Consider the following 534,665-nt stretch of genomic DNA (forward strand, 5'->3'; position numbering starts at 1 on the left):
CTCTCATTCTCCATTATCCTGAGCTCCTGTCTGTTATTCATCAAGTTCAGTCCTTTAGATGTACCCTCATTGGGAATCATACTACATGTCTTTGCACCAATGCCCATTAAAAACATTGCAAAATGCTGACCGAGCTTTCAAACTGCTGCAAGTACCTTAATGTCTTTCAGATGTTTATGACAAAAGCTTTCATTCAAGTCAGGCCTTTTAAAGCCTTGAAAGTGTTTACTGAAACACCTGCTCCTTGCAACCATCAACAAAGATAGTGTGAGTGCAGTTGACGCAGACAAGGTAATAGATGCAACTGCATGAATACATTCATAAGACCTTTTCTTGTTGGGTATTGTTGCTGTTGTTTTGGATGTTGGTAAGAATGTAACTACTCAGAAGAGGGGCATGAGTGTAATGCTGCTTTCACAGTGAGTTCGATTCGGTGTCACATTTGAGTGGGGCAGCTAGTTCCCTTTCGACGCTTGTCAAATTCGTCGCACGATGTATGTCCGAAAATGACTTGACACGCTGAAATGCTAAACACACCAAAGGACCCTTGAATATAATCAGAACATTGATGTAGGAGTGAATGTGGACAAACCTTACACACAAATTGCATTTGGTGTGAACACAGCTTAAAACTTGTCATGGTGCTACCGAACAACGTCTGTTGACACTCCAAAAGACAAAACACACGATGAGGATGGGATTTGAACCCATGCGTGCAAAGCACAAAGGATTAGCAGTCCATCTCCTTAACCTCTCGGACACCTCATCTGGAATTCAATTCTTTTGTGACACCACTGGTCTCATAAACTCGTATGCCATCATTGGCCTCGTGCGGCCTGTGGCATCTTGAGGTAGCCCATTATTTCCAGCTACTCAAGCAAGTTGGGATTTTTTAGAAACTAAAAATGTGCCAGTATGTGGATATACAACAAGGTTAGAAGGACCTGTGCTCTCATTGTGGCCAAAAGGACTTTTGGATTTGAGCAACCAATCAGAGCATTTTGCTAGGGAATTACTTCAAATGGCAGAGTGCTTGCTTTGCATGTGAGAACAAGGGGGATAGATGTCCACATTCTGCACAACATTTTCTTTTGTATCTACGTTTCATCAAACTGTTGGTGCAAGAAGCATGTACTTATGAGATGAGTTGCAGAGTTTGGTCTGTTGTTGGTATGGAATTTACCTTTAAGGAATACTTGTTGATCAGGGATTTCTGTTCTTGACAGATTGTGCCTCTGTGGCTTTCAGGTGTTGATGTCAATGATTAGAATTCCGTGGGTTCCCCAAAAGCCAGAGTGACATTCATTGAGCGCTCTTGATCATGATAAGAAATGAGTCTATGTACATGCTGACAGAGTGGTTGACTGCGAGTAAAAAGATGCATGCAAATTCACCATCAGAAAAGGTAAAGATCAGAACGACTTGTTTGTTGATTACCTTTCATTTGGCAGAGTTGGTAATGAGTCAAGTTTCAAATCTGCAGATCCTTGTAGATGGCCCGTGTGTTTATATTATCTTTGTAAACATGGCGTGTCCAACCCTTCTAGCATTAGCTTTGCAACTGTGGAGGCAAATATAGAATCGTGTGGTTTTTAACCACTGGAAAAAGTTGATATTTTGGAGAGAAAAAGCCGCAAAAACAGTGTTTGGATATGCACCGAAGCTACGAAGAACTGTCACAGCCATACAAAAAGTGTCATTAAACATTTGGCATAAAAACACAGTTGATTCGTAGGGTAATTAGCTCAAGTGGTAGAGCGCTCGCTTTGCATGTGAGAGGTAGAGGGATCGATGCCCTCATTCTCCATTATCCTGAGCTCCTGTCTGTTGATCATCAAATACAGTCCTTTAGATGTACCCTCATTGGGAATCATACTACATGTCTTTACACCAATGCCCATTAAAAACATTGCAAAATGCTGACCGAGCTTTCAAACTGCTGCAACTACCTTACTGTCTTTCAGATGTTTATGACAAAAGCTTTCATTCAAGCCAGGTCTTTTAAAGCCTTGAAAGTGTTTACTGAAACACCTGCTCCTTGCAACCATCAACAAAGATAGTGTGAGTGCAGTTGACGCAGATAAGGTAATAGATACAACTGCACGAATACATTCATAAGACCTTTTCTTGTTGGGTATTGTTGCTGTTGTTTTGGATGTTGGTAAGAATGTAACTACTCAGAAGAGGGGCATGAGTGTAATGCTGCTTTCACAGTGAGTTCGATTCGGTGTCACATTTGAGTGGGGCAGCTAGTTCCCTTTCGACGCTTGTCAAATTCGTCGCAAGATGTATGTCCGAAAATGAAGTGACACGCTGAAATGCTAAACACACCAAAGGACCCTTGAATATAATCAGAACATTGATGTAGGAGTGAATGTGGACAAACCTTACACACAAATTGCATTTGGTGTGAACACAGCTTAAAACTTGTCATGGTGCTACCGAACAACGTCTGTTGACACTCCAAAAGACAAAACACACGATGAGGATGGGATTTGAACCCATGCGTGCAAAGCACAATGGATTAGCAGTCCATCTCCTTAACCTCTCGGACACCTCATCTGGTATTCAATTCTTTCGTGACACCACTGGTCTCATAAACTCGTATGCCATCATTGGCCTCGTGCGGCCTGTGGCATCTTGAGGTAGCCCATTATTTCCAGCTACTCAAGCAAGTTGGGATTTTTTAGAAACTAAAAATGTGCCAGTATGTGGATATACAACAAGGTTAGAAGGACCTGTGCTCTCATTGTAGCCAAAGGACTTTTGGATTTGAGCAACCAATCAGAGCATTTTGCTAGGGAATTACTTCAAATGGCAGAGTGCTTGCTTTGCATGTGAGAACAAGGGGGATAGATGTCCACATTCTGCACAACATTTTCCTTTGTATCTACGTTTCATCAAACTGTTGGTGCAAGAAGCATGTACTTAATAGATGAGTTGAAGAGTTTGGTCTGTTGTTGGTATGGAATTTACTTTTAGTGAATACTTCTTGATCAGGGCTTTCTGTTCTTGACAGATTGTGCTTCTGTGGCTTTCAGGTGTTGATGTCAATGATTAGAATTCCGTGGGTTCCCCAAAAGCCAGAGTGAGATTCATTGAGCGCTCTTGATCATGATAAGAAATGAGTCTATGTACATGCTGACAGAGTGGCTGACTGCGAGTAAAAAGATTCATGCAAACTGACCATCAGAAAAGGTAAAGATCAGAACGACTTGTTTGTTGATTACCTTTCATTTGGCAGAGTTGGTAATGAGTCAAGTTTCAAATCCGCAGATCCTTGTAGATGGCCCGGGTGTTTATTACATCTTTGTAAACATGGCGTGTCCAACCGTTCTAGCATTAGCTTTGCAACTGTGGAGTGAAGGAATTTATTTTTTGTGGTTCTTATTTCTCCTAGGTTTTTATCTTATCTTTATTTCATTGAAGGTTTTCTTTTAGGTTTACTTTGTGTGTGTGTTCCAGCCATTTCAATTAAAAGGGACTTCCTGATAATTGCATATGTAAAGAGGTTTTGATGCTACAGCTGCAGACTCATCCCCCTCCATGAAAAAACAGTCTTTGATCTTCTAAGACCATCTGGAAGCCTTAACTGTAGATCTGACATGGACCAGAATTAAATTGTCTCCAGGATTCAATTTAAATCACGGGAAACCCTGGAGGTGCTAACTCGCATGAGAAGGACAAAGGGTTGGGACTGACTGCCTGCGGAGAGGGATCCGGGCGGCTGTGCTGGACCCCCATGGGGACACCGTTGGTGGTCGGACAGTGGTCCGTCTTTGAAATAACCCCCCTGGACGTTTGAAGCAGGAAGCCAGGACCAAATGCTGTAACTCCTAATATGGACGGAAGGAGGTAGGCAGGCTCCCTGCCAGCCAATCCGAGCGTCCAGAGGAGGAGTCTGGACACCATGCTGTGCTACAAAGGAGGTGGCTGAAACCGAGATGTTAAAACAGCTGGACGGAGGAACTTTCCTTTGTTCCCAACAGGCTGACACGTTAAGACGTTTGTAATTTGGCGCTGTGCAAGCTCTGAAACTTTGGGAAACCGGATATCTGTTTTATTTTGTTTTACTCTGTTTTTAGAAATATTGTTAGGGAAATAAATTTGTTAAACTTAATCCAGCCGAATCCCGTGGTTTTCTTCTTCTCGACTTTATTGAACATGCAACAAGGAAAGTAATCTCAAAGCGACAGATTATATTTTCCAACATTAATTGGTGACCCCTGAACGTGAAAAGTGGGGAAGAAACGCGGAAGCGCAACGCGGGTAAGAGGACCGATAGTGGTTTATTATGAGATTTCTGAGACTTTCGGCGAAAAGTCGGTGACGCTCCCCCCACGTGCTTGACTTCCCTCGAGGCCTCACAAACAAAAGGTAAAGCAGGAACCTGTTCGTAAATTCTGCATATTGTTTACGTTATTCTTTTAGTGAATAACTCAAATTTTGGGGAAGTGAAGTATGTGGACGGCATAGCGCACCTGTATAAGTTTTGTGGTTCACCCTCCTGAAACAGCGAATTGGACTGAGGAAATTTATGAAATTGAATTTGAGGAAATTGTGCAGGTTTTGTGTCTGTTCAGCCTGTCAAAAATTGAATAAACACTAAATTGGGAGCGTGTGATATTTTTATTACGTTAAAATTTAGTAGGTTTTGCGTCTGTTTGAGCCTGTACGAAATCCCGTACGAAAACAACGGTATTACTATAGGAACTAATTTTGCGCGTTTTAGGATTTTCGGAAAAACCAGGAAGGCAGCGAACCTTCACAAATTATTTTTAATGCGTAGAGAAACCACAGAGAGATTCACAATAAAAATGAAAGGTGCACTAGACAGAAGAAATGAGGAAACCGGTGAATTTTGTTTTGACGACAGACAACATGACGCTAACGACTTGACTTGACAACAGCGGTGAAAATGGCTTGAATGAGGATGAATGGAATGAAATGTATGCGATTTTGGAAAGAATGGAATGAAAAAGTGTTTGAATCTGTGTGTTTTAACTGTATTTTCCACATTTCCCTGTGTATTGTCTGCTCTATGGACGCAGCCATCTTGCTCACAGTGTGTTTACGTCACATGGACCAATGACGGGACGTTTTAGTTGCTTCAAATGTGTCGACGATTCTGATTGGGTTTGACTGTACCACGTGGTAAGCGTGACGGAGTCCTAGCCAAAATGGCGACGTGTGGCTGTGATTGGCTTTGCTTGTACCATGTGGTCGGCGAGACGCGTCCCTGACGACCAAATATGACGGAACGTGCTGAACTTTTTCATGAGGAACATTTGAAGAGTTTGGGATGTAATTTGCGGTAAAATCATGGTGGGGATCGTCGTTATCGAGCGTGGTAATGACCTCGGTTGTAAGACAGCGTTGAAAAACAAATTCCAGTGGGTTTTCGGTTCGCCGAAAAAGGTTTTTATGTTGCACAGCACCTCCGACGGGAGCCTCTGCCGCAACGGCGAGATCAACGTGCATGGTTGCAGGGTCTAATACATTTGGGGTAAAATAATTTTGTAATTATTTCGGTTTTCTTATTGTGAATACATGTCTCTAATTTGTTTGTATGTCCTAACCGTGATTAAGTTCAGCTGTATTAAAAGAAGTTTTAGTCATTGACATTTTAAATTTGTTTAATTCCGTTTTTTGTTTGTTTTAATCTCGTGCACTGCTGTTTGAATGAGAAGCGAATGAGTGGCGGTTTTGTTTGTTTGAATCATAATCAATAGTATTTGAAAAGTGTTATCAGAAAATAACTGAGATGGGAAAATGGACAAAGCAGTGAAGTAAAGCTAGAAATGAAAGCCATTGTAAGTAAAATGGAGGGTCTGTGGACATGGACAGGTGTGGTATGAAAGTGCAGGGTCTGGTAGAACAGGAGAAGAGGGAACATGAATGTTAAAACGCTAGTTATGAACGATTCATTTCAGTGAAATGGTTTATTTTTGTTTATGTGTGAGGTACCTAATTTGTTGTGTTATGTCTTTTGCAGAAACGGTTAAAAGTTCTTGTCTTTGTATTGATTGCCTGGGTTTTAGAGTGTGAATTGTGTTTTTGGTTAAATAAGGAAAAGCTTAAATTGTGGGATTTTGTTGCTTTTAGCACTTCTCCAAATTCTTTTTGTAGGGCAGCAAGTCCTTAATGGTAAGTAAGAACAATTTGTCTTTGTTTTTTTGATTAAGAGTGAATGATTAGCGGCCAGAATGCATGTAAGACAATATATTTTCCAAAGATTTTGCTCCATGTCCGTCATATCGGACAAAGAAAATTTTAGGGATTTTTCCCTTTGCTGGCTTTCATTACTGATCAACTGACGGCGTTGGAGACGGTGAAGAATGAACATGACTAATACATTTCTAAATCTCTTTCCAAGCAGAAGAGAGGCCCCCCTGAGACCTCATAAAACTTTAGGCAGAAAACCCCCCTCTGCTTTGTGGGTGAGTGACAAAAGACGCAGAAGTTTTTCATCCCCCGCAGCTCACTACCTTCACAGGAGGGGGCCGTGTCAGGAGTGTCTGACCCTCAGGTCAGCTCTCCTACTCAATTGAAGGCATGAATTTACACATGAAGAATGCAGTGGAGCGTCTGGCAGGTGATAAAAGTCGATTTTAACATGCATCTGATTCATCACTGCAGAGCACATTACAGGGCAGAGGGAGAAGTTGATCAACTGAAAAAACTATTTCTATGAAACTATGAAAACATTATTTCTGGATAATGAAGGTGTTACAAATTAAAGGAAAGCAAATAACATGATGACTTTAACGTTAACACAGACTGGCAAAATTGTGTTTTTTCAGATGTTCACTTTCCTCCCTCAATAAAATGTACAGGTTAATTTTGCCTTCAACAACTGAGCAGAGAGGAGACGGCTCATGAAGATGCAGAGGTGATGTTTAAAACGCTCTCTGATGCTTCATGGTCCACAGGTTCAGTTGATGTTGGTTCATTTTTCATCGTCCCCCCGGTGGTGATTCAGGTAACTACAGGAGCACAGTTTTTAGATCTCAGTGCAGCTGGGTGACTGATGCAGATGAAGGGAGGAAGGAAACTCAGTCTGGGCTGTGGAACTATGGTGTCATTGAATATTCGTAATCTTCATGGTGTACTTTTTTGAAACCGGTTTTAAAAACTGATGGATCGCGTGGCATATGATTTAAGCTAATGTTAATTTGAGTTGCATTATTATGAAACCTATCCGTCCCTGATCCATATTGCATGCTGTCACCTTTCACCCCACAAGGTGTGTTGTTTGTTGCTATTGCTTTAGCACACGTTTTCTTTTGCATTCCATTACATAAAAATAGCAGACAATTATTTGCATTTTAGTACAGAGGGGTTCATAAAATCCTTCTGGCATTTTTAATCACTGTTTAAAGTCTCTCTGACAGAACATTATGCTATAAGAGGTTTGTGTTTTCATGATGTAGGCTGATGATCTCCTGCTGGCAGCACCAACTGCTGATGACATCTGCCTGCAATTAATGAAAGATCTTCTGTTGCAGTTGTATTATTTTTTCTTGTGACCTTGCCTTTTACAGGAGCGTGGACAAGGACGCCTGTTCACCTTATCGATGCACCAAACTGTTTATTGTTTTCATGTTTTTGCTTTACATTTAATTCGTTTTATGTGTTTGTCCTGGAGCTTAGCCCCAGGCCAAGAGAGGGAGGTAGACAAAAGAGGTCTTACTGATTAAAAGAAGGACATTATTTTATCATTATCGTTTAAATGTATTTGTCTAGAAAGAATGTTTAAATAGTAACACAGATTGACCATTTAGAAAGAATGTTTAAATAGTAACACAGATTGACCATTTTTAAAATTTTAAAGCTTTGTGTGATTGTTCATCTGATTTTCTCTCATCCACAGCAAGGATGAGTAGGTTCTACGACTGGGTCATTAGACAACAGCCCAAAATAAACTTTTTTCTTTTTCTTGAATTTGTATTTTCCCCACTTGTGTTCTTCATAAAACAGCACGAGGGGAAGCAGACCTTTGAGAAGAGAAATGTGGTGGACCCTTTCCATCATATTTTCTCTTACTGCGCATGCGTAAATTGATTCTTGTCTCATTGTCTTTTGTGTTTTATTGTTTTTTATTTTCTAAAAAATTCCTGACATTAACACTAACAAAAACTTAGACCCACAGCAGAATCATCTTGGCAGAACAGTACCACAGCAGTGGACACCCCAAGTCCTTTTGCAGCCGTTCTGTTGTGTCAGATGTGTCACATCTCTAATAACAGACTTATTGAGAAGTCCATAGGAGGCCAGGTCCAAGCTTGCCAGAGCTTGTGGGACATGCAGAAGGAGGACGCGAGTGTTCGAGGCCCGGAATGACCTTTTTTGGACTTTGTTGCATTTTATAAAATTGCTTACTGTTATGTTTGACAATTTTCTTTTTCCTTTTCATCGTCTGTGTAATTTTGTTCTGCTTTAACATTTCTCAATTCCCCCCTTAATTCCAGGTGTTCCTTTTCCTTACAGGAAGTGCTATTTTATTGTCTTTATCTTTTACTTTTTAGAATAATTTGATTTTTTATTTGTGCATTTTCTTTATTTACTATTTTATGTCTTGTTCTTTGTAAACGCCAATGTGCCAAAGATCCAATGAAGCATGAGTGTCCTTAGGGACGGTCGCCGATGGGGCTCGGGGCCTTAGCATGCATTTTTCCTGTCCAACTGAATGTTTTTTTAAAGATCATTAATGCAAGCTCCACAGGTTTTTCGCTGCTAAACTCATAAATGGATCATCAACACCTTTGAAATGCACATTGGTTCTGTTTATATATTGTGAGGGCTCGAGACCACAGCTGTTTTGATTGCATGATGTGATGATGTGTTTTTATTTTTTGTGTGACCTCACTTCGTGAGGTCAAGAGAGGGAAACTGAAGGAATTTATTTTTTGTGGTTCTTATTTCTCCTAGGTTTTTATCTTATCTTTATTTCATTGAAGGTTTTCTTTTAGGTTTACTTTGTGTGTGTGTTCCAGCCATTTCAATTAAAAGGGACTTCCTGATAATTGCATATGTAAAGAGGTTTTGATGCTACAGCTGCAGACTCATCCCCCTCCAGGAGAAAACAGTCTTTGATCTTCTAAGACCATCTGGAAGCCTTAACTGTAGATCTGACATGGACCAGAATTAAATTGTCTCCAGGATTCAATTTAAATCATGGGAAACCCTGGAGGTGCTAACTCGCATGAGAAGGACAAAGGGTTGGGACTGACTGCCTGCGGAGAGGGATCCGGGCGGCTGTGCTGGACCCCCATGGGGACACCGTTGGTGGTCGGACAGTGGTCCGTCTTTGAAATAACCCCCCTGGACGTTTGAAGCAGGAAGCCAGGACCAAATGCTGTAACTCCTAATATGGACGGAAAGAGGTAGGCAGGCTCCCTGCCAGCCAATCTGAGCGTCCAGAGGAGGAGTCTGGACACCATGCTGTGCTACGAAGGAGGTGGCTGAAACCGAGATGTTAAAACAGCTGGACGGAGGAACTTTCCTTTGTTCCCAACAGGCTGACACGTTAAGACGTTTGTAATTTGGCGCTGTGCAAGCTCTGAAACTTTGGGAAACAGGATATCTGTTTTATTTTGTTTTACTCTGTTTTTAGAAATATTGTTAGGGAAATAAATTTGTTAAACTTAATCCGGCCGAATCCCGTGGTTTTCTTCTTCTCGACTTTATTGAACATGCAACAAGGAAAGTAATCTCAAAGCGACAGATTATATTTTCCAACAGGAAAATTTTCAACCACTGGAAGAAGTTGATATTTTGTAGAGAAAAAGCTGCAAAAACAGTGTTTGGATATGCACCGAAGCTACGAAGAACTGTCACAGCCATACAAAAAGTGTCATTAAACATTTGGAATAAAAACGCAGATGATTCGTAGGGGAATTAGCTCAAGTGGTAGAGCGCTCACTTTGCATGTAAGAGGTAGAGGGATCGATGCCCTCATTTTCCATTATCCTGAGCTCCTGTGTGTTGTTCATCAAGTACAGTCCTTTAGATGTACCCTCATTGGGAATCATACTACATGTCTTTGCACCAATGCCCATTAAAAACATTGCAAAATGCTGACTGAGCTTTCAAACTGCTGCAACTACCTTACTGTCTTTCAGATGTTTATGACAAAAGCTTTCATTCAAGCCAGGTCTTTTAAAGCCTTGAAAGTGTTTACTGAAACACCTGCTCCTTGCAACCATCAACAAAGATAGTGTTAGTGCAGTTGACGCAGACAAGGTAATAGATGCAACTGCACGAATACATTCATAAGACCTTTTTTTGTTGGGTATTGTTGCTGTTGTTTTGGATGTTGGTAAGAATGTAACTACTCAGAAGAGGGGCATGAGTGTAATGCTGCTTTCACAGTGAGTTCGATTCGGTGTCACATTTGAGTGGGGCAGCTAGTTCCCTTTCGACGCTTGTCAAATTCGTCGCAAGATGTATGTCCGAAAATGACGTGACACGCTGAAATGCTAAACACACCAAAGGACCCCTGAATATAATCAGAACATTGATGTAAGAGTGAATGTGGACAAACCTTACACACAAATTGCATTTGGTGTGAACACAGCTTAAAACTTGTCATGGTGCTACCGAACAACGTCTGTTGACACTCCAAAAGACAAAACACACGATGAGGATGGGATTTGAACCCATGCGTGCAAAGCACAATGGATTAGCAGTCCATCTCCTTAACCTCTCGGACACCTCACCTAGAATTCAATTCTTTCGTGACACCACTGGTCTCATAAACTCGTATGCCATCATTGGCCTCGTGCGGCCTGTTGCATCTTGAGGTAGCCCATTATTTCCAGCTACTCAAGCAAGTTGGGATTTTTTAGAAACTAAAAATGTGCCAGTATGTGGATATACAACAAGGTTAGAAGGACCTGTGCTCTCATTGTAGCCAAAGGACTTTTGGATTTGAGCAACCAATCAGAGCATTTTGCTAGGGAATTACTTCAAATGGCAGAGCGCTTGCTTTGCATGTGAGAACAAGGGGGATAGATGTCCACATTCTGCACAACATTTTCCTTTGTATCTACGTTTCATCAAACTGTTGGTGCAAGAAGCATGTACTTATGAGATGAGTTGCAGAGTTTGGTCTGTTGTTGGTATGGAATTTACCTTTAGTGAATACTTCTTGATCAGGGATTTCTGTTCTTGACAGATAGTGCTTCTGTGGCTTTCAGGTGTTGATGTCAATGATTAGAATTCCGTGGGTTCCCCAAAAGCCAGAGTGAGATTCATTGAGCGCTCTTGATCATGATAAGAAATGAGTCTATGTACATGCTGACAGAGTGGCTGACTGCGAGTAAAAAGATGCATGCAAACTGACCATCAGAAAAGGTAAAGATCAGAACGACTTGTTTGTTGATTACCTTTTATTTGGCAGAGTTGGTAATGAGTCAAGTTTCAAATCCGCAGATCCTTGTAGATGGCCCGGGTGTTTATTATATCTTTGTAAACATGGCGTGTCCAACCGTTCTAGCATTAGCTTTGCAACTGTGGAGGCAAATATAGGATCCTGTGGTTTACAACCACTGGAACAAGTTGATATTTTGGAGAGAAAAAGCTGCAAAAACAGTGTTTGGATATGCACCGAAGCTACGAAGAACTGTCACAGCCATACAAAAAGTGTCATTAAACATTTGGCATAAAAACGCAGATGATTCATAGGGGAATTAGCTCAAGTGGTAGAGCGCTCGCTTTGCATGTGAGAGGTAGAGGGATCGATGCCCTCATTCTCCATTATCCTGAGCTCCTGTCTGTTGATCATCAAATACAGTCATTTAGATGTACCTTCATTGGGAATCATACTACATGTCTTTGCACCAATGCCCATTAAAAAACATTGCAAAATGCTGACCGAGCTTTCAAACTGCTGCAACTACCTTAATGTCTTTCAGATGTTTATGACAAAAGCTTTCATTCAAGTAAGGGCTTTTAAAGCTTTGAAAGTGTTTACTGAAACACCTGCTCCTTGCAACCATCAACAAAGATAGTGTGAGTGCAGTTGACGCAGGCAAGGTAATAGATGCAACTGCATGAATACATTCATAAGACCTTTTCTTGTTGGGTATTGCTGCTGTTGTTTTGGATGTTGGTAAGAATGTAACTACTTAGAAGAGGGGCATGAGTGTAATGCTGCTTTCACACTGAGTTCGATTCGGTGTCACATTTGAGTGGGGCAGCTAGCTGCCTTTCGACGCTTGTCAAATTCGTCGCACGATGTATGTCTGAAAATTACTTGATGCGCTGAATACTAAACACACCACAGGACCCTTGAATATAATCAGAACATTGATGTAGGAGTGAATGTGGACAATCCTTACACACAAATTGCATTTGGTGTGAACACAGCTTAAAACTTGTCATGGTGCTACTGAACGTCTGTTGACACTCCAAAAAACAAAACACACGATGAGGATGGGATTTGAACCCATGCGTGCAAAGCACAATGGATTAGCAGTCCATCTCCTTAACCTCTCGGACACCTCATCTGGAATTCAATTCTTTCGTGACACCACTGGTCTCATAAACTCGTATGCCATCATTGGCCTCGTGCGGCCTGTGGCATCTTGAGGTAACCCATTATTTCCAGCTACTCAAGCAAGTTGGGATTTTTTTAAAACTAAAAATGTGCCAGTATGTGGATATACAACAAGGTTAGAAGGACCTGTGCTCTCATCGTGGCCAAAAGGACTTTTGGATTTGAGCAACCAATCAGAGCATTTTGCTAGGGAATTACTTCAAATGGCAGAGTGCTTGCTTTGCATGTGAGAACAAGGGGGATAGATGTCCACATTCTGCACCACATTTTCTTTTGTATCTACGTTTCATCAAACTGTTGGTGCAAGAAGCATGTACTTATGAGATGAGTTGCAGAGTTTGGTCTCTTGTTGGTATGGAATTTACCTTTAAGGAATACTTGTTGATCAGGGATTTCTGTTCTTGACAGATAGTGCCTCTGTGGCTTTCAGGTGTTGATGTCAATGATTAGAATTCCGTGGCTTCCCCAAAAGCCAGAGTGAGATTCATTGAGCGCTCTTGATCATGATAAGAAATGAGTCTATGTACATGCTGACAGAGTGGTTGACTGCGAGTAAAAAGATGCATGCAAATTCACCATCAGAAAAGATAAAGATCAGAACGACTTGTTTGTTGATTACCTTTCATTTGGCAGAGTTGGTAATGAGTCAAGTTTCAAATCTGCAGATCCTTGTAGATGGCCCGTGTGTTTATATTATCTTTGTAAACATGGCGTGTCCAAACCTTCTAGCATTAGCTTTGCAACTGTGGAGGCAAATATAGAATTGTGTGGTTTCTAACCACTGGAAAAAGTTGATATTTTGGAGAGAAAAAGCCACAAAAACAGTGTTTGGATATGCACCGAAGCTACGAAGAACTGTCACAGCCATACAAAAAGTGTCATTAAACATTTGGCATAAAAACACAGTTGATTCGTAGGGTAATTAGCTCAAGTAGTAGAGCGATCGCTTTGCATGTGAGAGGTAGAGGGATCGATGCCCTCATTCTCCATTATCCTGAGCTCCTGTCTGTTGATCATCAAATACAGTCCTTTAGATGTACCCTCATTGGGAATCATAACTACATGTCTTTGCACCAATGCCCATTAAAAACATTGCAAAAGGCTGACCGAGCTTTCGGTCTGCTGCAACTACCTTACTGTCTTTCAGATGTTTATGACAACAGCTTTCATTCAAGTCAGGGCTTTGAAAGTGTTTACTGAAACACCTGCTCCTTGCAACCATCAACAAAGATAGTGTGAGTGCAGTTGATGCAGACAAGGTAATAGATGCAACTGCATGAATGCATTCATAAGACCTTTTCTTGTTGGGTATTGCTGCTGTTGTTTTGGATGTTGGTAAGAATGTAACTACTTAGAAGAGGGGCATGAGTGTAATGCTGCTTTCACACTGAGTTCGATTCGGTGTCACATTTGAATGGGGCAGCTAGCTGCCTTTCGACGCTTGTTAAATTAGTCGCACGATGTATGTCCGAAAATGACTTGACACGCTGAATGCTAAACAAACCACAGGACCCTTGAATATAATCAGAACATTGATGTAGGAGTGAATGTGGACAATCCTTACACACAAATTGCATTTGGTGTGAACACAGCTTAAAACTTGTCATGGTGCTACTGAACAACGTCTGTTGACACTCCAAAAGACAAAACACACGATGAGGATGGGATTTGAACCCATGCGTGCAAAGCACAATGGATTAGCAGTCCATCTCCTTAACCTCTCGGACACCTCATCTGGAATTCAATTCTTTCGTGACACCACTGGTCTCATAAACTCGTATGCCATCATTGGCCTCGTGCGGCCTGTGGCATCTTGAGGTAGCCCATTATTTCCAGCTACTCAAGCAAGTTGGGATTTTTTAAAAACTAAAAATGTGCCAGTATGTGGATATACAACAAGGTTAGAAGGACCTGTGCTCTCATTGTGGCCAAAAGGACTTTTGGATTTGAGCAACCAATCAGAGCATTTTGCTAGGGAATTACTTCAAATGGCAGAGTGCTTGCTTTGCATGTGAGAACAAGGGGGATAGATGTCCACATTCTGCACAACATTTTCTTTTGTGTTTACGTTTCATCAAACTGTTGGTGCAAGAAGCATGTACTTATGAGATGAGTTGCAGAGTTTGGTCTGTTGTTGGTATGGAATTTACCTTTAAGGAATACTTGTTGATCAGGGATTTCTGTTCTTGACAGATAGTGCCTCAGTGGCTTTCAGGTGTTGATGTCAATGATTAGAATTCCGTGGGTTCCCCAAAAGCCAGAGTGAGATTCATTGAGCGCTCTTGATCATGATAAGAAATGAGTCTATGTACATGCCAACAGAGTGGTTGACTGCGAGTAAAAAGATGCATGCAAATTCACCATCAGAAAAGGTAAAGATCAGAACGAGTTGTTTGTTGATTACCTTTCATTTGGCAGAGTTGGTAATGAGTCAAGTTTCAAATCTGCAGATCCTTGTAGATGGCCCGTGTGTTTATATTATCTTTGTAAACATGGCGTGTCCAACCCTTCTAGCATTAGCTTTGCAACTGTGGAGGCAAATATAGAATTGTGTGGTTTCTAACCACTGGAAAAAGTTGATATTTTGGAGAGAAAAAGCCGCAAAAACAGTGTTTGGATATGCACCGAAGCTACGAAGAACTGTCACAGCCATACAAAAAGTGTCATTAAACATTTGAAATAAAAACGCAGTTGATTCGTAGGGAAATTATCTCAAGTAGTAGAGCGCTCGCTTTGCATGTGAGAGGTAGAGGGATCGATGCCCTCATTCTCCATTATCCTGAGCTCCTGTCTGTTGATCATCAAATACAGTCCTTTAGATGTACCCTCATTGGGAATCATACTACATGTCTTTGCACCAATGCCCATTAAAAACATTGCAAAATGCTGACCGAGCTTTCGGTCTGCTGTAACTACCTTACTGTCTTTCAGATGTTTATGACAACAGCTTTCATTCAAGTCAGGGCTTTGAAAGTGTTTACTGAAACACCTGCTCCTTGCAACCATCAACAAAGATAGTGTGAGTGCAGTTGACGCAGGCAAGGTAATAGATGCAACTGCATGAATGCATTCATAAGACCTTTTCTTGTTGGGTATTGCTGCTGTTGTTTTGGATGTTGGTAAGAATGTAACTACTTAGAAGAGGGGCATGAGTGTAATGCTGCTTTCACACTGAGTTCGATTCGGTGTCACATTTGAATGGGGTAGCTAGCTGCCTTTCGACGCTTGTCAAATTCGTCGCACGATGTATGTCCGAAAATGACTTGACGCGCTAAATACTAAACACACCACAGGACCCTTGAATATAATCAGAACATTGATGTAGGAGTGAATGTGGACAATCCTTACACACAAATTGCATTTGGTGTGAACACAGCTTAAAACTTGTCATGGTGCTACTGAACAACGTCTGTTGACACTCCAAAAGACAAAACACACGATGAGGATGGGATTTGAACCCATGCGTGCAAAGCACAATGGATTAGCAGTCCATCTCCTTAACCTCTCGGACACCTCATCTGGAATTCAATTCTTTCGTGACACCACTGGTCTCATAAACTCGTATGCCATCATTGGCCTCGTGCGGCCTGTGGCATCTTGAGGTAGCCCATTATTTCCAGCTACTCAAGCACGTTGGGATTTTTTAAAAACTAAAAATGTGCCAGTATGTGGATATACAACAAGGTTAGAAGTACCTGTGTACTCTCATTGTGGCCAAAAGGACTTTTGGATTTGAGCAACCAATCAGAGCATTTTGCTAGGGAATTACTTCAAATGGCAGAGTGCTTGCTTTGCATGTGAGAACAAGGGGGATAGATGTCCACATTCTGCACAACATTTTCTTTTGTATCTACGTTTCATCAAACTGTTGGTGCAAGAAGCATGTACTTATGAGATGAGTTGCAGAGTTTGGTCTGTTGTTGGTATGGAATTTACCTTTAAGGAATACTTGTTGATCAGGGATTTCTGTTCTTGACAGATAGTGCCTCTGTGGCTTTCAGGTGTTGATGTCAATGATTAGAATTCCGTGGCTTCCCCAAAAGCCAGAGTGAGATTCATTGAGCGCTCTTGATCATGATAAGAAATGAGTCTATGTACATGCTGACAGAGTGGTTGACTGCGAGTAAAAAGATGCATGCAAATTCACCATCAGAAAAGGTAAAGATCAGAACGACTTGTTTGTTGATTACCTTTCATTTGGCAGAGTTGGTAATGAGTCAAGTTTCAAATCTGCAGATCCTTGTAGATGGCCCGTGTTTATATTATCTTTGTAAACATGGCGTGTCCAACCCTTCTAGCATTAGCTTTGCAACTTTGGAGGCAAAAATAGAATCGTGTGGTTTTTAACCACTGGAAAAAGTTAATATTTTGGAGAGAAAAAGCCGCAAAAACAGTGTTTGGATATGCACCGAAGCTACGAAGAACTGTCACAGCCATACAAAAAGTGTCATTAAACATTTGGCATAAAAACGCAGTTTATTCGTAGGGGAATTAGCTCAAGTGGTAGAGCGCTCGCTTTGCATGTGAGAGGTAGAGGGATAGATGCCCTCATTCTCCATTATCTTGAGCTCCTGTCTGTTGATCATCAAATACAGTCCTTTAGATGTACCCTCATTGGGAATCATACTACATGTCTTTGCACCAATGCCCATTAAAAACATTGCAAAATGCTGACCGAGCTTTCAAACTGCTTCAACTACCTTAATGTCTTTCAGATGTTTATGACAAAAGCTTTCATTCAAGTCAGGGATTTTAAAGCTTTGAAAGTGTTTACTGAAACACCTGCTCCCTGCAACCATCAACAAAGATAGTGTGAGTGCAGTTGACGCAGACAAGGTAATAGATGCAACTGCATGAATACATTCATAAGACCTTTTCTTGTTGGGTATTGCTGCTGTTGTTTTGGATGTTGGTAAGAATGTAACTACTCAGAAGAGGGGCATGAGTGTAATGCTGCTTTCACACTGAGTTCGATTCGGTGTCACATTTGAGTGGGGCAGCTAGCTGCCTTTATACGCTTGTTAAATTAGTCGCACGATGTATGTCCGAAAATGACTTGACACGCTGAATGCTAAACAAACCACAGGACCCTTAAATATAATCAGAACATTGATGTAGGAGTGAATGTGGACAATCCTTACACACAAATTGCAATCGGTGTGAACACAGCTTAAAACTTTAGATGGTGCTACTGAACAACGTCTGTTGGCACTCCAAAAGACAAAACACACAATGAGGATGGGATTTGCACCCATGCGTGCAAAGCACAATGGATTAGCAGTCCATCTCCTTAACCTCTCGGACACCTCATCTGGAATTCAATTCTTTCGTGACACCACTGGTCTCATAAACTCGTATGCCATCATTGGCCTCGTGCGGCCTGTGGCATCTTGAGGTAGCCCATTATTTCCAGCTACTCAAGCACGTTGGGATTTTTTAAAAACTAAAAATGTGCCAGTATGTGGATATACAACAAGGTTAGAAGTACCTGTGTACTCTCATTGTGGCCAAAAGGACTTTTGGATTTGAGCAACCAATCAGAGCATTTTGCTAGGGAATTACTTCAAATGGCAGAGTGCTTGCTTTGCATGTGAGAACAAGGGGGATAGATGTCCACATTCTGCACAACATTTTCTTTTGTATCTACGTTTCATCAAACTGTTGGTGCAAGAAGCATGTACTTATGAGATGAGTTGCAGAGTTTGGTCTGTTGTTGGTATGGAATTTACCTTTAAGGAATACTTGTTGATCAGGGATTTCTGTTCTTGACAGATAGTGCCTCAGTGGCTTTCAGGTGTTGATGTCAATGATTAGAATTCCGTGGGTTCCCCAAAAGCCAGAGTGAGATTCATTGAGCGCTCTTGATCATGATAAGAAATGAGTCTATGTACATGCCAACAGAGTGGTTGACTGCGAGTAAAAAGATGCATGCAAATTCACCATCAGAAAAGGTAAAGATCAGAACGAGTTGTTTGTTGATTACCTTTCATTTGGCAGAGTTGGTAATGAGTCAAGTTTCAAATCTGCAGATCCTTGTAGATGGCCCGTGTGTTTATATTATCTTTGTAAACATGGCGTGTCCAACCCTTCTAGCATTAGCTTTGCAACTGTGGAGGCAAATATAGAATTGTGTGGTTTCTAACCACTGGAAAAAGTTGATATTTTGGAGAGAAAAAGCCGCAAAAACAGTGTTTGGATATGCACCGAAGCTACGAAGAACTGTCACAGCCATACAAAAAGTGTCATTAAACATTTGAAATAAAAACGCAGTTGATTCGTAGGGAAATTATCTCAAGTAGTAGAGCGCTCGCTTTGCATGTGAGAGGTAGAGGGATCGATGCCCTCATTCTCCATTATCCTGAGCTCCTGTCTGTTGATCATCAAATACAGTCCTTTAGATGTACCCTCATTGGGAATCATACTACATGTCTTTGCACCAATGCCCATTAAAAACATTGCAAAATGCTGACCGAGCTTTCGGTCTGCTGTAACTACCTTACTGTCTTTCAGATGTTTATGACAACAGCTTTCATTCAAGTCAGGGCTTTGAAAGTGTTTACTGAAACACCTGCTCCTTGCAACCATCAACAAAGATAGTGTGAGTGCAGTTGACGCAGGCAAGGTAATAGATGCAACTGCATGAATGCATTCATAAGACCTTTTCTTGTTGGGTATTGCTGCTGTTGTTTTGGATGTTGGTAAGAATGTAACTACTTAGAAGTGGGGCATGAGTGTAATGCTGCTTTCACACTGAGTTCGATTCGGTGTCACATTTGAATGGGGTAGCTAGCTGCCTTTCGACGCTTGTCAAATTCGTCGCACGATGTATGTCCGAAAATGACTTGACGCGCTAAATACTAAACACACCACAGGACCCTTGAATATAATCAGAACATTGATGTAGGAGTGAATGTGGACAATCCTTACACACAAATTGCATTTGGTGTGAACACAGCTTAAAACTTGTCATGGTGCTACTGAACAACGTCTGTTGACACTCCAAAAGACAAAACACACGATGAGGATGGGATTTGAACCCATGCGTGCAAAGCACAATGGATTAGCAGTCCATCTCCTTAACCTCTCGGACACCTCATCTGGAATTCAATTCTTTCGTGACACCACTGGTCTCATAAACTCGTATGCCATCATTGGCCTCGTGCGGCCTGTGGCATCTTGAGGTAGCCGATTATTTCCAGCTACTCAAGCAAGTTGGGATTTTTTAAAAACTAAAAATGTGCCAGTATGTGGATATACAACAAGGTTAGAAGTACCTGTGTACTCTCATTGTGGCCAAAAGGACTTTTGGATTTGAGCAACCAATCAGAGCATTTTGCTAGGGAATTACTTCAAATGGCAGAGTGCTTGCTTTGCATGTGAGAACAAGGGGGATAGATGTCCACATTCTGCACAACATTTTCTTTTGTGTTTACGTTTCATCAAACTGTTGGTGCAAGAAGCATGTACTTATGAGATGAGTTGCAGAGTTTGGTCTGTTGTTGGTATGGAATTTACCTTTAAGGAATACTTGTTGATCAGGGATTTCTGTTCTTGACAGATAGTGCCTCTGTGGCTTTCAGGTGTTGATGTCAATGATTAGAATTCCGTGGCTTCCCCAAAAGCCAGAGTGAGATTCATTGAGCGCTCTTGATCATGATAAGAAATGAGTCTATGTACATGCTGACAGAGTGGTTGACTGCGAGTAAAAAGATGCATGCAAATTCACCATCAGAAAAGGTAAAGATCAGAACGACTTGTTTGTTGATTACCTTTCATTTGGCAGAGTTGGTAATGAGTCAAGTTTCAAATCTGCAGATCCTTGTAGATGGCCCGTGTTTATATTATCTTTGTAAACATGGCGTGTCCAACCCTTCTAGCATTAGCTTTGCAACTGTGGAGGCAAAAATAGAATCGTGTGGTTTTTAACCACTGGAAAAAGTTGATATTTTGGAGAGAAAAAGCCGCAAAAACAGTGTTTGGATATGCACCGAAGCTACGAAGAACTGTCACAGCCATACAAAAAGTGTCATTAAACATTTGGCATAAAAACGCAGTTTATTCGTAGGGGAATTAGCTCAAGTGGTAGAGCGCTCGCTTTGCATGTGAGAGGTAGAGGGATTGATTCCCTCATTCTCCATTATCCTGAGCTCCTGTCTGTTGATCATCAAATACAGTCATTTAGATGTCCCCTCATTGGGAATCATACTACATGTCTTTGCACCAATGCCCATTAAAAACATTGCAAAATGCTGACCGAGCTTTCAAACTGCTGCAACTACCTTAATGTCTTTCAGATGTTTATGACAAAAGCTTTCATTCAAGTCAGGGCTTTTAAAGCTTTGAAAGTGTTTACTGAAACACCTGCTCCTTGCAACCATCAACAAAGATAGTGTGAGTGCAGTTGACCCAGGCAAGGTAATCGATGCAACTGCATGAATGCATTCATAAGACCTTTTCTTGTTGGGTATTGCTGCTGTTGTTTTGGATGTTGGTAAGAATGTAACTACTTAAAAGAGGGGCATGAGTGTAATGCTGCTTTCACACTGAGTTCGATTCGGTGTCACATTTGAATGGGGTAGCTAGCTGCCTTTCGACGCTTGTCAAATTCGTCGCACGATGTATGTCCGAAAATGACTTGACGCGCTAAATACTAAACACACCACAGGACCCTTGAATATAATCAGAACATTGATGTAGGAGTGAATGTGGACAATCCTTACACACAAATTGCATTTGGTGTGAACACAGCTTAAAACTTGTCATGGTGCTACTGAACAACGTCTGTTGACACTCCAAAAGACAAAACACACGATGAGGATGGGATTTGAACCCATGCGTGCAAAGCACAATGGATTAGCAGTCCATCTCCTTAACCTCTCGGACACCTCATCTGGAATTCAATTCTTTCGTGACACCACTGGTCTCATAAACTCGTATGCCATCATTGGCCTCGTGCGGCCTGTGGCATCTTGAGGTAGCCCATTATTTCCAGCTACTCAAGCACGTTGGGATTTTTTAAAAACTAAAAATGTGCCAGTATGTGGATATACAACAAGGTTAGAAGTACCTGTGTACTCTCATTGTGGCCAAAAGGACTTTTGGATTTGAGCAACCAATCAGAGCATTTTGCTAGGGAATTACTTCAAATGGCAGAGTGCTTGCTTTGCATGTGAGAACAAGGGGGATAGATGTCCACATTCTGCACAACATTTTCTTTTGTATCTACGTTTCATCAAACTGTTGGTGCAAGAAGCATGTACTTATGAGATGAGTTGCAGAGTTTGGTCTGTTGTTGGTATGGAATTTACCTTTAAGGAATACTTGTTGATCAGGGATTTCTGTTCTTGACAGATAGTGCCTCTGTGGCTTTCAGGTGTTGATGTCAATGATTAGAATTCCGTGGCTTCCCCAAAAGCCAGAGTGAGATTCATTGAGCGCTCTTGATCATGATAAGAAATGAGTCTATGTACATGCTGACAGAGTGGTTGACTGCGAGTAAAAAGATGCATGCAAATTCACCATCAGAAAAGGTAAAGATCAGAACGACTTGTTTGTTGATTACCTTTCATTTGGCAGAGTTGGTAATGAGTCAAGTTTCAAATCTGCAGATCCTTGTAGATGGCCCGTGTTTATATTATCTTTGTAAACATGGCGTGTCCAACCCTTCTAGCATTAGCTTTGCAACTGTGGAGGCAAAAATAGAATCGTGTGGTTTTTAACCACTGGAAAAAGTTGATATTTTGGAGAGAAAAAGCCGCAAAAACAGTGTTTGGATATGCACCGAAGCTACGAAGAACTGTCACAGCCATACAAAAAGTGTCATTAAACATTTGGCATAAAAACGCAGTTTATTCGTAGGGGAATTATCTCAAGTGGTAGAGCGCTCGCTTTGCATGTGAGAGGTAGAGGGATTGATTCCCTCATTCTCCATTATCCTGAGCTCCTGTCTGTTGATCATCAAATACAGTCATTTAGATGTCCCCTCATTGGGAATCATACTACATGTCTTTGCACCAATGCCCATTAAAAACATTGCAAAATGCTGACCGAGCTTTCAAACTGCTGCAACTACCTTAATGTCTTTCAGATGTTTATGACAAAAGCTTTCATTCAAGTCAGGGCTTTTAAAGCTTTGAAAGTGTTTACTGAAACACCTGCTCCTTGCAACCATCAACAAAGATAGTGTGAGTGCAGTTGACCCAGGCAAGGTAATCGATGCAACTGCATGAATGCATTCATAAGACCTTTTCTTGTTGGGTATTGCTGCTGTTGTTTTGGATGTTGGTAAGAATGTAACTACTTAAAAGAGGGGCATGAGTGTAATGCTGCTTTCACACTGAGTTCGATTCGGTGTCACATTTGAATGGGGTAGCTAGCTGCCTTTCGACGCTTGTCAAATTCGTCGCACGATGTATGTCCGAAAATGACTTGACGCGCTAAATACTAAACACACCACAGGACCCTTGAATATAATCAGAACATTGATGTAGGAGTGAATGTGGACAATCCTTACACACAAATTGCATTTGGTGTGAACACAGCTTAAAACTTGTCATGGTGCTACTGAACAACGTCTGTTGACACTCCAAAAGACAAAACACACGATGAGGATGGGATTTGAACCCATGCGTGCAAAGCACAATGGATTAGCAGTCCATCTCCTTAACCTCTCGGACACCTCATCTGGAATTCAATTCTTTCGTGACACCACTGGTCTCATAAACTCGTATGCCATCATTGGCCTCGTGCGGCCTGTGGCATCTTGAGGTAGCCCATTATTTCCAGCTACTCAAGCACGTTGGGATTTTTTAAAAACTAAAAATGTGCCAGTATGTGGATATACAACAAGGTTAGAAGTACCTGTGTACTCTCATTGTGGCCAAAAGGACTTTTGGATTTGAGCAACCAATCAGAGCATTTTGCTAGGGAATTACTTCAAATGGCAGAGTGCTTGCTTTGCATGTGAGAACAAGGGGGATAGATGTCCACATTCTGCACAACATTTTCTTTTGTATCTACGTTTCATCAAACTGTTGGTGCAAGAAGCATGTACTTATGAGATGAGTTGCAGAGTTTGGTCTGTTGTTGGTATGGAATTTACCTTTAAGGAATACTTGTTGATCAGGGATTTCTGTTCTTGACAGATAGTGCCTCTGTGGCTTTCAGGTGTTGATGTCAATGATTAGAATTCCGTGGCTTCCCCAAAAGCCAGAGTGAGATTCATTGAGCGCTCTTGATCATGATAAGAAATGAGTCTATGTACATGCTGACAGAGTGGTTGACTGCGAGTAAAAAGATGCATGCAAATTCACCATCAGAAAAGGTAAAGATCAGAACGACTTGTTTGTTGATTACCTTTCATTTGGCAGAGTTGGTAATGAGTCAAGTTTCAAATCTGCAGATCCTTGTAGATGGCCCGTGTTTATATTATCTTTGTAAACATGGCGTGTCCAACCCTTCTAGCATTAGCTTTGCAACTGTGGAGGCAAAAATAGAATCGTGTGGTTTTTAACCACTGGAAAAAGTTGATATTTTGGAGAGAAAAAGCCGCAAAAACAGTGTTTGGATATGCACCGAAGCTACGAAGAACTGTCACAGCCATACAAAAAGTGTCATTAAACATTTGGCATAAAAACGCAGTTTATTCGTAGGGGAATTAGCTCAAGTGGTAGAGCGCTCGCTTTGCATGTGAGAGGTAGAGGGATTGATGCCCTCATTCTCCATTATCCTGAGCTCCTGTCTGTTGATCATCAAATACAGTCATTTAGATGTCCCCTCATTGGGAATCATACTACATGTCTTTGCACCAATGCCCATTAAAAACATTGCAAAATGCTGACCGAGCTTTCAAACTGCTGCAACTACCTTAATGTCTTTCAGATGTTTATGACAAAAGCTTTCATTCAAGTCAGGGCTTTTAAAGCTTTGAAAGTGTTTACTGAAACACCTGCTCCTTGCAACCATCAACAAAGATAGTGTGAGTGCAGTTGACGCAGGCAAGGTAATCGATGCAACTGCATGAATGCATTCATAAGACCTTTTCTTGTTGGGTATTGCTGCTGTTGTTTTGGATGTTGGTAAGAATGTAACTACTTAGAAGAGGGGCATGAGTGTAATGCTGCTTTCACACTGAGTTCGATTCGGTGTCACATTTGAGTGGGGCAGCTAGCTGCCTTTCGACGCTTGTTAAATTCGTCGCACGATGTATGTCCGAAAATGACTTGACACGCTGAATGCTAAACACACCACAGGACCCTTGAATATAATCAGAACATTGATGTAGGAGTGAATGTGGACAATCCTTACACACAAATTGCATTTGGTGTGAACACAGCTTAAAACTTTTCATGGTGCTACTGAACAACGTCTGTTGGCACTCCAAAAGACAAAACACACAATGAGGATGGGATTTGAACCCATGCGTGCAAAGCACAATGGATTAGCAGTCCATCTCCTTAACCTCTCGGACACCTCATCTGGAATTCAATTCTTTCGTGACACCACTGGTCTCATAAACTCGTATGCCATCATTGGCCTCGTGCGGCCTGTGGCATCTTGAGGTAGCCCATTATTTCCAGCTACTCAAGCAAGTTGGGATTTTTTAAAAATTAAAAATGTGCCAGTATGTGGATATACAACAAGGTTAGAAGGACCTGTGCTCTCATTGTGGCCAAAAGGACTTTTGGATTTGAGCAACCAATCAGAGCATTTTGCTAGGGAATTACTTCAAATGGCAGAGTGCTTGCTTTGCATGTGAGAACAAGGGGGATAGATGTCCACATTCTGCACAACATTTTCTTTTGTGTCTACGTTTCATCAAACTGTTGGTGCAAGAAGCATGTACTTATGAGATGAGTTGCAGAGTTTGGTCTGTTGTTGGTATGGAATTTACCTTTAAGGAATACTTGTTGATCAGGGATTTCTGTTCTTGACAGATAGTGCCTCTGTGGCTTTCAGGTGTTGATGTCAATGATTAAAATTCCGTGGCTTCCCCAAAAGCCAGAGTGAGATTCATTGAGCGCTCTTGATCATGATAAGAAATGAGTCTATGTACATGCCGACAGAGTGGTTGACTGCGAGTAAAAAGATGCATGCAAATTCACCATCAGAAAAGGTAAAGATCAGAACGACTTGTTTGTTGATTACCTTTCATTTGGCAGAGTTGGTAATGAGTCAAGTTTCAAATCTGCAGATCCTTGTAGATGGCCCGTGTGTTTATATTATCTTTGTAAACATGGCGTGTCCAACCCTTCTAGCATTAGCTTTGCAACTGTGGAGGCAAATAAAGAATCGTGTGGTTTTTAACCACTGGAAAAAGTTGATATTTTGGAGAGAAAAAGCCGCAAAAACAGTGTTTGGATATGCACCGAAGCTACGAAGAACTGTCACAGCCATACAAAAAGTGTCATTAAACATTTGGCATAAAAACACAGTTGATTCGTAGGGGAATTAGCTCAAGTGGTAGAGCGCTCGCTTTGCATGTGAGAGGTAGAGGGATCGATGCCCTCATTCTCCATTATCCTGAGCTCCTGTCTGTTGATCATCAAATACAGTCCTTTAGATGTACCCTCATTGGGAATCATACTACATGTCTTTGCACCAATGCCCATTAAAAACATTGCAAAATGCTGACCGAGCTTTCAAACTGCTGCAACTACCTTAATGTCTTTCAGATGTTTATGACAAAAGCTTTCATTCAAGTCAGGGCTTTTAAAGCTTTGAAAGTGTTTACTGAAACACCTGCTCCTTGCAACCATCAACAAAGATAGTGTGAGTGCAGTTGACGCAGACAAGGTAATAGATGCAACTGCATGAATACATTCATAAGAGCTTTTCTTGTTGGGTATTGCTGCTGTTGTTTTGGATGTTGGTAAGAATGTAACTACTTAGAAGAGGGGCATGAGTGTAATGCTGCTTTCACACTGAGTTCGATTCGGTGTCACATTTGAGTGGGGCAGCTAGCTGCCTTTCGACGCTTGTCAAATTCGTCGCACGATGTATGTCCGAAAATGACTTGACACGCTGAATGCTAAACACACCACAGTACCCTTGAATATAATGAGAACATTGATTTAGGAGTGAATGTGGAGAATCCTTACACCAAGATTGCATTTGGTGTGAACACAGCTTAAAACTTGTCATGGTGCTACTGAACAACGTCTGTTGACACTCCAAAAGACAAAACACACAATGAGGATGGGATTTGAACCCATGCGTGCAAAGCACAATGGATTAGCAGTCCATCTCCTTAACCTCTCGGACACCTCATCTGGAATTCAATTCTTTCGTGACACCACTGGTCTCATAAACTCGTATGCCATCATTGGCCTCGTGCGGCCTGTGGCATCTTGAGGTAGCCCATTATTTCCAGCTACTCAAGCAAGTTGGGATTTTTTAAAAACTAAAAATGTGCCAGTATGTGGATATACAACAAGGTTAGAAGGACCTGTGCTCTCATCGTGGCCAAAAGGACTTTTGGATTTGAGCAACCAATCAGAGCATTTTGCTAGGGAATTACTTCAAATGGCAGAGTGCTTGCTTTGCATGTGAGAACAAGGGGGATAGATGTCCACATTCTGCACAACATTTTCTTTTGTATCTACGTTTCATCAAACTGTTGGTGCAAGAAGCATGTACTTATGAGATGAGTTGCAGAGTTTGGTCTGTTGTTGGTATGGAATTTACCTTTAAGGAATACTTGTTGATCAGGGATTTCTGTTCTTGACAGATAGTGCCTCTGTGGCTTTCAGGTGTTGATGTCAATGATTAGAATTCCGTGGCTTCCCCAAAAGCCAGAGTGAGATTCATTGAGCGCTCTTGATCATGATAAGAAATGAGTCTATGTACATGCTGACAGAGTGGTTGACTGCGAGTAAAAAGATGCATGCAAATTCACCATCAGAAAAGGTAAAGATCAGAACGACTTGTTTGTTGATTACCTTTCATTTGGCAGAGTTGGTAATGAGTCAAGTTTCAAATCTGCAGATCCTTGTAGATGGCCCGTGTTTATATTATCTTTGTAAACATGGCGTGTCCAACCCTTCTAGCATTAGCTTTGCAACTGTGGAGGCAAAAATAGAATCGTGTGGTTTTTAACCACTGGAAAAAGTTGATATTTTGGAGAGAAAAAGCCGCAAAAACAGTGTTTGGATATGCACCGAAGCTACGAAGAACTGTCACAGCCATACAAAAAGTGTCATTAAACATTTGGCATAAAAACGCAGTTTATTCGTAGGGGAATTAGCTCAAGTGGTAGAGCGCTCGCTTTGCATGTGAGAGGTAGAGTGATTGATGCCCTCATTCTCCATTATCTTGAGCTCCTGTCTGTTGATCATCAAATACAGTCATTTAGATGTCCCCTCATTGGGAATCATACTACATGTCTTTGCACCAATGCCCATTAAAAACATTGCAAAATGCTGACCGAGCTTTCAAACTGTTTCAACTACCTTAATGTCTTTCAGATGTTTATGACAAAAGCTTTCATTCAAGTCAGGGATTTTAAAGCTTTGAAAGTGTTTACTGAAACACCTGCTCCTTGCAACCATCAACAAAGATAGTGTGAGTGCAGTTGACGCAGGCAAGGTAATCGATGCAACTGCATGAATGCATTCATAAGAGCTTTTCTTGTTGGGTATTGCTGCTGTTGTTTTGGATGTTGGTAAGAATGTAACTACTTAGAAGAGGGGCATGAGTGTAATGCTGCTTTCACACTGAGTTCGATTCGGTGTCACATTTGAATGGGGTAGCTAGCTGCCTTTCGACGCTTGTCAAATTCGTCGCACGATGTATGTCCGAAAATGACTTGACGCGCTAAATACTAAACACACCACAGGACCCTTGAATATAATCAGAACATTGATGTAGGAGTGAATGTGGACAATCCTTACACACAAATTGCATTTGGTGTGAACACAGCTTAAAACTTGTCATGGTGCTACTGAACAAAGTCTGTTGACACTCCAAAAGACAAAACACACGATGAGGATGGGATTTGAACCCATGCGCGCAAAGCACAATGGATTAGCAGTCCATCTCCTTAACCTCTCGGACACCTCATCTGGAATTCAATTCTTTCGTGACACCACTGGTCTCATAAACTCGTATGCCATCATTGGCCTCGTGCGGCCTGTGGCATCTTGAGGTAGCCCATTATTTCCAGCTACTCAAGCACGTTGGGATTTTTTAAAAACTAAAAATGTGCCAGTATGTGGATATACAACAAGGTTAGAAGTACCTGTGTACTCTCATTGTGGCCAAAAGGACTTTTGGATTTGAGCAACCAATCAGAGCATTTTGCTAGGGAATTACTTCAAATGGCAGAGTGCTTGCTTTGCATGTGAGAACAAGGGGGATAGATGTCCACATTCTGCACAACATTTTCTTTTGTATCTACGTTTCATCAAACTGTTGGTGCAAGAAGCATGTACTTATGAGATGAGTTGCAGAGTTTGGTCTGTTGTTGGTATGGAATTTACCTTTAAGGAATACTTGTTGATCAGGGATTTCTGTTCTTGACAGATAGTGCCTCTGTGGCTTTCAGGTGTTGATGTCAATGATTAGAATTCCGTGGCTTCCCCAAAAGCCAGAGTGAAATTCATTGAGCGCTCTTGATCATGATAAGAAATGAGTCTATGTACATGCTGACAGAGTGGTTGACTGCGAGTAAAAAGATGCATGCAAATTCACCATCAGAAAAGGTAAAGATCAGAACGACTTGTTTGTTGATTACCTTTCATTTGGCAGAGTTGGTAATGAGTCAAGTTTCAAATCTGCAGATCCTTGTAGATGGCCCGTGTTTATATTATCTTTGTAAACATGGCGTGTCCAACCCTTCTAGCATTAGCTTTGCAACTGTGGAGGCAAAAATAGAATCGTGTGGTTTTTAACCACTGGAAAAAGTTAATATTTTGGAGAGAAAAAGCCGCAAAAACAGTGTTTGGATATGCACCGAAGCTACGAAGAACTGTCACAGCCATACAAAAAGTGTCATTAAACATTTGGCATAAAAACGCAGTTTATTCGTAGGGGAATTAGCTCAAGTGGTAGAGCGCTCGCTTTGCATGTGAGAGGTAGAGGGATTGATGCCCTCATTCTCCATTATCTTGAGCTCCTGTCTGTTGATCATCAAATACAGTCATTTAGATGTCCCCTCATTGGGAATCATACTACATGTCTTTGCACCAATGCCCATTAAAAACATTGCAAAATGCTGACCGAGCTTTCAAACTGCTTCAACTACCTTAATGTCTTTCAGATGTTTATGACAAAAGCTTTCATTCAAGTCAGGGATTTTAAAGCTTTGAAAGTGTTTACTGAAACACCTGCTCCTTGCAACCATCAACAAAGATAGTGTGAGTGCAGTTGACGCAGACAAGGTAATAGATGCAACTGCATGAATACATTCATAAGACCTTTTCTTGTTGGGTATTGCTGCTGTTGTTTTGGATGTTGGTAAGAATGTAACTACTTAGAAGAGGGGCATGAGTGTAATGCTGCTTTCACACTGAGTTCGATTCGGTGTCACATTTGAGTGGGGCAGCTAGCTGCCTTTCGACGCTTGTTAAATTCGTCGCACGATGTATGTCCGAAAATGACTTGACACGCTGAATGCTAAACAAACCACAGGACCCTTGAATATAATGAGAACATTGATGTAGGAGTGAATGTGGACAATCCTTACACACAAATTGCATTTGGTGTGAACACAGCTTAAAACTTTTCATGGTGCTACTGAACAACGTCTGTTGGCACTCCAAAAGACAAAACACACAATGAGGATGGGATTTGAACCCATGCGTGCAAAGCACAATGGATTAGCAGTCCATCTCCTTAACCTCTCGGACACCTCATCTGGAATTCAATTCTTTCGTGACACCACTGGTCTCATAAACTCGTATGCCATCATTGGCCTCGTGCGGCCTGTGGCATCTTGAGGTAGCCCATTATTTCCAGCTACTCAAGCAAGTTGGGATTTTTTAAAAATTAAAAATGTGCCAGTATGTGGATATACAACAAGGTTAGAAGGACCTGTGCTCTCATTGTGGCCAAAAGGACTTTTGGATTTGAGCAACCAATCAGAGCATTTTGCTAGGGAATTACTTCAAATGGCAGAGTGCTTGCTTTGCATGTGAGAACAAGGGGGATAGATGTCCACATTCTGCACAACATTTTCTTTTGTGTCTACGTTTCATCAAACTGTTGGTGCAAGAAGCATGTACTTATGAGATGAGTTGCAGAGTTTGGTCTGTTGTTGGTATGGAATTTACCTTTAAGGAATACTTGTTGATCAGGGATTTCTGTTCTTGACAGATAGTGCCTCTGTGGCTTTCAGGTGTTGATGTCAATGATTAGAATTCCGTGGGTTCCCCAAAAGCCAGAGTGAGATTCATTGAGCGCTCTTGATCATGATAAGAAATGAGTCTATGTACATGCCGACAGAGTGGTTGACTGCGAGTAAAAAGATGCATGCAAATTCACCATCAGAAAAGGTAAAGATCAGAACGACTTGTTTGTTGATTACCTTTCATTTGGCAGAGTTGGTAATGAGTCAAGTTTCAAATCTGCAGATCCTTGTAGATGGCCCGTGTGTTTATATTATCTTTGTAAACATGGCGTGTCCAACCCTTCTAGCATTAGCTTTGCAACTGTGGAGGCAAATAAAGAATCGTGTGGTTTTTAACCACTGGAAAAAGTTGATATTTTGGAGAGAAAAAGCCGCAAAAACAGTGTTTGGATATGCACCGAAGCTACGAAGAACTGTCACAGCCATACAAAAAGTGTCATTAAACATTTGGAATAAAAACGCAGTTTATTCGTAGGGGAATTAGCTCAAGTGGTAGAGCGCTCACTTTGCATGTGAGAGGTAGAGTGATTGATGCCCTCATTCTCCATTATCCTGAGCTCCTGTCTGTTGATCATCAAATACAGTCCTTTAGATGTACCCTCATTGGGAATCATACTACATGTCTTTGCACCAATGCCCATTAAAAACATTGCAAAATGCTGACCGAGCTTTCAAACTGCTGCAACTACCTTAATGTCTTTCAGATGTTTATGACAAAAGCTTTCATTCAAGTCAGGGCTTTTAAAGCTTTGAAAGTGTTTACTGAAACACCTGCTCCTTGCAACCATCAACAAAGATAGTGTGAGTGCAGTTGACCCAGACAAGGTAATAGATGCAACTGCATGAATACATTCATAAGAGCTTTTCTTGTTGGGTATTGCTGCTGTTGTTTTGGATGTTGGTAAGAATGTAACTACTTAGAAGAGGGGCATGAGTGTAATGCTGCTTTCACACTGAGTTCGATTCGGTGTCACATTTGAGTGGGGCAGCTAGCTGCCTTTCGACGCTTGTCAAATTCGTCGCACGATGTATGTCCGAAAATGACTTGACACGCTGAATGCTAAACACACCACAGTACCCTTGAATATAATGAGAACATTGATTTAGGAGTGAATGTGGAGAATCCTTACACCAAGATTGCATTTGGTGTGAACACAGCTTAAAACTTGTCATGGTGCTACTGAACAACGTCTGTTGACACTCCAAAAGACAAAACACACAATGAGGATGGGATTTGAACCCATGCGTGCAAAGCACAATGGATTAGCAGTCCATCTCCTTAACCTCTCGGACACCTCATCTGGAATTCAATTCTTTCGTGACACCACTGGTCTCATAAACTCGTATGCCATCATTGGCCTCGTGCGGCCTGTGGCATCTTGAGGTAGCCCATTATTTCCAGCTACTCAAGCAAGTTGGGATTTTTTAAAAACTAAAAATGTGCCAGTATGTGGATATACAACAAGGTTAGAAGGACCTGTGCTCTCATCGTGGCCAAAAGGACTTTTGGATTTGAGCAACCAATCAGAGCATTTTGCTAGGGAATTACTTCAAATGGCAGAGTGCTTGCTTTGCATGTGAGAACAAGGGGGATAGATGTCCACATTCTGCACAACATTTTCTTTTGTGTCTACGTTTCATCAAACTGTTGGTGCAAGAAGCATGTACTTATGAGATGAGTTGCAGAGTTTGGTCTGTTGTTGGTATGGAATTTACCTTTAAGGAATACTTGTTGATCAGGGATTTCTGTTCTTGACAGATAGTGCCTCTGTGGCTTTCAGGTGTTGATGTCAATGATTAGAATTCTGTGGGTTCCCCAAAAGCCAGAGTGAGATTCATTGAGCGCTCTTGATCATGATAAGAAATGAGTCTATGTACATGCCGACAGAGTGGTTGACTGCGAACAAAAAGATGCATGCAAATTCACCATCAGAAAAGGTAAAGATCAGAACGACTTGTTTGTTGATTACCTTTCATTTGGCAGAGTTGGTAATGAGTCAAGTTTCAAATCTGCAGATCCTTGTAGATGGCCCGTGTGTTTATATTATCTTTGTAAACATGGCGTGTCCAACCCTTCTAGCATTAGCTTTGCAACTGTGGAGGCAAATAAAGAATCGTGTGGTTTTTAACCACTGGAAAAAGTTGATATTTTGGAGAGAAAAAGCCGCAAAAACAGTGTTTGGATATGCACCGAAGCTACGAAGAACTGTCACAGCCATACAAAAAGTGTCATCAAACATTTGGCATAAAAACGCAGTTTATTCGTAGGGGAATTAGCTCAAGTGGTAGAGCGCTCGCTTTGCATGTGAGAGGTAGAGGGATCGATGCCCTCATTCTCCATTATCCTGAGCTCCTGTCTGTTGATCATCAAATACAGTCCTTTAGATGTACCCTCATTGGGAATCATACTACATGTCTTTGCACCAATGCCCATTAAAAACATTGCAAAATGCTGACCGAGCTTTCAAACTGCTGCAACTACCTTAATGTCTTTCAGATGTTTATGACAAAAGCTTTCATTCAAGTCAGGGCTTTTAAAGCTTTGAAAGTGTTTACTGAAACACCTGCTCCTTGCAACCATCAACAAAGATAGTGTGAGTGCAGTTGACCCAGACAAGGTAATAGATGCAACTGCATGAATACATTCATAAGAGCTTTTCTTGTTGGGTATTGCTGCTGTTGTTTTGGATGTTGGTAAGAATGTAACTACTTAGAAGAGGGGCATGAGTGTAATGCTGCTTTCACACTGAGTTCGATTCGGTGTCACATTTGAGTGGGGCAGCTAGCTGCCTTTCGACGCTTGTCAAATTCGTCGCACGATGTATGTCCGAAAATGACTTGACACGCTGAATGCTAAACACACCACAGTACCCTTGAATATAATGAGAACATTGATTTAGGAGTGAATGTGGAGAATCCTTACACCAAGATTGCATTTGGTGTGAACACAGCTTAAAACTTGTCATGGTGCTACTGAACAACGTCTGTTGACACTTCAAAAGACAAAACACACAATGAGGATGGGATTTGAACCCATGCGTGCAAAGCACAATGGATTAGCAGTCCATCTCCTTAACCTCTCGGACACCTCATCTGGAATTCAATTCTTTCGTGACACCACTGGTGTCATAAACTCGTATGCCATCATTGGCCTCGTGCGGCCTGTGGCATCTTGAGGTAGCCCATTATTTCCAGCTACTCAAGCAAGTTGGGATTTTTTAAAAACTAAAAATGTGCCAGTATGTGGATATACAACAAGGTTAGAAGGACCTGTGCTCTCATCGTGGCCAAAAGGACTTTTGGATTTGAGCAACCAATCAGAGCATTTTGCTAGGGAATTACTTCAAATGGCAGAGTGCTTGCTTTGCATGTGAGAACAAGGGGGATAGATGTCCACATTCTGCACAACATTTTCTTTTGTGTCTACGTTTCATCAAACTGTTGGTGCAAGAAGCATGTACTTATGAGATGAGTTGCAGAGTTTGGTCTGTTGTTGGTATGGAATTTACCTTTAAGGAATACTTGTTGATCAGGGATTTCTGTTCTTGACAGATAGTGCCTCTGTGGCTTTCAGGTGTTGATGTCAATGATTAGAATTCTGTGGGTTCCCCAAAAGCCAGAGTGAGATTCATTGAGCGCTCTTGATCATGATAAGAAATGAGTCTATGTACATGCCGACAGAGTGGTTGACTGCGAACAAAAAGATGCATGCAAATTCACCATCAGAAAAGGTAAAGATCAGAACGACTTGTTTGTTGATTACCTTTCATTTGGCAGAGTTGGTAATGAGTCAAGTTTCAAATCTGCAGATCCTTGTAGATGGCCCGTGTGTTTATATTATCTTTGTAAACATGGCGTGTCCAACCCTTCTAGCATTAGCTTTGCAACTGTGGAGGCAAATAAAGAATCGTGTGGTTTTTAACCACTGGAAAAAGTTGATATTTTGGAGAGAAAAAGCCGCAAAAACAGTGTTTGGATATGCACCGAAGCTACGAAGAACTGTCACAGCCATACAAAAAGTGTCATCAAACATTTGGCATAAAAACGCAGTTTATTCGTAGGGGAATTAGCTCAAGTGGTAGAGCGCTCGCTTTGCATGTGAGAGGTAGAGGGATCGATGCCCTCATTCTCCATTATCCTGAGCTCCTGTCTGTTGATCATCAAATACAGTCCTTTAGATGTACCCTCATTGGGAATCATACTACATGTCTTTGCACCAATGCCCATTAAAAACATTGCAAAATGCTGACCGAGCTTTCAAACTGCTGCAACTACCTTAATGTCTTTCAGATGTTTATGACAAAAGCTTTCATTCAAGTCAGGGCTTTTAAAGCTTTGAAAGTGTTTACTGAAACACCTGCTCCTTGCAACCATCAACAAAGATAGTGTGAGTGCAGTTGACGCAGACAAGGTAATAGATGCAACTGCATGAATACATTCATAAGAGCTTTTCTTGTTGGGTATTGCTGCTGTTGTTTTGGATGTTGGTAAGAATGTAACTACTTAGAAGAGGGGCATGAGTGTAATGCTGCTTTCACACTGAGTTCGATTCGGTGTCACATTTGAGTGGGGCAGCTAGCTGCCTTTCGACGCTTGTCAAATTCGTCGCACGATGTATGTCCGAAAATGACTTGACACGCTGAATGCTAAACACACCACAGTACCCTTGAATATAATGAGAACATTGATTTAGGAGTGAATGTGGAGAATCCTTACACCAAGATTGCATTTGGTGTGAACACAGCTTAAAACTTGTCATGGTGCTACTGAACAACGTCTGTTGACACTTCAAAAGACAAAACACACAATGAGGATGGGATTTGAACCCATGCGTGCAAAGCACAATGGATTAGCAGTCCATCTCCTTAACCTCTCGGACACCTCATCTGGAATTCAATTCTTTCGTGACACCACTGGTCTCATAAACTCGTATGCCATCATTGGCCTCGTGCGGCCTGTGGCATCTTGAGGTAGCCCATTATTTCCAGCTACTCAAGCAAGTTGGGATTTTTTAAAAACTAAAAATGTGCCAGTATGTGGATATACAACAAGGTTAGAAGGACCTGTGCTCTCATCGTGGCCAAAAGGACTTTTGGATTTGAGCAACCAATCAGAGCATTTTGCTAGGGAATTACTTCAAATGGCAGAGTGCTTGCTTTGCATGTGAGAACAAGGGGGATAGATGTCCACATTCTGCACAACATTTTCTTTTGTGTCTACGTTTCATCAAACTGTTGGTGCAAGAAGCATGTACTTATGAGATGAGTTGCAGAGTTTGGTCTGTTGTTGGTATGGAATTTACCTTTAAGGAATACTTGTTGATCAGGGATTTCTGTTCTTGACAGATAGTGCCTCTGTGGCTTTCAGGTGTTGATGTCAATGATTAGAATTCTGTGGGTTCCCCAAAAGCCAGAGTGAGATTCATTGAGCGCTCTTGATCATGATAAGAAATGAGTCTATGTACATGCCGACAGAGTGGTTGACTGCGAACAAAAAGATGCATGCAAATTCACCATCAGAAAAGGTAAAGATCAGAACGACTTGTTTGTTGATTACCTTTCATTTGGCAGAGTTGGCAATGAGTCAAGTTTCAAATCTGCAGATCCTTGTAGATGGCCCGTGTGTTTATATTATCTTTGTAAACATGGCGTGTCCAACCCTTCTAGCATTAGCTTTACAACTGTGGAGGCAAATAAAGAATCGTGTGGTTTTTAACCACTGGAAAAAGTTGATATTTTGGAGAGAAAAAGCCGCAAAAACAGTGTTTGGATATGCACCGAAGCTACGAAGAACTGTCACAGCCATACAAAAAGTGTCATCAAACATTTGGCATAAAAACGCAGTTTATTCGTAGGGGAATTAGCTCAAGTGGTAGAGCGCTCGCTTTGCATGTGAGAGGTAGAGGGATCGATGCCCTCATTCTCCATTATCCTGAGCTCCTGTCTGTTGATCATCAAATACAGTCATTTAAATGTCCCCTAATTGGGAATCATACTACATGTCTTTGCACCAATGCCCATTAAAAACATTGCAAAATGCTGACCGAGCTTTCAAACTGCTGCAACTACCTTAATGTCTTTCAGATGTTTATGACAAAAGCTTTCATTCAAGTCAGGGCTTTTAAAGCTTTGAAAGTGTTTACTGAAACACCTGCTCCCTGCAACCATCAACAAAGATAGTGTGAGTGCAGTTGACGCAGACAAGGTAATAGATGCAACTGCATGAATACATTCATAAGACCTTTTCTTGTTGGGTATTGCTGCTGTTGTTTTGGATGTTGGTAAGAATGTAACTACTCAGAAGAGGGGCATGAGTGTAATGCTGCTTTCACACTGAGTTCGATTCGGTGTCACATTTGAGTGGGGCAGCTAGCTGCCTTTCGACGTTTGTTAAATTCGTTGCACGATGTATGTCCGAAAATGACTTGACACGCTGAATGCTAAACAAACCACAGGACCCTTGAATATAATCAGAACATTGATTTAGGAGTGAATGTGGAGAATCCTTACACCAAGATTGCATTTGGTGTGAACACAGCTTAAAACTTGTCATGGTGCTACTGAACAACGTCTGTTGACACTCCAAAAGACAAAACACACAATGAGGATGGGATTTGAACCCATGCGTGCAAAGCACAATGGATTAGCAGTCCATCTCCTTAACCTCTCGGACACCTCATCTGGAATTCAATTCTTTCGTGACACCACTGGTCCCATAAACTCGTATGCCATCATTGGCCTCGTGCGGCCTGTGGCATCTTGAGGTAGCCCATTATTTCCAGCTACTCAAGCAAGTTGGGATTTTTTAAAAACTAAAAATGTGCCAGTATGTGGATATACAACAAGGTTAGAAGGACCTGTGCTCTCATTGTGGCCAAAAGGACTTTTGGATTTGAGCAACCAATCAGAGCATTTTGCTAGGGAATTACTTCAAATGGCAGAGTGCTTGCTTTGCATGTGAGAACAAGGGGGATAGATGTCCACATTCTGCACAAAATTTTCTTTTGTATCTACGTTTCATCAAACTGTTGGTGCAGAAGCATGTACTTATGAGATGAATTGCAGAGTTTGGTCTGTTGTTGGTATGGAATTTACCTTTAAGGAATACTTGTTGATCAGGGATTTCTGTTCTTGACAGATAGTGCCTCTGTGGCTTTTAGGTGTTGATGTCAATGATTAGAATTCCGTGGGTTCCCCAAAAGCCAGAGTGAGATTCATTGAGCGCTCTTGATCATGATAAGAAATGAGTCTATGAATATGCTGACAGAGTGGTTGACTGCGAGTAAAAAGATGCATGCAAATTCACCATCAGAAAAGATAAAGATCAGAACGACTTGTTTGTTGATTACCTTTCATTTGGCAGAGTTGGTAATGAGTCAAGTTTCAAATCTGCAGATCCTTGTAGATGGCCCGTGTGTTTATATTATCTTTGTAAACATGGCGTGTCCAACCCTTCTAGCATTAGCTTTGCAACTGTGGAGGCAAATATAGAATCGTGTGGTTTTTAACCACTGGAAAAAGTTAATATTTTGGAGAGAAAAAGCCGCAAAAACAGTGTTTGGATATGCACCGAAGCTACGAAGAACTGTCACAGCCATACAAAAAGTGTCATTAAACATTCGGCATAAAAACGCAGTTGATTCGTAGGGGAATTAGCTCAAGTGGTAGAGCGCTCGCTTTGCATGTGAGAGGTAGAGGGATCGATGCCCTCATTCTCCATTATCCTGAGCTCCTGTCTGTTGATCATCAAATACAGTCCTTTAGATGTACCCTCATTGGGAATCATACTACATGTCTTTGCACCAATGCCCATTAAAAACATTGCAAAATGCTGACCAAGCTTTCAAACTGCTGCAACTACCTTACTGTCTTTCAGATGTTTATGACAACAGCTTTCATTCAAGTCAGGGCTTTGAAAGTGTTTACTGAAACACCTGCTCCTTGCAACCATCAACAAAGATAGTGTGAGTGCAGTTGATGCAGACAAGGTAATAGACGCAACTGCATGAATACATTCATAAGACCTTTTCTTGTTGGTTATTGCTGCTGTTGTTTTGGATGTTGGTAAAATGTAACTACTTAGAAGAGGGGCATGAGTGTAATACTGCTTTCACACTGAGTTCGATTCGGTGTCACATTTGAGTGGGGCAGCTAGCTGCCTTTCGACGCGTGTCAAATTCGTTGCACGATGTATGTCCGAAAATGACTTGACACGCTGAATGCTAAACACACCACAGGACCCTTGAATATAATCAGAACATTGGTGTAGGAGTGAATGTGGACAATCCTTACACACAAATTGCATTTGGTGTGAACACAGCTTAAAACTTGTCATGGTGCTACTGAACGTCTGTTGACACTCCAAAAGAAAAAATACACGATGAGGATGGGATTTGAACCCATGCGTGCAAAGCACAATGGATTAGCAGTCCATCTCCTTAACCTCTCGGACACCTCATCTGGAATTCAATTCTTTCGTGACACCACTGGTCTCATAAACTCGTATGCCATCATTGGCCTCGTGCGGCCTGTGGCATCTTGAGGTAGCCCATTATTTCCAGCTACTCAAGCAAGTTGGGATTTTTTAAAAACTAAAAATGTGCCAGTATGTGGATATACAACAAGGTTAGAAGGACCTGTGCTCTCATTGTGGCCAAAAGGACTTTTGGATTTGAGCAACCAATCAGAGCATTTTGCTAGGGAATTACTTCAAATGGCAGAGTGCTTGCTTTGCATGTGAGAACAAGGGGGATAGATGTCCACATTCTGCACAACATTTTCATTTGTATCTACGTTTCATCAAACTGTTGGTGCAAGAAGCATGTACTTATGAGATTAGTTGCAGAGTTTGGTCTGTTGTTGGTATGGAATTTACCTTTAAGGAATACTTGTTGATCAGGGATTTCTGTTCTTGACAGATAGTGCCTCTGTGGCTTTCAGGTGTTGATGTCAATGATTAGAATTCCGTGGGTTCCCCAAAAGCCAGAGTGAGATTCATTGAGCGCTCTTGATCATGATAAGAAATGAGTCTATGTACATGCTGACAGAGTGGTTGACTGCGAGTAAAAAGATGCATGCAAATTCACCATCAGAAAAGGTAAAGATCAGAACGACTTGTTTGTTGATTACCTTTCATTTGGCAGAGTTGGTAATGAGTCAAGTTTCAAATCTGCAGATCCTTGTAGATGGCCCGTGGGTTTATATTATCTTTGTAAACATGGCGTGTCCAACCCTTCTAGCATTAGCTTTGCAACTGTGGAGGCAAATATAGAATCGTGTGGTTTTTAACCACTGGAAAAAGTTGATATTTTGGAGAGAAAAAGCCGCAAAAACAATGTTTGGATATGCACCAAAGCTACGAAGAACTGTCACAGCCATACAAAAAGTGTCATTAAACATTTGGCATAAAAACACAGTTGATTCGTAGGGGAATTAGCTCAAGTGGTAGAGCGCTCGCTTTGCATGTGAGAGGTAGAGAGATCGATGCCCTCATTCTCCATTATCCTGAGCTCCTGTCTGTTGATTGTCAAATACAGTCCTTTAGATGTCCCTCATTGGGAATCATACTACATGTCTTTACACCAATGCCCATTAAAAACATTGCAAAATGCTGACCGAGCTTTCAAACTGCTGCAACTACCTTACTGTCTTTCAGATGTTTATGACAAAAGCTTTCATTCAAGTCAGGGCTTTGAAAGTGTTTACTGAAACACCTGCTCCTTGCAACCATCAACAAAGATAGTGTGAGTGCAGTTGACGCAGACAAGGTAATAGATGCAACTGCATGAATGCATTCATAAGACCTTTTCTTGTTGGGTATTGCTGCTGTTGTTTTGGATGTTGGTAAGAATGTAACTACTTAGAAGAGGGGCATGAGTGTAATGCTGCTTTCACACTGAGTTCGATTCGGTGTCACATTTGAGTGGGGCAGCTAGCTGCCTTTATACGCTTGTCAAATTCGTCGCACGATGTATGTCCGAAAATGACTTGACACGCTGAATGCTAAACACACCACAGGACCCTTGAATATAATCAGAACATTGGTGTAGGAGTGAATGTGGACAATCCTTACACACAAATTGCATTTGGTGTGAACACAGCTTAAAACTTGTCATGGTGCTACTGAACGTCTGTTGACACTCCAAAAGAAAAAATACATGATGAGGATGGGATTTGAACCCATGCGTGCAAAGCACAATGGATTAGCAGTCCATCTCCTTAACCTCTCGGACACCTCATCTGGAATTCAATTCTTTCGTGACACCACTGGTCTCATAAACTCGTATGCCATCATTGGCCTCGTGCGGCCTGTGGCATCTTGAGGTAGCCCATTATTTCTAGCTACTCAAGCAAGTTGGGATTTTTTAAAAACTAAAAATGTGCCAGTATGTGGATATACAACAAGGTTAGAAGGACCTGTGCTCTCATTGTGGCCAAAAGGACTTTTGGATTTGAGCAACCAATCAGAGCATTTTGCTAGGGAATTACTTCAAATGGCAGAGTGCTTGCTTTGCATGTGAGAACAAGGGGGATAGATGTCCACATTCTGCACAACATTTTCTTTTGTATCTACGTTTCATCAAACTGTTGGTGCAAGAAGCATGTACTTATGAGATGAGTTGCAGAGTTTGGTCTGTTGTTGGTATGGAATTTACCTTTAAGGAATACTTGTTGATCAGGGATTTCTGTTCTTGACAGATAGTGCCTCTGTGGCTTTCAGGTGTTGATGTCAATGATTAGAATTCCGTGGGTTCCCCAAAAGCCAGAGTGACATTCATTGAGCGCTCTTGATCATGATAAGAAATGAGTCTATGTACATGCTGACAGAGTGGTTGACTGCGAGTAAAAAGATGCATGCAAATTCACCATCAGAAAAGGTAAAGATCAGAACGACTTGTTTGTTGATTACCTTTCATTTGGCAGAGTTGGTAATGAGTCAAGTTTCAAATCTGCAGATCCTTGTAGATGGCCCGTGGGTTTATATTATCTTTGTAAACATGGCGTGTCCAACCCTTCTAGCATTAGCTTTGCAACTGTGGAGGCAAATATAGAATCGTGTGGTTTTTAACCACTGGAAAAAGTTGATATTTTGGAGAGAAAAAGCCGCAAAAACAGTGTTTGGATATGCACCGAAGCTACGAAGAACTGTCACAGCCATACAAAAAGTGTCATTAAACATTTGGCATAAAAACACAGATGATTCATAGGGGAATTAGCTCAAGTGGTAGAGCGCTCGCTTTGCATGTGAGAGGTAGAGGGATCGATGCCCTCATTCTCCATTATCCTGAGCTCCTGTCTGTTGATCATCAAATACAGTCCTTTAGATGTACCCTCATTGGGAATCATACTACATGTCTTTACACCAATGCCCATTAAAAACATTGCAAAATGCTGACCGAGCTTTCAAACTGCTGCAACTACCTTACTGTCTTTCAGATGTTTTTGACAAAAGCTTTCATTCAAGTCAGGGCTTTGAAAGTGTTTACTGAAACACCTGCTCCTTGCAACCATCAACAAAGATAGTGTGAGTGCAGTTGACGCAGACAAGGTAATAGATGCAACTGCATGAATGCATTCATAAGACCTTTTCTTGTTGGGTATTGCTGCTGTTGTTTTGGATGTTGGTAAGAATGTAACTACTTAGAAGAGGGCCATGAGTGTAATGCTGCTTTCACACTGAGTTCGATTCTGTGTCACATTTGAGTGGGGCAGCTAGCTGCCTTTATACGCTTGTCAAATTCGTCGCACGATGTATGTCCGAAAATGACTTGACACGCTGAATGCTAAACACACCACAGGACCCTTGAATATAATCAGAACATTGGTGTAGGAGTGAATGTGGACAATCCTTACACACAAATTGCATTTGGTGTGAACACAGCTTAAAACTTGTCATGGTGCTACTGAACGTCTGTTGACACTCCAAAAGAAAAAATACACAATGAGGATGGGATTTGAACCCATGCGTGCAAAGCACAATGGATTAGCAGTCCATCTCCTTAACCTCTCGGACACCTCATCTGGAATTCAATTCTTTCGTGACACCACTGGTCTCATAAACTCGTATGCCATCATTGGCCTCGTGCGGCCTGTGGCATCTTGAGGTAGCCCATTATTTCTAGCTACTCAAGCAAGTTGGGATTTTTTAAAAACTAAAAATGTGCCAGTATGTGGATATACAACAAGGTTAGAAGGACCTGTGCTCTCATTGTGGCCAAAAGGACTTTTGGATTTGAGCAACCAATCAGAGCATTTTGCTAGGGAATTACTTCAAATGGCAGAGTGCTTGCTTTGCATGTGAGAACAAGGGGGATAGATGTCCACATTCTGCACAACATTTTCTTTTGTATCTACGTTTCATCAAACTGTTGGTGCAAGAAGCATGTACTTATGAGATGAGTTGCAGAGTTTGGTCTGTTGTTGGTATGGAATTTACCTTTAAGGAATACTTGTTGATCAGGGATTTCTGTTCTTGACAGATAGTGCCTCTGTGGCTTTCAGGTGTTGATGTCAATGATTAGAATTCCGTGGGTTCCCCAAAAGCCAGAGTGACATTCATTGAGCGCTCTTGATCATGATAAGAAATGAGTCTATGTACATGCTGACAGAGTGGTTGACTGCGAGTAAAAAGATGCATGCAAATTCACCATCAGAAAAGGTAAAGATCAGAACGACTTGTTTGTTGATTACCTTTCATTTGGCAGAGTTGGTAATGAGTCAAGTTTCAAATCTGCAGATCCTTGTAGATGGCCCGTGTGTTTATATTATCTTTGTAAACATGGCGTGTCCAACCCTTCTAGCATTAGCTTTGCAACTGTGGAGGCAAATATAGAATCGTGTGGTTTTTAACCACTGGAAAAAGTTGATATTTTGGAGAAAAAAGCCGCAAAAACAGTGTTTGGATATGCACCAAAGCTACGAAGAACTGTCACAGCCATACAAAAAGTGTCATTAAACATTTGGCATAAAAACACAGTTGATTCGTAGGGGAATTAGCTCAAGTGGTAGAGCGCTCGCTTTGCATGTGAGAGGTAGAGGGATCGATGCCCTCATTCTCCATTATCCTGAGCTCCTGTCTGTTGATCATCAAATACAGTCCTTTAGATGTACCCTCATTGGGAATCATACTACATGTCTTTACACCAATGCCCATTAAAAACATTGCAAAATGCTGACCGAGCTTTCAAACTGCTGCAACTACCTTACTGTCTTTCAGATGTTTATGACAAAAGCTTTCATTCAAGTCAGGGCTTTGAAAGTGTTTACTGAAACACCTGCTCCTTGCAACCATCAACAAAGATAGTGTGAGTGCAGTTGACGCAGACAAGGTAATAGATGCAACTGCATGAATGCATTCATAAGAACTTTTCTTGTTGGGTATTGCTGCTGTTGTTTTGGATGTTGGTAAGAATGTAACTACTTAGAAGAGGGGCATGAGTGTAATGCTGCTTTCACACTGAGTTCGATTCTGTGTCACATTTGAGTGGGGCAGCTAGCTGCCTTTATACGCTTGTTAAATTCGTCGCACGATGTATGTCCGAAAATGACTTGACACGCTGAATGCTAAACACACCACAGGACCCTTGAATATAATCAGAACATTGGTGTAGGAGTGAATGTGGACAATCCTTACACACAAATTGCATTTGGTGTGAACACAGCTTAAAACTTGTCATGGTGCTACTGAACGTCTGTTGACACTCCAAAAGAAAAAATACACAATGAGGATGGGATTTGAACCCATGCATGCAAAGCACAATGGATTAGCAGTCCATCTCCTTAACCTCTCGGACACCTCATCTGGAATTCAATTCTTTCGTGACACCACTGGTCTCATAAACTCGTATGCCATCATTGGCCTCGTGCGGCCTGTGGCATCTTGAGGTAGCCCATTATTTCCAGCTACTCAAGCAAGTTGGGATTTTTTAAAAACTAAAAATGTGCCAGTATGTGGATATACAACAAGGTTAGAAGGACCTGTGCTCTCATTGTGGCCAAAAGGACTTTTGGATTTGAGCAACCAATCAGAGCATTTTGCTAGGGAATTACTTCAAATGGCAGAGTGCTTGCTTTGCATGTGAGAACAAGGGGGATAGATGTCCACATTCTGCACAAAATTTTCTTTTGTATCTACGTTTCATCAAACTGTTGGTGCAAGAAGCATGTACTTATGAGATGAGTTGCAGAGTTTGGTCTGTTGTTGGTATGGAATTTACCTTTAAGGAATACTTGTTGATCAGGGATTTCTGTTCTTGACAGATAGTGCCTCTGTGGCTTTCAGGTGTTGATGTCAATGATTAGAATTCCGTGGGTTCCCCAAAAGCCAGAGTGAGATTCATTGAGCGCTCTTGATCATGATAAGAAATGAGTCTATGTACATGCTGACAGAGTGGTTGACTGCGAGTAAAAAGATGCATGCAAATTCACCATCAGAAAAGGTAAAGATCAGAACGACTTGTTTGTTGATTACCTTTCATTTGGCAGAGTTGGTAATGAGTCAAGTTTCAAATCTGCAGATCCTTGTAGATGGCCCGTGGGTTTATATTATCTTTGTAAACATGGCGTGTCCAACCCTTCTAGCATTAGCTTTGCAACTGTGGAGGCAAATATAGAATCGTGTGGTTTTTAACCACTGGAAAAAGTTGATATTTTGGAGAGAAAAAGCCGCAAAAACAGTGTTTGGATATGCACCAAAGCTACGAAGAACTGTCACAGCCATACAAAAAGTGTCATTAAACATTTGGCATAAAAACACAGTTTATTTGTAGGGGAATTAGCTCAAGTGGAAGAGCGCTCGCTTTGCATGTGAGAGGTAGAGAGATCGATGCCCTCATTCTCCATTATCCTGAGCTCCTGTCTGTTGATTGTCAAATACAGTCCTTTAGATGTACCCTCATTGGGAATCATACTACATGTCTTTACACCAATGCCCATTAAAAACATTGCAAAATGCTGACCGAGCTTTCAAACTGCTGCAACTACCTTACTGTCTTTCAGATGTTTATGACAAAAGCTTTCATTCAAGTCAGGGCTTTGAAAGTGTTTACTGAAACACCTGCTCCTTGCAACCATCAACAAAGATAGTGTGAGTGCAGTTGACGCAGACAAGGTAATAGATGCAACTGCATGAATGCATTCATAAGACCTTTTCTTGTTGGGTATTGCTGCTGTTGTTTTGGATGTTGGTAAGAATGTAACTACTTAGAAGAGGGGCATGAGTGTAATGCTGCTTTCACACTGAGTTCGATTCTGTGTCACATTTGAGTGGGGCAGCTAGCTGCCTTTATACGCTTGTCAAATTCGTCGCACGATGTATGTCCGAAAATGACTTGACACGCTGAATGCTAAACACACCACAGGACCCTTGAATATAATCAGAACATTGGTGTAGGAGTGAATGTGGACAATCCTTACACACAAATTGCATTTGGTGTGAACACAGCTTAAAACTTGTCATGGTGCTACTGAACGTCTGTTGACACTCCAAAAGAAAAAATACACAATGAGGATGGGATTTGAACCCATGCATGCAAAGCACAATGGATTAGCAGTCCATCTCCTTAACCTCTCGGACACCTCATCTGGAATTCAATTCTTTCGTGACACCACTGGTCTCATAAACTCGTATGCCATCATTGGCCTCGTGCGGCCTGTGGCATCTTGAGGTAGCCCATTATTTCCAGCTACTCAAGCAAGTTGGGATTTTTTAAAAACTAAAAATGTGCCAGTATGTGGATATACAACAAGGTTAGAAGGACCTGTGCTCTCATTGTGGCCAAAAGGACTTTTGGATTTGAGCAACCAATCAGAGCATTTTGCTAGGGAATTACTTCAAATGGCAGAGTGCTTGCTTTGCATGTGAGAACAAGGGGGATAGATGTCCACATTCTGCACAACATTTTCTTTTGTATCTACGTTTCATCAAACTGTTGGTGCAAGAAGCATGTACTTATGAGATGAGTTGCAGAGTTTGGTCTGTTGTTGGTATGGAATTTACCTTTAAGGAATACTTGTTGATCAGGGATTTCTGTTCTTGACAGATAGTGCCTCTGTGGCTTTCAGGTGTTGATGTCAATGATTAGAATTCCGTGGGTTCCCCAAAAGCCAGAGTGACATTCATTGAGCGCTCTTGATCATGATAAGAAATGAGTCTATGTACATGCTGACAGAGTGGTTGACTGCGAGTAAAAAGATGCATGCAAATTCACCATCAGAAAAGGTAAAGATCAGAACGACTTGTTTGTTGATTACCTTTCATTTGGCAGAGTTGGTAATGAGTCAAGTTTCAAATCTGCAGATCCTTGTAGATGGCCCGTGGGTTTATATTATCTTTGTAAACATGGCGTGTCCAACCCTTCTAGCATTAGCTTTGCAACTGTGGAGGCAAATATAGAATCGTGTGGTTTTTAACCACTGGAAAAAGTTGATATTTTGGAGAGAAAAAGCCGCAAAAACAGTGTTTGGATATGCACCAAAGCTACGAAGAACTGTCACAGCCATACAAAAAGTGTCATTAAACATTTGGCATAAAAACACAGTTTATTTGTAGGGGAATTAGCTCAAGTGGAAGAGCGCTCGCTTTGCATGTGAGAGGTAGAGAGATCGATGCCCTCATTCTCCATTATCCTGAGCTCCTGTCTGTTGATTGTCAAATACAGTCCTTTAGATGTACCCTCATTGGGAATCATACTACATGTCTTTACACCAATGCCCATTAAAAACATTGCAAAATGCTGACCGAGCTTTCAAACTGCTGCAACTACCTTACTGTCTTTCAGATGTTTATGACAAAAGCTTTCATTCAAGTCAGGGCTTTGAAAGTGTTTACTGAAACACCTGCTCCTTGCAACCATCAACAAAGATAGTGTGAGTGCAGTTGACGCAGACAAGGTAATAGATGCAACTGCATGAATGCATTCATAAGACCTTTTCTTGTTGGGTATTGCTGCTGTTGTTTTGGATGTTGGTAAGAATGTAACTACTTAGAAGAGGGGCATGAGTGTAATGCTGCTTTCACACTGAGTTCGATTCTGTGTCACATTTGAGTGGGGCAGCTAGCTGCCTTTATACGCTTGTCAAATTCGTCGCACGATGTATGTCCGAAAATGACTTGACACGCTGAATGCTAAACACACCACAGGACCCTTGAATATAATCAGAACATTGGTGTAGGAGTGAATGTGGACAATCCTTACACACAAATTGCATTTGGTGTGAACACAGCTTAAAACTTGTCATGGTGCTACTGAACGTCTGTTGACACTCCAAAAGAAAAAATACACAATGAGGATGGGATTTGAACCCATGCATGCAAAGCACAATGGATTAGCAGTCCATCTCCTTAACCTCTCGGACACCTCATCTGGAATTCAATTCTTTCGTGACACCACTGGTCTCATAAACTCGTATGCCATCATTGGCCTCGTGCGGCCTGTGGCATCTTGAGGTAGCCCATTATTTCCAGCTACTCAAGCAAGTTGGGATTTTTTAAAAACTAAAAATGTGCCAGTATGTGGATATACAACAAGGTTAGAAGGACCTGTGCTCTCATTGTGGCCAAAAGGACTTTTGGATTTGAGCAACCAATCAGAGCATTTTGCTAGGGAATTACTTCAAATGGCAGAGTGCTTGCTTTGCATGTGAGAACAAGGGGGATAGATGTCCACATTCTGCACAACATTTTCTTTTGTATCTACGTTTCATCAAACTGTTGGTGCAAGAAGCATGTACTTATGAGATGAGTTGCAGAGTTTGGTCTGTTGTTGGTATGGAATTTACCTTTAAGGAATACTTGTTGATCAGGGATTTCTGTTCTTGACAGATAGTGCCTCTGTGGCTTTCAGGTGTTGATGTCAATGATTAGAATTCCGTGGGTTCCCCAAAAGCCAGAGTGACATTCATTGAGCGCTCTTGATCATGATAAGAAATGAGTCTATGTACATGCTGACAGAGTGGTTGACTGCGAGTAAAAAGATGCATGCAAATTCACCATCAGAAAAGGTAAAGATCAGAACGACTTGTTTGTTGATTACCTTTCATTTGGCAGAGTTGGTAATGAGTCAAGTTTCAAATCTGCAGATCCTTGTAGATGGCCCGTGGGTTTATATTATCTTTGTAAACATGGCGTGTCCAACCCTTCTAGCATTAGCTTTGCAACTGTGAAGGCAAATATAGAATCGTGTGGTTTTTAACCACTGGAAAAAGTTGATATTTTGGAGAGAAAAAGCCGCAAAAACAGTGTTTGGATATGCACCGAAGCTACGAAGAACTGTCACAGCCATACAAAAAGTGTCATTAAACATTTGGCATAAAAACACAGTTGATTCGTAGGGGAATTAGCTCAAGTGGTAGAGCGCTCGCTTTGCATGTGAGAGGTAGAGGGATCGATGCCCTCATTCTCCATTATCCTGAGCTCCTGTCTGTTGATCATCAAATACAGTCCTTTAGATGTACCCTCATTGGGAATCATACTACATGTCTTTGCACCAATGCCCATTAAAAACATTGCAAAATGCTGACCGAGCTTTCAAACTGCTGCAACTACCTTACTGTCTTTCAGATGTTTATGACAAAAGCTTTCATTCAAGTCAGGGCTTTGAAAGTGTTTACTGAAACACCTGCTTCTTGCAACCATCAACAAAGATAGTGTGAGTGCAGTTGACGCAGACAAGGTAATAGATGCAATTGCATGAATGCATTCATAAGACCTTTTCTTGTTGGGTATTGCTGCTGTTGTTTTGGATGTTGGTAAAATGTAACTACTTAGAAGAGGGGCATGAGTGTAATACTGCTTTCACACTGAGTTCGATTCGGTGTCACATTTGAGTGGGGCAGCTAGCTGCCTTTATACGCTTGTCAAATTCGTCGCACGATGTATGTCCGAAAATGACTTGACACGCTGAATGCTAAACACACCACAGGACCCTTGAATATAATCAGAACATTGATGTAAGAGTGAATGTGGACAATCCTTACACACAAATTGCATTTGGTGTGAACACAGCTTAAAACTTGTCATGGTGCTACTGAACAACGTCTGTTGACACTCCAAAAGACAAAATATACAATGAGGACAGGATTTGAACCCATGCGTGCAAAGCACAATGGATTAGCAGTCCATCTCCTTAACCTCTTGGACACCTCATCTGGAATTCAATTCTTTCGTGACACCACTGGTCTCATAAACTCGTATGCCATCATTGGCCTCGTGCGGCCTGTGGCATCTTGAGGTAGCCCATTATTTCCAGCTACTCAAGCAAGTTGGGATTTTTTAAAAACTAAAAATGTGCCAGTATGTGGATATACAACAAGGTTAGAAGGACCTGTGCTCTCATTGTGGCCAAAAGGACTTTTGGATTTGAGCAACCAATCAGAGCATTTTGCTAGGGAATTACTTCAAATGGCAGAGTGCTTGCTTTGCATGTGAGAACAAGGGGGATAGATGTCCACATTCTGCACAACATTTTCTTTTGTATCTACGTTTCATCAAACTGTTGGTGCAAGAAGCATGTACTTATGAGATGAGTTGCAGAGTTTGGTCTGTTGTTGGTATGGAATTTACCTTTAAGGAATACTTGTTGATCAGGGCTTTCTGTTCTTGACAGATAGTGCCTCTGTGGCTTTCAGGTGTTGATGTCAATGATTAGAATTCCGTGGGTTCCCCAAAGGCCAGAGTAACATTCATTGAGCGCTCTTGATCATGATAAGAAATGAGTCTATGTACATGCTAACAGAGTGGTTGACTGCGAGTAAAAAGATGCATGCAAATTCACCATCAGAAAAGGTAAAGATCAGAACGACTTGTTTGTTGATTACCTTTCATTTGGCAGAGTTGGTAATGAGTCAAGTTTCAAATCTGCAGATCCTTGTAGATGGCCCGTGGGTTTATATTATCTTTGTAAACATGGCGTGTCCAACCCTTCTAGCATTAGCTTTGCAACTGTGGAGGCAAATATAGAATCGTGTGGTTTTTAACCACTGGAAAAAGTTGATATTTTGGAGAGAAAAAGCCGCAAAAACAGTGTTTGGATATGCACCGAAGCTACGAAGAACTGTCACAGCCATACAAAAAGTGTCATTAAACATTTGGCATAAAAACACAGTTGATTCGTAGGGGAATTAGCTCAAGTGGTAGAGCGCTCGCTTTGCATGTGAGAGGTAGAGGGATCGATGCCCTCATTCTCCATTATCCTGAGCTCCTGTCTGTTGATCATCAAATACAGTCCTTTAGATGTACCCTCATTGGGAATCATACTACATGTCTTTACACCAATGCCCATTAAAAACATTGCAAAATGCTGACCGAGCTTTCAAACTGCTGCAACTACCTTACTGTCTTTCAGATGTTTATGACAAAAGCTTTCATTCAAGTCAGGGCTTTGAAAGTGTTTACTGAAACACCTGCTCCTTGCAACCATCAACAAAGATAGTGTGAGTGCAGTTGACGCAGACAAGGTAATAGATGCAACTGCATGAATGCATTCATAAGACCTTTTCTTGTTGGGTATTGCTGCTGTTGTTTTGGATGTTGGTAAAATGTAACTACTTAGAAGAGGGGCATGAGTGTAATACTGCTTTCACACTGAGTTCGATTCGGTGTCACATTTGAGTGGGGCAGCTAGCTGCCTTTCGACGCTTGTCAAATTCGTTGCACGATGTATGTCCGAAAATGACTTGACACGCTGAATGCTAAACACACCACAGGACCCTTGAATATAATCAGAACATTGATGTAAGAGTGAATGTGGACAATCCTTACACACAAATTGCATTTGGTGTGAACACAGCTTAAAACTTGTCATGGTGCTACTGAACAACGTCTGTTGACACTCCAAAAGACAAAATACACGATGAGGATGGGATTTGAACCCATGCGTGCAAAGCACAATGGATTAGCAGTCCATCTCCTTAACCTCTCGGACACCTCATCTGGAATTCAATTCTTTCGTGACACCACTGGTCCCATAAACTCGTATGCCATCATTGGCCTCGTGCGGCCTGTGGCATCTTGAGGTAGCCCATTATTTCCAGCTACTCAAGCAAGTTGGGATTTTTTAAAAACTAAAAATGTGCCAGTATGTGGATATACAACAAGGTTAGAAGGACCTGTGCTCTCATTGTGGCCAAAAGGACTTTTGGATTTGAGCAACCAATCAGAGCATTTTGCTAGGGAATTACTTCAAATGGCAGAGTGCTTGCTTTGCATGTGAGAACAAGGGGGATAGATGTCCACATTCTGCACAACATTTTCTTTTGTATCTACGTTTCATCAAACTGTTGGTGCAAGAAGCATGTACTTATGAGATGAGTTGCAGAGTTTGGTCTGTTGTTGGTATGGAATTTACCTTTAAGGAATACTTGTTGATCAGGGATTTCTGTTCTTGACAGATAGTGCCTCTGTGGCTTTCAGGTGTTGATGTCAATGATTAGAATTCCGTGGGTTCCCCAAAAGCCAGAGTGACATTCATTGAGCGCTCTTGATCATGATAAGAAATGAGTCTATGTACATGCTGACAGAGTGGTTGACTGCGAGTAAAAAGATGCATGCAAATTCACCATCAGAAAAGGTAAAGATCAGAACGACTTGTTTGTTGATTACCTTTCATTTGGCAGAGTTGGTAATGAGTCAAGTTTCAAATCTGCAGATCCTTGTAGATGGCCCGTGGGTTTATATTATCTTTGTAAACATGGCGTGTCCAACCCTTCTAGCATTAGCTTTGCAACTGTGAAGGCAAATATAGAATCGTGTGGTTTTTAACCACTGGAAAAAGTTGATATTTTGGAGAGAAAAAGCCGCAAAAACAGTGTTTGGATATGCACCGAAGCTACGAAGAACTGTCACAGCCATACAAAAAGTGTCATTAAACATTTGGCATAAAAACACAGTTGATTCGTAGGGGAATTAGCTCAAGTGGTAGAGCGCTCGCTTTGCATGTGAGAGGTAGAGGGATCGATGCCCTCATTCTCCATTATCCTGAGCTCCTGTCTGTTGATCATCAAATACAGTCCTTTAGATGTACCCTCATTGGGAATCATACTACATGTCTTTACACCAATGCCCATTAAAAACATTGCAAAATGCTGACCGAGCTTTCAAACTGCTGCAACTACCTTACTGTCTTTCAGATGTTTATGACAAAAGCTTTCATTCAAGTCAGGGCTTTGAAAGTGTTTACTGAAACACCTGCTCCTTGCAACCATCAACAAAGATAGTGTGAGTGCAGTTGACGCAGACAAGGTAATAGATGCAACTGCATGAATGCATTCATAAGACCTTTTCTTGTTGGGTATTGCTGCTGTTGTTTTGGATGTTGGTAAAATGTAACTACTTAGAAGAGGGGCATGAGTGTAATACTGCTTTCACACTGAGTTCGATTCGGTGTCACATTTGAGTGGGGCAGCTAGCTGCCTTTATACGATTGTCAAATTCGTCTCACGATGTATGTCCGAAAATGACTTGACACGCTGAATGCTAAACACACCACAGGACCCTTGAATATAATCAGAACATTGGTGTAGGAGTGAATGTGGACAATCCTTACACACAAATTGCATTTGGTGTGAACACAGCTTAAAACTTGTCATGGTGCTACTGAACAACGTCTGTTGACACTCCAAAAGACAAAATATACAATGAGGACAGGATTTGAACCCATGCGTGCAAAGCACAATGGATTAGCAGTCCATCTCCTTAACCTCTCGGACACCTCATCTGGAATTCAATTCTTTCGTGACACCACTGGTCTCATAAACTCGTATGCCATCATTGGCCTCGTGCGGCCTGTGGCATCTTGAGGTAGCCCATTATTTCCAGCTACTCAAGCAAGTTGGGATTTTTTAAAAACTAAAAATGTGCCAGTATGTGGATATACAACAAGGTTAGAAGGACCTGTGCTCTCATTGTGGCCAAAAGGACTTTTGGATTTGAGCAACCAATCAGAGCATTTTGCTAGGGAATTACTTCAAATGGCAGAGTGCTTGCTTTGCATGTGAGAACAAGGGGGATAGATGTCCACATTCTGCACAACATTTTCTTTTGTATCTACGTTTCATCAAACTGTTAGTGCAAGAAGCATGTACTTATGAGATGAGTTGCAGAGTTTGGTCTGTTGTTGGTATGGAATTTACCTTTAAGGAATACTTGTTGATCAGGGCTTTCTATTCTTGACAGATAGTGCCTCTGTGGCTTTCAGGTGTTGATGTCAATGATTAGAATTCCGTGGGTTCCCCAAAGGCCAGAGTAACATTCATTGAGCGCTCTTGATCATGATAAGAAATGAGTCTATGTACATGCTAACAGAGTGGTTGACTGCGAGTAAAAAGATGCATGCAAATTCACCATCAGAAAAGGTAAAGATCAGAACGACTTGTTTGTTGATTACCTTTCATTTGGCAGAGTTGGTAATGAGTCAAGTTTCAAATCTGCAGATCCTTGTAGATGGCCCGTGTGTTTATATTATCTTTGTAAACATGGCGTGTCCAACCCTTCTAGCATTAGCTTTGCAACTGTGGAGGCAAATAAAGAATCGTGTGGTTTTTAACCACTGGAAAAAGTTGATATTTTGGAGAGAAAAAGCCGCAAAAACAGTGTTTGGATATGCACCGAAGCTACGAAGAACTGTCACAGCCATACAAAAAGTGTCATTAAACATTTGGCATAAAAACACAGTTGATTCGTAGGGTAATTAGCTCAAGTGGTAGAGCGCTCGCTTTGCATGTGAGAGGTAGAGGGATCGATGCCCTCATTCTCCATTATCCTGAGCTCCTGTCTGTTGATCATCAAATACAGTCCTTTAGATGTACCCTCATTGGGAATCATACTACATGTCTTTACACCAATGCCCATTAAAAACATTGCAAAATGCTGACCGAGCTTTCAAACTGCTGCAACTACCTTACTGTCTTTCAGATGTTTATGACAAAAGCTTTCATTCAAGTCAGGGCTTTGAAAGTGTTTACTGAAACACCTGCTCCTTGCAACCATCAACAAAGATAGTGTGAGTGCAGTTGACGCAGACAAGGTAATAGATGCAACTGCATGAATGCATTCATAAGACCTTTTCTTGTTGGGTATTGCTGCTGTTGTTTTGGATGTTGGTAAGAATGTAACTACTTAGAAGAGGGGCATGAGTGTAATGCTGCTTTCACACTGAGTTCGATTCGGTGTCACATTTGAGTGGGGCAGCTAGCTGCCTTTATACGCTTGTCAAATTCGTCTCACGATGTATGTCCGAAAATGACTTGACACGCTGAATGCTAAACACACCACAGGACCCTTGAATATAATCAGAACATTGGTGTAGGAGTGAATGTGGACAATCCTTACACACAAATTGCATTTGGTGTGAACACAGCTTAAAACTTGTCATGGTGCTACTGAACGTCTGTTGACACTCCAAAAGAAAAAATACACGATGAGGATGGGATTTGAACCCATGCGTGCAAAGCACAATGGATTAGCAGTCCATCTCCTTAACCTCTCGGACACCTCATCTGGAATTCAATTCTTTCGTGACACCACTGGTCTCATAAACTCGTTTGGCCTCGTGCGGCCTGTGGCATCTTGAGGTAGCCCATTATTTCCAGCTACTCAAGCAAGTTGGGATTTTTTAAAAACTAAAAATGTGCCAGTATGTGGATATACAACAAGGTTAGAAGGACCTGTGCTCTCATTGTGGCCAAAAGGACTTTTGGATTTGAGCAACCAATCAGAGCATTTTGCTAGGGAATTACTTCAAATGGCAGAGTGCTTGCTTTGCATGTGAGAACAAGGGGGATAGATGTCCACATTCTGCACAACATTTTCTTTTGTATCTACGTTTCATCAAACTGTTGGTGCAAGAAGCATGTACTTATGAGATGAGTTGCAGAGTTTGGTCTGTTGTTGGTATGGAATTTACCTTTAAGGAATACTTGTTGATCAGGGATTTCTGTTCTTGACAGATAGTGCCTCTGTGGCTTTCAGGTGTTGATGTCAATGATTAGAATTCCGTGGGTTCCCCAAAAGCCAGAGTGACATTCATTGAGCGCTCTTGATCATGATAAGAAATGAGTCTATGTACATGCTGACAGAGTGGTTGACTGCGAGTAAAAAGATGCATGCAAATTCACCATCAGGAAAGGTAAAGATCAGAACGACTTGTTTGTTGATTACCTTTCATTTGGCAGAGTTGGTAATGAGTCAAGTTTCAAATCTGCAGATCCTTGTAGATGGCCTGTGTGTTTATATTATCTTTGTAAACATGGCGTGTCCAACCCTTCTAGCATTAGCTTTGCAACTGTGGAGGCAAATATAGAATCGTGTGGTTTTTAACCACTGGAAAAAGTTGATATTTTGGAGAGAAAAAGCCGCAAAAACAGTGTTTGGATATGCACCGAAGCTACGAAGAACTGTCACAGCCATACAAAAAGTGTCATTAAACATTTGGCATAAAAACACAGTTGATTCGTAGGGGAATTAGCTCAAGTGGTAGAGCGCTCGCTTTGCATGTGAGAGGTAGAGGGATCGATGCCCTCATTCTCCATTATCCTGAGCTCCTGTCTGTTGATCATCAAATACAGTCCTTTAGATGTACCCTCATTGGGAATCATACTACATGTCTTTACACCAATGCCCATTAAAAACATTGCAAAATGCTGACCGAGCTTTCAAACTGCTGCAACTACCTTACTGTCTTTCAGATGTTTATGACAAAAGCTTTCATTCAAGTCAGGGCTTTAAAAGTGTTTACTGAAACACCTGCTCCTTGCAACCATCAACAAAGATAGTGTGAGTGCAGTTGACGCAGACAAGGTAATAGATGCAACTGCATGAATGCATTCATAAGACCTTTTCTTGTTGGGTATTGCTGCTGTTGTTTTGGATGTTGGTAAGAATGTAACTACTTAGAAGAGGGGCATGAGTGTAATGCTGCTTTCACACTGAGTTCGATTCGGTGTCACATTTGAGTGGGGCAGCTAGCTGCCTTTATACGCTTGTCAAATTCGTCGCACGATGTATGTCCGAAAATGACTTGACACGCTGAATGCTAAACACACCACAGGACCCTTGAATATAATCAGAACATTGGTGTAGGAGTGAATGTGGACAATCCTTACACACAAATTGCATTTGGTGTGAACACAGCTTAAAACTTGTCATGGTGCTACTGAACGTCTGTTGACACTCCAAAAGAAAAAATACACGATGAGGATGGGATTTGAACCCATGCGTGTAAAGCACAATGGATTAGCAGTCCATCTCCTTAACCTCTCGGACACCTCATCTGGAATTCAATTCTTTCGTGACACCACTGGTCTCATAAACTCGTATGCCATCATTGGCCTCGTGCGGCCTGTGGCATCTTGAGGTAGCCCATTATTTCCAGCTACTCAAGCAAGTTGGGATTTTTTAAAAACTAAAAATGTGCCAGTATGTGGATATACAACAAGGTTAGAAGGACCTGTGCTCTCATTGTGGCCAAAAGGACTTTTGGATTTGAGCAACCAATCAGAGCATTTTGCTAGGGAATTACTTCAAATGGCAGAGTGCTTGCTTTGCATGTGAGAACAAGGGGGATAGATGTCCACATTCTGCACAACATTTTCTTTTGTATCTACGTTTCATCAAACTGTTGGTGCAAGAAGCATGTACTTATGAGATGAGTTGCAGAGTTTGGTCTGTTGTTGGTATGGAATTTACCTTTAAGGAATACTTGTTGATCAGGGATTTCTGTTCTTGACAGATAGTGCCTCTGTGGCTTTCAGGTGTTGATGTCAATGATTAGAATTCCGTGGGTTCCCCAAAAGCCAGAGTGACATTCATTGAGCGCTCTTGATCATGATAAGAAATGAGTCTATGTACATGCTGACAGAGTGGTTGACTGCGAGTAAAAAGATGCATGCAAATTCACCATCAGAAAAGGTAAAGATCAGAACGACTTGTTTGTTGATTACCTTTCATTTGGCAGAGTTGGTAATGAGTCAAGTTTCAAATCTGCAGATCCTCGTAGATGGCCCGTGTGTTTATATTATCTTTGTAAACATGGCGTGTCCAACCCTTCTAGCATTAGCTTTGCAACTGTGGAGGCAAATATAGAATCGTGTGGTTTTTAACCACTGGAAAAAGTTGATATTTTGGAGAGAAAAAGCCGCAAAAACAGTGTTTGGATATGCACCGAAGCTACGAAGAACTGTCACAGCCATACAAAAAGTGTCATTAAACATTTGGCATAAAAACACAGTTGATTCGTAGGGTAATTAGCTCAAGTGGTAGAGCGCTCGCTTTGCATGTGAGAGGTAGAGGGATCGATGCCCTCATTATCCTGAGCTCCTGTCTGTTGATCATCAAATACAGTCCTTTAGATGTACCCTCATTGGGAATCATACTACATGTCTTTACACCAATGCCCATTAAAAACATTGCAAAATGATGACCGAGCTTTCAAACTGCTGCAACTACCTCACTGTCTTTCAGATGTTTATGACAAAAGCTTTCATTCAAGTCAGGGCTTTTAAAGCTTTGAAAGTGTTTACTGAAACACCTGCTCCTTGCAACCATCAACAAAGATAGTGTGAGTGCAGTTGACGCAGACAAGGTAATAGATGCAACTGCATGAATGCATTCATAAGACCTTTTCTTGTTGGGTATTGCTGCTGTTGTTTTGGATGTTGGTAAGAATGTAACTACTTAGAAGAGGGGCATGAGTGTAATGCTGCTTTCACACTGAGTTCGATTCGGTGTCACATTTGAGTGGGGCAGCTAGCTGCCTTTATACGCTTGTCAAATTCGTCGCACGATGTATGTCCGAAAATGACTTGACACGCTGAATGCTAAACACACCACAGGACCCTTGAATATAATCAGAACATTGATGTAGGAGTGAATGTGGACAATCCTTACACAAAAATTGCATTTGGTGTGAACACAGCTTAAAACTTGTCATGGTGCTACTGAACAACGTCTGTTGACACTCCAAAAGACAAAATACACAATGAGGACGGGATTTGAACCCATGCGTGCAAAGCACAATGGATTAGCAGTCCATCTCCTTAACCTCTCGGACACCTCATCTGGAATTCAATTCTTTCGTGACACCACTGGTTTCATAAACTCGTATGCCATCATTGGCCTCGTGCGGCCTGTGGCATCTTGAGGTAGCCCATTATTTCCAGCTACTCAAGCAAGTTGGGATTTTTTAAAAACTAAAAATGTGCCAGTATGTGGATATACAACAAGGTTAGAAGGACCTGTGCTCTCATTGTGGCCAAAAGGACTTTTGGATTTGAGCAACCAATCAGAGCATTTTGCTAGGGAATTACTTCAAATGGCAGAGTGCTTGCTTTGCATGTGAGAACAAGGGGGATAGATGTCCACATTCTGCACAACATTTTCTTTTGTATCTACGTTTCATCAAACTGTTGGTGCAAGAAGCATGTACTTATGAGATGAGTTGCAGAGTTTGGTCTGTTGTTGGTATGGAATTTACCTTTAAGGAATACTTGTTGATCAGGGATTTCTGTTCTTGACAGATTGTGCCTCTGTGGCTTTCAGGTGTTGATGTCAATGATTAGAATTCCGTGGGTTCCCCAAAAGCCAGAGTGACATTCATTGAGCGCTCTTGATCATGATAAGAAATGAGTCTATGTACATGCTGACAGAGTGGTTGACTGCGAGTAAAAAGATGCATGCAAATTCACCATCAGAAAAGGTAAAGATCAGAACGACTTGTTTGTTGATTACCTTTCATTTGGCAGAGTTGGTAATGAGTCAAGTTTCAAATCTGCAGATCCTTGTAGATGGCCCGTGGGTTTATATTATCTTTGTAAACATGGCGTGTCCAACCCTTCTAGCATTAGCTTTGCAACTGTGGAGGCAAATATAGAATCGTGTGGTTTTTAACCACTGGAAAAAGTTGATATTTTGGAGAGAAAAAGCCGCAAAAACAGTGTTTGGATATGCACCGAAGCTACGAAGAACTGTCACAGCCATACAAAAAGTGTCATTAAACATTTGGCATAAAAACACAGTTGATTCGTAGGGTAATTAGCTCAAGTGGTAGAGCGCTCGCTTTGCATGTGAGACGTAGAGGGATCGATGCCCTCATTCTCCATTATCCTGAGCTCCTGTCTGTTGATCATCAAATACAGTCCTTTAGATGTACCCTCATTGGGAATCATACTACATGTCTTTACACCAATGCCCATTAAAAACATTGCAAAATGATGACCGAGCTTTCAAACTGCTGCAACTACCTTACTGTCTTTCAGATGTTTATGACAAAAGCTTTCATTCAAGTCAGGGCTTTGAAAGTGTTTACTGAAACACCTGCTCCTTGCAACCATCAACAAAGATAGTGTGAGTGCAGTTGACGCAGACAAGGTAATAGATGCAACTGCATGAATGCATTCATAAGACCTTTTCTTGTTGGGTATTGCTGCTGTTGCTTTGGATGTTGGTAAGAATGTAACTACTTAGAAGAGGGGCATGAGTGTAATGCTGCTTTCACACTGAGTTCGATTCGGTGTCACATTTGAGTGGAGCAGCTAGCTGCCTTTATACACTTGTCAAATTCGTCGCACGATGTATGTCCGAAAATGACTTGACACGCTGAATGCTAAACACACCACAGGACCCTTGAATATAATCAGAACATTGGTGTAGGAGTGAATGTGGACAATCCTTACACACAAATTGCATTTGGTGTGAACACAGCTTAAAACTTGTCATGGTGCTACTGAACGTCTGTTGACACTCCAAAAGAAAAAATACACAATGAGGATGGGATTTGAACCCATGCGTGCAAAGCACAATGGATTAGCAGTCCATCTCCTTAACCTCTCGGACACCTCATCTGGAATTCAATTCTTTCGTGACACCACTGGTCTCATAAACTCGTATGCCATCATTGGCCTCGTGCGGCCTGTGGCATCTTGAGGTAGCCCATTATTTCCAGCTACTCAAGCAAGTTGGGATTTTTTAAAAACTAAAAATGTGCCAGTATGTGGATATACAACAAGGTTAGAAGGACCTGTGCTCTCATTGTGGCCAAAAGGACTTTTGGATTTGAGCAACCAATCAGAGCATTTTGCTAGGGAATTACTTCAAATGGCAGAGTGCTTGCTTTGCATGTGAGAACAAGGGGGATAGATGTCCACATTCTGCACAACATTTTCTTTTGTATCTACGTTTCATCAAACTGTTGGTGCAAGAAGCATGTACTTATGAGATGAGTTGCAGAGTTTGGTCTGTTGTTGGTATGGAATTTACCTTTAAGGAATACTTGTTGATCAGGGATTTCTGTTCTTGACAGATTGTGCCTCTGTGGCTTTCAGGTGTTGATGTCAATGATTAGAATTCCGTGGGTTCCCCAAAAGCCAGAGTGACATTCATTGAGCGCTCTTGATCATGATAAGAAATGAGTCTATGTACATGCTGACAGAGTGGTTGACTGCGAGTAAAAAGATGCATGCAAATTCACCATCAGAAAAGGTAAAGATCAGAACGACTTGTTTGTTGATTACCTTTCATTTGGCAGAGTTGGTAATGAGTCAAGTTTCAAATCTGCAGATCCTTGTAGATGGCCCGTGGGTTTATATTATCTTTGTAAACATGGCGTGTCCAACCCTTCTAGCATTAGCTTTGCAACTGTGGAGGCAAATATAGAATCGTGTGGTTTTTAACCACTGGAAAAAGTTGATATTTTGGAGAGAAAAAGCCACAAAAACAGTGTTTGGATATGCACCGAAGCTACGAAGAACTGTCACAGCCATACAAAAAGTGTCATTAAACATTTGGCATAAAAACACAGTTGATTCGTAGGGTAATTCGCTCAAGTGGTAGAGCGCTCGCTTTGCATGTGAGAGGTAGAGGGATCGATGCCCTCATTCTCCATTATCCTGAGCTCCTGTCTGTTGATCATCAAATACAGTCCTTTAGATGTACCCTCATTGGGAATCATACTACATGTCTTTACACCAATGCCCATTAAAAACATTGCAAAATGATGACCGAGCTTTCAAACTGCTGCAACTACCTTACTGTCTTTCAGATGTTTATGACAAAAGCTTTCATTCAAGTCAGGGCTTTGAAAGTGTTTACTGAAACACCTGCTCCTTGCAACCATCAACAAAGATAGTGTGAGTGCAGTTGACGCAGACAAGGTAATAGATGCAACTGCATGAATGCATTCATAAGACCTTTTCTTGTTGGGTATTGCTGCTGTTGCTTTGGATGTTGGTAAGAATGTAACTACTTAGAAGAGGGGCATGAGTGTAATGCTGCTTTCACACTGAGTTCGATTCGGTGTCACATTTGAGTGGGGCAGCTAGCTGCCTTTATACACTATTCAAATTCGTCGCACGATGTATGTCCGAAAATGACTTGACACGCTGAATGCTAAACACACCACAGGACCCTTGAATATAATCAGAACATTGGTGTAGGAGTGAATGTGGACAATCCTTACACACAAATTGCATTTGGTGTGAACACAGCTTAAAACTTGTCATGGTGCTACTGAACGTCTGTTGACACTCCAAAAGAAAAAATACACAATGAGGATGGGATTTGAACCCATGCGTGCAAAGCACAATGGATTAGCAGTCCATCTCCTTAACCTCTCGGACACCTCATCTGGAACTCAATTCTTTCGTGACACCACTGGTCTCATGAACTCGTATGCCATCATTGGCCTCGTGCGGCCTGTGGCATCTTGAGGTAGCCCATTATTTCCAGCTACTCAAGCAAGTTGGGATTTTTTAAAAACTAAAAATGTGCCAGTATGTGGATATACAACAAGGTTAGAAGGACCTGTGCTCTCATTGTGGCCAAAAGGACTTTTGGATTTGAGCAACCAATCAGAGCATTTTGCTAGGGAATTACTTCAAATGGCAGAGTGCTTGCTTTGCATGTGAGAACAAGGGGGATAGATGTCCACATTCTGCACAACATTTTCTTTTGTATCTACGTTTCATCAAACTGTTGGTGCAAGAAGCATGTACTTATGAGATGAGTTGCAGAGTTTGGTCTGTTGTTGGTATGGAATTTACCTTTAAGGAATACTTGTTGATCAGGGATTTCTGTTCTTGACAAATAGTGCCTCTGTGGCTTTCAGGTGTTGATGTCAATGATTAGAATTCCGTGGGTTCCCCAAAAGCCAGAGTGACATTCATTGAGCGCTCTTGATCATGATAAGAAATGAGTCTATGTACATGCTGACAGAGTGGTTGACTGCGAGTAAAAAGATGCATGCAAATTCACCATCAGAAAAGGTAAAGATCAGAACGACTTGTTTGTTGATTACCTTTCATTTGGCAGAGTTGGTAATGAGTCAAGTTTCAAATCTGCAGATCCTTGTAGATGGCCCTGTGTTTATATTATCTTTGTAAACATGGCGTGTCCAACCCTTCTAGCATTAGCTTTGCAACTGTGGAGGCAAATATAGAATCGTGTGGTTTTTAACCACTGGAAAAAGTTGATATTTTGGAGAGAAAAAGCCGCAAAAACAGTGTTTGGATATGCACCGAAGCTACGAAGAACTGTCACAGCCATACAAAAAGTGTCATTAAACATTTGGCATAAAAACACAGTTGATTCGTAGGGTAATTAGCTCAAGTGGTAGAGCGCTCGCTTTGCATGTGAGAGGTAGAGGGATCGATGCCCTCATTCTCCATTATCCTGAGCGCCTGTCTGTTGATCATCAAATACAGTCCTTTAGATGTCCCCTCATTGGGAATCATACTACATGTCTTTACACCAATGCCCATTAAAAACATTGCAAAATGATGACCGAGCTTTCAAACTGCTGCAACTACCTTACTGTCTTTCAGATGTTTATGACAAAAGCTTTCATTCAAGTCAGGGCTTTGAAAGTGTTTACTGAAACACCTGCTCCTTGCAACCATCAACAAAGATAGTGTGAGTGCAGTTGACGCAGACAAGGTGATAGATGCAACTGCATGAATGCATTCATAAGACCTTTTCTTGTTGGGTATTGCTGCTGTTGTTTTGGATGTTGGTAAGAATGTAACTACTTAGAAGAGGGGCATGAGTGTAATGCTGCTTTCACACTGAGTTCGATTCGGTGTCACATTTGAGTGGGGCAGCTAGCTGCCTTTATACGCTTGTCAAATTCGTCTCACGATGTATGTCCGAAAATGACTTGACACGCTGAATGCTAAACACACCACAGGACCCTTGAATATAATCAGAACATTGGTGTAGGAGTGAATGTGGACAATCCTTACACACAAATTGCATTTGGTGTGAACACAGCTTAAAACTTGTCATGGTGCTACTGAACGTCTGTTGACACTCCAAAAGAAAAAATACACAATGAGGATGGGATTTGAACCCATGCGTGCAAAGCACAATGGATTAGCAGTCCATCTCCTTAACCTCTCGGACACCTCATCTGGAATTCAATTCTTTCGTGACACCACTGGTCTCATAAACTCGTATGCCATCATTGGCCTCGTGCGGCCTGTGGCATCTTGAGGTAGCCCATTATTTCCAGCTACTCAAGCAAGTTGGGATTTTTTAAAAACTAAAAATGTGCCAGTATGTGGATATACAACAAGGTTAGAAGGACCTGTGCTCTCATTGTGGCCAAAAGGACTTTTGGATTTGAGCAACCAATCAGAGCATTTTGCTAGGGAATTACTTCAAATGGCAGAGTGCTTGCTTTGCATGTGAGAACAAGGGGGATAGATGTCCACATTCTGCACAACATTTTCTTTTGTATCTACGTTTCATCAAACTGTTGGTGCAAGAAGCATGTACTTATGAGATGAGTTGCAGAGTTTGGTCTGTTGTTGGTATGGAATTTACCTTTAAGGAATACTTGTTGATCAGGGATTTCTGTTCTTGACAGATTGTGCCTCTGTGGCTTTCAGGTGTTGATGTCAATGATTAGAATTCCGTGGGTTCCCCAAAAGCCAGAGTGACATTCATTGAGCGCTCTTGATCATGATAAGAAATGAGTCTATGTACATGCTGACAGAGTGGTTGACTGCGAGTAAAAAGATGCATGCAAATTCACCATCAGAAAAGGTAAAGATCAGAACGACTTGTTTGTTGATTACCTTTCATTTGGCAGAGTTGGTAATGAGTCAAGTTTCAAATCTGCAGATCCTTGTAGATGGCCCGTGTGTTTATATTATCTTTGTAAACATGGCGTGTCCAACCCTTCTAGCATTAGCTTTGCAACTGTGGAGGCAAATATAGAATCGTGTGGTTTTTAACCACTGGAAAAAGTTGATATTTTGGAGAGAAAAAGCCGCAAAAACAGTGTTTGGATATGCACCGAAGCTACGAAGAACTGTCACAGCCATACAAAAAGTGTCATTAAACATTTGGCATAAAAACACAGTTGATTCGTAGGGGAATTAGCTCAAGTGGTAGAGCGCTCGCTTTGCATGTGAGAGGTAGAGGGATCGATGCCCTCATTCTCCATTATCCTGAGCTCCTGTCTGTTGACCATCAAATACAGTCCTTTAGATGTACCCTCATTGGGAATCATACTACATGTCTTTACACCAATGCCCATTAAAAACATTGCAAAATGCTGACCGAGCTTTCAAACTGCTGCAACTACCTTACTGTCTTTCAGATGTTTATGACAAAAGCTTTCATTCAAGTCAGGGCTTTGAAAGTGTTTACTGAAACACCTGCTCCTTGCAACCATCAACAAAGATAGTGTGAGTGCAGTTGACGCAGACAAGGTAATAGATGCAACTGCATGAATGCATTCATAAGACCTTTTCTTGTTGGGTATTGCTGCTGTTGTTTTGGATGTTGGTAAAATGTAACTACTTAGAAGAGGGGCATGAGTGTAATACTGCTTTCACACTGAGTTCGATTCGGTGTCACATTTGAGTGGGGCAGTTAGCTGCCTTTCGACGCTTGTCAAATTCGTCGCACGATGTATGTCCGAAAATGACTTGACACGCTGAATGCTAAACACACCACAGGACCCTTGAATATAATCAGAACATTGATGTAAGAGTGAATGTGGACAATCCTTACACACAAATTGCATTTGGTGTGAACACAGCTTAAAACTTGTCATGGTGCTACTGAACAACGTCTGTTGACACTCCAAAAGACAAAATACACGATGAGGATGGGATTTGAACCCATGCGTGCAAAGCACAATGGATTAGCAGTCCATCTCCTTAACCTCTCGGACACCTCATCTGGAATTCAATTCTTTCGTGACACCACTGGTCCCATAAACTCGTATGCCATCATTGGCCTCGTGCGGCCTGTGGCATCTTGAGGTAGCCCATTATTTCCAGCTACTCAAGCAAGTTGGGATTTTTTAAAAACTAAAAATGTGCCAGTATGTGGATATACAACAAGGTTAGAAGGACCTGTGCTCTCATTGTGGCCAAAAGGACTTTTGGATTTGAGCAACCAATCAGAGCATTTTGCTAGGGAATTACTTCAAATGGCAGAGTGCTTGCTTTGCATGTGAGAACAAGGGGGATAGATGTCCACATTCTGCACAACATTTTCTTTTGTATCTACGTTTCATCAAACTGTTGGTGCAAGAAGCATGTACTTATGAGATGAGTTGCAGAGTTTGGTCTGTTGTTGGTATGGAATTTACCTTTAAGGAATACTTGTTGATCAGGGATTTCTGTTCTTGACAGATAGTGCCTCTGTGGCTTTCAGGTGTTGATGTCAATGATTAGAATTCCGTGGGTTCCCCAAAAGCCAGAGTGACATTCATTGAGCGCTCTTGATCATGATAAGAAATGAGTCTATGTACATGCTGACAGAGTGGTTGACTGCGAGTAAAAAGATGCATGCAAATTCACCATCAGAAAAGGTAAAGATCAGAACGACTTGTTTGTTGATTACCTTTCATTTGGCAGAGTTGGTAATGAGTCAAGTTTCAAATCTGCAGATCCTTGTAGATGGCCCGTGGGTTTATATTATCTTTGTAAACATGGCGTGTCCAACCCTTCTAGCATTAGCTTTGCAACTGTGAAGGCAAATATAGAATCGTGTGGTTTTTAACCACTGGAAAAAGTTGATATTTTGGAGAGAAAAAGCCGCAAAAACAGTGTTTGGATATGCACCGAAGCTACAAAGAACTGTCACAGCCATACAAAAAGTGTCATTAAACATTTGGCATAAAAACACAGTTGATTCGTAGGGGAATTAGCTCAAGTGGTAGAGCGCTCGCTTTGCATGTGAGAGGTAGAGGGATCGATGCCCTCATTCTCCATTATCCTGAGCTCCTGTCTGTTGATCATCAAATACAGTCCTTTAGATGTACCCTCATTGGGAATCATACTACATGTCTTTACACCAATGCCCATTAAAAACATTGCAAAATGCTGACCGAGCTTTCAAACTGCTGCAACTACCTTACTGTCTTTCAGATGTTTATGACAAAAGCTTTCATTCAAGTCAGGGCTTTGAAAGTGTTTACTGAAACACCTGCTCCTTGCAACCATCAACAAAGATAGTGTGAGTGCAGTTGACGCAGACAAGGTGATAGATGCAACTGCATGAATGCATTCATAAGACCTTTTCTTGTTGGGTATTGCTGCTGTTGTTTTGGATGTTGGTAAAATGTAACTACTTAGAAGAGGGGCATGAGTGTAATACTGCTTTCACACTGAGTTCGATTCGGTGTCACATTTGAGTGGGGCAGCTAGCTGCCTTTCGACGCTTGTCAAATTCGTCGCACGATGTATGTCCGAAAATGACTTGACACGCTGAATGCTAAACACACCACAGGACCCTTGAATATAATCAGAACATTGATGTAAGAGTGAATGTGGACGATCCTTACACACAAATTGCATTTGGTGTGAACACAGCTTAAAACTTGTCATGGTGCTACTGAACAACGTCTGTTGACACTCCAAAAGACAAAATATACAATGAGGACAGGATTTGAACCCATGCATGCAAAGCACAATGGATTAGCAGTCCATCTCCTTAACCTCTCGGACACCTCATCTGGAATTCAATTCTTTCGTGACACCACTGGTCTCATAAACTCGTATGCCATCATTGGCCTCGTGCGGCCTGTGGCATCTTGAGGTAGCCCATTATTTCCAGCTACTCAAGCAAGTTGGGATTTTTTAAAAACTAAAAATGTGCCAGTATGTGGATATACAACAAGGTTAGAAGGACCTGTGCTCTCATTGTGGCCAAAAGGACTTTTGGATTTGAGCAACCAATCAGAGCATTTTGCTAGGGAATTACTTCAAATGGCAGAGTGCTTGCTTTGCATGTGAGAACAAGGGGGATAGATGTCCACATTCTGCACAACATTTTCTTTTGTATCTACGTTTCATCAAACTGTTAGTGCAAGAAGCATGTACTTATGAGATGAGTTGCAGAGTTTGGTCTGTTGTTGGTATGGAATTTACCTTTAAGGAATACTTGTTGATCAGGGCTTTCTATTCTTGACAGATAGTGCCTCTGTGGCTTTCAGGTGTTGATGTCAATGATTAGAATTCCGTGGGTTCCCCAAAGGCCAGAGTAACATTCATTGAGCGCTCTTGATCATGATAAGAAATGAGTCTATGTACATGCTAACAGAGTGGTTGACTGCGAGTAAAAAGATGCATGCAAATTCACCATCAGAAAAGGTAAAGATCAGAACGACTTGTTTGTTGATTACCTTTCATTTGGCAGAGTTGGTAATGAGTCAAGTTTCAAATCTGCAGATCCTTGAAGATGGCCCGTGTGTTTATATTATCTTTGTAAACATGGCGTGTCCAACCCTTCTAGCATTAGCTTTGCAACTGTGGAGGCAAATAAAGAATCGTGTGGTTTTTAACCACTGGAAAAAGTTGATATTTTGGAGAGAAAAAGCCGCAAAAACAGTGTTTGGATATGCACCGAAGCTACGAAGAACTGTCACAGCCATACAAAAAGTGTCATTAAACATTTGGCATAAAAACACAGTTGATTCGTAGGGTAATTAGCTCAAGTGGTAGAGCGCTCGCTTTGCATGTGAGAGGTAGAGGGATCGATGCCCTCATTCTCCATTATCCTGAGCTCCTGTCTGTTGATCATCAAATACAGTCCTTTAGATGTACCCTCATTGGGAATCATACTACATGTCTTTACACCAATGCCCATTAAAAACATTGCAAAATGCTGACCGAGCTTTCAAACTGCTGCAACTACCTTACTGTCTTTCAGATGTTTATGACAAAAGCTTTCATTCAAGTCAGGGCTTTGAAAGTGTTTACTGAAACACCTGCTCCTTGCAACCATCAACAAAGATAGTGAGTGCAGTTGACGCAGACAAGGTAATAGATGCAACTGCATGAATGCATTCATAAGACCTTTTCTTGTTGGGTATTGCTGCTGTTGTTTTGGATGTTGGTAAGAATGTAACTACTTAGAAGAGGGGCATGAGTGTAATGCTGCTTTCACACTGAGTTCGATTCGGTGTCACATTTGAGTGGGGCAGCTAGCTGCCTTTATACGATTGTCAAATTCGTCTCACGATGTATGTCCGAAAATGACTTGACACGCTGAATGCTAAACACACCACAGGACCCTTGAATATAATCAGAACATTGGTGTAGGAGTGAATGTGGACAATCCTTACACACAAATTGCATTTGGTGTGAACACAGCTTAAAACTTGTCATGGTGCTACTGAACGTCTGTTGACACTCCAAAAGAAAAAATACACGATGAGGATGGGATTTGAACCCATGCGTGCAAAGCACAATGGATTAGCAGTCCATCTCCTTAACCTCTCGGACACCTCATCTGGAATTCAATTCTTTCGTGACACCACTGGTCTCATAAACTCGTTTGGCCTCGTGCGGCCTGTGGCATCTTGAGGTAGCCCATTATTTCCAGCTACTCAAGCAAGTTGGGATTTTTTAAAAACTAAAAATGTGCCAGTATGTGGATATACAACAAGGTTAGAAGGACCTGTGCTCTCATTGTGGCCAAAAGGACTTTTGGATTTGAGCAACCAATCAGAGCATTTTGCTAGGGAATTACTTCAAATGGCAGAGTGCTTGCTTTGCATGTGAGAACAAGGGGGATAGATGTCCACATTCTGCACAACATTTTCTTTTGTATCTACGTTTCATCAAACTGTTGGTGCAAGAAGCATGTACTTATGAGATGAGTTGCAGAGTTTGGTCTGTTGTTGGTATGGAATTTACCTTTAAGGAATACTTGTTGATCAGGGATTTCTGTTCTTGACAGATTGTGCCTCTGTGGCTTTCAGGTGTTGATGTCAATGATTAGAATTCCGTGGGTTCCCCAAAAGCCAGAGTGACATTCATTGAGCGCTCTTGATCATGATAAGAAATGAGTCTATGTACATGCTGACAGAGTGGTTGACTGCGAGTAAAAAGATGCATGCAAATTCACCATCAGAAAAGGTAAAGATCAGAACGACTTGTTTGTTGATTACCTTTCATTTGGCAGAGTTGGTAATGAGTCAAGTTTCAAATCTGCAGATCCTTGTAGATGGCCCGTGGGTTTATATTATCTTTGTAAACATGGCGTGTCCAACCCTTCTAGCATTAGCTTTGCAACTGTGGAGGCAAATATAGAATCGTGTGGTTTTTAACCACTGGAAAAAGTTGATATTTTGGAGAGAAAAAGCCGCAAAAACAGTGTTTGGATATGCACCGAAGCTACGAAGAACTGTCACAGCCATACAAAAAGTGTCATTAAACATTTGGCATAAAAACACAGTTGATTCGTAGGGTAATTAGCTCAAGTGGTAGAGCGCTCGCTTTGCATGTGAGAGGTAGAGGGATCGATGCCCTCATTCTCCATTATCCTGAGCTCCTGTCTGTTGATCATCAAATACAGTCCTTTAGATGTACCCTCATTGGGAATCATACTACATGTCTTTACACCAATGCCCATTAAAAACATTGCAAAATGCTGACCGAGCTTTCAAACTGCTGCAACTACCTTACTGTCTTTCAGATGTTTATGACAAAAGCTTTCATTCAAGTCAGGGCTTTGAAAGTGTTTACTGAAACACCTGCTCCTTGCAACCATCAACAAAGATAGTGTGAGTGCAGTTGACGCAGACAAGGTAATAGATGCAACTGCATGAATGCATTCCTAAGACCTTTTCTTGTTGGGTATTGCTGCTGTTGCTTTGGATGTTGGTAAGAATGTAACTACTTAGAAGAGGGGCATGAGTGTAATGCTGCTTTCACACTGAGTTCGATTCGGTGTCACATTTGAGTGGAGCAGCTAGCTGCCTTTATACACTTGTCAAATTCGTCGCACGATGTATGTCCGAAAATGACTTGACACGCTGAATGCTAAACACACCACAGGACCCTTGAATATAATCAGAACATTGGTGTAGGAGTGAATGTGGACAATCCTTACACACAAATTGCATTTGGTGTGAACACAGCTTAAAACTTGTCATGGTGCTACTGAACGTCTGTTGACACTCCAAAAGAAAAAATACACAATGAGGATGGGATTTGAACCCATGCGTGCAAAGCACAATGGATTAGCAGTCCATCTCCTTAACCTCTCGGACACCTCATCTGGAACTCAATTCTTTCGTGACACCACTGGTCTCATGAACTCGTATGCCATCATTGGCCTCGTGCGGCCTGTGGCATCTTGAGGTAGCCCATTATTTCCAGCTACTCAAGCAAGTTGGGATTTTTTAAAAACTAAAAATGTGCCAGTATGTGGATATACAACAAGGTTAGAAGGACCTGTGCTCTCATTGTGGCCAAAAGGACTTTTGGATTTGAGCAACCAATCAGAGCATTTTGCTAGGGAATTACTTCAAATGGCAGAGTGCTTGCTTTGCATGTGAGAACAAGGGGGATAGATGTCCACATTCTGCACAACATTTTCTTTTGTATCTACGTTTCATCAAACTGTTGGTGCAAGAAGCATGTACTTATGAGATGAGTTGCAGAGTTTGGTCTGTTGTTGGTATGGAATTTACCTTTAAGGAATACTTGTTGATCAGGGATTTCTGTTCTTGACAGATAGTGCCTCTGTGGCTTTCAGGTGTTGATGTCAATGATTAGAATTCCGTGGGTTCCCCAAAAGCCAGAGTGACATTCATTGAGCGCTCTTGATCATGATAACAAATGAGTCTATGTACATGCTGACAGAGTGGTTGACTGCGAGTAAAAAGATGCATGCAAATTCACCATCAGAAAAGGTAAAGATCAGAACGACTTGTTTGTTGATTACCTTTCATTTGGCAGAGTTGGTAATGAGTCAAGTTTCAAATCTGCAGATCCTTGTAGATGGCCCGTGTGTTTATATTATCTTTGTAAACATGGCGTGTCCAACCCTTCTAGCATTAGCTTTGCAACTGTGGAGGCAAATATAGAATCGTGTGGTTTTTAACCACTGGAAAAAGTTGATATTTTGGAGAGAAAAAGCCGCAAAAACAGTGTTTGGATATGCACCGAAGCTACGAAGAACTGTCACAGCCATACAAAAAGTGTCATTAAACATTTGGCATAAAAACACAGTTGATTCGTAGGGGAATTAGCTCAAGTGGTAGAGCGCTCGCTTTGCATGTGAGAGGTAGAGGGATCGATGCCCTCATTCTCCATTATCCTGAGCTCCTGTCTGTTGATCATCAAATACAGTCCTTTAGATGTACCCTCATTGGGAATCATACTACATGTCTTTACACCAATGCCCATTAAAAACATTGCAAAATGATGACCGAGCTTTCAAACTGCTGCAACTACCTTACTGTCTTTCAGATGTTTATGACAAAAGCTTTCATTCAAGTCAGGGCTTTGAAAGTGTTTACTGAAACACCTGCTCCTTGCAACCATCAACAAAGATAGTGTGAGTGCAGTTGACGCAGACAAGGTGATAGATGCAACTGCATGAATGCATTCACAAGACCTTTTCTTGTTGGGTATTGCTGCTGTTGTTTTGGATGTTGGTAAGAATGTAACTACTTAGAAGAGGGGCATGAGTGTAATGCTGCTTTCACACTGAGTTCGATTCGGTGTCACATTTGAGTGGGGCAGCTAGCTGCCTTTATACGCTTGTCAAATTCGTCTCACGATGTATGTCCGAAAATGACTTGACACGCTGAATGCTAAACACACCACAGGACCCTTGAATATAATCAGAACATTGGTGTAGGAGTGAATGTGGACAATCCTTACACACAAATTGCATTTGGTGTGAACACAGCTTAAAACTTGTCATGGTGCTACTGAACGTCTGTTGACACTCCAAAAGAAAAAATACACAATGAGGATGGGATTTGAACCCATGCGTGCAAAGCACAATGGATTAGCAGTCCATCTCCTTAACCTCTCGGACACCTCATCTGGAATTCAATTCTTTCGTGACACCACTGGTCTCATAAACTCGTATGCCATCATTGGCCTCGTGCGGCCTGTGGCATCTTGAGGTAGCCCATTATTTCCAGCTACTCAAGCAAGTTGGGATTTTTTAAAAACTAAAAATGTGCCAGTATGTGGATATACAACAAGGTTAGAAGGACCTGTGCTCTCATTGTGGCCAAAAGGACTTTTGGATTTGAGCAACCAATCAGAGCATTTTGCTAGGGAATTACTTCAAATGGCAGAGTGCTTGCTTTGCATGTGAGAACAAGGGGGATAGATGTCCACATTCTGCACAACATTTTCTTTTGTATCTACGTTTCATCAAACTGTTGGTGCAAGAAGCATGTACTTATGAGATGAGTTGCAGAGTTTGGTCTGTTGTTGGTATGGAATTTACCTTTAAGGAATACTTGTTGATCAGGGATTTCTGTTCTTGACAGATTGTGCCTCTGTGGCTTTCAGGTGTTGATGTCAATGATTAGAATTCCGTGGGTTCCCCAAAAGCCAGAGTGACATTCATTGAGCGCTCTTGATCATGATAAGAAATGAGTCTATGTACATGCTGACAGAGTGGTTGACTGCGAGTAAAAAGATGCATGCAAATTCACCATCAGAAAAGGTAAAGATCAGAACGACTTGTTTGTTGATTACCTTTCATTTGGCAGAGTTGGTAATGAGTCAAGTTTCAAATCTGCAGATCCTTGTAGATGGCCCGTGGGTTTATATTATCTTTGTAAACATGGCGTGTCCAACCCTTCTAGCATTAGCTTTGCAACTGTGGAGGCAAATATAGAATCGTGTGGTTTTTAACCACTGGAAAAAGTTGATATTTTGGAGAGAAAAAGCCGCAAAAACAGTGTTTGGATATGCACCGAAGCTACGAAGAACTGTCACAGCCATACAAAAAGTGTCATTAAACATTTGGCATAAAAACACAGTTGATTCGTAGGGTAATTAGCTCAAGTGGTAGAGCGCTCGCTTTGCATGTGAGAGGTAGAGGGATCGATGCCCTCATTCTCCATTATCCTGAGCTCCTGTCTGTTGATCATCAAATACAGTCCTTTAGATGTACCCTCATTGGGAATCATACTACATGTCTTTACACCAATGCCCATTAAAAACATTGCAAAATGATGACCGAGCTTTCAAACTGCTGCAACTACCTTACTGTCTTTCAGATGTTTATGACAAAAGCTTTCATTCAAGTCAGGGCTTTGAAAGTGTTTACTGAAACACCTGCTCCTTGCAACCATCAACAAAGATAGTGTGAGTGCAGTTGACGCAGACAAGGTAATAGATGCAACTGCATGAATGCATTCATAAGACCTTTTCTTGTTGGGTATTGCTGCTGTTGCTTTGGATGTTGGTAAGAATGTAACTACTTAGAAGAGGGGCATGAGTGTAATGCTGCTTTCACACTGAGTTCGATTCGGTGTCACATTTGAGTGGGGCAGCTAGCTGCCTTTATACACTATTCAAATTCGTCGCACGATGTATGTCCGAAAATGACTTGACACGCTGAATGCTAAACACACCACAGGACCCTTGAATATAATCAGAACATTGGTGTAGGAGTGAATGTGGACAATCCTTACACACAAATTGCATTTGGTGTGAACACAGCTTAAAACTTGTCATGGTGCTACTGAACGTCTGTTGACACTCCAAAAGAAAAAATACACAATGAGGATGGGATTTGAACCCATGCGTGCAAAGCACAATGGATTAGCAGTCCATCTCCTTAACCTCTCGGACACCTCATCTGGAACTCAATTCTTTCGTGACACCACTGGTCTCATGAACTCGTATGCCATCATTGGCCTCGTGCGGCCTGTGGCATCTTGAGGTAGCCCATTATTTCCAGCTACTCAAGCAAGTTGGGATTTTTTAAAAACTAAAAATGTGCCAGTATGTGGATATACAACAAGGTTAGAAGGACCTGTGCTCTCATTGTGGCCAAAAGGACTTTTGGATTTGAGCAACCAATCAGAGCATTTTGCTAGGGAATTACTTCAAATGGCAGAGTGCTTGCTTTGCATGTGAGAACAAGGGGGATAGATGTCCACATTCTGCACAACATTTTCTTTTGTATCTACGTTTCATCAAACTGTTGGTGCAAGAAGCATGTACTTATGAGATGAGTTGCAGAGTTTGGTCTGTTGTTGGTATGGAATTTACCTTTAAGGAATACTTGTTGATCAGGGATTTCTGTTCTTGACAGATAGTGCCTCTGTGGCTTTCAGGTGTTGATGTCAATGATTAGAATTCCGTGGGTTCCCCAAAAGCCAGAGTGACATTCATTGAGCGCTCTTGATCATGATAAGAAATGAGTCTATGTACATGCTGACAGAGTGGTTGACTGCGAGTAAAAAGATGCATGCAAATTCACCATCAGAAAAGGTAAAGATCAGAACGACTTGTTTGTTGATTACCTTTCATTTGGCAGAGTTGGTAATGAGTCAAGTTTCAAATCTGCAGATCCTTGTAGATGGCCCTGTGTTTATATTATCTTTGTAAACATGGCGTGTCCAACCCTTCTAGCTAATTAGCTTTGCAACTGTGGAGGCAAATATAGAATCGTGTGGTTTTTAACCACTGGAAAAAGTTGATATTTTGGAGAGAAAAAGCCGCAAAAACAGTGTTTGGATATGCACCGAAGCTACGAAGAACTGTCACAGCCATACAAAAAGTGTCATTAAACATTTGGCATAAAAACACAGTTGATTCGTAGGGTAATTAGCTCAAGTGGTAGAGCGCTCGCTTTGCATGTGAGAGGTAGAGGGATCGATGCCCTCATTCTCCATTATCCTGAGCTCCTGTCTGTTGATCATCAAATACAGTCCTTTAGATGTCCCCTCATTGGGAATCATACTACATGTCTTTACACCAATGCCCATTAAAAACATTGCAAAATGATGACCGAGCTTTCAAACTGCTGCAACTACCTTACTGTCTTTCAGATGTTTATGACAAAAGCTTTCATTCAAGTCAGGGCTTTGAAAGTGTTTACTGAAACACCTGCTCCTTGCAACCATCAACAAAGATAGTGTGAGTGCAGTTGACGCAGACAAGGTGATAGATGCAACTGCATGAATGCATTCACAAGACCTTTTCTTGTTGGGTATTGCTGCTGTTGTTTTGGATGTTGGTAAGAATGTAACTACTTAGAAGAGGGGCATGAGTGTAATGCTGCTTTCACACTGAGTTCGATTCGGTGTCACATTTGAGTGGGGCAGCTAGCTGCCTTTATACGCTTGTCAAATTCGTCTCACGATGTATGTCCGAAAATGACTTGACACGCTGAATGCTAAACACACCACAGGACCCTTGAATATAATCAGAACATTGGTGTAGGAGTGAATGTGGACAATCCTTACACACAAATTGCATTTGGTGTGAACACAGCTTAAAACTTGTCATGGTGCTACTGAACGTCTGTTGACACTCCAAAAGAAAAAATACACAATGAGGATGGGATTTGAACCCATGCGTGCAAAGCACAATGGATTAGCAGTCCATCTCCTTAACCTCTCGGACACCTCATCTGGAATTCAATTCTTTCGTGACACCACTGGTCTCATAAACTCGTATGCCATCATTGGCCTCGTGCGGCCTGTGGCATCTTGAGGTAGCCCATTATTTCCAGCTACTCAAGCAAGTTGGGATTTTTTAAAAACTAAAAATGTGCCAGTATGTGGATATACAACAAGGTTAGAAGGACCTGTGCTCTCATTGTGGCCAAAAGGACTTTTGGATTTGAGCAACCAATCAGAGCATTTTGCTAGGGAATTACTTCAAATGGCAGAGTGCTTGCTTTGCATGTGAGAACAAGGGGGATAGATGTCCACATTCTGCACAACATTTTCTTTTGTATCTACGTTTCATCAAACTGTTGGTGCAAGAAGCATGTACTTATGAGATGAGTTGCAGAGTTTGGTCTGTTGTTGGTATGGAATTTACCTTTAAGGAATACTTGTTGATCAGGGATTTCTGTTCTTGACAGATTGTGCCTCTGTGGCTTTCAGGTGTTGATGTCAATGATTAGAATTCCGTGGGTTCCCCAAAAGCCAGAGTGACATTCATTGAGCGCTCTTGATCATGATAAGAAATGAGTCTATGTACATGCTGACAGAGTGGTTGACTGCGAGTAAAAAGATGCATGCAAATTCACCATCAGAAAAGGTAAAGATCAGAACGACTTGTTTGTTGATTACCTTTCATTTGGCAGAGTTGGTAATGAGTCAAGTTTCAAATCTGCAGATCCTTGTAGATGGCCCGTGTGTTTATATTATCTTTGTAAACATGGCGTGTCCAACCCTTCTAGCATTAGCTTTGCAACTGTGGAGGCAAATATAGAATCGTGTGGTTTTTAACCACTGGAAAAAGTTGATATTTTGGAGAGAAAAAGCCGCAAAAACAGTGTTTGGATATGCACCGAAGCTACGAAGAACTGTCACAGCCATACAAAAAGTGTCATTAAACATTTGGCATAAAAACACAGTTGATTCGTAGGGTAATTAGCTCAAGTGGTAGAGCGCTCGCTTTGCATGTGAGAGGTAGAGGGATCGATGCCCTCATTCTCCATTATCCTGAGCTCCTGTCTGTTGATCATCAAATACAGTCCTTTAGATGTACCCTCATTGGGAATCATACTACATGTCTTTACACCAATGCCCATTAAAAACATTGCAAAATGCTGACCGAGCTTTCAAACTGCTGCAACTACCTTACTGTCTTTCAGATGTTTATGACAAAAGCTTTCATTCAAGTCAGGGCTTTGAAAGTGTTTACTGAAACACCTGCTCCTTGCAACCATCAACAAAGATAGTGTGAGTGCAGTTGACGCAGACAAGGTAATAGATGCAACTGCATGAATGCATTCATAAGACCTTTTCTTGTTGGGTATTGCTGCTGTTGTTTTGGATGTTGGTAAGAATGTAACTACTTAGAAGAGGGGCATGAGTGTAATGCTGCTTTCACACTGAGTTCGATTCGGTGTCACATTTGAGTGGGGCAGCTAGCTGCCTTTATACGCTTGTCAAATTCGTCGCACGATGTATGTCCGAAAATGACTTGACACGCTGAATGCTAAACACACCACAGGACCCTTGAATATAATCAGAACATTGGTGTAGGAGTGAATGTGGACAATCCTTACACACAAATTGCATTTGGTGTGAACACAGCTTAAAACTTGTCATGGTGCTACTGAACGTCTGTTGACACTCCAAAAGAAAAAATACACGATGAGGATGGGATTTGAACCCATGCGTGCAAAGCACAATGGATTAGCAGTCCATCTCCTTAACCTCTCGGACACCTCATCTGGAATTCAATTCTTTCGTGACACCACTGGTCTCATAAACTCGTTTGGCCTCGTGCGGCCTGTGGCATCTTGAGGTAGCCCATTATTTCCAGCTACTCAAGCAAGTTGGGATTTTTTAAAAACTAAAAATGTGCCAGTATGTGGATATACAACAAGGTTAGAAGGACCTGTGCTCTCATTGTGGCCAAAAGGACTTTTGGATTTGAGCAACCAATCAGAGCATTTTGCTAGGGAATTACTTCAAATGGCAGAGTGCTTGCTTTGCATGTGAGAACAAGGGGGATAGATGTCCACATTCTGCACAACATTTTCTTTTGTATCTACGTTTCATCAAACTGTTGGTGCAAGAAGCATGTACTTATGAGATGAGTTGCAGAGTTTGGTCTGTTGTTGGTATGGAATTTACCTTTAAGGAATACTTGTTGATCAGGGATTTCTGTTCTTGACAGATTGTGCCTCTGTGGCTTTCAGGTGTTGATGTCAATGATTAGAATTCCGTGGGTTCCCCAAAAGCCAGAGTGACATTCATTGAGCGCTCTTGATCATGATAAGAAATGAGTCTATGTACATGCTGACAGAGTGGTTGACTGCGAGTAAAAAGATGCATGCAAATTCACCATCAGAAAAGGTAAAGATCAGAACGACTTGTTTGTTGATTACCTTTCATTTGGCAGAGTTGGTAATGAGTCAAGTTTCAAATCTGCAGATCCTTGTAGATGGCCCGTGTGTTTATATTATCTTTGTAAACATGGCGTGTCCAACCCTTCTAGCATTAGCTTTGCAACTGTGGAGGCAAATATAGAATCGTGTGGTTTTTAACCACTGGAAAAAGTTGATATTTTGGAGAGAAAAAGCCGCAAAAACAGTGTTTGGATATGCACCGAAGCTACGAAGAACTGTCACAGCCATACAAAAAGTGTCATTAAACATTTGGCATAAAAACACAGTTGATTCGTAGGGTAATTAGCTCAAGTGGTAGAGCGCTCGCTTTGCATGTGAGAGGTAGAGGGATCGATGCCCTCATTCTCCATTATCCTGAGCTCCTGTCTGTTGATCATCAAATACAGTCCTTTAGATGTACCCTCATTGGGAATCATACTACATGTCTTTACACCAATGCCCATTAAAAACATTGCAAAATGCTGACCGAGCTTTCAAACTGCTGCAACTACCTTACTGTCTTTCAGATGTTTATGACAAAAGCTTTCATTCAAGTCAGGGCTTTGAAAGTGTTTACTGAAACACCTGCTCCTTGCAACCATCAACAAAGATAGTGTGAGTGCAGTTGACGCAGACAAGGTAATAGATGCAACTGCATGAATGCATTCATAAGACCTTTTCTTGTTGGGTATTGCTGCTGTTGTTTTGGATGTTGGTAAGAATGTAACTACTTAGAAGAGGGGCATGAGTGTAATGCTGCTTTCACACTGAGTTCGATTCGGTGTCACATTTGAGTGGGGCAGCTAGCTGCCTTTATACGCTTGTCAAATTCGTCGCACGATGTATGTCCGAAAATGACTTGACACGCTGAATGCTAAACACACCACAGGACCCTTGAATATAATCAGAACATTGGTGTAGGAGTGAATGTGGACAATCCTTACACACAAATTGCATTTGGTGTGAACACAGCTTAAAACTTGTCATGGTGCTACTGAACGTCTGTTGACACTCCAAAAGAAAAAATACACGATGAGGATGGGATTTGAACCCATGCGTGCAAAGCACAATGGATTAGCAGTCCATCTCCTTAACCTCTCGGACACCTCATCTGGAATTCAATTCTTTCGTGACACCACTGGTCTCATAAACTCGTTTGGCCTCGTGCGGCCTGTGGCATCTTGAGGTAGCCCATTATTTCCAGCTACTCAAGCAAGTTGGGATTTTTTAAAAACTAAAAATGTGCCAGTATGTGGATATACAACAAGGTTAGAAGGACCTGTGCTCTCATTGTGGCCAAAAGGACTTTTGGATTTGAGCAACCAATCAGAGCATTTTGCTAGGGAATTACTTCAAATGGCAGAGTGCTTGCTTTGCATGTGAGAACAAGGGGGATAGATGTCCACATTCTGCACAACATTTTCTTTTGTGTCTACGTTTCATCAAACTGTTGGTGCAAGAAGCATGTACTTATGAGATGAGTTGCAGAGTTTGGTCTGTTGTTGGTATGGAATTTACCTTTAAGGAATACTTGTTGATCAGGGATTTCTGTTCTTGACAGATAGTGCCTCTGTGGCTTTCAGGTGTTGATGTCAATGATTAGAATTCCGTGGGTTCCCCAAAAGCCAGAGTGACATTCATTGAGCGCTCTTGATCATGATAAGAAATGAGTCTATGTACATGCTGACAGAGTGGTTGACTGCGAGTAAAAAGATGCATGCAAATTCACCATCAGGAAAGGTAAAGATCAGAACGACTTGTTTGTTGATTACCTTTCATTTGGCAGAGTTGGTAATGAGTCAAGTTTCAAATCTGCAGATCCTTGTAGATGGCCCGTGGGTTTATATTATCTTTGTAAACATGGCGTGTCCAACCCTTCTAGCATTAGCTTTGCAACTGTGGAGGCAAATATAGAATCGTGTGGTTTTTAACCACTGGAAAAAGTTGATATTTTGGAGAGAAAAAGCCGCAAAAACAGTGTTTGGATATGCACCGAAGCTACGAAGAACTGTCACAGCCATACAAAAAGTGTCATTAAACATTTGGCATAAAAACACAGTTGATTCGTAGGGGAATTAGCTCAAGTGGTAGAGCGCTCGCTTTGCATGTGAGAGGTAGAGGGATCGATGCCCTCATTCTCCATTATCCTGAGCTCCTGTCTGTTGATCATCAAATACAGTCCTTTAGATGTACCCTCATTGGGAATCATACTACATGTCTTTACACCAATGCCCATTAAAAACATTGCAAAATGCTGACCGAGCTTTCAAACTGCTGCAACTACCTTACTGTCTTTCAGATGTTTATGACAAAAGCTTTCATTCAAGTCAGGGCTTTGAAAGTGTTTACTGAAACACCTGCTCCTTGCAACCATCAACAAAGATAGTGTGAGTGCAGTTGACGCAGACAAGGTAATAGATGCAACTGCATGAATGCATTCATAAGACCTTTTCTTGTTGGGTATTGCTGCTGTTGTTTTGGATGTTGGTAAGAATGTAACTACTTAGAAGAGGGGCATGAGTGTAATGCTGCTTTCACACTGAGTTCGATTCGGTGTCACATTTGAGTGGGGCAGCTAGCTGCCTTTATACGCTTGTCAAATTCGTCGCACGATGTATGTCCGAAAATGACTTGACACGCTGAATGCTAAACACACCACAGGACCCTTGAATATAATCAGAACATTGGTGTAGGAGTGAATGTGGACAATCCTTACACACAAATTGCATTTGGTGTGAACACAGCTTAAAACTTGTCATGGTGCTACTGAACGTCTGTTGACACTCCAAAAGAAAAAATACACGATGAGGATGGGATTTGAACCCATGCGTGTAAAGCACAATGGATTAGCAGTCCATCTCCTTAACCTCTCGAACACCTCATCTGGAATTCAATTCTTTCGTGACACCACTGGTCTCATAAACTCGTATGCCATCATTGGCCTCGTGCGGCCTGTGGCATCTTGAGGTAGCCCATTATTTCCAGCTACTCAAGCAAGTTGGGATTTTTTAAAAACTAAAAATGTGCCAGTATGTGGATATACAACAAGGTTAGAAGGACCTGTGCTCTCATTGTGGCCAAAAGGACTTTTGGATTTGAGCAACCAATCAGAGCATTTTGCTAGGGAATTACTTCAAATGGCAGAGTGCTTGCTTTGCATGTGAGAACAAGGGGGATAGATGTCCACATTCTGCACAACATTTTCTTTTGTATCTACGTTTCATCAAACTGTTGGTGCAAGAAGCATGTACTTATGAGATGAGTTGCAGAGTTTGGTCTGTTGTTGGTATGGAATTTACCTTTAAGGAATACTTGTTGATCAGGGATTTCTGTTCTTGACAGATAGTGCCTCTGTGGCTTTCAGGTGTTGATGTCAATGATTAGAATTCCGTGGGTTCCCCAAAAGCCAGAGTGACATTCATTGAGCGCTCTTGATCATGATAAGAAATGAGTCTATGTACATGCTGACAGAGTGGTTGACTGCGAGTAAAAAGATGCATGCAAATTCACCATCAGAAAAGGTAAAGATCAGAACGACTTGTTTGTTGATTACCTTTCATTTGGCAGAGTTGGTAATGAGTCAAGTTTCAAATCTGCAGATCCTCGTAGATGGCCCGTGTGTTTATATTATCTTTGTAAACATGGCGTGTCCAACCCTTCTAGCATTAGCTTTGCAACTGTGGAGGCAAATATAGAATCGTGTGGTTTTTAACCACTGGAAAAAGTTGATATTTTGGAGAGAAAAAGCCGCAAAAACAGTGTTTGGATATGCACCGAAGCTACGAAGAACTGTCACAGCCATACAAAAAGTGTCATTAAACATTTGGCATAAAAACACAGTTGATTCGTAGGGTAATTAGCTCAAGTGGTAGAGCGCTCGCTTTGCATGTGAGAGGTAGAGGGATCGATGCCCTCATTATCCTGAGCTCCTGTCTGTTGATCATCAAATACAGTCCTTTAGATGTACCCTCATTGGGAATCATACTACATGTCTTTACACCAATGCCCATTAAAAACATTGCAAAATGATGACCGAGCTTTCAAACTGCTGCAACTACCTTACTGTCTTTCAGATGTTTATGACAAAAGCTTTCATTCAAGTCAGGGCTTTTAAAGCTTTGAAAGTGTTTACTGAAACACCTGCTCCTTGCAACCATCAACAAAGATAGTGTGAGTGCAGTTGACGCAGACAAGGTAATAGATGCAACTGCATGAATGCATTCATAAGACCTTTTCTTGTTGGGTATTGCTGCTGTTGTTTTGGATGTTGGTAAGAATGTAACTACTTAGAAGAGGGGCATGAGTGTAATGCTGCTTTCACACTGAGTTCGATTCGGTGTCACATTTGAGTGGGGCAGCTAGCTGCCTTTATACGCTTGTCAAATTCGTCGCACGATGTATGTCCGAAAATGACTTGACACGCTGAATGCTAAACACACCACAGGACCCTTGAATATAATCAGAACATTGATGTAGGAGTGAATGTGGACAATCCTTACACAAAAATTGCATTTGGTGTGAACACAGCTTAAAACTTGTCATGGTGCTACTGAACAACGTCTGTTGACACTCCAAAAGACAAAATACACAATGAGGACAGGATTTGAACCCATGCGTGCAAAGCACAATGGATTAGCAGTCCATCTCCTTAACCTCTCGGACACCTCATCTGGAATTCAATTCTTTCGTGACACCACTGGTTTCATAAACTCGTATGCCATCATTGGCCTCGTGCGGCCTGTGGCATCTTGAGGTAGCCCATTATTTCCAGCTACTCAAGCAAGTTGGGATTTTTTAAAAACTAAAAATGTGCCAGTATGTGGATATACAACAAGGTTAGAAGGACCTGTGCTCTCATTGTGGCCAAAAGGACTTTTGGATTTGAGCAACCAATCAGAGCATTTTGCTAGGGAATTACTTCAAATGGCAGAGTGCTTGCTTTGCATGTGAGAACAAGGGGGATAGATGTCCACATTCTGCACAACATTTTCTTTTGTATCTACGTTTCATCAAACTGTTGGTGCAAGAAGCATGTACTTATGAGATGAGTTGCAGAGTTTGGTCTGTTGTTGGTATGGAATTTACCTTTAAGGAATACTTGTTGATCAGGGATTTCTGTTCTTGACAGATTGTGCCTCTGTGGCTTTCAGGTGTTGATGTCAATGATTAGAATTCCGTGGGTTCCCCAAAAGCCAGAGTGACATTCATTGAGCGCTCTTGATCATGATAAGAAATGAGTCTATGTACATGCTGACAGAGTGGTTGACTGCGAGTAAAAAGATGCATGCAAATTCACCATCAGAAAAGGTAAAGATCAGAACGACTTGTTTGTTGATTACCTTTCATTTGGCAGAGTTGGTAATGAGTCAAGTTTCAAATCTGCAGATCCTTGTAGATGGCCCGTGTGTTTATATTATCTTTGTAAACATGGCGTGTCCAACCCTTCTAGCATTAGCTTTGCAACTGTGGAGGCAAATATAGAATCGTGTGGTTTTTAACCACTGGAAAAAGTTGATATTTTGGAGAGAAAAAGCCGCAAAAACAGTGTTTGGATATGCACCGAAGCTACGAAGAACTGTCACAGCCATACAAAAAGTGTCATTAAACATTTGGCATAAAAACACAGTTGATTCGTAGGGTAATTAGCTCAAGTGGTAGAGCGCTCGCTTTGCATGTGAGAGGTAGAGGGATCGATGCCCTCATTCTCCATTATCCTGAGCTCCTGTCTGTTGATCATCAAATACAGTCCTTTAGATGTACCCTCATTGGGAATCAAACTACATGTCTTTACACCAATGCCCATTAAAAACATTGCAAAATGCTGACCGAGCTTTCAAACTGCTGCAACTACCTTACTGTCTTTCAGATGTTTATGACAAAAGCTTTCATTCAAGTCAGGGCTTTGAAAGTGTTTACTGAAACACCTGCTCCTTGCAACCATCAACAAAGATAGTGTGAGTGCAGTTGACGCAGACAAGGTGATAGATGCAACTGCATGAATGCATTCATAAGACCTTTTCTTGTTGGGTATTGCTGCTGTTGTTTTGGATGTTGGTAAGAATGTAACTACTTAGAAGAGGGGCATGAGTGTAATGCTGCTTTCACACTGAGTTCGATTCGGTGTCACATTTGAGTGGGGCAGCTAGCTGCCTTTATACGCTTGTCAAATTCGTCTCACGATGTATGTCCGAAAATGACTTGACACGCTGAATGCTAAACACACCACAGGACCCTTGAATATAATCAGAACATTGGTGTAGGAGTGAATGTGGACAATCCTTACACACAAATTGCATTTGGTGTGAACACAGCTTAAAACTTGTCATGGTGCTACTGAACGTCTGTTGACACTCCAAAAGAAAAAATACACAATGAGGATGGGATTTCAACCCATGCGTGCAAAGCACAATGGATTAGCAGTCCATCTCCTTAACCTCTCGGACACCTCATCTGGAATTCAATTCTTTCGTGACACCACTGGTCTCATAAATTCGTATGCCATCATTGGCCTCGTGCGGCCTGTGGCATCTTGAGGTAGCCCATTATTTCCAGCTACTCAAGCAAGTTGGGATTTTTTAAAAACTAAAAATGTGCCAGTATGTGGATATACAACAAGGTTAGAAGGACCTGTGCTCTCATTGTGGCCAAAAGGACTTTTGGATTTGAGCAACCAATCAGAGCATTTTGCTAGGGAATTACTTCAAATGGCAGAGTGCTTGCTTTGCATGTGAGAACAAGGGGGATAGATGTCCACATTCTGCACAACATTTTCTTTTGTATCTACGTTTCATCAAACTGTTGGTGCAAGAAGCATGTACTTATGAGATGAGTTGCAGAGTTTGGTCTGTTGTTGGTATGGAATTTACCTGTAACCCTTGTGCTATCCTAGGCACTTTAACATTGGGAATTGGGTCATCTAGACCCACTAGACAGAACCTTTTTTCTTCAATGATTTGTGATCTTCACTGGTGTCCATGGATTACATGAAATCTTTCCACCTTTATCCACCTTTGTCATGGTAGGGAGAACATGTCAACGGAAGGGGGGGGGGGGGTCATCTAAGAATGCACAAGGGTTAAGGAATACTTGTTGATCAGGGATTTCTGTTCTTGACAGATTGTGCCTCTGTGGCTTTCAGGTGTTGATGTCAATGATTAGAATTCCGTGGGTTCCCCAAAAGCCAGAGTGACATTCATTGAGCGCTCTTGATCATGATAAGAAATGAGTCTATGTACATGCTGACAGAGTGGTTGACTGCGAGTAAAAAGATGCATGCAAATTCACCATCAGAAAAGGTAAAGATCAGAACGACTTGTTTGTTGATTACCTTTCATTTGGCAGAGTTGGTAATGAGTCAAGTTTCAAATCTGCAGATCCTTGTAGATGGCCCGTGTGTTTATATTATCTTTGTAAACATGGCGTGTCCAACCCTTCTAGCATTAGCTTTGCAACTGTGGAGGCAAATATAGAATCGTGTGGTTTTTAACCACTGGAAAAAGTTGATATTTTGGAGAGAAAAAGCCGCAAAAACAGTGTTTGGATATGCACCGAAGCTACGAAGAACTGTCACAGCCATACAAAAAGTGTCATTAAACATTTGGCATAAAAACACAGTTGATTCGTAGGGGAATTAGCTCAAGTGGTAGAGCGCTCGCTTTGCATGTGAGAGGTAGAGGGATCGATGCCCTCATTCTCCATTATCCTGAGCTCCTGTCTGTTGATCATCAAATACAGTCCTTTAGATGTACCCTCATTGGGAATCATACTACATGTCTTTACACCAATGCCCATTAAAAACATTGCAAAATGCTGACCGAGCTTTCAAACTGCTGCAACTACCTTACTGTCTTTCAGATGTTTATGACAAAAGCTTTCATTCAAGTCAGGGCTTTGAAAGTGTTTACTGAAACACCTGCTCCTTGCAACCATCAACAAAGATAGTGTGAGTGCAGTTGACGCAGACAAGGTAATAGATGCAACTGCATGAATGCATTCATAAGACCTTTTCTTGTTGGGTATTGCTGCTGTTGCTTTGGATGTTGGTAAGAATGTAACTACTTAGAAGAGGGGCATGAGTGTAATGCTGCTTTCACACTGAGTTCGATTCGGTGTCACATTTGAGTGGGGCAGCTAGCTGCCTTTATACACTTGTCAAATTCGTCGCACGATGTATGTCCGAAAATGACTTGACACGCTGAATGCTAAACACACCACAGGACCCTTGAATATAATCAGAACATTGGTGTAGGAGTGAATGTGGACAATCCTTACACACAAATTGCATTTGGTGTGAACACAGCTTAAAACTTGTCATGGTGCTACTGAACGTCTGTTGACACTCCAAAAGAAAAAATACACAATGAGGATGGGATTTGAACCCATGCGTGCAAAGCACAATGGATTAGCAGTCCATCTCCTTAACCTCTCGGACACCTCATCTGGAACTCAATTCTTTCGTGACACCACTGGTCTCATGAACTCGTATGCCATCATTGGCCTCGTGCGGCCTGTGGCATCTTGAGGTAGCCCATTATTTCCAGCTACTCAAGCAAGTTGGGATTTTTTAAAACTAAAAATGTGCCAGTATGTGGATATACAACAAGGTTAGAAGGACCTGTGCTCTCATTGTGGCCAAAAGGACTTTTGGATTTGAGCAACCAATCAGAGCATTTTGCTAGGGAATTACTTCAAATGGCAGAGTGCTTGCTTTAAATGTGAGAACAAGGGGGATAGATGTCCACATTCTGCACAACATTTTCTTTTGTATCTACGTTTCATCAAACTGTTGGTGCAAGAAGCATGTACTTATGAGATGAGTTGCAGAGTTTGGTCTGTTGTTGGTATGGAATTTACCTTTAAGGAATACTTGTTGATCAGGGATTTCTGTTCTTGACAGATAGTGCCTCTGTGGCTTTCAGGTGTTGATGTCAATGATTAGAATTCCGTGGGTTCCCCAAAAGCCAGAGTGACATTCATTGAGCGCTCTTGATCATGATAAGAAATGAGTCTATGTACATGCTGACAGAGTGGTTGACTGCGAGTAAAAAGATGCATGCAAATTCACCATCAGAAAAGGTAAAGATCAGAACGACTTGTTTGTTGATTACCTTTCATTTGGCAGAGTTGGTAATGAGTCAAGTTTCAAATCTGCAGATCCTTGTAGATGGCCCGTGTGTTTATATTATCTTTGTAAACATGGCGTGTCCAACCCTTCTAGCATTAGCTTTGCAACTGTGGAGGCAAATATAGAATCGTGTGGTTTTTAACCACTGGAAAAAGTTGATATTTTGGAGAGAAAAAGCCGCAAAAACAGTGTTTGGATATGCACCGAAGCTACGAAGAACTGTCACAGCCATACAAAAAGTGTCATTAAACATTTGGCATAAAAACACAGTTGATTCGTAGGGTAATTAGCTCAAGTGGTAGAGCGCTCGCTTTGCATGTGAGAGGTAGAGGGATCGATGCCCTCATTCTCCATTATCCTGAGCTCCTGTCTGTTGATCATCAAATACAGTCCTTTAGATGTACCCTCATTGGGAATCATACTACATGTCTTTACACCAATGCCCATTAAAAACATTGCAAAATGATGACCGAGCTTTCAAACTGCTGCAACTACCTTACTGTCTTTCAGATGTTTATGACAAAAGCTTTCATTCAAGTCAGGGCTTTGAAAGTGTTTACTGAAACACCTGCTCCTTGCAACCATCAACAAAGATAGTGTGAGTGCAGTTGACGCAGACAAGGTGATAGATGCAACTGCATGAATGCATTCATAAGACCTTTTCTTGTTGGGTATTGCTGCTGTTGTTTTGGATGTTGGTAAGAATGTAACTACTTAGAAGAGGGGCATGAGTGTAATGCTGCTTTCACACTGAGTTCGATTCGGTGTCACATTTGAGTGGGGCAGCTAGCTGCCTTTATACGCTTGTCAAATTCGTCTCACGATGTATGTCCGAAAATGACTTGACACGCTGAATGCTAAACACACCACAGGACCCTTGAATATAATCAGAACATTGGTGTAGGAGTGAATGTGGACAATCCTTACACACAAATTGCATTTGGTGTGAACACAGCTTAAAACTTGTCATGGTGCTACTGAACGTCTGTTGACACTCCAAAAGAAAAAATACACAATGAGGATGGGATTTGAACCCATGCGTGCAAAGCACAATGGATTAGCAGTCCATCTCCTTAACCTCTCGGACACCTCATCTGGAATTCAATTCTTTCGTGACACCACTGGTCTCATAAACTCGTATGCCATCATTGGCCTCGTGCGGCCTGTGGCATCTTGAGGTAGCCCATTATTTCCAGCTACTCAAGCAAGTTGGGATTTTTTAAAAACTAAAAATGTGCCAGTATGTGGATATACAACAAGGTTAGAAGGACCTGTGCTCTCATTGTGGCCAAAAGGACTTTTGGATTTGAGCAACCAATCAGAGCATTTTGCTAGGGAATTACTTCAAATGGCAGAGTGCTTGCTTTGCATGTGAGAACAAGGGGGATAGATGTCCACATTCTGCACAACATTTTCTTTTGTATCTACGTTTCATCAAACTGTTGGTGCAAGAAGCATGTACTTATGAGATGAGTTGCAGAGTTTGGTCTGTTGTTGGTATGGAATTTACCTTTAAGGAATACTTGTTGATCAGGGATTTCTGTTCTTGACAGATTGTGCCTCTGTGGCTTTCAGGTGTTGATGTCAATGATTAGAATTCCGTGGGTTCCCCAAAAGCCAGAGTGACATTCATTGAGCGCTCTTGATCATGATAAGAAATGAGTCTATGTACATGCTGACAGAGTGGTTGACTGCGAGTAAAAAGATGCATGCAAATTCACCATCAGAAAAGGTAAAGATCAGAACGACTTGTTTGTTGATTACCTTTCATTTGGCAGAGTTGGTAATGAGTCAAGTTTCAAATCTGCAGATCCTTGTAGATGGCCCGTGGGTTTATATTATCTTTGTAAACATGGCGTGTCCAACCCTTCTAGCATTAGCTTTGCAACTGTGGAGGCAAATATAGAATCGTGTGGTTTTTAACCACTGGAAAAAGTTGATATTTTGGAGAGAAAAAGCCGCAAAAACAGTGTTTGGATATGCACCGAAGCTACGAAGAACTGTCACAGCCATACAAAAAGTGTCATTAAACATTTGGCATAAAAACACAGTTGATTCGTAGGGTAATTAGCTCAAGTGGTAGAGCGCTCGCTTTGCATGTGAGAGGTAGAGGGATCGATGCCCTCATTCTCCATTATCCTGAGCTCCTGTCTGTTGATCATCAAATACAGTCCTTTAGATGTACCCTCATTGGGAATCATACTACATGTCTTTACACCAATGCCCATTAAAAACATTGCAAAATGATGACCGAGCTTTCAAACTGCTGCAACTACCTTACTGTCTTTCAGATGTTTATGACAAAAGCTTTCATTCAAGTCAGGGCTTTGAAAGTGTTTACTGAAACACCTGCTCCTTGCAACCATCAACAAAGATAGTGTGAGTGCAGTTGACGCAGACAAGGTAATAGATGCAACTGCATGAATGCATTCATAAGACCTTTTCTTGTTGGGTATTGCTGCTGTTGCTTTGGATGTTGGTAAGAATGTAACTACTTAGAAGCGGGGCATGAGTGTAATGCTGCTTTCACACTGAGTTCGATTCGGTGTCACATTTGAGTGGGGCAGCTAGCTGCCTTTATACACTTGTCAAATTCGTCGCACGATGTATGTCCGAAAATGACTTGACACGCTGAATGCTAAACACACCACAGGACCCTTGAATATAATCAGAACATTGGTGTAGGAGTGAATGTGGACAATCCTTACACACAAATTGCATTTGGTGTGAACACAGCTTAAAACTTGTCATGGTGCTACTGAACGTCTGTTGACACTCCAAAAGAAAAAATACACAATGAGGATGGGATTTGAACCCATGCGTGCAAAGCACAATGGATTAGCAGTCCATCTCCTTAACCTCTCGGACACCTGATCTGGAACTCAATTCTTTCGTGACACCACTGGTCTCATGAACTCGTATGCCATCATTGGCCTCGTGCGGCCTGTGGCATCTTGAGGTAGCCCATTATTTCCAGCTACTCAAGCAAGTTGGGATTTTTAAAAACTAAAAATGTGCCAGTATGTGGATATACAACAAGGTTAGAAGGACCTGTGCTCTCATTGTGGCCAAAAGGACTTTTGGATTTGAGCAACCAATCAGAGCATTTTGCTAGGGAATTACTTCAAATGGCAGAGTGCTTGCTTTGCATGTGAGAACAAGGGGGATAGATGTCCACATTCTGCACAACATTTTCTTTTGTATCTACGTTTCATCAAACTGTTGGTGCAAGAAGCATGTACTTATGAGATGAGTTGCAGAGTTTGGTCTGTTGTTGGTATGGAATTTACCTTTAAGGAATACTTGTTGATCAGGGATTTCTGTTCTTGACAGATAGTGCCTCTGTGGCTTTCAGGTGTTGATGTCAATGATTAGAATTCCGTGGGTTCCCCAAAAGCCAGAGTGACATTCATTGAGCGCTCTTGATCATGATAAGAAATGAGTCTATGTACATGCTGACAGAGTGGTTGACTGCGAGTAAAAAGATGCATGCAAATTCACCATCAGAAAAGGTAAAGATCAGAACGACTTGTTTGTTGATTACCTTTCATTTGGCAGAGTTGGTAATGAGTCAAGTTTCAAATCTGCAGATCCTTGTAGATGGCCCGTGTGTTTATATTATCTTTGTAAACATGGCGTGTCCAACCCTTCTAGCATTAGCTTTGCAACTGTGGAGGCAAATATAGAATCGTGTGGTTTTTAACCACTGGAAAAAGTTGATATTTTGGAGAGAAAAAGCCGCAAAAACAGTGTTTGGATATGCACCGAAGCTACGAAGAACTGTCACAGCCATACAAAAAGTGTCATTAAACATTTGGCATAAAAACACAGTTGATTCGTAGGGTAATTAGCTCAAGTGGTAGAGCGCTCGCTTTGCATGTGAGAGGTAGAGGGATCGATGCCCTCATTCTCCATTATCCTGAGCTCCTGTCTGTTGATCATCAAATACAGTCCTTTAGATGTACCCCCATTGGGAATCATACTACATGTCTTTACACCAATGCCCATTAAAAACATTGCAAAATGATGACCGAGCTTTCAAACTGCTGCAACTACCTTACTGTCTTTCAGATGTTTATGACAAAAGCTTTCATTCAAGTCAGGGCTTTGAAAGTGTTTACTGAAACACCTGCTCCTTGCAACCATCAACAAAGATAGTGTGAGTGCAGTTGACGCAGACAAGGTGATAGATGCAACTGCATGAATGCATTCATAAGACCTTTTCTTGTTGGGTATTGCTGCTGTTGTTTTGGATGTTGGTAAGAATGTAACTACTTAGAAGAGGGGCATGAGTGTAATGCTGCTTTCACACTGAGTTCGATTCGGTGTCACATTTGAGTGGGGCAGCTAGCTGCCTTTATACGCTTGTCAAATTCGTCTCACGATGTATGTCCGAAAATGACTTGACACGCTGAATGCTAAACACACCACAGGACCCTTGAATATAATCAGAACATTGGTGTAGGAGTGAATGTGGACAATCCTTACACACAAATTGCATTTGGTGTGAACACAGCTTAAAACTTGTCATGGTGCTACTGAACGTCTGTTGACACTCCAAAAGAAAAAATACACAATGAGGATGGGATTTGAACCCATGCGTGCAAAGCACAATGGATTAGCAGTCCATCTCCTTAACCTCTCGGACACCTCATCTGGAATTCAATTCTTTCGTGACACCACTGGTCTCATAAACTCGTATGCCATCATTGGCCTCGTGCGGCCTGTGGCATCTTGAGGTAGCCCATTATTTCCAGCTACTCAAGCAAGTTGGGATTTTTTAAAAACTAAAAATGTGCCAGTATGTGGATATACAACAAGGTTAGAAGGACCTGTGCTCTCATTGTGGCCAAAAGGACTTTTGGATTTGAGCAACCAATCAGAGCATTTTGCTAGGGAATTACTTCAAATGGCAGAGTGCTTGCTTTGCATGTGAGAACAAGGGGGATAGATGTCCACATTCTGCACAACATTTTCTTTTGTATCTACGTTTCATCAAACTGTTGGTGCAAGAAGCATGTACTTATGAGATGAGTTGCAGAGTTTGGTCTGTTGTTGGTATGGAATTTACCTTTAAGGAATACTTGTTGATCAGGGATTTCTGTTCTTGACAGATTGTGCCTCTGTGGCTTTCAGGTGTTGATGTCAATGATTAGAATTCCGTGGGTTCCCCAAAAGCCAGAGTGACATTCATTGAGCGCTCTTGATCATGATAAGAAATGAGTCTATGTACATGCTGACAGAGTGGTTGACTGCGAGTAAAAAGATGCATGCAAATTCACCATCAGAAAAGGTAAAGATCAGAACGACTTGTTTGTTGATTACCTTTCATTTGGCAGAGTTGGTAATGAGTCAAGTTTCAAATCTGCAGATCCTTGTAGATGGCCCGTGAGTTTATATTATCTTTGTAAACATGGCGTGTCCAACCCTTCTAGCATTAGCTTTGCAACTGTGGAGGCAAATATAGAATCGTGTGGTTTTTAACCACTGGAAAAAGTTGATATTTTGGAGAGAAAAAGCCGCAAAAACAGTGTTTGGATATGCACCGAAGCTACGAAGAACTGTCACAGCCATACAAAAAGTGTCATTAAACATTTGGCATAAAAACACAGTTGATTCGTAGGGGAATTAGCTCAAGTGGTAGAGCGCTCGCTTTGCATGTGAGAGGTAGAGGGATCGATGCCCTCATTCTCCATTATCCTGAGCTCCTGTCTATTGATCATCAAATACAGTCCTTTAGATGTACCCTCATTGGGAATCATACTACATGTCTTTACACCAATGCCCATTAAAAACATTGCAAAATGATGACCGAGCTTTCAAACTGCTGCAACTACCTTACTGTCTTTCAGATGTTTATGACAAAAGCTTTCATTCAAGTCAGGGCTTTGAAAGTGTTTACTGAAACACCTGCTCCTTGCAACCATCAACAAAGATAGTGTGAGTGCAGTTGACGCAGACAAGGTAATAGATGCAACTGCATGAATGCATTCATAAGACCTTTTCTTGTTGGGTATTGCTGCTGTTGCTTTGGATGTTGGTAAGAATGTAACTACTTAGAAGAGGGGCATGAGTGTAATGCTGCTTTCACACTGAGTTCGATTCGGTGTCACATTTGAGTGGGGAAGCTAGCTGCCTTTATACGCTTGTCAAATTCGTCTCACGATGTATGTCCGAAAATGACTTGACACGCTGAATGCTAAACACACCACAGGACCCTTGAATATAATCAGAACATTGGTGTAGGAGTGAATGTGGACAATCCTTACACACAAATTGCATTTGGTGTGAACACAGCTTAAAACTTGTCATGGTGCTACTGAACGTCTGTTGACACTCCAAAAGAAAAAATACACAATGAGGATGGGATTTGAACCCATGCGTGCAAAGCACAATGGATTAGCAGTCCATCTCCTTAACCTCTCGGACACCTCATCTGGAACTCAATTCTTTCGTGACACCACTGGTCTCATGAACTCGTATGCCATCATTGGCCTCGTGCGGCCTGTGGCATCTTGAGGTAGCCCATTATTTCCAGCTACTCAAGCAAGTTGGGATTTTTTAAAAACTAAAAATGTGCCAGTATGTGGATATACAACAAGGTTAGAAGGACCTGTGCTCTCATTGTGGCCAAAAGGACTTTTGGATTTGAGCAACCAATCAGAGCATTTTGCTAGGGAATTACTTCAAATGGCAGAGTGCTTGCTTTGCATGTGAGAACAAGGGGGATAGATGTCCACATTCTGCACAACATTTTCTTTTGTATCTACGTTTCATCAAACTGTTGGTGCAAGAAGCATGTACTTATGAGATGAGTTGCAGAGTTTGGTCTGTTGTTGGTATGGAATTTACCTTTAAGGAATACTTGTTGATCAGGGATTTCTGTTCTTGACAGATAGTGCCTCTGTGGCTTTCAGGTGTTGATGTCAATGATTAGAATTCCGTGGGTTCCCCAAAAGCCAGAGTGACATTCATTGAGCGCTCTTGATCATGATAAGAAATGAGTCTATGTACATGCTGACAGAGTGGTTGACTGCGAGTAAAAAGATGCATGCAAATTCACCATCAGAAAAGGTAAAGATCAGAACGACTTGTTTGTTGATTACCTTTCATTTGGCAGAGTTGGTAATGAGTCAAGTTTCAAATCTGCAGATCCTTGTAGATGGCCCGTGTGTTTATATTATCTTTGTAAACATGGCGTGTCCAACCCTTCTAGCATTAGCTTTGCAACTGTGGAGGCAAATATAGAATCGTGTGGTTTTTAACCACTGGAAAAAGTTGATATTTTGGAGAGAAAAAGCCGCAAAAACAGTGTTTGGATATGCACCGAACCTACGAAGAACTGTCACAGCCATACAAAAAGTGTCATTAAACATTTGGCATAAAAACACAGTTGATTCGTAGGGTAATTAGCTCAAGTGGTAGAGCGCTCGCTTTGCATGTGAGAGGTAGAGGGATCGATGCCCTCATTCTCCATTATCCTGAGCTCCTGTCTGTTGATCATCAAATACAGTCCTTTAGATGTACCCTCATTGGGAATCATACTACATGTCTTTACACCAATGCCCATTAAAAACATTGCAAAATGATGACCGAGCTTTCAAACTGCTGCAACTACCTTACTGTCTTTCAGATGTTTATGACAAAAGCTTTCATTCAAGTCAGGGCTTTGAAAGTGTTTACTGAAACACCTGCTCCTTGCAACCATCAACAAAGATAGTGTGAGTGCAGTTGACGCAGACAAGGTGATAGATGCAACTGCATGAATGCATTCATAAGACCTTTTCTTGTTGGGTATTGCTGCTGTTGTTTTGGATGTTGGTAAGAATGTAACTACTTAGAAGAGGGGCATGAGTGTAATGCTGCTTTCACACTGAGTTCGATTCGGTGTCACATTTGAGTGGGGAAGCTAGCTGCCTTTATACGCTTGTCAAATTCGTCTCACGATGTATGTCCGAAAATGACTTGACACGCTGAATGCTAAACACACCACAGGACCCTTGAATATAATCAGAACATTGGTGTAGGAGTGAATGTGGACAATCCTTACACACAAATTGCATTTGGTGTGAACACAGCTTAAAACTTGTCATGGTGCTACTGAACGTCTGTTGACACTCCAAAAGAAAAAATACACAATTAGGATGGGATTTGAACCCATGCGTGCAAAGCACAATGGATTAGCAGTCCATCTCCTTAACCTCTCGGACACCTCATCTGGAATTCAATTCTTTCGTGACACCACTGGTCTCATAAACTCGTATGCCATCATTGGCCTCGTGCGGCCTGTGGCATCTTGAGGTAGCCCATTATTTCCAGCTACTCAAGCAAGTTGGGATTTTTTAGAAACTAAAAATGTGCCAGTATGTGGATATACAACAAGGTTAGAAGGACCTGTGCTCTCATTGTGGCCAAAAGGACTTTTGGATTTGAGCAACCAATCAGAGCATTTTGCTAGGGAATTACTTCAAATGGCAGAGTGCTTGCTTTGCATGTGAGAACAAGGGGGATAGATGTCCACATTCTGCACAACATTTTCTTTTGTATCTACGTTTCATCAAACTGTTGGTGCAAAAAGCATGTACTTATGAGATGAGTTGCAGAGTTTGGTCTGTTGTTGGTATGGAATTTACCTTTAAGGAATACTTGTTGATCAGGGATTTCTGTTCTTGACAGATTGTGCCTCTGTGGCTTTCAGGTGTTGATGTCAATGATTAGAATTCCGTGGGTTCCCCAAAAGCCAGAGTGACATTCATTGAGCGCTCTTGATCATGATAAGAAATGAGTCTATGTACATGCTGACAGAGTGGTTGACTGCGAGTAAAAAGATGCATGCAAATTCACCATCAGAAAAGGTAAAGATCAGAACGACTTGTTTGTTGATTACATTTCATTTGGCAGAGTTGGTAATGACTCAAGTTTCAAATCTGCAGATCCTTGTAGATGGCCCGTGGGTTTATATTATCTTTGTAAACATGGCGTGTCCAACCCTTCTAGCATTAGCTTTGCAACTGTGGAGGCAAATATAGAATCGTGTGGTTTTTAACCACTGGAAAAAGTTGATATTTTGGAGAGAAAAAGCCGCAAAAACAGTGTTTGGATATGCACCGAAGCTACGAAGAACTGTCACAGCCATACAAAAAGTGTCATTAAACATTTGGCATAAAAACACAGTTGATTCGTAGGGTAATTAGCTCAAGTGGTAGAGCGCTCGCTTTGCATGTGAGAGGTAGAGGGATCGATGCCCTCATTCTCCATTATCCTGAGCTCCTGTCTGTTGATCATCAAATACAGTCCTTTAGATGTACCCTCATTGGGAATCATACTACATGTCTTTACACCAATGCCCATTAAAAACATTGCAAAATGATGACCGAGCTTTCAAACTGCTGCAACTACCTTACTGTCTTTCAGATGTTTATGACAAAAGCTTTCATTCAAGTCAGGGCTTCGAAAGTGTTTACTGAAACACCTGCTCCTTGCAACCATCAACAAAGATAGTGTGAGTGCAGTTAACGCAGACAAGGTAATAGATGCAACTGCATGAATGCATTCATAAGACCTTTTCTTGTTGGGTATTGCTGCTGTTGCTTTGGATGTTGGTAAGAATGTAACTACTTAGAAGAGGGGCATGAGTGTAATGCTGCTTTCACACTGAGTTCGATTCGGTGTCACATTTGAGTGGGGCAGCTAGCTGCCTTTATACGCTTGTCAAATTCGTCGCACGATGTATGTCCGAAAATGACTTGACACGCTGAATGCTAAACACACCACAGGACCCTTGAATATAATCAGAACATTGGTGTAGGAGTGAATGTGGACAATCCTTACACACAAATTGCATTTGGTGTGAACACAGCTTAAAACTTGTCATGGTGCTACTGAACGTCTGTTGACACTCCAAAAGAAAAAATACACAATGAGGATGGGATTTGAACCCATGCGTGCAAAGCACAATGGATTAGCAGTCCATCTCCTTAACCTCTCGGACACCTCATCTGGAACTCAATTCTTTCGTGACACCACTGGTCTCATGAACTCGTATGCCATCATTGGCCTCGTGCGGCCTGTGGCATCTTGAGGTAGCCCATTATTTCCAGCTACTCAAGCAAGTTGGGATTTTTTAAAAACTAAAAATGTGCCAGTATGTGGATATACAACAAGGTTAGAAGGACCTGTGCTCTCATTGTGGCCAAAAGGACTTTTGGATTTGAGCAACCAATCAGAGCATTTTGCTAGGGAATTACTTCAAATGGCAGAGTGCTTGCTTTGCATGTGAGAACAAGGGGGATAGATGTCCACATTCTGCACAACATTTTCTTTTGTATCTACGTTTCATCAAACTGTTGGTGCAAGAAGCATGTACTTATGAGATGAGTTGCAGAGTTTGGTCTGTTGTTGGTATGGAATTTACCTTTAAGGAATACTTGTTGATCAGGGATTTCTGTTCTTGACAGATAGTGCCTCTGTGGCTTTCAGGTGTTGATGTCAATGATTAGAATTCCGTGGGTTCCCCAAAAGCCAGAGTGACATTCATTGAGCGCTCTTGATCATGATAAGAAATGAGTCTATGTACATGCTGACAGAGTGGTTGACTGCGAGTAAAAAGATGCATGCAAATTCACCATCAGAAAAGGTAAAGATCAGAACGACTTGTTTGTTGATTACCTTTCATTTGGCAGAGTTGGTAATGAGTCAAGTTTCAAATCTGCAGATCCTTGTAGATGGCCCGTGTGTTTATATTATCTTTGTAAACATGGCGTGTCCAACCCTTCTAGCATTAGCTTTGCAACTGTGGAGGCAAATATAGAATCGTGTGGTTTTTAACCACTGGAAAAAGTTGATATTTTGGAGAGAAAAAGCCGCAAAAACAGTGTTTGGATATGCACCGAAGCTACGAAGAACTGTCACAGCCATACAAAAAGTGTCATTAAACATTTGGCATAAAAACACAGTTGATTCGTAGGGTAATTAGCTCAAGTGGTAGAGCGCTCGCTTTGCATGTGAGAGGTAGAGGGATCGATGCCCTCATTCTCCATTATCCTGAGCTCCTGTCTGTTGATCATCAAATACAGTCCTTTAGATGTACCCTCATTGGGAATCATACTACATGTCTTTACACCAATGCCCATTAAAAACATTGCAAAATGATGACCGAGCTTTCAAACTGCTGCAACTACCTTACTGTCTTTCAGATGTTTATGACAAAAGCTTTCATTCAAGTCAGGGCTTTGAAAGTGTTTACTGAAACACCTGCTCCTTGCAACCATCAACAAAGATAGTGTGAGTGCAGTTGACGCAGACAAGGTGATAGATGCAACTGCATGAATGCATTCATAAGACCTTTTCTTGTTGGGTATTGCTGCTGTTGTTTTGGATGTTGGTAAGAATGTAACTACTTAGAAGAGGGGCATGAGTGTAATGCTGCTTTCACACTGAGTTCGATTCGGTGTCACATTTGAGTGGGGCAGCTAGCTGCCTTTATACACTTGTCAAATTCGTCGCACGATGTATGTCCGAAAATGACTTGACACGCTGAATGCTAAACACACCACAGGACCCTTGAATATAATCAGAACATTGGTGTAGGAGTGAATGTGGACAATCCTTACACACAAATTGCATTTGGTGTGAACACAGCTTAAAACTTGTCATGGTGCTACTGAACGTCTGTTGACACTCCAAAAGAAAAAATACACAATGAGGATGGGATTTGAACCCATGCGTGCAAAGCACAATGGATTAGCAGTCCATCTCCTTAACCTCTCGGACACCTCATCTGGAACTCAATTCTTTCGTGACACCACTGGTCTCATGAACTCGTATGCCATCATTGGCCTCGTGCGGCCTGTGGCATCTTGAGGTAGCCCATTATTTCCAGCTACTCAAGCAAGTTGGGATTTTTTAAAAACTAAAAATGTGCCAGTATGTGGATATACAACAAGGTTAGAAGGACCTGTGCTCTCATTGTGGCCAAAAGGACTTTTGGATTTGAGCAACCAATCAGAGCATTTTGCTAGGGAATTACTTCAAATGGCAGAGTGCTTGCTTTGCATGTGAGAACAAGGGGGATAGATGTCCACATTCTGCACAACATTTTCTTTTGTATCTACGTTTCATCAAACTGTTGGTGCAAGAAGCATGTACTTATGAGATGAGTTGCAGAGTTTGGTCTGTTGTTGGTATGGAATTTACCTTTAAGGAATACTTGTTGATCAGGGATTTCTGTTCTTGACAGATAGTGCCTCTGTGGCTTTCAGGTGTTGATGTCAATGATTAGAATTCCGTGGGTTCCCCAAAAGCCAGAGTGACATTCATTGAGCGCTCTTGATCATGATAAGAAATGAGTCTATGTACATGCTGACAGAGTGGTTGACTGCGAGTAAAAAGATGCATGCAAATTCACCATCAGAAAAGGTAAAGATCAGAACGACTTGTTTGTTGATTACCTTTCATTTGGCAGAGTTGGTAATGAGTCAAGTTTCAAATCTGCAGATCCTTGTAGATGGCCCGTGTGTTTATATTATCTTTGTAAACATGGCGTGTCCAACCCTTCTAGCATTAGCTTTGCAACTGTGGAGGCAAATATAGAATCGTGTGGTTTTTAACCACTGGAAAAAGTTGATATTTTGGAGAGAAAAAGCCGCAAAAACAGTGTTTGGATATGCACCGAAGCTACGAAGAACTGTCACAGCCATACAAAAAGTGTCATTAAACATTTGGCATAAAAACACAGTTGATTCGTAGGGTAATTAGCTCAAGTGGTAGAGCGCTCGCTTTGCATGTGAGAGGTAGAGGGATCGATGCCCTCATTCTCCATTATCCTGAGCTCCTGTCTGTTGATCATCAAATACAGTCCTTTAGATGTACCCTCATTGGGAATCATACTACATGTCTTTACACCAATGCCCATTAAAAACATTGCAAAATGATGACCGAGCTTTCAAACTGCTGCAACTACCTTACTGTCTTTCAGATGTTTATGACAAAAGCTTTCATTCAAGTCAGGGCTTTGAAAGTGTTTACTGAAACACCTGCTCCTTGCAACCATCAACAAAGATAGTGTGAGTGCAGTTGACGCAGACAAGGTAATAGATGCAACTGCATGAATGCATTCATAAGACCTTTTCTTGTTGGGTATTGCTGCTGTTGCTTTGGATGTTGGTAAGAATGTAACTACTTAGAAGAGGGGCATGAGTGTAATGCTGCTTTCACACTGAGTTCGATTCGGTGTCACATTTGAGTGGGGCAGCTAGCTGCCTTTATACGCTTGTCAAATTCGTCTCACGATGTATGTCCGAAAATGACTTGACACGCTGAATGCTAAACACACCACAGGACCCTTGAATATAATCAGAACATTGGTGTAGGAGTGAATGTGGACAATCCTTACACACAAATTGCATTTGGTGTGAACACAGCTTAAAACTTGTCATGGTGCTACTGAACGTCTGTTGACACTCCAAAAGAAAAAATACACAATGAGGATGGGATTTGAACCCATGCGTGCAAAGCACAATGGATTAGCAGTCCATCTCCTTAACCTCTCGGACACCTCATCTGGAACTCAATTCTTTCGTGACACCACTGGTCTCATGAACTCGTATGCCATCATTGGCCTCGTGCGGCCTGTGGCATCTTGAGGTAGCCCATTATTTCCAGCTACTCAAGCAAGTTGGGATTTTTTAAAAACTAAAAATGTGCCAGTATGTGGATATACAACAAGGTTAGAAGGACCTGTGCTCTCATTGTGGCCAAAAGGACTTTTGGATTTGAGCAACCAATCAGAGCATTTTGCTAGGGAATTACTTCAAATGGCAGAGTGCTTGCTTTGCATGTGAGAACAAGGGGGATAGATGTCCACATTCTGCACAACATTTTCTTTTGTATCTACGTTTCATCAAACTGTTGGTGCAAGAAGCATGTACTTATGAGATGAGTTGCAGAGTTTGGTCTGTTGTTGGTATGGAATTTACCTTTAAGGAATACTTGTTGATCAGGGATTTCTGTTCTTGACAGATAGTGCCTCTGTGGCTTTCAGGTGTTGATGTCAATGATTAGAATTCCGTGGGTTCCCCAAAAGCCAGAGTGACATTCATTGAGCGCTCTTGATCATGATAAGAAATGAGTCTATGTACATGCTGACAGAGTGGTTGACTGCGAGTAAAAAGATGCATGCAAATTCACCATCAGAAAAGGTAAAGATCAGAACGACTTGTTTGTTGATTACCTTTCATTTGGCAGAGTTGGTAATGAGTCAAGTTTCAAATCTGCAGATCCTTGTAGATGGCCCGTGTGTTTATATTATCTTTGTAAACATGGCGTGTCCAACCCTTCTAGCATTAGCTTTGCAACTGTGGAGGCAAATATAGAATCGTGTGGTTTTTAACCACTGGAAAAAGTTGATATTTTGGAGAGAAAAAGCCGCAAAAACAGTGTTTGGATATGCACCGAACCTACGAAGAACTGTCACAGCCATACAAAAAGTGTCATTAAACATTTGGCATAAAAACACAGTTGATTCGTAGGGTAATTAGCTCAAGTGGTAGAGCGCTCGCTTTGCATGTGAGAGGTAGAGGGATCGATGCCCTCATTCTCCATTATCCTGAGCTCCTGTCTGTTGATCATCAAATACAGTCCTTTAGATGTACCCTCATTGGGAATCATACTACATGTCTTTACACCAATGCCCATTAAAAACATTGCAAAATGATGACCGAGCTTTCAAACTGCTGCAACTACCTTACTGTCTTTCAGATGTTTATGACAAAAGCTTTCATTCAAGTCAGGGCTTTGAAAGTGTTTACTGAAACACCTGCTCCTTGCAACCATCAACAAAGATAGTGTGAGTGCAGTTGACGCAGACAAGGTGATAGATGCAACTGCATGAATGCATTCATAAGACCTTTTCTTGTTGGGTATTGCTGCTGTTGTTTTGGATGTTGGTAAGAATGTAACTACTTAGAAGAGGGGCATGAGTGTAATGCTGCTTTCACACTGAGTTCGATTCGGTGTCACATTTGAGTGGGGCAGCTAGCTGCCTTTATACACTTGTCAAATTCGTCGCACGATGTATGTCCGAAAATGACTTGACACGCTGAATGCTAAACACACCACAGGACCCTTGAATATAATCAGAACATTGGTGTAGGAGTGAATGTGGACAATCCTTACACACAAATTGCATTTGGTGTGAACACAGCTTAAAACTTGTCATGGTGCTACTGAACGTCTGTTGACACTCCAAAAGAAAAAATACACAATGAGGATGGGATTTGAACCCATGCGTGCAAAGCACAATGGATTAGCAGTCCATCTCCTTAACCTCTCGGACACCTCATCTGGAATTCAATTCTTTCGTGACACCACTGGTCTCATAAACTCGTATGCCATCATTGGCCTCGTGCGGCCTGTGGCATCTTGAGGTAGCCCATTATTTCCAGCTACTCAAGCAAGTTGGGATTTTTTAAAAACTAAAAATGTGCCAGTATGTGGATATACAACAAGGTTAGAAGGACCTGTGCTCTCATTGTGGCCAAAAGGACTTTTGGATTTGAGCAACCAATCAGAGCATTTTGCTAGGGAATTACTTCAAATGGCAGAGTGCTTGCTTTGCATGTGAGAACAAGGGGGATAGATGTCCACATTCTGCACAACATTTTCTTTTGTATCTACGTTTCATCAAACTGTTGGTGCAAGAAGCATGTACTTATGAGATGAGTTGCAGAGTTTGGTCTGTTGTTGGTATGGAATTTACCTTTAAGGAATACTTGTTGATCAGGGATTTCTGTTCTTGACAGATTGTGCCTCTGTGGCTTTCAGGTGTTGATGTCAATGATTAGAATTCCGTGGGTTCCCCAAAAGCCAGAGTGACATTCATTGAGCGCTCTTGATCATGATAAGAAATGAGTCTATGTACATGCTGACAGAGTGGTTGACTGCGAGTAAAAAGATGCATGCAAATTCACCATCAGAAAAGGTAAAGATCAGAACGACTTGTTTGTTGATTACCTTTCATTTGGCAGAGTTGGTAATGAGTCAAGTTTCAAATCTGCAGATCCTTGTAGATGGCCCGTGAGTTTATATTATCTTTGTAAACATGGCGTGTCCAACCCTTCTAGCATTAGCTTTGCAACTGTGGAGGCAAATATAGAATCGTGTGGTTTTTAACCACTGGAAAAAGTTGATATTTTGGAGAGAAAAAGCCGCAAAAACAGTGTTTGGATATGCACCGAAGCTACGAAGAACTGTCACAGCCATACAAAAAGTGTCATTAAACATTTGGCATAAAAACACAGTTGATTCGTAGGGGAATTAGCTCAAGTGGTAGAGCGCTCGCTTTGCATGTGAGAGGTAGAGGGATCGATGCCCTCATTCTCCATTATCCTGAGCTCCTGTCTATTGATCATCAAATACAGTCCTTTAGATGTACCCTCATTGGGAATCATACTACATGTCTTTACACCAATGCCCATTAAAAACATTGCAAAATGATGACCGAGCTTTCAAACTGCTGCAACTACCTTACTGTCTTTCAGATGTTTATGACAAAAGCTTTCATTCAAGTCAGGGCTTTGAAAGTGTTTACTGAAACACCTGCTCCTTGCAACCATCAACAAAGATAGTGTGAGTGCAGTTGACGCAGACAAGGTAATAGATGCAACTGCATGAATGCATTCATAAGACCTTTTCTTGTTGGGTATTGCTGCTGTTGCTTTGGATGTTGGTAAGAATGTAACTACTTAGAAGAGGGGCATGAGTGTAATGCTGCTTTCACACTGAGTTCGATTCGGTGTCACATTTGAGTGGGGAAGCTAGCTGCCTTTATACGCTTGTCAAATTCGTCTCACGATGTATGTCCGAAAATGACTTGACACGCTGAATGCTAAACACACCACAGGACCCTTGAATATAATCAGAACATTGGTGTAGGAGTGAATGTGGACAATCCTTACACACAAATTGCATTTGGTGTGAACACAGCTTAAAACTTGTCATGGTGCTACTGAACGTCTGTTGACACTCCAAAAGAAAAAATACACAATGAGGATGGGATTTGAACCCATGCGTGCAAAGCACAATGGATTAGCAGTCCATCTCCTTAACCTCTCGGACACCTCATCTGGAACTCAATTCTTTCGTGACACCACTGGTCTCATGAACTCGTATGCCATCATTGGCCTCGTGCGGCCTGTGGCATCTTGAGGTAGCCCATTATTTCCAGCTACTCAAGCAAGTTGGGATTTTTTAAAAACTAAAAATGTGCCAGTATGTGGATATACAACAAGGTTAGAAGGACCTGTGCTCTCATTGTGGCCAAAAGGACTTTTGGATTTGAGCAACCAATCAGAGCATTTTGCTAGGGAATTACTTCAAATGGCAGAGTGCTTGCTTTGCATGTGAGAACAAGGGGGATAGATGTCCACATTCTGCACAACATTTTCTTTTGTATCTACGTTTCATCAAACTGTTGGTGCAAGAAGCATGTACTTATGAGATGAGTTGCAGAGTTTGGTCTGTTGTTGGTATGGAATTTACCTTTAAGGAATACTTGTTGATCAGGGATTTCTGTTCTTGACAGATAGTGCCTCTGTGGCTTTCAGGTGTTGATGTCAATGATTAGAATTCCGTGGGTTCCCCAAAAGCCAGAGTGACATTCATTGAGCGCTCTTGATCATGATAAGAAATGAGTCTATGTACATGCTGACAGAGTGGTTGACTGCGAGTAAAAAGATGCATGCAAATTCACCATCAGAAAAGGTAAAGATCAGAACGACTTGTTTGTTGATTACCTTTCATTTGGCAGAGTTGGTAATGAGTCAAGTTTCAAATCTGCAGATCCTTGTAGATGGCCCGTGTGTTTATATTATCTTTGTAAACATGGCGTGTCCAACCCTTCTAGCATTAGCTTTGCAACTGTGGAGGCAAATATAGAATCGTGTGGTTTTTAACCACTGGAAAAAGTTGATATTTTGGAGAGAAAAAGCCGCAAAAACAGTGTTTGGATATGCACCGAAGCTACGAAGAACTGTCACAGCCATACAAAAAGTGTCATTAAACATTTGGCATAAAAACACAGTTGATTCGTAGGGTAATTAGCTCAAGTGGTAGAGCGCTCGCTTTGCATGTGAGAGGTAGAGGGATCGATGCCCTCATTCTCCATTATCCTGAGCTCCTGTCTGTTGATCATCAAATACAGTCCTTTAGATGTACCCTCATTGGGAATCATACTACATGTCTTTACACCAATGCCCATTAAAAACATTGCAAAATGATGACCGAGCTTTCAAACTGCTGCAACTACCTTACTGTCTTTCAGATGTTTATGACAAAAGCTTTCATTCAAGTCAGGGCTTTGAAAGTGTTTACTGAAACACCTGCTCCTTGCAACCATCAACAAAGATAGTGTGAGTGCAGTTGACGCAGACAAGGTAATAGATGCAACTGCATGAATGCATTCATAAGACCTTTTCTTGTTGGGTATTGCTGCTGTTGCTTTGGATGTTGGTAAGAATGTAACTACTTAGAAGAGGGGCATGAGTGTAATGCTGCTTTCACACTGAGTTCGATTCGGTGTCACATTTGAGTGGGGCAGCTAGCTGCCTTTATACGCTTGTCAAATTCGTCTCACGATGTATGTCCGAAAATGACTTGACACGCTGAATGCTAAACACACCACAGGACCCTTGAATATAATCAGAACATTGGTGTAGGAGTGAATGTGGACAATCCTTACACACAAATTGCATTTGGTGTGAACACAGCTTAAAACTTGTCATGGTGCTACTGAACGTCTGTTGACACTCCAAAAGAAAAAATACACAATGAGGATGGGATTTGAACCCATGCGTGCAAAGCACAATGGATTAGCAGTCCATCTCCTTAACCTCTCGGACACCTCATCTGGAACTCAATTCTTTCGTGACACCACTGGTCTCATGAACTCGTATGCCATCATTGGCCTCGTGCGGCCTGTGGCATCTTGAGGTAGCCCATTATTTCCAGCTACTCAAGCAAGTTGGGATTTTTTAAAAACTAAAAATGTGCCAGTATGTGGATATACAACAAGGTTAGAAGGACCTGTGCTCTCATTGTGGCCAAAAGGACTTTTGGATTTGAGCAACCAATCAGAGCATTTTGCTAGGGAATTACTTCAAATGGCAGAGTGCTTGCTTTGCATGTGAGAACAAGGGGGATAGATGTCCACATTCTGCACAACATTTTCTTTTGTATCTACGTTTCATCAAACTGTTGGTGCAAGAAGCATGTACTTATGAGATGAGTTGCAGAGTTTGGTCTGTTGTTGGTATGGAATTTACCTTTAAGGAATACTTGTTGATCAGGGATTTCTGTTCTTGACAGATAGTGCCTCTGTGGCTTTCAGGTGTTGATGTCAATGATTAGAATTCCGTGGGTTCCCCAAAAGCCAGAGTGACATTCATTGAGCGCTCTTGATCATGATAAGAAATGAGTCTATGTACATGCTGACAGAGTGGTTGACTGCGAGTAAAAAGATGCATGCAAATTCACCATCAGAAAAGGTAAAGATCAGAACGACTTGTTTGTTGATTACCTTTCATTTGGCAGAGTTGGTAATGAGTCAAGTTTCAAATCTGCAGATCCTTGTAGATGGCCCGTGTGTTTATATTATCTTTGTAAACATGGCGTGTCCAACCCTTCTAGCATTAGCTTTGCAACTGTGGAGGCAAATATAGAATCGTGTGGTTTTTAACCACTGGAAAAAGTTGATATTTTGGAGAGAAAAAGCCGCAAAAACAGTGTTTGGATATGCACCGAAGCTACGAAGAACTGTCACAGCCATACAAAAAGTGTCATTAAACATTTGGCATAAAAACACAGTTGATTCGTAGGGGAATTAGCTCAAGTGGTAGAGCGCTCGCTTTGCATGTGAGAGGTAGAGGGATCGATGCCCTCATTCTCCATTATCCTGAGCTCCTGTCTGTTGATCATCAAATACAGTCCTTTAGATGTACCCTCATTGGGAATCATACTACATGTCTTTACACCAATGCCCATTAAAAACATTGCAAAATGATGACCGAGCTTTCAAACTGCTGCAACTACCTTACTGTCTTTCAGATGTTTATGACAAAAGCTTTCATTCAAGTCAGGGCTTTGAAAGTGTTTACTGAAACACCTGCTCCTTGCAACCATCAACAAAGATAGTGTGAGTGCAGTTGACGCAGACAAGGTGATAGATGCAACTGCATGAATGCATTCATAAGACCTTTTCTTGTTGGGTATTGCTGCTGTTGTTTTGGATGTTGGTAAGAATGTAACTACTTAGAAGAGGGGCATGAGTGTAATGCTGCTTTCACACTGAGTTCGATTCGGTGTCACATTTGAGTGGGGCAGCTAGCTGCCTTTATACACTTGTCAAATTCGTCGCACGATGTATGTCCGAAAATGACTTGACACGCTGAATGCTAAACACACCACAGGACCCTTGAATATAATCAGAACATTGGTGTAGGAGTGAATGTGGACAATCCTTACACACAAATTGCATTTGGTGTGAACACAGCTTAAAACTTGTCATGGTGCTACTGAACGTCTGTTGACACTCCAAAAGAAAAAATACACAATGAGGATGGGATTTGAACCCATGCGTGCAAAGCACAATGGATTAGCAGTCCATCTCCTTAACCTCTCGGACACCTCATCTGGAATTCAATTCTTTCGTGACACCACTGGTCTCATAAACTCGTATGCCATCATTGGCCTCGTGCGGCCTGTGGCATCTTGAGGTAGCCCATTATTTCCAGCTACTCAAGCAAGTTGGGATTTTTTAAAAACTAAAAATGTGCCAGTATGTGGATATACAACAAGGTTAGAAGGACCTGTGCTCTCATTGTGGCCAAAAGGACTTTTGGATTTGAGCAACCAATCAGAGCATTTTGCTAGGGAATTACTTCAAATGGCAGAGTGCTTGCTTTGCATGTGAGAACAAGGGGGATAGATGTCCACATTCTGCACAACATTTTCTTTTGTATCTACGTTTCATCAAACTGTTGGTGCAAGAAGCATGTACTTATGAGATTAGTTGCAGAGTTTGGTCTGTTGTTGGTATGGAATTTACCTTTAAGGAATACTTGTTGATCAGGGATTTCTGTTCTTGACAGATTGTGCCTCTGTGGCTTTCAGGTGTTGATGTCAATGATTAGAATTCCGTGGGTTCCCCAAAAGCCAGAGTGACATTCATTGAGCGCTCTTGATCATGATAAGAAATGAGTCTATGTACATGCTGACAGAGTGGTTGACTGCGAGTAAAAAGATGCATGCAAATTCACCATCAGAAAAGGTAAAGATCAGAACGACTTGTTTGTTGATTACCTTTCATTTGGCAGAGTTGGTAATGAGTCAAGTTTCAAATCTGCAGATCCTTGTAGATGGCCCGTGGGTTTATATTATCTTTGTAAACATGGCGTGTCCAACCCTTCTAGCATTAGCTTTGCAACTGTGGAGGCAAATATAGAATCGTGTGGTTTTTAACCACTGGAAAAAGTTGATATTTTGGAGAGAAAAAGCCGCAAAAACAGTGTTTGGATATGCACCGAAGCTACGAAGAACTGTCACAGCCATACAAAAAGTGTCATTAAACATTTGGCATAAAAACACAGTTGATTCGTAGGGTAATTAGCTCAAGTGGTAGAGCGCTCGCTTTGCATGTGAGAGGTAGAGGGATCGATGCCCTCATTCTCCATTATCCTGAGCTCCTGTCTGTTGATCATCAAATACAGTCCTTTAGATGTACCCTCATTGGGAATCATACTACATGTCTTTACACCAATGCCCATTAAAAACATTGCAAAATGATGACCGAGCTTTCAAACTGCTGCAACTACCTTACTGTCTTTCAGATGTTTATGACAAAAGCTTTCATTCAAGTCAGGGCTTTGAAAGTGTTTACTGAAACACCTGCTCCTTGCAACCATCAACAAAGATAGTGTGAGTGCAGTTGACGCAGACAAGGTAATAGATGCAACTGCATGAATGCATTCATAAGACCTTTTCTTGTTGGGTATTGCTGCTGTTGCTTTGGATGTTGGTAAGAATGTAACTACTTAGAAGAGGGGCATGAGTGTAATGCTGCTTTCACACTGAGTTCGATTCGGTGTCACATTTGAGTGGGGCAGCTAGCTGCCTTTATACACTTGTCAAATTCGTCGCACGATGTATGTCCGAAAATGACTTGACACGCTGAATGCTAAACACACCACAGGACCCTTGAATATAATCAGAACATTGGTGTAGGAGTGAATGTGGACAATCCTTACACACAAATTGCATTTGGTGTGAACACAGCTTAAAACTTGTCATGGTGCTACTGAACGTCTGTTGACACTCCAAAAGAAAAAATACACAATGAGGATGGGATTTGAACCCATGCGTGCAAAGCACAATGGATTAGCAGTCCATCTCCTTAACCTCTCGGACACCTCATCTGGAATTCAATTCTTTCGTGACACCACTGGTCTCATAAACTCGTATGCCATCATTGGCCTCGTGCGGCCTGTGGCATCTTGAGGTAGCCCATTATTTCCAGCTACTCAAGCAAGTTGGGATTTTTTAAAAACTAAAAATGTGCCAGTATGTGGATATACAACAAGGTTAGAAGGACCTGTGCTCTCATTGTGGCCAAAAGGACTTTTGGATTTGAGCAACCAATCAGAGCATTTTTCTAGGGAATTACTTCAAATGGCAGAGTGCTTGCTTTGCATGTGAGAACAAGGGGGATAGATGTCCACATTCTGCACAACATTTTCTTTTGTATCTACGTTTCATCAAACTGTTGGTGCAAGAAGCATGTACTTATGAGATTAGTTGCAGAGTTTGGTCTGTTGTTGGTATGGAATTTACCTTTAAGGAATACTTGTTGATCAGGGATTTCTGTTCTTGACAGATAGTGCCTCTGTGGCTTTCAGGTGTTGATGTCAATGATTAGAATTCCGTGGGTTCCCCAAAAGCCAGAGTGACATTCATTGAGCGCTCTTGATCATGATAAGAAATGAGTCTATGTACATGCTGACAGAGTGGTTGACTGCGAGTAAAAAGATGCATGCAAATTCACCATCAGAAAAGGTAAAGATCAGAACGACTTGTTTGTTGATTACTTTTCATTTGGCAGAGTTGGTAATGAGTCAAGTTTCAAATCTGCAGATCCTTGTAGATGGCCCGTGTGTTTATATTATCTTTGTAAACATGGCGTGTCCAACCCTTCTAGCATTAGCTTTGCAACTGTGGAGGCAAATATAAAATCGTGTGGTTTTTAACCACTGGAAAAAGTTGATATTTTGGAGAGAAAAAGCCGCAAAAACAGTGTTTGGATATGCACCGAAGCTACGAAGAACTGTCACAGCCATACAAAAAGTGTCATTAAACATTTGGCATAAAAACACAGTTGATTCGTAGGGTAATTAGCTCAAGTGGTAGAGCGCTCGCTTTGCATGTGAGAGGTAGAGGGATCGATGCCCTCATTCTCCATTATCCTGAGCTCCTGTCTGTTGATCATCAAATACAGTCCTTTAGATGTACCCTCATTGGGAATCATACTACATGTCTTTACACCAATGCCCATTAAAAACATTGCAAAATGATGACCGAGCTTTCAAACTGCTGCAACTACCTTACTGTCTTTCAGATGTTTATGACAAAAGCTTTCATTCAAGTCAGGGCTTTGAAAGTGTTTACTGAAACACCTGCTCCTTGCAACCATCAACAAAGATAGTGTGAGTGCAGTTGACGCAGACAAGGTGATAGATGCAACTGCATGAATGCATTCATAAGACCTTTTCTTGTTGGGTATTGCTGCTGTTGCTTTGGATGTTGGTAAGAATGTAACTACTTAGAAGAGGGGCATGAGTGTAATGCTGCTTTCACACTGAGTTCGATTCGGTGTCACATTTGAGTGGGGCAGCTAGCTGCCTTTATACACTTGTCAAATTCGTCGCACGATGTATGTCCGAAAATGACTTGGCACGCTGAATGCTAAACACACCACAGGACCCTTGAATATAATCAGAACATTGGTGTAGGAGTGAATGTGGACAATCCTTACACACAAATTGCATTTGGTGTGAACACAGCTTAAAACTTATCATGGTGCTACTGAACGTCTGTTGACACTCCAAAAGAAAAAATACACAATGAGGATGGGATTTGAACCCATGCGTGCAAAGCACAATGGATTAGCAGTCCATCTCCTTAACCTCTCGGACACCTCATCTGGAATTCAATTCTTTCGTGACACCACTGGTCTCATAAACTCGTATGCCATCATTGGCCTCGTGCGGCCTGTGGCATCTTGAGGTAGCCCATTATTTCCAGCTACTCAAGCAAGTTGGGATTTTTTAAAAACTAAAAATGTGCCAGTATGTGGATATACAACAAGGTTAGAAGGACCTGTGCTCTCATTGTGGCCAAAAGGACTTTTGGATTTGAGCAACCAATCAGAGCATTTTGCTAGGGAATTACTTCAAATGGCAGAGTGCTTGCTTTGCATGTGAGAACAAGGGGGATAGATGTCCACATTCTGCACAACATTTTCTTTTGTATCTACGTTTCATCAAACTGTTGGTGCAAGAAGCATGTACTTATGAGATGAGTTGCAGAGTTTGGTCTGTTGTTGGTATGGAATTTACCTTTAAGGAATACTTGTTGATCAGGGATTTCTGTTCTTGACAGATTGTGCCTCTGTGGCTTTCAGGTGTTGATGTCAATGATTAGAATTCCGTGGGTTCCCCAAAAGCCAGAGTGACATTCATTGAGCGCTCTTGATCATGATAAGAAATGAGTCTATGTACATGCTGACAGAGTGGTTGACTGCGAGTAAAAAGATGCATGCAAATTCACCATCAGAAAAGGTAAAGATCAGAACGACTTGTTTGTTGATTACCTTTCATTTGGCAGAGTTGGTAATGAGTCAAGTTTCAAATCTGCAGATCCTTGTAGATGGCCCGTGGGTTTATATTATCTTTGTAAACATGGCGTGTCCAACCCTTCTAGCATTAGCTTTGCAACTGTGGAGGCAAATATAGAATCGTGTGGTTTTTAACCACTGGAAAAAGTTGATATTTTGGAGAGAAAAAGCCGCAAAAACAGTGTTTGGATATGCACCGAAGCTACGAAGAACTGTCACAGCCATACAAAAAGTGTCATTAAACATTTGGCATAAAAACACAGTTGATTCGTAGGGTAATTAGCTCAAGTGGTAGAGCGCTCGCTTTGCATGTGAGAGGTAGAGGGATCGATGCCCTCATTCTCCATTATCCTGAGCTCCTGTCTGTTGATCATCAAATACAGTCCTTTAGATGTACCCTCATTGGGAATCATACTACATGTCTTTACACCAATGCCCATTAAAAACATTGCAAAATGATGACCGAGCTTTCAAACTGCTGCAACTACCTTACTGTCTTTCAGATGTTTATGACAAAAGCTTTCATTCAAGTCAGGGCTTTGAAAGTGTTTACTGAAACACCTGCTCCTTGCAACCATCAACAAAGATAGTGTGAGTGCAGTTGACGCAGACAAGGTAATAGATGCAACTGCATGAATGCATTCATAAGACCTTTTCTTGTTGGGTATTGCTGCTGTTGCTTTGGATGTTGGTAAGAATGTAACTACTTAGAAGAGGGGCATGAGTGTAATGCTGCTTTCACACTGAGTTCGATTCGGTGTCACATTTGAGTGGGGCAGCTAGCTGCCTTTATACACTTGTCAAATTCGTCGCACGATGTATGTCCGAAAATGACTTGACACGCTGAATGCTAAACACACCACAGGACCCTTGAATATAATCAGAACATTGGTGTAGGAGTGAATGTGGACAATCCTTACACACAAATTGCATTTGGTGTGAACACAGCTTAAAACTTGTCATGGTGCTACTGAACGTCTGTTGACACTCCAAAAGAAAAAATACACAATGAGGATGGGATTTGAACCCATGCGTGCAAAGCACAATGGATTAGCAGTCCATCTCCTTAACCTCTCGGACACCTCATCTGGAATTCAATTCTTTCGTGACACCACTGGTCTCATAAACTCGTATGCCATCATTGGCCTCGTGCGGCCTGTGGCATCTTGAGGTAGCCCATTATTTCCAGCTACTCAAGCAAGTTGGGATTTTTTAAAAACTAAAAATGTGCCAGTATGTGGATATACAACAAGGTTAGAAGGACCTGTGCTCTCATTGTGGCCAAAAGGACTTTTGGATTTGAGCAACCAATCAGAGCATTTTGCTAGGGAATTACTTCAAATGGCAGAGTGCTTGCTTTGCATGTGAGAACAAGGGGGATAGATGTCCACATTCTGCACAACATTTTCTTTTGTATCTACGTTTCATCAAACTGTTGGTGCAAGAAGCATGTACTTATGAGATGAGTTGCAGAGTTTGGTCTGTTGTTGGTATGGAATTTACCTTTAAGGAATACTTGTTGATCAGGGATTTCTGTTCTTGACAGATAGTGCCTCTGTGGCTTTCAGGTGTTGATGTCAATGATTAGAATTCCGTGGCTTCCCCAAAAGCCAGAGTGACATTCATTGAGCCCTCTTGATCATGATAAGAAATGAGTCTATGTACATGCTGACAGAGTGGTTGACTGCGAGTAAAAAGATGCATGCAAATTCACCATCAGAAAAAGTAAAGATCAGAACGACTTGTTTGTTGATTACCTTTCATTTGGCAGAGTTGGTAATGAGTCAAGTTTCAAATCTGCAGATCCTTGTAGATGGCCCGTGGGTTTATATTATCTTTGTAAACATGGCGTGTCCAACCCTTCTAGCATTAGCTTTGCAACTGTGGAGGCAAATATAGAATCGTGTGGTTTTTAACCACTGGAAAAAGTTGATATTTTGGAGAGAAAAAGCCGCAAAAACAGTGTTTGGATATGCACCGAAGCTACGAAGAACTGTCACAGCCATACAAAAAGTGTCATTAAACATTTGGCATAAAAACACAGTTGATTCGTAGGGGAATTAGCTCAAGTGGTAGAGCGCTCGCTTTGCATGTGAGAGGTAGAGGGATCGATGCCCTCATTCTCCATTATCCTGAGCTCCTGTCTATTGATCATCAAATACAGTCCTTTAGATGTACCCTCATTGGGAATCATACTACATGTCTTTACACCAATGCCCATTAAAAACATTGCAAAATGCTGACCGAGCTTTCAAACTGCTGCAACTACCTTACTGTCTTTCAGATGTTTATGACAAAAGCTTTCATTCAAGTCAGGGCTTTGAAAGTGTTTACTGAAACACCTGCTCCTTGCAACCATCAACAAAGATAGTGTGAGTGCAGTTGACGCAGACAAGGTAATAGATGCAACTGCATGAATGCATTCATAAGACCTTTTCTTGTTGGGTATTGCTGCTGTTGTTTTGGATGTTGGTAAGAATGTAACTACTTAGAAGAGGGGCATGAGTGTAATGCTGCTTTCACACTGAGTTCGATTCTGTGTCACATTTGAGTGGGGCAGCTAGCTGCCTTTATACGCTTGTCAAATTCGTCGCACGATGTATGTCCGAAAATGACTTGACACGCTGAATGCTAAACACACCACAGGACCCTTGAATATAATCAGAACATTGGTGTAGGAGTGAATGTGGACAATCCTTACACACAAATTGCATTTGGTGTGAACACAGCTTAAAACTTGTCATGGTGCTACTGAACGTCTGTTGACACTCCAAAAGAAAAAATACACGATGAGGATGGGATTTGAACCCATGCGTGCAAAGCACAATGGATTAGCAGTCCATCTCCTTAACCTCTCGGACACCTCATCTGGAATTCAATTCTTTCGTGACACCACTGGTCTCATAAACTCGTATGCCATCATTGGCCTCGTGCGGCCTGTGGCATCTTGAGGTAGCCCATTATTTCCAGCTACTCAAGCAAGTTGGGATTTTTTAAAAACTAAAAATGTGCCAGTATGTGGATATACAACAAGGTTAGAAGGACCTGTGCTCTCATTGTGGCCAAAAGGACTTTTGGATTTGAGCAACCAATCAGAGCATTTTGCTAGGGAATTACTTCAAATGGCAGAGTGCTTGCTTTGCATGTGAGAACAAGGGGGATAGATGTCCACATTCTGCACAACATTTTCTTTTGTATCTACGTTTCATCAAACTGTTGGTGCAAGAAGCATGTACTTATGAGATGAGTTGCAGAGTTTGGTCTGTTGTTGGTATGGAATTTACCTTTAAGGAATACTTGTTGATCAGGGATTTCTGTTCTTGACAGATAGTGCCTCTGTGGCTTTCAGGTGTTGATGTCAATGATTAGAATTCCGTGGCTTCCCCAAAAGCCAGAGTGACATTCATTGAGCCCTCTTGATCATGATAAGAAATGAGTCTATGTACATGCTGACAGAGTGGTTGACTGCGAGTAAAAAGATGCATGCAAATTCACCATCAGAAAAAGTAAAGATCAGAACGACTTGTTTGTTGATTACCTTTCATTTGGCAGAGTTGGTAATGAGTCAAGTTTCAAATCTGCAGATCCTTGTAGATGGCCCGTGGGTTTATATTATCTTTGTAAACATGGCGTGTCCAACCCTTCTAGCATTAGCTTTGCAACTGTGGAGGCAAATATAGAATCGTGTGGTTTTTAACCACTGGAAAAAGTTGATATTTTGGAGAGAAAAAGCCGCAAAAACAGTGTTTGGATATGCACCGAAGCTACGAAGAACTGTCACAGCCATACAAAAAGTGTCATTAAACATTTGGCATAAAAACACAGTTGATTCGTAGGGGAATTAGCTCAAGTGGTAGAGCGCTCGCTTTGCATGTGAGAGGTAGAGGGATCGATGCCCTCATTCTCCATTATCCTGAGCTCCTGTCTATTGATCATCAAATACAGTCCTTTAGATGTACCCTCATTGGGAATCATACTACATGTCTTTACACCAATGCCCATTAAAAACATTGCAAAATGCTGACCGAGCTTTCAAACTGCTGCAACTACCTTACTGTCTTTCAGATGTTTATGACAAAAGCTTTCATTCAAGTCAGGGCTTTGAAAGTGTTTACTGAAACACCTGCTCCTTGCAACCATCAACAAAGATAGTGTGAGTGCAGTTGACGCAGACAAGGTAATAGATGCAACTGCATGAATGCATTCATAAGACCTTTTCTTGTTGGGTATTGCTGCTGTTGTTTTGGATGTTGGTAAGAATGTAACTACTTAGAAGAGGGGCATGAGTGTAATGCTGCTTTCACACTGAGTTCGATTCTGTGTCACATTTGAGTGGGGCAGCTAGCTGCCTTTATACGCTTGTCAAATTCGTCGCACGATGTATGTCCGAAAATGACTTGACACGCTGAATGCTAAACACACCACAGGACCCTTGAATATAATCAGAACATTGGTGTAGGAGTGAATGTGGACAATCCTTACACACAAATTGCATTTGGTGTGAACACAGCTTAAAACTTGTCATGGTGCTACTGAACGTCTGTTGACACTCCAAAAGAAAAAATACACGATGAGGATGGGATTTGAACCCATGCGTGCAAAGCACAATGGATTAGCAGTCCATCTCCTTAACCTCTCGGACACCTCATCTGGAATTCAATTCTTTCGTGACACCACTGGTCTCATAAACTCGTATGCCATCATTGGCCTCGTGCGGCCTGTGGCATCTTGAGGTAGCCCATTATTTCCAGCTACTCAAGCAAGTTGGGATTTTTTAAAAACTAAAAATGTGCCAGTATGTGGATATACAACAAGGTTAGAAGGACCTGTGCTCTCATTGTGGCCAAAAGGACTTTTGGATTTGAGCAACCAATCAGAGCATTTTGCTAGGGAATTACTTCAAATGGCAGAGTGCTTGCTTTGCATGTGAGAACAAGGGGGATAGATGTCCACATTCTGCACAACATTTTCTTTTGTATCTACGTTTCATCAAACTGTTGGTGCAAGAAGCATGTACTTATGAGATGAGTTGCAGAGTTTGGTCTGTTGTTGGTATGGAATTTACCTTTAAGGAATACTTGTTGATCAGGGATTTCTGTTCTTGACAGATAGTGCCTCTGTGGCTTTCAGGTGTTGATGTCAATGATTAGAATTCCGTGGGTTCCCCAAAAGCCAGAGTGACATTCATTGAGCGCTCTTGATCATGATAAGAAATGAGTCTATGTACATGCTGACAGAGTGGTTGACTGCGAGTAAAAAGATGCATGCAAATTCACCATCAGAAAAGGTAAAGATCAGAACGACTTGTTTGTTGATTACCTTTCATTTGGCAGAGTTGGTAATGAGTCAAGTTTCAAATCTGCAGATCCTTGTAGATGGCCCGTGGGTTTATATTATCTTTGTAAACATGGCGTGTCCAACCCTTCTAGCATTAGCTTTGCAACTGTGGAGGCAAATATAGAATCGTGTGGTTTTTAACCACTGGAAAAAGTTGATATTTTGGAGAGAAAAAGCCGCAAAAACAGTGTTTGGATATGCACCGAAGCTACGAAGAACTGTCACAGCCATACAAAAAGTGTCATTAAACATTTGGCATAAAAACACAGTTGATTCGTAGGGGAATTAGCTCAAGTGGTAGAGCGCTCGCTTTGCATGTGAGAGGTAGAGGGATCGATGCCCTCATTCTCCATTATCCTGAGCTCCTGTCTATTGATCATCAAATACAGTCCTTTAGATGTACCCTCATTGGGAATCATACTACATGTCTTTACACCAATGCCCATTAAAAACATTGCAAAATGCTGACCGAGCTTTCAAACTGCTGCAACTACCTTACTGTCTTTCAGATGTTTATGACAAAAGCTTTCATTCAAGTCAGGGCTTTGAAAGTGTTTACTGAAACACCTGCTCCTTGCAACCATCAACAAAGATAGTGTGAGTGCAGTTGACGCAGACAAGGTAATAGATGCAACTGCATGAATGCATTCATAAGACCTTTTCTTGTTGGGTATTGCTGCTGTTGTTTTGGATGTTGGTAAGAATGTAACTACTTAGAAGAGGGGCATGAGTGTAATGCTGCTTTCACACTGAGTTCGATTCTGTGTCACATTTGAGTGGGGCAGCTAGCTGCCTTTATACGCTTGTCAAATTCGTCGCACGATGTATGTCCGAAAATGACTTGACACGCTGAATGCTAAACACACCACAGGACCCTTGAATATAATCAGAACATTGGTGTAGGAGTGAATGTGGACAATCCTTACACACAAATTGCATTTGGTGTGAACACAGCTTAAAACTTGTCATGGTGCTACTGAACGTCTGTTGACACTCCAAAAGAAAAAATACACGATGAGGATGGGATTTGAACCCATGCGTGCAAAGCACAATGGATTAGCAGTCCATCTCCTTAACCTCTCGGACACCTCATCTGGAATTCAATTCTTTCGTGACACCACTGGTCTCATAAACTCGTATGCCATCATTGGCCTCGTGCGGCCTGTGGCATCTTGAGGTAGCCCATTATTTCCAGCTACTCAAGCAAGTTGGGATTTTTTAAAAACTAAAAATGTGCCAGTATGTGGATATACAACAAGGTTAGAAGGACCTGTGCTCTTATTGTGGCCAAAAGGACTTTTGGATTTGAGCAACCAATCAGAGCATTTTGCTAGGGAATTACTTCAAATGGCAGAGTGCTTGCTTTGCATGTGAGAACAAGGGGGATAGATGTCCACATTCTGCACAACATTTTCTTTTGTATCTACGTTTCATCAAACTGTTGGTGCAAGAAGCATGTACTTATGAGATGAGTTGCAGAGTTTGGTCTGTTGTTGGTATGGAATTTACCTTTAAGGAATACTTGTTGATCAGGGATTTCTGTTCTTGACAGATAGTGCCTCTGTGGCTTTCAGGTGTTGATGTCAATGATTAGAATTCCGTGGGTTCCCCAAAAGCCAGAGTGACATTCATTGAGCGCTCTTGATCATGATAAGAAATGAGTCTATGTACATGCTGACAGAGTGGTTGACTGCGAGTAAAAAGATGCATGCAAATTCACCATCAGAAAAGGTAAAGATCAGAACGACTTGTTTGTTGATTACCTTTCATTTGGCAGAGTTGGTAATGAGTCAAGTTTCAAATCTGCAGATCCTTGTAGATGGCCCGTGGGTTTATATTATCTTTGTAAACATGGCGTGTCCAACCCTTCTAGCATTAGCTTTGCAACTGTGGAGGCAAATATAGAATCGTGTGGTTTTTAACCACTGGAAAAAGTTGATATTTTGGAGAGAAAAAGCCGCAAAAACAGTGTTTGGATATGCACCGAAGCTACGAAGAACTGTCACAGCCATACAAAAAGTGTCATTAAACATTTGGCATAAAAACACAGTTGATTCGTAGGGGAATTAGCTCGAGTGGTAGAGCGCTCGCTTTGCATGTGAGAGGTAGAGGGATCGATGCCCTCATTCTCCATTATCCTGAGCTCCTGTCTATTGATCATCAAATACAGTCCTTTAGATGTACCCTCATTGGGAATCATACTACATGTCTTTACACCAATGCCCATTAAAAACATTGCAAAATGCTGACCGAGCTTTCAAACTGCTGCAACTACCTTACTGTCTTTCAGATGTTTATGACAAAAGCTTTCATTCAAGTCAGGGCTTTGAAAGTGTTTACTGAAACACCTGCTCCTTGCAACCATCAACAAAGATAGTGTGAGTGCAGTTGACGCAGACAAGGTAATAGATGCAACTGCATGAATGCATTCATAAGACCTTTTCTTGTTGGGTATTGCTGCTGTTGTTTTGGATGTTGGTAAGAATGTAACTACTTAGAAGAGGGGCATGAGTGTAATGCTGCTTTCACACTGAGTTCGATTCTGTGTCACATTTGAGTGGGGCAGCTAGCTGCCTTTATACGCTTGTCAAATTCGTCGCACGATGTATGTCCGAAAATGACTTGACACGCTGAATGCTAAACACACCACAGGACCCTTGAATATAATCAGAACATTGGTGTAGGAGTGAATGTGGACAATCCTTACACACAAATTGCATTTGGTGTGAACACAGCTTAAAACTTGTCATGGTGCTACTGAACGTCTGTTGACACTCCAAAAGAAAAAATACACGATGAGGATGGGATTTGAACCCATGCGTGCAAAGCACAATGGATTAGCAGTCCATCTCCTTAACCTCTCGGACACCTCATCTGGAATTCAATTCTTTCGTGACACCACTGGTCTCATAAACTCGTATGCCATCATTGGCCTCGTGCGGCCTGTGGCATCTTGAGGTAGCCCATTATTTCCAGCTACTCAAGCAAGTTGGGATTTTTTAAAAACTAAAAATGTGCCAGTATGTGGATATACAACAAGGTTAGAAGGACCTGTGCTCTTATTGTGGCCAAAAGGACTTTTGGATTTGAGCAACCAATCAGAGCATTTTGCTAGGGAATTACTTCAAATGGCAGAGTGCTTGCTTTGCATGTGAGAACAAGGGGGATAGATGTCCACATTCTGCACAACATTTTCTTTTGTATCTACGTTTCATCAAACTGTTGGTGCAAGAAGCATGTACTTATGAGATGAGTTGCAGAGTTTGGTCTGTTGTTGGTATGGAATTTACCTTTAAGGAATACTTGTTGATCAGGGATTTCTGTTCTTGACAGATTGTGCCTCTGTGGCTTTCAGGTGTTGATGTCAATGATTAGAATTCCGTGGGTTCCCCAAAAGCCAGAGTGACATTCATTGAGCGCTCTTGATCATGATAAGAAATGAGTCTATGTACATGCTGACAGAGTGGTTGACTGCGAGTAAAAAGATGCATGCAAATTCACCATCAGAAAAGGTAAAGATCAGAACGACTTGTTTGTTGATTACCTTTCATTTGGCAGAGTTGGTAATGAGTCAAGTTTCAAATCTGCAGATCCTTGTAGATGGCCCGTGTGTTTATATTATCTTTGTAAACATGGCGTGTCCAACCCTTCTAGCATTAGCTTTGCAACTGTGGAGGCAAATATAGAATCGTGTGGTTTTTAACCACTGGAAAAAGTTGATATTTTGGAGAGAAAAAGCCGCAAAAACAGTGTTTGGATATGCACCGAAGCTACGAAGAACTGTCACAGCCATACAAAAAGTGTCATTAAACATTTGGCATAAAAACACAGTTGATTCGTAGGGTAATTAGCTCAAGTGGTAGAGCGCTCGCTTTGCATGTGAGAGGTAGAGGGATCGATGCCCTCATTCTCCATTATCCTGAGCTCCTGTCTGTTGATCATCAAATACAGTCCTTTAGATGTACCCTCATTGGGAATCATACTACATGTCTTTACACCAATGCCCATTAAAAACATTGCAAAATGATGACCGAGCTTTCAAACTGCTGCAACTACCTTACTGTCTTTCAGATGTTTATGACAAAAGCTTTCATTCAAGTCAGGGCTTTTAAAGCTTTGAAAGTGTTTACTGAAACACCTGCTCCTTGCAACCATCAACAAAGATAGTGTGAGTGCAGTTGACGCAGACAAGGTAATAGATGCAACTGCATGAATGCATTCATAAGACCTTTTCTTGTTGGGTATTGCTGCTGTTGTTTTGGATGTTGGTAAGAATGTAACTACTTAGAAGAGGGGCATGAGTGTAATGCTGCTTTCACACTGAGTTCGATTCGGTGTCACATTTGAGTGGGGCAGCTAGCTGCCTTTATACGCTTGTCAAATTCGTCGCACGATGTATGTCCGAAAATGACTTGACACGCTGAATGCTAAACACACCACAGGACCCTTGAATATAATCAGAACATTGATGTAGGAGTGAATGTGGACAATCCTTACACAAAAATTGCATTTGGTGTGAACACAGCTTAAAACTTGTCATGGTGCTACTGAACAACGTCTGTTGACACTCCAAAAGACAAAATACACAATGAGGACGGCATTTGAACCCATGCGTGCAAAGCACAATGGATTAGCAGTCCATCTCCTTAACCTCTCGGACACCTCATCTGGAATTCAGTTCTTTTCGTGACACCACTGGTCTCATAAACTCGTATGCCATCATTGGCCTCGTGCGGCCTGTGGCATCTTGAGGTAGCCCATTATTTCCAGCTACTCAAGCAAGTTGGGATTTTTTAAAAACTAAAAATGTGCCAGTATGTGGATATACAACAAGGTTAGAAGGACCTGTGCTCTCATTGTGGCCAAAAGGACTTTTGGATTTGAGCAACCAATCAGAGCATTTTGCTAGGGAATTACTTCAAATGGCAGAGTGCTTGCTTTGCATGTGAGAACAAGGGGGATAGATGTCCACATTCTGCACAACATTTTCTTTTGTATCTACGTTTCATCAAACTGTTGGTGCAAGAAGCATGTACTTATGAGATGAGTTGCAGAGTTTGGTCTGTTGTTGGTATGGAATTTACCTTTAAGGAATACTTGTTGATCAGGGATTTCTGTTCTTGACAGATAGTGCCTCTGTGGCTTTCAGGTGTTGATGTCAATGATTAGAATTCCGTGGGTTCCCCAAAAGCCAGAGTGACATTCATTGAGCGCTCTTGATCATGATAAGAAATGAGTCTATGTACATGCTAAAAGAGTGGTTGACTGCGAGTAAAAAGATGCATGCAAATTCACCATCAGAAAAGGTAAAGATCAGAACGACTTGTTTGTTGATTACCTTTCATTTGGCAGAGTTGGTAATGAGTCAAGTTTCAAATCTGCAGATCCTTGTAGATGGCCCGTGGGTTTATATTATCTTTGTAAACATGGCGTGTCCAACCCTTCTAGCATTAGCTTTGCAACTGTGGAGGCAAATATAGAATCGTGTGGTTTTTAACCACTGGAAAAAGTTGATATTTTGGAGAGAAAAAGCCGCAAAAACAGTGTTTGGATATGCACCGAAGCTACGAAGAACTGTCACAGCCATACAAAAAGTGTCATTAAACATTTGGCATAAAAACACAGTTGATTCGTAGGGGAATTAGCTCAAGTGGTAGAGCGCTCGCTTTGCATGTGAGAGGTAGAGGGATCGATGCCCTCATTCTCCATTATCCTGAGCTCCTGTCTGTTGATCATCAAATACAGTCCTTTAGATGTACCCTCATTGGGAATCATACTACATGTCTTTACACCAATGCCCATTAAAAACATTGCAAAATGCTGACCGAGCTTTCAAACTGCTGCAACTACCTTACTGTCTTTCAGATGTTTATGACAAAAGCTTTCATTCAAGTCAGGGCTTTGAAAGTGTTTACTGAAACACCTGCTCCTTGCAACCATCAACAAAGATAGTGTGAGTGCAGTTGACGCAGACAAGGTAATAGATGCAACTGCATGAATGCATTCGTAAGACCTTTTCTTGTTGGGTATTGCTGCTGTTGTTTTGGATGTTGGTAAGAATGTAACTACTTAGAAGAGGGGCATGAGTGTAATGCTGCTTTCACACTGAAATCGATTCTGTGTCACATTTGAGTGGGGCAGCTAGCTGCCTTTATACGCTTGTCAAATTCGTCGCACGATGTATGTCCGAAAATGACTTGACACGCTGAATGCTAAACACACCACAGGACCCTTGAATATAATCAGAACATTGGTGTAGGAGTGAATGTGGACAATCCTTACACACAAATTGCATTTGGTGTGAACACAGCTTAAAACTTGTCATGGTGCTACTGAACGTCTGTTGACACTCCAAAAGAAAAAATACACGATGAGGATGGGATTTGAACCCATGCGTGCAAAGCACAATGGATTAGCAGTCCATCTCCTTAACCTCTCGGACACCTCATCTGGAATTCAATTCTTTCGTGACACCACTGGTCTCATAAACTCGTATGCCATCATTGGCCTCGTGCGGCCTGTGGCATCTTGAGGTAGCCCATTATTTCCAGCTACTCAAGCAAGTTGGGATTTTTTAAAAACTAAAAATGTGCCAGTATGTGGATATACAACAAGGTTAGAAGGACCTGTGCTCTTATTGTGGCCAAAAGGACTTTTGGATTTGAGCAACCAATCAGAGCATTTTGCTAGGGAATTACTTCAAATGGCAGAGTGCTTGCTTTGCATGTGAGAACAAGGGGGATAGATGTCCACATTCTGCACAACATTTTCTTTTGTATCTACGTTTCATCAAACTGTTGGTGCAAGAAGCATGTACTTATGAGATGAGTTGCAGAGTTTGGTCTGTTGTTGGTATGGAATTTACCTTTAAGGAATACTTGTTGATCAGGGATTTCTGTTCTTGACAGATAGTGCCTCTGTGGCTTTCAGGTGTTGATGTCAATGATTAGAATTCCGTGGGTTCCCCAAAAGCCAGAGTGACATTCATTGAGCGCTCTTGATCATGATAAGAAATGAGTCTATGTACATGCTGACAGAGTGGTTGACTGCGAGTAAAAAGATGCATGCAAATTCACCATCAGAAAAGGTAAAGATCAGAACGACTTGTTTGTTGATTACCTTTCATTTGGCAGAGTTGGTAATGAGTCAAGTTTCAAATCTGCAGATCCTTGTAGATGGCCCGTGGGTTTATATTATCTTTGTAAACATGGCGTGTCCAACCCTTCTAGCATTAGCTTTGCAACTGTGGAGGCAAATATAGAATCGTGTGGTTTTTAACCACTGGAAAAAGTTGATATTTTGGAGAGAAAAAGCCGCAAAAACAGTGTTTGGATATGCACCGAAGCTACGAAGAACTGTCACAGCCATACAAAAAGTGTCATTAAACATTTGGCATAAAAACACAGTTGATTCGTAGGGTAATTAGCTCAAGTGGTAGAGCGCTCGCTTTGCATGTGAGAGGTAGAGGGATCGATGCCCTCATTCTCCATTATCCTGAGCTCCTGTCTATTGATCATCAAATACAGTCCTTTAGATGTACCCTCATTGGGAATCATACTACATGTCTTTACACCAATGCCCATTAAAAACATTGCAAAATGCTGACCGAGCTTTCAAACTGCTGCAACTACCTTACTGTCTTTCAGATGTTTATGACAAAAGCTTTCATTCAAGTCAGGGCTTTGAAAGTGTTTACTGAAACACCTGCTCCTTGCAACCATCAACAAAGATAGTGTGAGTGCAGTTGACGCAGACAAGGTAATAGATGCAACTGCATGAATGCATTCATAAGACCTTTTCTTATTGGGTATTGCTGCTGTTGTTTTGGATGTTGGTAAGAATGTAACTACTTAGAAGAGGGGCATGAGTGTAATGCTGCTTTCACACTGAGTTCGATTCTGTGTCACATTTGAGTGGGGCAGCTAGCTGCCTTTATACGCTTGTCAAATTCGTCGCACGATGTATGTCCGAAAATGACTTGACACGCTGAATGCTAAACACACCACAGGACCCTTGAATATAATCAGAACATTGGTGTAGGAGTGAATGTGGACAATCCTTACACACAAATTGCATTTGGTGTGAACACAGCTTAAAACTTGTCATGGTGCTACTGAACGTCTGTTGACACTCCAAAAGAAAAAATACACGATGAGGATGGGATTTGAACCCATGCGTGCAAAGCACAATGGATTAGCAGTCCATCTCCTTAACCTCTCGGACACCTCATCTGGAATTCAATTCTTTCGTGACACCACTGGTCTCATAAACTCGTATGCCATCATTGGCCTCGTGCGGCCTGTGGCATCTTGAGGTAGCCCATTATTTCCAGCTACTCAAGCAAGTTGGGTTTTTTTAAAAACTAAAAATGTGCCAGTATGTGGATATACAACAAGGTTAGAAGGACCTGTGCTCTCATTGTGGCCAAAAGGACTTTTGGATTTGAGCAACCAATCAGAGCATTTTGCTAGGGAATTACTTCAAATGGCAGAGTGCTTGCTTTGCATGTGAGAACAAGGGGGATAGATGTCCACATTCTGCACAACATTTTCTTTTGTATCTACGTTTCATCAAACTGTTGGTGCAAGAAGCATGTACTTATGAGATGAGTTGCAGAGTTTGGTCTGTTGTTGGTATGGAATTTACCTTTAAGGAATACTTGTTGATCAGGGATTTCTGTTCTTGACAGATTGTGCCTCTGTGGCTTTCAGGTGTTGATGTCAATGATTAGAATTCCGTGGGTTCCCCAAAAGCCAGAGTGACATTCATTGAGCGCTCTTGATCATGATAAGAAATGAGTCTATGTACATGCTGACAGAGTGGTTGACTGCGAGTAAAAAGATGCATGCAAATTCACCATCAGAAAAGGTAAAGATCAGAACGACTTGTTTGTTGATTACCTTTCATTTGGCAGAGTTGGTAATGAGTCAAGTTTCAAATCTGCAGATCCTTGTAGATGGCCCGTGGGTTTATATTATCTTTGTAAACATGGCGTGTCCAACCCTTCTAGCATTAGCTTTGCAACTGTGGAGGCAAATATAGAATCGTGTGGTTTTTAACCACTGGAAAAAGTTGATATTTTGGAGAGAAAAAGCCGCAAAAACAGTGTTTGGATATGCACCGAAGCTACGAAGAACTGTCACAGCCATACAAAAAGTGTCATTAAACATTTGGCATAAAAACACAGTTGATTCGTAGGGGAATTAGCTCAAGTGGTAGAGCGCTCGCTTTGCATGTGAGAGGTAGAGGGATCGATGCCCTCATTCTCCATTATCCTGAGCTCCTGTCTATTGATCATCAAATACAGTCCTTTAGATGTACCCTCATTGGGAATCATACTACATGTCTTTACACCAATGCCCATTAAAAACATTGCAAAATGCTGACCGAGCTTTCAAACTGCTGCAACTACCTTACTGTCTTTCAGATGTTTATGACAAAAGCTTTCATTCAAGTCAGGGCTTTGAAAGTGTTTACTGAAACACCTGCTCCTTGCAACCATCAACAAAGATAGTGTGAGTGCAGTTGACGCAGACAAGGTAATAGATGCAACTGCATGAATGCATTCATAAGACCTTTTCTTGTTGGGTATTGCTGCTGTTGTTTTGGATGTTGGTAAGAATGTAACTACTTAGAAGAGGGGCATGAGTGTAATGCTGCTTTCACACTGAGTTCGATTCGGTGTCACATTTGAGTGGGGCAGCTAGCTGCCTTTATACGCTTGTCAAATTCGTCGCACGATGTATGTCCGAAAATGACTTGACACGCTGAATGCTAAACACACCACAGGACCCTTGAATATAATCAGAACATTGGTGTAGGAGTGAATGTGGACAATCCTTACACACAAATTGCATTTGGTGTGAACACAGCTTAAAACTTGTCATGGTGCTACTGAACGTCTGTTGACACTCCAAAAGAAAAAATACACGATGAGGATGGGATTTGAACCCATGCGTGCAAAGCACAATGGATTAGCAGTCCATCTCCTTAACCTCTCGGACACCTCATCTGGAATTCAATTCTTTCGTGACACCACTGGTCTCATAAACTCGTATGCCATCATTGGCCTCGTGCGGCCTGTGGCATCTTGAGGTAGCCCATTATTTCCAGCTACTCAAGCAAGTTGGGATTTTTTAAAAACTAAAAATGTGCCAGTATGTGGATATACAACAAGGTTAGAAGGACCTGTGCTCTTATTGTGGCCAAAAGGACTTTTGGATTTGAGCAACCAATCAGAGCATTTTGCTAGGGAATTACTTCAAATGGCAGAGTGCTTGCTTTGCATGTGAGAACAAGGGGGATAGATGTCCACATTCTGCACAACATTTTCTTTTGTATCTACGTTTCATCAAACTGTTGGTGCAAGAAGCATGTACTTATGAGATGAGTGGCAGAGTTTGGTCTGTTGTTGGTATGGAATTTACCTTTAAGGAATACTTGTTGATCAGGGATTTCTGTTCTTGACAGATAGTGCCTCTGTGGCTTTCAGGTGTTGATGTCAATGATTAGAATTCCGTGGGTTCCCCAAAAGCCAGAGTGACATTCATTGAGCGCTCTTGATCATGATAAGAAATGAGTCTATGTACATGCTGACAGAGTGGTTGACTGCGAGTAAAAAGATGCATGCAAATTCACCATCAGAAAAGGTAAAGATCAGAACGACTTGTTTGTTGATTACCTTTCATTTGGCAGAGTTGGTAATGAGTCAAGTTTCAAATCTGCAGATCCTTGTAGATGGCCCGTGGGTTTATATTATCTTTGTAAACATGGCGTGTCCAACCCTTCTAGCATTAGCTTTGCAACTGTGGAGGCAAATATAGAATCGTGTGGTTTTTAACCACTGGAAAAAGTTGATATTTTGGAGAGAAAAAGCCGCAAAAACAGTGTTTGGATATGCACCGAAGCTACGAAGAACTGTCACAGCCATACAAAAAGTGTCATTAAACATTTGGCATAAAAACACAGTTGATTCGTAGGGTAATTAGCTCAAGTAGTAGAGCGCTCGCTTTGCATGTGAGAGGTAGAGGGATCGATGCCCTCATTCTCCATTATCCTGAGCTCCTGTCTGTTGATCATCAAATACAGTCCTTTAGATGTACCCTCATTGGGAATCATACTACATGTCTTTACACCAATGCCCATTAAAAACATTGCCAAATGATGACCGAGCTTTCAAACTGCTGCAACTACCTTACTGTCTTTCAGATGTTTATGACAAAAGCTTTCATTCAAGTCAGGGCTTTTAAAGCTTTAAAAGTGTTTACTGAAACACCTGCTCCTTGCAACCATCAACAAAGATAGTGTGAGTGCAGTTGACGCTGACAAGGTAATAGATGCAACTGCATGAATGCATTCATAAGACCTTTTCTTGTTGGGTATTGCTGCTGTTGTTTTGGATGTTGGTAAGAATGTAACTACTTAGAAGAGGGGCATGAGTGTAATGCTGCTTTCACACTGAGTTCGATTCGGTGTCACATTTGAGTGGGGCAGCTAGCTGCCTTTATACGCTTGTCAAATTCGTCGCACGATGTATGTCCGAAAATGACTTGACACGCTGAATGCTAAACACACCACAGGACCCTTGAATATAATCAGAACATTGATGTAGGAGTGAATGTGGACAATCCTTACACAAAAATTGCATTTGGTGTGAACACAGCTTAAAACTTGTCATGGTGCTACTGAACAACGTCTGTTGACACTCCAAAAGACAAAATACACAATGAGGACGGGATTTGAACCCATGCGTGCAAAGCACAATGGATTAGCAGTCCATCTCCTTAACCTCTCGGACACCTCATCTGGAATTCAGTTCTTTCGTGACACCACTGGTCTCATAAACTCGTATGCCATCATTGGCCTCGTGCGGCCTGTGGCATCTTGAGGTAGCCCATTATTTCCAGCTACTCAAGCAAGTTGGGATTTTTTAAAAACTAAAAATGTGCCAGTATGTGGATATACAACAAGGTTAGAAGGACCTGTGCTCTCATTGTGGCCAAAAGGACTTTTGGATTTGAGCAACCAATCAGAGCATTTTGCTAGGGAATTACTTCAAATGGCAGAGTGCTTGCTTTGCATGTGAGAACAAGGGGGATAGATGTCCACATTCTGCACAACATTTTCTTTTGTATCTACGTTTCATCAAACTGTTGGTGCAAGAAGCATGTACTTATGAGATGAGTTGCAGAGTTTGGTCTGTTGTTGGTATGGAATTTACCTTTAAGGAATACTTGTTGATCAGGGATTTCTGTTCTTGACAGATAGTGCCTCTGTGGCTTTCAGGTGTTGATGTCAATGATTAGAATTCCGTGGGTTCCCCAAAAGCCAGAGTGACATTCATTGAGCGCTCTTGATCATGATAAGAAATGAGTCTATGTACATGCTAAAAGAGTGGTTGACTGCGAGTAAAAAGATGCATGCAAATTCACCATCAGAAAAGGTAAAGATCAGAACGACTTGTTTGTTGATTACCTTTCATTTGGCAGAGTTGGTAATGAGTCAAGTTTCAAATCTGCAGATCCTTGTAGATGGCCCGTGTGTTTATATTATCTTTGTAAACATGGCGTGTCCAACCCTTCTAGCATTAGCTTTGCAACTGTGGAGGCAAATATAGAATCGTGTGGTTTTTAACCACTGGAAAAAGTTGATATTTTGGAGAGAAAAAGCCGCAAAAACAGTGTTTGGATATGCTCCGAAGCTACGAAGAACTGTCACAGCCATACAAAAAGTGTCATTAAACATTTGGCATAAAAACACAGTTGATTCGTAAGGTAATTAGCTCAAGTGGTAGAGCGCTCGCTTTGCATGTGAGAGGTAGAGGGATCGATGCCCTCATTCTCCATTATCCTGAGCTCCTGTCTGTTGATCATCAAATACAATCCTTTAGATGTACCCTCATTGGGAATCATACTACATGTCTTTACACCAATGCCCATTAAAAACATTGCAAAATGATGACCGAGCTTTCAAACTGCTGCAACTACCTTACTGTCTTTCAGATGTTTATGACAAAAGCTTTCATTCAAGTCAGGGCTTTGAAAGTGTTTACTGAAACACCTGCTCCTTGCAACCATCAACAAAGATAGTGTGAGTGCAGTTGACGCAGACAAGGTAATAGATGCAACTGCATGAATGCATTCATAAGACCTTTTCTTGTTGGGTATTGCTGCTGTTGTTTTGGATGTTGGTAAGAATGTAACTACTTAGAAGAGGGGCATGAGTGTAATGCTGCTTTCACACTGAGTTCGATTCGGTGTCACATTTGAGTGGGGCAGCTAGCTGCCTTTATACGCTTGTCAAATTCGTCGCACGATGTATGTCCGAAAATGACTTGACACGCTGAATGCTAAACACACCACAGGACCCTTGAATATAATCAGAACATTGATGTAGGAGTGAATGTGGACAATCCTTACACAAAAATTGCATTTGGTGTGAACACAGCTTAAAACTTGTCATGGTGCTACTGAACAACGTCTGTTGACACTCCAAAAGACAAAATACACAATGAGGACGGGATTTGAACCCATGCGTGCAAAGCACAATGGATTAGCAGTCCATCTCCTTAACCTCTCGGACACCTCATCTGGAATTCAGTTCTTTCGTGACACCACTGGTCTCATAAACTCGTATGCCATCATTGGCCTCGTGTGGCCTGTGGCATCTTGAGGTAGCCCATTATTTCCAGCTACTCAAGCAAGTTGGGATTTTTTAAAAACTAAAAATGTGCCAGTATGTGGATATACAACAAGGTTAGAAGGACCTGTGCTCTCATTGTGGCCAAAAGGACTTTTGGATTTGAGCAACCAATCAGAGCATTTTGCTAGGGAATTACTTCAAATGGCAGAGTGCTTGCTTTGCATGTGAGAACAAGGGGGATAGATGTCCACATTCTGCACAACATTTTCTTTTGTATCTACGTTTCATCAAACTGTTGGTGCAAGAAGCATGTACTTATGAGATGAGTTGCAGAGTTTGGTCTGTTGTTGGTATGGAATTTACCTTTAAGGAATACTTGTTGATCAGGGATTTCTGTTCTTGACAGATAGTGCCTCTGTGGCTTTCAGGTGTTGATGTCAATGATTAGAATTCCGTGGGTTCCCCAAAAGCCAGAGTGACATTCATTGAGCGCTCTTGATCATGATAAGAAATGAGTCTATGTACATGCTAAAAGAGTGGTTGACTGCGAGTAAAAAGATGCATGCAAATTCACCATCAGAAAAGGTAAAGATCAGAACGACTTGTTTGTTGATTACCTTTCATTTGGCAGAGTTGGTAATGAGTCAAGTTTCAAATCTGCAGATCCTTGTAGATGGCCCGTGTGTTTATATTATCTTTGTAAACATGGCGTGTCCAACCCTTCTAGCATTAGCTTTGCAACTGTGGAGGCAAATATAGAATCGTGTGGTTTTTAACCACTGGAAAAAGTTGATATTTTGGAGAGAAAAAGCCGCAAAAACAGTGTTTGGATATGCTCCGAAGCTACGAAGAACTGTCACAGCCATACAAAAAGTGTCATTAAACATTTGGCATAAAAACACAGTTGATTCGTAAGGTAATTAGCTCAAGTGGTAGAGCGCTCGCTTTGCATGTGAGAGGTAGAGGGATCGATGCCCTCATTCTCCATTATCCTGAGCTCCTGTCTGTTGATCATCAAATACAATCCTTTAGATGTACCCTCATTGGGAATCATACTACATGTCTTTACACCAATGCCCATTAAAAACATTGCAAAATGATGACCGAGCTTTCAAACTGCTGCAACTACCTTACTGTCTTTCAGATGTTTATGACAAAAGCTTTCATTCAAGTCAGGGCTTTGAAAGTGTTTACTGAAACACCTGCTCCTTGCAACCATCAACAAAGATAGTGTGAGTGCAGTTGACGCAGACAAGGTAATAGATGCAACTGCATGAATGCATTCATAAGACCTTTTCTTGTTGGGTATTGCTGCTGTTGTTTTGGATGTTGGTAAGAATGTAACTACTTAGAAGAGGGGCATGAGTGTAATGCTGCTTTCACACTGAGTTCGATTCGGTGTCACATTTGAGTGGGGCAGCTAGCTGCCTTTATAGGCTTGTCAAATTCGTCTCACGATGTATGTCCGAAAATGACTTGACACGCTGAATGCTAAACACACCACAGGACCCTTGAATATAATCAGAACATTGGTGTAGGAGTGAATGTGGACAATCCTTACACACAAATTGCATTTGGTGTGAACACAGCTTAAAACTTGTCATGGTGCTACTGAACGTCTGTTGACACTCCAAAAGAAAAAATACACAATGAGGATGGGATTTGAACCCATGCGTGCAAAGCACAATGGATTAGCAGTCCATCTCCTTAACCTCTCGGACACCTCATCTGGAATTCAATTCTTTCGTGACACCACTGGTCTCATAAACTCGTATGCCATCATTGGCCTCGTGCGGCCTGTGGCATCTTGAGGTAGCCCATTATTTCCAGCTACTCAAGCAAGTTGGGATTTTTTAAAAACTAAAAATGTGCCAGTATGTGGATATACAACAAGGATAGAAGGACCTGTGCTCTCATTGTGGCCAAAAGGACTTTTGGATTTGAGCAACCAATCAGAGCATTTTGCTAGGGAATTACTTCAAATGGCAGAGTGCTTGCTTTGCATGTGAGAACAAGGGGGATAGATGTCCACATTCTGCACAACATTTTCTTTTGTATCTACGTTTCATCAAACTGTTGGTGCAAGAATCATGTACTTATGAGATGAGTTGCAGAGTTTGGTCTGTTGTTGGTATGGAATTTACCTTTAAGGAATACTTGTTGATCAGGGATTTCTGTTCTTGACAGATTGTGCCTCTGTGGCTTTCAGGTGTTGATGTCAATGATTAGAATTCCGTGGGTTCCCCAAAAGCCAGAGTGACATTCATTGAGCGCTCTTGATCATGATAAGAAATGAGTCTATGTACATGCTGACAGAGTGGTTGACTGCGAGTAAAAAGATGCATGCAAATTCACCATCAGAAAAGGTAAAGATCAGAACGACTTGTTTGTTGATTACCTTTCATTTGGCAGAGTTGGTAATGAGTCAAGTTTCAAATCTGCAGATCCTTGTAGATGGCCCGTGGGTTTATATTATCTTTGTAAACATGGCGTGTCCAACCCTTCTAGCATTAGCTTTGCAACTGTGGAGGCAAATATAGAATCGTGTGGTTTTTAACCACTGGAAAAAGTTGATATTTTGGAGAGAAAAAGCCGCAAAAACAGTGTTTGGATATGCACCGAAGCTACGAAGAACTGTCACAGCCATACAAAAAGTGTCATTAAACATTTGGCATAAAAACACAGTTGATTCGTAGGGGAATTAGCTCAAGTGGTAGAGCGCTCGCTTTGCATGTGAGAGGTAGAGGGATCGATGCCCTCATTCTCCATTATCCTGAGCTCCTGTCTATTGATCATCAAATACAGTCCTTTAGATGTACCCTCATTGGGAATCATACTACATGTCTTTACACCAATGCCCATTAAAAACATTGCAAAATGATGACCGAGCTTTCAAACTGCTGCAACTACCTTACTGTCTTTCAGATGTTTATGACAAAAGCTTTCATTCAAGTCAGGGCTTTGAAAGTGTTTACTGAAACACCTGCTCCTTGCAACCATCAACAAAGATAGTGTGAGTGCAGTTGACGCAGACAAGGTAATAGATGCAACTGCATGAATGCATTCATAAGACCTTTTCTTGTTGGGTATTGCTGCTGTTGTTTTGGATGTTGGTAAGAATGTAACTACTTAGAAGAGGGGCATGAGTGTAATGCTGCTTTCACACTGAGTTCGATTCTGTGTCACATTTGAGTGGGGCAGCTAGCTGCCTTTATACGCTTGTCAAATTCGTCGCACGATGTATGTCCGAAAATGACTTGACACGCTGAATGCTAAACACACCACAGGACCCTTGAATATAATCAGAACATTGGTGTAGGAGTGAATGTGGACAATCCTTACACACAAATTGCATTTGGTGTGAACACAGCTTAAAACTTGTCATGGTGCTACTGAACGTCTGTTGACACTCCAAAAGAAAAAATACACAATGAGGATGGGATTTGAACCCATGCGTGCAAAGCACAATGGATTAGCAGTCCATCTCCTTAACCTCTCGGACACCTCATCTGGAATTCAATTCTTTCGTGACACCACTGGTCTCATAAACTCGTATGCCATCATTGGCCTCGTGCGGCCTGTGGCATCTTGAGGTAGCCCATTATTTCCAGCTACTCAAGCAAGTTGGGATTTTTTAAAAACTAAAAATGTGCCAGTATGTGGATATACAACAAGGTTAGAAGGACCTGTGCTCTTATTGTGGCCAAAAGGACTTTTGGATTTGAGCAACCAATCAGAGCATTTTGCTAGGGAATTACTTCAAATGGCAGAGTGCTTGCTTTGCATGTGAGAACAAGGGGGATAGATGTCCACATTCTGCACAACATTTTCTTTTGTATCTACGTTTCATCAAACTGTTGGTGCAAGAAGCATGTACTTATGAGATGAGTGGCAGAGTTTGGTCTGTTGTTGGTATGGAATTTACCTTTAAGGAATACTTGTTGATCAGGGATTTCTGTTCTTGACAGATAGTGCCTCTGTGGCTTTCAGGTGTTGATGTCAATGATTAGAATTCCGTGGGTTCCCCAAAAGCCAGAGTGACATTCATTGAGCGCTCTTGATCATGATAAGAAATGAGTCTATGTACATGCTGACAGAGTGGTTGACTGCGAGTAAAAAGATGCATGCAAATTCACCATCAGAAAAGGTAAAGATCAGAACGACTTGTTTGTTGATTACCTTTCATTTGGCAGAGTTGGTAATGAGTCAAGTTTCAAATCTGCAGATCCTTGTAGATGGCCCGTGGGTTTATATTATCTTTGTAAACATGGCGTGTCCAACCCTTCTAGCATTAGCTTTGCAACTGTGGAGGCAAATATAGAATCGTGTGGTTTTTAACCACTGGAAAAAGTTGATATTTTGGAGAGAAAAAGCCGCAAAAACAGTGTTTGGATATGCACCGAAGCTACGAAGAACTGTCACAGCCATACAAAAAGTGTCATTAAACATTTGGCATAAAAACACAGTTGATTCATAGGGTAATTAGCTCAAGTGGTAGAGCGCTCGCTTTGCATGTGAGAGGTAGAGGGATCGATGCCCTCATTCTCCGTTATCCTGAGCTCCTGTCTGTTGATCATCAAATACAGTCCTTTAGATGTACCCTCATTGGGAATCATACTACATGTCTTTACACCAATGCCCACTAAAAACATTGCCAAATGATGACCGAGCTTTCAAACTGCTGCAACTACCTTACTGTCTTTCAGATGTTTATGACAAAAGCTTTCATTCAAGTCAGGGCTTTTAAAGCTTTAAAAGTGTTTACTGAAACACCTGCTCCTTGCAACCATCAACAAAGATAGTGTGAGTGCAGTTGACGCAGACAAGGTAATAGATGCAACTGCATGAATGCATTCATAAGACCTTTTCTTGTTGGGTATTGCTGCTGTTGTTTTGGATGTTGGTAAGAATGTAACTACTTAGAAGAGGGGCATGAATGTAATGCTGCTTTCACACTGAGTTCGATTCTGTGTCACATTTGAGTGGGGCAGCTAGCTGCCTTTATACGCTTGTCAAATTCGTCGCACGATGTATGTCCGAAAATGACTTGACACGCTGAATGCTAAACACACCACAGGACCCTTGAATATAATCAGAACATTGATGTAGGAGTGAATGTGGACAATCCTTACACAAAAATTGCATTTGGTGTGAACACAGCTTAAAACTTGTCATGGTGCTACTGAACAACGTCTGTTGACACTCCAAAAGACAAAATACACAATGAGGACGGGATTTGAACCCATGCGTGCAAAGCACAATGAATTAGCAGTCCATCTCCTTAACCTCTCGGACACCTCATCTGGAATTCAGTTCTTTCGTGACACCACTGGTCTCATAAACTCGTATGCCATCATTGGCCTCGTGCGGCCTGTGGCATCTTGAGGTAGCCCATTATTTCCAGCTACTCAAGCAAGTTGGGATTTTTTAAAAACTAAAAATGTGCCAGTATGTGGATATACAACAAGGTTAGAAGGACCTGTGCTCTCATTGTGGCCAAAAGGACTTTTGGATTTGAGCAACCAATCAGAGCATTTTGCTAGGGAATTACTTCAAATGGCAGAGTGCTTGCTTTGCATGTGAGAACAAGGGGGATAGATGTCCACATTCTGCACAACATTTTCTTTTGTATCTACGTTTCATCAAACTGTTGGTGCAAGAAGCATGTACTTATGAGATGAGTTGCAGAGTTTGGTCTGTTGTTGGTATGGAATTTACCTTTAAGGAATACTTGTTGATCAGGGATTTCTGTTCTTGACAGATAGTGCCTCTGTGGCTTTCAGGTGTTGATGTCAATGATTAGAATTCCGTGGGTTCCCCAAAAGCCAGAGTGACATTCATTGAGCGCTCTTGATCATGATAAGAAATGAGTCTATGTACATGCTAAAAGAGTGGTTGACTGCGAGTAAAAAGATGCATGCAAATTCACCATCAGAAAAGGTAAAGATCAGAACGACTTGTTTGTTGATTACCTTTCATTTGGCAGAGTTGGTAATGAGTCAAGTTTCAAATCTGCAGATCCTTGTAGATGGCCCGTGTGTTTATATTATCTTTGTAAACATGGCGTGTCCAACCCTTCTAGCATTAGCTTTGCAACTGTGGAGGCAAATATAGAATCGTGTGGTTTTTAACCACTGGAAAAAGTTGATATTTTGGAGAGAAAAAGCCGCAAAAACAGTGTTTGGATATGCACCGAAGCTACGAAGAACTGTCACAGCCATACAAAAAGTGTCATTAAACATTTGGCATAAAAACACAGTTGATTCGTAGGGTAATTAGCTCAAGTGGTAGAGCGCTCGCTTTGCATGTGAGAGGTAGAGGGATCGATGCCCTCATTCTCCATTATCCTGAGCTCCTGTCTGTTGATCATCAAATACAATCCTTTAGATGTACCCTCATTGGGAATCATACTACATGTCTTTACACCAATGCTCATTAAAAACATTGCAAAATGATGACCGAGCTTTCAAACTGCTGCAACTACCTTACTGTCTTTCAGATGTTTATGACAAAAGCTTTCATTCAAGTCAGGGCTTTGAAAGTGTTTACTGAAACACCTGCTCCTTGCAACCATCAACAAAGATAGTGTGAGTGCAGTTGACGCAGACAAGGTAATAGATGCAACTGCATGAATGCATTCATAAGACCTTTTCTTGTTGGGTATTGCTGCTGTTGTTTTGGATGTTGGTAAGAATGTAACTACTTAGAAGAGGGGCATGAGTGTAATGCTGCTTTCACACTGAGTTCGATTCGGTGTCACATTTGAGTGGGGCAGCTAGCTGCCTTTATACGCTTGTCAAATTCGTCTCACGATGTATGTCCGAAAATGACTTGACACGCTGAATGCTAAACACACCACAGGACCCTTGAATATAATCAGAACATTGGTGTAGGAGTGAATGTGGACAATCCTTACACACAAATTGCATTTGGTGTGAACACAGCTTAAAACTTGTCATGGTGCTACTGAACGTCTGTTGACACTCCAAAAGAAAAAATACACAATGAGGATGGGATTTGAACCCATGCGTGCAAAGCACAATGGATTAGCAGTCCATCTCCTTAACCTCTCGGACACCTCATCTGGAATTCAATTCTTTCGTGACACCACTGGTCTCATAAACTCGTATGCCATCATTGGCCTCGTGCGGCCTGTGGCATCTTGAGGTAGCCCATTATTTCCAGCTACTCAAGCAAGTTGGGATTTTTTAAAAACTAAAAATGTGCCAGTATGTGGATATACAACAAGGATAGAAGGACCTGTGCTCTCATTGTGGCCAAAAGGACTTTTGGATTTGAGCAACCAATCAGAGCATTTTGCTAGGGAATTACTTCAAATGGCAGAGTGCTTGCTTTGCATGTGAGAACAAGGGGGATAGATGTCCACATTCTGCACAACATTTTCTTTTGTATCTACGTTTCATCAAACTGTTGGTGCAAGAATCATGTACTTATGAGATGAGTTGCAGAGTTTGGTCTGTTGTTGGTATGGAATTTACCTTTAAGGAATACTTGTTGATCAGGGATTTCTGTTCTTGACAGATTGTGCCTCTGTGGCTTTCAGGTGTTGATGTCAATGATTAGAATTCCGTGGGTTCCCCAAAAGCCAGAGTGACATTCATTGAGCGCTCTTGATCATGATAAGAAATGAGTCTATGTACATGCTGACAGAGTGGTTGACTGCGAGTAAAAAGATGCATGCAAATTCACCATCAGAAAAGGTAAAGATCAGAACGACTTGTTTGTTGATTACCTTTCATTTGGCAGAGTTGGTAATGAGTCAAGTTTCAAATCTGCAGATCCTTGTAGATGGCCCGTGGGTTTATATTATCTTTGTAAACATGGCGTGTCCAACCCTTCTAGCATTAGCTTTGCAACTGTGGAGGCAAATATAGAATCGTGTGGTTTTTAACCACTGGAAAAAGTTGATATTTTGGAGAGAAAAAGCCGCAAAAACAGTGTTTGGATATGCACCGAAGCTACGAAGAACTGTCACAGCCATACAAAAAGTGTCATTAAACATTTGGCATAAAAACACAGTTGATTCGTAGGGGAATTAGCTCAAGTGGTAGAGCGCTCGCTTTGCATGTGAGAGGTAGAGGGATCGATGCCCTCATTCTCCATTATCCTGAGCTCCTGTCTATTGATCATCAAATACAGTCCTTTAGATGTACCCTCATTGGGAATCATACTACATGTCTTTACACCAATGCTCATTAAAAACATTGCAAAATGATGACCGAGCTTTCAAACTGCTGCAACTACCTTACTGTCTTTCAGATGTTTATGACAAAAGCTTTCATTCAAGTCAGGGCTTTGAAAGTGTTTACTGAAACACCTGCTCCTTGCAACCATCAACAAAGATAGTGTGAGTGCAGTTGACGCAGACAAGGTAATAGATGCAACTGCATGAATGCATTCATAAGACCTTTTCTTGTTGGGTATTGCTGCTGTTGTTTTGGATGTTGGTAAGAATGTAACTACTTAGAAGAGGGGCATGAGTGTAATGCTGCTTTCACACTGAGTTCGATTCGGTGTCACATTTGAGTGGGGCAGCTAGCTGCCTTTATACGCTTGTCAAATTCGTCTCACGATGTATGTCCGAAAATGACTTGACACGCTGAATGCTAAACACACCACAGGACCCTTGAATATAATCAGAACATTGGTGTAGGAGTGAATGTGGACAATCCTTACACACAAATTGCATTTGGTGTGAACACAGCTTAAAACTTGTCATGGTGCTACTGAACGTCTGTTGACACTCCAAAAGAAAAAATACACAATGAGGATGGGATTTGAACCCATGCGTGCAAAGCACAATGGATTAGCAGTCCATCTCCTTAACCTCTCGGACACCTCATCTGGAATTCAATTCTTTCGTGACACCACTGGTCTCATAAACTCGTATGCCATCATTGGCCTCGTGCGGCCTGTGGCATCTTGAGGTAGCCCATTATTTCCAGCTACTCAAGCAAGTTGGGATTTTTTAAAAACTAAAAATGTGCCAGTATGTGGATATACAACAAGGATAGAAGGACCTGTGCTCTCATTGTGGCCAAAAGGACTTTTGGATTTGAGCAACCAATCAGAGCATTTTGCTAGGGAATTACTTCAAATGGCAGAGTGCTTGCTTTGCATGTGAGAACAAGGGGGATAGATGTCCACATTCTGCACAACATTTTCTTTTGTATCTACGTTTCATCAAACTGTTGGTGCAAGAATCATGTACTTATGAGATGAGTTGCAGAGTTTGGTCTGTTGTTGGTATGGAATTTACCTTTAAGGAATACTTGTTGATCAGGGATTTCTGTTCTTGACAGATTGTGCCTCTGTGGCTTTCAGGTGTTGATGTCAATGATTAGAATTCCGTGGGTTCCCCAAAAGCCAGAGTGACATTCATTGAGCGCTCTTGATCATGATAAGAAATGAGTCTATGTACATGCTGACAGAGTGGTTGACTGCGAGTAAAAAGATGCATGCAAATTCACCATCAGAAAAGGTAAAGATCAGAACGACTTGTTTGTTGATTACCTTTCATTTGGCAGAGTTGGTAATGAGTCAAGTTTCAAATCTGCAGATCCTTGTAGATGGCCCGTGGGTTTATATTATCTTTGTAAACATGGCGTGTCCAACCCTTCTAGCATTAGCTTTGCAACTGTGGAGGCAAATATAGAATCGTGTGGTTTTTAACCACTGGAAAAAGTTGATATTTTGGAGAGAAAAAGCCGCAAAAACAGTGTTTGGATATGCACCGAAGCTACGAAGAACTGTCACAGCCATACAAAAAGTGTCATTAAACATTTGGCATAAAAACACAGTTGATTCGTAGGGTAATTAGCTCAAGTGGTAGAGCGCTCGCTTTGCATGTGAGAGGTAGAGGGATCGATGCCCTCATTCTCCATTATCCTGAGCTCCTGTCTGTTGATCATCAAATACAGTCCTTTAGATGTACCCTCATTGGGAATCATACTACATGTCTTTACACCAATGCCCATTAAAAAAATTGCAAAATGATGACCGAGCTTTCAAACTGCTGCAACTACCTTACTGTCTTTCAGATGTTTATGACAAAAGCTTTCATTCAAGTCAGGGCTTTGAAAGTGTTTACTGAAACACCTGCTCCTTGCAACCATCAACAAAGATAGTGTGAGTGCAGTTGACGCAGACAAGGTAATAGATGCAACTGCATGAATGCATTCATATGACCTTTTCTTGTTGGGTATTGCTGCTGTTGTTTTGGATGTTGGTAAGAATGTAACTACTTAGAAGAGGGGCATGAGTGTAATGCTGCTTTCACACTGAGTTCGATTCTGTGTCACATTTGAGTGGGGCAGCTAGCTGCCTTTATACGCTTGTCAAATTCGTCGCACGATGTATGTCCGAAAATGACTTGACACGCTGAATGCTAAACACACCACAGGACCCTTGAATATAATCAGAACATTGGTGTAGGAGTGAATGTGGACAATCCTTACACACAAATTGCATTTGGTGTGAACACAGCTTAAAACTTGTCATGGTGCTACTGAACGTCTGTTGACACTCCAAAAGAAAAAATACACGATGAGGATGGGATTTGAACCCATGCGTGCAAAGCACAATGGATTAGCAGTCCATCTCCTTAACCTCTCGGACACCTCATCTGGAATTCAATTCTTTCGTGACACCACTGGTCTCATAAACTCGTATGCCATCATTGGCCTCGTGCGGCCTGTGGCATCTTGAGGTAGCCCATTATTTCCAGCTACTCAAGCAAGTTGGGTTTTTTTAAAAACTAAAAATGTGCCAGTATGTGGATATACAACAAGGTTAGAAGGACCTGTGCTCTCATTGTGGCCAAAAGGACTTTTGGATTTGAGCAACCAATCAGAGCATTTTGCTAGGGAATTACTTCAAATGGCAGAGTGCTTGCTTTGCATGTGAGAACAAGGGGGATAGATGTCCACATTCTGCACAACATTTTCTTTTGTATCTACGTTTCATCAAACTGTTGGTGCAAGAAGCATGTACTTATGAGATGAGTTGCAGAGTTTGGTCTGTTGTTGGTATGGAATTTACCTTTAAGGAATACTTGTTGATCAGGGATTTCTGTTCTTGACAGATAGTGCCTCTGTGGCTTTCAGGTGTTGATGTCAATGATTAGAATTCCGTGGGTTCCCCAAAAGCCAGAGTGACATTCATTGAGCGCTCTTGATCATGATAAGAAATGAGTCTATGTACATGCTGACAGAGTGGTTGACTGCGAGTAAAAAGATGCATGCAAATTCACCATCAGAAAAGGTAAAGATCAGAACGACTTGTTTGTTGATTACCTTTCATTTGGCAGAGTTGGTAATGAGTCAAGTTTCAAATCTGCAGATCCTTGTAGATGGCCCGTGGGTTTATATTATCTTTGTAAACATGGCGTGTCCAACCCTTCTAGCATTAGCTTTGCAACTGTGGAGGCAAATATAGAATCGTGTGGTTTTTAACCACTGGAAAAAGTTGATATTTTGGAGAGAAAAAGCCGCAAAAACAGTGTTTGGATATGCACCGAAGCTACGAAGAACTGTCACAGCCATACAAAAAGTGTCATTAATTATTTGGCATAAAAACACAGTTGATTCGTAGGGGAATTAGCTCAAGTGGTAGAGCGCTCGCTTTGCATGTGAGAGGTAGAGGGATCGATGCCCTCATTCTCCATTATCCTGAGCTACTGTCTATTGATCATCAAATACAGTCCTTTAGATGTACCCTCATTGGGAATCATACTACATGTCTTTACACCAATGCCCATTAAAAACATTGCAAAATGCTGACCGAGCTTTCAAACTGCTGCAACTACCTTACTGTCTTTCAGATGTTTATGACAAAAGCTTTCATTCAAGTCAGGGCTTTGAAAGTGTTTACTGAAACACCTGCTCCTTGCAACCATCAACAAAGATAGTGTGAGTGCAGTTGACGCAGACAAGGTAATAGATGCAACTGCATGAATGCATTCATAAGACCTTTTCTTGTTGGGTATTGCTGCTGTTGTTTTGGATGTTGGTAAGAATGTAACTACTTAGAAGAGGGGCATGAGTGTAATGCTGCTTTCACACTGAGTTCGATTCTGTGTCACATTTGAGTGGGGCAGCTAGCTGCCTTTATACGCTTGTCAAATTCGTCGCACGATGTATGTCCGAAAATGACTTGACACGCTGAATGCTAAACACACCACAGGACCCTTGAATATAATCAGAACATTGGTGTAGGAGTGAATGTGGACAATCCTTACACACAAATTGCATTTGGTGTGAACACAGCTTAAAACTTGTCATGGTGCTACTGAACGTCTGTTGACACTCCAAAAGAAAAAATACACAATGAGGATGGGATTTGAACCCATGCGTGCAAAGCACAATGGATTAGCAGTCCATCTCCTTAACCTCTCGGACACCTCATCTGGAATTCAATTCTTTCGTGACACCACTGGTCTCATAAACTCGTATGCCATCATTGGCCTCGTGCGGCCTGTGGCATCTTGAGGTAGCCCATTATTTCCAGCTACTCAAGCAAGTTGGGATTTTTTAAAAACTAAAAATGTGCCAGTATGTGGATATACAACAAGGATAGAAGGACCTGTGCTCTCATTGTGGCCAAAAGGACTTTTGGATTTGAGCAACCAATCAGAGCATTTTGCTAGGGAATTACTTCAAATGGCAGAGTGCTTGCTTTGCATGTGAGAACAAGGGGGATAGATGTCCACATTCTGCACAACATTTTCTTTTGTATCTACGTTTCATCAAACTGTTGGTGCAAGAATCATGTACTTATGAGATGAGTTGCAGAGTTTGGTCTGTTGTTGGTATGGAATTTACCTTTAAGGAATACTTGTTGATCAGGGATTTCTGTTCTTGACAGATTGTGCCTCTGTGGCTTTCAGGTGTTGATGTCAATGATTAGAATTCCGTGGGTTCCCCAAAAGCCAGAGTGACATTCATTGAGCGCTCTTGATCATGATAAGAAATGAGTCTATGTACATGCTGACAGAGTGGTTGACTGCGAGTAAAAAGATGCATGCAAATTCACCATCAGAAAAGGTAAAGATCAGAACGACTTGTTTGTTGATTACCTTTCATTTGGCAGAGTTGGTAATGAGTCAAGTTTCAAATCTGCAGATCCTTGTAGATGGCCCGTGGGTTTATATTATCTTTGTAAACATGGCGTGTCCAACCCTTCTAGCATTAGCTTTGCAACTGTGGAGGCAAATATAGAATCGTGTGGTTTTTAACCACTGGAAAAAGTTGATATTTTGGAGAGAAAAAGCCGCAAAAACAGTGTTTGGATATGCACCGAAGCTACGAAGAACTGTCACAGCCATACAAAAAGTGTCATTAAACATTTGGCATAAAAACACAGTTGATTCGTAGGGGAATTAGCTCAAGTGGTAGAGCGCTCGCTTTGCATGTGAGAGGTAGAGGGATCGATGCCCTCATTCTCCATTATCCTGAGCTCCTGTCTATTGATCATCAAATACAGTCCTTTAGATGTACCCTCATTGGGAATCATACTACATGTCTTTACACCAATGCCCATTAAAAACATTGCAAAATGATGACCGAGCTTTCAAACTGCTGCAACTACCTTACTGTCTTTCAGATGTTTATGACAAAAGCTTTCATTCAAGTCAGGGCTTTGAAAGTGTTTACTGAAACACCTGCTCCTTGCAACCATCAACAAAGATAGTGTGAGTGCAGTTGACGCAGACAAGGTAATAGATGCAACTGCATGAATGCATTCATAAGACCTTTTCTTGTTGGGTATTGCTGCTGTTGTTTTGGATGTTGGTAAGAATGTAACTACTTAGAAGAGGGGCATGAGTGTAATGCTGCTTTCACACTGAGTTCGATTCTGTGTCACATTTGAGTGGGGCAGCTAGCTGCCTTTATACGCTTGTCAAATTCGTCGCACGATGTATGTCCGAAAATGACTTGACACGCTGAATGCTAAACACACCACAGGACCCTTGAATATAATCAGAACATTGGTGTAGGAGTGAATGTGGACAATCCTTACACACAAATTGCATTTGGTGTGAACACAGCTTAAAACTTGTCATGGTGCTACTGAACGTCTGTTGACACTCCAAAAGAAAAAATACACAATGAGGATGGGATTTGAACCCATGCGTGCAAAGCACAATGGATTAGCAGTCCATCTCCTTAACCTCTCGGACACCTCATCTGGAATTCAATTCTTTCGTGACACCACTGGTCTCATAAACTCGTATGCCATCATTGGCCTCGTGCGGCCTGTGGCATCTTGAGGTAGCCCATTATTTCCAGCTACTCAAGCAAGTTGGGATTTTTTAAAAACTAAAAATGTGCCAGTATGTGGATATACAACAAGGTTAGAAGGACCTGTGCTCTTATTGTGGCCAAAAGGACTTTTGGATTTGAGCAACCAATCAGAGCATTTTGCTAGGGAATTACTTCAAATGGCAGAGTGCTTGCTTTGCATGTGAGAACAAGGGGGATAGATGTCCACATTCTGCACAACATTTTCTTTTGTATCTACGTTTCATCAAACTGTTGGTGCAAGAAGCATGTACTTATGAGATGAGTGGCAGAGTTTGGTCTGTTGTTGGTATGGAATTTACCTTTAAGGAATACTTGTTGATCAGGGATTTCTGTTCTTGACAGATAGTGCCTCTGTGGCTTTCAGGTGTTGATGTCAATGATTAGAATTCCGTGGGTTCCCCAAAAGCCAGAGTGACATTCATTGAGCGCTCTTGATCATGATAAGAAATGAGTCTATGTACATGCTGACAGAGTGGTTGACTGCGAGTAAAAAGATGCATGCAAATTCACCATCAGAAAAGGTAAAGATCAGAACGACTTGTTTGTTGATTACCTTTCATTTGGCAGAGTTGGTAATGAGTCAAGTTTCAAATCTGCAGATCCTTGTAGATGGCCCGTGGGTTTATATTATCTTTGTAAACATGGCGTGTCCAACCCTTCTAGCATTAGCTTTGCAACTGTGGAGGCAAATATAGAATCGTGTGGTTTTTAACCACTGGAAAAAGTTGATATTTTGGAGAGAAAAAGCCGCAAAAACAGTGTTTGGATATGCACCGAAGCTACGAAGAACTGTCACAGCCATACAAAAAGTGTCATTAAACATTTGGCATAAAAACACAGTTGATTCGTAGGGGAATTAGCTCAAGTGGTAGAGCGCTCGCTTTGCATGTGAGAGGTAGAGGGATCGATGCCCTCATTCTCCATTATCCTGAGCTCCTGTCTATTGATCATCAAATACAGTCCTTTAGATGTACCCTCATTGGGAATCATACTACATGTCTTTACACCAATGCTCATTAAAAACATTGCAAAATGATGACCGAGCTTTCAAACTGCTGCAACTACCTTACTGTCTTTCAGATGTTTATGACAAAAGCTTTCATTCAAGTCAGGGCTTTGAAAGTGTTTACTGAAACACCTGCTCCTTGCAACCATCAACAAAGATAGTGTGAGTGCAGTTGACGCAGACAAGGTAATAGATGCAACTGCATGAATGCATTCATAAGACCTTTTCTTGTTGGGTATTGCTGCTGTTGTTTTGGATGTTGGTAAGAATGTAACTACTTAGAAGAGGGGCATGAGTGTAATGCTGCTTTCACACTGAGTTCGATTCGGTGTCACATTTGAGTGGGGCAGCTAGCTGCCTTTATACGCTTGTCAAATTCGTCTCACGATGTATGTCCGAAAATGACTTGACACGCTGAATGCTAAACACACCACAGGACCCTTGAATATAATCAGAACATTGGTGTAGGAGTGAATGTGGACAATCCTTACACACAAATTGCATTTGGTGTGAACACAGCTTAAAACTTGTCATGGTGCTACTGAACGTCTGTTGACACTCCAAAAGAAAAAATACACGATGAGGATGGGATTTGAACCCATGCGTGCAAAGCACAATGGATTAGCAGTCCATCTCCTTAACCTCTCGGACACCTCATCTGGAATTCAATTCTTTCGTGACACCACTGGTCTCATAAACTCGTATGCCATCATTGGCCTCGTGCGGCCTGTGGCATCTTGAGGTAGCCCATTATTTCCAGCTACTCAAGCAAGTTGGGATTTTTTAAAAACTAAAAATGTGCCAGTATGTGGATATACAACAAGGTTAGAAGGACCTGTGCTCTCATTGTGGCCAAAAGGACTTTTGGATTTGAGCAACCAATCAGAGCATTTTGCTAGGGAATTACTTCAAATGGCAGAGTGCTTGCTTTGCATGTGAGAACAAGGGGGATAGATGTCCACATTCTGCACAACATTTTCTTTTGTATCTACGTTTCATCAAACTGTTGGTGCAAGAAGCATGTACTTATGAGATGAGTTGCAGAGTTTGGTCTGTTGTTGGTATGGAATTTACCTTTAAGGAATACTTGTTGATCAGGGATTTCTGTTCTTGACAGATAGTGCCTCTGTGGCTTTCAGGTGTTGATGTCAATGATTAGAATTCCGTGGGTTCCCCAAAAGCCAGAGTGACATTCATTGAGCGCTCTTGATCATGATAAGAATTGAGTCTATGTACATGCTGACAGAGTGGTTGACTGCGAGTAAAAAGATGCATGCAAATTCACCATCAGAAAAGGTAAAGATCAGAACGACTTGTTTGTTGATTACCTTTCATTTGGCAGAGTTGGTAATGAGTCAAGTTTCAAATCTGCAGATCCTTGTAGATGGCCCGTGGGTTTATATTATCTTTGTAAACATGGCGTGTCCATTCCTTCTAGCATTAGCTTTGCAACTGTGGAGGCAAATATAGAATCGTGTGGTTTTTAACCACTGGAAAAAGTTGATATTTTGGAGAGAAAAAGCCGCAAAAACAGTGTTTGGATATGCACCGAAGCTACGAAGAACTGTCACAGCCATACAAAAAGTGTCATTAAACATTTGGCATAAAAACACAGTTGATTCGTAGGGGAATTAGCTCAAGTGGTAGAGCGCTCGCTTTGCATGTGAGAGGTAGAGGGATCGATGCCCTCATTCTCCATTATCCTGAGCTCCTGTCTGTTGATCATCAAATACAGTCCTTTAGATGTACCCTCATTGGGTATCATACTACATGTCTTTACACCAATGCCCATTAAAAACATTGCAAAATGATGACCGAGCTTTCAAACTGCTGCAACTACCTTACTGTCTTTCAGATGTTTATGACAAAAGCTTTCATTCAAGTCAGGGCTTTGAAAGTGTTTACTGAAACACCTGCTCCTTGCAACCATCAACAAAGATAGTGTGAGTGCAGTTGACGCAGACAAGGTAATAGATGCAACTGCATGAATGCATTTATAAGACCTTTTCTTGTTGGGTATTGCTGCTGTTGTTTTGGATGTTGGTAAGAATGTAACTACTTAGAAGAGGGGCATGAGTGTAATGCTGCTTTCACACTGAGTTCGATTCTGTGTCACATTTGAGTGGGGCAGCTAGCTGCCTTTATACGCTTGTCAAATTCGTCGCACGATGTATGTCCGAAAATGACTTGACACGCTGAATGCTAAAAACACCACAGGACCCTTGAATATAATCAGAACATTGGTGTAGGAGTGAATGTGGACAATCCTTACACACAAATTGCATTTGGTGTGAACACAGCTTAAAACTTGTCATGGTGCTACTGAACAACGTCTGTTGACACTCCAAAAGACAAAATACACAATGAGGATGGGATTTGAACCCACGCGTGCAAAGCACAATGGATTAGCAGTCCATCTCCTTAACCTCTCAGACACCTCATCTGGAATTCAATTCTTTCGTGACACCACTGGTCTCATAAACTCGTATGCCATCATTGGCCTCGTGCGGCCTGTGGCATCTTGAGGTAGCCCATTATTTCCAGCTACTCAAGCAAGTTGGGATTTTTTAAAAACTAAAAATGTGCCAGTATGTGGATATACAACAAGGTTAGAAGGACCTGTGCTCTCATTGTGGCCAAAAGGACTTTTGGATTTGAGCAACCAATCAGAGCATTTTGCTAGGGAATTACTTCAAATGGCAGAGTGCTTGCTTTGCATGTGAGAACAAGGGGGATAGATGTCCACATTCTGCAAAACATTTTCTTTTGTATCTACGTTTCATCAAACTGTTGGTGCAAGAAACATGTACTTATGAGATGAGTTGCAGAGTTTGGTCTGTTGTTGGTATGGAATTTACCTTTAAGGAATACTTGTTGATCAGGGATTTCTGTTCTTGACAGATAGTGCCTCTGTGGCTTTCAGGTGTTGATGTCAATGATTAGAATTCCGTGGGTTCCCCAAAAGCCAGAGTGACATTCATTGAGCGCTCTTGATCATGATAAGAAATGAGTCTATGTACATGCTGACAGAGTGGTTGACTGCGAGTAAAAAGATGCATGCAAATTGACCATCAGAAAAGGTAAAGATCAGAACGACTTGTTTGTTGATTACCTTTCATTTGGCAGAGTTGGTAATGAGTCAAGTTTCAAATCTGCAGATCCTTGTAGATGGCCCGTGGGTTTATATTATCTTTGTAAACATGGCGTGTCCAACCCTTCTAGCATTAGCTTTGCAACTGTGGAGGCAAATATAGAATCGTGTGGTTTTTAACCACTGGAAAAAGTTGATATTTTGGAGAGAAAAAGCCGCAAAAACAGTGTTTGGATATGCACCGAAGCTACGAAGAACTGTCACAGCCATACAAAAAGTGTCATTAAACATTTGGCATAAAAACACAGTTGATTCGTAAGGGAATTAGCTCAAGTGGTAGAGCGCTCGCTTTGCATGTGAGAGGTAGAGGGATCGATGCCCTCATTCTCCATTATCCTGAGCTCCTGTCTGTTGATCATCAAATACAGTCCTTTAGATGTACCCTCATTGGGAATCATACTACATGTCTTTACACCAATGCCCATTAAAAACATTGCAAAATGCTGACCGAGCTTTCAAACTGCTGCAACTACCTTACTGTCTTTCAGATGTTTATGACAAAAGCTTTCATTCAAGTCAGGGCTTTGAAAGTGTTTACTGAAACACTTGCTCCTTGCAACCATCAACAAAGATAGTGTGAGTGCAGTTGACGCAGACAAGGTAATAGATGCAACTGCATGAATGCATTCATAAGACCTTTTCTTGTTGGGTATTGCTGCTGTTGTTTTGGATGTTGGTAAGAATGTAACTACTTAGAAGAGGGGCATGAGTGTAATGCTGCTTTCACACTGAGTTCGATTCTGTGTCACATTTGAGTGGGGCAGCTAGCTGCCTTTATACGCTTGTCAAATTCGTCGCACGATGTATGTCCGAAAATGACTTGACATGCTGAATGCTAAAAACACCACAGGACCCCGTAATATAATCAGAACATTGGTGTAGGGGTGAATGTGGACAATCCTTACACACAAATTGCATTTGGTGTGAACACAGCTTAAAACTTGTCATGGTGCTACTGAACAACGTCTGTTGACACTCCAAAAGACAAAATACACAATGAGGATGGGATTTGAACACATGCGTGCAAAGCACAATGGATTAGCAGTCCATCTCCTTAACCTCTCGGACACCTCATCTGGAATTCAATTCTTTCGTGACACCACTGGTCTCATAAACTCGTATGCCATCATTGGCCTCGTGCGGCCTGTGGCATCTTGAGGTAGCCCATTATTTCCAGCTACTCAAGCAAGTTGGGATTTTTTAGAAACTAAAAATGTGCCAGTATGTGGATATACAACAAGGTTAGAAGGACCTGTGCTCTCATTGTGGCCAAAAGGACTTTTGGATTTGAGCAACCAATCAGAGCATTTTGCTAGGGAATTACTTCAAATGGCAGAGTGCTTGCTTTGCATGTGAGAACAAGGGGGATAGATGTCCACATTCTGCACAACATTTTCTTTTGTATCTACGTTTCATCAAACTGTTGGTGCAAGAAGCATGTACTTATGAGATGAGTTGCAGAGTTTGGTCTGTTGTTGGTATGGAATTTACCTTTAAGGAATACTTGTTGATCAGGGATTTCTGTTCTTGACAGATAGTGCCTCTGTGGCTTTCAGGTGTTGATGTCAATGATTAGAATTCCGTGGGTTCCCCAAAAGCCAGAGTGACATTCATTGAGCGCTCTTGATCATGATAAGAAATGAGTCTATGTACATGCTGACAGAGTGGTTGACTGCGAGTAAAAAGATGCATGCAAATTCACCATCAGAAAAGGTAAAGATCAGAACGACTTGTTTGCTGATTACCTTTCATTTGGCAGAGTTGGTAATGAGTCAAGTTTCAAATCTGCAGATCCTTGTAGATGGCCCGTGGGTTTATATTATCTTTGTAAACATGGCGTGTCCAACCCTTCTAGCATTAGCTTTGCAACTGTGGAGGCAAATATAGAATCGTGTGGTTTTTAACCACTGGAAAAAGTTGATATTTTGGAGAGAAAAAGCCGCAAAAACAGTGTTTGGATATGCACCGAAGCTACGAAGAACTGTCACAGCCATACAAAAAGTGTCATTAAACATTTGGCATAAAAACACAGTTGATTCGTAGGGGAATTAGCTCAAGTGGTAGAGCGCTCGCTTTGCATGTGAGAGGTAGAGGGATCGATGCCCTCATTCTCCATTATCCTGAGCTCCTGTCTGTTGATCATCAAATACAGTCCTTTAGATGTACCCTCATTGGGAATCATACTACATGTCTTTGCACCAATGCCCATTAAAAACATTGCAAAATGCTGACCGAGCTTTCAAACTGCTGCAACTACCTTACTGTCTTTCAGATGTTTATGACAAAAGCTTTCATTCAAGTCAGGGCTTTGAAAGTGTTTACTGAAACACCTGCTCCTTGCAACCATCAACAAAGATAGTGTGAGTGCAGTTGACGCAGACAAGGTAATAGATGCAACTGCATGAATGCATTCATAAGACCTTTTCTTGTTGGGTATTGCTGCTGTTGTTTTGGATGTTGGTAAAATGTAACTACTTAGAAGAGGGGCATGAGTGTAATACTGCTTTCACACTGAGTTCGATTCGGTGTCACATTTGAGTGGGGCAGCTAGCTGCCTTTATACGTTTGTCAAATTCGTCGCACGATGTATGTCCGAAAATGACTTGACACGCTGAATGCTAAACACACCACAGGACCCTTGAATATAATCAGAACATTGGTGTAGGAGTGAATGTGGACAATCCTTACACACAAATTGCATTTGGTGTGAACACAGCTTAAAACTTGTCATGGTGCTACTGAACGTCTGTTGACACTCCAAAAGAAAAAATACACAATGAGGATGGGATTTGAACTCATGCGTGCAAAGCACAATGGATTAGCAGTCCATCTCCTTAACCTCTCAGACACCTCATCTGGAATTCAATTCTTTCGTGACACCACTGGTCTCATAAACTCGTATGCCATCATTGGCCTCGTGCGGCCTGTGGCATCTTGAGGTAGCCCATTATTTCCAGCTACTCAAGCAAGTTGGGATTTTTTAAAAACTAAAAATGTGCCAGTATGTGGATATACAACAAGGTTAGAAGGACCTGTGCTCTCATTGTGGCCAAAAGGACTTTTGGATTTGAGCAACCAATCAGAGCATTTTGCTAGGGAATTACTTCAAATGGCAGAGTGCTTGCTTTGCATGTGAGAACAAGGGGGATAGATGTCCACATTCTGCACAACATTTTCTTTTGTATCTACGTTTCATCAAACTGTTGGTGCAAGAAGCATGTACTTATGAAATGAGTTGCAGAGTTTGGTCTGTTGTTGGTATGGAATTTACCTTTAAGGAATACTTGTTGATCAGGGATTTCTGTTCTTGACAGATAGTGCCTCTGTGGCTTTCAGGTGTTGATGTCAATGATTAGAATTCCGTGGGTTCCCCAAAAGCCAGAGTGACATTCATTGAGCGCTCTTGATCAAGATAAGAAATGAGTCTATGTACATGCTGACAGAGTGGTTGACTGCGAGTAAAAAGATGCATGCAAATTCACCATCAGAAAAGGTAAAGATCAGAACGACTTGTTTGTTGATTACCTTTCATTTGGCAGAGTTGGTAATGAGTCAAGTTTCAGATCTGCAGATCCTTGTAGATGGCCCGTGGGTTTATAATATCTTTGTAAACATGGCGTGTCCAACCCTTCTAGCATTAGCTTTGCAACTGTGGAGGCAAATATAGAATCGTGTGGTTTTTAACCACTGGAAAAAGTTGATATTTTGGAGAGAAAAAGCTGCAAAAACAGTGTTTGGATATGCACCGAAGCTACGAAGAACTGTCACAGCCATACAAAAAGTGTCATTAAACATTTGGCATAAAAACACAGTTGATTCATAGGGGAATTAGCTCAAGTGGTAGAGCGCTCGCTTTGCATGTGAGAGGTAGAGGGATCGATGCCCTCATTCTCCATTATCCTGAGCTCCTGTCTGTTTATCATCAAATACAGTCCTTTAGATGTACCCTCATTGGGAATCATACTACATGTCTTTGCACCAATGCCCATTAAAAACATTGCAAGATGCTGACTGAGCTTTCAAACTGCTGCAACTACCTTGCTGTCTTTCAGATTTTTATGACAAAAGCTTTCATTCAAGTCAGGGCTTTTAAAGCTTTAAAAGTGTTTACTGAAACACCTGCTCCTTGCAACCATCAACAAAGATAGTGTGAGTGCAGTTGACGCAGACAAGGTAATAGATGCAACTGCATGAATGCATTCATAAGACCTTTTCTTGTTGGGTATTGCTGCTGTTGTTTTGGATGTTGGTAAAATGTAACTACTTAGAAGAGGGGCATGAGTGTAATACTGCTTTCACACTGAGTTCGATTCGGTGTCACATTTGAGTGGGGCAGCTAGCTGCCTTTCGACGCTTGTCAAATTCGTCGCACGATGTATGTCCGAAAATGACTTGACACGCTGAATGCTAAACACACCACAGGACCCTTGAATATAATCAGAACATTGATGTAGGAGTGAATGTGGACAATCCTTACACACAAATTGCATTTGGTGTGAACACAGCTTAAAACTTGTCATGGTGCTACTGAACAACGCCTGTTGACACTCCAAAAGACAAAATACACAATGAGGATGGGATTTGAACCCATGCGTGCAAAGCACAATGGATTAGCAGTCCATCTCCTTAACCTCTCGGACACCTCATCTGGAATTCAATTCTTTCGTGACACCACTGGTCTCATAAACTCGTATGCCATCATTGGCCTCGTGCGGCCTGTGGCATCTTGAGGTAGCCCATTATTTCCAGCTACTCAAGCAAGTTGGGATTTTTTAAAAACTAAAACTGTGCCAGTATGTGGATATACAACAAGGTTAGAAGGACCTGTGCTCTCATTGTGGCCAAAAGGACTTTTGGATTTGAGCAACCAATCAGAGCATTTTGCTAGGGAATTACTTCAAATGGCAGAGTGCTTGCTTTGCATGTGAGAACAAGGGGGATAGATGTCCACATTCTGCACAACATTTTCTTTTGTATCTACGTTTCATCAAACTGTTGGTGCAAGAAGCATGTACTTATGAGATGAGTTGCAGAGTTTGGTCTGTTGTTGGTATGGAATTTACCTTTAAGGAATACTTGTTGATCAGGGATTTCTGTTCTTGACAGATAGTGCCTCTGTGGCTTTCAGGTGTTGATGTCAATGATTAGAATTCCGTGGGTTCCCCAAAAGCCAGAGTGACATTCATTGAGCGCTCTTGATCATGATAAGAAATGAGTCTATGTACATGCTGACAGAGTGGTTGACTGCGAGTAAAAAGATGCATGCAAATTCACCATCAGAAAAGGTAAAGATCAGAACGACTTGTTTGTTGATTACCTTTCATTTGGCAGAGTTGGTAATGAGTCAAGTTTCAAATCTGCAGATCCTTGTAGATGGCCCGTGGGTTTATATTATCTTTGTAAACATGGCGTGTCCAACCCTTCTAGCATTAGCTTTGCAACTGTGGAGGCAAATATAGAATCGTGTGGTTTTTAACCACTGGAAAAAGTTGATATTTTGGAGAGAAAAAGCCGCAAAAACAGTGTTTGGATATGCACCGAAGCTACGAAGAACTGTCACAGCCATACAAAAAGTGTCATTAAACATTTGGCATAAAAACACAGTTGATTCGTAGGGGAATTAGCTCAAGTGGTAGAGCGCTCGCTTTGCATGTGAGAGGTAGAGGGATCGATGCCCTCATTCTCCATTATCCTGAGCTCCTGTCTGTTTATCATCAAATACAGTCCTTTAGATGTACCCTCATTGGGAATCATACTACATGTCTTTGCACCAATGCCCATTAAAAACATTGCAAGATGCTGACTGAGCTTTCAAACTGCTGCAACTACCTTGCTGTCTTTCAGATTTTTATGACAAAAGCTTTCATTCAAGTCAGGGCTTTTAAAGCTTTAAAAGTGTTTACTGAAACACCTGCTCCTTGCAACCATCAACAAAGATAGTGTGAGTGCAGTTGACGCAGACAAGGTAATAGATGCAACTGCATGAATGCATTCATAAGACCTTTTCTTGTTGGGTATTGCTGCTGTTGTTTTGGATGTTGGTAAGAATGTAACTACTTAGAAGAGGGGCATGAGTGTAATGCTGCTTTCACACTGAGTTCGATTCGGTGTCACATTTGAGTGGGGCAGCTAGCTGCCTTTATACGCTTGTCAAATTCGTCGCACGATGTATGTCCGAAAATGACTTGACACGCTGAATGCTAAACAGACCACAGGACCCTTGAATATAATCAGAACATTGGTGTAGGAGTGAATGTGGACAATCCTTACACACAAATTGCATTTGGTGTGAACACAGCTTAAAACTTGTCATGGTGCTACTGAACGTCTGTTGACACTCCAAAAGAAAAAATACACGATGAGGATGGGATTTGAACCCATGCGTGCAAAGCACAATGGATTAGCAGTCCATCTCCTTAACCTCTCGGACACCTCATCTGGAATTCAATTCTTTCGTGACACCACTGGTCTCATAAACTCGTATGCCATCATTGGCCTCGTGCGGCCTGTGGCATCTTGAGGTAGCCCATTATTTCCAGCTACTCAAGCAAGTTGGGATTTTTTAAAAACTAAAAATGTGCCAGTATGTGGATATACAACAAGGTTAGAAGGACCTGTGCTCTCATTGTGGCCAAAAGGACTTTTGGATTTGAGCAACCAATCAGAGCATTTTGCTAGGGAATTACTTCAAATGGCAGAGTGCTTGCTTTGCATGTGAGAACAAGGGGGATAGATGTCCACATTCTGCACAAAATTTTCTTTTGTATCTACGTTTCATCAAACTGTTGGTGCAAGAAGCATGTACTTATGAGATGAGTTGCAGAGTTTGGTCTGTTGTTGGTATGGAATTTACCTTTAAGGAATACTTGTTGATCAGGGATTTCTGTTCTTGACAGATAGTGCCTCTGTGGCTTTCAGGTGTTGATGTCAATGATTAGAATTCCGTGGGTTCCCTAAAAGCCAGAGTGAGATTCATTGAGCGCTCTTGATCATGATAAGAAATGAGTCTATGTACATGCTGACAGAGTGGTTGACTGCGAGTAAAAAGATGCATGCAAATTGACCATCAGAAAAGGTAAAGATCAGAACGACTTGTTTGTTGATTACCTTTCATTTGGCAGAGTTGGTAATGAGTCAAGTTTCAAATCTGCAGATCCTTGTAGATGGCCCGTGTGTTTATATTATCTTTGTAAACATGGCGTGTCCAACCCTTCTAGCATTAGCTTTGCAACTGTGGAGGCAAATATAGAATCGTGTGGTTTTTAACCACTGGAAAAAGTTGATATTTTGGAGAGAAAAAGCCGCAAAAACAGTGTTTGGATATGCACCGAAGCTACGAAGAACTGTCACAGCCATACAAAAAGGGTCATTAAACATTTGGCATAAAAACACAGTTGATTCGTAGGGGAATTAGCTCAAGTGGTAGAGCGCTCGCTTTGCATGTGAGAGGTAGAGGGATCGATGCCCTCATTCTCCATTATCCTGAGCTCCTGTCTGTTGATCATCAAATACAGTCCTTTAGATGTACCCTCATTGGGAATCATACTACATGTCTTTACACCAATGCCCATTAAAAACATTGCAAAATGATGACCGAGCTTTCAAACTGCTGCAACTACCTTACTGTCTTTCAGATGTTTATGACAAAAGCTTTCATTCAAGTCAGGGCTTTGAAAGTGTTTACTGAAACACCTGCTCCTTGCAACCATCAACAAAGATAGTGTGAGTGCAGTTGACGCAGACAAGGTAATAGATGCAACTGCATGAATGCATTCATAAGACCTTTTCTTGTTGGGTATTGCTGCTGTTGTTTTGGATGTTGGTAAGAATGTAACTACTTAGAAGAGGGGCATGAGTGTAATGCTGCTTTCACACTGAGTTCGATTCGGTGTCACATTTGAGTGGGGCAGCTAGCTGCCTTTATACGCTTGTCAAATTCATCGCACGATGTATGTCCGAAAATGACTTGACACGCTGAATGCTAAACACACCACAGGACCCTTGAATATAATGAGAACATTGGTGTAGGAGTGAATGTGGACAATCCTTACACACAAATTGCATTTGGTGTGAACACAGCTTAAAACTTGTCATGGTGCTACTGAACGTCTGTTGACACTCCAAAAGAAAAAATACACGATGAGGATGGGATTTGAACCCATGCGTGCAAAGCACAATGGATTAGCAGTCCATCTCCTTAACCTCTCGGACACCTCATCTGGAATTCAATTCTTTCGTGACACCACTGGTCTCATAAACTCGTATGCCATCATTGGCCTCGTGCGGCCTGTGGCATCTTGAGGTAGCCCATTATTTCCAGCTACTCAAGCAAGTTGGGATTTTTTAAAAACTAAAAATGTGCCAGTATGTGGATATACAACAAGGTTAGAAGGACCTGTGCTCTCATTGTGGCCAAAAGGACTTTTGGATTTGAGCAACCAATCAGAGCATTTTGCTAGGGAATTACTTCAAATGGCAGAGTGCTTGCTTTGCATGTGAGAACAAGGGGGATAGATGTCCACATTCTGCACAACATTTTCTTTTGTATCTACGTTTCATCAAACTGTTGGTGCAAGAAGCATGTACTTATGAGATGAGTTGCAGAGTTTGGTCTGTTGTTGGTATGGAATTTACCTTTAAGGAATACTTGTTGATCAGGGATTTCTGTTCTTGACAGATAGTGCCTCTGTGGCTTTCAGGTGTTGATGTCAATGATTAGAATTCCGTGGGTTCCCCAAAAGCCAGAGTGACATTCATTGAGCGCTCTTGATCATGATAACAAATGAGTCTATGTACATGCTAACAGAGTGGTTGACTGCGAGTAAAAAGATGCATGCAAATTCACCATCAGAAAAGGTAAAGATCAGAACGACTTGTTTGTTGATTACCTTTCATTTGGCAGAGTTGGTAATGAGTCAAGTTTCAAATCTGCAGATCCTTGTAGATGGCCCGTGTGTTTATATTATCTTTGTAAACATGGCGTGTCCAACCCTTCTAGCATTAGCTTTGCAACTGTGGAGGCAAATATAGAATCGTGTGGTTTTTAACCACTGGAAAAAGTTGATATTTTGGAGAGAAAAAGCCGCAAAAACAGTGTTTTGATATGCACCGAAGCTACGAAGAACTGTCACAGCCATACAAAAAGTGTCATTAAACATTTGGAATAAAAACACAGTTGATTCGTAGGGTAATTAGCTCAAGTGGTAGAGCGCTCGCTTTGCATGTGAGAGGTAGAGGGATCGATGCCCTCATTCTCCATTATCCTGAGCTCCTGTCTGTTGATCATCAAATACAGTCCTTTAGATGTACCCTCATTGGGAATCATACTACATGTCTTTACACCAATGCCCATTAAAAACATTGCAAAATGATGACCGAGCTTTCAAACTGCTGCAACTACCTTACTGTCTTTCAGATGTTTATGACAAAAGCTTTCATTCAAGTCAGGGCTTTGAAAGTGTTTACTGAAACACCTGCTCCTTGCAACCATCAACAAAGATAGTGTGAGTGCAGTTGACGCAGACAAGGTAATAGATGCAACTGCATGAATGCATTCATAAGACCTTTTCTTGTTGGGTATTGCTGCTGTTGTTTTGGATGTTGGTAAGAATGTAACTACTTAGAAGAGGGGCATGAGTGTAATGCTGCTTTCACACTGAGTTCGATTCTGTGTCACATTTGAGTGGGGCAGCTAGCTGCCTTTATACGCTTGTCAAATTCGTCGCACGATGTATGTCCGAAAATGACTTGACACGCTGAATGCTAAACACACCACAGGACCCTTGAATATAATGAGAACATTGGTGTAGGAGTGAATGTGGACAATCCTTACACACAAATTGCATTTGGTGTGAACACAGCTTAAAACTTGTCATGGTGCTACTGAACGTCTGTTGACACTCCAAAAGAAAAAATACACGATGAGGATGGGATTTGAACCCATGCGTGCAAAGCACAATGGATTAGCAGTCCATCTCCTTAACCTCTCGGACACCTCATCTGGAATTCAATTCTTTCGTGACACCACTGGTCTCATAAACTCGTATGCCATCATTGGCCTCGTGCGGCCTGTGGCATCTTGAGGTAGCCCATTATTTCCAGCTACTCAAGCAAGTTGGGTTTTTTTAAAAACTAAAAATGTGCCAGTATGTGGATATACAACAAGGTTAGAAGGACCTGTGCTCTCATTGTGGCCAAAAGGACTTTTGGATTTGAGCAACCAATCAGAGCATTTTGCTAGGGAATTACTTCAAATGGCAGAGTGCTTGCTTTGCATGTGAGAACAAGGGGGATAGATGTCCACATTCTGCACAACATTTTCTTTTGTATCTACGTTTCATCAAACTGTTGGTGCAAGAAGCATGTACTTATGAGATGAGTTGCAGAGTTTGGTCTGTTGTTGGTATGGAATTTACCTTTAAGGAATACTTGTTGATCAGGGATTTCTGTTCTTGACAGATAGTGCCTCTGTGGCTTTCAGGTGTTGATGTCAATGATTAGAATTCCGTGGGTTCCCCAAAAGCCAGAGTGACATTCATTGAGCGCTCTTGATCATGATAAGAAATGAGTCTATGTACATGCTGACAGAGTGGTTGACTGCGAGTAAAAAGATGCATGCAAATTGACCATCAGAAAAGGTAAAGATCAGAACGACTTGTTTGTTGATTACCTTTCATTTGGCAGAGTTGGTAATGAGTCAAGTTTCAAATCTGCAGATCCTTGTAGATGGCCCGTGGGTTTATATTATCTTTGTAAACATGGCGTGTCCAACCCTTCTAGCATTAGCTTTGCAACTGTGGAGGCAAATATAGAATCGTGTGGTTTTTAACCACTGGAAAAAGTTGATATTTTGGAGAGAAAAAGCCGCAAAAACAGTGTTTGGATATGCACCGAAGCTACGAAGAACTGTCACAGCCATACAAAAAGTGTCATTAAACATTTGGCATAAAAACGGAGTTGATTCGTAGGGGAATTAGCTCAAGTGGTAGAGCGCTCGCTTTGCATGTGAGAGGTAGAGGGATCGATGCCCTCATTCTCCGTTATCCTGAGCTCCTGTCTGTTGATCATCAAATACAGTCCTTTAGATGTACCCTCATTGGGAATCATACTACATGTCTTTACACCAATGCCCATTAAAAACATTGCAAAATGCTGACCGAGCTTTCAAACTGCTGCAACTACCTTACTGTCTTTCAGATGTTTATGACAAAAGCTTTCATTCAAGTCAGGGCTTTGAAAGTGTTTACTGAAACACCTGCTCCTTGCAACCATCAACAAAGATAGTGTGAGTGCAGTTGACGCAGACAAGGTAATAGATGCAACTGCATGAATGCATTCATAAGACCTTTTCTTGTTGGGTATTGCTGCTGTTGTTTTGGATGTTGGTAAGAATGTAACTACTTAGAAGAGGGGCATGAGTGTAATGCTGCTTTCACACTGAGTTCGATTCGGTGTTGCATTTGAGTGGGGCAGCTAGCTGCCTTTCGACGCTTGTCAAATTCGTTGCATGATGTATGTCCGAAAATGACTTGACATGCTGAATTCTAAACACACCAAAGGACCCTTGAATTTAATCAGAACATTGATGTAGGAGTGAATGTGGACAATCATTACACAAAAATTGCATTTGGTGTGAACACAGCTTAAAACTTGTCATGGTGCTACTGAACAACGTCTGTTGACACTCCAAAAGACAAAATACACAATGAAGATGGGATTTGAACCCATGCGTGCAAAGCACAATGGATTAGCAGTCCATCTCCTTAACCTCTCGGACACCTCATCTGGAATTCAATTCTTTCGTGACACCACTGGTCTCATAAAATCGTATGCCATCATTGGCCTCGTGCGGCCTGTGGCATCTTGAGGTAGCCCATTATTTCCAGCTACTCAAGCAAGTTGGGATTTTTTAAAAACTAAAAATGTGCCAGTATGTGGATATACAACAAGGTTAGAAGGACCTGTGCTCTCATTGTGGCCAAAAGGACTTTTGGATTTGAGCAACCAATCAGAGCATTTTGCTAGGGAATTACTTCAAATGGCAGAGTGCTTGCTTTGCATGTGAGAACAAGGGGGATAGATGTCCACATTCTGCACAACATTTTCTTTTGTATCTACGTTTCATCAAACTGTTGGTGCAAGAAGCATGTACTTATGAGATGAGTTGCAGAGTTTGGTCTGTTGTTGGTATGGAATTTACCTTTAAGGAATACTTGTTGATCAGGGATTTCTGTTCTTGACAGATAGTGCCTCTGTGGCTTTCAGGTGTTGATGTCAATGATTAGAATTCCGTGGGTTCCCCAAAAGCCAGAGTGACATTCATTGAGCGCTCTTGATCATGATAAGAAATGAGTCTATGTACATGCTGACAGAGTGGTTGACTGCGAGTAAAAAGATGCATGCAAATTCACCATCAGAAAAGGTAAAGATCAGAACGACTTGTTTGTTGATTACCTTTCATTTGGCAGAGTTGGTAATGAGTCAAGTTTCAAATCTGCAGATCCTTGTAGATGGCCCGTGGGTTTATATTATCTTTGTAAACATGGCGTGTCCAACCCTTCTAGCATTAGCTTTGCAACTGTGGAGGCAAATATAGAATCGTGTGGTTTTTAACCACTGGAAAAAGTTGATATTTTGGAGAGAAAAAGCCGCAAAAACAGTGTTTGGATATGCACCGAAGCTACGAAGAACGGTCACAGCCATACAAAAAGTGTCATTAAACATTTGGCATAAAAACACAGTTGATTCGTAGGGTAATTAGCTCAAGTGGTAGAGCGCTCGCTTTGCATGTGAGAGGTAGAGGGATTGATGCCCTCATTCTCCATTACCCCTTGCTCCTGTCTATTGATCATCAAATACAGTCCTTTAGATGTACCCTCATTGGGAATCATACTACATGTCTTTACACCAATGCCCATTAAAAACATTGCAAAATGCTGACCGAGCTTTCAAACTGCTGCAACTACCTTACTGTCTTTCAGATGTTTATGACAAAAGCTTTCATTCAAGTCAGGGCTTTGAAAGTGTTTACTGAAACACTTGCAACCATCAACAAAGATAGTGTGAGTGCAGTTGACGCAGACAAGGTAATAGATGCAACTGCATGAATGCATTCATAAGACCTTTTCTTGTTGGGTATTGCTGCTGTTGTTTTGGATGTTGGTAAGAATGTAACTACTTAGAAGAGGGGCATGAGTGTAATGCTGCTTTCACACTGAGTTCGATTCTGTGTCACATTTGAGTGGGGCAGCTAGCTGCCTTTATACGCTTGTCAAATTCGTCGCACGATGTATGTCCGAAAATGACTTGACACGCTGAATGCTAAACACACCACAGGACCCTTGAATATAATCAGAACATTGGTGTAGGAGTGAATGTGGACAATCCTTACACACAAATTGCATTTGGTGTGAACACAGCTTAAAACTTGTCATGGTGCTACCGAACGTCTGTTGACACTCAAAAAGAAAAAATACACAATGAGGACGGGATTTGAACCCATGCGTGCAAAGCACAATGGATTAGCAGTCCATCTCCTTAACCTCTCGGACACCTCATCTGGAATTCAATTCTTTCGTGACACCACTGGTCTCATAAACTCGTATGCCATCATTGGCCTCGTGCGGCCTGTGGCATCTTGAGGTAGCCCATTATTTCCAGCTACTCAAGCAAGTTGGGATTTTTTAAAAACTAAAAATGTGCCAGTATGTGGATATACAACAAGGTTAGAAGGACCTGTGCTCTCATTGTGGCCAAAAGGACTTTTGGATTTGAGCAACCAATCAGAGCATTTTGCTAGGGAATTACTTCAAATGGCAGAGTGCTTGCTTTGCATGTGAGAACAAGGGGGATAGATGTCCACATTCTGCACAACATTTTCTTTTGTATCTACGTTTAATCAAACTGTTGGTGCAAGAAGCATGTACTTATGAGATGAGTTGCAGAGTTTGGTCTGTTGTTGGTATGGAATTTACCTTTAAGGAATACTTGTTGATCAGGGATTTCTGTTCTTGACAGATAGTGCCTCTGTGGCTTTCAGGTGTTGATGTCAATGATTAGAATTCCGTGGGTTCCCCAAAAGCCAGAGTGACATTCATTGAGCGCTCTTGATCATGATAAGAAATGAGTCTATGTACATGCTGACAGAGTGGTTGACTGCGAGTAAAAAGATGCATGCAAATTCACCATCAGAAAAGGTAAAGATCAGAACGACTTGTTTGTTGATTACCTTTCATTTGGCAGAGTTGGTAATGAGTCAAGTTTCAAATCTGCAGATCCTTGTAGATGGCCCGTGGGTTTATATTATCTTTGTAAACATGGCGTGTCCAACCCTTCTAGCATTAGCTTTGCAACTGTGGAGGCAAATATAGAATCGTGTGGTTTTTAACCACTGGAAAAAGTTGATATTTTGGAGAGAAAAAGCCGCAAAAACAGTGTTTGGATATGCACCGAAGCTACGAAGAACTGTCACAGCCATACAAAAAGTGTCATTAAACATTTGGCATAAAAACGGAGTTGAATCGTAGGGGAATTAGCTCAAGTGGTAGAGCGCTCGCTTTGCATGTGAGAGGTAGAGGGATCGATGCCCTCATTCTCCATTATCCTGAGCTCCTGTCTGTTGATCATCAAATACAGTCCTTTAGATGTACCCTCATTGGGAATCATACTACATGTCTTTACACCAATGCCCATTAAAAACATTGCAAAATGCTGACCGAGCTTTCAAACTGCTGCAACTACCTTACTGTCTTTCAGATGTTTATGACAAAAGCTTTCATTCAAGTCAGGGCTTTGAAAGTGTTTACTGAAACACCTGCTCCTTGCAACCATCAACAAAGATAGTGTGAGTGCAGTTGACGCAGACAAGGTAATAGATGCAACTGCATGAATGCATTCATAAGACCTTTTCTTGTTGGGTATTGCTGCTGTTGTTTTGGATGTTGGTAAGAATGTAACTACTTAGAAGAGGGGCATGAGTGTAATGCTGCTTTCACACTGAGTTCGATTCTGTGTCACATTTGAGTGGGGCAGCTAGCTGCCTTTATACGCTTGTCAAATTCGTCGCACGATGTATGTCCGAAAATGACTTGACACGCTGAATGCTAAACACACCACAGGACCCTTGAATATAATCAGAACATTGGTGTAGGAGTGAATGTGGACAATCCTTACACACAAATTGCATTTGGTGTGAACACAGCTTAAAACTTGTCATGGTGCTACTGAACGTCTGTTGACACTCCAAAAGACAAAATACACAATGAGGATGGGATTTGAACCCATGCGTGCAAAGCACAATGGATTAGCAGTCCATCTCCTTAACCTTTCGGACACCTCATCTGGAATTCAATTCTTTCGTGACACCACTGGTCTCATAAACTCGTATGCCATCATTGGCCTCGTGCGGCCTGTGGCATCTTGAGATAGCCCATTATTTCCAGCTACTCAAGCAAGTTGGGATTTTTTAAAAACTAAAAATGTGCCAGTATGTGGATATACAACAAGGTTAGAAGGACCTGTGCTCTCATTGTGGCCAAAAGGACTTTTGGATTTGAGCAACCAATCAGAGCATTTTGCTAGGGAATTACTTCAAATGGCAGAGTGCTTGCTTTGCATGTGAGAACAAGGGGGATAGATGTCCACATTCTGCACAACATTTTCTTTTTTATCTACGTTTCATCAAACTGTTGGTGCAAGAAGCATGTACTTATGAGATGAGTTGCAGAGTTTGGTCTGTTGTTGGTATGGAATTTACCTTTAAGGAATACTTGTTGATCAGGGATTTCTGTTCTTGACAGATAGTGCCTCTGTGGCTTTCAGGTGTTGATGTCAATGATTAGAATTCCGTGGGTTCCCCAAAAGCCAGAGTGACATTCATTGAGCGCTCTTGATCATGATAAGAAATGAGTCTATGTACATGCTGACAGAGTGGTTGACTGCGAGTAAAAAGATTTATGCAAATTCACCATCAGAAAAGGTAAAGATCAGAACGACTTGTTTGTTGATTACCTTTCATTTGGCAGAGTTGGTAATGAGTCAAGTTTCAAATCTGCAGATCCTTGTAGATGGCCCGTGGGTTTATATTATCTTTGTAAACATGGCGTGTCCAACCCTTCTAGCATTAGCTTTGCAACTGTGGAGGCAAATATAGAATCGTGTGGTTTTTAACCACTGGAAAAAGTTGATATTTTGGAGAGAAAAAGCCGCAAAAACAGTGTTTGGATATGCACCGAAGCTACGAAGAACTGTCACAGCCATACAAAAAGTGTCATTAAACATTTGGCATAAAAACGGAGTTGAATCGTAGGGGAATTAGCTCAAGTGGTAGAGCGCTCGCTTTGCATGTGAGAGGTAGAGGGATCGATGCCCTCATTCTCCATTATCCTGAGCTCCTGTCTGTTGATCATCAAATACAGTCCTTTAGATGTACCCTCATTGGGAATCATACTACATGTCTTTACACCAATGCCCATTAAAAACATTGCAAAATGCTGACCGAGCTTTCAAACTGCTGCAACTACCTTACTGTCTTTCAGATGTTTATGACAAAAGCTTTCATTCAAGTCAGGGCTTTGAAAGTGTTTACTGAAACACCTGCTCCTTGCAACCATCAACAAAGATAGTGTGAGTGCAGTTGACGCAGACAAGGTAATAGATGCAACTGCATGAATGCATTCATAAGACCTTTTCTTGTTGGGTATTGCTGCTGTTGTTTTGGATGTTGGTAAGAATGTAACTACTTAGAAGAGGGGCATGAGTGTAATGCTGCTTTCACACTGAGTTCGATTCTGTGTCACATTTGAGTGGGGCAGCTAGCTGCCTTTATACGCTTGTCAAATTCGTCGCACGATGTATGTCCGAAAATGACTTGACATGCTGAATGCTAAACACACCACAGGACCCTTGAATATAATCAGAACATTGGTGTAGGAGTGAATGTGGACAATCCTTACACACAAATTGCATTTGGTGTGAACACAGCTTAAAACTTGTCATGGTGCTACTGAACAACGTCTGTTGACACTCCAAAAGACAAAATACACAATGAAGATGGGATTTGAACACATGCGTGCAAAGCACAATGGATTAGCAGTCCATCTCCTTAACCTCTCGGACACCTCATCTGGAATTCAATACTTTCGTGACACCACTGGTCTCATAAACTCGTATGCCATCATTGGCCTCGTGCGGCCTGTGGCATCTTGAGGTAGCCCATTATTTCCAGCTACTCAAGCAAGTTGGGATTTTTTAAAAACTAAAAATGTGCCAGTATGTGGATATACAACAAGGTTAGAAGGACCTGTGCTCTCATTGTGGCCAAAAGGACTTTTGGATTTGAGCAACCAATCAGAGCATTTTGCTAGGGAATTACTTCAAATGGCAGAGTGCTTGCTTTGCATGTGAGAACAAGGGGGATAGATGTCCACATTCTGCACAACATTTTCTTTTGTATCTACGTTTCATCAAACTGTTGGTGCAAGAAGCATGTACTTATGAGATGAGTTGCAGAGTTTGGTCTGTTGTTGGTATGGAATTTACCTTTAAGGAATACTTGTTGATCAGGGATTTCTGTTCTTGACAGATAGTGCCTCTGTGGCTTTCAGGTGTTGATGTCAATGATTAGAATTCCGTGGGTTCCCCAAAAGCCAGAGTGACATTCATTGAGCGCTCTTGATCATGATAAGAAATGAGTCTATGTACATGCTGACAGAGTGGTTGACTGCGAGTAAAAAGATGCATGCAAATTCACCATCAGAAAAGGTAAAGATCAGAACGACTTGTTTGTTGATTACCTTTCATTTGGCAGAGTTGGTAATGAGTCAAGTTTCAAATCTGCAGATCCTTGTAGATGGCCCGTGGGTTTATATTATCTTTGTAAACATGGCGTGTCCAACCCTTCTAGCATTAGCTTTGCAACTGTGGAGGCAAATATAGAATCGTGTGGTTTTTAACCACTGGAAAAAGTTGATATTTTGGAGAGAAAAAGCCGCAAAAACAGTGTTTGGATATGCACCGAAGCTACGAAGAACTGTCACAGCCATACAAAAAGTGTCATTAAACATTTGGCATAAAAACGGAGTTGAATCGTAGGGGAATTAGCTCAAGTGGTAGAGCGCTCGCTTTGCATGTGAGAGGTAGAGGGATCGATGCCCTCATTCTCCATTATCCTGAGCTCCTGTCTGTTGATCATCAAATACAGTCCTTTAGATGTACCCTCATTGGGAATCATACTACATGTCTTTACACCAATGCCCATTAAAAACATTGCAAAATGCTGACCGAGCTTTCAAACTGCTGCAACTACCTTACTGTCTTTCAGATGTTTATGACAAAAGCTTTCATTCAAGTCAGGGCTTTGAAAGTGTTTACTGAAACACCTGCTCCTTGCAACCATCAACAAAGATAGTGTGAGTGCAGTTGACGCAGACAAGGTAATAGATGCAACTGCATGAATGCATTCATAAGACCTTTTCTTGTTGGGTATTGCTGCTGTTGTTTTGGATGTTGGTAAGAATGTAACTACTTAGAAGAGGGGCATGAGTGTAATGCTGCTTTCACACTGAGTTCGATTCTGTGTCACATTTGAGTGGGGCAGCTAGCTGCCTTTATACGCTTGTCAAATTCGTCGCACGATGTATGTCCGAAAATGACTTGACATGCTGAATGCTAAACACACCACAGGACCCTTGAATATAATCAGAACATTGGTGTAGGAGTGAATGTGGACAATCCTTACACACAAATTGCATTTGGTGTGAACACAGCTTAAAACTTGTCATGGTGCTACTGAACAACGTCTGTTGACACTCCAAAAGACAAAATACACAATGAAGATGGGATTTGAACACATGCGTGCAAAGCACAATGGATTAGCAGTCCATCTCCTTAACCTCTCGGACACCTCATCTGGAATTCAATACTTTCGTGACACCACTGGTCTCATAAACTCGTATGCCATCATTGGCCTCGTGCGGCCTGTGGCATCTTGAGGTAGCCCATTATTTCCAGCTACTCAAGCAAGTTGGGATTTTTTAAAAACTAAAAATGTGCCAGTATGTGGATATACAACAAGGTTAGAAGGACCTGTGCTCTCATTGTGGCCAAAAGGACTTTTGGATTTGAGCAACCAATCAGAGCATTTTGCTAGGGAATTACTTCAAATGGCAGAGTGCTTGCTTTGCATGTGAGAACAAGGGGGATAGATGTCCACATTCTGCACAACATTTTCTTTTGTATCTACGTTTCATCAAACTGTTGGTGCAAGAAGCATGTACTTATGAGATGAGTTGCAGAGTTTGGTCTGTTGTTGGTATGGAATTTACCTTTAAGGAATACTTGTTGATCAGGGATTTCTGTTCTTGACAGATAGTGCCTCTGTGGCTTTCAGGTGTTGATGTCAATGATTAGAATTCCGTGGGTTCCCCAAAAGCCAGAGTGACATTCATTGAGCGCTCTTGATCATGATAAGAAATGAGTCTATGTACATGCTGACAGAGTGGTTGACTGCGAGTAAAAAGATGCATGCAAATTCACCATCAGAAAAGGTAAAGATCAGAACGACTTGTTTGTTGATTACCTTTCATTTGGCAGAGTTGGTAATGAGTCAAGTTTCAAATCTGCAGATCCTTGTAGATGGCCCGTGGGTTTATATTATCTTTTGTAAACATGGCGTGTCCAACCCTTCTAGCATTAGCTTTGCAACTGTGGAGGCAAATATAGAATCGTGTGGTTTTTAACCACTGGAAAAAGTTGATATTTTGGAGAGAAAAAGCCGCAAAAACAGTGTTTGGATATGCACCGAAGCTACGAAGAACTGTCACAGCCATACAAAAAGTGTCATTAAACATTTGGCATAAAAACACAGTCGATTCGTAGGGGGATTAGCTCAAGTGGTAGAGCGCTCGCTTTGCATGTGAGAGGTAGAGGGATCGATGCCCTCATTATCCTGAGCTCCTGTCTGTTGATCATCAAATACAGTCCTTTAGATGTACCCTCATTGGGAATCATACTACATGTCTTTACACCAATGCCCATTAAAAACATTGCAAAATGCTGACCGAGCTTTCAAACTGCTGCAACTACCTTACTGTCTTTCAGATGTTTATGACAAAAGCTTTCATTCAAGTCAGGGCTTTGAAAGTGTTTACTGAAACACCTGCTCCTTGCAACCATCAACAAAGATAGTGTGAGTGCAGTTGACGCAGACAAGGTAATAGATGCAACTGCATGAATGCATTCATAAGACCTTTTCTTGTTGGGTATTGCTGCTGTTGTTTTGGATGTTGGTAAGAATGTAACTACTTAGAAGAGGGGCATGAGTGTAATGCTGCTTTCACACTGAGTTCGATTCGGTGTTGCATTTGAGTGGGGCAGCTAGCTGCCTTTCGACGCTTGTCAAATTCGTTGCATGATGTATGTCCGAAAATGACTTGACATGCTGAATTCTAAACACACCAAAGGACCCTTGAATTTAATCAGAACATTGATGTAGGAGTGAATGTGGACAATCCTTACACAAAAATTGCATTTGGTGTGAACACAGCTTAAAACTTGTCATGGTGCTACTGAACAACGTCTGTTGACACTCCAAAAGAAAAAATACACAATGAGGATGGGATTTGAACCCATGCGTGCAAAGCACAATGGATTAGCAGTCCATCTCCTTAACCTCTCGGACACCTCATCTGGAATTCAATTCTTTCGTGACACCACTGGTCTCATAAAATCGTATGCCATCATTGGCCTCGTGCGGCCTGTGGCATCTTGAGGTAGCCCATTATTTCCAGCTACTCAAGCAAGTTGGGATTTTTTTAAAAACTAAAAATGTGCCAGTATGTGGATATACAACAAGGTTAGAAGGACCTGTGCTCTCATTGTGGCCAAAAGGACTTTTGGATTTGAGCAACCAATCAGAGCATTTTGCTAGGGAATTACTTCAAATGGCAGAGTGCTTGCTTTGCATGTGAGAACAAGGGGGATAGATGTCCACATTCTGCACAACATTTTCTTTTGTATCTACGTTTCATCAAACTGTTGGTGCAAGAAGCATGTACTTATGAGATGAGTTGCAGAGTTTGGTCTGTTGTTGGTATGGAATTTACCTTTAAGGAATACTTGTTGATCAGGGATTTCTGTTCTTGACAGATAGTGCCTCTGTGGCTTTCAGGTGTTGATGTCAATGATTAGAATTCCGTGGGTTCCCCAAAAGCCAGAGTGACATTCATTGAGCGCTCTTGATCATGATAAGAAATGAGTCTATGTACATGCTGACAGAGTGGTTGACTGCGAGTAAAAAGATGCATGCAAATTCACCATCAGAAAAGGTAAAGATCAGAACGACTTGTTTGTTGATTACCTTTCATTTGGCAGAGTTGGTAATGAGTCAAGTTTCAAATCTGCAGATCCTTGTAGATGGCCCGTGGGTTTATATTATCTTTGTAAACATGGCGTGTCCAACCCTTCTAGCATTAGCTTTGCAACTGTGGAGGCAAATATAGAATCGTGTGGTTTTTAACCACTGGAAAAAGTTGATATTTTGGAGAGAAAAAGCCGCAAAAACAGTGTTTGGATATGCACCGAAGCTACGAAGAACGGTCACAGCCATACAAAAAGTGTCATTAAACATTTGGCATAAAAACACAGTTGATTCGTAGGGTAATTAGCTCAAGTGGTAGAGCGCTCGCTTTGCATGTGAGAGGTAGAGGGATTGATGCCCTCATTCTCCATTACCCCTTGCTCCTGTCTATTGATCATCAAATACAGTCCTTTAGATGTACCCTCATTGGGAATCATACTACATGTCTTTACACCAATGCCCATTAAAAACATTGCAAAATGCTGACCGAGCTTTCAAACTGCTGCAACTACCTTACTGTCTTTCAGATGTTTATGACAAAAGCTTTCATTCAAGTCAGGGCTTTGAAAGTGTTTACTGAAACACTTGCAACCATCAACAAAGATAGTGTGAGTGCAGTTGACGCAGACAAGGTAATAGATGCAACTGCATGAATGCATTCATAAGACCTTTTCTTGTTGGGTATTGCTGCTGTTGTTTTGGATGTTGGTAAGATTGTAACTACTTAGAAGAGGGGCATGAGTGTAATGCTGCTTTCACACTGAGTTCGATTCTGTGTCACATTTGAGTGGGGCAGCTAGCTGCCTTTATACGCTTGTCAAATTCGTCGCACGATGTATGTCCGAAAATGACTTGACACGCTGAATGCTAAACACACCACAGGACCCTTGAATATAATCAGAACATTGGTGTAGGAGTGAATGTGGACAATCCTTACACACAAATTGCATTTGGTGTGAACACAGCTTAAAACTTGTCATGGTGCTACCGAACGTCTGTTGACACTCCAAAAGAAAAAATACACAATGAGGACGGGATTTGAACCCATGCGTGCAAAGCACAATGGATTAGCAGTCCATCTCCTTAACCTCTCGGACACCTCATCTGGAATTCAATTCTTTCGTGACACCACTGGTCTCATAAACTCGTATGCCATCATTGGCCTCGTGCGGCCTGTGGCATCTTGAGGTAGCCCATTATTTCCAGCTACTCAAGCAAGTTGGGATTTTTTAAAAACTAAAAATGTGCCAGTATGTGGATATACAACAAGGTTAGAAGGACCTGTGCTCTCATTGTGGCCAAAAGGACTTTTGGATTTGAGCAACCAATCAGAGCATTTTGCTAGGGAATTACTTCAAATGGCAGAGTGCTTGCTTTGCATGTGAGAACAAGGGGGATAGATGTCCACATTCTGCACAACATTTTCTTTTGTATCTACGTTTCATCAAACTGTTGGTGCAAGAAGCATGTACTTATGAGATGAGTTGCAGAGTTTGGTCTGTTGTTGGTATGGAATTTACCTTTAAGGAATACTTGTTGATCAGGGATTTCTGTTCTTGACAGATAGTGCCTCTGTGGCTTTCAGGTGTTGATGTCAATGATTAGAATTCCGTGGGTTCCCCAAAAGCCAGAGTGACATTCATTGAGCGCTCTTGATCATGATAAGAAATGAGTCTATGTACATGCTGACAGAGTGGTTGACTGCGAGTAAAAAGATGCATGCAAATTCACCATCAGAAAAGGTAAAGATCAGAACGACTTGTTTGTTGATTACCTTTCATTTGGCAGAGTTGGTAATGAGTCAAGTTTCAAATCTGCAGATCCTTGTAGATGGCCCGTGGGTTTATATTATCTTTGTAAACATGGCGTGTCCAACCCTTCTAGCATTAGCTTTGCAACTGTGGAGGCAAATATAGAATCGTGTGGTTTTTAACCACTGGAAAAAGTTGATATTTTGGAGAGAAAAAGCCGCAAAAACAGTGTTTGGATATGCACCGAAGCTACGAAGAACTGTCACAGCCATACAAAAAGTGTCATTAAACATTTGGCATAAAAACGGAGTTGAATCGTAGGGGAATTAGCTCAAGTGGTAGAGCGCTCGCTTTGCATGTGAGAGGTAGAGGGATCGATGCCCTCATTCTCCATTATCCTGAGCTCCTGTCTGTTGATCATCAAATACAGTCCTTTAGATGTACCCTCATTGGGAATCATACTACATGTCTTTACACCAATGCCCATTAAAAACATTGCAAAATGCTGACCGAGCTTTCAAACTGCTGCAACTACCTTACTGTCTTTCAGATGTTTATGACAAAAGCTTTCATTCAAGTCAGGGCTTTGAAAGTGTTTACTGAAACACCTGCTCCTTGCAACCATCAACAAAGATAGTGTGAGTGCAGTTGACGCAGACAAGGTAATAGATGCAACTGCATGAATGCATTCATAAGACCTTTTCTTGTTGGGTATTGCTGCTGTTGTTTTGGATGTTGGTAAGAATGTAACTACTTAGAAGAGGGGCATGAGTGTAATGCTGCTTTCACACTGAGTTCGATTCTGTGTCACATTTGAGTGGGGCAGCTAGCTGCCTTTATACGCTTGTCAAATTCGTCGCACGATGTATGTCCGAAAATGACTTGACATGCTGAATGCTAAACACACCACAGGACCCTTGAATATAATCAGAACATTGGTGTAGGAGTGAATGTGGACAATCCTTACACACAAATTGCATTTGGTGTGAACACAGCTTAAAACTTGTCATGGTGCTACTGAACGTCTGTTGACACTCCAAAAGACAAAATACACAATGAGAATGGGATTTGAACACATGCGTGCAAAGCACAATGGATTAGCAGTCCATCTCCTTAACCTCTCGGACACCTCATCTGGAATTCAATACTTTCGTGACACCACTGGTCTCATAAACTCGTATGCCATCATTGGCCTCGTGCGGCCTGTGGCATCTTGAGGTAGCCCATTATTTCCAGCTACTCAAGCAAGTTGGGATTTTTTAAAAACTAAAAATGTGCCAGTATGTGGATATACAACAAGGTTAGAAGGACCTGTGCTCTCATTGTGGCCAAAAGGACTTTTGGATTTGAGCAACCAATCAGAGCATTTTGCTAGGGAATTACTTCAAATGGCAGAGTGCTTGCTTTGCATGTGAGAACAAGGGGGATAGATGTCCACATTCTGCACAACATTTTCTTTTGTATCTACGTTTCATCAAACTGTTGGTGCAAGAAGCATGTACTTATGAGATGAGTTGCAGAGTTTGGTCTGTTGTTGGTATGGAATTTACCTTTAAGGAATACTTGTTGATCAGGGATTTCTGTTCTTGACAGATAGTGCCTCTGTGGCTTTCAGGTGTTGATGTCAATGATTAGAATTCCGTGGGTTCCCCAAAAGCCAGAGTGACATTCATTGAGCGCTCTTGATCATGATAAGAAATGAGTCTATGTACATGCTGACAGAGTGGTTGACTGCGAGTAAAAAGATGCATGCAAATTCACCATCAGAAAAGGTAAAGATCAGAACGACTTGTTTGTTGATTACCTTTCATTTGGCAGAGTTGGTAATGAGTCAAGTTTCAAATCTGCAGATCCTTGTAGATGGCCCGTGGGTTTATATTATCTTTGTAAACATGGCGTGTCCAACCCTTCTAGCATTAGCTTTGCAACTGTGGAGGCAAATATAGAATCGTGTGGTTTTTAACCACTGGAAAAAGTTGATATTTTGGAGAGAAAAAGCCGCAAAAACAGTGTTTGGATATGCACCGAAGCTACGAAGAACGGTCACAGCCATACAAAAAGTGTCATTAAACATTTGGCATAAAAACACAGTTGATTCGTAGGGTAATTAGCTCAAGTGGTAGAGCGCTCGCTTTGCATGTGAGAGGTAGAGGGATTGATGCCCTCATTCTCCATTACCCCTTGCTCCTGTCTATTGATCATCAAATACAGTCCTTTAGATGTACCCTCATTGGGAATCATACTACATGTCTTTACACCAATGCCCATTAAAAACATTGCAAAATGCTGACCGAGCTTTCAAACTGCTGCAACTACCTTACTGTCTTTCAGATGTTTATGACAAAAGCTTTCATTCAAGTCAGGGCTTTGAAAGTGTTTACTGAAACACTTGCAACCATCAACAAAGATAGTGTGAGTGCAGTTGACGCAGACAAGGTAATAGATGCAACTGCATGAATGCATTCATAAGACCTTTTCTTGTTGGGTATTGCTGCTGTTGTTTTGGATGTTGGTAAGATTGTAACTACTTAGAAGAGGGGCATGAGTGTAATGCTGCTTTCACACTGAGTTCGATTCTGTGTCACATTTGAGTGGGGCAGCTAGCTGCCTTTATACGCTTGTCAAATTCGTCGCACGATGTATGTCCGAAAATGACTTGACACGCTGAATGCTAAACACACCACAGGACCCTTGAATATAATCAGAACATTGGTGTAGGAGTGAATGTGGACAATCCTTACACACAAATTGCATTTGGTGTGAACACAGCTTAAAACTTGTCATGGTGCTACCGAACGTCTGTTGACACTCCAAAAGAAAAAATACACAATGAGGACGGGATTTGAACCCATGCGTGCAAAGCACAATGGATTAGCAGTCCATCTCCTTAACCTCTCGGACACCTCATCTGGAATTCAATTCTTTCGTGACACCACTGGTCTCATAAACTCGTATGCCATCATTGGCCTCGTGCGGCCTGTGGCATCTTGAGGTAGCCCATTATTTCCAGCTACTCAAGCAAGTTGGGATTTTTTAAAAACTAAAAATGTGCCAGTATGTGGATATACAACAAGGTTAGAAGGACCTGTGCTCTCATTGTGGCCAAAAGGACTTTTGGATTTGAGCAACCAATCAGAGCATTTTGCTAGGGAATTACTTCAAATGGCAGAGTGCTTGCTTTGCATGTGAGAACAAGGGGGATAGATGTCCACATTCTGCACAACATTTTCTTTTGTATCTACGTTTCATCAAACTGTTGGTGCAAGAAGCATGTACTTATGAGATGAGTTGCAGAGTTTGGTCTGTTGTTGGTATGGAATTTACCTTTAAGGAATACTTGTTGATCAGGGATTTCTGTTCTTGACAGATAGTGCCTCTGTGGCTTTCAGGTGTTGATGTCAATGATTAGAATTCCGTGGGTTCCCCAAAAGCCAGAGTGACATTCATTGAGCGCTCTTGATCATGATAAGAAATGAGTCTATGTACATGCTGACAGAGTGGTTGACTGCGAGTAAAAAGATGCATGCAAATTCACCATCAGAAAAGGTAAAGATCAGAACGACTTGTTTGTTGATTACCTTTCATTTGGCAGAGTTGGTAATGAGTCAAGTTTCAAATCTGCAGATCCTTGTAGATGGCCCGTGGGTTTATATTATCTTTGTAAACATGGCGTGTCCAACCCTTCTAGCATTAGCTTTGCAACTGTGGAGGCAAATATAGAATCGTGTGGTTTTTAACCACTGGAAAAAGTTGATATTTTGGAGAGAAAAAGCCGCAAAAACAGTGTTTGGATATGCACCGAAGCTACGAAGAACTGTCACAGCCATACAAAAAGTGTCATTAAACATTTGGCATAAAAACGGAGTTGAATCGTAGGGGAATTAGCTCAAGTGGTAGAGCGCTCGCTTTGCATGTGAGAGGTAGAGGGATCGATGCCCTCATTCTCCATTATCCTGAGCTCCTGTCTGTTGATCATCAAATACAGTCCTTTAGATGTACCCTCATTGGGAATCATACTACATGTCTTTACACCAATGCCCATTAAAAACATTGCAAAATGCTGACCGAGCTTTCAAACTGCTGCAACTACCTTACTGTCTTTCAGATGTTTATGACAAAAGCTTTCATTCAAGTCAGGGCTTTGAAAGTGTTTACTGAAACACCTGCTCCTTGCAACCATCAACAAAGATAGTGTGAGTGCAGTTGACGCAGACAAGGTAATAGATGCAACTGCATGAATGCATTCATAAGACCTTTTCTTGTTGGGTATTGCTGCTGTTGTTTTGGATGTTGGTAAGAATGTAACTACTTAGAAGAGGGGCATGAGTGTAATGCTGCTTTCACACTGAGTTCGATTCTGTGTCACATTTGAGTGGGGCAGCTAGCTGCCTTTATACGCTTGTCAAATTCGTCGCACGATGTATGTCCGAAAATGACTTGACATGCTGAATGCTAAACACACCACAGGACCCTTGAATATAATCAGAACATTGGTGTAGGAGTGAATGTGGACAATCCTTACACACAAATTGCATTTGGTGTGAACACAGCTTAAAACTTGTCATGGTGCTACTGAACGTCTGTTGACACTCCAAAAGACAAAATACACAATGAGAATGGGATTTGAACCCATGCGTGCAAAGCACAATGGATTAGCAGTCCATCTCCTTAACCTTTCGGACACCTCATCTGGAATTCAATTCTTTCGTGACACCACTGGTCTCATAAACTCGTATGCCATCATTGGCCTCGTGCGGCCTGTGGCATCTTGAGATAGCCCATTATTTCCAGCTACTCAAGCAAGTTGGGATTTTTTAAAAACTAAAAATGTGCCAGTATGTGGATATACAACAAGGTTAGAAGGACCTGTGCTCTCATTGTGGCCAAAAGGACTTTTGGATTTGAGCAACCAATCAGAGCATTTTGCTAGGGAATTACTTCAAATGGCAGAGTGCTTGCTTTGCATGTGAGAACAAGGGGGATAGATGTCCACATTCTGCACAACATTTTCTTTTTTATCTACGTTTCATCAAACTGTTGGTGCAAGAAGCATGTACTTATGAGATGAGTTGCAGAGTTTGGTCTGTTGTTGGTATGGAATTTACCTTTAAGGAATACTTGTTGATCAGGGATTTCTGTTCTTGACAGATAGTGCCTCTGTGGCTTTCAGGTGTTGATGTCAATGATTAGAATTCCGTGGGTTCCCCAAAAGCCAGAGTGACATTCATTGAGCGCTCTTGATCATGATAAGAAATGAGTCTATGTACATGCTGACAGAGTGGTTGACTGCGAGTAAAAAGATGCATGCAAATTCACCATCAGAAAAGGTAAAGATCAGAACGACTTGTTTGTTGATTACCTTTCATTTGGCAGAGTTGGTAATGAGTCAAGTTTCAAATCTGCAGATCCTTGTAGATGGCCCGTGGGTTTATATTATCTTTGTAAACATGGCGTGTCCAACCCTTCTAGCATTAGCTTTGCAACTGTGGAGGCAAATATAGAATCGTGTGGTTTTTAACCACTGGAAAAAGTTGATATTTTGGAGAGAAAAAGCCGCAAAAACAGTGTTTGGATATGCACCGAAGCTACGAAGAACTGTCACAGCCATACAAAAAGTGTCATTAAACATTTGGCATAAAAACGGAGTTGAATCGTAGGGGAATTAGCTCAAGTGGTAGAGCGCTCGCTTTGCATGTGAGAGGTAGAGGGATCGATGCCCTCATTCTCCATTATCCTGAGCTCCTGTCTGTTGATCATCAAATACAGTCCTTTAGATGTACCCTCATTGGGAATCATACTACATGTCTTTACACCAATGCCCATTAAAAACATTGCAAAATGCTGACCGAGCTTTCAAACTGCTGCAACTACCTTACTGTCTTTCAGATGTTTATGACAAAAGCTTTCATTCAAGTCAGGGCTTTGAAAGTGTTTACTGAAACACCTGCTCCTTGCAACCATCAACAAAGATAGTGTGAGTGCAGTTGACGCAGACAAGGTAATAGATGCAACTGCATGAATGCATTCATAAGACCTTTTCTTGTTGGGTATTGCTGCTGTTGTTTTGGATGTTGGTAAGAATGTAACTACTTAGAAGAGGGGCATGAGTGTAATGCTGCTTTCACACTGAGTTCGATTCTGTGTCACATTTGAGTGGGGCAGCTAGCTGCCTTTATACACTTGTCAAATTCGTCGCACGATGTATGTCCGAAAATGACTTGACATGCTGAATGCTAAACACACCACAGGACCCTTGAATATAATCAGAACATTGGTGTAGGAGTGAATGTGGACAATCCTTACACACAAATTGCATTTGGTGTGAACACAGCTTAAAACTTGTCATGGTGCTACTGAACAACGTCTGTTGACACTCCAAAAGACAAAATACACAATGAAGATGGGATTTGAACACATGCGTGCAAAGCACAATGGATTAGCAGTCCATCTCCTTAACCTCTCGGACACCTCATCTGGAATTCAATACTTTCGTGACACCACTGGTCTCATAAACTCGTATGCCATCATTGGCCTCGTGCGGCCTGTGGCATCTTGAGGTAGCCCATTATTTCCAGCTACTCAAGCAAGTTGGGATTTTTTAAAAACTAAAAATGTGCCAGTATGTGGATATACAACAAGGTTAGAAGGACCTGTGCTCTCATTGTGGCCAAAAGGACTTTTGGATTTGAGCAACCAATCAGAGCATTTTGCTAGGGAATTACTTCAAATGGCAGAGTGCTTGCTTTGCATGTGAGAACAAGGGGGATAGATGTCCACATTCTGCACAACATTTTCTTTTGTATCTACGTTTCATCAAACTGTTGGTGCAAGAAGCATGTACTTATGAGATGAGTTGCAGAGTTTGGTCTGTTGTTGGTATGGAATTTACCTTTAAGGAATACTTGTTGATCAGGGATTTCTGTTCTTGACAGATAGTGCCTCTGTGGCTTTCAGGTGTTGATGTCAATGATTAGAATTCCGTGGGTTCCCCAAAAGCCAGAGTGACATTCATTGAGCGCTCTTGATCATGATAAGAAATGAGTCTATGTACATGCTGACAGAGTGGTTGACTGCGAGTAAAAAGATGCATGCAAATTCACCATCAGAAAAGGTAAAGATCAGAACGACTTGTTTGTTGATTACCTTTCATTTGGCAGAGTTGGTAATGAGTCAAGTTTCAAATCTGCAGATCCTTGTAGATGGCCCGTGGGTTTATATTATCTTTGTAAACATGGCGTGTCCAACCCTTCTAGCATTAGCTTTGCAACTGTGGAGGCAAATATAGAATCGTGTGGTTTTTAACCACTGGAAAAAGTTGATATTTTGGAGAGAAAAAGCCGCAAAAACAGTGTTTGGATATGCACCGAAGCTACGAAGAACTGTCACAGCCATACAAAAAGTGTCATTAAACATTTGGCATAAAAACGGAGTTGAATCGTAGGGGAATTAGCTCAAGTGGTAGAGCGCTCGCTTTGCATGTGAGAGGTAGAGGGATCGATGCCCTCATTCTCCATTATCCTGAGCTCCTGTCTGTTGATCATCAAATACAGTCCTTTAGATGTACCCTCATTGGGAATCATACTACATGTCTTTACACCAATGCCCATTAAAAACATTGCAAAATGCTGACCGAGCTTTCAAACTGCTGCAACTACCTTACTGTCTTTCAGATGTTTATGACAAAAGCTTTCATTCAAGTCAGGGCTTTGAAAGTGTTTACTGAAACACCTGCTCCTTGCAACCATCAACAAAGATAGTGTGAGTGCAGTTGACGCAGACAAGGTAATAGATGCAACTGCATGAATGCATTCATAAGACCTTTTCTTGTTGGGTATTGCTGCTGTTGTTTTGGATGTTGGTAAGAATGTAACTACTTAGAAGAGGGGCATGAGTGTAATGCTGCTTTCACACTGAGTTCGATTCTGTGTCACATTTGAGTGGGGCAGCTAGCTGCCTTTATACACTTGTCAAATTCGTCGCACGATGTATGTCCGAAAATGACTTGACATGCTGAATGCTAAACACACCACAGGACCCTTGAATATAATCAGAACATTGGTGTAGGAGTGAATGTGGACAATCCTTACACACAAATTGCATTTGGTGTGAACACAGCTTAAAACTTGTCATGGTGCTACTGAACAACGTCTGTTGACACTCCAAAAGACAAAATACACAATGAAGATGGGATTTGAACACATGCGTGCAAAGCACAATGGATTAGCAGTCCATCTCCTTAACCTCTCGGACACCTCATCTGGAATTCAATACTTTCGTGACACCACTGGTCTCATAAACTCGTATGCCATCATTGGCCTCGTGCGGCCTGTGGCATCTTGAGGTAGCCCATTATTTCCAGCTACTCAAGCAAGTTGGGATTTTTTAAAAACTAAAAATGTGCCAGTATGTGGATATACAACAAGGTTAGAAGGACCTGTGCTCTCATTGTGGCCAAAAGGACTTTTGGATTTGAGCAACCAATCAGAGCATTTTGCTAGGGAATTACTTCAAATGGCAGAGTGCTTGCTTTGCATGTGAGAACAAGGGGGATAGATGTCCACATTCTGCACAACATTTTCTTTTGTATCTACGTTTCATCAAACTGTTGGTGCAAGAAGCATGTACTTATGAGATGAGTTGCAGAGTTTGGTCTGTTGTTGGTATGGAATTTACCTTTAAGGAATACTTGTTGATCAGGGATTTCTGTTCTTGACAGATAGTGCCTCTGTGGCTTTCAGGTGTTGATGTCAATGATTAGAATTCCGTGGGTTCCCCAAAAGCCAGAGTGACATTCATTGAGCGCTCTTGATCATGATAAGAAATGAGTCTATGTACATGCTGACAGAGTGGTTGACTGCGAGTAAAAAGATGCATGCAAATTCACCATCAGAAAAGGTAAAGATCAGAACGACTTGTTTGTTGATTACCTTTCATTTGGCAGAGTTGGTAATGAGTCAAGTTTCAAATCTGCAGATCCTTGTAGATGGCCCGTGGGTTTATATTATCTTTTGTAAACATGGCGTGTCCAACCCTTCTAGCATTAGCTTTGCAACTGTGGAGGCAAATATAGAATCGTGTGGTTTTTAACCACTGGAAAAAGTTGATATTTTGGAGAGAAAAAGCCGCAAAAACAGTGTTTGGATATGCACCGAAGCTACAAGAACTGTCACAGCCATACAAAAAGTGTCATTAAACATTTGGCATAAAAACACAGTCGATTCGTAGGGGGATTAGCTCAAGTGGTAGAGCGCTCGCTTTGCATGTGAGAGGTAGAGGGATCGATGCCCTCATTATCCTGAGCTCCTGTCTGTTGATCATCAAATACAGTCCTTTAGATGTACCCTCATTGGGAATCATACTACATGTCTTTACACCAATGCCCATTAAAAACATTGCAAAATGATGACCGAGCTTTCAAACTGCTGCAACTACCTTACTGTCTTTCAGATGTTTATGACAAAAGCTTTCATTCAAGTCAGGGCTTTGAAAGTGTTTACTGAAACACCTGCTCCTTGCAACCATCAACAAAGATAGTGTGAGTGCAGTTGACGCAGACAAGGTAATAGATGCAACTGCATGAATGCATTCATAAGACCTTTTCTTGTTGGGTATTGCTGCTGTTGTTTTGGATGTTGGTAAGAATGTAACTACTTAGAAGAGGGGCATGAGTGTAATGCTGCTTTCACACTGAGTTCGATTCGGTGTTGCATTTGAGTGGGGCAGCTAGCTGCCTTTCGACGCTTGTCAAATTCGTCGCATGATGTATGTCCGAAAATGACTTGACATGCTGAATTCTAAACACACCAAAGGACCCTTGAATTTAATCAGAACATTGATGTAGGAGTGAATGTGGACAATCCTTACACAAAAATTGCATTTGGTGTGAACACAGCTTAAAACTTGTCATGGTGCTACCGAACAACGTATGTTGACACTCCAAAAGACAAAACACACAATGAGGATGGGAATTGAACCCATGCATGCAAAGCACAATGGATTAGCAGTCCATCTCCTTAACCTCTCGGACACCTCATCTGGAATTCAATTCTTTCGTGACACCACTGGTCTCATAAACTCGTATGCCATCATTGGCCTCGTGCGGCCTGTGGCATCTTGAGGTAGCCCATTATTTCCAGCTACTCAAGCAAGTTGGGATTTTTTAAAAACTAAAAATGTGCCAGTATGTGGATATACAACAAGGTTAGAAGGACCTGTGCTCTCATTGTGGCCAAAAGGACTTTTGGATTTGAGCAACCAATCAGAGCATTTTGCTAGGGAATTACTTCAAATGGCAGAGTGCTTGCTTTGCATGTGAGAACAAGGGGGATAGATGTCCACATTCTGCACAACATTTTCTTTTGTATCTACGTTGCATCAAACTGTTGGTGCAAGAAGCATGTACTTATGAGATGAGTTGCAGAGTTTGGTCTGTTGTTGGTATGGAATTTACCTTTAAGGAATACTTGTTGATCAGGGATTTCTGTTCTTGACAGATAGTGCCTCTGTGGCTTTCAGGTGTTGATGTCAATGATTAGAATTCCGTGGGTTCCCCAAAAGCCAGAGTGACATTCATTGAGCGCTCTTGATCATGATAAGAAATGAGTCTATGTACATGCTGACAGAGTGGTTGACTGCGAGTAAAAAGATGCATGCAAATTCACCATCAGAAAAGGTAAAGATCAGAACGACTTGTTTGTTGATTACCTTTCATTTGGCAGAGTTGGTAATGAGTCAAGTTTCAAATCTGCAGATCCTTGTAGATGGCCCGTGGGTTTATATTATCTTTGTAAACATGGCGTGTCCAACCCTTCTAGCATTAGCTTTGCAACTGTGGAGGCAAATATAGAATCGTGTGGTTTTTAACCACTGGAAAAAGTTGATATTTTGGAGAGAAAAAGCCGCAAAAACAGTGTTTGGATATGCACCGAAGCTACGAAGAACTGTCACAGCCATACAAAAAGTGTCATTAAACATTTGGCATAAAAACGCAGTTGATTCGTAGGGGAATTAGCTCAAGTGGTAGAGCGCTCGCTTTGCATGTGAGAGGTAGAGGGATCGATGCCCTCATTCTCCATTATCCTGAGCTCCTGTCTGTGGATCATCAAAAACAGTCCTTTAGATGTACCCTCATTGGGAATCATACTACATGTCTTTGCACCAATGCCCATTAAAAACATTGCAAAATGCTGACCGAGCTTTCAAACTGCTGCAACTACCTTACTGTCTTTCAGATGTTTATGACAAAAACTTTCATTCAAGTCAGGGCTTTGAAAGTGTTTACTGAAACACCTGCTCCTTGCAACCATCAACAAAGATAGTGTGAGTGCAGTTGACGCAGACAAGGTAATAGATGCAACTGCATGAATACATTCATAAGACCTTTTCTTGTTGGGTATTGCTGCTGTTGTTTTGGATGTTGGTAAGAATGTAACTACTTAGAAGAGGGGCATGAGTGTAATGCTGCTTTCACACTGAGTTCGATTCTGTGTCACATTTGAGTGGGGCAGCTAGCTGCCTTTATACGCTTGTCAAATTCGTCGCACGATGTATGTCCGAAAATGACTTGACACGCTGAATGCTAAACACACCACAGGACCCTTGAATATAATCAGAACATTGGTGTAGGAGTGAATGTGGACAATCCTTACACACAAATTGCATTTGGTGTGAACACAGCTTAAAACTTGTCATGGTGCTACTGAACAACGTCTGTTGACACTCCAAAAGACAAAATACACAATGAGGATGGGATTTGAACCCATGCGTGCAAAGCACAATGGATTAGCAGTCCATCTCCTTAACCTCTCGGACACCTCATCTGAAATTCAATTCTTTCGTGACACCACTGGTCTCATAAACTCGTATGCCATCATTGGCCTCGTGCGGCCTGTGGCATCTTGAGATAGCCCATTATTTCCAGCTACTCAAGCAAGTTGGGATTTTTTAAAAACTAAAAATGTGCCAGTATGTGGATATACAACAAGGTTAGAAGGACCTGTGCTCTCATTGTGGCCAAAAGGACTTTTGGATTTGAGCAACCAATCAGAGCATTTTGCTAGGGAATTACTTCAAATGGCAGAGTGCTTGCTTTGCATGTGAGAACAAGGGGGATAGATGTCCACATTCTGCACAACATTTTCTTTTGTATCTACGTTGCATCAAACTGTTGGTGCAAGAAGCATGTACTTATGAGATGAGTTGCAGAGTTTGGTCTGTTGTTGGTATGGAATTTACCTTTAAGGAATACTTGTTGATCAGGGATTTCTGTTCTTGACAGACAGTGCCTCTGTGGCTTTCAGGTGTTGATGTCAATGATTAGAATTCCGTGGGTTCCCCAAAAGCCAGAGTGACATTCATTGAGCGCTCTTGATCATGATAAGAAATGAGTCTATGTACATGCTGACAGAGTGGTTGACTGCGAGTAAAAAGATGCATGCAAATTCACCATCAGAAAAGGTAAAGATCAGAATGACTTGTTTGTTGATTACCTTTCATTTGGCAGAGTTGGTAATGAGTCAAGTTTCAAATCTGCAGATCCTTGTAGATGGCCCGTGGGTTTATATTATCTTTGTAAACATGGCGTGTCCAACCCTTCTAGCATTAGCTTTGCAACTGTGGAGGCAAATATAGAATCGTGTGGTTTTTAACCACTGGAAAAAGTTGATATTTTGGAGAGAAAAAGCCGCAAAAACAGTGTTTGGATATGCACCGAAGCTACGAAGAACTGTCACAGCCATACAAAAAGTGTCATTAAACATTTGGCATAAAAACACAGTTGATTCGTAGGGGAATTAGCTCAAGTGGTAGAGCGCTCGCTTTGCATGTGAGAGGTAGAGGGATCGATGCCCTCATTCTCCATTATCCTGAGCTCCTGTCTGTTGATCATCAAATACAGTCCTTTAGATGTACCCTCATTGGGAATCATACTACATGTCTTTACACCAATGCCCATTAAAAACATTGCAAAATGCTGACCGAGCTTTCAAACTGCTGCAACTACCTTACTGTCTTTCAGATGTTTATGACAAAAGCTTTCATTCAAGTCAGGGCTTTGAAAGTGTTTACTGAAACACCTGGGGCCTGTTTCAGAAAGGAGGTTAAGTGTAAACTCTGAGTGCATTAACCCTGAAATCAGGGAAACACTTTGTTTTCCGTTTCAGAATGGGAGGTTTGTTAACCCAGAGTAAATAGAGTAAGTCAAACCCGTTTCTGAAAGAGAGGTAACTTTTACTCGGAGTCAGTATCCATGGTTACTTATGCTGTGAACCTAACCTGGTCGGGAGCAGGTTTTATTCTCAAAACTCAAAGTTTATGCCGGTCTCCTCCCCTTTTTAAAGACGAAGCGGTATTTTTCGCTTTAACCTTCATTGCCCAAATGTCCGTCACACAGAGACGGTCTAAGTGACAAGAATGGCTTGTTCTTTTTTGGAGGACCCAATAGACGAGGAGGCTGCATTAATTTGTAGAGAATTACATTTACGAGGATTTTGAGAAGACTCGATTTTTTTTTTCACTTTTAGCTGCTGCCATGTTCTTTTAATTCCTGCAGGATTGCATCTACATGAAAATGAAATCAGGGACATTGAATTAGATTAATGTAACAATTACTTTTTGGAAACACAATTTGCTAGTACTGCTTACTTTCTTAATCCCATATAAACCTATACCACTTGATCAATACAAGGGTAGTGTTGCAGCGTGTGTGTGCTGAGCGGGGTGCGATCCACGAGAGACAAGGGGAGGGGCGATGGGGGGGGGGGGGTGAGTACGGAGCAGAGGTGTGTGCGTGGGATATATTGTGTGTTCAGAGGACGGAGCACTTAGTTAAATAAAGAGAAGGTGTCATTCTCAGAATAACTGTTTTGGAGTCATTCTTAATCCGCTCTGGAGGTTGAGGGTTTCCAACGGGAAGTGAACCCCGAAGGAGAATTCCCTTCGGCCCTGAAGGAAATCTCCCCTGCGCTTTTGACCACGGTCGGAAAGACGAGAGAAAAGAAAGGAGAAGTCTTCGCGCAGCGAAAGGTTCAACAGTAGACAAAAGTTCACTTTGAAAAACACAATTGAATGTATTAATATTAAACTGACCAAAGTTGGCAAGAGGGGAAGGTTAACAAGAAAGTCCTCCAAACATTACCGACGTTAAATGCATTTTCCCCCAGATTGGTTCTGTACACTATGCAGCATTTCATGCATTTACACCAGGAATAACACTTCAAAAGTACTCCTAAATATCCCCATTTTTTTTACTTCACACCGTACGCTATTTAAAAAATTATTACAGTCAATATTTTATGACAATGATTTAAAAGCAAACTTAGGCATTAACTTGAGCAGCTATGTTTTCCCACGCTAACTGTCTGTTTTGCAGATGCAGCGGTGTTGCTTTTCTTCTGGAATATGTGCTCATATTCACTGTAACTCTGCAGCGGCATGTCAAGTTCAGCTGGCGAAAAATATGCAGACCTCTTTTTTTCACGGTTGCCATGGTGACTCGTGATATCTGCGCTCCATTGATAATGGCTTCTTATAGTCGCGGTGCTCACGCTCACCTCCGAATCAGTCCACTCAGAGTTGATTGATCTTACTCGGATCAGCTTCTCTGAAACAGAAAACTCAGAGTTGTTAATTTCCCGATTGACCAACTCGGAGTTCAAGTTCAACCTCAGAGTTGGTTGAACCTCCTTTCTGAAACAGGCCCCAGCTCCTTGCAACCATCAACAAAGATAGTGTGAGTGCAGTTGACGCAGACAAGGTAATAGATGCAACTGCATGAATGCATTCATAAGACCTTTTCTTGTTGGGTATTGCTGCTGTTGTTTTGGATGTTGGTAAGAATGTAACTACTTAGAAGAGGGGCATGAGTGTAATGCTGCTTTCACACTGAGTTCGATTCTGTGTCACATTTGAGTGGGGCAGCTAGCTGCCTTTATACGCTTGTCAAATTCGTCGCACGATGTATGTCCGAAAATGACTTGACACGCTGAATGCTAAACACACCACAGGACCCTTGAATATAATCAGAACATTGGTGTAGGAGTGAATGTGGACAATCCTTACACACAAATTGCATTTGGTGTGAACACAGCTTAAAACTTGTCATGGTGCTACTGAACAACGTCTGTTGACACTCCAAAAGACAAAATACACAATGAGGATGGGAATTGAACCCATGCGTGCAAAGCACAACGGATTAGCAGTCCATCTCCTTAACCTCTCGGACACCTCATCTGGAATTCAATTCTTTCGTGACACCACTGGTCTCATAAACTCGTATGCCATCATTGGCCTCGTGCGGCCTGTGGCATCTTGAGGTAGCCCATTATTTCCAGCTACTCAAGCAAGTTGGGATTTTTTAAAAACTAAAAATGTGCCAGTATGTGGATATACAACAAGGTTAGAAGGACCTGTGCTCTCATTGTGGCCAAAAGGACTTTTGGATTTGAGCAACCAATCAGAGCATTTTGCTAGGGAATTACTTCAAATGGCAGAGTGCTTGCTTTGCATGTGAGAACAAGGGGGATAGATGTCCACATTCTGCAAAACATTTTCTTTTGTATCTACGTTTCATCAAACTGTTGGTGCAAGAAGCATGTACTTATGAGATGAGTTGCAGAGTTTGGTCTGTTATTGGTATGGAATTTACCTTTAAGGAATACTTGTTGATCAGGGATTTCTGTTCTTGACAGATAGTGCCTCTGTGGCTTTCAGGTGTTGATGTCAATGATTAGAATTCCGTGGGTTCCCCAAAAGCCAGAGTGACATTCATTGAGCGCTCTTGATCATGATAAGAAATGAGTCTATGTACATGCTGACAGAGTGGTTGACTGCGAGTAAAAAGATGCATGCAAATTCACCATCAGAAAAGGTAAAGATCAGAACGACTTGTTTGTTGATTACCTTTCATTTGGCAGAGTTGGTAATGAGTCAAGTTTCAAATCTGCAGATCCTTGTAGATGGCCCGTGGGTTTATATTATCTTTTGTAAAACATGGCGTGTCCAACCCTTCTAGCATTAGCTTTGCAACTGTGGAGGCAAATATAGAATCGTGTGGTTTTTAACCACTGGAAAAAGTTGATATTTTGGAGAGAAAAAGCCGCAAAAACAGTGTTTGGATATGCACCGAAGCTACGAAGAACTGTCACAGCCATACAAAAAGTGTCATTAAACATTTGGCATAAAAACACAGTCGATTCGTAGGGGGATTAGCTCAAGTGGTAGAGCGCTCGCTTTGCATGTGAGAGGTAGAGGGATCGATGCCCTCATTATCCTGAGCTCCTGTCTGTTTATCATCAAATACAGTCCTTTAGATGTACCCTCATTGGGAATCATACTACATGTCTTTACACCAATGCCCATTAAAAACATTGCAAAATGCTGACCGAGCTTTCAAACTGCTGCAACTACCTTACTGTCTTTCAGATGTTTATGACAAAAGCTTTCATTCAAGTCAGGGCTTTGAAAGTGTTTACTGAAACACCTGCTCCTTGCAACCATCAACAAAGATAGTGTGAGTGCAGTTGACGCAGACAAGGTAATAGATGCAACTGCATGAATGCATTCATAAGACCTTTTCTTGTTGGGTATTGCTGCTGTTGTTTTGGATGTTGGTAAGAATGTAACTACTTAGAAGAGGGGCATGAGTGTAATGCTGCTTTCACACTGAGTTCGATTCGGTGTTGCATTTGAGTGGGGCAGCTAGCTGCCTTTCGAAGCTTGTCAAATTCGTCACATGATGTATGTCCGAAAATGACTTGACATGCTGAATTCTAAACACACCAAAGGACCCTTGAATTTAATCAGAACATTGATGTAGGAGTGAATGTGGACAATCCTTACACACAAATTGCATTTGGTGTGAACACAGCTTAAAACTTGTCATGGTGCTACCGAACAACGTCTGTTGACACTCCAAAAGACAAAACACACAATGAGGATGGGAATTGAACCCATGCATGCAAAGCACAATGGATTAGCAGTCCATCTCCTTAACCTCTCGGACACCTCATCTGGAATTCAATTCTTTCGTGACACCACTGGTCTCATAAACTCGTATGCCATCATTGGCCTCGTGCGGCCTGTGGCATCTTGAGGTAGCCCATTATTTCCAGCTACTCAAGCAAGTTGGGATTTTTTAAAAACTAAAAATGTGCCAGTATGTGGATATACAACAAGGTTAGAAGGACCTGTGCTCTCATTGTGGCCAAAAGGACTTTTGGATTTGAGCAACCAATCAGAGCATTTTGCTAGGGAATTACTTCAAATGGCAGAGTGCTTGCTTTGCATGTGAGAACAAGGGGGATAGATGTCCACATTCTGCAAAACATTTTCTTTTGTATCTACGTTTCATCAAACTGTTGGTGCAAGAAGCATGTACTTATGAGATGAGTTGCAGAGTTTGGTCTGTTGTGTGTATGGAATTTACCTTTAAGGAATACTTGTTGATCAGGGATTTCTGTTCTTGACAGATAGTGCCTCTGTGGCTTTCAGGTGTTGATGTCAATGATTAGAATTCCGTGGGTTCCCCAAAAGCCAGAGTGACATTCATTGAGCGCTCTTGATCATGATAAGAAATGAGTCTATGTACATGCTGACAGAGTGGTTGACTGCGAGTAAAAAGATGCATGCAAATTCACCATCAGAAAAGGTAAAGATCAGAACGACTTGTTTGTTGATTACCTTTCATTTGGCAGAGTTGGTAATGAGTCAAGTTTCAAATCTGCAGATCCTTGTAGATGGCCCGTGGGTTTATATTATCTTTTGTAAACATGGCGTGTCCAACCCTTCTAGCATTAGCTTTGCAACTGTGGAGGCAAATATAGAATCGTGTGGTTTTTAACCACTGGAAAAAGTTGATATTTTGGAGAGAAAAAGCCGCAAAAACAGTGTTTGGATATGCACCGAAGCTACGAAGAACTGTCACAGCCATACAAAAAGTGTCATTAAACATTTGGCATAAAAACACAGTCAATTCGTAGGGGGATTAGCTCAAGTGGTTGTGGTAGAGCGCTCGCTTTGCATGTGAGAGGTAGAGGGATCGATGCCCTCATTATCCTGAGCTCCTGTCTGTTGATCATCAAATACAGTCCTTTAGATGTACCCTCATTGGGAATCATACTACATGTCTTTACACCAATGCCCATTAAAAACATTGCAAAATGATGACTGAGCTTTCAAACTGCTGCAACTACCTTACTGTCTTTCAGATGTTTATGACAAAAGCTTTCATTCAAGTCAGGGCTTTGAAAGTGTTTACTGAAACACCTGCTCCTTGCAACCATCAACAAAGATAGTGTGAGTGCAGTTGACGCAGACAAGGTAATAGATGCAACTGCATGAATGCATTCATAAGACCTTTTCTTGTTGGGTATTGCTGCTGTTGTTTTGGATGTTGGTAAGAATGTAACTACTTAGAAGAGGGGCATGAGTGTAATGCTGCTTTCACACTGAGTTCGATTCGGTGTTGCATTTGAGACATGCTGAATTCTAAACACACCAAAGGACCCTTGAATTTAATCAGAACATTGATGTAGGAGTGAATGTGGACAATCCTTACACAAAAATTGCATTTGGTGTGAACACAGCTTAAAACTTGTCATGGTGCTACCGAACAACGTCTGTTGACACTCCAAAAGACAAAACACACAATGAGGATGGGAATTGAACCCATGCGTGCAAAGCACAATGGATTAGCAGTCCATCTCCTTAACCTCTCGGACACCTCATCTGGAATTCAATTCTTTCGTGACACCACTGGTCTCATAAACTCCTATGCCATCATTGGCCTCGTGCGGCCTGTGGCATCTTGAGGTAGCCCATTATTTCCAGCTACTCAAGCAAGTTGGGATTTTTTAAAAACTAAAAATGTGCCAGTATGTGGATATACAACAAGGTTAGAAGGACCTGTGCTCTCATTGTGGCCAAAAGGACTTTTGGATTTGAGCAACCAATCAGAGCATTTTGCTAGGGAATTACTTCAAATGGCAGAGTGCTTGCTTTGCATGTGAGAACAAGGGGGATAGATGTCCACATTCTGCACAACATTTTCTTTTGTATCTACATTGCATCAAACTGTTGGTGCAAGAAGCATGTACTTATGAGATGAGTTGCAGAGTTTGGTCTGTTGTTGGTATGGAATTTACCTTTAAGGAATACTTGTTGATCAGGGATTTCTGTTCTTGACAGACAGTGCCTCTGTGGCTTTCAGGTGTTGATGTCAATGATTAGAATTCCGTGGGTTCCCCAAAAGCCAGAGTGACATTCATTGAGCGCTCTTGATCATGATAAGAAATGAGTCTATGTACATGCTGACAGAGTGGTTGACTGCGAGTAAAAAAATGCATGCAAATTCACCATCAGAAAAGGTAAAGATCAGAACGACTTGTTTGTTGATTACCTTTCATTTGGCAGAGTTGGTAATGAGTCAAGTTTCAAATCTGCAGATCCTTGTAGATGGCCCGTGGGTTTATATTATCTTTGTAAACATGGCGTGTCCAACCCTTCTAGCATTAGCTTTGCAACTGTGGAGGCAAATATAGAATCGTGTGGTTTTTAACCACTGGAAAAAGTTGATATTTTGGAGAGAAAAAGCCGCAAAAACAGTGTTTGGATATGCACCGAAGCTACGAAGAACTGTCACAGCCATACAAAAAGTGTCATTAAACATTTGGCATAAAAACGCAGTTGATTCGTAGGGGAATTAGCTCAAGTGGTAGAGCGCTCGCTTTGCATGTGAGAGGTAGAGGGATCGATGCCCTCATTCTCCATTATCCTGAGCTCCTGTCTGTTGATCATCAAATACAGTCCTTTAGATGTACCCTCATTGGGAATCATACTACATGTCTTTACACCAATGCCCATTAAAAACATTGCAAAATGCTGACCGAGCTTTCAAACTGCTGCAACTACCTTACTGTCTTTCAGATGTTTATGACAAAAGCTTTCATTCAAGTCAGGGCTTTGAAAGTGTTTACTGAAACACCTGCTCCTTGCAACCATCAACAAAGATAGTGTGAGTGCAGTTGACGCAGACAAGGTAATAGATGCAACTGCATGAATGCATTCATAAGACCTTTTCTTGTTGGGTATTGCTGCTGTTGTTTTGGATGTTGGTAAGAATGTAACTACTTAGAAGAGGGGCATGAGTGTAATGCTGCTTTCACACTGAGTTCGATTCGGTGTTGCATTTGAGACATGCTGAATTCTAAACACACCAAAGGACCCTTGAATTTAATCAGAACATTGATGTAGGAGTGAATGTGGACAATCCTTACACAAAAATTGCATTTGGTGTGAACACAGCTTAAAACTTGTCATGGTGCTACCGAACAACGTCTGTTGACACTCCAAAAGACAAAACACACAATGAGGATGGGAATTGAACCCATGCGTGCAAAGCACAATGGATTAGCAGTCCATCTCCTTAACCTCTCGGACACCTCATCTGGAATTCAATTCTTTCGTGACACCACTGGTCTCATAAACTCCTATGCCATCATTGGCCTCGTGCGGCCTGTGGCATCTTGAGGTAGCCCATTATTTCCAGCTACTCAAGCAAGTTGGGATTTTTTAAAAACTAAAAATGTGCCAGTATGTGGATATACAACAAGGTTAGAAGGACCTGTGCTCTCATTGTGGCCAAAAGGACTTTTGGATTTGAGCAACCAATCAGAGCATTTTGCTAGGGAATTACTTCAAATGGCAGAGTGCTTGCTTTGCATGTGAGAACAAGGGGGATAGATGTCCACATTCTGCACAACATTTTCTTTTGTATCTACATTGCATCAAACTGTTGGTGCAAGAAGCATGTACTTATGAGATGAGTTGCAGAGTTTGGTCTGTTGTTGGTATGGAATTTACCTTTAAGGAATACTTGTTGATCAGGGATTTCTGTTCTTGACAGACAGTGCCTCTGTGGCTTTCAGGTGTTGATGTCAATGATTAGAATTCCGTGGGTTCCCCAAAAGCCAGAGTGACATTCATTGAGCGCTCTTGATCATGATAAGAAATGAGTCTATGTACATGCTGACAGAGTGGTTGACTGCGAGTAAAAAAATGCATGCAAATTCACCATCAGAAAAGGTAAAGATCAGAACGACTTGTTTGTTGATTACCTTTCATTTGGCAGAGTTGGTAATGAGTCAAGTTTCAAATCTGCAGATCCTTGTAGATGGCCCGTGGGTTTATATTATCTTTGTAAACATGGCGTGTCCAACCCTTCTAGCATTAGCTTTGCAACTGTGGAGGCAAATATAGAATCGTGTGGTTTTTAACCACTGGAAAAAGTTGATATTTTGGAGAGAAAAAGCCGCAAAAACAGTGTTTGGATATGCACCGAAGCTACGAAGAACTGTCACAGCCATACAAAAAGTGTCATTAAACATTTGGCATAAAAACGGAGTTGATTCGTAGGGGAATTAGCTCAAGTGGTAGAGCGCTCGCTTTGCATGTGAGAGGTAGAGGGATCGATGCCCTCATTCTCCATTATCCTGAGCTCCTGTCTGTTGATCATCAAATACAGTCCTTTAGATGTACCCTCATTGGGAATCATACTACATGTCTTTACACCAATGCCCATTAAAAACATTGCAAAATGCTGACCGAGCTTTCAAACTGCTGCAACTACCTTACTGTCTTTCAGATGTTTATGACAAAAGCTTTCATTCAAGACAGGGCTTTGAAAGTGTTTACTGAAACACCTGCTCCTTGCAACCATCAACAAAGATAGTGTGAGTGCAGTTGACGCAGACAAGGTAATAGATGCAACTGCATGAATCCATTCATAAGACCTTTTCTTGTTGGGTATTGCTGCTGTTGTTTTGGATGTTGGTAAGAATGTAACTACTTAGAAGAGGGGCATGAGTGTAATGCTGCTTTCACACTGAGTTCGATTCGGTGTTGCATTGGAGTGGGGCAGCTAGCTGCCTTTCGACGCTTGTCAAATTCGTTGCATGATGTATGTCCGAAAATGACTTGACATGCTGAATTCTAAACACACCAAAGGACCCTTGAATTTAATCAGAACATTGATGTAGGAGTGAATGTGGACAATCCTTACACACAAATTGCATTTGGTGTGTACACAGCTTAAAACTTGTCATGGTGCTACCGAACAACGTCTGTTGACACTCCAAAAGACAAAACACACAATGAGGATGGGAATTGAACCCATGCGTGCAAAGCACAATGGATTAGCAGTCCATCTCCTTAACCTCTCGGACACCTCATCTGGAAATTAATTCTTTCGTGACACCACTGGTCTCATAAACTCCTATGCCATCATTGGCCTCGTGCGGCCTGTGGCATCTTGAGGTAGCCCATTATTTCCAGCTACTCAAGCAAGTTGGGATTTTTTAAAAACTAAAAATGTGCCAGTATGTGGATATACAACAAGGTTAGAAGGACCTGTGCTCTCATTGTGGCCAAAAGGACTTTTGGATTTGAGCAACCAATCAGAGCATTTTGCTAGGGAATTACTTCAAATGGCAGAGTGCTTGCTTTGCATGTGAGAACAAGGGAGATAGATGTCCACATTCTGCACAACATTTTCTTTTGTATCTACGTTGCATCAAACTGTTGGTGCAAGAAGCATGTACTTATGAGATGAGTTGCAGAGTTTGGTTTGTTGTTGGTATGGAATTTACCTTTAAGGAATACTTGTTGATCAGGGATTTCTGTTCTTGACAGACAGTGCCTCTGTGGCTTTCAGGTGTTGATGTCAATGATTAGAATTCCGTGGGTTCCCCAAAAGCCAGAGTGACATTCATTGAGCGCTCTTGATCATGATAAGAAATGAGTCTATGTACATGCTGAGAGAGTGGTTGACTGCGAGTAAAAAGATGCATGCAAATTGACCATCAGAAAAGGTAAAGATCAGAACGACTTGTTTGTTGATTACCTTTCATTTGGCAGAGTTGGTAATGAGTCAAGTTTCAAATCTGCAGATCCTTGTAGATGGCCCGTGGGTTTATATTATCTTTGTAAACATGGCGTGTCCAACCCTTCTAGCATTAGCTTTGCAACTGTGGAGGCAAATATAGAATCGTGTGGTTTTTAACCACTGGAAAAAGTTGATATTTTGGAGAGAAAAAGCCGCAAAAACAGTGTTTGGATATGCACCGAAGCTACGAAGAACTGTCACAGCCATACAAAAAGTGTCATTAAACATTTGGCATAAAAACGGAGTTGATTCGTAGGGGAATTAGCTCAAGTGGTAGAGCGCTCGCTTTGCATGTGAGAGGTAGAGGGATCGATGCCCTCATTCTCCATTATCCTGAGCTCATGTCTGTTGATCATCAAATACAGTCCTTTAGATGTAACCTCATTGGGAATCATACTACATGTCTTTACACCAATGCCCATTAAAAACATTGCAAAATGCTGACCGAGCTTTCAAACTGCTGCAACTACCTTACTGTCTTTCAGATGTTTATGACAAAAGCTTTCATTCAAGTCAGGGCTTTGAAAGTGTTTACTGAAACACCTGCTCCTTGCAACCATCAACAAAGATAGTGTGAGTGCAGTTGACGCAGACAAGGTAATAGATGCAACTGCATGAATGCATTCATAAGACCTTTTCTTGTTGGGTATTGCTTCTGTTGTTTTGGATGTTGGTAAGAATGTAACTACTTAGAAGAGGGGCATGAGTGTAATGCTGCTTTCACACTGAGTTCGATTCTGTGTCACATTTGAGTGGGGCAGCTAGCTGCCTTTATACGCTTGTCAAATTCGTCGCACGATGTATGTCCGAAAATGACTTGACACGCTGAATGCTAAACACACCAAAGGACCCTTGAATATAATCAGAACATTGGTGTAGGAGTGAATGTGGACAATCCTTACACACAAATTGCATTTGGTGTGAACACAGCTTAAAACTTGTCATGGTGCTACTGAACGTCTGTTGACACTCCAAAAGACAAAATACACAATGAGGATGGGATTTGAACCCATGCGTGCAAAGCACAATGGATTAGCAGTCCATCTCCTTAACCTCTCAGACACCTCATCTGGAATTCAATTCTTTCGTGACACCACTGGTCTCATAAACTCCTATGCCATCATTGGCCTCGTGCGGCCTGTGGCATCTTGAGGTAGCCCATTATTTCCAGCTACTCAAGCAAGTTGGGATTTTTTAAAAACTAATAATGTGCCAGTATGTGGATATACAACAAGGTTAGAAGGACCTGTGCTCTCATTGTGGCCAAAAGGACTTTTGGATTTGAGCAACCAATCAGAGCATTTTGCTAGGGAATTACTTCAAATGGCAGAGTGCTTGCTTTGCATGTGAGAACAAGGGGGATAGATGTCCACATTCTGCACAACATTTTCTTTTGTATCTACGTTTCATCAAACTGTTGGTGCAAGAAGCATGTACTTATGAGATGAGTTGCAGAGTTTGGTCTGTTGTTGGTATGGAATTTACCTTTAAGGAATACTTGTTGATCAGGGATTTCTGTTCTTGACAGATAGTGCCTCTGTGGCTTTCAGGTGTTGATGTCAATGATTAGAATTCCGTGGGTTCCCCAAAAGCCAGAGTGACATTCATTGAGCGCTCTTGATCATGATAAGAAATGAGTCTATGTACATGCTGACAGAGTGGTTGACTGCGAGTAAAAAGATGCATGCAAATTGACCATCAGAAAAGGTAAAGATCAGAACGACTTGTTTGTTGATTACCTTTCATTTGGCAGAGTTGGTAATGAGTCAAGTTTCAAATCTGCAGATCCTTGTAGATGGCCCGTGGGTTTATATTATCTTTGTAAACATGGCGTGTCCAACCCTTCTAGCATTAGCTTTGCAACTGTGGAGGCAAATATAGAATCGTGTGGTTTTTAACCACTGGAAAAAGTTGATATTTTGGAGAGAAAAAGCCGCAAAAACAGTGTTTGGATATGCACCGAAGCTACGAAGAACTGTCACAGCCATACAAAAAGTGTCATTAAACATTTGGCATAAAAACGGAGTTGATTCGTAGGGGAATTAGCTCAAGTGGTAGAGCGCTCGCTTTGCATGTGAGAGGTAGAGGGATCCCAGGGTTAGGGTTAGGCCATTAAAAACATTGCAAAATGCTGACCGAGCTTTCAAACTGCTGCAACTACCTTACTGTCTTTCAGATGTTTATGACAAAAGCTTTCATTCAAGTCAGGGCTTTGAAAGTGTTTACTGAAACACCTGCTCCTTGCAACCATCAACAAAGATAGTGTGAGTGCAGTTGACGCAGACAAGGTAATAGATGCAACTGCATGAATGCATTCATAAGACCTTTTCTTGTTGGGTATTGCTGCTGTTGTTTTGGATGTTGGTAAGAATGTAACTACTTAGAAGAGGGGCATGAGTGTAATGCTGCTTTCACACTGAGTTCGATTCGGTGTCACATTTGAGTGGGGCAGCTAGCTGCCTTTATACGCTTGTCAAATTCGTCGCACGATGTATGTCCGAAAATGACTTGACACGCTGAATGCTAAACACACTACAGGACCCTTGAATATAATCAGAACATTGATGTAGGAGTGAATGTGGACAATCTTTACACACAAATTGCATTTGGTGTGAACACAGCTTAAAACTTGTCATGGTGCTACTGAACGTCTGTTGACACTCCAAAAGACAAAATACACGATGAGGATGGGATTTGAACCCATGCGTGCAAAGCACAATGGATTAGCAGTCCATCTCCTTAACTTCTCGGACACCTCATCTGGAATTGAATTCTTTCGTGACACCACTGGTCCCATAAACTCGTATGCCATCATTGGCCTTGTGCGGCCTGTGGCATCTTGAGGTAGCCCATTATTTCCAGCTACTCAAGCAAGTTGGGATTTTTTAAAAACTAAAAATGTGCCAGTATGTGGATATACAACAAGGTTAGAAGGACCTGTGCTCTCATTGTGGCCAAAAGGACTTTTGGATTTGAGCAACCAATCAGAGCATTTTGCTAGGGAATTACTTCAAATGGCAGAGTGCTTGCTTTGCATGTGAGAACAAGGGGGATAGATGTCCACATTCTGCAAAACATTTTCTTTTGTATCTACGTTTCATCAAACTGTTGGTGCAAGAAGCATGTACTTATGAGATGAGTTGCAGAGTTTGGTCTGTTGTTGGTATGGAATTTACCTTTAAGGAATACTTGTTGATCAGGGATTTGTGTTCTTGACAGAAAGTGCCTCTGTGGCTTTCAGGTGTTGATGTCAATGATTAGAATTCCGTGGGTTCCCCAAAAGCCAGAGTGACATTCATTGAGCGCTCTTGATCATGATAAGAAATGAGTCTATGTACATGCTGACAGAGTGGTTGACTGCGAGTAAAAAGATGCATGCAAATTCACCATCAGAAAAGGTAAAGATCAGAACGACTTGTTTGTTGATTACCTTTCATTTGGCAGAGTTGGTAATGAGTCAAGTTTCAAATCTGCAGATCCTTGTAGATGGCCCGTGTGTTTATATTATCTTTGTAAACATGGCGTGTCCAACCTTTCTAGCATTAGCTTTGCAACTGTGGAGGCAAATATAGAATCGTGTGGTTTTTAACCACTGGAAAAAGTTGATATTTTGGAGAGAAAAAGCCGCAAAAACAGTGTTTGGATATGCACCGAAGCTACGAAGAACTGTCACAGCCATACAAAAAGTGTCATTAAACATTTGGCATAAAAACGGAGTTGATTCGTAGGGGAATTAGCTCAAGTGGTAGAGCGCTCGCTTTGCATGTGAGAGGTAGAGGGATCGATGCCCTCATTCTCCATTATCCTGAGCTCCTGTCTGTTGATCATCAAATACAGTCCTTTAGATGTACCCTCATTGGGAATCATACTACATGTCTTTACACCAATGCCCATTAAAAACATTGCAAAATGCTGACCGAGCTTTCAAACTGCTGCAACTACCTTACTGTCTTTCAGATGTTTATGACAAAAGCTTTCATTCAAGTCAGGGCTTTGAAAGTGTTTACTGAAACACCTGCTCCTTGCAACCATCAACAAAGATAGTGTGAGTGCAGTTGACGCAGACAAGGTAATAGATGCAACTGCATGAATGCATTCATAAGACCTTTTCTTGTTGGGTATTGCTGCTGTTGTTTTGGATGTTGGTAAGAATGTAACTACTTAGAAGAGGGGCATGAGTGTAATGCTGCTTTCACACTGAGTTCGATTCGGTGTTGCATTTGAGTGGGGCAGCTAGCTGCCTTTCGACGCTTGTCAAATTCGTTGCATGATGTATGTCCGAAAATGACTTGACATGCTGAATTCTAAACACACCAAAGGACCCTTGAATTTAATCAGAACATTGATGTAGGAGTGAATGTGGACAATCCTTACACACAAATTGCATTTGGTGTGAACACAGCTTAAAACTTGTCATGGTGCTACCGAACAACGTCTGTTGACACTCCAAAAGACAAAACACACAATGAGGATGGGAATTGAACCCATGCGTGCAAAGCACAATGGATTAGCAGTCCATCTCCTTACCCTCTCGGACACCTCATCTGGAAATTAATTCTTTCGTGACACCACTGGTCTCATAAACTCCTATGCCATCATTGGCCTCGTGCGGCCTGTGGCATCTTGAGGTAGCCCATTATTTCCAGCTACTCAAGCAAGTTGGGATTTTTTAAAAACTAATAATGTGCCAGTATGTGGATATACAACAAGGTTAGAAGGACCTGTGCTCTCATTGTGGCCAAAAGGACTTTTGGATTTGAGCAACCAATCAGAGCATTTTGCTAGGGAATTACTTCAAATGGCAGAGTGCTTGCTTTGCATGTGAGAACAAGGGGGATAGATGTCCACATTCTGCACAACATTTTCTTTTGTATCTACGTTTCATCAAACTGTTGGTGCATGAAGCATGTACTTATGAGATGAGTTGCAGAGTTTGGTCTGTTGTTGGTATGGAATTTACCTTTAAGGAATACTTGTTGATCAGGGATTTGTGTTCTTGACAGATAGTGCCTCTGTGGCTTTCAGGTGTTGATGTCAATGATTAGAATTCCGTGGGTTCCCCAAAAGCCAGAGTGACATTCATTGAGCGCTCTTGATCATGATAAGAAATGAGTCTATGTACATGCTGACAGAGTGGTTGACTGCGAGTAAAAAGATGCATGCAAATTCACCATCAGAAAAGGTAAAGATCAGAACGACTTGTTTGTTGATTACCTTTCATTTGGCAGAGTTGGTAATGAGTCAAGTTTCAAATCTGCAGATCCTTGTAGATGGCCCGTGTGTTTATATTATCTTTGTAAACATGGCGTGTCCAACCCTTCTAGCATTAGCTTTGCAACTGTGGAGGCAAATATAGAATCGTGTGGTTTTTAACCACTGGAAAAAGTTGATATTTTGGAGAGAAAAAGCCGCAAAAACAGTGTTTGGATATGCACCGAAGCTACGAAGAACTGTCACAGCCATACAAAAAGTGTCATTAAACATTTGGCATAAAAACGGAGTTGATTCGTAGGGGAATTAGCTCAAGTGGTAGAGTGCTCGCTTTGCATGTGAGAGGTAGAGGGATCGATGCCCTCATTCTCCATTATCCTGAGCTCCTGTCTATTGATCATCAAATACAGTCCTTTAGATGTACCCTCATTGGGAATCATACTACATGTCTTTACACCAATGCCCATTAAAAACATTGCAAAATGCTGACCGAGCTTTCAAACTGCTGCAACTACCTTACTGTCTTTCAGATGTTTATGACAAAAGCTTTCATTCAAGTCAGGGCTTTGAAAGTGTTTACTGAAACACCTGCTCCTTGCAACCATCAACAAAGATAGTGTGAGTGCAGTTGACGCAGACAAGGTAATAGATGCAACTGCATGAATGCATTCATAAGACCTTTTCTTGTTGGGTATTGCTGCTGTTGTTTTGGATGTTGGTAAGAATGTAACTACTTAGAAGAGGGGCATGAGTGTAATGCTGCTTTCACACTGAGTTCGATTCTGTGTCACATTTGAGTGTGGCAGCTAGCTGCCTTTATACGCTTGTCAAATTCGTCGCACGATGTATGTCCGAAAATGACTTGACACGCTGAATGCTAAACACACCACAGGACCCTTGAATATAATCAGAACATTGGTGTAGGAGTGAATGTGGACAATCCTTACACACAAATTGCATTTGGTGTGAACACAGCTTAAAACTTGTCATGGTGCTACTGAACGTCTGTTGACACTCCAAAAGACAAAATACACAATGAGGATGGGATTTGAACCCATGCGTGCAAAGCACAATGGATTAGCAGTCCATCTCCTTAACCTCTCGGACACCTCATCTGGAATTCAATTCTTTCGTGACACCACTGGTCTCATAAACTCGTATGCCATCATTGGCCTCGTGCGGCCTGTGGCATCTTGAGGTAGCCCATTATTTCCAGCTACTCAAGCAAGTTGGAATTTTTTAAAAACTAATAATGTGCCAGTATGTGGATATACAACAAGGTTAGAAGGACCTGTGCTCTCATTGTGGCCAAAAGGACTTTTGGATTTGAGCAACCAATCAGAGCATTTTGCTAGGGAATTACTTCAAATGGCAGAGTGCTTGCTTTGCATGTGAGAACAAGGGGGATAGATGTCCACATTCTGCACAACATTTTCTTTTGTATCTACGTTTCATCAAACTGTTGGTGCAAGAAGCATGTACTTATGAGATGAGTTGCAGAGTTTGGTCTGTTGTTGGTTTGGAATTTACCTTTAAGGAATACTTGTTGATCAGGGATTTCTGTTCTTGACAGATAGTGCCTCTGTGGCTTTCAGGTGTTGATGTCAATGATTAGAATTCCGTGGGTTCCCCAAAAGCCAGAGTGACATTCATTGAGCGCTCTTGATCATGATAAGAAATGAGTCTATGTACATGCTGACAGAGTGGTTGACTGCGAGTAAAAAGATGCATGCAAATTCACCATCAGAAAAGGTAAAGATCAGAACGACTTGTTTGTTGATTACCTTTCATTTGGCAGAGTTGGTAATGAGTCAAGTTTCAAATCTGCAGATCCTTGTAGATGGCCCGTGTGTTTATATTATCTTTGTAAACATGGCGTGTCCAACCCTTCTAGCATTAGCTTTGCAACTGTGGAGGCAAATATAGAATCGTGTGGTTTTTAACCACTGGAAAAAGTTGATATTTTGGAGAGAAAAAGCCGCAAAAACAGTGTTTGGATATGCACCGAAGCTACGAAGAACTGTCACAGCCATACAAAAAGTGTCATTAAACATTTGGCATAAAAACACAGTTGATTCGTAGGGGAATTAGCTCAAGTGGTAGAGCGCTCGCTTTGCATGTGAGAGGTAGAGGGATCGATGCCCTCATTATCCTGAGCTCCTGTCTATTGATCATCAAATACAGTCCTTTAGATGTACCCTCATTGGGAATCATACTACATGTCTTTACACCAATGCCCATTAAAAACATTGCAAAATGCTGACCGAGCTTTCAAACTGCTGCAACTACCTTACTGTCTTTCAGATGTTTATGACAAAAGCTTTCATTCAAGTCAGGGCTTTGAAAGTGTTTACTGAAACACCTGCTCCTTGCAACCATCAACAAAGATAGTGTGAGTGCAGTTGACGCAGACAAGGTAATAGATGCAACTGCATGAATGCATTCATAAGACCTTTTCTTGTTGGGTATTGCTGCTGTTGTTTTGGATGTTGGTAAGAATGTAACTACTTAGAAGAGGGGCATGAGTGTAATGCTGCTTTCACACTGAGTTCGATTCTGTGTCACATTTGAGTGTGGCAGCTAGCTGCCTTTATACGCTTGTCAAATTCGTCGCACGATGTATGTCCGAAAATGACTTGACACGCTGAATGCTAAACACACCACAGGACCCTTGAATATAATCAGAACATTGGTGTAGGAGTGAATGTGGACAATCCTTACACACAAATTGCATTTGGTGTGAACACAGCTTAAAACTTGTCATGGTGCTACTGAACATCTGTTGACACTCCAAAAGACAAAATACACGATGAGGATGGGATTTGAACCCATGCGTGCAAAGCACAATGGATTAGCAGTCCATCTCCTTAACCTCTCGGACACCTCATCTGGAATTCAATTCTTTCGTGACACCACTGGTCTCATAAACTCGTATGCCATCATTGGCCTCGTGCGGCCTGTGGCATCTTGAGGTAGCCCATTATTTCCAGCTACTCAAGCAAGTTGGGATTTTTTAAAAACTAATAATGTGCCAGTATGTGGATATACAACAAGGTTAGAAGGACCTGTGCTCTCATTGTGGCCAAAAGGACTTTTGGATTTGAGCAACCAATCAGAGCATTTTGCTAGGGAATTACTTCAAATGGCAGAGTGCTTGCTTTGCATGTGAGAACAAGGGGGATAGATGTCCACATTCTGCACAACATTTTCTTTTGTATCTACGTTTCATCAAACTGTTGGTGCAAGAAGCATGTACTTATGAGATGAGTTGCAGAGTTTGGTCTGTTGTTGGTATGGAATTTACCTTTAAGGAATACTTGTTGATCAGGGATTTCTGTTCTTGACAGATAGTGCCTCTGTGGCTTTCAGGTGTTGATGTCAATGATTAGAATTCCGTGGGTTCCCCAAAAGCCAGAGTGACATTCATTGAGCGCTCTTGATCATGATAAGAAATGAGTCTATGTACATGCTGACAGAGTGGTTGACTGCGAGTAAAAAGATGCATGCAAATTGACCATCAGAAAAGGTAAAGATCAGAACGACTTGTTTGTTGATTACCTTTCATTTGGCAGAGTTGGTAATGAGTCAAGTTTCAAATCTGCAGATCCTTGTAGATGGCCCGTGGGTTTATATTATCTTTGTAAACATGGCGTGTCCAACCCTTCTAGCATTAGCTTTGCAACTGTGGAGGCAAATATAGAATCGTGTGGTTTTTAACCACTGGAAAAAGTTGATATTTTGGAGAGAAAAAGCCGCAAAAACAGTGTTTGGATATGCACCGAAGCTACGAAGAACTGTCACAGCCATACAAAAAGTGTCATTAAACATTTGGCATAAAAACGGAGTTGATTCGTAGGGGAATTAGCTCAAGTGGTAGAGCGCTCGCTTTGCATGTGAGAGGTAGAGGGATCGATGCCCTCATTCTCCGTTATCCTGAGCTCCTGTCTATTGATCATCAAATACAGTCCTTTAGATGTACCCTCATTGGGAATCATACTACATGTCTTTACACCAATGCCCATTAAAAACATTGCAAAATGCTGACCGAGCTTTCAAACTGCTGCAACTACCTTACTGTCTTTCAGATGTTTATGACAAAAGCTTTCATTCAAGTCAGGGCTTTGAAAGTGTTTACTGAAACACCTGCTCCTTGCAACCATCAACAAAGATAGTGTGAGTGCAGTTGACGCAGACAAGGTAATAGATGCAACTGCATGAATGCATTCATAAGACCTTTTCTTGTTGGGTATTGCTGCTGTTGTTTTGGATGTTGGTAAGAATGTAACTACTTAGAAGAGGGGCATGAGTGTAATGCTGCTTTCACACTGAGTTCGATTCGGTGTTGCATTTGAGTGGGGCAGCTAGCTGCCTTTCGACGCTTGTCAAATTCGTTGCATGATGTATGTCCGAAAATGACTTGACATGCTGAATTCTAAACACACCAAAGGACCCTTGAATTTAATCAGAACATTGATGTAGGAGTGAATGTGGACAATCCTTACACAAAAATTGCATTTGGTGTGAACACAGCTTAAAACTTGTCATGGTGCTACTGAACAACGTCTGTTGACACTCCAAAAGAAAAAATACACAATGAGGATGGGATTTGAACCCATGCGTGCAAAGCACAATGGATTAGCAGTCCATCTCCTTAACCTCTCGGACACCTCATCTGGAATTCAATTCTTTCGTGACACCACTGGTCTCATAAAATCGTATGCCATCATTGGCCTCGTGCGGCCTGTGGCATCTTGAGGTAGCCCATTATTTCCAGCTACTCAAGCAAGTTGGGATTTTTTAAAAACTAAAAATGTGCCAGTATGTGGATATACAACAAGGTTAGAAGGACCTGTGCTCTCATTGTGGCCAAAAGGACTTTTGGATTTGAGCAACCAATCAGAGCATTTTGCTAGGGAATTACTTCAAATGGCAGAGTGCTTGCTTTGCATGTGAGAACAAGGGGGATAGATGTCCACATTCTGCACAACATTTTCTTTTGTATCTACGTTTCATCAAACTGTTGGTGCAAGAAGCATGTACTTATGAGATGAGTTGCAGAGTTTGGTCTGTTGTTGGTATGGAATTTACCTTTAAGGAATACTTGTTGATCAGGGATTTCTGTTCTTGACAGATAGTGCCTCTGTGGCTTTCAGGTGTTGATGTCAATGATTAGAATTCCGTGGGTTCCCCAAAAGCCAGAGTGACATTCATTGAGCGCTCTTGATCATGATAAGAAATGAGTCTATGTACATGCTGACAGAGTGGTTGACTGCGAGTAAAAAGATGCATGCAAATTGACCATCAGAAAAGGTAAAGATCAGAACGACTTGTTTGTTGTTTACCTTTCATTTGGCAGAGTTGGTAATGAGTCAAGTTTCAAATCTGCAGATCCTTGTAGATGGCCCGTGGGTTTATATTATCTTTGTAAACATGGCGTGTCCAACCCTTCTAGCATTAGCTTTGCAACTGTGGAGGCAAATATAGAATCGTGTGGTTTTTAACCACTGGAAAAAGTTGATATTTTGGAGAGAAAAAGCCGCAAAAACAGTGTTTGGATATGCACCGAAGCTACGAAGAACTGTCACAGCCATACAAAAAGTGTCATTAAACATTTGGCATAAAAACGGAGTTGATTCGTAGGGGAATTAGCTCAAGTGGTAGAGCGCTCGCTTTGCATGTGAGAGGTAGAGGGATCGATGCCCTCATTCTCCGTTATCCTGAGCTCCTGTCTGTTGATCATCAAATACAGTCCTTTAGATGTACCCTCATTGGGAATCATACTACATGTCTTTACACCAATGCCCATTAAAAACATTGCAAAATGCTGACCGAGCTTTCAAACTGCTGCAACTACCTTACTGTCTTTCAGATGTTTATGACAAAAGCTTTCATTCAAGTCAGGGCTTTGAAAGTGTTTACTGAAACACCTGCTCCTTGCAACCATCAACAAAGATAGTGTGAGTGCAGTTGACGCAGACAAGGTAATAGATGCAACTGCATGAATGCATTCATAAGACCTTTTCTTGTTGGGTATTGCTGCTGTTGTTTTGGATGTTGGTAAGAATGTAACTACTTAGAAGAGGGGCATGAGTGTAATGCTGCTTTCACACTGAGTTCGATTCTGTGTCACATTTGAGTGTGGCAGCTAGCTGCCTTTATACGCTTGTCAAATTCGTCGCACGATGTATGTCCGAAAATGACTTGACACGCTGAATGCTAAACACACCACAGGACCCTTGAATATAATCAGAACATTGGTGTAGGAGTGAATGTGGACAATCCTTACACACAAATTGCATTTGGTGTGAACACAGCTTAAAACTTGTCATGGTGCTACTGAACGTCTGTTGACACTCCAAAAGACAAAATACACAATGAGGATGGGATTTGAACCCATGCGTGCGAAGCACAATGGATTAGCAGTCCATCTCCTTAACCTCTCGGACACCTCATCTGGAATTCAATTCTTTCGTGACACCACTGGTCTCATAAACTCGTATGCCATCATTGGCCTCGTGCGGCCTGTGGCATCTTGAGGTAGCCCATTATTTCCAGCTACTCAAGCAAGTTGGGATTTTTTAAAAACTAATAATGTGCCAGTATGTGGATATACAACAAGGTTAGAAGGACCTGTGCTCTCATTGTGGCCAAAAGGACTTTTGGATTTGAGCAACCAATCAGAGCATTTTGCTAGGGAATTACTTCAAATGGCAGAGTGCTTGCTTTGCATGTGAGAACAAGGGGGATAGATGTCCACATTCTGCACAACATTTTCTTTTGTATCTACGTTTCATCAAACTGTTGGTGCAAGAAGCATGTACTTATGAGATGAGTTGCAGAGTTTGGTCTGTTGTTGGTTTGGAATTTACCTTTAAGGAATACTTGTTGATCAGGGATTTCTGTTCTTGACAGATAGTGCCTCTGTGGCTTTCAGGTGTTGATGTCAATGATTAGAATTCCGTGGGTTCCCCAAAAGCCAGAGTGACATTCATTGAGCGCTCTTGATCATGATAAGAAATGAGTCTATGTACATGCTGACAGAGTGGTTGACTGCGAGTAAAAAGATGCATGCAAATTCACCATCAGAAAAGGTAAAGATCAGAACGACTTGTTTGTTGATTACCTTTCATTTGGCAGAGTTGGTAATGAGTCAAGTTTCAAATCTGCAGATCCTTGTAGATGGCCCGTGTGTTTATATTATCTTTGTAAACATGGCGTGTCCAACCCTTCTAGCATTAGCTTTGCAACTGTGGAGGCAAATATAGAATCGTGTGGTTTTTAACCACTGGAAAAAGTTGATATTTTGGAGAGAAAAAGCCGCAAAAACAGTGTTTGGATATGCACCGAAGCTACGAAGAACTGTCACAGCCATACAAAAAGTGTCATTAAACATTTGGCATAAAAACACAGTTGATTCGTAGGGGAATTAGCTCAAGTGGTAGAGCGCTCGCTTTGCATGTGAGAGGTAGAGGGATCGATGCCCTCATTATCCTGAGCTCCTGTCTATTGATCATCAAATACAGTCCTTTAGATGTACCCTCATTGGGAATCATACTACATGTCTTTACACCAATGCCCATTAAAAACATTGCAAAATGCTGACCGAGCTTTCAAACTGCTGCAACTACCTTACTGTCTTTCAGATGTTTATGACAAAAGCTTTCATTCAAGTCAGGGCTTTGAAAGTGTTTACTGAAACACCTGCTCCTTGCAACCATCAACAAAGATAGTGTGAGTGCAGTTGACGCAGACAAGGTAATAGATGCAACTGCATGAATGCATTCATAAGACCTTTTCTTGTTGGGTATTGCTGCTGTTGTTTTGGATGTTGGTAAGAATGTAACTACTTAGAAGAGGGGCATGAGTGTAATGCTGCTTTCACACTGAGTTCGATTCTGTGTCACATTTGAGTGTGGCAGCTAGCTGCCTTTATACGCTTGTCAAATTCGTCGCACGATGTATGTCCGAAAATGACTTGACACGCTGAATGCTAAACACACCACAGGACCCTTGAATATAATCAGAACATTGGTGTAGGAGTGAATGTGGACAATCCTTACACACAAATTGCATTTGGTGTGAACACAGCTTAAAACTTGTCATGGTGCTACTGAACATCTGTTGACACTCCAAAAGACAAAATACACGATGAGGATGGGATTTGAACCCATGCGTGCAAAGCACAATGGATTAGCAGTCCATCTCCTTAACCTCTCGGACACCTCATCTGGAATTCAATTCTTTCGTGACACCACTGGTCTCATAAACTCGTATGCCATCATTGGCCTCGTGCGGCCTGTGGCATCTTGAGGTAGCCCATTATTTCCAGCTACTCAAGCAAGTTGGGATTTTTTAAAAACTAATAATGTGCCAGTATGTGGATATACAACAAGGTTAGAAGGACCTGTGCTCTCATTGTGGCCAAAAGGACTTTTGGATTTGAGCAACCAATCAGAGCATTTTGCTAGGGAATTACTTCAAATGGCAGAGTGCTTGCTTTGCATGTGAGAACAAGGGGGATAGATGTCCACATTCTGCACAACATTTTCTTTTGTATCTACGTTTCATCAAACTGTTGGTGCAAGAAGCATGTACTTATGAGATGAGTTGCAGAGTTTGGTCTGTTGTTGGTATGGAATTTACCTTTAAGGAATACTTGTTGATCAGGGATTTCTGTTCTTGACAGATAGTGCCTCTGTGGCTTTCAGGTGTTGATGTCAATGATTAGAATTCCGTGGGTTCCCCAAAAGCCAGAGTGACATTCATTGAGCGCTCTTGATCATGATAAGAAATGAGTCTATGTACATGCTGACAGAGTGGTTGACTGCGAGTAAAAAGATGCATGCAAATTGACCATCAGAAAAGGTAAAGATCAGAACGACTTGTTTGTTGATTACCTTTCATTTGGCAGAGTTGGTAATGAGTCAAGTTTCAAATCTGCAGATCCTTGTAGATGGCCCGTGGGTTTATATTATCTTTGTAAACATGGCGTGTCCAACCCTTCTAGCATTAGCTTTGCAACTGTGGAGGCAAATATAGAATCGTGTGGTTTTTAACCACTGGAAAAAGTTGATATTTTGGAGAGAAAAAGCCGCAAAAACAGTGTTTGGATATGCACCGAAGCTACGAAGAACTGTCACAGCCATACAAAAAGTGTCATTAAACATTTGGCATAAAAACGGAGTTGATTCGTAGGGGAATTAGCTCAAGTGGTAGAGCGCTCGCTTTGCATGTGAGAGGTAGAGGGATCGATGCCCTCATTCTCCGTTATCCTGAGCTCCTGTCTATTGATCATCAAATACAGTCCTTTAGATGTACCCTCATTGGGAATCATACTACATGTCTTTACACCAATGCCCATTAAAAACATTGCAAAATGCTGACCGAGCTTTCAAACTGCTGCAACTACCTTACTGTCTTTCAGATGTTTATGACAAAAGCTTTCATTCAAGTCAGGGCTTTGAAAGTGTTTACTGAAACACCTGCTCCTTGCAACCATCAACAAAGATAGTGTGAGTGCAGTTGACGCAGACAAGGTAATAGATGCAACTGCATGAATGCATTCATAAGACCTTTTCTTGTTGGGTATTGCTGCTGTTGTTTTGGATGTTGGTAAGAATGTAACTACTTAGAAGAGGGGCATGAGTGTAATGCTGCTTTCACACTGAGTTCGATTCGGTGTTGCATTTGAGTGGGGCAGCTAGCTGCCTTTCGACGCTTGTCAAATTCGTTGCATGATGTATGTCCGAAAATGACTTGACATGCTGAATTCTAAACACACCAAAGGACCCTTGAATTTAATCAGAACATTGATGTAGGAGTGAATGTGGACAATCCTTACACAAAAATTGCATTTGGTGTGAACACAGCTTAAAACTTGTCATGGTGCTACTGAACAACGTCTGTTGACACTCCAAAAGAAAAAATACACAATGAGGATGGGATTTGAACCCATGCGTGCAAAGCACAATGGATTAGCAGTCCATCTCCTTAACCTCTCGGACACCTCATCTGGAATTCAATTCTTTCGTGACACCACTGGTCTCATAAAATCGTATGCCATCATTGGCCTCGTGCGGCCTGTGGCATCTTGAGGTAGCCCATTATTTCCAGCTACTCAAGCAAGTTGGGATTTTTTAAAAACTAAAAATGTGCCAGTATGTGGATATACAACAAGGTTAGAAGGACCTGTGCTCTCATTGTGGCCAAAAGGACTTTTGGATTTGAGCAACCAATCAGAGCATTTTGCTAGGGAATTACTTCAAATGGCAGAGTGCTTGCTTTGCATGTGAGAACAAGGGGGATAGATGTCCACATTCTGCACAACATTTTCTTTTGTATCTACGTTTCATCAAACTGTTGGTGCAAGAAGCATGTACTTATGAGATGAGTTGCAGAGTTTGGTCTGTTGTTGGTATGGAATTTACCTTTAAGGAATACTTGTTGATCAGGGATTTCTGTTCTTGACAGATAGTGCCTCTGTGGCTTTCAGGTGTTGATGTCAATGATTAGAATTCCGTGGGTTCCCCAAAAGCCAGAGTGACATTCATTGAGCGCTCTTGATCATGATAAGAAATGAGTCTATGTACATGCTGACAGAGTGGTTGACTGCGAGTAAAAAGATGCATGCAAATTGACCATCAGAAAAGGTAAAGATCAGAACGACTTGTTTGTTGTTTACCTTTCATTTGGCAGAGTTGGTAATGAGTCAAGTTTCAAATCTGCAGATCCTTGTAGATGGCCCGTGGGTTTATATTATCTTTGTAAACATGGCGTGTCCAACCCTTCTAGCATTAGCTTTGCAACTGTGGAGGCAAATATAGAATCGTGTGGTTTTTAACCACTGGAAAAAGTTGATATTTTGGAGAGAAAAAGCCGCAAAAACAGTGTTTGGATATGCACCGAAGCTACGAAGAACTGTCACAGCCATACAAAAAGTGTCATTAAACATTTGGCATAAAAACGGAGTTGATTCGTAGGGGAATTAGCTCAAGTGGTAGAGCGCTCGCTTTGCATGTGAGAGGTAGAGGGATCGATGCCCTCATTCTCCGTTATCCTGAGCTCCTGTCTGTTGATCATCAAATACAGTCCTTTAGATGTACCCTCATTGGGAATCATACTACATGTCTTTACACCAATGCCCATTAAAAACATTGCAAAATGCTGACCGAGCTTTCAAACTGCTGCAACTACCTTACTGTCTTTCAGATGTTTATGACAAAAGCTTTCATTCAAGTCAGGGCTTTGAAAGTGTTTACTGAAACACCTGCTCCTTGCAACCATCAACAAAGATAGTGTGAGTGCAGTTGACGCAGACAAGGTAATAGATGCAACTGCATGAATGCATTCATAAGACCTTTTCTTGTTGGGTATTGCTGCTGTTGTTTTGGATGTTGGTAAGAATGTAACTACTTAGAAGAGGGGCATGAGTGTAATGCTGCTTTCACACTGAGTTCGATTCGGTGTTGCATTTGAGTGGGGCAGCTAGCTGCCTTTCGACGCTTGTCAAATTCGTTGCATGATGTATGTCCGAAAATGACTTGACATGCTGAATTCTAAACACACCAAAGGACCCTTGAATTTAATCAGAACATTGATGTAGGAGTGAATGTGGACAATCCTTACACAAAAATTGCATTTGGTGTGAACACAGCTTAAAACTTGTCATGGTGCTACTGAACAACGTCTGTTGACACTCCAAAAGAAAAAATACACAATGAGGATGGGATTTGAACCCATGCGTGCAAAGCACAATGGATTAGCAGTCCATCTCCTTAACCTCTCGGACACCTCATCTGGAATTCAATTCTTTCGTGACACCACTGGTCTCATAAAATCGTATGCCATCATTGGCCTCGTGCGGCCTGTGGCATCTTGAGGTAGCCCATTATTTCCAGCTACTCAAGCAAGTTGGGATTTTTTAAAAACTAAAAATGTGCCAGTATGTGGATATACAACAAGGTTAGAAGGACCTGTGCTCTCATTGTGGCCAAAAGGACTTTTGGATTTGAGCAACCAATCAGAGCATTTTGCTAGGGAATTACTTCAAATGGCAGAGTGCTTGCTTTGCATGTGAGAACAAGGGGGATAGATGTCCACATTCTGCACAACATTTTCTTTTGTATCTACGTTTCATCAAACTGTTGGTGCAAGAAGCATGTACTTATGAGATGAGTTGCAGAGTTTGGTCTGTTGTTGGTATGGAATTTACCTTTAAGGAATACTTGTTGATCAGGGATTTGTGTTCTTGACAGATAGTGCCTCTGTGGCTTTCAGGTGTTGATGTCAATGATTAGAATTCCGTGGGTTCCCCAAAAGCCAGAGTGGCATTCATTGAGCGCTCTTGATCATGATAACAAAATGAGTCTATGTACATGCTGACAGAGTGGTTGACTGCGAGTAAAAAGATGCATGCAAATTCACCATCAGAAAAGGTAAAGATCAGAACGACTTGTTTGTTGATTACCTTTCATTTGGCAGAGTTGGTAATGAGTCAAGTTTCAAATCTGCAGATCCTTGTAGATGGCCCGTGGGTTTATATTATCTTTGTAAACATGGCGTGTCCAACCCTTCTAGCATTAGCTTTGCAACTGTGGAGGCAAATATAGAATCGTGTGGTTTTTAACCACGGGAAAAAGTTGATATTTTGGAGAGAAAAAGCCGCAAAAACAGTGTTTGGATATGCACCGAAGCTACGAAGAACTGTCACAGCCATACAAAAAGTGTCATTAAACATTTGGCATAAAAACGGAGTTGATTCGTAGGGGAATTAGCTCAAGTGGTAGAGCGCTCGCTTTGCATGTGAGAGGTAGAGGGATCGATGCCCTCATTCTCCATTATCCTGAGCTCCTGTCTGTTGATCATCAAATACAGTCCTTTAGATGTACCCTCATTGGGAATCATGCTACATGTCTTTACACCAATGCCCAGTAAAAACATTGCAAAATGCTGACCAAGCTTTCAAACTGCTGCAACTACCTTACTGTCTTTCAGATGTTTATGACAAAAGCTTTCATTCAAGTCAGGGCTTTGAAAGTGTTTACTGAAACACCTGCTCCTTGCAACCATCAACAAAGATAGTGTGAGTGCAGTTGACGCAGACAAGGTAATAGATGCAACTGCATGAATGCATTCATAAGACCTTTTCTTGTTGGTAATTGCTGCTGTTGTTTTGGATGTTGGTAAGAATGTAACTACTTAGAAGAGGGGCATGAGTGTAATGCTGCTTTCACACTGAGTTCGATTCGGTGTTGCATTTGAGTGGGGCAGCTAGCTGCCTTTCGACGCTTGTCAAATTCGTCGCATGATGTATGTCCGAAAATGACTTGACATGCTGAATTCTAAACACACCAAAGGACCCTTGAATTTAATCAGAACATTGATGTAGGAGTGAATGTGGACAATCCTTACACACAAATTGCATTTGGTGTGAACACAGCTTAAAACTTGTCATGGTGCTACTGAACAACGTCTGTTGACACTCCAAAAGAAAAAATACACGATGAGGATGGGATTTGAACCCATGCGTGCAAAGCACAATGGATTAGCAGTCCATTTCCTTAACCTCTCGGACACCTCATCTGGAATTCAATTCTTTCGTGACACCACTGGTCTCATAAACTCGTATGCCATCATTGGCCTCGTGCGGCCTGTGGCATCTTGAGGTAGCCTATTATTTCCAGCTACTCAAGCAAGTTGGGATTTTTTAAAAACTAAAAATGTGCCAGTATGTGGATATACAACAAGGTTAGAAGGACCTGTGCTCTCATTGTGGCCAAAAGGACTTTTGGATTTGAGCAACCAATCAGAGCATTTTGCTAGGGAATTACTTCAAATGGCAGAGTGCTTGCTTTGCATGTGAGAACAAGGGGGATAGATGTCCACATTCTGCACAACATTTTCTTTTGTATCTACGTTTCATCAAACTGTTGGTGCAAGAAGCATGTACTTATGAGATGAGTTGCAGAGTCTGGTCTGTTGTTGGTATGGAATTTACCTTTAAGGAATACTTGTTGATCAGGGATTTCTGTTCTTGACAGATATTGCCTCTGTGGCTTTCAGGTGTTGATGTCAATGATTAGAATTCCGTGGGTTCCCCAAAAGCCAGAGTGACATTCATTGAGCGCTCTTGATCATGATAAGAAATGAGTCTATGTACATGCTGACAGAGTGGTTGACTGCGAGTAAAAAGATGCATGCAAATTCACCATCAGAAAAGGTAAAGATCAGAACGACTTGTTTGTTGATTACCTTTCATTTGGCAGAGTTGGTAATGAGTCAAGTTTCAAATCTGCAGATCCTTGTAGATGGCCCGTGTGTTTATATTATCTTTGTAAACATGGCGTGTCCAACCCTTCTAGCATTAGCTTTGCAACTGTGGAGGCAAATATAGAATCGTGTGGTTTTTAACCACTGGAAAAAGTTGATATTTTGGAGAGAAAAAGCCGCAAAAACAGTGTTTGGATATGCACCGAAGCTACGAAGAACTGTCACAGCCATACAAAAAGTGTCATTAAACATTTGGCATAAAAACGGAGTTGATTCGTAGGGGAATTAGCTCAAGTGGTAGAGCGCTCGCTTTGCATGTGAGAGGTAGAGGGATCCCAGGGTTAGGGTTAGGCCATTAAAAACATTGCAAAATGCTGACCGAGCTTTCAAACTGCTGCAACTACCTTACTGTCTTTCAGATGTTTATGACAAAAGCTTTCATTCAAGTCAGGGCTTTGAAAGTGTTTACTGAAACACCTGCTCCTTGCAACCATCAACAAAGATAGTGTGAGTGCAGTTGACGCAGACAAGGTAATAGATGCAACTGCATGAATGCATTCATAAGACCTTTTCTTGTTGGGTATTGCTGCTGTTGTTTTGGATGTTGGTAAGAATGTAACTACTTAGAAGAGGGGCATGAGTGTAATGCTGCTTTCACACTGAGTTCGATTCGGTGTCACATTTGAGTGGGGCAGCTAGCTGCCTTTATACGCTTGTCAAATTCGTCGCACGATGTATGTCCGAAAATGACTTGACACGCTGAATGCTAAACACACTACAGGACCCTTGAATATAATCAGAACATTGATGTAGGAGTGAATGTGGACAATCTTTACACACAAATTGCATTTGGTGTGAACACAGCTTAAAACTTGTCATGGTGCTACTGAACATCTGTTGACACTCCAAAAGACAAAATACACGATGAGGATGGGATTTGAACCCATGCGTGCAAAGCACAATGGATTAGCAGTCCATCTCCTTAACCTCTCGGACACCTCATCTGGAATTCAATTCTTTCGTGACACCACTGGTCCCATAAACTCGTATGCCATCATTGGCCTTGTGCGGCCTGTGGCATCTTGAGGTAGCCCATTATTTCCAGCTACTCAAGCAAGTTGGGATTTTTTAAAAACTAAAAATGTGCCAGTATGTGGATATACAACAAGGTTAGAAGGACCTGTGCTCTCATTGTGGCCAAAAGGACTTTTGGATTTGAGCAACCAATCAGAGCATTTTGCTAGGGAATTACTTCAAATGGCAGAGTGCTTGCTTTGCATGTGAGAACAAGGGGGATAGATGTCCACATTCTGCAAAACATTTTCTTTTGTATCTACGTTTCATCAAACTGTTGGTGCAAGAAGCATGTACTTATGAGATGAGTTGCAGAGTTTGGTCTGTTGTTGGTATGGAATTTACCTTTAAGGAATACTTGTTGATCAGGGATTTGTGTTCTTGACAGAAAGTGCCTCTGTGGCTTTCAGGTGTTGATGTCAATGATTAGAATTCCGTGGGTTCCCCAAAAGCCAGAGTGACATTCATTGAGCGCTCTTGATCATGATAAGAAATGAGTCTATGTACATGCTGACAGAGTGGTTGACTGCGAGTAAAAAGATGCATGCAAATTCACCATCAGAAAAGGTAAAGATCAGAACGACTTGTTTGTTGATTACCTTTCATTTGGCAGAGTTGGTAATGAGTCAAGTTTCAAATCTGCAGATCCTTGTAGATGGCCCGTGTGTTTATATTATCTTTGTAAACATGGCGTGTCCAACCCTTCTAGCATTAGCTTTGCAACTGTGGAGGCAAATATAGAATCGTGTGGTTTTTAACCACTGGAAAAAGTTGATATTTTGGAGAGAAAAAGCCGCAAAAACAGTGTTTGGATATGCACCGAAGCTACGAAGAACTGTCACAGCCATACAAAAAGTGTCATTAAACATTTGGCATAAAAACGGAGTTGATTCGTAGGGGAATTAGCTCAAGTGGTAGAGCGCTCGCTTTGCATGTGAGAGGTAGAGGGATCGATGCCCTCATTCTCCATTATCCTGAGCTCCTGTCTATTGATCATCAAATACAGTCCTTTAGATGTACCCTCATTGGGAATCATACTACATGTCTTTACACCAATGCCCATTAAAAACATTGCAAAATGCTGACCGAGCTTTCAAACTGCTGCAACTACCTTACTGTCTTTCAGATGTTTATAACAAAAGCTTTCATTCAAGTCAGGGCTTTGAAAGTGTTTACTGAAACACCTGCTCCTTGCAACCATCAACAAAGATAGTGTGAGTGCAGTTGACGCAGACAAGGTAATAGATGCAACTGCATGAATGCATTCATAAGACCTTTTCTTGTTGGGTATTGCTGCTGTTGTTTTGGATGTTGGTAAGAATGTAACTACTTAGAAGAGGGGCATGAGTGTAATGCTGCTTTCACACTGAGTTCGATTCTGTGTTGCATTTGAGTGTGGCAGCTAGCTGCCTTTAGACGCTTGTCAAATTCGTTGCACGATGTATGTCCGAAAATGACTTGACACGCTGAATGCTAAACACACCACAGGACCCTTGAATATAATCAGAACATTGATGTAGGAGTGAATGTGGACAATCCTTACACACAAATTGCATTTGGTGTGAACACAGCTTAAAACTTGTCATGGTGCTACCGAACAACGTCTGTTGACACTCCAAAAGACAAAACACACAATGAGGATGGGAATTGAACCCATGCGTGCAAAGCACAATGGATTAGCAGTCCATCTCCTTACCCTCTCGGACACCTCATCTGGAAATTAATTCTTTCGTGACACCACTGGTCTCATAAACTCCTATGCCATCATTGGCCTCGTGCGGCCTGTGGCATCTTGAGGTAGCCCATTATTTCCAGCTACTCAAGCAAGTTGGGATTTTTTAAAAACTAATAATGTGCCAATATGTGGATATACAACAAGGTTAGAAGGACCTGTGCTCTCATTGTGGCCAAAAGGACTTTTGGATTTGAGCAACCAATCAGAGCATTTTGCTAGGGAATTACTTCAAATGGCAGAGTGCTTGCTTTGCATGTGAGAACAAGGGGGATAGATGTCCACATTCTGCACAACATTTTCTTTTGTATCTACGTTTCATCAAACTGTTGGTGCATGAAGCATGTACTTATGAGATGAGTTGCAGAGTTTGGTCTGTTGTTGGTATGGAATTTACCTTTAAGGAATACTTGTTGATCAGGGATTTGTGTTCTTGACAGATATTGCCTCTGTGGCTTTCAGGTGTTGATGTCAATGATTAGAATTCCGTGGGTTCCCCAAAAGCCAGAGTGACATTCATTGAGCGCTCTTGATCATGATAAGAAATGAGTCTATGTACATGCTGACAGAGTGGTTGACTGCGAGTAAAAAGATGCATGCAAATTCACCATCAGAAAAGGTAAAGATCAGAACGACTTGTTTGTTGATTACCTTTCATTTGGCAGAGTTGGTAATGAGTCAAGTTTCAAATCTGCAGATCCTTGTAGATGGCCCGTGTGTTTATATTATCTTTGTAAACATGGCGTGTCCAACCCTTCTAGCATTAGCTTTGCAACTGTGGAGGCAAATATAGAATCGTGTGGTTTTTAACCACTGGAAAAAGTTGATATTTTGGAGAGAAAAAGCCGCAAAAACAGTGTTTGGATATGCACCGAAGCTACGAAGAACTGTCACAGCCATACAAAAAGTGTCATTAAACATTTGGCATAAAAACGGAGTTGATTCGTAGGGGAATTAGCTCAAGTGGTAGAGCGCTCGCTTTGCATGTGAGAGGTAGAGGGATCGATGCCCTCATTCTCCATTATCCTGAGCTCCTGTCTATTGATCATCAAATACAGTCCTTTAGATGTACCCTCATTGGGAATCATACTACATGTCTTTACACCAATGCCCATTAAAAACATTGCAAAATGCTGACCGAGCTTTCAAACTGCTGCAACTACCTTACTGTCTTTCAGATGTTTATAACAAAAGCTTTCATTCAAGTCAGGGCTTTGAAAGTGTTTACTGAAACACCTGCTCCTTGCAACCATCAACAAAGATAGTGTGAGTGCAGTTGACGCAGACAAGGTAATAGATGCAACTGCATGAATGCATTCATAAGACCTTTTCTTGTTGGGTATTGCTGCTGTTGTTTTGGATGTTGGTAAGAATGTAACTACTTAGAAGAGGGGCATGAGTGTAATGCTGCTTTCACACTGAGTTCGATTCTGTGTCACATTTGAGTGTGGCAGCTAGCTGCCTTTATACGCTTGTCAAATTCGTCGCACGATGTATGTCCGAAAATGACTTGACACGCTGAATGCTAAACACACCACAGGACCCTTGAATATAATCAGAACATTGGTGTAGGAGTGAATGTGGACAATCCTTACACACAAATTGCATTTGGTGTGAACACAGCTTAAAACTTGTCATGGTGCTACTGAACGTCTGTTGACACTCCAAAAGACAAAATACACAATGAGGATGGGATTTGAACCCATGCGTGCAAAGCACAATGGATTAGCAGTCCATCTCCTTAACCTCTCGGACACCTCATCTGGAATTCAATTCTTTCGTGACACCACTGGTCTCATAAACTCGTATGCCATCATTGGCCTCGTGCGGCCTGTGGCATCTTGAGGTAGCCCATTATTTCCAGCTACTCAAGCAAGTTGGGATTTTTTAAAAACTAATAATGTGCCAGTATGTGGATATACAACAAGGTTAGAAGGACCTGTGCTCTCATTGTGGCCAAAAGGACTTTTGGATTTGAGCAACCAATCAGAGCATTTTGCTAGGGAATTACTTCAAATGGCAGAGTGCTTGCTTTGCATGTGAGAACAAGGGGGATAGATGTCCACATTCTGCACAACATTTTCTTTTGTATCTACGTTTCATCAAACTGTTGGTGCAAGAAGCATGTACTTATGAGATGAGTTGCAGAGTTTGGTCTGTTGTTGGTTTGGAATTTACCTTTAAGGAATACTTGTTGATCAGGGATTTCTGTTCTTGACAGATAGTGCCTCTGTGGCTTTCAGGTGTTGATGTCAATGATTAGAATTCCGTGGGTTCCCCAAAAGCCAGAGTGACATTCATTGAGCGCTCTTGATCATGATAAGAAATGAGTCTATGTACATGCTGACAGAGTGGTTGACTGCGAGTAAAAAGATGCATGCAAATTCACCATCAGAAAAGGTAAAGATCAGAACGACTTGTTTGTTGATTACCTTTCATTTGGCAGAGTTGGTAATGAGTCAAGTTTCAAATCTGCAGATCCTTGTAGATGGCCCGTGTGTTTATATTATCTTTGTAAACATGGCGTGTCCAACCCTTCTAGCATTAGCTTTGCAACTGTGGAGGCAAATATAGAATCGTGTGGTTTTTAACCACTGGAAAAAGTTGATATTTTGGAGAGAAAAAGCCGCAAAAACAGTGTTTGGATATGCACCGAAGCTACGAAGAACTGTCACAGCCATACAAAAAGTGTCATTAAACATTTGGCATAAAAACGGAGTTGATTCGTAGGGGAATTAGCTCAAGTGGTAGAGCGCTCGCTTTGCATGTGAGAGGTAGAGGGATCGATGCCCTCATTATCCTGAGCTCCTGTCTATTGATCATCAAATACAGTCCTTTAGATGTACCCTCATTGGGAATCATACTACATGTCTTTACACCAATGCCCATTAAAAACATTGCAAAATGCTGACCGAGCTTTCAAACTGCTGCAACTACCTTACTGTCTTTCAGATGTTTATGACAAAAGCTTTCATTCAAGTCAGGGCTTTGAAAGTGTTTACTGAAACACCTGCTCCTTGCAACCATCAACAAAGATAGTGTGAGTGCAGTTGACGCAGACAAGGTAATAGATGCAACTGCATGAATGCATTCATAAGACCTTTTCTTGTTGGGTATTGCTGCTGTTGTTTTGGATGTTGGTAAGAATGTAACTACTTAGAAGAGGGGCATGAGTGTAATGCTGCTTTCACACTGAGTTCGATTCTGTGTCACATTTGAGTGTGGCAGCTAGCTGCCTTTATACGCTTGTCAAATTCGTCGCACGATGTATGTCCGAAAATGACTTGACACGCTGAATGCTAAACACACCACAGGACCCTTGAATATAATCAGAACATTGGTGTAGGAGTGAATGTGGACAATCCTTACACACAAATTGCATTTGGTGTGAACACAGCTTAAAACTTGTCATGGTGCTACTGAACGTCTGTTGACACTCCAAAAGACAAAATACACAATGAGGATGGGATTTGAACCCATGCGTGCAAAGCACAATGGATTAGCAGTCCATCTCCTTAACCTCTCGGACACCTCATCTGGAATTCAATTCTTTCGTGACACCACTGGTCTCATAAACTCGTATGCCATCATTGGCCTCGTGCGGCCTGTGGCATCTTGAGGTAGCCCATTATTTCCAGCTACTCAAGCAAGTTGGGATTTTTTAAAAACTAATAATGTGCCAGTATGTGGATATACAACAAGGTTAGAAGGACCTGTGCTCTCATTGTGGCCAAAAGGACTTTTGGATTTGAGCAACCAATCAGAGCATTTTGCTAGGGAATTACTTCAAATGGCAGAGTGCTTGCTTTGCATGTGAGAACAAGGGGGATAGATGTCCACATTCTGCACAACATTTTCTTTTGTATCTACGTTTCATCAAACTGTTGGTGCAAGAAGCATGTACTTATGAGATGAGTTGCAGAGTTTGGTCTGTTGTTGGTATGGAATTTACCTTTAAGGAATACTTGTTGATCAGGGATTTCTGTTCTTGACAGATAGTGCCTCTGTGGCTTTCAGGTGTTGATGTCAATGATTAGAATTCCGTGGGTTCCCCAAAAGCCAGAGTGGCATTCATTGAGCGCTCTTGATCATGATAAGAAATGAGTCTATGTACATGCTGACAGAGTGGTTGACTGCGAGTAAAAAGATGCATGCAAATTGACCATCAGAAAAGGTAAAGATCAGAACGACTTGTTTGTTGATTACCTTTCATTTGGCAGAGTTGGTAATGAGTCAAGTTTCAAATCTGCAGATCCTTGTAGATGGCCCGTGGGTTTATATTATCTTTGTAAACATGGCGTGTCCAACCCTTCTAGCATTAGCTTTGCAACTGTGGAGGCAAATATAGAATCGTGTGGTTTTTAACCACTGGAAAAAGTTGATATTTTGGAGAGAAAAAGCCGCAAAAACAGTGTTTGGATATGCACCGAAGCTACGAAGAACTGTCACAGCCATACAAAAAGTGTCATTAAACATTTGGCATAAAAACGGAGTTGATTCGTAGGGGAATTAGCTCAAGTGGTAGAGCGCTCACTTTGCATGTGAGAGGTAGAGGGATCGATGCCCTCATTCTCCGTTATCCTGAGCTCCTGTCTGTTGATCATCAAATACAGTCCTTTAGATGTACCCTCCTTGGGAATCATACTACATGTCTTTACACCAATGCCCATTAAAAACATTGCAAAATGCTGACCGAGCTTTCAAACTGCTGCAACTACCTTACTATCTTTCAGATGTTTATGACAAAAGCTTTCATTCAAGTCAGGGCTTTGAAAGTGTTTACTGAAACACCTGCTCCTTGCAACCATCAACAAAGATAGTGTGAGTGCAGTTGACGCAGACAAGGTAATAGATGCAACTGCATGAATGCATTCATAAGACCTTTTCTTGTTGGGTATTGCTGCTGTTGTTTTGGATGTTGGTAAGAATGTAACTACTTAGAAGAGGGGCATGAGTGTAATGCTGCTTTCACACTGAGTTCGATTCGGTGTTGCATTTGAGTGGGGCAGCTAGCTGCCTTTCGACGCTTGTCAAATTCGTTGCATGATGTATGTCCGAAAATGACTTGACATGCTGAATTCTAAACACACCAAAGGACCCTTGAATTTAATCAGAACATTGATGTAGGAGTGAATGTGGACAATCCTTACACAAAAATTGCATTTGGTGTGAACACAGCTTAAAACTTGTCATGGTGCTACTGAACAACGTCTGTTGACACTCCAAAAGAAAAAATACACAATGAGGATGGGATTTGAACCCATGCGTGCAAAGCACAATGGATTAGCAGTCCATCTCCTTAACCTCTCGGACACCTCATCTGGAATTCAATTCTTTCGTGACACCACTGGTCTCATAAAATCGTATGCCATCATTGGCCTCGTGCGGCCTGTGGCATCTTGAGGTAGCCCATTATTTCCAGCTACTCAAGCAAGTTGGGATTTTTTAAAAACTAAAAATGTGCCAGTATGTGGATATACAACAAGGTTAGAAGGACCTGTGCTCTCATTGTGGCCAAAAGGACTTTTGGATTTGAGCAACCAATCAGAGCATTTTGCTAGGGAATTACTTCAAATGGCAGAGTGCTTGCTTTGCATGTGAGAACAAGGGGGATAGATGTCCACATTCTGCACAACATTTTCTTTTGTATCTACGTTTCATCAAACTGTTGGTGCAAGAAGCATGTACTTATGAGATGAGTTGCAGAGTTTGGTCTGTTGTTGGTATGGAATTTACCTTTAAGGAATACTTGTTGATCAGGGATTTCTGTTCTTGACAGATAGTGCCTCTGTGGCTTTCAGGTGTTGATGTCAATGATTAGAATTCCGTGGGTTCCCCAAAAGCCAGAGTGACATTCATTGAGCGCTCTTGATCATGATAAGAAATGAGTCTATGTACATGCTGACAGAGTGGTTGACTGCGAGTAAAAAGATGCATGCAAATTGACCATCAGAAAAGGTAAAGATCAGAACGACTTGTTTGTTGTTTACCTTTCATTTGGCAGAGTTGGTAATGAGTCAAGTTTCAAATCTGCAGATCCTTGTAGATGGCCCGTGGGTTTATATTATCTTTGTAAACATGGCGTGTCCAACCCTTCTAGCATTAGCTTTGCAACTGTGGAGGCAAATATAGAATCGTGTGGTTTTTAACCACTGGAAAAAGTTGATATTTTGGAGAGAAAAAGCCGCTAAAAAAACAGTGTTTGGATATGCACCGAAGCTACGAAGAACTGTCACAGCCATACAAAAAGTGTCATTAAACATTTGGCATAAAAACGGAGTTGATTCGTAGGGGAATTAGCTCAAGTGGTAGAGCGCTCGCTTTGCATGTGAGAGGTAGAGGGATCGATGCCCTCATTCTCCGTTATCCTGAGCTCCTGTCTGTTGATCATCAAATACAGTCCTTTAGATGTACCCTCATTGGGAATCATACTACATGTCTTTACACCAATGCCCATTAAAAACATTGCAAAATGCTGACCGAGCTTTCAAACTGCTGCAACTACCTTACTGTCTTTCAGATGTTTATGACAAAAGCTTTCATTCAAGTCAGGGCTTTGAAAGTGTTTACTGAAACACCTGCTCCTTGCAACCATCAACAAAGATAGTGTGAGTGCAGTTGACGCAGACAAGGTAATAGATGCAACTGCATGAATGCATTCATAAGACCTTTTCTTGTTGGGTATTGCTGCTGTTGTTTTGGATGTTGGTAAGAATGTAACTACTTAGAAGAGGGGCATGAGTGTAATGCTGCTTTCACACTGAGTTCGATTCGGTGTTGCATTTGAGTGGGGCAGCTAGCTGCCTTTCGACGCTTGTCAAATTCGTTGCATGATGTATGTCCGAAAATGACTTGACATGCTGAATTCTAAACACACCAAAGGACCCTTGAATTTAATCAGAACATTGATGTAGGAGTGAATGTGGACAATCCTTACACAAAAATTGCATTTGGTGTGAACACAGCTTAAAACTTGTCATGGTGCTACTGAACAACGTCTGTTGACACTCCAAAAGAAAAAATACACAATGAGGATGGGATTTGAACCCATGCGTGCAAAGCACAATGGATTAGCAGTCCATCTCCTTAACCTCTCGGACACCTCATCTGGAATTCAATTCTTTCGTGACACCACTGGTCTCATAAAATCGTATGCCATCATTGGCCTCGTGCGGCCTGTGGCATCTTGAGGTAGCCCATTATTTCCAGCTACTCAAGCAAGTTGGGATTTTTTAAAAACTAAAAATGTGCCAGTATGTGGATATACAACAAGGTTAGAAGGACCTGTGCTCTCATTGTGGCCAAAAGGACTTTTGGATTTGAGCAACCAATCAGAGCATTTTGCTAGGGAATTACTTCAAATGGCAGAGTGCTTGCTTTGCATGTGAGAACAAGGGGGATAGATGTCCACATTCTGCACAACATTTTCTTTTGTATCTACGTTTCATCAAACTGTTGGTGCAAGAAGCATGTACTTATGAGATGAGTTGCAGAGTTTGGTCTGTTGTTGGTATGGAATTTACCTTTAAGGAATACTTGTTGATCAGGGATTTCTGTTCTTGACAGATAGTGCCTCTGTGGCTTTCAGGTGTTGATGTCAATGATTAGAATTCCGTGGGTTCCCCAAAAGCCAGAGTGGCATTCATTGAGCGCTCTTGATCATGATAACAAAATGAGTCTATGTACATGCTGACAGAGTGGTTGACTGCGAGTAAAAAGATGCATACAAATTCACCATCAGAAAAGGTAAAGATCAGAACGACTTGTTTGTTGATTACCTTTCATTTGGCAGAGTTGGTAATGAGTCAAGTTTCAAATCTGCAGATCCTTGTAGATGGCCCGTGGGTTTATATTATCTTTGTAAACATGGCGTGTCCAACCCTTCTAGCATTAGCTTTGCAACTGTGGAGGCAAATATAGAATCGTGTGGTTTTTAACCACGGGAAAAAGTTGATATTTTGGAGAGAAAAAGCCGCAAAAACAGTGTTTGGATATGCACCGAAGCTACGAAGAACTGTCACAGCCATACAAAAAGTGTCATTAAACATTTGGCATAAAAACGGAGTTGATTCGTAGGGGAATTAGCTCAAGTGGTAGAGCGCTCGCTTTGCATGTGAGAGGTAGAGGGATCGATGCCCTCATTCTCCATTATCCTGAGCTCCTGTCTGTTGATCATCAAATACAGTCCTTTAGATGTACCCTCATTGGGAATCATGCTACATGTCTTTACACCAATGCCCAGTAAAAACATTGCAAAATGCTGACCAAGCTTTCAAACTGCTGCAACTACCTTACTGTCTTTCAGATGTTTATGACAAAAGCTTTCATTCAAGTCAGGGCTTTGAAAGTGTTTACTGAAACACCTGCTCCTTGCAACCATCAACAAAGATAGTGTGAGTGCAGTTGACGCAGACAAGGTAATAGATGCAACTGCATGAATACATTCATAAGACCTTTTCTTGTTGGTAATTGCTGCTGTTGTTTTGGATGTTGGTAAGAATGTAACTACTTAGAAGAGGGGCATGAGTGTAATGCTGCTTTCACACTGAGTTCGATTCGGTGTTGCATTTGAGTGGGGCAGCTAGCTGCCTTTCGACGCTTGTCAAATTCGTCGCATGATGTATGTCCGAAAATGACTTGACATGCTGAATTCTAAACACACCAAAGGACCCTTGAATTTAATCAGAACATTGATGTAGGAGTGAATGTGGACAATCCTTACACACAAATTGCATTTGGTGTGAACACAGCTTAAAACTTGTCATGGTGCTACTGAACAACGTCTGTTGACACTCCAAAAGAAAAAATACACGATGAGGATGGGATTTGAACCCATGCGTGCAAAGCACAATGGATTAGCAGTCCATTTCCTTAACCTCTCGGACACCTCATCTGGAATTCAATTCTTTCGTGACACCACTGGTCTCATAAACTCGTATGCCATCATTGGCCTCGTGCGGCCTGTGGCATCTTGAGGTAGCCTATTATTTCCAGCTACTCAAGCAAGTTGGGATTTTTTAAAAACTAAAAATGTGCCAGTATGTGGATATACAACAAGGTTAGAAGGACCTGTGCTCTCATTGTGGCCAAAAGGACTTTTGGATTTGAGCAACCAATCAGAGCATTTTGCTAGGGAATTACTTCAAATGGCAGAGTGCTTGCTTTGCATGTGAGAACAAGGGGGATAGATGTCCACATTCTGCACAACATTTTCTTTTGTATCTACGTTTCATCAAACTGTTGGTGCAAGAAGCATGTACTTATGAGATGAGTTGCAGAGTCTGGTCTGTTGTTGGTATGGAATTTACCTTTAAGGAATACTTGTTGATCAGGGATTTCTGTTCTTGACAGATATTGCCTCTGTGGCTTTCAGGTGTTGATGTCAATGATTAGAATTCCGTGGGTTCCCCAAAAGCCAGAGTGACATTCATTGAGCGCTCTTGATCATGATAAGAAATGAGTCTATGTACATGCTGACAGAGTGGTTGACTGCGAGTAAAAAGATGCATGCAAATTCACCATCAGAAAAGGTAAAGATCAGAACGACTTGTTTGTTGATTACCTTTCATTTGGCAGAGTTGGTAATGAGTCAAGTTTCAAATCTGCAGATCCTTGTAGATGGCCCGTGTGTTTATATTATCTTTGTAAACATGGCGTGTCCAACCCTTCTAGCATTAGCTTTGCAACTGTGGAGGCAAATATAGAATCGTGTGGTTTTTAACCACTGGAAAAAGTTGATATTTTGGAGAGAAAAAGCCGCAAAAACAGTGTTTGGATATGCACCGAAGCTACGAAGAACTGTCACAGCCATACAAAAAGTGTCATTAAACATTTGGCATAAAAACGGAGTTGATTCGTAGGGGAATTAGCTCAAGTGGTAGAGCGCTCGCTTTGCATGTGAGAGGTAGAGGGATCGATGCCCTCATTCTCCATTATCCTGAGCTCCTGTCTGTTGATCATCAAATACAGTCCTTTAGATTGTACCCTCTTTGGGAATCATACTACATGTCTTTACACCAATGCCCATTAAAAACATTGCAAAATGCTGACCGAGCTTTCAAACTGCTGCAACTACCTTACTGTCTTTCATATGTTTATGACAAAAGCTTTCATTCAAGTCACGGCTTTGAAAGTGTTTACTGAAACACCTGCTCCTTGCAACCATCAACAAAGATAGTGTGAGTGCAGTTGATGCAGACAAGGTAATAGATGCAACTGCATGAATGCATTCATAAGACCTTTTCTTGTTGGGTATTGCTGCTGTTGTTTTGGATGTTGGTAAGAATGTAACTACTTAGAAGAGGGGCATGAGTGTAATGCTGCTTTCACACTGAGTTCGATTCTGTGTCACATTTGAGTGGGGCAGCTAGCTGCCTTTATACGCTTGTCAAATTCGTCGCACGATGTATGTCCGAAAATGACTTGACACGCTGAATGCTAAAAACACCACAGGACCCTTGAATATAATCAGAACATTGGTGTAGGAGTGAATGTGGACAATCCTTACACACAAATTGCATTTGGTGTGAACACAGCTTAAAACTTGTCATGGTGCTACTGAACGTCTGTTGACACTCCAAAAGAAAAAATACACGATGAGGATGGGATTTGAACCCATGCGTGCAAAGCACAATGGATTAGCAGTCCATCTCCTTAACCTCTCGGACACCTCATCTGGAATTCAATTCTTTCGTGACACCACTGGTCTCATAAACTCGTATGCCATCATTGGCCTCGTGCGGCCTGTGGCATCTTGAGGTAGCCCATTATTTCCAGCTACTCAAGCAAGTTGGGATTTTTTAAAAACTAAAAATGTGCCAGTATGTGGATATACAACAAGGTTAGAAGGACCTGTGCTCTCATTGTGGCCAAAAGGACTTTTGGATTTGAGCAACCAATCAGAGCATTTTGCTAGGGAATTACTTCAAATGGCAGAGTGCTTGCTTTGCATGTGAGAACAAGGGGGATAGATGTCCACATTCTGCACAACATTTTCTTTTGTATCTACGTTTCATCAAACTGTTGGTGCAAGAAGCATGTACTTATGAGATGAGTTGCAGAGTTTGGTCTGTTGTTGGTATGGAATTTACCTTTAAGGAATACTTGTTGATCAGGGATTTGTGTTCTTGACAGATAGTGCCTCTGTGGCTTTCAGGTGTTGATGTCAATGATTAGAATTCCGTGGGTTCCCCAAAAGCCAGAGTGACATTCATTGAGCGCTCTTGATCATGATAAGAAATGAGTCTATGTACATGCTGACAGAGTGGTTGACTGCGAGTAAAAAGATGCATGCAAATTCACCATCAGAAAAGGTAAAGATCAGAACGACTTGTTTGTTGATTACCTTTCATTTGGCAGAGTTGGTAATGAGTCAAGTTTCAAATCTGCAGATCCTTGTAGATGGCCCGTGTGTTTATATTATCTTTGTAAACATGGCGTGTCCAACCCTTCTAGCATTAGCTTTGCAACTGTGGAGGCAAATATAGAATCGTGTGGTTTTTAACCACTGGAAAAAGTTGATATTTTGGAGAGAAAAAGCCGCAAAAACAGTGTTTGGATACGCACCGAAGCTACGAAGAACTGTCACAGCCATACAAAAAGTGTCATTAAACATTTGGCATAAAAACACAGTTGATTCGTAGGGGAATTAGCTCAAGTGGTAGAGCGCTCGCTTTGCATGTGAGAGGTAGAGGGATCGATGCCCTCATTCTCCATTATCCTGAGCTCCTGTCTATTGATCATCAAATACAGTCCTTTAGATGTACCCTCATTGGGAATCATACTACATGTCTTTACACCAATGCCCATTAAAAACATTGCAAAATGCTGACCGAGCTTTCAAACTGCTGCAACTACCTTACTGTCTTTCAGATGTTTATGACAAAAGCTTTCATTCAAGTCAGGGCTTTGAAAGTGTTTACTGAAACACCTGGGGCCTCATTTATAAAACTTTGCGTAGGATTTGCGTCAGAAGTGGCGTACGGATGAAACATAGGACGTGCGTACGCACAGAAATATTCGGATTTATAAAACCGTGCGCACGCACATCCTACGCATCTTTCCCTTTATAAATCACAACCGATTCTAAATGCAGCGCAGCTTTTGCGGCTACATGACACGCCCATAGTTGCCCATAAATAGTCCATGAAACGCCCACAAATTAATATTCATGGCTTGCTAAATCATGGCAAACACAGAGGGGAAATCAAAAAAACGTAACTTCACTCAATGTGAAGTAGAAGTTATCGTTGGCGAGGTGGAAAAGAGGAGAAAAGTGTTGTTTGGGGCACAGTGTGGGCATTACTAATGCCAAAAAGGCACGTGAGCGGCAAACGGTGGCAGACGCCGTAAATGCTGTAGCCTCACAACCTCGGACGTGGCCGAAATAAAAAAGAAATGAAAGAAATGATCGGACATCAAAGTAGAGGCAAAAAAACGTCTAGCGCTGCATCGGCAGAGTGTGTCCGCCACGTGGGGGGGGGGGACCGGAGCTGACCCCTCTTGATGAGAAACTGGCCGCTATTATTGGGGAATCCCTATTAAGTCCCCCTTATCGGCGTCCTCCTCCGCCTCAGTCACCTGACTGAGACGGAGGGGACGCCGACGCGCCAGGGTCAGGGTGACACAGGTAAGAGAAATAATTCAAATGAATGCAGTCAAGTCACATGTATGCAGGCTACACAATTACAGATTATTAATATAGAAAAATTTTATTTTAGTTGCTGGGTGTTCCAGCGGGGCCAGTGGTTACGATGCTGCAGCTGAGCAGCCGTCTGGACCCAGCGTCTCCACGGCACGCGGCTCTCAACCCTCCAGCAGTGGACGCGTCCTCACCGATGCAGTCCTTGAAATGCAGAGGGAAGTCAGTAGTTCAATCAGAGAGGTGGCCAAGGAGTTGGGCGAAATCAAGATCGCCCTGACTGAAATAAACTGCACGATGAGGGAATTCTTAAATAAATAATATTTTCCACACCTCTTTTTCTTTACCATCGACGCATCACTTCCAAACGCTGGCGCACAGCAGCAGCAAATGGCTCAAATGCGTGGGGATGGGGTTCAGGGTCGGGGCCAACACAGCAATCAGCGCCAGGGGGTAGAGGCACGTTTTTAAGCTGTGCCACATTGTGTAGCACAGCACATGCCAGCACGATTTGGCACACACTGTCACTTTCACGTGTTTCTTCCATCTGCCGACGGTGTCGCCATTTCTCATTTCACCCGTTTTTGTGCGTACGCCTGGGTCAGAGCTTGCGTGGAGGACCGCACATTTTCCCGTCAAGTTTGCTTTTTATAAATCTCAACTATTGCGTAGAGAGTGGCGTACGCCTTCTTTTGTGCGTACGCAACGTTTATAAATGAGGCCCCTGCTCCTTGCAACCATCAACAAAGATAGTGTGAGTGCAGTTGAAGCAGACAAGGTAATAGACGCAACTGCATGAATGCATTCATAAGACCTTTTCTTGTTGGGTATTGCTGCTGTTGTTTTGGATGTTGGTAAGAATGTAACTACTTAGAAGAGGGGCATGAGTGTAATGCTGCTTTCACACTGAGTTCGATTCTGTGTCACATTTGAGTGGGGCAGCTAGCTGCCTTTCGACGCTTGTCAAATTCGTCGCACGATGTATGTCCGAAAATGACTTGACACGCTGAATGCTAAAAACACCACAGGACCCTTGAATATAATCAGAACATTGATGTAGGAGTGAATGTGGACAATCCTTACACACAAATTGCATTTGGTGTGAACACAGCTTAAAACTTGTCATGGTGCTACTGAACAACGTCTGTTGACACTCCAAAAGAAAAAATACACGATGAGGATGGGATTTGAACCCATGCGTGCAAAGCACAATGGATTAGCAGTCCATCTCCTTAACCTCTCGGACACCTCATCTGGAATTCAATTCTTTCGTGACACCACTGGTCTCATAAAATCGTATGCCATCATTGGCCTCGTGCGGCCTGTGGCATCTTGAGGTAGCCCATTATTTCCAGCTACTCAAGCAAGTTGGGATTTTTTAAAAACTAAAAATGTGCCAGTATGTGGATATACAACAAGGTTAGAAGGACCTGTGCTCTCATTGTGGCCAAAAGGACTTTTGGATTTGAGCAACCAATCAGAGCATTTTGCTAGGGAATTACTTCAAATGGCAGAGTGCTTGCTTTGCATGTGAGAACAAGGGGGATAGATGTCCACATTTTGCACAACATTTTCTTTTGTATCTACGTTTCATCAAACTGTTGGTGCAAGAAGCATGTACTTATGAGATGAGTTGCAGAGTTTGGTCTGTTGTTGGTATGGAATTTACCTTTAAGGAATACTTGTTGATCAGGGATTTCTGTTCTTGACAGATAGTGCCTCTGTGGCTTTCAGGTGTTGATGTCAATGATTAGAATTCCGTGGGTTCCCCAAAAGCCAGAGTGGCATTCATTGAGCGCTCTTGATCATGATAACAAAATGAGTCTATGTACATGCTGACAGAGTGGTTGACTGCGAGTAAAAAGATGCATGCAAATTCACCATCAGAAAAGGTAAAGATCAGAATGAGTTGTTTGTTGATTACCTTTCATTTGGCAGAGTTGGTAATGAGTCAAGTTTCAAATCTGCAGATCCTTGTAGATGGCCCGTGGGTTTATATTATCTTTGTAAACATGGCGTGTCCAACCCTTCTAGCATTAGCTTTGCAACTGTGGAGGCAAATATAGAATCGTGTGGTTTTTAACCACTGGAAAAAGTTGATATTTTGGAGAGAAAAAGCCGCAAAAACAGTGTTTGGATATGCACCGAAGCTACGAAGAACTGTCACAGCCATACAAAAAGTGTCATTAAACATTTGGCATAAAAACACAGTTGATTCGTAGGGGAATTAGCTCAAGTGGTAGAGCGCTCGCTTTGCATGTGAGAGGTAGAGGGATCGATGCCCTCATTCTCCATTATCCTGAGCTCCTGTCTGTTTATCATCAAATACAGTCCTTTAGATGTACCCTCATTGGGAATCATACTACATGTCTTTACACCAATGCCCATTAAAAACATTGCAAAATGATGACCGAGCTTTCAAACTGCTGCAACTACCTTACTGTCTTTCAGATGTTTATGACAAAAGCTTTCATTGAAGTCAGGGCTTTGAAAGTGTTTACTGAAACACCTGCTCCTTGCAACCATCAACAAAGATAGTGTGAGTGCAGTTGACGCAGACAAGGTAATAGATGCAACTGCATGAATGCATTCATAAGACCTTTTCTTGTTGGGTATTGCTGCTGTTGTTTTGGATGTTGGTAAGAATGTAACTACTTAGAAGAGGGGCATGAGTGTAATGCTGCTTTCACACTGAGTTCGATTCGGTTTTGCATTTGAGTGGGGCAGCTAGCTGCCTTTCGACGCTTGTCAAATTTGTCGCATGATGTATGTCCGAAAATGACTTGACATGCTGAATTCTAAACACACCAAAGGACCCTTGAATTTAATCAGAACATTGATGTAGGAGTGAATGTGGACAATCCTTACACAAAAATTGCATTTGGTGTGAACACAGCTTAAAACTTGTCATGGTGCTACCGAACGTCTGTTGACACTCCAAAAGACAAAACACACAATGAGGATGGGAATTGAACCCATGCGTGCAAAGCACAATGGATTAGCAGTCCATCTCCTTAACCTCTCGGACACCTCATCTGGAAAATTAATTCTTTCGTGACACCACTGGTCTCATAAACTCCTATGCCATCATTGGCCTCGTGCGGCCTGTGGCATCTTGAGGTAGCCCATTATTTCCAGCTACTCAAGCAAATTGGGATTTTTTAAAAACTAATAATGTGCCAGTATGTGGATATACAACAAGGTTAGAAGGACCTGTGCTCTCATTGTGGCCAGAAGGACTTTTGGATTTGAGCAACCAATCAGAGCATTTTGCTAGGGAATTACTTCAAATGGCAGAGTGCTTGCTTTGCATGTGAGAACAAGGGGGATAGATGTCCACATTCTGCACAACATTTTCTTTTGTATCTACGTTTCATCAAACTGTTGGTGCAAGAAGCATGTACTTATGAGATGAGTTGCAGAGTTTGGTCTGTTGTTGGTATGGAATTTACCTTTAAGGAATACTTGTTGATCAGGGATTTCTGTTCTTGACAGATAGTGCCTCTGTGGCTTTCAGGTGTTGATGTCAATGATTAGAATTCCGTGGGTTCCCCAAAAGCCAGAGTGACATTCATTGAGCGCTCTTGATCATGATAAGAAATGAGTCTATGTACATGCTGACAGAGTGGTTGACTGCGAGTAAAAAGATGCATGCAAATTCACCATCAGAAAAGGTAAAGATCAGAACGACTTGTTTGTTGATTACCTTTCATTTGGCAGAGTTGGTAATGAGTCAAGTTTCAAATCTGCAGATCCTTGTAGATGGCCCGTGTGTTTATATTATTTTTGTAAACATGGCGTGTCCAACCCTTCTAGCATTAGCTTTGCAACTGTGGAGGCAAATATAGAATCGTGTGGTTTTTAACCACTGGAAAAAGTTGATATTTTGGAGAGAAAAAGCCGCAAAAACAGTGTTTGGATATGCACCGAACCCACGAAGAACTGTCACAGCCATACAAAAAGTGTCATTAAACATTTGGCATAAAAACGCAGTTGATTCGTAGGGGAATTAGCTCAAGTGGTAGAGCACTCGCTTTGCATGTGAGAGGTAGAGGGAACGATGCCCTCATTCTCCATTATCCTGAGCTCCTGTCTGTTGATCATCAAAAACAGACCTTTAGATGTACCCTCATTGGGAATCATACTACATGTCTTTGCACCAATGCCCATTAAAAACATTGCGAAATGCTGACCGAGCTTTCAAACTGCTGCAAGTACCTTACTGTCTTTCAGATGTTTATGACAAAAGCTTTCATTCAAGTCAGGGCTTTTAAAGCTTTGAAAGTGTTTACTGAAACACCTGCTCCTTGCAACCATCAACAAAGATAGTGTGAGTGCAGTTGACACAGACAAGGTAATAGATGCAACTGCATGAATGCATTCATAAGACCTTTTCTTGTTGGGTATTGCTGCTGTTGTTTTGGATGTTGGTAAGAATGTAACTACTTAGAAGAGGGGCATGAGTGTAATGCTGCTTTCACACTGAGTTCGATTCTGTGTCACATTTGAGTGGGGCAGCTAGCTGCCTTTATACGCTTGTCAAATTCGTCGCACGATGTATGTCCGAAAATGACTTGACACGCTGAATGCTAAAAACACCACAGGACCCTTGAATATAATCAGAACATTGGTGTAGGAGTGAATGTGGACAATCCTTACACACAAATTGCATTTGGTGTGAACACAGCTTAAAACTTGTCATGGTGCTACTGAACGTCTGTTGACACTCCAAAAGAAAAAATACACAATGAGGAAGGGATTTGAACCCATGCGTGCAAAGCACAATGGATTAGCAGTCCATCTCCTTAACCTCTCGGACACCTCATCTGGAATTCAATTCTTTCGTGACACCACTGGTCTCATAAACTCGTATGCCATCATTGGCCTCGTGCGGCCTGTGGCATCTTGAGGTAGCCAATTATTTCCAGCTACTCAAGCAAGTTGGGATTTTTTAAAAACTAAAAATGTGCCAGTATGTGGATATACAACAAGGTTAGAAGGACCTGTGCTCTCATTGTGGCCAAAAGGACTTTTGGATTTGAGCAACCAATCAGAGCATTTTGCTAGGGAATTACTTCAAATGGCAGAGTGCTTGCTTTGCATGTGAGAACAAGGGGGATAGATGTCCACATTCTGCACAACATTTTCTTTTGTGTCTACGTTTCATCAAACTGTTGGTGCAAGAAGCATGTACTTATGAGATGAGTTGCAGAGTTTGGTCTGTTGTTGGTATGGAATTTACCTTTAAGGAATACTTGTTGATCAGGGATTTCTGTTCTTGACAGATAGTGCCTCTGTGGCTTTCAGGTGTTGATGTCAATGATTAGAATTCCGTGGGTTCCCCAAAAGCCAGAGTGACATTCATTGAGCGCTCTTGATCATGATAAGAAATGAGTCTATGTACATGCTGACAGAGTGGTTGACTGCGAGTAAAAAGATGCATGCAAATTCACCATCAGAAAAGGTAAAGATCAGAACGACTTGTTTGTTGATTACCTTTCATTTGGCAGAGTTGGTAATGAGTCAAGTTTCAAATCTGCAGATTCTTGTAGATGGCCCGTGTGTTTATATTATCTTTGTAAACATGGCGAGTCCAACCCTTCTAGCATTAGCTTTGCAACTGTGGAGGCAAATATAGAATCGTGTGGTTTTTAACCACTGGAAAAAGTTGATATTTTGGAGAGAAAAAGCCGCAAAAACAGTGTTTGGATACGCACCGAAGCTACGAAGAACTGTCACAGCCATACAAAAAGTGTCATTAAACATTTGGCATAAAAACACAGTTGATTCGTAGGGGAATTAGCTCAAGTGGTAGAGCGCTCGCTTTGCATGTGAGAGGTAGAGGGATCGATGCCCTCATTCTCCATTATCCTGAGCTCCTGTCTATTGATCATCAAATACAGTCCTTTAGATGTCCCCTCATTGGGAATCATACTACATGTCTTTACACCAATGCCCATTAAAAACATTGCAAAATGCTGACCGAGCTTTCAAACTGCTGCAACTACCTTACTGTCTTTCAGATGTTTATGACAAAAGCTTTCATTCAAGTCAGGGCTTTGAAAGTGTTTACTGAAACACCTGCTCCTTGCAACCATCAACAAAGATAGTGTGAGTGCAGTTGACGCAGACAATGTAATAGATGCAACTGCATGAATGCATTCATAAGACCTTTTCTTGTTGGGTATTGCTGCTGTTGTTTTGGATGTTGGTAAGAATGTAACTACTTAGAAGAGGGGCATGAGTGTAATGCTGCTTTCACACTGAGTTCGATTCGGTGTCACATTTGAGTGGGGCAGCTAGCTGTCTTTATACGCTTGTCAAATTCGTCGCACGATGTATGTCCGAAAATGACTTGACACGCTGAATGCTAAACACACCACAGGACCCTTGAATATAATCAGAACATTGGTGTAGGAGTGAATGTGGACAATCCTTACACACAAATTGCATTTGGTGTGAACACAGCTTAAAACTTGTCATGGTGCTACTGAACGTCTGTTGACACTCCAAAAGAAAAAATACACGATGAGGATGGGATTTGAACCCATGCGTGCAAAGCACAATGGATTAGCAGTCCATCTCCTTAACCTCTCGGACACCTCATCTGGAATTCAATTCTTTCGTGACACCACTGGTCTCTTAAACTCGTATGCCATCATTGGCCTCGTGCGGCCTGTGGCATCTTGAGGTAGCCCATTATTTCCAGCTACTCAAGCAAGTTGGGATTTTTTAAAAACTAAAAATGTGCCAGTATGTGGATATACAACAAGGTTAGAAGGACCTGTGCTCTCATTGTGGCCAAAAGGACTTTTGGATTTGAGCAACCAATCAGAGCATTTTGCTAGGGAATTACTTCAAATGGCAGAGTGCTTGCTTTGCATGTGAGAACAAGGGGGATAGATGTCCACATTCTGCACAACATTTTCTTTTGTATCTACGTTTCATCAAACTGTTGGTGCAAGAAGCATGTACTTATGAGATGAGTTGCAGAGTTTGGTCTGTTGTTGGTATGGAATTTACCTTTAAGGAATACTTGTTGATCAGGGATTTCTGTTCTTGACAGATAGTGCCTCTGTGGCTTTCAGGTGTTGATGTCAATGATTAGAATTCCGTGGGTTCCCCAAAAGCCAGAGTGACATTCAATGAGCGCTCTTGATCATGATAAGAAATGAGGTAACGCTTTATAATAGGTGTCCTTAATAAACTATTTATAAGACATTAACAAGCACTTTTAATGTTGTAGTAAGCTGCTTATAAAGCGTTACCAGAAATGAGTCTATGTACATGCTGACAGAGTGGTTGACTGCGAGTAAAAAGATGCATGCAAATTCACCATCAGAAAAGGTAAAGATCAGAATGAGTTGTTTGTTGATTACCTTTCATTTGGCAGAGTTGGTAATGAGTCAAGTTTCAAATCTGCAGATCCTTGTAGATGGCCCGTGGGTTTATATTATCTTTGTAAACATGGCGTGTCCAACCCTTCTAGCATTAGCTTTGCAACTGTGGAGGCAAATATAGAATCGTGTGGTTTTTAACCACTGGAAAAAGTTGATATTTTGGAGAGAAAAAGCTGCAAAAACAGTGTTTGGATATGCACCGAAGCTACGAAGAACTGTCACAGCCATACAAAAAGTGTCATTAAACATTTGGCATAAAAACGCAGTTGATTCGTAGGGGAATTAGCTCAAGTGGTAGAGCGCTCGCTTTGCATGTGAGAGGTAGAGGGATCGATGCCCTCATTCTCCATTATCCTGAGCTCCTGTTTGATCATCAAATACAGTCCTTTAGATGTCCCCTCATTGGGAATCATACTACATGTCTTTGCACTAATGCCCATTAAAAACATTGCAAAATGCTGACCAAGCTTTCAAACTGCTGCAAGTACGTTACTGTCTTTCAGATGTTTATGACAAAAGCTTTCATTCAAGTCAGGGCTTTGGAAGTGTTTACTGAAACACCTGCTCCTTGCAACCATCAACAAAGATAGTGTGAGTGCAGTTGATGCAGACAAGGTAATAGATGCAACTGTATGAATACATTCATAAGACCTTTTCTTGTTGGGTATTGCTGCTGTTGTTTTGGATGTTGGTAAGTATGTAACTACTTAGAAGAGGGGCATGAGTGTAATGCTGCTTTCACACTGAGTTCAATTCGGTGTCGCATTTGAGTGGGGCAGTTAGCTGCCTTTCGACGCTTGTCAAATTCGTCGCACGAAGTATGTCCGAAAATGACTTGACACGCTGAATGCTAAACACACCACAGGACCCTTGAATATAATCAGAACATTGGTGTAGGAGTGAATGTGGACAATCCTTACACACAAATTGCATTTGGTGTGAACACAGCTTAAAACTTGTCATGGTGCTACTGAACAACGTCTGTTGACACTCCAAAAGAAAAAATACACGATGAGGATGGGATTTGAACCCATGCGTGCAAAGCACAACGGATTAGCAGTCCATCTCCTTAACCTCTCGGACACCTCATCTGGAATTCAATTCTTTCGTGACACCACTGGTCTCATAAACTCGTATGCCATCATTGGCCTCGTGCGGCCTGTGGCATCTTGAGGTAGCCCATTATTTCCAGCTACTCAAGCTAGTTGGGATTTTTTAAAAACTAATAATGTGCCAGTATGTGGATATACAACAAGGTTAGAAGGACCTGTGCTCTCATTGTGGCCAAAAGGACTTTTGGATTTGAGCAACCAATCAGAGCATTTTGCTAGGGAATTACTTCAAATGGCAGAGTGCTTGCTTTGCATGTGAGAACAAGGGGGATAGATGTCCACATTCTGCACAACATTTTCTTTTGTATCTACGTTTCATCAAACTGTTGGTGCAAGAAGCATGTACTTATGAGATGAGTTGCAGAGTTTGGTCTGTTGTTGGTATGGAATTTACCTTTAAGGAATACTTGTTGATCAGGGATTTCTGTTCTTGACAGATAGTGCCTCTGTGGCTTTCAGGTGTTGATGTCAATGATTAGAATTCCGTGGGTTCCCCAAAAGCCAGAGTGACATTCATTGAGCGCTCTTGATCATGATAAGAAATGAGTCTATGTACATGCTGACAGAGTGGTTGACTGCGAGTAAAAAGATGCATGCAAATTCACCATCAGAAAAGGTAAAGATCAGAACGACTTGTTTGTTGATTACCTTTCATTTGGCAGAGTTGGTAATGAGTCAAGTTTCAAATCTGCAGATCCTTGTAGATGGCCCGTGGGTTTATATTATCTTTGTAAACATGGCGTGTCCAACCCTTCTAGCATTAGCTTTGCAACTGTGGAGGCAAATATAGAATCGTGTGGTTTTTAACCACTGGAAAAAGTTGATATTTTGGAGAGAAAAAGCCGCAAAAACAGTGTTTGGATATGCACCGAAGCTACGAAGAACTGTCACAGCCATACAAAAAGTGTCATTAAACATTTGGCATAAAAACACAGTTGATTCGTAGGGGAGTTAGCTCAAGTGGTAGAGCGCTCGCTTTGCATGTGAGAGGTAGAGGGATCGATGCCCTCATTATCCTGAGCTCCTGTCTGTTGATCATCAAATACAGTCCTTTAGATGTACCCTCATTGGGAATCATACTACATGTCTTTACACCAATGCCCATTAAAAACATTGCAAAATGCTGACCGAGCTTTCAAACTGCTGCAACTACCTTACTGTCTTTCAGATGTTTATGACAAAAGCTTTCATTCAAGTCAGGGCTTTGAAAGTGTTTACTGAAACACCTGCTCCTTGCAACCATCAACAAAGATAGTGTGAGTGCAGTTGACGCAGACAAGGTAATAGATGCAACTGCATGAATGCATTCATAAGACCTTTTCTTGTTGGGTATTGCTGCTGTTGTTTTGGATGTTGGTAAGAATGTAACTACTTAGAAGAGGGGCATGAGTGTAATGCTGCTTTCACACTGAGTTCGATTCGGTGTTGCATTTGAGTGGGGCAGCTAGCTGCCTTTCGACGCTTGTCAAATTCGTCGCATGATGTATGTCCGAAAATGACTTGACATGCTGAATTCTAAACACACCAAAGGACCCTTGAATTTAATCAGAACATTGATGTAGGAGTGAATGTGGACAATCCTTACACAAAAATTGCATTTGGTGTGAACACAGCTTAAAACTTGTCATGGTGCTACCGAACAACGTCTGTTGACACTCCAAAAGACAAAACACACAATGAGGATGGGATTTGAACCCATGCGTGCAAAGCACAATGGGTTAGCAGTCCATCTCCTTAACCTCTCGGACACCTCATCTGGAAATTAATTCTTTCGTGACACCATTGGTCTCATAAACTCGTATGCCATCATTGGCCTCGTGCGGCCTGTGGCATCTTGAGGTAGCCCATTATTTCCAGCTACTCAAGCAAGTTGGGATTTTTTAAAAACTAATAATGTGCCAGTATGTGGATATACAACAAGGTTAGAAGGACCTGTGCTCTCATTGTGGCCAAAAGGACTTTTGGATTTAGCAACCAATCAGAGCATTTTGCTAGGGAATTACTTCAAATGGCAGAGTGCTTGCTTTGCATGTGAGAACAAGGGGGATAGATGTCCACATTCTGCACAACATTTTCTTTTGTATCTACGTTTCATCAAACTGTTGGTGCAAGAAGCATGTACTTATGAGATGAGTTGCAGAGTTTGGTCTGTTGTTGGTTTGGAATTTACCTTTAAGGAATACTTGTTGATCAGGGATTTCTGTTCTTGACAGATAGTGCCTCTGTGGCTTTCAGGTGTTGATGTCAATGATTAGAATTCCGTGGGTTCCCCAAAAGCCAGAGTGACATTCATTGAGCGCTCTTGATCATGATAAAAAATGAGTCTATGTACATGCTGACAGAGTGGTTGACTGCGAGTAAAAAGATGCATGCAAATTCACCATCAGAAAAGGTAAAGATCAGAACGACTTGTTTGTTGATTACCTTTCATTTGGCAGAGTTGGTAATGAGTCAAGTTTCAAATCTGCAGATCCTTGTAGATGGCCCGTGGGTTTATATTATCTTTGTAAACATGGCGTGTCCAACCCTTCTAGCATTAGCTTTGCAACTGTGGAGGCAAATATAGAATCGTGTGGTTTTTAACCACTGGAAAAAGTTGATATTTTGGAGAGAAAAAGCGGCAAAAACAGTGTTTGGATACGCACCGAAGCTACGAAGAACTGTCACAGCCATACAAAAAGTGTCATTAAACATTTGGCATAAAAACACAGTTGATTCGTAGGGGAATTAGCTCAAGTGGTAGAGCGCTCGCTTTGCATGTGAGAGGTAGAGGGATCGATGCCCTCATTCTCCATTATCCTGAGCTCCTGTCTGTTGATCATCAAATACAGTCCTTTAGATGTACCCTCATTGGGAATCATACTACATGTCTTTACACCAATGCCCATTAAAAACATTGCAAAATGATGTCCGAGCTTTCAAACTGCTGCAACTACCTTACTGTCTTTCAGATGTTTATGACAAAAGCTTTCATTGAAGTCAGGGCTTTGAAAGTGTTTACTGAAACACCTGCTCCTTGCAACCATCAACAAAGATAGTGTGAGTGCAGTTGAAGCAGACAAGGTAATAGATGCAACTGCATGAATGCATTCATAAGACCTTTTCTTGTTGGGTATTGCTGCTGTTGTTTTGGATGTTGGTAAGAATGTAACTACTTAGAAGAGGGGCATGAGTGTAATGCTGCTTTCACACTGAGTTCGATTCGGTGTCACATTTGAGTGGGGCAGCTAGCTGTCTTTATACGCTTGTCAAATTCGTCGCACGATGTATGTCCGAAAATGACTTGACACGCTGAATGCTAAACACACCACAGGACCCTTGAATATAATCAGAACATTGGTGTAGGAGTGAATGTGGACAATCCTTACACAAAAATTGCATTTGGTGTGAACACAGCTTAAAACTTGTCATGGTGCTACTGAACGTCTGTTGACACTCCAAAAGAAAAAATACACGATGAGGATGGGATTTGAACCCATGCGTGCAAAGCACAATGGATTAGCAGTCCATCTCCTTAACCTCTCGGACACCTCATCTGGAATTCAATTCTTTCGTGACACCACTGGTCTCATAAACTCGTATGCCATCATTGGCCTCGTGCGGCCTGTGGCATCTTGAGGTAGCCCATTATTTCCAGCTACTCAAGCAAGTTGGGATTTTTTAAAAACTAAAAATGTGCCAGTATGTGGATATACAACAAGGTTAGAAGGACCTGTGCTCTCATTGTGGCCAAAAGGACTTTTGGATTTGAGCAACCAATCAGAGCATTTTGCTAGGGAATTACTTCAAATGGCAGAGTGCTTGCTTTGCATGTGAGAACAAGGGGGATAGATGTCCACATTCTGCACAACATTTTCTTTTGTATCTACGTTTCATCAAACTGTTGGTGCAAGAAGCATGTACTTATGAGATGAGTTGCAGAGTTTGGTCTGTTGTTGGTATGGAATTTACCTTTAAGGAATACTTGTTGATCAGGGATTTCTGTTCTTGACAGATAGTGCCTCTGTGGCTTTCAGGTGTTGATGTCAATGATTAGAATTCCGTGGGTTCCCCAAAAGCCAGAGTGACATTCATTGAGCGCTCTTGATCATGATAAGAAATGAGGTAACGCTTTATAATAGGTGTCCTTAATAAACTATTTATAAGACATTAACAAGCACTTTTAATGTTGTAGTAAGCTGCTTATAAAGCGTTACCAGAAATGAGTCTATGTACATGCTGACAGAGTGGTTGACTGCGAGTAAAAAGATGCATGCAAATTCACCATCAGAAAAGGTAAAGATCAGAATGAGTTGTTTGTTGATTACCTTTCATTTGGCAGAGTTGGTAATGAGTCAAGTTTCAAATCTGCAGATCCTTGTAGATGGCCCGTGTGTTTATATTATCTTTGTAAACATGGCGTGTCCAACCCTTCTAGCATTAGCTTTGCAACTGTGGAGGCAAATATAGAATCGTGTGGTTTTTAACCACTGGAAAAAGTTGATATTTTGGAGAGAAAAAGCCGCAAAAACAGTGTTTGGATATGCACCGAAGCTACGAAGAACTGTCACAGCCATACAAAGAGTGTCATTAAACATTTGGCATAAAAACGCAGTTGATTCGTAGGGGAATTAGCTCAAGTGGTAGAGCGGTCGCTTTGCATGTGAGAGGTAGAGGGATCAATGCCCTCATTCTCCATTATCCTGAGCTCCTGTTTGATCATCAAATACAGTCCTTTAGATGTCCCCTCATTGGGAATCATACTACATGTCTTTGCACTAATGCCCATTAAAAACATTGCAAAATGCTGACCAAGCTTTCAAACTGCTGCAAGTACGTTACTGTCTTTCAGATGTTTATGACAAAAGCTTTCATTCAAGTCAGGGCTTTGGAAGTGTTTACTGAAACACCTGCTCCTTGCAACCATCAACAAAGATAGTGTGAGTGCAGTTGATGCAGACAAGGTAATAGATGCAACTGCATGAATACATTCATAAGACCTTTTCTTGTTGGGTATTGCTGCTGTTGTTTTGGATGTTGGTAAGAATGTAACGACTTAGAAGAGGGGCATGAGTGTAATGCTGCTTTCACACTGAGTTCAATTCGGTGTCGCATTTGAGTGGGGCAGTTAGCTGCCTTTCGACGCTTGTCAAATTCGTCGCACGAAGTATGTCCGAAAATGACTTGACACGCTGAATGCTAAACACACCACAGGACCCTTGAATATAATCAGAACATTGATGTAGGAGTGAATGTGGACAATCCTTACACACAAATTGCATTTGGTGTGAACACAGCTTAAAACTTGTCATGGTGCTACTGAACAACGTCTGTTGACACTCCAAAAGAAAAAATACACTATGAGGATGGGATTTGAACCCATGCGTGCAAAGCACAATGGATTAGCAGTCCATCTCCTTAACCTCTCGGACACCTCATCTGGAATTTAATTCTTTCGTGACACCACTGGTCTCATAAACTCGTATGCCATCATTGGCCTCGTGCGGCCTGTGGCATCTTGAGGTAGCCCATTATTTCCAGCTACTCAAGCAAGTTGGGTTTTTTTAAAAACTAAAATGTGCCAGTATGTGGATATACAAAAAGGTTAGAAGGACCTGTGCTCTCATTGTGGCCAAAAGGACTTTTGGATTTGAGCAACCAATCAGAGCATTTTGCTAGGGAATTACTTCAAATGGCAGAGTGCTTGCTTTGCATGTGAGAACAAGGGGGATAGATGTCCACATTCTGCACAACATTTTCTTTTGTATCTACGTTTCATCAAACTGTTGGTGCAAGAAGCATGTACTTATGAGATGAGTTGCAGAGTTTGGTCTGTTGTTGGTATGGAATTTACCTTTAAGGAATACTTGTTGATCAGGGATTTCTGTTCTTGACAGATAGAGCCTCTGTGGCTTTCAGGTGTTGATGTCAATGATTAGAATTCCGTGGGTTCCCCAAAAGCCAGAGTGACATTCAATGAGCGCTCTTGATCATGATAAGAAATGAGGTAACGCTTTATAATAGGTGTCCTTAATAAACTATTTATAAGACATTAACAAGCACTTTTAATGTTGTAGTAAGCTGCTTATAAAGCGTTACCAGAAATGAGTCTATGTACATGCTGACAGAGTGGTTGACTGCGAGCAAAAAGATGCATGCAAATTCACCATCAGAAAAGGTAAAGATCAGAATGAGTTGTTTGTTGATTACCTTTCATTTGGCAGAGTTGGTAATGAGTCAAGTTTCAAATCTGCAGATCCTTGTAGATGGCCCGTGGGTTTATATTATCTTTGTAAACATGGCGTGTCCAACCCTTCTAGCATTAGCTTTGCAACTGTGGAGGCAAATATAGAATCGTGTGGTTTTTAACCACTGGAAAAAGTTGATATTTTGGAGAGAAAAAGCTGCAAAAACAGTGTTTGGATATGCACCGAAGCTACGAAGAACTGTCACAGCCATACAAAAAGTGTCATTAAACATTTGGCATAAAAACGCAGTTGATTCGTAGGGGAATTAGCTCAAGTGGTAGAGCGCTCGCTTTGCATGTGAGAGGTAGAGGGATCGATGCCCTCATTCTCCATTATCCTGAGCTCCTGTTTGATCATCAAATACAGTCCTTTAGATGTCCCCTCATTGGGAATCATACTACATGTCTTTGCACTAATGCCCATTAAAAACATTGCAAAATGCTGACCAAGCTTTCAAACTGCTGCAAGTACGTTACTGTCTTTCAGATGTTTATGACAAAAGCTTTCATTCAAGTCAGGGCTTTGGAAGTGTTTACTGAAACACCTGCTCCTTGCAACCATCAACAAAGATAGTGTGAGTGCAGTTGATGCAGACAAGGTAATAGATGCAACTGTATGAATACATTCATAAGACCTTTTCTTGTTGGGTATTGCTGCTGTTGTTTTGGATGTTGGTAAGTATGTAACTACTTAGAAGAGGGGCATGAGTGTAATGCTGCTTTCACACTGAGTTCAATTCGGTGTCGCATTTGAGTGGGGCAGTTAGCTGCCTTTCGACGCTTGTCAAATTCGTCGCACGAAGTATGTCCGAAAATGACTTGACACGCTGAATGCTAAACACACCACAGGACCCTTGAATATAATCAGAACATTGGTGTAGGAGTGAATGTGGACAATCCTTACACACAAATTGCATTTGGTGTGAACACAGCTTAAAACTTGTCATGGTGCTACTGAACAACGTCTGTTGACACTCCAAAAGAAAAAATACACGATGAGGATGGGATTTGAACCCATGCGTGCAAAGCACAACGGATTAGCAGTCCATCTCCTTAACCTCTCGGACACCTCATCTGGAATTTAATTCTTTCGTGACACCACTGGTCTCATAAACTCGTATGCCATCATTGGCCTCGTGCGGCCTGTGGCATCTTGAGGTAGCCCATTATTTCCAGCTACTCAAGCAAGTTGGGTTTTTTTAAAAACTAAAAATGTGCCAGTATGTGGATATACAAAAAGGTTAGAAGGACCTGTGCTCTCATTGTGGCCAAAAGGACTTTTGGATTTGAGCAACCAATCAGAGCATTTTGCTAGGGAATTACTTCAAATGGCAGAGTGCTTGCTTTGCATGTGAGAACAAGGGGGATAGATGTCCACATTCTGCACAACATTTTCTTTTGTATCTACGTTTCATCAAACTGTTGGTGCAAGAAGCATGTACTTATGAGATGAGTTGCAGAGTTTGGTCTGTTGTTGGTATGGAATTTACCTTTAAGGAATACTTGTTGATCAGGGATTTCTGTTCTTGACAGATAGTGCCTCTGTGGCTTTCAGGTGTTGATGTCAATGATTAGAATTCCGTGGGTTCCCCAAAAGCCAGAGTGACATTCATTGAGCGCTCTTGATCATGATAAGAAATGAGTCTATGTACATGCTGACAGAGTGGTTGACTGCGAGTAAAAAGATGCATGCAAATTCACCATCAGAAAAGGTAAAGATCAGAACGACTTGTTTGTTGATTACCTTTCATTTGGCAGAGTTGGTAATGAGTCAAGTTTCAAATCTGCAGATCCTTGTAGATGGCCCGTGGGTTTATATTATCTTTGTAAACATGGCGTGTCCAACCCTTCTAGCATTAGCTTTGCAACTGTGGAGGCAAATATAGAATCGTGTGGTTTTTAACCACTGGAAAAAGTTGATATTTTGGAGAGAAAAAGCCGCAAAAACAGTGTTTGGATACGCACCGAAGCTACGAAGAACTGTCACAGCCATACAAAAAGTGTCATTAAACATTTGGCATAAAAACACAGTTGATTCGTAGGGGAATTAGCTCAAGTGGTAGAGCGCTCGCTTTGCATGTGAGAGGTAGAGGGATCGATGCCCTCATTCTCCATTATCCTGAGCTCCTGTCTATTGATCATCAAATACAGTCCTTTAGATGTCCCCTCATTGGGAATCATACTACATGTCTTTACACCAATGCCCATTAAAAACATTGCAAAATGCTGACCGAGCTTTCAAACTGCTGCAACTACCTTACTGTCTTTCAGATGTTTATGACAAAAGCTTTCATTGAAGTCAGGGCTTTGAAAGTGTTTACTGAAACACCTGCTCCTTGCAACCATCAACAAAGATAGTGTGAGTGCAGTTGAAGCAGACAAGGTAATAGATGCAACTGCATGAATGCATTCATAAGACCTTTTCTTGTTGGGTATTGCTGCTGTTGTTTTGGATGTTGGTAAGAATGTAACTACTTAGAAGAGGGGCATGAGTGTAATGCTGCTTTCACACTGAGTTCGATTCGGTGTCACATTTGAGTGGGGCAGCTAGCTGTCTTTATACGCTTGTCAAATTCGTCGCACGATGTATGTCCGAAAATGACTTGACACGCTGAATGCTAAACACACCACAGGACCCTTGAATATAATCAGAACATTGGTGTAGGAGTGAATGTGGACAATCCTTACACACAAATTGCATTTGGTGTGAACACAGCTTAAAACTTGTCATGGTGCTACTGAACGTCTGTTGACACTCCAAAAGAAAAAATACACGATGAGGATGGGATTTGAACCCATGCGTGCAAAGCACAATGGATTAGCAGTCCATCTCCTTAACCTCTCGGACACCTCATCTGGAATTCAATTCTTTCGTGACACCACTGGTCTCATAAACTCGTATGCCATCATTGGCCTCGTGCGGCCTGTGGCATCTTGAGGTAGCCCATTATTTCCAGCTACTCAAGCTAGTTGGGATTTTTTAAAAACTAATAATGTGCCAGTATGTGGATATACAACAAGGTTAGAAGGACCTGTGCTCTCATTGTGGCCAAAAGGACTTTTGGATTTGAGCAACCAATCAGAGCATTTTGCTAGGGAATTACTTCAAATGGCAGAGTGCTTGCTTTGCATGTGAGAACAAGGGGGATAGATGTCCACATTCTGCACAACATTTTCTTTTGTATCTACGTTTCATCAAACTGTTGGTGCAAGAAGCATGTACTTATGAGATGAGTTGCAGAGTTTGGTCTGTTGTTGGTATGGAATTTACCTTTAAGGAATACTTGTTGATCAGGGATTTCTGTTCTTGACAGATAGTGCCTCTGTGGCTTTCAGGTGTTGATGTCAATGATTAGAATTCCGTGGGTTCCCCAAAAGCCAGAGTGACATTCATTGAGCGCTCTTGATCATGATAAGAAATGAGTCTATGTACATGCTGACAGAGTGGTTGACTGCGAGTAAAAAGATGCATGCAAATTCACCATCAGAAAAGGTAAAGATCAGAACGACTTGTTTGTTGATTACCTTTCATTTGGCAGAGTTGGTAATGAGTCAAGTTTCAAATCTGCAGATCCTTGTAGATGGCCCGTGGGTTTATATTATCTTTGTAAACATGGCGTGTCCAACCCTTCTAGCATTAGCTTTGCAACTGTGGAGGCAAATATAGAATCGTGTGGTTTTTAACCACTGGAAAAAGTTGATATTTTGGAGAGAAAAAGCCGCAAAAACAGTGTTTGGATATGCACCGAAGCTACGAAGAACTGTCACAGCCATACAAAAAGTGTCATTAAACATTTGGCATAAAAACACAGTTGATTCGTAGGGGAGTTAGCTCAAGTGGTAGAGCGCTCGCTTTGCATGTGAGAGGTAGAGGGATCGATGCCCTCATTATCCTGAGCTCCTGTCTGTTGATCATCAAATACAGTCCTTTAGATGTACCCTCATTGGGAATCATACTACATGTCTTTACACCAATGCCCATTAAAAACATTGCAAAATGATGACCGAGCTTTCAAACTGCTGCAACTACCTTACTGTCTTTCAGATGTTTATGACAAAAGCTTTCATTCAAGTCAGGGCTTTGAAAGTGTTTACTGAAACACCTGCTCCTTGCAACCATCAACAAAGATAGTGTGAGTGCAGTTGACGCAGACAAGGTAATAGATGCAACTGCATGAATGCATTCATAAGACCTTTTCTTGTTGGGTATTGCTGCTGTTGTTTTGGATGTTGGTAAGAATGTAACTACTTAGAAGAGGGGCATGAGTGTAATGCTGCTTTCACACTGAGTTCGATTCGGTGTTGCATTTGAGTGGGGCAGCTAGCTGCCTTTCGACGCTTGTCAAATTCGTCGCATGATGTATGTCCGAAAATGACTTGACATGCTGAATTCTAAACACACCAAAGGACCCTTGAATTTAATCAGAACATTGATGTAGGAGTGAATGTGGACAATCCTTACACAAAAATTGCATTTGGTGTGAACACAGCTTAAAACTTGTCATGGTGCTACCGAACAACGTCTGTTGACACTCCAAAAGACAAAACACACAATGAGGATGGGATTTGAACCCATGCGTGCAAAGCACAATGGGTTAGCAGTCCATCTCCTTAACCTCTCGGACACCTCATCTGGAAATTAATTCTTTCGTGACACCATTGGTCTCATAAACTCGTATGCCATCATTGGCCTCGTGCGGCCTGTGGCATCTTGAGGTAGCCCATTATTTCCAGCTACTCAAGCAAGTTGGGATTTTTTAAAAACTAATAATGTGCCAGTATGTGGATATACAACAAGGTTAGAAGGACCTGTGCTCTCATTGTGGCCAAAAGGACTTTTGGATTTAGCAACCAATCAGAGCATTTTGCTAGGGAATTACTTCAAATGGCAGAGTGCTTGCTTTGCATGTGAGAACAAGGGGGATAGATGTCCACATTCTGCACAACATTTTCTTTTGTATCTACGTTTCATCAAACTGTTGGTGCAAGAAGCATGTACTTATGAGATGAGTTGCAGAGTTTGGTCTGTTGTTGGTTTGGAATTTACCTTTAAGGAATACTTGTTGATCAGGGATTTCTGTTCTTGACAGATAGTGCCTCTGTGGCTTTCAGGTGTTGATGTCAATGATTAGAATTCCGTGGGTTCCCCAAAAGCCAGAGTGACATTCATTGAGCGCTCTTGATCATGATAAGAAATGAGTCTATGTACATGCTGACAGAGTGGTTGACTGCGAGTAAAAAGATGCATGCAAATTCACCATCAGAAAAGGTAAAGATCAGAACGACTTGTTTGTTGATTACCTTTCATTTGGCAGAGTTGGTAATGAGTCAAGTTTCAAATCTGCAGATCCTTGTAGATGGCCCGTGGGTTTATATTATCTTTGTAAACATGGCGTGTCCAACCCTTCTAGCATTAGCTTTGCAACTGTGGAGGCAAATATAGAATCGTGTGGTTTTTAACCACTGGAAAAAGTTGATATTTTGGAGAGAAAAAGCCGCAAAAACAGTGTTTGGATATGCACCGAAGCTACGAAGAACTGTCACAGCCATACAAAAAGTGTCATTAAACATTTGGCATAAAAACACAGTTGATTCGTAGGGGAGTTAGCTCAAGTGGTAGAGCGCTCGCTTTGCATGTGAGAGGTAGAGGGATCGATGCCCTCATTATCCTGAGCTCCTGTCTGTTGATCATCAAATACAGTCCTTTAGATGTACCCTCATTGGGAATCATACTACATGTCTTTACACCAATGCCCATTAAAAACATTGCAAAATGATGACCGAGCTTTCAAACTGCTGCAACTACCTTACTGTCTTTCAGATGTTTATGACAAAAGCTTTCATTCAAGTCAGGGCTTTGAAAGTGTTTACTGAAACACCTGCTCCTTGCAACCATCAACAAAGATAGTGTGAGTGCAGTTGACGCAGACAAGGTAATAGATGCAACTGCATGAATGCATTCATAAGACCTTTTCTTGTTGGGTATTGCTGCTGTTGTTTTGGATGTTGGTAAGAATGTAACTACTTAGAAGAGGGGCATGAGTGTAATGCTGCTTTCACACTGAGTTCGATTCGGTGTTGCATTTGAGTGGGGCAGCTAGCTGCCTTTCGACGCTTGTCAAATTCGTCGCATGATGTATGTCCGAAAATGACTTGACATGCTGAATTCTAAACACACCAAAGGACCCTTGAATTTAATCAGAACATTGATGTAGGAGTGAATGTGGACAATCCTTACACAAAAATTGCATTTGGTGTGAACACAGCTTAAAACTTGTCATGGTGCTACCGAACAACGTCTGTTGACACTCCAAAAGACAAAACACACAATGAGGATGGGATTTGAACCCATGCGTGCAAAGCACAATGGGTTAGCAGTCCATCTCCTTAACCTCTCGGACACCTCATCTGGAAATTAATTCTTTCGTGACACCATTGGTCTCATAAACTCGTATGCCATCATTGGCCTCGTGCGGCCTGTGGCATCTTGAGGTAGCCCATTATTTCCAGCTACTCAAGCAAGTTGGGATTTTTTAAAAACTAATAATGTGCCAGTATGTGGATATACAACAAGGTTAGAAGGACCTGTGCTCTCATTGTGGCCAAAAGGACTTTTGGATTTAGCAACCAATCAGAGCATTTTGCTAGGGAATTACTTCAAATGGCAGAGTGCTTGCTTTGCATGTGAGAACAAGGGGGATAGATGTCCACATTCTGCACAACATTTTCTTTTGTATCTACGTTTCATCAAACTGTTGGTGCAAGAAGCATGTACTTATGAGATGAGTTGCAGAGTTTGGTCTGTTGTTGGTTTGGAATTTACCTTTAAGGAATACTTGTTGATCAGGGATTTCTGTTCTTGACAGATAGTGCCTCTGTGGCTTTCAGGTGTTGATGTCAATGATTAGAATTCCGTGGGTTCCCCAAAAGCCAGAGTGACATTCATTGAGCGCTCTTGATCATGATAAGAAATGAGTCTATGTACATGCTGACAGAGTGGTTGACTGCGAGTAAAAAGATGCATACAAATTCACCATCAGAAAAGGTAAAGATCAGAACGACTTGTTTGTTGATTACCTTTCATTTGGCAGAGTTGGTAATGAGTCAAGTTTCAAATCTGCAGATCCTTGTAGATGGCCCGTGTGTTTATATTATCTTTGTAAACATGGCGTGTCCAACCCTTCTAGCATTAGCTTTGCAACTGTGGAGGCAAATATAGAATCGTGTGGTTTTTAACCACTGGAAAAAGTTGATATTTTGGAGAGAAAAAGCCGCAAAAACAGTGTTTGGATACGCACCGAAGCTACGAAGAACTGTCACAGCCATACAAAAAGTGTCATTAAACATTTGGCATAAAAACACAGTTGATTCGTAGGGGAATTAGCTCAAGTGGTAGAGCGCTCGCTTTGCATGTGAGAGGTAGAGGGATCGATGCCCTCATTCTCCATAATCCTGAGCTCCTGTCTATTGATCATCAAATACAGTCCTTTAGATGTACCCTCATTGGGAATCATACTACATGTCTTTACACCAATGCCCATTAAAAACATTGCAAAATGATGTCCGAGCTTTCAAACTGCTGCAACTACCTTACTGTCTTTCAGATGTTTATGACAAAAGCTTTCATTGAAGTCAGGGCTTTGAAAGTGTTTACTGAAACACCTGCTCCTTGCAACCATCAACAAAGATAGTGTGAGTGCAGTTGACGCAGACAAGGTAATAGATGCAACTGCATGAATGCATTCATAAGACCTTTTCTTGTTGGGTATTGCTGCTGTTGTTTTGGATGTTGGTAAGAATGTAACTACTTAGAAGAGGGGCATGAGTGTAATGCTGCTTTCACACTGAGTTCGATTCGGTGTCACATTTGAGTGGGGCAGCTAGCTGTCTTTATACGCTTGTCAAATTCGTCGCACGATTTATGTCCGAAAATGACTTGACACGCTGAATGCTAAACACACCACAGGACCCTTGAATATAATCAGAACATTGGTGTAGGAGTGAATGTGGACAATCCTTACACAAAAATTGCATTTGGTGTGAACACAGCTTAAAACTTGTCATGGTGCTACTGAACGTCTGTTGACACTCCAAAAGAAAAAATACACGATGAGGATGGGATTTGAACCCATGCGTGCAAAGCACAATGGATTAGCAGTCCATCTCCTTAACCTCTCGGACACCTCATCTGGAATTCAATTCTTTCGTGACACCACTGGTCTCATAAACTCGTATGCCATCATTGGCCTCGTGCGGCCTGTGGCATCTTGAGGTAGCCCATTATTTCCAGCTACTCAAGCAAGTTGGGATTTTTTAAAAACTAAAAATGTGCCAGTATGTGGATATACAACAAGGTTAGAAGGACCTGTGCTCTCATTGTGGCCAAAAGGACTTTTGGATTTGAGCAACCAATCAGAGCATTTTGCTAGGGAATTACTTCAAATGGCAGAGTGCTTGCTTTGCATGTGAGAACAAGGGGGATAGATGTCCACATTCTGCACAACATTTTCTTTTGTATCTACGTTTCATCAAACTGTTGGTGCAAGAAGCATGTACTTATGAGATGAGTTGCAGAGTTTGGTCTGTTGTTGGTATGGAATTTACCTTTAAGGAATACTTGTTGATCAGGGATTTCTGTTCTTGACAGATAGTGCCTCTGTGGCTTTCAGGTGTTGATGTCAATGATTAGAATTCCGTGGGTTCCCCAAAAGCCAGAGTGACATTCATTGAGCGCTCTTGATCATGATAAGAAATGAGTCTATGTACATGCTGACAGAGTGGTTGACTGCGAGTAAAAAGATGCATGCAAATTCACCATCAGAAAAGGTAAAGATCAGAATGAGTTGTTTGTTGATTACCTTTCATTTGGCAGAGTTGGTAATGAGTCAAGTTTCAAATCTGCAGATCCTTGTAGATGGCCCGTGTGTTTATATTATCTTTGTAAACATGGCGTGTCCAACCCTTCTAGCATTAGCTTTGCAACTGTGGAGGCAAATATAGAATCGTGTGGTTTTTAACCACTGGAAAAAGTTGATATTTTGGAGAGAAAAAGCCGCAAAAACAGTGTTTGGATATGCACCGAAGCTACGAAGAACTGTCACAGCCATACAAAGAGTGTCATTAAACATTTGGCATAAAAACGCAGTTGATTCGTAGGGGAATTAGCTCAAGTGGTAGAGCGGTCGCTTTGCATGTGAGAGGTAGAGGGATCAATGCCCTCATTCTCCATTATCCTGAGCTCCTGTTTGATCATCAAATACAGTCCTTTAGATGTCCCCTCATTGGGAATCATACTACATGTCTTTGCACTAATGCCCATTAAAAACATTGCAAAATGCTGACCAAGCTTTCAAACTGCTGCAAGTACGTTACTGTCTTTCAGATGTTTATGACAAAAGCTTTCATTCAAGTCAGGGCTTTGGAAGTGTTTACTGAAACACCTGCTCCTTGCAACCATCAACAAAGATAGTGTGAGTGCAGTTGATGCAGACAAGGTAATAGATGCAACTGCATGAATACATTCATAAGACCTTTTCTTGTTGGGTATTGCTGCTGTTGTTTTGGATGTTGGTAAGAATGTAACGACTTAGAAGAGGGGCATGAGTGTAATGCTGCTTTCACACTGAGTTCAATTCGGTGTCGCATTTGAGTGGGGCAGTTAGCTGCCTTTCGACGCTTGTCAAATTCGTCGCACGAAGTATGTCCGAAAATGACTTGACACGCTGAATGCTAAACACACCACAGGACCCTTGAATATAATCAGAACATTGATGTAGGAGTGAATGTGGACAATCCTTACACACAAATTGCATTTGGTGTGAACACAGCTTAAAACTTGTCATGGTGCTACTGAACAACGTCTGTTGACACTCCAAAAGAAAAAATACACTATGAGGATGGGATTTGAACCCATGCGTGCAAAGCACAATGGATTAGCAGTCCATCTCCTTAACCTCTCGGACACCTCATCTGGAATTTAATTCTTTCGTGACACCACTGGTCTCATAAACTCGTATGCCATCATTGGCCTCGTGCGGCCTGTGGCATCTTGAGGTAGCCCATTATTTCCAGCTACTCAAGCAAGTTGGGTTTTTTTAAAAACTAAAATGTGCCAGTATGTGGATATACAAAAAGGTTAGAAGGACCTGTGCTCTCATTGTGGCCAAAAGGACTTTTGGATTTGAGCAACCAATCAGAGCATTTTGCTAGGGAATTACTTCAAATGGCAGAGTGCTTGCTTTGCATGTGAGAACAAGGGGGATAGATGTCCACATTCTGCACAACATTTTCTTTTGTATCTACGTTTCATCAAACTGTTGGTGCAAGAAGCATGTACTTATGAGATGAGTTGCAGAGTTTGGTCTGTTGTTGGTATGGAATTTACCTTTAAGGAATACTTGTTGATCAGGGATTTCTGTTCTTGACAGATAGTGCCTCTGTGGCTTTCAGGTGTTGATGTCAATGATTAGAATTCCGTGGGTTCCCCAAAAGCCAGAGTGACATTCATTGAGCGCTCTTGATCATGATAAGAAATGAGTCTATGTACATGCTGACAGAGTGGTTGACTGCGAGTAAAAAGATGCATGCAAATTCACCATCAGAAAAGGTAAAGATCAGAACGACTTGTTTGTTGATTACCTTTCATTTGGCAGAGTTGGTAATGAGTCAAGTTTCAAATCTGCAGATCCTTGTAGATGGCCCGTGGGTTTATATTATCTTTGTAAACATGGCGTGTCCAACCCTTCTAGCATTAGCTTTGCAACTGTGGAGGCAAATATAGAATCGTGTGGTTTATAACCACTGGAAAAAGTTGATATTTTGGAGAGAAAAAGCCGCAAAAACAGTGTTTGGATACGCACCGAAGCTACGAAGAACTGTCACAGCCATACAAAAAGTGTCATTAAACATTTGGCATAAAAACACAGTTGATTCGTAGGGGAATTAGCTCAAGTGGTAGAGCGCTCGCTTTGCATGTGAGAGGTAGAGGGATCGATGCCCTCATTCTCCATTATCCTGAGCTCCTGTCTATTGATCATCAAATACAGTCCTTTAGATGTACCCTCATTGGGAATCATACTACATGTCTTTACACCAATGCCCATTAAAAACATTGCAAAATGCTGACCGAGCTTTCAAACTGCTGCAACTACCTTACTGTCTTTCAGATGTTTATGACAAAAGCTTTCATTCAAGTCAGGGCTTTGAAAGTGTTTACTGAAACACCTGCTCCTTGCAACCATCAACAAAGATAGTGTGAGTGCAGTTGAAGCAGACAAGGTAATAGATGCAACTGCATGAATGCATTCATAAGACCTTTTCTTGTTGGGTATTGCTGCTGTTGTTTTGGATGTTGGTAAGAATGTAACTACTTAGAAGAGGGGCATGAGTGTAATGCTGCTTTCACACTGAGTTCGATTCGGTGTCACATTTGAGTGGGGCAGCTAGCTGTCTTTATACGCTTGTCAAATTCGTCGCACGATGTATGTCCGAAAATGACTTGACACGCTGAATGCTAAACACACCACAGGACCCTTGAATATAATCAGAACATTGGTGTAGGAGTGAATGTGGACAATCCTTACACACAAATTGCATTTGGTGTGAACACAGCTTAAAACTTGTCATGGTGCTACTGAACGTCTGTTGACACTCCAAAAGAAAAAATACACGATGAGGATGGGATTTGAACCCATGCGTGCAAAGCACAATGGATTAGCAGTCCATCTCCTTAACCTCTCGGACACCTCATCTGGAATTCAATTCTTTCGTGACACCACTGGTCTCATAAACTCGTATGCCATCATTGGCCTCGTGCGGCCTGTGGCATCTTGAGGTAGCCCATTATTTCCAGCTACTCAAGCTAGTTGGGATTTTTTAAAAACTAAAAATGTGTCAGTATGTGGATATACAACAAGGTTAGAAGGACCTGTGCTCTCATTGTGGCCAAAAGGACTTTTGGATTTGAGCAACCAATCAGAGCATTTTGCTAGGGAATTACTTCAAATGGCAGAGTGCTTGCTTTGCATGTGAGAACAAGGGGGATAGATGTCCACATTCTGCACAACATTTTCTTTTGTATCTACGTTTCATCAAACTGTTGGTGCAAGAAGCATGTACTTATGAGATGAGTTGCAGAGTTTGGTCTGTTGTTGGTTTGGAATTTACCTTTAAGGAATACTTGTTGATCAGGGATTTCTGTTCTTGACAGATAGTGCCTCTGTGGCTTTCAGGTGTTGATGTCAATGATTAGAATTCCGTGGGTTCCCCAAAAGCCAGAGTGACATTCATTGAGCGCTCTTGATCATGATAAGAAATGAGTCTATGTACATGCTGACAGAGTGGTTGACTGCGAGTAAAAAGATGCATGCAAATTCACCATCAGAAAAGGTAAAGATCAGAACGACTTGTTTGTTGATTACCTTTCATTTGGCAGAGTTGGTAATGAGTCAAGTTTCAAATCTGCAGATCCTTGTAGATGGCCCGTGTGTTTATATTATCTTTGTAAACATGGCGTGTCCAACCCTTCTAGCATTAGCTTTGCAACTGTGGAGGCAAATATAGAATCGTGTGGTTTTTAACCACTGGAAAAAGTTGATATTTTGGAGAGAAAAAGCCGCAAAAACAGTGTTTGGATATGCACCGAAGCTACGAAGAACTGTCACAGCCATACAAAAAGTGTCATTAAACATTTGGCATAAAAACACAGTTGATTCGTAGGGGAATTAGCTCAAGTGGTAGAGCGCTCGCTTTGCATGTGAGAGGTAGAGGGATCGATGCCCTCATTCTCCATTATCCTGAGCTCCTGTCTGTTGATCATCAAATACAGTCCTTTAGATGTACCCTCATTGGGAATCATACTACATGTCTTTACACCAATGCCCATTAAAAACATTGCAAAATGCTGACCGAGCTTTCAAACTGCTGCAACTACCTTACTGTCTTTCAGATGTTTATGACAAAAGCTTTCATTGAAGTCAGGGCTTTGAAAGTGTTTACTGAAACACCTGCTCCTTGCAACCATCAACAAAGATAGTGTGAGTGCAGTTGAAGCAGACAAGGTAATAGATGCAACTGCATGAATGCATTCATAAGACCTTTTCTTGTTGGGTATTGCTGCTGTTGTTTTGGATGTTGGTAAGAATGTAACTACTTAGAAGAGGGGCATGAGTGTAATGCTGCTTTCACACTGAGTTCGATTCGGTGTCACATTTGAGTGGGGCAGCTAGCTGTCTTTATACGCTTGTCAAATTCGTCGCACGATGTATGTCCGAAAATGACTTGACACGCTGAATGCTAAACACACCACAGGACCCTTGAATATAATCAGAACATTGGTGTAGGAGTGAATGTGGACAATCCTTACACAAAAATTGCATTTGGTGTGAACACAGCTTAAAACTTGTCATGGTGCTACTGAACGTCTGTTGACACTCCAAAAGAAAAAATACACGATGAGGATGGGATTTGAACCCATGCGTGCAAAGCACAATGGATTAGCAGTCCATCTCCTTAACCTTTCAGACACCTCATCTGGAATTCAATTCTTTCGTGACACCACTGGTCTCATAAACTCGTATGCCATCATTGGCCTCGTGCGGCCTGTGGCATCTTGAGGTAGCCCATTATTTCCAGCTACTCAAGCAAGTTGGGATTTTTTAAAAACTAAAAATGTGCCAGTATGTGGATATACAACAAGGTTAGAAGGACCTGTGTTCTCATTGTGGCCAAAAGGACTTTTGGATTTGAGCAACCAATCAGAGCATTTTGCTAGGGAATTACTTCAAATGGCAGAGTGCTTGCTTTGCATGTGAGAACAAGGGGGATAGATGTCCACATTCTGCACAACATTTTCTTTTGTATCTACGTTTCATCAAACTGTTGGTGCAAGAAGCATGTACTTATGAGATGAGTTGCAGAGTTTGGTCTGTTGTTGGTATGGAATTTACCTTTAAGGAATACTTGTTGATCAGGGATTTCTGTTCTTGACAGATAGTGCCTCTGTGGCTTTCAGGTGTTGATGTCAATGATTAGAATTCCGTGGGTTCCCCAAAAGCCAGAGTGACATTCATTGAGCGCTCTTGATCATGATAAGAAATGAGTCTATGTACATGCTGACAGAGTGGTTGACTGCGAGTAAAAAGATGCATGCAAATTCACCATCAGAAAAGGTAAAGATCAGAACGACTTGTTTGTTGATTACCTTTCATTTGGCAGAGTTGGTAATGAGTCAAGTTTCAAATCTGCAGATCCTTGTAGATGGCCCGTGTGTTTATATTATCTTTGTAAACATGGCGTGTCCAACCCTTCTAGCATTAGCTTTGCAACTGTGGAGGCAAATATAGAATCGTGTGGTTTTTAACCACTGGAAAAAGTTGATATTTTGGAGAGAAAAAGCCGCAAAAACAGTGTTTGGATATGCACCGAAGCTACGAAGAACTGTCACAGCCATACAAAGAGTGTCATTAAACATTTGGCATAAAAACGCAGTTGATTCGTAGGGGAATTAGCTCAAGTGGTAGAGCGCTCGCTTTGCATGTTAGAGGTAGAGGGATCAATGCCCTCATTCTCCATTATCCTGAGCTGCTGTTTGATCATCAAATACAGTCCTTTAGATGTCCCCTCATTGGGAATCATACTACATGTCTTTGCACTAATGCCCATTAAAAACATTGCAAAATGCTGACCAAGCTTTCAAACTGCTGCAAGTACGTTACTGTCTTTCAGATGTTTATGACAAAAGCTTTCATTCAAGTCAGGGCTTTGGAAGTGTTTACTGAAACACCTGCTCCTTGCAACCATCAACAAAGATAGTGTGAGTGCAGTTGATGCAGACAAGGTAATAGATGCAACTGCATGAATACATTCATAAGACCTTTTCTTGTTGGGTATTGCTGCTGTTGTTTTGGATGTTGGTAAGAATGTAACTACTTAGAAGAGGGGCATGAGTGTAATGCTGCTTTCACACTGAGTTCAATTCGGTGTCGCATTTGAGTGGGGCAGTTAGCTGCCTTTCGACGCTTGTCAAATTCGTCGCACGAAGTATGTCCGAAAATGACTTGACACGCTGAATGCTAAACACACCACAGGACCCTTGAATATAATCAGAACATTGATGTAGGAGTGAATGTGGACAATCCTTACACACAAATTGCATTTGGTGTGAACACAGCTTAAAACTTGTCATGGTGCTACTGAACAACGTCTGTTGACACTCCAAAAGAAAAAATACACGATGAGGATGGGATTTGAACCCATGCGTGCAAAGCACAATGGATTAGCAGTCCATCTCCTTAACCTCTCGGACACCTCATCTGGAATTTAATTCTTTCGTGACACCACTGGTCTCATAAACTCGTATGCCATCATTGGCCTCGTGCGGCCTGTGGCATCTTGAGGTAGCCCATTATTTCCAGCTACTCAAGCAAGTTGGGTTTTTTTAAAAACTAAAATGTGCCAGTATGTGGATATACAAAAAGGTTAGAAGGACCTGTGCTCTCATTGTGGCCAAAAGGACTTTTGGATTTGAGCAACCAATCAGAGCATTTTGCTAGGGAATTACTTCAAATGGCAGAGTGCTTGCTTTGCATGTGAGAACAAGGGGGATAGATGTCCACATTCTGCACAACATTTTCTTTTGTATCTACGTTTCATCAAACTGTTGGTGCAAGAAGCATGTACTTATGAGATGAGTTGCAGAGTTTGGTCTGTTGTTGGTATGGAATTTACCTTTAAGGAATACTTGTTGATCAGGGATTTCTGTTCTTGACAGATAGTGCCTCTGTGGCTTTCAGGTGTTGATGTCAATGATTAGAATTCCGTGGGTTCCCCAAAAGCCAGAGTGACATTCATTGAGCGCTCTTGATCATGATAAGAAATGAGTCTATGTACATGCTGACAGAGTGGTTGACTGCGAGTAAAAAGATGCATGCAAATTCACCATCAGAAAAGGTAAAGATCAGAACGACTTGTTTGTTGATTACCTTTCATTTGGCAGAGTTGGTAATGAGTCAAGTTTCAAATCTGCAGATCCTTGTAGATGGCCCGTGGGTTTATATTATCTTTGTAAACATGGCGTGTCCAACCCTTCTAGCATTAGCTTTGCAACTGTGGAGGCAAATATAGAATCGTGTGGTTTATAACCACTGGAAAAAGTTGATATTTTGGAGAGAAAAAGCCGCAAAAACAGTGTTTGGATACGCACCGAAGCTACGAAGAACTGTCACAGCCATACAAAAAGTGTCATTAAACATTTGGCATAAAAACACAGTTGATTCGTAGGGGAATTAGCTCAAGTGGTAGAGCGCTCGCTTTGCATGTGAGAGGTAGAGGGATCGATGCCCTCATTCTCCATTATCCTGAGCTCCTGTCTATTGATCATCAAATACAGTCCTTTAGATGTACCCTCATTGGGAATCATACTACATGTCTTTACACCAATGCCCATTAAAAACATTGCAAAATGCTGACCGAGCTTTCAAACTGCTGCAACTACCTTACTGTCTTTCAGATGTTTATGACAAAAGCTTTCATTCAAGTCAGGGCTTTGAAAGTGTTTACTGAAACACCTGCTCCTTGCAACCATCAACAAAGATAGTGTGAGTGCAGTTGAAGCAGACAAGGTAATAGATGCAACTGCATGAATGCATTCATAAGACCTTTTCTTGTTGGGTATTGCTGCTGTTGTTTTGGATGTTGGTAAGAATGTAACTACTTAGAAGAGGGGCATGAGTGTAATGCTGCTTTCACACTGAGTTCGATTCGGTGTCACATTTGAGTGGGGCAGCTAGCTGTCTTTATACGCTTGTCAAATTCGTCGCACGATGTATGTCCGAAAATGACTTGACACGCTGAATGCTAAACACACCACAGGACCCTTGAATATAATCAGAACATTGGTGTAGGAGTGAATGTGGACAATCCTTACACACAAATTGCATTTGGTGTGAACACAGCTTAAAACTTGTCATGGTGCTACTGAACGTCTGTTGACACTCCAAAAGAAAAAATACACGATGAGGATGGGATTTGAACCCATGCGTGCAAAGCACAATGGATTAGCAGTCCATCTCCTTAACCTCTCGGACACCTCATCTGGAATTCAATTCTTTCGTGACACCACTGGTCTCATAAACTCGTATGCCATCATTGGCCTCGTGCGGCCTGTGGCATCTTGAGGTAGCCCATTATTTCCAGCTACTCAAGCTAGTTGGGATTTTTTAAAAACTAAAAATGTGTCAGTATGTGGATATACAACAAGGTTAGAAGGACCTGTGCTCTCATTGTGGCCAAAAGGACTTTTGGATTTGAGCAACCAATCAGAGCATTTTGCTAGGGAATTACTTCAAATGGCAGAGTGCTTGCTTTGCATGTGAGAACAAGGGGGATAGATGTCCACATTCTGCACAACATTTTCTTTTGTATCTACGTTTCATCAAACTGTTGGTGCAAGAAGCATGTACTTATGAGATGAGTTGCAGAGTTTGGTCTGTTGTTGGTTTGGAATTTACCTTTAAGGAATACTTGTTGATCAGGGATTTCTGTTCTTGACAGATAGTGCCTCTGTGGCTTTCAGGTGTTGATGTCAATGATTAGAATTCCGTGGGTTCCCCAAAAGCCAGAGTGACATTCATTGAGCTCTCTTGATCATGATAAGAAATGAGTCTATGTACATGCTGACAGAGTGGTTGACTGCGAGTAAAAAGATGCATGCAAATTCACCATCAGAAAAGGTAAAGATCAGAACGACTTGTTTGTTGATTACCTTTCATTTGGCAGAGTTGGTAATGAGTCAAGTTTCAAATCTGCAGATCCTTGTAGATGGCCCGTGTGTTTATATTATCTTTGTAAACATGGCGTGTCCAACCCTTCTAGCATTAGCTTTGCAACTGTGGAGGCAAATATAGAATCGTGTGGTTTTTAACCACTGGAAAAAGTTGATATTTTGGAGAGAAAAAGCCGCAAAAACAGTGTTTGGATATGCACCGAAGCTACGAAGAACTGTCACAGCCATACAAAAAGTGTCATTAAACATTTGGCATAAAAACGGAGTTGATTCGTAGGGGAATTAGCTCAAGTGGTAGAGCGCTCGCTTTGCATGTGAGAGGTAGAGGGAGCGATGCCCTCATTATCCTGAGCTCCTGTCTGTTGATCATCAAATACAGTCCTTTAGATGTACCCTCATTGGGAATCATACTACATGTCTTTACACCAATGCCCATTAAAAACATTGCAAAATGATGACCGAGCTTTCAAACTGCTGCAACTACCTTACTGTCTTTCAGATGTTTATGACAAAAGCTTTCATTCAAGTCAGGGCTTTGAAAGTGTTTACTGAAACACCTGCTCCTTGCAACCATCAACAAAGATAGTGTGAGTGCAGTTGACGCAGACAAGGTAATAGATGCAACTGCATGAATGCATTCATAAGACCTTTTCTTGTTGGGTATTGCTGCTGTTGTTTTGGATGTTGGTAAGAATGTAACTACTTAGAAGAGGGGCATGAGTGTAATGCTGCTTTCACACTGAGTTCGATTCGGTGTTGCATTTGAGTGGGGCAGCTAGCTGCCTTTCGACGCTTGTCAAATTCGTCGCATGATGTATGTCCGAAAATGACTTGACATGCTGAATTCTAAACACACCAAAGGACCCTTGAATTTAATCAGAACATTGATGTAGGAGTGAATGTGGACAATCCTTACACAAAAATTGCATTTGGTGTGAACACAGCTTAAAACTTGTCATGGTGCTACCGAACAACGTCTGTTGACACTCCAAAAGACAAAACACACAATGAGGATGGGATTTGAACCCATGCGTGCAAAGCACAATGGGTTAGCAGTCCATCTCCTTAACCTCTTGGACACCTCATCTGGAAATTAATTCTTTCGTGACACCACTGGTCTCATAAACTCGTATGCCATCATTGGCCTCGTGCGGCCTGTGGCATCTTGAGGTAGCCCATTATTTCCAGCTACTCAAGCAAGTTGGGATTTTTTAAAAACTAATAATGTGCCAGTATGTGGATATACAACAAGGTTAGAAGGACCTGTGCTCTCATTGTGGCCAAAAGGACTTTTGGATTTAGCAACCAATCAGAGCATTTTGCTAGGGAATTACTTCAAATGGCAGAGTGCTTGCTTTGCATGTGAGAACAAGGGGGATAGATGTCCACATTCTGCACAACATTTTCTTTTGTATCTACGTTTCATCAAACTGTTGGTGCAAGAAGCATGTACTTATGAGATGAGTTGCAGAGTTTGGTCTGTTGTTGGTATGGAATTTACCTTTAAGGAATACTTGTTGATCAGGGATTTCTGTTCTTGACAGATAGTGCCTCTGTGGCTTTCAGGTGTTGATGTCAATGATTAGAATTCCGTGGGTTCCCCAAAAGCCAGAGTGACATTCATTGAGCGCTCTTGATCATGATAAGAAATGAGTCTATGTACATGCTGACAGAGTGGTTGACTGCGAGTAAAAAGATGCATGCAAATTCACCATCAGAAAAGGTAAAGATCAGAACGACTTGTTTGTTGATTACCTTTCATTTGGCAGAGTTGGTAATGAGTCAAGTTTCAAATCTGCAGATCCTTGTAGATGGCCCGTGTGTTTATATTATCTTTGTAAACATGGCGTGTCCAACCCTTCTAGCATTAGCTTTGCAACTGTGGAGGCAAATATAGAATCGTGTGGTTTTTAACCACTGGAAAAAGTTGATATTTTGGAGAGAAAAAGCCGCAAAAACAGTGTTTGGATATGCACCGAAGCTACGAAGAACTGTCACAGCCATACAAAAAGTGTCATTAAACATTTGGCATAAAAACACAGTTGATTCGTAGGGGAATTAGCTCAAGTGGTAGAGCGCTCGCTTTGCATGTGAGAGGTAGAGGGATCGATGCCCTCATTCTCCATTATCCTGAGCTCCTGTCTGTTGATCATCAAATACAGTCCTTTAGATGTACCCTCATTGGGAATCATACTACATGTCTTTACACCAATGCCCATTAAAAACATTGCAAAATGCTGACCGAGCTTTCAAACTGCTGCAACTACCTTACTGTCTTTCAGATGTTTATGACAAAAGCTTTCATTGAAGTCAGGGCTTTGAAAGTGTTTACTGAAACACCTGCTCCTTGCAACCATCAACAAAGATAGTGTGAGTGCAGTTGAAGCAGACAAGGTAATAGATGCAACTGCATGAATGCATTCATAAGACCTTTTCTTGTTGGGTATTGCTGCTGTTGTTTTGGATGTTGGTAAGAATGTAACTACTTAGAAGAGGGGCATGAGTGTAATGCTGCTTTCACACTGAGTTCGATTCGGTGTCACATTTGAGTGGGGCAGCTAGCTGTCTTTATACGCTTGTCAAATTCGTCGCACGATGTATGTCCGAAAATGACTTGACACGCTGAATGCTAAACACACCACAGGACCCTTGAATATAATCAGAACATTGGTGTAGGAGTGAATGTGGACAATCCTTACACAAAAATTGCATTTGGTGTGAACACAGCTTAAAACTTGTCATGGTGCTACTGAACGTCTGTTGACACTCCAAAAGAAAAAATACACGATGAGGATGGGATTTGAACCCATGCGTGCAAAGCACAATGGATTAGCAGTCCATCTCCTTAACCTTTCGGACACCTCATCTGGAATTCAATTCTTTCGTGACACCACTGGTCTCATAAACTCGTATGCCATCATTGGCCTCGTGCGGCCTGTGGCATCTTGAGGTAGCCCATTATTTCCAGCTACTCAAGCAAGTTGGGATTTTTTAAAAACTAAAAATGTGCCAGTATGTGGATATACAACAAGGTTAGAAGGACCTGTGTTCTCATTGTGGCCAAAAGGACTTTTGGATTTGAGCAACCAATCAGAGCATTTTGCTAGGGAATTACTTCAAATGGCAGAGTGCTTGCTTTGCATGTGAGAACAAGGGGGATAGATGTCCACATTCTGCACAACATTTTCTTTTGTATCTACGTTTCATCAAACTGTTGGTGCAAGAAGCATGTACTTATGAGATGAGTTGCAGAGTTTGGTCTGTTGTTGGTATGGAATTTACCTTTAAGGAATACTTGTTGATCAGGGATTTCTGTTCTTGACAGATAGTGCCTCTGTGGCTTTCAGGTGTTGATGTCAATGATTAGAATTCCGTGGGTTCCCCAAAAGCCAGAGTGACATTCATTGAGCGCTCTTGATCATGATAAGAAATGAGTCTATGTACATGCTGACAGAGTGGTTGACTGCGAGTAAAAAGATGCATGCAAATTCACCATCAGAAAAGGTAAAGATCAGAACGACTTGTTTGTTGATTACCTTTCATTTGGCAGAGTTGGTAATGAGTCAAGTTTCAAATCTGCAGATCCTTGTAGATGGCCCGTGGGTTTATATTATCTTTGTAAACATGGCGTGTCCAACCCTTCTAGCATTAGCTTTGCAACTGTGGAGGCAAATATAGAATCGTGTGGTTTTTAACCACTGGAAAAAGTTGATATTTTGGAGAGAAAAAGCCGCAAAAACAGTGTTTGGATATGCACCGAAGCTACGAAGAACTGTCACAGCCATACAAAAAGTGTCATTAAACATTTGGCATAAAAACACAGTTGATTCGTAGGGGAATTAGCTCAAGTGGTAGAGCGCTCGCTTTGCATGTGAGAGGTAGAGGGATCGATGCCCTCATTCTCCATTATCCTGAGCTCCTGTCTGTTGATCATCAAATACAGTCCTTTAGATTGTACCCTCATTGGGTATCATACTACATGTCTTTACACCAATGCCCATTAAAAACATTGCAAAATGCTGACCGAGCTTTCAAACTGCTGCAACTACCTTACTGTCTTTCAGATGTTTATGACAAAAGCTTTCATTAAAGTCAGGGCTTTGAAAGTGTTTACTGAAACACCTGCTCCTTGCAACCATCAACAAAGATAGTGTGAGTGCAGTTGATGCAGACAAGGTAATAGATGCAAATGCATTCATAAGACCTTTTCTTGTTGGGTATTGCTGCTGTTGTTTTGGATGTTGGTAAGAATGTAACTACTTAGAAGAGGGGCATGAGTGTAATGCTGCTTTCACACTGAGTTCGATTCTGTGTCACATTTGAGTGGGGCAGCTAGCTGCCTTTATACGCTTGTCAAATTCGTCACACGATGTATGTCCGAAAATGACTTGACACGCTGAATGCTAAAAACACCACAGGCCCCTTGAATATAATCAGAACATTGGTGTAGGAGTGAATGTGGACAATCCTTACACACAAATTGCATTTGGTGTGAACACAGCTTAAAACTTGTCATGGTGCTACTGAACGTCTGTTGACACTCCAAAAGACAAAATACACAATGAGGATGGGATTTGAACCCATGCGTGCAAAGCACAATGGATTAGCAGTCCATCTCCTTAACCTCTCGGACACCTCATCTGGAATTCAATTCTTTCGTGACACCACTGGTCTCATAAACTCGTATGCCATCATTGGCCTCGTGCGGCCTGTGGCATCTTGAGGTAGCCCATTATTTCCAGCTACTCAAGCAAGTTGGGATTTTTTAAAAACTAAAAATGTGCCAGTATGTGGATATACAACAAGGTTAGAAGGACCTGTGCTCTCATTGTGGCCAAAAGGACTTTTGGATTTGAGCAACCAATCAGAGCATTTTGCTAGGGAATTACTTCAAATGGCAGAGTGCTTGCTTTGCATGTGAGAACAAGGGGGATAGATGTCCACATTCTGCACAACATTTTCTTTTGTATCTACGTTTCATCAAACTGTTGGTGCAAGAAGCATGTACTTATGAGATGAGTTGCAGAGTTTGGTCTGTTGTTGGTATGGAATTTACCTTTAAGGAATACTTGTTGATCAGGGATTTCTGTTCTTGACAGATAGTGCCTCTGTGGCTTTCAGGTGTTGATGTCAATGATTAGAATTCCGTGGGTTCCCCAAAAGCCAGAGTGACATTCATTGAGCGCTCTTGATCATGATAAGAAATGAGTCTATGTACATGCTGACAGAGTGGTTGACTGCGAGTAAAAAGATGCATACAAATTCACCATCAGAAAAGGTAAAGATCAGAACGACTTGTTTGTTGATTACCTTTCATTTGGCAGAGTTGGTAATGAGTCAAGTTTCAAATCTGCAGATCCTTGTAGATGGCCCGTGTGTTTATATTATCTTTGTAAACATGGCGTGTCCAACCCTTCTAGCATTAGCTTTGCAACTGTGGAGGCAAATATAGAATCGTGTGGTTTTTAACCACTGGAAAAAGTTGATATTTTGGAGAGAAAAAGCCGCAAAAACAGTGTTTGGATACGCACCGAAGCTACGAAGAACTGTCACAGCCATACAAAAAGTGTCATTAAACATTTGGCATAAAAACACAGTTGATTCGTAGGGGAATTAGCTCAAGTGGTAGAGCGCTCGCTTTGCATGTGAGAGGTAGAGGGATCGATGCCCTCATTCTCCATTATCCTGAGCTCCTGTCTATTGATCATCAAATACAGTCCTTTAGATGTACCCTCATTGGGAATCATACTACATGTCTTTGCACCAATGCCCATTAAAAACATTGCAAAATGCTGACTTAGCTTTCAAACTGCTGCAAGTACCTTACTGTCTTTCAGATGTTTATGACAAAAGCTTTCATTCAAGTCAGGGCTTTTAAAGCTTTGAAAGTGTTTACTGAAACACCTGCTCCTTGCAACCATCAACAAAGATAGTGTGAGTGCAGTTGACGCAGACAAGGTAATAGATGCAACTGCATGAATGCATTCATAAGACCTTTTCTTGTTGGGTATTGCTGCTGTTGTTTTGGATGTTGGTAGGAATGTAACTACTTAGAAGAGGGGCATGAGTGTAATGTTGCTTTCACACTGAGTTCGATTCGGTGTCACATTTGAGTGGGGCAGCTAGCTGCCTTTCGACGCTTGTCAAATTCGTCGCATGATGTATGTCCGAAAATGACTTGACACGCTGAATGCTAAACACACCACAGGACCCTTGAATATAATCAGAACATTGGTGTAGGAGTGAATGTGGACAATCCTTACACACAAATTGCATTTGGTGTGAACACAGCTTAAAACTTGTCATGGTGCTACTGAACGTCTGTTGACACTCCAAAAGAAAAAATACACAACGAGGATGGGATTTGAACCCATGCGTGCAAAGCACAATGGATTAGCAGTCCATCTCCTTAACCTCTCGGACACCTCATCTGGAATTCAATTCTTTCGTGACACCACTGGTCTCATAAACTCGTATGCCATCATTGGCCTCGTGCGGCCTGTGGCATCTTGAGGTAGCCCATTATTTCCAGCTACTCAAGCAAGTTGGGATTTTTTAAAAACTAAAAATGTGCCAGTATGTGGATATACAACAAGGTTAGAAGGACCTGTGCTCTCATTGTGGCCAAAAGGACTTTTGGATTTGAGCAACCAATCAGAGCATTTTGCTAGGGAATTACTTCAAATGGCAGAGTGCTTGCTTTGCATGTGAGAACAAGGGGGATAGATGTCCACATTCTGCACAACATTTTCTTTTGTATCTACGTTTCATCAAACTGTTGGTGCAAGAAGCATGTACTTATGAGATGAGTTGCAGAGTTTGGTCTGTTGTTGGTATGGAATTTACCTTTAAGGAATACTTGTTGATCAGGGATTTCTGTTCTTGACAGATAGTGCCTCTGTGGCTTTCAGGTGTTGATGTCAATGATTAGAATTCCGTGGGTTCCCCAAAAGCCAGAGTGACATTCATTGAGCGCTCTTGATCATGATAAGAAATGAGTCTATGTACATGCTGACAGAGTGGTTGACTGCGAGTAAAAAGATGCATACAAATTCACCATCAGAAAAGGTAAAGATCAGAACGACTTGTTTGTTGATTACCTTTCATTTGGCAGAGTTGGTAATGAGTCAAGTTTCAAATCTGCAGATCCTTGTAGATGGCCCGTGTGTTTATATTATCTTTGTAAACATGGCGTGTCCAACCCTTCTAGCATTAGCTTTGCAACTGTGGAGGCAAATATAGAATCGTGTGGTTTTTAACCACTGGAAAAAGTTGATATTTTGGAGAGAAAAAGCCGCAAAAACAGTGTTTGGATACGCACCGAAGCTACGAAGAACTGTCACAGCCATACAAAAAGTGTCATTAAACATTTGGCATAAAAACACAGTTGATTCGTAGGGGAATTAGCTCAAGTGGTAGAGCGCTCGCTTTGCATGTGAGAGGTAGAGGGATCGATGCCCTCATTCTCCATTATCCTGAGCTCCTGTCTATTGATCATCAAATACAGTCCTTTAGATGTACCCTCATTGGGAATCATACTACATGTCTTTGCACCAATGCCCATTAAAAACATTGCAAAATGCTGACTTAGCTTTCAAACTGCTGCAAGTACCTTACTGTCTTTCAGATGTTTATGACAAAAGCTTTCATTCAAGTCAGGGCTTTGGAAGTGTTTACTGAAACACCTGCTCCTTGCAACCATCAACAAAGATAGTGTGAGTGCAGTTGATGCAGACAAGGTAATAGATGCAACTGTATGAATACATTCATAAGACCTTTTCTTGTTGGGTATTGCTGCTGTTGTTTTGGATGTTGGTAAGTATGTAACTACTTAGAAGAGGGGCATGAGTGTAATGCTGCTTTCACACTGAGTTCGATTCGGTGTCGCATTTGAGTGGGGCAGTTAGCTGCCTTTCGACGCTTGTCAAATTCGTCGCACGAAGTATGTCCGAAAATGACTTGACACGCTGAATGCTAAACACACCACAGGACCCTTGAATATAATCAGAACATTGGTGTAGGAGTGAATGTGGACAATCCTTACACACAAATTGCATTTGGTGTGAACACAGCTTAAAACTTGTCATGGTGCTACTGAACAACGTCTGTTGACACTCCAAAAGAAAAAATACACGATGAGGATGGGATTTGAACCCATGCGTGCAAAGCACAACGGATTAGCAGTCCATCTCCTTAACCTCTCGGACACCTCATCTGGAATTTAATTCTTTCGTGACACCACTGGTCTCATAAACTCGTATGCCATCATTGGCCTCGTGCGGCCTGTGGCATCTTGAGGTAGCCCATTATTTCCAGCTACTCAAGCAAGTTGGGATTTTTTAAAAACTAAAAATGTGCCAGTATGTGGATATACAACAAGGTTAGAAGGACCTGTGCTCTCATTGTGGCCAAAAGGACTTTTGGATTTGAGCAACCAATCAGAGCATTTTGCTAGGGAATTACTTCAAATGGCAGAGTGCTTGCTTTGCATGTGAGAACAAGGGGGATAGATGTCCACATTCTGCACAACATTTTCTTTTGTATCTACGTTTCATCAAACTGTTGGTGCAAGAAGCATGTACTTATGAGATGAGTTGCAGAGTTTGGTCTGTTGTTGGTATGGAATTTACCTTTAAGGAATACTTGTTGATCAGGGATTTCTGTTCTTGACAGATAGTGCCTCTGTGGCTTTCAGGTGTTGATGTCAATGATTAGAATTCCGTGGGTTCCCCAAAAGCCAGAGTGACATTCAATGAGCGCTCTTGATCATGATAAGAAATGAGGTAACGCTTTATAATAGGTGTCCTTAATAAACTATTTATAAGACATTAACAAGCACTTTTAATGTTGTAGTAAGCTGCTTATAAAGCGTTACCAGAAATGAGTCTATGTACATGCTGACAGAGTGGTTGACTGCGAGTAAAAAGATGCATGCAAATTCACCATCAGAAAAGGTAAAGATCAGAATGAGTTGTTTGTTGATTACCTTTCATTTGGCAGAGTTGGTAATGAGTCAAGTTTCAAATCTGCAGATCCTTGTAGATGGCCCGTGGGTTTATATTATCTTTGTAAACATGGCGTGTCCAACCCTTCTAGCATTAGCTTTGCAACTGTGGAGGCAAATATAGAATCGTGTGGTTTTTAACCACTGGAAAAAGTTGATATTTTGGAGAGAAAAAGCTGCAAAAACAGTGTTTGGATATGCACCGAAGCTACGAAGAACTGTCACAGCCATACAAAAAGTGTCATTAAACATTTGCCATAAAAACGCAGTTGATTCGTAGGGGAATTAGCTCAAGTGGTAGAGCGCTCGCTTTGCATGTGAGAGGTAGAGGGATCGATGCCCTCATTCTCCATTATCCTGAGCTCCTGTTTGATCATCAAATACAGTCCTTTAGATGTCCCCTCATTGGGAATCATACTACATGTCTTTGCACTAATGCCCATTAAAAACATTGCAAAATGCTGACCAAGCTTTCAAACTGCTGCAAGTACGTTACTGTCTTTCAGATGTTTATGACAAAAGCTTTCATTCAAGTCAGGGCTTTGGAAGTGTTTACTGAAACACCTGCTCCTTGCAACCATCAACAAAGATAGTGTGAGTGCAGTTGATGCAGACAAGGTAATAGATGCAACTGTATGAATACATTCATAAGACCTTTTCTTGTTGGGTATTGCTGCTGTTGTTTTGGATGTTGGTAAGTATGTAACTACTTAGAAGAGGGGCATGAGTGTAATGCTGCTTTCACACTGAGTTCAATTCGGTGTCGCATTTGAGTGGCGCAGTTAGCTGCCTTTCGACGCTTGTCAAATTCGTCGCACGAAGTATGTCCGAAAATGACTTGACACGCTGAATGCTAAACACACCACAGGACCCTTGAATATAATCAGAACATTGGTGTAGGAGTGAATGTGGACAATCCTTACACACAAATTGCATTTGGTGTGAACACAGCTTAAAACTTGTCATGGTGCTACTGAACAACGTCTGTTGACACTCCAAAAGAAAAAATACACGATGAGGATGGGATTTGAACCCATGCGTGCAAAGCACAACAGATTAGCAGTCCATCTCCTTAACCTCTCGGACACCTCATCTGGAATTTAATTCTTTCGTGACACCACTGGTCTCATAAACTCGTATGCCATCATTGGCCTCGTGCGGCCTGTGGCATCTTGAGGTAGCCCATTATTTCCAGCTACTCAAGCAAGTTGGGTTTTTTTAAAAACTAAAAATGTGCCAGTATGTGGATATACAAAAAGGTTAGAAGGACCTGTGCTCTCATTGTGGCCAAAAGGACTTTTGGATTTGAGCAACCAATCAGAGCATTTTGCTAGGGAATTACTTCAAATGGCAGAGTGCTTGCTTTGCATGTGAGAACAAGGGGGATAGATGTCCACATTCTGCACAACATTTTCTTTTGTATCTACGTTTCATCAAACTGTTGGTGCAAGAAGCATGTACTTATGAGATGAGTTGCAGAGTTTGGTCTGTTGTTGGTATGGAATTTACCTTTAAGGAATACTTGTTGATCAGGGATTTCTGTTCTTGACAGATAGTGCCTCTGTGGCTTTCAGGTGTTGATGTCAATGATTAGAATTCCGTGGGTTCCCCAAAAGCCAGAGTGACATTCATTGAGCGCTCTTGATCATGATAAGAAATGAGTCTATGTACATGCTGACAGAGTGGTTGACTGCGAGTAAAAAGATGCATGCAAATTCACCATCAGAAAAGGTAAAGATCAGAACGACTTGTTTGTTGATTACCTTTCATTTGGCAGAGTTGGTAATGAGTCAAGTTTCAAATCTGCAGATCCTTGTAGATGGCCCGTGGGTTTATATTATCTTTGTAAACATGGCGTGTCCAACCCTTCTAGCATTAGCTTTGCAACTGTGGAGGCAAATATAGAATCGTGTGGTTTTTAACCACTGGAAAAAGTTGATATTTTGGAGAGAAAAAGCCGCAAAAACAGTGTTTGGATACGCACCGAAGCTACGAAGAACTGTCACAGCCATACAAAAAGTGTCATTAAACATTTGGCATAAAAACACAGTTGATTCGTAGGGGAATTAGCTCAAGTGGTAGAGCGCTCGCTTTGCATGTGAGAGGTAGAGGGATCGATGCCCTCATTCTCCATTATCCTGAGCTCCTGTCTATTGATCATCAAATACAGTCCTTTAGATGTACCCTCATTGGGAATCATACTACCTGTCTTTACACCAATGCCCATTAAAAACATTGCAAAATGCTGACCGAGCTTTCAAACTGCTGCAACTACCTTACTGTCTTTCAGATGTTTATGACAAAAGCTTTCATTGAAGTCAGGGCTTTGAAAGTGTTTACTGAAACACCTGCTCCTTGCAACCATCAACAAAGATAGTGTGAGTGCAGTTGAAGCAGACAAGGTAATAGATGCAACTGCATGAATGCATTCATAAGACCTTTTCTTGTTGGGTATTGCTGCTGTTGTTTTGGATGTTGGTAAGAATGTAACTACTTAGAAGAGGGGCATGAGTGTAATGCTGCTTTCACACTGAGTTCGATTCGGTGTCACATTTGAGTGGGGCAGCTAGCTGTCTTTATACGCTTGTCAAATTCGTCGCACGATGTATGTCCGAAAATGACTTGACACGCTGAATGCTAAACACACCACAGGCCCCTTGAATATAATCAGAACATTGGTGTAGGAGTGAATGTGGACAATCCTTACACACAAATTGCATTTGGTGTGAACACAGCTTAAAACTTGTCATGGTGCTACTGAACGTCTGTTGACACTCCAAAAGAAAAAATACACGATGAGGATGGGATTTGAACCCATGCGTGCAAAGCACAATGGATTAGCAGTCCATCTCCTTAACCTCTCGGACACCTCATCTGGAATTCAATTCTTTCGTGACACCACTGGTCTCATAAACTCGTATGCCATCATTGGCCTCGTGCGGCCTGTGGCATCTTGAGGTAGCCCATTATTTCCAGCTACTCAAGCTAGTTGGGATTTTTTAAAAACTAATAATGTGCCAGTATGTGGATATACAACAAGGTTAGAAGGACCTGTGCTCTCATTGTGGCCAAAAGGACTTTTGGATTTGAGCAACCAATCAGAGCATTTTGCTAGGGAATTACTTCAAATGGCAGAGTGCTTGCTTTGCATGTGAGAACAAGGGGGATAGATGTCCACATTCTGCACAACATTTTCTTTTGTATCTACGTTTCATCAAACTGTTGGTGCAAGAAGCATGTACTTATGAGATGAGTTGCAGAGTTTGGTCTGTTGTTGGTATGGAATTTACCTTTAAGGAATACTTGTTGATCAGGGATTTCTGTTCTTGACAGATAGTGCCTCTGTGGCTTTCAGGTGTTGATGTCAATGATTAGAATTCCGTGGGTTCCCCAAAAGCCAGAGTGACATTCATTGAGCGCTCTTGATCATGATAAGAAATGAGTCTATGTACATGCTGACAGAGTGGTTGACTGCGAGTAAAAAGATGCATGCAAATTCACCATCAGAAAAGGTAAAGATCAGAACGACTTGTTTGTTGATTACCTTTCATTTGGCAGAGTTGGTAATGAGTCAAGTTTCAAATCTGCAGATCCTTGTAGATGGCCCGTGTGTTTATATTATCTTTGTAAACATGGCGTGTCCAACCCTTCTAGCATTAGCTTTGCAACTGTGGAGGCAAATATAGAATCGTGTGGTTTTTAACCACTGGAAAAAGTTGATATTTTGGAGAGAAAAAGCCGCAAAAACAGTGTTTGGATATGCACCGAAGCTACGAAGAACTGTCACAGCCATACAAAAAGTGTCATTAAACATTTGGCATAAAAACACAGTTGATTCGTAGGGGAGTTAGCTCAAGTGGTAGAGCGCTCGCTTTGCATGTGAGAGGTAGAGGGATCGATGCCCTCATTATCCTGAGCTCCTGTCTGTTGATCATCAAATACAGTCCTTTAGATGTACCCTCATTGGGAATCATACTACATGTCTTTACACCAATGCCCATTAAAAACATTGCAAAATGATGACCGAGCTTTCAAACTGCTGCAACTACCTTACTGTCTTTCAGATGTTTATGACAAAAGCTTTCATTCAAGTCAGGGCTTTGAAAGTGTTTACTGAAACACCTGCTCCTTGCAACCATCAACAAAGATAGTGTGAGTGCAGTTGACGCAGACAAGGTAATAGATGCAACTGCATGAATGCATTCATAAGACCTTTTCTTGTTGGGTATTGCTGCTGTTGTTTTGGATGTTGGTAAGAATGTAACTACTTAGAAGAGGGGCATGAGTGTAATGCTGCTTTCACACTGAGTTCGATTCTGTGTCACATTTGAGTGTGGCAGCTAGCTGCCTTTATACGCTTGTCAAATTCGTCGCATGATGTATGTCCGAAAATGACTTGACATGCTGAATTCTAAACACACCAAAGGACCCTTGAATTTAATCAGAACATTGATGTAGGAGTGAATGTGGACAATCCTTACACAAAAATTGCATTTGGTGTGAACACAGCTTAAAACTTGTCATGGTGCTACCGAACAACGTCTGTTGACACTCCAAAAGACAAAACACACAATGAGGATGGGATTTGAACCCATGCGTGCAAAGCACAATGGGTTAGCAGTCCATCTCCTTAACCTCTCGGACACCTCATCTGGAAATTAATTCTTTCGTGACACCACTGGTCTCATAAACTCGTATGCCATCATTGGCCTCGTGCGGCCTGTGGCATCTTGAGGTAGCCCATTATTTCCAGCTACTCAAGCAAGTTGGGATTTTTTAAAAACTAATAATGTGCCAGTATGTGGATATACAACAAGGTTAGAAGGACCTGTGCTCTCATTGTGGCCAAAAGGACTTTTGGATTTAGCAACCAATCAGAGCATTTTGCTAGGGAATTACTTCAAATGGCAGAGTGCTTGCTTTGCATGTGAGAACAAGGGGGATAGATGTCCACATTCTGCACAACATTTTCTTTTGTATCTACGTTTCATCAAACTGTTGGTGCAAGAAGCATGTACTTATGAGATGAGTTGCAGAGTTTGGTCTGTTGTTGGTATGGAATTTACCTTTAAGGAATACTTGTTGATCAGGGATTTCTGTTCTTGACAGATAGTGCCTCTGTGGCTTTCAGGTGTTGATGTCAATGATTAGAATTCCGTGGGTTCCCCAAAAGCCAGAGTGACATTCATTGAGCGCTCTTGATCATGATAAGAAATGAGTCTATGTACATGCTGACAGAGTGGTTGACTGCGAGTAAAAAGATGCATGCAAATTCACCATCAGAAAAGGTAAAGATCAGAACGACTTGTTTGTTGATTACCTTTCATTTGGCAGAGTTGGTAATGAGTCAAGTTTCAAATCTGCAGATCCTTGTAGATGGCCCGTGTGTTTATATTATCTTTGTAAACATGGCGTGTCCAACCCTTCTAGCATTAGCTTTGCAACTGTGGAGGCAAATATAGAATCGTGTGGTTTTTAACCACTGGAAAAAGTTGATATTTTGGAGAGAAAAAGCCGCAAAAACAGTGTTTGGATATGCACCGAAGCTACGAAGAACTGTCACAGCCATACAAAAAGTGTCATTAAACATTTGGCATAAAAACACAGTTGATTCGTAGGGGAGTTAGCTCAAGTGGTAGAGCGCTCGCTTTGCATGTGAGAGGTAGAGGGATCGATGCCCTCATTATCCTGAGCTCCTGTCTGTTGATCATCAAATACAGTCCTTTAGATGTACCCTCATTGGGAATCATACTACATGTCTTTACACCAATGCCCATTAAAAACATTGCAAAATGCTGACCGAGCTTTCAAACTGCTGCAACTACCTTACTGTCTTTCAGATGTTTATGACAAAAGCTTTCATTCAAGTCAGGGCTTTGAAAGTGTTTACTGAAACACCTGCTCCTTGCAACCATCAACAAAGATAGTGTGAGTGCAGTTGACGCAGACAAGGTAATAGATGCAACTGCATGAATGCATTCATAAGACCTTTTCTTGTTGGGTATTGCTGCTGTTGTTTTGGATGTTGGTAAGAATGCAACTACTTAGAAGAGGGGCATGAGTGTAATGCTGCTTTCACACTGAGTTCGATTCGGTGTTGCATTTGAGTGGGGCAGCTAGCTGCCTTTCGACGCTTGTCAAATTCGTCGCATGATGTATGTCCGAAAATGACTTGACATGCTGAATTCTAAACACACCAAAGGACCCTTGAATTTAATCAGAACATTGATGTAGGAGTGAATGTGGACAATCCTTACACAAAAATTGCATTTGGTGTGAACACAGCTTAAAACTTGTCATGGTGCTACCGAACAACGTCTGTTGACACTCCAAAAGACAAAACACACAATGAGGATGGGATTTGAACCCATGCGTGCAAAGCACAATGGGTTAGCAGTCCATCTCCTTAACCTCTCGGACACCTCATCTGGAAATTAATTCTTTCGTGACACCACTGGTCTCATAAACTCGTATGCCATCATTGGCCTCGTGCGGCCTGTGGCATCTTGAGGTAGCCCATTATTTCCAGCTACTCAAGCAAGTTGGGATTTTTTAAAAACTAATAATGTGCCAGTATGTGGATATACAACAAGGTTAGAAGGACCTGTGCTCTCATTGTGGCCATAAGGACTTTTGGATTTAGCAACCAATCAGAGCATTTTGCTAGGGAATTACTTCAAATGGCAGAGTGCTTGCTTTGCATGTGAGAACAAGGGGGATAGATGTCCACATTCTGCACAACATTTTCTTTTGTATCTACGTTTCATCAAACTGTTGGTGCAAGAAGCATGTACTTATGAGATGAGTTGCAGAGTTTGGTCTGTTGTTGGTATGGAATTTACCTTTAAGGAATACTTGTTGATCAGGGATTTCTGTTCTTGACAGATAGTGCCTCTGTGGCTTTCAGGTGTTGATGTCAATGATTAGAATTCCGTGGGTTCCCCAAAAGCCAGAGTGACATTCATTGAGCGCTCTTGATCATGATAAGAAATGAGTCTATGTACATGCTGACAGAGTGGTTGACTGCGAGTAAAAAGATGCATGCAAATTCACCATCAGAAAAGGTAAAGATCAGAACGACTTGTTTGTTGATTACCTTTCATTTGGCAGAGTTGGTAATGAGTCAAGTTTCAAATCTGCAGATCCTTGTAGATGGCCCGTGTGTTTATATTATCTTTGTAAACATGGCGTGTCCAACCCTTCTAGCATTAGCTTTGCAACTGTGGAGGCAAATATAGAATCGTGTGGTTTTTAACCACTGGAAAAAGTTGATATTTTGGAGAGAAAAAGCCGCAAAAACAGTGTTTGGATATGCACCGAAGCTACGAAGAACTGTCACAGCCATACAAAAAGTGTCATTAAACATTTGGCATAAAAACACAGTTGATTCGTAGGGGAATTAGCTCAAGTGGTAGAGCGCTCGCTTTGCATGTGAGAGGTAGAGGGATCGATGCCCTCATTCTCCATTATCCTGAGCTCCTGTCTGTTGATCATCAAATACAGTCCTTTAGATTGTACCCTCATTGGGTATCATACTACATGTCTTTGCACCAATGCCCATTAAAAACATTGCAAAATGCTGACCGAGCTTTCAAACTGCTGCAACTACCTTACTGTCTTTCAGATGTTTATGACAAAAGCTTTCATTCAAGTCAGGGCTTTGAAAGTGTTTACTGAAACACCTGCTCCTTGCAACCATCAACAAAGATAGTGTGAGTGCAGTTGATGCAGACAAGGTAATAGATGCAACTGCATGAATGCATTCATAAGACCTTTTCTTGTTGGGTATTGCTGCTGTTGTTTTGGATGTTGGTAAGAATGTAACTACTTAGAAGAGGGGCATGAGTGTAATGCTGCTTTCACACTGAGTTCGATTCTGTGTCACATTTGAGTGGGGCAGCTAGCTGCCTTTATACGCTTGTCAAATTCGTCACACGATGTATGTCCGAAAATGACTTGACACGCTGAATGCTAAAAACACCACAGGCCCCTTGAATATAATCAGAACATTGGTGTAGGAGTGAATGTGGACAATCCTTACACACAAATTGCATTTGGTGTGAACACAGCTTAAAACTTGTCATGGTGCTACTGAACAACGTCTGTTGACACTCCAAAAGAAAAAATACACAATGAGGATGGGATTTGAACCCATGCGTGCAAAGCACAATGGATTAGCAGTCCATCTCCTTAACCTCTCGGACACCTCATCTGGAATTCAATTCTTTCGTGACACCACTGGTCTCATAAACTCGTATGCCATCATTGGCCTCGTGCGGCCTGTGGCATCTTGAGGTAGCCCATTATTTCCAGCTACTCAAGCAAGTTGGGATTTTTTAAAAACTAAAAATGTGCCAGTATGTGGATATACAACAAGGTTAGAAGGACCTGTGCTCTCATTGTGGCCAAAAGGACTTTTGGATTTGAGCAACCAATCAGAGCATTTTGCTAGGGAATTACTTCAAATGGCAGAGTGCTTGCTTTGCATGTGAGAACAAGGGGGATAGATGTCCACATTCTGCACAACATTTTCTTTTGTATCTACGTTTCATCAAACTGTTGGTGCAAGAAGCATGTACTTATGAGATGAGTTGCAGAGTTTGGTCTGTTGTTGGTATGGAATTTACCTTTAAGGAATACTTGTTGATCAGGGATTTCTGTTCTTGACAGATAGTGCCTCTGTGGCTTTCAGGTGTTGATGTCAATGATTAGAATTCCGTGGGTTCCCCAAAAGCCTGAGTGAGATTCATTGAGCGCTCTTGATCATGATAAGAAATGAGTCTATGTACATGCTGACAGAGTGGTTGACTGCGAGTAAAAAGATGCATACAAATTCACCATCAGAAAAGGTAAAGATCAGAACGACTTGTTTGTTGATTACCTTTCATTTGGCAGAGTTGGTAATGAGTCAAGTTTCAAATCTGCAGATCCTTGTAGATGGCCCGTGTGTTTATATTATCTTTGTAAACATGGCGTGTCCAACCCTTCTAGCATTAGCTTTGCAACTGTGGAGGCAAATATAGAATCGTGTGGTTTTTAACCACTGGAAAAAGTTGATATTTTGGAGAGAAAAAGCCGCAAAAACAGTGTTTGGATACGCACCGAAGCTACGAAGAACTGTCACAGCCATACAAAAAGTGTCATTAAACATTTGGCATAAAAACACAGTTGATTCGTAGGGGAATTAGCTCAAGTGGTAGAGCGCTCGCTTTGCATGTGAGAGGTAGAGGGATCGATGCCCTCATTCTCCATTATCCTGAGCTCCTGTCTATTGATCATCAAATACAGTCCTTTAGATGTACCCTCATTGGGAATCATACTACATGTCTTTGCACCAATGCCCATTAAAAACATTGCAAAATGCTGACTTAGCTTTCAAACTGCTGCAAGTAACTTACTGTCTTTCAGATGTTTATGACAAAAGCTTTCATTCAAGTCAGGGCTTTTAAAGCTTTGAAAGTGTTTACTGAAACACCTGCTCCTTGCAACCATCAACAAAGATAGTGTGAGTGCAGTTGACGCAGACAAGGTAATAGATGCAACTGCATGAATGCATTCATAAGACCTTTTCTTGTTGGGTATTGCTGCTGTTGTTTTGGATGTTGGTAGGAATGTAACTACTTAGAAGAGGGGCATGAGTGTAATGTTGCTTTCACACTGAGTTCGATTCGGTGTCACATTTGAGTGGGGCAGCTAGCTGCCTTTCGACGCTTGTCAAATTCGTCGCATGATGTATGTCCGAAAATGACTTGACACGCTGAATGCTAAACACACCACAGGACCCTTGAATATAATCAGAACATTGATGTAGGAGTGAATGTGGACAATCCTTACACACAAATTGCATTTGGTGTGAACACAGCTTAAAACTTGTCATGGTGCTACTGAACAACGTCTGTTGACACTCCAAAAGAAAAAATACACAATGAGGATGGGATTTGAACCCATGCGTGCAAAGCACAATGGATTAGCAGTCCATCTCCTTAACCTCTCGGACACCTCATCTGGAATTCAATTCTTTCGTGACACCACTGGTCTCATAAACTCGTATGCCATCATTGGCCTCGTGCGGCCTGTGGCATCTTGAGGTAGCCCATTATTTCCAGCTACTCAAGCAAGTTGGGATTTTTTAAAAACTAAAAATGTGCCAGTATGTGGATATACAACAAGGTTAGAAGGACCTGTGCTCTCATTGTGGCCAAAAGGACTTTTGGATTTGAGCAACCAATCAGAGCATTTTGCTAGGGAATTACTTCAAATGGCAGAGTGCTTGCTTTGCATGTGAGAACAAGGGGGATAGATGTCCACATTCTGCACAACATTTTCTTTTGTATCTACGTTTCATCAAACTGTTGGTGCAAGAAGCATGTACTTATGAGATGAGTTGCAGAGTTTGGTCTGTTGTTGGTATGGAATTTACCTTTAAGGAATACTTGTTGATCAGGGATTTCTGTTCTTGACAGATAGTGCCTCTGTGGCTTTCAGGTGTTGATGTCAATGATTAGAATTCCGTGGGTTCCCCAAAAGCCAGAGTGAGATTCATTGAGCGCTCTTGATCATGATAAGAAATGAGTCTATGTACATGCTGACAGAGTGGTTGACTGCGAGTAAAAAGATGCATGCAAATTCACCATCAGAAAAGGTAAAGATCAGAACGACTTGTTTGTTGATTACCTTTCATTTGGCAGAGTTGGTAATGAGTCAAGTTTCAAATCTGCAGATCCTTGTAGATGGCCCGTGGGTTTATATTATCTTTGTAAACATGGCGTGTCCAACCCTTCTAGCATTAGCTTTGCAACTGTGGAGGCAAATATAGAATCGTGTGGTTTTTAACCACTGGAAAAAGTTGATATTTTGGAGAGAAAAAGCCGCAAAAACAGTGTTTGGATATGCACCGAAGCTACGAAGAACTGTCACAGCCATACAAAAAGTGTCATTAAACATTTGGCATAAAAACACAGTTGATTCGTAGGGGAATTAGCTCAAGTGGTAGAGCGCTCGCTTTGCATGTGAGAGGTAGAGGGATCGATGCCCTCATTCTCCATTATCCTGAGCTCCTGTCTGTTGATCATCAAATACAGTCCTTTAGATGTACCCTCATTGGGAATCATACTACATGTCTTTACACCAATGCCCATTAAAAACATTGCAAAATGCTGACCGAGCTTTCAAACTGCTGCAACTACCTTACTGTCTTTCAGATGTTTATGACAAAAGCTTTCATTCAAGTCAGGGCTTTGAAAGTGTTTACTGAAACACCTGCTCCTTGCAACCATCAACAAAGATAGTGTGAGTGCAGTTGACGCAGACAAGGTAATAGATGCAACTGCATGAATGCATTCATAAGACCTTTTCTTGTTGGGTATTGCTGCTGTTGTTTTGGATGTTGGTAAGAATGTAACTACTTAGAAGAGGGGCATGAGTGTAATGCTGCTTTCACACTGAGTTCGATTCGGTGTTGCATTTGAGTGGGGCAGCTAGCTGCCTTTCGACGCTTGTCAAATTCGTCGCATGATGTATGTCCGAAAATGACTTGACATACTGAATTCTAAACACACCAAAGGACCCTTGAATTTAATCAGAACATTGATGTAGGAGTGAATGTGGACAATCCTTACACACAAATTGCATTTGGTGTGAACACAGCTTAAAACTTGTCATGGTGCTACTGAACGTCTGTTGACACTCCAAAAGAAAAAATACACGATGAGGATGGGATTTGAACCCATGCTTGCAAAGCACAATGGATTAGCAGTCCATCTCCTTAACCTCTCGGACACCTCATCTGGAATTCAATTCTTTCATGACACCACTGGTCTCATAAACTCGTATGCCATCATTGGCCTCGTGCGGCCTGTGGCATCTTGAGGTAGCCCATTATTTCCAGCTACTCAAGCAAGTTGGGATTTTTTAAAAACTAAAAATGTGCCAGTATGTGGATATACAACAAGGTTAGAAGGACCTGTGCTCTCATTGTGGCCAAAAGGACTTTTGGATTTGAGCAACCAATCAGAGCATTTTGCTAGGGAATTACTTCAAATGGCAGAGTGCTTGCTTTGCATGTGAGAACGAGGGGGATAGATGTCCACATTCTGCACAACATTTTCTTTTGTATCTACGTTTCATCAAACTGTTGGTGCAAGAAGCATGTACTTATAAGTTGAGTTGCAGAGTTTGGTCTGTTGTTGGTATGGAATTTACCTTTAAGGAATACTTGTTGATCAGGGATTTGTGTTGTTGACAGATAGTGCCCCTGTGGCTTTCAGGTGTTGATGTCAATGATTAGAATTCCGTGGGTTCCCCAAAAGCCAGAGTGAGATTCATTGAGCGCTCTTGATCATGATAAGAAATGAGTCTATGTACATGCTGACAGAGTGGTTGACTGCGAGTAAAAAGATGCATGCAAATTCACCATCAGAAAAGGTAAAGATCAGAACGACTTGTTTGTTGATTACCTTTCATTTGGCAGAGTTGGTAATGAGTCAAGTTTCAAATCTGCAGATCCTTGTAGATGGCCCGTGTGTTTATATTATCTTTGTAAACATGGCGTGTCCAACCCTTCTAGCATTAGCTTTGCAACTGTGGAGGCAAATATAGAATCGTGTGGTTTTTAACCACTGGAAAAAGTTGATATTTTGGAGAGAAAAAGCCGCAAAAACAGTGTTTGGATACGCACCGAAGCTACGAAGAACTGTCACAGCCAAACAAAAAGTGTCATTAAACATTTGGCATAAAAACACAGTTGATTCGTAGGGGAATTAGCTCAAGTGGTAGAGCGCTTGCTTTGCATGTGAGAGGTAGAGGGATCGATGCCCTCATTCTCCATTATCCTGAGCTCCTGTCTATTGATCATCAAATACAGTCCTTTAGATGTACCCTCATTGGGAATCATACTACATGTCTTTACACCAATGCCCATTAAAAACATTGCAAAATGCTGACCGAGCTTTCAAACTGCTGCAACTACCTTACTGTCTTTCAGATGTTTATGACAAAAGCTTTCATTCAAGTCAGGGCTTTGAAAGTGTTTACTGAAACACCTGCTCCTTGCAACCATCAACAAAGATAGTGTGAGTGCAGTTGAAGCAGACAAGGTAATAGATGCAACTGCATGAATGCATTCATAAGACCTTTTTTTCTTGTTGGGTATTGCTGCTGTTGTTTTGGATGTTGGTAAGAATGTAACTACTTAGAAGAGGGGCATGAGTGTAATGCTGCTTTCACACTGAGTTCGATTCTGTGTCACATTTGAGTGGGGCAGCTAGCTGCCTTTCGACGCTTGTCAAATTCGTCGCACGATGTATGTCCGAAAATGACTTGACACGCTGAATGCTAAACACACCACAGGACCCTTGAATATAATCAGAACATTGATGTAGGAGTGAATGTGGACAATCCTTACACACAAATTGCATTTGGTGTGAACACAGCTTAAAACTTGTCATGGTGCTACTGAACAACGTCTGTTGACACTCCAAAAGAAAAAATACACGATGAGGATGGGATTTGAACCCATGCGTGCAAAGCACAATGGATTAGCAGTCCATTTCCTTAACCTCTCGGACACCTCATCTGGAATTCAATTCTTTCGTGACACCACTGGTCTCATAAACTCGTATGCCATCATTGGCCTCGTGCGGCCTGTGGCATCTTGAGGTAGCCTATTATTTCCAGCTACTCAAGCAAGTTGGGATTTTTTAAAAACTAAAAATGTACCAGTATGTGGATATACAACAATGTTAGAAGGACCTGTGCTCTCATTGTGGCCAAAAGGACTTTTGGATTTGAGCAACCAATCAGAGCATTTTGCTAGGGAATTACTTCAAATGGCAGAGTGCTTGCTTTGCATGTGAGAACAAGGGGGATAGATGTCCACATTCTGCACAACATTTTCTTTTGTATCTACGTTTCATCAAACTGTTGGTGCAAGAAGCATGTACTTATGAGATGAGTTGCAGAGTCTGGTCTGTTGTTGGTATGGAATTTACCTTTAAGGAATACTTGTTGATCAGGGATTTCTGTTCTTGACAGATATTGCCTCTGTGGCTTTCAGGTGTTGATGTCAATGATTAGAATTCCGTGGGTTCCCCAAAAGCCAGAGTGACATTCATTGAGCGCTCTTGATCATGATAAGAAATGAGTCTATGTACATGCTGACAGAGTGGTTGACTGCGAGTAAAAAGATGCATACAAATTCACCATCAGAAAAGGTAAAGATCAGAACGACTTGTTTGTTGATTACCTTTCATTTGGCAGAGTTGGTAATGAGTCAAGTTTCAAATCTGCAGATCCTTGTAGATGGCCCGTGTGTTTATATTATCTTTGTAAACATGGCGTGTCCAACCCTTCTAGCATTAGCTTTGCAACTGTGGAGGCAAATATAGAATCGTGTGGTTTTTAACCACTGGAAAAAGTTGATATTTTGGAGAGAAAAAGCCGCAAAAACAGTGTTTGGATACGCACCGAAGCTACGAAGAACTGTCACAGCCATACAAAAAGTGTCATTAAACATTTGGCATAAAAACACAGTTGATTCGTAGGGGAATTAGCTCAAGTGGTAGAGCGCTCGCTTTGCATGTGAGAGGTAGAGGGATCGATGCCCTCATTATCCATTATCCTGAGCTCCTGTCTGTTTATCATCAAATACAGTCCTTTAGATGTACCCTCATTGGGAATCATACTACATGTCTTTACACCAATGCCCATTAAAAACATTGCAAAATGCTGACCGAGCTTTCAAACTGCTGCAACTACCTTACTGTCTTTCAGATGTTTATGACAAAAGCTTTCATTCAAGTCAGGGCTTTGAAAGTGTTTACTGAAACACCTGCTCCTTGCAACCATCAACAAAGATAGTGTGAGTGCAGTTGAAGCAGACAAGGTAATAGATGCAACTGCATGAATGCATTCATAAGACCTTTTTTCTTGTTGGGTATTGCTGCTGTTGTTTTGGATGTTGGTAAGAATGTAACTACTTAGAAGAGGGGGCATGAGTGTAATGCTGCTTTCACACTGAGTTCGATTCGGTGTCACATTTGAGTGGGGCAGCTAGCTGTCTTTATACGCTTGTCAAATTCGTCGCACGATGTATGTCCGAAAATGACTTGACACGCTGAATGCTAAACACACCACAGGACCCTTGAATATAATCAGAACATTGGTGTAGGAGTGAATGTGGACAATCCTTACACAAAAATTGCATTTGGTGTGAACACAGCTTAAAACTTGTCATGGTGCTACTGAACGTCTGTTGACACTCCAAAAGAAAAAATACACGATGAGGATGGGATTTGAACCCATGCGTGCAAAGCACAATGGATTAGCAGTCCATCTCCTTAACCTCTCGGACACCTCATCTGGAATTCAATTCTTTCGTGACACCACTGGTCTCATAAACTCGTATGCCATCATTGGCCTCGTGCGGCCTGTGGCATCTTGAGGTAGCCCATTATTTCCAGCTACTCAAGCAAGTTGGGATTTTTTAAAAACTAAAAATGTGCCAGTATGTGGATATACAACAAGGTTAGAAGGACCTGTGCTCTCATTGTGGCCAAAAGGACTTTTGGATTTGAGCAACCAATCAGAGCATTTTGCTAGGGAATTACTTCAAATGGCAGAGTGCTTGCTTTGCATGTGAGAACAAGGGGGATAGATGTCCACATTCTGCACAACATTTTCTTTTGTATCTACGTTTCATCAAACTGTTGGTGCAAGAAGCATGTACTTATGAGATGAGTTGCAGAGTCTGGTCTGTTGTTGGTATGGAATTTACCTTTAAGGAATACTTGTTGATCAGGGATTTCTGTTCTTGACAGATAGTGCCTCTGTGGCTTTCAGGTGTTGATGTCAATGATTAGAATTCCGTGGGTTCCCCAAAAGCCAGAGTGACATTCATTGAGCGCTCTTGATCATGATAAGAAATGAGTCTATGTACATGCTGACAGAGTGGTTGACTGCGAGTAAAAAGATGCATGCAAATTCACCATCAGAAAAGGTAAAGATCAGAACGACTTGTTTGTTGATTACCTTTCATTTGGCAGAGTTGGTAGTGAGTCAAGTTTCAAATCTGCAGATCCTTGTAGATGGCCCGTGGCTTTATATTATCTTTGTAAACATGGCGTGTCCAACCCTTCTAGCATTAGCTTTGCAACTGTGGAGGCAAATATAGAATCGTGTGGTTTTTAACCACTGGAAAAAGTTGATATTTTGGAGAGAAAAAGCCGCAAAAACAGTGTTTGGATACGCACCGAAGCTACGAAGAACTGTCACAGCCATACAAAAAGTGTCATTAAACATTTGGCATAAAAACACAGTTGATTCGTAGGGGAATTAGCTCAAGTGGTAGAGCGCTCGCTTTGCATGTGAGAGGTAGAGGGATCGATGCCCTCATTCTCCATTATCCTGAGCTCCTGTCTGTTGATCATCAAATACAGTCCTTTAGATTGTACCCTCATTGGGTATCATACTACATGTCTTTACACCAATGCCCATTAAAAACATTGCAAAATGCTGACCGAGCTTTCAAACTGCTGCAACTACCTTACTGTCTTTCAGATGTTTATGACAAAAGCTTTCATTCAAGTCAGGGCTTTGAAAGTGTTTACTGAAACACCTGCTCCTTGCAACCATCAACAAAGATAGTGTGAGTGCAGTTGATGCAGACAAGGTAATAGATGCAACTGCATGAATGCATTCATAAGACCTTTTCTTGTTGGGTATTGCTGCTGTTGTTTTGGATGTTGGTAAGAATGTAACTACTTAGAAGAGGGGCATGAGTGTAATGCTGCTTTCACACTGAGTTCGATTCTGTGTCACATTTGAGTGGGGCAGCTAGCTGCCTTTATACGCTTGTCAAATTCGTCACACGATTTATGTCCGAAAATGACTTGACACGCTGAATGCTAAAAACACCACAGGCCCCTTGAATATAATCAGAACATTGGTGTAGGAGTGAATGTGGACAATCCTTACACACAAATTGCATTTGGTGTGAACACAGCTTAAAACTTGTCATGGTGCTACTGAACAACGTCTGTTGACACTCCAAAAGAAAAAATACACAATGAGGATGGGATTTGAACCCATGCGTGCAAAGCACAATGGATTAGCAGTCCATCTCCTTAACCTCTCGGACACCTCATCTGGAATTCAATTCTTTCGTGACACCACTGGTCTCATAAACTCGTATGCCATCATTGGCCTCGTGCGGCCTGTGGCATCTTGAGGTAGCCCATTATTTCCAGCTACTCAAGCAAGTTGGGATTTTTTAAAAACTAAAAATGTGCCAGTATGTGGATATACAACAAGGTTAGAAGGACCTGTGCTCTCATTGTGGCCAAAAGGACTTTTGGATTTGAGCAACCAATCAGAGCATTTTGCTAGGGAATTACTTCAAATGGCAGAGTGCTTGCTTTGCATGTGAGAACAAGGGGGATAGATGTCCACATTCTGCACAACATTTTCTTTTGTATCTACGTTTCATCAAACTGTTGGTGCAAGAAGCATGTACTTATGAGATGAGTTGCAGAGTTTGGTCTGTTGTTGGTATGGAATTTACCTTTAAGGAATACTTGTTGATCAGGGATTTCTGTTCTTGACAGATAGTGCCTCTGTGGCTTTCAGGTGTTGATGTCAATGATTAGAATTCCGTGGGTTCCCCAAAAGCCAGAGTGACATTCATTGAGCGCTCTTGATCATGATAAGAAATGAGTCTATGTACATGCTGACAGAGTGGTTGACTGCGAGTAAAAAGATGCATGCAAATTCACCATCAGAAAAGGTAAAGATCAGAACAACTTGTTTGTTGATTACCTTTCATTTGGCAGAGTTGGTAATGAGTCAAGTTTCAAATCTGCAGATCCTTGTAGATGGCCCGTGTGTTTATATTATCTTTGTAAACATGGCGTGTCCAACCCTTCTAGCATTAGCTTTGCAACTGTGGAGGCAAATATAGAATCGTGTGGTTTTTAACCACTGGAAAAAGTTGATATTTTGGAGAGAAAAAGCCGCAAAAACAGTGTTTGGATATGCACCGAAGCTACGAAGAACTGTCACAGCCATACAAAAAGTGTCATTAAACATTTGGCATAAAAACACAGTTGATTCGTAGGGGAATTAGCTCAAGTGGTAGAGCGCTCGCTTTGCATGTGAGAGGTAGAGGGATCGATGCCCTCATTCTCCATTATCCTGAGCTCCTGTCTGTTGATCATCAAATACAGTCCTTTAGATTGTACCCTCATTGGGTATCATACTACATGTCTTTACACCAATGCCCATTAAAAACATTGCAAAATGCTGACCGAGCTTTCAAACTGCTGCAACTACCTTACTGTCTTTCAGATGTTTATGACAAAAGCTTTCATTCAAGTCAGGGCTTTGAAAGTGTTTACTGAAACACCTGCTCCTTGCAACCATCAACAAAGATAGTGTGAGTGCAGTTGATGCAGACAAGGTAATAGATGCAACTGCATGAATGCATTCATAAGACCTTTTCTTGTTGGGTATTGCTGCTGTTGTTTTGGATGTTGGTAAGAATGTAACTACTTAGAAGAGGGGCATGAGTGTAATGCTGCTTTCACACTGAGTTCGATTCTGTGTCACATTTGAGTGGGGCAGCTAGCTGCCTTTATACGCTTGTCAAATTCGTCACACGATGTATGTCCGAAAATGACTTGACACGCTGAATGCTAAAAACACCACAGGCCCCTTGAATATAATCAGAACATTGGTGTAGGAGTGAATGTGGACAATCCTTACACACAAATTGCATTTGGTGTGAACACAGCTTAAAACTTGTCATGGTGCTACTGAACAACGTCTGTTGACACTCCAAAAGAAAAAATACACAATGAGGATGGGATTTGAACCCATGCGTGCAAAGCACAATGGATTAGCAGTCCATCTCCTTAACCTCTCGGACACCTCATCTGGAATTCAATTCTTTCGTGACACCACTGGTCTCATAAACTCGTATGCCATCATTGGCCTCGTGCGGCCTGTGGCATCTTGAGGTAGCCCATTATTTCCAGCTACTCAAGCAAGTTGGGATTTTTTAAAAACTAAAAATGTGCCAGTATGTGGATATACAACAAGGTTAGAAGGACCTGTGCTCTCATTGTGGCCAAAAGGACTTTTGGATTTGAGCAACCAATCAGAGCATTTTGCTAGGGAATTACTTCAAATGGCAGAGTGCTTGCTTTGCATGTGAGAACAAGGGGGATAGATGTCCACATTCTGCACAACATTTTCTTTTGTATCTACGTTTCATCAAACTGTTGGTGCAAGAAGCATGTACTTATGAGATGAGTTGCAGAGTTTGGTCTGTTGTTGGTATGGAATTTACCTTTAAGGAATACTTGTTGATCAGGGATTTCTGTTCTTGACAGATAGTGCCTCTGTGGCTTTCAGGTGTTGATGTCAATGATTAGAATTCCGTGGGTTCCCCAAAAGCCAGAGTGAGATTCATTGAGCGCTCTTGATCATGATAAGAAATGAGTCTATGTACATGCTGACAGAGTGGTTGACTGCGAGTAAAAAGATGCATACAAATTCACCATCAGAAAAGGTAAAGATCAGAACGACTTGTTTGTTGATTACCTTTCATTTGGCAGAGTTGGTAATGAGTCAAGTTTCAAATCTGCAGATCCTTGTAGATGGCCCGTGTGTTTATATTATCTTTGTAAACATGGCGTGTCCAACCCTTCTAGCATTAGCTTTGCAACTGTGGAGGCAAATATAGAATCGTGTGGTTTTTAACCACTGGAAAAAGTTGATATTTTGGAGAGAAAAAGCCGCAAAAACAGTGTTTGGATACGCACCGAAGCTACGAAGAACTGTCACAGCCATACAAAAAGTGTCATTAAACATTTGGCATAAAAACACAGTTGATTCGTAGGGGAATTAGCTCAAGTGGTAGAGCGCTCGCTTTGCATGTGAGAGGTAGAGGGATCGATGCCCTCATTCTCCATTATCCTGAGCTCCTGTCTATTGATCATCAAATACAGTCCTTTAGATGTACCCTCATTGGGAATCATACTACATGTCTTTGCACCAATGCCCATTAAAAACATTGCAAAATGCTGACTTAGCTTTCAAACTGCTGCAAGTACCTTACTGTCTTTCAGATGTTTATGACAAAAGCTTTCATTCAAGTCAGGGCTTTTAAAGCTTTGAAAGTGTTTACTGAAACACCTGCTCCTTGCAACCATCAACAAAGATAGTGTGAGTGCAGTTGACGCAGACAAGGTAATAGATGCAACTGCATGAATGCATTCATAAGACCTTTTCTTGTTGGGTATTGCTGCTGTTGTTTTGGATGTTGGTAGGAATGTAACTACTTAGAAGAGGGGCATGAGTGTAATGTTGCTTTCACACTGAGTTCGATTCGGTGTCACATTTGAGTGGGGCAGCTAGCTGCCTTTCGACGCTTGTCAAATTCGTCGCATGATGTATGTCCGAAAATGACTTGACACGCTGAATGCTAAACACACCACAGGACCCTTGAATATAATCAGAACATTGGTGTAGGAGTGAATGTGGACAATCCTTACACACAAATTGCATTTGGTGTGAACACAGCTTAAAACTTGTCATGGTGCTACTGAACAACGTCTGTTGACACTCCAAAAGAAAAAATACACAATGAGGATGGGATTTGAACCCATGCGTGCAAAGCACAATGGATTAGCAGTCCATCTCCTTAACCTCTCGGACACCTCATCTGGAATTCAATTCTTTCGGGACACCACTGGTCTCATAAACTCGTATGCCATCATTGGCCTCGTGCGGCCTGTGGCATCTTGAGGTAGCCCATTATTTCCAGCTACTCAAGCAAGTTGGGATTTTTTAAAAACTAAAAATGTGCCAGTATGTGGATATACAACAAGGTTAGAAGGACCTGTGCTCTCATTGTGGCCAAAAGGACTTTTGGATTTGAGCAACCAATCAGAGCATTTTGCTAGGGAATTACTTCAAATGGCAGAGTGCTTGCTTTGCATGTGAGAACAAGGGGGATAGATGTCCACATTCTGCACAACATTTTCTTTTGTATCTACGTTTCATCAAACTGTTGGTGCAAGAAGCATGTACTTATGAGATGAGTTGCAGAGTTTGGTCTGTTGTTGGTATGGAATTTACCTTTAAGGAATACTTGTTGATCAGGGATTTCTGTTCTTGACAGATAGTGCCTCTGTGGCTTTCAGGTGTTGATGTCAATGATTAGAATTCCGTGGGTTCCCCAAAAGCCAGAGTGAGATTCATTGAGCGCTCTTGATCATGATAAGAAATGAGTCTATGTACATGCTGACAGAGTGGTTGACTGCGAGTAAAAAGATGCATGCAAATTCACCATCAGAAAAGGTAAAGATCAGAACGACTTGTTTGTTGATTACCTTTCATTTGGCAGAGTTGGTAATGAGTCAAGTTTCAAATCTGCAGATCCTTGTAGATGGCCCGTGGGTTTATATTATCTTTGTAAACATGGCGTGTCCAACCCTTCTAGCATTAGCTTTGCAACTGTGGAGGCAAATATAGAATCGTGTGGTTTTTAACCACTGGAAAAAGTTGATATTTTGGAGAGAAAAAGCCGCAAAAACAGTGTTTGGATATGCACCGAAGCTACGAAGAACTGTCACAGCCATACAAAAAGTGTCATTAAACATTTGGCATAAAAACACAGTTGATTCGTAGGGGAATTAGCTCAAGTGGTAGAGCGCTCGCTTTGCATGTGAGAGGTAGAGGGATCGATGCCCTCATTCTCCATTATCCTGAGCTCCTGTCTATTGATCATCAAATACAGTCCTTTAGATGTACCCTCATTGGGAATCATACTACATGTCTTTACACCAATGCCCATTAAAAACATTGCAAAATGCTGACCGAGCTTTCAAACTGCTGCAACTACCTTACTGTCTTTCAGATGTTTATGACAAAAGCTTTCATTCAAGTCAGGGCTTTGAAAGTGTTTACTGAAACACCTGCTCCTTGCAACCATCAACAAAGATAGTGTGAGTGCAGTTGACGCAGACAAGGTAATAGATGCAACTGCATGAATGCATTCATAAGACCTTTTCTTGTTGGGTATTGCTGCTGTTGTTTTGGATGTTGGTAAGAATGTAACTACTTAGAAGAGGGGCATGAGTGTAATGCTGCTTTCACACTGAGTTCGATTCGGTGTTGCATTTGAGTGGGGCAGCTAGCTGCCTTTCGACGCTTGTCAAATTCGTCGCATGATGTATGTCCGAAAATGACTTGACATACTGAATTCTAAACACACCAAAGGACCCTTGAATTTAATCAGAACATTGATGTAGGAGTGAATGTGGACAATCCTTACACACAAATTGCATTTGGTGTGAACACAGCTTAAAACTTGTCATGGTGCTACTGAACGTCTGTTGACACTCCAAAAGAAAAAATACACGATGAGGATGGGATTTGAACCCATGCGTGCAAAGCACAATGGATTAGCAGTCCATCTCCTTAACCTCTCGGACACCTCATCTGGAATTCAATTCTTTCATGACACCACTGGTCTCATAAACTCGTATGCCATCATTGGCCTCGTGCGGCCTGTGGCATCTTGAGGTAGCCCATTATTTCCAGCTACTCAAGCAAGTTGGGATTTTTTAAAAACTAAAAATGTGCCAGTATGTGGATATACAACAAGGTTAGAAGGACCTGTGCTCTCATTGTGGCCAAAAGGACTTTTGGATTTGAGCAACCAATCAGAGCATTTTGCTAGGGAATTACTTCAAATGGCAGAGTGCTTGCTTTGCATGTGAGAACGAGGGGGATAGATGTCCACATTCTGCACAACATTTTCTTTTGTATCTACGTTTCATCAAACTGTTGGTGCAAGAAGCATGTACTTATGAGATGAGTTGCAGAGTTTGGTCTGTTGTTGGTATGGAATTTACCTTTAAGGAATACTTGTTGATCAGGGATTTGTGTTGTTGACAGATAGTGCCCCTGTGGCTTTCAGGTGTTGATGTCAATGATTAGAATTCCGTGGGTTCCCCAAAAGCCAGAGTGAGATTCATTGAGCGCTCTTGATCATGATAAGAAATGAGTCTATGTACATGCTGACAGAGTGGTTGACTGCGAGTAAAAAGATGCATGCAAATTCACCATCAGAAAAGGTAAAGATCAGAACGACTTGTTTGTTGATTACCTTTCATTTGGCAGAGTTGGTAATGAGTCAAGTTTCAAATCTGCAGATCCTTGTAGATGGCCCGTGTGTTTATATTATCTTTGTAAACATGGCGTGTCCAACCCTTCTAGCATTAGCTTTGCAACTGTGGAGGCAAATATAGAATCGTGTGGTTTTTAACCACTGGAAAAAGTTGATATTTTGGAGAGAAAAAGCCGCAAAAACAGTGTTTGGATACGCACCGAAGCTACGAAGAACTGTCACAGCCAAACAAAAAGTGTCATTAAACATTTGGCATAAAAACACAGTTGATTCGTAGGGGAATTAGATTAAGTGGTAGAGCGCTCGCTTTGCATGTGAGAGGTAGAGGGATCGATGCCCTCATTCTCCATTATCCTGAGCTCCTGTCTATTGATCATCAAATACAGTCCTTTAGATGTACCCTCATTGGGAATCATACTACATGTCTTTACACCAATGCCCATTAAAAACATTGCAAAATGCTGACCGAGCTTTCAAACTGCTGCAACTACCTTACTGTCTTTCAGATGTTTATGACAAAAGCTTTCATTCAAGTCAGGGCTTTGAAAGTGTTTACTGAAACACCTGCTCCTTGCAACCATCAACAAAGATAGTGTGAGTGCAGTTGAAGCAGACAAGGTAATAGATGCAACTGCATGAATGCATTCATAAGACCTTTTTTCTTGTTGGGTATTGCTGCTGTTGTTTTGGATGTTGGTAAGAATGTAACTACTTAGAAGAGGGGCATGAGTGTAATGCTGCTTTCACACTGAGTTCGATTCTGTGTCACATTTGAGTGGGGCAGCTAGCTGCCTTTCGACGCTTGTCAAATTCGTCGCACGATGTATGTCCGAAAATGACTTGACACGCTGAATGCTAAACACACCACAGGACCCTTGAATATAATCAGAACATTGATGTAGGAGTGAATGTGGACAATCCTTACACACAAATTGCATTTGGTGTGAACACAGCTTAAAACTTGTCATGGTGCTACTGAACAACGTCTGTTGACACTCCAAAAGAAAAAATACACGATGAGGATGGGATTTGAACCCATGCGTGCAAAGCACAATGGATTAGCAGTCCATTTCCTTAACCTCTCGGACACCTCATCTGGAATTCAATTCTTTCGTGACACCACTGGTCTCATAAACTCGTATGCCATCATTGGCCTCGTGCGGCCTGTGGCATCTTGAGGTAGCCTATTATTTCCAGCTACTCAAGCAAGTTGGGATTTTTTAAAAACTAAAAATGTACCAGTATGTGGATATACAACAAGGTTAGAAGGACCTGTGCTCTCATTGTGGCCAAAAGGACTTTTGGATTTGAGCAACCAATCAGAGCATTTTGCTAGGGAATTACTTCAAATGGCAGAGTGCTTGCTTTGCATGTGAGAACAAGGGGGATAGATGTCCACATTCTGCACAACATTTTCTTTTGTATCTACGTTTCATCAAACTGTTGGTGCAAGAAGCATGTACTTATGAGATGAGTTGCAGAGTCTGGTCTGTTGTTGGTATGGAATTTACCTTTAAGGAATACTTGTTGATCAGGGATTTCTGTTCTTGACAGATATTGCCTCTGTGGCTTTCAGGTGTTGATGTCAATGATTAGAATTCCGTGGGTTCCCCAAAAGCCAGAGTGACATTCATTGAGCGCTCTTGATCATGATAAGAAATGAGTCTATGTACATGCTGACAGAGTGGTTGACTGCGAGTAAAAAGATGCATACAAATTCACCATCAGAAAAGGTAAAGATCAGAACGACTTGTTTGTTGATTACCTTTCATTTGGCAGAGTTGGTAATGAGTCAAGTTTCAAATCTGCAGATCCTTGTAGATGGCCCGTGTGTTTATATTATCTTTGTAAACATGGCGTGTCCAACCCTTCTAGCATTAGCTTTGCAACTGTGGAGGCAAATATAGAATCGTGTGGTTTTTAACCACTGGAAAAAGTTGATAATTTGGAGAGAAAAAGCCGCAAAAACAGTGTTTGGATACGCACCGAAGCTACGAAGAACTGTCACAGCCATACAAAAAGTGTCATTAAACATTTGGCATAAAAACACAGTTGATTCGTAGGGGAATTATCTCAAGTGGTAGAGCGCTCGCTTTGCATGTGAGAGGTAGAGGGAGCGATGCCCTCATTCTCCATTATCCTGAGCTCCTGTCTATTGATCATCAAATACAGTCCTTTAGATGTACCCTCATTGGGAATCATACTACATGTCTTTGCACCAATGCCCATTAAAAACATCGCAAAATGCTGACCGAGCTTTCAAACTGCTGCAACTACCTTACTGTCTTTCAGATGTTTATGACAAAAGCTTTCATTCAAGTCAGGGCTTTGAAAGTGTTTACGGAAACACCTGCTCCTTGCAACCATCAACAAAGATAGTGTGAGTGCAGTTGAAGCAGACAAGGTAATAGATGCAACTGCATGAATGCATTCATAAGACCTTTTCTTGTTGGGTATTGCTGCTGTTGTTTTGGATGTTGGTAAGAATGTAACTACTTAGAAGAGGGGCATGAGTGTAATGCTGCTTTCACACTGAGTTCGATTCTGTGTCACATTTGAGTGGGGCAGCTAGCTGCCTTTCGACGCTTGTCAAATTCGTCGCACGATGTATGTCCGAAAATGACTTGACACGCTGAATGCTAAACACACCACAGGACCCTTGAATATAATCAGAACATTGATGTAGGAGTGAATGTGGACAATCCTTACACACAAATTGCATTTGGTGTGAACACAGCTTAAAACTTGTCATGGTGCTACTGAACAACGTCTGTTGACACTCCAAAAGAAAAAATACACGATGAGGATGGGATTTGAACCCATGCGTGCAAAGCACAATGGATTAGCAGTCCATCTCCTTAACCTCTCGGACACCTCATCTGGAATTCAATTCTTTCGTGACACCACTGGTCTCATAAACTTGTATGCCATCATTGGCCTCGTGCGGCCTGTGGCATCTTGAGGTAGCCTATTATTTCCAGCTACTCAAGCAAGTTGGGATTTTTTAAAAACTAAAAATGTGCCAGTATGTGGATATACAACAAGGTTAGAAGGACCTGTTCTCTCATTGTGGCCAAAAGGACTTTTGGATTTGAGCAACCAATCAGAGCATTTTGCTAGGGAATTACTTCAAATGGCAGAGTGCTTGCTTTGCATGTGAGAACAAGGGGGATAGATGTCCACATTCTGCACAACATTTTCTTTTGTATCTACGTTTCATCAAACTGTTGGTGCAAGAAGCATGTACTTATGAGATGAGTTGCAGAGTTTGGTCTGTTGTTGGTATGGAATTTACCTTTAAGGAATACTTGTTGATCAGGGATTTGTGTTGTTGACAGATAGTGCCCCTGTGGCTTTCAGGTGTTGATGTCAATGATTAGAATTCCGTGGGTTCCCCAAAAGCCAGAGTGAGATTCATTGAGCGCTCTTGATCATGATAAGAAATGAGTCTATGTACATGCTGACAGAGTGGTTGACTGCGAGTAAAAAGATGCATGCAAATTCACCATCAGAAAAGGTAAAGATCAGAACGACTTGTTTGTTGATTACCTTTCATTTGGCAGAGTTGGTAATGAGTCAAGTTTCAAATCTGCAGATCCTTGTAGATGGCCCGTGTGTTTATATTATCTTTGTAAACATGGCGTGTCCAACCCTTCTAGCATTAGCTTTGCAACTGTGGAGGCAAATATAGAATCGTGTGGTTTTTAACCACTGGAAAAAGTTGATATTTTGGAGAGAAAAAGCCGCAAAAACAGTGTTTGGATACGCACCGAAGCTACGAAGAACTGTCACAGCCAAACAAAAAGTGTCATTAAACATTTGGCATAAAAACACAGTTGATTCGTAGGGGAATTAGCTCAAGTGGTAGAGCGCTCGCTTTGCATGTGAGAGGTAGAGGGATCGATGCCCTCATTCTCCATTATCCTTAGCTCCTGTCTATTGATCATCAAATACAGTCCTTTAGATGTACCCTCATTGGGAATCATACTACATGTCTTTACACCAATGCCCATTAAAAACATTGCAAAATGCTGACCGAGCTTTCAAACTGCTGCAACTACCTTACTGTCTTTCAGATGTTTATGACAAAAGCTTTCATTCAAGTCAGGGCTTTGAAAGTGTTTACTGAAACACCTGCTCCTTGCAACCATCAACAAAGATAGTGTGAGTGCAGTTGAAGCAGACAAGGTAATAGATGCAACTGCATGAATGCATTCATAAGACCTTTTTTCTTGTTGGGTATTGCTGCTGTTGTTTTGGATGTTGGTAAGAATGTAACTACTTAGAAGAGGGGCATGAGTGTAATGCTGCTTTCACACTGAGTTCGATTCTGTGTCACATTTGAGTGGGGCAGCTAGCTGCCTTTCGACGCTTGTCAAATTCGTCGCACGATGTATGTCCGAAAATGACTTGACACGCTGAATGCTAAACACACCACAGGACCCTTGAATATAATCAGAACATTGATGTAGGAGTGAATGTGGACAATCCTTACACACAAATTGCATTTGGTGTGAACACAGCTTAAAACTTGTCATGGTGCTACTGAACAACGTCTGTTGACACTCCAAAAGAAAAAATACACGATGAGGATGGGATTTGAACCCATGCGTGCAAAGCACAATGGATTAGCAGTCCATTTCCTTAACCTCTCGGACACCTCATCTGGAATTCAATTCTTTCGTGACACCACTGGTCTCATAAACTCGTATGCCATCATTGGCCTCGTGCGGCCTGTGGCATCTTGAGGTAGCCTATTATTTCCAGCTACTCAAGCAAGTTGGGATTTTTTAAAAACTAAAAATGTACCAGTATGTGGATATACAACAAGGTTAGAAGGACCTGTGCTCTCATTGTGGCCAAAAGGACTTTTGGATTTGAGCAACCAATCAGAGCATTTTGCTAGGGAATTACTTCAAATGGCAGAGTGCTTGCTTTGCATGTGAGAACAAGGGGGATAGATGTCCACATTCTGCACAACATTTTCTTTTGTATCTACGTTTCATCAAACTGTTGGTGCAAGAAGCATGTACTTATGAGATGAGTTGCAGAGTCTGGTCTGTTGTTGGTATGGAATTTACCTTTAAGGAATACTTGTTGATCAGGGATTTCTGTTCTTGACAGATATTGCCTCTGTGGCTTTCAGGTGTTGATGTCAATGATTAGAATTCCGTGGGTTCCCCAAAAGCCAGAGTGAGATTCATTGAGCGCTCTTGATCATGATAAGAAATGAGTCTATGTACATGCTGACAGAGTGGTTGACTGCGAGTAAAAAGATGCATGCAAATTCACCATCAGAAAAGGTAAAGATCAGAACGACTTGTTTGTTGATTACCTTTCATTTGGCAGAGTTGGTAATGAGTCAAGTTTCAAATCTGCAGATCCTTTTAGATGACCCGTGTGTTTATATTATCTTTGTAAACATGGCGTGTCCAACCCTTCTAGCATTAGCTTTGCAACTGTGGAGGCAAATATAGAATCGTGTGGTTTTTAACCACTGGAAAAAGTTGATATTTTGGAGAGAAAAAGCCGCAAAAACAGTGTTTGGATATGCACCGAAGCTACGAAGAACTGTCACAGCCATACAAAAAGTGTAATTAAACATTTGGCATAAAAACACAGTTGATTCGTAGGATAATTAGCTCAAGTGGTAGAGCGCTCACTTTGCATGTGAGAGGTAGAGGGAGTAATGCCCTCATTCTCCATTATCCTGAGCTCCTGTCTGTTGATCATCAAATACAGTCCTTTAGATGTCCCCTCATTGGGAATCATAATACATGTCTTTGCACCAATGCCCATTAAAAACATTGCAAAATGCTGACTGAGCTTTCAAACTGCTGCAAGTACCTTACTGTCTTTCAGATGTTTATGACAAAAGCTTTCATTCAAGTCAGGGCTTTTAAAGCTTTGAAAGTGTTTACTGAAACACCTGCTCCTTGCAACCATCAACAAAGATAGTGTGAGTGCAGTTGAAGCAGACAAGGTAATAGATGCAACTGCATGAATGCATTCATAAGACCTTTTCTTGTTGGGTATTGCTGCTGTTGTTTTGGATGTTGGTAAGAATGTAACTACTTAGAAGAGGGGCATGAGTGTAATGCTGCTTTCACACTGAGTTCGATTCTGTGTCACATTTGAGTGGGGCAGCTAGCTGCCTTTCGACGCTTGTCAAATTCGTCGCACGATGTATGTCCGAAAATGACTTGACACGCTGAATGCTAAACACACCACAGGACCCTTGAATATAATCAGAACATTGATGTAGGAGTGAATGTGGACAATCCTTACACACAAATTGCATTTGGTGTGAACACAGCTTAAAACTTGTCATGGTGCTACTGAACAACGTCTGTTGACACTCCAAAAGAAAAATTACACGATGAGGATGGGATTTGAACCCATGCGTGCAAAGCACAATGGATTAGCAGTCCATCTCCTTAACCTCTCGGACACCTCATCTGGAATTCAATTCTTTCGTGACACCACTGGTCTCATAAACTTGTATGCCATCATTGGCCTCGTGCGGCCTGTGGCATCTTGAGGTAGCCTATTATTTCCAGCTACTCAAGCAAGTTGGGATTTTTTAAAAACTAAAAATGTGCCAGTATGTGGATATACAACAAGGTTAGAAGGACCTGTGCTCTCATTGTGGCCAAAAGGACTTTTGGATTTGAGCAACCAATCAGAGCATTTTGCTAGGGAATTACTTCAAATGGCAGAGTGCTTGCTTTGCATGTGAGAACAAGGGGGATAGATGTCCACATTCTGCACAACATTTTCTTTTGTATCTACGTTTCATCAAACTGTTGGTGCAAGAAGCATGTACTTATGAGATGAGTTGCAGAGTCTGGTCTGTTGTTGGTATGGAATTTACCTTTAAGGAATACTTGTTGATCAGGGATTTCTGTTCTTGACAGATATTGCCTCTGTGGCTTTCAGGTGTTGATGTCAATGATTAGAATTCCGTGGGTTCCCCAAAAGCCAGAGTGAGATTCATTGAGCGCTCTTGATCATGATAAGAAATGAGTCTATGTACATGCTGACAGAGTGGTTGACTGCGAGTAAAAAGATGCATGCAAATTCACCATCAGAAAAGGTAAAGATCAGAACGACTTGTTTGTTGATTACCTTTCATTTGGCAGAGTTGGTAATGAGTCAAGTTTCAAATCTGCAGATCCTTTTAGATGACCCGTGTGTTTATATTATCTTTGTAAACATGGCGTGTCCAACCCTTCTAGCATTAGCTTTGCAACTTTGGAGGCAAATATAGAATCGTGTGGTTTTTAACCACTGGAAAAAGTTGATATTTTGGAGAGAAAAAGCCGCAAAAACAGTGTTTGGATATGCACCGAAGCTACGAAGAACTGTCACAGCCATACAAAAAGTGTCATTAAACATTTGGCATAAAAACACAGTTGATTCGTAGGATAATTAGCTCAAGTGGTAGAGCGCTCGCTTTGCTTGTGAGAGGTAGAGGGAGTAATGCCCTCGTTCTCCATTATCCTGAGCTCCTGTCTGTTGATCATCAAATACAGTCCTTTAGATGTCCCCTCATTGGGAATCATACTACATGTCTTTGCACCAATGCCCATTAAAAACATTGCAAAATGCTGACTGAGCTTTCAAACTGCTGCAAGTACCTTACTGTCTTTCAGATGTTTATGACAAAAGCTTTCATTCAAGTCAGGGCTTTGAAAGTGTTTACTGAAACACCTGCTCCTTGCAACCATCAACAAAGATAGTGTGAGTGCAGTTGACGCAGACAAGGTAATAGATGCAACTGCATGAATGCATTCATAAGACCTTTTCTTGTTGGGTATTGCTGCTGTTGTTTTGGATGTTGGTAGGAATGTAACTACTTAGAAGAGGGGCATGAGTGTAATGTTGCTTTCACACTGAGTTCGATTCGGTGTCACATTTGACTGGGGCAGCTAGCTGCCTTTCGACGCTTGTCAAATTCGTCGCATGATGTATGTCCGAAAATGACTTGACACGCTGAATGCTAAACACACCACAGGACCCTTGAATATAATCAGAACATTGGTGTAGGAGTGAATGTGTACAATCCTTACACACAAATTGCATTTGGTGTGAACACAGCTTAAAACTTGTCATGGTGCTACTGAACAACGTCTGTTGACACTCCAAAAGAAAAAATACACGACGAGGATGGGATTTGAACCCATGCGTGCAAAGCACAATGGATTAGCAGTCCATCTCCTTAACCTCTCGGACACCTCATCTGGAATTCAATTCTTTCGTGACACCACTGGTCTCATAAACTCGTATGCCATCATTGGCCTCGTGCGGCCTGTGGCATCTTGAGGTAACCCATTATTTCCAGCTACTCAAGCAAGTTGGGATTTTTTAAAAACTAAAAATGTGCCAGTATGTGGATATACAACAAGGTTAGAAGGACCTGTGCTCTCATTGTGGCCAAAAGGACTTTTGGATTTGAGCAACCAATCAGAGCATTTTGCTAGGGAATTACTTCAAATGGCAGAGTGCTTGCTTTGCATGTGAGAAGAAGGGGGATAGATGTCCACATTCTGCACAACATTTTCTTTTGTATCTACGTTTCATCAAACTGTTGGTGCAAGAAGCATGTACTTATGAGATGAGTTGCAGAGTTTGGTCTGTTGTTGGTATGGAATTTACCTTTAAGGAATACTTGTTGATCAGGGATTTCTGTTCTTGACAGATAGTGCCTCTGTGGCTTTCAGGTGTTGATGTCAATGATTAGAATTCCGTGGGTTCCCCAAAAGCCAGAGTGACATTCATTGAGCGCTCTTGATCATGATAAGAAATGAGTCTATGTACATGCTGACAGAGTGGTTGACTGCGAGTAAAAAGATGCATACAAATTCACCATCAGAAAAGGTAAAGATCAGAACGACTTGTTTGTTGATTACCTTTCATTTGGCAGAGTTGGTAATGAGTCAAGTTTCAAATCTGCAGATCCTTGTAGATGGCCCGTGGGTTTATATTATCTTTGTAAACATGGCGTGTCCAACCCTTCTAGCATTAGCTTTGCAACTGTGGAGGCAAATATAGAATCGTGTGGTTTTTAACCACAGGAAAAAGTTGATATTTTGGAGAGAAAAAGCCGCAAAAACAGTGTTTGGATACGCACCGAAGCTACGAAGAACTGTCACAGCCATACAAAAAGTGTCATTAAACATTTGGCATAAAAACACAGTTGATTTGTAGGGGAATTAGCTCAAGTGGTAGAGCGCTCGCTTTGCATGTGAGAGGTAGAGGGATCGATGCCCTCATTCTCCATTATCCTGAGCTCCTGTCTATTGATCATCAAATACAGTCCTTTAGATGTACCCTCATTGGGAATCATACTACATGTCTTTACACCAATGCCCATTAAAAACATTGCAAAATGCTGACCGAGCTTTCAAACTGCTGCAACTACCTTACTGTCTTTCAGATGTTTATGACAAAAGCTTTCATTCAAGTCAGGGCTTTGAAAGTGTTTACTGAAACACCTGCTCCTTGCAACCATCAACAAAGATAGTGTGAGTGCAGTTGAAGCAGACAAGGTAATAGATGCAACTGCATGAATGCATTCATAAGACCTTTTCTTGTTGGGTATTGCTGCTGTTGTTTTGGATGTTGGTAAGAATGTAACTACTTAGAAGAGGGGCATGAGTGTAATGCTGCTTTCACACTGAGTTCGATTCTGTGTCACATTTGAGTGGGGCAGCTAGCTGCCTTTCGACGCTTGTCAAATTCGTCGCACGATGTATGTCCGAAAATGACTTGACACGCTGAATGCTAAACACACCACAGGACCCTTGAATATAATCAGAACATTGATGTAGGAGTGAATGTGGACAATCCTTACACACAAATTGCATTTGGTGTGAACACAGCTTAAAACTTGTCATGGTGCTACTGAACAACGTCTGTTGACACTCCAAAAGAAAAAATACACGATGAGGATGGGATTTGAACCCATGCGTGCAAAGCACAATGGATTAGCAGTCCATCTCCTTAACCTCTCGGACACCTCATCTGGAATTCAATTCTTTCGTGACACCACTGGTCTCATAAACTTGTATGCCATCATTGGCCTCGTGCGGCCTGTGGCATCTTGAGGTAGCCTATTATTTCCAGCTACTCAAGCAAGTTGGGATTTTTTAAAAACTAAAAATGTGCCAGTATGTGGATATACAACAAGGTTAGAAGGACCTGTGCTCTCATTGTGGCCAAAAGGACTTTTGGATTTGAGCAACCAATCAGAGCATTTTGCTAGGGAATTACTTCAAATGGCAGAGTGCTTGCTTTGCATGTGAGAACAAGGGGGATAGATGTCCACATTCTGCACAACATTTTCTTTTGTATCTACGTTTCATCAAACTGTTGGTGCAAGAAGCATGTACTTATGAGATGAGTTGCAGAGTCTGGTCTGTTGTTGGTATGGAATTTACCTTTAAGGAATACTTGTTGATCAGGGATTTCTGTTCTTGACAGATATTGCCTCTGTGGCTTTCAGGTGTTGATGTCAATGATTAGAATTCCGTGGGTTCCCCAAAAGCCAGAGTGAGATTCATTGAGCTTTCTTGATCATGATAAGAAATGAGTCTATGTACATGCTGACAGAGTGGTTGACTGCGAGTAAAAAGATGCATGCAAATTCACCATCAGAAAAGGTAAAGATCAGAACGACTTGTTTGTTGATTACCTTTCATTTGGCAGAGTTGGTAATGAGTCAAGTTTCAACTCTGCAGATCCTTTTAGATGACCCGTGTGTTTATATTATCTTTGTAAACATGGCGTGTCCAACCCTTCTAGCATTAGCTTTGCAACTTTGGAGGCAAATATAGAATCGTGTGGTTTTTAACCACTGGAAAAAGTTGATATTTTGGAGAGAAAAAGCCGCAAAAACAGTGTTTGGATATGCACCGAAGCTACGAAGAACTGTCACAGCCATACAAAAAGTGTCATTAAACATTTGGCATAAAAACACAGTTGATTCGTAGGATAATAAGCTCAAGTGGTAGAGCGCTCGCTTTGCTTGTGAGAGGTAGAGGGAGTAATGCCCTCATTCTCCATTATCCTGAGCTCCTGTCTGTTGATCATCAAATACAGTCCTTTAGATGTCCCCTCATTGGGAATCATACTACATGTCTTTGCACCAATGCCCATTAAAAACATTGCAAAATGCTGACTGAGCTTTCAAACTGCTGCAAGTACCTTACTGTCTTTCAGATGTTTATGACAAAAGCTTTCATTCAAGTCAGGGCTTTTAAAGCTTTGAAAGTGTTTACTGAAACACCTGCTCCTTGCAACCATCAACAAAGATAGTGTGAGTGCAGTTGACGCAGACAAGGTAATAGATGCAACTGCATGAATGCATTCATAAGACCTTTTCTTGTTGGGTATTGCTGCTGTTGTTTTGGATGTTGGTAGGAATGTAACTACTTAGAAGAGGGGCATGAGTGTAATGTTGCTTTCACACTGAGTTCGATTCGGTGTCACATTTGAGTGGGGCAGCTAGCTGCCTTTCGACGCTTGTCAAATTCGTCGCATGATGTATGTCCGAAAATGACTTGACACGCTGAATGCTAAACACACCACAGGACCCTTGAATATAATCAGAACATTGGTGTAGGAGTGAATGTGGACAATCCTTACACACAAATTGCATTTGGTGTGAACACAGCTTAAAACTTGTCATGGTGCTACTGAACAACGTCTGTTGACACTCCAAAAGAAAAAATACACGATGAGGATGGGATTTGAACCCATGCGTGCAAAGCACAATGGATTAGCAGTCCATCTCCTTAACCTCTCGGACACCTCATCTGGAATTCAATTCTTTCGTGACACCACTGGTCTCATAAACTCGTATGCCATCATTGGCCTCGTGCGGCCTGTGGCATCTTGAGGTAGCCCATTATTTCCAGCTACTCAAGCAAGTTGGGATTTTTTAAAAACTAATAATGTGCCAGTATGTGGATATACAACAAGGTTAGAAGGACCTGTGCTCTCATTGTGGCCAAAAGGACTTTTGGATTTGAGCAACCAATCAGAGCATTTTGCTAGGGAATTACTTCAAATGGCAGAGTGCTTGCTTTGCATGTGAGAACGAGGGGGATAGATGTCCACATTCTGCACAACATTTTCTTTTGTATCTACGTTTCATCAAACTGTTGGTGCAAGAAGCATGTACTTATGAGATGAGTTGCAGAGTTTGGTCTGTTGTTGGTATGGAATTTACCTTTAAGGAATACTTGTTGATCAGGGATTTCTGTTCTTGACAGATAGTGCCCCTGTGGCTTTCAGGTGTTGATGTCAATGATTAGAATTCCGTGGGTTCCCCAAAAGCCAGAGTGAGATTCATTGAGCGCTCTTGATCATGATAAGAAATGAGTCTATGTACATGCTGACAGAGTGGTTGACTGCGAGTAAAAAGATGCATGCAAATTCACCATCAGAAAAGGTAAAGATCAGAACGACTTGTTTGTTGATTACCTTTCATTTGGCAGAGTTGGTAATGAGTCAAGTTTCAAATCTGCAGATCCTTGTAGATGGCCCGTGTGTTTATATTATCTTTGTAAACATGGCGTGTCCAACCCTTCTAGCATTAGCTTTGCAACTGTGGAGGCAAATATAGAATCGTGTGGTTTTTAACCACTGGAAAAAGTTGATATTTTGGAGAGAAAAAGCCGCAAAAACAGTGTTTGGATACGCACCGAAGCTACGAAGAACTGTCACAGCCAAACAAAAAGTGTCATTAAACATTTGGCATAAAAACACAGTTGATTCGTAGGGGAATTAGCTCAAGTGGTAGAGCGCTCGCTTTGCATGTGAGAGGTAGAGGGATCGATGCCCTCATTCTCCATTATCCTGAGCTCCTGTCTATTGATCATCAAATACAGTCCTTTAGATGTACCCTCATTGGGAATCATACTACATGTCTTTACACCAATGCCCATTAAAAACATTGCAAAATGCTGACCGAGCTTTCAAACTGCTGCAACTACCTTACCGTCTTTCAGATGTTTATGACAAAAGCTTTCATTGAAGTCAGGGCTTTGAAAGTGTTTACTGAAACACCTGCTCCTTGCAACCATCAACAAAGATAGTGTGAGTGCAGTTGACGCAGACAAGGTAATAGATGCAACTGCATGAATGCATTCATAAGACCTTTTCTTGTTGGGTATTGCTGCTGTTGTTTTGGATGTTGGTAAGAATGTAACTACTTAGAAGAGGGGCATGAGTGTAATGCTGCTTTCACACTGAGTTCGATTCGGTGTTGCATTTGAGTGGGGCAGCTAGCTGCCTTTCGACGCTTGTCAAATTCGTCGCATGATGTATGTCCGAAAATGACTTGACATGCTGAATTCTAAACACACCAAAGGACCCTTGAATTTAATCAGAACATTGATGTAGGAGTGAATGTGGACAATCCTTACACAAAAATTGCATTTGGTGTGAACACAGCTTAAAACTTGTCATGGTGCTACCGAACAACGTCTGTTGACACTCCAAAAGACAAAACACACAATGAGGATGGGAATTGAACCCATGCGTGCAAAGCACAATGGGTTAGCAGTCCATCTCCTTAACCTCTCGGACACCTCATCTGGAAATTAATTCTTTCGTGACACCACTGGTCTCATAAACTCGTATGCCATCATTGGCCTCGTGCGGCCTGTGGCATCTTGAGGTAGCCTATTATTTCCAGCTACTCAAGCAAGTTGGGATTTTTTAAAAACTAATAATGTGCCAGTATGTGGATATACAACAAGGTTAGAAGGACCTGTGCTCTCATTGTGGCCAAAAGGACTTTTGGATTTGAGCAACCAATCAGAGCATTTTGCTAGGGAATTACTTCAAATGGCAGAGTGCTTGCTTTGCATGTGAGAACAAGGGGGATAGATGTCCACATTCTGCACAACATTTTCTTTTGTATCTACGTTTCATCAAACTGTTGGTGCAAGAAGCAAGTACTTATGAGATGAGTTGCAGAGTTTGGTCTGTTGTTGGTATGGAATTTACCTTTAAGGAATACTTGTTGATCAGGGATTTGTGTTCTTGACAGATAGTGCCTCTGTGGCTTTCAGGTGTTGATGTCAATGATTACAATTCCGTGGGTTCCCCAAAAGCCAGAGTGACATTCATTGAGCGCTCTTGATCATGATAAGAAATGAGTCTATGTACATGCTGACAGAGTGGTTGACTGCGAGTAAAAAGATGCATGCAAATTCACCATCAGAAAAGGTAAAGATCAGAACGACTTGTTTGTTGATTACCTTTCATTTGGCAGAGTTGGTAATGAGTCAAGTTTCAAATCTGCAGATCCTTGTAGATGGCCCGTGTGTTTATATTATTTTTGTAAACATGGCGTGTCCAACCCTTCTAGCATTAGCTTTGCAACTGTGGAGGCAAATATAGAATCGTGTGGTTTTTAACCACTGGAAAAAGTTGATATTTTGGAGAGAAAAAGCCGCAAAAACAGTGTTTGGATATGCACCGAAGCTACGAAGAACTGTCACAGCCATACAAAAAGTGTCATTAAACATTTGGCATAAAAACGCAGTTGATTCGTAGGGGAATTAGCTCAAGTGGTAGAGCGCTCGCTTTGCATGTGAGAGGTAGAGGGATCGATGCCCTCATTCTCCATTATCCTGAGCTCCTGTCTATTGATCATCAAACACAGTCCTTTAGATGTACCCTCATTGGGAATCATACTACATGTCTTTGCACCAATGCCCATTAAAAACATTGCGAAATGCTGACCGAGCTTTCAAACTGCTGCAAGTACCTTACTGTCTTTCAGATGTTTATGACAAAAGCTTTCATTCAAGTGAGGGCTTTTAAAGCTTTGAAAGTGTTTACTGAAACACCTGCTCCTTGCAACCATCAACAAAGATAGTGTGAGTGCAGTTGACGCAGACAAGGTAATAGATGCAACTGCATGAATGCATTCATAAGACCTTTTCTTGTTGGGTATTGCTGCTGTTGTTTTGGATGTTGGTAAGAATGTAACTACTTAGAAGAGGGGCATGAGTGTAATGCTGCTTTCACACTGAGTTCGATTCTGTGTCACATTTGAGTGGGGCAGCTAGCTGCCTTTATACGCTTGTCAAATTCGTCGCACGATGTATGTCCGAAAATGACTTGACACGCTGAATGCTAAACACACCACATGACCCTTGAATATAATCAGAACATTGGTGTAGGAGTGAATGTGGACAATCCTTACACACAAATTGCATTTGGTGTGAACACAGCTTAAAACTTGTCATGGTGCTACTGAACAACGTCTGTTGACACTCCAAAAGAAAAAATACACAATGAGGATGGGATTTGAACCCATGCGTGCAAAGCACAATGGATTAGCAGTCCATCTCCTTCACCTCTCGGACACCTCATCTGGAATTCAATTCTTTCGTGACACCACTGGTCTCATACAATCGTATGCCATCATTGGCCTCGTGCGGCCTGTGGCATCTTGAGGTAGCCCATTATTTCCAGCTACTCAAGCAAGTTGGGATTTTTTAAAAACTAAAAATGTGCCAGTATGTGGATATACAACAAGGTTAGAAGGACCTGTGCTCTCATTGTGGCCAAAAGGACTTTTGGATTTGAGCAACCAATCAGAGCATTTTGCTAGGGAATTACTTCAAATGGCAGAGTGCTTGCTTTGCATGTGAGAACAAAGGGGATAGATGTCCACATTCTGCAAAACATTTTCTTTTGTATCTACGTTTCATCAAACTGTTGGTGCAAGAAGCATGTACTTATGAGATGAGTTGCAGAGTTTGGTCTGTTGTTGGTATGGAATTTACCTTTAAGGAATACTTGTTGATCAGGGATTTCTGTTCTTGACAGATAGTGCCTCTGTGGCTTTCAGGTGTTGATGTTAATGATTAGAATTCCGTGGGTTCCCCAAAAGCCAGAGTGACATTCATTGAGCGCTCTTGATCATGATAAGAAATGAGTCTATGTACATGCTGACAGAGTGGTTGACTGCGAGTAAAAAGATGCATGCAAATTCACCATCAGAAAAGGTAAAGATCAGAACGACTTGTTTGTTGATTACCTTTCATTTGGCAGAGTTGGTAATGAGTCAAGTTTCAAATCTGCAGATCCTTGTAGATGGCCCGTGTGTTTATATTATCTTTGTAAACATGGCGTGTCCAACCCTTCTAGCATTAGCTTTGCAACTGTGGAGGCAAATATAGAATCGTGTGGTTTTTAACCACTGGAAAAAGTTGATATTTTGGAGAGAAAAAGCCGCAAAAACAGTGTTTGGATATGCACCGAAGCTACGAAGAACTGTCACAGCCATACAAAAAGTGTCATTAAACATTTGGCATAAAAACACAGTTGATTCGTAGGGGAATTAGCTCAAGTGGTAGAGCGCTCGCTTTGCATGTGAGAGGCAGAGGGATCGGTGCCCTCATTCTCCATTATCCTGAGCTCCTGTCTGTTGATCATCAAATACAGTCCTTTAGATGTACCCTCATTGGGAATCATACTACATGTCTTTACACCAATGCCCATTAAAAACATTGCAAAATGCTGACCGAGCTTTCAAACTGCTGCAACTACCTTACTGTCTTTCAGATGTTTATGACAAAAGCTTTCATTCAAGTCAGGGCTTTGAAAGTGTTTACTGAAACACCTGCTCCTTGCAACCATCAACAAAGATAGTGTGAGTGCAGTTGACGCAGACAAGGTAATAGATGCAACTGCATGAATGCATTCATAAGACCTTTTCTTGTTGGGTATTGCTGCTGTTGTTTTGGATGTTGGTAAGAATGTAACTACTTAGAAGAGGGGCATGAGTGTAATGCTGCTTTCACACTGAGTTCGATTCGGTGTTGCATTTGAGTGGGGCAGCTAGCTGCCTTTCGACGCTTGTCAAATTCGTCGCATGATGTATGTCCGAAAATGACTTGACATACTGAATTCTAAACACACCAAAGGACCCTTGAATTTAATCAGAACATTGATGTAGGAGTGAATGTGGACAATCCTTACACACAAATTGCATTTGGTGTGAACACAGCTTAAAACTTGTCATGGTGCTACTGAACGTCTGTTGACACTCCAAAAGAAAAAATACACGATGAGGATGGGATTTGAACCCATGCGTGCAAAGCACAATGGATTAGCAGTCCATCTCCTTAACCTCTCGGACACCTCATCTGGAATTCAATTCTTTCGTGACACCACTGGTCTCATAAACTCGTATGCCATCATTGGCCTCGTGCGGCCTGTGGCATCTTGAGGTAGCCCATTATTTCCAGCTACTCAAGCAAGTTGGGATTTTTTAAAAACTAAAAATGTGCCAGTATGTGGATATACAACAAGGTTAGAAGGACCTGTGCTCTCATTGTGGCCAAAAGGACTTTTGGATTTGAGCAACCAATCAGAGCATTTTGCTAGGGAATTACTTCAAATGGCAGAGTGCTTGCTTTGCATGTGAGAACGAGGGGGATAGATGTCCACATTCTGCACAACATTTTCTTTTGTATCTACGTTTCATCAAACTGTTGGTGCAAGAAGCATGTACTTATGAGATGAGTTGCAGAGTTTGGTCTGTTGTTGGTATGGAATTTACCTTTAAGGAATACTTGTTGATCAGGGATTTGTGTTGTTGACAGATAGTGCCCCTGTGGCTTTCAGGTGTTGATGTCAATGATTAGAATTCCGTGGGTTCCCCAAAAGCCAGAGTGAGATTCATTGAGCGCTCTTGATCATGATAAGAAATGAGTCTATGTACATGCTGACAGAGTGGTTGACTGCGAGTAAAAAGATGCATGCAAATTCACCATCAGAAAAGGTAAAGATCAGAACGACTTGTTTGTTGATTACCTTTCATTTGGCAGAGTTGGTAATGAGTCAAGTTTCAAATCTGCAGATCCTTGTAGATGGCCCGTGTGTTTATATTATCTTTGTAAACATGGCGTGTCCAACCCTTCTAGCATTAGCTTTGCAACTGTGGAGGCAAATATAGAATCGTGTGGTTTTTAACCACTGGAAAAAGTTGATATTTTGGAGAGAAAAAGCCGCAAAAACAGTGTTTGGATACGCACCGAAGCTACGAAGAACTGTCACAGCCAAACAAAAAGTGTCATTAAACATTTGGCATAAAAACACAGTTGATTCGTAGGGGAATTAGCTCAAGTGGTAGAGCGCTCGCTTTGCATGTGAGAGGTAGAGGGATCGATGCCCTCATTCTCCATTATCCTGAGCTCCTGTCTATTGATCATCAAATACAGTCCTTTAGATGTACCCTCATTGGGAATCATACTACATGTCTTTACACCAATGCCCATTAAAAACATTGCAAAATGCTGACCGAGCTTTCAAACTGCTGCAACTACCTTACTGTCTTTCAGATGTTTATGACAAAAGCTTTCATTCAAGTCAGGGCTTTGAAAGTGTTTACTGAAACACCTGCTCCTTGCAACCATCAACAAAGATAGTGTGAGTGCAGTTGAAGCAGACAAGGTAATAGATGCAACTGCATGAATGCATTCATAAGACCTTTTTTCTTGTTGGGTATTGCTGCTGTTGTTTTGGATGTTGGTAAGAATGTAACTACTTAGAAGAGGGGCATGAGTGTAATGCTGCTTTCACACTGAGTTCGATTCTGTGTCACATTTGAGTGGGGCAGCTAGCTGCCTTTCGACGCTTGTCAAATTCGTCGCACGATGTATGTCCGAAAATGACTTGACACGCTGAATGCTAAACACACCACAGGACCCTTGAATATAATCAGAACATTGATGTAGGAGTGAATGTGGACAATCCTTACACACAAATTGCATTTGGTGTGAACACAGCTTAAAACTTGTCATGGTGCTACTGAACAACGTCTGTTGACACTCCAAAAGAAAAAAATACACGATGAGGATGGGATTTGAACCCATGCGTGCAAAGCACAATGGATTAGCAGTCCATCTCCTTAACCTCTCGGACACCTCATCTGGAATTCAATTCTTTCGTGACACCACTGGTCTCATAAACTTGTATGCCATCATTGGCCTCGTGCGGCCTGTGGCATCTTGAGGTAGCCTATTATTTCCAGCTACTCAAGCAAGTTGGGATTTTTTAAAAACTAAAAATGTGCCAGTATGTGGATATACAACAAGGTTAGAAGGACCTGTGCTCTCATTGTGGCCAAAAGGACTTTTGGATTTGAGCAACCAATCAGAGCATTTTGCTAGGGAATTACTTCAAATGGCAGAGTGCTTGCTTTGCATGTGAGAACGAGGGGGATAGATGTCCACATTCTGCACAACATTTTCTTTTGTATCTACGTTTCATCAAACTGTTGGTGCAAGAAGCATGTACTTATGAGATGAGTTGCAGAGTTTGGTCTGTTGTTGGTATGGAATTTACCTTTAAGGAATACCTGTTGATCAGGGATTTGTGTTGTTGACAGATAGTGCCCCTGTGGCTTTCAGGTGTTGATGTCAATGATTAGAATTCCGTGGGTTCCCCAAAAGCCAGAGTGAGATTCATTGAGCGCTCTTGATCATGATAAGAAATGAGTCTATGTACATGCTGACAGAGTGGTTGACTGCGAGTAAAAAGATGCATGCAAATTCACCATCAGAAAAGGTAAAGATCAGAACGACTTGTTTGTTGATTACCTTTCATTTGGCAGAGTTGGTAATGAGTCAAGTTTCAAATCTGCAGATCCTTGTAGATGGCCCGTGTGTTTATATTATCTTTGTAAACATGGCGTGTCCAACCCTTCTAGCATTAGCTTTGCAACTGTGGAGGCAAATATAGAATCGTGTGGTTTTTAACCACTGGAAAAAGTTGATATTTTGGAGAGAAAAAGCCGCAAAAACAGTGTTTGGATACGCACCGAAGCTACGAAGAACTGTCACAGCCAAACAAAAAGTGTCATTAAACATTTGGCATAAAAACACAGTTGATTTGTAGGGGAATTAGCTCAAGTGGTAGAGCGCTCGCTTTGCATGTGAGAGGTAGAGGGATCGATGCCCTCATTCTCCATTATCCTGAGCTCCTGTCTATTGATCATCAAATACAGTCCTTTAGATGTACCCTCATTGGGAATCATACTACATGTCTTTACACCAATGCCCATTAAAAACATTGCAAAATGCCGACCGAACTTTCAAACTGCTGCAACTACCTTCATGTTTTTCAGATGTTTTTGACAAAAGCTTTCATTCAAGTCAGGGCTTTGAAAGTGTTTACTGAAACACCTGCTCCTTGCAACCATCAACAAAGATAGTGTGAGTGCAGTTGAAGCAGACAAGGTAATAGATGCAACTGCATGAATGCATTCATAAGACCTTTTTTCTTGTTGGGTATTGCTGCTGTTGTTTTGGATGTTGGTAAGAATGTAACTACTTAGAAGAGGGGCATGAGTGTAATGCTGCTTTCACACTGAGTTCGATTCTGTGTCACATTTGAGTGGGGCAGCTAGCTGCCTTTCGACGCTTGTCAAATTCGTCGCACGATGTATGTCCGAAAATGACTTGACACGCTGAATGCTAAACACACCACAGGACCCTTGAATATAATCAGAACATTGATGTAGGAGTGAATGTGGACAATCCTTACACACAAATTGCATTTGGTGTGAACACAGCTTAAAACTTGTCATGGTGCTACTGAACAACGTCTGTTGACACTCCAAAAGAAAAAATACACGATGAGGATGGGATTTGAACCCATGCGTGCAAAGCACAATGGATTAGCAGTCCATTTCCTTAACCTCTCGGACACCTCATCTGGAATTCAATTCTTTCGTGACACCACTGGTCTCATAAACTCGTATGCCATCATTGGCCTCGTGCGGCCTGTGGCATCTTGAGGTAGCCTATTATTTCCAGCTACTCAAGCAAGTTGGGATTTTTTAAAAACTAAAAATGTACCAGTATGTGGATATACAACAAGGTTAGAAGGACCTGTGCTCTCATTGTGGCCAAAAGGACTTTTGGATTTGAGCAACCAATCAGAGCATTTTGCTAGGGAATTACTTCAAATGGCAGAGTGCTTGCTTTGCATGTGAGAACAAGGGGGATAGATGTCCACATTCTGCACAACATTTTCTTTTGTATCTACGTTTCATCAAACTGTTGGTGCAAGAAGCATGTACTTATGAGATGAGTTGCAGAGTCTGGTCTGTTGTTGGTATGGAATTTACCTTTAAGGAATACTTGTTGATCAGGGATTTCTGTTCTTGACAGATATTGCCTCTGTGGCTTTCAGGTGTTGATGTCAATGATTAGAATTCCGTGGGTTCCCCAAAAGCCAGAGTGACATTCATTGAGCGCTCTTGATCATGATAAGAAATGAGTCTATGTACATGCTGACAGAGTGGTTGACTGCGAGTAAAAAGATGCATGCAAATTCACCATCAGAAAAGGTAAAGATCAGAACGACTTGTTTGTTGATTACCTTTCATTTGGCAGAGTTGGTAATGAGTCAAGTTTCAAATCTGCAGATCCTTGTAGATGGCCCGTGTGTTTATATTATCTTTGTAAACATGGCGTGTCCAACCCTTCTAGCATTAGCTTTGCAACTGTGGAGGCAAATATAGAATCGTGTGGTTTTTAACCACTGGAAAAAGTTGATATTTTGGAGAGAAAAAGCCGCAAAAACAGTGTTTGGATATGCACCGAAGCTACGAAGAACTGTCACAGCCATACAAAAAGTGTCATTAAACATTTGGCATAAAAACACAGTTGATTCGTAGGATAATTAGCTCAAGTGGTAGAGCGCTCACTTTGCATGTGAGAGGTAGAGGGAGTAATGCCCTCATTCTCCATTATCCTAAGCTCCTGTCTGTTGATCATCAAATACAGTCCTTTAGATGTCCCCTCATTGGGAATCATAATACATGTCTTTGCACCAATGCCCATTAAAAACATTGCAAAATGCTGACTGAGCTTTCAAACTGCTGCAAGTACCTTACTGTCTTTCAGATGTTTATGACAAAAGCTTTCATTCAAGTCAGGGCTTTTAAAGCTTTGAAAGTGTTTACGGAAACACCTGCTCCTTGCAACCATCAACAAAGATAGTGTGAGTGCAGTTGAAGCAGACAAGGTAATAGATGCAACTGCATGAATGCATTCATAAGACCTTTTCTTGTTGGGTATTGCTGCTGTTGTTTTGGATGTTGGTAAGAATGTAACTACTTAGAAGAGGGGCATGAGTGTAATGCTGCTTTCACACTGAGTTCGATTCTGTGTCACATTTGAGTGGGGCAGCTAGCTGCCTTTCGACGCTTGTCAAATTCGTCGCACGATGTATGTCCGAAAATGACTTGACACGCTGAATGCTAAACACACCACAGGACCCTTGAATATAATCAGAACATTGATGTAGGAGTGAATGTGGACAATCCTTACACACAAATTGCATTTGGTGTGAACACAGCTTAAAACTTGTCATGGTGCTACTGAACAACGTCTGTTGACACTCCAAAAGAAAAAATACACGATGAGGATGGGATTTGAACCCATGCGTGCACAGCACAATGGATTAGCAGTCCATCTCCTTAACCTCTCGGACACCTCATCTGGAATTCAATTCTTTCGTGACACCACTGGTCTCATAAACTTGTATGCCATCATTGGCCTCGTGCGGCCTGTGGCATCTTGAGGTAGCCTATTATTTCCAGCTACTCAAGCAAGTTGGGATTTTTTAAAAACTAAAAATGTGCCAGTATGTGGATATACAACAAGGTTAGAAGGACCTGTGCTCTCATTGTGGCCAAAAGGACTTTTGGATTTGAGCAACCAATCAGAGCATTTTGCTAGGGAATTACTTCAAATGGCAGAGTGCTTGCTTTGCATGTGAGAACAAGGGGGATAGATGTCCACATTCTGCACAACATTTTCTTTTGTATCTACGTTTCATCAAACTGTTGGTGCAAGAAGCATGTACTTATGAGATGAGTTGCAGAGTTTGGTCTGTTGTTGGTATGGAATTTACCTTTAAGGAATACTTGTTGATCAGGGATTTCTGTTCTTGACAGATAGTGCCTCTGTGGCTTTCAGGTGTTGATGTCAATGATTAGAATTCCGTGGGTTCCCCAAAAGCCAGAGTGAGATTCATTGAGCGCTCTTGATCATGATAAGAAATGAGTCTATGTACATGCTGACAGAGTGGTTGACTGCGAGTAAAAAGATGCATGCAAATTCACCATCAGAAAAGGTAAAGATCAGAACGACTTGTTTGTTGATTACCTTTCATTTGGCAGAGTTGGTAATGAGTCAAGTTTCAAATCTGCAGATCCTTGTAGATGGCCCGTGTGTTTATATTATCTTTGTAAACATGGCGTGTCCAACCCTTCTAGCATTAGCTTTGCAACTGTGGAGGCAAATATAGAATCGTGTGGTTTTTAACCACTGGAAAAAGTTGATATTTTGGAGAGAAAAAGCCGCAAAAACAGTGTTTGGATATGCACCGAAGCTACGAAGAACTGTCACAGCCATACAAAAAGTGTCATTAAACATTTGGCATAAAAACACAGTTGATTCGTAGGGGAATTAGCTCAAGTGGTAGAGCGCTCGCTTTGCATGTGAGAGGTAGAGGGATCGATGCCCTCATTCTCCATTATCCTGAGCTCCTGTCTGTTTATCATCAAATACAGTCCTTTAGATGTACCCTCATTGGGAATCATACTACATGTCTTTACACCAATGCCCATTAAAAACATTGCAAAATGCTGACCGAGCTTTCAAACTGCTGCAACTACCTTACTGTCTTTCAGATGTTTATGACAAAAGCTTTCATTCAAGTCAGGTCTTTGAAAGTGTTTACTGAAACACCTGCTCCTTGCAACCATCAACAAAGATAGTGTGAGTGCAGTTGACGCAGACAAGGTAATAGATGCAACTGCATGAATGCATTCATAAGACCTTTTCTTGTTGGGTATTGCTGCTGTTGTTTTGGATGTTGGTAAGAATGTAACTACTTAGAAGAGGGGCGTGAGTGTAATGCTGCTTTCACACTGAGTTCGATTCTGTGTCACATTTGAGTGGGGCAGCTAGCTGCCTTTATACGCTTGTCAAATTCGTCGCACGATGTATGTCCGAAAATGACTTGACACGCTGAATGCTAAACACACCACATGACCCTTGAATATAATCAGAACATTGGTGTAGGAGTGAATGTGGACAATCCTTACACACAAATTGCATTTGGTGTGAACACAGCTTAAAACTTGTCATGGTGCTACTGAACAACGTCTGTTGACACTCCAAAAGAAAAAATACACAATGAGGATGGGATTTGAACCCATGCGTGCAAAGCACAATGGATTAGCAGTCCATCTCCTTAACCTCTCGGACACCTCATCTAGAATTCAATTCTTTCGTGACACCACTGGTCTCATAAAATCGTATGCCATCATTGGCCTCGTGCGGCCTGTGGCATCTTGAGGTAGCCCATTATTTCCAGCTACTCAAGCAAGTTGGGATTTTTTAAAAACTAAAAATGTGCCAGTATGTGGATATACAACAAGGTTAGAAGGACCTGTGCTCTCATTGTGGCCAAAAGGACTTTTGGATTTGAGCAACCAATCAGAGCATTTTGCTAGGGAATTACTTCAAATGGCAGAGTGCTTGCTTTGCATGTGAGAACAAGGGGGATAGATGTCCACATTCTGCACAACATTTTCTTTTGTATCTACGTTTCATCAAACTGTTGGTGCAAGAAGCATGTACTTATGAGATGAGTTGCAGAGTTTGGTCTGTTGTTGGTATGGAATTTACCTTTAAGGAATACTTGTTGATCAGGGATTTCTGTTCTTGACAGATAGTGCCTCTGTGGCTTTCAGGTGTTGATGTTAATGATTATAAATTCCGTGGGTTCCCCAAAAGCCAGAGTGACATTCATTGAGCGCTCTTGATCATGATAAGAAATGAGTCTATGTACATGCTGACAGAGTGGTTGACTGCGAGTAAAAAGATGCATGCAAATTCACCATCAGAAAAGGTAAAGATCAGAACGACTTGTTTGTTGATTACCTTTCATTTGGCAGAGTTGGTAATGAGTCAAGTTTCAAATCTGCAGATCCTTGTAGATGGCCCGTGTGTTTATATTATCTTTGTAAACATGGCGTGTCCAACCCTTCTAGCATTAGCTTTGCAACTGTGGAGGCAAATATAGAATCGTGTGGTTTTTAACCACCGGAAAAAGTTGATATTTTGGAGAGAAAAAGCCGCAAAAACAGTGTTTGGATATGCACCGAAGCTACGAAGAACTGTCACAGCCATACAAAAAGTGTCATTAAACATTTGGCATAAAAACACAGTTGATTCGTAGGGGAATTAGCTCAAGTGGTAGAGCGCTCGCTTTGCATGTGAGAGGTAGAGGGATCGATGCCCTCATTCTCCATTATCCTGAGCTCCTGTCTGTTGATCATCAAATACAGTCCTTTAGATGTACCCTCATTGGGAATCATACTACATGTCTTTACACCAATGCCCATTAAAAACATTGCAAAATGATGACCAAGCTTTCAAACTGCTGCAACTACCTTACTGTCTTTCAGATGTTTATGACAAAAGCTTTCATTCAAGTCAGGGCTTTGAAAGTGTTTACTGAAACACCTGCTCCTTGCAACCATCAACAAAGATAGTGTGAGTGCAGTTGACGCAGACAAGGTAATAGATGCAACTGCATGAATGCATTCATAAGACCTTTTCTTGTTGGGTATTGCTGCTGTTGTTTTGGATGTTGGTAAGAATGTAACTACTTAGAAGAGGGGCATGAGTGTAATGCTGCTTTCACACTGAGTTCGATTCGGTGTTGCATTTGAGTGGGGCAGCTAGCTGCCTTTCGACGCTTGTCAAATTCGTCGCATGATGTATGTCCGAAAATGACTTGACATGCTGAATTCTAAACACACCAAAGGACCCTTGATTTTAATCAGAACATTGATGTAGGAGTGAATGTGGACAATCCTTACACACAAATTGCATTTGGTGTGAACACAGCTTAAAACTTGTCATGGTGCTACTGAACGTCTGTTGACACTCCAAAAGAAAAAATACACAATGAGGATGGGATTTGAACCCATGCGTGCAAAGCACAATGGATTAGCAGTCCATCTCCTTAACCTCTCGGACACCTCATCTGGAATTCAATTCTTTCGTGACACCACTGGTCTCATAAACTCGTATGCCATCATTGGCCTCGTGCGGCCTGTGGCATCTTGAGGTAGCCCATTATTTCCAGCTACTCAAGCAAGTTGGGATTTTTTAAAAACTAAAAATGTGCCAGTATGTGGATATACAACAAGGTTAGAAGGACCTGTGCTCTCATTGTGGCCAAAAGGACTTTTGGATTTGAGCAACCAATCAGAGCATTTTGCTAGGGAATTACTTCAAATGGCAGAGTGCTTGCTTTGCATGTGAGAACGAGGGGGATAGATGTCCACATTCTGCACAACATTTTCTTTTGTATCTACGTTTCATCAAACTGTTGGTGCAAGAAGCATGTACTTATGAGATGAGTTGCAGAGTTTGGTCTGTTGTTGGTATGGAATTTACCTTTAAGGAATACTTGTTGATCAGGGATTTGTGTTGTTGACAGATAGTGCCCCTGTGGCTTTCAGGTGTTGATGTCAATGATTAGAATTCCGTGGGTTCCCCAAAAGCCAGAGTGAGATTCATTGAGCGCTCTTGATCATGATAAGAAATGAGTCTATGTACATGCTGACAGAGTGGTTGACTGCGAGTAAAAAGATGCATGCAAATTCACCATCAGAAAAGGTAAAGATCAGAACGACTTGTTTGTTGATTACCTTTCATTTGGCAGAGTTGGTAATGAGTCAAGTTTCAAATCTGCAGATCCTTGTAGATGGCCCGTGTGTTTATATTATCTTTGTAAACATGGCGTGTCCAACCCTTCTAGCATTAGCTTTGCAACTGTGGAGGCAAATATAGAATCGTGTGGTTTTTAACCACTGGAAAAAGTTGATATTTTGGAGAGAAAAAGCCGCAAAAACAGTGTTTGGATACGCACCGAAGCTACGAAGAACTGTCACAGCCAAACAAAAAGTGTCATTAAACATTTGGCATAAAAACACAGTTGATTCGTAGGGGAATTAGCTCAAGTGGTAGAGCGCTCGCTTTGCATGTGAGAGGTAGAGGGATCGATGCCCTCATTCTCCATCATCCTGAGCTCCTGTCTATTGATCATCAAATACAGTCCTTTAGATGTACCCTCATTGGGAATCATACTACATGTCTTTACACCAATGCCCATTAAAAACATTGCAAAATGCTGACCGAGCTTTCAAACTGCTGCAACTACCTTACCGTCTTTCAGATGTTTATGACAAAAGCTTTCATTGAAGTCAGGGCTTTGAAAGTGTTTACTGAAACACCTGCTCCTTGCAACCATCAACAAAGATAGTGTGAGTGCAGTTGACGCAGACAAGGTAATAGATGCAACTGCATGAATGCATTCATAAGACCTTTTCTTGTTGGGTATTGCTGCTGTTGTTTTGGATGTTGGTAAGAATGTAACTACTTAGAAGAGGGGCATGAGTGTAATGCTGCTTTCACACTGAGTTCGATTCGGTGTTGCATTTGAGTGGGGCAGCTAGCTGCCTTTCGACGCTTGTCAAATTCGTCGCATGATGTATGTCCGAAAATGACTTGACATGCTGAATTCTAAACACACCAAAGGACCCTTGAATTTAATCAGAACATTGATGTAGGAGTGAATGTGGACAATCCTTACACACAAATTGCATTTGGTGTGAACACAGCTTAAAACTTGTCATGGTGCTACTGAACGTCTGTTGACACTCCAAAAGAAAAAATACACAATGAGGATGGGATTTGAACCCATGCGTGCAAAGCACAATGGATTAGCAGTCCATCTCCTTAACCTCTCGGACACCTCATCTGGAATTCAATTCTTTCGTGACACCACTGGTCTCATAAACTCGTATGCCATCATTGGCCTCGTGCGGCCTGTGGCATCTTGAGGTAGCCCATTATTTCCAGCTACTCAAGCAAGTTGGGATTTTTTAAAAACTAAAAATGTGCCAGTATGTGGATATACAACAAGGTTAGAAGGACCTGTGCTCTCATTGTGGCCAAAAGGACTTTTGGATTTGAGCAACCAATCAGAGCATTTTGCTAGGGAATTACTTCAAATGGCAGAGTGCTTGCTTTGCATGTGAGAACAAGGGGGATAGATGTCCACATTCTGCACAACATTTTCTTTTGTATCTACGTTTCATCAAACTGTTGGTGCAAGAAGCATGTACTTATGAGATGAGTTGCAGAGTTTGGTCTGTTGTTGGTATGGAATTTACCTTTAAGGAATACTTGTTGATCAGGGATTTCTGTTCTTGACAGATAGTGCCTCTGTGGCTTTCAGGTGTTGATGTTAATGATTAGAATTCCGTGGGTTCCCCAAAAGCCAGAGTGACATTCATTGAGCGCTCTTGATCATGATAAGAAATGAGTCTATGTACATGCTGACAGAGTGGTTGACTGCGAGTAAAAAGATGCATGCAAATTCACCATCAGAAAAGGTAAAGATCAGAACGACTTGTTTGTTGATTACCTTTCATTTGGCAGAGTTGGTAATGAGTCAAGTTTCAAATCTGCAGATCCTTGTAGATGGCCCGTGTGTTTATATTATCTTTGTAAACATGGCGTGTCCAACCCTTCTAGCATTAGCTTTGCAACTGTGGAGGCAAATATAGAATCGTGTGGTTTTTAACCACTGGAAAAAGTTGATATTTTGGAGAGAAAAAGCCGCAAAAACAGTGTTTGGATACGCACCGAAGCTACGAAGAACTGTCACAGCCATACAAAAAGTGTCATTAAACATTTGGCATAAAAACACAGTTGATTCGTAGGGGAATTAGCTCAAGTGGTAGAGCGCTCGCTTTGCATGTGAGAGGTAGAGGGATCGATGCCCTCATTCTCCATTATCCTGAGCTCCTGTCTGTTGATCATCAAATACAGTCCTTTAGATGTACCCTCATTGGGAATCATACTACATGTCTTTACACCAATGCCCATTAAAAACATTGCAAAATGATGACCAAGCTTTCAAACTGCTGCAACTACCTTACTGTCTTTCAGATGTTTATGACAAAAGCTTTCATTCAAGTCAGGGCTTTGAAAGTGTTTACTGAAACACCTGCTCCTTGCAACCATCAACAAAGATAGTGTGAGTGCAGTTGACGCAGACAAGGTAATAGATGCAACTGCATGAATGCATTCATAAGACCTTTTCTTGTTGGGTATTGCTGCTGTTGTTTTGGATGTTGGTAAGAATGTAACTACTTAGAAGAGGGGCATGAGTGTAATGCTGCTTTCACACTGAGTTCGATTCGGTGTTGCATTTGAGTGGGGCAGCTAGCTGCCTTTCGACGCTTGTCAAATTCGTCGCATGATGTATGTCCGAAAATGACTTGACATGCTGAATTCTAAACACACCAAAGGACCCTTGAATTTAATCAGAACATTGATGTAGGAGTGAATGTGGACAATCCTTACACACAAATTGCATTTGGTGTGAACACAGCTTAAAACTTGTCATGGTGCTACTGAACGTCTGTTGACACTCCAAAAGAAAAAATACACAATGAGGATGGGATTTGAACCCATGCGTGCAAAGCACAATGGATTAGCAGTCCATCTCCTTAACCTCTCGGACACCTCATCTGGAATTCAATTCTTTCGGGACACCACTGGTCTCATAAACTCGTATGCCATCATTGGCCTCGTGCGGCCTGTGGCATCTTGAGGTAGCCTATTATTTCCAGCTACTCAAGCAAGTTGGGATTTTTTAAAAACTAAAAATGTGCCAGTATGTGGATATACAACAAGGTTAGAAGGACCTGTGCTCTCATTGTGGCCAAAAGGACTTTTGGATTTGAGCAACCAATCAGAGCATTTTGCTAGGGAATTACTTCAAATGGCAGAGTGCTTGCTTTGCATGTGAGAACGAGGGGGATAGATGTCCACATTCTGCACAACATTTTCTTTTGTATCTACGTTTCATCAAACTGTTGGTGCAAGAAGCATGTACTTATGAGATGAGTTGCAGAGTTTGGTCTGTTGTTGGTATGGAATTTACCTTTAAGGAATACTTGTTGATCAGGGATTTGTGTTGTTGACAGATAGTGCCCCTGTGGCTTTCAGGTGTTGATGTCAATGATTAGAATTCCGTGGGTTCCCCAAAAGCCAGAGTGAGATTCATTGAGCGCTCTTGATCATGATAAGAAATGAGTCTATGTACATGCTGACAGAGTGGTTGACTGCGAGTAAAAAGATGCATGCAAATTCACCATCAGAAAAGGTAAAGATCAGAACGACTTGTTTGTTGATTACCTTTCATTTGGCAGAGTTGGTAATGAGTCAAGTTTCAAATCTGCAGATCCTTGTAGATGGCCCGTGTGTTTATATTATCTTTGTAAACATGGCGTGTCCAACCCTTCTAGCATTAACTTTGCAACTGTGGAGGCAAATATAGAATCGTGTGGTTTTTAACCACTGGAAAAAGTTGATATTTTGGAGAGAAAAAGCCGCAAAAACAGTGTTTGGATACGCACCGAAGCTACGAAGAACTGTCACAGCCAAACAAAAAGTGTCATTAAACATTTGGCATAAAAACACAGTTGATTCGTAGGGGAATTAGCTCAAGTGGTAGAGCGCTCGCTTTGCATGTGAGAGGTAGAGGGATCGATGCCCTCATTCTCCATTATCCTGAGCTCCTGTCTATTGATCATCAAATACAGTCCTTTAGATGTACCCTCATTGGGAATCATACTACATGTCTTTACACCAATGCCCATTAAAAACATTGCAAAATGCTGACCGAGCTTTCAAACTGCTGCAACTACCTTACCGTCTTTCAGATGTTTATGACAAAAGCTTTCATTGAAGTCAGGGCTTTGAAAGTGTTTACTGAAACACCTGCTCCTTGCAACCATCAACAAAGATAGTGTGAGTGCAGTTGACGCAGACAAGGTAATAAATGCAACTGCATGAATGCATTCATAAGACCTTTTCTTGTTGGGTATTGCTGCTGTTGTTTTGGATGTTGGTAAGAATGTAACTACTTAGAAGAGGGGCATGAGTGTAATGCTGCTTTCACACTGAGTTCGATTCGGTGTTGCATTTGAGTGGGGCAGCTAGCTGCCTTTCGACGCTTGTCAAATTCGTCGCATGATGTATGTCCGAAAATGACTTGACATGCTGAATTCTAAACACACCAAAGGACCCTTGAATTTAATCAGAACATTGATGTAGGAGTGAATGTGGACAATCCTTACACAAAAATTGCATTTGGTGTGAACACAGCTTAAAACTTGTCATGGTGCTACCGAACAACGTCTGTTGACACTCCAAAAGACAAAACACACAATGAGGATGGGAATTGAACCCATGCGTGCAAAGCACAATGGGTTAGCAGTCCATCTCCTTAACCTCTCGGACAACTCATCTGGAAATTAATTCTTTCGTGACACCACTGGTCTCATAAACTCCTATGCCATCATTGGCCTCGTGCGGCCTGTGGCATCTTGAGGTAGCCCATTATTTCCAGCTACTCAAGCAAGTTGGGATTTTTTAAAAACTAATAATGTGCCAGTATGTGGATATACAACAAGGTTAGAAGGACCTGTGCTCTCATTGTGGCCAAAAGGACTTTTGGATTTGAGCAACCAATCAGAGCATTTTGCTAGGGAATTACTTCAAATGGCAGAGTGCTTGCTTTGCATGTGAGAACAAGGGGGATAGATGTCCACATTCTGCACAACATTTTCTTTTGTATCTACGTTTCATCAAACTGTTGGTGCAAGAAGCATGTACTTATGAGATGAGTTGCAGAGTTTGGTCTGTTGTTGGTATGGAATTTACCTTTAAGGAATACTTGTTGATCAGGGATTTGTGTTCTTGACAGATAGTGCCTCTGTGGCTTTCAGGTGTTGATGTCAATGATTAGAATTCCGTGGGTTCCCCAAAAGCCAGAGTGACATTCATTGAGCGCTCTTGATCATGATAAGAAATGAGTCTATGTACATGCTGACAGAGTGGTTGACTGCGAGTAAAAAGATGCATGCAAATTCACCATCAGAAAAGGTAAAGATCAGAACGACTTGTTTGTTGATTACCTTTCATTTGGCAGAGTTGGTAATGAGTCAAGTTTCAAATCTGCAGATCCTTGTAGATGGCCCGTGTGTTTATATTATTTTTGTAAACATGGCGTGTCCAACCCTTCTAGCATTAGCTTTGCAACTGTGGAGGCAAATATAGAATCTTGTGGTTTTTAACCACAGGAAAAAGTTGATATTTTGGAGAGAAAAAGCCGCAAAAACAGTGTTTGGATACGCACCGAAGCTACGAAGAACTGTCACAGCCATACAAAAAGTGTCATTAAACATTTGGCATAAAAACACAGTTGATTCGTAGGGGAATTAGCTCAAGTGGTAGAGCGCTCGCTTTGCATGTGAGAGGTAGAGGGATCGATGCCCTCATTCTCCATTATCCTGAGCTCCTGTCTATTGATCATCAAATACAGTCCTTTAGATGTACCCTCATTGGGAATCATACTACATGTCTTTACACCAATGCCCATTAAAAACATTGCAAAATGCTGACCGAGCTTTCAAACTGCTGCAACTACCTTACTGTCTTTCAGATGTTTATGACAAAAGCTTTCATTCAAGTCAGGGCTTTGAAAGTGTTTACTGAAACACCTGCTCCTTGCAACCATCAACAAAGATAGTGTGAGTGCAGTTGAAGCAGACAAGGTAATAGATGCAACTGCATGAATGCATTCATAAGACCTTTTCTTGTTGGGTATTGCTGCTGTTGTTTTGGATGTTGGTAAGAATGTAACTACTTAGAAGAGGGGCATGAGTGTAATGCTGCTTTCACACTGAGTTCGATTCTGTGTCACATTTGAGTGGGGCAGCTAGCTGCCTTTCGACGCTTGTCAAATTCGTCGCACGATGTATGTCCGAAAATGACTTGACACGCTGAATGCTAAACACACCACAGGACCCTTGAATATAATCAGAACATTGATGTAGGAGTGAATGTGGACAATCCTTACACACAAATTGCATTTGGTGTGAACACAGCTTAAAACTTGTCATGGTGCTACTGAACGTCTGTTGACACTCCAAAAGAAAAAATACACAATGAGGATGGGATTTGAACCCATGCGTGCAAAGCACAATGGATTAGCAGTCCATCTCCTTAACCTCTCGGACACCTCATCTGGAATTCAATTCTTTCGTGACACCACTGGTCTCATAAACTCGTATGCCATCATTGGCCTCGTGCGGCCTGTGGCATCTTGAGGTAGCCCATTATTTCCAGCTACTCAAGCAAGTTGGGATTTTTTAAAAACTAAAAATGTGCCAGTATGTGGATATACAACAAGGTTAGAAGGACCTGTGCTCTCATTGTGGCCAAAAGGACTTTTGGATTTGAGCAACCAATCAGAGCATTTTGCTAGGGAATTACTTCAAATGGCAGAGTGCTTGCTTTGCATGTGAGAACAAGGGGGATAGATGTCCACATTCTGCACAACATTTTCTTTTGTATCTACGTTTCATCAAACTGTTGGTGCAAGAAGCATGTACTTATGAGATGAGTTGCAGAGTCTGGTCTGTTGTTGGTATGGAATTTACCTTTAAGGAATACTTGTTGATCAGGGATTTCTGTTCTTGACAGATATTGCCTCTGTGGCTTTCAGGTGTTGATGTCAATGATTAGAATTCCGTGGGTTCCCCAAAAGCCAGAGTGAGATTCATTGAGCGCTCTTGATCATGATAAGAAATGAGTCTATGTACATGCTGACAGAGTGGTTGACTGCGAGTAAAAAGATGCATGCAAATTCACCATCAGAAAAGGTAAAGATCAGAACGACTTGTTTGTTGATTACCTTTCATTTGGCAGAGTTGGTAATGAGTCAAGTTTCAAATCTGCAGATCCTTTTAGATGACCCGTGTGTTTATATTATCTTTGTAAACATGGCGTGTCCAACCCTTTTAGCATTAGCTTTGCAACTGTGGAGGCAAATATAGAATCGTGTGGTTTTTAACCACTGGAAAAAGTTGATATTTTGGAGAGAAAAAGCCGCAAAAACAGTGTTTGGATATGCACCGAAGCTACGAAGAACTGTCACAGCCATACAAAAAGTGTCATTAAACATTTGGCATAAAAACACAGTTGATTCGTAGGATAATTAGCTCAAGTGGTAGAGCGCTCGCTTTGCATGTGAGAGGTAGAGGGATCGATGCCCTCATTCTCCATTATCCTGAGCTCCTGTCTATTGATCATCAAATACAGTCCTTTAGATGTACCCTCATTGGGAATCATACTACATGTCTTTACACCAATGCCCATTAAAAACATTGCAAAATGCTGACCGAGCTTTCAAACTGCTGCAACTACCTTACTGTCTTTCAGATGTTTATGACAAAAGCTTTCATTCAAGTCAGGGCTTTGAAAGTGTTTACTGAAACACCTGCTCCTTGCAACCATCAACAAAGATAGTGTGAGTGCAGTTGAAGCAGACAAGGTAATAGATGCAACTGCATGAATGCATTCATAAGACCTTTTCTTGTTGGGTATTGCTGCTGTTGTTTTGGATGTTGGTAAGAATGTAACTACTTAGAAGAGGGGCATGAGTGTAATGCTGCTTTCACACTGAGTTCGATTCTGTGTCACATTTGAGTGGGGCAGCTAGCTGCCTTTATACGCTTGTCAAATTCGTCGCACGATGTATGTCCGAAAATGACTTGACACGCTGAATGCTAAACACACCACAGGACCCTTGAATATAATCAGAACATTGATGTAGGAGTGAATGTGGACAATCCTTACACACAAATTGCATTTGGTGTGAACACAGCTTAAAACTTGTCATGGTGCTACTGAACAATGTCTGTTGACACTCCAAAAGAAAAAATACACAATGAGGATGGGATTTGAACCCATGCGTGCAAAGCACAATGGATTAACAGTCCATCTCCTTAACCTCTCGGACACCTCATCTGGTATTCAATTCTTTCGTGACACCACTGGTCTCATAAACTCGTATGCCATCATTGGCCTCGTGCGGCCTGTGGCATCTTGAGGTAGCCTATTATTTCCAGCTACTCAAGCAAGTTGGGATTTTTTAAAAACTAAAAATGTGCCAGTATGTGGATATACAACAAGGTTAGAAGGACCTGTGCTCTCATTGTGGCCAAAAGGACTTTTGGATTTGAGCAACCAATCAGAGCATTTTGCTAGGGAATTACTTCAAATGGCAGAGTGCTTGCTTTGCATGTGAGAACAAGGGGGATAGATGTCCACATTCTGCACAACATTTTCTTTTGTATCTACGTTTCATCAAACTGTTGGTGCAAGAAGCATGTACTTATGAGATGAGTTGCAGAGTCTGGTCTGTTGTTGGTATGGAATTTACCTTTAAGGAATACTTGTTGATCAGGGATTTCTGTTCTTGACAGATATTGCCTCTGTGGCTTTCAGGTGTTGATGTCAATGATTAGAATTCCGTGGGTTCCCCAAAAGCCAGAGTGAGATTCATTGAGCGCTCTTGATCATGATAAGAAATGAGTCTATGTACATGCTGACAGAGTGGTAGACTGCGAGTAAAAAGATGCATGCAAATTCACCATCAGAAAAGGTAAAGATCAGAACGACTTGTTTGTTGATTACCTTTCATTTGGCAGAGTTGGTAATGAGTCAAGTTTCAAATCTGCAGATCCTTTTAGATGACCCGTGTGTTTATATTATCTTTGTAAACATGGCGTGTCCAACCCTTCTAGCATTAGCTTTGCAACTGTGGAGGCAAATATAGAATCGTGTGGTTTTTAACCACTGGAAAAAGTTGATATTTTGGAGAGAAAAAGCCGCAAAAACAGTGTTTGGATATGCACCGAAGCTACGAAGAACTGTCACAGCCATACAAAAAGTGTCATTAAACATTTGGCATAAAAACACAGTTGATTCGTAGGATAATTAGCTCAAGTGGTAGAGCGCTCGCTTTGCTTGTGAGAGGTAGAGGGAGTAATGCCCTCATTCTCCATTATCCTGAACTCCTGTCTGTTGATCATCAAACACAGTCCTTTAGATGTCCCCTCATTGGGAATCATACTACATGTCTTTGCACCAATGCCCATTAAAAACATTGCAAAATGCTGACTGAGCTTTCAAACTGCTGCAAGTACCTTACTGTCTTTCAGATGTTTATGACAAAAGCTTTCATTCAAGTCAGGGCTTTTAAAGCTTTGAAAGTGTTTACTGAAACACCTGCTCCTTGCAACCATCAACAAAGATAGTGTGAGTGCAGTTGACGCAGACAAGGTAATAGATGCAACTGCATGAATGCATTCATAAGACCTTTTCTTGTTGGGTATTGCTGCTGTTGTTTTGGATGTTGGTAGGAATGTAACTACTTAGAAGAGGGGCATGAGTGTAATTTTGCTTTCACACTGAGTTCGATTCGGTGTCACATTTGACTGGGGCAGCTAGCTGCCTTTCGACGCTTGTCAAATTCGTCGCATGATGTATGTCCGAAAGTGACTTGACACGCTGAATGCTAAACACACCACAGGACCCTTGAATATAATCAGAACATTGGTGTAGGAGTGAATGTGTACAATCCTTACACACAAATTGCATTTGGTGTGAACACAGCTTAAAACTTGTCATGGTGCTACTGAACAACGTCTGTTGACACTCCAAAAGAAAAAATACACGATGAGGATGGGATTTGAACCCATGCGTGCAAAGCACAATGGATTAGCAGTCCATCTCCTTAACCTCTCGGACACCTCATCTGGAATTCAATTCTTTCGTGACACCACTGGTCTCATAAACTCGTATGCCATCATTGGCCTCGTGCGGCCTGTGGCATCTTGAGGTAGCCCATTATTTCCAGCTACTCAAGCAAGTTGGGATTTTTTAAAAACTAAAAATGTGCCAGTATGTGGATATACAACAAGGTTAGAAGGACCTGTGCTCTTTTGTGGCCAAAAGGACTTTTGGATTTGAGCAACCAATCAGAGCATTTTGCTAGGGAATTACTTCAAATGGCAGAGTGCTTGCTTTGCATGTGAGAACAAGGGGGATAGATGTCCACATTCTGCACAACATTTTCTTTTGTATCTACGTTTCATCAAACTGTTGGTGCAAGAAGCATGTACTTATGAGATGAGTTGCAGAGTTTGGTCTGTTGTTGGTATGGAATTTACCTTTAAGGAATACTTGTTGATCAGGGATTTCTGTTCTTGACAGATAGTGCCTCTGTGGCTTTCAGGTGTTGATGTCAATGATTAGAAATTCCGTGGGTTCCCCAAAAGCCAGAGTGAGATTCATTGAGCGCTCTTGATCATGATAAGAAATGAGTCTATGTACATGCTGACAGAGTGGTTGACTGCGAGTAAAAAGATGCATGCAAATTCACCATCAGAAAAGGTAAAGATCAGAACGACTTGTTTGTTGATTACCTTTCATTTGGCAGAGTTGGTAATGAGTCAAGTTTCAAATCTGCAGATCCTTGTAGATGGCCCGTGTGTTTATATTATCTTTGTAAACATGGCGTGTCCAACCCTTCTAGCATTAGCTTTGCAACTGTGGAGGCAAATATAGAATCGTGTGGTTTTTAACCACTGGAAAAAGTTGATATTTTGGAGAGAAAAAGCCGCAAAAACAGTGTTTGGATATGCACCGAAGCTACGAAGAACTGTCACAGCCATACAAAAAGTGTCATTAAACATTTGGCATAAAAACGCAGTTGATTCGTAGGGGAATTAGCTCAAGTGGTAGAGCGCTTGCTTTGCATTTGAGAGGTAGAGGGATCGATGCCCTCATTCTCCATTATCCTGAGCTCCTGTTTGATCATCAAATACAGTCCTTTAGATGTCCCCTCATTGGGAATCATACTACATGTCTTTGCACTAATGCCCATTAAAAACATTGCAAAATGCTGACTGAGCTTTCAAACTGCTGCAAGTACCTTACTGTCTTTCAGATGTTTATGACAAAAGCTTTCATTCAAGTCAGGGCTTTTAAAGCTTTGAAAGTGTTTACTGAAACACCTGCTCCTTGCAACCATCAACAAAGATAGTGTGAGTGCAGTTGACGCAGACAAGGTAATAGATGCAACTGCATGAATGCATTCATAAGACCTTTTCTTGTTGGGTATTGCTGCTGTTGTTTTGGATGTTGGTAGGAATGTAACTACTTAGAAGAGGGGCATGAGTGTAATGTTGCTTTCACACTGAGTTCGATTCGGTGTCACATTTGACTGGGGCAGCTAGCTGCCTTTCGACGCTTGTCAAATTCGTCGCATGATGTATGTCCGAAAATGACTTGACACGCTGAATGCTAAACACACCACAGGACCCTTGAATATAATCAGAACATTGGTGTAGGAGTGAATGTGTACAATCCTTACACACAAATTGCATTTGGTGTGAACACAGCTTAAAACTTGTCATGGTGCTACTGAACAACATCTGTTGACACTCCAAAAGAAAAAATACACGATGAGGATGGGATTTGAACCCATGCGTGCAAAGCACAATGGATTAGCAGTCCATCTCCTTAACCTCTCGGACACCTCATCTGGAATTCAATTCTTTCGTGACACCACTGGTCTCATAAACTCGTATGCCATCATTGGCCTCGTGCGGCCTGTGGCATCTTGAGGTAGCCCATTATTTCCAGCTACTCAAGCAAGTTGGGATTTTTTAAAAACTAAAAATGTGCCAGTATGTGGATATACAACAAGGTTAGAAGGACCTGTGCTCTTTTGTGGCCAAAAGGACTTTTGGATTTGAGCAACCAATCAGAGCATTTTGCTAGGGAATTACTTCAAATGGCAGAGTGCTTGCTTTGCATGTGAGAACAAGGGGGATAGATGTCCACATTCTGCACAACATTTTCTTTTGTATCTACGTTTCATCAAACTGTTGGTGCAAGAAGCATGTACTTATGAGATGAGTTGCAGAGTTTGGTCTGTTGTTGGTATGGAATTTACCTTTAAGGAATACTTGTTGATCAGGGATTTCTGTTCTTGACAGATAGTGCCTCTGTGGCTTTCAGGTGTTGATGTCAATGATTAGAAATTCCGTGGGTTCCCCAAAAGCCAGAGTGACATTCATTGAGCGCTCTTGATCATGATAAGAAATGAGTCTATGTACATGCTGACAGAGTGGTTGACTGCGAGTAAAAAGATGCATGCAAATTCACCATCAGAAAAGGTAAAGATCAGAACGACTTGTTTGTTGATTACCTTTCATTTGGCAGAGTTGGTAATGAGTCAAGTTTCAAATCTGCAGATCCTTGTAGATGGCCCGTGTGTTTATATTATCTTTGTAAACATGGCGTGTCCAACCCTTCTAGCATTAGCTTTGCAACTGTGGAGGCAAATATAGAATCGTGTGGTTTTTAACCACTGGAAAAAGTTGATATTTTGGAGAGAAAAAGCCGCAAAAACAGTGTTTGGATATGCACCGAAGCTACGAAGAACTGTCACAGCCATACAAAAAGTGTCATTAAACATTTGGCATAAAAACGCAGTTGATTCGTAGGGGAATTAGCTCAAGTGGTAGAGCGCTTGCTTTGCATTTGAGAGGTAGAGGGATCGATGCCCTCATTCTCCATTATCCTGAGCTCCTGTTTGATCATCAAATACAGTCCTTTAGATGTCCCCTCATTGGGAATCATACTACATGTCTTTGCACTAATGCCCATTAAAAACATTGCAAAATGCTGACTGAGCTTTCAAACTGCTGCAAGTACCTTACTGTCTTTCAGATGTTTATGACAAAAGCTTTCATTCAAGACAGGGCTTTGGAAGTGTTTACTGAAACACCTGCTCCTTGCAACCATCAACAAAGATAGTGTGAGTGCAGTTGAAGCAGACAAGGTAATAGATGCAACTGCATGAATGCATTCATAAGACCTTTTCTTGTTGGGTATTGCTGCTGTTGTTTTGGATGTTGGTAAGAATGTAACTACTTAGAAGAGGGGCATGAGTGTAATGCTGCTTTCACACTGAGTTCGATTCTGTGTCACATTTGAGTGGGGCAGCTAGCTGCCTTTCGACGCTTGTCAAATTCGTCGCACGATGTATGTCCGAAAATGACTTGACACGCTGAATGCTAAACACACCACAGGACCCTTGAATATAATCAGAACATTGATGTAGGAGTGAATGTGGACAATCCTTACACACAAATTGCATTTGGTGTGAACACAGCTTAAAACTTGTCATGGTGCTACTGAACAACGTCTGTTGACACTCCAAAAGAAAAAATACACGATGAGGATGGGATTTGAACCCATGCGTGCAAAGCACAATGGATTAGCAGTCCATCTCCTTAACCTCTCGGACACCTCATCTGGAATTCAATTCTTTCGTGACACCACTGGTCTCATAAACTTGTATGCCATCATTGGCCTCGTGCGGCCTGTGGCATCTTGAGGTAGCCTATTATTTCCAGCTACTCAAGCAAGTTGGGATTTTTTAAAAACTAAAAATGTGCCAGTATGTGGATATACAACAAGGTTAGAAGGACCTGCGCTCTCATTGTGGCCAAAAGGACTTTTGGATTTGAGCAACCAATCAGAGCATTTTGCTAGGGAATTACTTCAAATGGCAGAGTGCTTGCTTTGCATGTGAGAACAAGGGGGATAGATGTCCACATTCTGCACAACATTTTCTTTTGTATCTACGTTTCATCAAACTGTTGGTGCAAGAAGCATGTACTTATGAGATGAGTTGCAGAGTTTGGTCTGTTGTTGGTATGGAATTTACCTTTAAGGAATACTTGTTGATCAGGGATTTGTGTTGTTGACAGATAGTGCCCCTGTGGCTTTCAGGTGTTGATGTCAATGATTAGAATTCCGTGGGTTCCCCAAAAGCCAGAGTGAGATTCATTGAGCGCTCTTGATCATGATAAGAAATGAGTCTATGTACATGCTGACAGAGTGGTTGACTGCGAGTAAAAAGATGCATGCAAATTCACCATCAGAAAAGGTAAAGATCAGAACGACTTGTTTGTTGATTACCTTTCATTTGGCAGAGTTGGTAATGAGTCAAGTTTCAAATCTGCAGATCCTTGTAGATGGCCCGTGTGTTTATATTATCTTTGTAAACATGGCGTGTCCAACCCTTCTAGCATTAGCTTTGCAACTGTGGAGGCAAATATAGAATCGTGTGGTTTTTAACCACTGGAAAAAGTTGATATTTTGGAGAGAAAAAGCCGCAAAAACAGTGTTTGGATACGCACCGAAGCTACGAAGAACTGTCACAGCCAAACAAAAAGTGTCATTAAACATTTGGCATAAAAACACAGTTGATTTGTAGGGGAATTAGCTCAAGTGGTAGAGCGCTCGCTTTGCATGTGAGAGGTAGAGGGATCGATGCCCTCATTCTCCATTATCCTGAGCTCCTGTCTATTGATCATCAAATACAGTCCTTTAGATGTACCCTCATTGGGAATCATACTACATGTCTTTACACCAATGCCCATTAAAAACATTGCAAAATGCTGACCGAGCTTTCAAACTGCTGCAACTACCTTACTGTCTTTCAGATGTTTATGACAAAAGCTTTCATTCAAGTCAGGGCTTTGAAAGTGTTTACTGAAACACCTGCTCCTTGCAACCATCAACAAAGATAGTGTGAGTGCAGTTGAAGCAGACAAGGTAATAGATGCAACTGCATGAATGCATTCATAAGACCTTTTTTCTTGTTGGGTATTGCTGCTGTTGTTTTGGATGTTGGTAAGAATGTAACTACTTAGAAGAGGGGCATGAGTGTAATGCTGCTTTCACACTGAGTTCGATTCTGTGTCACATTTGAGTGGGGCAGCTAGCTGCCTTTCGACGCTTGTCAAATTCGTCGCACGATGTATGTCCGAAAATGACTTGACACGCTGAATGCTAAACACACCACAGGACCCTTGAATATAATCAGAACATTGATGTAGGAGTGAATGTGGACAATCCTTACACACAAATTGCATTTGGTGTGAACACAGCTTAAAACTTGTCATGGTGCTACTGAACAACGTCTGTTGACACTCCAAAAGAAAAAATACACGATGAGGATGGGATTTGAACCCATGCGTGCAAAGCACAATGGATTAGCAGTCCATTTCCTTAACCTCTCGGACACCTCATCTGGAATTCAATTCTTTCGTGACACCACTGGTCTCATAAACTCGTATGCCATCATTGGCCTCGTGCGGCCTGTGGCATCTTGAGGTAGCCTATTATTTCCAGCTACTCAAGCAAGTTGGGATTTTTTAAAAACTAAAAATGTACCAGTATGTGGATATACAACAAGGTTAGAAGGACCTGTGCTCTCATTGTGGCCAAAAGGACTTTTGGATTTGAGCAACCAATCAGAGCATTTTGCTAGGGAATTACTTCAAATGGCAGAGTGCTTGCTTTGCATGTGAGAACAAGGGGGATAGATGTCCACATTCTGCACAACATTTTCTTTTGTATCTACGTTTCATCAAACTGTTGGTGCAAGAAGCATGTACTTATGAGATGAGTTGCAGAGTCTGGTCTGTTGTTGGTATGGAATTTACCTTTAAGGAATACTTGTTGATCAGGGATTTCTGTTCTTGACAGATATTGCCTCTGTGGCTTTCAGGTGTTGATGTCAATGATTAGAATTCCGTGGGTTCCCCAAAAGCCAGAGTGAGATTCATTGAGCGCTCTTGATCATGATAAGAAATGAGTCTATGTACATGCTGACAGAGTGGTAGACTGCGAGTAAAAAGATGCATGCAAATTCACCATCAGAAAAGGTAAAGATCAGAACGACTTGTTTGTTGATTACCTTTCATTTGGCAGAGTTGGTAATGAGTCAAGTTTCAAATCTGCAGATCCTTTTAGATGACCCGTGTGTTTATATTATCTTTGTAAACATGGCGTGTCCAACCCTTCTAGCATTAGCTTTGCAACTGTGGAGGCAAATATAGAATCGTGTGGTTTTTAACCACTGGAAAAAGTTGATATTTTGGAGAGAAAAAGCCGCAAAAACAGTGTTTGGATATGCACCGAAGCTACGAAGAACTGTCACAGCCATACAAAAAGTGTAATTAAACATTTGGCATAAAAACACATTTGATTCGTAGGATAATTAGCTCAAGTGGTAGAGCGCTCACTTTGCATGTGAGAGGTAGAGGGAGTAATGCCCTCATTCTCCATTATCCTGAGCTCCTGTCTGTTGATCATCAAATACAGTCCTTTAGATGTCCCCTCATTGGGAATCATAATACATGTCTTTGCACCAATGCCCATTAAAAACATTGCAAAATGCTGACTGAGCTTTCAAACTGCTGCAAGTACCTTACTGTCTTTCAGATGTTTATGACAAAAGCTTTCATTCAAGTCAGGGCTTTTAAAGCTTTGAAAGTGTTTACTGAAACACCTGCTCCTTGCAACCATCAACAAAGATAGTGTGAGTGCAGTTGAAGCAGACAAGGTAATAGATGCAACTGCATGAATACATTCATAAGACCTTTTCTTGTTGGGTATTGCTGCTGTTGTTTTGGATGTTGGTAAGAATGTAACTACTTAGAAGAGGGGCATGAGTGTAATGCTGCTTTCACACTGAGTTCGATTCTGTGTCACATTTGAGTGGGGCAGCTAGCTGCCTTTCGACGCTTGTCAAATTCGTCGCACGATGTATGTCCGAAAATGACTTGACACGCTGAATGCTAAACACACCACAGGACCCTTGAATATAATCAGAACATTGATGTAGGAGTGAATGTGGACAATCCTTACACACAAATTGCATTTGGTGTGAACACAGCTTAAAACTTGTCATGGTGCTACTGAACAACGTCTGTTGACACTCCAAAAGAAAAAATACACGATGAGGATGGGATTTGAACCCATGCGTGCAAAGCACAATGGATTAGCAGTCCATCTCCTTAACCTCTCGGACACCTCATCTGGAATTCAATTCTTTCGTGACACCACTGGTCTCATAAACTTGTATGCCATCATTGGCCTCGTGCGGCCTGTGGCATCTTGAGGTAGCCTATTATTTCCAGCTACTCAAGCAAGTTGGGATTTTTTAAAAACTAAAAATGTGCCAGTATGTGGATATACAACAAGGTTAGAAGGACCTGTGCTCTCATTGTGGCCAAAAGGACTTTTGGATTTGAGCAACCAATCAGAGCATTTTGCTAGGGAATTACTTCAAATGGCAGAGTGCTTGCTTTGCATGTGAGAACAAGGGGGATAGATGTCCACATTCTGCACAACATTTTCTTTTGTATCTACGTTTCATCAAACTGTTGGTGCAAGAAGCATGTACTTATGAGATGAGTTGCAGAGTCTGGTCTGTTGTTGGTATGGAATTTACCTTTAAGGAATACTTGTTGATCAGGGATTTCTGTTCTTGACAGATATTGCCTCTGTGGCTTTCAGGTGTTGATGTCAATGATTAGAAATTCCGTGGGTTCCCCAAAAGCCAGAGTGAGATTCATTGAGCGCTCTTGATCATGATAAGAAATGAGTCTATGTACATGCTGACAGAGTGGTTGACTGCGAGTAAAAAGATGCATGCAAATTCACCATCAGAAAAGGTAAAGATCAGAACGACTTGTTTGTTGATTACCTTTCATTTGGCAGAGTTGGTAATGAGTCAAGTTTCAAATCTGCAGATCCTTGTAGATGGCCCGTGTGTTTATATTATCTTTGTAAACATGGCGTGTCCAACCCTTCTAGCATTAGCTTTGCAACTGTGGAGGCAAATATAGAATCGTGTGGTTTTTAACCACTGGAAAAAGTTGATATTTTGGAGAGAAAAAGCCGCAAAAACAGTGTTTGGATATGCACCGAAGCTACGAAGAACTGTCACAGCCATACAAAAAGTGTCATTAAACATTTGGCATAAAAACGCAGTTGATTCGTAGGGGAATTAGCTCAAGTGGTAGAGCGCTTGCTTTGCATTTGAGAGGTAGAGGGATCGATGCCCTCATTCTCCATTATCCTGAGCTCCTGTTTGATCATCAAATACAGTCCTTTAGATGTCCCCTCATTGGGAATCATACTAAGTGTCTTTGCACCAATGCCCATTAAAAACATTGCAAAATGCTGACCAAGCTTTCAAACTGCTGCAAGTACGTTACTGTCTTTCAGATGTTTATGACAAAAGCTTTCATTCAAGACAGGGCTTTGGAAGTGTTTACTGAAACACCTGCTCCTTGCAACCATCAACAAAGATAGTGTGAGTGCAGTTGAAGCAGACAAGGTAATAGATGCAACTGCATGAATGCATTCATAAGACCTTTTCTTGTTGGGTATTGCTGCTGTTGTTTTGGATGTTGGTAAGAATGTAACTACTTAGAAGAGGGGCATGAGTGTAATGCTGCTTTCACACTGAGTTCGATTCTGTGTCACATTTGAGTGGGGCAGCTAGCTGCCTTTCGACGCTATCAAATTCGTCGCACGATGTATGTCCGAAAATGACTTGACACGCTGAATGCTAAACACACCACAGGACCCTTGAATATAATCAGAACATTGATGTAGGAGTGAATGTGGACAATCCTTACACACAAATTGCATTTGGTGTGAACACAGCTTAAAACTTGTCATGGTGCTACTGAACAATGTCTGTTGACACTCCAAAAGAAAAAATACACGATGAGGATGGGATTTGAACCCATGCGTGCAAAGCACAATGGATTAGCAGTCCATCTCCTTAACCTCTCGGACACCTCATCTGGAATTCAATTCTTTCGTGACACCACTGGTCTCATAAACTCGTATGCCATCATTGGCCTCGTGCGGCCTGTGGCATCTTGAGGTAGCCTATTATTTCCAGCTACTCAAGCAAGTTGGGATTTTTTAAAAACTAAAAATGTGCCAGTATGTGGATATACAACAAGGTTAGAAGGACCTGTGCTCTCATTGTGGCCAAAAGGACTTTTGGATTTGAGCAACCAATCAGAGCATTTTGCTAGGGAATTACTTCAAATGGCAGAGTGCTTGCTTTGCATGTGAGAACAAGGGGGATAGATGTCCACATTCTGCACAACATTTTCTTTTGTATCTACGTTTCATCAAACTGTTGGTGCAAGAAGCATGTACTTATGAGATGAGTTGCAGAGTCTGGTCTGTTGTTGGTATGGAATTTACCTTTAAGGAATACTTGTTGATCAGGGATTTCTGTTCTTGACAGATATTGCCTCTGTGGCTTTCAGGTGTTGATGTCAATGATTAGAATTCCGTGGGTTCCCCAAAAGCCAGAGTGAGATTCATTGAGCGCTCTTGATCATGATAAGAAATGAGTCTATGTACATGCTGACAGAGTGGTTGACTGCGAGTAAAAAGATGCATGCAAATTCACCATCAGAAAAGGTAAAGATCAGAACGACTTGTTTGTTGATTACCTTTCATTTGGCAGAGTTGGTAATGAGTCAAGTTTCAAATCTGCAGATCCTTTTAGATGACCCGTGTGTTTATATTATCTTTGTAAACATGGCGTGTCCAACCCTTCTAGCATTAGCTTTGCAACTGTGGAGGCAAATATAGAATCGTGTGGTTTTTAACCACTGGAAAAAGTTGATATTTTGGAGAGAAAAAGCCGCAAAAACAGTGTTTGGATATGCACCGAAGCTACGAAGAACTGTCACAGCCATACAAAAAGTGTCATTAAACATTTGGCATAAAAACACAGTTGATTCGTAGGATAATTAGCTCAAGTGGTAGAGCGCTCGCTTAGCTTGTGAGAGGTAGAGGGAGTAATGCCCTCATTCTCCATTATCCTGAGCTCCTGTCTGTTGATCATCAAACACAGTCCTTTAGATGTCCCCTCATTGGGAATCATACTACATGTCTTTGCACCAATGCCCATTAAAAACATTGCAAAATGCTGACCGAGCTTTCAAACTGCTGCAAGTACCTTACTGTCTTTCAGATGTTTATGACAAAAGCTTTCATTCAAGTCAGGGCTTTTAAAGCTTTGAAAGTGTTTACTGAAACACCTGCTCCTTGCAACCATCAACAAAGATAGTGTGAGTGCAGTTGACGCAGACAAGGTAATAGATGCAACTGCATGAATGCATTCATAAGACCTTTTCTTGTTGGGTATTGCTGCTGTTGTTTTGGATGTTGGTAAGAATGTAACTACTTAGAAGAGGGGCATGAGTGTAATGCTGCTTTCACACTGAGTTCGATTCTGTGTCACATTTGAGTGGGGCAGCTAGCTGCCTTTATACGCTTGTCAAATTCGTCGCACGATGTATGTCCGAAAATGACTTGACACGCTGAATGCTAAAAACACCACAGGACCCTTGAATATAATCAGAACATTGGTGTAGGAGTGAATGTGGACAGTCCTTACACACAAATTGCATTTGGTGTGAACACAGCTTAAAACTTGTCATGGTGCTACTGAACGTCTGTTGACACTCCAAAAGAAAAAAATACACGATGAGGATGGGATTTGAACCCATGCGTGCAAAGCACAATGGATTAGCAGTCCATCTCCTTAACCTCTCGGACACCTCATCTGGAATTCAATTCTTTCGTGACACCACTGGTCTCATAAACTCGTATGCCATCATTGGCCTCGTGCGGCCTGTGGCATCTTGAGGTAACCCATTATTTCCAGCTACTCAAGCAAGTTGGGATTTTTTAAAAACTAAAAATGTGCCAGTATGTGGATATACAACAAGGTTAAAAGGACCTGTGCTCTCATTGTGGCCAAAAGGACTTTTGGATTTGAGCAACCAATCAGAGCATTTTGCTAGGGAATTACTTCAAATGGCAGAGTGCTTGCTTTGCATGTGAGAACAAGGGGGATAGATGTCCACATTCTGCACAACATTTTCTTTTGTATCTACGTTTCATCAAACTGTTGGTGCAAGAAGCATGTACTTATGAGATGAGTTGCAGAGTTTGGTCTGTTGTTGGTATGGAATTTACCTTTAAGGAATACTTGTTGATCAGGGATTTCTGTTCTTGACAGATAGTGCCTCTGTGGCTTTCAGGTGTTGATGTCAATGATTAGAATTCCGTGGGTTCCCCAAAAGCCAGAGTGACATTCATTGAGCGCTCTTGATCATGATAAGAAATGAGTCTATGTACATGCTGACAGAGTGGTTGACTGCGAGTAAAAAGATGCATACAAATTCACCATCAGAAAAGGTAAAGATCAGAACGACTTGTTTGTTGATTACCTTTCATTTGGCAGAGTTGGTAATGAGTCAAGTTTCAAATCTGCAGATCCTTGTAGATGGCCCGTGGGTTTATATTATCTTTGTAAACATGGCGTGTCCAACCCTTCTAGCATTAGCTTTGCAACTGTGGAGGCAAATATAGAATCGTGTGGTTTTTAACCACAGGAAAAAGTTGATATTTTGGAGAGAAAAAGCCGCAAAAACAGTGTTTGGATACGCACCGAAGCTACGAAGAACTGTCACAGCCATACAAAAAGTGTCATTAAACATTTGGCATAAAAACACAGTTGATTCGTAGGGGAATTAGCTCAAGTGGTAGAGCGCTCGCTTTGCATGTGAGAGGTAGAGGGATCGATGCCCTCATTCTCCATTATCCTGAGCTCCTGTCTATTGATCATCAAATACAGTCCTTTAGATGTACCCTCATTGGGAATCATACTACATGTCTTTACACCAATGCCCATTAAAAACATTGCAAAATGCTGACCGAGCTTTCAAACTGCTGCAACTACCTTACTGTCTTTCAGATGTTTATGACAAAAGCTTTCATTCAAGTCAGGGCTTTGAAAGTGTTTACTGAAACACCTGCTCCTTGCAACCATCAACAAAGATAGTGTGAGTGCAGTTGACGCAGACAAGGTAATAGATGCAACTGCATGAATGCATTCATAAGACCTTTTCTTGTTGGGTATTGCTGCTGTTGTTTTGGATGTTGGTAGGAATGTAACTACTTAGAAGAGGGGCATGAGTGTAATGTTGCTTTCACACTGAGTTCGATTCGGTGTCACATTTGACTGGGGCAGCTAGCTGCCTTTCGACGCTTGTCAAATTCGTCGCATGATGTATGTCCGAAAATGACTTGACACGCTGAATGCTAAACACACCACAGGACCCTTGAATATAATCAGAACATTGGTGTAGGAGTGAATGTGTACAATCCTTACACACAAATTGCATTTGGTGTGAACACAGCTTAAAACTTGTCATGGTGCTACTGAACAACGTCTGTTGACACTCCAAAAGAAAAAATACACGACGAGGATGGGATTTGAACCCATGCGTGCAAAGCACAATGGATTAGCAGTCCATCTCCTTAACCTCTCGGACACCTCATCTGGAATTCAATTCTTTCGTGACACCACTGGTCTCATAAACTCGTATGCCATCATTGGCCTCGTGCGGCCTGTGGCATCTTGAGGTAACCCATTATTTCCAGCTACTCAAGCAAGTTGGGATTTTTTAAAAACTAAAAATGTGCCAGTATGTGGATATACAACAAGGTTAGAAGGACCTGTGCTCTCATTGTGGCCAAAAGGACTTTTGGATTTGAGCAACCAATCAGAGCATTTTGCTAGGGAATTACTTCAAATGGCAGAGTGCTTGCTTTGCATGTGAGAAGAAGGGGGATAGATGTCCACATTCTGCACAACATTTTCTTTTGTATCTACGTTTCATCAAACTGTTGGTGCAAGAAGCATGTACTTATGAGATGAGTTGCAGAGTTTGGTCTGTTGTTGGTATGGAATTTACCTTTAAGGAATACTTGTTGATCAGGGATTTCTGTTCTTGACAGATAGTGCCTCTGTGGCTTTCAGGTGTTGATGTCAATGATTAGAATTCCGTGGGTTCCCCAAAAGCCAGAGTGACATTCATTGAGCGCTCTTGATCATGATAAGAAATGAGTCTATGTACATGCTGACAGAGTGGTTGACTGCGAGTAAAAAGATGCATACAAATTCACCATCAGAAAAGGTAAAGATCAGAACGACTTGTTTGTTGATTACCTTTCATTTGGCAGAGTTGGTAATGAGTCAAGTTTCAAATCTGCAGATCCTTGTAGATGGCCCGTGGGTTTATATTATCTTTGTAAACATGGCGTGTCCAACCCTTCTAGCATTAGCTTTGCAACTGTGGAGGCAAATATAGAATCGTGTGGTTTTTAACCACAGGAAAAAGTTGATATTTTGGAGAGAAAAAGCCGCAAAAACAGTGTTTGGATACGCACCGAAGCTACGAAGAACTGTCACAGCCATACAAAAAGTGTCATTAAACATTTGGCATAAAAACACAGTTGATTTGTAGGGGAATTAGCTCAAGTGGTAGAGCGCTCGCTTTGCATGTGAGAGGTAGAGGGATCGATGCCCTCATTCTCCATTATCCTGAGCTCCTGTCTATTGATCATCAAATACAGTCCTTTAGATGTACCCTCATTGGGAATCATACTACATGTCTTTACACCAATGCCCATTAAAAACATTGCAAAATGCTGACCGAGCTTTCAAACTGCTGCAACTACCTTACTGTCTTTCAGATGTTTATGACAAAAGCTTTCATTCAAGTCAGGGCTTTGAAAGTGTTTACTGAAACACCTGCTCCTTGCAACCATCAACAAAGATAGTGTGAGTGCAGTTGAAGCAGACAAGGTAATAGATGCAACTGCATGAATGCATTCATAAGACCTTTTCTTGTTGGGTATTGCTGCTGTTGTTTTGGATGTTGGTAAGAATGTAACTACTTAGAAGAGGGGCATGAGTGTAATGCTGCTTTCACACTGAGTTCGATTCTGTGTCACATTTGAGTGGGGCAGCTAGCTGCCTTTCGACGCTTGTCAAATTCGTCGCACGATGTATGTCCGAAAATGACTTGACACGCTGAATGCTAAACACACCACAGGACCCTTGAATATAATCAGAACATTGATGTAGGAGTGAATGTGGACAATCCTTACACACAAATTGCATTTGGTGTGAACACAGCTTAAAACTTGTCATGGTGCTACTGAACAACGTCTGTTGACACTCCAAAAGAAAAAATACACGATGAGGATGGGATTTGAACCCATGCGTGCAAAGCACAATGGATTAGCAGTCCATCTCCTTAACCTCTCGGACACCTCATCTGGAATTCAATTCTTTCGTGACACCACTGGTCTCATAAACTCGTATGCCATCATTGGCCTCGTGCGGCCTGTGGCATCTTGAGGTAGCCTATTATTTCCAGCTACTCAAGCAAGTTGGGATTTTTTAAAAACTAAAAATGTGCCAGTATGTGGATATACAACAAGGTTAGAAGGACCTGTGCTCTCATTGTGGCCAAAAGGACTTTTGGATTTGAGCAACCAATCAGAGCATTTTGCTAGGGAATTACTTCAAATGGCAGAGTGCTTGCTTTGCATGTGAGAACAAGGGGGATAGATGTCCACATTCTGCACAACATTTTCTTTTGTATCTACGTTTCATCAAACTGTTGGTGCAAGAAGCATGTACTTATGAGATGAGTTGCAGAGTCTGGTCTGTTGTTGGTATGGAATTTACCTTTAAGGAATACTTGTTGATCAGGGATTTCTGTTCTTGACAGATATTGCCTCTGTGGCTTTCAGGTGTTGATGTCAATGATTAGAATTCCGTGGGTTCCCCAAAAGCCAGAGTGAGATTCATTGAGCGCTCTTGATCATGATAAGAAATGAGTCTATGTACATGCTGACAGAGTGGTTGACTGCGAGTAAAAAGATGCATGCAAATTCACCATCAGAAAAGGTAAAGATCAGAACGACTTGTTTGTTGATTACCTTTCATTTGGCAGAGTTGGTAATGAGTCAAGTTTCAAATCTGCAGATCCTTTTAGATGACCCGTGTGTTTATATTATCTTTGTAAACATGGCGTGTCCAACCCTTCTAGCATTAGCTTTGCAACTGTGGAGGCAAATATAGAATCGTGTGGTTTTTAACCACTGGAAAAAGTTGATATTTTGGAGAGAAAAAGCCGCAAAAACAGTGTTTGGATATGCACCGAAGCTACGAAGAACTGTCACAGCCATACAAAAAGTGTCATTAAACATTTGGCATAAAAACACAGTTGATTCGTAGGATAATTAGCTCAAGTGGTAGAGCGCTCGCTTTGCATGTGAGAGGTAGAGGGATCGATGCCCTCATTCTCCATTATCCTGAGCTCCTGTCTATTGATCATCAAATACAGTCCTTTAGATGTACCCTCATTGGGAATCATACTACATGTCTTTACACCAATGCCCATTAAAAACATTGCAAAATGCTGACCGAGCTTTCAAACTGCTGCAACTACCTTACTGTCTTTCAGATGTTTATGACAAAAGCTTTCATTCAAGTCAGGGCTTTGAAAGTGTTTACTGAAACACCTGCTCCTTGCAACCATCAACAAAGATAGTGTGAGTGCAGTTGACGCAGACAAGGTAATAGATGCAACTGCATGAATGCATTCATAAGACCTTTTCTTGTTGGGTATTGCTGCTGTTGTTTTGGATGTTGGTAGGAATGTAACTACTTAGAAGAGGGGCATGAGTGTAATGTTGCTTTCACACTGAGTTCGATTCGGTGTCACATTTGACTGGGGCAGCTAGCTGCCTTTCGACGCTTGTCAAATTCGTCGCATGATGTATGTCCGAAAATGACTTGACACGCTGAATGCTAAACACACCACAGGACCCTTGAATATAATCAGAACATTGGTGTAGGAGTGAATGTGTACAATCCTTACACACAAATTGCATTTGGTGTGAACACAGCTTAAAACTTGTCATGGTGCTACTGAACAACGTCTGTTGACACTCCAAAAGAAAAAATACACGACGAGGATGGGATTTGAACCCATGCGTGCAAAGCACAATGGATTAGCAGTCCATCTCCTTAACCTCTCGGACACCTCATCTGGAATTCAATTCTTTCGTGACACCACTGGTCTCATAAACTCGTATGCCATCATTGGCCTCGTGCGGCCTGTGGCATCTTGAGGTAACCCATTATTTCCAGCTACTCAAGCAAGTTGGGATTTTTTAAAAACTAAAAATGTGCCAGTATGTGGATATACAACAAGGTTAGAAGGACCTGTGCTCTCATTGTGGCCAAAAGGACTTTTGGATTTGAGCAACCAATCAGAGCATTTTGCTAGGGAATTACTTCAAATGGCAGAGTGCTTGCTTTGCATGTGAGAAGAAGGGGGATAGATGTCCACATTCTGCACAACATTTTCTTTTGTATCTACGTTTCATCAAACTGTTGGTGCAAGAAGCATGTACTTATGAGATGAGTTGCAGAGTTTGGTCTGTTGTTGGTATGGAATTTACCTTTAAGGAATACTTGTTGATCAGGGATTTCTGTTCTTGACAGATAGTGCCTCTGTGGCTTTCAGGTGTTGATGTCAATGATTAGAATTCCGTGGGTTCCCCAAAAGCCAGAGTGACATTCATTGAGCGCTCTTGATCATGATAAGAAATGAGTCTATGTACATGCTGACAGAGTGGTTGACTGCGAGTAAAAAGATGCATACAAATTCACCATCAGAAAAGGTAAAGATCAGAACGACTTGTTTGTTGATTACCTTTCATTTGGCAGAGTTGGTAATGAGTCAAGTTTCAAATCTGCAGATCCTTGTAGATGGCCCGTGGGTTTATATTATCTTTGTAAACATGGCGTGTCCAACCCTTCTAGCATTAGCTTTGCAACTGTGGAGGCAAATATAGAATCGTGTGGTTTTTAACCACAGGAAAAAGTTGATATTTTGGAGAGAAAAAGCCGCAAAAACAGTGTTTGGATACGCACCGAAGCTACGAAGAACTGTCACAGCCATACAAAAAGTGTCATTAAACATTTGGCATAAAAACACAGTTGATTTGTAGGGGAATTAGCTCAAGTGGTAGAGCGCTCGCTTTGCATGTGAGAGGTAGAGGGATCGATGCCCTCATTCTCCATTATCCTGAGCTCCTGTCTATTGATCATCAAATACAGTCCTTTAGATGTACCCTCATTGGGAATCATACTACATGTCTTTACACCAATGCCCATTAAAAACATTGCAAAATGCTGACCGAGCTTTCAAACTGCTGCAACTACCTTACTGTCTTTCAGATGTTTATGACAAAAGCTTTCATTCAAGTCAGGGCTTTGAAAGTGTTTACTGAAACACCTGCTCCTTGCAACCATCAACAAAGATAGTGTGAGTGCAGTTGAAGCAGACAAGGTAATAGATGCAACTGCATGAATGCATTCATAAGACCTTTTCTTGTTGGGTATTGCTGCTGTTGTTTTGGATGTTGGTAAGAATGTAACTACTTAGAAGAGGGGCATGAGTGTAATGCTGCTTTCACACTGAGTTCGATTCTGTGTCACATTTGAGTGGGGCAGCTAGCTGCCTTTCGACGCTTGTCAAATTCGTCGCACGATGTATGTCCGAAAATGACTTGACACGCTGAATGCTAAACACACCACAGGACCCTTGAATATAATCAGAACATTGATGTAGGAGTGAATGTGGACAATCCTTACACACAAATTGCATTTGGTGTGAACACAGCTTAAAACTTGTCATGGTGCTACTGAACAACGTCTGTTGACACTCCAAAAGAAAAAATACACGATGAGGATGGGATTTGAACCCATGCGTGCAAAGCAAAATGGATTAGCAGTCCATCTCCTTAACCTCTCGGACACCTCATCTGGAATTCAATTCTTTCGTGACACCACTGGTCTCATAAACTCGTATGCCATCATTGGCCTCGTGCGGCCTGTGGCATCTTGAGGTAGCCTATTATTTCCAGCTACTCAAGCAAGTTGGGATTTTTTAAAAACTAAAAATGTGCCAGTATGTGGATATACAACAAGGTTAGAAGGACCTGTGCTCTCATTGTGGCCAAAAGGACTTTTGGATTTGAGCAACCAATCAGAGCATTTTGCTAGGGAATTACTTCAAATGGCAGAGTGCTTGCTTTGCATGTGAGAACAAGGGGGATAGATGTCCACATTCTGCACAACATTTTCTTTTGTATCTACGTTTCATCAAACTGTTGGTGCAAGAAGCATGTACTTATGAGATGAGTTGCAGAGTCTGGTCTGTTGTTGGTATGGAATTTACCTTTAAGGAATACTTGTTGATCAGGGATTTCTGTTCTTGACAGATATTGCCTCTGTGGCTTTCAGGTGTTGATGTCAATGATTAGAATTCCGTGGGTTCCCCAAAAGCCAGAGTGAGATTCATTGAGCGCTCTTGATCATGATAAGAAATGAGTCTATGTACATGCTGACAGAGTGGTTGACTGCGAGTAAAAAGATGCATGCAAATTCACCATCAGAAAAGGTAAAGATCAGAACGACTTGTTTGTTGATTACCTTTCATTTGGCAGAGTTGGTAATGAGTCAAGTTTCAAATCTGCAGATCCTTTTAGATGACCCGTGTGTTTATATTATCTTTGTAAACATGGCGTGTCCAACCCTTCTAGCATTAGCTTTGCAACTGTGGAGGCAAATATAGAATCGTGTGGTTTTTAACCACTGGAAAAAGTTGATATTTTGGAGAGAAAAAGCCGCAAAAACAGTGTTTGGATATGCACCGAAGCTACGAAGAACTGTCACAGCCATACAAAAAGTGTCATTAAACATTTGGCATAAAAACACAGTTGATTCGTAGGATAATTAGCTCAAGTGGTAGAGCGCTCGCTTTGCATGTGAGAGGTAGAGGGATCGATGCCCTCATTCTCCATTATCCTGAGCTCCTGTCTATTGATCATCAAATACAGTCCTTTAGATGTACCCTCATTGGGAATCATACTACATGTCTTTACACCAATGCCCATTAAAAACATTGCAAAATGCTGACCGAGCTTTCAAACTGCTGCAACTACCTTACTGTCTTTCAGATGTTTATGACAAAAGCTTTCATTCAAGTCAGGGCTTTGAAAGTGTTTACTGAAACACCTGCTCCTTGCAACCATCAACAAAGATAGTGTGAGTGCAGTTGAAGCAGACAAGGTAATAGATGCAACTGCATGAATGCATTCATAAGACCTTTTCTTGTTGGGTATTGCTGCTGTTGTTTTGGATGTTGGTAAGAATGTAACTACTTAGAAGAGGGGCATGAGTGTAATGCTGCTTTCACACTGAGTTCGATTCTGTGTCACATTTGAGTGGGGCAGCTAGCTGCCTTTCGACGCTATCAAATTCGTCGCACGATGTATGTCCGAAAATGACTTGACACGCTGAATGCTAAACACACCACAGGACCCTTGAATATAATCAGAACATTGATGTAGGAGTGAATGTGGACAATCCTTACACACAAATTGCATTTGGTGTGAACACAGCTTAAAACTTGTCATGGTGCTACTGAACAATGTCTGTTGACACTCCAAAAGAAAAAATACACGATGAGGATGGGATTTGAACCCATGCGTGCAAAGCACAATGGATTAGCAGTCCATCTCCTTAACCTCTCGGACACCTCATCTGGAAGTCAATTCTTTCGTGACACCACTGGTCTCATAAACTCGTATGCCATCATTGGCCTCGTGCGGCCTGTGGCATCTTGAGGTAGCCTATTATTTCCAGCTACTCAAGCAAGTTGGGATTTTTTAAAAACTAAAAATGTGCCAGTATGTGGATATACAACAAGGTTAGAAGGACCTGTGCTCTCATTGTGGCCAAAAGGACTTTTGGATTTGAGCAACCAATCAGAGCATTTTGCTAGGGAATTACTTCAAATGGCAGAGTGCTTGCTTTGCATGTGAGAACAAGGGGGATAGATGTCCACATTCTGCACAACATTTTCTTTTGTATCTACGTTTCATCAAACTGTTGGTGCAAGAAGCATGTACTTATGAGATGAGTTGCAGAGTCTGGTCTGTTGTTGGTATGGAATTTACCTTTAAGGAATACTTGTTGATCAGGGATTTCTGTTCTTGACAGATATTGCCTCTGTGGCTTTCAGGTGTTGATGTCAATGATTAGAATTCCGTGGGTTCCCCAAAAGCCAGAGTGAGATTCATTGAGCGCTCTTGATCATGATAAGAAATGAGTCTATGTACATGCTGACAGAGTGGTTGACTGCGAGTAAAAAGATGCATGCAAATTCACCATCAGAAAAGGTAAAGATCAGAACGACTTGTTTGTTGATTACCTTTCATTTGGCAGAGTTGGTAATGAGTCAAGTTTCAAATCTGCAGATCCTTTTAGATGACCCGTGTGTTTATATTATCTTTGTAAACATGGCGTGTCCAACCCTTCTAGCATTAGCTTTGCAACTGTGGAGGCAAATATAGAATCGTGTGGTTTTTAACCACTGGAAAAAGTTGATATTTTGGAGAGAAAAAGCCGCAAAAACAGTGTTTGGATACGCACCGAAGCTACGAAGAACTGTCACAGCCATACAAAAAGTGTCATTAAACATTTGGCATAAAAACACAGTTGATTCGTAGGGGAATTAGCTCAAGTGGTAGAGCGCTCGCTTTGCATGTGAGAGGTAGAGGGATCGATGCCCTCATTCTCCATTATCCTGAGCTCCTGTCTATTGATCATCAAATACAGTCCTTTAGATGTACCCTCATTGGGAATCATACTACATGTCTTTACACCAATGCCCATTAAAAACATTGCAAAATGCTGACCGAGCTTTCAAACTGCTGCAACTACCTTACTGTCTTTCAGATGTTTATGACAAAAGCTTTCATTCAAGTCAGGGCTTTGAAAGTGTTTACTGAAACACCTGCTCCTTGCAACCATCAACAAAGATAGTGTGAGTGCAGTTGAAGCAGACAAGGTAATAGATGCAACTGCATGAATGCATTCATAAGACCTTTTCTTGTTGGGTATTGCTGCTGTTGTTTTGGATGTTGGTAAGAATGTAACTACTTAGAAGAGGGGCATGAGTGTAATGCTGCTTTCACACTGAGTTCGATTCTGTGTCACATTTGAGTGGGGCAGCTAGCTGCCTTTCGACGCTTGTCAAATTCGTCGCACGATGTATGTCCGAAAATGACTTGACACGCTGAATGCTAAACACACCACAGGACCCTTGAATATAATCAGAACATTGATGTAGGAGTGAATGTGGACAATCCTTACACACAAATTGCATTTGGTGTGAACACAGCTTAAAACTTGTCATGGTGCTACTGAACAACGTCTGTTGACACTCCAAAAGAAAAAATACACGATGAGGATGGGATTTGAACCCATGCGTGCAAAGCACAATGGATTAGCAGTCCATCTCCTTAACCTCTCGGACACCTCATCTGGAATTCAATTCTTTCGTGACACCACTGGTCTCATAAACTCGTATGCCATCATTGGCCTCGTGCGGCCTGTGGCATCTTGAGGTAGCCTATTATTTCCAGCTACTCAAGCAAGTTGGGATTTTTTAAAAACTAAAAATGTGCCAGTATGTGGATATACAACAAGGTTAGAAGGACCTGTGCTCTCATTGTGGCCAAAAGGACTTTTGGATTTGAGCAACCAATCAGAGCATTTTGCTAGGGAATTACTTCAAATGGCAGAGTGCTTGCTTTGCATGTGAGAACAAGGGGGATAGATGTCCACATTCTGCACAACATTTTCTTTTGTATCTACGTTTCATCAAACTGTTGGTGCAAGAAGCATGTACTTATGAGATGAGTTGCAGAGTCTGGTCTGTTGTTGGTATGGAATTTACCTTTAAGGAATACTTGTTGATCAGGGATTTCTGTTCTTGACAGATATTGCCTCTGTGGCTTTCAGGTGTTGATGTCAATGATTAGAATTCCGTGGGTTCCCCAAAAGCCAGAGTGAGATTCATTGAGCGCTCTTGATCATGATAAGAAATGAGTCTATGTACATGCTGACAGAGTGGTTGACTGCGAGTAAAAAGATGCATGCAAATTCACCATCAGAAAAGGTAAAGATCAGAACGACTTGTTTGTTGATTACCTTTCATTTGGCAGAGTTGGTAATGAGTCAAGTTTCAAATCTGCAGATCCTTTTAGATGACCCGTGTGTTTATATTATCTTTGTAAACATGGCGTGTCCAACCCTTCTAGCATTAGCTTTGCAACTGTGGAGGCAAATATAGAATCGTGTGGTTTTTAACCACTGGAAAAAGTTGATATTTTGGAGAGAAAAAGCCGCAAAAACAGTGTTTGGATATGCACCGAAGCTACGAAGAACTGTCACAGCCATACAAAAAGTGTCATTAAACATTTGGCATAAAAACACAGTTGATTCGTAGGATAATTAGCTCAAGTGGTAGAGCGCTCGCTTTGCATGTGAGAGGTAGAGGGATCGATGCCCTCATTCTCCATTATCCTGAGCTCCTGTCTATTGATCATCAAATACAGTCCTTTAGATGTACCCTCATTGGGAATCATACTACATGTCTTTACACCAATGCCCATTAAAAACATTGCAAAATGCTGACCGAGCTTTCAAACTGCTGCAACTACCTTACTGTCTTTCAGATGTTTATGACAAAAGCTTTCATTCAAGTCAGGGCTTTGAAAGTGTTTACTGAAACACCTGCTCCTTGCAACCATCAACAAAGATAGTGTGAGTGCAGTTGAAGCAGACAAGGTAATAGATGCAACTGCATGAATGCATTCATAAGACCTTTTCTTGTTGGGTATTGCTGCTGTTGTTTTGGATGTTGGTAAGAATGTAACTACTTAGAAGAGGGGCATGAGTGTAATGCTGCTTTCACACTGAGTTCGATTCTGTGTCACATTTGAGTGGGGCAGCTAGCTGCCTTTCGACGCTATCAAATTCGTCGCACGATGTATGTCCGAAAATGACTTGACACGCTGAATGCTAAACACACCACAGGACCCTTGAATATAATCAGAACATTGATGTAGGAGTGAATGTGGACAATCCTTACACACAAATTGCATTTGGTGTGAACACAGCTTAAAACTTGTCATGGTGCTACTGAACAATGTCTGTTGACACTCCAAAAGAAAAAATACACGATGAGGATGGGATTTGAACCCATGCGTGCAAAGCACAATGGATTAGCAGTCCATCTCCTTAACCTCTCGGACACCTCATCTGGAATTCAATTCTTTCGTGACACCACTGGTCTCATAAACTCGTATGCCATCATTGGCCCCTTTCGGCCTGTGGCATCTTGAGGTAGCCTATTATTTCCAGCTACTCAAGCAAGTTGGGATTTTTTAAAAACTAAAAATGTGCCAGTATGTGGATATACAACAAGGTTAGAAGGACCTGTGCTCTCATTGTGGCCAAAAGGACTTTTGGATTTGAGCAACCAATCAGAGCATTTTGCTAGGGAATTACTTCAAATGGCAGAGTGCTTGCTTTGCATGTGAGAACAAGGGGGATAGATGTCCACATTCTGCACAACATTTTCTTTTGTATCTACGTTTCATCAAACTGTTGGTGCAAGAAGCATGTACTTATGAGATGAGTTGCAGAGTCTGGTCTGTTGTTGGTATGGAATTTACCTTTAAGGAATACTTGTTGATCAGGGATTTCTGTTCTTGACAGATATTGCCTCTGTGGCTTTCAGGTGTTGATGTCAATGATTAGAATTCCGTGGGTTCCCCAAAAGCCAGAGTGAGATTCATTGAGCGCTCTTGATCATGATAAGAAATGAGTCTATGTACATGCTGACAGAGTGGTTGACTGCGAGTAAAAAGATGCATGCAAATTCACCATCAGAAAAGGTAAAGATCAGAACGACTTGTTTGTTGATTACCTTTCATTTGGCAGAGTTGGTAATGAGTCAAGTTTCAAATCTGCAGATCCTTTTAGATGACCCGTGTGTTTATATTATCTTTGTAAACATGGCGTGTCCAACCCTTCTAGCATTAGCTTTGCAACTGTGGAGGCAAATATAGAATCGTGTGGTTTTTAACCACTGGAAAAAGTTGATATTTTGGAGAGAAAAAGCCGCAAAAACAGTGTTTGGATATGCACCGAAGCTACGAAGAACTGTCACAGCCATACAAAAAGTGTCATTAAACATTTGGCATAAAAACACAGTTGATTCGTAGGATAATTAGCTCAAGTGGTAGAGCGCTCGCTTTGCTTGTGAGAGGTAGAGGGAGTAATGCCCTCATTCTCCATTATCCTGAGCTCCTGTCTGTTGATCATCAAACACAGTCCTTTAGATGTCCCCTCATTGGGAATCATACTACATGTCTTTGCACCAATGCCCATTAAAAACATTGCAAAATGCTGACTGAGCTTTCAAACTGCTGCAAGTACGTTACTGTCTTTCAGATGTTTATGACAAAAGCTTTCATTCAAGACAGGGCTTTGGAAGTGTTTACTGAAACACCTGCTCCTTGCAACCATCAACAAAGATAGTGTGAGTGCAGTTGAAGCAGACAAGGTAATAGATGCAACTGCATGAATGCATTCATAAGACCTTTTCTTGTTGGGTATTGCTGCTGTTGTTTTGGATGTTGGTAAGAATGTAACTACTTAGAAGAGGGGCATGAGTGTAATGCTGCTTTCACACTGAGTTCGATTCTGTGTCACATTTGAGTGGGGCAGCTAGCTGCCTTTATACGCTTGTCAAATTCGTCGCACGATGTATGTCCGAAAATGACTTGACACGCTGAATGCTAAACACACCACAGGACCCTTGAATATAATCAGAACATTGATGTAGGAGTGAATGTGGACAATCCTTACACACAAATTGCATTTGGTGTGAACACAGCTTAAAACTTGTCATGGTGCTACTGAACAATGTCTGTTGACACTCCAAAAGAAAAAATACACGATGAGGATGGGATTTGAACCCATGCGTGCAAAGCACAATGGATTAGCAGTCCATCTCCTTAACCTCTCGGACACCTCATCTGGAATTCAATTCTTTCGTGACACCACTGGTCTCATAAACTCGTATGCCATCATTGGCCTCGTGCGGCCTGTGGCATCTTGAGGTAGCCTATTATTTCCAGCTACTCAAGCAAGTTGGGATTCTTTAAAAACTAAAAATGTGCCAGTATGTGGATATACAACAAGGTTAGAAGGACCTGTGCTCTCATTGTGGCCAAAAGGACTTTTGGATTTGAGCAACCAATCAGAGCATTTTGCTAGGGAATTACTTCAAATGGCAGAGTGCTTGCTTTGCATGTGAGAACAAGGGGGATAGATGTCCACATTCTGCACAACATTTTCTTTTGTATCTACGTTTCATCAAACTGTTGGTGCAAGAAGCATGTACTTATGAGATGAGTTGCAGAGTCTGGTCTGTTGTTGGTATGGAATTTACCTTTAAGGAATACTTGTTGATCAGGGATTTCTGTTCTTGACAGATATTGCCTCTGTGGCTTTCAGGTGTTGATGTCAATGATTAGAATTCCGTGGGTTCCCCAAAAGCCAGAGTGAGATTCATTGAGCGCTCTTGATCATGATAAGAAATGAGTCTATGTACATGCTGACAGAGTGGTTGACTGCGAGTAAAAAGATGCATGCAAATTCACCATCAGAAAAGGTAAAGATCAGAACGACTTGTTTGTTGATTACCTTTCATTTGGCAGAGTTGGTAATGAGTCAAGTTTCAAATCTGCAGATCCTTTTAGATGACCCGTGTGTTTATATTATCTTTGTAAACATGGCGTGTCCAACCCTTCTAGCATTAGCTTTGCAACTGTGGAGGCAAATATAGAATCGTGTGGTTTTTAACCACTGGAAAAAGTTGATATTTTGGAGAGAAAAAGCCGCAAAAACAGTGTTTGGATATGCACCGAAGCTACGAAGAACTGTCACAGCCATACAAAAAGTGTCATTAAACATTTGGCATAAAAACACAGTTGATTCGTAGGATAATTAGCTCAAGTGGTAGAGCGCTCGCTTTGCTTGTGAGAGGTAGAGGGAGTAATGCCCTCATTCTCCATTATCCTGAGCTCCTGTCTGTTGATCATCAAACACAGTCCTTTAGATGTCCCCTCATTGGGAATCATACTACATGTCTTTGCACCAATGCCCCTTAAAAACATTGCAAAATGCTGACTGAGCTTTCAAACTGCTGCAAGTACCTTACTGTCTTTCAGATGTTTATGACAAAAGCTTTCATTCAAGTCAGGGCTTTTAAAGCTTTGAAAGTGTTTACTGAAACACCTGCTCCTTGCAACCATCAACAAAGATAGTGTGAGTGCAGTTGACGCAGACAAGGTAATAGATGCAACTGCATGAATGCATTCATAAGACCTTTTCTTGTTGGGTATTGCTGCTGTTGTTTTGGATGTTGGTAGGAATGTAACTACTTAGAAGAGGGGCATGAGTGTAATGTTGCTTTCACACTGAGTTCGATTCGGTGTCACATTTGACTGGGGCAGCTAGCTGCCTTTCGACGCTTGTCAAATTCGTCGCATGATGTATGTCCGAAAATGACTTGACACGCTGAATGCTAAACACACCACAGGACCCTTGAATATAATCAGAACATTGGTGTAGGAGTGAATGTGTACAATCCTTACACACAAATTGCATTTGGTGTGAACACAGCTTAAAACTTGTCATGGTGCTACTGAACAACGTCTGTTGACACTCCAAAAGAAAAAATACACGATGAGAATGGGATTTGAACCCATGCGTGCAAAGCACAATGGATTAGCAGTACATCTCCTTAACCTCTCGGACACCTCATCTGGAATTCAATTCTTTCGTGACACCACTGGTCTCATAAACTCGTATGCCATCATTGGCCTCGTGCGGCCTGTGGCATCTTGAGGTAGCCCATTATTTCCAGCTACTCAAGCAAGTTGGGATTTTTTAAAAACTAAAAATGTGCCAGTATGTGGATATACAACAAGGTTAGAAGGACCTGTGCTCTTTTGTGGCCAAAAGGACTTTTGGATTTGAGCAACCAATCAGAGCATTTTGCTAGGGAATTACTTCAAATGGCAGAGTGCTTGCTTTGCATGTGAGAACAAGGGGGATAGATGTCCACATTCTGCACAACATTTTCTTTTGTATCTACGTTTCATCAAACTGTTGGTGCAAGAAGCATGTACTTATGAGATGAGTTGCAGAGTTTGGTCTGTTGTTGGTATGGAATTTACCTTTAAGGAATACTTGTTGATCAGGGATTTCTGTTCTTGACAGATAGTGCCTCTGTGGCTTTCAGGTGTTGATGTCAATGATTAGAAATTCCGTGGGTTCCCCAAAAGCCAGAGTGAGATTCATTGAGCGCTCTTGATCATGATAAGAAATGAGTCTATGTACATGCTGACAGAGTGGTTGACTGCGAGTAAAAAGATGCATGCAAATTCACCATCAGAAAAGGTAAAGATCAGAACGACTTGTTTGTTGATTACCTTTCATTTGGCAGAGTTGGTAATGAGTCAAGTTTCAAATCTGCAGATCCTTGTAGATGGCCCGTGTGTTTATATTATCTTTGTAAACATGGCGTGTCCAACCCTTCTAGCATTAGCTTTGCAACTGTGGAGGCAAATATAGAATCGTGTGGTTTTTAACCACTGGAAAAAGTTGATATTTTGGAGAGAAAAAGCCGCAAAAACAGTGTTTGGATATGCACCGAAGCTACGAAGAACTGTCACAGCCATACAAAAAGTGTCATTAAACATTTGGCATAAAAACGCAGTTGATTCGTAGGGGAATTAGCTCAAGTGGTAGAGCGCTTGCTTTGCATTTGAGAGGTAGAGGGATCGATGCCCTCATTCTCCATTATCCTGAGCTCCTGTCTATTGATCATCAAATACAGTCCTTTAGATGTACCCTCATTGGGAATCATACTACATGTCTTTACACCAATGCCCATTAAAAACATTGCAAAATGCTGACCGAGCTTTCAAACTGCTGCAACTACCTTACTGTCTTTCAGATGTTTATGACAAAAGCTTTCATTCAAGTCAGGGCTTTGAAAGTGTTTACTGAAACACCTGCTCCTTGCAACCATCAACAAAGATAGTGTGAGTGCAGTTGAAGCAGACAAGGTAATAGATGCAACTGCATGAATGCATTCATAAGACCTTTTCTTGTTGGGTATTGCTGCTGTTGTTTTGGATGTTGGTAAGAATGTAACTACTTAGAAGAGGGGCATGAGTGTAATGCTGCTTTCACACTGAGTTCGATTCTGTGTCACATTTGAGTGGGGCAGCTAGCTGCCTTTCGACGCTTGTCAAATTCGTCGCACGATGTATGTCCGAAAATGACTTGACACGCTGAATGCTAAACACACCACAGGACCCTTGAATATAATCAGAACATTGATGTAGGAGTGAATGTGGACAATCCTTACACACAAATTGCATTTGGTGTGAACACAGCTTAAAACTTGTCATGGTGCTACTGAACAACGTCTGTTGACACTCCAAAAGAAAAAATACACGATGAGGATGGGATTTGAACCCATGCGTGCAAAGCACAATGGATTAGCAGTCCATCTCCTTAACCTCTCGGACACCTCATCTGGAATTCAATTCTTTCGTGACACCACTGGTCTCATAAACTCGTATGCCATCATTGGCCTCGTGCGGCCTGTGGCATCTTGAGGTAGCCTATTATTTCCAGCTACTCAAGCAAGTTGGGATTTTTTAAAAACTAAAAATGTGCCAGTATGTGGATATACAACAAGGTTAGAAGGACCTGTGCTCTCATTGTGGCCAAAAGGACTTTTGGATTTGAGCAACCAATCAGAGCATTTTGCTAGGGAATTACTTCAAATGGCAGAGTGCTTGCTTTGCATGTGAGAACAAGGGGGATAGATGTCCACATTCTGCACAACATTTTCTTTTGTATCTACGTTTCATCAAACTGTTGGTGCAAGAAGCATGTACTTATGAGATGAGTTGCAGAGTCTGGTCTGTTGTTGGTATGGAATTTACCTTTAAGGAATACTTGTTGATCAGGGATTTCTGTTCTTGACAGATATTGCCTCTGTGGCTTTCAGGTGTTGATGTCAATGATTAGAATTCCGTGGGTTCCCCAAAAGCCAGAGTGAGATTCATTGAGCGCTCTTGATCATGATAAGAAATGAGTCTATGTACATGCTGACAGAGTGGTTGACTGCGAGTAAAAAGATGCATGCAAATTCACCATCAGAAAAGGTAAAGATCAGAACGACTTGTTTGTTGATTACCTTTCATTTGGCAGAGTTGGTAATGAGTCAAGTTTCAAATCTGCAGATCCTTTTAGATGACCCGTGTGTTTATATTATCTTTGTAAACATGGCGTGTCCAACCCTTCTAGCATTAGCTTTGCAACTGTGGAGGCAAATATAGAATCGTGTGGTTTTTAACCACTGGAAAAAGTTGATATTTTGGAGAGAAAAAGCCGCAAAAACAGTGTTTGGATACGCACCGAAGCTACGAAGAACTGTCACAGCCATACAAAAAGTGTCATTAAACATTTGGCATAAAAACACAGTTGATTCGTAGGGGAATTAGCTCAAGTGGTAGAGCGCTCGCTTTGCATGTGAGAGGTAGAGGGATCGATGCCCTCATTCTCCATTATCCTGAGCTCCTGTCTATTGATCATCAAACACAGTCCTTTAGATGTACCCTCATTGGGAATCATACTACATGTCTTTACACCAATGCCCATTAAAAACATTGCAAAATGCTGACCGAGCTTTCAAACTGCTGCAACTACCTTACTGTCTTTCAGATGTTTATGACAAAAGCTTTCATTCAAGTCAGGGCTTTGAAAGTGTTTACTGAAACACCTGCTCCTTGCAACCATCAACAAAGATAGTGTGAGTGCAGTTGAAGCAGACAAGGTAATAGATGCAACTGCATGAATGCATTCATAAGACCTTTTCTTGTTGGGTATTGCTGCTGTTGTTTTGGATGTTGGTAAGAATGTAACTACTTAGAAGAGGGGCATGAGTGTAATGCTGCTTTCACACTGAGTTCGATTCTGTGTCACATTTGAGTGGGGCAGCTAGCTGCCTTTCGACGCTTGTCAAATTCGTCGCACGATGTATGTCCGAAAATGACTTGACACGCTGAATGCTAAACACACCACAGGACCCTTGAATATAATCAGAACATTGATGTAGGAGTGAATGTGGACAATCCTTACACACAAATTGCATTTGGTGTGAACACAGCTTAAAACTTGTCATGGTGCTACTGAACAACGTCTGTTGACACTCCAAAAGAAAAAATACACGATGAGGATGGGATTTGAACCCATGCGTGCAAAGCACAATGGATTAGCAGTCCATCTCCTTAACCTCTCGGACACCTCATCTGGAATTCAATTCTTTCGTGACACCACTGGTCTCATAAACTCGTATGCCATCATTGGCCTCGTGCGGCCTGTGGCATCTTGAGGTAGCCTATTATTTCCAGCTACTCAAGCAAGTTGGGATTTTTTAAAAACTAAAAATGTGCCAGTATGTGGATATACAACAAGGTTAGAAGGACCTGTGCTCTCATTGTGGCCAAAAGGACTTTTGGATTTGAGCAACCAATCAGAGCATTTTGCTAGGGAATTACTTCAAATGGCAGAGTGCTTGCTTTGCATGTGAGAACAAGGGGGATAGATGTCCACATTCTGCACAACATTTTCTTTTGTATCTACGTTTCATCAAACTGTTGGTGCAAGAAGCATGTACTTATGAGATGAGTTGCAGAGTCTGGTCTGTTGTTGGTATGGAATTTACCTTTAAGGAATACTTGTTGATCAGGGATTTCTGTTCTTGACAGATATTGCCTCTGTGGCTTTCAGGTGTTGATGTCAATGATTAGAATTCCGTGGGTTCCCCAAAAGCCAGAGTGAGATTCATTGAGCGCTCTTGATCATGATAAGAAATGAGTCTATGTACATGCTGACAGAGTGGTTGACTGCGAGTAAAAAGATGCATGCAAATTCACCATCAGAAAAGGTAAAGATCAGAACGACTTGTTTGTTGATTACCTTTCATTTGGCAGAGTTGGTAATGAGTCAAGTTTCAAATCTGCAGATCCTTTTAGATGACCCGTGTGTTTATATTATCTTTGTAAACATGGCGTGTCCAACCCTTCTAGCATTAGCTTTGCAACTGTGGAGGCAAATATAGAATCGTGTGGTTTTTAACCACTGGAAAAAGTTGATATTTTGGAGAGAAAAAGCCGCAAAAACAGTGTTTGGATATGCACCGAAGCTACGAAGAACTGTCACAGCCATACAAAAAGTGTCATTAAACATTTGGCATAAAAACACAGTTGATTCGTAGGATAATTAGCTCAAGTGGTAGAGCGCTCGCTTTGCATGTGAGAGGTAGAGGGATCGATGCCCTCATTCTCCATTATCCTGAGCTCCTGTCTATTGATCATCAAATACAGTCCTTTAGATGTACCCTCATTGGGAATCATACTACATGTCTTTACACCAATGCCCATTAAAAACATTGCAAAATGCTGACCGAGCTTTCAAACTGCTGCAACTACCTTACTGTCTTTCAGATGTTTATGACAAAAGCTTTCATTCAAGTCAGGGCTTTGAAAGTGTTTACTGAAACACCTGCTCCTTGCAACCATCAACAAAGATAGTGTGAGTGCAGTTGAAGCAGACAAGGTAATAGATGCAACTGCATGAATGCATTCATAAGACCTTTTCTTGTTGGGTATTGCTGCTGTTGTTTTGGATGTTGGTAAGAATGTAACTACTTAGAAGAGGGGCATGAGTGTAATGCTGCTTTCACACTGAGTTCGATTCTGTGTCACATTTGAGTGGGGCAGCTAGCTGCCTTTATACGCTTGTCAAATTCGTCGCACGATGTATGTCCGAAAATGACTTGACACGCTGAATGCTAAACACACCACAGGACCCTTGAATATAATCAGAACATTGATGTAGGAGTGAATGTGGACAATCCTTACACACAAATTGCATTTGGTGTGAACACAGCTTAAAACTTGTCATGGTGCTACTGAACAATGTCTGTTGACACTCCAAAAGAAAAAATACACGATGAGGATGGGATTTGAACCCATGCGTGCAAAGCACAATGGATTAGCAGTCCATCTCCTTAACCTCTCGGACACCTCATCTGGAATTCAATTCTTTCGTGACACCACTGGTCTCATAAACTCGTATGCCATCATTGGCCTCGTGCGGCCTGTGGCATCTTGAGGTAGCCTATTATTTCCAGCTACTCAAGCAAGTTGGGATTCTTTAAAAACTAAAAATGTGCCAGTATGTGGATATACAACAAGGTTAGAAGGACCTGTGCTCTCATTGTGGCCAAAAGGACTTTTGGATTTGAGCAACCAATCAGAGCATTTTGCTAGGGAATTACTTCAAATGGCAGAGTGCTTGCTTTGCATGTGAGAACAAGGGGGATAGATGTCCACATTCTGCACAACATTTTCTTTTGTATCTACGTTTCATCAAACTGTTGGTGCAAGAAGCATGTACTTATGAGATGAGTTGCAGAGTCTGGTCTGTTGTTGGTATGGAATTTACCTTTAAGGAATACTTGTTGATCAGGGATTTCTGTTCTTGACAGATATTGCCTCTGTGGCTTTCAGGTGTTGATGTCAATGATTAGAATTCCGTGGGTTCCCCAAAAGCCAGAGTGAGATTCATTGAGCGCTCTTGATCATGATAAGAAATGAGTCTATGTACATGCTGACAGAGTGGTTGACTGCGAGTAAAAAGATGCATGCAAATTCACCATCAGAAAAGGTAAAGATCAGAACGACTTGTTTGTTGATTACCTTTCATTTGGCAGAGTTGGTAATGAGTCAAGTTTCAAATCTGCAGATCCTTTTAGATGACCCGTGTGTTTATATTATCTTTGTAAACATGGCGTGTCCAACCCTTCTAGCATTAGCTTTGCAACTGTGGAGGCAAATATAGAATCGTGTGGTTTTTAACCACTGGAAAAAGTTGATATTTTGGAGAGAAAAAGCCGCAAAAACAGTGTTTGGATATGCACCGAAGCTACGAAGAACTGTCACAGCCATACAAAAAGTGTCATTAAACATTTGGCATAAAAACGCAGTTGATTCGTAGGGGAATTAGCTCAAGTGGTAGAGCGCTCGCTTTGCATGTGAGAGGTAGAGGGATCGATGCCCTCATTCTCCATTATCCTGAGCTCCTGTCTGTTGATCATCAAAAACAGTCCTTTAGATGTACCCTCATTGGGAATCATACTAAGTGTCTTTGCACCAATGCCCATTAAAAACATTGCAAAATGCTGACCAAGCTTTCAAACTGCTGCAAGTACGTTACTGTCTTTCAGATGTTTATGACAAAAGCTTTCATTCAAGTCAGGGCTTTTAAAGCTTTGAAAGTGTTTACTGAAACACCTGCTCCTTGCAACCATCAACAAAGATAGTGTGAGTGCAGTTGACGCAGACAAGGTAATAGATGCAACTGCATGAATGCATTCATAAGACCTTTTCTTGTTGGGTATTGCTGCTGTTGTTTTGGATGTTGGTAAGAATGTAACTACTTAGAAGAGGGGCATGAGTGTAATGCTGCTTTCACACTGAGTTCGATTCTGTGTCACATTTGAGTGGGGCAGCTAGCTGCCTTTCGACGCTATCAAATTCGTCGCACGATGTATGTCCGAAAATGACTTGACACGCTGAATGCTAAACACACCACAGGACCCTTGAATATAATCAGAACATTGATGTAGGAGTGAATGTGGACAATCCTTACACACAAATTGCATTTGGTGTGAACACAGCTTAAAACTTGTCATGGTGCTACTGAACAATGTCTGTTGACACTCCAAAAGAAAAAATACACGATGAGGATGGGATTTGAACCCATGCGTGCAAAGCACAATGGATTAGCAGTCCATCTCCTTAACCTCTCGGACACCTCATCTGGAAGTCAATTCTTTCGTGACACCACTGGTCTCATAAACTCGTATGCCATCATTGGCCTCGTGCGGCCTGTGGCATCTTGAGGTAGCCTATTATTTCCAGCTACTCAAGCAAGTTGGGATTTTTTAAAAACTAAAAATGTGCCAGTATGTGGATATACAACAAGGTTAGAAGGACCTGTGCTCTCATTGTGGCCAAAAGGACTTTTGGATTTGAGCAACCAATCAGAGCATTTTGCTAGGGAATTACTTCAAATGGCAGAGTGCTTGCTTTGCATGTGAGAACAAGGGGGATAGATGTCCACATTCTGCACAACATTTTCTTTTGTATCTACGTTTCATCAAACTGTTGGTGCAAGAAGCATGTACTTATGAGATGAGTTGCAGAGTCTGGTCTGTTGTTGGTATGGAATTTACCTTTAAGGAATACTTGTTGATCAGGGATTTCTGTTCTTGACAGATATTGCCTCTGTGGCTTTCAGGTGTTGATGTCAATGATTAGAATTCCGTGGGTTCCCCAAAAGCCAGAGTGAGATTCATTGAGCGCTCTTGATCATGATAAGAAATGAGTCTATGTACATGCTGACAGAGTGGTTGACTGCGAGTAAAAAGATGCATGCAAATTCACCATCAGAAAAGGTAAAGATCAGAACGACTTGTTTGTTGATTACCTTTCATTTGGCAGAGTTGGTAATGAGTCAAGTTTCAAATCTGCAGATCCTTTTAGATGACCCGTGTGTTTATATTATCTTTGTAAACATGGCGTGTCCAACCCTTCTAGCATTAGCTTTGCAACTGTGGAGGCAAATATAGAATCGTGTGGTTTTTAACCACTGGAAAAAGTTGATATTTTGGAGAGAAAAAGCCGCAAAAACAGTGTTTGGATACGCACCGAAGCTACGAAGAACTGTCACAGCCATACAAAAAGTGTCATTAAACATTTGGCATAAAAACACAGTTGATTCGTAGGGGAATTAGCTCAAGTGGTAGAGCGCTCGCTTTGCATGTGAGAGGTAGAGGGATCGATGCCCTCATTCTCCATTATCCTGAGCTCCTGTCTATTGATCATCAAACACAGTCCTTTAGATGTACCCTCATTGGGAATCATACTACATGTCTTTACACCAATGCCCATTAAAAACATTGCAAAATGCTGACCGAGCTTTCAAACTGCTGCAACTACCTTACTGTCTTTCAGATGTTTATGACAAAAGCTTTCATTCAAGTCAGGGCTTTGAAAGTGTTTACTGAAACACCTGCTCCTTGCAACCATCAACAAAGATAGTGTGAGTGCAGTTGAAGCAGACAAGGTAATAGATGCAACTGCATGAATGCATTCATAAGACCTTTTCTTGTTGGGTATTGCTGCTGTTGTTTTGGATGTTGGTAAGAATGTAACTACTTAGAAGAGGGGCATGAGTGTAATGCTGCTTTCACACTGAGTTCGATTCTGTGTCACATTTGAGTGGGGCAGCTAGCTGCCTTTCGACGCTTGTCAAATTCGTCGCACGATGTATGTCCGAAAATGACTTGACACGCTGAATGCTAAACACACCACAGGACCCTTGAATATAATCAGAACATTGATGTAGGAGTGAATGTGGACAATCCTTACACACAAATTGCATTTGGTGTGAACACAGCTTAAAACTTGTCATGGTGCTACTGAACAACGTCTGTTGACACTCCAAAAGAAAAAATACACGATGAGGATGGGATTTGAACCCATGCGTGCAAAGCACAATGGATTAGCAGTCCATCTCCTTAACCTCTCGGACACCTCATCTGGAATTCAATTCTTTCGTGACACCACTGGTCTCATAAACTCGTATGCCATCATTGGCCTCGTGCGGCCTGTGGCATCTTGAGGTAGCCTATTATTTCCAGCTACTCAAGCAAGTTGGGATTTTTTAAAAACTAAAAATGTGCCAGTATGTGGATATACAACAAGGTTAGAAGGACCTGTGCTCTCATTGTGGCCAAAAGGACTTTTGGATTTGAGCAACCAATCAGAGCATTTTGCTAGGGAATTACTTCAAATGGCAGAGTGCTTGCTTTGCATGTGAGAACAAGGGGGATAGATGTCCACATTCTGCACAACATTTTCTTTTGTATCTACGTTTCATCAAACTGTTGGTGCAAGAAGCATGTACTTATGAGATGAGTTGCAGAGTCTGGTCTGTTGTTGGTATGGAATTTACCTTTAAGGAATACTTGTTGATCAGGGATTTCTGTTCTTGACAGATATTGCCTCTGTGGCTTTCAGGTGTTGATGTCAATGATTAGAATTCCGTGGGTTCCCCAAAAGCCAGAGTGAGATTCATTGAGCGCTCTTGATCATGATAAGAAATGAGTCTATGTACATGCTGACAGAGTGGTTGACTGCGAGTAAAAAGATGCATGCAAATTCACCATCAGAAAAGGTAAAGATCAGAACGACTTGTTTGTTGATTACCTTTCATTTGGCAGAGTTGGTAATGAGTCAAGTTTCAAATCTGCAGATCCTTTTAGATGACCCGTGTGTTTATATTATCTTTGTAAACATGGCGTGTCCAACCCTTCTAGCATTAGCTTTGCAACTGTGGAGGCAAATATAGAATCGTGTGGTTTTTAACCACTGGAAAAAGTTGATATTTTGGAGAGAAAAAGCCGCAAAAACAGTGTTTGGATATGCACCGAAGCTACGAAGAACTGTCACAGCCATACAAAAAGTGTCATTAAACATTTGGCATAAAAACACAGTTGATTCGTAGGATAATTAGCTCAAGTGGTAGAGCGCTCGCTTTGCATGTGAGAGGTAGAGGGATCGATGCCCTCATTCTCCATTATCCTGAGCTCCTGTCTATTGATCATCAAATACAGTCCTTTAGATGTACCCTCATTGGGAATCATACTACATGTCTTTACACCAATGCCCATTAAAAACATTGCAAAATGCTGACCGAGCTTTCAAACTGCTGCAACTACCTTACTGTCTTTCAGATGTTTATGACAAAAGCTTTCATTCAAGTCAGGGCTTTGAAAGTGTTTACTGAAACACCTGCTCCTTGCAACCATCAACAAAGATAGTGTGAGTGCAGTTGAAGCAGACAAGGTAATAGATGCAACTGCATGAATGCATTCATAAGACCTTTTCTTGTTGGGTATTGCTGCTGTTGTTTTGGATGTTGGTAAGAATGTAACTACTTAGAAGAGGGGCATGAGTGTAATGCTGCTTTCACACTGAGTTCGATTCTGTGTCACATTTGAGTGGGGCAGCTAGCTGCCTTTATACGCTTGTCAAATTCGTCGCACGATGTATGTCCGAAAATGACTTGACACGCTGAATGCTAAACACACCACAGGACCCTTGAATATAATCAGAACATTGATGTAGGAGTGAATGTGGACAATCCTTACACACAAATTGCATTTGGTGTGAACACAGCTTAAAACTTGTCATGGTGCTACTGAACAATGTCTGTTGACACTCCAAAAGAAAAAATACACGATGAGGATGGGATTTGAACCCATGCGTGCAAAGCACAATGGATTAGCAGTCCATCTCCTTAACCTCTCGGACACCTCATCTGGAATTCAATTCTTTCGTGACACCACTGGTCTCATAAACTCGTATGCCATCATTGGCCTCGTGCGGCCTGTGGCATCTTGAGGTAGCCTATTATTTCCAGCTACTCAAGCAAGTTGGGATTCTTTAAAAACTAAAAATGTGCCAGTATGTGGATATACAACAAGGTTAGAAGGACCTGTGCTCTCATTGTGGCCAAAAGGACTTTTGGATTTGAGCAACCAATCAGAGCATTTTGCTAGGGAATTACTTCAAATGGCAGAGTGCTTGCTTTGCATGTGAGAACAAGGGGGATAGATGTCCACATTCTGCACAACATTTTCTTTTGTATCTACGTTTCATCAAACTGTTGGTGCAAGAAGCATGTACTTATGAGATGAGTTGCAGAGTCTGGTCTGTTGTTGGTATGGAATTTACCTTTAAGGAATACTTGTTGATCAGGGATTTCTGTTCTTGACAGATATTGCCTCTGTGGCTTTCAGGTGTTGATGTCAATGATTAGAATTCCGTGGGTTCCCCAAAAGCCAGAGTGAGATTCATTGAGCGCTCTTGATCATGATAAGAAATGAGTCTATGTACATGCTGACAGAGTGGTTGACTGCGAGTAAAAAGATGCATGCAAATTCACCATCAGAAAAGGTAAAGATCAGAACGACTTGTTTGTTGATTACCTTTCATTTGGCAGAGTTGGTAATGAGTCAAGTTTCAAATCTGCAGATCCTTTTAGATGACCCGTGTGTTTATATTATCTTTGTAAACATGGCGTGTCCAACCCTTCTAGCATTAGCTTTGCAACTGTGGAGGCAAATATAGAATCGTGTGGTTTTTAACCACTGGAAAAAGTTGATATTTTGGAGAGAAAAAGCCGCAAAAACAGTGTTTGGATATGCACCGAAGCTACGAAGAACTGTCACAGCCATACAAAAAGTGTCATTAAACATTTGGCATAAAAACGCAGTTGATTCGTAGGGGAATTAGCTCAAGTGGTAGAGCGCTCGCTTTGCATGTGAGAGGTAGAGGGATCGATGCCCTCATTCTCCATTATCCTGAGCTCCTGTCTGTTGATCATCAAAAACAGTCCTTTAGATGTACCCTCATTGGGAATCATACTAAGTGTCTTTGCACCAATGCCCATTAAAAACATTGCAAAATGCTGACCAAGCTTTCAAACTGCTGCAAGTACGTTACTGTCTTTCAGATGTTTATGACAAAAGCTTTCATTCAAGTCAGGGCTTTTAAAGCTTTGAAAGTGTTTACTGAAACACCTGCTCCTTGCAACCATCAACAAAGATAGTGTGAGTGCAGTTGACGCAGACAAGGTAATAGATGCAACTGCATGAATGCATTCATAAGACCTTTTCTTGTTGGGTATTGCTGCTGTTGTTTTGGATGTTGGTAAGAATGTAACTACTTAGAAGAGGGGCATGAGTGTAATGCTGCTTTCACACTGAGTTCGATTCTGTGTCACATTTGAGTGGGGCAGCTAGCTGCCTTTATACGCTTGTCAAATTCGTCGCACGATGTATGTCCGAAAATGACTTGACACGCTGAATGCTAAAAACACCACAGGACCCTTGAATATAATCAGAACATTGGTGTAGGAGTGAATGTGGACAATCCTTACACACAAATTGCATTTGGTGTGAACACAGCTTAAACCTTGTCATGGTGCTACTGAACGTCTGTTGACACTCCAAAAGAAAAAATACACGATGAGGATGGGATTTGAACCCATGCGTGCAAAGCACAATGGATTAGCAGTCCATCTCCTTAACCTCTCGGACACCTCATCTGGAATTCAATTCTTTCGTGACACCACTGGTCTCATAAACTCGTATGCCATCATTGGCCTCGTGCGGCCTGTGGCATCTTGAGGTAGCCCATTATTTCCAGCTACTCAAGCAAGTTGGGATTTTTTAAAAACTAAAAATGTGCCAGTATGTGGATATACAACAAGGTTAGAAGGACCTGTGCTCTCATTGTGGCCAAAAGGACTTTTGGATTTGAGCAACCAATCAGAGCATTTTGCTAGGGAATTACTTCAAATGGCAGAGTGCTTGCTTTGCATGTGAGAACAAGGGGGATAGATGTCCACATTCTGCACAACATTTTCTTTTGTATCTACGTTTCATCAAACTGTTGGTGCAAGAAGCATGTACTTATGAGATGAGTTGCAGAGTTTGGTCTGTTGTTGGTATGGAATTTACCTTTAAGGAATACTTGTTGATCAGGGATTTCTGTTCATGACAGATAGTGCCTCTGTGGCTTTCAGGTGTTGATGTCAATGATTAGAATTCCGTGGGTTCCCCAAAAGCCAGAGTGACATTCATTGAGCGCTCTTGATCATGATAAGAAATGAGTCTATGTACATGCTGACAGAGTGGTTGACTGCGAGTAAAAAGATGCATGCAAATTCACCATCAGAAAAGGTAAAGATCAGAACGACTTGTTTGTTGATTACCTTTCATTTGGCAGAGTTGGTAATGAGTCAAGTTTCAAATCTGCAGATCCTTGTAGATGGCCCGTGTGTTTATATTATCTTTGTAAACATGGCGTGTCCAACCCTTCTAGCATTAGCTTTGCAACTGTGGAGGCAAATATAGAATCGTGTGGTTTTTAACCACTGGAAAAAGTTGATATTTTGGAGAGAAAAAGCCGCAAAAACAGTGTTTGGATATGCACCGAAGCTACGAAGAACTGTCACAGCCATACAAAAAGTGTCATTAAACATTTGGCATAAAAACACAGTTGATTCGTAGGGGAATTAGCTCAAGTGGTAGAGCGCTCGCTTTGCATGTGAGAGGTAGAGGGATCGATGCCCTCATTCTCCATTATCCTGAGCTCCTGTCTGTTGATCATCAAATACAGTCCTTTAGATGTACCCTCATTGGGTATCATACTACATGTCTTTACACCAATGCCCATTAAAAACATTGCAAAATGCTGACCGAGCTTTCAAACTGCTGCAACTACCTTACTGTCTTTCAGACGTTTATGACAAAAGCTTTCATTCAAGTCAGGGCTTTGAAAGTGTTTACTGAAACACCTGCTCCTTGCAACCATCAACAAAGATAGTGTGAGTGCAGTTGACGCAGACAAGGTAATAGATGCAACTGCATGAATGCATTCATAAGACCTTTTCTTGTTGGGTATTGCTGCTGTTGTTTTGGATGTTGGTAAGAATGTAACTACTTAGAAGAGGGGCATGAGTGTAATGCTGCTTTCACACTGAGTTCGATTGTGTGTCACATTTGAGTGGGGCAGCTAGCTGCCTTTATACGCTTGTCAAATTCGTCGCACGATGTATGTCCGAAAATGACTTGACACGCTGAATGCTAAAAACACCACAGGACCCTTGAATATAATCAGAACATTGGTGTAGGAGTGAATGTGGACAATCCTTACACACAAATTGCCTTTGGTGTGAACACAGCTTAAAACTTGTCATGGTGCTACTGAACGTCTGTTGACACTCCAAAAGAAAAAATACACAATGAGGATGGGATTTGAACCCATGCGTGCAAAGCACAATGGATTAGCAGTCCATCTCCTTAACCTCTCGGACACCTCATCTGGAATTCAATTCTTTCGTGACACCACTGGTCTCATAAACTCGTATGCCATCATTGGCCTCGTGCGGCCTGTGGCATCTTGAGGTAGCCCATTATTTCCAGCTACTCAAGCAAGTTGGGATTTTTTAAAAACTAAAAATGTGCCAGTATGTGGATATACAACAAGGTTAGAAGGACCTGTGCTCTCATTGTGGCCAAAAGGACTTTTGGATTTGAGCAACCAATCAGAGCATTTTGCTAGGGAATTACTTCAAATGGCAGAGTGCTTGCTTTGCATGTGAGAACAAGGGGGATAGATGTCCACATTCTGCACAACATTTTCTTGTGTATCTACGTTTCATCAAACTGTTGGTGCAAGAAGCATGTACTTATGAGATGAGTTGCAGAGTTTGGTCTGTTGTTGGTATGGAATTTACCTTTAAGGAATACTTGTTGATCAGGGATTTCTGTTCTTGACAGATAGTGCCTCTGTGGCTTTCAGGTGTTGATGTCAATGATTAGAATTCCGTGGGTTCCCCAAAAGCCAGAGTGACATTCATTGAGCGCTCTTGATCATGATAAGAAATGAGTCTATGTACATGCTGACAGAGTGGTTGACTGCGAGTAAAAAGATGCATGCAAATTCACCATCAGAAAAGGTAAAGATCAGAACGACTTGTTTGTTGATTACCTTTCATTTGGCAGAGTTGGTAATGAGTCAAGTTTCAAATCTGCAGATCCTTGTAGATGGCCCGTGTGTTTATATTATCTTTGTAAACATGGCGTGTCCAACCCTTCTAGCATTAGCTTTGCAACTGTGGAGGCAAATATAGAATCGTGTGGTTTTTAACCACTGGAAAAAGTTGATATTTTGGAGAGAAAAAGCCGCAAAAACAGTGTTTGGATATGCACCGAAGCTACGAAGAACTGTCACAGCCATACAAAAAGTGTCATTAAACATTTGGCATAAAAACACAGTTGATTCGCAGGATAATTAGCTCAAGTGGTAGAGCGCTCGCTTTGCATATGAGAGGTAGAGGGATCGATGCCCTCAGCTCTTGACTGTTCACCAAATACAGTCCTTTAGATGTACCCTCATTGGGAATCATACTACATGTCTTTGCACCAATGCCCATTAAGAACATTGCAACATGCTGACTGAGCTTTCAAACTGCTGCAAGTACCCTGCTTTCTTTCAGATGTTTATGACAAAAGCTTTCATTCAAGTAAGCTCTTTTAAAGCCTTGAAAGTGTTTACTGAAACACCTGCTCCTTGCAACTATCAACAAAGATAGTGTGAGTGCAGTTGACACAGACAAGGTAATAGATGCAACTGCATGAATACATTCATAAGACCTTCTCTTTTCGGGTATTGCTGCTGTTGTTTTGGATGTTGGTAAGAATGTAACTGCTTAGAAGGGGGGCATGAGTGTAATGCTGCTTTCACAGTGAGTTCGATACAGTGTCACATTTGAGTGGGGCAGCTAGCTGCCTTTCGACGCTTGTCAAATTCGTCGCACGATGTATGTCCGAAAATGACTTGACACGCTGAATGCTAAACACACCACAGGACCCTTGAATATAATCAGAACATTGATGTAGGAGTGAATGTGGACAATCCTTACACAAAAATTGCATTTTGTGTGATTACAGCTTAAAACCTGTCATGGTGCTACCGAACAATGTCTGTTGACACTCCAAAAGACAAAACACACGATGAGGATGGCATTTGAACCCATGCGTGCAAAGCACAATGGATTAGCAGTCCATCTCCTTAACCACTCGGACACCTCATCTGGACTTCAATTCTTTCGTGACACCACTGGTCTCATAAACTCCTATGCCATCATTGGCCTCGTGCGGCCTGTGGCATCTTGAGGTAGCCCATTATTTCCAGCTACTCAAGCAAGTCGGGATTTTTTAGAAACTAAAAATGTGCCAGTATGTGGATATAAAACAAGGTTAAAAGGACCTGTGCTCTCATTGTGGCCAATAGGACTTTTGGATTTGAGCAACTAATCAGAGCATTCTTATAGGGAATTACTTCTAATGGCAGAGTTCTTGCTTTGCATGTGAGAACAAGGGGGATAGATGTCCACATTCTGCACAACATTTTCCTTTGTATCTACGTTTCATCAAACTGTTGGTGCAAGAAGCATGTACTTATGAGATGAGTTGAAGAGTTTGGTCTGTTGTTGGTATGGAATTTACCTTTAAGGAATACTTGTTGATCAGGGATTTCTGTTCTTGACAGATAGTGCTTCTGTGGCTTTCAGGTGTTGATGTCAATGATTAGAATTCAGTGGGTTCCCCAAAAGCCAGAGTGAAATTTATTGAGCGCTCCTGTTCATGATAAGAAATGAGTCTATGTACATACTGACAGAGTGGCTGACTGTGAGTAAAAAGATGCATGCAAATTGACCATCAGAAAAGGTAAAGATCAGAACGACTTGTTTGTTGATTACCTTTCATTTGGCAGAGTTGGTAATGAGTCAAGTTTCAAACCTGCAGATCCTTGTAGATGGCCCGTGTGTTTATATTATCTTTGTAAACATGGCGTGTCCAACCCTTCTAGCATTAGCTTTACAACTGTGGAGGCACATATAGGATCCTGTGGTTTTCAACCACTGGAACAAGTTGATATTTTGGAGAGAAAAAGCTGCAAAAACCGTGTTTGGATATGCACCGAAGCTACGGAGACCTGTCACAGCAATACAAAAAGTGTCATTAAACATATGGCATAGAAACGCAGTTGATTCGTAGGGGAATTAGCTCAAGTGGTAGAGCGCTCGCTTTGCATGTGAGAGGTAGAGGGATTGATGCCCTCATTCTCCATTATCTGGAGTCTGTCTGGGTCTGTCTGTCAATCAGTGGAAGTGGGCTGGATCTAAACACTCATTGGTTCATCCATGGAAATTGACTCATATTCCTCTATACCCACTCAGCAGTGTGCCAGTCAGAGAGATAAACATATTGACAGCTCGTCTGGGAATACCCTCAGGTCCTGCTGGAGGAAGTGGCCGGGGTCAGGGAAGTCTGGGAATCTTTGCTTAGACCTGCCCCTGTGACCTGGTCCCGGATAAGCAGAGGAAGATGGATGCATGGATGGAAGTCCATTGAGTGTTTTTATTTCGGGGCCCCTACCTCTCCAAGGCTGCTTTAGCAGGCTGCTGAGTCTGAGCAACTGGTTCCAGTCTGCTTCCAGTCTGAACAAGTTTGTTTTTATTGACAAATTATCCTGTTCTGAAACAGTACCTAATTTCACAAAATAATAATAATAATAATGGATTGGATTTATCTGCGCTTTCTCGGACGCTCAAAGCGCTTACAAAGTTGACGGGATCCATCCAAGTTACCAGACAGTAATGTTTTAGCTGCCAACTTCAGACACATTGTCCAGACTTCACCTGCCACCATCATGTGTACACCTCTCCAAACCTCATCTTCATGTGCAGACATCTGTGTGTGTTGTAGAAATAAAGATATTCTGCCGCTGAAAGACATTGGAGAAAACATAAGCTCAAAATAAACTACCAACTACCAAAACCAACTAAAACTTTCCAACCAGACTGCAAAACAGACCAGGAACTTTGCGAATATTATCTCTAGAAATAAAAAAGAATCCCAGAATCTTCTTCACCACATCTTTGATCAACTCTGGTGTTGGATCAACACTGACGTGAGTAAAAACACAATGCCAGCTTTCGCATCATTGTGTTAGGACTTTGCTGACCACTTTTTTTTTTTTCCCCCTGGGTTGCTAGCATCTGAGTGTGTTTTTGTTCCTCCGCTAACATGACATTAGTGGAACCCTTGCTAAAGAGAATTTAGATCCAACGGTTTTTAATAACTACAGACCTGTGTCACACTTACCATTTTGAAGTAAGATTTTAGAAAATCTTGTTTTTATTCATCTGAATGAGGATCAACACTGACGTGAGTAAAAACACAATGCCAGCTTTAGTTACATGTATAAGTTATGAGTTTGACAGCCCTGCTCTAAGCTAACTTTTATTCCTCATATTTAGCAGGTGATTAAAACAGGCTTTTTTCATCTTAGAAATTTTGGAATTGGGTCTGCCCATTTGTATCTCTTAATAATGTGGAGACACTGATGCATGCTTTCATAATCAGTAGAATGGATTATTGTAATGCTCTGCTAGATGGTCTTCCAAAAAATGGTATTAGAACCTTTAGCTTCTCCAGAACTCTGTTGCACAAGTTCTCACCAAGACTAGGGTTGGGCGATGTCCCTTAAATTGGCTGTTGACGATGTTCTCTGTCAACCATCGGGATGGACGATGACATCGTCGGGGGGGGGGGGGGGGGGGGGGTTACATTTTTCGTTCGTTCATTATATAATTGCTATTCGTTATTTTGCTTTTTTCATTTTATTTCCCAACTAATGACTCATCCGCGATGATCCAGTATAAACTGAGGGAAGTGACTTTAACAAAAAAGTAACAAACAAAATAGAAAAGAAGTAGTCCGCTCCCGCACTTAACTAGCGAAGTGGACCGGCGGAGCGCGGACTTCCAGCTTTGTGTTTAATGGGAATGGGGGGGGGGGATGCTTTGTTACATGAGCGGTATGTGTGGGAGATTTAAGACTGCGATCCGTCCCGCAGCTCTAGGGGTACAAGCAACCGAACTCAGAACCGGGAAAAGTGTGTCTCTGAGCACAGCTCGGATCGTCAGCACAAACAGCGGTTTGAGCTTCAAAGCAGAAATGTCGCTCAGTCCTGTAGCAATAGGAATTGCTTGTTTAGTTTTGGGTTCCGACCGGGGAGTTGAGAGTGTAACACCGGAAGTGAAGGCTGTATACTTGTAATGTCGAAGCAAGGAGTTTATTAAAAGCATCCCCTGGATAAGGGTAAAACAGACATTGTCTACAGTGGAGTTTGTGCAGGGAAAGAGACATTAAACATGGTGGCAGCGGTGCTTCGAACGACACACCCGGTGCGTGAGTGAAGAAGAAGCGGAGCGGACCGTCCCGTTAAGCTAGGCTAAGCTAGTTAGCCGCGTGGGTGCTAACAGCTTGAAGCGGCAGGACAGACGCCGAAGAAAGCAGCACGACAGAAAGTATTAAAGATGGAAGGATTAAAACCACCTGCACAATGGAGTATGGACGCAGCAAACCTTCCGAAAGCATGGAAAACGTGGAAAGAAGAGTTTACACTCTACACGGAACTAGCTCTGCCAGACACAGAGGAAAAGGCAAGAGTGAAGCTGTTTTACTATCTCATCGGGGAACGAGGAAGAGAGCTCTGCGGAACGCTCATCGGAGCTGAGTCAAGAGTGACAGTGAGTGGTCTGATGGTTAAAATAGATGAACACTGTAATCCCAAAGTTAATGAAACAGTTGAAAGATACAGATTTTTTGCACGCAATCAGGCTCTGGGAGAAAATATTGATAAATATGTTACAGACCTGAGAATGCTAGCAAGTACCTGCAACTTTGGACAATTAAGAGACTCATTGATCAGAGACAGGATTGTCTGTGGGACAAGCAGCTCCAGTTGGAGAGAACGGCTGCTCAGAGAAGAGAATCTCACATTAGACAAATGTCTGGATATATGCAGAGCAATGGAGATTTCAAGAGAATACAACAAAACCATAACTGGACAGACATTAGAAGAGTTACATGTAATAAGACAAAAAGAGAAGAAAAGTCAAGAGAGAGGGATTTCCTGCAGATATTGTGGAAGATTGCATGAAAGAATCAAATCAAAATGCCCAGCATATGGAAAAAACTGTAAAAAGTGTGGCAGAGAAAATCATTTTGCTATAACATGCAGGAGTAAAACCGTCAGGAAGGAAAACACTCCGAGAGAAAAAAGAAAAACGGTCCACACAGTGACAGAGCAAGATTCAGACTCAGGTGAGGACATACTGACAGTCACAGCCATAACACAAACTGCAGAAGAAGTGAACCAGTTTGATGAAGGAGTCGGGAAAAAGAAGGAACAGCTTTTTGCAGGCATGATGATTGACAACAGCCTGGTACAGTTTCAGATCGACTGTGGTGCAACATGCAACGTCATTCCCATTAACCTGTTGAACCCGAACGTAAAAATGGAGCACACGGATAAGGTGCTAGTGATGTACAACAAGTCAAAGTTGTGTCCATTAGGAAAATGTAAAGTCAAAATGGTTAATCCAAAAAACAATAAAAAATACAAAGTAGAGTTCCAAGTGGTAGGAGAGGACTGCAAAACACCTCTACTTGGAGGATCAGCAAGTGAAGCAATGAAGCTAATACAAGTCAAATATGACAACATCTACGCTTTGGACAGCTCAGTGACAAAAGCACCTGCAGAAGAAAATACCTGGTTGTTGGAGGAGATAAAAACAGAATTTCAAGATGTATTTACAGGAGATGGATGCTTAAAAGGTGAATATGAGCTGGAAATAGACCCAACTGTGCAGCCTGTTAAACTGCCGAAACGCAGAGTCCCGGTGTCAATGATGAAACCACTGAAGGAAGAACTGAAAAGTCTTGAAGACAGACGGATCATAACACCTGTGGAACACAGTACAGAATGGATCAGTGGTATGGTGACTGTGCAGAAACCGAATGGCAGACCCAGAATCTGTATTGACCCAAGACCGCTTAACAAAGCGTTAAAGCGAAGTCATTTTCCACTACCGACAATAGATGACATACTACCAGATGTGTCAAAAGCTAAGGTCTTCACAGTATGTGACGTGAAACATGGATTCTGGCATGTAAAGCTCACGGAGGAGTCAAGTCAGCTCACAACATTCGCAACACCATTTGGTCGTTTTCGTTGGCTGAGGATGCCGATGGGGATCAGCCCAGCTCCAGAGGTTTTTCAGCGCAGACTGATGCAGGCATTGGAGAACCTACCTGGCACATACGTCATCGCTGATGATATTCTGATCACAGGAAAAGGTGATACAACTGAGGAAGCGGAGAAAGATCATGACAGAAACCTGAGACTTTTTCTAGAAAGATGCAGAGAGAAAAACATAAAACTGAATGTGGAGAAACTCAAACTAAGGAGAAGAGAAGTTCCATACATTGGACATCTGCTCACAGCCGATGGTCTGAGAGCTGACCCGGAAAAGGTAAGAGCAATCACAGAGATGCCAGCACCAACGGATATTAAAGGTGTGCAGAGACTGGTAGGAATGATCAACTATTTGGCAAAATTTTACAAACATTTATCAGATGACTGTGAACCTCTGAGACAACTTACTCACAAAGACAGCCTGTGGGAATGGTCAGATGTGCAAGAAGATGCATTTAAAAGACTGAAAGAAAAAATAACACAAGTCCCAGTTTTAAAATATTACAGCCCAGAAGAGGAGTTGACACTGCAGTGTGATGCCAGTGAGACGGGGTTAGGTGCTGCTCTGACTCAAAAAGGTAAGCCAGTGGCATTTGCAAGTCGTGCATTAACGCTCACAGAAAGAGGTTATGCACAAATTGAAAAGGAGTGCTTAGCCATTGTATTTGGCATGGAAAAATTCCATCAATACACATACGGTCGTCTTGTTAGAGTGCAGTCAGATCATAAGCCGCTCGAAAACATTTTCAAAAAACCACTGATGCAAGCGCCTAAGAGACTGCAAAGGATGTTATTGAGACTACAGAAATATGAGATAAACATAACCTATGTTCCAGGCCGAGACATGCTGCTAGCCGATACCTTGAGTAGAGCCTACCTACAAGAAAGCAACAACAAAAGTCAGACAGAGTTGGAGACAGAATGTGTCAACATGGTAGAGTATGTACCTGTCTCAACGGAGAGCATGGAAAAAATACGCACAGGAACAAAAACTGACCATAAACTACAAATTCTGATAGAAACAATTCAAAAGGGATGGCCAACTTGTAAAAAGGAGGTGCCGACAGAAATAACCCAATTCCAATCTATGCAGGACGAGCTGAGTACACAGGATGGACTGGTCTTCAAAGGAGAAAGAGTGGTGATTCCAGACGCGCTGCAGGCGGAAATAACCCAGCGGATCCACTCAACACATATCGGCACAGAGGGATGCCTCAGAAGAGCCAGAGACTGCATTTATTGGCACGGTATGAATGGCCACATCAAAAAATATATCGCAAAATGTGATATATGCCGAAAAGTGGACGCTAAACAACAAAAAGAGACACTGAGACCACATGAGCTGACCGACAGACCATGGACCAAAGTTGGGACAGACTTGTTCAACTTTGACGGTAGAGAGTACCTAATTACAGTGGATTACTATTCCAATTTCTGGGAGATTGATCACCTACCAGATACTAAGTCAAGTACTGTGATTAGGAAACTGAAAGCTCATTTTGCACGTCAGGGAATACCAGAAGTTGTTTTTTCTGACAATGGGCCACAGTACAGCTCAACAGAGTTTGCCAGCTTTAGCCAGAAATGGGACTTTAAACATAAGACATCATCACCTGGTTACCCTCAGAGCAATGGCAAGGCAGAGTCTGCAGTCAAAACAGCAAAAAGACTCATGAGAAAAGCCAAACTGGCTGGACAGGATCCATATTTGGCCTTATTAGATCACAGAAACACTCCAACACAAGGCTTGGACACAAGTCCAGCACAGAGACTTTTAAGCAGGAGAACAAGAACACTTATTCCAATGAGTGACAGTCTTTTACAACCAAAAGTAACAAAGAACAACCAAGGACTGACGAAGAACAGGGAGAGACAATCTAAATATTACAACCGCACAGCAAGAGACATGGACAATTTGAACCCAGGAGACTCAGTCAGAGTTCAACCTTTCGAACCACATGGCTTATGGGACAAGGCGAGAGTGTGCAAAACACTTGGAGACCGATCCTATGAGGTGGAGATGGACAATGGCAGAGTCCTGCGGAGGAACCGTCGACATCTGAGAAGAGCTGTGGAGGTCGACTTAAAAATACCATCAACACCAAAACCTGTTAGGCTAAACTCAGGCCCAAGACAAGGAGACCTACAAAATACCACCACCAAGTCAGGACGTGTTGTTCACCAGCCAAGATACCTGAAAGACTATGTTTGCAGTTAAGATGTTAATATTTGCTTATAGAGACTTTCTTTGAAAAAAAAAAAAAAAAAAATATGAGAAGGAGAAAGAATGTTATATTATTTGGAATAAAGAAAGCCATTAGAACAGAATGTAAGGTTATTAAAAAAAGAATGTAATTTTATTTGGGAGAAAATAATTTTATTTTGGTAGAAAATAACTTTATTTTGAAGAACCGGAAAAATGTGAATATTTAAGTTGGATACTGTTAGAATCTGAGTTATTTAATTTTTTAAAAGAAAAGGGATGTAGCAATAGGAATTGCTTGTTTAGTTTTGGGTTCCGACCGGGGAGTTGAGAGTGTAACACCGGAAGTGAAGGCTGTATACTTGTAATGTCGAAGCAAGGAGTTTATTAAAAGCATCCCCTGGATAAGGGTAAAACAGACATTGTCTACAGTGGAGTTTGTGCAGGGAAAGAGACATTAAACAAGTCCCTAGAAAACATTCAAACAATCACGTGGATTTGTGTTTCCAGTCGTGTCCCGACTAAATAAAGGCTAATGTTATTCTTACATGTTTACCTGCAGCCAGCAAGCAGCACCACCCAAAGCTAATGTTGTTAGCCCGTGTTAGCATACTGCTAATCCTGGCTTCGTTCAGAAAAAGCTCTGACCACACGGATTAAAATTCAAATGATGAGCGAACAGGTGCTTCATAATAACCGTAACATTATTAAAAGCACGTTTAGAAGATCGTCTCGTATTTTACCGAGCTGACGTGTCAATGTATATAGCCGCTCGGCGCTGTTTAAGATTGTTTTGTATTGAATTGTTACATTCAATAAAGTTTGAAAAAAAAAGCCGCTCGGCGGAAGTTAAATCCCCTTCCGGTTTTCAAACCCTACTGCGCATGTGCGAATGATTTATTCCGACGGAAAGTGTGACCTTAGTGAACGTTTTTATATTCTGAAAACATTTTTCTGGGCCCATGAACACGGTTGGATTCTAATCCGACCATTGATCCCATCAAGATATTTTGCACATGTAACCGCGGCTTATGGTGTCGACTCGCAACGTGGCGGGGGCGTGGCATCACGATGGTGGTCTCTCCATCGGGATGTCAGTCACCCATCACGATGGACGATGATATCGTCCATCGGCACAACCCTAACCAAGACCAGGAGGCAGGCTCACATCACCCCGATTTTAAAATACCTACATTGGCTCCATGCTTCAGGATTCAAGATACTTTTAAAAGCTTTTAAATGTCTTAACGGTCTTGGGCTTTCTTATCTGTCAGATCTTTTCTGTCTCAAGGCTTAAAGGGTAGTAAGAGAAATATAAACCTTTGTGGACTCTGAAATCCTCTGGTACCTGTCTACTAACCATTCCGACTGTATAAAAACCAAAACCTACAGAGAGGCTTCTTTTCAACACCATGGCTCTCGTTTATGGACCAGTCTGGCGGAGGTATTTTAGTTTAAACAGTTTACATTCAGACTCAGACACATTTGCCTCCTCAGTCTTCATCAACTGTCTGTGGGTGTTTTACAGTGGAGGCAATGTCTCTGCTGTGGAACACCTCAGAAAGGGTCATCTTAATGGATCTACAGGAGAAACAACATTGATGAAGATGAGGAGGATGGTAACACCATTGAGGAAGATGAGGACAATGGTACAGATGAGGATGAGAACGAGATTCCTTTGTAAAAACTTTAACAAACATGCAACAGGCACGCTTGTCATTTCTTGTGGGTGCTCCATGTTTCTCACACTCTTGCTGCCCACAGGACACTGATGTCCTCTGACAGGCTGCGAAGGTCAGGCCTGGGGGGTGTGATAGCTTCACTCCAGGGAATGTTGAGGAGATAGAAGAAATGAACACACACAGAAATGAACTAAAGACTTGAATGTGTGTGCGTGATGGTGGGGGGTCAGTAAGCTAGCAGGGGGTGGTGCCCTCCTCCTCCCCAAAGCCTGTTCCCTGCAGAGAAGAGAGGGGCGTGAAGAAGAGCATGTAATTTGAGAAGCAGAGGAGGTGAAGGGTAAGTGTGATGGTCACGGAAGCGTAAAAAGATCCTGATGAAACTGCCGCTCCAGACTTCTGCTTTTTGGGGGGTTGGAGAGGTCTGTATTAGTACAGATAGAGACTCACAGGTAAACATGGCTCTGTGGTTAGCTCTATTTACAGATGTTCCCAAGATCCCCTTCAATGTGATTGTATGGAAACATTTAACAAGGATCGTGTTGTCCAAATCCCAAGTAACCCCATAGCCGAAAAGAAAAAGCATTGCAGTGGAGCTAAAAAAAGAGTAAGGAGGGGGCATGAAGCTCCAGCGTGCCCTGGGGGCTCACAGGTCTTATCAGCACAAGTGTTGTTCTGCTGGAAAAAACAGGATTCAGCCTCTCTGTCCCTGAAGAACCAAGATAGAAACTAAATTTACTCCTAAGCCCTGAATGCAGGGAGGTGTTGCTGCATGTTTCCGTTCTAGTACTGATTTGAACAGTCAAATCGCCAGCTTCTGTTTCACTCTGCATGAGGTCAGTCCAGACAACACTTTCATTCATGACAAAATCAAGCATTCACAAAAGTATTTAAATTAACATTTAAAAAGGCAGCTGCTCTGACTGAATACAAGTGTGCTTCCAATCTTAGTCCTTTCTACGCAAAAAAATGTTTATCTGACAAACAGGAAGTAAACTCTGTGTTAGGAGATCATCCTGGGTGGAAGGGGATGATGGAAATGTCTGACTGAGAGAAAACACAGTAATAAACAGATAACAGATACTGAAATAAATTCTGTGTTGACAGTGAAGTTAACTACAGCCATGGATAACAATTCAGTGACCTGAGAAGTCCAGCTGCATTCAGACTCTTAAAGTAGTCTGAAAGGTTGGAGAACTTCATACTCACTTCTTACTGCCGGTATTTAGGTTGGTGGACATCCATAAGATAATTGAGCTACTGATCCCTGATCACTGATCCCTGGCCGGCAGATTTGGGAAATCTGAGCAGGAATAGTAAACGTTGTTTATCAGAAAGCTGCATGCGCCACGTTTTGTGTCTCATATGCAAACATTTAGAGGACTGGAAATGCCTCACATGACTCTCATACATACAGTAGTGGAATTGGGTATTTGATTCCTTGCTGATTTTGTAGGTTTGTCCACTCAAGAGGAAATAGACAGCCTGTCATCCTAATTGTAGGTTCATTTGAACAGCAAGAGATGACGGCTGGGTAGCTCGGTTGGTAAGGTGACCCACCATGCAGGAAACCAGGGTTCCATTCCTGGAGGGGAATGAACAATGGTTATGGTAATGGGGCTAATACCATATCAATGGTGAGCAATCACCCAGTGAGGGTGATTACTGAGTGTGGTTCAGCTGCAGCTCACTGCTCACCCAGGGGATGGGTCAAATGCAAAGAACAAATTTCCCATTGTGGGATAAACACAGTATGATTTAAAAAAAAAACAAGAAATCAGCTTTAAAGAATGTATATACATTTCATTGAGGGAAATAAGTATTTAAACCCTTCTGCCAGAAAGACTCAACTTTGTGGAAAAACCACAAAGTTAATAAGGTTAACTTTGTGATAAGGTTTCTGCACATGTCAGTAGTAATTTTGTTCTCTGGAAATTACTTCCAAATTATCAAGAATTGGTGGCTTGTGCTTGAAAACTCTGAGCTTCAGCTCTCTCCATAGGTTTTTCTAAGGTTGAAGGCCAGAGTTCAAACAGGTGTCTTCAATTCAGGTGACAGGCTGATCAGGAGAGTCTAACTGGTTTGTGTGAACCAGAACTCTTAATAGTTACAAGGGGTACTTATTTCCCTCAATGAAATACAACTACATGTATATAAATTCTTTAGAGTCGATTTCTTGATTTTTGCTCTTTGTTCAAATTAACCTACCATTAGGATGACATGTTGTTAGTAGGTAAATTTAAAAAATCAGCAAGGAGTCAAATAGACTTTTCTTTAAAACCTAGCAGGATGTCAAAAATGTTGAACAAATGAGAATCTTTCTTTGATCCTGATCTTCCCTTCAGTATTTGCTCAGTGGCTTAGATGCTGAGACTTCGAATGCTGAGGGTAACGGGAAATGTCACCTGCAATGTTCATAGTTTGTTAGCCCCTCAAATTTGGACAGAAAAAAAAGAATGTGTCTTGGGGGCTGTAAAAGTTAAAAATATCTTTGTTAATTAAATTGAAGTGCTATGTGTTTGTTGGTCAGGAAGAGATGCCCTAAAGAAAGCCTGTTGTGTGGGAGGCTGGAAGACCAAAACATAGGAGAATGGCATGATAACAAAAACTAAATGTTAGAACAGAATTTAACAACAATGTAAAAAAGAAAACATAAACTAAAATTTGTCAAACCAAGAACCTGAACATGAAAAACATAGATTTAACTGGTCTGCATACTAACCAACAGCAGAATCTGGTTGGTGAACCAAAACATAATCAATTAAAAGCTGGTAATGTTTGAGTTTGGTTCAAGGATGGAGATGGGGGACCGTCTCTTGTGAAGGTTTTTGGAGATCTGTTTTTTGTTTCACATACCTTGCTTTCTCCTCCTGCCAAGATCTCTGTGGTCCACATAGTGGCCTCAATAGCTGGTGGGGTGCTGATATAACCTGCAGCCCTCCTTATTGTTTAGGAAGGGCACATATACACAGCATGACCACCAGTTATGTATAACACCTTCCACCACCAGCCAGGGAGGCTCAAAGTACTGCACACAGGGAGAACCAAACATTGTACAGTCATAAAACGTATGAAAGAATAAAAAATAAACCAAATTCAAACATTGTAGAAGCATAAATAGAAAAGAATAAAAAGCAGAACACAAATTTAAAACAGAGATTCAAACCAGCAAAATGACAGGGCTAGGCTGAAATGGAGGAACAATTCTCTTTTAAAACTCTCTAAGAATGCGACTTCTCTTATTGCCGGTAGCAACTGATTCCATAGTTTAGGAGCCAACCCAGCAAACGCTCGTTTGATTCTTGGAACCATTAACACAAACTGACGTAAGGACTTTAGGGAGGAATATTTTAAAAGCAGACTGGAGAGGTAAGAAGGTGCCGTACCTGTCAGGGACTAAAAAGTAAGGGCCAGAATCTCTCACTCTTCTTCTTCTGTCACTACTGTGTGTATTTGCGGAGCAGCATTTCTGAATTCAATTGCCACCTCCTCCAGCTCGCACACCGTCCCATAGTCGCTCCTCTGCTCAGAAACACAGTTCTCCCTGGGGACACGGTTCTGCAGAGCAGCTGGACGGACTGCGGTCCTATACGCCTCCTCCAGGGCGCATACCGTAACAAAGAACCATGCTCAGAAACATGGTTCGCTCGCGTGGAGCAGCCACGCCGTCTACACGTGACGTAAAAGCCAGAGCAGTAGTGACCCACAATCGGAATAATGTATTATGTAGTGCACAAAATAGTGAGTAGTGAAGGAATTCGGACGTAGCTTGTGACATTTTTCTTGAAGAGATTTTGAGTTTGTTAAATATTTCTGTCAAAGGCTTCCGTACTTGTCTGCAGGAATTCTCGTCCACTTCTCATTAACTATTTACTCCAAATGTGTCAGCTTTGAAGGGTTTTTGTTCATTTACACAGACTGCTGGGAAACTGGTAAAATCAATTAATTCAGAGAACAAAAGGCAGAAGCTTTCATTGACACATTGGAAAAAATTAATAAAATGATAAAGACAAAAAATAGATCTTAGATAAGGCATTTGTGATGACCTTCGTGTTGTTTTTATAAGTGCAGCACCCAAATCTTTCCATGAGTCTCACAGCTCCAGAAAATCAAAGCTAATTTTATGTGAAACACTGTTAGTGGCGTCATCCTAGTAGCCAATGGGACAGAGGCAGCTACACAATGGAAAGGTCAGCAAGCCTTAATTATCCTCATGTATTTGCAAGAAAATCCACGGCTATCTGATACACCTTTTGATTATTGTGTTCATTAGCAGCTTCAGGTGGGATGCATTCAAGTTCTTCTCATGTGTGTTTGAGCTTTAAGGACAGTAAAATAGAGCTATAAGACATCTGCAGACAGACTGAGTGTGATTGAGATTTAGCAGAGATCTGCATCAGGAGGCATTCGGTATGTTCAGGCAACTCAGTATTGCTGCATGAGCAGATGTATAAAGTTTCGCTGCTGCTTGAACTATCTGCATTCTTCAATCACAGCTTCTCACCAGGAAAAATGAACATGGGAGACATGTGACCATACAGTGTGTTAGAATGTTCGAACAATATTCTATTTGGATTATTTTGATGTGGAAAAACAACAGTGAGCCCAACCTTATGAAACTAAAATGTGAATGGATTTGCCATTAATTCTTGTTTAATTGTTTGTTTGTACACTTGTTTAATTTACACTTCAGTATCTTGCAAGAAATACAAGGAATCTAGAAAACTTCACCTGCGCTGTTCAGTACCCAGATATTTATCTCTAAATCACACTGGATAAATCTTTGGATAAAGATGTCCTGGGTCAATTTTAGGTCAGTGAATCGGCTCAAATTGGATCATTCAGAATTAATTTATTATATTTTCACCAAATATAATAGAGCAAGAGTAGGTTCCTTTGAGGAAAAACATTGTGTTGGCAAGGAGAAAAGGCGCTTTCAAGCCAAGCGGACAAATGTTTACTTTGTCATACCTCATGGGCTGGATAAAGTCATATCCCTGATTTGCAAGCAGGTAAATGCAATGCTGAAAGTATTCAATATAAATTGTCACTATGTTACAAATCATAAAAACTAGGACAAATTTACCGGCAAGGAGCGCAACAATAAGCTCCAACAACTACAACGAGGCTATGCTGCACACCAGATGTTTACAAAATGGCTACATCCAGTGAAGCTGTGACAGAAGCTAGCTATGTTGAGGCGTAGCAAGCCCTTAAGCCTTGTGATATCCTATGACCCCACCCTTACATTGACGTGTTACCCTTACCATGACAAAGGTGGATAAAGGTGGAGAGGATTTCATGTACCGTAATCTCCGGACTACAAGCCGCTACTTTTTTCCTGCGCTTACAGCCATGCGGCTTATTCAGTGACGCGGCTAATTTATGGATTTAATTGGCGGCCGCAGTGTACGTACTTTCGAACTCAGTGAATAGTTTGAACTCTCTATCCAACTCCAAGCACAAGGCATTTCTTTTCAACACACCTCTTAGCAGCCAAACAGCATGGACTTGACTTCAGGTCTTAGACACTTCAGTCATGGTTCAACAAAACGAAACACGCATGCCCGGCCGCATCCCAGAATCCTTTGGGGCCATTAGACCCAACGTGCACGTGATCGCCGCTACAATATGATGAAGCTTTCAAGTTAAAAGCAATCGTTAAAAGCAGCGTAAAAAAGTCCACCATCACCAACGGGTTTGGAAAAGTCGGTTTGCTGCGTGACGGAGAGAACAGCGCATGGAGTGAATGTACACTCCATTTACGGTTTCTAAAGAAAACGTAAAAGCGGAATTTTGCTTTGAAAAGCTCACAGCCTCCGTGTGAGCTGGAGACATCTTCTCCTGCTGATTGAGCTGCGGGGCCGATGGCAGTCTGAAGGCTCCCACACGTAACAACGCACCCGCCCCTCATACACAAAACGTACAGTATTAAGTCCGATTGCTTTGCACAGAAACGATTTGCTCCATCCACCGGCGCAACGGGGACGAAGTGCTCCTCCTTGAAGCCGCCCTGGCCAGAGGTGTCGGAGTAGATAGGAAGGGGAGACAAGGAGCGCGCGGGGCGGGAGCGGAGCGCAGAGGCGTCCGCGGAGTGCAGAGGCTTTGAATTCTGACGCACGCGCCGCACTGAGGCGCGCGTATCGTGCTGAGGCGCGCGCTTTTCAGTCGTCGCTGCTTTATTTTACCGGTGTGTTTTTTAAACAGTCCTGTTACTCCCATAACGCTGCCGCGACACAAGCGGAAGGAGAGCTTTTCCCGTTCACCCCTCCATGCACTGCTGATACTTGCTCATTCTTAAACACATACAATAGTATGGCGAGCCGGGCGTTGGCCCCGCCTTTAGCCCCTAAGACTCATGGGAAATGTGGAATCGCGGATGTAAATTTCCTCATTATAACTGAGGGATGTAATGTTGATTATATGGTTACTGTTTGTAATTTTATGTATGATACCTAGATTGTCAATAAGTAAAAAGAAAAGAAAAAAGAATGAAATAAAAACACCATAACTGAGGAACTTGTGAACAGAATACAGGTCCATGCTGTTTGACAGATATCGATACACTCAAATACATGAGCCAGAGGCAAAGCTGGCTACACCCACAACGTGCTAATGAACTGCACTCACTCTGGGAAGCTGACCGTGATCTGTCAGGATGACAATATCGCCTAACACATGCGCGGCTTGTACTCTGACGCGGCTTGTGTATGTATAAAAGTAGTTTAACACGTAAAAATGGGTGGGTGCGGCTTGTAATCGGGTGCGCTTTGTAGTCCGGAATTTACGGTAATCCATGGACACCAGTGAAGATCACAAATCATTGAAGAAAAAAGGTTCAGCGCACTGTCTAGTGGGGTCCAGATGACCCAACTCCCAATGTTAAAGTGCCTAGAATAGCACAAGGGTTAAGTGACGGGGAGTTTGTAAAAGGAATGTGCTTGAAAGTAGCTTACATTGTTTGTCCAGAACAAAAGAAAAAGTTTGAATAAATAAGTCTGTCAAATGATACAATTACTAAACGAGCAAAGATCTGCGCAGCAACCTCCGAGAGCAACTGGGAAAACATCTGGAGGACCTGGTTAACTGTACAAATGACACTTGGTCATTGAAGTTATTAAAAACCACTTTTTCTGTTTATCCATTATTTTTCCCCAAAATTGGCCCCTGGTCTAATGTCGAGTTCTTAATTTGGCCCTCCGCAACAAAAACTTTGAGAACCCCTGTTTTAAACGATTTGTTTTGGGTAAAATCTGGTTTGGGAAGCACAAATATGAAAAAAGCAGGAGGGGGGGGGTCTAACCCTCTCAGAACTTCTGCTAAGGACACATCCAGAAAGAGTGACAGCTGACTTGCAAAACACACAGGTGCAGTTAGAAACAAACACAAAATACAAAAACTGCGTCATATAAAGGTATTCTAGAGTCCTCCTCAAAGCAAGCAAAACCCCATGCAGAGCAGGGAGTGCAAACACCTCCCTGAATCAGGCAGAAGTTCCAGCTTCTTCACACATTTGCTCTTCTAAAAACCAGAAGAAAGGCTGAAGAAAGCTACAATCTGCTGATCAACATGATCTCTGCCATCGCTATATTTTAAGACTCGTTTTATTTTTGCCAAATCTCAAAGGCAAAAACAAGATTGAGACAGTCAGTCACGCTCTGCAGTGTCTGAAACACGGGAGAGCAGCAATATGTTGAAAATGTGCCATAAATGCAGACGTAAACCACACTAAAGTAGTGACTTCCAGGTAACATAGGTGTGAAATAAAGAAACGATAAAACAGAGCATTAATAGATAAGGTTTTCCGTTTTTGACAGTTCTCTGATCTAACATCTGTAATCCTTAAATCTCAGTGAAGTGACTGAATAAACTTGTGCTCGCGAAAGTTGCACGCGGGTACAGACGCTCCCGACAAACCTGTTGGATTTTTCATATTTTTGTTTGATATTTATAACGATATGAATAAATAATATTACTGAAGATGGATGTGGTAATGAGTGCACATATGTGTTTGCGTATGCGCGCGCTCGTGTATGTGTGTCTTGGGGAGGGCTGCTCCTCGCGGTCCCTCCGCGTGCGTGCCGCTGCACCTCTCTTCACTCACGTGAATGACACAAAAGCTGCGCGAGCCTAAAGTTTGATGCAGATCTTTGCAGATCATCCATCGCAGCTTTTAAGATTATCGTGATGCCGTCAACAGTTAACGTTTCTTTGCACATTTGGACCAGAACAGATGAGGACCTCCGCGCGCTCCTATGCCTCCCTGCAGCAGTTTAAGTTAAGCTGCAGAACCGCTCGTGAGCAGAGAGGACACCGGAGGTGAAGTCTGTATCTTTGGACGCGCTGGCACAGGTTGACGCACGAACGTCCACGCGATTTACGGAGCAGCTCGGCAGATCTTCCTGTTGTGATACCTGGAGCGTGACCACATGCGTGGATTCATCTACTTAACCGGAGCTGGACCCTAAAGCGTCTGAGAGTCAGACAAACCTGTTGACTTCACATAGAATTAAATTTTTGTCTCTAGGCTTAATTGCGTTTCAAGCCTGGTGGAAGTTTTGTTCAGGGACATTGTGACCTATCATCTTGGGATTTGAGCCCCTGACCAGCTGATTGGGATGCAGCTGAACCTAAAAAGCTGGACTTAAATCTGCATTGGACTTCATGATGGAACCTCAGAACTGGTATACCTTCCCAGAGCTGAATTCCTCTGAAACCACTGCCACTCCCTTTCTCTACTCCAGCCATCTCCCCCCAAGCCTCTCCTCCAATTTGTCCACTCAGACCATCCCCTTTCAGGGCAGTAGCACCGTGGTGACAGCCATCATCTCCCTCACAGTCTTTATGTTTGGAATGACTGGAAACACACTGGCCATCTACGTGGTGCTCCGCTATGCCAAGATGAAGACCGTCACCAACATCTACATCCTCAACCTGGCAGTTGCAGATGAGCTGTATATCATTGGGCTCCCCTTCCTCACCACACAGAACGTGCTCTCCTATTGGCCGTTTGGTTCCTTCTTGTGCCGTATTGTCATGACCGCAGACTCTATGAACCAGTTCACATCCATCTTCTGTCTCACAGTCATGTCCATGGACCGTTACCTGGCAGTGGTCCATCCAATCCGCAGCACCAAGTGGAGACACCCCCGCGTGGCCAAATTGGTGAGCGCAGCGATGTGGGCTGTGTCCTTTGTGGTGGTCCTACCAGTGGTCATCTTCTCTGATGTACAGGTACAGTACACCTGTAACCCCCCCTCCCCATTGTTTTCCCAGTTATAGATGTGAACAAGCTAAGACAGTTTTTGAAGAACAATTCCTACACAAAATTATGCAAGGTGTCTCACAAAAATAGACAAGAATTAAAACAATAAAAGCAAACATTTACATCACAAATAGAACAGAAAAATTAATGCGAGGCAAAAAAGTATTTGATAGTAATCGGTTCAGCAAGGTTAGCACTCTTGCCTCACAGCAAGAGAGGTTCAAGTCCCAGCTGGGGGACCTGAAACAGAACACCAGTGGGGGACCTTTCTGTGTGGAGTTTGCATGTTCTCCCCATGCATGCGTGGGTTTTCTCCAGGAACTCCGGCTTTCTCCCACCATCCAAAAACATGCTTCATAGGTTAACTGGTTAGTCAAAATGATGGCCCTGTGACAGACTGGCAACCTGTCCAGGATGTCCCCTGCCTTTACCCACGAGTGGCCAGGATAGGCTCCGGCAGCCCCGTGACCCTGAAAGGGCCAAAACGGGTTTAAGAAGAGGAATGAATGAATGGATGGATGGATGGATGGATGGATGGATGGATGGATGGATGGATGGATGGATGGATGGATGAATGAATGAATGAATGAATGAATGAATGAATGAATGGATGGATGGATGGATGGATGGATGGATGGATGGATGGATGGATGGATGGATGAATGAATGAATGAATGAATGAATGAATGAATGAATGAATGAATGAATGAATAAGCTAACGAACAATTCTGCTAGTTGTCTCACATAAAATGATGGGGATAAACCAGTACAAAAATATAAATATATATATATATATATATATATATATTATCCAAGTGAAGACATTTCACTCAAGCAAAAAGGAATAGTTTATTAAAGAAAGTTAATAAAATGTTAGAGTCAAACCAAGGTGGAAAGAAACAAAACACAAACTAACTCAAATATCAAACATGAGAAGTCAAACCTGAACCTAACCAAACAGGAGAAATAAATACGAGAAAATTGTGATTTTTACCCGCAAAAATTAGAAACCAAGTAAACATTTGCATAAATGTAGTCATGTTTATCAGCAAGCCTTTGCATGAAATGTTTTTGGTCTTCTCTTCCTCTGTTATTTGCTGTCTGCACATGATGTAAACAAGCACACGCGAGACACACTGCTCCCCCGCGGTCACTTCACCTGTGTCGTGTTAAGTTTTGGCTGATGAAACACAGGGACATGTAGCGATTTTTAACAACACCCAGTAAGAACGAAGGATAAACCTGTTACACCTGCAGCAGAGCTGTTCCGTCTGTCACCTAAATGTAAACAGGACTGACCTTTAAGACGTGGCGGATAAATACAACAAGATTAATTCATTGTTATTTTAAATATATATATATATATATATATATATATATATATATATATATATATATATATATATATATATATATATATATATATGTTTGAAAATGGGTTTACAGTTAGATGATAATAATAAATAATAATGGATTGGATTTATCTGCACTTTTCCATCATGGCCATTATTCATTAACTCCTCATTAATTCCTGGTGATGGTAACCACTGTCGTAACCACAGCTGCCCTGGGGCCGACTGACAGAGGCGTGGCTGCCAGTTTGCGCCTACGGCCCCTCTGACCATCACCGGGACATTCATACACATTCACACACCAGTGGAGCTGCACTGGAGGCGGGCAGGGTGAAGTGTCTTACCCAAGGACACGACAGCCTGTGGCTGACAATAACAACGTGTTCATACCAATTTAAAATTTTTATGCAATGTCATTTTCTTTTAAAAAATTGAAAAAACACTTTAAAAGTTAAACGCCTAAGGTATTTCTGTGTAAAATAGTCTTATTATTTGGCCGAAGGGGGTATTTCAGTCATTTTAAATCCCACAAAAAACAGAACAACCACCAACCTTTTTTATTAGCTGAAGCAGAGTCACCAAGCATATTTCAATCTCTGAAATAAACGATAATTCTCCAGCCAAAGTAACAAAGGTAAGACCTGCACAGCAGGTTTGTTCTGTAAAACGGGAAAACATTAGAGTTTATTTGTAGAATTAATGCTTTGTTTTTAAATGAAACTGATAAAGCAGGTTGATGTTCTGTTTTATTTATGTTCTCTTTTGAAACTTTGACTTTAATTTTCTCTTTATAATAACCATTTCATCCTGTTCCTTCAGTGTATCTGTTATGTTTAAAGTATGATTAAAAAGAAAATCTAAACAACCTGCTGATGATTACAGATTTCTTTTATGAACAACAGAGTCTTCAAGTTTGACAAATAGTAAAGTAAAAGAAGTAAAGAAATCCTTCAGTTTATGTAATTTTTGCTCTAAAATTACAGGGTGGTGTTAGATTTTAAGTGATTCAAGTAATGGATGTAAAAATTAAGAAGATATTTTGATCAATTATGTTATGTCTGCTAGGAAGGCGGAGAAGTTTCATTTTGGAACGCGTATGCAAAATGTTCATCTAAGTGTAGAAGTTTTGTGGCATCTCCACTAAAGATAAAAAAGGCAGTTTGCATAACATATCTATTGAAAACACTGTCATGAGTTAAGATTAAAAGCTTGGGAGTGTTTTCAAGTTGTTACCTTTCCATTTTTTTGTTGGTGATGCTGTGTCTAATTTACAATCCTCTTGTTCTCTATCTACTGTCAGTTTAGTCAGCAAAACTTTGAGGATGGAAAAATTGTAGAGAACATTTTTATGATTGTTGATAAATGAAACGAAGCAACAGTGATGTTTGTGTTTTTTTTTACTGCTGAAGTAACCAGGAAGTTGACAGAAAAACTTTTAAGTGTGACACTGTTTAAGGTATAAACTTGGTGTAAACTTGTATAGCACTTCCCTAAAAGCCCAAGATTGGATGTGAACCGCTCTACAACAACACCAAAGCCACTGATTCTCCTAAATAAAGGTATAAATGATGGTCTTTAAAACATATTAATTTTTCATACATACTATAAAAATACATAAATATAGCAACTATTAATAGTAATTATCATGGTTTGATCTGTGGATCGTTGATCTTTATTTGTGAATCAAAATGGATCACCATCTAAGCCCAAGTTACCAACAGTTGGACTGGGAATCTGTCCAGGGTGAACCCCGCCTTTGCCCAACTGTGGCTGGGACAGGCTCCAGCAACCCATTGCTTACTATGTACTCATTGCATGTCTGCTTTTATTATATTTTGCATTTGAACTTAGCTTTTGTAGTCAATTTTGTGTGTATTTGTTTGTATACTTTGGCACAGAGCAAACAACAAAGTAAGAATTTCATTGCTTCCGGAACTAAATCTAGTCAGTGACTTCTAACCTTCATTTCTTGCCACAGCAAAGTTCCAGTTTCTAACCTTTTCCTTCTATGCAGCAGAAACTAATTTAAAGCTGTGCCAAGAGCTATATGAGCCAATGTCCATGAATTGCACCGATTTGCCTCCCATGCATTAAGCTTTTATACTCCTCATCTCGAAGTCTAGAGACAGATTCTGTTGCAGCTTCAATTTCTGTGTCACTCATGTGTTGTCTTCTTTAGGACACTTTCAACTCCTGTAACATGATCTGGCCGGAGCCAAAGGATGTGTGGTCGACAGCCTTCATCATCTATACCTCTACAGTGGGCTTCTTCGGACCACTGGTCATCATCTGCCTCTGTTATTTGCTGATCATAGTGAAGGTGGGAAATCATGTGAGAAAACCTCGAATCAGATGATGAAAAAAGTTATTCTTGGACTAAGATGTTCCTCTCACCATCTTCTCACCCTCATCAGGTGAAGTCATCTGGGGCGCGGGTTGGCTTTGCTAAACGCCGCCGTTCAGAGCGAAAGGTGACCCGGATGGTGGTGGTGATTGTGGTCGTTTTTGTGCTCTGCTGGTTGCCATTCTTCATCATCAACATGGTCAACCTGGTGGTCATCATACCAGAGTCTAGCAGCACTGCTGGGATCTACTTCTTTGCTGTGATCTTGTCCTATGCCAACTCATGTGCCAACCCGCTGCTGTACGGCTTCCTGTCAGACAACTTCAAGCAGAGCTTCAGAAAGGTTGGTCCAAAACCGTCTAAGAGTGAAACAGAGAGACTTCAGTGTGTTCCTGCAAGAGGCAGGCAGAGGGTTTATTATAGTATTCTTTGCAGAATTTAACTCCTCACAAAATATCCCTGTGTGACTTTAAAGTCCACAGTGATCTTTGTGCAGGATCACGTCATATCTACAAAAGCAAACATAAAAAAATAACCTACACTTTCTTACCCTATTTTTGAAACTATTTTTAATACTGTCAGGAATCAGGGGTGTAGGTTCCAAAAGGCAAAGGAGCTGGAACTAAAACCTTAATAAAAAAACTTTGACCTTCTTTAAAATAGAGGAGCAGAGGTGTCTTCTGAGCAGCTTGAGTGGGGTTCGTCTGCAGGGTGTCTGGGCTCTCAGTCACCAACTGGGCTGAGATTGACTCTCTGCTCGCATCATTTCAGTTATAAATGTACATCTGCTGATTGTCTGTTATTAATACATCTGAGCACACATGCAGTCAAAACCTCATTACTTCAAGAAGATTTTAAAGTTCAGTCAATGTTTCTCTGAAATGTTTGATCATGGTGTGTAATTGTCAATTTTTGTGCCAACATTTAATGTGGCACATATGTTGTATAGCAACATTGACTTTGGATAAACAATTGGCAACTATGATCATGCTTATCTCCACTAGTAATGTGTCAGTCACAAATAAAATGGGGGTGGGGGATGTTTGCACTTAGCGGGGGGGGGGGGGGGGGGTACATGTGCAGCAGCATGAACTAAGTAAAAGGTAGACACTGAGAAAGCAATGGGGTAACTAGAGACTACAACAATACAAAATGTAGGAAAAATGTTTAATATGGAACCAATTGACTTTTATTGATAATAAAAGATCACAGAAGATTGTAGAGCCTGCATATAAAACCAGCTCCACAACCAACCTGTACAGACACTTGAGAGAATTTTCTCCAGAAGAGAGCAGATCAATACAGACAAAACCAGATCAGCTCTTCCAAAACTGATACATTTGGTATTTCTAAATACCAAACTGAGTTAATGGAAGAATTTTATTTGGCTTGCACATTTTAACTTTTATTCTGGATTGTGGTTCCAGTGTTTTGTGTTGATTGACTTCAAAGTTGTCAAAAAGGAGAAATATAAAAATATAAATAATTAAAAGTTGAATTATTAATAGCTGGTTTTGGTTTATCTTCTATTTTGTACATTTTATCTGGAATAATTAAATAACAATATGTATAATATACACTTGTATTAATAAAAACACATTTTTTTACATTAGTTATTCATTTTCTGCATGATCTTATATTGTTAATAATAAGTTAAATAAAGCAAAAAAAAAAAAAAGAGCTGTTTGAGGGCCAAAAGAGACTCTTCTTAGCGAGCCGTTCCAAAACAGTTGAATAAGCCAAGCCGGGATTTTCATCACAACACTCGACCCACCCTGGTAACAATGTGTGGTCTGTTATAAAGCTGTTATAAAGTTATAAAGTGCCACACCTTTTCTATTCAAAACGCGGGTCAAACAGCTAGACCATTATCAGACTGTCAGTGTGCTTGATAACTGATGTGTCGTAGGCGTCATTTCCATCCGTCTACATGAATCACTACTGAGCAACACTTTCAGTTAAAAAATCCATGCCATGTCGAGAAGGAGATGTCAGGCTGGACATCTCTACTTCTCCTCCACGTTGAGAGGAGCCAGTTAAGGTGGCTCAGACATCTAGTCTGGATGTCTCCTGGATGCCTCCCTGGGGGAGGTGTTACGGGCATGTCCCATTGGAGAAAACTGCAGGGAAACGCAGGACATGCTGGAGAGACTATTCTCCCCACTGGCCTAGGAACGCCTTGTGGTTCTCCTGGAGGAGTTGGAGAAAATGGCTGTGGAGAGGGAAGTCTGGATGGATGGATGGATGGATGGATGGATGGATGGATGGATGGATGGATGGATGGATGGATGGATGGATGGATAAATAATCTTAAAATTTAAAAACTGCATGAACACAACAGCTGACAAAGCTGATGTGAAACAAACAGAGACCTAAAAACACTGAGGAGGATATACTGAAGCCAGCAGTGGATTATTATCAAATAGAAATAGGAGAGACAGTAATGTGGGGGCAGCACTTGGGGGTGGACAGGGAAAAGCCTGAAAACAGAACATGTGAAAACAACAGAAGCGAGATCAAACAAAGCAAACTAAAGGACACAATCTTCACAGAGACATTAGAGCTTCAACAGATAAGCCTTGAAAACTACAGAGGATAAACAGAAAGAGATTATTCTTCCTCCTTCAACACTCAAAGTGATAGAAACAAACACTAAAGAAAAAACTCAAGGTGTCTTTGCAGTGATTTCACAATTTTAATTGCAAACATTTTCAACCCCCCCATACTTTCTGCTCTTCTCCTAACACACACTTCTTCATGTGGCTTATCCTCACCAGCATGTTTGAACTGTTTGAACATGTTTGAACAAATGTTTGAAAATGTTGCTGAAGTTCATCTGAGGTTTGATTCAGAGCTGAGCAGAGGGGGGTGGGGGTATTGAAGATATGAACTATTTTATAAATATTTTAGTCCAACACTGTTGTAACTGAAACATTTATCTGTGTGGGGAGAAGGACAGGCATCCTCTCATTTGCACATCCTCTCAGAGATCTGAAGATCTTCTCCATCCAATCCATCAGATATTTGTGTCCATCATGAGACACAACCTGGACCTTTGCCCTTAAACTGCAATTTCCATGTGAGCAACAATACACAAATGAACAGCGGGAGCACAACTTATTTGAGCACTTCAGAAACTCCTTAAAGTCCCCCATGACATTTTTTAAAATGCCTTTAAAAGTCATATTTCATGTTTATTTGTTGTGTCTGTTGCCAAAATCTTCTCTACATGGGCGTGGCCATCGGTGCTGACCTGAATAGCCCCGTCCTCGATCCCCCTTTTCTGCAAGCTTCTTCTTGCATGAATGAAGAGCTTGACACCAGGGCGGGGGCACAAACGACACAAACTGACAGTAGTCTCTGAAACTAAAAATGTGTTGAATTACCTTGTACAGTAAATAAAATGAAATGCTGGAAAGAAAGTAACTACTCGCACGTAATTTTCCAGAGGAAGGGTTAAGTTTGGGATTACAGGTTATGGTTAAACTGCGTTCAAATCAAATGCGATTGGGGGCAGAGGCAGCAAGTTTTAATATTAAGTCAATGGTACAGGCGCGATCTGTGGAGCGATTTGAGCGATGGATGCGGCGCAAAAGTCTGGAGGCAACGCAGCGAGATTTGGTACCAGTCTGATCCCAAATCGCCCAACAGAATCGACTACGGTTGGACGAAGGCGAGTACACCATGGACAGTCTTTCACAGGGCAGAAGGAGCTGGTGCAATCCCAATTACTATGCTGGCTCCCGGGAGGCGAGCTGGTGACCAGACAGAGATCCGAAGGTGGATGAATGCACTCAAAATGCATGCGGGGAGCGCAGCAATGTGCCATACTCTCTTCTCCTGAGCTTGTGCACGCTGGACAGGAAAAATCAGGCAGTTTGCGCAATACGCATGCGCTCCTGGGCTGTTGTGACATTACAACAGCTCATTAATTTAAACTGAGCGTCTTTGATTGACAGCGATTTTGCAGAAATGCAAAATGATTTATTACATAAGTTCTCTTTCATAAGAAAAATGCCACAGGTACATGTCAAAAAAATGATTTTTATCAGAGAACTTCAAAATTCTTCACTGAAAAGCCAAAACTCAGCTAAAAATACACAAAGCTAAATCAGGGTCAGGCAGGCAGGTTTCAATTAGAAGCATGAGAGCAAAAGAGAAATAAAAGGGGTAATCAGGATCCAGGCGAGAGCCGGGGCGGGCGGCAGGCAAACAGTCAGAAACAGGATCAGGAAGATCAGGTCCATATATAAGACTCAGTAAGGAAGGCAGAGGCAGTAAGGAAGGCATAAACAATACCACCCAGCTTTCTCCTCTGGATGGAGCCGAGTTGCATGGCCTCGTGTTTGGAGCCAGCGGGCCCTGGGAGAAACGGTAAGACGGGCATGACGTTCGCTAAGGCTGGATTGCGCGGTCGCCTGGTTCTCAGCAGGTTATCCAGTTTGATGGTGAGAGCTATAAGTTGATCCAAGGATAATCCCCTGTCGTGGCACGCGAGTCCCGCTGCAGCTCTGCAGTGAGTCCCTCAAGAAAAGCCGTCAGAGAGCTCATTGTCCAGCCTGTGCACGCCAACAGAGTCCGGAATCACAACGAGTAGGCGGCTGCGCTCATGTATAGCTGCTCCCCGGGGCCTTTGCCGTCTACTGGATGCTTAACCCTTGTGCTAGATGACCCCACCCTTACATTGACGTGTTCTCCCTACCATGACAAAGGTGGATAAAGGTGGAAAGATTTCATGTAATCCATGGATACCAGTGGAGATCGAAAATCATTGAAGAAAAAAGGTTTAGCTCACTGTCTGGTGGGTCTAAATGACCCAACTCCCAACGTTAAAGTGCCTAGGATAGCATAAGGGTTACACACTGCCCAAAGCTGTTGTATGAGAACAGCATACGAGGGGAAGGGTAATGTCTTCTAGGTCTCTGTGCGTCAGTGAGCGTTGCTCCAGAGGCGCCACCTCCGGCAGCTGCTAATCACTGAGCGACCGGAGGAATCGCACCGGATGCATCACTTGCAGATGGGTTGATTTGTAGCCGTGACATGATGGCCTTGGTTGCAGAGTTCAGACATTGGCGCTGTTGACCGTGCTTCAGCAACAAAGTAGCAAACCCCGCCGGCTTTGTCTGGCTAGGAACTCCTGTTGCTGGTTCCATGTTTGGCAAAGTATTTTGTCACAAGACACTGGGATTACTCCAAAAAACATTTGGCATTTTCCTAATTTTGTGCAACACCAACAGTAACAATATTTAAAAAAAACTCAATTCTTTCATAAACAAATTATCTATTGTTTATTTATGACCTCAAAAAGCACAGCATTACCTTCTGTCTTTATGTCAAAAAGGTTACCAACACCACCTAAACGACAGGCAAACATCAAAAATACATTTTCTTTTTTTTTCTTTTTTTTAACTTGTCCTGTCCAACAGCTGGGCAGACAGATGAGAGCTGAGGGCCTCTTGTGTTGGACATATTTTACTTTAACAAGAGGGGTTATTAATCGTTAGACAAACCAAAGGTATGTCTGAATAAACCCCTTTTGTAATTGAGGCCAAACTTTATTAATTTTAATCATGTTTGAAAATCTTTGGTGTTGGACCGGACGGAAAAGGAAAGGAGGGAAGAAAAGGGAGGGATGTTAGAGAGAGAGAGGGGGGGTAGGAGGGTGATAATAGGAGGGGAAGGGGGATAAGACCATGAAGCAGCTTAAAGCAACAAGTTTACTGGTTGTTAATCATTATAGTAAGGTTCAAATGTAGTACAAAAAGGGCGGGGCCTGTCCACACACACACTCAAATGTTATAAACACACCTGCTAGCTGCAAAAATGTCCACCTGTCGACATGCACACTAAACAGATAGTGTTCACACGCATACTTATGCCTTAAAACCAACTAGTGTGAAATATTTCAGTCATTCAATCATGCAAACTGTTAGTGCAAAGGTGAGCTAACACCTGTGCTCAGGTGAGTGTTTATGTTCTTCTAAAATGGATGGTGGAATGTGAAAAGAAGGAGGGAGAGTGCCCAGCCATCCCCACCCCAAGACCCCCACCGCAGCAGCAGCGGCAGCCGGAATCCCCCCAACGCCACACGGGAACCGGCAGGGAACAACCACCGCCCGGGCGACCAAGCCCGCCACCCAGGCCAGGGCCAGCAGGACCGCCGCAAGGCCCCCAGAGCCAGAGAGCAGGGAGGCACGGAGGGAAAGAGAGCGCCGCCCCAGCCCAACCAGGAGAGCAGCCCCCCCGCCGCGCCGGGAGAGCCCAACGCAGGGCTCCACCGGAGAAGGACGCCCACAGCCCCAGACGAGCACCCCACCAACACCCAGGTGTTCCGGGCATCCCCCCGCCCCAACCCCAGGTACAGGCCAGGACCCCCCAAGGGAGACCCACTCCGCACTCCAGGCAGCCATCCGCCCGGCCCACGGTTGGAACCCCGGGGAAAAAAGAGGGCCCACAAGGGGTGTTGTAAATATGGCCCGACCAGGCTCCGCCACAGTTGGAAATTTGGCCGGGCCCAGTGCTCAGGAGCAAGAACCAGAACCCCAGGGACACGAACACCCCCGGCTCAGATGTAATGTGAACCCCCCCACCGCGCGGAGAGAGCACCGCCGGGCCCAGGAAGCCGACACCCCGGGGACACGGCCACCGTTGCAAAGGGGCCCGTACCCCCCACCAGGGGAGAGGTAGGGGACAGATGGTCCTAGGTCCCACCTTCCTTGCAAAATGTGTGTGCGTGTATGTGTGTTTGAGAGGGTGTGTGTGTGCATGTGTGTGTGTTTATGTTGGGATGTATATATTGAGGGGGGAGGGGTGTGTGTACTAAGGGGGGTGCAGTTAAAATTGGCGGGTAGGGCACTAAGGCGACATCTCCTGATTACTCACAGTGACGTCCCCTCACCCTCCCCACCAAGGGGCCCTAAATGTCTAAGGTGCGGTTAAAATTGGCGGGTAAGGTGCTAGGAGGACATCTGCTGCTTGCTGGCAGTGATGTCCAAGCACCCCCCCTACCAAGGGCCCTACATGTCTAAGGTGCAAATAAAACCGAAAGAGGGGGGTCCACTCCATACGGCAACCATAGGAGGGGGGCCACTGCCAAGTAACCCCCCCCCCCCAAGGCTCATCGCAGGCTAAGCCCCCCACCCCCTCACCCTAATATGAGGTTATATGAGGAAGGGGGTAAGTTGGGGACAGCTGGTAGACTGTCCCCCGGTGGTCAAACAGCCGTCCCCCCCCCCCCCCCCCCAGCAAAGGGGCCAGGCCCGCCCAGCCCTGTGGCCCCACCCCCAGAGGCGCCGACACCCCAGGCCCAGCACCACCCACCCCACACAGAGAGAGAGGAGCCAGAAAGCGTCGCCCCCCCCGGAGCAAGCCCAGGCCCCCACCCCCAAACGCCGGCCCCAGAAGAGCTCTGGTCAGGCCTCGACGGGACCGAGGCAGCCAACCGGCCGGGGGAACCGCCGATGGCCTCAGCGGAGACCCCGACCCCTCAACCCCCCCTGCCCCGTACCAATAGTGCCCCCCCCTCCCCCAGAATGCCCCCCCACAGGACAGGGCCGACAAGACCCCCCACCCCACCCCACCCCAGACCCCGCAGCCGAAGCGGATGACACCCAGAGCGACCGGGGGCCCCAAGAGGGTTGTCCCGTCCCGCCCCAGAGCCAGGGAAGGGCCGATCCCAGCCCCAGGTGTAGATGGGCAGCCCATCCAGCGCCGCTGGGCCCCCCCCGATCAAAAATACATTTGAGGTGGAAAATAAAGGCACCTAATAAAATTACAATAGTTGATAAAGAAGGATATTATTAGCAGGAGCTGAGTAATCCAAGCGCTGAGCAATCAAGGTTGAACTCCGTGCTCACGTTGCTGCCTGTGCCCACTAACCCTCCCCTTTTCCTTCACACACATTTGGGGCAGCTTCTCAAAAGCCGCGGTTACATGGGCAGAATATCTTGATCGGATCAATAGTCGGGTTAAAATTCACTCGTGCACATGGGCACAGAAAACCTTTTTCCGATTAGAACAAACGTTCCCATGGCTCACACTTTCGGTCGGAATGAATAATTTGGGCATGCGCACTGCGCAGTAGTGTAAAATCACCCGGATGCGGAAATTTGTTAACAAACCGCTGCCACAGACAGACAGTATGTGCAGCAGCTCCGTAATACGAGACTATCTTCCAAACGTGCTTTTATTAATGTTATGAATATTATGAAGTGCCTGTTCGCTCATCGTTATATTTAATCTGTGTGGTCAGTGCTTTTTTGTGGAAGAATTAAGCTGGACGAAAGCTTAGGACAGGCTAACACGGGCTAACAACTTGATTAGCCTGATCAAAACGTAACGCACACGTAAATGTGTGAGAATAACAGCAGCCTTTATTTTGTCGGGACACAACTGGAAACACACACAACTGGAAACACAAATCCACGTTGACTGAACAGTTTCTAAGGACTGAGCGACATTTATTTCTGCTCTGAAAAGTTCACAAACCGCCCCAAAGCCACTCTGTGAGCTAGCGGCCTGAGCTCGGTTCGAACACGGTTCCTCCTGAGTCCTGCAGCCGCTAACCCAGAGCGGCGGGACGGCTCGCTGAATTCTCCCACACATAACAAAACAACAAAACACACTCGTAAAAAAGCACCCTTCCCCCCCTCAGACACAAAATTATTAATCCAGCTGCTCTGCTCACTCGGGTGCCAGTGGACCGAGTGAGCGTCGGGGGGCACGAAGCGCTCCTACTCCGAATCTCCCTCGTGAGGGGTGAAATAGAGGGGAGACCCAGCGGGGCGAGAGCAGAGCAGTGCTTTTCACGGGGCGTCCGCAGAGCAGCTGGTGGTCCCGTATGCACTCCAAAGCTTTCTCTCAGCGAAACACCATCTATGCATGATGTAACCCAGAGCAGTAGTGACACACGATCGGAATGATCTTTTACATGCTCCACGATCGGATAAACGATCGGTATAACCCACCTATCTCGATCGGAAAGAAATTCTGATCCGAATGAGTCTGATCGGGGCAGAGTATTCCGAACGGCGCGTTTACATGACGCATTTTCTTTCCAATCAGGCATTCATTCCGATTACTTTTGCCCATGTAGACGCGGCTAAAGACAGGAGTGCGTACAGCAGCGGGGGGCACCAATTCGCAGGTTTCAGACCTTTCCAAACTCTGTGATATATTTGATAATAGCAAACCAACAGTGGCGCAGATTTGTTTTGATTTTTCTAAGCACTGAGCAGCAGCCCCACTTTAAATTTGCGACCCAGGCAACAGTAAATAAAGCAGTAGTTAGATACTGTAGTACTCTAATAATCTAATCCAAGGCACATGTGACAACATTATTGAACTATAATAAGGTAGTCTCTGTACTCTGGTTCATTCTAAAAACAGACTGGTTCATCTCAAAGATGTTGTTCTGTCAGAGAAACTCATTCAGCTAAATAAAAAATCTTAATTAAAAATGGCAAGTTGGACACACTTCTGTAGTTATTAAAAACTGTAGGGTCTAAATTTTTCATCCATCCATCCATCCATCCCTTATCCATCCATCCATCCCTTATCCATCCATCCATCCATCCCTTATCCATCCATCCATCCCTTATCCATCCATCCATCCATCCATCCATCCATCCATCCACTGGGACCCTAAAAGGGATTGTTGAAGTCCCGTGGGGCTGCCAAAACCTGTCCCGTCTATTGCAGAACCTACATCCTGTCAAATGCAGATAGAGCAGTGTGGAAAAACATTTATGAAGCTTGACTTTTTTAATTAAGACATCACGTTTAATCAACTTAAGCAGCTGCAGAGTGAAGACAAACATAATCTTCATCACCTTCATTGTGCTGCTGTCCTTCAGGCTGGTAAGAGAAAACCATTCCTCCTATTCATCTGAACCACATGAAAGCAAAAAACTTCAACAAAGGCTGGAACATTTTTACAACACTGAGACTTGACTCACAAAAGGTTTCTATGTTTTAGGTGTGTGATGGGGGCAAGTGGATGATTGAATTTAGTCATTTTGAAACATATCCTTAGATCTCAGGTGGGCGGTAACTGATGCTTTTCACATGTATTCAGTTACATCTATTCAGTAATATTTACTTAGTTACATTTACATGGTAATATTTACTCAGAATTATTCTGAAATATTTAATCATTAATGTTTACTTTATGGTTACATAAACTCAGCTACAAGCACTCTAATAATCAATAGATCAATAATTGGTTATTAAATATTTGCTTCACTCATTCCTTTTATCCCTTTATTGTTTATTAGAATTTCTCATCATTTTTAAACATGCTTGATTTGAAATCAGATATTTAAACCTTCATCTTTCCTTTATCCGTTATATATTTCCAAGTCTGTCATTTTTTTTAAATAAATGATAAACTTTTACTGATCTATCAAGGCGCTGCGACAGACTTGCGACCTGTACCTCGCCTTCACTCAACAGGTTCCAGCAACCCCTTGACCCCAAAAGGGAGTCACCAGGTTCAGAAAATGGATGGATATAGAACTACTTTTATTAGTTCTGTGGGGCGGCTATGGTGCAATGGCAAAGTGGTCAGCCTCAGAGAATCGCAAGTTCTGTTCGTACCTTAGAATCAATGACTTTCAGGATTACTGTTCGGAGTCTTTCAAGTGACGCCTTGACACTTGGGCAGGCAAGGCGGGAACTGAATCTGCAACCTTCAGATCCACAGCCACCTCTGAATTATTTTTGCCCCATCTCCAACGTAACCCTCATCTTTAACATTTTTGAAAAAAAATTGCTGCCGTCCATGTTCACCTTGTGTCTGATAACCCTCATGAACCTTTCCAGGCCGCTTTCAAAGCAAAAAACAGCTTTCATCCAAATCCTCAATGACTTCTGTCATTGCTGCTAACTCTGGTTTGTTATCCGTCTTGTCCTCCTTCCACTCTATCCTCCTGAGTAGATTATATCCATCCCCGGTCTTAGGCTGCACTCACTTTCAGCCTTAAGGCCTGTTCACACCAGGACGAATTTCGCCCTGCGATTTTCGCCGACGTTTAACGCTTCGTGACTAAACAAAGGGCACCAATGTGAGTGTGCACACCGATGCGAAAAAACGCCACGCGTCAAAGCGTCACTTTTTAAAAAACGCCTCGGGTACGTTTTTTTGGTTTGACGTGCCGCGTCGAAATCTGTTCGACCAATGAGAATGGTGCTTTTGCACACGTGTCTGGAGCTTCTGAAGTTACAGTAAAACACTACTTGGGGGCGCTCAAACACAAAACTGCCTTTCTGAGCACACATACCAGCGAAGAAGATAGACGCCAAGTAGCGTCTACACAGCCGCGAAGAAATAATGACGGACATTCTAAAATATACCCGAACCAAGCACCAGTTAGAGTTACTGGTGCTTGAAATATTCATGTTTTCTTTGTTTGATTCTGACAAGCGCATAAATACTTGCTCTCTTCTGAGTGAAAAGCGACTTTAAGAAGCGTAAAGTTGCGCAGATCCACCTTGTGTACAGGAGTATATCTGTTTTACATTAAGCGCCATCTAATGTCAGGGACTGAAATTGCATGTTTGCTCGGCTCATCGTCAGCGAAGATCGCCTGGGTGTGAACACAAAAAACATGGCGAAAAACGCTGGCGAATAACGCCTGGCGAATATTCGTCCCGGTGTGTACGGGCCTTTATGCTTCAGCCCTCCTGTGTCATGCCTCTTCATCATATACATCCTTACCCTAAGCAAAATTTTAAAAAGATTTAAAATCAGTTTCACTGTTTGCTGATGACAATTTGCTGATTAGACCTTATTATCAATAAACTAATTTATCAGTTTAGGAAACCCACTTTAACACTTCCACCCACCTAATTTAGCAGCTGCCCATCTGACATAAAACAGTTACATGTAAATGAAAAAGTTATTTTCCAATATATTGACCCTTTCCCAAAATGTTGAGTATCATGGAAAAGTGTATTCATTTCCACAATTCCATTAAAAAAATTGGACTTAGTATTTGTTTATTTTTACATAAATTGGGTTTCAAAAAATTTGAATATTGAAGAGAAATCCCCATTTATTTAGCAGTTATAGTTATAAAGTTATTTTCTTTGGGATTTTCTATGTCATTGGAGGTGGCACTGATGAAGCGCTGCGCCATCAGCCAGGTTGTGGTGCTCACTGACTCACTGGTGAAGCAGAATGGATGAGTAAGTGGGGCGAGCTGCGATGATCACATATCATCACTGCGGGAATATTGAATTTGTCGATTGTAAGAACTGTTTGGCTTGGAAACCTGCAGGAGAAAATAAATATTTTGCAGCGAGGCAGACGTTTGGACTTTTTATTGGACGCGTGTCTGACAGAGAAGCCAGAGCTTAGCCCACAGCGGTCCTTAACGCTGTTTAGCCGCATCATTCACTGTTCCACTCTTTATTACTTACAGAATCTGCTTATCTGTAGGTCTGATTACTACAACTCATTCTTTTGTCCCCTGATAGTCTGTGTGTGTCTGTGCTTTGTTGTGCCCTGCAGGTGCTGTGTGTAAGGAGCCTGCGGTGCACTGTCAGTGGCGTGGATGATGGCGATCCCAGTGCCCCTCGCACAGAGAAAAGCACAGCTCAGGACTGCATCTTGCTTTCCCCACAGAATGAGGTGCACTGCCATCTCCAGAACAGCCAGGTATCTGTGTGAGGAGCTGATATGGGGGGGGGGGGGGGGGGGGGACTTGTGAAATCCATCAGTGAGTTAGGGTCTTCTCATCAATCAGCTGGCGTGTGTGCCAGTGTGGTGGTGAATGCGATTCTCACATCAGATTCAGGTCAGGAGCCTGATATGTGGCGAATTATCTGCTTGACGCCAATCCAAAGATGTGTTCATAAGCTTGGCGCCCCAGATGCATGTTAGAGGAGCTACCGCCAAATGTTTTTAGTCTGATGGCTACATGGAGTGGTGTCTGTGTAAATCTCAGTTACAATGAATGGAAGACACGGATGATGTCAAGAGATCAGATTGATTTATTATAAACATGTCAAAGTTGAGATTTTTGAATGCTCAAATTGTGCTGCTGCCAGACCGACGCGCCGCACCTGACGCTCAAATCGCGCTATAGGACTTCTGATCGCTTTGGTACATTGAAACTAAACAGGCAGCTTGAACATGTAACATTGCTTATGCATTATATGGGTCAGAGCAAGATAAAAGATATTGCGTTAATTATTTTAGTGTATATTTCTTTTGAACTGGAGTGATAAAACATGCCTGTAGTAAAGACTTCTTCATGAAGACTCAATGAGGAAGACTTGATGATAAACACTTTATAATAAAGTCTTTATCTTTAAGATAAAGACTTCGTATTGAAGATCCAATAATGATGACCCCATTATGAAGACTCTGTGCTCAAAACTCTATAATAAACACTTCATAATATTTCACTATGGAAACTTTACAATGAGAATACACAATAAAGACTTGACAATGAAGACTCCATGATGAAAACTTTAAATAAGTAATAATACATAAATTATAATTTCAAAAATATGTCTGGTTTAGTAAAAAGAAAACATTTTTATTTATTTAAGTGGCTTAACAAAATTAAACTCATTTGATTTTTTTCTGAAGCATTTCATGTATATAATATGAATAAATAAAAAATGCAACTACAGGGGGGCAATATCATGTGTCTTCCTGCACTGGTCCCACATTAAGGTAAATGCATTTTTTCTCTCAGACTAAAAGACTCCTTTTTACATATTTTTCTTTTCTCCAAACTCAGATAAAGATAGATAAACACCAGTTGAGTCCTTCATTTTGACTGATTGCATGGGTGGCTATATTGTCCACACCTGTTACCTTCAACAGGAGTGTCTAAAGACAAATGAAAAGTAACTCTGTGTTGTAATTTTAACAATGTGTCAAAGATTAAATCCAGTTCATTTTTGAGCTGTTGTGAATTATTGTCAGGGTTGACTTTTCTTCCTTTTGTTTCTGTTGCTTCAGTGCAAACAAACATATGAAGACCTAAACTCTCGCTTGTTCTAGCAAAATTGTAAAGGTGAAGATATTTTTGACAGAGGGTCTGATAGGACGACCAGCTGTACCATTAAGCCTCTGTAGATGGTCCAGAATGCTGCTGCACATCTCTGTTTTAATCACGTTTTTTTTCTGGATGCTTTGTTCAGTTATCAGAACTCCGTCCCATATTAATCTGATTTCTCGTCTTTTTTCCCTCTGTGGCTCCGTCTTTCATGCTTCCATGTTTGTCTTCTTCTTCTTAAAGATCTGTCCTCAACATACCGACTCACCACCCCCTCATACAGCTGCAGACCTGCACCACCCATCCAAGCCCTGTCAGATTCTGTCCGTCTGCACAGGACCTACAACCATGCTGACCTCAGCAGAATGTGTACCAGAAACATCTAGTCAGGGCTCTGACCAGCAGCCCCCACCCCATTGGCCCTTGGGTCCACTGGAGCAGCAGTCTGGATCTTAGATGTGCAGAGGTGCTGAGGAAGACCACATCATCTGATGGATAACCAAACTTTGAATATATTATAATCTGAAACATTATGTCTGGCTTCCATCTCCTGTAAGGCTGAAGAACCCATCATAACAAAGATTCTTGTAACTAGTCAAATAGAAATTGACGATACAAACCTTGTGTTCATAGGGGCAGTGGGTCAGGAAGAAGCACAACTTAAATGGGTTATACTAAAAGAAAAAGGTGTAATGTACAACTGGCATGGGTAAAAGATATCCCAGATAAACACTCAGTTATGTTACATCTACAAGAAAGCCTGTTTATAGCATTAGAGGTCAGAAACATAAGTCACACAATGCATCAGTTTTAAGGATTTCTATTACTTAAGTAAAACATTAAAGGGGAGGACAGTAGGTAGTTACCAAGGTCAAGCTGAAGAAAGGACTAAAACAGACCAAACTATCCTGCACACCTGGATTTTGACTAAGGGTGGTGAAAAAGAAGGAACATGGCTCACCAGATAAAACTTTGTTTTCAGGGAGGAAGAGAGAAGCCCTGCTTCAGCATCACTGACAAAATGTTTAAAAATGCCTGAACAAGATAGAAATGAATCAAAGACCAGATTCTAGAGTTCATTCAAAAATAAAACAAGGATAAAAATGATAACGTTTCAGCTCTTAACCGTAAAGCCTTAGTCACTTTGTTATCTGTAGGGTCAACCCACATGGGGGGTGCTGCAGGTTTTTGGGTTGTAAAGGCCCATAGAGGGTTGTAGAGAGGAAGGTCAGCAATATTAGGGGTCTTTTGCAGTTGCCCTGAGGGCCACCTCATGAAAGTTGAACGTAGGATGGTCGTGTGTGCGATCGCGATGTAGTTGTAATGATAATGGAAGTTACACGTTCTTATGACATACATGACAATGTGAACAGCACAAACAGGCTTCCTGCGCATTGAACAGGGTTTGCGGGGGGGGGGGGGGGGGGGGGGGGGGGGGGGGTCTGTAGGTGATGCCTACATCTCAGCTACTTCAGCCTTACTTACCCTTAAATATGTCTGAAGTTTTCACGACAACCTGTCGCCCTGAAAGCATGCCCAAAGGAAAAACGTGCATGAACGTTTTGCCTTCCAATCTCACTGGGTGGCCTCAAATCTTAAAGGTTTCTGTGGACCATCTGCATGTGACGTACAGATTTGCCCATTTTTCACTCGCAGACAACCCAAATCCACCTGTAAGGGCAGTTGTGACTGAGGCTTTAATTGATGCTCCTGCTTTTATCTGTCATGTGCTCTGATCTCAGACATGCAGTGACAGAGTCTTGGATAAAGAGGTCTCCTCATTTAACACTGTTGACAAGTTTAAATACTGTATATAAGTGCTGCTCCTTTAAATCAGCTAATAAACAAACATTTGCCACTGGGGGGAGGGGGGGGGTTGCCGTCACATGTAACTGCAATTTATACGCACAAGAATTGTGTACTTAAAAATGTTCTTTGTTTAGAGACTGACACACATGGACACGCGTGTTTCTGCATTCATGTGCACACATGCACTGTATTAATTTATCTTGTGGCACCAACAGCTCTGCTCACACAGTGAAGCTCCATGCCGCTGTCTTTGCTTGTCATATGTGCTGGTGGTAAGCCTGTTGTGTTTTGTACAACAAAATCGTCCTGGTGATGATGTGGGTTCATGCCAAACCTTATGAGATGCGATAATCTCTATTGATCCCATGTTGGGGAAATTCAATTGCTCAGTACCCTTTATCTTTCAATGTCATATTCCCATTTAGTGCACATTTTTAATTCTACCTTTTTTTTTTTTTTTTTACAGAAAAAGCTCTTTTCTGATTGGCTGGTGGACCAATTTAAATTTGCTGCTACCCATAAAAATGATGCAAGAAGGTATAGCAACAAAGTGAACAGCTTTGTCTTTTGTTGACCAAGGCTAACATCTTCTGCTCTGATGGATGCTGTCTTTGTGTAGTCCAGCCTTCAGTTCTGCAAAAAATAAAAGAATCCATAACAGTTGAATCTGATAAAAGTGTTAGAACCTGTAACACTGAGCGAGGTTAGAACATCCATGGGGGGGGGGGGGGGGGGGGGGGGTTCCCTTTGTTTAAGTCTAGCTTGGGTCAGTATTTCAAGGGAAAACTGTCCAGCCTATAAAGTTCTGTTGTTTGCCTCTGTCATTGACCCATGTCTGTTTTAAATAAAATGAATTTATCATCACCGTCTCTGTTTATGCATCAGCACAGCAAATAAACAGCACATTAGTTCAATATGAAGATCCATGCTTTTCTCTGTACATGAACAAGCTGGTCCACTGCCTGGCTCCATGTTTATAAGGAGGGGCAGAAGCATGCATGTCTCAGTTCCTGCATGCATTTTGGTGAACAAAAGATGTGAAGATTCTTTGAATCTTTCCATGGCATTTCAAACCATGGTGTAGCAGTAGGTAGCAGCCCTGCAGCGTGATGGTTGCTCTGCATCTGTAAGGCTTAATTTAATACAAGATCAACTTCTCACAGGAGCAACAGATGCTACTGAAGTCCATCATTTTCCTCTTACTCTTTCCTTGTGTCAGTTCTTATTGAGCCCTCGGGGGGGCAATTTCAAAAAGATTGGTGTATTTCCAACATGCAAATGACAAGTGGAAAAATAAAGAATCCTTAACAGCAACTACTGTGCCTCTACATTTACATTGTGTTTTGTGCAGACTTATGTTGATATTTAGTTTGAATTCTCAGATAACTTTACATTGTATTCTTGTTAATATTTTCTCTTTGTATTCAAGACAAATTTACAACCTCTGACAACAAATGAAGAAAAGAAAAAATCTTTTGGCTAACTAGTGCATTTGAGATGTTTTTTAATGTGCAATGTCCCTGTTTAAAAAAAAAAACAACAAAGAACTACGTTCAATTTTCTTAAGCCATTCCTTTTGTGAATAAGGGACAGCAGGATCCTAGTCTGACTGCTGTCGGGTGAAGGAGGGGTATATCCTGGACAGGTATGTCAGTCTATTGCAGGGCCCAATAACACTTAATTCATATAGGGACAATGTAAGATCCTCGAATAACCTATGAAGCATGTTTTTGGACTAAGAGGAGGCAATAGTCCCTGGAGAAAACCCACACATGCACAGGAAGAGCATGCAAACTCCTCACAGAAAGTTCAGCTTCCCCAGATTCCCAGCTGGAATTTCATCTGTGTGGAGTTTGGACTGGAGCCTTTTTGATATTCAGGAAGAGCAGTAACCCCAGTGCCACTGTTCAGCCCTTTAGTAACAATAAAGTTACAACCCAATTCATAAATATTAAAACCAAACAGGCAGAGGCTCCGATCAAACAAACTGATCACCTGAGCAGTAAGGAGAAACTCATCCACACCTTAAGTTCACTGGGAAGTAGAGGGGAGTTCCACATGCCAGAAGTCTTTTCTTAGCTAAAAACACAATTTGTTTGAGAGAGAAAAAAAAGCAGATTCACAGGGAGACAGCAGCAGCACCACACTTACCAGGAAGCACAGAGGGTTAGCCACCAGAAAATGGACGCAGTATGAGCACCACACATAAGTGTTCAAGTGTTGGGCCAAACCATTTTTATCCTGCTCCCAGGTAGTCAGGGGGTTACCTGCAGCTGTGCAGCATCATCCTGCTACAATATCTTTGTTTACATTTCAAGTATGATCAAAGAAAGTTTCTTTAAGGATTATACTTGCTGGCTGGTATTTTTTTTAAATAAATTTTACAAATGGACAAACTTATTTGTCCAATGTTTTAAAAATTAAGTCTATTACACTTTTATGATACAATTTCTGCAGATGTCAATAACACCTGATTACACGGCACAGATAAGATGAGTTGCCTACAAAGAAGTTCTGAAGGACAGACAGAAGAGGTGTAGTTGGAAGGTCTTTTGTTCCAGTATTTCATTAGGTCATGGGACCTTGTTTTATTTTGAACGAGCTCTCTAGATTCAATAATCTGCTCTTTGAATCAAATCTGTTTTTTGGCATATCGTATTTTTATGTTGTGATGTTGGGTTTCAATGATAATTTCGCACCTATTAAAATGTCTAAGAAGACTGTACGGAGGCACAGCGGTTAGCGCTCTCCCCTCATGGTTTCATGACTCTGATTGTGGCATTTCTGTTTGAAGTTTGCATTTTCTCCCATGCATGTATGTTTTCTTCAGGCACCCTGGCTTCCTCCTTCCGTGTAAAAACATACTTCATAGATAAATTGATTACTCTAAATTGTGTGTGTGATTGTGTGTCCCTCCAACCGACTGATGACCTGTCCAGGGTGCCCCCTACCCAACAGCAGCCAGGCAAAGCCCTGTTAGCCAGCTCCACCACCTGAATGGGATACAGTGGGTTGCAAAAATGGATGGGTAAACTGCATTTTATAAAAGGCAAATGTCTTTAACACATAGGAGGAACTATTTGTGATGCAACACTGACCTCCTCAGGACTCCACAGGTAACCTTCATAATGCCTGCTGGGAAAAGACAGGGGCACACAGGGGTGTGACAACAATTAGCTCTTGATCTTACAGTGAGCTTTTTTCCCCTATGGGATCAAAAGAAAAGGGTCAATTCATGCAGCGCTGTTACTGTGACCCCTTCCACCTATTAAATCCCTTTTTATAAATTAGAACTTCAAAAGATTACACACATTTTTTATGGATAGAACATAAATGAATAAAAATCAAAAAATAAAATCATAAAAATTGCAGTCTAATACAAATGCCATAATATAATACTAGGGGTTTTCATACTGCTTGTTATTTTCAATCAATGTGGACAGTTTTCTCGCATATTTTTTATTTTTTATTTTAGTGATTTAAAATTTAAACAGATTTCTTTATGGAATGTGCTTGATAATGGTTTGCTTTTTAAGAACCTGTTCTTTGAATGTAAAATTTCCCAGATATCAAATAATCAAATAATTTATCAACAAAAACCCCTCCAAATAATAATGTTCTCTTTTTGCTGATGGAATAAGAACAGGAAACTTTGAAGAGCACCAACTAAAAAAATACTCCACAAAAAATCATTTACAAATACACGTTCAAATTCAAAAAACAAATGATTAAGTATTTTCTTATTAAACTCACAATGAGAACAATTATCTGCTTGACAACAAAACTCATAACATCACGGATAAACGGCATAAATAATTTAAAAATGGATTAATTTGTATTTCGGAGGAAAAAATGACATCTTAATTTGAATACTTCCTCTTTTTTGTAATATTGTGAAATGGACTTACTTTTAGAAGATGTTGGAAACAGTTCTCTAACAAACAAAGATCATATAAATAACAATTCCATCCAAACTTTCAAACTCTACGGCTTTAATTAATCCTTGACTAATATCCTAAATTGTTGTTCCTTTTTTATTTAATGATTCTTGTTTACCCTTCGACAGACTGGCGACCTGTCCAGGGCATCCCCTGCCTACGCCCAAGTAGCCGGGACAGGCTCCGGCAGCCCCGTGACCCCGAAAGGGACAAAGCGGTACAGAAAAATGAATGATTCTTGTTTTTCCATGTCAAATAGAAATTGGCCTGGTTTGATTCTTTTCTAGCTGATATAGGAATTGACAGTGAATATGCTGGATAAATGAATCCTGATCAACATTCCAGTTTAGTAGAAAGAATTTCCATTGAGCCTGCCTTATTCCTATTGGCTATGTATCCAGTGAAACACAATTTTAGGAAAACAGAGAGGGCATTTATTGATATCAGCTTATTAATGGCTGAAAGGTGTTTTGCACAAGCTTGGAAAAATATTAACCGACCTAGCATAAATCAGTGGCTAAAACAAACGTTGTATTGTCTTCCATTGGAAAGAATAATGTATATCCATAAAACTAAAAACACCTATTTGAAGAAATTTGGGTACCCTTTCTCAATTATAATCAAAATCTCGACCTAGCAAGCGATTCAACAGGTTTTTGATTTCAACTGCAGGGAATTTTACAATCTCAGCTTACAAGCTTATTGTCAAAGTGTGCTGTGACAGTATCAGACGAGAACAAATGTTCATTGTTAAGTTTTGTTCTATTTGTTTATTTATTTGTGTGCAGATACTTGTTTTGAGCAAAATGGCATACTATGCAGCCTTTTTTCACATGGAAAATGAAACTGGTATTACTGAAGTTGCTGTGTTGTCATGACTCATTCTTTAATAAAAAAGTTTAGTTTCTGCACAGAATGTTTCTGTTATACTTTGACCACATGTTTATTAAATAACTTTACACCTTTCTAAAGTTTTGCATCACTTCATTTGCTCCATTGTTTTGCTGTCTTTGGTAATGTAAACAGATATTTTCAGTCCTAACAGGTATCTTATAACTGGGGCGGCCGTGGTGCAGTGGTAGGGCGGTCGACCTATGATCATAAGCTTGCAGGTTGAATTCCCGCTTTGCATGCCCATGTGTCCTTGGGCAAGACACTGAACCCCACCTTGCCTCTGGTGGGAGGTTGGCACCAGAGTTCAGCACTGGAGCCACCATCAGGGTGTGAATGTGTGTGTGCATGGATGAATGTGACTATAAAGCACCTTGGGCCTTCAAAAGAGGGTAGAAAAGCACTATGTAAGTATTTACCATTTAACTAACTGATGAGAATGATGTTTTGGCAATAATTCACACTTGCTGAGATTTCTTTTTAAACCAGATGCTTTAGAGAAAAAAATCTACAGTCTGAAAGATCTCAGGTATTTGATGACTGTCCTTCATGAATATGGCCGTGTCATCTGCTAGCTAAATAATGGTTAACTGTTCTCCCATTGAGTTTACAGAAATCGGATTTTTTGAAGTCCTGATAATATTTCTTTTGCAATTCCAAAAAGTACTGGTGGGACTGGACTGCCTTGTCTAATTCCTTTGTTAATGAAAAATCTGTGAGAAATGCCACTTCGGAATCTACAGTAACTACACTGTTTGTATCATTATAGATTGTTTTAACAAAACTGGTTTAGGGATTAGGGTGATAAAATCCTGCTTTATGGTGGTTGGAAGGATGTTCAAGACAGAAATTTCATTTATAACTAACATAAACTGCTCTTTCAAACGTGCCCAAAATATTTGTAAATGTTGATGGTAACCCCAACAGATCTTTGAGATTTATAGCTAAACTTCTAATAGCTTTTTCTGCTTCTCCCATTTAATTGCTGCTTCACACAGTTTTCATCCACTTTGGGAGCCAAATCCTTAAATGACTGTAAAAGGCATCAGCAGCCTGAGATGAGTAAGAAGAAGAGTACAACCTACTGTAAAACTAGAACATTTCTCTATTCATTTCTTCCATATTTGTACTTTCTCTGTCAACTAGTAATCTGTTATTAGCATTTTTCTCTTGCCTTGTTTTTTCCAGTCTACAAAAGGAAACTGAGCTGTTCAATCCATTTAGCCCCTGGACCCAATACGTGCACCTTTGACTTTAGAGATGTACATGTTATCCAGTGAGGTTGGCAGGAGTGTAAATCTCTGTTTCTCACTTTCCCTTAAAACAAGATTTGCATCAAATAGAATTAATTTCTCTGATAACTTCCATTTCTTTTTGTTTACTATCTCTGCTCAATCTTTTTTTTTTTTTTTAACTTGTCCTGTCCAACAGCTGGGCAGACAGATGAGAGCTGACGGCCTCTTGTGTTGGACATATTTTACTTTAACAACAGGGGTTATTAATCTTTAGACAAACCAAAGGTATGTCTGAAAAAAACCCTTCTGTAATTGAGGCCAAACTTTATTAATTTCAATGATGTTTGAAAATCCTTAGTGTTGGACCGGACAGAAAAGGAAAGAAGGGAAGAAGAGAGAGGGATGTTAGAGGGCTGGGGGGGGGGGGGGGGTAAGAGGGTGATAATAGGAGGGGGGGAAGACCATGAAGCAGCATAAAGCAACAAGTTTACTGGTTGTTTATCATTACGGTAAGGTTCAAATGTAGTTCAAAAAGGGCGGGGCCTGTCCACACACACACTCAAATGTTATCTACACATCTGCTGGCTGAAAAAAATGTCCACATGTCAACATGTACAAAAAACCGATAGTGTTCACACACGCATACTTATGCCTTTAAACCAACTAGTGTGAAATATTTCAGTCATTCAATCATGCAAACTATTAGTGCAAAGGTGAGCTAACACCTGTGCTCAGGTGAGTGTTTATGTTTTTCTAAAATGGATGGTGGAATGTGAAAAGAAGGAAGGAGAGTGCCCAGCCACCCCCACACCCAGACCCATGCCGCAGCAGCAGCGGCAGCTGGAATCCCCCACACGGCAGCAGGCAGGGAATAACCGCCCCCCGGGCGACCCAGCCCACCACCCAGGCCAGGGCCAGCAGGACCGCCGCGAGGCCCCCAGAGCCCGGTCTGCTTTACTGAAGTCCTTTGCAGGTCTGACAGTTCTCAGTGATTTTCCAGAAAGCATCTCTATGGCACCTCATAACGAACTTCCAGATGACCTTCTCGGCTGTTCTTGTCATCTTTTTCTTTCAGACCATGGGATTTTCAAGTTCCAGCTTCATTTATGTCTTTCCAGTTAGGCAGCTTTTTCCCTCAGTTCTTGGTTCTCCTTCACTATCTGTGGTATCTCTCTTTCCGTTGTTGCAGTCTTTTTCTCAGCCCCATTATCTTAACCAACCAGGAAATGTTTGCCACCATTATAGAGTTTTCACGCAGCTGACTTTCAGTTTCAGCCAAAGTAACCTCTTCTGACCTGGATTTAGACTCCTGTCTCACCTTCACCATCAAAGGTGGTCCAGTAGATTTTGTGGTAGTTGGTGGTAGTTTCCTTTTCATGTTGGAAGTGACTTCCATCTGAGTATAGTCATGCTTGCACATGGTCTACAGCTGGGATGTAGCTTGCTTCAGACCAGTTTTCTTTAACAGCATTAGAGTAAAATGGCAAACTTACAAAGCTGTTTTCCTCAAAGCAAAAATTCAGTCAAAGCGCAACTGTTTTTCAGTAAGGCCGTTTAGTGTCAGTTTTAAAATTCTACCATTTGCAGCAGAAAACAGAGCAAAAGGTGAGAGCTTAGTGAAAACCTATATAAACACAGGCTGCAGTTACGTGTGCAAATTATCTTTGATCGGATCAAAGATCTGATTCGAATTGAACTGTGTACATGCGCCAAGAAAGACTTTATTGCGGATGCACCTAAATCCATGCGGGCAATGCCATAAAGCGCATCTTGGCTGCACGTAGAAATGTGAGAATAACTTCAGCCTTTATTTTGTCTAGACATGAATCAAAAGACATATTCACATGACTGTTTACATGGTTTCACAGGACTGTGTGGAGCGGCATTTCTCCATTCATTTTTGCCAGCTCACACACCGTCCCAAAGCCGCTCCTCTGCTTGGGGACACAGTTCTACCTGGGAGACACGGCTCTCCTAAGTCCGGCAACTCGCTCACACAGTGCAGCTGGACCAACTGCGGTCTGAAGCCTCCTCCAGACTGCACACCATAACAAAGCACCCTCCCCTGCCCGCAAACACAAAGCCACAAGTCCGGCTGCTCTGCCCAGAGACATGGTTTGCCCACATGGAGCAGCCGGTTGGCCCTGTTCACGCTCCAAAGCCTTCTCTGGAGCGCCACACCGTCTAGCTATGACGTAAAGGCCAGAGCAGTAGTGACTCACAATTGTAATAAACTGTTTACATGCACCCGATCGGATCAACAATGGGCACAACCCACAGTTGCACTACAATTTTAACTTTGGCATATTTTCCTTGTGCAATATTGTTATGACAGAACTTTTCTTAGTTAATCTAAGAATATAAAGCCTGCTGTTGTGAATTAAATAAAATTTCAGATTTTTGGAAATGTTTTTGTTTTTCTGTGTGTTAGAATTCACATTATAGTTGGTGATGGCACAGTTGTTAGGTAGAAAATTTCGAATTGCCACTTCATGTCATAAACGTTGCTGACCGCTGTTCTATACAGTACAGCTATTTAAAAAATTCCACATTCATTGAGAATGTATGTGTGTATTTGTGTGTGTGTGTGTGTGTGTGTGTGTGGTGCGGTAAAATAAGTTGTTTGATATTGTTTTGAATTATCAAACAAACAAGAGTCTAATTTACATAAATCCATGTCTGTGATAAAAGCAGGCAGACTGCTGGTACTAGATGCAGCAGGTTTATTTACTCAGCTCAAAGTCCACAAAGCTAAGTCAGGATCAGGCAGGCAGGAGTCAATAATGAGCATGAGAGCATAAGAAAAGTAACAGGATCAGGATCCAGGTGAGATTTGGGGCGGGCAAACAGAGTCAGAGGCAAACAAGGTCAGGAAACAGAAGATCAGATCAGGCATAACACTGGGTAATGAAGGCAGAGTGGCACAAACAATACTTCACACTGAGTGAGGCTCAGTACAGTGTTTAAGGATGCTGTAAGTGATTGTACATGAAAGTCAGGTGTGTGGCATCCAGGAAGTGTGCGCTGATGTTGCAAGGAGATGTAGTGTCTACAACTCTTGGGACAGCTGGAGACAGAGTTCTGACTTCCGTCAATGTCTCACTTTACAAAGAAAACTCAGATCCAAATGAAGAAATATCATAAAATTGTTTCAAAATATGAATTTACAGACAACATTAAGGGGATTATAAAGCATTTTAGAAAGTGTTGCGTCACATTGCATCACAACTGCTGTTGAGTTGTACTGTAATCATGACATCTGCAACGTCATCTGCAGACCGGAAATAAAAGTCGTCAAACCAGCACATCCAGTGTAGCTCTGCACCCTCCTCACCGACTCCAGAGCTTGTGTGGATGTTTGATTGGATTGACACCAGTCCGACTCACACAGTTGGACAAGATCTCTTGAAGGTAATAACATTTCTTTCTGTTTTAAAGGTTTGGTTTCAAGAAAAACGTATCAGTTCTTGTGATGAATTGTCAGCATTTTTCTATTTAATTTTTGTAATTGAAGCAGGGTCTTCAAGTAGGTTGTTTGACCTTTTTCAAAGCATTTTCCACTGAGTTAGCAAAGGTTTGGAGTCGCATCATGATGCTAGAAATGTTTGTTCAGTTCAGAAGGTAATCCTCAAAGCCAAAACCACAGAAACCAATCTTCACTTTTAACTAAAACCATAAAGAGGTGGAGCTATGAGCAGATTATGGAATCATCTCCTTTGCTGGATTATAGCAGATGAGATTGAGGCACATGCTTTATTTGTAAAACACCATTTAGTAGTAGTAGTAGTCTTTTTTTATTTTGGACTAGTGAAACAAGTGTAAAATAACAAAATAAGACAAAAACGAGACAAAACTTGCAAAAACAAGAAAAAGACAAGTAAATTATATAAAACAAAACAAAACAAAATTATATAAACACCAGTCCAAAAGGGAGTGAGAAGAAGAAACATCTTATAAACTCTCACCCCCCTTTACCTTAAGCCCTTACTTTCCCATCATCAGAGTCCAGTGCCCTACCCAAGTGTATATGTACATATATACATGTAATTTTCATTTCCAAACAACATACAAATGAATAACAAAACGTATTGTCAAAGTAGGCAGATTTATAAATGCTGACATTCTGTATTTTTTTGTATTTGCACATATTTATCCATGATCATCTTTCTGTATCTATATTTAAATTCTTTTATGTTTGGACATTGCTTCAAGCATTTACTGGCTCTGTTCCACAATTTCACTCCACAAATTGAAACACAGAATCTCTTTTTATTTGTACGTGCTCTATGTATGACAAATTTATCTTTTTCCCCAAAATTGTATTTTTCCTCTTTTGTATTAAATAACCTTTGGATATTTGTGGGTAATAAATTGTTTTTGGCCTTGAATATTATTTGAGCGGTACAATACTCTACTAGATCGTAAAATTTGAGTAATTTTGATTCTATGAATAATTTATTTGTGTGCTCAAGGTAACTGACTTTGTGTATGATTCGTATTGCTCTCTTCTGAAGAATTGAAAGTGAATGTAACGTTGTTTTATAGTTGTTCCCCCAAACTTCTACACAATAAGAAAAATATGGTAAAACTAATGTACAGTATAACATGTGGAGTGATTTGTGGTCCAGAACCAGTTTAGCTTTATTTAAGACAGAAATACTTCTGGATAGTTTGGCTTGTATGTAGCTAATATGTGCTTTCCAGGTAAGTTTGTCATCAATTATGACCCCAAGAAATTTAATTTCATAAATTCTTTCAAGTTTCACCCCATTTATGTGCATGTCAATGTTAATATTTCTACCCTTATGGTAACCAAATAACATCATTTTTGTTTTACTTAAATTTAGTGAAAGCTTATTTACATCAAACCACAGCTTCAGTTTTTCCATCTCCTTCTTAACAATTTCAATGAGTTGCTGCAGATCATCCCCATCACAAAACACATTTGTATCATCAGCAAATAGAACTAGCCGTAATTTGTTAGAAACCTGAAATAAATCATTATATATAAAATAAACAATATTGGTCCCAGAACCGACCCCTGAGGGACACCACAAACAATGTCCAAACATTGGGAACAAGCACCTTCAACCTTTACAAACTGCTTTCTGTTGCTCAAATAGCTTCTGATCCAGTCTAGCACTAACCCCCTAATGCCATACCGTTCCAATTTATAAATTAATATACAGTGGTTAATTGTGTCGAAAGCTTTTTTTAAATCAATAAATACCCCGATTACATGTTTTTTACTATCAATAGCATTTGTTATATTTTCTATTACATTCATCAGGGCCAGTGATGTTGATCGATTTGACCTGAACCCATACTGTCCTTCGTCCAGTATCTTGTGCTTTTCGATCAAAGAGTTTAATCTGGTTATGAACATTTTTTCCAATATCTTTGATAACTGCGGTAACATAGAAACTGGCCTATAGTTTGTGAAGTGATGCTTGTTCCCGGTTTTGTACAATGGTATAACTTTTGCAATTTTTGCAATTTATGGGGCATAAGAGTGTTTGCTGAGAAACCAAAGCATCCTCTGCCTTGTTTTGTCTCCTTTTAGAAAAAAAAATGCAACCAAACCTGCTTTCCTGCCCACGCAAAAGGAAGTTCTAAATTCTTGGGTTTATAAAATACAACCAGGTCTGATGCTTGCTTCTGACCCTGATCTGTGATTTTTTTGTCCCGTCTTACCTATTTTCTTTCAACCTTCAAAGCTGTAGGTTTTCTGAAGATCCTTCGAGTTTACCTTTTCACCAGAACTTGACAAAATGGAGCAGAGCACATCAACCAGCCAACCACAACCGCCCTCTTATCCAGTTTCACAACAGATGTACCCACCATCCCAATCGGCATCATACCAGACAGCTCCTCCCCAAGGTAATAGTACAGAGATGTCATCTGAGCACCTGCACGCTCCATCTCTGAGGTTACCTCTCTTTCAACAGTTCAAACTGCACAATACCAGCAGCCGCAGATTGACCCGCAGATGCAGATGAAGCCTCAACTTCAGCAGCAGGCTCAGCTTCAGCCACAGCCTCAGTTTCAGCAGCAGCCGCAGCCTCAGCTTCAGGCACAGCCTCAGTTTCAGCAGCAGCCTCAGTTTCAGCAGCAGCCTCAACAGCAGCCGCAGCCTCAAGTGGTACAAACCGGTGAGCTACTGCTCCTTTCGAAAGACCATTCGATTTTGGTTGAGGGTGGATGTCACAAATGTCTGTCCTGTGCCTTCAGGGAACCGGATGGTGGTGGTTCAGCCGCATCCCACTGATTGCCCTGGACAGATGCTGTGCCCCCACTGCCAGAACACTGTAGTGACGAAGACCGAGCACAAAGTGGGGATGCAAACCTGGCTCATCTTTGGTGTGCTGGGAATCATCGGGTAAGTAAAACCCTAAAATGGCAGAATATCTGCATCCCTCCAGCATGGAAGCTAAAAGTTAAACAACAAAAGACTTAATCTAAATTCTGACAAGTGTTTTTATCTTTCACTTCTTGACTTAAACAAACAACATGGAAATAATCAACACAGGTTGAAATTAGATACATTCTTTCAATACCTGGTGTCAGCCTCCAAACTGAATTGTTTTTATACTTTACATAAGATGATAGAAACCATCTCATGATAAATATACAAATACAATGTTAAGGAGAAAATCGTTTTTGTTTGTATGCATAAGTATGTGTGTGTGAGCTGTCGTTGTATTGTGTACATGTTGACATGTTGGTGTGTTGTCTGAAGAAGTTTGGAGCCAACACGTATGTTTGTATTGTTTTAATGTGTCTGTGTACAGGCCCTTCCGTTTGGTCCAACAAAAAAATGTATACAAACAACATTAATATAAATAAAAGTTAGCCTCAAATACAAGAGGGGTTTATACAAATACACACCTTGTGTGTCAGAAGATTCATAACTTTGTAGTGTAACAGTAAAATCTGTCCAACACAAGAGGCCTTCAGCTGCTGGACAGGATTGAAAAAAACCTACAGGGAAGACTAAGCAGGCTGGCTGTTTACAGGACTCTACAGTATGTCCAAGCAGATAAATGGAAACTAATGGAGGGGCAAAATTTGGCAAGAGAAGAGATGACTATGCACTTCAGTAGATTATCAAAAGGCCAAGATACAAGAAACTGCAGACTTCCAGAAAGAGTTGAACGAGGTGGAAGAACAGCTGCAAAAACCACAGCAGAGGGATTCAGTAGATGGGCTACAACTGTCAGGTTCCTCCGGTCAAGTCACTTCTGAGCCTGGACCAAAGGAGGAATCACCTCAACTGGGCCAAGAAGAAGGAGCCCTGGACTGGACTCCTATTTTCTGATGAAAGTATGCCTGTCATTTGGGAATCAAGGTCCAAGGGTTTGGAGGAAGACTGGTGAGGAGCAGAACCCAAGCTGTTTAAGATCCATTGGGAATTTCCACAGTCAGTCAGGATTTGGGCTGCCATGTTTAGCGCTGGTGTTGGTAAACTCTGCTTTCTTATAATAATAATAATAATGGATTGGATTTAGCTTTTCAAGACACTCCACATTCATACTTGGTGACAGTAGCTGCCCTGGGGAAGACTGACAGAGGCGTGGCTGCCAGTACACGCCTACGGCCCCTCTGACCATCACGGGACATTCACGTACATTCACACACCAGTGTGGCTCCACTGGTGTGTGAATGTACGTGAATGTCCCGTGATGCTTCAATCCAAAATCACTGCAACAGTCAACCAAAATGTTCTAGGGTACTTCATAATCCCTTCTGTTAAGGATCTGGATGGAGATGCAGATTTCATCTTCCAGCAGGACCTGGGGCCTCATTTATAAAACTTTGCGTAGGATTTGCGTCAGAAGTGGCGTACGGATGAAACATAGGACGTGCGTACGCACAGAAATATTCGGATTTATAAAACCGTGCGCACGCATATCCTACGCATCTTTCCCTTTATAAATCACAACCGATTCTAAATGCAGCGCAGCTTTTGCGGCTACATGACACACCCATAGTTGCCCATAAATAGTCCGTGAAACTCCCACAAATTAATATTCATGGCTTGCTAAATCTTGGCAAACACAGAGAGGAAATCAAAAAAACATAACTTCACTCAATGTGAAGTAGAAGTTATCGTTGGCGAGGTGGAAAAGAGGAGAAAAGTGTTGTTTGGAGGGCACAGTGTGGACATTACTAATGCCAAAAAAGCACGTGAGCGGCAAACGGTGGCAGACGCCATAAATGCTGTAGCCTCACAACCTCGGACCGTGGCCGAAATAAAAAAGAAATGAAAGAAATGATCGGACATCAAAGTCGAGGCAAAAAAACGTCTAGCGCTGCATCGGCAGAGTGTGTCTGCCACGGGGGGGGGGGGGAAGAGACACCGGAGCTGACCCCTCTTGATGAGAGACTGGCGGCTATTATTGGGGAATCCCTATTAAGTCCCCCTCATCGGCGTCCTCCTCCCCCTCCGTCACTCGGTGACTGTGGTGACTGAGACGGAGGGGGACGCCGACGCGCCAGACGCACCGGGTGACACAGGTAAGAGAAATAATTAAAATGAATGCAGTCAATTCACATGTATGCAGGCTACACAATTACAGATTATTAATATAGAACAATTTTATTTTAGTTGCTGGGTGTTCCAGCGGGGCCAATGATTACGATGCTGCAGCTGAGCAGCCGCCTGGACCCAGCGTCTCCACGGCACGCGGCTCTCAACCCTCCAGCAGTGGACGTGTCCTCACCGATGCAGTCCTTGACATGCAGAGGGAAGTCAGTAGTTCAATCACAGAGGTGGCCAAGGAGTTGGGTGAAATCAAGACTGACTGAAATAAACTGCACGATGAGGGAATTCTTAAATAAATAATATTTTCACACCTTTTGTTGTTCTTTACAAGCGACGCATCACTTCCAAACGCTGGCGCACAGCAGCAGCATTTGGCTCAAATGCATGCAATCGGCGCCAGGGGCTAGAGGCACGTTTTTAAGCTGTGCCACATTGTGTAGCACAGCACATGCCAGCACGATTTGGCACACACTGTCACTTTCACGTGTTTCTTCCATCTGCCGACGGTGTCGCCGTTTCTAATTTCACCCGTTTTTGTGCCTACGCCTGGGTCAGAGCTTGCGTGGAGGACCGCACATTTTCCCGTCAAGTTTGCTTTTTATAAATCTCAACTATTGCGTAGAGAATGGCGTACGCCTTCTTTTGTGCGTACGCAACGTTTATAGATGAGGCCCCTGGTCCCTGTTCATACCATTGAAGTATTGAAGATGGACATGTCATTTTGAAAAAAACTAATTTTCAATTATTTGATGTGATTATGTCTGTCTTTTTTTTTTTTTTTTCAAAAACAGAGAAGTAAAGGGGGATTTCTCTACATAATTCTAATATTTGGAAATCCTGTTTTTGTGGGTTGAAACGCGAATTAATGTAATAAATAAAAACTAAACAACTAAGTAGTGGGCCCTGAATCTATATTCTATGAACATTTTTTTTAATGGAATATCGTGGAAATGAATATACTTTTCCATGATATTTGATTTTTTTTTGGCAATGGTCTCTTTTGTGCTTAATTGTCTTTCTGTTTATATTTATTAATGCAATAATACTGTTAAGCCTCAAACAAGCCATGTCCATTTGACAAAGTTATACAAAATCATTAATCATCCATTGTTTTTGTAGCCTCTTTCTTCTGTCCTAAACATGTTTTCCGTCTCTTTTCTTGGTCTTAGTGGTTTTAATGCAGCAAACCTTTAACCTTACTTTGAATAGATTTCGAAAAAAAAACCTAAATTCTTCCACAATTACACAAAGCCACATGTGTTACTGTTATGTAATAGGGAAAGCCGTTTTAATGCCAAAATATTATCTATCTTAAAAAGCGAAAATGACATTTTGTCTAACATTTTTCTATACCTACATTTTCGTCTGACATTATATGTTTGGAAATGCTTGAACTAGCTCTTTTTTATCTGACTTTAAATAAAATTTGGTTAAACCACCACTATATCTTACTTTAAGATATATCTAACCTGCTGCCGAGTTTCCACATTAACATATGCACATATTTACCCCTCTTTTCTTCACACAGATGCTGGCCCTGCTGCCTCATCCCCTTCTGCGTTAATTCCTGCAAAGACGTGCAGCACTCCTGTCCCTCCTGCAACAACGTGCTGCATGTGCACAAACGCATGTGATGACCTGAATGCCTTGCAGTCTAAATCCAACCAGCTTCTCTCTATTTTGTACATTAACCTATTCTTCTCTTTGTCTGATGTGCAATCAAGTTGTGAACCTGAAATGTAAAAATTTGAGAAAATAATCAAAACAGCCTCTTTTCATGTAATGATTGCTCTCCTCCTGTACAGTAAACATCAGCTGCAGTTGAATTTTGAGTCAAACTTATTTGAATTCCTCTCACATAAACCCAAAAGGTATAAGTTGGTCAAAACTAATCTAGTTTTTTGTTTCATGGCAGCACATGTGTGATCAGGTCTGATTAGTCTTTGAACAGAAGAACATTTGGAACGTCCAGGTCAGGGTTAGGTCAAGAGGGGCATCTGATCTAAAGCCAAAGGTAAACCACGTAGGTTCATTTTGGGGTGATCATTGAATAAACAGCAATGATCAGTTTTGTCTTCATGCTGCTGTTTACTGCCTTTTTGAAAACCAAAAAGATGACTTTATTTATTACCATAAATTGTTCAACTTGCCCATTTTGTTTAAATTGTGATCAAATATGTGCACTTAAAAAATTACGAGGCAAGCTTTTCTAATTTGTCATTGTACAAAAAGTAATTAGAAAATTGCTATTTTTAAAGGTTTAGTATTAAAGTCTACCTACTTTAGGCCTTTAAACAATTTAATTACTTTTATTCGATTTTAAAGTTACATTTACCTTACTAGGGTAAAGCTTTTAATAATAAGATTCATTAAAAAAACTAGCAGAAATACATTTTTGTCTTGTTGCATACCTGACTGTTGCTTCATATTAATTACATCAAAAAAAATTAACCTACCAATAGTCTTTGTTCTGATCAGAACGTGTTTTTCAGAATCAGTTTTTGTCACTTTCATCACTTCGTTTTTTGTCTCTCGGATATAAAAAAATAAATCTAAATATAGCATCTGAATTCATTGTCTGCAGTCATCTGGACATTCTGGTTTTGCGGTTTCTGCTTACGACAAAAGGTTTGGCATGTTTGCAGACCAGGCTTTCCTGGTTGTTCAAACACGACTGGAATGTGAGTATTCCTTCTGTGGCTTTGCGGTGTATGAATAGATAGCAACAGATAGAAAGCAGATGATAAGAGAAGTTGTGGGTGACATCACCAGCAGGTGTCTCATTCTGAAAGGACTGGGACGATTCTGCTCCGATGGCCGTGTGACCACTGCAAGGCGAGTCATTACAACTCACTGTGAAGTCTAAACCAGCCCTTATACCCAGACATTCTGTCTGTTCTGCCGAAATGTAAACAAGTTTTAAAATAAAACTACAGCTGATCACCAATCCAATTACTGGGGGTATGAATAATGTTGCTGTCCAATTGTGGAAAATGTAAGTTTATATAATTTGTCATCCAATGAAACAGTAGAAATATTAACGCAATAAAAGCACCATCACAAAATGAACTTACATTAAGTTACTCAGGCCCTGCCTCACAATGTAGCAAAGATGAATAAGCCATCATGTTTGTGGTTTTACGTTTTTTACATATCCAATCCTATAGCTGCAGGTGCGACATACCACAAATACAGTACTTTTTGTTTCAAACAAACACACAGTGACAGTACTAATTCAACCTTTGTTTATTTTCTTTGAGCGATAATGTTATGAAAGACTTTTGTGTCGTAAATGCCAAAATATGTCTTAAAAATCTTTTTGACCTGCTGTTAAAGAATTAAGTAAAATTTAATATCGGAAATGTTTTTGTGTTTCTTAGTTTTAGAGTTCGCATTACAGTTAGTGATGGCGCAGTTGTTATGGAGAAAATTTCAAACCAGGAACTTCTTGTCACAAACGTTGCTGATCCCTGTTCTACATCTTTCAAAGACAGTTGTGATAGACACATCAACTTCCATTTGCCCTATGGATCATTAGTGTATCCAGCTGCAAAAGGGGCCTCTAGTTAGGAAGAGTCTGCTTTCTCGTTCCTTGGTATGGAAAACAATTTTGTCAATCAAATTCAAAGACCAGCTTATCAGATCGACTTTGAAAAATGCAGAAAGGCTGAACATAGGTACAGTTGCTCAGAGAGATAGACAAGACGGAAAAGCCTTGGCAGGGGCGCCGAAGGAAGATGAGTAGCAGAAAGAACATGAGGAACAGGGGGATTTTGGTCACAAGTCTGAATGTTTTTCTTTTTTTTTTTTTTTTTTTACTTGTCCTGTCAAACAGCTGAGCAGACAGATAGGAGGAAAATGACACCCATCTGGAACAACCCAGATATCCTTATAAACAAAAACTGTTGCAATTCTCATCTTGGCCAGTAGGGGGAGTTACATACTAAAGTAACTTAATTATTGATATAAGATAAATAACACCCCAGTAGCTACAACAAAAACATGGAATAAATAACTTCTTGGATTACCAGCCACTAAATCTAGAATTACTGAAAAGTTTAAATACAAAGACAATGACCTAAAGCAACCAGAACTGGGTTCCTCTTTGATTAACATTTCATTTAATAAATCTTATGCAACCTAGATAGTAACATTTTTAATTCTTATAACAAAATGGGAGGCAAACTTCAGCAGCAGCACAGATGAAAGCTTCTAGGCAGAACTTTTTCTAAACAACTTTAAATTGACAAAAAGTCCAAACTTTAATCCATTTCAAAACTCTTCACAGAATTTACTACACTGGACAGAGGATGTTCAAGATGGGTCTCAGTAACTCAGACATTTGTGAGCACTGTGACAGTAACCTGAAAGTTACATGCATGCGCTGTGGTTATGCACACCTGTCCAGGCTCTCTGGAAACAGGTATGTGCAGATCTATCAGTCTGGCTTAATTTTTCAATAACTGCTTCACTGTTGGCTGCACGTTGGCGTAGTGGGTAGCGCTCTTCCCTGGCTCACAGCAAGAAGGCCCCCGGTTCAAGTCCTGGCTGGGGGACATGAAAAACACAACATCAATGGGGGCCCCTTTCCTAGGTGTTGGGATGACTGGGCACTCTCCCTCTTGTTTTTTAGATTTCATCATCCACCTTAAAAGAACAAAAACACTCACTTGAGCACAGGTGCTATCTCACCGTAAAACAAATAGTAGACATGACTGAATGAAATGTTTCACTTGTGTTAGTCTGAATGCAGAAGTATGCGTGCATGAACAGTATTGTATTGTGTACATGTGTACTTTATTGGAGCCAACAGGTATGTTTGTAACACCTGAGGGTGTGTGGACAGGCCCTGCCCCTTTTAGATTTGTTACACATCTAAACCTGACAGTAGTGATTATAAACATCCATCAACTTGTTGCTTTGTGATGTTTTATGATTTTAACCCCCCCCCCCACACACACACACACACACACAAACCACCCTCAATAAAAGTTTAGTCTAGATTACTAACTGAGTTTATTCAAATATACATCTAGTGTGTCAGAAGATTTATAACCCCATGTCATAAAAGTAAAACATCCAACACAAGAGACCTTCAGTTCTTATCTGTTTATTTAGCTGTCGGACCGTGCAAGTTTAAAAAATAAATAAATGAATAAATAAATAAACAGGCTCACCCACAGTTTGAGAGCATTTAAGGGCAAGGACCAAAACCCCCACCACAGGGACACGGAAACCCCCAGGCTCAGTTGTGATGTGATCCCAGGTTTGTGGTCTTGCCGGAGAACTCAGTGATCCCTCTCTCTGCATGAAGAGAAGGCTGTCCAGGAAGCAAGCACCTAAGGAACAAGGCCCCCGTTGCAGAGGGTCTGGTTCCCCCGCCAGGTATGGGGTAGTGAACAGAAGATCAGAGGTCCCTCTTTCCTTGTGTAATGTATGTGTGTTTATAAGCGTGTGTGTGGGGTAGAGTGTATATAGTTGAGGCATAAAGGATGTGTGTAATAAAGGGTGGTGGGTGGGGCACTTAGAAGACATCTCCTGCTTGCTGGCAGTGATGTCCAAGCACCCCCCGAGCAAGGGGCCCTACATGTCTAAGTTACAATTAACAGCGGGAGGGGAAGGGTTCAGTCCATGCATCATGACTCATTCTTTAATAAAAAGTTTAGTTTCTGCCTAGAATGTTTCTGTTATACTGTGACCACGTATTTATTAAATAACTTTACACCTTTCTAAAGTTTTGCATCACTTCATTTGCTCCATTGTTTTGCTGTCATTGGTAATGTAAATACATATTTTCAGTCCTAACAGGTATCTTATAAATAACTAACTGATGAGAATGATGTTTTGGCAATAATTCACACTTGCTGAGGTTTCGTTTTAAACCAGATGCTTTAGAGAGAAAAATCTACAGTCTGAAAGATCTCATGTATTTGATGACTGTCCTTCATGAATATGGCCGTGTCATCTGCTAGCTAAATAATGGTTAACTGTTCTCCCATTGAGTTTACAGAAATCAGATTTTTTGAGGTCCTGATAATATTTCTTTTGCAATTCCAAAAAGTACTGGTGGGACTGGACTGCCTTGTCTAATTCCTTTGTTAATGAAAAATCTGGGAGAAATGCCACTTCGTAATCTACAGTAACTACACAGTTTGTATCATTATAGATTGTTTTAACAAAACTTGTGAAATTAGGTCCAAATCTAAATCATTTTAAAGTGCAAAACAGACATTTTTGCTCAATCATATTGAAAGCTTTAAAGAAATAAAAAAAATAAAAAAAGAAGCCATCATGTTCAATAGATTAGTATCAATCAGTTCAAGAACTAAGCGGATATTATTGTGAATTGATTGTTCTTTAACCCTTGTGCTATCCTAGGCACTTTAACATTGGGAGTTGGGTCATCTAGACCCACTAGACAGTGCGCTTAACCCTTTTTTCTTTAATGATTTGTGATCTTCACTGGTGTCCATGAATTACATGAAATCCTCTTCACCTTTATCCACCTTTGTCCTGGTAGGGAGAACACGTCAATGTTCATCTTGATCCCATAGGATAGCACAAGGGTTAAAAACCCTTATTTTGTGTCAGAAATAATCTGATTCATTCCTGTTTTCATTTTAGATGCATAAATATTGGTTAGAATTGTATAATCATTGAGGAGGGATATTGGTCTAAAATGATCAATTAGTCTGGCGTCTTTCCCAGGTTTAGGGATTAGGGTGATAAAATCCTGCTTTATGGTGGTTGGAAGGATGTTCAAGACAGAAATTTCATTTATAACTAACATAAACTGCTCTTTCAAACATGCCCAAAATATTTGTAAATGTTGATGGTAACCCCAACAGATCCTTGAGATTTATAGCAAAACTTCTAATGGCCTTTGCTGCTTCTCCCATTTAATTGCTGCTTCACACAGTTTTCATCCACTTTGGGAGCCAAATCCTTAAATGACTGTAAAAGGCATCAGCAGCCTGAGATGAGTAAGAAGAAGAGTACAACCTACAACCTCGTAAGGTTGCAGGTTCGATTCCCGCCTTGCACGCCCATGAGTCGAAGTGTCCTTGGGCAAGACACTGAACCCCACCTTGCCTCTGGTGGTAGGCGGGCGCCTGTGTTTGGCAGCGGAGCGACCACCAGTGTGAGACTGTGTGTGTGAATGTGTGTGTGACTGGGTGAATGGGTCTGTGACTGTAAAGCGCTTTGTCCTTGTAGGAAGAAAGGCGCTATATAAGTATACGCCATTTACCATTTTACTGTAAAACTAGAACATTTCTCTATTCATTTCTTCCATATTTGTACTTTCTCTGTCAACTAGTAATCTGTTATTAGCATTTTTCTCTTGCCTCGTTTTTTCCAGTCTACAAAAGGAAACTGAGCTGTTCAATCCATTTAGCCCCTGGACCCAATACGTGCACCTTTGACTTTAGATACGTACATGTTATCCAGTGAGGTTGGCAGGAGTGTAAATCTCTGTTTCTCGCTTTCCCTTAAAACAAGATTTGCATCAAATAGAATTAATTTCTCTGATAACTTCCATTTCTTTTTGTTTACTATCTCTGCTCAATCTTTTTTTTTTTAACTTGTCCTGTCCAACAGCTGGGCAGGCAGATGAGAGCTGACGGCCTCTTGTGTTGGAAATATTTTACTTTAACAAGAGGGGTTATTAATCTTTAGACAAACCAGAGGTATGTCTGAATAAACCCCTTTTGTAATTGAGGCCAAACTTTTTAATTTCAATCATGTTTGAAAATCTTTGGTGTTGGAACGAATGGAAAAGGAAAGAAGGGAAGAAGAGAGAGGGGATGTAAGGGGGGGTGGTAGGAGGGTGATAATAGCAGGGGGGGGGGTAAGACCATGAAGCAGCATAAAGCAACAAGTTTACTGGTTGTTTATCATTACGGTAAAGTTCAAATGTAGCACAAAAAGGGCGGGGCCTGTCCACACACACACTCAAATGTTATCAACACACCTGCTGGCTGAAAAAAATGTCCACATGTCAACATGTACACAAAACTGATAGTGTTCACACACGAATACTTATGCCTTTAAACCAACTAGTGTGAAATATTTCAGTCATTCAATCATGCAAACTATTAGTGCAAAGGTGAGCTAACACCTGTGCTCAGGTGAGTGTTTATGGTTTTCTAAAATGGATGGTGGAATGTGAAAAGAAGGAAGGAGAGTGCCCAGCCATCCCCACACCAAGACCCCCGCCGCAGCAGCAGCGGCAGCCTAAACCCCCCACACTGCAGCAGGCAGGGAACAACCGCCCCCCGGGCGACCCAGCCCGCCACCCAGGCCAGGGCCAGCAGGACCGCCGCGAGGCCCCCAGAGCCAGAGAGCAGGGAGGCACGGGGGGAAAAGGAGCGCCGCCCCAGCCCAACCAGGAGAGCAGCCTCCCCGCCGCGCCGGCAGAGCCCAACGCAGGGCCCCACCCAAGAAGGGCGCCCACAGCCCCAGACGAGCAGCCCACCACCCCCCAGAAGTTCCGGGCATCTCCCCCCCCAACCCCAGGTACGAGCCAGGACCCCCCAAGGGAGACCCGCTCCGCACTCCAGGCAGCCACCCACCCTGCCCACGGTTGGTCCAGGGAGGATCAAGGCAGGGGCCAGCCGCCCCCGCCCAGGAGGGGAGCGCCCCGGGGAGAAAGGGGGCCCACCAGGGATGTTGTAAACTTGGCCCGACCAGGCTCGGCCACAGTTGGAGATTTGGAGGGGCCCAGCACCCAGGGGCAAGGACCAGAACCCACCCCCCAGGGACACGGACACCCCCGGCTCAGTTGTAATGTGAACCCCCCCCCCGCACGGAGACCCAGGGGACACGGCCGCCGTTGCCAAGGGCCCCGTACCCCCCACCAGGGAAGGAGTAGGGGACAGATGGTCCTAGGTCCCACCTTCCTTGCAAAATGTGTGTACATGTATGTGTGTTTGAGAGGGTCTGTGTGTGCATGTGTGGGTGTTTATGTTGGAATGTATATTATGAGGGGGGAGGGGTGTGTGTACTAAGGAGGTGCAGTTAAAATTGGCAGTAGGGCACTCTGCTCAATCTTTTACTGTGCTTATGAATTCTGTCTAGCTTTGAATTTAAGAAACTCCCATTTATTCCTATGAGTAGTGCACTGTCTGTCATTAGTTATTAGTTAGTTATTAGTTGTCTGTCATTAGATTTCCTTTATGATCGCCTGAGAATAAACTTTATCCTCTAGTATTCTGGAATTCCAGTAGCCCTTGTTTTGGGGATTATTGCGAGGTTGAATGAGAATAATCATACAATCATCTGTTAATAGTGCTGAAATGTTAGCTATTCATGAGAAATTCAGTTGATTTTCATGTCAACTAGAAATCCAACCAAGATTTAGCAGATCCTTCTAGTTTAAACCAAGTGAATGCTTGAACATCAGGATTTTCACGGCATTTTAATCTCTACACAAATGAGGAAGAACTGGATTATAATGATGAAATTAAAAAGCCGAAGGAAATCTGTCAAGTTATTCATCTTCCACCATATTAAAATCACCTCCAATTATAAGATTACTGTTAGGATATCTTTGATTTAGTTCTTTAACAGAGTTTGTAAAGTCTGACAACTTGGCTTTGGTTTGTGCTGCAGAGCTGTCCATATATATTCCACAGAATTAAAAAATCTTATCATCTTTAATAAAACACAAAGTAACCAGTGACTGGAACCAACTCTATTTGTAATTACAAGCTTGCCAGAAAAATGATTTAGTACTATTGCGACCCCTGCTGATCAGTTGATGACATTGAACTTTTTGGCTTTTGCAAAACAAATACAGGGATTTTCTTTTAACAGAGTCCCTAAAACCCCTAGGATTTAGAACTTAAAGACATAAAACAAGAAGAAAAAAAAGGAAAACTTAATATAAAAGAAGCTGGTGTTTTAAATTAAAGATTAGCCACACCTTAACTATTTTCTAATTATAAAACTGATACTTTTGAAATCAAATAGTAAATTACTCTGAAATGTTTACCTGAAAAACAGTATAAATTGTTATGAGATATATGATGCAAACATACTAATGAAGACCCCCCAGATCTTGAAAAAAAAGATCTGGGGATCTTCTGTAAGTAAAGATAAATACTTAACTTAGTTTTGCTCTAATATGTAAACAAAGTGATTTAAATCAAATGTAAATAAACCAATAAACCTTTGAATAATTATAATTTATCTATTTCAATAGAAAAATATCATATCTCAATAACAAAAATCATTAATCCACCTCCATGTAAATATCTCACTCTACAGTGACCCTAGTCCTGTTGATCTATCCCACATTTCCCCTGAAGTACACACGACCACTCGAGCTTCCCGGTCTGCTTTACTGAAGTCCTTTGCAGGTCTGACAGTTCTCAGTGATTTTCCAGAAAGCATCTCTATGGCACCTCATAACGAACTTCCGGATGACCTTCTCGGCTGTTCTTGTCATCTTTTTCTTTCAGACCATGGATTTTCAAGTTCCAGCTTCATTTATGTCTTTCCAGTTAGGCAGCTTTTTCCCTCAGTTCTTGGTTCTCTTTCACTATCTGTGGTATCTCTCTTTCTGTCATTGCAGTCTTTTTCTCAGCCCCATTATCTTAACCAACCAGGAAATGTTTGCCACCATTATAGAGTTTTCACGCAGCTGACTTTCAGTTTCAGCCAAAGTAACCTCTTCTGACCTGGATTTAGACTCCTGTCTCGCCTTCACCATCAAAGGTGGTCCAGTAGATTTTGTGGTAGTTGGTGGTAGTTTCCTTTTCATGTTGGAAGTGACCTCCATCTGAGTATAGTCATGCTTGCACATGGTCTACAGCTGGGATGTAGCTTGCTTCAGACCAGTTTTCTTCAACAGCATTCAACTACCCCTGGCTGCAGCCTGCAGAACTGCACAACATAGTGGAATGCTGGAACGCTGAGGAATGTGTACACGCTGTGGAATGTTAACCCCGCCCACATTGAGTCTGTCTTCTTCATTGGTTTTACAAGTTTCCATGTGCTATATTGCCACCTACCGGTTTTTAAGGAGTTTTTCCATACCGTGAAGGGGGGGGGGGGGGTCTAAGGGCAGGAATAACAGTTTAGTTTTGTCTGTTTTGTTAAAGTTTAGTATTTTCCTAATGCATTCTTTGTATTCATGATCCCCTTTTTAATGTTTTTCATTGCGCTAAATAAAAAATTTATCCAGTGATTCCTGTCTTCTTATGCCTTTTACAAGTTTCCATGTGAATGTATTAGGGAGTTAATAAATTCAGTCTGGCCTCACAGACTCAAAAAAATAACACATTGGATGAACTCAATTTAATTGTGGGCAGGATTTCCATCCAATAAATATGAGTAACCCCACCTCAAAGAAAATTCTTCCATGTAACGAAATATAATCGAGTTAGTCGAACTCAGTTTTATCAAGAAAGGCAAAGGAAAAAGATCACGCAACAGAAGTCTTAAGCCAGATTCGAACTCAGAACCTCTGTATAATTAAGCCGCTAACTAAGCCACTGGGCGGTATAAATAAATAGATTCCTTATTTCTATAAATGAGGCTCGTCGTGTATCGTCTTATTGGGAGAAGCCGAGTTGAAACGATTTCATGCCACAGTTTCGTTTTTTACGTGGAAAAAACGAACTAAAGTTTTCACTTTTGAAAAGTCGAAGGATTTGAAGGACTAATAGTCATACCAGGCATTACATTAGACGAAGGAGTTGAACATTTTAAAAGTTCAATGGTTAAAATAGGTGAAAAATTGTAGCCGTGAGACGGCAAAAAGCATAAAGAGAAACAGGAAAACAGCATTCAACAGCATGCCCCTTACTTGAACTAAATTATTTTGGATTACTGGAGTTATAGGGGAAACTATTAATACATTTTGTGTTAGGTCAATTAAAATTAGATACAATCTTTTAAAATAAATATTTTTAAATAAAACAAACAGAATTTTATTGTGTTACATGAAAGAGAGACTTGAATCATTTTTTTGAGGGATACATAAAAAAAATTGCACCATTCAAATTTTCCTCCCCTCTGTTCTCTTTCTTCCTCATACAATTCACAATGACACAAAATGTGCTCCACTGATTCTTCCCCTTTCCTGCAATCACAACTGCTGTGACAAAGATGAATCAAATGCACGGGCTCAGCGTGGGCGGGGTTAACATTCCAGAGCATGTTCACATTCCTCTGCGTTCCAGCATTCCACAATGTTGACCAATTCTGCAGGCTGCAGCCAGGGCTTACTCACAGCATTAAAGTAAAATGGCAAACTTACAAAGCTGTTTTCCTCAAAACAAAAATTCAGTCAAAGCGCAACTGTTTTTCAGTAAGGCCGTTTAGTGTCAGTTTTAAAATTCTACCTTTTGCAGCAGAAAACAGAGCAAAAAGTGAGAGCTTAGTGAAAACCTATATAAATAAAGTTTGCAGTTACGTGTGCAAATTATCTTTGATTGGATCAAGCATCGGATTCGAATCGAACTGTGTACATGCGCCAAGAAAGACTTTATCGCGGATGCACCTAAATCCATGCGGGCAATGCCATAAAGCGCATCCTGGCTGCACGTAGAAATGTGAGAATAACTTCAGCCTTTATTGTGTCTAGACATGAATCAAAAGACATATGTCGGGTGGCTTATCACATGTTTTTTTATTGAATATTTATGTGGGTTTCTGTGTTGCATGACTTTGTAGTGGATTCCTTGATTCTTTGCATGAACTCTTGCATGGACTGATTGGTGATGCATGACACCTGCTAATGAGCCGCACCTGAAGCACACAGGAGTCTATAAAGAGGAGAACGTTTGAGTGAGCGGGGCGCGAGGGGGAGCAGCAGAAGGACGAACAGGAGCAGCATCACCAGACGAGTAGGTGCCGGTGTAGGTACCGGATGTTCTCGGGTTGCCGCATGTTCTCGGGGTCCTTCAGGGTCCTTCCAATGAGTTATATCACTAGAGGAGACATCACGTAGTTCCTCATGGGAGGAGAGCACCGCCATCTTGGTGAGGTCAAGTTTTGAAGACCAAACCACTTTTATAACATTTAATAAAGAGCTCTGTTTTTGCTTTCAATCACTTCATTATATGAAAAAGAAGAATGGCTTGAAATTGCTTAGTTTTGTTCAGAAATAAAAACTTCACGAGTACCCCTAACTTAACTAGTATTAGACTACTTAGATTTTTTCTATGTTCCTTTATTTTATTTTACTTATGTTTTTATTTATTTGTGTGTTATGTTCATTGTTTCTTTTTTTCCCCTCTATTCTTTATTTTCTATGTCAATATGTTATATTTGGCAATGGTGACTGATCTTCGAGGCAATATTGATTACATCGTTATTGTTCGTTGTTAACGTTTATGTCATTGTTAATGTATGATACCGCAATTGTCAATAAAGTTTTTAAAAAAACTTAGCGACGTTAACTCATTGGTCGTGGCAACTTACAGCCAATCAAATAGTGTGACGTCATCATTGGTCGAAGGACCCCGAAGGACCCCGAGAACATCCGGCAACCCGAGAACATCCGGTACCCACACCGGGACCGACACAGGGGAGGATCGCTGCGGCAGGAGCAGGCTTCGGACTGACAGCGGAGGAGTCCCCCCCCCCCACCCCCGAAGGAACGCTCACCGGGTGAAGCAGCTCGGGGTGAAGTGGTGCCAGAACGGGTCGCCCTACGAGTCAGTCAGACGATCGAGCGCTGGCTCGCAGCAGAAGAGCAGCACCACCAGAGAGCGGCCAGGGACCAGCAGGAGAGCCGACTGGAGAAGAGAGGCGTGTGGTCGGAGCGAGGGGGGCTGCGGAGTAGGACCAACCCCAGAGGCCAGTTGTGATGGGCCTGGAATGGATGTGATGAATCGCCTCTAAAGCGTTTAAAGGAACGTATCTGGTGTTGTGGCTATTGTCTGGCCTTGTTGAACTGCAGCTGAGTTTCCTTCTCCCCATTCCAGTGGCGTGCAGGAAGGGGCCCACTGCTGAGGCAGAAAAGTATTAATCGGGACCCCTTTCGTGGACTGCTGCTCACCCACTGTTTTAAATTGAAGGACTTGCTATTTTTTTTCTTTACTATGCATGAACTGCCAAGATGGACTCTTAATGTGTTTTTATAAGCGTGTTTTTTTGTGATCGATTTTGCTCCTTTTACCTGGCCATTTTATGCTTTTGGGACTTTTAGAATTTTTTAGCTTTTTTTTCTCGTGGTAGTCACCACTGGTACATATTAAAGATTTTTTTTGACACCAACATATTTTAGAATAGAATGCCTTTATTGTCACTGTACACATGTACAATTCACATCACACACACATGCAGGGAAATTAAAGCCGCTCACTATTCAGTGCAAACATACAAGAGAGAAAAAACTCGCAGAATAATATAATAAAATAAAATAATTTCTCAAAATGAAGGGCACAATTTACAAATTACAAACTACAAAAGAACAAAATCTACAATAGAAATTTCTGCAGAGAGGTAGTTATGACAGAAGAAACCTGCTGTGTCCATGAATGCAGAGATATTTTGCGTTCATCCTAACGGTGGAACTCGTGCTGGTATCCCAGAACCTTGCGCTGAAGGCGCGACACATATTCACATGACTGTTTACATGGTTTCACAGGACTGTGCGGAGCGGCATTTCTCCATTCATTTTTGCCAGCTCACACACCGTCCCAAAGCTGCTCCACTGCTTGGGGACACAGTTCTACCTGGGAGACACGGCTCTCCTAAGTCTGGCAACTCGCTCACACAGTGCAGCTGGACCAACTGCGGTCTGAAGCCTCCTCCAGACTGCACACCATAACAAAGCACCCTCCCCTGCCCGCAAACACAAAGCCACAAGTCCGGCTGCTCTGCCCAGAGACATGGTTTGCCAACGTGGAGCAGTCGGTTGGCCCTGTTCACGCTCCAAAGCCTTCTCTGGAGCGCCACACCGTCTAGCTATGACGTAAAGGCCAGAGCAGTAGTGACTCACAATTGTAATAAACTGTTTACATTCACCCGATCGGATCAACAATGGGCACAACCCACAGTTGCACTACAATTTTAACTTTGGCATATTTTCCTTGTGCAATATTGTTATGAAAGAACTTTTCTGAGTTAATCTTAGAATATAAAGCCTGCTGTTTGTGAATTAAATAAAATTTCAGATTTTTGGAAATGTTTTTGTTTTTCTGTTAGAATTCACATTATAGTTGGTGATGGCACAGTTGTTAGGTAAAAAATTTCGAATTGCCACTTCATGTCATAAACGTTGCTGACCGCTGTTCTATACAGTACAGCTATTTAAAAAATTCCACATCCATTGAGAATGATTACGCACAACTTCTGAAGGCGGGGCCACTGAGGAATACCAAGTACTGAAGGAGACTCTCAACAGCTTTTTGTCCTGGACTGTAAACAAAGAACCAGAATAGACAGCCTGTGTTCAAACCCCCCCCCCCCTTCCTTCCACACACACACACACACACCCACACACACAGACACCACCCCACACACAACCACACACCCACCGACACAGCTATAAGCTATAAGCCTGAATGTCCCTCCAAGTATGTGTGTGTGTGTGTGTGTGTGTGTGGTGCAGTAAAGTAAGTTGTTTGATATTGTTTTGAATTACCAACAAACAAGAGTCAAATTTACATAAATCCATGTCTGTGATAAGAGCAGGCAGACTGCTGGTTCTAGAAGCAGGAGGTTTATTTACTCAGCTCAAAGTCCACAAAGCTAAGTCAGGATCAGGCAGGCAGGAGTCAATAATGAGCATGAGAGCATAAGAAAAGTAACAGGATCAGGATCCAGGCGAGATTTGGGGCGGGCAAACAGAGTCAGAGGCAAACAAGGTAGGAAACAGAAGATCAGGTTCAGGTATAACACTAGGTAATGAAGGCAGAGTGGCACAAACAATACTTCACACTGAGTGAGACTCAGTACAGTGTTTAAGGATGCTGTAAGTGATTATACATGAAAGTCAGTTGTGTGGCATCCAGGAAGTGTGCGCTGATGTTACAAGGAGATGTAGTGTCTAGAACTCTTGGGACAGCTGGAGACAGAGTTCTGACTTCTGTCAATGTCTCACTTTACAAAGAAAACTCAGATCCAAATGAACAAATATTTGTATTTTGTATTTATTTATTTAAGGGACAATGCATACAACAAACAGTGTAGAATACTCTAAAAGTAATGAGACACTGTAAATATGCAGGATTGTAGCCTAGGCTAATTTCCATCCTCTGTCCCGTTCTGACCATGGCCAGCCACCTAGAGACTAAAAATAAAATGAGTAAAACAAAGTAAAAATGTACATATATAGCGTAAAATTGCATTAAATAAATGACATAAAATTAACATAACTCGGATAACATTTAAAACTGTTTCAAATGCATAGTTGCCCTAAATATACATCAATAAAATCGCCAAAATCAGAACAATACTATGACAACTGTGACCACTTTTTTTCTCCCCCCAATGGTTTATTTTTACTTTTTTAGCAAACAGTTTTCTTGCATTGTCCCTAAAATTAGCTATGAGTGCAAGTTTGGTTTTCCAGCAGCCAAGATCTTAATTGTTTTGAGAAAGATGGAAGTGTGGAGAGAGCTCTCGAATGTTTTCTGGGATTGTATTCCAGGTTTGAGAAGCTCGAATGGAGAAAACAGTCTGTCCAAAGCTGCTTTTCTGGAAGGTTTGATGCAGTCGCCTCTTGAACTTGCTCTGGTGCTTCTGTTTTCTCTTTTTTTGACAAAGTCCTGAAGTGGGGGAGGAGCCAAACCGTGAAGGATTTTATAGACCAATATGCAATCTGTATGTTGAATCATATTATTGAAGCTCAGTAGATTGTGTTTCTGAAGTATTCTACAGTTATGGTGACTTTTAGGCTTTTTGTCCAAAGTTTTCAGAGCTTGTTTGTGAACAGTTTGTAGAGGTTTCAGAATGGTTCTGCATGCTGATGCCCAGCTGGTCATACAGTAAGTCATTTGTGAAACAATCATTGCATTACAGTACAGCTGAGCAGCTTCCAGAGTTAAGTTGTTTCTAATGTGTCTAAAATTTGATAAATTTAATTTAATTGAGTTAACAACCTTTTTGATGTGTGATTTGAATGTTAATTGTGTGTCAATTGTTATTCCTAAATATTTATATTCAGAGACTGATTGTATAGCTGTTCCATTTATCAATACCGGAGGGGTGTCTTGGTTAGTTGAGCTTTTGGAAAAATACATGCACACGGTTTTAGATACATTGAGAATCAGCTGGGATTTTTGGAGCCATTCTGAGACCTTGTTCATGGCTGATGTCAGCTCTTGCGCTGCTTGGTATCTGTCCCTAGCATGAACATAGATGACAGCATCATCTGCATAAAGCTGGCATTGCACATTAGGCGGGCAGCAGCTAGGGAGGTCATTGATGTAAAGACTGAACAGTAATGGGGATAATGATGAGCCTTGAGGTAATCCTAGTTGATTTTCTCCACATGATGATGTTGTATTATTGACTCTGACCTGTTGTTTCCTGCATGTCAGGTAAGATTCCAGCCGGAGTAGAGTTCTTGGTGAAAGATTAAAATGATGTAATTTTTCGGTTAAGATATCCCTGTTGATTGTGTCAAAAGCTTTCTTAAGGTCAAGGAACACAGCTCCCACAACTCCTCCTCTGTCACTCTTTAGTTTTAAGTTTTCGAGAACAGACCGCTGTTTCCGTAGAACAGGGTTCACCAACCTTTTTGAGACCGAGGGCTATTTCATGGGCACCAAGTGGTATGAAGGGCGCCACTAAAAACCTCCTAGCCCCCCCCCCCCCCCCCTAAACTTTTAAACCTTTAAAACTTTAACTTAATTTTAACTTTTTAAACATAAATGTAAATAAAAACAGACAGGAATATTAATCCTCACATTAATGGATTACTCAACCACCTCAACCTATTCTCAAAATCTCAGAATTGATATTGTTGTCATTGACAGACATGCCGTGGTTGTTTGTTGAATATTTGCTTCAATAAAAAAAAAAAAAGATTTTTTTTGGGTGCATTCCCTGCGGGCGCCACAAGGGGTGCTCGCGGGCGCACTGGCGCCCGCGGGCACAGGGTTGGTGACCCCTGCCGTAGAGTGATGCTTTCTAAATCCAAATTGCATTTGATGGAGGTTATAAGAACTATAGTTAAGATGTCCTGCAAGTTGTTCTGCTACACACTTTTCCAGCACTTTTGACACGGCTGGCAAGATGCTTATTGGTCTGTAATTGCTTATTTCTGTTGGATCTCCAGATTTAAGGATTGGTGTGATCACTGGTGTTTTCCAGAGGTCTGGAAAAGTACTTGTGTTTATTGATTTGTTGATTATGGTGGTAATAGGACATACCAGTGACTCTTTGTGAGTTTTTATAATTAATGTGCTCAGGCCAAATGCATCTTCGGCTTTAGAATTTTTGAAACCACCAAGTATTTTTCCAATTTGTTCTTGTGATACTGGACTTAGACAAAACGTTGGTTCTATTACTGAAGCAGGCATTACAACAGGCTGGATTGTAACAGGAGACAATGTCTGTGTCAAGTTTATGGCCGAGGTCACAAAATATGTGTTGAAGGCATTTCCTAACCATATCACAAAATGCTTTCAAAATATGAATTTACAGACAACATTAAGGGGATTATAAAGCATTTTGGAAAGTGTTGCGCCACATTGCATTACAACTGCTGTTGAGTTGTACTGTAATCATGATATCTGCAACGTCATCTGCAAACCAGAAATTAAAGTCGTCAAACCAGCACATCCAGTGTAGCTCCGCACCCTTCTCACCGACTCCAGAGCTTGTGTGGATGTTTGATTGGATTGACACCAGTCCGACTCACACAGCTGGACAAGATCTCTTGAAGGTAATCACATTTCTTTCTGTTTTAAAGGTTTGGTTTCAAGAAAAACGTATCAGTTCTTGTGATGAATTGTCAGCATTTTTCTATTTAATTTTTGTAATTGAAGCAGGTTCTTCAAGTAGGTTGTTTGACTTTTTTCAAAGCATTTTCCACTGAGTTAGCTAAGGTGTGGAGTCGCATCATGATGCTAGAAATGTTTGTTCAGTTCAGAAGGTAATCCTCAAAGCCAAAACCACAGAAACCAATCTTCACGTTTTTAACTAAAACCATAAAGAGGTGGAGCTATGAGCAGATTATGGAATCATCTCCTTTGCTGGATTATAGTAGATGAGATTGAGGCATGTGCTTTATTTGTAAAACACCATTCATGGGGTATAAAAGTGTTTGCTGAGAAACCAAAGCATCCTCTGCCCTGTTTTGTCTCCTCTTGAAAAAGAAATGCAACCAAACCTGCTTTCCTGCCCACGCAAAAGGGAGTTCTAAATTCTTGGGTTTATAAAATACAACCAGGTCTGATGCTTGCTTCTTACCCCGATCTATGATTTTTTTGTCCTGTCTTACCTATTTTTTTTCAACCTTCAAAGCTGTAGGTTTTCTGAAGATCTTTCGAGTTTACCTCTTCACCAGAACTTGATAAAATGGAAAAGCAGGGGCCCCCTACTGATATCCCAGCGCCACCCTACCCTGGCCCACCTTTGGAGCAGAGCACGTCAACCAGCCAACCACAACCGCCCTCTTATCCAGTTTCACAACAGATGTACCCACCACCCCAATCGGCATCATACCAGACAGCTCCTCCCCAAGGTAAGAGTACAGGGATGTAATTTGAGCACCCTCACCTGCACCTTCACCGCTCCATCTCTGAGGTTACCTCTCTTTCATCAGTTCAAACTGCACCATACCAGCAGCCGCAGATGCAGATGAATCCTCAACTTCAGCAGCAGCCTCAGTTTCAGCCGCAGTTTCAGCAGCAGCCTCAGTTTCAGCAGCAGCCTCAACAGCAGCCGCAGCATCAGGTGGTACAAACCGGTGAGCTACTGCTCCTTTCAAAAGACCATTTGATTTTGGTTGAGGGTGGATGTCACAAATGTCTGTCCTGTGCCCTTAGTGAACCATATGGTGGTGGTTCAGCCGCATCCCACTGATTGCCCTGGACAGATGCGGTGCCCCCATTGCCAGAACACTGTAGTGACGAAGACCGAGCACAAAGTGGGGATGCAAACCTGGCTCATCTTTGGTGTGCTGGGAATCATCGGGTAAGTAAAACCCTAAAATGGCAGAATATCTGCATCCCTCCAGCACGGAAGCTAAAAGTTAAAAAACAAAAGACTTAATCTAAATTCTGACAAGTGTTTTTATCTTTCACTTCTTGACTTAAACAACATGGAAATAATCAACACAGGTTGAAATTAGATACATTCTTTCAATACCTGGTGTCAGCCTCCAGACTGAATTGTTTTCTTTTTATACTTTACATAAGATGATAGAAACCATCTCATGAGAAATATACAAATACAATCTTAAGGAGAAAATCGTTTTTGTTTGTATGCATGTGTGTGTGAGCTGTCGTTGTATTGTGTAGATGACCTGTTGGTGTGTTGTGTGAAGAAGTTTGGAGCCAACACGTATGTTTGTATTATTTGAATGTGTCTGTGTACAGGCCCTTCCGTTTGGTCCAACAAGAAAATGTATACAAACAACATTAATATAAATAAAAGTTAGCCTCAAATACAAGAGGGGTTTATACAAATACACACCTTGTGTGTCAGAAGATTCATAACTTTGTAGTGTAACAGTAAAATCTGTCCAACACAAGAGGCCTTCAGCTGCTGGACAGGACGATTGAAAAAAACCTACAGGGAAGACTTCAGAATTGACAACAAGCCACAAGACTATCAAGATTCCTAGCTAAGGAGGCTGGCTGTTTACAGGACTCTACAGTATGTCCAAGCAGATCAACGGAAACTAATGGAGGGGCAAAATTTGGCAGGAATCAAAGTGACCATGCGCTTCAGTAGATTATCAAAAAGATAAGATTCAAGAACCTACAGACTTCCAAAAAGAGTGGAACAAGGTGGAAGAACAATAGATGGGCTATCAGGTTCCTCCGGTCAAGTCACTTCTGAGCCTGGACCAAAGGAGGCATCACCTCAACTGGGCCAAGAAGAAGGAGCCCTGGACTGGACTCCTATTTTCTGATGAAAGTGTGCCTGTCATTTGGGAATCAAGGTCCAAGGGTTTGGAGGAAGACTGGTGAGGAGCAGAACCCAAGCTGTTTAAGATCCATTGGGAATTTCCACAGTCAGTCAGGATTTGGGCTGCCATGTTTAGCGCTGGTGTTGGTAAACTCTGCCTTCTTATAATAATAATAATAATGGATTGGATTTATCTGCGCTGTTCAAGACACTCCACATACTTGGTGACTGTAGCTGCCCTGGGGAAGACTGACAGAGGCTTTGCTGCCAGTACACGCCTACGGCCCCTCTGACCATCACCGGGACATTCACGCACATTCACACACCAGTGGAGCCACACTGGTGTGTGGCTTCAATCCAATATCACTGCAACAGTCAACCAAAATGTTCTAGGGTACTTCATAATCCCTTCTGTTAAGGATCTGGATGGAGATGCAGATTTCATCTTACAGCAGGACCTGGTCCCTGTTCATACTCTTTAAGTATTGAAGATGGACATGTCATTTTGAAATTATTTGATGTGATTATAATATCCATCTTTACTTTTTTGCAAAAACAGAGAAGTAAAGGGGGATTTCTTTACATAATTCTAATATTTGGAAATCCTGTTTTTGTGGGTTGAAACGCGAATTTATGTAATGAATAAATAAATAAAACACAGGGCTCCAGACTGCGACCAAAATTTGAGAGTGTGCGCCTGAATTTTACATCTAGTCGCACATGTGCTACCTGTAAATTTGCCTCCCCCACCCTACGTTTTTTTTATACATTAAACGTGGAAGGGGCACGTCAATGATCAATGAAATGAAAAATTAAATAATCAATGAGATGCGAGCGCACACACACGCGCTCGCACACACTCGAGATGCGAGCTCACACTCGCGTTTCGTTGAGTCACGTGTGTCAAACTCAAGGCCCGGGGGCCAAATGTGGCCCTCCATTTCATTTTATGAGGCCCGCGAGAGCATAAAATTTTTTTATTTTCTTAAACTAAAATAAAAAGAATTGGTGTCCTTATTCATATCTAGGGGTAATCTGACTTGAAATATCAGATTGGGCAACACTGGGACTTAAACACTGCCAAAATAACCTAACCTGACAGTAATGTAAAAGAATTTATGATAGAGTAACAAGCAAACTGTCACGGTGAGGGAGGCTCGAGAGCCTGTAGGACCCAGACGCAGAGACGGGAGGCCAACGGGTTCAGGACTAGAGGGTTTATTTAACAAAAAGCGCTGCCGAGCAGGATGACAAAACAAAACCAAAACTTACTGTGACGTGGAACAAGGACGCTAAGACAAAAGGACGTTAACACCATGACCAGAAGTTAATGGACTAGCACAAAAGGAAGGCAGAGACAAGACTTATATACAGACAGGGCAAACAAGACATAGGTGAACACGATCAGGGCAGATGGGGACCAAAGGAAGTACAACTCAAGACATGACAAGACAGGAACCCTTTCAAAATAAAACAGGAAACAAAACCAAACAAGACAGAACAAGAACTAAAACAAAAACCAAGACAAAACAAACTCAAACCATGACACAAACATTTTTTATGCAACTGTAATTTTCACTTGAAAAAGTTATAATAAATAAATAATGAGTTATTTAAAATTAAGGAGTAGTTACATTTTTTTTCTCATTACATTTAGTTACATTTATAAGTTATATCTGGCCCTTTGAGGTCAGCAACTATGCTGATGTGGCCCTCAGTGAAAATGAGTTTGACACCCCTGCATTGAGTGATGCCTGTCTGTGAGGCGGTCAAGTGTGTGTGAGAAGAATAGGGAATGGCCACTGTAAGTGGCTAAAATGCGTGGAGGGGGAGGGGCCTAGAGATGATCGAGCGTGCGTTAACATCTGTGGGAAGGAAACGGAGACAAATATCATCACAACCTGATATGTGCATCTGAGCTATGAGTAAGAGAACTATTGATTCATTCTTTACGACCTGCGGCTAGTGTACCAGTGCCAGAGTCTAAAGCAGGGGTCTCAAACCCACAGGCTATTTGCGGCCCCCAAGATGATATTTTGCGGCCCCCGCCTTAGTATGAAAGTTTAATGTTAATGCGTCCCGCCAGTTTGCATGAATGACACTTTTACATTGTCGTGCGCGGAGCGGACAAAGCAACCGATCACAGTGGGGTATATGAGTCTTGGGGGCGTGACAATGACCGGGCTTCAAAGCAGGAAAACATTAAACGCAGGACATCTGACAGCCCCCTCCACGGACCACATTAAGGAGTTCCTCACTTTCCTTTTTAGAACGTATTTATTCGCTCGTAATTTTCTGAATAGATGCAGTCAAGGCTGAACTTTTCTCTGGGCTGCACAGACCTGGAGGAGGGTTATGGTTAGGGTTAAGCGCGCGGCGGCATATCAACCTCGATCAAACAGGTCTCATGCACGGCTGTTACGGCAGCACACCGCTCCCCCAGAAAATGGTTAGCTGAGGAGAATAAATGTCCCACACCTACATGCGTGACAGCTAACGGAGCTCTAACATTAAACCTGTGAGAGCGACAAGATTTAGTCTTAGACACACTGAAAATACCTGTGGAAAATGCAACGATGGACGCATTTAAGATGAACCTCGCCTGGATCGTTGGGGAGACCAGGGTGGGGTGGGGGCGGGATACTAAGCACTTTTTCATTCTGAATGTATGGTATTTTCTTTACTATTTGGACTGTCATGACAGTGATGGTGCTGTCAGTTTACCTTGTTGCATCTTCAAAAGTGCAGAATAAAATGTGACACTGAATTAGAAACAGCACATTGTAATTTCTGCATCTATTATTAAAGTATTTATTAGTAATGCAGTGGAAATATTTACCCCTCTTTTCTTCACACAGATGCTGGCCCTGCTGCCTCATCCCCTTCTGCGTTAATTCCTGCAAAGACGTGCAGCACTCCTGTCCCTCCTGCAACAACGTGCTGCATGTGCACAGACGCATGTGATGACCTGAATGCCTTGCAGACTAAATCCAATCAGCTTCTCTCTATTTTGTACATTAACCTATTCTTCTCTTTGTCTGATGTGCAATCAAGTTGTGAACCTGAAATGTAAAAATTTGAGAAAATAATCAAAACAGCCTCTTTTCATGTAATGATTGCTCTCCTCCTGTACAGTAAACATCAGCTGCAGTTGAATTTTGAGTCAAACTTATTTGAATTCCTCTCACATAAACCCAAAAGGTATAAGTTGGTTAAAACTAATCTAGTTTTTTGTTTCATGGCAGTACATGTGTGATCAGGTCTGATTAGTCTTTGAACAGAAGAACATTTGGAACGTCCAGGTCAGGGTTAGGTCAGGAAGGGCATCTGATCTAAAGCCAAAGGTAAACCACGTAGGTTCATTTTGGGGTGATCATTGAATAAACAGCAATGATCAGTTTTGTCTTCATGCTGCTGTTTACTGCCTTTTTGAAAACCAAAAAGATGACTTTATTTATTACCATAAATTGTTCAACTTGCCCATTTTGTTTAAATTGTGATCAAATATGTGCACTTAAAAAATTACGAGGCAAGCTTTTCTATTTTGTCATTGTACAAAAAGTAATTAGGAAATTGCTATTTTTAAAGGTTTAGTATTAAAGTCTACCTACTTTAGGCCTTTAAACAATTTAATTACTTTTATTCGATTTTAAAGTTACTTTTACTTTACTTAGGGTAAAGCTTTTAATAACAAGATTCATAAAAAAACTAGCAGAAATACATTTTTGTCTTGTTGCATACCTGACTGTTGCTTTATATTAATTATGTCAAAAAAGATACCTACCAATAGTCTTTGTTCTGATCAGAACATGTTTTTCAGAATCATGTTTTGTCACTTTTATCACTTCATTTTTTGTCTCTCGCATATAAATAAATAAATCTAAATTTAGCATTTAAATTCATTGTCTGCAGTCATCTGGTCATTCTGGTTTTGCGGTTTCTGCTGACGACAAAAGGTGTGGCATGTTTGCAGACCAGGCTTTCCTGGTTGTTCAGACACGACTGGAATGTGAGTATTCCTTCTGTGGCTTTGCAGTGTATGAATAGATAGCAACAGATAGAAAGCAGATGATAAGAGAAGGAGGGATATTAGTTTATAACATGTTTTTTTTTATTCTTCCCATCTTTGACTTCATCGCTTGGTTTTTCATTAGCGTTTACTCAGCAGCAAACGCACCAGCAATGCCTCCAATTGAGCAATCTTCAGAGTCCAGATCATAGTAGACACACCAACCATTCAGCGGATCTATTACTCCTTCATCACTGTGAAAATGTACTGTAGCCCCCATCTAACCACCCCCAGCAGAGGGAGGAATCTCCCATTGTAACCCAACCTGAAGGAGGTGTCCTCATTTTTCTGCCTGACATCCAGTCTCAGACTTTGAAGTGCTAATTGTCCTTCTAGATGGTTCATTCTTAGCTGCAGAGCTCCAAAGTTGAGCTCTGCGGCTCAAGTTGAATGACTCGATTTGCATGTGATTGCACTATGGGCGTAAAATTCCAGTTGTGGGTGACATCACCAGCAGGTGTCTCATTCTGAAAGGACTGGGACGATTCTGCTCCGATGGCCGTGTGACCACTGCAAGGCGAGTCATTACAACTCACTGTGAAGTCTAAACCAGCCCGTATACCCAGACTTTCTTTCTGTTCTGCCGAAATGTGAACAAGTTTTAAAATAAAACTACAGCTGATCACCAATCCACTTACTGGGGGTATGAATAATGACGCTGTCCAATTGTGGAAAATGTAAGTTTATATAATTTGTCATCCAATGAAACAGTAGAAATATTAACGCAATAAAAGCACCATCACAAAATGAACTTACATTAAGTTACTCAGGCCCTGCCTCACAATGTAACAAAGATGAATAAGCCATAATGTTTGTGGTTTTACGTTTTTTACATATCCAATCCTATAGCTGCAGGTGCGACATACCACAAATACAGTACTTTTTGTTTCAAACAAACACACAGTGACAGTACTAATTACACCTTTGTTTATTACATTGAGTAATAATGTTATGAAAGACTTTTGTGTCGTTAATGCCAAAATATGTCTTAAAAATCTTTTTGACCTGCTGTTAAAGAATTATGTAAAATTTCATATTGGAAATGTTTTTGTGTTTCTTAGTTTTAGAGTTCGCATTACAGTTAGTGATGGCGCAGTTGTAATGGAGAAAATTTCAAACCGGAACTTCTTGTCATAAACGTTGCTGACCCCTGTTCTACATCTTTCAAAGACAGTTGTGATAGGCACATCAACTTCCATTTGCCCTATGGATCATTAGTGGATCCAGCTGCAAAAGGGGCCTCTAGTTAGGAAGAGTGCTTTCTCGTTCCTTGGTATGGAAAACAATTTTGTCAATCAAATTCAAAGACCAGCTTATCAGATCGACTTTGAAAAATGCAGAAAGGCTGAACATAGGTACAGTTGCTCAGAGAGATAGACAAGACCGGAAAAGCCTTGGCAGGGGCGCCGAAGGAAAATGAGTGGCAGAAAGAACAGGAGGAACAGGGGGATTTTGGTCACAGGTCTGAATGTTTTTCTTTTTTTTTTTTTACTTGTCCTGTCAAACAGCTGAGCAGACAGATAGGAGGAAAATGACACCCATCTGGAACAACCCAGATATCCTTATAAACAAAAACTGTTGCACTTCTCATCTTGGCCAGTAGGGGGAGTTATACACTAGAGCACTTACTTATTGATATAAGATAAATAACACCCCAGTAGCTACAACAAAAACATGGAATAAATAACTTTTTGGATTACCAGCCACTAAATCTAGAATTACTGAAAAGTTTAAATACAAAGACAATGACCTAAAGCAACCAGAACTGGGTTCCTCTTCGATTAACATTTCATTCAATAAATCTTATGCAACCTAGATAGTAACATTTTTAATTCTTATAACAAAATAGGACGCAAAATTCAGCAGCAGCACAGATGAAAGCTTCTAGGCAGAACTTTTTCTAAACACCTTTAAATTGACAAAAAGTCCAAACTTTAATCCATTTCAAAACTCTTCACAGAATTTACTACACTGGACAGAGGATGTTCAAGATGGGTCTCAGTAACTCAGACATTTGTGAGCACTGTGACAGTAACCTGAAAGTTACATGCATGCGCTGTGGTTTTGCACACCTGTCCAGGCTCTCTGGAAACAGGTATGTGCCGATCTATGAGTCTGGCTTAATTTTTCAATCACTGCTTCACCATTGGCTGCACAGTGGCGTAGTGGTTAGCGCTCTTCCCTGGCTCACAGCAAGAAGGCCCCCGGTTCAAGTCCTGGCTGGGGGACATGAAAAACACAACATCAATGGGGGCCCCTTTCCTAGGTATTGGGATGACTGGGCACTCTCCCTCTTGTTTTTTAGATTTCATCATCCACCTTAAAAGAACAAAATCACTCACTTGAGCACAGGTGCTATCTCACCGTAAAACAAATAGTAGACATGACTGAATGAAATGTTTCACTTGTGTTAGTCTGAATGCAGAAGTATGCGTGCATGAACAGTATTGTATTGTGTACATGTGTACTTTATTGGAGCCAACAGGTATGTTTGTAACACCTGAGGGTGTGTGGACAGGCCCTGCCCCTTTTAGATTTGTTACACATCTAAACCTGACAGTAGTGATTATAAACATCCATCAACTTGTTGCTTTGTGATGTTTTATGATTTTAACCCCCCACCCCCACCCCCCACCCCCCCCCCCCACACACACACACACACCACCCTCAATAAAAGTTTAGTCTAGATTACAAACTGAGTTTATTCAAATATACATCTAGTGTGTCAGAAGATTTATAACCCCATGTCATAAAAGTAAAATATCCAACACAAGAGACCTTCAGTTCTTATCTGTTTATTTTGTTTATTTAGCTGTCGGACCGGACAAGTTTAAAAAATAAACAAATAAATGAATAAATAAATAAACAGGCTCACCCACAGTTTGAGAGCATTTAAGGGCAAGGACCAAAACCCTCACCACAGGGACACGGAAACCCCCAGGCTCAGTTGTGATGTGATCCCAGGTTTGTGGTCTTGCCGGAGAACTCAGTGATCCCTCTCTCTGTATGAAGAGAAGGCTGTCCAGGAAGCAAGCACCTAAGGAACAAGGCCCCCGTTGCAGAGGGTCTGGTTCCCCCGCCAGGTATGGGGTAGTGAACAGAAGATCAGAGGTCCCTCTTTCCTTGTGTAATGTATGTGTGTTTATAAGCGTGTGTGTGGGGTAGAGTGTATATAGTTGAGGCATAAAGGATGTGTGTAATAAAGGGTGGTGGGTGGGGCACTTAGAAGACATCTCCTGCTTGCTGGCAGTGATGTCCAAGCACCCCCCGAGCAAGGGGCCCTACATGTCTAAGTTACAATTAACAGTGGGAGGGGAGGGGCTCAGTCCATGCAAAGTATTTGAACAAACATTTTGGTAGACAAAGTGCAATGCTACAGCATGACATCCCCATGTTTGCTTCTAAGCAATACACCGTTATGCTAGTGGTGGTCAACAGATTTTCTAAGACTGTTTGTTTTATATCTTTGCCAAAGTTGCCCCCTGCAAAGAGATATATAATATTTTGTGCAGCATGTCTTTTTGATCCATGGTATTACCAAGGACATTGTTTCTGATAGAGGACTACTAGTCATTGTCAAGTTTTAGAATAAGTTCTGAGAACTCCTGGGAGTCCAGTTATATGGTTTCCATCCTTAGTCAAAAGGACAGTCAGAGAGGTTAAACCACCAGTTGGATACTGGCCTTCCTTAATATTATGATCGCAGGTCATATGAATATTTGTCTTTCACTGTCACTTTTTGGTTTATTTTCAATTGTTGGAGCTGACCCCTCTTGATGAGAGACTGGCGGCAATAATTGGGGAATCCCTTTTAAGTGGAGTGGTGACTTAGGCGCAGGGGGAACACCGACGTGCCAGATGCACCGGGTGACACCCCCCCAAAAGCCCGCAGAGGTCCAACAGGACGGCTCGAGGAAGTCGGAACCGGCTCATAAGCCACTCGTCCTCGTTTGCCAGCAAGTCATCTTGCTGTCTAAAGATGCATTCACTGCGAACTTTTCCATTTGCCACATCTTCTAAGAGCGCAAGATCAGCCATTGTGCGTCATTACGCATTGTGATGGGGCATTTTATTTCCATCCATTTATTACATCTAACAAGCTACAGATGTCGGTAATAATCCACGTGGAAATGGGAAATTGATCAGCGCAAATATAATTTCTTGTTGCTTTCTGAATGGTTGAGACATACGCCATACACTGTTTTATCAAAAATAAAACAAACTAAAGGCATATGTATGAATACTATAATTCCATATCTTATGAAGAAATGTTTTACTATGAAAACAACTTTCCCCAGTGAACAATTAATATATCCGTCTGTCTGTCTGTCTAATTGCACCTATATCTGCTCCGCCAGATGGACACATTGACGAGAATATCAGTTTTGTACATTATTTCGTTCTGTTAACTATATTATTTATGGGGATGAATTGCATAACATGGCAATATTGCAGAACATATTTCACTTTTCTTTTTGCAAATATGTGTTCATTTGAATTTCTGTTGTAATTTTCGTTTGATTTTTTTTGTTTGTTTCACTGCTGATCGATCAAACGGGTGTTCATGTAGCTGTTAATTGTAAGACTTGCTTTGTGAAGTCTTCATGTTATTTATGAGAGGCAGGATTGTCATTTTCACTTTCAGGTGTTTCTTCCATCTGCCGACTGTGTCGCCGCTTCTCATTTCACCCGTTTTTGTGCGTACGCCTGGGTCAGAGCTTGCGTGAAGGACCGCACATTTTCCCGTCAAGTTTGCTTTTTATGAATCTCAACTATTGCGTTGAGAGTGGCGTACGGCTTCTTTTGTGCGTACGCAACGTTTATAAATTAGGCCCCTGGTCCTGATCCTTCCTGAAAACTTTGTCGGGACCTCCAAAGAATTCATGCTTCATAGGTTGGGCTTCCATCGAAGAATCCTGTAAAAGGAGGGGATCTGGGGAATGGAAGAAGAGAGCTTTACTTTTCAAACTTGAACCAGGACACATGGAAAGTAGCATAAATCCTCAGTGGTCTGGAGAGTTGCAGCTTGACTGGTACTGGATTGACCATTTTGCCTAGAGAAAAATAGTCCTCAGATCCAGGAACAACAGCGTAGTTTCCATCCTGGGGACCAGCTCTACATCCTCTTTAGGATGCTGGAGGGTTCATACAGTCCATTTATATGTTGTGGATTTGAAAAAGAAGTTTGGCTGCGTCCCCCGTGGTGTCTTGTGGAAGGTGCTCTGAGAGTATGGAGCCTTACTGAGGGCAGTCCGGTCTCTGTATGACTAGACTAAACTCTAGTCAACCACACTAACGTAGCCGTTAGTGTGGTTGACTAGAGTTTGGTTCGGCAGTAAGTTGAACCTGTTTCCAGTGCATGTTGGACTCAGGCACGGCTGCCCTTTATCAAAGGTTCTGTTCATAATCTTTATGGAAAGAATTTCTAGGCACAGCCAGGTGCTGGAGGGGATCTGGTTTGGAAACAACACGATTTTCTTTCTGCTCTTTGCAGAGGATGTTGTCGTGTTTGCTTCATCGAGCCAGGACCTCCAGCATGCATTGGAGTGGTTTCCGGCCGAGTGTGGAGTGGCTGGGATGAGGGTCAGCACCAGTTTGAGGTCATGATTCTTGACCAGAGAAAGGTAGTCTGCCCTCTCATCTGCATCTGCAGTTATGTGGTCGCTGTACAGGTCATTGTGGTGAAGAGAAAACTAAGCTAGAAAGCAAAGCTCTCAATTTACTGGTCGATCTTTGTACCAATATGCACCTATGGTCATGAGCTCTGGGTCATGACCGAAAGAACCAGGTCCTAAATACAAGTGGCTCTGTCACCCGAAATGAACTCAGAGTACAGCCGCTGCTCCTCCACATTTAAAGCACCCTGTGGAGGTGGCTCAGGATGCCTGCTGGACACCTACCTGGGGTTGTTCTGGGCATGTCCCACTGAACAGGCGCCCTAGGGAAGACCCAAGACAGACCGGAAAAACCATGTCTCTCAGCTGGCCAGAGGAGCTGGAGGAAGTGGCCCAGGTGAGGGAAGTCTGGGCATCTTTGCTTAGACTGCTGCCCCCACAACCCGGTCCCGGATGAGCAGAATAAGATAAATGGAAAAGGGTCCACAAAATGTAGAGCAACATACAACCCTCGAGACAGTGGGGGACTTTAGCAATTCACCCTTTGACCAGCAGCATAATGTTAAATTCAAAGCCAGTGGAACCCTGGATTTCTCCTGCTCCTCCAATCCCCCAAAAGGCAGGTGAGACAGCTATTTTTCATTTTAAAATGGGTCAATTAATTGTCATAGAGTGAACAAGGCCTATAACCCTTTTGCTATCCTATGGGGTCAAGATGCCACTGACGTGTTCTCTCTACCATGACAAAGGTGGATAAAGGTGGAAAGATTTCATGTAATCCATGGACACCAGTGAAGATCACAAATCCTTGAAGAAAAACGTTCAGCACACTGTCTTGTGGGGTCTAGTTGACCTCATTCCCAATGTCAAAATGCCTAAGATAGCATAAGGGTTAAAACATACAACCCCTCTGAGACGTCTTAACCTTACCTACCAAAAGAAGAAATCAAAATGTAAAGTCCTAAAGCTAAACCTGACTAGACATATTTAAGGCACAGTGGACCCTGACAACATGATATAAGAACTCGGACCTCTCCACCATGCAGGGGTTTTGCAGGGCTGCAACTACCTAATATATAGGGGTATGAGACCACAAAAATCTCAAAATGTTCAATTAAAATCCAAAATATCTTTTAGCCAAAGTGATATTAAAAGCAAAAGGCTGTAGACTAAATAGTCACTCAAAAAGAAAAAGAAAATAATAAAATATAAAAAGAAACAAAAACAACGTATAACCCACATCGCACATACTTCTCCCTACTTCTGCCCAGAGGAGCCACTTTTTATCATCATTTAGCGCTGTTTCAGTCAAAGGATAAAAACTATTTCAGTGTTTTGGTACATCTAGTTAAAGAAATCATTTAAAACAATATCAGCACAAACAAGCTCCTTTTTTCTCTTCATGATTATTGATGCTGTAAATCCTGCTCAGTACAGCTGCAAGGCCTGCTGTCTCTCTCTTTCATCATTCATTCCACATCTTTGTCCCTTTTGCGTTTTCTGTTTTGATCCCCCGATTGTTTTTTCTTTTGCCTTTCCATTTAAAAAGGGCTGTCATCAGATGATCACACAATTCAAATAAAAACCATCAACAGCGCGCCCTCACGGACACGTGCTGCATTGCGCTCTCTGTACAAGACCCGAGTGAGGGAGGGAGGAGCGGCGGGGGCGTCCAACCAGTTACGATGTTCTTCTGTTACTGATCATATGATGTAAAAATATGTGATCCATCCCCCTTTGGCCGGCGCCCCTATGCAACGCACATGCTGCATACCCATTTTTTGTGCCACTGGGGCCTGTTCAGTGCCTTGTATAACCTTCATATGCACACATACACGAAGGGTTGAGGGTCTAGGGTTCAAAGTCTGGCTTTTAGGGACAAGAGTCTGACAGGAGCATCTATTAACATTGATTTCTATAACGTCACCTTCTGGGTTTGTGAGCTACCTGAACCTTCATCCATCATCCATCTTCCTAGCCTGCTGCATCCCTTTTGGGGATACAGGGATGCTGTAGCCTGTCCCTGCTACTATTGGGTGAAGGTTAGGTGCACCTTGCACCTTCACACCCTCATACACACTCACATTCACACCTAGGGACAATTTATCAATTAACCTTAAGAAGCGTGTTTTAGGGACTGTGAGAAGAAGGCGGAGTTCCCAGAGAAAACCTATGCATGCACAAAGATAACATACAAACTCTTTCAAAATGTATTTTTTATCTCACAAACATCTCCTTTGGAGAATAAAACTCAGTGAAATCATGCATTTTCCTGTTCCAGGATTGTCATTTGTTCCCAGATTGACCACATGCACCTCAAATTTACTGTCTACAAATCATCCCCCATCTCAATGAATGTCAGAACTGTCTTTTCCTTCTTCAAAAATTTAAATTAGCAGGTGTTTGGGAAGCAGGAAATAACCCAAATGTACAAACAGATAACTTATTCTGTCTTCACAGTGAACTGCTGAAGCTCCTGAGCTCATTCCTGAATACAGGTGCAGCAGAAAATCATGCAAGCAGCGTGGGAGAGCAGAAGTAAGCTGGACTGAATCAACACCTCCGCAGATTCAGTGCGAAGCGGGTAGAGGGAAGAGCAGACAGAAGGAACAGAAAAAGAAGGAGAGGGGGAGTGGGAGGGAAGAGTTAAAGGGACTAAAGATATATTTAATAGTGTGGGTGTGTGAAGCAGCCAGGCATGCATCATAACTGTGCCTTCTTCTTCTTGGAGCAGCTGGATGGTCAGAGCATCAGCAGAATTTAGCTGCTTTGTCCAAGTGCTGTTTTCACGATGGAAGCCGCTTTGTTTCTGCAGCCTGGACGACTTTGTTAACTGGAAACAACAAATATACGAGTGAACCTTCATGAGCCTCCTGTCTGTCAACAACCGAGATTTCACCCGAGGTGAGTTTGACACGATTGAATGAGACGAAGCTTTTGTTTGTCTTTGTTCTCTTTGTTCTCAAAGCTTCCAGCGTGAAGTCTTACAGCATTTTAAATATCCTTTGTTTGGGGGAAGTTCAAACTTTTGCTGCATCTGATTAGATATGAAACCTTAAAACTACATTTTTACAACAAATTAATTAATTAATTAGTGACACACATGCACATTAACACTTTCATAACAGGAAAGCAGAGACTCAGAAACTTTCACATCTCAGATCACAGTCAGGACTTTCAATTAACACACGACTGAAAAACACTGGTGAGTTCTGTATACTGACACAGTTAAGTGAACCGTGCCAAGGCCAGCTTGCAGAGGTGGTCTAGATCTCAGGTCAGTGTACTCTGGTGTTATGTAACACCCCCACCATCGTGTTAAAAAGACCATAGAGGCAGATAGGAAATACAGCTTTAGGTGTAAAACTGTTTATGGGAACAACAGCCAGGCTCAGACTGATTGGTTTGGACAGTTTGAGTTTGAACAAAGAGTAGCCAGACCAGGAGAAAAACTGTGGTCTAGCATGGATTCATGCAGACTGTTGTGAGAAGGTCTTTTGATGAGATGTAAGAAGAACATGTAAAAAGTATTGAGATCTATGCATTTAGAAATGGTCTGCAATCATTCTCCTGTTAGTGTACTCCTTTCTTCTTTAGGTTTTCTCTTGTTGTGGACTTGAAAGAGTAAACTGAGACCTGTGTAGTTTGAGATGACTATCTCTCTGGGTTTTTGTATTTACCTCCTAAGACCCGAGCTAATATTTGAACTAACCCTCTACACGTCGTTGCAGGGCTCCAATTAAGCAGAATTAACGACTGTGATAACATAACCCAAAATGTGAGCGGCAGGTCCTACGAGGTTAATAAGCACTGTGGAATCAGATTTTGGTGTGAAATTCAGCTGTGAGACAACCGTCTGTGGTAAATGTCCTCCTCCAGGTACATACTCTGTCTCTGTTGACGTCCTTCCGCCTCTGCAAGGGACACAGTGATGCTTGTTCTAATCCTCTTACTGAATAAGCTGTTTAGTGTGCTGAAAATCAAAAACCAGCGACATCTTATTAACATACAGTTTCTGAGCTTAACATTTCTAGTTTCCGAGCAATTTTTCTGAAGCGCAGATTCATATTCTTATGTTGGGTATGAAAATATTACTTTCTGTTGACCATCTCTGATCAGAAATGGGCGCAAGTAGACTTTCTTTCTGCTCTGAATGTATTTGTCTGTGATTTGCGGCGCTGAACTTGACTCCTCAAGAGCCCGGTGTAAAATGGAGCAGCCCACGCTGTCTCCCGTATCCATGGAAACTCCTGCCCTGTGCTAAATGCAGTTCTGTTCTGTGCAGCAAGCCTGTGTAGACATGTGTGTTCATTAAGGTGTGTGTGTTTCTGTGCATCTGTGTCTGTACATATACATTTGTACATACGTGAGGGTTTACTTGTTTGTGTGTCTTTTTTTCATGTAGCTGTGAGTCTGTGTCCCAATGTCAATGGTCTGCACCTGTGTGCTTTTCTACCGCACTTAAAGTTCCAGTCCTATTCACACAAGGACAAATATGTTCTACACTTTGATACATGGGCAGACTGCGACCAGCCAGCCAGAGGTCAACAGCTCTCCCTATGTGTGTGTGTGTGTGTGGTTGTGTGTCTGTTGGATATTACCTGGCTGCTACCTTTTCATCTCTTTGTTCCACTTCTTTAGATGGCTCTCATTCCTGTCATCATCTGCCTCTTGTTGATGGCAGCCCTGGCCTCCCCCCATCCCACTGTTCCCCCTTCTCCCCGTGGGTGTGGGCCAGATGTGGACCCCCCCTACAGAGTGCTGTGTGACCTGGAGGCGATATGGGGAATCGTTCTGGAGGTGGTGGCATGCGGTGGTGGCCTCACCTCTCTGGTTCTGGCGGTTCTTCTGATCATCAAGATCCAGGGGGTGTCCGACCCTTCACGGCGCTCTGGCCTTGGCCCCCTCCTCCTGCTGCTGGGCACACTCCTGGGGCTGTTTACCATCTCTCTGGCATTTCTGGTGGGGAAGACGCAGGTGCTGTGTGTGGTGCGGAGGGCCTTCTGGGGCCCCCTGTTTGCTTTGTGCTTCTCGAGCTTGCTAGTGCAGGGGGTGCGGCTCAGGAGACTGGTGGGGGGCCAGCCAAGCCCTTCAGGAAGTGCCCTGGCAGCACTGGGTTTGGCTCTGGCTTTGGTTCAGGGGATCATCTCTGCTGAATGGGTTCTGCTGACTGTGGTTCGGGAGGGACACCCCGCTTGTGAGTACCCACCCTTGGACTTCGCCCTGACCTGCAGCTACACTTTGGGCTTGCTCCTCATCGCTATGGGCCTGTCTCTGACTGTAATTCTGTGTGGAGGAGAGCTGGCAGCAGATGGAGGGGATGACAGCGAGGAGGACAGAGAGGGTGAGAATGACAGAGGAAGCTGGAAGTGTAACGCCGTCTGGGTCTTCCTGTCCAGTCTGGCATCAGCCTTGCTGTGGGTGGGCTGGCTGGGATTTTACCTTTACGGCAGCCAGGTATTGAGGGGAAGGGGGAACAAAGAGAGGGGTGGAGTAGGCAGGGATACAAAGGTGTTGGATGAGCCTGCTCTGGCTGTGGCCCTGGTGATCCAGGGATGGATCCTGTTGCTGTTCCATGCCATACCAGAGTCACATCTGTGTCTCAAGAAAACTCCCCCACCTGGCTCGGAGGACCTCTTTGACGGCAGCCAGAGGTCTCCAACCAGACAATATGGAGAGGAGCTATCTGGACATTCCCACCCCTCCTTCCAGGAAAACCAGGCCTTCTCCATGGAGGAGCACAGCTCAAGTAGGTGAAACACAGCATTTGTCTGAAAACCATATCAGACCCCATACCTTTTAGTCTCCATCACATCAGCTGAGGCTGAGCACACTGGTATTTGAGCACCACACTGAGTGAGAAGAGCACACTGTTGCTAGGCAACTCTCAGCATAAATGGATGCTGAGTTGTCCTGTGAAAGTGGGGATAGTTGAAAGACAAAGGACCTCCTTGTATCAGTTTTAAGACCAAAGGTTCATTTAGGTTCACCAACACTAACTGATGTTCCTGTCAGCATTTAAACAAAGAGAAGTAAAAAATACACATGATTGAATAATTGGGGGTATAAAATAAGCTGATTTAGAAACTGTTAACCCCTGTTTTTACATCTGATGTCAGGTAAGGCAGGTTGACAAAGGACCCAAAATGCAAAGGCGAGGAGGCAGGTGGTTCCAAGAGAAAAGGGTTGAATTCTTGTAAAACAAAAAGCACTGCGGAGCAGGGGAAACCAAACATAACAAACCGTTGGGGTAACAGGAAGACAGGTAAATGATGGTATGGACCAGCACAAGAGGAAGGCAGAGACAAGACTTAAATGCAAACAGAACTGACAAGACACAGGTGAAAACAATCAGGAGAGATTGGGACCAGGGAAGTTAAACTCAAAACTACTACATACAGGAAACCTAAATACCTTGAAACCTTAAAATAATTTTGTTGTGCACTGCATAATGATAATAAAAGATTCCGATTCTGATTCAAAATAAAACAGTAAACAGAACTCAAATAATGACAGAACAGAACAGAAGCAAAAACCAAAGCAAAACCCTGAATTCTGATCCATGTTCAAACATTTCCATAGTTCTTATAATCAATAGTAGATCTGCTATGACATTTATGTGAAACCCCAAACTGTTGCGCCCCCACCCCCACCCCTCAAAGGAAGAACACCACTTTTTAGACTGATGAAGCTACTTAGATAACTGACAAAACATTTCAGGTAATAAGACTAAAAATCCAGACGCCACGTCTCAACTTATTGACAGCTTCCTCAACAGGCGAATCAGAGTTCTTTCCATCTTCTTATGCCCTTCCCACAATATTTAACCGTTTTATTAAAATGGCATTACTGTCATAAGTAAAAATTTATTTTAAAAAGGTTGTGACAAACTAAAACCACATAAATGAAAGGGAAGTCTAAAGAAAACTAAGTCATAAACTAAAAGATCAGAGTCTCAAAACGAAGGAATGTGCTACCTGAAATTCTTGAAATTTTTAAATCTATTCATTTAAATAACAAATAGATCCACGTCAGTTTGGATCGTCTGGATGAGCCCATTGCTTCTGTTTATTTGTCATTTGCACACAACCTCTAAGTGCAGCCATGAGTCAGAGGAAGCTAAGTCTGAGAATCACAGGTTACACCTCAATGTTGTTCCTTCGGCTTCATCAATCCAAGATATTCAGTATCCACTCGGGTAGTTTGCAGCCAGGTGTGAAGTGGCTGGAATGAGAATAGCCTCCTCCAAGTCAGAGGACACGGTCCTCGAAAAGAAAAAAGGGGTTTCTCTGGAAAGGTGGAGACCAAGTTGCCCCAGATGAAGACGTCTAAGTATTCTGGGTCATGTTCACGGGTGAAGGAAGGGTGGAGTGTGAGATTAACAGGCAGACAACAGCATTGGTTGCATTTATGTGGGAATGCAATGAGCTAAATGGCAAAGCTCTTGATCTACTCAGTCAGTGTCAGTGTTCCTACCCTCATCTCTTGAAAGGACAACATCCCATAGACAAGCAGCTGAATTGAGTTTCAACTACATTGTGGTTGGCCAGCTGTTAGAGACAGAGTACAGAGGTAGGACATCTAGATAAGCGCTGGTATGCCGTCACATCGAGAAAGAAAAGTTCAGGTTGCTGGGAGAATCTTTTGAATTCTCCCATCTGCCTTGTGGGAAATTCTGGGTATGTCCCTGGAGGAGCCCCCCCCCCAGAGAAGAACAAGATGCACTGGAGGAACCATGCCTCTTAGCTGAACTGGGACCACAGGCCTTCCCTAAAACAATTGCTGAAAACTGGATGGAGGTCTGAACATCTCTGCCAAGAATTCTGGCTCCAGATAAGTAAAAGAAAATGGGTGGATGGAAGGATATCTATTGACTTTTATGTCAACTTGCCTGTGAATATCTCTTTTAGAGATGACGTCTAAAAGACAAATTACTCAAGAGATTCCTGATCACTTCATGGTTCTGTTTGAAGCACAGTTAGTGAAGGTGAATATTCTCAGGGGTGTCAGACTCCAGGCCCCAAAGGCCAGCATCTATCAAAAAATCCTGCCTTATCTTTTAATGAGTTCCTGGATCAGGTGTGTTTTGCCACTAAGGAGCTTCAATGGAAGATTTGTTGGTAAATACGCAGGACACTGGCCCTCAAGGTCTTGAGTTTTAGAGCTTTGATGTGAATTCTTCTCAATGACTTCTGTGCAGCAGTGAGGTGAGGTTTCTCTCAGCAAGCTGCTAGCAAGCATTCAAAAGAGATGTCTGATCCAACTCAGCAGGCCTCTCCAGATGTGGAGAAGCAGCAGGTCTTCTCCAAGCTCCTCCTGGGACTAAACTTGTAATCCTGTCTCTAAAGGAGATAAACTCATTTCAGCCATTTGTGTCCAAGACTTTATCCTTCCAGTCATGACCCAGAACTCTTGACCAAGTGTGAGGGTAGGAACATGGATTGACTGCTAAATTGAGAGCTTTGCCTTTTTAGCTTTCGACACATGGAATCAATGCAATGACTTTAGTACAGCAGACACTGCAGCTGTCCACCTGTTGATCTCACGCTCCGTGCTTCCTGAACAAAAAAAACATTAAACACCTCCACCTGGGGGGAGAAGCTCCCCACTCCCAGGGAAAAGCACCTCTATCTGGTTGAGAAGTATGGCCTCAGAAGTGGAGGTGGTGACTCATTTGAAGGTCCTGGTTTGCAAAAATTTCATTTGAGGATTGAAAGACATTTCAGAGGATTTCCTTAGGATGCAATCACGGAGATGTCATTCAGATCGTAAACTGCTTCTCCTCCAGTTTTATTTTTGTTTTAAAATCTCCAGCTCTCAGCTACTTCAATCATTCTGATGTCTAAGCTTCTAGAAATTCCTCCTTTAACTTTTGTTTCCTCACTTTTAAGTTTTTTTTTAACCATTCAGCTGTTGATGCTGATGGCAAATACATCAGAAAAACCAGAATCCATCTAATATTTTTGCTCTTTCAGACTTTCAGCTACAAAGATTATTTTTTCAGTCCAGTTAATATCATTGTGGGTTTTATATAATCTCTTACATAAGCAAAATTCACAATTTTCTGTTTTTTTAAATGGATTTCAGTGCATGAAATGTTCAGGAGTTCCATATTGGCGGTTTGATTTGATAGGCTGTTGCTTTAAGCTCAGCGGGGTTGGAATTTTTCTTTTCTTTCTTTCTTTATTTTAGTTTTTAGCCGATGAAGTCCAATTAAGAGTGTAATATCTACATAGCTTATATGTAATATATGCTTTGATTGATAAAACTGTGGAGAACTTTCTGCTAAAAAGATTTTTCAGCCAAGGCAGTTTTCATTCATTCCTTTCTCATCACCCATTCGGTGCCTATCCCGGCAACTCGTGGGCGAAGGCAGGGGGCATCCTGAACAGGTCACCAGTCTGTTGCAGGGCCCAGGCAGTTTTGATTGCAGCATTGTAGTATTTGTAGGTCTGCGTACCGTTGTTCTGTTTTCATTCTTCCTTATTTTATTGTTGCCTCTCCTTTTTGAGATTTGTTTAAAATCCGTTTTTTCAATGTTATTTCTTGCTGATCTTAACCCCTTCAGCATTTAATACTTTTGTCAGACTTCTAAAATATCCTTTAACAGTTTTTGCATCTTCTGTTATTTATGCATGAACAGATTATCACAGAAATGTCTAAATACCTCATGCTTGAATTTAACCCAGGCCTCCGAAGTGCAACTTACCACGGCAGCCGCCCCGGCATCGCCTTCAGAGGCCACGTCTACCAGCCCACTGAGATGGCTTTGGTCATGAACGGCGGAACCGTAAGTTGGACCCAAACCTCTCTGGTTTGACCAAAATACCAGCAATTTTGCCAACGCTCACTGTTTTTCTGCAGATGCCCACAGCGCCCATCACCTACACTGGACGACGCTTATGGTAGCCAAAAAGGAAGAGAGGAGTTGGACAGGAAACGTCCAGATGGCTGTGATGAAGACAGTGCTTTACTGTGTTTGTTATGTGAATTCCTCACTTTAGACCAAAATTACATTTCTTCTGCGCCTCTTCCCAGAGGAGAAACCAGAGGCAGCTGCAGTTAGAGATGCTCCGATCAACAAGCAATGACTCACAATGAAACAAAAACTTCATGTAAACTAAAAAACAAATCATACGCTGCATAGGAAAGCTTTTTATGATAAGTGTTTATGATCATGAACATGTTTAAACAAAGGAATTGCCATAGTTTTAGGCAGACAAGGTTAGAGACCCACATCTTCCCTCTCATCTAAAGGGACGTCCATGAACCAATTTAGTGAAACAACTCAACATCAGAGCAAAACTCCAGAGAACTGCATTTATGAAAACGGCCTCCTTCAGCTTTTAGGATAGAGGCAGCAGTAAAATCCAGTCTATTCTATCAGAAATGATGCCCAACACAATCTGATTTCGGCTTGGTAAAAGAAAACCAGCTTTTACTGTTGTTAGCTTCAGTAAATGAAAATAAAATGATGGACCAAAGAGAAGAGGAGAACCAAAGGGAGGAGATGCTGTCAGCTCCGAGAACAAAACAGCCATAATCTAAATCTGCAGAAGCAGGAACAAAGACAGTTTGAAAATGTCTGCTGGGTAAAGGTGATGGGGTGAGAAGCTGCAGGAGTTTCTTCAGAGATGAGAGTTAGAGGACACTTTTCTTCTTCTGGATTATTTTGGTCCTGGTCAGAGCTTGTTTTAAACAACAGCGCCCCCAAATGAAGAGCTGTGGGAAGTGCAGGATGTTTCCAGGCAGTTTGGTCAGCTTGTGTTCTTGGGTCTCTGCTGAGAGTGTCGTGTGTGTGAAAGCAGACCAAACCAGGAACAATGGGGCTGTCACAGAGCAGAGGAGAGCTCAGCTTTAGTGTTTTGTGCAGCGTCTGTCATGTTTTGCTGCTGATGCGACAGGATCAGCAACAACTTCGGCTTCAGAAACGACGTAAAACGTGTGAATGTATATATACATTTTCAAAAGTGCTTTATAGAAAAGTGAATAAGAAAGACTCCACTCCATTCTCTGTTTACATCACAGTCAAATATTTAAAATCATTGAAACTGCTGTGTTTGCAAAGAATATACATGCATTTTAGCATCCATAGTCATGTGAGCTGCTGTCTGCATTATTCTGGTCAGTCCAAAAATTCTAATAATAATAAATCAATTCTTGACTAAAGGGGCTTGAGGAGAGCTAAAATTTCATAAAATTCTTTCTCTTTTTTTTTTGCTTTGTTTATTGTGAGGATGAGGAAGATGATGAAGAGCAGCTTCAAACCAGTGTTTTGACACGAGTGAATGTTTAATAATAATATATGTTGCATAAAACTGCACTTTCCTCAAATCTGCCTCTAGTATATTGATGTAAATTAGCAGCAGACGCCCACGCAGCTGGCTTGTTGGCTGCATTTCAGGGTTCCCATGGCGACTGCAGACAGCAGGACACTTCCTGTCTCTGGTGCATTCAGAAGCGTAAAATAAAGCCATGTAACTTTGTAATGTCTCTCTGCCACCGGACACAACAACCTTGAAAAACTGCAGGACATTTAGAAGACATAATATATTTTTGTTCAGAGGTACAAGCGAAACATTTCTACTTTTATTTATTTCCACATTTCTCGTGCCTATGTATGTTTACGGCGTGGCCAAATTGATAGCACCTCCCTCTCATTTGAAACTGTAAAGTATTATAAAAACTTTCTAGAATTTTAAAAACAAAAAACTACATAAATATGGAAAATTATGGAAAAATGACTTTAAATATTAAACAAATGGAAAAACATAAATAAGTACATTTATACATTTTGATAGTGTGTATATCTGAACAAAAACTATGCAATGTCTTTTGTTTTTGGTGGTGAAACAGAGTTTTCACTGTGGATTCAAAGAGTTGAAGCCAGGTTAAATATTCAGCTAAGTTTGTCCTATGATCATGAGGGCTCACTCGGCCAGAACCATAGAACTCCTTATTTCTTTGAAAGCTGGCTAAAGTGTTTTAAGGCGTCGCCTAAAAACAAATAACGACAAAAGGAGAAACTGAAGCTTCATCCAGTTCAGGCCTGGTCCTCCCAGAAACCCAGATGAGCTTCATTGCACTTTAAAAGGAAACAAACTCCAGCAGAACCAGACAAAGTGTGTGTGAACCCACACTCTCGCTCCTGCTTCCCCTTGACTTCAGTTTTGTTTGGCGCCCCCATGAGGAGCAGTGGAGCAATGACGCTGTTTGTTCTTGTTTCCTCATCAGGAAACTTTCAGCGGATTTGGGCCTGTGGCCTCCAGGGCGCTTCATTTTAAATGGATTCTCTTCAGACTGTGGACGCTTGAGTTCTGCGGTTTGATCATCCATAACTAAGTTATGAGTTTATGAAGCAATATAAAAACCTCTGCCATGGACCCTAACAGAAAGATCGGCTGTGTTGTTTCTTTGTTCATCAGGGTGTTTACAATCAGTATTTCTAAGAACATAAAGGCCAAACAATCCAAACACTTGAGGGGGGGTGTCATTTAAATCAGATTCAGCTCCAGGTAGGAGCTTTTCACATGGGACGTAAAGTGCAGGTCTGAGCTGAAAACCTTCAGTTCAGCGTGATGTTTTTGTGATCTTCTTCCTGTGCCGCTGTTTCACTTTTACAGCTTTCAAGTGCATCGTTTTTAAACCTGCCTCTGTGACCTGCGACCTCAGAGTCAGAGTGGATGAACTAACAAGGATGGAAAACTCTTCTATGTTCATCCCCCCTCCAGCATCACTTTATATTTGAAGTGCTTCAAATGTTAATAAAGTTTTGTGAATTTGAGCTAAAATTGTGTTGTTGTTTTGTTGGTCCTGTGGATGGTGGTGGCTCACGTCCAGCCGCTTCTTCTGACTGCAGACTGTCAGCATGGCAGCTGATGATTTGGCGCAATAAAAAGCTGATCAGAAGAACCAGACGTGCAGAAATCATCTGCCGAAGCAAATACATCCTGGAAGAGGAGCCAATCACCATCTGTTCTCCAGAACACTTTCCAAAAGTCCTGCCAACACATAAAGGAAATAAAACAAGCTTCATACGTGTGGGAATGTTCACGACAAAACTGCAGTGCAAAAGTGTCTCACGATGCATTCTGGATGTCTGCATGGAACTAAACCTCCTGGATAATCATGAAAAAGCTAAGCTGCCTTATATATCGTTCATATGTAATGACCCTGTTGTGATTTCCCCTAGACTTGGACAGGTTTGCCTGTCGGGGCCGTAGCAGTATCACACTGTTTAGCTCATGAAAGTCTGTTTAGCACAGTTATTCTCTGCTGAATTTGCACAACAGCTGATTTTATCGGTGGTACATCCCACGCAGGGGTTTGTCCTCCCATGAGGATCTGTCCTCCAGCACTGCATCCTCTGCTCTCCATTGACTGAGCACACTGTCAGTTGGGGCCTGGAGCTTGATGTACTCATGCATCTTGGATGTTTCATCCTGGATAGTGGCTTGTTCCAGGTTGCCATTTGTCAAATCTAAAAATTAAAAGATTTCCTAAGAATCCAGACGTTTTATGGAACATCCATATCAACAATAATCAACATACAAATCATCTCTTTGGTAAAATGGGATGTCTGGATTTCTTATTTAGATGTTCATGTTGGGTTTGGAAGCTTTCTGTCAAACCAGTTTGTTTCCTAAACAAGCTTTTTTATGCTGGACTTTTTTGTCCCAAAAAACACAACTTTTGCCCTGACATTTGTGTTTTCTGGGACAAGTTTACATTTTACATGAAAAAACAAAACTTTATTCTTATAAAATACTAAAATTAACACTGTTAACCAGTTACTTGATGATAGAAGAGAACCTATGATTGTCTTTTTAAGTAAATACAATATTGTTGCACCACATAGAGAATTTGAGCTAGTCATCCGACCAATTCCACATGGCACGCATGTGTCAGCACAAAATATAACATTTGAAGATCTGAACTCAGTAGCATGCCCCAATTTAATGGAGATGATTGGTCCAAAGGGAAGTGTAAGAACAGTCTTATCAGAGCTTAGTTAGTTCACTATTCAAACCCAGCATTTCAATACAGATGGTCTTATTTGAGTAAAAAGCAAAGGATTGCAATACTTTTATTCAATATATTTTTACAAAAAATATGTAAGAATTTCTTTTCAAAAATGTGTTTAGATATTAGACAGTAAGAGATCGTATTTTAATAAAATGTATTTTTGTCAGGGAATTGAGTATGGACATTTTTTTTATTTTTAAAATGTTAGTTTAGTGAGAGACCGCAGATAACAAGAAAACAAGAATTCACATAAAACAGCAGCATAACACAGTTCACCATTAAACACAAAACAAAGAACATTGTTAAAGCACCACAATATTTTAAAACAGGACAAACGGTTCGACAGTTGGAAGAAGGAGAATTCCAACTTCAGCCTGGAAGGGACATTGCAGCACCAGATTAACCCTTGTGCTATCTTAGATGACCCCATCCTTACATTGACGTGTTATTCCTACCGTGACAAAAGTGGATAAAGGTGGAAAGATTTCATGTAATCCACGGACACCAGTGAAGATCAAAAATCATTGAAGAAAAAGGGTTCAGAGCACTGTCTAGTGGGTTTAGATGACCCAACTCCCAACGTTAAAGTGCCTAGGATAGCACAAGGGATAAAACTGCATCAGCAAAAGGTTCACCTGCTATTTTGTGCTTCCTGTTTATATGAACTGCAAGTTTAGCCTTGCCAACAATAAAATTAAGCAGTTGCCACTTCTCTTCGTCAATCTTCTTGTCCCCTGACCCATAAATAAAACAACGAACGGAAAACGTCACATAAAAAAGAACAAATACAGACATTAAAAGAGAGAAGAGACCTGAAAGCCTCTCAAAGTCACTCAAAACATGACAAATTGTCTTCCTTTGATCAGCCGTCAGAGGCAGTGGGGTTAAGAGTTTGCAGCACTAGCACCATGGAAGATCATCCAATGGAAGTCTCCAGTTCTCTTCCATATGGGAGCTGTGTGAAGAACTCTCCAATGTGGTCCAGCTTACCCTCCACTCAGTTTGTTGGTCTGTGAGCTGGGGAGACGGTTCTGTAACTTAGTCTTGTTCAAAGCCTTCACACAGTTTATGTACAACGTCCTCCTGTCCGCACAGGGAAGAGTCAGGCCATTGGGATTGAAGGGACGAAGCAGCTGACCACCCAGATTAGGACTCAACCACACCCCGGATAAAGATCATCACGGACAAGAGCAGTGGTCCAGCAGCAGTAATCGGCCAGGCGCCCCCTCTCTCTCTCATCCAGCCGGTCTCTCCAGCGGTCCAGGAAACGATGTGCCATCCTGGCAGACCAGAAACCCATTCACGCACACAAAGAGGGGCCGGCCGGCAGATCGTGGCCTGTTGCAGTCACCACCTGTTCCAGAGTCAGAACTCCAGACCTGCAACGGATCAACTAAAGTCCAGAGGGTGGTGTCATCGCAAATGTCCAACCATGCCCCAAAGATCAAAGGCTCCTTTAACAGCCAAAACAGAGAGCGAGTTTTTTTCATTTCACGACGTTAAAAAGTTTCCGAGACTTAAAAACACCCTGATAAAACAGAGGCAACCCACGTACATTTAAAACCTTGGCGTCCGTAAATAACATCCAGCCTCAGACCACTCACATGTTTTAAGATACATCTAGCCAGCTCCCTCCACATCAAATCTGTTTGCCCAGTCGAAAACCTTTTGCAGGAACTGGATCCTGAAGGTGGCAGTTCTGTTGACCAGGTGCACTAGGCTCTGTCCCCCCTCCTCCCTAGGAAGACACAACACTCCTTGTGGCACCCAGTGCAGACTGTCCCAAAAGAAGTTGATAAGCTTGGAATGAAGCTGAGACAGCAACCCGGAAGAGGGGGGGGGGGTCCAAACAGATCAGCCAGTGTCAAAGCACGGAAGCAACAAGGTTGTTAATAACTAAAACTCTCCCCCTAAGGCATCTGGGGGAGCAGCCATGGCCACTTATTCATCTTATCCTCCAGTTTGTTGACAACATTCTCCCAGTTCTTTTTTCTAGTGGCAGGATCACCCAGAAGGACTCCCAGGTACCTCGAACTATCAGAAGAAGAAGAAGAAGGTCTGGCAGCATAGAAGGAGAACATGACAGTTTGGTTTGTTTGATGAACATTTACAAGTTCCTAATATGTAAACTTCTATTTATTGTCAAAAAAATATTGGGAACAGCAACTAAGCAAAATTTTCTTGTTGGAAAACAGTTTAAAAAGTGGATTGTTTTTTGGTTTGGTGGCATTTGAACAGCTGACTGGTTACTGCTGAAATGTCACAGATGCTATACCCTTTAGTTGCTGCAGCTTTTTCATTTTGTTTTGTCAGTCCACCCATTTGCAAGATAAAATGACAGCAAAGAAATCTACAATAATATTAGTTGTAGTATTTTGCAGTGCAGTCCCAGCTAACCTGAAAGGGACAAAGTGGGTTTAGGACAGTGTTTTTCAACCTTTTCTGAGCCGCGGCACACTTTAACCTTAAAAAAATCCCACGGCACACCAGCATCCAAAAATTTAAAAAAAAGGAAAAACTCATAGTCTGTATTGATCTACATCCCCTCCACAATCTCACATGCATTTTTGAGATAATTGTTACAGAAAAAGCTGGAAACTGCAGCTGTTTTTTTCTAAAAGATGCAACAAAAGTTAAGTTAGAAGATTTAAAAACAGTTTGATGTGTGTTCGTTGGTTTCAAGACGTTTAACAACCGATCTCCTTGTGCGCTGTCACTCTCACAACCCAATGCATCATGGGAGATGTCGTGCATAAAACGGCCGAAGATCGCTTTTCGGAGCTTCTTTGTTTTGTTCACTTGTTCAACGGTCTGATACCGGATTCTGTGGAAAGCTACACCGCTAAAGACGAGCTTTAGCTGGTATTTTTGTCAGAACTGAGCGACTTTACGAGCTAAATCGGACAAGGAAGTGAAGACTTTAAGCACTTCTGATTGGTCAGACCGATGACATATGATTAAGCCCCCCAAGAATGATTGGCGGAGACAGTTAAAGGGGCGGGACTTTTCCAAAATACAGCCAAAGGTGCAGCTGAATCGCGGTACGTCATTCTTATCAAAATGTCTTTAATAAAATAAAATAAACGAAAAGAAAAAGTATTTTACGATCTTTTATATTCCTAACTCCTCAGTGTTTTATCAGGGCCTGCTTGGATGAACAGAAAGCTCAAATCCTGGAGATGGGAAATGTTTTTAGATCAGTTAAGGAGGGCAATTTCCCACGGCACACTTGACCATCCCCCACTTGTTGAAAAACACTGGTTTAGAAGATGAACGAAGAAACACTGGTTCCTAGTATTTATTTCTTTTTGTGTTCAGTTTATCATTTTGGTCATTTGTAGCCTTTTCTATGTTTTGTAAATTTTTAATATTCACACCAGGCTAATCCTGCTTATTTTCAGGTTTTCTTTTTTTTTTTTTTTTTGCTAAAATCCTCAAAATAAGGATCTGAATAAAACTTTATTTAAAGAAGACCACACCCACATTGCACGCGCACAAGCGCACGCGCCCCCTTTTGAGTGTCTCTGTACAATTGCAAATGATATAAAACAAATACAATACTCAAGTTTTTTTTCGTTTATTTTGTTTTCATGTTAGGTTGATTTATTAATTTTTTATTATTATAATTTTATTTTTTAAAGAATATATTTGAAGACTGATGTGTATACTATAATAGATACATTGCACTGTATTTTGTACCAAAAAAAGAAGAAAAAAGAATGTCTTCAAGAGCGTTGTATTGTTGCTAAGGACGCGGGTCTCTAGCCGGAAGTCAAAAACTACTTCCGGGTGAGGAACGTGAAGTAGCGTCACGTGGAAGAGTTTTGAAAGTGGCCAAAGTGAAAGAGCCTGCAAGGCTAGGAAGTTTGAGTTTTCTCCTCTCTTTAGGCTGGTTGTCCGCGTGGCTTTGATGTTAGCCAGTAAACACGCACGAGCTGCGCGTGAGGGGCGGTGCTAGAAACTGTCCGGATGTTTATTTAGTTCTATGTTTGGTTCACTTCATTCGCAGAGGGATTCCGATCAAGAGGTGGTTTTTGTGTCTGAAAGGTCTGCGAGGCGACGTAGTCAGGACATCACGATTGACCAGGTAAAGGTGTGATTGGTGATGCACTTCCGCCCACATGAACGCGTGTGTCTGTGCTGGAGCTGGTTTGTGTTCACGCCCAACGCGATTCGTGGGTCGCCTCTGTTTTGACAAACCTCCAAAAGTGTGATTGATCATAAACGTGACGCTCCTGACTTGTGTGGGAGGAGCTTCCCTCATTTTGACACCATCAGTGCTACAGCAGACACTGGTGATGATGATATTTTCAAGAGCTCTACAAAAGCATCGCTAAGCATGTTTCCATGTTCATGACCTCGTTCAGATTTTCTTCAGTACTGTGAGCTTCATCATCTCCTGCAGGAGCTGCATTTCAGTTGTACCTTTGTCTCTCTGTGATCCAGCTGGATGACTATGGAAGCGATTCTGTAGCATTAATATAAAGCAAAGTCAAAACCAGAAATGCTTTTTCATTTTCAAAATGAAGCTGCATTTTTTGACTCAAAAATAAAATGAAAACGCAATCCACCAAAATGCTTTTTCTTTTCCTTCCTCAACACTGCTTATTCTGTCACTTAAATAAAATTAAAATTAAATTGGTATTTGACATTTCATTTTCAAGACGTTCTCTGGTAAATGTGTAGCATAATTGATTTGGAAATGTTTAATTTCACGTTTAAAATAGATTAATAGAAATGGTTTTTAATTTTCAAAATGAAGCTGCATCAAATGACTCAAAATTAAAAAGAAAAAGCAATGTACCAAAGTGCTTTATCATTTTATACTTCAACCCAGCTTTTTCTGTCACTTAATTAAAATGATAAAGAAAATGGTATTTGACATTTCATTTTAAAAAAGGTCCACGGTAAATGTGTAGCAAAATTCATTTAGAAATGTCTAATTTGACATTCAAAATGGATTAATAGAAATGCTTTTTAATTTTCAAAATGTAACTGCATCAAATGACTCAAAATTAAAAAGAAAAAGCAATACTTCAAAATGCTTTTTCATTTCCTTCCTCAACACCGCTTATTCTGTCACTTAATTAAAATGACAAAGAAAATGGTATTTGACATTTCATTTTAAAAAAGGTCCACGGTAAATGTGTAGCAAAATTCATTTAGAAATGTCTAATTTGACAATTAAAATGGATTAACAGAAATGCTTTTTAATTTTCAAAATGAAGCTGCATTAAATGACTTAAAATTCAAATGAAAAAGCAATATTTCCAAATGCTTTTTCATTTTATACTTAAAACCGCTTATTCTGTGTCATAATTAAAACGAAAATGCAAAGAGGGGATTGCATTTGCATTTTAACATCCACCCTGGGAAACTTGTAGCAATATTCATTTCTTAAAAGCATTAGCAGAGGGGAGGCGGGGCGATGACGTCACTGCTTTCTCCGTGTGTACGGCCGCTGACTGACACACACACGCACCAGGAGCAGACTGTGTTAGCGGCAGAGAAGACGGCTTTGAGTTGGTTGTGAACTTCTGATGAGTTTCCACAGCTTCTCAGGACTACATAACAGCATGTCCTTCTTCTGCGGTCCTCCTCCTGACGCACCGCGGACAAGCTTTTGTTCCTTGGACCGCCAGCTGCCTTCGCACAGCGGAGCGCGAAGCTCCCGATGATCGCTGAAGGCGGAAATGCTGCTGCGATCTGAGAAACCATCATATGAATTTGTGTTTCCAGTGGTGTCCAGAACAGAATAAACACTGATGCAATTCCCACATATTTACACATTTATTTGCAGCTTCGCGCTGAATTTGCTGTTTGATGACAGCTGGAGCTCCATCAACAGATGGCAGATTTCTCCATGCTAAACGTTTGCTGGTTGGACCAAAAACACTCACTCAGCGCGAAGCTGCAGGAGACTATCTTCATAATGTGCTTTTATTACAGTTATGCTAATATTTTACGGCCTGCTCTGCTCGATCATATGTTTTTAAATCCGTGCGGTCAGACGACGCTGAAGAAGTTGGGTTGCGATTCACAGCTTCTGATTCGCGAGGGAGATAAAGGAACATTCTGCTGCATTTCTCGCATTAAGATCCAGGAATCCAGGTTTGAGCAGTCCAGGTCCAGCGGTTTGTGAACAGGACCCGGTTTTAGGTGATTTCGATGCGAACACAGACACACCAGGTCTCTCAGCGACAGCGGCCGTACACACGGAGAAAGCAGTGACGTCATCGCCCAGCCTCCCCTCTGTTAATGCTTTTAAGAAATGAATATTGCTACAAGTTTCCCAGGCTGGATGTTAAAATGCAAATGCAATCCCCTCTTTGCATTTTCGTTTTAATTATGACACAGAATAAGCGGTTTTAAGTATAAAATGAAAAAGCATTTTGAAATATTGCTTTTTCATTTGAATTTTAAGTCATTTAATGCAGCTTCATTTTGAAAATTAAAAAGCATTTCTGTTAATCCATTTTAATTGTCAAATTAGACATTTCTAAATGAATTTTGCTACACATTTACCGTGGACCTTTTTTAAAATGAAATGTTCAATACCATTTTCTTTGTCATTTTAATTAAGTGACAGAATAAGCGGTGTTGAGGAAGGAAATGAAAAAGCATTTTGAAGTATTGCTTTTTCTTTTTAATTTTGAGTCATTTGATGCAGCTTCATTTTGAAAATTAAAAAGCATTTCTGTTAATCCATTTTAATTGTCAAATTAGACATTTCTAAATGAATTATGCTACACATTTACCAGAGAACGTCTTGAAAATGAAATGTCAAATACCATTTTCATTATCATTTTAATTAAGTGACAGAATAAGCTGTGTTGAGGAAGGAAAAGAAAAAGCATTTTGGTGGATTACTTTTTCATTTTATTTTTGAGTCAAAAAATGCAGCTTCATTTTGAAAATGAAAAAGCATTTCTGGTTTTGACTTTGCTTTTTATTAATGCTACAGAATTGCTTCCATAGATGACTTGCTGTCCCGCATTAGTCCATAAAAGGAAAAACAGTCAAATAAAATCAGAGGACATTTTACTTATTGTTGCAAATCAAATAACAAAAACATCACAAAGTTCAGGAAAAACAAATAGTTTTGGATTCCAGCTGTTGATAACATCATCAACACCTCACTGCCAAAGCTGAGTCCCTGATTGGTTGAGTTAATTGGCAGATTTGCCATAGTTTGGATATTTGAGGTCTGGAGACAGGATTTGGGTTAGAGCACATGTGTCAAACTCAAGGCCCGGGGGCCAAATGCGGCCCTCCATGTCCTTTCATGTGGCCCGCGAGAGCATAAAAGCTTTTAAGTAATAGTAAAAATTGGTGTGTATTTATTTATATCTAGGGGTAATCAGACTTGAAATATGGGAAATATACATTAGAACTTTAACACTGTCCATATAACCTAACCTGACAGAATCAAATGTAAAAGGATGTATGCTAGAGTAACAAGCAAACATATGTTTTCAACTGTAATTGTAATTTTAAAAAGTTTTAATAAATAGATGAAAGAGTAATTTAACATTAAGGAGTAGTTACATTTATTTTCATTACATTTAGTTACATGTATAAGTTATATCTGGCCCTTTGAGGACAATCACTATGCTGATGTGGCCCTCAGTGAAAATGAGTTTGACACCCCTGGGTTAGAGAATAGTCCAGAGGCTGAGGCTGCTTGAGGCTGTAAGCTGGATGAAGGTCTCTGACCTACAGTGATTTCTTCTCCTTCTTGCTCTGCTGCAGGTGAGGAGATTGGACCTTCAGAGAGATATCGACCTGCAGTCTCAGCCCGAGCATCCAGACAGACTTCTGGTTTGTGCTTTTCAGCTCCACCTGCACTTCCTCACAAGTTTACCATTTACCTTGACATCTATTTTTCTTTCCAGAGAAAGGTCACGTCTTCTCCTGCTGTGAAGCCAAAGGCGTCAAAAATGGAAGAGAACAATGTAGAGAGTAAGAAAAGACGCAAGAAAGGACAAAAATATTCGGAAGAAACCAAAAGCTTCACTTCTGAAGACTCAAACCACACGGGTGAGGAAGAAAAGAAGAAAAGGAAAGCTGGAAAGAAAGAGACAGAGGAGGGAAGCAGTGAGAGGAGAATGAAGAAGAGGAAGAATACTGACAAAGATGTCGAGGAGGACAAGAAAGTCTTCAAAGAGGAGAGAAAAGAGATGATGATTGAAGAGGAAACTGCAGAGACTTTATTAAAAAAAGAGAAAAAAAAGAAACAGAAAAGAGAGACTTTTCCAAATGAAGAGGAAGAAAAAGAAGATAAAGACACGCTAAAGAAAGCAAAACAAAGAAAAAAGCACATCTTATCTGGAGAGACGGAGCAAACTCAGGGGGGCGCTACAGAGAAAAAGAAACAAAAGAAGGTGAAGAACAAGACTTTTCAACTGAAGCCAGAAGATGTGAAAGAAGAAAAGGAGGAAGAGGCTAAAACTAGAAAGAAAAACACGACAAAATCCGTCAAGAAACGAAAACACTGTCCCTCTGAGGATGTTGTGATAGAGGAGACGGAGGAGGAAAAACCAACCACGAAAAAGAAAAGGAAAGCTAGAACAGAGGATGGAGAGGCTCAGACCAATGAGATGAAGAAAAAAAAGAGAAAAGACAAGAAGAAAAATGGGTCTGAAGCAGCGGAAATGGAAGAAAAGGCAGAGCAGGAAAGTGACCGACTTTGCAAGAAGAAAAAGGACAAACTGGCAGAGACGGGAAACGGGGAGACGGAGTGCAGGGAGAGGAGGAAAAAAGAAAAGAACAGAACAGCTCTTGTGGAATATCCAGGAGAGCTGAAAAAGAAGAAGAAGAAGAAAAGAGCAAAAATCAGTGCTGGGGGGGACTATGAAAATGCCGAGGAATCCAGGATGGAAGCAGCTGACGTCGACGGCAGGAAAAGCACCAAGAAGGACACGGACACATCAGTGAGGATCAAAGGGGAGTGGGCAGAGCCTAAGGTGAGCCCCCTCCAGGTGTCCGGGCTTTCACTCTCTCCCACCCTGTCCTGACCTTTCTCTGTTCCAGGACGTGGTTTTCCTGTCGGAGAAGAGCGGGAACACGGATGAGATCGACATTAACCAGGTGGGGTGGGGTCTCCGCTGCACCTGAAACTAACCCTGAGTCACAAGCTCCCGTCCTCTCCCAGGAGATCCCAGGCAGGTTGTCTGTCGACATGTTGAACAGCAGATTTTCCGGAGCTCGGCGGAACCACTGAACCGTTCTGTCCGCTGCAGTGAAGATCCACCCGCACTCAAGGTCGCACCATTTCAGAAAACCAGAATTCATTGGCTTTTAAAAGTCAAGAGGCTCTTTGCTGCTACAACTCTGACTTCAGGTTGTCATAGCTTTTTATGCTAATGGAAGGCCTTGGATGGGCAGAACCCGTACGAGGAAAGCAGGTCACCCTCACGAAATGACAAGGTCATAGAGCATTTGGTGAGCCTGTAGAACCAAAATGTTCATGTACATTTTTCCTTCGGGCATGCTGCAGGCGACCGGTCATAGCCAACACATATACAAAATGCAGTGACGTGCGGTGAGGTTAATGGCTGGTGAGGCACTGACGTCATCAGTCAGATTTACAAACATATGAACCATACTGAGTAACTTATTCACCATTTAATTGACAACAGTTAACGTGTTTTGTTTAAAATATCATTTCAACGTGTTTTTTTTTTCATATACAAACTGCAGCATAGAAAAAGCACAAACGTTATTATCATCTTACCTTTACTTGTAAATAAAGTCCATACGCCGCTCCTTCTGAAGAAAATGACTTGCCGCTTGCTATCACTTCTTCTATTATTTTTAGCGTCATAATCTCAGGGCTCACCGGCGCCCCCTAACATGAGGCACGAGAATGTCTGGCCTCACCCAGCGGCTTTTCCCCCGGCGTTTAGCGCTCGGCACAAGAAACACGTCCCTCACATGCAGTTATTTATAAAAACAAACACTGTACATCATATACATCTGCTAAATTATGTAAACTCAGCTCATATAGTACAAGTGATTGAACCGACACACAGAGAGACAGCAGTACTGTCTGACTGCATAGGTATTGCGCAATCCAAGGTGAGGCTCAGCGTGCTGGTGCCTCATCGCACGTCACTTCTTAGTATCTGAACGGCAAATGCGGAAATTCAGCGATTTTGAAAAGAAAAAACACCCAAAAATGGTACATTTAAATGGAAAATGACTGCAAAGCACAAATTACTGATTAAATATAATAATTGAATTTATTTTTTCTCTTTTCTTCCCATGACAGGTGAGGCACTGCCTCTCCTGACTGCACGTCACTGACATAATGTAAAGATAAACATTTTGCTCGTTGTTTTGATTTTTCCTTTTTTCAAACCCGGTGCAAGGAGCCTGTTGGTGTTTTCTGAGAGCTGGTCAAGTGTGCTCCTGGCGCTCCGCTTGCATGCTCTATGCTTGCATCCAGACTGTTAGAAATGAGGAAATGTGACAATCGGAGCATAGTTTGTGTGGGCATCCTACAGGTCCTATGGGCAATCAAGCATCACCTGTACATCCTGTGCGTGCAGTCAGTAAGGAGCCATCTTACTACCGTAGTTACTAAGAGAGCAGCATTAGGGCACCATGGGACAGCATCACCCATGCATCACAAGTGCATCTAACTTACATTATCTTTACAAGCATTTCACCATAACACACGCATGACAATGGTACGTTCCATATTCTAGATATTCCTTCAGGTGGCCGCATGAAGGGAACTGCAAGACACAACTGCACTTCCCTTAAGATGCAGCTGCTCCTCTCTATGACCCTCAACGGGTCCGGACAACCCAAGAACCTGCAGCGTCCGTACAGGTCAAGCTTTATGTAGCCAGCAACTACATCAATTGTTCTCCTGTCGGCTATGGTTGGAATGCTAACAAGCTAACCAGCTTTGTTAGCTGCTGATTCCTTTAGTCATGGAAAGTGCAATGAGTTTACACCATTTTTCTACAAATAAACAAAATGCATTCATCACAAAAGACCTCAGCTGCTGAAACAGAAAGGATCCAGAGGAAACGGAAAGTTTTGGTTTCATGTTTTGAAAGAAAAAGCAGAGTTGTATAAACCAGCTGATCTGACTTCATAGTGCTGGGAACAACCCAGACAGGTTTGCCTTCATGATCTCAGGTGTTGGTTCTGTTTGTTTCAGGAAAGAAGGCGAGCCTTGCAGATGGAGGTTGAAAAGGCGTCCCAACCCACGGTCAGTGTGGGGCTTTTTTCAGCACCCCTTTAGACTTTTTATAGCGCGAGTGGAACAGTTCTCGTTTTTCTTAATTTGTTGGTGAAATTTTTAGGATAATTTTTTTTACCGTGTTCCCATGATGCATCAGTCTCGTCTGCAGACAGGTGAAGTGTTAAGCCCCGCCCTTTTGTGTTTGTGCGTGCAGGAGCTGGGACAGTGGAGCACTGCACACTTTGACAACTCCCAGCAGCAACAGAAGTTCCTGCGGCTCATGGGCGGCCTCAAAAAGGGTGTCAAGACTTTTGGAGCTAGTTCTGGATCGGCCAACATGGCGATGGGGCAGAAAGAGCAGAGCCAGCTGCAGCAAGGCCTGATGGGAGAGTTTGAACGGGCCCAGCTGCGTAGGATGGACTTTAACAAAAGGGGAGTGGGACTTGGCTTCACACCGGCTTCCAATAAAAAGTTCTCCATTGACATCAGTGCACGCCGATCAGTCCGCTTCGATGACTGATCGGATCAGACCTCGTGATTTACCCGAAGTTTGCTCATCCTCAGCACGGGGTTGAGGGGGACACTTCTCTTTGAGCTGTTGTTTTAATAAAGTTTTACCAATTACCCCAAAAAAGTTTCTTCTTACAATTTTTTTCAGACTTTGGAACAAAAATATTTCAGTCAGGGGCTTGGTGATGACTTTAGCCCATTTTGGAAACAAAGGTTTAGAAGCCATGGCACCACTTTGAACTTCCTTCCATGATGGACTGTTTACATCACACGTGTCAAACTCGAGGCCCGAGGGGCCAAATGTGGCCCTCCATGTCATTTTATGTGGCCCGTGAGAGCATTAGAGTTTTTAATTTCTTAAAATAAAAAATTGGTGTGTATTTATTCATACCTAGGGGGAATCGAAATGATATCGGATTGGGCAGCTTTACATTAGGACTTAAACACTGTTCATATAACTAACCTGACAGAATAATTTAAAAGGATTTATGCTAAAGTAACAAGCAAACATGTTTTCTATGCAACTGTATTTGTCACTTTAAAAAGTCATAATAAATAAATGAGTAATTTAACATTAAGTATTAGTTACATTTATTTTTCATCACATTTAGTTACATGTATCAGTTATATCTGGCCCTTTGAGGACAGCCACTATGCTGATGTGGCCCTCGGTGAAAATGAGTTTGACCCCCCTGCCTTACATGATAAAGTTGACTTTCAATTTTTTTTTTATAATAGAATGCACATCACATCAATTGATGCATTTCCTTTTTTATAGTTCTTCTGAATCTCAGATTTTTATAGCCATGTATCATGGCAGGTGCGGTTCCCGCCCTACTCACCCATGTGTCGGCGTGTCCTTGGGCAAGACAGTGAGCACCACACTGCTCCTGGTGGTCATTGGTTGGTTCCGGTGCCATCAGTGTGTGAATGTGTGTGAGTGAGGGTGAAAGGGACCGTGAATCTTTCTAAGGAGGTAGTAAAGCGCTATACAAGCATGCTCCATTTACCATGAATGTTTTTGTTTTCCTCCTCTGAGCTGCCTCCTGGCTCAGAACTGTACAGTTTTGCTTGACGTTTTTGTGGCACTGCTAATGTGATGTTGGGGTTGTGAGGGGCTGTAAGCTAGTGGGACAAGGCGTATATGGATGGCAGGATGTGGCGGCAGGCATGCTCTGTGCCAACGGTCCGTCCCACAACTCTGAGGCAAATTTCTGATGAACTCCTGCCACTCTATGTCCTAGAAAACAACACAGGTTTTTGTGATTTTGGCCTAAAAACGGCATCATTACAATTAAAATTTGTATGAAAAAATCTGTGTCATGTTAACATTTCAGTACTTCACAATTTCTTTATTTTGATCCATTCATGCATTTCTGAGCGTCAGCCCCTCCCAACCTTCAAAAACAAGCGGTTTCTCACATTGTGACGTAGACCAGTGAGAACAGCCCCTTCCAGGGAGGGTCTATGCTGCCAGCACCACCCCCAGGCTAGCACACACACCCCTACATTCTCCACGGAGCTAGTGGTTACTGACATGTTTTCTTTTTATATGCAAAATATTCACATCCATCTTTACAAAAGTTTGGATGTTTGTTTTCAGACACTGCCGAGGCCGGCTCTATCTAGGCTGACGTCAGTAAATGTAAGCAATGGTGTTCAACAGGGAGGGTTTCTCCATTTTTATTCAGTGTATATATTGATGATTTTTTGGGAGCCAGTTTAGCTCATGCTGGTTTGCGGCGCCTTCCGTCCGTGAAACCCGGATTCGACTCCAGGCTGCTCCCTGTTCCCTTCTCTACCTCTGCTGGTTCCAAGCCCGGCTTGAGAAGGTTGCGTCAGGAAGGGCATCCGGCATAAAACATTGCCAAATTTACCATGCGACTCGTTCGCTGTGGCGACCCCTGATGGGAGAAGCCGAAAGTGGAAGAGAGTATATATTGATGATTTTTCTACTGAGTTAAATCTGTGCAAAACTGGACGTGTTGATGGATGTCAGGTTTTTAACCATCTCAGGTACGCTGATGACCTTGTCATTTTTAGCCAGGACAGTGCTGGGATGCAAAAACTTTTAGAAGTTTGCTCTGACTATGGCAGAGACTTTGATATTAATTAAAATCCTTCTAAAAGCTAAATAGTGATTATTAGGACCAAAGACGACAAAAATGTAAACTTTCCCATTTTTAAGCTTTGTGGACGGCCTTTGGTACAAACTTCAATCATTTTATTACCGATGATTGGTGGGATGACAGAGATATCCAGAGACAATATTGTAAACTCTATGCTCAACAGATATGCTGATGGGAAAATTCAGTATGTGTTCTCTCCAAGGGAAGTGTTCATTGTTCAGAGATTACTGCACTCCACTGTATACGGCTCCTCTGTGGTGGAATTATGGACGTGGACATTCTGTAGATTCATAGTGGCCCATAATGAGGCCTTTAGGCTTCTGCTACAGTGGTGGTACAGAGCCAGTCAGCTGTTTGTGGATGCTCACATCTCCACCTGTGAGGCACTACTACGGCATCTTACCTACAGCCTCATGGAGCGCCTGGACAAGTCTAAAAATGTAATTATAAAGTTTCTGACTGATCCCAGAAGAAGCTCATGCCGCTAGACCTCTGCCTTGAGAAAGCACTGGGTACAGAGATTACACTCTGTTTAAATGGCTGTAAATTGTGGTTCTCTTTTTGAATGTTCTGTTTGTCTGTCTTCTTTTATGGACTGCTTCTCAGTCTGAAATGAAATGAATTTATTAAATGGAGAAAGAGCAAAAGGCGGAGCCTCAGAGATCGAGTCGTCTTACTTTTGGGTAGAAAATGAGCTGTGAAAATAACTTTTTATCGTTTTGTGTGCCAAAGGTAATATTCTCATATTTAGTCTATTCTGAAAGGCTTAAGAAAGAGCATGTTATAGGGCCTTTAATATCTTGGGAGAAATTAGAAAGAACTTTCTCCGATTTTTCCGTTGTAGAAGTTCCAGCTGTGAACAGAAAGCATCTGCAGCTCATCTGAAGAATCCTGTGACTCTAGAGGCTTATTTGGGTGTTGAGACTGTTGGTGTCCATCCTGTTGTTCATCTAAATGTCGTTCCTTGGACATTCAAAGATTTATTCAGTGTTTAAGTTTTCTTTGTCAAACCAAACTTGTCTTCACTACCCTTGACTGTACATGAGAACTTAACAGAGTGAACCCTTCCTCCTCGCATTCTGAATAGGAAGTACCCAGTGATAAAATCCCACAGACTTCTGCAGAGAAATGAACAGTTATTAATCAGTCATTCTATTCGACAGAATAACTGTTCTTGCTCTGATAACTTTTTTTAACATGTTCCTGATATTTCTAAATTTCTTTGGGATATCTTGGTCTTTGTTGCAAGTTATAAACTGACCAATCAGATGGCTCAATGAAAAGTATGCAGTACATCTGATCTCCACGTCAGACAGATTCTCCCAAGCCCAGTTTCAAATGGTATGGGGTGTGGACTTCCTCACCCTTACCCCTGGTTGACAAGTGGTTGCCATAGAAACGTTCACTCAGACTAACTCGGTCCAATCACTGCTAACTGACGTCGACCGGCTCCAAAATGGTGGCGCCCGTATTGACGTCATTTGGGTTGGAGCCATTGTCTATGGGTGGCGTCTCACAGGCCAGTTCTCCCTAACAGTGAATGGTTATTACATGTATTTTTAGAGAAAGTGCAAGTTTCTTATCTACTTTTTAAATTCAGTGCAGTTATTAATGAAAAAACTAAATTGCAATTTAAGGACTTTTTTTTTTTTTTTAAATTGAGTTTTTTCAGTCAACCGCATTGGTGACTGAAGTTCTCCCACACAAAAATAAGAAATCCTAAAGGTGAAAATCTTCAGCAAACTGCAACAAAAACAGCAGATCAAACTGCTTCAGTCACTTTGTCTTCATGGAAGATGCAGTAAGAAAAGGCTGCAAAAATCCATCAGATCTGCTGAGGAGAACCTCAGGAGATCCCGGTGGCCTTCAGGATTCATTTTCAGCAGCTTTGTTCAGCTGCTTCTGCTCAGGAAAGAACCCTCATGTTCACATCCTGTTTGGTTTTATTTCCTGTTCCAGAAGACCACAGTGACAGACAGACGCTCAGGAGTCACAAACCAAAGTCATCCAACTTCACAAAACACTGCGGGCAGATCAGCAGGAACACTCGGATGCTTCCTGCAGGAGAAGCAGTCTGGATCAGCGTCTGTTCCTGAACCGCTCTTCTTCTACACAGTCCAGCAGACACGACCACACTCCCAGAATTCAGAGCAAATGTTCAAATCCGAGCCTTAACATTTTATCCTCCAGCAGAAGCAACCAGAGTGAGAGCGGAACCTCATCCTGACAGCAGAAGAAGGACTGAAGCCCCGCCCACGGCCTCTGGACATCTGCAGATGGAGTTCTGTTTCCACACAGGACAAGATACTGCCTTGGCGGGGTGTTTTTTTTTTTTTTTTTTTTTTTATAAAAGGCAGTAGTTGTGTGGTCCAGGCGCAGGGGGGTGGTGGAAGGTCCTCACGCCTCCAGGTACTCGGGCTGGACTCGTGCCACCTTGCGAAACTCCTTGGTGTGCGTCTGTGGACACTGCATCTCACACCAGCTGATGGGAACCATCTGAGCTCGGGCTGTGGAGACCCCAGAGTCTGTTAGAGCCCCCCCAGTCTGTGACCACAAGTGTGTGTGTTGAGATTTATAAACATGTGGTCAAAGGTTTGTAGGCATCAAAGGAATTCACGCCAGCGCTGAAAAGGTTTTCTCTGAAACACCAGCATGAAAGGGTTCACGCCTGCAGACATGTTAGCTAAGATATGAAAGACTTTGACATCCAATCAGAGAAACTCCTGACAAATGTGCCACTAAGTAAGTGTGCGTGTATGTATTAGTGCAGGGGTCGGGAACCTTTTTGGCCAAGAGAGCCATAAACGCCACATATTTTGAAATGTAATTTCGAAAGAGCCATACAATAATGTAGTGTCCTTTTCCCACACTGAGACTTAACCTCTTTTAAGGTTCTTTATTCTGGTTAATGCAGGCTGTAACAAATGCCGTAAATTAATTCAGCAACTCCTGAATCTCTCCCGCCGAGACGAGAGCGCTTCTCCCAACTTTATATTCCCCCCTCCTGCTCCAGCCCTCCCATTTCCCTTATTTGGCCCATGGCTGAACACCATTGGTCCAAACTACCTAATAACAGGCTGAGCGACAGAACTGAGAGCCAATCAGATGCGTTCAATGAACTTCAGAACTTTCAACGCGGCCCAACAGCCGCTCAGTCCGCGACAATATGTTTAAAACTAAAAATACAAATGAATGTGTGCATTTTATTTAATTTCAACATTTTTAAAGGACAATAAGTCTGTGGATTCTTTTTAATAACATTGTTATGCTGTTGCTTATAAATGATGAGTATTTTTCGTGGAAGTTCTGCTGATGGTCTAGTCTGGTTGATACGTGGTGAGTTTCTGCTTCATGCAGGCGTTGAGACTTTAAACGTGATCGTAGGTCTGAATTTTCTGTAGATGTGAGACAGACATGGAACCAAACAAACACTCACACACTGCAGTGAGTGACGGGCAGCGGGTTTTACGTATTTACAATCCCTGCGCGATTCACCTGCTGCCTGTCCCCACAACACCTCACCCCCACCCTCTGCTTTCTTCCTCTAACATCCCGTCCCCGCAACTGCGCGCTCTTTCTCAGAGACGGGAGGGCGCAGTTTTAGGCACGGCAATTCACAGGTTTCCAGGTGGTACAAACTCTGTGAAATAATAGATAATAGTAAACTGATAGCGCTGGCGCAGATTTTTCTCTCTAAGCACCGCTACGACTGCGCGCTTCTGGCATCGCATCGCGCCCGAGAAGGACTGGTCTAATGAAAAAAAAAGTATAATTAAAGATTTGTCTGCGAGCCACATGTGACCATCAAAAGAGCCATATATGGCTCGCGAGCCATAGGTTCCCGACCCCTGTATTAGTGTGTTCACGTGATGGAGCGAGTCTGACAACTGGTTTGCAGCATCACTAAGTTTGTGTGTGCTTATTTCCATGCGTGTTGCCATGTTAGTGCCCATTTCTGTGTCAATGTGTGTGTGTGTCAGAGCAGCGGTCTCCAACCCCCGGGCCGCGGACCGGTACCTGTCCGTGGGTCATTTGGTACCCGGCCGCACAGAAAGAATAACTTAAATGACTTCCGTTTTATTTATTTCGGAATCTGAAAGAAGTTTTATTTTGAAAAATTGCCCGATTCGACTAGAGAAGTTAACCGGAAGTTCTGTCGTGCACGACAGAACTTCCGGTTAACTTCCGTGTTTCGAGTGTGAGGCCGACAACTACCTGTTGGTCGTGTTAGTGTTGTGGGGAGTTTTGTTGAGTTGCTAGTTTTGAGTAAATAGGAGCAGATTTCGGGTAAAAGAAAGGAGTTTGGTGTTTCAACGCGTGACAAAGACATCACAACATTGTTGTGTATACCCGTGTGCGAATTTGTCAAAGTACAACAGTACTAATATAAGCTTTCATAGCTTTCCAGTATATGTGTCGGTGAGAGCCGAATGATGGTGAACACGGCGGGAGGACTTCACCCCAAACAAGACGAGTCGTGTTTCGTATTTGCAGCAATCGGAAAGAAAATACGTCATGTAAACACACCGTTCGGAATACTTTGCCCCGGTCAGACTCGTTTGGATCAAAATTTCTTTCCGATCGAGATAGCTGGGTATACCGATCGTTGTTCATGTAAACGGTCATTCCGATCGTGTGTCACTGCTGCTCTGGGTTACGTCATGCATTGACGGTGTTTCGCTGAGAGAAAGCTTTGGAGCTCATACGGGACCGACCAGCGGCTCTGCGGACGCCCCGCGTAAAGCGCCGCTCCGCTCTCGCCCCGCTGGGTCTCCCCTCTCTTTCACCCCTCACGAGGGAGATGCGGGGGGGGGGGGGGGGGGGGTGCGTGTCCACTGACGTCTGAAACCCAGCATCCGAGCTCTGCGTTCGGGCTCCGGAGCCAGTGGACCGAATGAACCTCTGACTGAGCAGATCAGCTGGATTTATTAATGTGTTTGAGGGGAGGGTGCTTTGTTACGTGTGCGTTTTGTTATGTGTGAGAATTCGGACTGCGAGCCGAGCCGCCGCTCTGGGTTAGCGGCTGCCGGACTCGCGAGGACAGAGCAGAGCTCGAGCGGCCAGCTTACACAGCCGTCACGGGGCAGTGTGTGAGCTTTACAGAGCAGAAATGCCGCTCAGTCCTTAGAAACTGTTCAAAAAATCACGACACATGGAATCGTGTTTCTAATTGTGCCCCGACAAATAAAGGCTGATGTTGTTAGCCCGTGTTGTTAGCCTATCCTAACACTGGGTTGTTCTTCAGTTCTGTTCTTCTTCCACAAAAAAAAAAAAAGCACTGACCACAAGGATTAAATATAAAATGATGATCGAACAGGCACTTCATAATATTCATAAAATTAATAAAAGCACGTTTGGAAGATCGCCTCGTATATTACCGAGCTGCTGCATAAATATGTGACAGCACAGGTTTGTTTACAACGGGACACATTTCCTTTCGGTATTTTGTACACTATATTTTTCGACACGATATTTTGCCCATGTAACCACGCACTGGTCGACAATCCTATAGATGTCGTTCACGTCGATTTTCGGGAGACCTTGTAGAAAACGGGTGAAATATGCCATCTTTCGCAATCAAAATCTGCCGTGTCGCTGCTATAGAAGTCGCAAGCCGGAAATGGTCGGCCTCACACTCAAGGCGGCGGAAGTAGAACTCCTTACTTTCGTGCACGGAGCCTATTCCATCCGTCTATGTCACTCTTGACGCAGGCCAAGGTTCTCTTCTCGGTCACGTGATAGGATCCCGCTAAAATAAAACCCAGGAGCTGGCAAAATTAGTAAAAAACAAACGTCTTTGGAAAGTGTGAAAAGGGGAAAAACGCCCAGCCAGGAGACAGAAGAGGAGCCTTTGCACCAGGAGTGTAGGAAGGGGAGAAGATGATGACACCTGAGTGACGTCCGTGTCAAAATGAAAGCACGGATTCTTCTTGTCATGCCTGCGCTTTAACTTCAGTGTAGCGTTGCTACAATAATTGTCGGCCACATCATATAGACCGGCCCGTGAAAACTTTGTATGACGTCATACCGGTCCGCGGCGTTAAAAAGGTTAGAGTTTATGTCAGCACAAACATAAAAAACTGAAACCAACGCAAAGCACACAAATGCCAAGACAAAATCAAACTGACAAACTCACACACCAACACATCCTAACACAAATGCTAACACACATTCACACACATCCATGCTAGAACAAACTCGCATGTTAACACACATACACACCAACATAAATCCTCATACAAATGCTAATAAATACGGGTGCATATAAATAACCCTTCTGTTATCTTGTGGGGTCCAGATGACACGCTATTCACGCACACACGCCAACTCTACCTCACACACACAAACTTGCACACATATGCGCTGACCCAAACACACACAGACATGGCTTTTCTTCCACATATGAGGGCAGGCGAGGACAGAGGATGACATAAATTCTATTTTGTAATATTTCGAACTCCCGTCTGACCCGGTGGTTGAACACCGCCGTCCCGTCACAGCAGGGTGACCGTGCGCTCACCTGCGTCGCTGTGCGCCACCACCACTCCGAGCTCGTTCTCTGCAGTGGTCAGCAGGTAGTTGGACTGAACGTCTCCCAGAGAAATCTAGCGTCAGGTTAAGGTCTGCCATGCCAGCTTCTGAGCTTTGTGCGCGGAGCATCAAGAAATATGAAGGATACCACTTTGGCCAGAACAATGTCCCCAGGTCTAAAGCTTCTGTGCATCTCCACCTAAACAAAGCTCAACGTCAGACCAGCAAGGACGGACGGCGCCGGGCCAAACGGATCTCGCTCACCTTATCTTTCTCTGTGGCGCGAACGTCTTCTTTCCTGAACACACAGAAGAGCGTCAGACAGCACTAAAACAGCCACATCTGCTGCGTCCACTCTGCCTCACCTGATGGTTCCTCTGAACAGGTCCTTGAGCGGCGTGGAGCCCACATACAGGATGTGCACTTTGGCGAACCTGGAATTGATGCTCGTCACCTGTAACATGAAGGATCTGACAATTAAAATGTGTGCTTGATGTACTCACATATTCAGACTAGAAGCTTCTGGGATTCAAACAACTTTCTCTGGCAGGGAGAAGTCCAGCATCTGTCCCACAAAACCTAACCAACTATGTGGAAAACATCATCTTATCTGCAATTTGGTGTCAGCTAAAGCTTTGGAAAAACCTTTGATTACATAAGTGCTGTAAAAGCTTTTCTCTTGTAGAATCAGTCTAAATAGGAGCTAATATTTGTTCACACATGTGAGTGTGAAACCGCTTCCAAATGGCGTAATAACACCAGTCCTCCTCTCTGTTCTAGGTATTGAAAACAAACACGTCTTTGATTTTGAAAGTCTCCCTGTGGTTCAGCAACAGACAGAAAAGATGTCAAACTGTGATGCTAAATGCAACCCAGTTTCAAATGTGGAGCTGCTTTAGACTAGAAGGGAGTCTACAGCTGTGAGTTTAGTTATGATGTTTTTATTTATTTATGATTTTAAAAACATGCAGGAAAACAGCAAAGACAAAGGCAGGAATACTGAATCCATTTACCACATGTATTTTGTCATCATCGCACTTTCTTCTGTTTAAAAAAATAAATTTAATTAATTATCTATGATAATCTATATTTCTAATCTGCAAACAATTCCGCTACCAAACAAGCACCATGAATGTGACAAAGTCCTGGAAAAATCTCCTAATGAGGCTAAAAGTGTAGGTCCCACCTGTGTCAGCCCCCCCTCCTACCTTACAGGTGACGATGGCGCCCACATCTGGCAACAGCTGGACTTCTGTTTCTCTGACCACAGAGATCACAGGTAACTGTAAAACACCACAAACGTGCACGAGAACCAGTGCGGACCAGACTCGTCATCACCCCGTTCCATCCCAAACTTTGATCCCTCTGGATTAGAGGGTGGGTGGAGTCAGGCTAATGGTAAGGCTGGACGATAAATGAACTACAGTTTGTCCCCAAATTTGAAAAAAATTAAAACAAAATACTCTCTCTCTTTAAAGGAAAATCCCCTTAACTACAGACTTGGAAGATGTGTCAACAAGTCAACTCTGCTAGATCCACCCCTCCTCACCTGCTCCCCCTCATTCTTCTTCAGCACGTAGCCTGCAAGAGAGGAGTAGATGTAGCCGTGCCGCAGATACACTCCAGTTCCCAGAATGCAGTCCTCCACGCTGCACAGTTTGTCACCTGAGACACAGATGGTCAGAATGAAGGTGGGGCTTCCTGCCAAACCACAGTAAAACCACAGGATTTACCTGTTTTCTAGAGCAGATTATCTGATCAGGTGTGTTCAATCAATCAGAGCCTGTCATGTGTCTGCCCCCCCCCTCTTGTTTTTCTTTCAATATTGATAATTTTCCATTTGAAATTATTGCAAACTTTGCAATAGTTGCTTCGTTTTTCTCACAGCAGAGGCACAAAGCTCCTTTATACATATGCATATGCAAAACAGCAAACAATAAACAATATTATTTATTACATTGTTGTTTTTGAATTCCAACAAGGAAATAAATATTATAGAGATTTCATAAATAGTATATTGGAAGGGGAGCTAGAGTATATATATATAACTGAATGTTTAGTGAAATAATCTTCAGGCTCTAAGTATGTAAAATACAGCTCAGATTCAAAGGTTCATTTATGAGTCCATTCCATGTGTGTGGAGGGGCATGACATCTGCAATTATACATTTGTTTATTCTGCCATTAGTTTAAATGACAAATATAACATTCAAGATGTATATTGGATCCGATTATTGAAAAGGTTCCTCAGGATGTTCACCTTTTCCTAGTTTAACATTAAATGCTTTGTTGTTTCAATATTTACACTATTAAAAAGACACATTTCCAACTACAGTTTCAATACGTCTTTTCAAAATTGATTAAACAGGTAAATACTGATTAGTATAGGGGTGTCAAACTCATTTTCACTGAGGGCCACATCAGCATAACAGCTGCCCTCAAAGGGCCAGATATAACTTATACATGTAACCAAATGTAATGAAAGATAGACGTAACTACTCCTTAATGTTAAATAACTCATTTATTAAATATAACGTTTTATAGTGACAATTACAGTTGCATAGAAAACATGTTTGCTTGTTAATTTAGCATAAATCCTTCTACATTTTGTCTGCTTATTAAAACCCACGCTCAAACTGTCCAAGTGAAAAAAGAAAAATAACTTAAAACTGAGCTAGAAAGAAGATTAATTACACGTGTAACATTTTACAATAAAAGGCTGCTCACAGCCTTGCATCCAACTGATGGTTTGATGACAACAATTTGTCTGCATACACACACAAGACCGGCAAACATTGTATAATTACAACTGCAGCTACACAAATAATATGTAATCAACTAAAAAAACATTTCATTTTAAGAAATTAAAAACTTTCATGCTCCCGCGGGCCACATAAAATAACACGGAGGGCCACATTTGGCCCCCTGGCCTTAAGTTTGACACAGTAGTGAATGATGATGAACTGTTGTACAAAGACAGCAGGACTTAACTGACTAGAAGCTGTTTCAGACGAACACCACATTTCTGCTGATGCATGACGCAGCTTTCAATAGTCAATATTCTAAAATGTTGTACCCGTCCGAACTTCTGAAGGGGACCACATGGGGCCCCGCTATAACCACGTGATCCTAAGGATCGACTGCATAGTTTTCGGGGGTGGGAAAAGTCACAGTCCTTCACGTGTCGAGCCTTCCCCGCCCCCTCACGTGTCTCGGAGCTCAGAAAATGCGAGCACGCGCCCAAACTAAGTAAGAAAAGGGAAATATAAGCATGCACACAAACGCAAATCTACGAATTTACTACTACCTAAACGATGAGTGCGCAAAGACGAGCTAAATCGCGCGTAGCTATGGCAGCAACATTTACACGTTATACCGCTACGGAGAATTTTACGCCATTTTCTGGCGTCCCAGTGACAGACTCACAAACGGGATTAACAAAAAAACAACACACAAAACCAATAGAAAACCGCTAAAAGCGGTTTTTACGGAGACTTACCTGGAACGCACAGCCTCGTGGGAGACATGTTTGCGGAAGACGCGCACCACTCAATTGGCTCTTTTCACGGGCGCGAGGCGACTCTGATTGGTTAATTCAGAGTGGGAGGGTGTGTCCGAAAGAGGTGCGCATGGGCATGAAACGTGACGGTGTAGCAGTAAACAAATAATTTGGTTAATTTTGTATCGATATATATATATAATTTTATTTGGAAGTAATTTAATATTTTATACAATTTAACAAAAACTTTTTTATTAGAAGTGGGCTGCATAAAAAAGAGCTTTTAAAAACGATTTTTTTCTCGTTTCTAATTAGTCTTTTGGGTTTTGTTGGCAAGTTTAATTTAGAATTATTTCTATAAATGACAAAGTTGTTAATTCTGCTCAAATAAAATGACTTTGTTCTGCGCACAAACGGTAATATTGCAAATGTCAACAACTCTGAACAACAAATTTAATGTCCATTCAAAGTAGAGAATTTGTGACTTAATGAGCAGAGATAATCTGTCAAACTAAGTACTGGTGTTCCCCTTTTTTTGTTTTCTTGCTTTCTTTCTTTTTTTTTCTTCTTTGGGAGGGAGGTCATTTAGTTTGTGTAATGATCATCAGACAAACAGCTTTGGTCAGTCACTACATTCAGTATGGGGCAAGACTTGAAGATCATGTGGTAAACCATGTCATATCAAATTAAATCAAACTTTATTTATAAAATAGTGCTTCTCATGCGTTTGTGCAGCTCGAAGCGCTTTAGCATTAAAAACAGAAAACACACAATATTACAGTAAAAACCCAACCCACCCTTCCCACTCCCCTCTGTTAAAACATATGAACTATGGCCTGGATTGCAGGAAAACCATGCAGAAAGAGATTTAAAAAAAGACCTTTGTGAGTCTACAGCAGAAGTGCATATACAGTGTCTTCATTTTTTATTAAACTCCAGTTTTCTAAACGCCATTCGTGGTATGTAATGCTGTCTCACATGGTATTGGGAAGCACTTTTAGAGTAATCTGTCTCAATGAAAACATGTATAAACCTTTTGACTTGATTGTTCAAAGATGCTGGAGTCATAACTTGTTATTTTGATGACACTGAAACTTTCACTGACATAAATACTTGACTTTGAAGATCAATTCATCCACTTTGATTAAGGGATTTGCTTTTGCAGCTTGAACTACCCATTTTTTAACTACTGACTTCCTTTCCAGAATTTGACTTTCCATTCTGAAAGAGTGACTCGCTTTTGCAGGTTGTGCATCGAGTTTTGCAGTTTGAAAAATCTGTTTTGAGAAATGCCTTAGAAGTGCTGCAAACTTTAATACTGTAGTGAGAAACGTACCAATGCGACTAAGAAATCTGTAGTCCTCCAAATATTAGGGAAAAAATGATATTTCATTTGGCTGGAGCGAGATGTCGTCATTGGGATCGTGTTTGATCTTCTTTTGTGTAGTCCTACTCAAAGGAAAAACCTGATGAGTGAAAATAATAAGAGGGAAATAAAATCAATCTTTACTCCAGTTTTTCTAAAAAAAATAGCACACAATTATTTTGATAAAAACCTTCTTGAAACGGTTTCAACTAATTTAGTATCCTTTTAAATAAATTCAGAACAAACTTCTTCTGTATGGATTTTTGATTTATGTCCACCCACTGTCATATTTAGGATGGTTCTGAAAATGTCTTGTTTTTAAGAAATCACATAGCCATTCACTTCAATGTAAAACAGTCCTGAGGAACTTCAACTCTCTCTCCGCCACTCCTGACTTCCTCATCCAAACCACAGGAGGTGGAACCAACAACCTCTCCCTATATTCTGTCATAGTCTTTCTCTAGATCTGTAAAGACTCAAGGCAGCTCCTTCTGATCTTCTCTGTCTTTCTACAGAGGCATCCTCAAAATAAATATTACATCTGTGGTTATTTCTGTACATGAAACCATACTATTTCTCACAAATGCTCACTTCTACTCTCAGTCTTGCTTCCACTATCATAACTTCCTTGTCTGACTCTTTATTCCCCTTAGTTTCTACTACTCTGCCGTCGGCATTCTTCTTAAAAATAGAACTCTTCTCCATTTCTTAGACATCTTTTCACTCTCCAAGATCTTGTTAAACAGTCCAGTCAGAAACTCCCCTGCTCTTTAAATTTCAATACATTTCCTTAATCCATAATGGAGCTTTCTAGCCATACTGTTTGGAGCTAGATATCATCTCAGATGAGGAAAACAAAAACGTACCTGGATCTATTGTCTGCAAGTGGATGCTTGAGAATTTTAGTAGAGAGGGGAGACTTGGCCAGTTACTGTGTCACAAACCTGAGCCTTTTCAAATGATGGCTTTTTACTCCTTATCCATCACATTTTGAATAAATACTCAGAAACAAAGTTTTAATCTTAAGTTGTTTTACATATGACTTCCATTATGAGAAACATGCTACAAGAAAATATTGGAAACACCATTTTTATTGGAGTGGGTCCTTCAGTAATAGTTTAGAATTACTTTTATCTTTCACTTGAATACCTTTTCATCAGTACCCTTATTTGTAATGGAGCACATATCTGACAATGTAGAAGTACCTGTTTGAGTAAAACCTTTTGTGCATTATATGTCCTCTTCTGTTAACACGGGTATAGGTATTATGACACTGTGATGCTCACCTGTATGAATGAGTTCTGCTGGAAAAGATTTGGATTTTGTATTTGTAACAGTCAGTGGATGTGTGCCCTTAGAGGCACCTGTGGACTAATGCAAGGTTGCCAGCTCTAGAACCTGAAGCAGCTGCATGAAGCTAAAGCCTGCGCAGGCTCTGGGACCTGCAGTGGCTGCATAAAGCTAAAGCCTGCGCAGGCTCTGGGGCTGCAGTGGCTGCATGAAGCTAAAGCCTGCGCAGGCTCTGGGACTGCAGTGGCTGCATGAAGCTAAAGCCTGCGCAGGCTCTGGGACTGCAGTGGCTGCATGAAGCTAAAGCCTGCGCAGGCTCTGGGACCTGCAGTGGCTGCATAAAGCTAAAGCCTGCGCAGGCTCTGGGGCTGCAGTGGCTGCATGAAGCTAAAGCCTGCGCAGGCTCTGGGACTGCAGTGGCTGCATGAAGCTAAAGCCTGCGCAGGCTCTGGGACTGCAGTGGCTGCATGAAGCTAAAGCCTGCGCAGGCTCTGGGACCTGCGGTCCCAGAGCAAGCCTGCGCATGCTCTGGGACTGCAGTGGCTGCATGAAGCTAAAGCCTGCGCAGGCTCTGGGACTGCAGTGGCTGCATGAAGCTAAAGCCTGCGCAGGCTCTGGGACTGCAGTGGCTGCATGAAGCTAAACCCTGCACGTACATACAATGAACATACAACAGTCTAGTTGTCTACAAGTGGATGCATCGGAATGGAGTGGAGTAGGGAACTTATGGCTTGCCTATTGCAGCTTCTTCGTCAAACCTAGAAGCTTTTTCATACAGCCTTTTTTTGTATGCTCCTAAATCACAACAATTTAAATAAAGAAATACTCAGAAGTGCAATTTTAAGCTTAATTCACTTTATACATGTTCATCGTTTTCCGCCGTGGTGCAGCGGTAGGGCAGTCGATCTCTGATCGGAAGATTGCAGGTCCGATTCCTGCCTTGCCCGCCCATGTGTCAAAGTGTCCTTGAGCAAGACACTGAACCCCACTTTGCCTCTGTGGAAGGTTGGCGCCAGTTTTTGGCAGCGGAGCCGCCACCAGTGTGTGAAGGTGTGTGTGAATGGATTTGTGACTGTAAAGCGCTTTGGGCCTTTGAGGACGACAGAGAGCACTTTACAAGTATGAAAAAAAATACTACGAAAATATTTTAATAACACAATTGACATTGGAGTGGGTTCTTTAATGAAGAAGTCAAAATATGTTTCAGTTTATGTATGATATTGTAGTACTTGTTAGAAGCTGATGGCAAATAAACAGTTATTCTTAAACATGTATCCAACATTTTTAAATGATTAATGAAGGAATACTAGAAATGAAGTGTTGAGAGTCATGTTTGTTAAACTCTCTGTTAATTTTTCCTGAGCCAATGTTCACTCTTTTGATGATGCAGCTCTGTGGCTTCTTCTGAAACTGTAAGCTGAAATTCTTCATAATCCAGCATTAAAGCCTTTAGCTCTGAAGTCTGCTGCTCTTTTTTCCTCCCCTCAGTTTCCATTAAGTCTCGTGGAACTTGGTGAGCCAATGAAAGGGTCTTTGTGTACGGCCCAGTGCCAGAGCCGGCTTCCGTGGAGTGATCGGTGCAAGAAGAGCCATGGCATCTAAAACAAACGCCACCAGCTCCCTAGAGGCCCGCCAAGCAAACCCTAGGAAACACGCAAAAGATGAACTAATGTAAACATAAACCAATTAACCAAAGTAACAACACTCAGCACCAAAACTATAATCCATGTGAAAAAGACAAAATGTCAACCTCTTCAGCTCCAAAACTCACACTCCACCAAGGAGATGATGATAATGTTGCTTCATCATAGTGACCATGAATGAATCTTAAGCTCATCTTCAGATGTTTATAACTTTGGTCATATTTTAAGAGAATGCTGTTTATTTCAGGGATATGAAAAACGTGGTTGAATAAAACTAAACTGCTCAATAGTCTATCTAAAGATATGTGAACATGTCTTAAACAACCGACCTTTCAGCTGTCAAAGGAGTCACGGATTAGAAAAAAGCAGATATTTGTCAAAGCCTTTTTGAGTAAATCATTAATCGGGTTTTCTTCACTCTCGCGTGTTTTTCGTGGGTGAAGCAAGACTATCCAATCAACGCAGGGGGTCACAGGAGTCCTCGAAAGCTGATTGGTCAAATGGAAAAAAAGTCTGGTCCCGCCTTTTCCCGGAAGTTGAGAGTCATCAGATCTTTGGCGTTAGCCGCGTTTCGTGCTAACCAACAAAACAAAACAACAAAACATCCCGGCCGCTCAGTCAACCTCCAAACAGCCCCACCACGGCTCAGAGTCATGGACGAGACGAGTCCGCTCGTCTCTCCGATCAGGGACTCTGGAGACTTCAGCTACTGCCCCACGGAGCCCACCAGCCCGCGGGGAGCGTTTGGAAACACACCGGGCTCCGTGGTGCGCCTTCCGGCTGGCAGCCCTGGACGCAGCCGGGAGAGGCAGCCGCTGCTGGACCGGGGGAACGCGCAGCGGGAACCGCACAGGAACGAGTTCCCCGAAGACCCAGAATTCAGGGAGATCATCAGGAAGGCCGAGCAGGCTATCGAGGAGGGCATCTACCCGGAGAGAATCTACCAGGGCTCCAGCGGGAGCTACTTTGTCAAAGACGCTCAGGGGGTAAGGGGACCCGAACCCGGGTGGCAGAAAGTTTCCACTTTGTGAAATTCTAGCTTATTTCACCAACTTAACTCCAGCTGTGTGTACTTTACCGCAGCTGCGTCTGCTTTACGGCAGCTCAGTAAACATCAGCCTGGTCAGACGTTCTCACTAAAAATTAGGATTAAGAAACGCATCGTTTCAAAGCACGTGAGGTTTAGTTCGTTCCTGTCCCGCCTGGAGCTGTGGGGGGAGAAGCTCTTTTAATTTAGCAGAGATTCAGTTTGGTCATGTGACCCCCCAACCCCCCCAGCCTTTCGTGAAGTTAGTCACCACAGTCATGTGTTTTCTGTGAAGAACTGGGCCCGGTGCGCGTGCGTGTGTTCGGCCACAGTCTGCAGCAGAGAATCTGAAGTTTCGTGTCTAAAGCTGTGATAAACGTTACAAGGACATTCGGAGTCATGGAAAGCTCATTACTGTCATCCTTGGCTTTAAATACTATGCTTTTATTTTGAAAATATCAGATGAGCTTTAGAGGCTTTGAAGTTTATTTTGCAGATCTTCAAAATAAAGCCCCATTCTGTTTTTACTTTTCTGTGCTTGACTCCGCCCACTTCCTTTTTTTCTTCTCTCAGAAAGTCATCGGGGTGTTCAAACCCAAAAACGAAGAGCCGTACGGTCAGCTCAATCCCAAATGGACCAAGTGGCTCCAGAAGCTGTGCTGTCCCTGCTGTTTTGGCCGCGACTGTTTGGTTCTGAACCAAGGCTACCTGTCCGAGGCCGGGGCCAGCTTGGTTGATCAGAAACTGGAGCTCAACATTGTTCCGAGGACCAAGGTACAGCCGCACACTGATGGACCCACATTGATTTTGCATTACAAGACCTTTAGAACTCCTAGAGAAGGAGTCTTTAGCTCTGACCCTGCCCGGCAACAAAGGACAGCTGAAACGTGATTGGATAAAGGCTCCAATAAGAAAATATGTCTGCCTGGAAGCAGCATAACCATCATGAACACAACAAAAGAGAACGGACAGACCATTTGGAATGATTTAATGAGTATGAATGGACAAAATGTATGATTCTGAATAATGATTCAGATCGTTTTAGGCCTTCAGAGAAGGCCTTGACCGCCCACCACTGGTGTAAGCGTCTTCTCTCTTACTAATTTTAGAGGCAGTTGAGGATCTGCTGAGTTTACCAAGTTCCTCCGGACACAACATAGGAAACAGACACTAAAAAGAGTTTAACTGAAAAGTGTAAAAATAATGACTGCTAATAGTTAAAGAGCCACTCGATTAGAATTGTGTATTTGGGGTTTCTAACATGTTCTTGCAGGATTTTTCTGATGATGGGCTACGTTTATCCAGAAAATTAAGCCTAAAATTGCATTTGAGTATTTCTTTATTCAAATCATGGTGAATCATCTGACTCAAAACTGCACGGCTGGATAGCTCTAATATCGCACGTCCTTTTTGCTGCACCGCTAATGTTAGGTTGGGGGTGTGGGGGCCTGTAAGGCAGTGGGAGAGACCCCCACTCAGCCTTTTTTCCACCCACGGCTCGCTGCATTTTGTAGATCTGCACCTCTAAGGTCTGGAGTCACCATAACGCGGCCTCACACCCCTTTAAGTCTCTACCCTCATCCTATGGTCAGCGTCCGTCATCTTCCATGACTCTGCAGGCCACGCCCTCACACAGGTGCAGCGCATTCGTGTTGCTTTTTTCTTTTGTCGTTTGTTTATTTTTTTTTATTTTTTATGACATTAAGCTGCTGGAATCATGTTAATGTGTTAGCAGGATGCTAACAGCAGTTTAACCCACTGAAACACCTGAAATCTGCACTGACTGGAGAAATATGAATCTATCACTTATCTTCTTTAATGACATTTTTGTAGAGACACAAAAACAAAGACCTGCACCAAAAACTGAAGGACTCGCTCCTCCCCTCATCATTTCTTCCTGCTCTTTTGTTTTGCCGTATTTACCTAACAGGCTTATAAATGGAGTCTCTTGAAAGCAGATTTTTGTCCATGATGATGAAATCAGCTGAGATTTGATTTAGAAGAATCCATATTTTGCTGATCGCTGCTGTCTCCATTTTGCCCACTAGAGGTCACTGTTCGGGAGCTGTGGCTTCATTTCATGAGTGTTGGTAGTTAACTCTTCCATGTATGTGCAGCATAAAGGGGACCCCAGCATCAGGCCTTTGTGCTGACATTAAACCTCCATCAGAATGAGATGTGATGGTCCTCCCTCCTCCCCCCAGGTGGTGTATCTGGCGAGTGAGACCTTCAACTATAGCGCCATCGACCGAGTAAAATCCAGAGGAAAGAGGCTGGCGCTGGAGAAGGTTCCCAAAGTGGGACAGCGTTTTCACAGGATCGGGCTACCTCCAAAGGTAAGCTCCGTAACTACATGCTTGGGGGGTGAAGGACGGTGCTGAGGATAGTCACTATCATTTGAATATTACAACACAGACACATCCGGTTAAAATGAAGGTGTTTACTGTCACAAAGACCCCCCCAACACACACACGCCATAAATGAAGGGTTGTTAGGTAGGACCTCCTGACAGAGAAGCAGGCCAGAAGATCCTGGACGCTCCTCTTCATGCTGAGATCCAGAGAAAAAGAGTCACCAAGGGTCACCAAGATCCATCAGTCTGAAGGTTACCACAGCATTTCTTCAGATCTGTGAGCCAAATGGGGAAAACACAAACAGAGGAGAACCCATTGAGGTAGGGAGTGGCCAGCTTGGAGAACATGACAGATGTGCAAGCTACACCTGCCCCCTTAAGGTCAGAGGTCATGATCTCACTGTCAGAAGCAGACGGTGTGCAAAAAACATCAGAAAGTCTCAGCTTGATGAAAAACCGTTGAGAAAAATCCTCTGATGACTGAATAGAACTTTCTCAAAGCTGTGGGTTCAGTTACATCTGGAGTAAAAACTAGAACATTACACCAACAAGTAAACATGGTGGTGGAAGTGTAATTGTCTGGGGCTGCTTCCTGTAGACCTGCCGTGGTAAATAAACTGAAGCTACAGGAATGCTGGGTTCTGCAGAAGAATTTTTAACCAAGTTCTTGTCTGAAGCACCAGAGAACCGGTCTTCAGGGTTAGGGGGGGGGCGCTGAGGTTTGTTCTCCTCTGAGCTCAAAATGTTCGATTGCTTTATTGCAGGTTAAGTTTTTGCTTGTTGCTGAAAGGCAGCAGAAGATGAAAAACGATGCTTGAGGTTGCTCAAAGCAGGACAGATGTGAGGGTGTCCGGTGGTGAAGTTAGGACTGAGGCTGGGGGCTCAATGCTGACACGGTTCTACTGACTGGGTTCCAGGTGGGCTCCTTCCAGCTGTTCGTGGACGGCTACAAAGACGCAGACTTCTGGCTGAGGAAGTTTGAGGCCGATCCTCTGCCGGAAAATACCAACCGGCAGCTGCAGCTCCAGTTTGAGCGACTCGTGGTTCTGGACTACATTATCAGGAACACAGGTGAGTCCTCACATCCAGGCCGGCCCGTTTGGACCTTTGCCTCCCAGCTGATGTTGGAACGTTTTTCTGCAACAGACAGAGGAAATGACAACTGGCTGCTGAAGTACGACTGTCCCATGGATGCCATTGGGAACAGGGTGAGACACACACACTTATTCTCACAGCCGCGCCTAAAATATCAGTTGTATTTTTTTTTATTTTTTTTTTTATAACATTTTGTGTAATTAGGATATAAACTTCAAAAACTTTGATAGTTACAGTCACCATGTGTGTAAGAGAAGAGAACCATCTCGGTACCACATGGTTGACCAGCATCCGGGTTCCCTGCGGCTTTCTGGATCTTTGTTTTGTGGATTTTAGCATCTTCGTCCAGTCTTCCTCCGTGTTTGAAGGTCGTTTGGATCCACAGATGCACTGAAGTATAGAAGGTTGCTGCTGGTCTTTATCAATAGCAGCAGCTGCTTCTACCTCTGCAGATAATTCTCATTAGTGGTTGATCCATCATCCAGGGTTTTGATCAGGAGAGGAGCTCTCTGTCACGTGATTCATTTCAGAGAAATCATTTTCATGCTGATGCTTCCTCTGCCGTGCTCTGAGCTGTGACCCCCCCACCTCTCCCTGCAGGACACAGACTGGGTTGTGGTGAAGGACCCTGTCATTAAGCTAGCAGCTATAGACAACGGCCTGGCTTTTCCACTTAAACACCCGGACTCCTGGAGAGCCTGTGAGCCCCGCTTTCCTAGACCTTTCTTTGTTTTTTTTTTGCTTGTGGTCATTTTCCCATGATGCATCATTCAGTGTGAACAAAGGCTGTGTGTTCTTCTTTCTCAGATCCGTTCTACTGGGCGTGGCTGGCCCAGGCCAAAGTTCCTTTCTCGCAGGAAATTCAGGATTTGGTTGTTCCCAAACTGTCTGACCCGAACTTCATCAAAGACTTGGAGGAGGACCTGTACGAGTTATTCAAGGCAGGTCGCTCATGATGCCGTCTAAAGTTATGTTCACACCACCCTCAGCGGCACGCATCCAAACAACCACTTTCAATGAAAAGTCTACGTAAACGGATGTTTCGCTCTGCCGCGTTCCAAACTCTCGCATTCATGCATAGCTACGCACGTTTTGAAGGCTGTTTGCAGGCTCTACCTACAAAATATGCGGCCATTGATGTGGTAATGACGTATGGATGGCTTCACTTTTGATTCATGGAAGTGTCAAATAACTTAATCATTGGGGTTTGTGCCCAGCTGGAAGTATATGACACCAAATTTTTTAAACATCAAAATAAGAAAAGGCTTGGAATGAGATTGACCAGATTTGCAGCACTTCAACATTTTGCACCAAGCCTCCTCCAGCTGGGAGAACATGAGCTAGTGTCTGGTAGCAACAGTCAAGTGTGAACTCCGTACGCTAAAACCATCCTGAACGTGGATCATTGAACGCGCTTTAACCTCATTTGCTTGTTGTGAATGTAGCATTAGCAGCAAAGCAGCTGTCCCACAAGATTTGCACCACTTCCATTTCCCACCAAGCCACTTCCAACCAAAGGTGGCGAACATGAATTTGATAGCGTCAATGTTGACACCATGTGATAAACCCGCGTACAGGAATGTGCTTTTAGAGCGTTCTTGAACGTGTGTCACATGCTTGGCGTGAACATAGCATTAGGGTGATGGAGAACTGTGTTTAGGTGACGGATGGGAGGTCTGATCTGATCCTGTTGTTCCCGCAGAAAGATCCTGGTTTTGACCGAGGACAGTTCCACAAGCAGGTGGCAGTCATGCGGGGGCAGGTGAGCACATCCTCAGATATTTTGGATGCATTCAGATCTCGGTTCTTTCGAGGCTTTTATCTGTAACCCTTCTTCCCCAGATCCTGAATCTCAACCAAGCCCTGAGAGACGGAAAAACCCCCCTCCAGCTGGTGCAGCTGCCCCCCGTGATTGTTGAGACGGCGAGGGCTCCACAGAAGGCCAACAGCGAGTCGTACACACAGAGCTTCCAGAGCAGAAGACCCTTCTTCACCTGGTGGTAGAGGGGGACTTGGACCTGCACCTGGAGCTCTCCTGCTCCTCCACATCCCTCCCCTGGAGGACCGCTTGGTACGGCCGAGGATGCTTCCCTGTCCGCCTCTGTGCCTTGGAAATGATGGCAGAGGGCCCTGAGCCCCCTCCATAGTGACATATGAGACACAATGTTTCGGGTGCACGCTACTCGTATCCACGTGCACAGAAGCCCCTCCTGTGTTTTTAGGATGGGGGTGTTGCATTCCAAGCCTGCTGAGGTTTCCACACCCCTTTGCCATGCACCCCTCCACCTAAAAAGAACAGAAGTATTTACTCGGGGTTGTTTCCCAGCATTCTTTGCTCTTCTAAACAGCCATGGTTGTTGACACTGCAGGTGCCAGAGGGGTTTGTGGTAATCAAGTTTACTTAAGAAGTTCCTCCCACAGGTGAGTAAATGCTGCTGAAGCTTTTCTTCAGCCTCTCCTGCTGCACCCTGGTGATAAAATGTATGAGACGATGCACTGTATCATTTGTAATATTTAATGATAGAATATAATTAAATCTTATCCAACCAGAAGTTCTGTGTTTTTTCTTTAACATTAAGCTTAGTTTGGAAATGTTGAGCTGATATACTTCCCACTTTGGTTAAAAAAAAAAAAAACACAGTCCAACCCAAGTTCCTGCTCCCATGTAGTTCTTACTGGATTCCTAAAATGTGTTTTGAGCAGTAAATCTACACTAACACATGTGGTTGACCTCTTGCTGCACCTTGAGGCATTTCCAAATTCTTCAAGTATTTTTCCATAATTTCAGTGACTTTCTATATCAGACTATTTATCCCAGGGGGGGAAATAGCAAGTTTAGCACAGCTCCAATTGTTAATTCTTTTGATGTGGTTTTAGGCCTTATCACAGCACTGACACAAAGGACAACTGTCTGAATGAAACAAACAAAATCCTAGTCTTGTTGAATGAGAGTGCTACTGTCTAAACAGCTGATCATTTGGGAGCCGTTTCCCAACCCGCACACTGCCCTCCTCATCAAGTTCTGCAGAAGCCTGATAATGGCTGCCATCAAAAGGCAAGTGTGTTTGAGCAGGGGAAAATAAAAATGCAGGACGGTATTAACTGGGGAAACCCTGTACTAGAGGATTGGGTAAGCAGCTGTAGTACTGTCTTTGAATTGTTCAAGTTAGTTATTTGGATGTTGAAATCAGAAACTAAATCTCATACCAAAGGGCCTTGATCTGTGGGGTTTGTACAAGCTCTTTCTAGGCCAGTTAATATGCAGCAATAATGCCACAACAATGCAGATGACATTCAGTCTCAGATTTCACTCAGCATGTGAATATTGACAACTGGACTCAATCCTACAGATGTCTGAGTGGAAGCAACACAACTAGCACTAGTAGGTACAAGAAAGCGTTCAGTTGGACTTTTGTATCTGTTTTTACTGAAAAAGCTTCACCTCTTCTCTGAAAGGCTTTCTCAATTCTGACATCCAAAGGTATGAGAGTTGGTTCTCATGCTTCTAGAAAGCGGGTGTTTTCAGACTTTGCCCCTCATTCAGTAGGTCAGGAGAATAATAGATTAACAAAAAGTCCAAGTGGTTTTGGGTTGTTGAGGATTCTTCAGTTTTTACCAGGAGGGAGAGTGGACAGGCACTGACAAGTTAAGTTTGAGTTTTTTTAAACGTTTTTCTATGTGAGGTTTAAAGATGAGGGAGTCGTCAATATAGACACTAAGGTACTTGTACCCGTGAACCACCTCTGTTATGACATTAACATCCAAGGAGGACACCATTGGAATTTTTTCAGAGACCTTCTTTGAGTTTGAAAACATTAGTTTTGTCTTGTCAGCAAAGAAGATCAGGAGATTACAATTGGAGGCAAAACATGAATCCAGAAGGTTTTGGATCCATGAAACCTCTCTGTCCTTATTTCATCTTCAACACAGGTTTTATTCCTTGTTAGCATGTAAGGACTGACTGATTCCCAAATGATGACCTCTGAGTGCAAACAAACATTAATCAGAGGTCAGCTTCAGACCCGCTGTAACCCTTGTGCTATCTTAGGCACTTTAACATTGGGAGTTGGTCATCTATACCCACCAGACAGTGCTCTGAACCTTTTTTCTTCAATGATTTATGATCTTCACTGGTGTCCATGGATTACATGAAATCTTTCCACCTTTATCCACCTTTGTCATGGTAGGGAGAACACGTCAATGTAAGGGTGGGGTCATCTAAGATAGCACAAGGGTTAAGTATGACTGCTTTGATGCCCTGCAGGGATACCAAGAACAATGATTATTGATTCTGTTCCAAACCAACCTGGTTCACAATTTGAGAAGAATCTCATCTTTCTGTGGAAACAGTTCTATCCATTCAAACTGAGCACTTTCTGGTCGGGGATCTGCTACCCGATCGTCATCATCCAGAGACTTGCTGTTCTACAAGACTTTCAGTTTTTGGCCCTGGTCTGAATTTTCACATCATCTCATTAGCTATGTTAATGTGTAAAACTTAAACAATAACACCTCTACAAGCAGTAAATACCAGCAGATGGTTGCCTGACATCACTCTGTGACTTGATTACTTCTGGATGAGGCACACCATTTTGGGAGGGCGTGGTTGCACATAAGAGGGAGATTTGTTTGTTTTCATAGGCTGCTGGTGTGCAAAGTAGCAGCAGTACAACTTGGATGCTAAGGAGCACAGTCCCTGACTGTTGGAAGCAACATGTAAAAGTAAGACTGTGACTGGAATGGTAGAGTGTAAGCCACGGTTACGTCAAGGCGTGGGGAATCAGCTGAGTGGTGAAAGGAGACATTACACCAAGAGGAGCACACCACAAGCTATCGTCGAGAGACTCAAAGTGGTGAATGGGCTTCCCAAATTTAAATGTACGAGCTGCGTCGGTAACTTTAATGATAATAATAATCCATTTAGTTTAAAGCGCCTTTCAAGAAACCCAAGGACACTTTACAAAACAAAGGTTAAAAATACACATTAAAAGCACAATAAATATAAAAGACAAAATCAAAAGTGAACCAGGATGGGAAAGCAGAAATGAACAGATGAGTTTTGAGTTTAGATCTGAAAGTAGGAAGAGAGTCTATGTTACATAGATCAGGAGGGAGGGGGTTCCAGAGTTTGGGAGCTGAGCAGCTGAAGGCTCTGCTTCCTATGGTGACTAGTCGGGCCGGAGGAACAGAGAGTTGAACAGACGAGGAGGACCGAAGAGAACGAGGGGGGGTTTTGATATGGATGAGGTTGGAGAGATGAGGAGGGGCCAGGTTATGGAGGGCCTTAAAGGTGAACAGCAGGAGTTTGAATTGGATTCTGGAGGTTATGGGGAGCCAGTGCAGCTGGTGGAGAACCAGGGTGATATGACTGAAGGAGGGGATTCTGGAGATGATGCGGGCAGCTGAGTTCTGGACCAATTGGAGCTTATTGGGGAAGGAATTACAATAATCTAAACGGGAAGTGACCAGACTGTGAACCAGGATAGAAGCAGAGGGGGCGGTGAGGGAGGGGCGTAGACGATTAATGTTACGTAGATGGAAATGATTAATATTATTGATGTGGGACTGAAAATATAAGGAGCTATCTAGGATGACACCCAGACTCTTCACCTGAGGGGAGGGGGAGACAGAAGACGAATCGATGGAAAGAGTAAGACTTGTTGCTTTGGAGAGGGTGGATTTGGAACCTACTAGAAGTAGCTCGGTTTTATCACTATTTAGTTTGAGAAGGTTTAAGGTGAACCAGTTTTTCATTTCAGATAGACAGGAGTGGAGGGAGGAGGTTGGAAGACAGGAGTCAGGTTTGCTTGATACATAGAGCTGGGTGTCATCGGCAAAACAGTGAAAATTAACATTAAATTTACGGAAGATATTGCCAAGGGGGAGAAGATAATTAATGAAAAGAAGAAGACCAAGGACAGAACCGTGGGGGACACCAGAAGAGACAGAGGATTTGGATTTAATGATAATTTAATGATTAGTCACCAGAGGGTTTTTTCTGGGTTTTAAGAGATTGATTTTTATTTATTTATTTATTTTTCCAACTTTGTTTATTGAACATTTTCAAAGAACAGACATTCCAGTACAAAGCATTTACAATTATAGATGAGGAAAACAATCAAAGAATGTCACGACCACCCCAAACTCCTTCAACCGTTTCCCACTCCCATTCTATCATCCCACAGCCCAATCTACATAACCCAGCCAGCCCTCCACCCTTCCCTTCCCAACACCCTCCCTCCTTTCCTTGGCCAAAAACAAACAAAAAACAAATAAATAAAATAAAATTGAACAGCAAAAAACCAAAACAAATAATAATAATAAATTGGTAATTTTGAGTAAAATTATGAATTTAGGAGGAAGAATTAGTAGAAAACAAGAGTAGAGTTCAGTTGTACTCAGAAGGCAAGACCATGGTACCGACAAATAGTAGAAAGGGATTCCAGGTGGCCTGAAATCATTTAATTGAGCCTCTAAGTGAGAACTGAGGTTTCTCAAGTTTAAGATTGTAAAGCACGTCACGGAGCCAGTGGACTTTGTAAGGGGGACGGGAATCTTTCCATTTAAGTAAAATCAGACGATGAGTCAGTAAAGTGGTAAAAGCCAAAGCCTGTTTCATCGTGCCTGGTACCTCATCATTGGGAGCAACTCCAAATATTGCAGTGATCAGGTTAGGTGCAATGTGATAGGTATAGGCTCCCAATAACACATTAAACACATAGAACCAGAATTGTTGAAGCTTTGGACACAACCAGAACATGTTGAGTTTTATTTTTTTGCATGTCTTTATGGTCGAGTGTAGATAGTTCCAGTCATCCAAATACGTTCCCCAACTAATTATTTTGAGCAGCCTGTCTGGCAACCATGCATCATGGGCTTAACTTTCAAGTTAAGTAGTCATAGAGATGTTTGGCATCTTATCCCATGTTTTTTTCAATTGTAAAAAGTAGTCTGTAAGTTTAAAAAAGTGATAAATGTATGTATAAATAAATGCTTACCAGACCTGTAGCGTAAGACAGACTCACTGGTCAGACCTGATTAGTGAAGGTGCATCCGTAAAGGTACGGGCTTCACGCCGCCTAATATCCCACTGAACCACCTCTGCCTGTGGAGGCAGAGCAGCAGGACTTAGAAGCTAATCCAGAAATGAGATCAGAGCTGTCCAACAAGGAAAAACAAATGAAGGCTGAGGAGGTTAGAAACCCCAGTATTTTAAACATGGCTAACAACATTAGCATTGTTGGTTTCTGCTGGATAAATTGGAACAATAGAAAAATAAACTAAAATCAAAAGAGATTGTGTCACTTCAACTTATAAAAGTAGTTCTCAGTTTTTTTGGGCTGACTGCACCAAGTTGAGGTAAAACCCCTTGCTGCCCCCTAAAAACTGTTTAATGGTTTTCTTATGCATAGACCATCATTTATTTAGGCAACCACTTCTATGAGTAGCAGGAAACAGCTTAAACACAATACAAAAATAATGTAGTCTCAAATAAGGATCTGCAATAATTAGGAGGGGCTGCATAGTGGTGTATTACACCACCTCACAGCGAGAAGGTTCAGGTTTGAATCCTGGTTGTTGCCTTCATAAGAACCAGGGGCAGGGCTTGCTTAGACTGCCAGTACCTCGGGAGTCCTACAAGTCAGCATTGCTTGGTAGGACTGCTTCTTCAGCTTGACAGAATTCCTTACTTCTGGTGTCCAACACCAGGTTCTTGGATTGCCACCACAACAGGCACCAGAGACCTTTCGACAACAGCTCTGAACAGCAGCAGAGAGAACTGAGGTGGAGAACATGGTCCAGTCTCTATCCCCCCTATGATCCACACTCTCTCAGATGTGTGAGTTAAAAATCTCCCAGACAGAGGGCTCAGCCAGACCTTCCCAGCAAACCCACTCAGTACATTTGGGTCTCCCAAGCCTTTCTGGCCTCCCTCCCTGCTAGCAGATCTAACTCACCACAGAGTATTGATCGGTCTCTCTCTTTACCAATGCTTAAGTTTGCCTAAAATTACTAAAAAGTCAATCATCAATCTCCTTCCTAAGGTGTCCTGGTGCTGTGTACTGACGGACACTCTATAGTTCGAACAGTGTTTGTTATGGACAAACTATGATGAGCACACAAGTACAACAACAAAACACCACTCCGGTTTAGATCAGGGAGCCATTCCTTTCAATCACGGCCTTCCAGGTGCCACTGTTGTTGCTCATGTGGACATTGAAGTCCCTCAGAGGGACAGTGGAATTCTTTCTAGTACCCCTCTATGAAACACCAATACCAGATACTCTGAGCTGCTGTGCTGCCCGTAGACAGAAACCACATTCAGAGACCTATTCCCTACCCAAAGGCAAAGACACAAGACCCACTCCATCGGAGGAAACTCCAAAAGTTGGCAATTGAGCTGAGGGCTCACGAGAAAGGCAACCCCAGCCCGTCACCTCTCACCCTGAGCAACTCCCTAATGGTGGAGTCTCAGAGTCCAGGCTGAGCATAGAGGTGAGCCCAACTACATCTAACCGGTATCTCTGAACCTCTCTAACAAGCTAAGGCTCTTTTCCTCCCAGAGAGGTGACAGTTCAAGTCCCAAAAGCTAAATTCCACGACAGGGGGTTAGGTCACTGAGGCACCCGCTTTTGGCTGCCACCAAACCAAATTGCCCTTCTGAGCTCTCCTGTAGGTGGTGGGCCCATGAGGGGGTGTGATCCCAAGTCTTTACTTTATGCTAGACTGACTAGGAAGTCTGATGAAAACAGGTTGTAAAGAGTATCAAAACCTAATCAGGGAATACGAGGGGGAAACACTGTGTAAGCTGGTACCAGAGCATTCCCGGGCTTTGGCTTTGGTGGCAGGAGAGGACTTGTTGAGCGGTCTGGCTTTCATCAGCTGATGTTTGGATCTCAGAGCTTCACGAGCTGAGGAGCAAACTACAATGAGGACGAGAGAAGTACTGTGATGTTGGCACCAAAGGCTGACTGACCTGCTACGGGGCTGGAAAAGAGGCCCAGAGCATGGGTGTCATCAACCCACTTGATGGTGTGGGGGATATTTTCATGCACCAATAAAGTTTTTGAGGGATCTGATTGGTCAGTTCATAACTTGAATATCATGCAACATGGAAAAAACTTTATTAAATAAAATCAGAGTTAGTAAGATCATGTTAAAAACAGGTAGTAGAGAAAGAATGGTTCGTGTGACAAAAAAATGACTGAGTACTAGAACCAGTTCTCAATAGAAGTCTAACTGAGTTAGACTTCTTGGAGCCTGCGGGTACTTCCTGTATGGAACATGGGGGGGGGGGGGGGTCATTGAGGTTGTGTCCGAATTCCTTTACTACACACTACATAGTGCACTATATAGTGTGTTTGCTATTTAGTAGTGTTGTCCAAATCTACAATTCCAAAATCCGATGCCAAAGCAATTTTCCAGAAGTCTCTATGAGAAACTGTGCACTGATGCTCACTAGATTGGCCACTATAGACCACAATGCATTATGTTTGAAAAATTTTGATAAAATTTTTTATTTTATTTTAGTTTTTTATAAACCATCAACATCTTCATCATCAGAACACGGTGAATTCATAAATAGTCTTTGTAAAATGCTCATATTAAAAAGTTTTTTACTTTGTGAAAATTAGAGACATGATATCTCCGTAAAAAAATTTAGTGAGCATGGTGTCTCAATTGCTTTTAAAATCCTGGGCACTAGCTAATTCCACACTATACAGGTTTTTAATAGTTAAGGGGCAATGGAGGGAATTCGGAGTCAGACATAACTTAAATTCCCTTCTGATATAAAGTCTAAAGTTGTGCTCCAATTCCTTCTCTACTCAGTACTTAGTGTACCATATAGAGCACTCGCCATTTTGTAGACTTGTCCAAATCTAAAATTCCAAAATCTAGTGCCCTTGAAATTTCCCAGAGGTCTCTGTGAAAAACCAGTGTGCATTGATGGTCATTAAAAATATAGACCACAATGCATGGCATTAGAAGGATTTTTCATTGGGGAAAAAAAGTATTTTCATTAATTATTTTTATAAACCATCTTAGTTTTCATCTTCAGAGCATAGCTGATTGATAAATAGTCTTCGTAAAATGTTGATATTAGGTTTTACTTTGGGAAATCAGTGACGTCAAATCTGCTACTAAAAAGAAAAAAAAGTTGTTAGCCGTTGTTGCACTAGATAATCTTGACTAGATACCCCAGACCAGTGGTCTGGGGGAATGGTGATATGGTCCCCAAACCATATCACCATTTTGTGCCGGGCCACAGACAGAAAAAAACTAACTTCACTAACTAAACACCAACTTGGATTATTTCCGTTTTCTTTATTTTCTGATACTGAAAATAAAGAAAACTGTTCACCTCATCCATCTCTCTTGACGCGTCTTGCGGCTCAAACTACTAAATTAGTAGCCCAAAGCTTAAAAGCTAATTAAAAACACAATTTAAATGTATTTGAAAAGTTCCTTTGGGTAGAAAAGAGCCAATGAGGAAACCGAATAAGGGTCTTCGACTTCAAAGAAACATAAAGCTGCCGTATACAGACAAAACCAGGAGTTTTCCTTGACATTTAGATTTATTGAGACAGTTGTTCTCACATACCCGAAGCCTCTCCATCTGCCCGATATGCAGCGACTAATTCTCTAATGTTTTACATGTAAGGGAAGTGTGCATTATCAGAAATTAAAGCACGCTGTGGCAGCCTGAACCATCCGACACGAAGCGCATAGCATGCTCTGTTGGCTGTGGTTTGTGTAAATATGCGACAGACCAACCTTAAAGAAACAATAATAAACACGTAGGCTATTAACAAAAGAGAAAGAGAGGTTTGACAAAATATTTAGGGCTACGTATTTGTACAGACCTTCACTAATTTTCTTTAGCATTGCTCCCAGGTAGTTGACACCCATCGGTTCCCTGGAGTACCAAACCTAGGATGCTGCGGTGACGGAGCGCTTCGGATGCAAATAAAAAGATTTTGCGTCTGGGGGACATTTAGAGATGTATTTCTTGAAACTTTTTATTGGGCACAAAGGATCCCCGGATCTTGCACACATAAAACCTCTTGGGTTTTGCTTGTGGGGGTCTTTTGGAGTTTTGTGATTCTTAGTGTCCGGATTATGCGATAGGGTGAGGTATTCAGCGCCTTCCTCGTCTCTGTGGATGCTATGGCCAATTCACAGCACCCCTCCCTCCCACGTCGAGCCAAACACAGCTGGATGTCAAACCACACCTTTCTCGCGAGGCCAAGGGGCTTGTCAGAAGGTCTTCAGACTGGCCACACTGTATTCTCGTCCTTCCTTAGTGGACTGAACAGGCGCATAAAAAAGGCGCAGACTCTCATTGACAGTGGTAGCAGTGTAGTTTTCAAAGTTCATGTCCATGTTTGTTTGAGCCAGGAAGTCTCTAAATAAATGAACTGCCCATTTTGTGGTTTGTTTACCTCGTCCTTGTCATCCTCTAAAAAGTTCGGTTCTTCCGGTGTCACTTCCTTGTGTCTTCTCTCCCCCTTTTTATATTCTTGTCTCTTTCTCTGCGGCTGCATCCCAGTCATCAAAACTATCAAATTCACCGAACAAGTTAAAAGAAATCACTCGTCTTTTCTGCTGTATCGCTGCTGTGAAATAACGTATCTCAACATATGTTTTAGGTTTTGTTCCAGCGTAGTTATGTGTCCGAAACTTCTTTTTTAGGCGTGTGGTCATCCCTTTTTAATGCACATCCAGCAGCCAATCAGAATCGAGTATTCACCCGGACCATGGTATAAACACAGACAATAAACATGCTGACATGGTGTATTCACATTATTTATTATATTAATATATTTAAGAAAATAGAAGTTTACGATGGCTGTTTCATTTTATTTATCCATCACACCTTAAAAGTTGGTCGCAGCTAAAGTTAGCATCCGGTTGTTAGCATCCACTTTGACGTCTTCATCTTAATCACAAAGTCTAAGTTTTAAACAAGCCGCAAACATTTGACAGTGAATAAAGATTCAATCGAATAAAGTTGCTGACCTGCAGATGATGTTGCTGATCAGAGGAAACTTTAAAAGGGTGAATTTGGCAGGCAGCTGACAAGAAACTTTAGCACAGAAAATGTTCCTGTGTTAAAAATAAATAAACAATGAATCATGATTTGTGTAAAAACAAAGGTTGAAAGGTTGAGGGCCACTGTTCTAGATTATCTAGATCAGTGGTCCCCAACCACCGGGCAGCGGACCGGTACCAGTCCGTGGGTCATTTGGTACCGGGCCGCACAGAAAAAATAAAATAACTTTCGTGACTTCCATTTTATTTATTTCGGAATCTGAAAGATGTTTTTTTTTTAAAAGTTGCATGATTCTCTGTTCCATCCGTCTATGTTGCTCTTGACGCAGGCCAATTCGCTCGTCTTGGTCACGTGATAGGATACAGCTAAAATAAAACCCAGGAACTAGCAAAATGAATAAAAAGCAAACGTCTTTGGAAAGTTTCTTTGCCAAGTGGAAAAGGTCCAGCCAGGAGACAGAAGAGGAGCCGTCCACTTCCAAAAAAAGAAAGCTACATTTAATAGACAGTATCAGGAGTCCTACTTAAAATACAGATTTATCCCAACGGGAGATTCCCTCAAACCATTCAGCATTGTGGTGAGTTGGATTTTCTATGCACTTATTTTGAAGGCATGTTTAAATGTTATCATAGCGACCAGGGAGTGTTGCCGGCAGAGAGGACGTTGCTCATGTCATAATTCGTGTTTATTGTTATGTTTAGAAAATACCACAGTTTGCATGCAAGTCATATTATTTTGTTGTACTGTAGTGTCGGTCACGTGCACGTTTGGTCTGCTGTCAGAGTTCCGCAGGCTGCAGGGGTTACTGTCGGAGATGGCATCACAGAGAATTAAATCAATTCCCTTTGCCTGCTTTGGTCAAAATAGGGTTGAGCACGGTGTTTCTTTTGGCCTACGGGTCCTTTTATCTGGCAGTTATGTTGTTTCACCCTTAGTTATTTCTTCCTGTTGTGTTTACACCATGAGTGTGGGAAGGGGAGAGGATGATGACACCTGTGCGATGTACAATGTTTAACGTGTCAAAATAAAAGTGCAGAGTACGTCTTATCACGTGTCTCTGCCTTTATTGCAGAGTTGCTGCAGCATGTGTCCGCCACATGTAACATACCGGTTCGTAAGAATTTTGCCAGACATCAAACCGATCAGTGGCGCAATAAAGGTTGGGGATCACTGATGTAGACGATTGTCCTGCTCTTTATTGTTTTCTAGTACTAAAAGAGTAGGGAGAGATTTCGAACATGTACAATGGTCTATACCACTCATTGTCTGTATATAACGTGGGGCAAAAAAAGCATTTAGTCAGCCAGCAATTGTGCAAGATCTCCCACTTAAACAGATGAGAGAGGCCTGTAATTTTAATCGTAGGTAAACCTTAACTATGAGAGACAAAATGAGGGGGGAAAAGAATCAGAAAAATCCCATTGTCTGGACACAGCTGGGTGTGACTTCACCCATAGAAAATACCTTACTTCCAGCTCCAGTGAAATGAAGACAATTCAGTTGCCATTTTTCCGCGATACGGGTGTCCTCATTTGGAGCCAGTTGACCGTGATTGGTCCGAATTGGTCTGAGTCCAAATTTATAGGGCCACTGCTGTCACCAATCAGAAGTAAGCTCATTTGAAGTCCACACCTGTTCCACTAAAAGTGGCTCAGGAGAATCTATCAATCAAATGTCCGAGGTGGGGCTAGCGGGCACCAAATGGTTTTACTGAGGCATCTGATTGGTTAGTTTAAAACTTGAATAACTGACGTTAAAGAAAAAAATATCCTGAAAAAATGTGATGTTCCATACCTCCACAGGTATATCTTCAGGACCAAGTGCCTTTCTATTCTTTATTTTCTTCAATGACCCCTCTCACTTCACCCCATTAATCTTTTTTAATTCCTGCTCCACAACAGTCACCTCTTTTATTCTTTCTCAACTCTTCCAAGTATTCTTCCCATCTTTCCATTACACTACTGACACCTGTCAATACATTACCATCCTTATCCTTACTCACCCTATCCTGCTGTCCTCCTCTCGGTCTCTGCCTTAGAATGACTGAACATTAGCTGTTTATTTCTCAATAGACGTCTAGGGGATTTTGGCTTCTAGGAGGCAGCGGGTACTTTCTATTTGGAACGCGAGGGAAGAGGGGTCAGTCTGAGTCTGTCTCGACACACTGTGTTCCCACTGCCCGGTCGAGGCGCTCTAGGATCGTCTCATTTGGGCTCCGCCCATGAATGTCATCAGCTGTTTAGCCTGGACCAAACCGGAAGCGAGTGTTCGGGAAAAGCTTGCGCTGAGTCGAAAAATCTCCCTAAAGTAAATTGCTGGTTTAGTCCCCGCGCATGCGGTGCTCTGTGCTGCTTCCGGGTTTCAAGGGGGAGTCTGCGGTCATGTCGTTTCTGCGGGTCCTCTGCTCCCGCCGCGCAGCTGGGGCCGTCGGGACTCGCTAGCTTAGCCTGCGCTACTACTTCTATACCCCCCGCATCTTAACGTGTCTGGGTTGGACCCCTTCTGCTCTGGGTAAGAGACCCCCTTCATCTTCAGCTCATGAAGTCGCAGTTTGAGTGAACAGGGATTCACGAAAGCAGAAAATGAAACAGGAAGTACCAGTGCTCTGGGCACGGAAACTTCCTGATTTGCGTCGAATATGGAAAACACTCCTGTGCCAGTCACACACACAGGGACACACACACTTTCTCGTACACATTCTGTGGGAGCAGAATATCAACGAACCCTTAGTTTGGAAAATGTTTTTACCCAGTGTTGCCAGAGAGTCATGGTTTTCCAGCCCAAAAAAGTCATCTTAAAAACTGCAAGACCCCACAAAAACAGCTCTAGTAGAAATGTTAATCAGTGATTAACTAGCCTGAAAGTGTGGAAAGTGGTATGAATATTAACCAACATGCAAACGCATATCTCACATCAGAATTGTTTTTTCTAAAAATAGCAGGTTCATATTGGGCCATAGAAGAATGTAAAATGTATGTATATAGCGGTTCAGTCTCCCACCTGAATGTTACAGACAACCCATAACATAGACACAGTATGGAGAATGTACGCTCTCTCACAAACACACTAAACTTGCACATGGGTCTAACCTTCACTGGTAAATGAAGTCCACACACTTCTCCCTCTAGACAAAATTCTCTGTGACTTTGGCATAAAAGCTGTCCTTATCGTCTTCTAGTTTTATTAATCTCTTAGTGTCAATGAAGTGTTGGTTTATCTGTTACTTCCCATTTTGACTGAAAGTCCAACTCTGATATTTTTTTAATCATATAACATTTGCCATTTTTACAGTCAATCAGAGCAAAGCATTAAATAATTCACTTCTATTTACTCATCTTCTGATCTCTTTTAAAAGTGTTCCTAGTGGTCTCTCAACTAAGATTCTACAGTTTTTAGCTAAAATCAAAAAGCCTATCTTTTTCTAGGACATAGTTTCTGTAGAGTGCCAGTAGTTCATTAAAAATTCACTTCTGATCTGTGGGTGGGAATGTTGTTGCAGAGTAAGCCCGAGCCCACTTTCCTCTGTTTACACGGTCTCCCAATAGCTCACAGCCCCTCACACCCCCAACCTAACAACAAAGATGTCAAACAATGTTGGAGCTATCCAGCTGTGCAGTTCTGAGCCAGATGCCAGCTCAAACGAGGAAAAAGAAGAATGCGTGGATTTATTTGTCTGCTAGTGGATGTGGGCAGCTGATCGTTGCTGCTGCGTCCAAACTACAAACTTTTTTAAACAGTGTTTTTTTTGTCTGATCCTGATTCGCTAGAATTTAAATTAAATAATAATCACATATGCAGTTTTGGCTTATTTTTTTGTTTAAGTCCTCCATCTTTAGAAAAAATGCCACAAGAACGCATTAAAAATGCCAAAAAACATCATTTTTATCAGTGGGTCTTTACTGCTAAAGTAGAATAGAATATCTTTATTTCTATAGCACTTTTCCCAGAGCAAGTCACAAAGTGCTTTACAAAGAGCATAAAATCATATCAACACACAAAAAAGTGATAAAATACAATAATAATAATAGTAAAACAAAACACAGTAAAACGTGGTAAAACTAGGACTAAATCAACTAAAAGCTCTCCTGAATTAAAACGTCTTGACCTAAGATTTAAAACACTCAACGGAGTCGATCTGACGCAACGACAATTGGAGGGAGTTCCAAAGACGAGGAGCAACAGCTTGAAATGACAGATCTCCTCTGGTCTTAAAGCGGGTTTTTGGAATGCTTAAAAGATTCTGGTTGGAAGACCTCAAGGATCGGGCCGGAGAGTATGGGGTTAAAAGGTCAGAGAAGTACGTCAGAGCTTGACCATGCAAGGCTCTAAAAAATTAAAGTAGAATTTTAAAATCAATTCGAAATTTGAGCGGTAACCAATGTAAAGCAGACAACAGAGGAGTGATGTGTGTCCGTTTACTTGTTCCTGTTAAAAGCCTTGCTGCAGAGTTTTGGACAAGCTGAAGGGAACGTTTGTTAAAACAGGTAAAAAAGAGAGTTACAGTAATCTAAACGAGAGGAAATAAAAGCATGGATAATTGTTTCCAGGTCTGATCGAGACAAGATACTTTTTTAATTTTGCCACGTTCCTCAGATGATAAAAACAGTTTTTTGCTAAAGTCAAAGTTTGCTTCAGCAAAAACTTTAAATGTTGTTTATTTGTTGAAAATTCTACAGTAATTTGCTTAATGTTTAAGTATTTTCCTTCAAACAAGTTCCTTTTTTTTGAGTTACTGTGGAAGCTGAAGTGACACATCTGTCCAAACCAACCTTCAAAGGAGAATTTTTTATTTTTACTTTTGGATCAGGTGTTTGATAAAAGCTTAGCCTGATTTCCAGCTGGTTCTCCTGGGATGTAAAGTTTTCCGGTCTTGTTGCAGTGTTGTGATGGCCGTGCTAACCTCTGGGACGTGTCAGGACCCCCCTCAGGGTTCAGGGGGGCAGGGTGAGCTGGCTCACTCGTCTAAAGACACCCCTGGATCCGCAGACACCTTTGAGTTGGGCAGCCCTCGCTGTTCGCCAAACCTGGACCTGCTAAACATGGTTGTGTCTTACAAGAGGATGGCTGTGTTACTGGAGCCCTTGGTGGATGTGGTGGATGTGATTGGCTTCCTGCTCAGGTGTGTTCGGAGCTTCTGTCGTTGAGTTGTTGTCTTCTGATTTGCCCTTATTACCCTCTTTGTTTTCGTCCTCAGATGGAAGATGCCGCTTTGCTCTCTGTCCGTTTGGATTTTTCTTAATGTTTTCTTTTGCACTGTGTCTGAAGGTAAGAGGAGACTTACCACTTTGTAGCTGTTCTGTAAAGAAGCAGTGTAACCTCGCCACCTTTGTCTGTGTTTCTGCCCTCAGCGGGTTGGTTCACCTTGAGTATGATGGGGGTATTGCTTCCGGCTGCTCTGGGTTACCTGCAGGACAGGTGTGGCAACAAACGGCCAGAGGATGAGCTCCAAAGGAGGCGCATTTATGCTGTGCAGAGCAGAGACTTGCAGACGGTGCAGATGACCAAGCAGGAGGCCATGATGGAGGTCAAAGAGCTGTAAGAGGAGAGCTGGTTCCTGAACGCGTACACCTGGATTCTGGTTTTATTCTGACCAGATCAATCTGTGACATGGTTATACCAGCATGAAAAACCACTGCAGCCAGCTGTGCATATTAACATCTGGGCACATACTGCTAGTTTCTGCCAGTCTTTCAGTCCCTAACTGTACATGTGATCTCTGGTTTAGGTTGAAGCACCTGGACGACTCGTTGTCATCAGCATGTCAGTCTGCAGAATCGGTTTACAAGCTTCTGTACTGGGACGATTACTCCACCTCATCAAGGTACACACACATACACACACTCTGCTATGAGACTAGAGGGAAGAGAAAACGTTGAAAGTACTGGAACATCTGTTATAATACTACCAAAACATGTTTGTATCTGCAACATAAGGAGCTCCAGTAAGAGTTGGAAGCGTTTTGACTTTTGCTGGAACTCTTTAGGTTCTACGGTGCATTGTTGATGCTGGTATGTCTGCTGTACGTGGCCCCCGTGGGCTGGGTGTTGGCTGCGCTCACCAGTGCCTCCTTCCTGTGGAACAGAGACTTTTGCAGAGGTCAGTCGTCTCAGCCTTAAGAATGCTGAAGAGCAGCTCTCAGTAGCACCAGCGCTCATTTTGTCCCGTGCTTTCTTCTTCCAGTTTTATTGGACCTCCGTAGGCTTTTCCTGCGGGGTCAGAACTCATCCTCAGAAGGTGTGTGCGAAGATCGGGAGTTGGGTAGTCTGATGGAAAGAACCCCCACACCAACCAGTCTGGAGGTAGGCTGTACTTGTGATATCTGTTTGATTCTGGAATTGTTTTCTTTGAGGCTGGACGTTGGCATAGTGGTTAGCGCTCTTGCCTCACAGCAAAAACGCCCCAGAAACACAGAAACAGAACATCAATGGGGAACCTTTCTGTGTGGAGTTTGCATGTTCCCCTCATGCATGCGTGGGTTTTTTCCACAGACTCCGGCTTCCTCCCACTGTCCAAAAACATGCTTCATAGGTTACTCTAGTTACTCTAAATTGTCCATAGGTGTGAGTGTGAGAGTAAATGGGTGTGTGATTGTGGCCCAGCGACCGACTGGCGACCTGTCCAGGGTGTCCCCTGCCTTCGCCCATGGGTGGCTGGGAAGTTCTCTGGCAGCCCAGTGACCCTGAAAGGGCCAAAACAGGTTTAGAAGATGAATGAATGAATGAATAGTTGAGTTTGTTGTGTTTTTGTCTGCTGCAGTCAGACAGAAATCTGTAGCATTAAAAATTGACTGAGCTTTTATTGCTAAACCTGCGTTTTAACTAGGGGTGTGACCATAACCACATCACTGCACTTTTTTTTTTAAGTTTTTTTTTTTTAAGTTCTGCATATGGTGCGTGATTGGAACAATGATAAACACATAAAACACATTCATTTTTGCTGATAATTTACTTTTTCTGCTAGGCCTGTGTTCAGACTTGTTCTCTCTGCACCGCGTCTCTCACCTCTTGGGCTGCGCGCAGCTGTCACTGCCTCTGCGCTGCACGCTCCCTCTACTCACACACACACACACGCAGTTTCAGCAGCACACACACATCCTCATTCTACAACAAGAGTTTCTGTCTCGCGAGGAAATACGACAAATTTGCTGCGTTCTAATTATTCATTTCCATTGTATTCATTTCCATTACAAGCTGCGTGCGTTCTTGAGTGCCGCCCGCCAGAGGATTTGGTGTTGGGGGGGGTTATTACTTTTCTCCTTCACTCTGTAACACCAAACATGAACTTGCACTGTTAGAGTGCATGAATATCACTACATGTTTTGTTTGGGAACTATTTTGTGCAGCGCAACGTTACGTGTCTGTATAACAAAGTCGAAGCCTCCTGCCCCGCGTTCTTCATGGGTGTAAGGCTTCATGTCTACCGGAAAGGTGACAAAGTGTCTGCAGTCTCGTTTATTACTGAGCAATATATAAGATTGTGAGAAGAATACTGCGTTGTAATTGTATTCATTTGCGACATGGCCGTTGGGGGATTTTGTGTGTGTGTGTGGGGGGGGGGGGGGGGTGATCTGGATGATGCTGCTTTCAGCGAACCTCTGTCTCTCTGTAGCCCATGGGATGACAAAAAAAAGAAAATGAGGGGACCATTTGTTCTGGTTTTAATACAAACTTTAAAAAAAAAAAGCATTGTGAAGTTCAGGAGGAGCACAAACGGCAACTTTGAGCTTCTCCTCCATGAAAACAAGTTTTTTTTTTCAACACAGCACCACCAAAACGGAGTTCCTGATTGGTTAGCAAAAATTATCGCTGAAGATCAGATTTTTTCAACTTTTTGCTGGCTGTTTAAATTGCTCCACAGAATCATTTGCTGTGTCTTTACAGTAACCTAAGATTAAAAACTGTCCTGCTCCCCACTGTGAAAACAGCATGCTCTGTGTTAGTGAGACCCACATGTCACTGACAAATCACCTTTTTTATTTCTTTAAGTGGAGAAGGTTTTCCTCCTGAAGACACATTTTTGCGCCTTTGTGTGACCCTATAATCTTTAAAGGTTGTCTTTCTTCATGTGTTAACAGGACCTAACTCCAGGCAGTGTGGAGGAAGCAGAGGAGGCAGAGCCAGATGAGGAATTTAAGGACCCTATTGAGGTAATCTTTAATCTGCCTGCAAGCTGAAAGCAAATGTTTGAAGTTTCTGTGACTCCTGTAGGTTCCACACCTGAGCACAGGTTACTGTTAGGAGCCGAGCTCCCTGCTGCACCGCTGTTCTTCTTTTCTTTAACTGCAGCTCTTATTTAAATTAGCGTGACTGTGCAGATTGGTGATAAATCTCCCATGACCTTCTGTTGGAGTCAGGTTGTCTTCATGCTTTCTTTTCTATTTTCTGCTGCAACAGGAAAACTCAGTTTTGCTTCAGGTGAGTGACACCCCCCTGTGTAATTAGGAAGCAGGTGCATGTCATCAGTTGTGTAAAAATATGTACATTTCTGTGGATTATAAAAATTTCTGTCAGAAGATTCTCTTCTTCCCATAATTCATGGTATGTGAGAGCAGGAGGCGGAGCCTCTGCAGTCCCAGAGTTAGATGGACTAACAGTTGAAAGTGCTTGCAGAGTAGTCCTGCACACATTATTATGCTTGCACTGCCGTGAATGACAACTGGTAGGACTGGGTTGAAAAAAATCGATTAACCGATCTGAATCGATCCAAGCTTAATAGATAAATAATCGTTCCATAAAGAGGAGATCGATCTTTTATGCCTTTCTTTTCCGGTGTCCTAACGCATAACAAGAGTCTGCTAACTTGATGCTAACGTATAATATAATTACCCATAGGACAGCTAATGCTAACACTCTGTTGACCATACATTGCTGACTAAATGAACAGCTTTAAATAGTCACAGGTTCCAAACTCTTTTAAGGAAACAATTTTAAGTAACCATTTATTATTCTAATTTGACTAGAATAATAGAATTCCTTTTTATGTGTTCAGCTTAACCTGAATAGGTGTCTCAAAGGAGTTTTCTCTGATCCTATTAGAAGGAAAAAATACATGGCGATGGTAGAGAAATCTCCCATTAATGATTTAAAAAAAAGTCACTTGATTTATCAGCCTCAACACTGCAGACATGATTCATTTGATTGGTTACAAAATTCAGAGACATTAATGCGATGAGCTGAAAAAACCTTTCAAAAATGGAAGACTATTGAGGGACACAAGACAAAGACGAAGACTTAGTTACTTAATGATGCTTAAAAACTGAAAGTACAAATTTCATTGAGGAAACCAAAGGAACAAACGGGAATGAAAACCATTAAGCAGGAAAGAGCGGCTCTTTCTGACGTCTTTCAGCCGTTCCGCTGGGGGCGCAGACTCCGAAACTGGACTTGCAGAGTAACAGCTTTCAACTCCATCCTCAGATCCTCTCCTGCCGGGGTATCAAAGCATTTTGCATAGTGGGCCAGACCTGGTGAGGGGAAACTGTGTGAGGGTCAACCACCCTGCCTGTATTCTCAAACGATTTGAATACAATTAAATCAAAATGAACGGTTCAATGAAATTTTGTATTGCATTGGTATTTTCATTTTTTTTTTACATAAAACACAAACACATGTAACCCTTGTTCTATCCTAGGCACTTTAACATTGGGAGTTGGGTCAACTAGACCCACTAGACAGTGCGCTGAACCTTTTTTCTTCAATGATTTGTGATCTTCACTGGTGTCCATGGATTACATGAAATCTTTCCTCCTTTATCCACCTTTGTCATGGTAGGGAGAACACATCAATGGAAGGGTGGGGTCATCTGATCCTCCTCCATGTGATAGCACCAGGGTTAAATGACAGTGGAGTCCACATTTGAAGACTAAAAATAAAATGAAGAAAAGGCGGCTTGATAAATGAAAATGGATTAATATAAAATCTGGGTTGATATGAAATGTTACATCCTAGTCACTAATAAATGCTCGCTGTGAACTGCTTCATTGTAACTGAAGTTCACCCATTGGGAGGCTTGAGAACATGTTCCCGCCCCTTTAGGGCTCCCCCCACTTTTGTTCAACTTGCTGTGTGCCCCCTCCAGGAAGACGATGAGGCCCCTCTGGGGGCTCCAGAGTACGACGCAGCACCTGAAAATGGTCTGCTGAGTCGAAATGAGCCGATTCGTGCAAAGGTGTCCAAGCTGACTGAGAAACTGCGCAAACGTTACCCCACAGCCAGCACAGGTAGAGAGAGGGGCTCCTCTTCATCACGCAGCCTTGCTCTGCCAGTGGAGTCCACTGAGGTTCACCGTCTGTTTGTCTCCACAGGGAACTGTTCCAACTGCAGCACAGTCTTCTCGGTCCTGAAGAAGAGGGTGAGCGTCACGAGTTAGTGTTCAGTTATGGATGTTTGTTGCTCTTTTGTATCACCGTCAATCGTATCTTTCCTTAGAGGAACTGCAGTAACTGTGGCAACAGCTTCTGTTCCCGATGCTGCTCCTTCAAGGTGTTAAGATCCTGCATGGGGGCCACAGGTAAGAACACTGCTGGCGTGAAGAGATCCGCTTCAAGTCTTCTTGATGATCACGTCTTCCACTTGCTTTCAGCTCCGGAGGCTCAAAGAGAGACTGTGTTTGTGTGCGCTAGCTGTAACTCCTCCCTCATCAAGTCCCAGTGAGCTCCGAGTCTTTTCCTCTCGAGAAACCCGCCGTCTGTGACGTTCTTACCGTTAACGTTCTTCCTTGAACACTTTTGGACCTGGAGAGTCTCATGAGAGACTGTGGTTGAGAGACACATTCCCCTTTCTGAGCAGAGAGAAGTGAAGTTCCTGCGGTGAAGGTTGGCGTGAGGATGAGCCACGACCTGAAGGAACAGACCCCTCCCCCCTGTCTGGAACAGTGCAAGTCTCTACTGAGAGCTTTTTGGAAACCGTTTAAGATTTGTCTTGTGTTTCCCCTGCTGTCTGTGAATTTTAGGGTTTTTAGCTTTCAGGGGGGGTCAAACGCACAGCCATGGCGTTGCTGCTCAGCCTCAGATCTTTGTTTCACTGGAAGCTGATTCCTCGGTGGTTCAAGATGCATGAAGGTGGAATCTGAGGCATTCTTGCTAACGGGATGATAGCTGGCTTCACTGGATCAAAACTGTCGGGAGCCTCCAGAACATTTATCCAGACTCTGAGGCATTAGATCCTGTCAGTCAAGATGTTTTATTAACAAATCAAACAACATGATGATAATAATTGTTTGCTTTTATTGTGATCTTATTGTTCATGATTGTAAACTGTATTTAAACCTGCAAAAATTCAATGTTTTTGTTTGATGTTGTTCTTTCATCTGTATTTATTGACTTTATTCAATGGATGTGCAAATAAATTCTACAGGTTTATTTGAGGTTTTTGTTTTGGATGCAGCCAAATGAAAACTAAACAGTTTGGGAAATTTCTCTTTCGGACTTAAAGATTCTCTCAGCGTTGGAGGAGAACCTCTGCATGTTGTGTACTCCTGCATGACTTCCACCATTGAATCATGATGCTGACTAACTCAGACTTCAGTTTGTGTGGGCTTAGATGTTTTATGGCATGATTCCTCACTGGCTTGTAAGAAGTCAGGGTTTCCAAAGTGCTGGTGTAGCTGGAGTGATGGCGCTCATTGTGCTGGCCCATGGGCGATTGCGGCAGCAGAGCTCACTATGCCGGGCGGCGGAGCCCGTTTACTCACTATGCCGGCCCCCGGGCGGCTGGCTGGCCAGCAGAAAGAGAACCGCTGCAGGATGGGGAGGCAACCAGCTCAGGCCTCCGAAATCACACATTTCATTGAGACACTAATCAAATTATTGGGTTTAATTTTCCCCTCTTGAACTAATGTGGAACAGCGAGCCATCAAACTGGGTTAAATATGTAAATCAAATTTTTGCTCAAATCCATCACGCAATTTTTTGCATGACTTATCACATGGATTGGTTTGTGTTTATTCGCATAGTTATGATTTAATGGAAACAATGTAATCCTAAAATTGTGTTTTTTCAGCATTTCTAGAATTTCAATAGTTTTACGCATTTATAATAGAAATGAGGCAAGTGAAAGCTGATTTGCAGTATAGCGCCCCCTGACAGGATGTGCCAAATGGTGAACCACATTTGAGAAATTTTGAATACGTATTAAAACAAATGTTCTCACAGTTACACTGACAAAGCAATTATTACAACCAAAAAATAAATATATTACATTTAATTTTAACAGTTTTTCTTAAAGATTTAATTTGGACATTAGCAGGTGTGTGGCAAGGGCATTTTAGGGGCTGATCCAGACATATTTTGGATTTAAAAAAACTATTTTCAAGCATTGTTTTTTTCAGTTTTTTCGGAGATTTGGTCTCAAGTAAATTAAATCAGAAACTTGAAATAGGATGGGTGGGGTGTAAAAATGCCCACCAATTCTGGAATGACCCTTCCATAATATCTATTGGAATTTTAAACCGTAGCAATCTTTTAGTAAAGGGCATCAAATATCCATAATTATAGTAAAAAATCCTAAACAAAACTACAAGAAATTTTAGGGTGGAAAAAATAACCGAGTGAGTGCTCTGTCGATGTCAGAAACGAATTCACAGTGACGTGAGGTTGATGGCTTGTAAATCTTGTAAAATATAATATGTTCTTGTAAATCTGATTCCTCTGGAATCAGATTTACAAGAACTGAATATTTCACCATTCATCCAACAGCAGCTAACAGCATATAAAATACACACAAGAACATTTTTGTCCCACAGAGAATATTTCTTTTATAGACATGGATAGAAGCCTCTTCTTGTGTATACATTTTTCATACTGTAAACAGATTAAAGTATACAGATGTGTTCAGCTCACATTTAATTTGGACCCTCAGTAACTATTTCTGATATTTTCCAACTTCAAATTCTGGTGCTGTACCCGTGTGCTATCCTAGGCACTTTGCCATTGGGAGTTGGGTCATCTAGACCCACTAGACAGTGCGCTGAACCTTTTTTCTTCAATGATTTTTGATCTTCACTGGTGTCCATGGATTACATGAAATCTTTCCACCTTTGTCATGGTAGGGAGAACACGTCAATGTAAGGGTGGGGTCATCTAAGATAGCACAAGGGCTAATCAGTGTTATCAAATTTTGTCTGTGAAAATGATAATAAAAATAATTCTTGTAGGCCTAAAATTTCATTTTCAAGTACTTTCATTTTTTCCACTTACACCCATGTTAATTTTAAAAAACAAAAATCAAAAAACACGTTTGGCCTTACCTTTTGAGTCTATGCGCCGATTCTTCTCCACAAAAAGCTCTATGATTTGTTGGAAAAGTCTTCCTTATTTTCCTTTAATTTAATGAGTCTCTGCCTCTCAATGGAGATTATGGCCAATGAAGAAAGAAATCTTTTGTCTGTTCTGTTTCTACTGCACAGCAGCTTGCAGCCTCACGTCTGGCCCCTAGTGAGGCTTCCCTCACCAGCAGCATTTCTTCGCACTTTCGGTCAGCGCTGTGACAGGACATCACTGTTTAAACTGGGCCCTACAGTCAGACTTGAGGCAAAGCGCCCCGAAGCCTCACCCGTAGTTTCCACTCCATCTGTGATCGTGCAACACTCAAATTCTGCGATTTTAACCTCAGAATCTGTGGAAAACGTGTCAAGTCAACTGAAAATATATCTTTAACACAGATCAGTGGAAAATAATATTTACTTCATGTACTTTTTTCTATTTTATCATGATGACCCGTGAGGCCGAGCCTCAGTTGTGTCATCTGATCGCACGTCACTGCTAATGCTCCATTATCACAACACAACACATTAACTTTACACACAACACCTTAACTTAACACACAACACATTAACTTAACACACAACACATTAACTCACAACACAACACATTAACTCACAACACAATACATTAACTCACAACACAATAACTCACACCACAACACAATAACTCACAACACAACACAATAACTCACAACACAACACATTAACTCATGGCCCAGAAGGGTCACAACACAACACCGTAACTTACTTCACAACACTTTAACTCACAACGGAAGTAAAGCAGCAATGGAAGTGCTTTTATTCTGAAATTTCCACTAGGCTGAGCGGCTAACCACCTAACAGAAAGTAATGTCACAGTGAGCTGTGGAGGGAGCATGATTTTTCTACAAGAGAATATAGCAGCAGTGTTGCCAGATTGGGCGGTTTTGGTTCTAAATTTGCGGGTAAAAATGGCTTTGGCCGGGTTTGCATAATTTGGGCTGTTTCAGGGTCAGTTCGGCGGGTTTTTTCCCTCATGTATATATAATGGCGGACTACGTTAGGCCGTATGGCTGTTGAACTTCTATGTACTGAAGCTCAGTGAACGCACCAGGCAGAGACGCTTAACGGGCTCTGTCATCGAACCTGTTGTTGGGGGGATGCAACGCCCCGCCTCTTAGAAATTGTGTTCTTTAAAGCCTGACACTGCGGCTGCGTGTAGGAGGAGATACCAGCTAAAGTTATGGTCTGATCGCTACATTGATCGGTGTCTGTGTTTATCGATCCTTTCATTATTAGTCTGAACTATTTTTTATTTTGAAAAATCATCGGATCGGGTGCTAAATCAGTACAGTAGGGGGAAAACTCAATGAAAGCTGTGTATTCTTCTTTCTCCTGATCTAATAAAAGGAGGACAGTATTGAATATTTCTTCAGCGGACCGGCCTTCTTCCATTCATTTTCTTGACCCGCTCTATCCCCGCTATATGCGGCTCTTTCTTCCGTGTGCAAGGCCGGAGCGCGCCGACAATCGTGTCAACCTATGATGAGGAGCGCGGGGGGAAACAACTCTCAGCTGCAGAGGATGTGAACAGGTGAACAGGTAGAAAGGAACAGCAGGTAGAGAGGCAGGGGAGGGGCTTTGGCTTCAAACTGTCAGAGAGATGCAAACAAGGCGTCAGATTTAGATGCAGCTTTCACTGCAGGAGTTGAAGCAGAGACTTTCTCTGGGATGATCTTATGATCTCAAACATGGAAACATGATTACCAAGTAGAACTCTCCAAAATACTAAACCCCATCTCTCCACATTCTTGGTGTCTAGTGTTGCGGAGTGGGCGTGTGTGTGTGTGTGTGTTTGTTTGTGTGTGTGTTGGGGACCGCACGCGCCTGTGTGAGAGGAGGGAGCGGAAGAAAGGAGAAGAGAGGAGCGCGTGCAGGACAAAGAGGGGTGTGACAGCGGAGGGAGGAGTGTGCGTTCATATTGTGTGTGTTTAGAGGAAGGAGAAATGTAATAAAGAGAAAGTTTCTGGCAACACTGCTGCTAGCTGCTCCTTTAGAAAAATCATGCTCCCTCCACAGCTCACTGTGACATTACTTTCTGTTAGGCAGTTAGCCGCTCAAATTTCAGAATAAAAGCACTTCAATTGCTGCTTTACTTCCGTTGTGAGTTAAAAGTGTTGTGAGGTAAGTTAATGTGTTGTGTTGTGACCCTTCTGGGCCATGAGTTAATGTGTTGTGTTGTGAGTTAATGTGTTGTGAGTTGATGTGTTGTGTTGTGAGTTATTGTGTTGTGTTGTGAGTTAATGTGTTGTGTTGTGAGTTAATGTGTTGTGTTGTGAGTTAATGTGTTGTGTGTTAAGTTAATGTGTTGTGTGTAAAGTTAGTGAGTTGTGTGTAAAGTTAATGTGTTGTGTTGAGACCCTTCTGGGCCACCGTAGTATCGGAATCTGGTGCTAGCAGGACAACAAACTTTGGGGAACAAAACCTGTTTCACCTCCACCCCTACAGCCCTGAAAAAAATGACTTGTTCAACAAACAAAAAAATCATGGAACAGATTTCCACGAAATGTAATTTCTGTCTTTCAACACTAGGCATCTGTGTTGTTCCAACTTAATCTACTTTGTTTGGGTCAACCAACTTAAGTTTGTACAACCCAATGTCTAGACTTCATTTAGACCAAGTTGTCATGATATTACTAGACTTGGCAGACCCAGATGCTGGAACCCGGAAGAAAACCCAGACGACGTGAGGTAAGTAAGAGGTATTTAATTTATATTCTGATATTTTGGTAGTGAACTTGAAGGATGGATCTTGATGACAAGAGGAATGATGTGGATCAGGAATCTTGACTTGGAGGCGAGGCGTGGCTGGAGGGTTCGGCAGAAGAGGTTCCGGAAAGCAGGGCTTGAGCAGGATACGAGACGTGGAACCAGAGATGACGACGGTGACCAGGTGATGACTCGTGGAGGAATAATCCTGTAAGCGAGGCGTAGGAGAAATTAGCGAGAGGCTAACAGACATGAACAAGATACTAGTGGCGTCCAGACTATGCACCGTAGAGGAACAATGAACTGGCGTTGAATGCTGGCACTGGATCTCCTTAAGAGGCTGGAGGCTGATGAGGTGAGTGAGGAACAGAGCAGAGAGGGGAGGGGGAGGAGAGCTGACAGAGGCACCATGACACAAGTCTATAATGTTTGTCTGACTTCTGTTAAATTCGTTTTTGTGACAAGAAAACTTAACGTCAATTCTACTTTGATTCTCATTTTTATTTTCACTCTATGATTTTGCTGAACTCACATATGATAAAGTTTTGTCCAACACGACTTGTCATTTCCACATTACAGGCATGGATGACCCCAGTGGTCTCTCGCACTACAGGACAAGAGTTCTAACCCTGACTGCAATAATTTAACCAATATTACATGTGTCAAACTCAAGGCACGGGGGTCAAATGTGGCCCGTGAGAGCACAAACGTTTTTAATTTCTTAAAATAAAATTGTTTTTTAGTTGATTAAATATAATTTATGTGTGGCTGCAGTTGTAATTATTCAATGTTTGCAGGTCTTATGTATGTATGCAGACAAATTGTTGTCATCAAACCATCAGTTGGATGCAAGGC

General features: G+C 41.7%; 8 protein-coding genes, 1 long non-coding RNA gene and 179 other non-coding genes across 191 annotated transcripts; 7 read left to right on the plus strand and 181 right to left on the minus strand.

Moving 5' to 3' along the window:
• Positions 1-686: 686 nt before the first annotated feature.
• On the minus strand, positions 687-768 carry trnas-gcu (transfer RNA serine (anticodon GCU)). Its single transcript has one exon. It is a non-coding gene; the product is annotated as a tRNA-Ser (tRNA).
• A 1,712-nt stretch (positions 769-2,480) lies between these two features.
• Positions 2,481-2,562, minus strand: trnas-gcu (transfer RNA serine (anticodon GCU)). Its single transcript has one exon. It is a non-coding gene; the product is annotated as a tRNA-Ser (tRNA).
• Positions 2,563-10,640: 8,078 nt separating this feature from the next.
• Positions 10,641-10,722, minus strand: trnas-gcu (transfer RNA serine (anticodon GCU)). Its single transcript has one exon. It is a non-coding gene; the product is annotated as a tRNA-Ser (tRNA).
• Positions 10,723-12,430: 1,708 nt separating this feature from the next.
• On the minus strand, positions 12,431-12,512 carry trnas-gcu (transfer RNA serine (anticodon GCU)). Its single transcript has one exon. It is a non-coding gene; the product is annotated as a tRNA-Ser (tRNA).
• A 1,703-nt stretch (positions 12,513-14,215) lies between these two features.
• trnas-gcu (transfer RNA serine (anticodon GCU)) lies at positions 14,216-14,297 on the minus strand. Its single transcript has one exon. It is a non-coding gene; the product is annotated as a tRNA-Ser (tRNA).
• A 1,702-nt stretch (positions 14,298-15,999) lies between these two features.
• Positions 16,000-16,081, minus strand: trnas-gcu (transfer RNA serine (anticodon GCU)). Its single transcript has one exon. It is a non-coding gene; the product is annotated as a tRNA-Ser (tRNA).
• Positions 16,082-19,578: 3,497 nt separating this feature from the next.
• trnas-gcu (transfer RNA serine (anticodon GCU)) lies at positions 19,579-19,660 on the minus strand. The gene has a single exon. It is a non-coding gene; the product is annotated as a tRNA-Ser (tRNA).
• Positions 19,661-21,371: 1,711 nt separating this feature from the next.
• On the minus strand, positions 21,372-21,453 carry trnas-gcu (transfer RNA serine (anticodon GCU)). The gene has a single exon. It is a non-coding gene; the product is annotated as a tRNA-Ser (tRNA).
• Positions 21,454-23,164: 1,711 nt separating this feature from the next.
• Positions 23,165-23,246, minus strand: trnas-gcu (transfer RNA serine (anticodon GCU)). The gene has a single exon. It is a non-coding gene; the product is annotated as a tRNA-Ser (tRNA).
• A 1,711-nt stretch (positions 23,247-24,957) lies between these two features.
• trnas-gcu (transfer RNA serine (anticodon GCU)) lies at positions 24,958-25,039 on the minus strand. The gene has a single exon. It is a non-coding gene; the product is annotated as a tRNA-Ser (tRNA).
• Positions 25,040-26,750: 1,711 nt separating this feature from the next.
• On the minus strand, positions 26,751-26,832 carry trnas-gcu (transfer RNA serine (anticodon GCU)). The gene has a single exon. It is a non-coding gene; the product is annotated as a tRNA-Ser (tRNA).
• Positions 26,833-28,541: 1,709 nt separating this feature from the next.
• On the minus strand, positions 28,542-28,623 carry trnas-gcu (transfer RNA serine (anticodon GCU)). The gene has a single exon. It is a non-coding gene; the product is annotated as a tRNA-Ser (tRNA).
• A 1,711-nt stretch (positions 28,624-30,334) lies between these two features.
• trnas-gcu (transfer RNA serine (anticodon GCU)) lies at positions 30,335-30,416 on the minus strand. Its single transcript has one exon. It is a non-coding gene; the product is annotated as a tRNA-Ser (tRNA).
• A 1,711-nt stretch (positions 30,417-32,127) lies between these two features.
• Positions 32,128-32,209, minus strand: trnas-gcu (transfer RNA serine (anticodon GCU)). Its single transcript has one exon. It is a non-coding gene; the product is annotated as a tRNA-Ser (tRNA).
• Positions 32,210-33,920: 1,711 nt separating this feature from the next.
• On the minus strand, positions 33,921-34,002 carry trnas-gcu (transfer RNA serine (anticodon GCU)). The gene has a single exon. It is a non-coding gene; the product is annotated as a tRNA-Ser (tRNA).
• Positions 34,003-35,713: 1,711 nt separating this feature from the next.
• Positions 35,714-35,795, minus strand: trnas-gcu (transfer RNA serine (anticodon GCU)). The gene has a single exon. It is a non-coding gene; the product is annotated as a tRNA-Ser (tRNA).
• Positions 35,796-37,506: 1,711 nt separating this feature from the next.
• Positions 37,507-37,588, minus strand: trnas-gcu (transfer RNA serine (anticodon GCU)). The gene has a single exon. It is a non-coding gene; the product is annotated as a tRNA-Ser (tRNA).
• Positions 37,589-39,285: 1,697 nt separating this feature from the next.
• trnas-gcu (transfer RNA serine (anticodon GCU)) lies at positions 39,286-39,367 on the minus strand. The gene has a single exon. It is a non-coding gene; the product is annotated as a tRNA-Ser (tRNA).
• A 1,698-nt stretch (positions 39,368-41,065) lies between these two features.
• trnas-gcu (transfer RNA serine (anticodon GCU)) lies at positions 41,066-41,147 on the minus strand. Its single transcript has one exon. It is a non-coding gene; the product is annotated as a tRNA-Ser (tRNA).
• Positions 41,148-42,846: 1,699 nt separating this feature from the next.
• trnas-gcu (transfer RNA serine (anticodon GCU)) lies at positions 42,847-42,928 on the minus strand. Its single transcript has one exon. It is a non-coding gene; the product is annotated as a tRNA-Ser (tRNA).
• A 1,698-nt stretch (positions 42,929-44,626) lies between these two features.
• Positions 44,627-44,708, minus strand: trnas-gcu (transfer RNA serine (anticodon GCU)). The gene has a single exon. It is a non-coding gene; the product is annotated as a tRNA-Ser (tRNA).
• Positions 44,709-46,407: 1,699 nt separating this feature from the next.
• On the minus strand, positions 46,408-46,489 carry trnas-gcu (transfer RNA serine (anticodon GCU)). The gene has a single exon. It is a non-coding gene; the product is annotated as a tRNA-Ser (tRNA).
• Positions 46,490-48,188: 1,699 nt separating this feature from the next.
• On the minus strand, positions 48,189-48,270 carry trnas-gcu (transfer RNA serine (anticodon GCU)). The gene has a single exon. It is a non-coding gene; the product is annotated as a tRNA-Ser (tRNA).
• A 3,484-nt stretch (positions 48,271-51,754) lies between these two features.
• On the minus strand, positions 51,755-51,836 carry trnas-gcu (transfer RNA serine (anticodon GCU)). Its single transcript has one exon. It is a non-coding gene; the product is annotated as a tRNA-Ser (tRNA).
• A 3,482-nt stretch (positions 51,837-55,318) lies between these two features.
• trnas-gcu (transfer RNA serine (anticodon GCU)) lies at positions 55,319-55,400 on the minus strand. Its single transcript has one exon. It is a non-coding gene; the product is annotated as a tRNA-Ser (tRNA).
• Positions 55,401-57,090: 1,690 nt separating this feature from the next.
• trnas-gcu (transfer RNA serine (anticodon GCU)) lies at positions 57,091-57,172 on the minus strand. Its single transcript has one exon. It is a non-coding gene; the product is annotated as a tRNA-Ser (tRNA).
• A 1,704-nt stretch (positions 57,173-58,876) lies between these two features.
• On the minus strand, positions 58,877-58,958 carry trnas-gcu (transfer RNA serine (anticodon GCU)). The gene has a single exon. It is a non-coding gene; the product is annotated as a tRNA-Ser (tRNA).
• Positions 58,959-60,657: 1,699 nt separating this feature from the next.
• On the minus strand, positions 60,658-60,739 carry trnas-gcu (transfer RNA serine (anticodon GCU)). The gene has a single exon. It is a non-coding gene; the product is annotated as a tRNA-Ser (tRNA).
• A 1,699-nt stretch (positions 60,740-62,438) lies between these two features.
• Positions 62,439-62,520, minus strand: trnas-gcu (transfer RNA serine (anticodon GCU)). Its single transcript has one exon. It is a non-coding gene; the product is annotated as a tRNA-Ser (tRNA).
• Positions 62,521-64,218: 1,698 nt separating this feature from the next.
• Positions 64,219-64,300, minus strand: trnas-gcu (transfer RNA serine (anticodon GCU)). The gene has a single exon. It is a non-coding gene; the product is annotated as a tRNA-Ser (tRNA).
• Positions 64,301-66,001: 1,701 nt separating this feature from the next.
• On the minus strand, positions 66,002-66,083 carry trnas-gcu (transfer RNA serine (anticodon GCU)). The gene has a single exon. It is a non-coding gene; the product is annotated as a tRNA-Ser (tRNA).
• Positions 66,084-69,563: 3,480 nt separating this feature from the next.
• trnas-gcu (transfer RNA serine (anticodon GCU)) lies at positions 69,564-69,645 on the minus strand. Its single transcript has one exon. It is a non-coding gene; the product is annotated as a tRNA-Ser (tRNA).
• A 1,690-nt stretch (positions 69,646-71,335) lies between these two features.
• Positions 71,336-71,417, minus strand: trnas-gcu (transfer RNA serine (anticodon GCU)). The gene has a single exon. It is a non-coding gene; the product is annotated as a tRNA-Ser (tRNA).
• A 1,699-nt stretch (positions 71,418-73,116) lies between these two features.
• trnas-gcu (transfer RNA serine (anticodon GCU)) lies at positions 73,117-73,198 on the minus strand. Its single transcript has one exon. It is a non-coding gene; the product is annotated as a tRNA-Ser (tRNA).
• Positions 73,199-74,897: 1,699 nt separating this feature from the next.
• Positions 74,898-74,979, minus strand: trnas-gcu (transfer RNA serine (anticodon GCU)). Its single transcript has one exon. It is a non-coding gene; the product is annotated as a tRNA-Ser (tRNA).
• A 1,700-nt stretch (positions 74,980-76,679) lies between these two features.
• On the minus strand, positions 76,680-76,761 carry trnas-gcu (transfer RNA serine (anticodon GCU)). Its single transcript has one exon. It is a non-coding gene; the product is annotated as a tRNA-Ser (tRNA).
• A 1,699-nt stretch (positions 76,762-78,460) lies between these two features.
• On the minus strand, positions 78,461-78,542 carry trnas-gcu (transfer RNA serine (anticodon GCU)). Its single transcript has one exon. It is a non-coding gene; the product is annotated as a tRNA-Ser (tRNA).
• Positions 78,543-80,232: 1,690 nt separating this feature from the next.
• On the minus strand, positions 80,233-80,314 carry trnas-gcu (transfer RNA serine (anticodon GCU)). The gene has a single exon. It is a non-coding gene; the product is annotated as a tRNA-Ser (tRNA).
• Positions 80,315-87,559: 7,245 nt separating this feature from the next.
• trnas-gcu (transfer RNA serine (anticodon GCU)) lies at positions 87,560-87,641 on the minus strand. Its single transcript has one exon. It is a non-coding gene; the product is annotated as a tRNA-Ser (tRNA).
• A 1,698-nt stretch (positions 87,642-89,339) lies between these two features.
• On the minus strand, positions 89,340-89,421 carry trnas-gcu (transfer RNA serine (anticodon GCU)). The gene has a single exon. It is a non-coding gene; the product is annotated as a tRNA-Ser (tRNA).
• A 3,479-nt stretch (positions 89,422-92,900) lies between these two features.
• Positions 92,901-92,982, minus strand: trnas-gcu (transfer RNA serine (anticodon GCU)). Its single transcript has one exon. It is a non-coding gene; the product is annotated as a tRNA-Ser (tRNA).
• Positions 92,983-94,681: 1,699 nt separating this feature from the next.
• On the minus strand, positions 94,682-94,763 carry trnas-gcu (transfer RNA serine (anticodon GCU)). The gene has a single exon. It is a non-coding gene; the product is annotated as a tRNA-Ser (tRNA).
• Positions 94,764-98,243: 3,480 nt separating this feature from the next.
• Positions 98,244-98,325, minus strand: trnas-gcu (transfer RNA serine (anticodon GCU)). Its single transcript has one exon. It is a non-coding gene; the product is annotated as a tRNA-Ser (tRNA).
• A 1,699-nt stretch (positions 98,326-100,024) lies between these two features.
• On the minus strand, positions 100,025-100,106 carry trnas-gcu (transfer RNA serine (anticodon GCU)). Its single transcript has one exon. It is a non-coding gene; the product is annotated as a tRNA-Ser (tRNA).
• A 1,699-nt stretch (positions 100,107-101,805) lies between these two features.
• Positions 101,806-101,887, minus strand: trnas-gcu (transfer RNA serine (anticodon GCU)). The gene has a single exon. It is a non-coding gene; the product is annotated as a tRNA-Ser (tRNA).
• Positions 101,888-103,586: 1,699 nt separating this feature from the next.
• Positions 103,587-103,668, minus strand: trnas-gcu (transfer RNA serine (anticodon GCU)). Its single transcript has one exon. It is a non-coding gene; the product is annotated as a tRNA-Ser (tRNA).
• Positions 103,669-105,367: 1,699 nt separating this feature from the next.
• On the minus strand, positions 105,368-105,449 carry trnas-gcu (transfer RNA serine (anticodon GCU)). Its single transcript has one exon. It is a non-coding gene; the product is annotated as a tRNA-Ser (tRNA).
• A 1,699-nt stretch (positions 105,450-107,148) lies between these two features.
• trnas-gcu (transfer RNA serine (anticodon GCU)) lies at positions 107,149-107,230 on the minus strand. The gene has a single exon. It is a non-coding gene; the product is annotated as a tRNA-Ser (tRNA).
• A 1,699-nt stretch (positions 107,231-108,929) lies between these two features.
• On the minus strand, positions 108,930-109,011 carry trnas-gcu (transfer RNA serine (anticodon GCU)). The gene has a single exon. It is a non-coding gene; the product is annotated as a tRNA-Ser (tRNA).
• A 1,699-nt stretch (positions 109,012-110,710) lies between these two features.
• trnas-gcu (transfer RNA serine (anticodon GCU)) lies at positions 110,711-110,792 on the minus strand. Its single transcript has one exon. It is a non-coding gene; the product is annotated as a tRNA-Ser (tRNA).
• A 1,699-nt stretch (positions 110,793-112,491) lies between these two features.
• trnas-gcu (transfer RNA serine (anticodon GCU)) lies at positions 112,492-112,573 on the minus strand. Its single transcript has one exon. It is a non-coding gene; the product is annotated as a tRNA-Ser (tRNA).
• A 1,699-nt stretch (positions 112,574-114,272) lies between these two features.
• Positions 114,273-114,354, minus strand: trnas-gcu (transfer RNA serine (anticodon GCU)). The gene has a single exon. It is a non-coding gene; the product is annotated as a tRNA-Ser (tRNA).
• Positions 114,355-116,053: 1,699 nt separating this feature from the next.
• Positions 116,054-116,135, minus strand: trnas-gcu (transfer RNA serine (anticodon GCU)). Its single transcript has one exon. It is a non-coding gene; the product is annotated as a tRNA-Ser (tRNA).
• A 1,699-nt stretch (positions 116,136-117,834) lies between these two features.
• trnas-gcu (transfer RNA serine (anticodon GCU)) lies at positions 117,835-117,916 on the minus strand. Its single transcript has one exon. It is a non-coding gene; the product is annotated as a tRNA-Ser (tRNA).
• Positions 117,917-119,615: 1,699 nt separating this feature from the next.
• On the minus strand, positions 119,616-119,697 carry trnas-gcu (transfer RNA serine (anticodon GCU)). The gene has a single exon. It is a non-coding gene; the product is annotated as a tRNA-Ser (tRNA).
• A 1,699-nt stretch (positions 119,698-121,396) lies between these two features.
• On the minus strand, positions 121,397-121,478 carry trnas-gcu (transfer RNA serine (anticodon GCU)). The gene has a single exon. It is a non-coding gene; the product is annotated as a tRNA-Ser (tRNA).
• Positions 121,479-124,971: 3,493 nt separating this feature from the next.
• On the minus strand, positions 124,972-125,053 carry trnas-gcu (transfer RNA serine (anticodon GCU)). Its single transcript has one exon. It is a non-coding gene; the product is annotated as a tRNA-Ser (tRNA).
• Positions 125,054-126,752: 1,699 nt separating this feature from the next.
• On the minus strand, positions 126,753-126,834 carry trnas-gcu (transfer RNA serine (anticodon GCU)). Its single transcript has one exon. It is a non-coding gene; the product is annotated as a tRNA-Ser (tRNA).
• A 1,699-nt stretch (positions 126,835-128,533) lies between these two features.
• trnas-gcu (transfer RNA serine (anticodon GCU)) lies at positions 128,534-128,615 on the minus strand. The gene has a single exon. It is a non-coding gene; the product is annotated as a tRNA-Ser (tRNA).
• Positions 128,616-130,326: 1,711 nt separating this feature from the next.
• Positions 130,327-130,408, minus strand: trnas-gcu (transfer RNA serine (anticodon GCU)). The gene has a single exon. It is a non-coding gene; the product is annotated as a tRNA-Ser (tRNA).
• A 1,702-nt stretch (positions 130,409-132,110) lies between these two features.
• On the minus strand, positions 132,111-132,192 carry trnas-gcu (transfer RNA serine (anticodon GCU)). Its single transcript has one exon. It is a non-coding gene; the product is annotated as a tRNA-Ser (tRNA).
• A 1,699-nt stretch (positions 132,193-133,891) lies between these two features.
• On the minus strand, positions 133,892-133,973 carry trnas-gcu (transfer RNA serine (anticodon GCU)). The gene has a single exon. It is a non-coding gene; the product is annotated as a tRNA-Ser (tRNA).
• Positions 133,974-135,672: 1,699 nt separating this feature from the next.
• On the minus strand, positions 135,673-135,754 carry trnas-gcu (transfer RNA serine (anticodon GCU)). The gene has a single exon. It is a non-coding gene; the product is annotated as a tRNA-Ser (tRNA).
• A 3,492-nt stretch (positions 135,755-139,246) lies between these two features.
• On the minus strand, positions 139,247-139,328 carry trnas-gcu (transfer RNA serine (anticodon GCU)). The gene has a single exon. It is a non-coding gene; the product is annotated as a tRNA-Ser (tRNA).
• Positions 139,329-141,027: 1,699 nt separating this feature from the next.
• trnas-gcu (transfer RNA serine (anticodon GCU)) lies at positions 141,028-141,109 on the minus strand. Its single transcript has one exon. It is a non-coding gene; the product is annotated as a tRNA-Ser (tRNA).
• Positions 141,110-142,808: 1,699 nt separating this feature from the next.
• trnas-gcu (transfer RNA serine (anticodon GCU)) lies at positions 142,809-142,890 on the minus strand. The gene has a single exon. It is a non-coding gene; the product is annotated as a tRNA-Ser (tRNA).
• A 1,699-nt stretch (positions 142,891-144,589) lies between these two features.
• Positions 144,590-144,671, minus strand: trnas-gcu (transfer RNA serine (anticodon GCU)). The gene has a single exon. It is a non-coding gene; the product is annotated as a tRNA-Ser (tRNA).
• Positions 144,672-146,370: 1,699 nt separating this feature from the next.
• Positions 146,371-146,452, minus strand: trnas-gcu (transfer RNA serine (anticodon GCU)). Its single transcript has one exon. It is a non-coding gene; the product is annotated as a tRNA-Ser (tRNA).
• Positions 146,453-148,151: 1,699 nt separating this feature from the next.
• trnas-gcu (transfer RNA serine (anticodon GCU)) lies at positions 148,152-148,233 on the minus strand. Its single transcript has one exon. It is a non-coding gene; the product is annotated as a tRNA-Ser (tRNA).
• Positions 148,234-149,935: 1,702 nt separating this feature from the next.
• Positions 149,936-150,017, minus strand: trnas-gcu (transfer RNA serine (anticodon GCU)). The gene has a single exon. It is a non-coding gene; the product is annotated as a tRNA-Ser (tRNA).
• A 5,274-nt stretch (positions 150,018-155,291) lies between these two features.
• trnas-gcu (transfer RNA serine (anticodon GCU)) lies at positions 155,292-155,373 on the minus strand. Its single transcript has one exon. It is a non-coding gene; the product is annotated as a tRNA-Ser (tRNA).
• Positions 155,374-157,081: 1,708 nt separating this feature from the next.
• Positions 157,082-157,163, minus strand: trnas-gcu (transfer RNA serine (anticodon GCU)). The gene has a single exon. It is a non-coding gene; the product is annotated as a tRNA-Ser (tRNA).
• Positions 157,164-158,862: 1,699 nt separating this feature from the next.
• trnas-gcu (transfer RNA serine (anticodon GCU)) lies at positions 158,863-158,944 on the minus strand. The gene has a single exon. It is a non-coding gene; the product is annotated as a tRNA-Ser (tRNA).
• A 1,699-nt stretch (positions 158,945-160,643) lies between these two features.
• trnas-gcu (transfer RNA serine (anticodon GCU)) lies at positions 160,644-160,725 on the minus strand. Its single transcript has one exon. It is a non-coding gene; the product is annotated as a tRNA-Ser (tRNA).
• A 1,702-nt stretch (positions 160,726-162,427) lies between these two features.
• On the minus strand, positions 162,428-162,509 carry trnas-gcu (transfer RNA serine (anticodon GCU)). The gene has a single exon. It is a non-coding gene; the product is annotated as a tRNA-Ser (tRNA).
• A 1,692-nt stretch (positions 162,510-164,201) lies between these two features.
• On the minus strand, positions 164,202-164,283 carry trnas-gcu (transfer RNA serine (anticodon GCU)). The gene has a single exon. It is a non-coding gene; the product is annotated as a tRNA-Ser (tRNA).
• Positions 164,284-165,982: 1,699 nt separating this feature from the next.
• trnas-gcu (transfer RNA serine (anticodon GCU)) lies at positions 165,983-166,064 on the minus strand. The gene has a single exon. It is a non-coding gene; the product is annotated as a tRNA-Ser (tRNA).
• A 5,264-nt stretch (positions 166,065-171,328) lies between these two features.
• trnas-gcu (transfer RNA serine (anticodon GCU)) lies at positions 171,329-171,410 on the minus strand. Its single transcript has one exon. It is a non-coding gene; the product is annotated as a tRNA-Ser (tRNA).
• Positions 171,411-173,103: 1,693 nt separating this feature from the next.
• trnas-gcu (transfer RNA serine (anticodon GCU)) lies at positions 173,104-173,185 on the minus strand. Its single transcript has one exon. It is a non-coding gene; the product is annotated as a tRNA-Ser (tRNA).
• A 3,473-nt stretch (positions 173,186-176,658) lies between these two features.
• On the minus strand, positions 176,659-176,740 carry trnas-gcu (transfer RNA serine (anticodon GCU)). Its single transcript has one exon. It is a non-coding gene; the product is annotated as a tRNA-Ser (tRNA).
• A 1,699-nt stretch (positions 176,741-178,439) lies between these two features.
• trnas-gcu (transfer RNA serine (anticodon GCU)) lies at positions 178,440-178,521 on the minus strand. The gene has a single exon. It is a non-coding gene; the product is annotated as a tRNA-Ser (tRNA).
• Positions 178,522-183,784: 5,263 nt separating this feature from the next.
• trnas-gcu (transfer RNA serine (anticodon GCU)) lies at positions 183,785-183,866 on the minus strand. Its single transcript has one exon. It is a non-coding gene; the product is annotated as a tRNA-Ser (tRNA).
• A 1,702-nt stretch (positions 183,867-185,568) lies between these two features.
• On the minus strand, positions 185,569-185,650 carry trnas-gcu (transfer RNA serine (anticodon GCU)). Its single transcript has one exon. It is a non-coding gene; the product is annotated as a tRNA-Ser (tRNA).
• A 3,327-nt stretch (positions 185,651-188,977) lies between these two features.
• On the minus strand, positions 188,978-189,059 carry trnas-gcu (transfer RNA serine (anticodon GCU)). Its single transcript has one exon. It is a non-coding gene; the product is annotated as a tRNA-Ser (tRNA).
• Positions 189,060-190,756: 1,697 nt separating this feature from the next.
• On the minus strand, positions 190,757-190,838 carry trnas-gcu (transfer RNA serine (anticodon GCU)). Its single transcript has one exon. It is a non-coding gene; the product is annotated as a tRNA-Ser (tRNA).
• Positions 190,839-192,473: 1,635 nt separating this feature from the next.
• trnas-gcu (transfer RNA serine (anticodon GCU)) lies at positions 192,474-192,555 on the minus strand. The gene has a single exon. It is a non-coding gene; the product is annotated as a tRNA-Ser (tRNA).
• A 1,635-nt stretch (positions 192,556-194,190) lies between these two features.
• On the minus strand, positions 194,191-194,272 carry trnas-gcu (transfer RNA serine (anticodon GCU)). Its single transcript has one exon. It is a non-coding gene; the product is annotated as a tRNA-Ser (tRNA).
• A 1,702-nt stretch (positions 194,273-195,974) lies between these two features.
• On the minus strand, positions 195,975-196,056 carry trnas-gcu (transfer RNA serine (anticodon GCU)). The gene has a single exon. It is a non-coding gene; the product is annotated as a tRNA-Ser (tRNA).
• A 1,699-nt stretch (positions 196,057-197,755) lies between these two features.
• trnas-gcu (transfer RNA serine (anticodon GCU)) lies at positions 197,756-197,837 on the minus strand. The gene has a single exon. It is a non-coding gene; the product is annotated as a tRNA-Ser (tRNA).
• Positions 197,838-199,446: 1,609 nt separating this feature from the next.
• On the minus strand, positions 199,447-199,528 carry trnas-gcu (transfer RNA serine (anticodon GCU)). Its single transcript has one exon. It is a non-coding gene; the product is annotated as a tRNA-Ser (tRNA).
• Positions 199,529-201,230: 1,702 nt separating this feature from the next.
• Positions 201,231-201,312, minus strand: trnas-gcu (transfer RNA serine (anticodon GCU)). Its single transcript has one exon. It is a non-coding gene; the product is annotated as a tRNA-Ser (tRNA).
• A 1,699-nt stretch (positions 201,313-203,011) lies between these two features.
• On the minus strand, positions 203,012-203,093 carry trnas-gcu (transfer RNA serine (anticodon GCU)). Its single transcript has one exon. It is a non-coding gene; the product is annotated as a tRNA-Ser (tRNA).
• A 1,692-nt stretch (positions 203,094-204,785) lies between these two features.
• trnas-gcu (transfer RNA serine (anticodon GCU)) lies at positions 204,786-204,867 on the minus strand. Its single transcript has one exon. It is a non-coding gene; the product is annotated as a tRNA-Ser (tRNA).
• A 1,702-nt stretch (positions 204,868-206,569) lies between these two features.
• Positions 206,570-206,651, minus strand: trnas-gcu (transfer RNA serine (anticodon GCU)). Its single transcript has one exon. It is a non-coding gene; the product is annotated as a tRNA-Ser (tRNA).
• A 1,699-nt stretch (positions 206,652-208,350) lies between these two features.
• trnas-gcu (transfer RNA serine (anticodon GCU)) lies at positions 208,351-208,432 on the minus strand. Its single transcript has one exon. It is a non-coding gene; the product is annotated as a tRNA-Ser (tRNA).
• A 1,692-nt stretch (positions 208,433-210,124) lies between these two features.
• trnas-gcu (transfer RNA serine (anticodon GCU)) lies at positions 210,125-210,206 on the minus strand. Its single transcript has one exon. It is a non-coding gene; the product is annotated as a tRNA-Ser (tRNA).
• A 1,702-nt stretch (positions 210,207-211,908) lies between these two features.
• On the minus strand, positions 211,909-211,990 carry trnas-gcu (transfer RNA serine (anticodon GCU)). The gene has a single exon. It is a non-coding gene; the product is annotated as a tRNA-Ser (tRNA).
• Positions 211,991-213,692: 1,702 nt separating this feature from the next.
• On the minus strand, positions 213,693-213,774 carry trnas-gcu (transfer RNA serine (anticodon GCU)). Its single transcript has one exon. It is a non-coding gene; the product is annotated as a tRNA-Ser (tRNA).
• A 1,703-nt stretch (positions 213,775-215,477) lies between these two features.
• On the minus strand, positions 215,478-215,559 carry trnas-gcu (transfer RNA serine (anticodon GCU)). The gene has a single exon. It is a non-coding gene; the product is annotated as a tRNA-Ser (tRNA).
• Positions 215,560-217,168: 1,609 nt separating this feature from the next.
• Positions 217,169-217,250, minus strand: trnas-gcu (transfer RNA serine (anticodon GCU)). The gene has a single exon. It is a non-coding gene; the product is annotated as a tRNA-Ser (tRNA).
• A 1,702-nt stretch (positions 217,251-218,952) lies between these two features.
• Positions 218,953-219,034, minus strand: trnas-gcu (transfer RNA serine (anticodon GCU)). The gene has a single exon. It is a non-coding gene; the product is annotated as a tRNA-Ser (tRNA).
• Positions 219,035-220,733: 1,699 nt separating this feature from the next.
• trnas-gcu (transfer RNA serine (anticodon GCU)) lies at positions 220,734-220,815 on the minus strand. Its single transcript has one exon. It is a non-coding gene; the product is annotated as a tRNA-Ser (tRNA).
• A 1,692-nt stretch (positions 220,816-222,507) lies between these two features.
• On the minus strand, positions 222,508-222,589 carry trnas-gcu (transfer RNA serine (anticodon GCU)). The gene has a single exon. It is a non-coding gene; the product is annotated as a tRNA-Ser (tRNA).
• A 1,702-nt stretch (positions 222,590-224,291) lies between these two features.
• trnas-gcu (transfer RNA serine (anticodon GCU)) lies at positions 224,292-224,373 on the minus strand. The gene has a single exon. It is a non-coding gene; the product is annotated as a tRNA-Ser (tRNA).
• Positions 224,374-226,078: 1,705 nt separating this feature from the next.
• trnas-gcu (transfer RNA serine (anticodon GCU)) lies at positions 226,079-226,160 on the minus strand. Its single transcript has one exon. It is a non-coding gene; the product is annotated as a tRNA-Ser (tRNA).
• A 1,703-nt stretch (positions 226,161-227,863) lies between these two features.
• Positions 227,864-227,945, minus strand: trnas-gcu (transfer RNA serine (anticodon GCU)). Its single transcript has one exon. It is a non-coding gene; the product is annotated as a tRNA-Ser (tRNA).
• Positions 227,946-229,645: 1,700 nt separating this feature from the next.
• trnas-gcu (transfer RNA serine (anticodon GCU)) lies at positions 229,646-229,727 on the minus strand. The gene has a single exon. It is a non-coding gene; the product is annotated as a tRNA-Ser (tRNA).
• Positions 229,728-232,864: 3,137 nt separating this feature from the next.
• trnas-gcu (transfer RNA serine (anticodon GCU)) lies at positions 232,865-232,946 on the minus strand. The gene has a single exon. It is a non-coding gene; the product is annotated as a tRNA-Ser (tRNA).
• A 1,700-nt stretch (positions 232,947-234,646) lies between these two features.
• On the minus strand, positions 234,647-234,728 carry trnas-gcu (transfer RNA serine (anticodon GCU)). The gene has a single exon. It is a non-coding gene; the product is annotated as a tRNA-Ser (tRNA).
• A 1,709-nt stretch (positions 234,729-236,437) lies between these two features.
• On the minus strand, positions 236,438-236,519 carry trnas-gcu (transfer RNA serine (anticodon GCU)). Its single transcript has one exon. It is a non-coding gene; the product is annotated as a tRNA-Ser (tRNA).
• A 1,699-nt stretch (positions 236,520-238,218) lies between these two features.
• trnas-gcu (transfer RNA serine (anticodon GCU)) lies at positions 238,219-238,300 on the minus strand. The gene has a single exon. It is a non-coding gene; the product is annotated as a tRNA-Ser (tRNA).
• Positions 238,301-240,101: 1,801 nt separating this feature from the next.
• Positions 240,102-240,183, minus strand: trnas-gcu (transfer RNA serine (anticodon GCU)). Its single transcript has one exon. It is a non-coding gene; the product is annotated as a tRNA-Ser (tRNA).
• Positions 240,184-243,658: 3,475 nt separating this feature from the next.
• trnas-gcu (transfer RNA serine (anticodon GCU)) lies at positions 243,659-243,740 on the minus strand. The gene has a single exon. It is a non-coding gene; the product is annotated as a tRNA-Ser (tRNA).
• Positions 243,741-245,541: 1,801 nt separating this feature from the next.
• Positions 245,542-245,623, minus strand: trnas-gcu (transfer RNA serine (anticodon GCU)). The gene has a single exon. It is a non-coding gene; the product is annotated as a tRNA-Ser (tRNA).
• A 1,800-nt stretch (positions 245,624-247,423) lies between these two features.
• trnas-gcu (transfer RNA serine (anticodon GCU)) lies at positions 247,424-247,505 on the minus strand. Its single transcript has one exon. It is a non-coding gene; the product is annotated as a tRNA-Ser (tRNA).
• Positions 247,506-249,204: 1,699 nt separating this feature from the next.
• trnas-gcu (transfer RNA serine (anticodon GCU)) lies at positions 249,205-249,286 on the minus strand. Its single transcript has one exon. It is a non-coding gene; the product is annotated as a tRNA-Ser (tRNA).
• Positions 249,287-254,537: 5,251 nt separating this feature from the next.
• Positions 254,538-254,619, minus strand: trnas-gcu (transfer RNA serine (anticodon GCU)). The gene has a single exon. It is a non-coding gene; the product is annotated as a tRNA-Ser (tRNA).
• Positions 254,620-256,318: 1,699 nt separating this feature from the next.
• On the minus strand, positions 256,319-256,400 carry trnas-gcu (transfer RNA serine (anticodon GCU)). The gene has a single exon. It is a non-coding gene; the product is annotated as a tRNA-Ser (tRNA).
• Positions 256,401-258,098: 1,698 nt separating this feature from the next.
• Positions 258,099-258,180, minus strand: trnas-gcu (transfer RNA serine (anticodon GCU)). Its single transcript has one exon. It is a non-coding gene; the product is annotated as a tRNA-Ser (tRNA).
• A 1,699-nt stretch (positions 258,181-259,879) lies between these two features.
• On the minus strand, positions 259,880-259,961 carry trnas-gcu (transfer RNA serine (anticodon GCU)). The gene has a single exon. It is a non-coding gene; the product is annotated as a tRNA-Ser (tRNA).
• Positions 259,962-261,660: 1,699 nt separating this feature from the next.
• trnas-gcu (transfer RNA serine (anticodon GCU)) lies at positions 261,661-261,742 on the minus strand. Its single transcript has one exon. It is a non-coding gene; the product is annotated as a tRNA-Ser (tRNA).
• Positions 261,743-263,440: 1,698 nt separating this feature from the next.
• trnas-gcu (transfer RNA serine (anticodon GCU)) lies at positions 263,441-263,522 on the minus strand. The gene has a single exon. It is a non-coding gene; the product is annotated as a tRNA-Ser (tRNA).
• A 3,475-nt stretch (positions 263,523-266,997) lies between these two features.
• trnas-gcu (transfer RNA serine (anticodon GCU)) lies at positions 266,998-267,079 on the minus strand. The gene has a single exon. It is a non-coding gene; the product is annotated as a tRNA-Ser (tRNA).
• A 1,692-nt stretch (positions 267,080-268,771) lies between these two features.
• On the minus strand, positions 268,772-268,853 carry trnas-gcu (transfer RNA serine (anticodon GCU)). Its single transcript has one exon. It is a non-coding gene; the product is annotated as a tRNA-Ser (tRNA).
• A 1,708-nt stretch (positions 268,854-270,561) lies between these two features.
• On the minus strand, positions 270,562-270,643 carry trnas-gcu (transfer RNA serine (anticodon GCU)). The gene has a single exon. It is a non-coding gene; the product is annotated as a tRNA-Ser (tRNA).
• Positions 270,644-272,345: 1,702 nt separating this feature from the next.
• trnas-gcu (transfer RNA serine (anticodon GCU)) lies at positions 272,346-272,427 on the minus strand. Its single transcript has one exon. It is a non-coding gene; the product is annotated as a tRNA-Ser (tRNA).
• Positions 272,428-274,228: 1,801 nt separating this feature from the next.
• trnas-gcu (transfer RNA serine (anticodon GCU)) lies at positions 274,229-274,310 on the minus strand. The gene has a single exon. It is a non-coding gene; the product is annotated as a tRNA-Ser (tRNA).
• Positions 274,311-276,009: 1,699 nt separating this feature from the next.
• On the minus strand, positions 276,010-276,091 carry trnas-gcu (transfer RNA serine (anticodon GCU)). The gene has a single exon. It is a non-coding gene; the product is annotated as a tRNA-Ser (tRNA).
• Positions 276,092-281,346: 5,255 nt separating this feature from the next.
• trnas-gcu (transfer RNA serine (anticodon GCU)) lies at positions 281,347-281,428 on the minus strand. The gene has a single exon. It is a non-coding gene; the product is annotated as a tRNA-Ser (tRNA).
• A 1,711-nt stretch (positions 281,429-283,139) lies between these two features.
• trnas-gcu (transfer RNA serine (anticodon GCU)) lies at positions 283,140-283,221 on the minus strand. The gene has a single exon. It is a non-coding gene; the product is annotated as a tRNA-Ser (tRNA).
• A 1,699-nt stretch (positions 283,222-284,920) lies between these two features.
• Positions 284,921-285,002, minus strand: trnas-gcu (transfer RNA serine (anticodon GCU)). The gene has a single exon. It is a non-coding gene; the product is annotated as a tRNA-Ser (tRNA).
• Positions 285,003-286,707: 1,705 nt separating this feature from the next.
• On the minus strand, positions 286,708-286,789 carry trnas-gcu (transfer RNA serine (anticodon GCU)). Its single transcript has one exon. It is a non-coding gene; the product is annotated as a tRNA-Ser (tRNA).
• Positions 286,790-288,491: 1,702 nt separating this feature from the next.
• trnas-gcu (transfer RNA serine (anticodon GCU)) lies at positions 288,492-288,573 on the minus strand. Its single transcript has one exon. It is a non-coding gene; the product is annotated as a tRNA-Ser (tRNA).
• A 1,703-nt stretch (positions 288,574-290,276) lies between these two features.
• trnas-gcu (transfer RNA serine (anticodon GCU)) lies at positions 290,277-290,358 on the minus strand. The gene has a single exon. It is a non-coding gene; the product is annotated as a tRNA-Ser (tRNA).
• Positions 290,359-292,061: 1,703 nt separating this feature from the next.
• trnas-gcu (transfer RNA serine (anticodon GCU)) lies at positions 292,062-292,143 on the minus strand. The gene has a single exon. It is a non-coding gene; the product is annotated as a tRNA-Ser (tRNA).
• Positions 292,144-293,854: 1,711 nt separating this feature from the next.
• On the minus strand, positions 293,855-293,936 carry trnas-gcu (transfer RNA serine (anticodon GCU)). The gene has a single exon. It is a non-coding gene; the product is annotated as a tRNA-Ser (tRNA).
• A 1,699-nt stretch (positions 293,937-295,635) lies between these two features.
• Positions 295,636-295,717, minus strand: trnas-gcu (transfer RNA serine (anticodon GCU)). The gene has a single exon. It is a non-coding gene; the product is annotated as a tRNA-Ser (tRNA).
• Positions 295,718-297,421: 1,704 nt separating this feature from the next.
• trnas-gcu (transfer RNA serine (anticodon GCU)) lies at positions 297,422-297,503 on the minus strand. The gene has a single exon. It is a non-coding gene; the product is annotated as a tRNA-Ser (tRNA).
• A 1,702-nt stretch (positions 297,504-299,205) lies between these two features.
• On the minus strand, positions 299,206-299,287 carry trnas-gcu (transfer RNA serine (anticodon GCU)). The gene has a single exon. It is a non-coding gene; the product is annotated as a tRNA-Ser (tRNA).
• Positions 299,288-300,991: 1,704 nt separating this feature from the next.
• trnas-gcu (transfer RNA serine (anticodon GCU)) lies at positions 300,992-301,073 on the minus strand. The gene has a single exon. It is a non-coding gene; the product is annotated as a tRNA-Ser (tRNA).
• A 1,711-nt stretch (positions 301,074-302,784) lies between these two features.
• On the minus strand, positions 302,785-302,866 carry trnas-gcu (transfer RNA serine (anticodon GCU)). Its single transcript has one exon. It is a non-coding gene; the product is annotated as a tRNA-Ser (tRNA).
• Positions 302,867-304,568: 1,702 nt separating this feature from the next.
• Positions 304,569-304,650, minus strand: trnas-gcu (transfer RNA serine (anticodon GCU)). Its single transcript has one exon. It is a non-coding gene; the product is annotated as a tRNA-Ser (tRNA).
• Positions 304,651-306,352: 1,702 nt separating this feature from the next.
• trnas-gcu (transfer RNA serine (anticodon GCU)) lies at positions 306,353-306,434 on the minus strand. The gene has a single exon. It is a non-coding gene; the product is annotated as a tRNA-Ser (tRNA).
• Positions 306,435-308,145: 1,711 nt separating this feature from the next.
• On the minus strand, positions 308,146-308,227 carry trnas-gcu (transfer RNA serine (anticodon GCU)). The gene has a single exon. It is a non-coding gene; the product is annotated as a tRNA-Ser (tRNA).
• Positions 308,228-311,722: 3,495 nt separating this feature from the next.
• Positions 311,723-311,804, minus strand: trnas-gcu (transfer RNA serine (anticodon GCU)). The gene has a single exon. It is a non-coding gene; the product is annotated as a tRNA-Ser (tRNA).
• Positions 311,805-313,503: 1,699 nt separating this feature from the next.
• On the minus strand, positions 313,504-313,585 carry trnas-gcu (transfer RNA serine (anticodon GCU)). Its single transcript has one exon. It is a non-coding gene; the product is annotated as a tRNA-Ser (tRNA).
• Positions 313,586-315,290: 1,705 nt separating this feature from the next.
• Positions 315,291-315,372, minus strand: trnas-gcu (transfer RNA serine (anticodon GCU)). Its single transcript has one exon. It is a non-coding gene; the product is annotated as a tRNA-Ser (tRNA).
• Positions 315,373-317,076: 1,704 nt separating this feature from the next.
• On the minus strand, positions 317,077-317,158 carry trnas-gcu (transfer RNA serine (anticodon GCU)). Its single transcript has one exon. It is a non-coding gene; the product is annotated as a tRNA-Ser (tRNA).
• Positions 317,159-318,869: 1,711 nt separating this feature from the next.
• trnas-gcu (transfer RNA serine (anticodon GCU)) lies at positions 318,870-318,951 on the minus strand. The gene has a single exon. It is a non-coding gene; the product is annotated as a tRNA-Ser (tRNA).
• A 1,702-nt stretch (positions 318,952-320,653) lies between these two features.
• trnas-gcu (transfer RNA serine (anticodon GCU)) lies at positions 320,654-320,735 on the minus strand. The gene has a single exon. It is a non-coding gene; the product is annotated as a tRNA-Ser (tRNA).
• Positions 320,736-322,435: 1,700 nt separating this feature from the next.
• On the minus strand, positions 322,436-322,517 carry trnas-gcu (transfer RNA serine (anticodon GCU)). Its single transcript has one exon. It is a non-coding gene; the product is annotated as a tRNA-Ser (tRNA).
• Positions 322,518-324,216: 1,699 nt separating this feature from the next.
• On the minus strand, positions 324,217-324,298 carry trnas-gcu (transfer RNA serine (anticodon GCU)). Its single transcript has one exon. It is a non-coding gene; the product is annotated as a tRNA-Ser (tRNA).
• Positions 324,299-325,997: 1,699 nt separating this feature from the next.
• Positions 325,998-326,079, minus strand: trnas-gcu (transfer RNA serine (anticodon GCU)). The gene has a single exon. It is a non-coding gene; the product is annotated as a tRNA-Ser (tRNA).
• A 3,483-nt stretch (positions 326,080-329,562) lies between these two features.
• trnas-gcu (transfer RNA serine (anticodon GCU)) lies at positions 329,563-329,644 on the minus strand. Its single transcript has one exon. It is a non-coding gene; the product is annotated as a tRNA-Ser (tRNA).
• Positions 329,645-331,346: 1,702 nt separating this feature from the next.
• On the minus strand, positions 331,347-331,428 carry trnan-guu (transfer RNA asparagine (anticodon GUU)). Its single transcript has one exon. It is a non-coding gene; the product is annotated as a tRNA-Asn (tRNA).
• Positions 331,429-333,139: 1,711 nt separating this feature from the next.
• On the minus strand, positions 333,140-333,221 carry trnas-gcu (transfer RNA serine (anticodon GCU)). The gene has a single exon. It is a non-coding gene; the product is annotated as a tRNA-Ser (tRNA).
• Positions 333,222-334,929: 1,708 nt separating this feature from the next.
• Positions 334,930-335,011, minus strand: trnas-gcu (transfer RNA serine (anticodon GCU)). The gene has a single exon. It is a non-coding gene; the product is annotated as a tRNA-Ser (tRNA).
• A 1,699-nt stretch (positions 335,012-336,710) lies between these two features.
• On the minus strand, positions 336,711-336,792 carry trnas-gcu (transfer RNA serine (anticodon GCU)). The gene has a single exon. It is a non-coding gene; the product is annotated as a tRNA-Ser (tRNA).
• A 1,704-nt stretch (positions 336,793-338,496) lies between these two features.
• trnas-gcu (transfer RNA serine (anticodon GCU)) lies at positions 338,497-338,578 on the minus strand. Its single transcript has one exon. It is a non-coding gene; the product is annotated as a tRNA-Ser (tRNA).
• A 1,711-nt stretch (positions 338,579-340,289) lies between these two features.
• Positions 340,290-340,371, minus strand: trnas-gcu (transfer RNA serine (anticodon GCU)). Its single transcript has one exon. It is a non-coding gene; the product is annotated as a tRNA-Ser (tRNA).
• A 1,699-nt stretch (positions 340,372-342,070) lies between these two features.
• On the minus strand, positions 342,071-342,152 carry trnas-gcu (transfer RNA serine (anticodon GCU)). Its single transcript has one exon. It is a non-coding gene; the product is annotated as a tRNA-Ser (tRNA).
• A 1,709-nt stretch (positions 342,153-343,861) lies between these two features.
• Positions 343,862-343,943, minus strand: trnas-gcu (transfer RNA serine (anticodon GCU)). The gene has a single exon. It is a non-coding gene; the product is annotated as a tRNA-Ser (tRNA).
• Positions 343,944-345,645: 1,702 nt separating this feature from the next.
• trnas-gcu (transfer RNA serine (anticodon GCU)) lies at positions 345,646-345,727 on the minus strand. The gene has a single exon. It is a non-coding gene; the product is annotated as a tRNA-Ser (tRNA).
• Positions 345,728-347,429: 1,702 nt separating this feature from the next.
• On the minus strand, positions 347,430-347,511 carry trnas-gcu (transfer RNA serine (anticodon GCU)). Its single transcript has one exon. It is a non-coding gene; the product is annotated as a tRNA-Ser (tRNA).
• Positions 347,512-349,213: 1,702 nt separating this feature from the next.
• Positions 349,214-349,295, minus strand: trnas-gcu (transfer RNA serine (anticodon GCU)). Its single transcript has one exon. It is a non-coding gene; the product is annotated as a tRNA-Ser (tRNA).
• A 1,702-nt stretch (positions 349,296-350,997) lies between these two features.
• Positions 350,998-351,079, minus strand: trnas-gcu (transfer RNA serine (anticodon GCU)). Its single transcript has one exon. It is a non-coding gene; the product is annotated as a tRNA-Ser (tRNA).
• Positions 351,080-352,780: 1,701 nt separating this feature from the next.
• On the minus strand, positions 352,781-352,862 carry trnas-gcu (transfer RNA serine (anticodon GCU)). The gene has a single exon. It is a non-coding gene; the product is annotated as a tRNA-Ser (tRNA).
• Positions 352,863-354,564: 1,702 nt separating this feature from the next.
• trnas-gcu (transfer RNA serine (anticodon GCU)) lies at positions 354,565-354,646 on the minus strand. The gene has a single exon. It is a non-coding gene; the product is annotated as a tRNA-Ser (tRNA).
• Positions 354,647-356,347: 1,701 nt separating this feature from the next.
• Positions 356,348-356,429, minus strand: trnas-gcu (transfer RNA serine (anticodon GCU)). Its single transcript has one exon. It is a non-coding gene; the product is annotated as a tRNA-Ser (tRNA).
• A 1,702-nt stretch (positions 356,430-358,131) lies between these two features.
• On the minus strand, positions 358,132-358,213 carry trnas-gcu (transfer RNA serine (anticodon GCU)). The gene has a single exon. It is a non-coding gene; the product is annotated as a tRNA-Ser (tRNA).
• A 3,495-nt stretch (positions 358,214-361,708) lies between these two features.
• trnas-gcu (transfer RNA serine (anticodon GCU)) lies at positions 361,709-361,790 on the minus strand. Its single transcript has one exon. It is a non-coding gene; the product is annotated as a tRNA-Ser (tRNA).
• Positions 361,791-363,492: 1,702 nt separating this feature from the next.
• Positions 363,493-363,574, minus strand: trnas-gcu (transfer RNA serine (anticodon GCU)). The gene has a single exon. It is a non-coding gene; the product is annotated as a tRNA-Ser (tRNA).
• Positions 363,575-365,276: 1,702 nt separating this feature from the next.
• Positions 365,277-365,358, minus strand: trnas-gcu (transfer RNA serine (anticodon GCU)). The gene has a single exon. It is a non-coding gene; the product is annotated as a tRNA-Ser (tRNA).
• A 1,710-nt stretch (positions 365,359-367,068) lies between these two features.
• On the minus strand, positions 367,069-367,150 carry trnas-gcu (transfer RNA serine (anticodon GCU)). Its single transcript has one exon. It is a non-coding gene; the product is annotated as a tRNA-Ser (tRNA).
• A 1,702-nt stretch (positions 367,151-368,852) lies between these two features.
• Positions 368,853-368,934, minus strand: trnas-gcu (transfer RNA serine (anticodon GCU)). Its single transcript has one exon. It is a non-coding gene; the product is annotated as a tRNA-Ser (tRNA).
• Positions 368,935-370,636: 1,702 nt separating this feature from the next.
• On the minus strand, positions 370,637-370,718 carry trnas-gcu (transfer RNA serine (anticodon GCU)). Its single transcript has one exon. It is a non-coding gene; the product is annotated as a tRNA-Ser (tRNA).
• Positions 370,719-372,426: 1,708 nt separating this feature from the next.
• trnas-gcu (transfer RNA serine (anticodon GCU)) lies at positions 372,427-372,508 on the minus strand. Its single transcript has one exon. It is a non-coding gene; the product is annotated as a tRNA-Ser (tRNA).
• A 1,699-nt stretch (positions 372,509-374,207) lies between these two features.
• On the minus strand, positions 374,208-374,289 carry trnas-gcu (transfer RNA serine (anticodon GCU)). The gene has a single exon. It is a non-coding gene; the product is annotated as a tRNA-Ser (tRNA).
• Positions 374,290-375,981: 1,692 nt separating this feature from the next.
• Positions 375,982-376,063, minus strand: trnas-gcu (transfer RNA serine (anticodon GCU)). The gene has a single exon. It is a non-coding gene; the product is annotated as a tRNA-Ser (tRNA).
• A 17,042-nt stretch (positions 376,064-393,105) lies between these two features.
• On the plus strand, positions 393,106-414,606 carry LOC101166182 (somatostatin-like receptor F_48D10.1). 2 transcript variants are annotated; one of them, XM_023959567.2, is made up of 6 exons: positions 393,482-394,197; positions 397,760-397,900; positions 397,995-398,267; positions 410,436-410,582; positions 412,180-412,402; positions 414,212-414,369. In XM_023959567.2, exons 1-5 carry the CDS (start codon positions 393,628-393,630, stop codon positions 412,390-412,392), a joined length of 1,344 nt encoding a protein of 447 aa, XP_023815335.1. In that variant the 5' UTR covers positions 393,482-393,627; the 3' UTR covers positions 412,393-412,402; positions 414,212-414,369. The 2 variants fall into 2 exon arrangements, with proteins under 2 accessions (XP_023815334.1, XP_023815335.1); XM_023959566.2 differs by having other exon boundaries at positions 393,106-394,197; positions 412,180-414,606.
• Positions 414,607-423,094: 8,488 nt separating this feature from the next.
• LOC101160215 (uncharacterized) lies at positions 423,095-430,180 on the plus strand. The gene is made up of 5 exons (XM_023959560.2): positions 423,095-423,220; positions 425,527-425,689; positions 425,758-425,961; positions 426,041-426,188; positions 429,883-430,180. Exons 2-5 carry the CDS (start codon positions 425,581-425,583, stop codon positions 429,986-429,988), a joined length of 567 nt encoding a protein of 188 aa, XP_023815328.2. The 5' UTR covers positions 423,095-423,220; positions 425,527-425,580; the 3' UTR covers positions 429,989-430,180.
• A 16,914-nt stretch (positions 430,181-447,094) lies between these two features.
• On the plus strand, positions 447,095-453,294 carry LOC101169836 (uncharacterized). The gene is made up of 5 exons (XM_004066139.5): positions 447,095-447,204; positions 447,786-448,005; positions 448,087-448,230; positions 448,310-448,457; positions 452,255-453,294. The coding sequence occupies exons 2-5, from the start codon at positions 447,840-447,842 to the stop codon at positions 452,358-452,360; spliced, it is 564 nt and encodes a 187-aa protein (XP_004066187.1). The 5' UTR covers positions 447,095-447,204; positions 447,786-447,839; the 3' UTR covers positions 452,361-453,294.
• An 8,357-nt stretch (positions 453,295-461,651) lies between these two features.
• On the plus strand, positions 461,652-471,871 carry gprc5bb (G protein-coupled receptor, class C, group 5, member Bb). Its single transcript, XM_011478918.4, has 4 exons — positions 461,652-461,984; positions 463,722-464,829; positions 468,770-468,870; positions 468,945-471,871. The coding sequence occupies exons 2-4, from the start codon at positions 463,722-463,724 to the stop codon at positions 468,987-468,989; spliced, it is 1,254 nt and encodes a 417-aa protein (XP_011477220.1). The 5' UTR covers positions 461,652-461,984; the 3' UTR covers positions 468,990-471,871.
• Positions 471,872-476,897: 5,026 nt separating this feature from the next.
• knop1 (lysine-rich nucleolar protein 1) lies at positions 476,898-484,939 on the plus strand. Of its 2 annotated transcripts, none has more exons than XR_013651335.1 (6): positions 476,898-477,192; positions 480,858-480,926; positions 481,001-482,071; positions 482,139-482,269; positions 484,282-484,332; positions 484,520-484,614. XR_013651335.1 is itself a non-coding variant. In XM_004066138.5 (6 exons), exons 1-6 carry the CDS (start codon positions 477,091-477,093, stop codon positions 484,823-484,825), a joined length of 1,656 nt encoding a protein of 551 aa, XP_004066186.2. In that variant the 5' UTR covers positions 476,898-477,090; the 3' UTR covers positions 484,826-484,939. The 2 variants fall into 2 exon arrangements, 1 of the variants encoding a protein (XP_004066186.2); XM_004066138.5 differs by having other exon boundaries at positions 482,139-482,195; positions 484,520-484,939.
• A 3,930-nt stretch (positions 484,940-488,869) lies between these two features.
• exosc1 (exosome component 1) lies at positions 488,870-497,116 on the minus strand. Its single transcript, XM_004066137.5, has 8 exons — positions 496,974-497,116; positions 495,025-495,140; positions 494,684-494,758; positions 493,841-493,929; positions 493,740-493,773; positions 493,624-493,674; positions 493,465-493,549; positions 488,870-489,451 (listed from the first exon to the last, which is right to left on the minus strand). The coding sequence occupies exons 1-8, from the start codon at positions 496,999-497,001 to the stop codon at positions 489,342-489,344; spliced, it is 588 nt and encodes a 195-aa protein (XP_004066185.1). The 5' UTR covers positions 497,002-497,116; the 3' UTR covers positions 488,870-489,341.
• Positions 497,117-501,777: 4,661 nt separating this feature from the next.
• pi4k2a (phosphatidylinositol 4-kinase type 2 alpha) lies at positions 501,778-508,299 on the plus strand. The gene is made up of 9 exons (XM_078936951.1): positions 501,778-502,258; positions 502,873-503,073; positions 504,504-504,635; positions 505,570-505,723; positions 505,799-505,860; positions 506,348-506,447; positions 506,555-506,692; positions 507,454-507,509; positions 507,590-508,299. The coding sequence occupies exons 1-9, from the start codon at positions 501,926-501,928 to the stop codon at positions 507,749-507,751; spliced, it is 1,338 nt and encodes a 445-aa protein (XP_078793077.1). The 5' UTR covers positions 501,778-501,925; the 3' UTR covers positions 507,752-508,299.
• An 8,620-nt stretch (positions 508,300-516,919) lies between these two features.
• On the minus strand, positions 516,920-519,941 carry LOC144987796 (uncharacterized). Its single transcript, XR_013651466.1, has 3 exons — positions 519,805-519,941; positions 517,192-517,307; positions 516,920-517,057 (listed from the first exon to the last, which is right to left on the minus strand). It is a non-coding gene; the product is annotated as an uncharacterized LOC144987796 (long non-coding RNA).
• Positions 519,940-529,161, plus strand: zfyve27 (zinc finger, FYVE domain containing 27). Of its 2 annotated transcripts, XM_011478866.3 has the most exons (13): positions 519,940-520,313; positions 522,682-522,921; positions 522,997-523,067; positions 523,151-523,337; positions 523,528-523,623; positions 523,786-523,898; positions 523,983-524,101; positions 525,877-525,948; positions 526,196-526,216; positions 527,880-528,021; positions 528,106-528,152; positions 528,230-528,311; positions 528,384-529,161. In XM_011478866.3, the coding sequence occupies exons 2-13, from the start codon at positions 522,689-522,691 to the stop codon at positions 528,452-528,454; spliced, it is 1,254 nt and encodes a 417-aa protein (XP_011477168.1). In that variant the 5' UTR covers positions 519,940-520,313; positions 522,682-522,688; the 3' UTR covers positions 528,455-529,161. The 2 variants fall into 2 exon arrangements, with proteins under 2 accessions (XP_011477168.1, XP_004066202.1); XM_004066154.4 differs by lacking the exon at positions 526,196-526,216.
• The last annotated feature ends 5,504 nt before the right edge of the window (positions 529,162-534,665 follow it).

The sequence above is a fragment of the Oryzias latipes genome, chromosome 1, assembly GCF_053564925.1.
Source record: "Oryzias latipes strain Hd-rR chromosome 1, Olatipes_Hd-rR_3.1".
Taxonomy (NCBI): Eukaryota; Metazoa; Chordata; class Actinopteri; order Beloniformes; family Adrianichthyidae; genus Oryzias; species Oryzias latipes.

What these genes read in the sequence shown, in the direction of transcription:
- LOC101166182 (XM_023959566.2), top strand. Translation starts at nt 393,628, where the DNA reads ATGATGGAACCTCAGAACTGGTATACCTTCCCAGAGCTGAATTCCTCT. An exon ending in TCATCTTCTCTGATGTACAG is followed by an intron (nt 394,198 to 397,759) that starts GTACAGTACACC and finishes TGTCTTCTTTAG; the next exon opens with GACACTTTCAACTCCTGTAA. An exon ending in TCAAGCAGAGCTTCAGAAAG is followed by an intron (nt 398,268 to 410,435) that starts GTTGGTCCAAAA and finishes TGTGCCCTGCAG; the next exon opens with GTGCTGTGTGTAAGGAGCCT.
- LOC101160215 (XM_023959560.2), top strand. Translation starts at nt 425,581, where the DNA reads ATGGAGCAGAGCACATCAACCAGCCAACCACAACCGCCCTCTTATCCA. An exon ending in CCAGACAGCTCCTCCCCAAG is followed by an intron (nt 425,690 to 425,757) that starts GTAATAGTACAG and finishes CTCTTTCAACAG; the next exon opens with TTCAAACTGCACAATACCAG. An exon ending in GCCTCAAGTGGTACAAACCG is followed by an intron (nt 425,962 to 426,040) that starts GTGAGCTACTGC and finishes CTGTGCCTTCAG; the next exon opens with GGAACCGGATGGTGGTGGTT.
- LOC101169836 (XM_004066139.5), top strand. Translation starts at nt 447,840, where the DNA reads ATGGAAAAGCAGGGGCCCCCTACTGATATCCCAGCGCCACCCTACCCT. An exon ending in CCAGACAGCTCCTCCCCAAG is followed by an intron (nt 448,006 to 448,086) that starts GTAAGAGTACAG and finishes CTCTTTCATCAG; the next exon opens with TTCAAACTGCACCATACCAG. An exon ending in GCATCAGGTGGTACAAACCG is followed by an intron (nt 448,231 to 448,309) that starts GTGAGCTACTGC and finishes CTGTGCCCTTAG; the next exon opens with TGAACCATATGGTGGTGGTT.
- gprc5bb (XM_011478918.4), top strand. Translation starts at nt 463,722, where the DNA reads ATGGCTCTCATTCCTGTCATCATCTGCCTCTTGTTGATGGCAGCCCTG. An exon ending in CATGGAGGAGCACAGCTCAA is followed by an intron (nt 464,830 to 468,769) that starts GTAGGTGAAACA and finishes AATTTAACCCAG; the next exon opens with GCCTCCGAAGTGCAACTTAC. An exon ending in TGGTCATGAACGGCGGAACC is followed by an intron (nt 468,871 to 468,944) that starts GTAAGTTGGACC and finishes GTTTTTCTGCAG; the next exon opens with ATGCCCACAGCGCCCATCAC.
- knop1 (XM_004066138.5), top strand. Translation starts at nt 477,091, where the DNA reads ATGTTTGGTTCACTTCATTCGCAGAGGGATTCCGATCAAGAGGTGGTT. An exon ending in AGCATCCAGACAGACTTCTG is followed by an intron (nt 480,927 to 481,000) that starts GTTTGTGCTTTT and finishes TTTTCTTTCCAG; the next exon opens with AGAAAGGTCACGTCTTCTCC. An exon ending in ATGAGATCGACATTAACCAG is followed by an intron (nt 482,196 to 484,281) that starts GTGGGGTGGGGT and finishes TGTTTGTTTCAG; the next exon opens with GAAAGAAGGCGAGCCTTGCA.
- exosc1 (XM_004066137.5), bottom strand. Translation starts at nt 497,001, where the DNA reads ATGTCTCCCACGAGGCTGTGCGTTCCAG. An exon ending in GCGCCATCGTCACCTGTAAG is followed by an intron (nt 493,930 to 494,683) that starts GTAGGAGGGGGG and finishes TTCATGTTACAG; the next exon opens with GTGACGAGCATCAATTCCAG. An exon ending in CTGTTCAGAGGAACCATCAG is followed by an intron (nt 493,774 to 493,840) that starts GTGAGGCAGAGT and finishes CTGTGTGTTCAG; the next exon opens with GAAAGAAGACGTTCGCGCCA.
- pi4k2a (XM_078936951.1), top strand. Translation starts at nt 501,926, where the DNA reads ATGGACGAGACGAGTCCGCTCGTCTCTCCGATCAGGGACTCTGGAGAC. An exon ending in TTGTCAAAGACGCTCAGGGG is followed by an intron (nt 502,259 to 502,872) that starts GTAAGGGGACCC and finishes TTCTTCTCTCAG; the next exon opens with AAAGTCATCGGGGTGTTCAA. An exon ending in TGGCAGTCATGCGGGGGCAG is followed by an intron (nt 507,510 to 507,589) that starts GTGAGCACATCC and finishes CTTCTTCCCCAG; the next exon opens with ATCCTGAATCTCAACCAAGC.
- zfyve27 (XM_011478866.3), top strand. Translation starts at nt 522,689, where the DNA reads ATGGCCGTGCTAACCTCTGGGACGTGTCAGGACCCCCCTCAGGGTTCA. An exon ending in AATTTAAGGACCCTATTGAG is followed by an intron (nt 525,949 to 526,195) that starts GTAATCTTTAAT and finishes CTGCTGCAACAG; the next exon opens with GAAAACTCAGTTTTGCTTCA. An exon ending in ATCCTGCATGGGGGCCACAG is followed by an intron (nt 528,312 to 528,383) that starts GTAAGAACACTG and finishes ACTTGCTTTCAG; the next exon opens with CTCCGGAGGCTCAAAGAGAG.